The sequence below is a fragment of the Vulpes vulpes genome, chromosome 8, assembly GCF_048418805.1.
Source record: "Vulpes vulpes isolate BD-2025 chromosome 8, VulVul3, whole genome shotgun sequence".
NCBI classification, from domain to species: Eukaryota; Metazoa; Chordata; class Mammalia; order Carnivora; family Canidae; genus Vulpes; species Vulpes vulpes.
In genome coordinates, this window is record NC_132787.1 from 85,213,906 (window position 1) to 85,706,992 (window position 493,087).

At 40.6% G+C, this 493,087-nt stretch overlaps 1 protein-coding gene across 21 annotated transcripts; it reads right to left on the reverse strand.

Moving 5' to 3' along the window:
• Positions 1-13,632: 13,632 nt before the first annotated feature.
• Positions 13,633-402,639, reverse strand: LTBP1 (latent transforming growth factor beta binding protein 1). Of its 21 annotated transcripts, none has more exons than XM_072767335.1 (34): positions 402,515-402,639; positions 400,273-400,343; positions 355,406-355,703; positions 264,739-264,908; positions 239,943-240,110; positions 199,789-200,013; positions 198,315-198,589; positions 178,012-178,114; positions 172,918-172,989; positions 152,662-152,784; positions 145,733-145,900; positions 142,812-142,880; positions 140,685-140,707; positions 137,904-138,003; positions 137,138-137,236; positions 127,393-127,518; positions 126,024-126,149; positions 125,502-125,624; positions 121,403-121,522; positions 110,080-110,202; positions 104,703-104,825; positions 101,720-101,842; positions 93,650-93,772; positions 88,648-88,773; positions 60,517-60,642; positions 57,004-57,147; positions 44,577-44,753; positions 43,741-43,827; positions 41,480-41,608; positions 40,664-40,804; positions 39,501-39,671; positions 19,912-20,034; positions 15,839-15,988; positions 13,633-14,648 (listed from the first exon to the last, which is right to left on the reverse strand). In XM_072767335.1, exons 3-34 carry the CDS (start codon positions 355,669-355,671, stop codon positions 14,467-14,469), a joined length of 4,404 nt encoding a protein of 1,467 aa, XP_072623436.1. In that variant the 5' UTR covers positions 355,672-355,703; positions 400,273-400,343; positions 402,515-402,639; the 3' UTR covers positions 13,633-14,466. The 21 variants fall into 21 exon arrangements, with proteins under 21 accessions (XP_072623436.1, XP_072623429.1, XP_072623425.1 ...); XM_072767328.1 differs by lacking the exon at positions 402,515-402,639 and adding an exon at positions 401,446-402,239 and having other exon boundaries at positions 142,812-143,039; XM_072767324.1 differs by lacking the exon at positions 402,515-402,639 and adding an exon at positions 401,446-402,040 and having other exon boundaries at positions 264,790-264,908.
• Between the last annotated feature and the right edge of the window lie 90,448 nt (positions 402,640-493,087).

A 493,087-nucleotide genomic window follows, 5' to 3' on the forward strand; every position in this document is an offset into this window, starting at 1 on the left:
TTCCAATGAATACTGGAAGCCAAAAGTAAATCACAACATGATATCATGCTGAAAAAGTTTCACAAAAATTAATGCAAGTCAACCAGCAAAACAAAATATGTAAGAACAATTTCCTATAGAGTAGCCAAAGGAGTCAGTAAAAACTTGGTACAAAACACAGCAAGAAAATAAATGTGAAAGAGTATGTACTTTACAGTCATACATATAGTAAAGTAACTATTTCACTGAATTTAGCATGCAGTAAACAACAGAAAGAAAATGCATGGATTCTTTTTTAAAAGTTTTATTTAAATTCAGTTAATTAAAATGTAATATATTATTGGTTTCAGAGGTAGGGATCAGTGATTCATTGGTCTTATACAATATCCAGTGTTCATTCCATCACGTGCCCTCCTTAATGCCCATCACCCAGTTACCCTGGCCTCCACATCATTGCAGATGGCAAGATTTCATTTTAAGTGCATGGATTCCAACATAAACAAGAGGACCTTAGGATTATAGCGATGTCTCCACTGGCTCACAAATAGATAACATTCACTTTGCTCTGGTGTTTGGGGACACTATGCTCTGCCACTAGGGGATCTCATTAATGCTACTGTCTTCCTGTATTCTATTCCTTCCTCACTCTCCACATTGTTGGTCCTTGTGTCTAATATGGGTATCCTAGTGGGTGGGAAAGGAGGGATATATGCTACCAGAGCAGACAAAATAACTGTGCTTCCTAGATTTGAGGGCACTGCATTTGGCTGTTCTATGCCTTTGAATTGAATATTTCCTAGACAAACCCCCTGCAAATACAATATACCTATGGTTTTAATTTTGTACCATGGTATGCACTTGATGTTGTATACTGTTAGGAGAAGTCAAGTTATGATTTCTAGTAATTGGCTAACATAATTGCCTTAATGCCTAAAGGGTGGAAAATAAAAGATTTTATCTCAATCAGTGAACTTTTATATTATTTATATATATAAAACCCAGGATTATATTATATAATATATTACATAATTAATATAATTATATTAAATTATATTAAAATTATATTATATTATATTATATTATATTATATATATTATACAATCCTAAGTGACTTGGGTTTCTTGGGTGATGCACTGAATATTCCTCCCCACCAGAGGCCAATTCAGGCATGTTTCAGCTTAGAGATTATTCTTGAGTTGCATAAGGTTTCTATAAGCAACAAAACTAAGAGGAAACTTCTCTTTAGCTACAAATAATTCAATAACATGCAATATTTATTTTCATATTAAGTCAACTTGCAAATTAGGAATAGGAAGGAATATTCTTCACCAGAAAACAGCATACATAAAAACACTTAAGCATCATAAGTGTCATATTTAATAGGGCAATAAAAGTGAAAAGATTTTCCTTAAAATCAGGATAGCTGCTATCACTATTCAACAATTTGATACTTTTCTGGAAGTCTTCACTAGATCAGAAGACAAGAAAATTAAAAATATAAGGACTGGAAAGGCAGAAACAAAACTTATATGAGTTGTTACTCATATAAGATTCAATAAAATCCCCAGATTATCTAAGTATCAATTATTTGAATTAAAAGGCAGTTTAGCAAGCTTATGCTCAATATATAAAAGTCAATTGTATTTCTAGATATCAGAAACAATTGTATTTCTAGATATCAGAAACTTGATCTATGACAGAGCTGTCCCTGTAGATCAGTAGGGGAAAGGATGACTATCAAATAAAATAACCAGTTCCACCCAGAAGGATATACCCTGAAATAATACTTCCCAGTATTTTTTCAAATGATGGCAAAAAGCCAATTTCACAGGATATTCATTTGGCATACTGGAGTAAAAGGGAGGAGATTTGAAACTTCTAGGTAGAGCTTGATGGAAAAAAAATTAACCAAAATTTCTTCACATTATATAATCATAAGAAAAAGAAAATATGGGGACATCTGAGTGGCTCAGTTGGTTAAGCAACTGACTCTAGATTTGGCTTAGGTCATGATGTTAAGGATCAAACCCCATGTCAGCTCCACATTCAGCTTGAGTCAGCTTGAAGATTTTCTCCTTCTGCCCCTCCCCCTACTCACACATATGCAAATAAAATAAATAAATCTTTAAAAGGAAAAGAAAATACGAAGTAGCAGGTATAATATTAAATATTGAAGAATTTTCCCAACACTTCCTAATAAAATATTTTTTAAAGTTTTACTAAGAAACTTGAGCTTGTAGCTGCAAACATTTTTATGTTGTAAGTGACCACTTGCAGTTCCTGATCAAGACTTTTAATTGGGGGGCACCCGGGTGGCCCAGTGGTTGAGCATCTGCCTTTGGCTTAGGTCATGATCCTGTGGTCCTGGGATGGAGTCTTGCATCAGGCTTCCTGCAGGGAGCCTGCTTCTCCCTCTGCCTATGTCTCTGCCTCTCTCTGTAACTCTCATGAATAAATAAAATATTTTAAAAAAAGACTTTTAATTGGACCTCTCAGATTCTTACGTTACCATATGTGAAAATTTTGCACAAAAGATGTTAAAACTTTAATTCTTCTAAAAATCATTCAGAAATCTAGACATTTAAAAATTACATTACAAGCAGCTCTTCCTTCTTCACACTGGCAAATGTAATTGGAAATGTCTTGTCATAAACACCAATGTATTTAGGAATGCCTGGAATCTCAGCAGTTGACCCTCTGTCTTTGGCTCAGAGTGTGATCCTGGAGTCCCAGGATCGAGTCCCACACTGGGCTCCCTGCATGGAGCCTGCTTCTCCCTCTGCCTGTGTCTCTGCCTCTCTCTCTCTGTGTCTCACATGAATAAATAAAATATTTTTTTAAAAACAAAATATTTGTTTATTTTAGAGTGAGAGTGTGCATGAATGAGCAGGGGGAGGGACAGAGGGAGAAGGAAAGAATCCTCAGACTCCCTGCTAAGTGCAGAGCCTTGCTGGGCTCTGATTCCAGAACCCTGAGACCATGACCTGAGCCAAAATCAAGAGTTGGATGCCTTATGGACTAAGCCACCCAGGTATCCTGAAAAATTAGACAATTTTGAGATAGTAGGGACCTCAGAGTTCACTTTACTGATGACAAAACAAAGTTACAGGAGAAAAAGATTGGCCAGGCCATGGAAAAGCCAGGAATTAGGACCCAGGTAGGTGTTCTAAGACGCCAAGTCTAGGGCTCTTTCTGTAAGATCAGATGCAGGTTCTGTGACAAACAGGAGGGGCAGGTGAAGTGGTTGAGTTGTGGCTTTCTTTTCTGTTTCCTAGTAAAATATAAGACCCATAAAATTCTGTTTATCCCATCTTCTCTGGAAGGTTTCTATCTTAGCTTTTCTTCCACCTGCCACACACTCCAGCCAGGCAGAGTTAACTGGTTCCTCCTTGTTCCCATCACCCTGAGTCCTAGCTTCCTCTGCATTACTTACCTGATTGGAATTGGGTTGAGTGGGCTCATACCCATCTTCTGAGCTTGCTGTGACATCAAACACTGCCGTGATTCTTCTCCATATTCCCAGAGTCAAGAACAAGGCCTGGTACAGAATCAGCATTTAGCATTTAGCAAATATTCACTGAATAAACAAAATAACTCTCTTTGGCCATTAAAATATTAGCACAAATATAGGCTAATTAGTACCTATCCAGTTTTCTGAGGTGAGAAAGTGCTGAACAAACCATTTCCCCTTTCCAACAACTTTCCCTCTGCTCTCTGCCTACCCTTGGGAGCAGGTGCACTCTGATGAGGACACGGTGCCCCCAGGATTCCACCTACTAGAAACTTCTCTGTTTTCTAGAAAAGGAGCCAGAATGGGCATTTCTCAATGCCTGCCTCCACACTGTTTCTGTAGTAGGGTCTCATTATTCTTCTTGCTCTGGCTCTTTGGGCTTCCAAGTGGTGAGAGGAGAGAAGTGTTTCTCTTCCAGGAGCAGGACATTCCACCTGGGGTTGCAGAGCAACATACATCCTGTTTTGTCTGTGTCCAGAAGGCTCTGGGATTGTCAGAGTTCTGAATTACCGAGAGGGAACCATCAAAGCTGCCAGGGAAGGAAGCAGGGAGGATAATCCCTATGGAGAGGAAGAGAGAAGTTTGCTTACACACAGATTACTCGTCATTCAAGGACATTTGAGTCTGGGAATGGACTGAAAAGTTGAGATGCCTATGGGTTCAAAGAGAATTTTTCAACAATCTCAGGAGGTAGAAAAACTTTCTTACTCTGGCCAATAATCCTCACAGGATAGGGCTTCCCTTTGACTCTCTGAAGGCATCACGTATTCTCTCCCAGGTGTTGCATTCACTGCAGCCACACTGGTCTTCCTGGTCCTAAAAGTTCCCCAGATGCTCCCACCTCAGGGTCTTGGTACTTCCTCTACAACAGAGGAGCCCCTTCCCCAGATATCTGCAGGTCTTTCATACCCTCACTTTGCTTAGGCCTTTGTTCAAATACAATCCCCAAAGACGCCTTCCCTATGTCACATATGATAGCCTCCTTCCATCACCCTCCATCTATTTAAGGGTTTTATTAAAGTAACACTAGAGTTGCTATTATTGCCTCCTTCATTAGAATGGAAGGTCCATGAGGACAGGAAAGTTTATTTTATTTTATTTTGTTTTATTTTATTTTATTTTATTTTAATATTTTATTATTTATTAGAGACACACACACAGAGAGAGGCAGAGACAGAGGCAGAGGGAGAAGCAGGCTCCATGCAGGGGAGCCCGACGTGGGACTCAATCCTGGGTCTCCAGAATCACGTCCTGGGCCGAAGGCAGTGCTAAACTGCTGAGCCACCAGGGCTGCCCAGGAATGTTGTTTATAGATCACTGCTGGGTCCCAGCATGGAGTGTGCTGCCCAGCACACAGCAGTACTCATCTTCACTGAGTGAGCTGGGGAATGAAAGCGATAGGGTTCAGCACCTGAGCCTGACATTCTGCTCCAGCCTCTGTGACCTGGGACTCACTAACACTAACCAGGAGCCTGATAAAGCTTTTGCCCTAAGAGACTCTGCAGGAGAATCTCCTCTATACTCATTTTTATTTTCTTTTGTAAACGGAGAAGTGTGTGTGTTTTCTTCCTAAGAAATGGGAAATTCAGGCATAGTGGGTAGAAGTATGGGCTGGGAAATCAGCTGAAGCTCTGGGTATTACTTCTTGCAGAACCAAGAACAAGGTCCTTAACCTCCCAACCTCTGTAACACAAAGTGCAGTTCTTATGAGCTTGCCACAAAAGTCCTCAATGAGTAGCAGCTTTAATGTTTGGAAAAGAAGACCAGAAAGAGATGGCACAGAAAGGAGTGGTTAATGCGGATGTGGTTGAAAGTACCTGGCTGGAGGCAGGGCCATGCAAATCCTAGTCCCAATACTGTGGGGCTCTGTCTAGGGTAGGTGATCAGCATTTTGTGGGAAAAGTTCTCACCTGTAAAATGAGGCCAGATCTCCAGGGCCTCTTACAAACATGTATATGAACCTAGCATTTCCCATAAACATGCTAGGAGAGCAAGGGGATGAAAGCCAAAGGGAAAGCTTACAATGGAGGAGGTGAATCAGCTTTCAGAATGGACAATGAGAGTGGGGAAAACAAGACAGTCTTCCAAGAGAATGCAGTGCTGTGTGGGTTGGCCTAGAGAAAACCATCTGGTATTGTTGAGTGGACAAAGTCCAAGAGGACAATGCAGGCCAGGTAATTAGGGTGATTCCAATGGGATTCCCAGGGGGAGACAGACAAGAGGAGAACTGAGGTGAGGCTGCATCTCTGGGTGCCCATCAGGGAAGAACTGAAGGGCAAAAAGCTCCAGAACCAAGTCACCTTGAGTATAGTGCCCAAAGGAAGTCCGGTCCACTGTCAGTTATAGTTGAGAGTGGGGGACTAAGAGACCTAGCAGGTGCCTTTGAGGCCTTGCCTGGTCCTTCCCAGGTCTCAGCTCTTGCCCTGGCTCTTGAGGACACTAGTGATGAGTGAGATTTGGCTGTTGGGATTGTGCATCTAAGGTGAGTACATACCAACAAGAGAAAAGGTCTTAAAAAAAAAAAAAAAGCTGGATGGACCTATAACAAGTAAAGAGACTGAATTAATTATTAAAAGCTTTTCCTCAGAGAAAAGCCCATGACCAATTTCATGAATTCTGTCAAACATTTAAGGAAGAATTAAAAAACAATTCTTCACAAACTCTTAAAAATAAAAAAGGAAATACTTCCCAACTTACTCTGAAGTCCTGAAGCCAGGCCTCCTCTAATACCCAGAGCAGAGAAAGACATCAAAAGAAAACCACAGATCAGTATTTCTCATGAACACAGACACAAAAATCCTCAACAAAATACTAGCAAATTGTATCCAGCAAGATATAAAACAGGATTATATACTGTGATCAAGAGGAATTTATCTTAGGAATACAAGATTGGTTTAACATCTGAGAATCAATTAATGTAATAGTCCACATTAATGAAGACAAAAATCACACGATCATCTCAATAGACACAAAAGAAGCATTTCACAAAATTCAACAGGCCTTTATAATGAAAACCTTAACAAACTAGGAATAGAAGGGAACTTCTGTAACCTGATAAAAGACATCTATGAAAACCTTCCATTAAATCAGACTTAATGTTAAAAGACTGAATCCTTTTCCCCTGAGAATAAGGGACAGCACAAAGATGTCTGCTCTTAGCACTTCTACTTAACATTATAAAGGAGGTCCTAACCAGGGCAATTAAGGAAGAAAATGAAACACAAAATATTCAAATTGGAAAGGAAGAAGTAAAACTATTTTTGTGGGTGGCATAATCTTGCATAAACAAAATCCTGGGGTACCTGGCTGGCTTTGTTGATTGGGGAGCCAGTCTTGATTTCAGCTCAGGTCATGATTTCAGTGTCCTGGGACTGAGCCTCACACTGGGTTCAGTGCTCATCGGGAAGTCTGTTTAAGAATCCCCTCCCTCCTTCTCCCCTCACCCACTAAAATAAACAAATAAAATAAATATTTAAAAAAAATTAAAAATGAAAAGAAATGCAGTTACATTGTTTTAAAAGAAAATCGTAAGGAATTGACTAAAAATTATTAGAACTTCTGAATTCAGCTAGATTGCACAAGATCAACATACAAAACACAATTGTATTTTTATACCCTAGCAACAAGTGAAATTGAAATTAAGAAAACACTTCCATTTATAGTAGCATCAAAAAGAAGAAAATATTGATGAATAGTCATATCAAAGTAATGTAACATTTATATTCTGAAAACTATACTATATTGTTGAAAGAAATTGAAGGCCTAAAAAAAGGTAAAGACATCTCACATTCATGGGGTTAGTATTGTTAAAATGACATTGTTCTCTAAATTGATCTACATGTTCAACGCAATTCCTAAAAAAATTGCTGTCTGCACCTCAAGATCCTGGTCAGGGTGGGAGAGTAAATCCCCAGTTCAATTTGAGATATAAACTTGTGGGCCAGTGTGGCCAATTTTTCCAAGAAAGGAGCCAAGAAAACCTTAAACATGAAAGACTTTCTTAAAGAGGAATGATGTGAGAAATTGTTGAGCCTGTCCTGGAAGGTGTGGTTTTGTTATGAGAGATTAATACATCTTTCCTCATAGGGATTCCACCTAATCCTACCTGTTTGAGACTATAAAGTCTTCTCTGTTCTTTTGAAGCCTGATGCCTTCTAGGCATGGCCTTTGTTTCTCCTGTTTAGATTCTGGATGCCTTCATTAACTCAAGGATTTCCAGGAGAGCCCTGTAACAAAAGCAGGCTGGAATTTACACGATCTGGGTTAAAATTCATACATATGCAATCTTGGCTAACTCAGCTTTCATTGATCCTGTTTCCTTCCCTTTATAAGAAAGGATGATTCAGTGGTACACTGGTAAATGTTTAATCATCACCCGTTTGCCAATTTCTGTGGTATAAATACTCTTACCATGGCAAATTTCCAGCCACCAAAGTGGCTGGGAGTAGATATGTACAGTTAACTCTCGTGAGCTGGTAACAGCCAGCTCCAGCAACACTTCTCAATACTTAGGTTAAAGGTTGTTGGTTAAATGTGTGCGGTACAAAAAATAATTAGTGTTGTGCTTTAGTAGACCTTCAGTTAATAGAAACACCTATTGGATAAGATGCTCAAAAAGTCAGTATTTATTTGGGGCCTACTAGAGGCATGAAACCTGGGTGGGCTAACTGAGGCTGGCATAACAGGGGAAGGAATTAGAAAAAAGAGAATTAAACTGAGATCTTACATAAATACCTCCGTCTAGGAGGGCTCTGCGGGGGATTGGGCATCCCTCAAAAAAGTATCATGATTCCTGGAGCCCAGTGAGCACCTGTTGCCTAATGAATAGATGGTTATCTAGGGCAGCAAGCTCCAACTTTCTCATGTTAACAGGATCTTCTGGGGGGCTTACTAAACACAGATTGCTGTATGGCACCCCCAGAGTTTCTGACCTAGTGGGTCTGGGGTAGAAGTGAGAATCTGTATTGCTAACAAGTTTCCAGAAGATGATGCTCCTGGTTGGTGACTGCACTTGGAGAAAACTGGAGTTACAGTAAAGAAGGCCAGAGGTGCCAAAGAGTTCTGTCTTGGTATCTATCTCTGGCCCTTTCTCAGAGTTCAGAGCTCCATGATCTTCCTCATGCCATTCTCTGCTACTGTGGCAAAACTCATATTTTGCAAAAAATCAAGTGTGTGGGCTATCTCTGAAGATGACACAAGATGAGTCATGTGATTTCATTTCTTGCTTTCCTTAAACACCGAGTGTGCATTTGCTCTGGAGGGCACTTGCAGCAATAAAAACATTGTTTTCTCTGCCAGAAACAGCTTTCTGCCTAGTAATGCACTAGGGACCATAGGTTGGGAGAAGGGATTGGGAGAGAATGGGTCCCGGTAAAGGGCGAGAGGTCAAATCCCCAGGCTGTGCTGACCAATATGGTAGTCACCGGCCACACATGGCTATTTAAAGAAAAGTAAAATTAAAAACTCAGGTTCTTAGTTACATTAGCTACATTTCAAGTGCTTGGTATCTGCATGTGGCTACTGGCTATCACATTGGACAGTTCAGATACGGAACCTTTCCATCACCACGGAAAGTTGTATTGGACAGTGCTGATCCAGGGTGCTAATGGAGAGAAGGCAGAGAAGGCTTTGATGTTAAGGGAAGCAGTGATATCCTGCAGGAAGTGAGTGTCAGCCCCATCCATATGAGGCTGGGGAGACTTTGGAGAATATTTAATTATTCTCCAATTTGTCGAAACCATAACATTTTTGACTCAATGTCCATAGATGCAAAGAGTCTGCAAGTTCCTATCACAGTCCCCAGCCCTTGCTTCCAGCCAACTCATTTTGAAACTAGACACTGAAAATCATAAAGAGCGGTTGGACAGAAGGATTTGGCTGCTTTTATGGTCAATTCCTTACTTACCCTACAGTTAATTCATCTTCAAGTTAAATTTCATGGACTTTGCTAGGAAAAGCAGGTTGGGTGCTCTCAGACAGAGGCTACCACTCTGTCTAGGAACAGCCTGCCCGCCAGCTGATGGCCAGAGGGTGGTGGACAGGGTTCTGGCCTCTTCCCATTGAGTCATCAAGGTCAAACTACCCTGATGTCAGGGCCTCCTTTCTATCTGTGCCTCAGGATCCTGTTCGAGGTTGGAGAATAAAATCTCAGGTACATTCCAGATTATGTGGGTCAGTGTGGCCATTTTTTTCTCCACAAATGAAAGGATCCAAGAAAACCTGGAGCATTGAAGGCTTAAACCGTGAATCTTGAGTGACACTACCTGGTGTAGGTGAGATCATTTTGTTCTCAGACCAATCTTCTCTCCCACCTACCTTCTATTGCATCTTACTCTGATTTTGTCTCCAAAATCCCCTGCCTTATTTTTCCCCACAAGGTTTAGATGACTCCTGAATTTACATACATATTTCCTAAACTGTCCCTCCAAAATCTTTTGTTTCTGATGCTCCTTTGCAGCAACTTCCTCCAGAAAATTATTTCCACACACAGGCAAGAGTTGAGTCTCCAGATTGTGGGGATATAAAGAGTTTAAATCAAAGTGTATCCAAGGAAGCCTCAGGTTTGGAGGAAAGCGGCTGGGAAGGGAATCAAAAAGGAGTCCAGACTAATTCTTCATCGTGGCCAAAGGAGTATGTACAGGAGTCAAGTTTTTAAAGTGTGGTTAGTGGCACAGAGCAGTGAATAATCATTCCTCCTGTGTACACAATGAATCCTGGCTTTTAAATATGATCTTATTTTGATCCCTTCTACATTCCTCTGAGGTAATAGGGGCAGGTGTCACTGTCCTATCTTAGGATAGATAAGGAACATTGAGCAGAGTGTAACAATTCACTAAGAATTTCTCTGCACCCTGAAAATTAAATCAGAATTTCTGGGGATAGAGTCATCAGTTTTTCAAGCCCCTCAAATAATATGCAGCCATATGAACCAATCTGCTTGTTTAGAAAAGTGTGTCTGGAAATTTAATAGGCACAGAAACCATCTGGAAAGTCTTGGTATGCTGGCCTGAGATTCTGCAATTTTCAATCTCTCTCAGGAAACATAACTGGTCTAAGGACCACACTCTGAGTGTGTCTGACTCCAGATTTTCTCCAGAAAAATCCAGATACTCAGGCTTCAGTGAATTCTTATGTATGTGTATGTGTTGAGGGTGGAGCACATCAAGATTGATTATCAGTGTGCTATTAAATATTCTGTGTCTGGTCACAATATAGCAAAGCCTGCTCTAGTTATACTCAGAGTCATGATAAAAAGAAAAATCCTCTTCATAAATGACTTGGAAGAGAACTTCTTCCTCCAGTGATGGCTATCCTGCACTCTCAAAGGGAAGGGAAGGTTGGTTAGAAGAATCTCATATTCCTGTGATGATTATGAACGTTTTATCCAAAATCAAGGAACTCTTTTTCCTGAGGGGGCTTTTGTCTTATCAGACTGTGGTTTATTCCTGCACTTCGCAGATGATACCGCTCTTTATGGTCCTTAGTTTTGGGTCCCCATCCCTGTGACACTGATCAATGCTGCCATTGTTCTCTTCCTCTTACCAAAGATTTGAGCAGTACATCACAGATGCACAAATACATCACCTTCTTAAGTCATTCCTTTGAAAAGGTGAAGAGATTGTTAGAATCACTGATATTTTAATGCTGATATTAGAACAATTGCTAAATCCATTGCTATGGTTTGTCTCCACAAGGAGGGACATGGAACACTGACATGCATGTTGTTTCCTCGCATAGTTGACTCATGAAATGTTCATGAAGTAAGCATAATCAGATTTGTCATTTCTGCCAATACAAAGATGTTTAGATCTCCCAGGAAAATTCAAGTACATTTTAGAGTACTTTAGAAAGTCCTTCATGTGTGAAAATACTAAAGCTAAATTATGGTATTCTTTCAAATGTATAAGCATTTTTTAAAGAGGAAGGTGGATGAAAGTGTATAAAACACCTTTGATATGTTTAAAGGTTTGGTTTGCTAGGTTTGTATTTAGTGCTCATTGTGACTAACGTGGCAGATTTCAAGACTATAACTTTACATTACATAAGTTTAAATCAGATAGCCAGGTCTACTTTTCCTGGAGGAGAGTTTGATTTTTATGACAACAGAAGAGAATGTTTTTGTTGGTATTTTAAGGTATGCAGACTCATTTTGTGGATGGACTTCTGCTCAGGCAGCTGGAAAATACATGTATTAGCATAACAGATTATATAACCGATTTAATGATCAGAATGCACTGCACTACATGTGTGTCTCTTTATGGCCAACGAATTAGAACTATTGCCACAGAATCCCAAACCTGTGGTTTAGAGGACAATAGGCATTGAAAGTAAAATTGCAGTAACTACTGAAAGGAGCTAAAAGAATTTTTACATTATTACAAAAAAATGAAATGTTTCTTGGAGGATGTGTACAAAACTAGGTAAAAATAAAGGGTACACAGACATGGAAAGCTTTGTGGAAATGCATTCAAAACGAGCATGCCAGCTGGCTAGCAACATCCCAGCACACATCCACTTCGTTGATAGTCTGTGTGATTTTCAAACACCTGTGATGATTCCAACTATGCTAATATTTGAAATATAATTCAAGACTTGTGCCAGCAAGTCATTTTATTTATAATGCTTCTGCTGAGTTTTGGGGATATAAATGTAAGTTTCTCCTATCTGGAAAAATTAGTTGAAAATGTTGAGGCGTCCATTTTATGATGCTTCGGTGTTGTTTTAGATTTCTGTCACTGCTGCAACAAATTATCGCAAGTTTAATTGCAACAACACATATTTGCTGCCTTACAGTTCCACAGGTTAGAAGTGGATCTGTGTTACTGGCTTGCAGTCGAGTCAAGAGAGTTGCGCTTTCTGGAGGCTCTAGGGAAGAATGGCACCTTCCCTTTTCCAGCTACTAGAAGCTAGCCTTGGCTCATGCTCCCTCCCTGCCTCCTCCTCTGCCTTTAAAGCTGGCATGGCAGGGGAGTCTTTCTCACCTGCATCTCACATCTCCCCCAGACTCCCCTTTTCTATCTGCCTCCCCGCCCACCTCCCCCCGCCCTCCCCAGCTCTTGTGATGACACTGGGCCTACTGGATAATCTCCTGATTGTGGCTGATTAGCAACTGTAATTCCATCTGTAATCTTGATTTCCATTTGCCACACACAGTAACATATTCACAGGCTCCAGGGATGAGGATACAGACATCTTTGACATCCCATTACTCTTCTTATGACAGGTATTAAAAACCTAAATCCTGTATTTCAGGAAAAATTTTTTAAAAAATATTTTATTTATTCATGAGAGACACACAGAGAGAGAGAGAGGCAGAGACACAGTCAAGAGAGAGAGAAGCAGGCCCCATGCAGGGAGCCCGAAGTGGGACTGGATCCCAGGTCTCCAGGATCACGCCCTGAGCTGAAGGCGGCGCTAAACCACTGAGCCACCGGAGCTGCCCTCAGGAAAATGTTAAATGAGATTTTGCTGGGTATCTCTATACAAAGTTTCATTGTTTTTCTTTAAACTCAGATGTTTTATGCAGTAAAAAAAAAATGGATTCTGAAACTCATTTTAACAATTGCTTAACTAAAGCTGGGCATTAAACAGCGACTAGAACCCCGAAAGCTGTTTTCACTGTTCCTGTGATATCTGTGATCTGTATCTGTATCCTGTTTGCCAGGGCTGCTATAACGAAGTACCACAGATTGGGTGTCTTAAACAACAAATTCATTTTCTCTTAATTCTGGAGGCAAAAAGTTTGAGATCAAGGTACTGCAGGGTTGATTTCTTCTGAGGCCTCTTTCCTTGGCTTGGAGATGGCGATTTTCTCCCTGAATCTTCAAATGGCCTTTCTTCTGTTTGTCCCCATCCCATCTCCTCTTCTTAGAAGGACATCAGTCATATGGGGTTAGGGCCCACCCCAAAGACCCCATTTAATCTTAATTACCTCTTTAAAGACCCAGTCTACAACTATAGTCACATTCGTAGGATGTCAACATAGGATTTTTGGGGGCGGACATGATTCAGTCCCTAACACTACCTAATACATTTAATAATTCACCTGTAAAAGACTTTACTAGAGAACCATTTGCAAAACTAAATGGGGGAGGGATACAACGTGTACACAGATACTCATTGACAGTTACTCTCAGGTAGAATTTTTTTTCTAAAAAAATGGTGATTTATTTTGCTTTAACATACAATGGTAAATACGTTGGGATCATCAAGTTTTCAAAAAATTTTGCTGGGCTTACTTTACACATTACAATACTAATTAATGTAAGCTCATTAATTCTTCCATTTCAACGTAGGAAAGGATCCAATTGATGCCTACTAGCAGCTTGGCTAAGAATGGACATTAAAATCAGACAACACACTGTAAATAGAAAGTACTTTCCTCCAAATGTGTATAAAAGTTTTGAAACAAAAATCACTGCCTGCTCCACAGGACAGACAGTTTGGATTTTAAAAATGCTCCAGACCAGGAAAACATAACCCTGTGTAACAATACTTATAATACAGTTTAACAATATTTTATCAAAGACTTGTGCACTTGAGAATGAAAGAACAAATCTGAAGAAAAACAGTAGCCAAGGAACTGCACAACCAAAAAATGAAAATTATATAAAATATTTCCACCACTATTTAAATGCCAAATTTAATCAAGCAATAGTAAAAAAACAAAAACAAAACAAAAACATCATAATACAACCTTCTGTTTAAAATAACAGCACTGTTCTGCCTCTTTTCCACTGAATTTTACATATGAACAGACTATATATACTGGTTTTTCAGAGAAATGTCCATTTGGTCTGTCACACCAGGCAGGCTCACACCGGATCCTCTCGTCTTCCTTCCGAGGACACACAACTCCGTGATGTTTCCGTATTTCTGACATTCTGGGTTAGGTGCAATGTCTCAAGTATAATACATTTCTCTCTTTTCCTTTACACAGTGCAGAGTATATGGGCTTAGGTTATGTAGATTCTCTTTTACTCCAGGTCACCGTCTTTTTCTAAATTCAAGGCGGTATTCAATGGAGTGCAGTAGTTGGGCTTGTCAGAAGGTACATAGCCAGGCAGACATACACACTTGTAGGAGCCTTCGGTATTGATGCACTTGGCATTCTTGCAGAGAGACATCCGATTGTTCAACTCATCACATTCGTTTACATCTGCAATAAGCCAAACCACGCAGGTAAACAAGGTCTCGCATCACTCCAAGAGGAAATGTAACCTACAGCTTACCTAAGGCATCAAGGCATCATCTGGCCAGAACATACCCTGGCAGTTCTCTGCTCTCCCCCCAGAAAACTGGAGAGTCGCAATTATTATTATTATATTATTTGTCGCAATTACTTGCAAGATAAATACGACTTTGTAGACCTGAGAGGTTCCAGAATTTTCTTCCCTGTTATTTAACACACCATGAACATTTGGCCAGCTTGACATTTTAGAGTCAAAACTCAAGAAAGCTGGAAGAATTTTCCTACTTCTAAATTCCCTTCTGCAGGTACAGAAAAACTATTAAGATTTGTCGACAGGAATACACTGTAGTAAGAAGCAAACAAGTGAGCAGAGCCCTCGAGGCAGCCTCTGTAAAGGCTCAAGTTACCTTCTTAGATTTCTTTCCACAGGAAAGAAATACACTCGAAACACCTGTAATAACCCAGATTTACCTATTTTCCAGACCCACCACCGATGGAGACAAACAAAACTGAAGTGGGGAAGGGGGTTGCTGCTGGAGGGGGGAGGAGAGCCATAGAGAAAGGGAAGACCTATAATTCAAGGGTCAGGCTCTAGAAGGTGGCATGGATCACATGAGGAAGAATAAATGTACACTTATCAGTCTTCCAAAAACAGAAGGGATGGCAATATGAGAGACAGAGAGGGAGAGGGAATTTTAGGAAGAATGTTGTCTAAAATGATTACCATGACAGATACATTTTTTCTAGACATTTACACTACCTTATGCTGGTGTCAGGTATTGGGAGAAAATATTACTTGCTGCAGAGTCAAAAGCTGAAGTTAGAAGAGTCAAACTAATTATCTAGAACATTCTGACATTTTTTCCCAATATACCACTGTATGAATTCTTCAATGAGGTATCAGTGTTATTTTAAATTGTGGTAAAATATACAAAACATAAAACTGGCCATTTTAACCACTTTTAAGTGGATAGTGGAGTGGCATTAAGTATATTCACACTGTTGTGCAACCATCACCATCGTCCACCTCCAGAACTTGTCTCATCTTCCCAAACCAAAACTGCAGACCTATCTTAAATGCACTCGATTATATGAGATCTGGCCACAGGGGATCTTAGGACAAGAATAATTTGCCATGGAACCCACATCATCCTTACCAACACAGGTCATCTTGGCCATGTCCAAGTGATAGCCATCGAAGCAGTCACAGGTGTAGCCTTCCTGCACCCTCACACAGCGCCCATTCTCACACCCATTCAGGATGCCACATTCTTCAGCCTGCAACTCCTCAAAACTATTTAAAAAACCTGAAAAGGAAACACCAGGAGCCAGGTTAGAAATCTGCAGTCTCTGGGGCACTTGGATGACCCCATCAGTGGGGTGGCCAGTTCTTGATTTTAGCTCAGGTCATGATCACAGGGTCAAGGAATCCAGCCCTGCCTGGGGTTCTGTGCTCGGCAGGGAGTCTGCCTGAAGATTCTCTCCCTCCCTTTTCCCCTCTCTCTGCTTGCCCTCTCTCTCTCAAATAAAATAAATAAATCTCTTTTTTTTTTAAAAAAAAGGAATTTGCAGCTTCTTACACCATCTTTTAAAAACTATATTTTTATTAAGGTTATGGTTCATCATATATGTCTATTTTAGACACCTGTTTCAGATGTCTTAAAGTTAGCGGTAATATTTCATGCTGAATAGATCTGTATACAACATTAAGCATAAGATATCAAAAACTTGATACATGTTCTACATTAACAGCCACACATCTTGAATTCTGATGTCCTATATTAAAATCACACACAAAAAAATGAAGTATTAAAAAAAATGATGAAGTATGGTTTTTGGTCTTGCCCTTATTAATAGAAGTGCTTATCTAAAATCCCAAATTTCCTGAGTTCTCAGTAGGGCAAATGGCAGCACAACTTTCAGGATGGAACCAATGAAAGTCACAATCACAGTTCAGCAGACATTTGTTCAGAAGATCCATGAGAACTTCAGGCGGTGGTTTTTCACTTGGAGTTCCCCAAAAAGCAGTAAAAAGTCAAGCTGGCCTTGTCTTGTAAAGTCTGTTTGTTTGCCTAGCTTTGGAATGAGACTTACAAAAGGGCTCTCAGGAGATCAAAGGATAAAGACAGTAAAAGGGACTCTGAAACATCCTGATAAATGAGAAAAGTACATCATACTTCTGTTGAGAAAGCCAAAAATCTTTTTTTTTTTTTTTTTTTAGGGAAACAAAGAATTTTTTGTTTGGCTCTTTTTATAGCTTAGATATCTTTAAACGGATTTAGAGATACAGTGTAGTAATATAAAAACAGGCATCAAGAGCATTTTGGCTCTCTTTCTGGAGAGAGAAGTTGTAAATATAAACCCATGGTGACACAAACACAGTGTTAATGTGGACTCTCACCTCCCCTCATCCCCATTTCTGAATCTCATCGTGTTTCAGCTTTAAAAAAAAAAGTTTTTTTCAAAATATGGCCTTAACTCTCTATCTGGCCTCTGAAGTAATTCTCCAGTGGAACTGCAGGGGGCAGCAAAATATCATCGCTTATGCAGGGCCATAAGGTGTAATTCAAGTGATTTTAAAAATTAACACATCCATGACAGGCCCTTTTAAAAATTTTGAAGGGGAGAAAAAAAAATAACAGCCATCAAGAATATGTCATCAGGGCCCCAAAGCCAGTTTGAGAAATACTTAAGAAAATAAAGTCTTAATCTATGAAAATATTTTCAAATTCCAGGTACTCTGGCAAAATCATTTTGACTTTATAACTACTAAAAATTTTTATTATTAGAGAAATTAAAACATGAAACTAAATTTTGAAAACTCCTATACACACATCAAGGAGACTCTCAAAAATACTTCTAGAGGAGTCAGCAAAGTATAGCCTCTGCTCCAAAGGTGGCTGGCTGCCTTTGGTAAATAAAGTTTTCCTGAAACACAGATATACGCATTCATTGACATGCTGTCCATGGCTGCTTTCCTGATATCCTGGTAGAAGAGTAGATGCAACAGAGACCAGGCCTGCAAAGCCTAAAAATTTTACTCTCTAGTCCTTAAGAGATAAAGCTGATTTCTGCTCTAGGAGGTTCTATTTTTTTTAATTATTATTATTGATTGATTGATTCATGAGAGACACAGAGAGAGAGGCAGAAGGAGCAGCAGGCTTCCTGTTGGGAGCCTGATGCAGGACTCGATTCCAGCACCCTGGGATCAGGACTTGAACCAAAGACAGACATGCTGAACCACTGAGCCACCTAGGCACCCTGGAGATTCTACTTTAAATTACTGCTTTAACTTAACTGATACCCTCAGCTATCAGTTCAACTTTCTTAAATAAACAGAAGTCAGGAGATAAGAAGTGTCAGCCTTCCCTTTATGTTAACTCTCTATCCAATACGGTCATTTCTTTAGCAGGGCCAGAAAGTCCTTACTCCTTTCTGGGAAGGAGGAGCTATTTCTCAGAACTTGTAGTAAGTTTAAAGGCCACTGACACAGTCAAAGCTCAAGGTCTAAGAACTGCATCTCAGCTTTCTATGTTGCTAAATAGGAAATGGATGTGGCACCAACATGTTTATTTCTTAACATTTGTAGTGAATTCAAAGAGTTTTAAAGCAACGTCAGCATTAAAAAAAAGTACACAAGCCAGAACATTTCACTATGAAAATTCCTGGAATCTGGACTCTGTCTAAATGATAGAGGCTGCACATGGAAGCTACAGGATGGTGTCATAATTGCATATAGATTTAACCTGTTATTTCAGATTTATGGGACAGGCAAGCTGGGCTTTCTTTCAACCTTAATATTCCTCCTCCCTTTTCATTTTTTTAAAGGTAAATGTTCTTTGACCTGTAATATATTCATAGTCAGTACAGAAATTGTAAGCACAGTCTTATACCTGTCAGTGTATTTATTTAGTGTATCTGTCATTTATTTGTCATGTAGTGCGTGGCTGTATGTTGTTGATTAAAATAAATAATCCAAGGTATTAGAAGTCAGGATAGTGGTTACCCTTGGGGCAGGGGCCTGGCTGGGAAAGGGCTTTTGGGGCCTTCTGGATGCTGGTAATGTTCTACACCTGTGTGTAGGTGTGTGTTAATCAACTTGGCTGGATGGATACCATGCTGTTTTCATGTAGATCTTGAAGCACTCTTAATTCTGAATAATCAATATATGCATCCATCAAAAAACAAAAGGCAGGGGAAAGAAAGAGAAGGGAAGGGAACAAAGGAAACACTGACTCAGAATTGAAATAGCTCCAAGTGTGGCCACAACGCTTGGGTTGCTCCTTGGGAACCATGCCGTGGTAGTTTGCTTTGTTCATGTATAACAGGAGCCAAAGAAAGAAGACTTTCAGCGTAGTCTGTCATTCAGCATGTCTCCAAAGTCCTAATTCCAGCTCCCTGGCTTCAAGGGATTCCCTGCCTTGAAAATCTGGTGCAGCTTTGCACACTTCCAGAAAGGCCCATTGGGAAGATGCAGAGGAGGCAGCTGGAATCCGCATTTCCCCATCCCCACTCATGAAGTGAGGATGTGCAATACTGCATTTTGAATTTGAAAAGCTATGGCTTCCCCCCAGAGAAACCTTTAGCTCCTATGGCTTCCTTATCTAGGACACTCCCGTTAACCATCAGACATTTTTTTCCTAAATGGGATCCGGGTTCCCACAGCCACGCTCTACTTCTACAGAAGAAATTCTGCCCACAAATCCAGGAGGAGTCAGCCTGTCATCCTTTCTTAATAAATCCCCTCACCAGGATTCTAACAATTTCTGATCAGAAGAGCAATTTTTTGACCTTCCATCTAAAATACCTGTAAAGATCAACTTGGCACAGTTCACATGTCATTTCTTGCATGCAAAAAGATGGCAATTATAATCAGGCTTTCAAGAAAACCTTGACCCTTAAGACTACCATGTAATGAGTCAAGAAATGATTTTGTTAAGGTTATCAGAAGATAATTTGTTTCCTTTAAAGAAAGTAAACATAAGAGCATCCCCACCAGCTTGCCAATAATTTGATCCAATATTTCCCAAACTCAAGCTTGCACAAGGCTTATGCAGCAGGTGAGTAAAACTGACTGTTGGGTCTCACCCCAGAGTTTCCAATTTAGCAGGTCTAGAGTGGGCCCCAAAAGCTGAGGTTTTTGACAAATTCCCAGGAGCTACTTTTTGCAAATCATTGACTAACCTTCAACCATAATTTATTTTCAACATAACTGAAAAATGGTGCTTACGGTCCTGAATAAAGTAGGGATCAGCTTCTGGAGCATACTGTTCGTTGAAGTCGACCAAAGCATCCCGTCCATATGGCCGCCGGCGTCCCGTGACAGGGATATTACACAGCTGGGCATAGTCGTCTAAGAAGGAAAGGACAACAACGTGAGACATCATCGCTGTTTGCTGGCACCCACATACACCCACTCACCACTTGGTGCACCACGAATGGGCCTGGGCCCTGTCCACTGCATGCCCCCGACTCCTCCACACATGCACCAATGATCCTAGAACTCATCTCTATATTCTTTGTGGGAGCTGTGTTCAACCCCACACAATGAAATGCTATCTAGCTTAACTAAGATTCTACACTGAACATAAAAAATAGTAGCTGAGCGTTGGGGGAGAATGTATTCCAAGAGTAAGGAACTGAAAAAAAAAAAAAAAAAAAAAAGAGCCAGCATTGAGTGCTGCAGGCCTTCTGGAAGAATGATTTTACCTGAAACCAGCAGGTGGTATCATTTTAAGGGCATAGGGTACATCTTCACTCAAAAGAGACAGAAAAGATGTTATCTCTGGTGATCCAGAAATGACACAACCAAGCAACGATGCCAGTAGGTACCGTTTTAACAGCAACTATTACAATTCTATATGCAAGGCCTGGTCTGTATGAATAGGGTATATTACAGTAACGACGAGGATGGTCATAATGGGGTAGTAACAGCAGTAGTAATAATAGTAGCTAACAGTTGTATGATGCTTGCTCTATGCCAGGTACTGTTCGAAGCACTTACTACACATTAGTGCCCTAAAACGCCCACAACACCCTATGAAGAGATACTATTATCAACTCCGTTTTACCGATGAGGAAGCAGGAACAGTGGTTAAGTGACAGTTGGCATATGGTGTTGGCATATTCGAACTCAGTAATGAAGGTCCAGTGAGCACACTGAATATTCTCTCACAACTATTTCAGCTCCTTTGAAATCCCTGCCTTTACCTCCTCCACACCCTAGATTGTTCTTCTGCAGTTACCACTTTCCAGAGGGCCTATTCTAAGCTGGGTCAGCCCCACGGCCACCTTTGTCTAAACTCTCCTGTAGTCCCCCTTCATGGACCCGGCCAGCACAGCAGATCTTGGTTTTCCATATGTCCCAGGGCTACTGAGCTTTCAAGGCATTTCCTGGTCCTGGGCTCTTGCTTGAGTTTCAGAGCAGTTATGTAGCAGGTCTAGAGAAGCAAGCTTTAGAAGGGGGAGATTCGCATTCTGAATACATGCTGTAGGAAATATGGTGCCCAAGGATTTATCTAGCAGATGGTGAAAATTCTGGTGCTCCTTCCAGAACTGGGGATGCCAGTCTGGAGGCCCTAGGACCAGCTGGACACACTCAAGACAGTCGCCCAAGGCAACAGCCACACTTGGCTGGATCGCAGTTTAGGGGGGTTTCCCTCTTTTCTGTTTCCTCCTGTGACACATGAAACTAAAGCAAAGCACTAGGGCAAGAGTCAAAGGAGTAAGTGGGTGTGTGCAGAGCACATGTGTACGCCCATACACTCACACAATGCCTTCCTAGAATTGCACAAAGGAAGCATAAGGCCAGAAAAGACCCTGAGTAGGTAGGATGGCTGCCCCTTCCTCAACTTCTTGTGTGGAAGCATTCCAGGAACAACATACAGACCTCAGATACCCCAACACTTGTGCACAAAACCATTTCATAAGAAATATTAATTTCATTAAGGACACAGCTGAACCTAGAAAAAGATCCTCGACTCCTGCCCCCTACCCCCACCAAAAAAATCCACACACAGTTGAAAGCAAAGAGAATGCAAATGGTTGTCAATTCTGCTTCAAGTTTGAAAAAGAATTAAGGATTTCCCTGTGAGAGCAAGATTGCTGACATGTTTACAAGTTTCAAGAGCTGAGGTCATTTTCTCTCCTTTTTTCTATATATTCATTGTACATCTGAAAGGGAGACTGTTCAATATTTTATATCCAAGCAACGGTTGTGAACAAGAGGTAGATATTAAAAATAAAGTCATGCTCTTATTTTGGAAAACAAAATCCAGAGATAGCTGAGCATGGTCCTACCCAACATCTGCCCAGTGGGGAAGCCTCGATGAGACTCTAGGTCCTGGGGTTGTGGACTGACACAGGGCCGATCGGGGCTTTCTGGCCCTTAGGCTTGGTCTTCCCCTAGACCATCCCCCCCTTCCACCATGAAATGAGCTGGTCCCTACCCTCCAAGTCTCATCACCTAGCACTGCAAAAGAAATGGTTCAAATGTGAGAGGAAAAGGAGAACAGCTTCCGAGAAAAGGTGGCACGTGGCCTGAAATGAAGGTGAGTAGGATTTACTTTGCTGGAAAAGGTCTTTTGGATTTAAAGAGCTTGCCCAGGGGAGCCCTGGTGGCACAGCGGTTTAGCGCCGCCTGCAGCCCAGGGCGTGATCCTGGAGACCCTGGATGGAGTCCCACGTCAGGCTCTCTGCATGGAGCCTGCTTCTCCCTCTGTCTGTGTCTCTGCCTCTCTATGTGTGTCTCTATGAATAAATAAATAAAATATTAAAAAAAAAGAGCTTGCCCAAAGGCAACAGGAAAGCTAGCTGTAAGTTGTGTTTGGGGATCACCCAGCGGTTCCTAAGGAAGGCTTCTAAATTGGACCCAGGCTGGTAAAAGGGAACAGAGGAGAGAAATGCAGGTGGCGCCCCAGGACCTGCTGTATTTTCTTTCCCCTCCTTTCCTCCTCAGCCATGCATTTTTTAGATTCTAGAACTTACTGTCTTTTGCTGCTTTACCTTCTCTTACATATTAAACATTCAAAATTTCAAAACAATTTTGGTCCGTTATCAAAGCATGATTTCTGCATTAAATGTACACTTTTTGTATTTCTGGATGTGTTACATTTCCATCATCACTGGGACATGCATTTTGAGTTATTTTTCTGGGAGCATGGATGGGCCTCCCCTGATCCATCCATGCTGCCCCTTCTGTCATGCACATCTGCTCTCATTCTTGGCCAGGGTCAAGGGTAAAATGAGCCAGGGTCAAGGGTAAAATGAGATGGGCCCTCCACGGGCTCTTCTGGAGGCTGAAGCTGGGCTCATGTCCTGATTGGACCACTCTACTTTCCAGCTTAGCAGTTTGGGGAAGGCCTCAGTTTCCATATTTCTCACATGCGGGTTATCTCATTTGCCTACCTCTGTGTTACTGATGTATGAAAAAGAGATACGGTTATGGAACAGTTCATAAATTTTCAATCACCAAGAAAATGGAGGTGCCAATTTATCTCATAGGTAAAAATCACTAAGACCCTATTGAACATGTGCAAATAAGGATTTTCAAAGACAAAGAATAAGTTTCAGTGTTAGCAAAACATAAAGGTGATTGTCTGTGGGCAAAGAAGTATATAGTAAATGAAGAGCAATGAAGCATACTCTCTAGATGTTTTTAAATATTCTTTCAAGGTTATTTGGAATTTTATATATATGGAGGGAAACTCTTGCTCAGTAAACACAGGAAGATGTCTTCATAGACCCTGCCTCAAACAACCAGGGACAAAATCATTTACTGCCTTGATGAATTTAATCACTTGGTGAGGCAGTGAGAGTAACAGCACATTTTAACACTAGATCAACAAAACTCAAAGTAGAAGCAGGACTGACATTCACCAACTCTTAGTATATGCCTGAATTCTTTACAGATGTCTCAGGTAGACAGGCTTCTCATCACCTTCCAGGGGAGCAACTGGAATATCACAGAATTTTCGGAGTCCTCAGCAAGGCATCTTCTTCAGGAACTGGGCATGTGCATATTTCTAGCACCTGCTGGGCCTTTGTGCACCCCAAGCCACAACTAGAGCCCATTCTAGCTCAGAGGTGCATGGCCTTGGTTATCCTTCCCTCCAGCTTGGGGACACAGTGAATTGTGGTCAGCAGAGGGTGCAGAACTCAGGAAAACCAGATCCCTGAACTATTTCCATAATTTCCCATGTGAGCACATGAGACTCCATTGCATGTAGCTCAACACGGGATGAACACATACCGTCCCTTCTCCAAAACAACCTTTACTTAATCACATCAACAATGACTAAGTGCCTAGTTGCCTGGGGACTGCTGCAAAGGAATAGTTTTGCTTAGCAAAGCCTATACTTTATGAGGCAAATACCATTTCTGAGCCACCATACAATGTGTTCATCCAGGATCTCGCCCCACACGAATGTGAAATGAACAGGAAATGGAAATATTCACACCTCAAAGCCTCCCCCCTCAACACATTCTCCACTTCCCCAAGGACAAATGCTAAGCTCTTGATCAAAGCTATGAAAGACACACATGGGATGGTGTGGGACACCATCACTAAGTGGTCTAAACAAGATCCAGGCCATTGATCACACTCCTTTCCCTGGCATGTCAGATTCATATGACAGATGGGCTTGCTTTGATTTTAATTTTAAATTGAAAAAATAAAACCTTAAAAATTACCCCCTGGAGCCACTGGGTCTGGGGCCTCTGCTGTCAGCAGCAGTGGGAAGCACATTACTACATCCTGGCAGGAAATCTCCCTTCCTGATGACAGACACATCTGCAGGGCTGGTCTGGACAGTCACATGTCACTATGCCACTCTGGCATGTGAGGAAACTGGGAGGTGAAGTTTTAGTCCTGAGACAGATTAAATTCAGCTGCTTTGAGAAATGAAGATGAGGCTGCATTTCACTGTTCTCACATCGAGGCTGAAAACTCACGGCTCTAAAGTTTGAAGCACATTATTTTCAAAGGCAGGAGACACAAGGACCAATTCTTAGGCATTAAGAAAAATGGGCCTCATTTTGCTCACATTTCTAGACCAGGTGTTTTTCTTAGAGTCTTCTACACACATGATTGATTGGTGATGGTATTTGGAAAACACATACCACCAGCAGGAAATGGAGAAAGACGACAGGGAGAATGGAATGACTGTTTGCCTCAGTGCAGGTGGAGCCAGCAGTAGAAATAGGTGGTTTTGACCAAAATTAGCTAAAGCTCTGAGATTAGATAAAGAGTAACCACTGACAAAACATGCCCCCCAGTGCTGGTGATGAAGGTGAGAGGGTGTTCTAGGCAATGCTGCACCCTGTGGAACCAGACACCTGTTTGGGTGGGTGTCTCTCTACTTACCCTCTTCTCAGAAAAAAAAGCTTTAACCAGCAGTGCCTAAACCCTGCTTCCAGGATATTAAAACTTACTGAGCTCTGAGAGAAAACAGGGGAGTCAAAGGTCTTGGGTCCTCATGCTGCTTCTCTGCTTTCCAGTTCCTTGGACTGGACCCTTTTCTTTTTTTCTTTTTTTAGGGGGGAGGGGGGTTTCACCTACTCAATGGATGAGGGGAACTGCCTTTGTGATACTAAAGGCAAGTCAGTGTTTCATTTAGTGACTGACTCATTCACTTATCCAACCAGACGCGGATAATCACTATGGGCAGGGTGGGATCTGGGAGAGAGGACAGTTATCATGACACTGTGACATGTGCAACAGTTTACCGGGACCACAGAGAAGGTCATGACCAGAGCCAGCCGGGAAGAGTTGGGCAAGGCTTCACCTTGGAGGTGAGTCTCTCTCAGTCTCTAGGAAGGAGCCAACTAGGTGAAGAGGAAGATGACTCAGAGTCACATATGTAATGGATAAGAAAGTTTTATAGAGAACCAAAAAAAGTACCATGTAAACACTGGCTACCATAGAGCCCTGCTAAAGAACAGTGGAAATAAAAGGAAAGTGAGCTAACATGTACCATTAAGTTCCCACATGTCAGGTGCTGTGGGCTTTTGCACGCACTTTTTCATTTAAATCTCAGAACACCCTATGAAATCATTGCAATTGACCCTTTTGTTTCTGATTTATAGTAGAACTTGTCCTAGTTTAGGTGAGAGATGCAAATCCAAGTTGGTCTATCTGCAAAATCATGTTCTATTCCACAGCTGCCCTTCGGAAACCCTACAGAAGAAAATTATTAAATACGTTCCCCAGACTGTAAGCACCAGGTAAGTACTTAGTTCAGCAATAAGCATTTGTGACTGAAATTCCAGGGAGAGTAATAACCATGAATGCTGATGAGCTCAGCCCCACCAGGGTCAGCTCTATCATTAGCAGGATTTATGTTTATTGAATTTGCTCGATTTATTAGGTGAAAGAGATCAAATTGCTTAATGTTCAATTAAATTGTACTTGTCGAGGACAGGGAAGTAATGAAGTCGAAAGTCTTGGCAGGGTTTATGTTCTGCGGGACTCCTGTAAATGTTAATGCTCTAAGGAAACTCGTGGACCACAGACCAATGGAGCTCCCCCACCCCAGCAGTCACCTAATGCTGCCCTTCCAAGTTAAGTCACTCCCTGAGTTTCCAACAGATTGCTGTTTATTTAGCCAGACTCTACTGGAGAGACAGATTTGTTGGGTATGAATGCCAAAAATATGGAGGCTCCCTCTGCTTTCTAAAACCTGGATCCAAAATTTATACACTTGTAATGGTATTAAATCATGCCACACACGAAAACTCTGAAATAATGACTGATAGCTTATGAATTTCTTATGAAGGACTGCATGAAAAGTTTTCCCCATTTCTAAGTATCCAGGGCTTTGGAAATACATCATTCAAGTCTTACATTCAGGCAATCGCAGGGGAAATGGGAATGAGGTAACCTCTAATGTGTGATAAGAGAAGACTGAACAGTACAATAAACAGGAAAACAAGAGGAAAGTTCAACATGTTGGTTTTCTCAATCCATCTACTTCATATTTTCTAACTGCAAGACATCTACACCATTTTGTTTTCTTCCTTCCTGCTCTTTAAATATTGCTCTGAAGTGACAACCCGAGAAGTCAACAAGTAGGAAAAATCAGCGAGTATTATTTATCAGGAATACACTGGTTTCTCTTTTAAGTTTTTGCATTGACCAAGTAAGAATGACTTTATTTTTTTATTTTTATTTATGAGAGAGAGAGAGAGAGAGAGAGAGAGAGAGAGAGAGAGAGAGAGAGACAAACAGACATAGGCAGAGGGAGAGGGAGAAGCAGGCTCCATGCACCGGGAGCCCGACGTGGGATTTGATCCCGGGTCTCCAGGATCGCGCCCTGGGTCAAAGGCAGGCGCCAAACTGCTGCGCCACCCAGGGATCCCCAAGAATGACTTTAAAAAAGGAGCTAAGTGTGTGCTTAAGAATAAGGGGGAGATTGTACAACATGGTGAGTGTATTAAATGCCACTGAATCAGTCACTTGAAAATGCATAATTTTATGGGGTGCCTGGGTGGCTCATCCAGTTAAGTGTCCAACTCTTGATATGAGCTCAAGTCTTGATCTTAAAGTCATGAGTTCAAGACCCATGATGGGCTCCACACGGGGAGTGGAGCCTAATTTAAAAAAAAAAACTGAAAATGCTTAATTTTAGGTTACATGAATCTCACCTCAAAAAAAGTCAAGAATAAAACAACGAAGGAGAAAATGTTTTGATATATTAAGTCTGGAGTTCATCTAATCTTTCTATTTTTAACTGGTAAAATGAGGAAACTAGTTGATCTCTGGGGTCCTTTCAAGTTTACATATTCTATGATCCTGAACAGAAAATTTTTACTATTAGGCTGCAGAATCTAGGGAAGACAATTAGTCATGGAAATTTGTGGCTGGGATAGGAGGTAATAACCACTAGATGCCGCTATTCCTTCCAGCAAAGCTCATCTGGATGTTTTCAGAAGGATGGATAATCATGGAATTTAACACACTGTAAGCAGCCAGTGTAACCTATAAGGTTAGTCTCTCATTCATTTTTCTGCTGAGGAAACGGAGGCCAGAGAAATTTAATGATATTCCAAAGCCCATGTGACGACAAATTCTCAAAATATAACATTTTCTTTTACTAAAAACAAATTATTAAAATATAAGGGTAAAGGTAATTGGGTTCTAAAGTATATTTTTTTAACCTTGCTTACTTAAGCTTGGAAACAAAGAAAGTTGTATTAATATTTGTTCAAAACTAGCTTGAGGGGAACCTGGGTGGCTCAGTCAGTTAAGCAGCTGCCTTGGACTCGGGTTATGATCCTGGGGTCCTGCTCAACAGGGGCTTGCTTCTCTCTCCCTCTACCTCTCCCCACCCTACTTATTCTCTCTCAAATAAATAAAATCTTTAAAAAAACCTAGTTTAATATTCTGAAGTACAGATCCCAAGGTTATGGGATACTGTTAAATCTGTTATTTGAAGAGCAAATTCTAGATAGTTTATATAATATCAAAGTAACACTAAACATAATCAATATTACTATTATTCCATTTACTTATTACAAAGGAAAACTGAGCTTTTTAAGATCCGTCAATTTTACGATTTTTCTATATATTGCCATTTATCTTAATCTGAAATGACTCTCTTTTACCTTCCCCTCTGGATCTATTCAGAATTAGATATAGTCTTAGTAGCTCTTCTTCCTGGCAGTGATTTCTTCAGCTACATTTTGTAGGTGCTCACAGATTGGTATCCTCTAGGGTTGAGCAGTGTACAACTGGCACAACTGTTCACAACAGCTCTGCCTGCCACTGAAACTTGAATCTCAGAAGGAAGCATAAAGAAGGCAAGCTATGTCCTAAGCTCCCCAGTGAGCTAATCTTTTGAAATTGCTTCTTTCTTAAGATACTGGCTAATAATATGGAGCAAAAACATGGCCCTCCCTAGCTTCTTCTCCTTGCAGATTTGTGTCAGCACAAAGACAAGAACATGATAGTTTTCTAAGCACTTTCTAGATGCTTGTCTCCCAAACATCCAGAGGCACAATCTGTGTGCTGCATGAAGGGAAACCAGAGAAATTTTCCCTCACCTTCCCTCTGCCAGGCTTGCCTATTCCGGCCATGAGGTCAGCATTTAAAGGCACCAGCGGCCAGCAGCTCTGTTCTAACCACAGCTGTCTCATAAGCCTAATTAAGAAAAGGTCCGAATACGCACAATATTATTTGAATCCAAAACCTCAAACATAAAACGTGGCTTTAAATAATTACGTGCTGGGATTTTTGTCACAGCCTCACTCATCATAGTTCATTCTGCTCAGAGTACATTAAAACTCTTCTTATCACCAAAGAGGAAAAAAACTAACAGCAGCAAAGTGTCTTTAAAATATGTGAAAGTAAAATTTCCACTAAAGAGCAAATCACCTAATAAAAAATAACACTGAAAGGTGTTCCTAGAAACCAAATGCCTATTTGTAATCTCTGATTTCAAGGGAGAAAGTTGAAACTGCTAACCACTGTATTTTTGAGATGAATTAAAAACGTTTGTTAATTAAAAATAAAAGTGTTGCTTTTTGTCATCAGATTGCTCATTTTACATGTATGTCTCAATGTTCTACTTTGGCTCTAAATGAGAAAGATTCTAATAGGACATCGATGTGATTGCAATCATTATCAAATGAACTCTCTGTCCAGAATATTTTATATAAGAATGGAGCCAAATACTCTCTTAGCACTTGAGTGCAGTACAGCTTTTAAGAAAATAAGCACTGAATACAACTGACATCCCAAAGTCCAAGCTGTACACAAACTAAAGTATCAGAAGTGCTTGGGACACCACCTGGCAATCCTGTCCTCAAAGGCTGCTCACATTTAACTATTCTCGAGTTGTTCTGGGGCCCCTGCAACAATAGCTTCCACCAGTTCTCCCAAGAGTTAATACTCAGGTTTGCAGTCCAGCAAGGTCTCTGCAGCTGGCGTTCCAGACACTCACTGGCTCCCAACCCCAGGGAACTGGGTTTGGGAACTGCATCTCATTCCAAGACCAGCCTCCAGAGTGTGGTCTCCAGGAGTAGAGCAGGAAATGGAGTTAAGTTCTCCCATCAATTAGGGGTGGGCGGTTGTTATTGTTTTCTTTTTCCTTTTTAACCGTCCTTACTCTGAAACCATACCAGGTTTACTTTTCTCATAAAATGTCTTTAATCAGTGACTACAAAATATGATCCTAACCTGAATGGGACTGATTTGTTTGGTGCTTTCTCTTTGTCTAATGCACCCGCCAAAGGCAAGGTTTTTGTTTTGTTTTGTTTTAGCTTTTTAGCTTCATCTCTAGTATTCTTCCTCTGATGCGCTGACCCTCCTTTTTGGAACGGGCCTCTCTGTCCCTCACCCCTGCTTGCTTCTTTCCTCTCTCAAGTCCTGGATCTCCTGCACAGCTTGGTTACAAAGAGCCCCTGACCTGCCGCCTGTCTAGTTGGGGACCCCTGGCTAAGTGTTCAGTATCTTACCTTCTCCAGCATCTATCTGGAGAGGGGAAAGAACCGAAAATTAAGGTCCTTCCCTAAGGGTGATTTTAGTGGGCAGTGCAGAAGGCCCACAAAATGCAAATACTTCACTTTTTTTCAGTCCCACTCATGATAGCTAATTTCATGCGCCAACTTGTGGGTGGCCTGATGTAGTTGGTTAAATGTTCTTTTGGCATTTCTGTGAGAGTGTTTTGGGATGAGACTAACATCTAAATTGGTGGACCTGTGTAAAGCAAACTGCCCTCCATCATATCATGTAGGTGGGCCTCACTCAGTTCTGAACTGCTGAATTGCTGAAAAGAACAGAGAATGACCTTCAAGTCAGAGAAAATCCTCCAGCCTCCAGCCCACTGCCTTTGGGCTCTTCCTGCCTGAAGGCCCTTGACCTCCAGCCTCCACATCATCAGTCTGCAGATTTTGAACTTACCAGCTTCTATAACTATGTGAGCCAATTTCTTTATAATCAATGAATGAATCAGTCAATAAATCCCTATCTCTTTTATTGGGTTTGTTTTCCTTGAGAAACCTAACACCCCAGAGCCTACCTTACAGGTACAAGGGAAGTTTATCTTCAGTCTGAGCCACTAGTGTGGTACGGAATCTCTCTGCAGAGTGAGCACATCCCTTTAGGAGCAGGTATCTGATTCTTAAGGGTGAGTCATATGTTGTTGGAGAAAAGCTTCTATTAATTTTATCTACCCTATTATTCCCTTGAGAGTCCTTTACAGTGGAAGATACTGATTATAAAAATAATACAGGAGAAACATTTGTGGTTCCGTGCTCACATGAAGTAATGAAATGTGCTCGGCATATCATGCATGGATGCTCAGACTCACACATGAGCATACACATCCCACACTCTAGTCTTAATTCTCTAATAATTGGCAATCACAGTGGTATATTTTTTCACCCAGTAACCTGGGCTGACTTGAGGTGGAAATTCTACTAGTAATGATGTACATTAAATATAGAATAGTAATATTTTTCTGTTAGACATATTTTAGAATGAGATTTTTGTTATTTTCTATGTTTTTAATGTTTAGGAGTACCCTATAATAGAGAATCGGACGGGCAGACTTTGTGATTTTAGTGTGAAATAAAGCTGACTTTAGATTAGGATTTGTGTTGAATGAAAATTAAGAGGATCTGATTAGATTGGCAAACAGTATTTATATTTATTAGAAAATTTAACTTATCATTTCAAGGTTTGACTTATTAGATTTATAAGAGCTGCTTATGCACTTACGAAGAAAATGCTTAAAAAAAAAGAAGAAAATGCTTATTAGGATTGCGGGATGCCCTTTCGGGTATATGAAGTGCTGAGGAGAAAATCAAATACATAAAGTTTATAGATGGAGACCAAAGTGTTAAGAGATTTAATTCACACAGTTTCAATATAGAAGTCAATCTTGAGGGAAGCTTTATTTCTTCCTTGATATACTTAAATATTCATCATGAAATAAAACTTGATATTACAAAAATGTTGGACTTATAGAAGCAGCATGGCAAAATGTGTAAGTTGAACTTAAATTCTCAGGAAAATCTAGGTTTTAACATTTATAAACAATACTATTTATAAACATATTATTTTGCTTTTTTAATTAAAAAGTAAAAAAATTGAATTCACTGAATGTTCATTGCAAGGCAACATGAAGTGGTCCTTTTTAGCCATAAAGTCTCCCTTAGCTTAAACACTCAGAGCTTGGAGCCTGGAGGGGAATGGACAGAGTAGCTTCTCTCAGGGGTCACAGGGCTGTCTCTTAGTCCCCAAACACTCTTCCAAATTCTTCGTTGTCTTTAATTCTTCCCTCCTTTCAAAGAGGACTCGTAGCACCAAATGACAAAGTAGCAGTCGGGAATAATCATTAGCTCCAACTCATTTCCTGGAACAGGATTTGATTTGCTAACACCTACAAAGCATTTACTGTAATCCAAGCATCTCACATGCATTTATATCACACTTAACTCTCAAATGACCGCTTGTTGCTACTGTCATTTTACAAGCAAGGAAACTTATGTAATGATTACATCACAAAGCTGTATGTACAAAATTCATGACTAAACTTTATTTTGCACTAGTCCTTCTATAGTAAGAAAAGTATTTCTGCTCCTTTCTGGGAGGGGTAGGAAGAAGGAAATAAATTTTTTCAGTAAGAAACAACATAGGTTGCTTACTTGCCATTCCCTATGGTATCCAATCCAATCTAGTTCTACGGATACCAAGAATTACGTCCCAAAGAACTGGATCACTTACTGCTCTGCATGCATAGAGCATACATAATGTATGCATGGTAGCCAGACAATTCAGGAGGCCTTTTATATCTTTCCAGTGGGATTTTAATGTTCCACTATAATTTATTAACAGCTATACTTCCTTTAATCATACTATTCAGGCTCACTGATCAAAATGATAAATGCTTTCACACTCCAAGAGTATTAATTACCATATACCCTCACAAGAGTTCTCAACTTTGGATAAAGGAAACTAAAGGAACTTGTCCAGTGCAATCGACAGAAGCAGTGCCAGGAAGAGAATGAGATCCCTGGACTGCCTAACCCGAAGGCAGTGACCACTCACTGTGCCTCACATGGAGGATGTTCCAAAGTTATTATTAACATTCTTTGGAAACATATTTCTTGGAAAAGGCCTTAAACCATGACTGCTGAAAGGACTTTTGCAACCACTGCCCAGTTACAATATTGTTTCAAGTTCAGTCCATGAGTCAAATCCCTGTCTTCCTTCACACCTCCAAGGGTATTATGAAACTTCTTACATGGAGATATTTGGGAACATGTAAGAGCCCTGGATGGATATGGAAGAAATCACCAGCTCAGTTGTTCAAAAACAGATTCCACAGTCTTTCACTTTTGCGAAACCATACAAAAAAATTGGCAGCTGATCAGCTATTAGGAAGTATTAAAAAATCTGGTGTTGCAGCAGAGGATGAATTTATTAATTAAGGGTATCATGTGTACATTCCAATGAGACAACATTTAGGAGAAAACTACTCTAATTTAGTAACATAATTGTATACTATGTTAGTTTTACAGAATTGAAATTTATACTTCATGTAAATACCAACTATACATCTGTTCCAAAATTTGTTGGCTAGTGCATAGCAGGTGTGCAGTAAATAATGAAATGACGGAAGGAGTATGTAAGTAATTTAATGAAAACTGAAAACAGGTAAACTATAAATAACTTGAGATTGCTTTTCAACCATGGTTCTTATTTCTAATTGCACCTTGCATAGAATAGTTTACAAATTCCCTAATGACAGAATTGATTTCAAATTTTTGTAATGCTGGAATGATTACATTTTCCCCTCTGGCACTCAAGTACAAGCATGATCTGTATCCCCAGAACTAGAATTTCTGCATCAAGTGTGTGTGTGTGTGTGTGTGTGTGTGTGTGTGTGTGTGTGTTCCAACTGTTCTCTAAGCAAAACTGAGAGGACAATTCCTCTGCATTTCGATTAATATTAGTGTTTTACAAAAATTGTTTTAACATTTGCCAATGTCTTTTGTGGCACAAGTTTCCTTAGAGGTTTTTTATTTTTTTTTTAACAACTCTCACCTTTCTACACCTGACTTTCATTAAGAGTACTTCAGAGGGTCCAACATCTGTGGTGCAATACACTATACCACCCATAGGTGGCACTCTCCCAACACACTAAGGGTCCCATCAAATTTCTTCAAAGTTTTAGATCAAAGACTTTAAGTCTTTATGTTCAATTTACTTACAATATGTCTAATTACTTTAATAATTTACTTAATAGAAGTCTAATTATTTTAACAAGATAGCCACAGACACTGGGAACCCTGGGTACTTTATTATTATTACTATTTCAAGATTTATTTATTAGAGAGAGAGCATGCATGCGCATGAACACACAGCATGAACAGGGGGAGGAGCTGAGGAAGAAGATTCTCAGACTCCCCGCTAGGCATGGAGAGCCTCTACAGGGCTCTATCCAAGGACCCTGAAATCATGACCTGAGTTAAAATCAAGATTCAGATGCTTAACCAACTGAGCCACTCAGATGCCCCAACTCTGGGTAGTTTAGATTCCAGTACTGAAGTGTGCCTAATTTTCTTTCAGATGGAGGTTAAGGGTTTTTATTTCCAAGACATAATGGCATCCCAAATATCTTGTAATTCATATGTACTCTCTCCAGAAAATTGAAGTTGATACTTTTAAGAGTAGCAATAAAAACATTAAAAATTCACTTTGTATAAATGCAAGGCATCACCACATTTTACTTTTCAAGAATTACTGCCTTGCTGTAGTCCCTTAATTCATCAAACATAGATCATTCTGCCCACCAGTGTGCAGGACTCTGGTACACAGCTGATGAGATACCACCTCCGTTTTGCTCATTTTGGTACCTTATCACCTAGCTCTAAAGCTGTAGTTTCCCTAAGTCTTGCTTATGATATGGATAAAATGGCTTGTTTTCTCTGACTTGGTTTTCCAAACAGCTTTTCTCTCCAAGAGTCTGGAATGATATATTGATAATGAGCTCAAATCTCAGGATCCTCCCAAAGCAGTTCAGTCCCTCTCCCTCAAACATTTTTAAAGCAGGCAGCATCCAAGGGTACAGAGAGGGGAAGGAGAGGAGGAGGTGGGAGCGGGAATAAGGGAACTGAGGCCTCTAGGGGAGGCTGAGGATGGGAAGACTGTCGGCACACATGATGCCTTCAACAAACTGTGCACTGTCCCACCTGCTAGGTCTCCCTCAATTGTCTGGAACCTCTGCTAATGCGTGAGGTCTGGCCTCCATGACTTTCGCAGAGGATGAAGATGGGATCCTAAGCAGTCTCAGAAATGCACTGAATTATACATCTATATAATTCTCATGTAAAGTTGCCCTGCTGTATCTGTCCCTCTCTACTCATTTCCCTAGCATGTGGTACCAATCCACACGATGCCATCCAACTGCAGAGAACACTACTGAACAAGCCACTCCCACCTCCTCCAACTACCAGTATTCTCAGATGTAGTTGCTGCCTTAGCAAGAATTAGTGCCCATGACCTATTGGACCAGAAGTGTGAAAGCCTGCTCCAGAGCCAAAGCTTTACTTTACACTGCACTTTAATGCTCAAAGCTGATGACAAGTGCTGCGATTTATTCCTCAAATTCCTCCAGCACTGTTTCCATCAGTAACTAATTGTTCCCCAAAGCAGCACTGAGCTCTAGGGAAACTGGACGGTTCAGTGCCTGAGAGGCTGGGATTAATCCAGTGCTTATACTAACAGACAATGTGGTCCTTTTCAACTCTCAAGATATCCATGAACAGCATATTTAAAAGGTAAAATGACAGAAATTATGAATAAACACGTTTAAAGCTCACGTTCTTTGTTTCCTCTTAGCTACAGCATTAAAGTTGGTTTTTAACAAAATCACAGTGGATGCTCTTAGATGTCTTTAGGACAGCTTGCGAGTGTGGTCTGAGGACCAGCAGTATCCTCATCATCTTGAGACTTGCTAGGAATACAGAGTCCTGCCCACCCCTCTGCACCTAGAAACCAGAATCTGTTTTTGGTAAGATCTCCAGGTACAGGTAACGGACATGCCCACTGATATTTATGAAGCAGCAGTCTCGAAAAGCAAGTCTTAAAATTGAGTCACACAGAGACAAAGTAACAAGGTTGCATAGATAAGAAGATGCCAGAGCAGGATTCACACTCAGGTGACCTGCTTCCAGAGCCCCTGTGTTGACATCCATGCTCTGGTTCCCCTCAGTGACCATATTCCAGCAGAAAATCTCAATGGGAGATGGTCTGCTGTAGGTACAACTAGAATGTCAGCTGCTGATCAAGGAGCATGGTCGGAGGACCTCTGGAAAACCTGCTTAACTGTGCTGTGGATCCTCTCTGTGGAGAATAAATGAGTCATTTATTCTGAATCCACAGAGTGTAGTGCAGGCCCATAATCTTAGGAGTATAACAGAAATACTCCTTCTGGGCTGCTTAACTGATTCCTGTCCTCTGACGAAAACATTTAGAACAACAGTTTTCAACATGTGTTCTTTGGAGCCCTCGTATCCTTCACAGATATCTCAAGAGCCTAAGTACTTCCTCCCCCAGGCAGCTCCTCCAGCATCTTTGAGATTAATCAATTTATGTGTTGGAGGTTAAAATTACAATTCAGTTGACGTATGTTTAAAAAAAAAAAAAGATTGAAAACCAATGAGTATCATTTCCTGATAATCGATATCCCCCTAAAAATATTATACACAGGTTGTATTTGTTCACATATATTTCCTCAAATTTACATTTTAAAAATGTGTTAAGTCTCAGCTAAACATAATTGAGGCAATATTCTAAAATTAATTTCTAACAGCAATATGCTGGACTATTCTTCCAAAAACTAGGTCAATTAAATTTGATTTTCAAAGGAACTGGCTTGTCAGATTTACATGCAGTAAATACTTAATATCATAGGATCAGAACAGGGACAGAATAAAATGCAAATATCTCCATAAAGGAGTTTCCATAAAGACAAGCATACATACCATAAACCCAAATATTCGGGTTGTCAACAGAATATGTACAAAGCTCCTACAAATTAATAAGAAAAAGACATAAAGTCCAACAAAAAACGACCAAAGGATATGATAAACTCACTGACAAAGAAATACATATCACTTATAAACAGAGAAAAGATACTCTAATTCCCTAGAAATAAGGGAGATAACATGTTAAGATACCCTTCTCACTCACCTGATAAATGAACTTTTAAAGAAACTGAAAATAGCCAATGGTAGAAGGGTATGAAGAAAGAGTCATTTCCTATGCTGCTGAATGCAAATTTGCACAATATGTTCAGAGTAATATAGTAAATGTAAAGTACAGGTACTTCGCAACTCAGCATTTTCAGCTGTAGGAATTTTGCAGGTATGTGTAGGATACAAACATGAAAGTACACTGCAGCAATGGTCATAGTAGGAAAATCAAGATCGAGCCAAGACATGGGAGGCACAAGCAACCCAAATGTCTAGGGCCAGAGGTGACTAAAGAAAACCTGGTACATCCATCAAGTAGTCTGTGCAGCCATTTAAAACTTACCATCTTTCATCAATTCTAAGATACCACAGATTGTAAAAAGCATTTCGATGTAATAGACACTATTAAAATGTGAAACAAAGGCTTGTGGCTGTTGTTTGATGCCATCAATTATAAGATACCCCCAATTTCAGAGATGCTGAAGAGTAAGACAAAAAAACAAAGTGTGTTTTATGGATGATAGGGAATTCAGTTTTAAATAATGCTCTTAAATATATGGGCGCTTAGCTAGCTCAGTGGGTTAAGCATCCAACTCCTCAGATCATGATCTCAGGGTCATGATCTAACGGGTGGTGAACTCTAGCTCCACATTGAGCCTCAGCAGGGAGTCTGCTTGAAGATTCCCTCTGTCCCTCTCCACTCTCTCTTCTCTCTCTCAAATAAATGTTTAAAAAATATAAATATATAACAATAACTAATCCAAATGCAGCTATATAACAACATTTAATGTGTAGGAAAAAGGTTTGGATGATGTAAAAAAAAAAACACAGTTGTTAAGAATGAACATCTTTAAGGAGGAGGGGCGTGCAACTGATGCAGTAGGTAGAGACGGACAGAACATCTTGGATTAATTCTTTAGAAGGGGTATGTGTTATTTGAAAAAAATTAAACAACAAAAACCCCTGGCTAAGTAAAATGATCTGAGGGATTAGAGCCCCGTGAGATGTCTCAAGCCCCAGGGTGCCCACTTCCTGTGGATTTCCCTCCTGCCTTCCTGTGGCATCTGCCTCCTGGAACAGAGGCCACAGAAATGCTAATAATTATACCATTCCCTGTGTTCTGCTCTACCTACACCCTCCCCGTCCTCAACAACTCAACAAGATAGATATAAATGCCTCTGTTTTCCAAAGAGCTGTACTGGGTGAGGTTATTTTTCCCAATGAACAGTTCTGGATTCCCAACCCAGCCTGTCTGACCCCAGAACCCATCCTCTTTCCACTTCCGGGCTGCTAACATCACCATCTAATTTCTTTATGTATTTGCTCTTTATCCTTTGCAAATCCTTTTTCTTTTATGGCATTTCAAATCATTTTCTTTTTTTATGCTACACTGGTTTTAAGTTATTGCTAATCTGAAAAAACTATAAAATAGCTTGAAAGTTGCATTCTAAATTAACTGGAAATAAATGCATTTGCTCTTTTTGAGAAATTCTTCCCCTTGTGGCCATTCTGAGAATTTTTAAATTATAAACTCCTTATTTTATACCCACACAGTATCTTTCTAGCTTTAGCAAATAGATTTCATAGCTTAAGACTAAATGGTATACCAAACACTTTCCAGGGCTTTCTTTTTTTTTTATGTATTTTTTTATTGGATTTCGATTTGCCAACATATAGTATAACACCCAGTGCTCATCCCATCAAGTGCCTCCTCAGAGCCTGTCACCTAGTCACCCCATCCCCCTGCCCACCTCCTCCTCCACTACCCCTTGTTCGTTTCCCAGAGTTAGGAGTCTCTCATGTTTTGTCACTCTCTCTGTTTTTTCCCACTCAGTTCCCCCTCCTTTCTCCTACAATCTCCAGGGCTTTCCTTTAAAGAGCAGTAAGTGGCTGCCGAGGTAAGAAGAGAAGCAAACAGTCAAGGCACAAGCCAGCAGTCACCCAACAGCCCAGAGTCAGCACCTTCCAGTCAGTCAGTCAGTCCTCCCCCAACACAAGGAGAGGGGAGATAGATCCAAAGCCTAGCTGTTGCATTTGCCATTTGACCAAAGATTTATCCTCAGATCTAACCCTTAAAATGAAAGGACATTTGTTCAAACATTTTCACTCACTTCCACCTCTCTTCCTTTATTGTTCTAACCCCTTTTTGATCTCTCTCACCAAGAGGCTGACACAAAAATCGGGGCTTTGACCTACAAAGATTTTCTACAGTCTCTAATACTTTTTGCTCTACGTAGACTGTTAGAAATAGGAAGACTGTAGGAAAAAAGGAAGTATCAGGAAATATAAATTCTAAAGATCTTTGCCACCAATTGCAAAGTTGCATTATGCTTCTTTGTGTCATTTATCTTTTTTTTTTTTTTTTGGTGAAATAGAATGAGGATTTCAAAAGTTAATGACAGGGTCTGGACTGGAGGTAAACCAAGAGCCAGATGTTTATGCGACCCTGCTCTTACACACACACCACACACACACACACACACACACACACACACACACACACACACACCTCTGATGAAAGGAATCAGGAGTGAAGATGAAGATACAGAAGGCTCCAAAGGAGGGGAGATGAACTGGTTCCCAAAGGCCTCCAGCAGAAGGAGCTGGATCAGGGCTCACCTGAATCCTTCATGGGGCACAGGGCACACTGCATACCCCAGGCCTCTCCATACAAACAACAGCACTCAGTGTAGGTTGTCTGCTTGCCAACAAGAGGCCGGCTACACACATACTCATCACTCAGATGTTCCCAGCACAGATCTTGGTAGACATCAGTTTCTTCTATTTGTTCTGAAAGGGAAAACATGGTTCCATGACAATCACACTGTTATTCCTATTTCATAAACAGTGTGGTAGAAGCCAATGAGTCTCAAAGTTTCCATCTCTATTTCTAAGACTGACTTCCAAGTACAAGTTTGAAGCCAGCCTGGTCTTTCCATGGATCAAACCTGTCATCTCCAACTGGGTGTCATTCCGTCAGCTGAAATTCAACCTGCCCATCATGTTTCAATTAAATCCCTCCCTCTGCAGCTTCATTATAGACAGCACTGCATTGTCTTCCTTCTATACTCCATAATCCTAAAGCACTTCTGATTTCCCAATCTTTCCTTTTTTACATTTACTCTTCTGTCAAATCCTACCATTTCTTTCTACATAACACTTTGCAGATTCATGTTTTCTCACCCAATTCATCCACCAAAGCCCCAGACTAGTGACACTTCATGCTAAACTTGATTCCAAACTTCTGCCTTTCAACTGACTCCATCCAAAGCAGTTCCTTACAGTGATGATGGATAGATTAATTATGCCAATCATGAGTAGCACATCATCTGATTGGGGATGAACAAGGATTCCAATCAATGGACACCAGGGGTCTCTATCACCTTGCTGGATTCCCCTGTCTGCTCTGCCCCGTCTCATCTGTATTCTCCAGTCCAGTCAAACAAGCCTGATTATCTTTCTCTCAACTCATGTCTTCCTCAGTTGCCTTTAAATGTGGCAAACGCTGGCCAGAGAAGAGCCCCGCTATCTGCTCAGCCAGTCCATATTTTGTTATCTGTTAAATAAGCACATGCAGGGTATGGATTCTCCCACATACTGAAGATATGCAGCTTATTGTTTCTCTTACAATTATTCTCTTTTATTATTTTTAGTATCTCCTTTTAATTACTCCAAAATACCCGAGGAGTCATTTTTCTATTTCCCAGTAGCTCATATTTCAGTCAAAAGGAAAACCTTGCCATTTCTTTAGACACAGACTTGCACCTCACATCCGAACATACCATGTGATTCAGTTGGCCGTATACATCTTTTCTCTGAAGCATCCAGGACCATGGGATGGGTACAGAAGCAGTTGTAAGAGCCTTCTGTATTAACGCACTGGCCATCAATACAACTGTTGGGGTCCTGACATTCATCCATATCTTAAGAGAAAAAAAATTATTAAAGAAAACCAGCAATCAGTTGTACCTCCTACACTTCCCACACTTCACACACTGCTAAATTTAGTCCAGATTCCAGGGGCTGCCACATTTTAATTAACTACACATCATCATCCAAGAAAGAACAGCTCTGACTCTAAAAATATTAAATTGTATTGATTGGAAAAAATAATGGTGTCCTGCTGCTGCTGACATTAAAGAAAGAAAACATTTAGGAACAGGATATGCTTAGAAATTGAAGATAAAATGCCTCTTTATGATAGTTTTAAAATTATTTCCTTTTGCTATGTTTTTCTGCCTAGTGTATATGGTTTTCTGCTTAAGCCTTAAAGTCTGGGTCAGTATTTAAAAATGACTCTCACTTGCATGGTATGAGTGATGAAACAGGAGGCTCCCCAGACCAAAAGAACACTTCAGTTAAACCAGTGACCTGAATTATAATTCCACATTGAATATTAACTCTTTGCTTGAAATCTGTTCAAATAGTATGGAGGTTTTTTATTTTCTTAAATCTTACTCAAGAAAAGGATCCATAAAACATTTAAAGATCTTTTCGACACGTAACGTAGATGCAAAGGAATTGTTTTTACTACACAGTATTACTTATTTTTTCCATCTGTGTATTTTCACAGCACCATGTATCCTCTTAATACTTACCAAAGCACTGCAATTTGACGGGATCATAGTATGTCCCCTGCTTACAGTAGCATTCATAACCAGGCTGAGTGTTCAGACAGAAACCATTTTTGCAGATTTCTTGCCCAAAGAGCATGCATTCGTCTGCATCTGTGGGGGAAAAATGGAGAAAGAGAACAGTTAGCTTTGGTCGTTCAGTTAAAAAGAAGAGTCTAACCAATATGGGGCTTCAAGTTAAATATTATAATATTCATATTATATTTCATTCCAAAGAATCTTCAGATACAACATCAGAAAATTCTTCAAGTTAGGCCTAACTCACAGATGTGGAAACAGAATCTGTGATATTTGGGGACTATGTTCAAAACATTATTGGAGAAGGTCTTTTTGTAAATATGATTTCTGGGTTGCTACCTCCTATTTGATGAAATACTCGATGGATTTCACAATGCAACCGACAATATTTTTTTTTTAATTTTATTTGATCTAAATTCAACTGGTTAACATATAAACAAGATTGGCTTAATAGCATACCTTTTAAGAAATGTACCTTTCTATAAATGTGTATTCTGGCCCATTAACTAGTTGAGATGAAAGAACACTTCCAAGAAGAGTTTGATGGAATTTGATGAATCTTCCTTTTTGGTGATAATGACCAGCTAATAAAAGCACAAGTTTCTAAGGGTGTTGGCAGACCTATTCCTTCACAGAATTTAGAATGCTCACCATCTGCAAACCTCAGTTTACTCATTGGTAAGTTGGGGCAAGAGGAACACCTGTCTGATACAATTAAATGATATAAATCCATGTAGAAGATTCCATAGATGTTCAAAAACTTTTATCCCCTTTCTTTCATTGCTATTGTTATTTTATTTTATTTTTTTTATGATAGTCACAGAGAGAGGAGAGAGAGAGGCAGAGACATAGGCAGAGGGAGAAGCAGGCTCCATGCACCAGGAGCCCGATGTGGGATTCGATCCTGGGTCTCCAGGATCGCGCCCTGGGCCAAAGCCAGGCCCTAAACCGCTGCACCACCCAGGGATCCTGATTGCTATTGTTATTATCATTGGTTCTAGCATTTTAGAACAAATATCATGTCATTAAAAAAAAATCACACGCTCCATAGATGAATCACTCAAAGTTACATAGCAAGTGGTAAAGTCAAATCCATAATACATAGATAGCTGTTTGGATCTGCAACTAATATTCCAATCATTTACAGCACTGCTAAGACAGGGTGAAGAGGAACTTATTTTATTTTTTTTAGGAACTTATTTTTATATGAAAAAGAAGGTCACTTTGTGGTAAAATTAAGCTCTGTTCCATAACATGAAGTGAGATTCAACTATATCCCTTCAAAAACAAAGCAGAATATTTGTGAACTTAAAAACCATTAAACATATATTGCAAACCAAGTCTTGTTATTTAATTGTACTAAATCACTGATATAAAATAAAAAACACATATGGAATTCCTTATTCGGCTACTATCATTAAAACAGTAGTTCTCAAAAACGGATGGAAGATAAAAATGTTTAGTCTGTTTTCTAGGCACTTAGCAGTTTTCAATTATTAAACTGTAAAGGAAAAAAAGCCACACATTGTCTATAAGAGGTCATAATATCTTCATCATGGAAATGTCAAAAGTGAGTGATTAACAAAGAAATATTCATACATGTGGTTTAAATTTTGTCAAAATAAAAAAGCTGCCCATTTATTTTAGAATTACGGACTAATAGCATTAAATATATAAAACACATCTACTTTAGTTTTCTTTTCCATTCCTTTTGAGGAATCTGCAGCCATTGGTAAAAGTATCTTAGTAACAGTAGAATGACTTCTAAAAAAGGCAAAATCTTAGCTTCATTGATGGTCATAAAGACCCACATAATGATGGTCAAAATTATACGGTCTTAATTTATATTATTTCTAATATACCTCCCGAATAAAAGAGTTATAAAGACAGAATTTTATGTTAAGTACTTTTAGTATGTTACCTTATTTAATTCTCATGATAACCTCTGAGACATTATTCCTATCTCAGAGATGAAGAGCTGGAAACTTGGGAGGTTAACATGATATCCCAAGGCCACGCAGTCTTAAGTGTTCTAAGTCCCAAGACACAGCTCTGCCCAGAGTCCACAGGGGCCTTCCAATAGAAGAATTAAAGGCTTTCTAATCAGTTTCCATGATTAGAAGAACTCTAATTCTGTTGAACCCCAACCATGCTTGAACTGGAACACTGGTATGCGTACATCTCAAATTCATTTGTTTGGTTCTGACCTTTATAGTTCTCACCACTCGTGTCGTAAGAAGATTCTCCAGTGGGGACAAAACCTTTCCCTCTAGGACACATTTCGGTGAATTCAGCTGAGTTCAGGGGAAACCAAAAAAAAAAAAAAAAAAAAAAAAGAAAGAAAGAAAAAAAAGTTGAAGAAAGGGAAAAAAAGAACATCCTCTATTAACCTGTGTTTTAAATTCAGTTCTTCTTTCTCAGACTCAGTAACTTTAAGGCAAATCTTGTCATCTAATTTGGGCAAATAAATTCAGTAAAATTCCAAAATTACAGATTAGATACAAATAAATCTAATGACTTTCTAAGTTTACTTGTAATTTTTAAAAACTTTCCTAGTTCATGCACCTTTTATTTATCCATGTTTTAACTGATGTGATGACTTACTTCTCCATTACTGTGCTTTCTAGCATTTTAATGGTTTGGTAAGACTCCATTCAAGCAAGATCTTAGCCTAAATATGCAAGTTCTCATTATGGATAATGTGGTGTCAGTTTTAGCAAAAGAGACTGATTTCAACTTAAAAATGGAATAAAACTGAATCATCTTTCTGTCAAAATTCATATGGAACCTCACTGTAATAGGCTATTCTGTGATGGACTGAAATTAACTTTAAGAATACATTTGGAGGTGGGGTGAAGGGGATGCTTCCAGCCTACAGTGAAACATACCGTAAGGTATTCTCATCTTGATTCCACTATGGTAGGTCCCAGGCAATGCTATCATTATAAGGCTTCAATGCAGCGACCAAAATCAGGACATTTCAAGGCCCTGGACACCACAGGACCAAACCCAAGTATGCACACACCACTCCACTGGTCCTTACCAGTCCCCACGACAGGGCACGGGAAGATCTCACAGTTGTCTCCCCACCCGGCACCAGATGTACAGCAGCATTCTTGTTTGGTGACGTTGGGGGCCAGCACATTATCACAGAGGCTGGCGTCGTTTAGATTATAGTAGCATTCTTTCTTTTCTTCTTTGGGTTGATCTTCATCTAAATCTAAATAGAGTGGAGAAAGTCAAAAGAGGACCACCAGGACCCATGAGATCTGTATCACACCAGAGCAGAAGACACAGTGGTAAAAAGACGTGTGTGTGTGGGTGTGTGTGTGTGGGTGTGTCAGTGACATTTCACTTCCACAAAGCTGTCTTTTCCTTTCGGTGGTGGATTCTTCCACTGTGAGATAAAAAAAAAATGCCCTGGAATCCTGAATTTTGATGGATTTCTAACACACCCCAAGAGTGTAAATCTGTCAAAATCATTTCCTTTTACGTTAACCAATTACTTTATTCTTGTACATTTGGCCGTGACAAGAGTTTCCATATCTGCTTTCTTGCCAAACGTAGAGCCGTCCTATATGAGCTATAACACCTACTTAAATCAATGAAAATTTTCCCCAACATTTGACCAGAAATGTGGGGCCGCACAAAATATTTAACTCTTAGGTGGTTATTGGAATCAACCATGCCCCAATCTTTTCTGAATAGTACAAGGCAGCATAAGATAACCAGAAAAACACTGCAATAACCTAAAGTCTATAAAAAAAACCTTTTGTTACTGAAAGTCTACTTCAATTGCTGCAAAATAGGGCTTTGAATGAAATAATGAGTGCCAGCTAAGCCTCGGGGTAGAATTTCAAGGCTACGTTCTACTCCTGGCTCATGTGTGTTCTAGAGGAATATGTTTTCCAACAGACTCAGTTTAACCCTCTATGATAAAAGACAAAGGGACATGATAGTATACAAACAGTGAGAACACAATCACCTAGCTTTCAGATAATACTACAAATAATTTAATCCCATCAGATCTGTAGTCTATGAACAAGTTTATACTTTTAAAAAATGGTCAATATTTTGAGACTAGGCTCGTAGTCTAATCTCTTCCCTACCATATGCCGTAGAGTTCAAATTACTGCCTCTGATCCAGTTAGAATTTATTAATAAGCTGACTACTGCCATTGCAATTACTGAGATTAATTTGAATGACATATTTTCATTAGAATGCTATTTCCTGATTCTTGGACACAAAGAAACTAGAGGGATAAAGGGAAAACATTCGCCAGTGAGGATAAGACTTTAATGTCAACACCAACCTTTGTTTTGCAGTTGGTAGATGATTGTATTATTAGGAAAGTTTAATGAGTTATTTTCACAATAATTTCCTATGTATTTATTTTGGCAGGGTCAGGTTGACTGTGAAAACTAGATTAATATGCCATATAGAAAGTCTTCTTAAAATAGAAGTTCATAGACTTGTATCAGAAAAGCTACCACCTTTTCTTTCTTCCTGTGGCAGGGAAAACAAGCAAAATGGCAAACAAAACTAGTGTATACATTTCTCTCAAAAAACAGAACATCAATGAGAATGTAAAAGATCCCTTTCACCCTTGATTCTGGTTACTTCTTAGATCATTCTGCCTTTGACATAATTCAGTATGGACTCTCAGTGTTAATAGCTGATGACAAATTCCAACCTAGAATAAGTGTCCAGGAAAAAGCAGAAATGCTGATTTCTACAGCAGTTTATGAAGCGGTTTTAAATCATTTCCTTGTGTGTGAAATCAGATAGAACCTGCCAAAGCCCTCGTCCTTTTTAGCTTTCAAGTGTGCAGAAGACAGAAATGTGTCTTGTCCACATGGATGGAGCAGAAGACCATCACTTCATTCTACAAACTCTTATCCACAGAATTCTTTGGGAAAAGTCAGGGCATTTTAAGTTATTAAAATCCATCATGAGCCCTGTACAAAATTTTATAAACTTTCCCCCAACACTTGTGAATAAACTGACAGCCTATTACTAATTATTCTGCTCATTTTATTCACTTGATCTAAAAGTGCAGCTAGCTATTAACAAATGCATTTAGAAATACAAGTCAAATCAGCAACACAATCAATTTGTCAATGAAGATAAAAGAGGGCTGAATAACTGTCTTCTTGTGTTCAAAGTTGTAAGTATGTCATGGTGTTTGTTATAAAATGGAATACTATATAGTAGGACACCATGAAGATTGCTATACTCTTCGGTAATCAGACACCACAAGCTTCTACACTAGTCAGAAACTTTACATATATATAAAAATATAGACATATATGGTCTGTTTTCTACACTGTTTTACTTACAGCACAGAAACTGAGAAATAAAATTATCTTTGTTTTCCTTTTTCTTTGGAAGGAAACTCACAAGTTATTGCATAAGGGAGATAATCAATAATATCATTGTATTATTCAGGTTTTACATTGGTTGTTACAAGTTTTATTTTTTTTCTCCAAGCAGACTGAAAGTTCAATGTTTACACAGCTGAAATTGGGGGTTAGTCAGGCCCTCATTCGTGTTTGGAAAGAGATGCAAATTCTTTTCAAAAAAACTGGTCCACGAAGGTTGTTCTGTGAAAAACAGGCAATTTCTCTATCTTTCTAACCTTTAAACAATTAAGTTCCTAGAGCATTTTTCCACTGGGGGAAAACACAATGCAATGTGATTTCTTTAGAGAATCTCTGTAGGAGTTTAAGTCATTGCTGCCTCAGGAAGAATGGTGAAATCGCAAAATAGCTTTAAGAGATCTAATCAATAGACATAAAAGTGCCAAGCATGAAAAAGAATGAGTTTTATTTTTCTTAAAGATGTTATGAGTCAGATTAGCCACATCACATACCTCAAGTCACAGACTTTTTTTTTTCTTTAAACCACAGACTTCTAAGAAACTACCTCTCCTCTCGTATTTTCAGATGTTATTTGTCAATTTTATTAAGAGGCTGGCATAACATCTGTGTACAAACAGCAATTTGTGTAGCTTAATTCTAGGGTGTGGATGGTGATAAATGAGTTTTGGGATCTTTTATACATGTTTCTGAAGCAATTTTTACAAAGGCCCTTTCTTGTGATCCACAGAGTAACTCCATGGAGTGGATGGTGCAGGTTATAAGCCTCTAGAAGAAACCATTTAAGTTGGATCCAATGTGCCATGCCTACTGCTTTCCCCAAACCTCTTCTTTGGGGCTCAGCTTCTTAGCATTTGAACTGGCACAAATTTGTTTTGCTTTGCCTTTTTTTCATTTCTTTCTCCTCTTTGAGACAAATGGACAGCAGATAATCCCTGTTGGTGTAGAGTATAGATTTAAGGTCACAGACGTAGCCATCATGGTTCCTTGCTCTCAATAGCAAGTTGTGGGTTCAATCATATATGCTACTTATGAAGAGCATTTTCTAGAAACTTCTCTCTTGGTTTGTCAGAAAGAAGAGGATGTGGTGTTTATTTATAGGACTGTTTCTTTCTTTGGTCTTATCTTAGGTTTGCTGTTAGGCTGAGGAAATCTGGGACATTTTTCTAATTAAAGTGGACATGAGCATTTTAAATGGGCCCTTGCCTTTGCTTTCAATTTCCATTTGCAGTGTATTCTGAAGGTCTTTATGAGCTAATCTTCTTCATACCCTTCTGGGATGGACAAGATTATGACAATGACAAAAAGAGTAACATCACAAATACTCGTGAGTATACAATGCCCCCAAATAAAACACCTGCCATAGTCCTGATGTCCAGAAAAAGACATCAATTTGTAAAACTCTAACTATGGTAATGTTCAGTAAATTATATTTTTAAATGACTTTATTCATGAGAGAGAGAGAGAGAGAGAGAGAGACATAGGCAGAGGGAAAAAGCAGACTTCCTGCAAGGAGCCCGATGCAAGAATTGATCCAGGATCCCAGGATCATGCCCTGAGCCAAAGGCAGACACTCAACTGCTGAGCCACCCAGGCGTCCCCAGTAAATTACTTTTAACACAATCATTCATGAAGCTTTAGTCCCTTTTATAAATTTTAAAATCACCACAGGCATTAATGTTTTATACCAACTTGTATTTTTATAAGAAAACAATTTCTAGTGTAATATTCCAAAGAGAAATAAAAGAAAACTTGGAAATTCATATCTTTTTCCCCCTAGTTTTCTCAAAGACTGGCTGGACAAGAACTGTGTGTGTGTGTTTAAAGATTTTTTTAAAATTTTATTTATTTATTCATGAAAGACACAGAGAGAGAGGCAGAGACAGGCAGAGGGAGAAGCAGGCTTCCTGCAGGGGAGCCCAATGCAGGACTTGATCCCAGGACCCCAGGATCATGCCCTGAGCCAAAGGCAGACACTCAACCACTGAGCCACCCAAGCACCCCTAAGAAGTATGTGTGTTTTAAGTGGAGTTCAGGAGAGAACCATTGGTGAGTTTCAGAAAATATGCACTGACAATAGGAAAGGGCTGGAAAGGAAGGGACGCAAGTGAAAAGGAAGACTGGAAATACGTGCTAATAACTTCGATGGTAAAGATGTGAAAGAAGTCAAAAAGAAGAAGAGAAAGCCAAGCACAAGAGAATAAATATGTGCGGGAGGATTCTTCCACACAGTTTCTGTCCTGAAAGAAGTAGTCAGGTAAATGGGGAGCCAGGACTTGACAGCGCTGGGAAGGTAGCTGCATAGGGCCAGGGCAGGCAAGGCTGCCACAGAAGACTTCCTGGAGGAGGTGACATTTGAGCCAACTTCTTTAAAAATAAATTCTGAAAAATAGGACAGGAAATAAGGAGAGACAGGGGTGAGGAGGTAAAAGGCACAACAGTACTGAAGGGTGAGGGGCTACGGGGCCTACAGAAGGAGTCAGGGAAGGTGACTTTGAGAGTCTGAGGACAGGGCAGGGATGCACTGTCATGGGAACATGGGAAAGCTATGTTCCTGACTTAGGTGTTGGGTAGAGGACAACACAACTGTCCGCTGGAAGAGGGTCACCTCGGGGCCTCAGGTTAGCAGGCAGGCAACAAATACTGGCCAGGGTGAGTGAAGGTTCTTTATCTTTGTTTCTTTCTCTGGTGAAGGACTAGAAGAGAATGAGAGAAGCGAGCCTGAGACAGGAGCAGGCTGGGGTGGGCAGGGTGGAGGGAAAGTGTATGATTCACGGGGCCAGAACTGGAAACCGGAAAAATCAGGGCAAGAGACGGGGAGGGGGGCAAAGAAGACTCCCAGAAGCAGGATGAAGTCCTGAGGGAAAGAATAACGGGTGTGACTCGCTGAAGCAGGTGAGTAGGTGGAGAACAGAACAGACGGCTCAGCAGCAAAAGCCCAGTCCCCACACGGGCACGGGTGGGTCGGGAGGACTTGTGAACATGATCGGGTCAGTGAAGCCACATCTGACATGACAGGGTAACTACCTGGAAATATTTCAAAGGACATGCACAAACCCTCCCTCTTCAGACCATATTCATGGCAAATGCTAGGATCCCACATCATGATCTCTAGTGCAACACCGTGGGCGTCCCCTGTAGTGTCAAGAACGTGAAATGGCTCATTCACAGTCTGAGTCTGTCACTTGGACCAACTGCTATCAGTTCATTCAAACAGACAAGTCTCTCTACTAAACACTCAGATATTATTTTGGAGACTAGAGAGAGCAAGAAATTTCATAAAAATAAAAGCATGGTTTGGTAAATTATTCAATTCTCTCTGAATGTGGGAAGAAACCTGACCCAACTTTTTTCCCCTCACAAATGAGCATATTTTCCTTAGACTTACCTACATTTATGGTAGAGATCCATCACCAATACACAATAAGACCACAGGAGTTTCATGGCATTTTACAATGTTTGCATTTTACATATTGTGCTCTGTCTTTAATTTTTTTTTTTCCTACTGAAGGTCTTTTTTTCTAATCAGAAATTATTTTCAAAAAATTCTTTCAATGTTAATTTATTCTACAGGTTAACTAAACACATTTAAAAAAAAACCCCTACTCTGCCAAATATAACAGTTGAATGATATTATTTGTGGTTTCCTGCCTTTAAAAAAAATATGTACATACGTAAAACCTATAGCGGACCTCTCTAGAAAGAGAACAGGAATGCTGTCTGAGTTCCTCTGTCAGAACCATGAGGATGATTTGCACAGCAGGGAGACTCTTTTTCTTCTGTTCTACTTGTTATTTAAGGGGGAACCATTGCCCCCTACACAGAGGTATAAATAGATAATTCCTCATTCAAGTGTGGCCTCCACTGTTGTCTGACCAAATGGATAATTATTTTGATTCTACAGAACTAGTGACGAACAAGACAGTGAGATACTGAGGGGATACGCTCTTGAATGCCAAGAGGCAATTAGATTCAAGAGTTAGCGTCTGCCACAGGTCAGGCACTGGGTGTGCTAAGCAGTGAGCAAGGTTACAGGGGATGCAAAGAGGACTAAGACAGACTATCGGGGTCCTGCTGCCCTGCTAATGGATTTGGACTTCATGCTTAGGCAGTAGTAAGGAGTTGAAGCTTGCTGTGATAAGTACCGGGGGTTGTATGTGAGTGATGAATCACTAACTTCTATACCTGAAACTAGCACTGCATCATATATTAACTAACTGGAATTTAAATAAAAACTTGGAAGGAAAAAAAATAAAGTCAGGCTCATGTTTTGCAAACATCAACTGTGGCAACTGCAAGGAGCAGGAATTGATGGGAGAGGTTGGAGAGAAGTCAGGAGGGTTCTGCCATGGTCCAGGTAAGAGATGCTGAAGGACTGGCCCAGAGTAGAGGTAACAGAGGAGCAAGGACAGCTCCGAAGGACACTGGGGAGGGAGAACTGGCAGGACATTACGATGGCTTGGATGAATGGTGAGAGAAATTAAGATATGATGTCAGGATTTCCAGTGCTGACGTTTGGCAATTAATGAGTGAACACAGGTTGGTAAAGTAATGGTAATGAATTTGGTTTTGGATAATTTCGGGCAGATACACTTACAAGACAACCTGAGAGAAAGGCCTAAGAAGCAGCCGCTGGAAACAGGACTGCGGCCCTAAGGATGGAGGTGGAGGCACAAAAAGATATTTACTTGGCAGGGCATAGCATGTAAGTAATAGTTGACTCAGAGAAGAGGATTAAATATCCCCAGAGAAGAAGGTAGAGCAAAAAGAAGCCTGAACATGCAACTTCCTGGGTCATTATTATTTCAGGAATGGGCAACAGAAAAACAGTCTGGGAACGAGAAAGAAAAAGACCAGAGCAAAAGGAAGGAGGATGCAGGGGAGAGGACTGTCCTGAAATCAATCAAAAGGAAAAGAAGGGGGAAGGAAAAGGAGAGCTGACCTCTGACCCAAGGGGAAGGTGCTTCACACAGACTAATGAGCCTGAGGGCCCTGGACCAAATGGGAGACAGTCCTGCAGAGGCAGGTGGAGCATGGATGTCCTCTCCCAAGAATCTGGAGATTATCACCACATGGTGCCACTGCAGGGGATTTTCTTTTTTCTTTTTTTTTTTTTTTTTTGGGATTTTCATTTTTGACCTATTTTTGTATTTACCAATTTTCTGAGAAGAATGTGCATTATCTTAATAATGAAAACAAAACAAAGAAATAAAGTGAAAAGGAAGCCAACTTTAGAAGAGTTTGCTGTCATGGGGTCCTCAGCCCTGAGAAGTGGAATGGTGAAGTGGAAAAGATCTCGGAGTTGGGTTTCCTGCACAGCATGAGCCATCGGACCCAAAGGAGAACATTTAGAACTTCTCTCTGGGTCTCGGCTTCCTTACACACAAGTACAGGAGCTGGGCTGGGAAACCACGAAGGAGCTTCCTAGTTGTAGAAGCCTATGCCCCAGCTCGTGATGTAAGAACATGCTCTCAAATCCGTTAAAGAAAAATGGGTATTTAAGGCAACCCTGAAATCCATTGTGTAAAGGAAGATTATTTTCTAATGCAAATTATCACTCCAATTTGTTTCATAATTTTTGATCTTATTTATTTGCTTTTCTTAAAGCGAGGAACACCTGCCTCTATGATAACATACCTTTTTGTGCTCTTTTCCTTATGCCTTCTGTTTTAAAAATAAAACTTAGTTTCTACCCCAGAGTCTCCTCTGTGCATCAATCAAGCAAGAGCAGCATTTTGTGGGTAAGGCTTGAAGGCTGAAGTTGCCAAGACTACTTATTTACTGCTTCCTTTAGAGTGCCCAAGGACATAAAGTTTTTATTGAGCAATTATCACAGGCACTGAGGAAATAAAAGCATCAGGCTATATTTTATATCCATACCCTCTTACATGTGATGAGTGGCGTGGATATTTTTTAGTTATTTCTGTTGCAGGTGCTTTTAGGCGATGTACAGCAATGTAAATTAGTGGCCAAAGGCCCAGGCAGTGAAAACCATTATGCCAGACCTAAAAAAAAAATCAAGTGGGAGCCAAGAAGTAGTCTAGAAACAAAAATCTTAGGACATTAAAATCCGAAAGTACCTTAAAGGTGACCTGGCACAATGTCCTGCTGGAAGTGGGTGCCTTTCTGCCAGCAGGTATCCCAGCTGTTCCAGGATACCTCTAGAGAAACACCCACAATTTCATGAGTTACCTGCTATCTCTCTAGTTATCGGGAAAATCTGCAGAGTGATCTGAAATCTGCTTTCCTGACATCTGCCCCTTAGCTTCAGTTCTGTCCTCAGAACAATACCACTGGAGATTATTCTGCTATTGCTCACGGTTGGAATACCCTTTGTCCTGGGGAAATTTTACAGTTGAGTAAAAATGTTAGAGCCTCTTTGCAAATTCATCTTTCCTTTCTGAATTACTTTTCAGGAAGGATGAGATCTGAGCTGTTGGCCTATCATATACATAAGTGGTATTAATCTGAATCCTTGTTAAAAACTTTCACTTGGTAAGCCAAGTTTGGTCCTATGTAACTGCAGATCCTTTGACTGAAGTAGGATACAAACGCTTTTAAGTGGCCTCCATTAAGCAACCTGTTGTATGAACCAGTGTTCTCTTGCCCTCTGAGAAGCACCCTGGCCAATGTCCACAGCAGGTGCTCACAGCCAGCAGGCTTCTCTCAGATAGGAGCACACACTTCTGCTCTTTCATGTTAAGCAGTAGGCTGACCATGACTCAGTTGTGTTTATTCCCAAACATTCTGGCCAGTTTATTAATTACTATAATTATATAACTAAACAGTATGGAAATCAGTAAAGTATGAGTTAAAAGGAGCTGTTTATAGAACAAGTTCAAGGTTTGGAAAGACTGAAGTTGATTCAGTAAAAACAATGCCATCAAATTAGGTGTGGATAAGACAACTATAAAAACCTAGAGGGATTTTACACTCATTAACTTTACAAAGGCCTTTAAAATCTTACTCAGTTTAAAGTAGGTGGTGTATGATGATCACTGGGTGTTATACACAACTGACAAATTATTAAACACTACATATGAAACTAATGATGTACTGTATGTTGGCTAATTGAACTTAACTAAAAATTGTTTTTAAAAAGTGGTGGCATAGGGATGCCTGGGTGGCTCAGTGGTTGAGCATCTGCCTTTAGCTCAGGGCATGATCCTGGGGTCCTGAGATCAAGTCCCACATCAGGCTCCCCACAGGGAGCCTGTTTCTCTGCCTCTCTCCCTGTGTGTCTCTCATGAATAAATAAATAATACCTTTTTTTTAAAAAAAAAGTGGGTGGCACAGATCATGCATAATATAGTATATGCAAGACAAGCCATGCAGGACTCTAAGAGTAGACTTCTACTTGAAGAAAGACCTTGGCCCTCCTTCAAAGTTTGGTGAATGAATGTACCTTTATGTGCTTTAAGTTAAAGTTTAAATATTTAAAAGCTATATCATATTCTTTAGGATTTCCAGCTTCAATTCCCTTTTTAAACAGCAGATCAATTCCTGGCCCTGATGAAGTCAGGGAGAGAAATCTCCTGCAGTTTATAGTCGGACTGTCTCTCAGGGTCCTGACAGAATTGCTCAGATGAAGATGTCATCATAGACAATCTTAAGACTGCATATAATCAGTTAAAGTTTGCCAAGAACTATGCAAATTGAGGTATGGTTGTCAGAGTTGCCAGGAACTACATAAATTAGTCAGATTATACTAACATGGACCAATAAAAACAACAGGGTATGTACAATATTTAGCAGAAGCCAGAGAACTATGAGGAAAATATGTATGAAACCATCATGGAAAGATTAGATACAAAGTTAAGAGGAAAAGAAACTATGCATCCACTGGCAGACAAGATTTATGAAGACAAGTATTCAAAATGAAGTTCTTTTAAAAAGGCAGGATAGTACTTAGTGAACTCTGACTAGGAGGCATTCCAGAACTTTTCAGAAAGTCAGTCACTGGGACAGCCAAGGACACTAAGGGAGGAAAAAAGTAAAGCAAGTGTTTGGAACTTTGTTATAGAAAAACTTTATTTTTTATAAATATTCTATTTATTTATTCATGAGAGACACAGAGAGAGGCAGAGACACAGGCAGAGGGAGAAGCAGGCTCCTCGCAGGGAGCCTGATGCAGGACTCAATTCCCCGACCCTGTACAGAAAAACTTTAAAATAGGAGATGAGGAACAACACTTACAAAAAAGGAATCACTGTTAAGTTTTAAGAGGCAGTTTATAATGAACTACTCCAGTTCCCCCAAAATGGTTCAGATGGTATTACAGTCCTATTACGGGGCCATTAATCTCTAAAAAAAGAAATGAGCAAGCTTTAGGATCTCAGACACGTACCTCATTCGAATCTATGTGAAGTGAATGAACTATTTTTTGATGTTGCTAAAACATTCTAGCAAAAAAAATCTAGAAAAAAATAATTAAAAGGTCCACCATTTCAGAACAAATCCTAAAAAGATGAGAAATAGGTATCACGTAAGTGTTTGGATTATAGCTTACTTTGCCATTAACAAATGGCTTTTACGTATAGGATTTAAAAAAACTTCATAAAATGAGGTAAATATAACCTTTCTATTTTATAAGTGAGAAAACCAAAACTCATAAAAGGTAAATGATATGCCCAAGCTTGCACAGCTGGAAAACAGCAGACCACCATGGCCATTTCAATTTAAATATTACAAGTAGTTTGGAAAATAAAGGAAAAAGCTAAAATTTCCATTAATTCTAATAATTATCTTTTTGAATGTGTTCTTGTCTTCCTTCCCCACCACTGGCATCTGTAATCACTGGAAGACCATGTTTTGTCACTTCACATTGTACCACACGCACTTATCTTGACTACCTAACCTTTGCATGAATCATTTAATACAATAGAATGACATGTGAATTATTTCAGTAAAAATAGTACTGTGGGCGAGGTGCTACTCTAGAACCAAAGACAAAGAAGAAAGAGATTGTTACCTAACCAATCCTAGTATGGGCCAGCCAGGTTTTTTAATTTCGTGTTTGTTTTTGCTGTTACAGGAACCATTAAGATGATAAGTCTTTTCTCTATGGCTCATGTGTCACAGTGGTAGTCACTAGAATGAAGAGCAACCCCTCCCTCTGACAATACTTCATCTCATCCCCTTCACATATTTTGGAATTACTGTGTTTGTGTGTAATTCTGCACCCCTCCTTTCTATATTTAATAATTAAGAAGGATATGTGTTGGTGAAAATATTTTTAATTTTTATTCCCTATCACTTCCAAAGACCGTTATTTCACACAGAACAAGTGTACCCTGTTGAGAAGTAGGGAGAGCTCTCATAGAAGCATGGATAAAATCAACTGAGATTGAGTAAGAAAGTCAAATGGCCAATGTTTCATTTTATTTGGCTCTCAAATGACCATTTTGGTCTTTTGCTTTCCTTAAAATACAACCAAACTATAGCTACATGGCACAAACTAAAAGACCGATCTGGAAGTTGATTAATTTATCTGGAAAACCATCAGCTCTCCATTTCAATTCGTGCCATGACGGCACAGACTAGATCAAATTTTAAACGAATGCAAACACAGCCACTCTCTGGGCCAATTTATGGAAAAACAAAAAAACAAAAAAACAAAAAAACCACCACCAACAACAACAAAAAAAAAACCACCGTGACAATTCCAAGTGGAAGTCTTTGTAGATCCTGAGAGGCCTATATGTTACTTTTAATTTAGAGAAGTGTCAAGATACGTTTCTCCTAGGGCCAAGAAAGAAAGATTATGCAACCTAATGAGATGATGCCATATTAAACCCTGAGCTGATGGCTCTCGGAGTTGTGAGCGATTCCCAGTGAATGTTCTCATCATTTTGGATTCTTTGCCCTACACATGGCGTCTCCGGGTTGGAAAGCAGGACAGAGGCCATCTAGCTCAAATAGTCATCACTGACCACATCCTAATTCACTGATAAGGCAGGCTCAGAAAGAGCAGGGATGCTTCCAGAGACAGCAGTGTGCCAGAACATTTGGTTATTCCTTACCTCACTCCCAGACTGTTTGGCCCAAACCTGTGTAGGTACAAGTCTCCAAGAGGAGCCACTGTGACTTACCTCCCGAGGCCCGGGAGCGGCACTGCCCAGTCATGGGGCTGTACTCCTGGTTTTCATCAGCACACACACATAGGAAGGACCCTTCCACATTTTCACAGAAGGCTTCACCACACACCCCACTGAGCAGCTCACATTCGTTCACATCTGGAAAAGGGAGCACAGATCAAGTCAGATGTGTGCCTCATTCCTGACAGCTCTCTATTTTACCAGGTGTACCAGGGCTCATGGTGCCTGCTGGTCACAAATGCTCCCTAGTGAGCAATCAAACCCTTCTACTATTCTGGGGAATAGGAGAAGCCTAAGCTTAAAGGCTGGGCTGCATAATTTGGTTTGTGTAAAAGGACCATGAAAACACCAAGCAAAGTTTCCAAATTCCAATTCCACTTTAAGGAGGGCCCTGGAACTGTACTGCAAGGATCGTATGTATACTCTGACCATTTAATTTTCTCTTCCTTGACTTTTTAACATAATGAGGTCTTAAATAACATGACAGTGCACTCTCACTTTTGAATTCAAGGAAAATTAGTAAAACTGACACTTCAGAAACAATAACATTTCTTACACTCATTTAAAAAGTTGTTTTCAACCTGTTCATATATCTGAAAATACAGTTCTCTAGTAGCCAAAATGCCCATACTTCAACAACCAGAAATCAGGGTGTGTATCCCTTTGGGAGATAAAGGAAAGACCCTTGTAAATACTCACCAGGTTACACTAATCATTCACAAGAAAAAAAATATTCCAGTAACATATAGTGCTATGACTGGCTGTTCCTTTAAAAATTCTGTGGATGTTCCATAGTGTCATTTCTATTTTGCTAAGTGTTTCTCATCTGTACTTTAGACTTAATTAAAACACAGTCCAAGAATCTACTAATGAGTAAGTTTTATTTGATATTATGCAAGCACATAGCCCTAGAAAAGGCTAATCCTAATGTTCGGACTTGCCCAATACTACCTTTTACCTTGTCTCATCCACAGAAATTTTATTAACGAATGCCCAGTCCAACGAAGCACCTGACTTGACATCTGAAATGCTCATGTATTTTATGCATTAAACGTGTACAAACATCAACTCTCATGAGCGCACTCTGAGATGGTTTATACAAAGTTAAATATTTGAGCAATTATCCAAATCATTCAGGGGAAAAAAATCTTATTTTCACCTGCTATACCCAGTTAATTGGACAAAAAGTTTATGTATCTTGACTTATTTGGATACTTACTTCAGTTTTCCGTTTCACTTTGTATATAAACAGATATAAACCTAATGAGCTGAGTTTTGCTTATGAAAAGGTATTATAATACGAAGGAAAGCAGAGAGTTGGCATATTTAATCAACTCAGACAGTCATAATTTAGACCAGAAAAATTGACTTTAGAAATTTGCCAGTTCACATTTATCAATTTGGTAAATGTCAAATGGAACTTTCTACTTTCTAACTTGTATTATTTACATGACTATTGGTATCTCTCCCACGAGAATGAATTCACTCAATCAAAAAATACTTTCTAGTTTACTCCTGTGGGCCAGGCACTGGCGGAACAATGACGCAGGCAGGCCCAACTCCTGCCTTCACAGAGCTTATGGTCAAGCCAGGGAAATCAGCCAGATGATCTCACAGGCCATGCTAAGTGCTAAGAATGAAAAGTGCAAGGAAAGCATGGAGCAGTGGACCTTAAGTGGAGGGGTGGGTCACAGAAATGATACTGGAGCCAAGAAGTTGCCTCTGAAGGATGAGTAGTAATATGGAACAGAGTTGCCAGAGATCAGGCAAGGGGTGAGGGGTGGGGAGGCACTGGCAGGGTCCAAGCAGAGGAGACAGCATGGTCTTAGTTTGGTCTCAGGGCTGTCTCAACCCTTAAATTCTACAAAATACCTCGCATGAAGTGCCCATAGTAGATGCTCAGTTAATACCTTTGAAAGAGTAAATGAACAGATAAAATGACACCTGTTGAGTTTGGCAAAATGATAACAAATATCCTTCCCCTAAGGGTGGTGTTTTGTGGGCTAAAAGAGAATGTCAAGATGGGTTCAGCGTGCTCATCTGCCTGGTTAGAAGTAAACATCACCAATCGGGACTCAGGAGTTGATGTGGAATCAGTGGCTTGACATCTGATATCTCAACAGGTAACAGTTAAAATTTACTGTGCATCTACAAATAGGCCAACCACTAGTCCCAACTAGGGCAGGGAGAGACGATGTTCTCAACCACAGGATCTGGAGGCCTCGGAGTAGGCAGCCGCAGGCAGTATACCCAAATGACACCCGCCAAAGCATGTAAGTACTGTAACTGAATCCGCTGAAGGTACTGTGGAAGCAGGAGAGGGGTCAGCACTGAGCTGGAGAGAGAAAAATGGAGCAGGGACAGCGTCTGGGAAGACAGGGACAGTATCCTGAGGAGTCAGTGCCACTCAGGCAAGGGGAAGCTGGGAAGATATCCCCAGCAGGAGGGGCACACGACAGCCAAATCACTGCACAGCTCTGTGAGAAACCACATGCAGAGGTATGTCACTGGGGTGCAGAAGGTGAAGAAGGAGGTGTGGAGGCTGAGAAGTGGGAGCCAGTCACGTGAGCTGTTTAGTCCAAATATTTAGACAATTTTTATTGCCTTTTAGTGCAAAGGAGACTAAAGCAGGATTTGGAACCAGCACTTATGACAGTGTTAGTTTAAAAGTGGTGACTGTGCAAGGGGGTGGGTTCATCATTAAACTTCCAAATCAATTTTGCTTTCCTTGTCTAATCTAGATATGAATTAATGCTTTGAATTGCATATGTTCAAACTCAGAAGTTACACAGCCACCTCCTGAGACGTTGTCTGCTACAAAATGAACAGAGTCAGAGTAAAGAAATAGCCTTGTTACCTGGGATGTTCTTAATTTAATAACCTTTCTTCTTTCTCATTTCATGGCTCTAACTGCAAATGTTCCATAATGAATTTGATTTAAAGAAATCACAGCTGATCATAAAATGAAATATCAAATATATGGACTATGGGAGCGTTTCCTGGACCCCCGTTCTAGGACATCTAATGATATTCAGGATATCTTCCAGCTCCATCAAGCCCAGACAGACTGAAGAAATACAGTTGCACAATTCAAAGCATCATTTTACAGGTGTCATTCCTGGAAAATGAAACTCTTGCCAACACTCTTCCTTAAGTGCACTGCCTAGGGAGGTACATCCTGAAGACAGACAAGCCATGCCACACACCAGACTGTTTCCTGGGCAGGAGGGACCCTGCACAAGGGCTCCGTATGCACAGCTAGAGTTTAAACAGATGTTCTTTCTTAATATACATGAAATTCAAAGTACTCCTTCTCTGTTTCTTAGGGCCCTTAGCAATTTCAGAAGCCATCTTTCTGTACACCCGCAAATTGTGTGACAAAATCAAATAAGGATGAAAGTCTATCCAAATTACCTTGCTTACAATCTCTCCTGCTGTTGACGATTTTGATGGCATTTCAGTAGGGGGAACGTGAAACATGTTGTGGAAAGAAATCTAAACACTCACCCACACACCCTTGCCCATCCTGTGGGGCCTGAAAGCCCTGATAACAGAGGCAGCGGAAGGAGCCAGCCGTATTGTCACAAAACCCGTGACTGTCACAAATAGTGTTGTTTACACATTCATCAATATCTGCAAAAAAGACATGTAACATCAGACACAAAACACAGACTGACAAACACCAGATATAATGGATAGACAGAGGCGCTCAGCACACCTCGGTTAGCATGAGATGATCATGTTTACACAGAATGAACCTCTAAAACATTTTACATATAAATAAAATGTTTTGATGAAAAGGTCTTCATAGACAAATGCTAGGCTTTGTGAGAAAACATTTACTTTTCCTTAGGAAATGTTTTCAAACAGATATAGCTGCTATAATTGCCACGGTCCATGTTTTCTGCATGCTTCCAACCCTTCATGTCCAAGGAGGGTATATTCTCCTACAGGGGAAACACGTGAAAAGTATTGTCACCTTTCTGGATTGCTGTCAATGCTCACAGTTCTATCTGCAGAGGTGGGGGCTGCAAAAAGCCTTGGCCTCCTGGCAGGGCTCACTCAACCCTATAGATAACCTTGGGCAAATCTCAACAGCATTCCCAGGAAGGAAGGAGAGAAGGAGGGGAGGAGGAAGAGGAGGAGAGAGACAGAGAATCTCATGAGTTCAGCAGCGTAGCCGTCAGTCTGACTGATTCACAAGATTTCCTGTCACCAAGTTATAGCCACTCAAGGTCTTAAGTATCAATGCTCCCACTGATCAGCCAGTGGCTGATTTGTAAATTCATTGTGTTCTCTATAAACTTGATGATAGTGGTCCTATGCCTTTGATTCCAAATTAAAAAAAAAAAATGTTCTCATAAAAGTGATGTCTCAATTACAAAGTTGCAAACAGACCTTTAGATACACTTCTTTATCCTCACAGTGACTAATTTCCTTTGGGTTTTTGGTGCCCTTTTCCTTGCTTACTGCCACACCACACACTCCCATCTGTCAGGTTCTGTCCTCTCTGTCTCTGGATCGATCACATAGTCCCAAAACACAGGCTTTTTGAGATACAGTTAAGAAAATGCAGTTACTGCATCCAAATACATGGGAAGATAACAAATGATTTTAAAAAATGGTAAGTTGAGAAGCCCTTGACAGAATTTAGTTTGGAGGAGTCAATAAAACTGAGTTTTCCTCTTCCTCAATTTTTTAAAAAAGTTCTATTTATTTAAGCAATCCCTACACCCAACATGGGGCTCAAACTCAAAACCCCAAGGATCAATAGTTACATGCTCTTTCAAATGAGCCAGCCAGGAGTCCCTGCTCTTCCTAAAAATTTTTTTTAAAGATTTTATTTATTCATTCATGAGAGACACAGAGAGAGGGACAGAGACACAGGCAGAGGGAGAAGCAGGCTCCATGCAGGGAGCCCGACATGGGACTTGATCCCCAGTCTCCAGGATCTCACCCTGGGCTGAAGGCGACACCAAACCGCTGAGCCACCCAGGCTGCCCTCCTCCTAAATTTTTTAATGTCAAGAAACTTTCCAGTAGAAAAAGAAGATGAATACAATGATTACTTGGTAGCTGTCTCCATTTCCCTTCCTAATGTTCCAACATAACCGAGCTTAAGTTCGGAGACTGTCTCACTGCTGAATTGGAAACTACGAGGGACTACCCACTTTTCTTAATTTTCTCAACTCAAACACAACTCTCCCTTCTCCTTTTGAGGCTGGGCTCTTTCTTCCCTCCCTATCAGTTTCTCCTCCTCCTACTGATACCTGCTCACCTTTCTCTAGCATCCTCAGGCACTCCCCCCCCCCCCCCACTTCACTGACTTCAAACATACTAAAAATCTCAAAAGAAAAAAAAAAAGGTTAAAATCTCCTGGAAAACCGTTCACTTTACTATGTCACCTACTGTTCTCTTCCACTCATTCTACTGCTACAGAACGTCTCAGAAGAACTATCTACACCCACTGCCTTTGTTCCTCACGTACCTCATCAGTTAAAAGAAAATACTAGCAACCTCACAACTAGTAACATTGGTAGATTCCTAAAATTACAGTGAGCACTCACCAAAATAACAAGTTATTAATTATTACTAGTATTCCTCTCCCTGTTCCTTCATGACCTACAAACTCACTCTCTCTTTACTCTACAAAGCTCCTCTGAGAAAGGCCACCAACGGCTGACCTGTGTGTAAATTTGATGATCATGTTCCAGTCAGCCATCATCATCCTTGACCTCCAAGGCTGCCAACACCCTCCTTGAACTCTCTCTCTCTATCCCACGATGGAGTATTATTCTTGTTTGACTTTTAACCGTGTTGGCTGGCCCTCATCCTTTTGCAGCCTGAAGATGGGGTCTGCCAAGGCTCAGGCCTCCCTGGGACCTACGGCTTCCTCAGAGCTGCCCTGTTCCACCCTATCCAGACAATCTGGATTTCAATTACCATGGTCATCAGAATGAATTCCAAAGCTTCATCTCCAGCCAGGATACTTCTGATTCTTAATCATTCCCATTTCATCTTCTGCTCTAATCTCAAGCTTATCGGGCCTGAAATCAAATTCACTGTATTCTTCCTAAACCACACTTCCTGAGCTTACTGACAAACCTCTCTTATTTTTTTCCTTTTTTGCCTCTCTCTCTTACCTCAACTTGAACCAAAAACTCAATGACATTATTTCACATCTAAATAACTGAATTTCTTCTGCAACAACACAAAGATGACACACAGTGACTCTATTCTGATGGATTTCCAATGTCAGCCTAAGGCCACAATTTATTTACCGGTCACAACTGTGAGAGCAGTAACTATATACTATTATCAAATCACTTACCATGGGCTCCTACTAATTTTAGACTTCTGGAAATGGGTATTTGTCTAAGAGACTATTCATTGAGCCACAGGATTTAAAGGCTGGAAAGAAACTCAGAAATGCTTCAAATTATCAATTATTATACTGATGATTTCCCAGTGTCTCTCAAAGGTTGATCTTTGTCCTTTGAAACCATTTATCTGATACTATGGGACATGTTCATGATAAATGAACTTACTATCACCCTCCTCCTCACCTCACTTACAGTTCTCCTATATTCTCTTCATCAGGGATTCCAACCAGCCCCCTTAGCTAGAAATCTTGGGGCATGCTTCTCTCTCTCCTCTGTCTTGTCCCTCCCTATCATACCCTCTTTTCTGTCTTCCCCACACTCCTCACACTCCTTTATCCCCAATCTGGCCAACCTCCCTCTAATCCATTGTCTACCAACTACAAATCTGTCAGTGACACTCCCTTGTTCAGAATATTCAGTATCTCTTCTTGGCTGGAGGACACCAACCACTCTCCTTGGCAGAGCACAGAGCATCCTTCCTCCTTAGGCTCCTGGCTAAACAGTCCAGCCAGAGTTTTTAGCCAACATTTATTTCCCAATTTACATCCCAGCCCTCTCAGTATACCAGTTTCTTGAAAACCCTATAGTCTTTGATTTCTCACTGACTTGGAACCTTCCACAAACTCTTACTGACCCATCAGGAGTCAGCCCAAGGGACACATCCCAAGTATCAAACTTTAGGGTCCCTCCTCTCTGCTCCCAGGGCATTTTGTGCCATTGCCGTACCCATCAGAGCCACTTTTTGGGGGTGGAGAACACCCAACTGAGTCTCACCAGCAACTTAGATCCCTACTAAAACAAGACGGCAAAGACGGAGGAAGGAAAACCAGTGCCGAAAATCTGGCGGCTTTTCAGTCCAGATTCTTATAGTAACATCTCTTTGCTTTCTTTTTTATTAATTCTGTGCAGTCACAGCTGATGATGACTTTGTGTTAATGACCACCAGCTCAGGAACTGAGAAACTGACCTTAAGGTGAACAAGTCCTGAGACGGTTATGAATTACTGGGCGTCTTGCAGTCTCAGACTTAATGCACCAGTGATTAACACAGAGAGTTTAGATGAGCAATATTTTGGATTTAAATGAATAGGAAAAAATAACGTGGAATGCCTGCTGGAGACTAGCTCTTCAACAACTCATATTTTATGAAAATGATATACTGTAACTCTCAGCAGTTTCATGTTTTCAACAATGAGGTAAAGTAATAGCTTAACAAAAGGACAACATTCGCTTTATTTCTCTAATGACCTGTATAAAACAACATTATTTCATTAGAATTGTCTTTGATGATGTGAGTGCTGAGATATTTTCCCATTGTTAGTTCTGTCTATAAAGTCCTAAGACCTGCTATAATTAAGATCAACTCTATAAAAATAAGACTAAATGCAAGAACATTTATTATTATTTGAGAATAAAAGCCCTTCCAAGATGCAAGTTTCATTAAATGGATAAGTGAAAGCCATCTTGTTTTGCTGAAGTTGATTTTGAATATGAAACTCAATTCTGAATGATGCTAATACAGCAGGATTTCTCTTTAATGAAGGGGTCACTCTACTAAATTACTAAAACCAATTTTGTTTAGACATCTGGGAGAGCCATGCATGATATTATCACCAGTCATACTGTCTACTAGATGAGTGATGAAGAAATGAGTTTCCAGAGATCTCCAGAGTTGGCAACCCAGATGAATTAGTTATGCTCCTATAATACTGTTGCTTTCTCAGGCAAGTTTTCTCTATTCATATTTCATAGAGCAAGGCAGATATAAATATTATAGGTATGTGGATATGAATTCAAGGAGGAATTACACAGATCAAGAACGGTAGATCCCTGATATGAATTCTCTAAAAACAAGATTAATATAAATGTAAGAAAGAGAAACAGAGCATCCTTTTGGATAGCTGGAATTACCAGTGGCTCATTTTTAAAGTAGCAATGCTGTCAGTGACTAGATAGGTCCACATTTTGAAGGTCTTAATTTCTGACCTATTTGGTAGATCTTTTTTCCTTGCCTATATATGCTTTTTGCCTGGTACATTTTCTCAACAGACCAAAGCTTTTCAAAACCTATTAATTAGTATCAGGGATTTTATATATAAGAGCAGAACTCCAACCACATTCCTAAAATTCTCAAATAAAGGCATAAGGCCAGATGTCATATTCTCACTTAGGTAAAGTGAACTATGAAATGAGGTTAAAGTATGGGAAAGAGGCAGGATTTTCTAAAAGAGATTGGGGTCTAGGATAAGGCTTATTACTCACCAGAAAATTACAGCTATGTTCAAAGACTGCAACAGTGAAATTCCTAATAAGATTCCTAATGATTCCATTAGGTATTCTGTACTATACACCAAAAAGTATGGGTATGGGGAGAAAAGACTATTTGTAAATACTTTGTCAATGAAATGAGCTGGTTTTCTTCATCTTAGATACACCACTCAGTTCCTTGTTCTGCACTAAGAAAAAAGTGCTTCTTTTTCTTTCTTAACATGTCCTACCTTTGTGTTGATTTTCTTTTTCCTTATTCTGAGTAAGACACATCTACCTGCTGGAAGAAAAAGCTCGCTTACGAGCCTTCTGCGGCCACCAGCTCACTCTAGGGAGGTGGATGACAGAAACTGAGTCCCATTTTTGGTAATGGATCATTCTCAGGAAAATCTCCAAAGCTGCATGGTTGAGAAGAAGAAGACTTCCTGTCATCAAGACATTTTTTATATGAATGATAGGGTTCGTCTCAACTTGAAGGAACTTTGAAGATTATCCAGTTCAACCCTTTCATTCTAAGAATCAGAAAGCTGAGGCCTGGGGTTGCAAAGTAACTTGCCTCAAAGTTACCCAACCAAAGCTGGCAAAGGAACAGAGCCTAGCAAAAGAGCAGCCTTCTGAATCTAAGTCTGTGGCTCTACCTATCACAACCTCTTGCCTCCCATCATGGTGATGGTTCTAGAAGGCCAGTGTCAGAGGATGAATAGAAACAAATGTCTGTGAGTCCAACAAGCATACTGGAGTGTTCTCACTACAAAGATGTAGGTCAGAACACACACTGTTCAACTTATACTGACTTAAGAGTTTAATCAACTACTCTGCTCTTATCCCTAAACAAGTCTTGAACATCAAGTATTATCATACTTGAAACCTAAATACCCAAGGTGCTGGACGTCCTTCAGAGGCTCTTTTTGGGGGAGACCCTGCAAGAAAGGCCCAGCAAGCACCGAGGGTGTTCCAGCCACGGAAAATCCCAGAACCGTGTATAGTACTGGTGCTCTCAGAATTTCTTCATATAAAGGAACGACCCAGTATTTCAGCCCAGGGCTTCATGACCAACTTCAACTGGTTAAATATTTGGTGCCAGAATCTTAGGAAAATAAAGCCAAAAAAGTAGGGGTGGAGGAGGCTTACACTGGAAGGGATGTAGGGTTCCTGCTTCAGGGGAAATGCAGCCCTCATACTTCTTACTGAAAGGAACGGAAGCCGAGCAGGAGACAGTAAATCCCAGCCAAGAAGTGGGACTGAACAATGTTAAACCAGCTGAATAGCTGCCCAAAGGAATTTTAAAATGGCATGGCGGCTGGCCCAAAAGAGATTAAGGTCTCTCTCACAGCAGAGGAGAGAAGCCAGGATTAAACGGAAGAGGAGTGCAAGGCCTAAAGAAAAAAAATAAAATTTAGCCAATAGGAAATTAAAAACTGGATTTGGAGATGGTCCAGACAATACAATAGGATATGGAAAGAGCCTTGAAAAGAAAAAGGTCCACTGAGGTCTGGCAATATCAACAGGCTGAAGAATATGGGCCTTATGTGTTTTGGAAAATAACTTTGTTCTGAGAAATGGGGATGAGCCAGAAAACAGCAAAAGTACGTCCTTGTACGGAGTTGACTGCCACGCCGTTGCCTGACAGAGAAGGATGGCGGGAAAACCTGGGGATCTTGACGGTCATAAGTATGTTCTGAAAGCTAGTAGCCTAAAATAAGTAAGCATCAAGAAGTGACAGAGGTAGCAAATTATATTTCAAATCCAACTTTCTAGTACATAAATTCTAGAAAACAAGGCTAGTCAATGAAAGATCGCTCATTTTCTTCCTCATCTTGAAACCCATTACTTCAGAAAAGATTTACTTAAAATATTCTTTAAAAATTACCCAGAGCAGGCTACCATTTGATTTCTGGAAATAGCTAGAAGTTCCAGAGAAGGTAAACCAAATTTTTGCCCTGATTTTCATCAATCATTATGTGGATGATGTACATTCACCATCCATAGTTAAAGACATCCCAATGAAAACCACCCTAAAAACAAAAATATCATCTCAAGTCCCAAAGCATGGGACTAATCCTTGATTACCTCCCTACATCCAATCATTGCACTCTTCTGATTTTCTCCCTTGACTCTATCTTCATGCTCTCCCCTCCTCTCGACCTTATAGGGAGCTTTACTATCTCTAATCTGAATTTCCACAGTGGAATTCTAATGGGTTTTGTGCTTTCAGCCACTCCAAATCCATCCTCTAATGAGAAAATGATTAACCTACTGAAACAGTCCAACCAAGTAATTCTCTGCTTAGACCTCTTTGGGTTTTCTCATGGATCACAGTATAAAGGCCATTGACACATGTCCTCTGGAGCTCATCCACAGTTGCCTTCTCAAGATCTGTGCTTTTCTAACTGACGCTCTGCCCCTGCATCTTCCACTTCCCTTTTTCCCTCCATACTGGTCATTTTCTATCAGGATCACAGAAGATGAAAAATCTCCAGCTATCATCTTAAAAATAACCTAGAGGCCCCTTGCATATGAGCCCTTTAGCTAGAATCATATTTTTCAGTCTAAATTCTAACAGCCAATGTTCCGCTGTGTCCACTCCACCAGTTTTTGTATGATCTTAGATGGTTCTCATATATACTAATCCACTGAAATGACTGTTGATAAAGTCACCATTTTGTAAAATCCAAAGGACTCTTCTTGACTGGCATCTTTACAGATTGCTCAGTGGTATTTAATATAGCAGACTACTCTTTTTCTTAAAGTACCCTCTACCTTTGGATTCTATGGTCTTGTATGCTCCTGGGTTTCCTCTTAATCCTGTGGCCACTTCTACACAATCTTTTACTTTATTCCTAAATGTTGGTGTTTCTCAGGGCTTAGTCCTAGATCTTCTTTTCTTCTCATTCTATGATCTCTCTTGATGGCCCTACCCATTCTAATACCATCTATATCTGACAACTCCCAGGTTATATCTCCAGGCTAGACTCCTCTTCCAAGTACTAGATCTAAATTGATCCATCCAATTGCCTACCTGATACACCCACATGAATATTTATTTCATGGTCAGCTCTAATCCCAAATCATAAATGTGATCTTTAAAAAAACTTGATTCATTTTTTTCCCTGTGAGCAAATAATGCCAGCAAATATCTATTGCTAAATCCAGAACCAGAGATCTATTCTCAATATTCCTTCTCCTTCTTACCCTACATCCAACTCAACACTATATTCTAACCCAATACCAGGTTCCATTTTCAAAAGATTTCCCGAGCCACTCATTTTTTTTCATCACACCGTTACTACTCTAGCCTGAGTACCAATATGTCTGCACTGAACAACATCCTGCAAGACTTCCCCTGACTTTTTTCTTGCCCCTCTAAAATCCCATTTCTAAACAGCATTCTGGGTGATGTGCCTTTTAAAAATATATAGCACTGAGTAAAATCAAATATTAAGAGTAAAAACACTGAAAAGGACACAAATATTTTATGTGCCTCTAAGAAAGGGGGAAAAATTCTACAAGCTATTTTGTACTGCTTAAAAAAAACCCATCAACTATAAGAAGCATCCAACTATTAGAGTGTGAAAAAATATATACCTTCAAAATGATGATATATAGTATACCATGGTCCTTAAAATTAATCAGTCTGTTCCTTTTACACTTAGAATGATATCCAAACCCATGGTGTTTTCTGGGAAGCTTTGCATCTTCTGCTCCTGACTCTCCAGCCCATGAGTCACTGCCTCAAGTACTGAACATAGGTCTTTTTCATTTTCACTTCCCTGAATGCTACTACTTTCCCTACCTCAGAGTCTCTGCCCTCACTAAAACTCCACCTGGGAATGCTCTACCCCACCTGCCATCCCCATCCCACTCTTCTAGCAGCTAACTCACTCTTTAGAGCTCAGCTCAAATGCCATTTCATAAGATAGTTTTCCCTCCTCCTCCTTCTCACTGACTCTTCTCTTTCCTTCATAGCAGCTGTAAAGGCTTGTGGTCACATGCTGTTTGGAAAGCTTATTTGTGTATTTACTGCTTGCCCTGTGTACACACATATTTGTTTTGCTTATTACTACATGCCCACATGGAAACAAGCCTGGTGCATAGCAGGTGTGCAAAGGCAATATTCAGCATATTACTTGCTTAATACAAAAGCTAGCAAAACTTCCACAATCCAGCCATTGCCTACTTCTTTATCTATATCCTATATATCCCTTTTTCCTCTTTTACATGTTCAACTGAAACTAATTTACTTATGTTCCTAAACTTATCCAATCTTTCATGTCTCCAAATCTTAGCTTATGGCATTTATTCCAAGCCCATCCTCCAAGTCTCCATGCCCACCAATTCTTAACCGGAGCCTCTTGAAAGCTTTTCTGACCCAATTTTGCATTGAAAAAATGTATCTAAACACACAGCCTCTTCTTGCCCCTCACTAGCCACTTATGAGGACCTTAAAAAGATGGCACATCACATTATCACCAAAATCCAAGGCTGAGCACTCACAGTCATAGCAGGGGACAAAGAACCACTGAAGCAGTGGTGCTGGGCTAGAAGAACACCTGGTGACACAGCCATTTTCCATCTGATCAAAAGCAAAGTACAGTAAAGTTGCAATGGAGTTTAAAAAGTTGAATTTGTAACGCAGGAACTTGTATCTGAAATTTTCAAAGGCAACTTGAAAAAGAAAACTGAATGGAGGAGAATATTCATTTTTATATCCCAGAGTACAAAAAAAGTTAAATACAAAAACAACAGCACAGAGATAAAATACTCTAAGAAATAAAAGTATAAAATTGATCACAACAGAATACATAAAATGGCAAAGTAAAAATATAGGAAAGAAAAAACAGCATAATAAACTTAAAAGGCAAATTAAAGAATGGGAGAAATATCTATAAAATATTGATAAAACATTATCCTTAATATACATAAATTGATCAGAAAAACACAAACTCCACCTCATATAGGCAAAAAAATGTCACATAAGAGATAACTATAAAAGTTTATTGATAATAAAGCACATTAAAATGAGATATTACTTATCAAATTAACACAAAAATGGAGCATTAGCTTCTTGAGAGTGTCAAGAGCTAGGTGGTCTCATCGGGTGGTGGTAGAAACAGAAAGCAGCACATATTTCTGGCAAGCAATGAAGCAATGTGGTCCCAGGTGTTGTTAAGCCAGTGAGGTTGCCAACATCCTTTGATCTTGTATTAAGTACCTTACAATCTAGTCTAGGGACATGATCACTGATGAAAATAAACGTGTACATACCAGTATATTTCATAGAGGACTAAATAGCAACAATCACAAAGGAAACAGTCTGATCTCCATAACTCACAAGACATTTTTACAAATATATGGTATGATGTTATGGAATTATGTGGTCATCAAAAAATTATTTTCAAAGATCAGCAAAATACAAATAATATAATGCAAAGTGAAAAAGTAAAGATAAAAGGTATAAGATCTTATTGTAAGAAATTAATGAAGACTCTAAAAAAAACACCAATCTATCTGGCTGATAGATAAATGACTTTATACTTGAGAGGATTTTCTAAGTTTATTGTTTTTAAGATTATTTATTTATTTATTCATGAGAGACACAGACTGAGAGAGGCAGAGACATAGGCAGAGGGAGAAGCAGGCTCCTCGCAGGGAGCCTGATGTGGGACTCGATCCTGGATCCCAAGGTCACGACCTGAGCCAAAGGCAGGCGCCTAACTGCTGAGCCACCCAGGCTTCCCTGGATTTTCTAAGTTTTCTACAATGAGCACACGTTACTCTTAAAATTAGAAAATTTATATATTTGTTAGAGGAGAACACAGGCAACACCCTTTTTGAGCTCAGCCACAGTAACTTCTTGCAAGATACATCCACGAAAGCAAAAGAAACAAAAGCAAAAATGAACTATTGGGACTTCATCAAGATAAGAAGCTTCTGCACAGCAAAGGATATAGTCAACAAAACTAAAAGACAACCTACAGAATGGGAGAAGATATTTGCAAATGACATATCAGATAAAGGGCTAGTTTCCAAGATCTATAAAGAACTTATTAAACTCAACACTGAAGAAACAAACAATCCAGTCATGAAATGGGCAAAAGACATGAACAGAAATCTCACAGAGGAAGACATGGACATGGCCAACACGCACATGAGAAAATGCTCTGCATCACTTGCCATCAGGGAAATATGAATCAAAACCACAATGAGATACCACCTCACACCAGTGAGAATGGGGAAAATTAACAAGACAGGAAACAACAAATGTTGGAGAGGATGCGGAGAAAAGGGAACCCTCTTACACTGTTGGTGGGAATGTGAACTGGTGCAGCCACTCTGGAAAACTGTGTGGAGGTTCCTCAAAGAGTTAAAAATAGACCTGCCCTACGACCCAGCAATTGCACTGTTGGGGATTTACCCCAAAGATACAGATGCAATGAAATGCCAGGACACCTGCACCTCGATGTTTCTATCAGCAATGTCCACAATAGCCAAACTGTGGAAGGAGCCTTGGTGTCCGTCGAAAGAAGAATGGATAAAGAAGATGTGGTCTATGTATACAATGGAATATTACTCAGCCATTAGAAACGACAAATACCCACCATTTGCTTCAACGTGGATGGAACTGGAGGGTATTATGGTGAGTGAAATAAGTCAATCGGAGAAGGACAAACAGTGTATGTTCTCATTCATTTGGGGAATATAAATAATAGTGAAAGGGAATATAAGGGAAGGGAGAAGAAATGTGTGGGAAATATCAGAAAGGGAGACAGAACATAAAGACTCCTAACTCTGGAAAACGAACTAGGGTGGTGGAAGGGGAGGAGGGCGGGGCGTGGGGGTGAATGGGTGACGGGCACTGAGCGGGGCACTTGACGGGATGAGCACTGGGTGTTATTCTGTATGTTGGTAAATTGAACACCAATAAAAAATAAATTTATTAAAAAAAAGGAAAATTTATATATTTGAAAACAATTATTTGAAGATACTGAAATGAGAAAATTCTTTGACTTGAGTGTATACCAAGTATAGATGGCACCCTAACCAGAAAAAGCAAATGAGTAAAATAAAACTATATAAACAAAAGTAGAATATTCATAAATATTCTGAAAACAATTTAAAAACTGAACATATTTATTTTTTAAGATTTATTTATTTATTTATTCATGATGGACACACACACACACACACACACACACACACAGAGGCAGAGACACAGGCAGAGGGAGAAGCAGGCCCCACGCCGGGAGCCTGACGCGGGACTCAATCCCAGGACCCCAGGATCGCGCCCTGGGCCAAAGGCAAGCGCTAAACCGCTGAGCCACCCAGGGATCCCCTAAAAACTGAACATATTTAAATATGTCTTTCAACTAACAAAAAGGCATAGAATGTCTTTTAAATAAATGTATTTTTAAATACTTAGCTTGAAGTGATAAAAAGTTACATGAGGGGTGTGTGGGTGGCTCAGTCAGTTAAGTGTCTGACTTTGGCTCAGATACTTCTCTGGGTCATGATTTCTGAGTCCTGGGATCAAGCCCTTTGTCAAGCTCCCCACTTAGAGGGAATCTGCCTGCCCCTCTCCCTCTGTACCTCCCCCTACTTGTGTTCAGCCCCCCCCATATAAATAAAATCTTTAAAAAATTACATGAGAAAAATGCTATTATTAATAGTACACTTATACTTATAAAAAAAACCCACAGCAGTTCTCAATAATTACAACTAAAATTGAAAGCAAGCATACAAAAAAAAAATCTTAATGCTTTTTAATCTAGCCAAGTTTTTTTTTGTTTGTTGCATACAAAGCTGTATTTGTTTAGTTTCAAAACCTCTGGAGACCCTGCTCAAAAATAAAATCTTCTGGAACTTTAATTCAGAGAATGTTGAATGAAAAGTAAAAACACTTTAGACCTAATCTCTTTCTCTAATATAAATGGTAAATTCCCAGTTATATAGGTTTTCTACTGAAGAATTACCTTCCTACAGTATACAGTTAAGTACTGTATACAAATTTACTTTTTACTATGTGAAAATAGATCTTGGGCCAGTATGATCCCAAAGTTATTTTATTTTCCTTTTGCACAATGTTTCATTAAAAATCATAGGGAAATGTTCTTCAAAAAATATGTATAAAGAAGCAGGGTAGGAAGGGATCAATATAATAATACTCCAATAGGCAGCCAAAAAAAAAAAAAAAAGGAAACAGGTAAGACAAATGGAAAACAGAGTATAGATTTGAACCCCCTAATACCAGTATGTTAAATGTATATGACATAAGTTCTCCAATTAAAAGATGAAGATTGGCAATCTGGATCAGAAAAAAACTACTATATCCTCTTTACAAGAAAATGACACTTTCAAAATAAGAACATGGAGAACTGGGAAAAGAGAAACCATGCAAAATCTAATTGAAAGAGCCATATGTAATTATTCTGATAAACAACAGTAGATACATAGGTAGAGACAAAGTGGGACATTTCAAAGGGATAAAAGGGTCACAACATGAAGATGACACAAAAAATTCAGTATTTAACTCCACGATCAGACAATATATAAAACAAAGCCCAGGAAACAAAAATTAGAAACAGATAAATTTCCATAATAATGGAAGATTATAAAACACCCCTTCAGTAAAGTATATAATAAGCAGACAAAAACACAATGGGGATATATATGATTTAAACAATCTACACACTGGGCACTAATTAACATATATAGATCCAATGCAAAATATGTTGTTTTCAAGTATACAAGGAATATTTACCAAAATTGTACTCTGCACCACAACAAATTCCAACGATTGAAATCATTGAAATTTTGTTCTCTGGTTAGAGAGGTATTAAGATATAAATAACAAAAAGAAGGGTGCTTGGCTGGCTCAGTCTGTTAAGTATCTGCATTAGCTTGTCATGATCCCAGGGTCCTGTGATCAAGGCCCCACCTCAGGCTCTCTACTCAGCAGGGAGTCTACTTCTTCTCTCACTGCCTCCCTCTCCCCCTGCCTGCCACCTGCCACTCCACCTACATATGCTGTCAAATAAATAAAATCTAAAAAAAAAAAAAAGATAAAAATTCCCAACGTCTGTTTATTAAGCAAAACACCCTTAAATAATTCACTGGGTGAAGAAAAAAAAACGACAATGCATTTGTATTACTTTTGTTTGAATAGCAAAAAACATATCAAAATTTGTGGTGCAGATAAAGCCATTCTTAGAAATATATAGCTATAAATATATATTAGAAAAGGATATATATATTATAGAAAAGAAGGTTGAAAACCCAATGATCTAAGGATCTATCTCAAGAAGTTATAAAGACAAATAAAGCCCAAAGAATACAAAAGCAGAAATTAACATAATGAAAACAAAGAGAAAAATCACCAAAATTGTTTCTTTGAAAGACTAACACCTGTGAAAGACTGATGATGAACAAAGCAAGCACAAATAAAAACAGAAAGCCATCACTGACACATTCTACAGACACTAAGGATATAAGAAAAAGTATTATCAACAACTTGCTGGCAATGAATTGGAAATTTACCTAAAATTTTTACCTAAAATGGGTAAGTTCCTTGAAAAACAAAGTTACCAAAACTGTCACGAAAAGTCAAAGAACTGAGACCATTACTTTATCTTTTCAAGAAATCTTAACTGCAAATTTAAAACTTTCATACCCCCCCCCCCCCCCCCCAACAGACACACAAAACAAAACAAAAAACTTCAGGTCCAAATGATTCTACTTGTGAATTCTTCAAGGAATTTGAGAAAGACTAACACCAATCTTACATATACTTTTCGAAAAAAATTTTTTGAAAAAAATACTTTCAAATTCAGTTTATGAAACCAGAGCAACTTTGAGTCTACAGCTTCACAAAACATTCAAAGCTAGGAGGATTAAAGGTTAATCTCTCTAATAAACACAGATGCACATACTCTCAACAAAATGTTAGTCATCTGACTCCAGGGATATACTGTATAAGAAGGATACTATATCATGACTGTTAGGTTTATTTTAAGAATGCAAAGGTTATTTTTCACTAAAAAGAAATCAATATGCCTTGAATGTGTATGTGATGGTAGACAGTGGAGCTACCACCTCCGACCATGATTTAGAACCACATGTCAAAGATAGCACAAGATAAGTGTCACCTGGGGTTCAGCACTATAAACCTGAATTCTTGGCCCTGGATTACTTATGCTCAAACAGAGAGAAACAAACTTTTATCTTGTTTAAAATAAGTAAATAGGGGGAAAAAAAACAGTCAATGTAATTCATTACAGTAACAGAATAAAGGAGAAAATACAATTAAAAAAAAAGAAAATAATACAATTATTTCAATAGATGCAGGAAAAGCCTCTGTAATAATTCAAGACCATTCCTAATAAAGACTGTCATCAAACCATAGAGGGGAATTCCCTTATCTGATAGAGTGCATCCTATGGCAAACATCAAAGGTGAAGAAATTTTTTTTTAGTATTATTTATATTTATTGTTTTTGTAATTACAGCTAAAGAATAAAAACCCACATACACATTTACAACATGCAACAATCAACTGTATATATCTATATATCTATAGATATATAGATATATAGATATATATATATCTTTTTGTTCTGGATATATATATATATATATATTGCTCTGGATAATTGAGGTATTTCTGTAGTTTTAATTTTATTTTGTTAATTTTTTTTCCTTTAGATCAAAATAAGAATTTTATTTTTTAAATATATATTTATGTATTATATATTTATTTATATTTTATTATATATTATATATTTTATTTTATTATTTTGGTAAAGAAATATTTAATGCTTTTCCTGCTGAGATCAGCAATGGGGCAAGTAAGCTAGCTACCACCATTTCTATTGAAGTGGTGGTCCTAGATAATGTAATAAGAAAAAGTATAATAATTATTGAAAGAAAACAAAGAAACCTAGTACTACATTATTTGTAGACAACATAACTGCAGATTCAAAAGCATCTGCAGATAAACTAAGAGAAATAAACTTAGCAAGTTCATAGGTACAAGGTCAATGCACAAAAATCAAATTGTTACAAGGGGAGAATACACTTTACCCTCTACAACAATATAAAAACACTGAAAACTTCCGAATAATCCTAAAAATTCTGTTCAAGACTACACAAAAAACTACAACAAAACACCAAAACACATGAAAGAAACCTAAATAGAAGGATGTGTATTTGTGTATTGGAAGACTCAATATTGTAAGATATTACATTGATTGATCTGTTGATTCAATGCAATTCCAATCAAAATCCCGGGAGATTTTTTTCCCCAGTATAAGTTAATAAGCTGATTATAAAATTTATATAGAAATGCAAAGGGCCATGAATAACCCTGACAACCTTAAGAACTGCAAAATTTAGAATTTAGAGCACATATATTAACGTTCATTATAAAGTCACTATGGTTAAGATAATATGCCACTGGTGCAAGGATAAACCAACCTGTGGATGGAATGAAAAAAGATTTTAAAAATATTTTTAAAAGATTTTATTTGATAGAGAGAGGATGTGCATAAGCAGAGGGGGTAGCAGGCAGAGGGAGAAGGAGAAGCAGGCTCCTCACTGAGCAGGGAGCCAGATGCAGGGCTCGATCCCAGGACCCTGGGATCGTCATGACCAGAATGGAAGGCAGACACTTAACCAATTGAGCCACCCAGGCACCCCAGCAAGGCTAACCATTACAAGAAATGACAACATCAATGGTTGACAAGGATGTGGAATTTAAACATCAAAAGTAGTTCATCAGGACTCTGAAAATTGGCTATCTCTATGAAACTGAGACATTCATATATTTTAGGACCTGGAGATTACTTCCAAGTAATATCCAACAAGAAATTAGTGATTATGTCCACTAAAAGCATGTTCAAGAATATTCAGAAAAGCTATATTCTCAATAGTCCCAAATTGGAAGTAACCCAAATGCCCATCATCAGTAGAATGGATACATAATTATAGTATATTTATACAATGAAATACCATACAGTAATGAAGATGAAATACTGCTATAAAGAACATAGATGAAGCTTGCAAATCTAAATGTTGGATGAAATAAGTCAGACACAAATGAAACCTCCTATATACCACCAAAAAAATATTCAAAAACAGGTAAAACAAAGCCACAGAAATGAAGACAAAATAGTGATTATTGCTCTGTGTGGGTAATAGGGAGGAGAGTGGGTTAAAAATTAGGAAGAAGCTTAAGGGAGGGCTCAGAGGCTCATTACCAAGTTCGCTCACTCTGTAAAAGTCCATCAAGCTGTACTCTTATGATTCATGTATTTCTTTTTATGCATTTTAAGCAATTAGAAAGTTCACCTAAAAAGAAAAGCCAATCCACACTACTATATTTCCTGGTTAAAGACCACTTTAACCATTTCAAAAGTTCATTTTGTTTCCCTCTCTTTTTCCCATTGGTAAGATGTATATATCAAACTAAAATATTAAGGGACTCTGAATAGTAATCCTGATCACCATTCCCTATCTGTCCATAATAAGCCAGTCAAAAACTGTGAAATTTAATTTCTTCCAAGTACAAAATAAAATCAAGCTATTTTTCTGTTTTGTTTTGTTTTTTTTTTTTTTTTTACATAGGAATACAGGTGGAAATAAGAGAGCACATGTGACATAATAATCCTCCTTAAAAATATAACTACTGGGTAGCCCCAGTGGCTCAGCGGTTTGGCGCCACCTTTGGCCCAGGGGCGGATCCTGGAGATGGGGGGGATCAAGTCCCACATCGGGCTCCCTGCATGGAGCCTGCTTCTCCCTCTGCCTGTGTCTCTGCCTCTCTCTCTCTGTCTCTCATGAATAAATACATAAAATCTTTTAAAAAAAAAATGTAACTACACTTTTATGTGACCTACTGCAAGTCAGGGGAGTTACCTGATTCTCTGTTCCAAATATGCTACTATTTTTTTTGTCTCATAGAAGGTTATTTGTCTCATAGAAGGAGATTATTATGGGGTGAATTTTTAAATCATTTACTTAAGATTATAACAGCATTTCTATGTATTCAGAGCAGACTAGAATTCTAGTCTAACTTAGGAATTATGAGCATTTAAACATATAATAGAAAATGGAAGACACATTTAATGCTCGAAGGGGAGGTCATATTTGATTGTTAAGTATTCATGATGAGACATTAGATCTGGATCAGAGCCCCTGTCAGTTCTGCTCCCTTCCCAGAGTCCATCTGAACTGTTAAGCGTGGCTCCCAGTTCCTGTTTCTTTCCTTACTCCACATTGCCCTTGCATACATACGTTTACAGATAAATACAGCTAGTAAAGCATTCTTTTTACATGAGGGTAAAATATAAAATTAGTAAGTTTTAAGTTTTCTAATTCTGTTTGAGCACCCAAAAGAGTCCTAAGAATTTTTCAAGTATTTAAATTATGTCCTTAACTCTCATTCACATTAGGTTTTCAAAGACAATGCAATAGGGCAAACGGACAGAAGATGATTTCTTTATCATCTAAAATGAGGTCAAGAATGGAAATCCTCATGAAGTCATTTTAGATTAACTGCTTTAAAAAAAAATCCAAGAAGAGAATTTAACTGTTTATATTTCAAACTGCATTAACAAATTGACGCACTGAGACCAAGAAGATGGGGCAAAATGCACCGTGTCTCAGTGTTCCTCATGGAGGGAGCTTGCAAGGCTCAAGTTCTGTAGCTGGAGAGGGCACATGTCACAAAACAGGTTCAAAAGCCTGCAGTTTGCCCTGGGCACCTATCCTCCCATTCAGTGAACCAGGACACAGGGTAGAGGCAAGGTGCTGTGTGGGAAAGCCACTGCATGTGCCAGATGTTTGTTCAATTACAATTAAAAAAAAATCTCAGTATTATCAGTTAAAATCTAAAACTAAATATCTGTGACACAGGAAAAGATCGGAATCAAGTTGAAAAGCAATATATTTTCAGTGAGACATAAAACATTTTTTCTTTTGACAGAAGCAAAACCTATAGACACAAGTTATTTATGCTTCTTTTGAGAAAAAGAGGATCGCAGTCTATTTCAGAATTTAAAAAACCATTTTTTCCCATTACAGACCAACAGAATATTATATAAAAACTGGAAAAGTGAATAAGGAGGATTTAAATTGCTATGGAAAAGAAACATTTCTAAAAACGTGGAGGAAAGAAAAGGGAAGAAAGCTTTTCTTTTTTTAAAGAAAACATCCTCTATTCCTGAAGGTAAAGAATAATCCTAATTTACTATTATATAATGGACTACCACAGTCCATTGTGAAGTGAAGTATTTGAATAAATTCTCCATGGTGAATAAATTCTATGCCATTCCGAAAAATTTCTTTAAATACTTAAGGAAAATAGCCCGAACTTAAGTTGCATATTTCTAACACAATTACTTGCAAAAGCTAATGTGTGAAATAGATTGTGTTTTTTTACACTCTCTAAAATTTCTAAAATGCACTATTTTCTCTGAATATATTTATTTCTAACCACTGGATTATCTTTGCATTAATTTAATAGTGTACATTTCTACAACCAAGATTTTCCAAGAAATAAGCATCTTCTTCTAACTTTAGAGTCACACTGTACATTTTCTCTTTTTATATAGTCTTTCTTACACTAAGAGGTGCTGCCAACGAGGACCGGGAGAAAACTCTAAGCACAAGCCAAGCATATCAAACCCCAGATTCATCTTTTTGACACTTAGGCCCCAAAAGCAACATAAGATCAGCCAAAAAAAATTCCCATTTTTTTCACTATTCTAATTTTTCTCTTTCTATATTCAAATAGGAGGCCAAGAAAGATCAGTTATGAAGCCACAGAAAATAGACAGTGTATCTCTAGAAATAACATCTCCAATGTTTAAATGCAAATAAGTATTAGAATTAGCCATCAGTTTATTGGCAATTGATTCATGAAACATTTTAAACTTAGGGGGTGAAAAGGGAAAGTCAGTCATCTGGAACTCTTAGGGAAAACAAAGAGTGAGGAATTAGAGCAAATTATGTTTAAATAGGTATTCTATCCTATATTTTATATGATTTATAAATTATAATTTATATTAAATAAGATTGGGGTTTAAAAGTAGATAGACTATAATGCAGTATTTCATTTATATCCAGACCTGGACTTCAAACCAACAATTTAATTCACAAATATTTATGTAATCTGACTATATGTTGTCTATTTTGTAAGTACTGATCACATACAAATAACTAGGTGTTACATGCTCCCTCCTTTCAGATGTCTACGTATTAAGAAAACAAATATGGCAAAATAACCAGGGTATCAAGTTAAAAAGTGCTAGCATACTCAACATAATTCACATTCATGGACCATGTTCTATGGGGACAGTTTCCATTCTAAGCTGACACTTGCCAACACGCATCAACATGTTTAATTTTTACAATGACTCCATGACTTCATTATGCACATGGGGAACTGAGGCACAGAAGCCTTATGCAACTTTCTCAAGTTCACACAGCTTGGAAGTAGAGTAAGAGTTCAAGCCCACACACTTGGAATCCACTGCCTAACTTCTTAACCACTTCTATACCCAATAATTATGCAGGGTGTGCTTTAGAGAACTTTTTCAAAAAACAGGAAAGGCTTCTCAAAAATACACAATGTACTCATTTTGGAATAATCTTATTGGATGTTTCATGATATTCCAGGATGTACAGATCTGCTCTTCACCTTTTCATTCACTCACCATTTATTGGGCCCTAATTATTCTCAAAGCCATTGCTATCAGAACAAGATCGATAGCAATGTCTTATCAGCCTTATCGTCTAGGAGTGGGATCTGACAATAAGCAACGAGAAAGAAGTAGAATAAGGTGGTTAAACAAAGCAAGGGGGCAAAAAGGAAATGTTAGGGGGCGAATGTGAGAAAGGGTGGCCAGAAAGGGTTCCCTGAGAAAGAGACACTTGAATAAAGCTTTATACTAGAGAAGAGGTGACCATCTCTAAGCTTCTCAGTATAATAAATTTCCTTGTTTTAAGCTGTTCATTGCAGCCAAAAGCATTCCAATACTCACTCTACCCATACAGTTGTCATGATGATTAAATGAAAAAATCAGTACAATGCACTTCACACATTGATTTGTGATTCACTTCACACAGTGAATGGCTCACAAGAAGAATTCAACAAATGCTTGCTATTATTATCATTGCTATTATTATAATAAAGTCCTGAAATCACCTATAGGAAGAATCTCCAGCCCACTCAGGTTGCCCACTCAAGACAACCATGTAACATTCCATCAGCTAGATGACTAACAAATAACCAATTCTGGAATCGATACATTAAACATTATAATTTAACCCTAAAATACAAAGATACTATTTACCATAACCTTCATGACCTATTAGGTACTCTGGTGGCAGATGACGTCAAAAGACTCACCAAAATAGATGCAGGAAGCCTGGTGCCCTGGACGTGCACTGGGTGGCAGAAGAAGGTGTGAGGAGCAGCTCACTACCTACAGACTTCACTTTCTGGCAGTCCCATATCTATTTTTTGGCTGCAAGGATAGTGTTTACTTCTCTGTCTATGAACAGATGATTTTCCATAGCTCTGGGGTTTTAAAAGGTCAGCAGTGATAAAAGGCTTAGGAAGAGCTCTTGAATTTCTTTGCTACTATTATGAATTTCTTTATAAAAATGTTGATATACGGAAGACAATCAAGCAATGCATGGAAAATATGTATTCCAGATCCAAAAGCAGCTTATTCCAGCAAAATTTCCTCAGCTCTCTCCCTAATGATTTAAACATCCATTTTCACTCACTTCTGCAGAAGTAGATTCGCAGGAGGAGTGAGCATGAAGAACAGTAGCCTTTACAGCAGGAAGCCATTTCCCTTCTTTACCTGGAATGTTGTATGATCCTTTTCCGTCTTACATGTGGGAGAAAAAGGATCTTATTGTTAATCTAAATTCCCATTCTTTAGAAGAGAAACACTAAGGTTGTATTCTCTTAGATTTTTTTATTTCTGACCCTAAAGCTAAGAAAACAAACCCCAAAATGTAAAACAAACAAAAAGCCACAAAAACTAAAACAAACAAACAAACACCTTAAAAATCTTTGAGCCAAGGAGCCAGATGTAATACATTACTATGTGTTAGGGCACCTCAATGTCCTATTTGGCTAAATCATTTTAAAAAATATTTTCTCCTTGGTACAGATAAAAAGTTCTATCTCCATGCCACAAAGCCACCAATTGCCTTGGCACACTGTCAACAATGGTTTTATACTCTCTTTCTATACTCTTCATAGAAAATGTACCTAAAAGTTTGAAAACAAAATCATGCTTGCTCCTGATTAATTTGATTTGGCAAAAGTTGCCTTTACCATATTTTCTGGTTCCAACGAACACAACATTAGCCTCAGAGTATGAACCTAACTTCTTTCAAGTTTTCTTTCTTTTTTATTTTATTTTATTTTTAAAAGTAATCTCTACATCCAACATGAGGCTTGAATTCACAACACTGAAATCAAGAGTCCCATGCTTTTCTGACTGAGCCAGCCAGGCACCCCTATTAGTCTTTCTGATATCACTGTTCTCAGGAAAGTTTAAGAAGCTAGCCATCCTGACCACTTGGCCTTTGATTACGTTCTCCCTTTCAAATGAATGCATTAGCAAGAAGCAGTTTGTAGAAGATACCCTAAAAAGTTCCAGAATTAGAATCTCTAGAGCTACTTAACAACAGCACTGAATTCTTTGAATACTCTGGGATTCAAAGTTCAGGCTACATGTTGTAAGAAGTCTTCTTTCGGAGCACTTGGGTGTGGCTCATTAAGCGTCTGCCTTTGGCTCAAGTCATGATCCTAGGGTCCTGGGATCGAGCTCTGCATTGGCTCCCTGCTCCGAGGAGAACCTGCTTCTTCGCCTGCTTGTGCTCTCTGTCAAATAAATAAAATCTTTAAAAAAAAAAAAAAAAGAGTCCTCTTCCAATCTTTTCAGTTGTCAAATTCTGAATCAGTATTAGAATGGTTCTGAAAGTGGGAGCAGAAACTTCTGGTCACACAGTCCGTTTGAGGTATTATTTTGAAAAGTAAGAAATAACATTCAGGGGAGGAAAATATAGGAATATTATGGAGTAATATTATGGAGTAATTTAATAGGAATATTAAATATATGAATATTTTCATTCATACAGAATGAAAATGAAAGGTTTTGATTTTTTCTTCCTGATGAAAAACAGGTAATTCTAGAAATGCCTGGCTTTCAAAAACAGAGGTTATTATTAAGAGCTGTTTTAGATTCACAGTAAAATTTCATGGCAAGTTCCCATATTTCCCTGTCTTCCCAACCCCCTGTCCTCTTCCCCAGGCTCCATCACTATCAACATCCCTGAACATTTGTTAGGACTGATGAACATACACTCGTACATCATTGTCAACCCAGGTCCATAGTTTACATGTAGGTTTGCTCTAGGTGATGTCCTCTGATGTTTACTCTCTGTCTAAACAGAATTCATGTTGGCAAGAGGTTAACGGCCCTCAGCAGACCATCTCATGCCCTCTTGTCTATTTATTGACAAGCTATTGTCCCTCAGCCAGTGGATGATCAGTGTGAAAAAGGGTACCTAATATGGCTTCATTTGTTACCCAGACATAAAATTCCTACTATTTCTCTCAATACAGAGACAGAATGGCCAACCCAGACCATGCAAGTTAGTATGGTACCAGCTTTCCATTCTCTGCTCCAACCCTCAGATCTCCCTTACTCTCCTCTACTCGTTTTCCCCACAGGGTTTATGTCTCTGTCTAGCCTATTATGTATTTTACAAGAAAGCAGGAATTTTTGTTACACTTAGTATTTGTCAAATGAATGAATAAAGATGCTTTCTAAAAGACAAGGCTTCAGGGAGTGATCTGGTCATGGTGTGGAGGCCTAGTAAGCCATGACTAACCAGGTTCTGTAAGCCATTGTTGCTGTGTTGCTGGGCTCCTCCAAGGTCCCTACCAGCTCAGTGTGGCCATTCTAAGGTATAAACAGGGCTGGAAAGCACAAGGGGTCGAGACATGTCTGATGTCCCCAGCTCCACTTGTATAAATTCTCATCCAACCTGGATGCCCAACTGGGAGAGCACCATAGCTCTTGGCCAAGAGCAATATGCAGAGAGACCCATGAATGGCATGATGCAAAGTAAGAGGTCAGGGACACCTCTTCACAGGGGTCAGAAGACAGGTGACAGGAATCTGTCACAAGTTTCCCTATTTTCCCTCTCACACACATTATGTTTTCAATGATGAAACCAAACCCTAGGTCAGCTTATAATTGGGATACATATTTTTCATGAGTTAAAGCTCTACAACAACAAAATGAAAAAAAAAAAAACACCTAAAAAACCAAAAGAATTGTAATTTTTTAAGACACATGAATAAGAAAGACTGGGATATAAAAAAAGTGAAAGAGGTAAAAAAGTTTCTTTTGTAGTAAAGTTTCCTTTTCTTTTCTACATTTTCTACACAAGATAAACATTCTGGCTAGAGGATGCAAAAGGTGATGGCAGGAGGAGATGAACCACACTTCTAAGAAGAAACAGAAATGGAGCAGAAAGTCCACAGAAGAGTCCAGATACCCTGCACTTCCTTTTTTTTTTTCTTAAAGATTTATTTATTTATTCATGAGAGACAGAGAGACAGAGAGAGAGAGAGAGAGAGGCAGAGACTTAGGCAGAGGGAGAAGCAGTCTCCATGCGGGGAGCCCGATGCAGGACTCAATCCCAGAAATTGGGATCACGCCCTGAGCTGAAGGCAGACATTCAACTGCTGAGCCACCCAGGTGTCCCTACCCTGCACTTTTCTGACCCCCATGTGTGGGATGGGAGGAAAACGAACTGCATAATATATACAGCATGTTGCAACCTGTACTTATTAATTTATTTGGGGGGGGGGGAGTGGGAGGGAGAGAGAGAGAGAAAGAATCTTAAGTAGGCTCCACATCCAGCACAGAGTCCAACATGCGGGGCTCAATCTCACAGCCCTGAGATCATGACCTAAGCAGAAATCAGGAGTTGGACACTTAACTGACTGTGCCTCCCAGGCACCCCAACAACCTGTATTTACTTATATCCTGGCTATCTTATATTATTTAAAGACAAGCACATAATTTTTTGTATCTACTGTTTACCTATTTATCCCAGATTCCCCTCCTGGAAGGTAGGCTCCAAGTGGACATGAACTGTGTGTTTTGCCCTCAGAACAGTAACAGTGCCTGGCACATGACAGCCAGTGAATAAATGAATGAACAGCTCACTCACTACAGACTTCCCACTCCACACCAGTGGAATTTCAAAGAACACTGCTGTTCTTCATGTCATGCAGGAGAATCAAGGTGTTCCTCCTTCTCTATCAGGTACATGCTCCCCAAACACCGCACACAGAGTGGAAAGGAAGGATCCAGTGATGCTGTTTCTATTTCTGTACAACCCGCCATGCTACCTGAGACTTGAGATAGTTTATGTTGACGGAGTATAGCTCTTCACTGTGGTACAGTAAGTGGGACCAGATAGCAACTATGCCATGGGAAATCAAAGAAGGACGCTCCCCTTCCCTCAGCGGGGTGGGATTTGATTAGCCCAGCTTAGAGCAAGCTATGCCAGCCCTGTATCCACAAGTCTCTGGCTGCTTAACCCAGAAGTTCAGAAATAAGTTGGTGGATGGAGATGAAGTAAGAGAGCCAGCTTCTCAGTGTTAACTCAAGTACTACGCACATCAGTTCCACAGCTAAACCCGGATCACATGGGCTGGCTTCGGCCTACACCACAGCCAGGGGTAGAATCAGGACATTCTGCTACTGCCACAAGTTTCAGGCTAAGTCCAACAAAAGAAAATTTGGACCAGTTTAATGTAGTGGAGTAAGCCCATAAAAAAATGAAAGCTTTGCAAAGCTTATTCTAGAAAGAGAAATAACATGCCTAATAATTAGGGAGATTTCTAGTTGTACTGCCATATATCAGCACAGTATTCTAAATTACCTATTTTATTACTTATAAAATTGTCCAGTTTCTAGAATAAAAAAACATGGACCAAACGTCAAAGAAAGTATACACAAGTATAGTCATTTACAAAGTACTAGAAGTTTTCTAAAAACACATTTTAAAATTCAGCTCTTTGCCAAGTAAATGCCTAACAAAATTAGAACTGCAAGTAAATTAGAGTGATTATATAACTCCAGAGTTGCAGAAATCAGTGTTTAAAAAGACAGAATTAAAAGAAAGTTGTTGAGTACAAAAGACAAAATGGACGTGAGTGTATTCATATTGGTATATTCTTCTGGAACAATAACTTTGGCAAGTGAGCATGTGAGGTGACCTGTGTTTTTTTTCCTGAACATAGTTTTTGCATGGCACAACCATCAGCGGTTATCATGTGGATCATTTTTCAGTGAAAGAAGCCCTTCTGATCCAGATTTCAGACCCAAATGAAGAACCAAGTCCGCATCTTTCTGGAATGCTAGGAAATGTGCATTCTGCACATCGGTGTCATCTGTGACTCCCAGAGGCTAGCACCATGACCCTCTGCCAGGGAGTGCCATGGTGTCTGCAGAACACGTGTATTCATGCAGGGTCTTTCGTAAGAACTCTAGGCCCAAGGTCTAAATATAAAATTAAGGTAACACTCAAATCACTGCACCACGGAGTCCTTGCAAACCTCTCGTGGCCGCCTTTAATGATGTTTTTCCCTGTTTCCCAACTTTTGATGGCTTCCAAAGCCCTCAAAATCTGCTTGCTCAAACCGCACCCCGCACTATCTCTCTTTGACTTGAAGCCAAATCTGGCATCAATGTTTTGTCTACTCAGCAGGAGAGCAATTTCAACAATCTCCTGCTTTTTATAAGATCAGTTTATTCTTCCCAATAGAATAATTAGTTTCAGATGAACCTGGTCGCTGTTTCTCGGCTTGATTCCACTGTGGTACGAGCAAGGAGAGGAGGCACTTCCTGCTGCGCTATTTTTTAAACCAAAGCATTCGGGTACTATCACAGGCCCGAGACAAAAACTCTACAATTTACTTCTCTGAAACTTAGCTGGCTTTTGATAACCTAGATGAACAAAGAGATGGGCTGAAATTATGATGATGGGATATTCCCATCAGTTTACTTTTCAAAAGGTTCGGCTGATTTATTTGGGCAGCCCGGGTGGCTCAGCAATTTAGCGCTGCCTTCGGCCCAGGGCCTGGTCTTGGAAACCTGGGATCAAGTCCCGTGTCGGGCTCCCTGCATGGAGCCTGCTTCTCCCTCTGCGTCTCTCTCTCTCTGTCTCGCATTAATAAATAAGTAAAATCTTTTAAATAAATAAGTAAGTAGGTAGGTAGGTTCGGATGGATTATTCCTCAATTTATCAAACTACAATACATCATTAAGAACATAAATCCTATGAATATAAACAGTGCTGTATCCCTGCAAAACACACACGGGTTGCACAGAGAAAGCCAACGTTGTTCTCTTAATGCCTTACAACACAACGAACTTTTAAAGAGATAATAAATACCAATGGGCAAGAAAACAGACTAACCTACAGCTAAGGATGTTAGAGAAATAACTGGAAGATCTCTGCTGACAGCACAAAGAAGAATCACACAAGACACGTTTACAGTGATGACGATGATCTGTATGACCCCTCATCACAACTGGCAGAGCCTTGAGTTACATTAGGGAGGGAGCTACAGGTTTCCTCCGGGCCTCCCATGTGTACCTGAAATCATCATGTCCTGCAGGTTTCCAGTAATTAATTCAGTACCAGCAGTGGAATCACCTGTGAGTATTTTCATCCACATAACCTGAGGTTATCCTATTTGTAAATCCCAGCAATTCCTGAGCTGTGATTGCTGGCAGGAGTCGCCTTGATACATACACGCTTTGAGGCCTTAAATCATGAGTATCTCGGAGTGTCTTCCAGGCTTTGCCGGCTTAAACAGAAAGCAATCTCCTCTCTGCTTTATCATGAAATTAATTACAGGACTCCCGACGGTTTATCTTACCTTCACATGTATGGCCATCTGCAGAAATGGAGAAACCCTGTTCACAGACACAGTGAAAAGAACCATCTGTGTTTAGACACTCTCCGTGAGGACCGCAGCGTCCGGGCCGTTCACATTCATTAATATCTGGAATTGAAAAGAGTTCCAAGTATGTGAATTTTTTTTTCCTTTGGTTTCATATGATAGCAGACATACAGCAAGCAAATCTATTACAAAATGGTTGGACACATATTTTGTGGCACAACTGTACTCTGTACATATACTAGACCACAACTTGGACTGTTTAAAGAGAGAAACTATTTCAGTTGAATCATATGAATTAGCCAATGTTCAACCATTTTCAGTCTACCAAAAAAGTATTTTCATTTTCATAGGTTCGACCTGAATATATATATATATATTTTTTTTTAATATTTTTTTTTTAAAAGACACACTGGAAGCCTGAAGAACATGCTAACAACTCCTCCGAGAAATAGTCTTCATCTGTGAGTGTGCTGTCTTCTTCTCTCCCACTGCCATGCACACAATTCTTGTAGCCCTCCAGCACCTCACTTCCATGTTGATCCACCCCTATGATGTGAACTTCTTAAGGGCCAAACTGGACAGGTCTTACCAATAGTGTTTGGTCCCTCAAGTGGCACTTCACAAATGTCTGCTGAATACGTAAATAAAATAGCTTCCAAACACATCTCTTGCAGACCAGAGACGTCTATTATTTGCATAACTTTGTGATGATAAAGTTAATGAATGAGGGTCAAGGGCTTAATGCAGCGCCTATCACCCAACTAAGGGTCAGAGAGTAGTAGCTATGACTATTCACTCATGAACAAGTAACACTGGAAATTCGTGCTGACCATCTTAGGACAAATCTCGTGCTGACTTGTTTTCAATGAAGAGTGATTACACTCCCCACAGCCAGGGTCACGATGCACTCCTAAACACTTTGAATGCCTGAAGTGAAATGTTCTATCAAACCAGTCCTAATTATTGTGGTTACAAGTGCCCACAATGACAACATAAGGGATCCTGGAGAATGGTCACCTACCCACACCGATACTGACAAATGCAACCACCTATCTGCACTGTGTTTTAATCAATGTTCTACTCAGCTGTGTTCCTTATTACACTGATTGCTCCTTGAAGAGGGTAACATATTTGAATGGAGTCCCCAACTCCTAGTACAGCACATTAATGTGCATTAGGGATGTCTGCCCATCACAAAACCTGTTATATGCTCATTCTCTCCCAATTAAACCATGACTGTTCAAGGGACTCTTAGTTAGCTGGGGCCATGAAAACTATCACAGGTTCCTGGCACCATGCAGGTAGGAGCCCTACGAAGGCCATTTTCCTACCTTCCTGAAGTTTCCTTTACATCTTAGTAAACAGGACCTTGGTACATCTTAGAAGTCTATCTTTAATTCAGTTAAAAACATTTACTAAATGCTTCCTATGAGAAGGCTGAACAGACTGGGGCCCTTGCCATTATGAAGCTCATGGTACAACAGTGGAGGCAGGAGCCAACATGAATAGTTGCTACGCTGAGTGGGCACAGGGAAAAATGCATGGATTATGAGTCCTTCCCAGAGACCTCTAAAACATGCTTAGCCATCAACCCTGCAGTTCTCTTCCATAAAGTCATCCCTTTCTCTGCACCCAGGATCTCCTGGTGCTCTTTTTGACCTGTTCACCTCATGATGTGATAGAAATTCTGGGAATATCATTGATTTATTCATCTGTCTGTGTCAATCCTTAACTCTTTACCATTCTATCTGCCATATAATTTGGACTAGTTGACCTATCTACTGCTGAATCAAAGTAAGAAACCAAGCCGGAATTACTCCTATTTCTTAACAATCCCCCCACTCTTGCTATTGTCGCTAATTTAAGAGTATTTCAGGGAAGAGCAATGAATCATTTTCTACTTAACTACTTCTCAATGTGACTTCACTCTGAAATCCTTCAATTCTTGGACTGGTCATCTTTTTTCAACTCTGACCTTCTCCTGGCTTTTAGTTTCGTTTTTCCTTTCCAACCTGCTGCCCTGAGTTATCTCCATCTGGACTACAAGGTTCAATAAAGTTCCAATGGTGTGGGGGGCAAGTCCAAAGTCCATATCCACCTTGTGGAGCCCAACAGGTTATCCAAGACCTCATTTCATCCTATGCCTCACTGTGGCCCTTTAAAAGCTGCCAGCTTGCAATTTTGCATAGGGAATAATGTGCATGAAGTTCTTGCTTCAAGAGAAGCCACTGATTAACAAGTAATTGTCTAAAAAGTTTGATGACAGGAACTGAAGACGAATTCCCAGACTTTTTTCCAGGAAACCGCTAAGAAAGAACAACATGAATATCTGGAACTAGAGAAACATATGCATTCAATTTGGGTTGTACTTACTGAGGCATTTCTAAACTATGCTGCTAGTAACTCAGCTGAAAGCCAGACTATATTTAAGTTGGGTTTCTTTCATGGGTCCGAGATTCCACAGAAATTCACAATTTGGCATGTGTAAGTCAAAACGCAAAACTGAAGTGTGTTCTAAATCTCAAATGTACGCTGTCACATTCCTAAAGAGACTATTAACATGAATTTCCATGCTGTCTATATATCAGCCTTAATTTTGCTGAGGAAAGAGACTCCTATACTTTCAGTTGAAAATCCCTTACTGAAAAAGGAACTATCTTCAGATTATTAGGTAAACTTTAAAGCTTACATCTATCACACACTGTCATTCAAATATGTCCCATGGTTATTAGCAACGGCATCAGTCACATTTTTAGCATTAAAAAAGTCTATGCACAGAATGTGAACTGGCTATGAGATTAGATAGAAGTAGGCTAGTAACTTCAGGCAGAGAGATCACCAGGCTGCCTCCAGTGACATAAAGGGGAGGATTTAAAACTAGATGAGTGTACATGCCATTATAAACAGCCTCTAATCAGAGAAGGTGGGTGATGGAGCAGATTCCTAGAGGATGCTCTTTAAACAGTACTAAAACCTTTTTCAGGAATATTATTCATTTGTTTCATTTTTCAAGAAGACAATTTATTCTGGAAAACAGGAATCACCAATGTGACAGAGCATGAAGTCAATTTAATAAGTATTTACAGTCAATAAAATATGTTTGGAGCAGTGACATATTTGAGTTGATATCAAATCACAAACAAATTTAACATCCTGAGAGAACACAGTAGTATAATTAATTAATCAGATGACTAAATTACTTCCTTATGATTTAACTCTGGAAGTTTATGAAATCTGCAATATGAAATCACTGTCCATTTATAGAAGACTTAGTTTGCCTCTATTTGGTCAAAAACTGGGGGGAGAGGAATGAGAAAAGAAAGTATTGCTTTTAAACTGAAATGTCTGTAATAAAAACAGGACACTCGGGCAACTCTTGGCACTTTTATATAAATCAAGATTCATTTTAAGATGTAAAAGTTCCAAAGTGGAAATATTCACACAGTAGTTTTATAATTTGAGTATTTCTTCTCTATCGCATTAAATCCGAGTGCATTTACTTTCTGCATTGGAAATACTGAAAAATTTAATTCACCTTACTGCATCACGATGGCAAATGAATATAGGACAACAAATGAAGTACATCACAGTACAGTTAAATCTTGGGATAAGTTAATTAATTTTAAAAGATCTTGAGACAAAGACCCATGTCTTTTGTATCACAGTGACATAGAGATAATAGTATGGACAGTGGGTATAGTATTATTCCAGTGCTATGTCTTAGCGAGTACACACCATCCTCCCTTTCACATACTATACATCTGGTATATGTGAGAGAAGAAGCAAATGATGACAACCCAGAATTAAAAAGTTATTCATGTTCAGTAGCAGTGGATAAAAAAAAAAGAACTCCAACAATCCTTACTTATATGTACTTTGTGATACACTTCAGTGTTCTTAATGGAAGGGGAGAACAATTAGAAAAAAAATTTATCCAAGTGGCAGAAATAAGAATAAAGGTAAATATAAGTGATAGTCTTCAGTGGAAAAAACCAGCATGCACCTATGAAGACCTATATGCACCTATAAAAAGGAAAAGTTGGAGGGCAGCCAGGTAGAACTAAAAATGTTGAGATGAAGGATCTAGACAATCTGATTTTTCAGTTCCAGCGTCACCAACAACTCAGTGTGCCACATGGGGAAAAACACTAAATCTCACAGTCTTCTTTCTTGTGGCTATAAATGTAGTAATAACTGGTAGGGCAACATAGGAAAGAATAGCAGGAAAAGATCTTGGGTTCAAATCTCAGCTCTACTTACTAGGGAGGAGCATACTAATTAACTTCTCTGAGTCTCAGTTACTCATGCACAAAATGGATATAAGAAAAGCTGTCTCTTAAACTCTCCACAAATCTATGAGGTTTGTGGAGAGCAATTAGCAATTAGCACATAGTAGGTTATTCAGTTAAAGCTCTTATGATTGGTGCTGTGTTCTTATTAGTACCTTGTATCCTCTTTAGGTTTGCTTGGGAGATGTAATGTGATGATACTTTGAAGCAATAATAAAATCCTGTCCTCTATACCTGTATAATTTTGACCAAATTATTAAAGAGGGTTTTTTTTGGAAAAGGAAAAGCTAGATGTTGGATTAAAAAAACAGGGATCAAGGAAAGGATGGATAAATACCAGCTATGAAGCTAAATGAAATATACCCACAAAGGACATCAAAAAGCCAGAAGATAGTTTATAATCTAGCACCAAGATTGGCCCATGGAAGGAAGAGCATAGCACAGGTGATCTCAGTTACCACAGAAGCTTGCAAAGCCAGGACACAGTTCCACAATGCATGAGTTTCAGTTGACATGGTGCAGTGCAGTGAGAACTTCCCACACTTGACACAGACCCAAGAAAGAGATTTTAAAACTACAAATTGGTGCAGTTCATTTACATATAGATGGATGAAGACACAGACTACTGTCAGGAAGCGTTATAGAACTGAGCAACCACGTAAATTAGGACCTAAAAAGCAGAGAAGTACCTTGACATCCTTTATTGTCATTTAGCTGGAATCCATCTGGACAAGTACAATCATATGACCCTTCAGTGTTAATGCAGTCTCCTCCTTGGCAAACACTGTTGTCCTCCAAGCATTCATTGATATCTGTAAGTCAATTTTTAAAAATTTAAGAGATGGAATAAACTATATTAAAAAATCAGGCATTAGTCTTACAAAAATCACATAAATGAACATTATATTACATCTTTCACAATAACATAATTTTTAATGGAAGACAGCTTTTTAATGTTTAGAGTTTTTAAAAATGAAACATTTTGGAAGGATTTTGGTTTTGAACAATAAGTAAATTAACATTTTAACATCAAATGAAATTTGGAAGAGGAAACATCAAAGTCTTGTACTAACCAAGTTACTTGGCTACTTTCTTGCTGACAAGAGGAGATAAAAAATATTCTTTAAATATGTATTAAGGGAGGTGCCTGAGTAGTTTAGTTAGTTAAGTATCTACCTTCGAATCAGGTGATGATCCTGGGGTCCTGGGATTGAGCCCCACTGAGTAGGGAGCCTGCTTAAGGGTGCCTTGGTGGCTAAGTCGGGTAAGTATCCCACTCTTGATTTCAGCTCAGGTCATGATCTCAGGATCTGGAGACTGAACCCTGAGTCAGGCTCTGCACTGGGTGTGAAGCCTGCTTAAGACTCCTCCTCTCCCTCTGCTCCTCTGCAACCCTCTCCCCCCACTCCTTCTCTAAAAAATAAGTAATAAAGTGAGTGAGGGCACCTGGGTGGCTCAGTTAAGTGTCAGTTAAGTCAGTTAAGTGACTCTTGATTTTGGCTCAGGTTATGATCTCAGGGTCATGATATTAGTCCTGCATGGGGCTCCACACTAGACATGGAACCTGCTTAAGATTCTCTCTTTCCTTCTCCCTTTGCCCTTCCCTCACCTCTCAAAAAAGGGGAAAAAAAATACCTTGAGCATCTAGTTACATAAGATCCTGTCCTATGCATTACAAGAAAAATCTTAAAATATTTAGCATGATTCCTGCTCCCAAACAGAAATGATTTAAATTATATTAATAAAAACACAAAATATTATATTGCTTTGTAGTCCCAAAGAAATTTAACCTAGGAGTTGTCAAAATATATAATTATTTGTCAAGAGAACAGTGCCAATTTCATGTGTCACATGGATTTAGAAAAGAGATATCATAAAGACCAAAGGTGGCTTCATGTACCAGAAGGGATTTACTTACAGCCCGGACAGGAAGGTACAAAGTGGAGGAGGGGAAGTAGGGGACTTGTGGCAGGAAAGGGAATCAGCAAGATCAAAAGCTTCATTGAAGTCCCTTACTCAGCAGCTATCACTGATAGGTTTGAGGTTGACTGGATTTTTAAATGCATATATTTATAGCATATGTGCAACTAAACATGGTTTACATAACCAGTAATGAGTTCTGACTGTGAGCATGTGAGACAATTAATGACCCCCCTCACTGCGTGAACGCTAGGCAGATCTCTCACAAGGGCTGTTTATTACCACATTTACTTCCAGTCAGAGCTCATTATTTCTAACATAGTCCATGACTCCCTCTTCTGTTGTCTGTGCAGGATTTCAATTATTAGCACTGAAGAAAGTAAGGAACAAAACCTTCTTTGTTTTCTCAGAATTTGGCATATGATGGCATTTCTTGCCAATAATTATGATTGCTGTGAAAATGCATGAGAAGTTCCAGGAAGTAGTGAACATGGAGACAGTTGCAGTCTCAGTCTCCTCACTGTCTCGTTCAAAACGCTGGCACACCAAATTAAATTTTCCTCATAGAACCCAATCCACTTATTAACTGGCTTCTGTACCGTTTATACGGCAAATAAAAGAGAAACAAGCAAGCACCTTATAATTTCATTCCACCAAAAGGAACACAAGTCATGCTGTCCTCCTAGGACATTAAATTCAGAAACATTAAAATGTTTCTGAATAACGATGCTAGTACATAAAACACAGTTGATGTGACTTTGTCACAACTGAAGAGGGTTATCCCTTCTTCTCCAGTGTGTTTTTCCAACTTCACTCAAGTGTAATTTACATACAATACATGGATTTAATTTTAAGAGTCCAGTTCAATGAGTTTGAACAAATGTAGATACATTCTGGTAACTGCCATCACAATCAAGATACAGGCATTTCTTTATCCATTTACATCTGTTGGGATCACTGTTGGATTCCTCAATCATCATAAATGCAATCATTTTTTTAAGGAATTAAGAGATATCTCTGTAAGAATGTTATTCTGTAGTTACAAACATAAAGCTTGGTGGTATTTCCCTTTGACTCTTTTTCCAGTCTGCCCTTAAATTTCCATTCCCAATTAATCTTATGCCACGAAAGAGACACTAAAGGAAAATTATGCACAAGACAGAGAAGACCATGCAGGAATGAGTGTCTCCCATGAAGTGTGAAACCTTCAGGGTTCAATCACATGCCAAAGAATGTTTTATTCACCAGCTAATTGACTCTTGGTACAGCAATATTTTTGAAAGTGGAAACACAGGTAATTGAGAATAGGCTTTTAGATATAAATTCCATGAAAATAATCCATCAGTTCCAACCCTGATTTATTTTCAGTAATGATTTGCCAAATGGGGATAAACGCTAGTCTACTGTGTATGAATCTCTGCCATAAGACATGTATTAAGTGAAAAAATTATACCAACCATTAAAAAAAGGGCATAGGCATGTCCATCACCCTAAAAGTTTCCTTGGGCTCTTTTTCTGTTTGGCTTCTTCTGATCAGCATAGTGTTTTCGAGATTGACCTAAGTTATTATGTATATCAACACCTCTCTCCTCTTTATTGCCTAGTATAATTCTACCATATGAATGTGCCACAATTTGTTGCCCCATTCACCTTTGAGTATCTGGATTGTTTATAGTTTGGCTATTATGAATAGGGTTTTGATAAACATTCATGTGTAAGTCTTTGTGTAATCACAAGCTTCATTTTCCTTGAGTCAATTTCTAGGGGTGGAGTGGCTGGGTCACAAAGTAGGTTTAAACTGTGATAGAAGAATCCCCTAAAGTGGCTACACCATTTTCTATTCCCAGAGGCCAGCATGAAAGCTCCAACGTTCCATATTTATGCTAAGAGCTCCACCGCTTTTCTGATGGGTGTTATGTAGGGTAGTCAGTTTTAGATTCACCTTTCTTTGTTCTCTGGAAACTGAGATAACAAGGAAAGGCGTATTTGATTGTTAGCGTTATGTGAAAAATCTCAATTCAAAAAAGATGAAGGAGGGATCCTTGGATGGCTCAGCAGTTTAGTGCCTGCCTTTCAGCCCAGGGTGTGATCCTGGGGCCCCGGATTGAGTCCCACATCAGGCTCCCTGCATGGAGCCTGCTTCTCCTTCTGCCTGTGTCTCTGCCTTTCTCTGCCTTTCTCTCTCTCTCTCTCTCTCTCTCTCTCTCTCTCTCCCCCTCCCTCCCTCCCTCTGTGTGTATCACTCATGAATAAATAAAATCTTAAAAAAAAAAAAAAGATGAAGGAGAGTCCTGAGAACAAGAATTTCATTAACAAGAGAAATACTACATCACCTAGATGTTTGCCTTAGCATAATGGAAGCACACTGGCTTTGCACTACTTTAAAATCATTTGATTTTCATTTCTTTTTCAAAATCTAAAAGAACGTATGTGAGGAAACGAAACAATATTCTGTTTATAAATAATTGTATAGATTTGAGAACTCAGTGCATTATATTAGAGCTTGATTTATTCTAAATGCTTTTTGAAAGACCTCTATCTTCAAAAGCAAAAAAAAAAAAAAAAGTAGACTGAACATTAAGTGAGCCCAACATGGGATTGTCTGCACCCCCACCTAGGGTGGTGTGAAAGATAGAGCCCTTCTAGGATTTGGACAATAGGCTTTAAAGAAACAATGTCAATCTTGGTAACCTCATCACTAAGAATGCACTGGCCAAAGTCATTCTTTTTAAATGACTTTTTAAAGTCATGCTTTTTAGTCACCCTATCTTGTTCAATCCCATGGTCAATTCTGGGCCTTATCGTCCTTGGCAGCAATGTTTGACATAGTTCATGACTCTCTCCTCTCTCGAATGTTTTCTTCTCTTGGATTTTGACTTTCTTCCTTCCTCTCTTGCCACCTGTTCTCAATCTGCTTTGCTTATTCCTATCTTCCTCCTCACTTATGAGAGGCCAGGACTCCATCTTTTGACTCCCTTCTCTCTTCTAGCTATACTCACTCCCTTGGCAATGTCTTCCAATTTCACAGCTTAAACATCACCTACATGTTAATGACCCAGAGTCCGGGTCTCACTCCCGAATTCCATACACATAGGTCCAACTATTTTTCAGATTTCTTCATTTGTATACTCATTACAGGCATCCTAAATTTAAAGTGCCCAAGTCAAACTCCTAATCTTTTCCACAAAGCCTATTTCTTGGCACCTTTGCACCTGCTATTCCTTTGTTTTTTTTTTTTTAATTTTAATTTTTTTAAATTTTTATTTATTTATGGTAGTCACAGAGAGAGAGAGAGAGAGAGAGGCAGAGATACAGGCAGAGGGAGAAGCAGGCTCCATGCACCGGGAGCCCGACGTGGGATTCGATCCTGGGTCTCCGGGATCGTGCCCTGGGCCAAAGGCATGCGCCAAACCGCTGCGCCACCCAGGGATCCCCCTGCTATTCCTTTGAATGAACGGTCTTCCTATAAATAATCAAATGCCATGAACTCAAGGCAGCTTCTGTCTGCCTCTGAAATATCTGCTCCCTCCCCTCTCTCCCGTCCCCACATACTCCCCTTTTATTTTCCTCCATAGCATTTCCTGTCACTTAACAAACTTTATATTTTACTTATTTATCATGTATATCTCCCTCACTAGAATTTTAGCTCCACAAAAGGAGGAATTTTTGTCTGTTTGCTTTATTGCTGTGTATCTTATGCCGAGGACAATACCTGGTACATCCCTGGCACTCAAATATTTATTGAATAATGCATACATGAAAAGAACTAATGATTTTGACTTGGAAAGGAATATCCTAATTCCTTTAGGATATATGGTTTTATATGCTAATATAAAATACTAGCACTTCTTCTCACCTTTTTTTCATTTGGTCCACAAAGAAATGACCGAGAGGGGCCACAGAAAGGCAGGGTAAATAATAAATCTTCTTTTTCAAGCTTTGCAAGGGACTAGCATGGAGCAATCACAGTGAGGGGCTGGGAAAGGTGGGAAGGTGGGCATGGAAGCAGAGACTGTATCTAGAAGGGGAATAAGTCAGAGGCAGAACCTCTGAACGTTGAGATGCCAAGGCCTCTAACAACCAAGACAACTGAGGCCACCCTTCACAGGCTGAGTGGCTACTGAGCATGCTGGAGCAAGTAACACACAGAAATTAGCACAATACTTGGGATTCTGACTCTGATTCTGACTCCCAGCAGGATTGTAGGATAACACTGCAAGAAAACAAGGCCTTTGCCAGAGTTGTTAGAGGAAAGTTACACATGTAAATATAAAAGCCAACAAGAAAGATGGTTCTTCCTCCCACAGCTGTGAGAGGCATGTGAACAGTAACAGCTCAGTTAATTACGGCTAAATACCATTGGGGAGGGTCGGAAATACTACTAGTTGGGAATTAGCAGGCTGAAGTGCTATTATAGTTTCAAAGGGAGCACTGAGTTAGTTGAATGGACTCCAATTCTATTTATAACCTAGAACACTAGGGAAATTATCCCTGACTTTAAGAGAAAAAAGACCAATTATCTACTCCAAAAGAAACCTTACTGAAAAAAAATATATAAACACTGATGAGCAAATTGGCTAAAAAGTTTTTGTTTGACTTTTTATGTGGTTGATGTTGATAGAATAAAAATCCTGGGCTTCTGATGAGATGGGCAACACATTAAAACAGGCAAAACAGAGCAACATGTCCTCTACTGAGAACCAGTCAATGGCCTGGTGATCCTCTGGGTCAGTCAGGGGTTAGGGCAGAAAAGATTTTGGTGGTCAGGTTAGGTTTTCAGAGCCTTCGCAGGTGTCCTGTCACCTATTTGTTCCGAAAGATGTTCTTCTGTGGCTGGCCCCCAGCTACATGCCTACCTCTTCCATTGGAAAGCCACTATGTTGAATCATTAACAGTTACCCATGTGTGAAATACAAATCAAACCCACAATGAGATACCACCTCACACCAGTGAGAATGGGGAAAATTAACAAGGCAGAAAACCACAAATGTTGGAGAGGATGCGGAGAAAGGGGAACCCTCTTGCACTGTTGGTGGGAATGTGAACTGGTGCAGCCACTCTGGAAAACTGTGTGGAGGTCCCTCAAAGAGTTTAAAAATTGAGCTGCCCTACGACCCAGCAATTGCACTGCTGGGGATTTACCCCACAGATACAGATGCAATGAAACGCCGGGACACCTGTACCCCGATGTGTATAGCAGCAATGTCCACAATAGCCAAACTGTGGAAGGAGCCTCGGTGTCCATCGAAAGATGAATGGATAAAGAAGATGTGGTCTATGTACACAATGGAATATTCCTCAGCCACTAGAAACGACAAATACCCACCATTTGCTTTACGTGGATGGAACTGAAGGGTATTATGCTGAGTGAAATAAGTCAATTGGAGAAGGACAAACATTATACGGTCTCATTCATTTGGGGAATATAAAAAATAGCGAAAGGGAATAAAGGGGAAAGGAGAAAAAATGAGTGGGAAATATCAGAAAGGGAGACAGAACATGAGAGGCTCCTAACTCTGGGAAACGAACAAGGGGTGGTGGAAAGGGAGGTGGGTGGGGGGTGGGGGTGACTGGGTGACAGGCACTGAGTGGGGCACTTGATGGGATGAGCACTGGGTGTTATTTTATATGTTGGCAGATTGAACTCCAATAAAAAATTTTTAAAAATAAAAACAAACAAACAAACAAACAAACAAAAAGTTACCCATGTGTTATAGAGTTCCCAATACACAATTTTTGAGTATTGGGAATATACAAAATAATGAAATCAAATTTCATTATTTTGGTTCATCACTTCTTTGCCTGTTTTTCAATAAAGGTATGTTGACTACAACTTTTCACTGGAATCATTAGCCCTTGAAGAACATCATTACCTCAGGATCAAATCCTAGATGATCTACTTATCCACTGATAACGTACATTTTAAGGCCTCTGAAACTGCCCCAACTGCTATCTGGAAAGGCTGTCCCTCGTTGTGCCAAGTTCTTTGGTCAGTAAAGTAGGATGCTACAAAGTATAATGGATCTTTCCCGACCAAGAAGGCCTGACAAGTGAGAAAGTGTCGTGGCCATTTTTTAATGTGTACCACATTGTGGCACAAATGTGTCACAAAAACCACTCACTGAAAAGCTCATGTGCTTCTGTCCAAGGTGGGGTTCAGCCCCTCACTCACAGACTCTAACTCTCCATGTGAGACACAATCCTGCCCTCCTCACATTTCTAGTTTCACAACTGACAGTTTATATGCAGTATGCCAAGGGATGAACCAGAAAAACAAACAAACAAACAAAAAAACGGTGAGCTGGGTAGACAATGTGTACAAAGCATTCGCATGTGACCAGCTCAGGAGCCCTAACCACCCCAGAGGGGCTGAGGCACAGCAGGTAGTTGGGTGGTGGCTGGTTGACAATTACACCATGCTGTACACCTGGAGTATCTTTTAGAAATGCTTAGGCGAAAAGCTCAAAGCTGAATTGAGGTTTAGCTCTTAAAATTTTTCCAGTTATCGGGAAAATTAACTTGCTTTTACCTACTTGGATGCTAGTCCTACATAAATAAGGTGTTACCATTCAGAACTATATATCCAGGATAAACCATCCAAAGCTGAGAAAAGTGAAACTGATTTTTACTTGTTTAGATGGCATAATTCTAAAACACAGCTCTGAGCAGTGCAAAGAAAACCTGGATTCCATTGGCTTCTTTTCATTGTGTGATCACGGGGAAAATGTTTTTGCAGGAACCTCATGTCCTGACTATGAAGTCAAAAGGTTGGACTCAAGGACAGAAGCCAGGGTGATGTCCAGATTTCTCTGGGATTCTGCAATCAAGACAATTCTCACCTTCACAGTGGTCCCCAAGGGCAGATGCTCTGTAACCTCGGTCACAGACACAGAGAAAAGAGCCCTCTGTGTTCCTGCATTGTCCATTACTGCAGAGATGGTGGTGCTGACATTCATCAATATCTACGAGCAAGAGAGTAAAAAGAAACTGTATAGGTTATACTTTAAGAATTTTTTTAACCGTATGTGTAAAGAAGTCTATAAACTATCTGGTTTATAATTAATGTAGACTCTTTGTTAGGTGAATTAAACCAATCTCTAGTAAAAGGTCATGAATCCAGGGCACCTGGATGGTTCAGTGGTTGAGCATCTGCCTTTGGCTCAGGACATGATCCTGGGGTCCCAGGATTGAGTCCCGCATCTGACTCCCCACAGGGAGCCTGCTTCTCCCTCTGTCTATATCTCTGCCTCTCTCTATGTGTCTCTCATGAATAAATAAATTTTTTTAAAAAGGTCATGAATCCCCCAGTAGGGAAAATCCAGATGAACTTAAAATCTTAACCAGTAAGCTAAGGATCTCTATATATTAATCCCAATGTTCACTGTTGAGTGGCAAATACTGTGCTGTCACCTGTAAACCTCAACTTAGCTTCTTATATCTCTTTTATAGGTTCAAAGACAACACTGAACAAAAGCATTAAGGCCTGTAACAAACTAAAGGAAAGGTTGGCAAACTACAGCCCACTGCCTACTACTACTACTACTAAGTTTTATTGGCAAATAGCACCAAAAATTCATGTACCATCTGGGCCTTTACAGGAGAAGTTTGCTGACCCTTGATTTAAAGTGTCAGTGGCATAAACATCTTCATTTCCTTTTTGCGGATAAACCTCTCAAGCCTGCTAGCAATCAGGCTTCCATTTTTTCCCCCCTCTTTCCCAATGATTTTCCGGCCAAATCTAGTGGCCTTTCCCTCGTCTCAGCCAATTTGCTATCTACATTGTCACTGAATCTCTCTCTACCTCACCCACGTGTCCTCATCTGAGAGATGTTTTGGTTTGTAACCTCAGCCCTGAGCTCAGGCTCAAGCACACACACCTCATATCTGCACAACAGAAGGCACACTGATGTTTCACATGTACTCAATTATTTCACTTTTACCATTAGATTTTAAGTTTCCTGAGGGCCGGACTATGTCTACTACATCCTTTCTTACTTAGATGATCTAGTATTTTACAGTGAGCAGGCATTAATTCACGCTGTTTGTTGACAAACTTTGTTCTTCACATCTGAGTACACTGACCTACTTCTGGCAACATGTCTCTAGAAGAGTTAACACAAACGTCAGTTTCCACAGGGACCCCGCACAACTCTGCTCTCCCTCACTCTGCTGACAGCATCATTTTGATTATTGTGGCATTTGGCACTTAAAATCAGTTTGCCCCTACTGATAATCCGTGGATGGTTCTGCATGTATCTGACTTATTTTTGGTAGTGACATCACAGGCTCTTCAGAAGAAAGGATTATGAATATGATAGCCTTATTATATTACCTATAGTCTTCTTTTCTTATTATACATGCATTTGTAGTTGTCTAGGCCTGGTGGGCATTTGATAAATGCTTAGCTAATTAGGGTCAAGAGTTATAAAATAAAGTAAAAAACTTTGAGACGGACTTGTAGACTCTAGAACAAATTACTTAATTTACCTGTATATTATGAACATGCTTGCGTGTGTTCTCAATTTCCGGATAAGGAATTGTAATGTCTTTCCACATTTAAGAAAGGGGAAACGGGGGCAGGTTATGACGACATTGGCAGATCTCTCTGTAGTGCCATCACTTACAATAGCATCTCAGAAGGCGTCTGCGCTCATTAAATATTCAAAGTTTACATAGAGATGTGGTTATGATTTGTTTCCTTACTGATCTTGTAGAGTGTGTATTCTGTTCTTAACTAAATGGCATTTAAATGACTTTTATTTTCAAGAACTCTAGATACTTGTACTGGTTGCCAGTGATACTGTGATATCTTCAAGCTCAGGAAGCACATATTTAGTGAGAAGTGAAGTAATTCTGTGTGAGGTTCGATGACATTTATTTTTCAAGTCTAAGGTCAACCCCAGCAAGCTCCAAAATACTATCATGTGTAGAATGGGACATATTTCACAAGCTTTATCTGTGACATGAGGGGGATGCTGTTTAATTTAGTCTTGATGAAAAGTCTTCTTCAGTAAAAATTTTTTAAAAAAGAAAAATTTTTGGATGCCTGGGGGGCTCAACAGTTGAATGTCTGGCTTTGGCTCAGGTCATGATCCTGGGGTCCTGGGATTGAGTCCGGCATCAGGCTTCCCACAGGGAACCTGCTTCTCCCTCTACCTATGTCTCTGCCTCTCTCTGTGTGTCTCTCATCAATAAATAAAATCTTTAAAAAAGAAAAAAATTTTAGGGGATCCCTGGGTGGCGCAGCAGTTTGACGCCTGCCTTTGGCTCAGGGCGCGATCCTGGAGACCCGGGATCGAATCCCACATCGGACTCCCGGTGTATGGAGCCTGCTTCTCCCTCTGCCTGTGTCTCTGCCTCTCTCTTTCTCTCTGTGTGACTATAATAAATTAAAAAAAAATTTTTTTAAAAATTAAAAAAAATAAAAAGAAAAAAAGAAAAAAATTTTAAAGGGGAATATTACCCAATAACTAAGGTCATTAGCATTCCAGAGCATAACGCTGGCCTGTTATAATAACCTTCCAACTGCTGAAATATGAGTAGGTAAAACTTTCAGATGAATTTAATTGAACTGAGAGAGCAGTACTTTTTCTTCCTAAGAAGAACACTCAGCCACTGATCACAAATACTGTATTTTTCTAATTTAACCCTAGTCCATCCTGTTTTTTTGACTTTTCTGCCTTAGGCTGAGTCCCTTGCTTTCTGGCACTATCATGCAACCATTCAGTTAGTTTCTGACAGACACTCCCTTTATCAAGGACAGTTTCTCAGGCCAGGTGCCATAAATGCAAACCACAGTAGCTCACATAACTACACTCCTACCTTCACACTGGTCTTTTGCTGCTGACAGCTGGTACCCCTGCCCACAGGTACACCTGAAGGAGCCCTCAGTGTTCTTGCATTGTCCATTTATGCACAGGTTCCCTTGCTGACACTCATCAATATCTGTAAAGAGAAACACATGACACTTATTTTAAAATAGGCCTCTATCTAGAACATACCATCACCTCAACTCTAAGCCTATGAATCAAGCTATGAAACCATGTCCTAAAGATGAATGTCTAACAACTTTTTTCTTCTGAAACTGTATTGCTTGAAATGCATCTGAAACATTTTGTCCAGAGAACTTCATTTGTGGCACAGTCCTTCCCCACAAGTACACCTGACAATTATCCATTTCCTGAGCAAAGCTGTAATTCTTAGTCTCTCATGTAGCATTAAAATTTTGAATTTTATCCTGATATAAGCAAGGTGTCACATGATCCCATGTTTCCTGAAATGGTTCACATAAACTATTAATGTCATGGGAGCTCACGAATTCGTTTTTAAATTAAGTTTTCAGAGAAATTAATTTGGCTGACAAGAAACTTTTGTCTCACTTATTTGTAAATAAAACAAATCAATCACAGTAAATTCTGGCTGCCAACTACTGACTGCCAATGGAGAAACTAAACAAGCGAGCTGTCATTTTAAGAACGATTTTACACCTTTCCAAGTGCTCTAAGTCTATTAGCTTTAGGAGTGGTCGACAGCAAAGAACAACCTACACCATATTTTCTTTCAGCACATTCTATTAAATACTTGAGACGTCGCTTCAAGAACTTAAGACCAACAGCAGCTCATGGAGCTGGTTGGATCTCACGTAATGTCTGACAACATTTTTAGTGCCTTGGACTCTTTTTGACTTTCTCAAAGAAGATGACAAATTAAGCATTCCCATGTGAAGATGTCTGCAGCAAGAATATACCCTCTATTCCAAGTACTGTCAGGGTATGCCAGACAACTTACATAAGTTACTCATTTATGTTGGGAGTACTGTCAGAAGTAATTCATTATAAGTAATGACACACACATTTGGAACAACTTGAGGCAACCCAGTTATCTCGAATAGGTGATCTCTGGGTCTTTGAAATGATCAAGGGGACAGAGGCAGTGTAATTCTACAGGTTAAAAAAGCCTTTTTCTTTTGTAATGAGGGACAAAATTCCTATGACAAAAGAACACATTCTAATAAAACAGGCATGTGGGACACATGTCTTCTCTCTTTTGTGCCAGGATATACACAGAAAAAAATCATTATCCCTGAAAAGTATTTCTTTAAGGGACTTTCACATGTATCACTATGACAAACCCAGCTCAGAGTTAAAATAGAGACTATCTCTAGGTATCTATAAATTTTGGACATATAATGCTAAAATATACAAAGAGATACAAAAACATAGATACAGGGATCCCTGGGTGGCTTAGCGGTTTAGCGCCTGCCTTCGGTGTGATCCTGGAGTCCCAGGATTGAGTCTCACATCAGGCTCCACGCAGGGAGCCTCTGCCTGTGTCTCTGCCTCTCTCTCTCTCTGTCTCCCATGAATAAATAAAATCTTTTTAAAAAGATACAAAAAAGATACAAAGAAACAAGTACTGAATTCATTTTTTGAACAAAAGCTGTCAATACATTTAGTGAGGTGGAAACAAAGTCAATATTTAGCACTAAAGTGAAATGGGCAGTTGCTGGAATATTGGAAAGGGGACAGATTTAAGATCTGGGAAAAATGTGACATCTGTGAGCTGATATTGTTGGGAAATATTATGAAATAATTAAAGAAAAAGGATGTTATATAATTTATGATTGTAAAAAGGGTGGGCTTTGATTGCGGAGTAAGGAAAAGAATCAGCAGAAATGTAGGTTTCTAGAGCAGAAGATGGGGACCTTGCCTAACCCTATCCCACACTGTAATGCAGACACCAGGAAAATCAGAGTAGGGGCCCAGGTTAACTGGCAAGTGGTCGTTAACTGCCCTTTCCCACCTCCAACCTTTGACGTGTGTTGCTTTTTCTGCCTCCTAAATTTTTCTCCCCTCTGCATTCAAAATTTTAAGACCAAGGCCGAACAGCAGACCTTTTGGGAAACTCTCCCAGAAGCACACAAGCAGGATTAGCCACATACTTCTTGGCTTTAACAGAACTTTGTATATGCCTATAATGTGGTGAATAACAACATCAACCACGTGTCAGACCCTGTCCCTGCATTATCCCATCTTCTGCATATCATCTCTGTTTTTGTATTTTTTCACACAATCCTCACATCAACGAGAGTAGGCACCATTACTGTTGCCTTCTCACAGATGAGCAAATAAGGCTTAGCAAAGGTAGAAAACTTATCCAAGCTTACACTTCTGAGTGTCCAAGCTAGGTTCTGATACACTACACTCCTTTTTAAACTAAATTCCAGACTTAATTTGGATTTCACCAGTGTTTTCATCCATGCACTTTTCTGTTCCAGGACCCAATCCAGGGTACCACATTGTATTTAGGGGTCTTGTCTCCACAGTCTTTCCTTGACCTTCACAACCTTAACAGTCTTGAGAATATGGGGCAGACACCTGTAGAATGTCTCCAGTCTGGATTTGTCTGATATTTTCCTCATGATTAGATGGGGGTTATGGGGTTTTGGAAGGAATAACACAGAGGTGAAATGCTCTGGCTCTCACATAATGTCAGGGGTCCGTGACATGCCCCTGACATCACTGATACTGTTAACCTTTATTATTTGGTACTTTATTATCTATAATTATCCGTAGTAGGTTTCTATTTTTCCAACCAATTAAAGTTCTGTGAGAGATTAAAACCTCTCAGTAGCACCTGCATTTGAACACAGTGCCTGGAACATGGGGGTTTCTTGATACACCCAAAAGGAAGGGAAGTTATGAAGGGAAGTTTCTACTGTAGCCCAAAAGAGTGTCACATAGAGGGGGAAAAAGAGTATTCCTAGGGCTGGCATCAAATGATGGTGTGAATCTGGGGATGCTGGGAAGCATTCTTATAGAGGAGCAGGCTCAGCTGGGATGGCTGAGTAAGAAAGAGGTTATAAGTCATTCATCCAACATGTGTTTACTCAGAGCATTATCCCTCTAAAGAGTCTAATCCCTGGATTTTAGAGACGGCATGAGACCTGGAAATCTGAGTTTATTTATCCAAGGTTGCATGGCAAACCACTAGACGAGCTGGGTAGGAAGGCTGTGGATGTGGGCTGGCAGGAAAAGGACTCAGAGGGAAGGGAGATGCTCACTTTACCTGCTGAGCTGCGAGTGGCTGGCGTTCCACTGTACACAAGGAGTTGGGCCCCCCAGGCTGAGGTTAGTGAATTTGCTACTGCTAGTGGGAGATGCTACAATTCTTAAAGACAGTAAGATATCTGCTTACTACTTATCTACTGTGGTGAGAAATTAATCTCCACCCTAAGGCCTTCACTTTCATTGAGACACTTCAGAAAGAAGACAAACTTCACTTATTTCCTCTCTTCCTCCCCTGCGAAGACCATGGTTTTAGGTATAAAGCATGAGGAGCAGAAAGGAAGCCATCCAGAGATTGGACCACAGAAAAATCTAAATTTAAAGAATTATGCAAAGAAGAATTAGAGAAGCCTTGGACAAATTACAATATACCTCCAAAAAATGTATTGTAATATACAGACACATGTACATAGGTTTACACATTATATAGAAAGCGTTCATATAGATTGGTTAAAAAAACCTGATAAGTGGTAACAGATATTAACATAACTTTTAGAAGGAAAAAAATACAAATGTTTAACAACCATACAAAATAAATGTAATAATTAGAAGTGTCCAGGGAATTAATATAATCATGAATAATAATCTTTTAGAATTAAAAGAAACACATTTAAAAAATTATAAATTAGTGTTCTGTCAAAATAATAAAAAACATTACAAACATTTTACCCAATTATTCTACTTTCATAAATAAGGAAATGATCCTAGAATTCAGACCAACTTTTATTTTATTTATTTTTAATAAAGATTTTATTTATTTATTCATGACAGATGCACAGAGAGAGAGAGAGAGGGGCAGAGACACAGGCAGAGGGAGAAGCAGGCCCCATGCAGGGAGCCTGATGTGGGACTTGATTCCCGGGTCTCCAGAATCATGCCCTGGATCCTGGGCTGAATGCAGGTGCTAAACCGCTGAGCCACCTGGGGATCCCTAAGTTTTATTTTATTTTTTTTTAAAAAAGCTTGTTAGGGGGATCCCTGGGTGGCGCAGTGGTTTAGCGCCTGCCTTTGGCCCAGGGCGCGATCCTGGAGACCCGGGATCGAATCCCACGTCGGGCTCCCGGTGCATGGAGCCTGCTTCTCCCTCTGCCTGTGTCTCTGCCTCTCTCTCTCTCACTGTGTGCCTATCATAAATAAATAAAAATTATTTAAAAAAAAAAAAAAAGCTTGTTAGGTTTGTTTTTTTCCTTTTTTTTTTTAACATAATAAGTTGGAAGAAAAATATGGTTGTTCAACACATGAACAGCAAGAAAATGCTGAAATAGTAATATTTTGGACTATACAACCTTTAAATGCATAGTAAAAGTAACATGCAGCTTTTAAAAATAATACTTGAGAAGAGTTATTCATGATGTGTAAAATGCACGTGATTTACTGTTAAGTGACAAAAAGCAAGATACAAAATTATACATACATTATCTTAGTGATAGAAAACATCCATGAGAAAGGAGTATTGATGAATGAGATTAATAAATTATTTTTCTTACTTTTTTGTGTTTGCTAGATTTTCTACAATAATTTTTTTTTTTTACAATTTTTTATTTGAGAGCGAGAGAGCACTCGTGCATACACACACACGCACACACACTCACACACACAGGAGCAGGGGTGGGGCAGAGAGGCAGAGAGAGAAGCAGACACCCCACTAAGCAGGGAGCCCAACTCAGGGCTTTATCCCAGGGCTCTGGAATCAAGTAGATGCTTAGCCAACTAAGCCACCGAGGCACTCCTACAATAAATGTTTTTAATAGCAATTTTATTGAGATATAATTCACTACCACAATTCACCTAAAGTGTACAATTCAATGGTTTTTAGCGTAGTCACAGAGTTGTGGAATTGTGTGTATTGTTTTTATAAAGAGAAGAAATGAAATAAATAGATCTGTGTTTACAAATGTTTTCTAAAAATATGCTGTTTTCCTTTATGTAAACAGATATGGTCTGTATGTTACCACAGGGAGGAGTGACTTTCAAAGCCAACAAAAATATGCTCCAAGTAGCTCAGTCAAAATAAATGACAGGTAGCAGGGTTCTTTTTTTTTTCTTTTTGGTTCCCTTTTCTAAGCTAATTACTCTAACATATTCTTAAATGCAGTTCAAATAAAAATGAGAAATCTGATCACAGTATTTACCTTTGCAGTGCTTGTGGTCTGGTGTTGGGCTATAGCCCTTGTGGCAGGAGCACATGTAGGAACCTTCAAGGTTGGAGCAAGTACCATTTGTGCAGACCTGTGGTTCTAGGCATTCATCCACATCTTGAAGAGTATTGCACAAGGGGGGAAAAAACCCATGAAGAGAGAAAAAAAATAAAGCATTAATAAAGTTGCATTTGGCTAAAAATAGAAATAGCACTTCTTCAAACAGGGACAGGTTTCTTTAAGATAAACTTTCAAATTAGCCCAAAGGAGAAACAGACGCTCTGGTGTGAACTGCATGTATGACAGTTCTATACCTTGATTTATTTTATGCAAAGTAACTCAAAAAAAGGAACCAAACATACTCTGTGGATAAATTCAATGGAAAGTTCATTGTAGAGGGGAGGGCAGAAGAGAGGGCAGTTTCAGAGCAGCACCCCTTACAAAATGAAGTATTCCAGAGAATCAAAGATACCTAGTTAGGGAACTGACAAGTTTAGCAGGAAGTGATGGTTTGCCAAAGAAAAAGATAGGACTCAGGATCTGAAGAAACCCCCAACAGAGTTCTTAACAGAAATGTAAAAACAAAACAAAACAAAACAAAAAACAAAACTCGGATCAAGTGTTCAAAGATGGCATTGAATCAGTAATAAGCCACTGGGCAGTTTGAAGGTAAAGAACAGGCTGCAGAGAGAGAGAAAATACTACTCATCTTCACCAAGCACTTACTGCATGGAAACTCTAAAGGCTGTACGTGTATTAGCTTATGTAATCCTAACAGAAGCCATACATGCCAACCATTGTATAGAAAAAGGAACCAAGATTCGAAGAAGACAGATTACCCAAGGCCATATGGTTTGAAACTGGTGGCTCATAGGTGAATCTAGTCAGCCTAACTCCAAAGATCATCCTTTAGACCCGTTTCTACTAACACAAGTCAGGTCTAGTGACAGGAACCACTGGAGAGAGAATTAAGAATGTTTGTTTTTATTATTTGCTAACATAGCATTAATAAAGAAACAATCATCAAAGTATTCATTGATTTCATTCAGGATTCATTAAGCTCTCACTAGAATATTGTTAATTCAGGGGCGCCTGGGTGGCTCAGTTGATTAAGCATCCAACTCTTGGTTTTGGCTCAAGTCATGATCCCAGAGTTGGGAGATCAAGCCCACCATTGAGCTCCAGTGGGGAGTCTGGCTGAGATTCTTTTCCTCGCCCTTGGCCCCTCCTCTGCTCACCCTTTTTCTCCCTCTTTCTTTCTAAAATAAATACATCTTAAAAAAAAATAATTGTAAAAAAGAAAAAGGAGAAAAAATGAGTGGGAAATATCAGAAAGGGAGACAGAACATGAGAGACTCCTAACTCTGGGAAATGAACAAGGGGTAGTGGAAAGGGAGGAGGGCAGGGGGGTGGGGGTGACTGGGTGACAGGCACTGAGGGGGGCACTTGATGGGATGAGCACTGGGTGTTATGCTAGATGTTGGCAAATTGAACTCCAATAAAAAAAAATTAAAAAAAAAAGAAACAGGAAAAAGAATATATTGTTGATTGAAAAAGAAACATTTGCATTCTATGCCCCATCTGAGTCCCTCTGGTAAGTCCACTATATGTTGCAGTGAAAAGGCAGACAGTGTAACATGAACAACCAAACCCTTAAGAGGAAAAATTTAAACCCCTACGTGTTAAACCTACACATAGCATCATGATTTAGCCTTAACTTTACAGCAGTCTGTGACTTAATCCAAGTATCTTAATCAGAAAGCAGACAAACAATAAGGAGGAAAATGCTCTTGACTACATCCATTTCATTTTGCAATGCTCATCATGAAAGCAATAAAGCTTTCCACCCTCCTAATATTAACAGGCAGAGAGTCACGAACATATTAACATCAGAGATCTAGTTCTAACTCAGCCTTCCAGAGGTCAGACTGTACTTGTTTGCATGACATTTCATGAAAACTGTACTCTAGCTTTCTTACAATGCTATCTAGAAATAGAGGATTACCCAAATAGGGCAAAGGTGTGTGAGCACGCAAGCACACAGGCGTACGCTTCACATGCTAATTGAAAACAGCTAAGGCACTGGCATTGCCTGCGTGTTCTACTTTGCTTGCACAAAATCACTTGTTATGGTGAACTGACCCTACTCTACGACGGCAAAAATAGCACTTCCAGACTGACTCATTGTCCATCCTTTCTCTGGTTGTGGGAGTCCACTTTTATAAACACTGAACACAAACAACTTGAAAGAAGAAGCCAAACGCTGAAGCCAAAGTAAATAATGGGACAAAATGAGCCTAGACTCCTGGCATGTAAATTCCAGACAGCAACATTAAAATGTCATGTCTAGTATGCGGATTGGTTTCAAAAATGTAAAAAAGTCAAAAAATGTATGGATTGTTCTCTTTAATTATTCATGTACCATGAAATGTGATTTATTGAGCTACAGAAAATAGTAACAAAATCAACTTCTAAGACCATATTTTCTCTAGCTAAAGCAAATTAACAGGCAGTACAGATTATCATTCATGAAATATTTTAAAAATACTAGATATTAGGGCGCCTAGGTGGCTCAGTCAGTTAAGTGTCCAGCTCTTGGTTTTGGCTCAGGTCATGATCTCAGGGTTGTGGAATGGAACTCCACATTGGGCTCTGCACTCAGCATGGAGTCTGCTTGTCCCTCCTCCTCTGCCTCTCCCCCTGCTTGCACTCTCTCTCTCTTTCAAATAAATAAATAAAATCTTTAAAAAAAAAAACACTTGATACTACAAGATACTTGAGTTAAGAGTACCACACTGCACACTGAAGAGTTGCTAAGAGAGTTCATCTTACAAATCCTCATCATAAGGAAAAAAAAAAATTAATTCTGTAACTATGGTAATAGACTTTCACTAGATTTACTGTGATCATTTTGTAACATATACAAGTATCAAATTATTGTGTTGTAAATCTGAAACTAATATAATGTTATAGATCTATTATACCTCAAAAAGAATGTATAGTAGGAAGGTGCCTGGACTGTGGGGCCTCACTTGATGGAGGTAAAAGGAGTGAAACAAACTCAGTTTTATCTTTCACGCAGACCTGTCTCTTAAGCTGCAGACCCCTACAACCTAGTTGGTCAGTGTACTGGACATCTCCACTTGATGTCCCATAGGCACCTCCAAGTCTTCACAGCCAAAACTGATCTTTCTTCCTCTATTTTCTTCATGCTGACTTCCAGGTCAATATGCGATACCACTATCCACCTAGATGCCCAAGTCAGAAACTGGGAGTCATCCTTTCTAGATTCTTTATTCTCCCTCTTAACCCACATTCAATTTATAATAGATCAATTCTATCTTCCCAGTATTTCTCAAATACACCTGCTTCATTTCATTCTTACTACCACCATTCTGTCTCACATGGATTACTGCCATAGTTTCTCTATTTCAAGTGTTGCTCTCTCTAATCCACTATCCAGCCAGTAGCCAGACTAATCTAAAATATAAACAAAATTGATGGTGTTGCTCTTTTAAAAACCGTCAATGGTTTCCAGTGTTCCTCCATTCAGTCAAAGATACAAACCTGTGGAGCTCTGAGTGTTATCAACAGAAAATGTATCCTCTCCTCCCAGTTCTTCAAACCCTTGGGAGGATCAAGGCTTTGGGAAACAAGATAGCTCCTATCTACCCCACCAGCCAACACCCATAGCCTCTTATCCTTCCTGCAGAGGGAAATGGCTAGGTCTTTGGTTTTCTATATTGGAGCTCAAATCGCATCTTACTCTAGAGTTATGGTCTTGTACAAGAGTCAGATTAGTCAGATTATCCAAATTCTTGTGTTACATATACATAATGAGTTCAAAAGCGAAACACCATAAAAAACACTGTGTTCACAGAAAAATGTGCTCCAAACTCCCAAAATACAATTTACCAATGGGCTTTTGGGACATAATTTGGCATCTGCTATTCAATGAATTAATTAAACCTCCCACAGTAAGGAAACTGCCAGGAGTTTATGAGGTCAGCACTTTGAGGATATAATCATTTAAAAGCTTATGAATCACCCTGGTATACTATTACCCAATCCAAATTGATCAATCTACAACACCCCGAGAGACTCTAACAGAGGCCTGTGGAAAACCAGATATGCCATGTCTATAGAATTTCATGATGTGCTCCTCTGAGAAGTCTATTAGAAGGGGCATTCTGGATAGTGGGCATGATTTGTCCTTAGTAAACCCTGGCTGATTCTTATGATCGTCTTTTTCTTTTAAAATGTTTCACCTTGGGGCACCTGGGTGGCACAGTTGGTTAAGTGTCAGACTCCTGGGTTTTGGCTCAGGTCCTGATCTCAGAGTTCTAAGATGGAGCCCTGCATCAGGCTCTGTGCTTGGTGAGGAGTCTGCTTAAGACACTCTCTCTCTCTCTCTCTCTCTCTCTCTCTCTGTCTCTCTCAAATAAATAAATAAGTCTTAAAAATTTTTTTCACCTCATCATTTGAACACTGCAGCCTACAGCTGTCAGCATGAACATGAAATTCATGGTCATTAGTTCCTAAACTCCACCTTCTTTTTCCTTTGGGGAGAAAGGAGGACATAAATCTATCCAGCTCTCTGGCAACTTTCCATTCTCCATAATTTTTACAAAGATGGCTTTCGTCTGGCCACCAAATCCACTTGCAAATATTCTCATTGTCTTGGGATGGAATTCCTCTGGGTCAGGGACCCTTTTGAAATTTCCCTTCCTAATGTCCTGGGAACATATGAGACAGCCTGAAAGCCCCTCTCTGGTATGCATGACATCTGAGGTACAGAGGGTGTTCACTGGCTGACCTCACGCAAGTCAGACCCAGGCTATGCTGCCTGCTTCCACTTCACCTATCACTTCCTTGAGGTTGGTCAGAATTGGATCCAGAGTGACAGCTTACATACTTCCTGTACTTTCAAGGAAATGACTCTCCCAACACTTCAAATCAGAAATATTTCAGAGGCCATCCCAACTCATTTAATTCCTTAGTGACCACCACAGACTTCGATGAGCAAGCACCATTTGATATTGCACAGTAAACATCTTATTCTGTCATTCTGTCTACATGAAAATACAGGACTACTCCCCCACCCTCAACATGGCATTACTTCAGTTATCCCTCTTCTGTGTACATAGTCTTTGATGGTACAGATAATGGCAGAATGTATTTGACAGAAAAACAAGCATGGTAAGGTTAAGACACGAAAACTGGTTAGGCCAGAGTGATGGAACAACCCGAATCCAAGGTGCAGTATATCCGCAGGATCTCAGGCACCCTCCATCAAGCCTGGCCGAGTTAAGCTGTGCAGTAGCAGTGCAGCCTACAAAAATATGTTACACATCCCTCAAAGACTCATCACTGTTTTTCAAAACTGGAAAACAGCCAATGCTATGTACATCCCAGTTAAAGAGCCAAAGATGATCTCAGAAAATCAATCCATTACTCCTACCAAATCACAGGCTTCCTACCTCCCCTATTCCAAAAGAACATTTTGTCTTTCAGCAAAACTCAACTGGGGCTATCTGTGGTGTAGGCTGCCATCTGCCATCTGAGAGTTCAAGAACCCCTCAGCCATTCTTATTGCTGCTTGCAAAGGATGATTCCCACACACGGATCTTCTATGAACTTCTCTTTCCTCATTATCTTAATCATATTACTTTGTTCTCTTATTTTCTTGAGTGTACAGGACAGATAGATGTGTTAGTGTAAAGGGCAGAACACGAGTTTTGGAGATAAGAGACCTGGGATCATGTCCTAGCTCTGCCATTTATTACCTATGACTTTAAGCAAGCATATCTGGGAATCAATTTCTATGCCTGTACTACAGGGACTATTGCCCTGATAGCAAATAAAACAACGAAGACAAAGCCCTTTGTGGCAATGTAAGAGAAGTTTTTTGTTATAATAATTAGCCTTCTCACACACGTACGTTTCCTGCTTGAAAAAGTAGTTTTTCTTTGCTTTTCTTATTGAGATATAATTGCAAATGACATTGGGTAAGTTTAAGTGATAATCTGATATGCTTATATATTGCAAAAATGATTAACACAGTTAGCTAACACCTCTCTTATGTCATATAATTATTTCCCTTTTTTGTGAACCTAATTATCATCTAGCTTCTTAGCAGCTTTGAAGTATATAACACAGCACCGTTGACTGTAATCAGTGTAATACAGCACAGTTGACTATAATCACTAATCTGTGCAAAAGATCTCCAGGGCTTATCTACCTGCCAGTTGCAAGTTCATACCCATAAACAACATCTCCCCAGTTCCCCCAGCTCCCAGCCCCTGATAACTACAATTCTATTTTGTTTTGCTTATTTACAACTTCAAGTCTTCTCTGGAATTAAGCATGTAATTAGGTATTTAATAATAACATAATGACTAGTGAGAAGACTTCTTTAGCTATAGTGATTTAGGGATTAGACTGGTGTTTGCATATTTAATAATAACTGCAAAAGGTAGAGATGTTCAGTTCTGTTACCATCTTGTACAAAGTAAGTAAATGTAGAATGAAAGTCTTTGATTTCAGGTAAGTCTAAGAGTATCCATCTATTCCATAAAGGTTAACAATTCTTAAAATCTGAAGTAAATCCTAGTGTGAGAAGAACTAGAACAAGGAGCTTTCCATGTTTCCATGCAAGTTCTATGCACCTGGTTTTGGTTAAGACTGGCTAACCAGTTGTCAAGTGGATCAAATGACACTAAGTTCTTCAAATGCCTAAGACCCATTACATTTAGAAAACATAAATCGGAGTCACAAAGTCACCATTAACTTAATTACGGTTTGACAGAGAAGGATTACTATGGTAAAAATTTCAGAAATTTGTGTTCCCAGGTCATATGGTCTTTCATAGACTCAATTATAAAGCAAGACAATAAAGTAACTAATAAAGGGGTAGCTGCATACATCCACCAGGTGACAGATACTGTGTCTTATGCAGGTGAGCAAAGAAAATGAAGTTAAAGGATGGAGATGGCCAAGCTGCAGAAGGTAGAACATTTGTTAGAGATGATCGATGACCCTAAAGAAAAGCATGATTCTCAAGAAACAGATCCCAGCTAAACAAAATTGCTGAGAAGTTGAAAGGTAACTATAAAATTAAGATTACTTAGATTCATAAAAAGAAAACTCCTGTGATAGAGGGAGAGCTAAGAACTACAGGAAATGAACTTCTTAAAGAAAGTCAAAGATGGTTATAGATAGAAACTCGAAATATAATTTACTTAAACAGATACCAGTTATTACCACACTTCTTATATTTCAGGTTTAGGGAGGTAAAAGGGAGGATAACAGAGTTGGGGGACGAAGCATTATAATAACGTTCATTGGATCCTACCTTGTGTCACACACCTTACAGGTGCTTTATATTGCTTATTTAATCCTGACAGTAAATCCCATCAAGATTTCATCTCCCATTTTAAAGATATTGAAACCAAGCTTCAGAGAAATCATATATAACCCCAAATCTGTCTAAATTCAGGGAAACAGGATCTTTATATCAGAGTTACTGAATGTGCTTTCAAACAATTTAATATTTGAGAATCTCCTTTGGAGGATGGCTCCAGTAGGGTCTGAACCACGCTTGTTCATGAGTGAAGAGAAACCTGTTAATTGAGTACCTGACAGGCTAGCTTCCCTCAAGAAAGGTTCTAGTTGAAGCAGCCAGTTGGAACTGGCCAGAACCCAGGGTGATGAAATAGTCATTAGAGGCGGGGATCAAGAGGGCAGCAGCTCCAGGCTGAATGTGAGATCCAAGGAATACAATGGTGAATGATGAAAGCAGCTTTCAAGAGAGGACTGAAATCCACAACTTGAAAGAAGAAGCTACATTAACAGAGGAGCCAACAAGAGTTGCCAAAAGGCATCAAGGGATAGATATTTTGAAAGTGGACAATAAACTACTGAGAATGAAGGATCATATGCCCTGAACTCAACACTAGGAAACCAGCATGGTCTCCCAGACAACACCTGCTGACATCTGACCTGTTTCTGCTCCAAACAACTTCTGTTCTAATTCATAAATCAAGGAGAAGCATCAATCAGTGAGATCCAGCGTACATGGCATGAATACAAGGAGGCCATTAATGGTTTCACCAAGTTCACCTTTGAGTCAGTAAAAGAAGCATAAAGTATAACTGGTATCAAATCTCTGCAGAATATGAGGGTCAAAACAGCAATTCTCAACTTCTAATGAATCCATTTAACAGAAAAAAAAAAGAGTCAACATATGGATCAATGGACTTTAGAAAAAACCATGAGCATAATGCCACACATTACATATAACACTGTACAGCTTTAATTATAATAATTTAAAAATATTCATTCAGTGAGAGCACAGTGATAGAAAAAGGAAGGTACCAAGACTTATGGAACAGAATCCCCTGTGATTTAGGGATTATATTTTTCTACAGAAAATCTTCTACAGAAGATAACAAATACCAAATCCAAGACTTTCTTCAAATGGTGAGCTTTGGAAAAATTTTAAGTCTAATGTTCTCATATATTTAAAATTGGGGTTCCCCCCAATTTTTTAATTTTTAATTGTCTTATCAATGCACTCTAAATGATCTGGAATAAAAGGATATTAAAAAGCCACAAACTAGTCCCAAATAACCATTAGAGACAAAAACAAATAGAAAGGAACACCATATAAATAGCTTATCATTTGATGCTTTCTCTGATCCCCCAGTGACTCTCTGATACCATCTCCCTTAAGCTGTTTCTTTTTTTCCTTTGTGGCACTCAACATACATCTGACATACCATATACTTCTACCTGGTGAACTGTTTATTTCCAAGTACAATATGAGCTCTAGAGCATAAGCGCAATGAGGAGAAGGCTTTTATTTTGTTTACTCTCTACTCTGGGGTCTTGAAAAATGCCTAGCTCTTGGTAGACAACTGTTTAATAACTGAATGAATAAATATTTAATCAAGTTGTTGTCAATTAGCTCAACTCAGTGATGAGCTTAAGTAATGACTACACCTTCTGAAAGGTATTTTGGAGTACCAGAAGTATAAACGTGAGAACTAAAACATAATATGGCTGGGTATTCAGTAGCCTTGTCGGAGTTTGTAGAAAAATCTTATTTGTTCATTGGTTCAATAAGAACAGAAAAGCATGTTGCAATACCTACTTTTTATCACACTCAACTTTTTAACATGGGAAAGCTCAACTACTATAAAAAACTAAGATGAATCCATTTTGGTATAATCTGCAAAAGCTCCCCTGAGAATTTTAGAGGAGCTGCATGTCCTGTATGAACAATGAATGGAAGTGAAAGCATTTCAGAGAGGAGCTTCATCTGCAGATGATAGAGCCTAAAATTTCACCCAACACAGAAGGAAAAAAAAAACAAAACATGGCCTATTTTTCACAGGAAATGCGTGATCTTAGCAATGCAAAAACGAAAACTAGTGATTGGAATAAGTGGCTAAATGTGTGACTTTGTTTGACTTCCACAGTGAGCTAATATTTCTGCTTATGATTCTATTAATCTGTTGACAAATGGAAGTAACTTTTAACAGAGGTGCTGTGTTTCTGTCACTAATCTGGAGCAAAGTGGCTGTGCTTAGACTGGTTGCATACATCTAGGTATGATAACTCATTTAGTATTATTGCCCAGGCTAGATAAATCCATTTATATTAAACAGCAATCACTTGCCTGTTTGGTCAGTCATATTTTATGAGTAAGTTTGTCAAACAGGGCTGTGTTTATACCACTATAACGGATTTTAGTTATTTAAGATAAAACTCAGACTCTACTCTTGGACTATAATATGCATCAGTATGTAAAAATGAGAACAAGAATGGAATCTTGATAGGCAACTGCAAAATGTATGCCAAACAGGAAAATTAAAACCAAATGTATGTTCTGACCAGTGATCACATAAACCAATGCATATCAAATAATTGATAAACAAAAATCTTCTCTTCTCCCAAAGATCAATATCTCACAATTCCAGTGGCAGACATGCATGGAGATGGGCATGAGGTCCAAGGCAGAGGTCCACCTGTACCATGTACAGAACCGAGCATATGCAACCTGGTGTTGAGTCCAAAGCTTTGAAATTGGGACTGTTTCTGCCAAGCCTACTTATCTCACCTGCTCTGCATCACCTAAACATCTTTCCCAGAGATGTAGGAGTGAAGGTGAATGTTTTAAAAAGAACTAAGAGGGTCTAGCACCATCTGCCCCCTGATCCTGCAGCAAATCTCTTGTTCTCTGTCCTTTGGCTACACTTGACTTTCACCTTCTGGAACACGACTGCTTCCGCCTTCCCCAAGCCTCCTGCATATACTGTTTCCTCTGTCCAAAACGGTCACCCTCCCCACCCTTTCCCCAATTAAATCCCCAGGTAAACTTCAATCAAGAATTTTCCTGGAGGCAATTCGTTCTATCACACACTCTCACAGCATCATAGGACCCTCCTTCCCAGCACTGTCTCATTTGGGTTTTTCCATTTATTTATGAGATGCCTGGGTATCAGTTTCCCCTCACCAGACAGTTCCATGAGGAAGGCCCTTTCTCTTCCCTCAATGTATCTCAGCAGTCAGCACAACTCTGGTATATGATAGTAAGTTCTTCAGCATTTATGGATGAAAAGAAAGAATGTATGAATAAATGAGAAGTTTAACTCACGTCGTCAGAGTCTGGCATTGAGTGTAAAAGATCTCAGCTACTAATGAAAAGATCACACAGAGACAGAAACACTGAAGAAAATCATTAAGGGGGAAAGCTAATTAGTGCACAGCTAATTGGAACTAAAGCAAATTTGTCATGTACTTTCCTCAGAGTCTAATGTCGGTATGCAGTTTCTTAAACACTTAAATGAATAAATATAAGAGGCTCAGCAGTCCATCAAGATTTCTTTCTACTTCTGCTGCATATTTGTGTTTGTATGTTCCTAATTCTACTAGTCTATGGTAGCTTCTTCTTAAGCTTTTTCTCTCTTTTTTAGCCTTTTGCTCTCCACCACTCTCCCCACTGTGGTGATTAGGATTTTACTCAGTCGTGGTTATTCATCACCTCAAGGACAATTTGCTTTGATCAGAATTATTTCCCCTAGGTATAAATCTCACATTCTTCATGCCAATTTGTTTTCTTATTTTCTCTCTGGTTAAAAGTAACTTACAGCTTTTCTTAGAAATTTTCTCAGGAGGACACAAGTTTGCTATATTCCATTTTTTTTTTCTTTTTTTAATTTTGAAAGAGGGCTCACTTGGCATTACACCACTCTGACAGAAAATGGATGAAACAGAAGAAACAAAACTATGATGAAGACACTTGAGCACCTACCAAGACATTGCCCATTCCAACCTCGGAACCCTTCTGTGCAGGGAACACACTGATAAGATCCAGGAGAATTCACACACTGCTCATCTGGACAAGTGCTTGGAGTCAAGCATTCATCAATATCTGAAAAATCAAAAAACTAGGTCACAAACATGTTATCACAATACTAAAGGAAAAAACTTACTTTTCTGATGAAGTTGGTGGGTGGGGAAGGTGTGTTACATCTACATTTTGGTGGAGAAAACTTTAAGTCAAACAGTAGTCCCACACTTACACACCACAGTGATAAAGCATGGCCAGGTATACCTGGATTAAAATAGTTACACACATTCAAAAGAACTTGGCCCCAAACAGTCCAACTGTCAGGATCAGAACTCTCCACCCCGGGAGCTGGCAGGTCCTTGGGGGCCACTTCCTGGACATCAAACCTTTGAAGTAATAGTGCAGCTTGCCAGAATGAAATATAACAAAGAGGCATGAGAGTGACGAAGCCACATAGCCACCTGGCCAGACATGGATGGCCAGAGAGCTGCAGACAATGGATGCTCTAGGGAAATCCTTGCTTTGACTTCGTGGGCCCAAAAACATCCTAGGTTTGGATAATTTAGAACTTTCATAGGATAGGAATTCCTTGGAGGTGGAAAAAAACATTAGGAGAGAATGAACTCATCAAATACTTCCAAGAGTTTCCAGAAAACATGGTGTATGATCATATGGTAATATTTTCTAATAAAAATATACCTTATTGTTCACATTCACAGTTAACTGAAGTTCTTCATTATTATTCTTTTCCATGTGAATTGAAAAAAAAAAAAACACCTTCAGTACAGTTGGGGCTATGACACAGGTTAGTACTACAACGGCTTTAGGCATTTTAAAGAATGGTAGAACAACAGAATGGGGGAGAAGCAGGATACAGGAAATGGTTCAAGAGTTTAGCATGGGTGATAATACCCTGGGTATCAGCCCCATTCAAAATGATCATTTTTCTGGAGTTGGATTCTGAATTCAAGTGAGTGGATTTAATGTCTACGTTTTCTCATTTAAACTGTATATAGGTCCTCTCATGCTTAAAATATAAACAGAATTTTCAGGACATAAGCTAAAAAGCAAAAGAAATGTATAATGGGTACAGTCATTCATTCTGGTAAATTCTCAACAATTATCTCCGCTTATCACTAGACAAGTGTGAAAAGATGCTTAAAGCAAAAAAAAAAAAGATGCTCAAAGTAAAAAAGTTGAAGATGATATTAATAGAATAAGCACCAGGTCAGTGTGGTAATTTTTTTTCCTATCAGTGAAAAATCCTTGCCAATAGACAATGACACACAGTGTTGGTTTTTTTTTTTTTTTTTAGGTCAGATGTTCTGGGACTTCTTGTTCTACAAAAAGATGAGGCTTGCCAGTTTCATTTTCCAAACAGCATTACATTCTTCTTTGGAAGGAATTTTTTTTTTTTTAATAGAACTACAACTGCTAAGTCAGAGAAGGTCATTGAGAAAGGCTGGTCCAATAGATAAGGTGCAGTGCTGAGTAATAGAAGACCACATCCCTGAATTCCCCACTGGTCTCACCTCTGCTTGCTTGTCCCCTCATTTAAAGACTAGGGACTACCTGCCTAGGAATACCTTAAGCGAACAAAGTAAGGATGCATGAGATAATGTCTGTGAACTACAAGAGACTCCTTGGAGACTGGCGCTGTTTGAAAGCAACTTTGTTAGTGGCAGCTGAGAAAATCTTCGGTGAGCCAGAAGCCTGGGGACCTTTGGTTCTGGTCCATGACGAAATTAGGAAACAGCCATGTTATTTAGCTCCTTTTTCTTTTCAAGCCATTTCATGGGGGTAGAATTATAGATCATCTACTCAGGGAACCCTGGTAGTATTTCTGTTAATTTCCATACACTGAATATTCCTGAACAGTCTCCTAACTGCTTCCCACTCGCTTACAGAACTTTCACATTTCTTTTCTATTCCTTCCTACTTTCTATACTTATGCTACTTTTCCTACTTAAGCATTTTTATTTTCCCATCCTGAAACTATATGCAGAACCTAACAATGAGCATTTGACGTTTTTTTTTCTTTTTAATAATAAATTTATTTTTTATTGGTGTTCAATTTGCCAACATACAGAATAACACCCAGTGCTCATCCCGTCAAGTGCCCCCCTCAGTGCCCATCACCCATTCACCCCCACCGCCCCCGCCCTCCTCCCCTTCCACCACCCCTAGTCCGTTTCCCAGAGTTAGGAGTCTTTATGTTCTGTCTCCCTTTCTGATATTTCCTACCCATTTCTTCTCCCTTCCCTTCTATTCCCTTTCACTATTATTTATATTCCCCAAATGAATGAGAACATATAATGTTTTTCCTTCCCTGATTGACTTATTTCACTCAGCATAATACCCTCCAGTTCCATCCACGTTGAAGCAAATGGTGGGTATTTGTCATTTCTAATGGCTGAGTAATATTCCACTGCATACATAAACCACATCTTCTTTATCCATTCATATTTTGATGGACACTGAGGCTCCTTCCACATTTTGGCTATTGTAGCATTTGATGTTTTTGGGGGAGTGTTGCTGTGCACATAAATGCTTGTCAGGTAAACAAACCCATGCAATTTTTTTTAAAGAACACTTCCACAAATACAGATGGGTCTATGCAAAAACAAAGTCATCAGGGAAAATGGGGAGGTTCTTGAGAACTAGCAAGGTGATAGGCACCACACAAGATATTGCAACAGGCATTTATTCCTATGACAACCCAGAAAGTTAACTTTGCAGCTCCTGTTTCACAGGTTTCAAAAGGGCTCAGTCATTGGCTCCAAGCCACAGAGTTACTAACGTGGGAGTCAGGAGCCAATGCCATGGTCCTGCCCTCTCCCAGGGCCATGCTGCCTCTCCAGGGTGGAAGGAGGGTCCCCTGTAAGAGGAGAGGGGGATGCTTCACCCCTTGCTGACCCACGGCCCTCAGCTGCCAGGAGAGCCCCCTTAGAGCTCTGTTCTGATCTGAGTTGGTTAAAGATTCAGTCATGTAAAATGCTCCCACTTCTCTCCAGATCAGAATGCAAGGGGCTGAACAAGAGGCCAGGGGGAGCGGCAGGTGCAGGCTGCCAAAAAACATCTAATTAGCTTTCCCTTCAGGCCTGGGTCATTAGATCCATGAAGAAAACCAACACGGAGGAGCCAGGGACAGCTGAGAGCAGCCTGCACCAACTTGTCCATTCCTCCCTCAGCCTGGAAGCCCAGCCGTATTAGAAAACAGGCTGATCTCCAGGCAGCCAGGCAAAAGTCCCATGGAACTGGCACCATCCACACAGCCTAGCTCCTCAGAAACATGCTCAGAGACCCCTGCTCCTCTGCCGGCACACATCCATGGCGGCATCTAAGCAATGTATTTCTTTGTGAAAAGAATTATTTAAAAAGTATCATGGGTGGTTTCAGATAGAAACTGTATAACTGGGACACAAACATGAGCAGAAAAATTAAGTGGTTAATCATTCTGACCATGCTCCAAAAGCTTTTCAGAACTTTTTTTTTTTTAAATAACACTAGCAAACTCATTGCTGTGGTCACTAATAAAGAAATTTTATCTAGCATGGTTGGAATTTGACCTGGAGTTAGTCAAGCAGTGCTTCTGTGGAGGGTTTGTAAGCAAATCCCAGAATACACATAAAAGAAAGAAGCTGATAGAGAAAGGAATGTAATAAGGCCAAAAGGTGGGAAACTAAAAATCAACAGTGGGTGAACCTGCACCATGTTCCCAGATGAATGATCCAGATGCTGTAATTAAGTCGGGTTTATGCTAAAATAATCTGCAACTAACTGTTCTATAGTAATTCACTACAAATTCCAGGGAAGGGCAGGTGTTGAAGTGGACAACAAGGAGAACATGAAGACGAAAAATAATCCAGACAAAGCCACTGAAATGAGGCAAAGAGGCTGTGACTCCAAAAGGCAGGAAGAGCTTGGATGAGCTGGTGTCATATACACATCGGCAGAGGAGAGAAAGTACCAGGCCAGGAGCTGAGTGGCCCCGGCTGTGGACTCAGCCCTGCATTTCAGGATCATGTGTATTCCACACTTGGAGGTGGTACAGACTCACCCTCGCAACGGCCTCCCCGGGTCATGCGGTACCCGCTGTCACAGTATTCGCACCGGAAGGCGCCCACGGTATTGATACAGTGCCCTTCCCCGCACACATCTGGCCTCAGGCACTCGTCAACATCTACACGAAGCAGAAAGCAGAATTGTTGAGTTTTATTTCCCACAATATCATTTCAAACCTGTTCCATCTCCCAGGTCAGTTTGAAGTCAAGAATAAAATAACCGATTCCTGCCACCATCTCTTCGATTCATGTGACGTGTTTCAAAATTGAGTGGTTTTGATTTATGTGAGACCCAAAACATTTAACACCTCGGGCTCTGCACACATCTGACACTCTTCATCTTTTGGAGAAAAGAATCCATTTTGATATCCTCCAGTATCAAGCAGATGACTATGTCATAAAAGGTTCTCAATAATAAATTCTGGGTTGCCTGAATAAGCAGTAAGATTGATGGGATCTTAGGGGAGCTAATAACCCAGATCGGGAAATTTATGCATCGGGAAGAACCCGGACATTACCTATGCAGTTAGTACCCTCCTCGCTGGCCATAAATCCTGCTGGGCAAATACACAAGAAACTTCCCTCAGTGTTTTCACAGCGTCCCTGGGAGCAGAGTTGTTGGACCTGAGTGCATTCATCAATATCTGTTAACAAAAATACAGATAAAAGGATTAGTGCAGTGTAGCATGAAATTCTGTCTCCTTGTTCATTAAATACTGGCATACTATTCCCTGTGCACCAAACCTTTATAACCGAGGAAAACAATAAAAGGAGACATGATCATACTTCCCAGATACCTGAAGGATGGTTATTGCAAACAGGAAATATGCTTAGGGTGTATTGTTTCAAAAGCTGAAATTACAACTATGATGTTGGTGTTTCTGAGAGACAGATTTGGGTCAACGCAGAAGGACCCACCAGATACATGGAGTCCTTAAAGCAATGAAATTTGCTGTGTGACTCCCAGGCCAGCTCAGCAGAGATGGCCAGAAATATTGTGAAAGGGACTCTTTCACTTACTGCACACATGGTTGAAGCTGGACCAGATAATCAACTGCCCCTTTCAACTTTTATATTCTAGGGTTCCAAATAGAATACATTACAGTGTACATGAATTCAAGACAAATAGCTATGGGATAAAGAGGTGGCTACTCCTCTTGACCAACCCCACATATATGTACAAAACCAGAAAGCACAATTCACACATCTTGCATAATGGTTAAGGCATATTAAAGTTGTATTAATTGGAATATGCCTTTGTTGCTTTACATTTGCCTTATAACTCTTAGTGCTGAATCTTTTTCTAAAAAAAAAAAAAAGAAGTTAAATATAATGTTAATGTAATTACACTGAAATGATTTCCATAATGCTATCCATCACTGAGATACATTCTTTCCAAAGAACCATATATGAGATTCTGTGTTTGTAAATTCATTAATAGCTTTGTGCCAACTTATTTTCAGTTTAGAAGTTGCTTTTAGAAATCAGATTTTATGCACTTACATGAATATAAGTCTTTATTGCTACATATAAATATTATTTTGCTAAATATATGTTAGTAGGTAGCTATTTCTATTATTCTATTATTTTATTTTATGTTTTATTATAATATTTTATTATACATAGAAATCTTTGAAAATTGTTTCATCCTTTTTTTTTTTCACCTTTATCTAATTGTATTACATTTGGCCAGGTAGGTAGCATTGGAGCAGGAGATAAGAACATCTCAGGAGATTAGCTAACCTCTTTTTGGGCTCCCTTAGTTCAGGGACACAAATTTTTAAAAATTAAGCACAATAACAATTCCCATGATAATTACATAAAACATGTTCTTAATGTGTAAACAGTTGATATTTAATAATTTCATCTATCACAATTATCTCTTACCAACACATTTCCTCTGTTGCTCACTGAACTTGTAGCCCTCGTAGCATATACAGGTATACCTCACAGGCAGATTAATGCAGTGTCCGGCTCCACAGATATCAGGGTTCACAGTACACTCATTGATTTCTTAAAAATAAACAATAGAGGAAAAAACAGACATCAACAAAGATTTCATTGCTTTCAAAGCATTCCTGTGGATTTCCTGACTAGTGCATTGTCAGGTATGCAATCAGAAGACAAAAGTCATCTCTAATTTATCCAAAGAAAATAAAAACATTAATTCAAAAAGATACACGTGGGCAGCCTGGGTGGCTCAGCGGTTTGGTGCTGCCTTTGGCCCAGGGCATGATCCTGCAGACCTGGGATCGAGTCCACATCGGGCTCCCTACATGGAGCCTGCTTCTCCCTCTGCCTGTGTCTCTGCCTCTCTATGTCTCTCATGAATAAATAAATAAAATCTTAAAAAAAAAAGATACACGCACCCTTTTGTTTAGTGCAGCATTACTTACAAAAGCCAATTTCCAACAACTATGTCCAACCTCTTCCAAAATTTCTCATTAATTTTCAAGAAAGATTCACTTATAATCAAAGCCAAACTTCTCAGTGTAACTCACTCGTAATCAGCCAATTTCAACATCACCATATTTATACTGATAGAGTAGAATCTTATTCCCAATCTTCTCTGCTAAATTCCTCCCTTGTGCTACTATTGATTCCTGCTTGAGACTTGGTTCTTCTGTAAGGCCTGAGCAGATTGGCCCTGAGTCCTCACTTCATTCAGGTACACACCATGGTAGAGGCAGGGTCACAGGAGTCCATGATGGGTGAAGGACCTCAAAATGAGCTTAATTACCAAAAAGATATAAGATGGCCTTAATTTCCTGAGGACTCAAAAGTGGCCTTCTAAGAGGACCTACTCTACTTAGTCTCTTTTCTTTTTTTTTTTTTTTTAAGTTTTATTTATTTATTTACCATAGAGAGAGGTGCAGAGACACAGGAGGAGGGAGAAGCAGGCTCCATGCCGGGAGCCCGACATGGGACTCGATCCCAGGACTCCAGGATCATGCCCTGGGCCAAAGGCAGGCACTAGACCACTGAGCCACCCAGGGATCCCCTACTTAGTCTGTTTTCAATGACCTTTGTAAGGAGTTATAAAGGTATCATGGTGGTAGGGCAGTCCTGCTGGTAGAAGCCCAGGTTTGCAGACAGTGCAAACACAAATCTTGCTGCCTTTTCTTAGCTCAAATATTCAATGTCTCATTTTTCGGCATGTGAGATAAATGGGAATAGTCAGAGCACCAACTTGAGTGTCAGGTTCAAAAAAGATAAATAACGTACACAGCTCAATGTCTAGCACACTATACACACTCAATAAAAGTTAGCCATTAAAAACTTAAATGTGCTGAAATCCTGAAAACCCTAGAAGAGAGCACAAGAAGTAATTACTCGGACATTAGGCATAGTAACATTTTTCTAGATATGTCCCATGAGGTAAGGAAAATAAAAGCAAAAATAAACTATTGGGACTTTATCAAAATAAAAAGCTCCTGCACAGCAAAGGAAACAATCAACAAAACTAAAAGACAACCTACTGAATAGTAGAAAATATTTGCAAATAATATACCTCGATAAGGGTTTACTTTCCAAAATATATAAAATGATTATGTACCTCAACACCAAAAAAAACAAATAATCTGCTTAAAAATGGGAAGAAGACACAAAAAGACATTGCTCCAAAGACCTACAGATGCCAACAGACACATGAAAAGATGTTTAACATCACTCATTATCAGGGAAAATGCAAACCCAAACCACAATTAGATGTCACCTCATACCTATCAGAATGGATAAAATCAACAACACAAGAAACAAGTAGTTGGTGACGATGTAGAGAAAAAGGAACCCTTGTGCACTAATGGTGGGAATGCAAACTGGTGCAGCCACTGGTAGAAAATAGTAAGGAGGTTCCTCAAAAAACTAAAAACAGAACTACCATATGATCTACTTACTCCACTACTTGTTATTCACCCAAAGAATCTAAAAACACAAATTCAAAGGGATATATGCACCCCTGTGTTTACTGCAGCATTATTTAAAACAGCCAAACTATGGAAGCAGCCCAAGTGTCCACCGACAGATGAATGGACAAAGAATACACACACACACACACACACACACACAGGAATATTATTCAGCTATAAAAAGAACAAAATCTTGCACCTGAAAACAACATGATGGATTCTAGAGAGTATAACACTAAGCAAAATAAGTCCATCAGAGGAAGACAAATACCATTTGATTTCACTCATGTTCAGAATTAAGGGAACAAATGAACAAAGGAAAAAAGGGACCAAGAAAGAGACTTAACTATAGAAAACTGATGGTTACCAAAGGGAAGTTGAATCAGAGGATGAGTAAAATAGGTCGAAAAGGATTGAAAGTACACTTGTGATGAGCACTGAGTAATATACAGAATTGTTGAATCACTATAGTGTACACCTGAAACTAATATAATACGGTACAGGTTAATTTTACTGGAATTTAAAAATTAAAGAAATTTTAGAAAGGAAATAATTCATCCATGTTTTAATTTTTTAATTTACTGATTTAATGGTGAATTATAAATAAATACAATGCCTTTCTGTGTGTACAAAACACCAGCTAGCCATTAACATCATGATTGTAAATGCTGTTCCTTTTGAAGTCATTTACTGCACATTTGTAACAGTGTTACCTTGGACTGTTATCCCATTGCCATCACAAAATAAAGAATGCTTAAAAGGCATGCTGCCATGGGTGAGCCCAAATGCCCAAAGACTGGAGCCTCAAGTACAACCAGTTACAGCAACAGCTTTGTTGGAGGGGTCTGTGGTTTGAGTGAGAAGAAAAACAGGTGTGCTACCATCACCAATAACCTACTATGCATTCTGCAGAAGGATGTGAAAAACAGTGCTTTATTAACAAAGACTCACTATGGAAATGACCTAAATTCGGGCTGAGGTTGTTTTCCAAAACCCAAACCACATTCTTCATCAAGTGTTATTCACTGTGCTGTGACTTTAAGACAACTGGTTCAAGTGATTTGCAGTCACTAGACATTAAAAGCAAGCATAGGAATACAGAGCTGCAGTATCTACTTGAATTCACACATTTACAAACTGCTTATACCGTTAGGGAACCTACTTATGCTAATTTATTATCAGAAAAAGAAATTGGTTTAGTCTGTATAATGTAAAATCATGGAAAAAATAAAATAACTCAAAAGAGTAAAAACATGGGTAATTAACATAACCGCTTAAACTTAAGTGACTGGCAGTAATGCAAAAAAATGAATTATGAAGCATATACAGCATAATTATATAATCATTGACAGGATAGGAAAATGCTTATTTGTTAAAAAATATAGCTGGTTACAAATACAGAATATAACCTAAATTACAATATACACAGAAAAGAAGACAAGAAAGAAAACTCAATGTTATGATTATGGGAATTGGTATTTTCTGCTCTATATTTTTCTGCACTCTTTAGTGGAATAGTGTGAAAATCGTATCTCTAACCATCTATTCCATATTGTAGGTAGATGCCTTCTCTGCATATTATTGGTATTTACTTTTTTCAATTATCTTTGTAATTATTGATCTTAGAGTTTTCTCTGCCATTTTCTTACAACACAAGAGACATAATGATCAGATTTGCAAAAAGGGAAATTAGAAGATGAATTAATATAGTAGGGACAAGGATTCAAAACAACTTCAAAGGCTGTAAGTCTGGAGTTTTCATGCAATGCTTGAGCAGGACTCACTGCCCCAATGCCAGTACATACCAATTTGTTGATTACCAAATATCTGTAATTTCTCAGGCATAGCTTTAGAATGGAAATTTTACATGTGTGAATAAAAATCTTCAAAAATATGTGATGTTTAATTCAAATATAATACATTCTGACACCACAGTCTGCCAATATACTTAAATTGTTTCTTCTTACATCGCTCTAAGACAGGAGAAATACTTAAGAATTGTACTCCTTTGTCTTGGGAAATGAAAAGAATATAATGCCCTTTCCTTCCATCCTAGAATCTTAAATAGAAGCTATGAGGGAATAAATATTTATGAGGTAAGTTTGAGGATCTTTAGCTGATTACCTCACAGATAAAGTACATGGAGATACAGCTTAAAAAATGTTGATCACAGTTGGCAGAACATTAACATATGTAAGAAAATGTTACTCTGACACCACTAGAGGGTACTAAGAGATACATCTGAGGAGTGGATTTTGCTAAAATATACTTGATTCCTACCCTGTTTGTCCCATTTTTTATACAAGTGATTAATTAAACTTTCATCAGTTTAGCCTCAGAGCTCCCACCCATCCATCTGTGAGGTAGGACTCCACCCTTCTAAGTGGAAAGAAGAGTTGTAACACCTTCAAAACCCCCTTAGAATTTTTAAAACCAGTCTCCTAACCACCTCTTCCTGTGCTTTCCCCTCCTCTTCTATTAGATTTTCATTCGCTAGGAGGGTTTATTACACAGAAAGGTGAGTCCTGAGGGTATTGTCTTGAAGAAGAATTGAAAAAAACTCTCATTCCCCCCCCCCCTTTTTTTTTAGGGAAAAAATATTGTATTTTTTATTTTTCTAAGAGGTCACTCATACATAGGGATGTTAACCTGCTCGCACATAATGGATCAATTTATGTTGAAACATTCATTTCCTTGAGCCGACTGTGTGGATATAAGCACAAAAATTATGGCAAAGCCTCACACAGGAAGCCTTAATTACTGGTCTCCAGGGGACTCTAGTTAATGAAAATGTCTTGTCTTCTTTAGCATGTTTGGTTTCCCAAAGAGATCATGAAGAGACTCTTCCCACCAGACTCACCCCTAATACCCATTACATGTCTCCTGGTCTTCAGGACCACCTGGCCTTCTCCTATTCTACATGCCCCTGAAACAATTTCACCTTCACCAGGTCAAGGACTATATTCTGTTTCTTTCACTAGAGTTCCATTTAGAACTTGGAAAAAGAGCCATGACCAAAAGCCAGTGGAAAACCAAATACTCTATTTATCCCAGCAACAAGGCCAACAGTGGATTTAAGAGTTTGGTATCTTTATTATATTTTTAAAAATGAAAAAGCTTCTGGCAAAATACAAAAATGAGTATGCTGACCTTTCGCTTTTTTCATCGGATGATTACTCAAAGTAAGTAAATAAGTAAATAAATAAATAAAACCTGGAAATATTAAAGCTTGATAATTTTACATGAAGCAAGGAGCTCATTTTCCATCAGCATACATAGTTCACTGAAGCTGTAATGACGCCGGCAATACACTTTAGAGACAAACTTTTTAAAGGGGTCAATTTTGAGCTCTGGAAAAGCTCTGATGAGCAAATGGTTTTTTATAATGTTTGGGCTATGATAACTACAAAGGTTTCCACAAGGTAGTCATGGAAGTCAAAGAATACTTTCTGGCTGGTATGCAAGGGCCGTTGAGGAAGTTTGGGAAAAGTAGGAGGAAGGCATCAAATGTTAACTCATGGAAAGGTTTACAAACATACCCTGGCTTCCTAACTGCCCTACAATGAGCATAAATTGTCCCACAACAATTGAAACAGATGTTTCCAGTTTGTAAATATTTGCCAGAGGTTTGATTTTCCAACCTATCCTTGAGCTATTAAGACACTATGCTAAATCAATTTATATGCTGAAATGTATAATCTATTTGGAAACAGGATGCCAATAAAGTTGCAAGCCACCAAATCAGCTGCTAAGAGTGAAAAAAATCACACTTATTTCCTGCAAATATGTGGCTCACTTTATAATTAATACATGTCAAAGTGTGTATGAAGAAATCTGAAAAGGTTATATTTCCAACCTCACTACCATAAAGATATCATCCTTAAGCAATGTGGAGCTGATTTTATTTATTTTAGATAAGATTCCTATGTATTATTCTGTTCCTCTCTTCAATTTAGGAGACAAAGTAATAGTGACAAGTAAGATTTATCTCCTCTGTGTTTTAGGGAAAAAAACATTGTATAACATTCCTGACAGAGCCAATCAGATTGCTCCCTCAGTCTATATGTTTGGCTTTCATATCAAACCAATGGGAACATTTATAGCTTGATTTAGATTAACTTTGATACAAAACAGTCTTCTTGTTCTAGTGTAGATTACTGATTATTGTGTAGCTCTAAAGCTGCAACCATTCTAATTCAAAGACTATAATATTCTCCCCATGGATTGTTTCAGATTCTTCTACTATAAGAAGCAGGAACACCTACAAACGTTGGATAAAATTTTAATGTCACTTTGTTCCTGGAAGGAAATATTTGTGCTTCAAACATGTGATAGCAGATGTTAACCCTATATCTCTGCCAAACTCCAATTAAGCTGTCTTCTAACAACTTCATAGAGCACAGCTACCTTTTTAAAAAAAAAAAAAAAAAAATCAGCTCTGTAGTTCAGTTGAAGCTAGGTAATTTCAATTTGTTATTCCTCACACAGCTGCATTTAAGTAGCAAAACTGCATTTATCTAGCCAAACTTAATTAACCTCTACAAAGCTAGTTTGCAAAAAGTCTACCCACTGAAGTCAGCCATTATTAAAAAGGCACAAAACTGTATTTATGCACTGGAAAAGAGAAATCTAGAAATACAGTATTTAGACCTAGTAAATTACAATGTCATGCTGCTATTTTCCTTTTTAATAATGACGGGATGAGCACTGGGTGTTTTTCTGTATGTTGGTAAATTGAACACCAATAAAAGTTAATTAAAAAAAAAAAATAATGAGGTCAACAGTGAGAAGATCCTTGCCGTCCAAGATGGTTTATTACATCTTTGTATATCATGTTGCAGTGCATAGCGAAGTCTCTTATAGAGACTTCTAGAGTCTCTCTATAAGAGGCTCTGCTTAATAAAGTGAGCAGATGCATAAATCACTCATAGGGAAGAACTGTTTTAGCCATGGGTATATATTAAAAAAATTGTTTCATTGTATCACTCTAGAGGTACTCAGAAGATCTGATATTTCTCTATCACTTAACTCAGTGTTAAGAGTAAAACCAAAGAGCAATTGCCATGCAATTACTGGGGAAGGCTATGGCTCTGGGTACAGATGCCCTGAACTGAGTAAAAATGCATTGTGGTCCATGATGTGACTCAGCACTCGTTTGCAAGTTCATTTCATCTTGGAACATACAGATGCTTTTTTAAAAAAAAAAAAAAAGATTTTTTACTTATTTGAGAGCACAGCACAAGTAGGGTGGAAGGGTAGAGGAAGAGGGAAAAGCAGACACCCTGATGAGCAGGGAACCCGAAGCAGGACTACATCCCAGGACCCTGGGATTATGACTTGAGCCAAAAACAGAAGCTTAACCAACTGAGCCACTCAGGCACCCCAGGTGCTTTATAAATACTTTCCAGGGAACCTGGGTGGCTCAGGTGGTTAGACAGTCAACTCTTAATTTCGGCTCAAGTCATGGTCTTAGGGTCTTGAGATCAAGGTCCCCGACAGGCCCTGCACTGGTCATGGAGCCAGCCTGGGAGTCTCTCTCCCCCTCTTCCTCCCCACCCCACCACCAGCACCATAGCACCCCCACCCCATCTGGCTTGCACATGCACTCTGTCTCTTTCTCTCTAAAAAAAAAAAAAAAAAAAAAAAAAAAAAAAAACTAAAACACTTTCCAGTCTGACATCTCAATTCAAATATCTAAGAGAATTTACATCCACATTTTGGAGAAAATTGCAAAAGTTTTTAACATATAAAAATTATATATTTTAAAATATTTTATATTTTTATGTAATTGTACTGTTTTATAACATAAAACATATACATATTTAAGGTGTACAATTTGATGTTTTGATATATACACACGTTGTGAAATGATCACGATAATTCATCTAATTAACTTACTAAGCACATTTTTATTTGAATAATTATACATATCATGTTTCTGAGGAAGGAATATTTTAAGAAAGGCTGCAAACTCCTCTATTAGCTCCTCTTGTTATATACTGCCAATCTCATCCTGACCTTAAGTTGGCATGATGCATATGAGTGATCTTTTTCTGGCCATAAAAATATTTGTCTACTATACAGTATATGGAAAATAATCTACAAGATCCCCAAACCCCTTAGATCCTACTATAAAAAATAATCACTGCTAATATCTGGCATATTTTCTTCCAGTATTTTCTCAATGCATAAGTCTCTCTTATATAACTGGTATAGTTACAGTACAGTACAATCTACATTACAATAATATATAGTAATGTACAGTCTACATTCCTTCATTTTCATATGTTTCATCTTGTGCTCAACAGTATTTTCTGACCATTTTCTGCTAGATTTAAAAAAATTCTTCTAAAATACTGTATTTGATGGCAGTGTAATGTTTCAATGTATAGATGTAGCATAATGATCTACTTCCCTATAGTTAAATGTTTAGATTATTTCTACTTTTTCTCTATTACACCTGATGCCGTGGTAAGTATCCATTTATATAAATCATTATCTTAGTCTTCAAGGACATTATTTCCTCACACTAGATATTTTAATATAGGATCACTGAGTCAAAATTCTCAACATTTTTAAAACTCTTGATACATTATGCCAATTTGTGCTTCCCAGAAATGTTGAACCAGTTTACATTCTTTCACAGCAATGTGTTTGACCTCAATTTTACTCAAGTAAAAATTAAATGTTAATTTGATAATATTTTTTTTAATCTGCATTTCTCTGATTACTGGTAGACATTTCCTATTATGTTTTTTCTATAAATTATCTGTTATGTTATTTTAATATTTCCTCATTTTTTAAAAAGGTTTTATTTATTTATTTGATAGAGCAAGAGAGCACAAGCAGGGGGAGTGGCAGGCAGAGGGAGAGGGAGAAGCAGGCTCCTCACTGAGCAGGGAGTCCAATTCAGGGTTTCTTCCCAGGACCCTGGGACCATGACCTGAGCCAAAGGTAGACGCTCAACCAAATGAGTCACCCAGGTGCTCCTTCCCACTTTTCTGTTAGTATTTTTATTGCTAATTTATAAGAGCTCACTATATTTTAAGGATAGTAATTTTTATGCTGATTTGTTTCACATTATGATAAATGTTCATAATGTGTCACTGATTAAAATTATTATAAAGAATTTTGAAAATATATAAAAATACATCAAAGAACAAAGATTATGACCCTATTAACTGGTGATAGTTGAACACTTTGATGCACTGTATCTTTTTCTGTGTTTGTAAACATTTAAAAAAGAAAGTTGAAATCATATTGTGTTCTGCATCGCTTATTGTTTTCTTTTTTTAATATTTTATTTATTTATTCATGAGAGACACACAGAGAGAGAGGCAGAGACATGGGCAGAGGGAGAAGCAGGCTCCATGCGGGGAGCCTGATGTGAGACAGGATCACGCCCTGGGCCAAAGGCGGTGCTAAACCACTGAGCCACCCAGGATGCCCCACATTGCTTATTGTGCCATAAGTATCTCCTCAAGATAGTAAATATTTTTTTACAACATTAATAGCTATGTGATATTTCACTGTATATGTACCATAATTTATTTAAACATTCCTCCTTTTTAACAGTATTTAGATTATTTCCAAATATTTGCTGTTATCACTAACCCTGCCATGAGCGCTATCTTACACATCTGATACAATTTTGATAGTCCATTCAAAAGGAAGCTCTCCCTCATGTCTCCTGCACAGGCTGTATAACATAATACCACACCCACCTGTTACTTGTGTAGGTGCAATCACTTGGCTGGCACTCGATGTAGAAGCTTCAGGAGCTATTTCTACAGGCACAGGAGGTGACGTTTTTTCAATAACTACTGTATGAGGAAGGAAAGGATGGAAAAATTACAGTCTGTTAGATGTTTTAAGATCCCATCCCAAAATGCAAGCATAATTTAAGTCTAATAGCATATCACAGTTGTATTCGGATAATTAAGGACTCTTACAGATCCCTAAAGCTCGTGGTATTCAACATCAGCAAGAACATATGAGAACAATTCAGAAGCCAAGAAAAATGACCCTTCATCAAATGATGACCCTCAAAAAACATTCTAATAATATGTACCTACTCCTGGCCACAGAAAATTGTGAGAATCTTATCTTCCTTTTACCATTCTAAAACTTACATGACCAACCCCACACTAACATTATAAGTATATTAAGATACTTAAGTATATGTTTCATATGGCACTTCACTTACGCATTCTAATGATTTATTGAATTTTTTTTAAAGATTTTTCTTTATTTATTTGGCACAGAGAAAAAGCACAAGCAGGGGGAGGGAGAAGCAGGCTCCCTGCAGAGGACTCGATCCCAGGACCCGGGAATCATGACCTGAACTGAAGGCAGACAGACATTTAACCAACTGGGCCACCCAGGTGCTCCAATTTATCAAACTTTAAAATAAAAGACAAAAGAATCCTTATCTTAGTCTTTTATTTGTTCATAATACTCTTGTGAATAGCACAGATCAAGAAAGGTTACCTGGAAACTGTGGATGTAGATGAATAGTTGAGATGCCTGGAGAGAGCTGGGGTTGACCAGGCTCAAGTTTGGTTTTCTCTTGATCCAATGAAGGTATTTCCTGGATTGGTTGTATTAATAAGAAAAAAGAGAGAGAGAGAGAGAGAGAGAACTGAAAGTAGGAATTATTTTTAGTTTTCACATTATTACTATCTTTATTTAATTCTACTCTTAAGACGGCAACAACCATCACAGGACACTGAACAACAACCTGCGCAATCCTGTGCGAAAAAATACCTATTTGCAGTGTTGTTGTGCCACTGCTGTAGCAAGCCTTTGATTTCCACAGCAGTGCTGACCCATGTACACACCCTTATCTATTTCCCAGGGGCCCACAGGAAAAGGTCCTATCAGACACTTTAAACAAATGTGTTGGCTCAGGGGCCCACATGGTCTCAAATAAGGCAACATCAACCCCAAAGGAGAACTAGACTGTCATCTCATTGACATGTGGCTCTGCCCTAGGAAGATGACCAGCCACAGTATGCATAGTAAATAATGGGTATAGCACATGTGTCATAACCAAAAACACATAGTACATTAAAATATTTTAAGCTAGGCAGTCATTAAGGCCTTTCTGAACCTCCCATCTAGTAACTTTGCACCTCCAGCTCTCAGCAGAGTGGTAGTCAAGCAGAGCGACAAAAAAAAAAAAAAAAAAAAAGGGTGGGGGGGACTCCAAGAAGCACCAGCAGCCTCCTCATGCGTCCTGTTGCCCAATCCTGTCCTCGGGACCAGAGGTGAAGAAAGAGACTGGCACCTGTGGCTCAGCTTTCAGTTCCAGCCACCCAGGACTCCTGTGGGCTCTTTCATTTTTCCTTCCAAGCCCTACCCATCTGCACTGCTCTTTCCATCTGTTGACCTTTCCATACCCACAGCCCTGGTCTGGACTCTCTCTCTCTCTCTCTCCTATTTATTCTAATCATCTAACTGGTCTCTTAAACTCCCTCTGCTCACTGGTTCAGTTAATCCTGCTGTGATTTATCTTCCAGAAATACTGAGCACTTAACTACTTTTTCCCCTTCTTCTTAAGAATACAGACTAGTCTTTTACTACCTATTAAAGTGATTTCAATCAGTCTCAACTGCAGCCCATGGTCAAGGCCAGCAAGGAGCAGACCATCATTAGATGTTTATGCACTCCTGGAACTCAGACAGAATTTCCCCCATCAGCACGGGGCAGCAGACTTTCCCATCAATGGGAAGTCTTCTCCACTTGACAAGTAGAGTCCACGAGAGGAGCACAGTATTCCGCCACCGATGATAACAGCAGTTTGGATCCCAAGCCTTCCAAAGCAGGCCCAAGTTCTCTTTCTAATCAAGCCTCTCATGCCCCTCTAAAGGACCTCTTGCTGTCTTCTCTGCTGCACCTTCGCACATATAATTTCCCACCCATGGGCTACCCTGCTTTCTCTTCATCAATATTTGTATCATGAGATCTTTGCGAGGAGTCAAGCCTGCAAAGACTAAGAGTACATTCTTCCCGCTGCCTCATCTCCAAAAAATTTACAGTGTGAGTATACAAGAAAACGTTCAAGCCTTCTTTCAGATCCTAATGAGAGTTACCATAAACTCAGTCATCAGCAGTGAAGAAGACAGAGGTTATTAAACAAGATGAGGTTATCAGGGACCTGGCAGCAGGCCTGCTCATGCACTAATGATTCCTTCCACAGATCAAACAGAACTGAATTCAAAAATCGACAAAACTGCAGACTACTGCATACCACTGACCTTTAGAAACAGTATCCAGGAGCTGCACACGTGCATATAAAATATGCATATGTACTGTACTTCTTTTGGGGTCAACATAACAAGTCTTCTTTGTTGGGTGCTATTACTCTAAAATCCTACTTCTTTGTTGTCTGGATTCTTTTCAGCACTTATGTTAGAACTCTGAAGTTATTCTAGCCTGTATTCATAAGCTAAATATTTTTAAAACTATTTATAATAATCTATATGTGTTCATGACATCTAAATTCTAACAATCATTCTTGTCTACTGAGTGACACATAAATTTATGAAGATTTAATGATCTAATTTGCATGCTATTAAAGAATCAAAGACTCAGATGGGGAACAATATTACATAAATAGGACTTAAATCCAGCCAATTTCTATCTTTCCTGTGAATAAATCTCACAACTCATGGTCCCATTTTATGCCAAAAAAACCAAGAGGCTGATTAAATTTCTCTCTGAAATTTCTAAGAACCAATATTCTAGTATTGGATTATAACTTCCAAGGGTAAGCTCTGTTCTTATTTTAATGTAATCAAACATGCATGTTAAATTTTAGTTGATTTAAGAAGTACTTTGCTCAATATATGTGCACCCTAAGAATTTACAAGGGCAAACATACATCAGAACCTTTCTTTCCACCCACAATCAAGGCCATGAACTGACTCAAATTCTGTTTAAGCCCTGATTCTATTGGTCCCACCTTTCTCTCTTTCTAGAATTTAAGTTCCATGAGAACAAGGAGTTTGGTGTCATTTGATCACTATTATTTTCCTAGCATTCAGGATAGTGCCAGTTACATAGCAGGTGCTCAATAAATATCTCTTGAATGAATGCTGTATTTCCTCAAACCAAATAATGAATAATAGGCATGTTGCTGTACTTAAGTCTTAAAAAAAAAACCACATGTACTCTAAAAGAAAATCATTTGACAGTAAAAAAAATTTTTTTAATTAAAAAAAAAAGAGAAAAAGAGAGAGACAGACTTGCAAATAATGAATAAATTACCTTTTCAGGGGGTGCAGTCGCCACTAAAGCCAAAAAAGAAAGGAGGACATTAGTATAATTTAGGTCAATCCACCACATAGTTAAATTTTTAAAAAGCAATAAAAGTCCACTACTACTCCAAAAGAATTAAGAGTCAAACAAAATAAAATGCAGAATTATGGTCATCTACCATTTTGGAGAATTTTACACATGACCAACAGAAAACCTATCCATTCTGTATCATTCCTTAACTACAAAAGTTCAGTTAGATGTGATGAAATTCTTTCCAACTCCCTCATTAACTGAAAAGGTTAAAGGAAACAATACTTCCTGGTGCATTATTTTATGCCTAATCTCAATTTTACAGAACTTTCCACATCAAAAAATTTTCATTAATTGGCCACGTACTTATTCTTAGCATAATATATAAAGTTTGAAATACTTTCTGAAGATGTTAATATTAAAGAAGCAAGCCACTTATTTCAATAAAAGATCGAAGAATGGGTACTGTAGTCCTAATCTTTATTGAAGCCCTGTGAGTATTGTCAGTAAGATAAGCTAACTAAATTAGAGGGAAAGAAATCACAAGCCCATAAAATCTAATTAGAGATTAGCATCAACATGATGAACAAATTACAAATTACACAATCATAACACTATTGTGAGGCAGTAGTAGTGGTTCTGCTTTTGTATTTAGAAAGACTTGCTTCTCATTCATCAGTCCTTAGTGTTAGTCCTCAAGCCTATGGTGAACAATTAGTGGGATTTTCCTCATTAATCACTGTCTCCATAAACATGAGTGTACAGTTCTGGTAGGTGCTTAACTCCCAAAAACAATCAGAGCACAGATAGCTTATCACTGCTACTATATTCTTGTGGTTGGAAAACCCAACTAAATCATCTGTCCTGCCTAACCCACCAAGAAAGTCTTGAGGCAGAACCTGGACCAAAGCCCATTTCCTCCTGCCTGTGCAGAGGATGAGTAGTTGCAAACATCTGGCCATTATAACCAAGTGTATAGGAGCAAACTGGTCAATACCATCAATTCTAGTTGAGGTCCTACCGGCTCTGCCTAACAAGAAGTGCAAGAAGTGGGAGAGTGAAATAAAACAGGCTAGAGCACAGATTCAGAGCCCTGAAAAAAGACCTCTCTAGAAGACAGCTTTGCCAAGCTCCTGCCTCTCCAGTAACCTAGATACTTTCTCTCCTCACAAAATCCATAAATGGGAACCCTCAATTCTAACCTAATAAACTGTGAGAAGCCAACAGGAGCTTCATTAAAGAAAATATATATTCCACACAAATCTAAAATTTTTATTCCTATCTGGGGCAAAAATTTTTGTGATAATAATGATATTCAAGGAATTGAACATACTGGCTTATATAAAGACACAGTCAAGGTCAGTTCTTGGAATTGGCATAGCCACTTTCTTGGAAAAAATGTGCTCCTTGGCCCCAATACATACTCTTTATAAGACATCTGGCAAGCCATATCCCCTCTATAGGTCTCAGGTTTCTCAGAAAGTCAATGAAAGGACTGCATGAAGTGATTTCCAAGATCCTTTCGATGGACTCTCCTATTCTCCTTCATTTGCCACCCCCCCCACCCCCATTACCCCTGTCTGTTGTCCTCTATTTTATGGAAGCTCAATCAGTGCTTTAACTTAAGTCTCTGGATTCCACTTTGTAAAATACATAAATATTTATTAAACGACTCTCTAGGCAAAAAAATGAATTAAGGCTATTCCCTAAAGGATCTAAATTAACTCTTCAAGAATAAACAGCAAGAAAAAGTAGCCCCAAGCATGTCCTGAGATCACCATGGAATATCATTACCTGCTGCAAACACATTATTCTACAGCAGTGGTTGCCAATCAGAGGTCATTTTGCCCCACGGGGACATTTGGCAGGGCTGGACACCTTTCTGGTTGTAACAACTGGGGGGTGGGGGTGCTACTTGCATTTAAAAGTCAGAGGCCAAGGAGGTTACTAAACATCCTACCACATAGAAAGAAGCCCCTCACTAAGAATTATCCTGAAATATCAGTAGTGCTGAAATTAAAAATCTTATTCTAGAAAGATTATTAACAGGGAAACTAAAGACACATAAGACAGAGGGCTGGGGCCATGATCTATTTCCACTCTCACCTTCTGGCTCCGCCACTCCTGGCCCGTGTTCCCGGGAGAAGGTCAGGGCCTCCACTGGCTCTTCCTTGGCTGGGAGAGGTGGAGGATGAGTACTTTTAGCAACAGGTTGAGTGTTCTTTGGCTTGACAAATACAGGTCCTTTACCTACATGGTGATGGATTGGCCTGCGTCTATGAACGCCAGAAACCGTATAACCCATTCCACCAGGACAGATTTCCTTAAAAGCAGCTAGATTTGGGATGGGAAAATATTCCTTTTAAAAATCTAAAAGTGCAAACTTATACAGAGGAAAATATCATGATGAGTATTTCTTAATAAATCATCATTAATATAGTTACATTTGAAAACTTCAAAAACAGATGCATAATGCTTGAATTTGTTAAACTTGCATATTTACAGAAAAAAAACAATTCTATTTTTTACTCAACATTTCTCCATCTGTTAATTCCTTATCAGCATTATATATATAGCATATATAGCATAGAGAGAGCATATATTTATATAGATTATATATATTAGCAACCAATTAGGAGATATTATATATACATATTTTATATTTAATTTTCTCTATCATATTATATATCACATATATGAAATATATGTAATATATATTAGGAGGTTTTTATGTACAGAAGATACTATATATATTATATATATCTCATAGGGTGTAAGATCAGCAAACTCCAGACTTTATTTCCTCCTGCTTTGATGTAATTTCATTAGTTATTAACAAGGAACTCAGTAACATCTCTCTAAGCTAGATGACTAGCATGAAGGTTAAAAAAGAAAAATCCATCACTAGTCAGGGGAATGAGATGCTGAAATCTCCATAATTTGTTTCTAGTTGAGGAATCCAAAGGACTCAGCCAGAATGGAGTGTATCAGCTGATATGCTGAAGTTGGTTAAGAAAAGGAAGTGTTTTTCAAGACAGGCTCAGGATAGTGAGAACGAATCCAGCAAAGACATACTAAAGAGATGATGGATAAAAGTCAAGCACAACAGGACATGCCAAGTCAGGATGGAGTTATTTTCAAAAAACGGGATGAGTAGGCAACAGCCTGATCTTGACCAGCTGGCTTAATTATCCAGAGGACAAGGAGATGTTCTGTGCCCTAGGACTGTGATCCTCGCCAGGAAAGTGGTCTTGCCTGGGTTTTTTTTTTTCCTTTTTAAAAAAAAGGTAGACTGGGCACATGGGATTTGCTAACCTCCACTGCATCATCTCCAGGAATAAGTCAAGGAGAAAGACAGGGGTGGCAAGGCAGTGTGTGGCCTAAGGAGGAAAATCCACCTAATGCCTTTGGTGTTGGTGTTGGAGGCAAGTTACCAAAAGCAGACACTAAGGAGCTTATGGTCAACTTTTTTATTTCTACTTTTCAAATTGAAAGTAAAATAAGTCATTTCTTACTCCTACTAAACAAGAGCTCTCCTATTGAATGTTCTGGACCTAAAATTAGTTCTCAATTGAAAGGAAACTAAAGTCCTCCTTGAAGCATGCTAAAATATAGTTTTTCTAAGGATCACACATTAAATGGTGGAACCTCATTCTTAAATTTAACTATGACATACAATTCTTACTGGAAAGAACAGATGTTTCCAGAATAAAACATGTTTTCCTATCAAATATTTGCAGTATTAATGAATTAAACGCTATGAAAATCACATATAACAAAAAATTGGTTAAGTACAAAAAGTCTGTCTTTAAAATTATTTTCAAATTCAGTTACTGTATGTTATGGAGAAGTAGCCCTGTGCTGGATTCACCATCTTGATTAATCCTTCATCTAAGAGTTTCAAAGCTATTAAAATTGAACTTGAAGAGGAATGGGCCTATCAATTATGAAGATCACTTATTTCATGGATTATTATCTTTTAATAACCAGTAGTTTAGATCTCACAGATGGAGAGTAGGCCCTTTTGGAGGTGTCTAAAATTATCCAGTCTACCAAAATACTGTCAACATTAAACTATCCTCTACCTTACCAATTCTTTTTGATCTTCAGCACCAACAAAGGTGGATTGTGAGATTTAAGTTTATATTTAAGCCTTGTCTGCTGCCATGTAAGCTATAGCTTTGAGACATTCAGTAGTCCTGTGAGAGTTTGTGCACTTCCCTAAGTGGGAAGCATCTTATCAAATAAGCACCTGACTAGACTTTTTTTATGGCCACCACATGTTCATGAAATAGGGATCACTTCTCCTTTGATTATTATCAAAGTATTCATAGGGTGTGTTTCTTTCTCTTCCATTTGATTCTGTTTGATCTTGCTTGAGAAGCTGAGGATTCCTTGGGAGAAGTAAGGCATTGAGAGAAATATATTGACCCTTTTAGGGCATTAGGTAAATATGTACACCAAACTAAAGTATAAAGAATTGTCAACTTCCACGGAGATTCTGACTTGAAGTTTCTCAGTGCACTGGCAGGATCTGCCTGAGTTAGTAATCTTCATAGCACAAATTCAATCATGAAGATAATTCCCTCCATTTCCAAGTGGAAAAAGTGACAAGCCCATGTTCAACCAGTGAGTGAGTGAGTCAACCCACGTAGGGGCTTGTGACCATGCACCTGACATGTGACCAATATTTAGGACAGAGTCTGGCTCAGCAAGGGCCTCTGGTCTCTTTACACTTTTAAACACTAGACTTAGGGTCCTAGAAGATGAGGATACAAAGTAATGGCTTTTCATAACATTCAAGAGGAAGTCAATGTTACACAGAAACAGGAAAATCTCTGTATGGAGTATTTTCCATTGATTCAACCTTCCATGGTCACGTTTGTACAAAACTGTTAAAAAATACACTGTACTATCAACACATAAATTAAAAGTTGGAAATGAAAAATAACGCATGCTGCCAAAGTCCTCCTGTGTCCTTATGTGGCTTAGGAAGGAATATGAGCATACAGCTGGTCATGTCTTACCTGTGCCTGGAAGGGGACATTTCTCACAGTGTGGGCCCCAGGCCTTCCCCACACTACAACAGCAGAGCTGCTTGGTGAGGTGAACAGACAGAGGGTGCATACACTGCCTTCCAGAACTGACAAGACGGTAACAGGGCCCCTTCTCTTCAGAGATCACGGGGGTATCCGCTGAAGCAGAGAGATAAGGCCTGATGTCACCCAAGAAACAACAAAAGGCTAGATCGACTTTTCCTGTTATAGTAAAATGAACCTTAAAATCTGGATGAGACACCATACTGTGGAATAACGTTAAATAGATTTAGGGCATCACCTTTCCTGATTCAGTCAGTTTACCAAGTTAGTTTTAGAATCAGGGCCCCAAATGTCTCTGTCCCTGTCTGGTCCCTTCTTCCATTCTAGCAAGCATTAGATCAGGTATGGGTGCATGAAATAAAAAGAAACAATTTCAACCAAAATCAGCTGCCTGACTAAACCTAGGTACCTATTATCAAAAATCATGATCTCATTTTCTTGTATTTAGCCATAATAGAGGTATTTCTAGGGCAGAGTTTAGTGAATAATCAGGCATGGTGAAAAATCAGGAACTCAACACAGTTGATGCCGAAACCCAGCTGTTGCCCTTCTCACTTTAAGGACAATGAGAGGTTGCAGGGCATTGCTGTAGGCCCATCAACAGTGGATGAGACGCAGGGAGCAGCTTCTGACCTGCCATGCCACATAAGACAGTACACCAGAAAGGCAATGGTATGTTCAGTCCCTTAGAAAACATGCAAAAGCACACCAGTCCATAAGCATCCAATACCTAAATCCTATTCCTGATTTTTCCAAGTATAGTAGATAAGACTTCGTTAATCTAACAGCCAGACACTCTACTGAGCACATAAAGCAAATAGGATAAGACACGATCCTGCTTGCGAGAAGTTCATTTTCTAATGTAAATGAGGGTGGAGTATATTCTTCAGAGCCAACTCTAGGCCAAGCCAAACTGCTGGATAGACCAGGCTTGATGGGCCCCTCTATGTCTCTTCTCCCATTCCAACCAAAATTCTTCTCTACTCTATCACTATTCAGATGAGATTTTTCCAATTTGCCTTTCCCTTAACTAATTACTCTAGCTCCTGCTGCTTCCAAAATCACCTTCCCTTCCTGTTCAGATCTCAATTTTTAATCAGAGTAAAAGGACTGGCATCTTAATTAGACACTATAAGAAAAAAACTGATCAAATTATAATATGCTCTGAATTATGAAGTTGAGTTTTTTTACCCACAGATTGGAAGGCTATTCGTAAGGGGTAATTCATTACACACTACATTGATTATTTTAAAATATGGCACACATCATCATATAGTCTCTTGAGTCCTAAGGTTTTATGCTACACTAAGAGAAACCAGTATTGCCAAAAGATTTATAAAGAATAAGTAGAAATGGGTATGGGATAGAGTACTGAGGAGCAATAACAAAGGTACTGACAGGTTCCTATATGTAGACACACTGAAAGAGTGGTTTTGGCAGATTCTATTTTTGCAAGATGCATAGCTAAGATTAAGGTGGAAAGATTCAGGCACTCTCCATAGATGGAAACACATTTCGGGAGTGTAAAACCTACTGGAAATGCCACATAAGGCAGTCAGGAACATAAATCTTTCTTTTCTTAGCTAGAGATATAGAAATCCTCCAATGTAATAAACATAAAGCTCCCTACTCTCGTCTTGAATCATCACTATATAGCCACTGTTGATGGTTCCCCCACTTACAAAACCACTGTATGAAGGAAAGATGCTATGGTTCTCTTATTTGGGCTCCCCAGTGGTGTATCAAGCAACTTAATTATAGGGCTATACAATAAATCCAGATCATGCTTTCAAAGACATGCTTCCACACACAAATGATAAATATCATTAAGCAGATACAAATTAATCTGGCACTTAGAGGAAGATGAAAGATATAAAAGATTTGAGAAGATGGCATATAGCTAGCCTGTTTTCAGCTCCCCTGCCCCAATACCCCCAATATCCTCACTCATCTTTTGGATGAATTCCACATCCGAGTTTCATCCCTTTAGGCTTAATATCCCTATGGGAGGAGTGTTGGGAAGGCAGGTGAAGTGTTATAAGGAGTCTGAGAGATGAATTTACTGAAAGAAGAGTCACCAGGCACTCTTTCTGGGAAACGGGCTATTAAATTCTGGGAGAACCAAAATAAAAGAAACCATGACTCTAGAGCCAGGATAGCACTACACCACCTACTCTATTGTGTGGTGAGTATAACTAAACAATAGCTCTTCTTAAGTAAAGGACTCGCTCCCATCAAACCAGACTAGTTCCTTCTTCCTAAGTCAAGGCTCAGCTTGTGGAGTCAGATCCAGCTTTAAACATGGGCTCTACCACGTAAAGTCTGTGTAACTTTGGGCAAGATCCTTACTAACTCCTCCAAGCCTCCATTTCTTTATTGCTAAAATAGAAAGAGAGCAACATAAACCTCATGGACGTCTTAGAAGTATTTTATCTGGAAAAAAAAAGGGAAAAAAAAGAAGTATTTTATCTGGTAATGCGTACCAAGTGCTTAGCACATTGCCTGACACTTATCAAGTGCACAACAAAGATGCTTACATCACTGCCCTGGTTTCTGCTGTTACTGTTATAGGGGGACAACCACTTTGCACAGACGTGTCTGTCTAATCCCCTGGCCACGATGCTACAAGACCAGTGAACAAGGGAAGTGAAAGATCTAAGTTGGGATGTCCATGGGGGAGGTAGAAAGACAAGAGAATGCATAAGGCAGATTACAAGATTTAACCAGTTTCTTGGAGACCAAAGGAGCGGACAGAGTCAAAAAGGGGAAGAGGAGTTCCCAGCCTGACTGCCTAGAAAATGCTGTCACATGCAGAGAACCACTAAGTCAGGAAGGAAAACCCATTTTGGGGGGAAGGGAGGAGGCCACGCAGTCGTTTACCCCATCAGGTGTGTAAAATGATGATCTAGAACTGTGCTGTCCAACACAATGCCTAGCCAGGTGTTGCTACTTCGACAAAATTTCAGGGAAATACAATTGAGGAAACTCAAATTCCTCAGTCACAGTCCCCACATGTGACTAGCTTCTGCTACATCACACAGCACAGACACGGAAGATACAGAACATTCCCATCACCATAGAGAGCTCTACTGGACAGTGCTGATGCAGCTCAAGATTAAGCAAACTCTTTCTGCAAAAGGCAAAATAATAAATAGCTATTTTGGACCTTGTGGCCTTACAGTCTCTGCTACAACTTCCCAACTCTGCCATTGTGGCATTAAAGCAACATTAGAATATGTAAAGGAAGGGACATGGCTGTGTTCCAATTAAACTTTATTTACCAAAATAGACAGTGGAACAGATTTGGCCCATAGCTTGCCCACCCCTGATCTAAGACCCTAAACATGGAGGCACAAAACCCAGTTTTAAATGTCAAGAGTCCGTGGGGTGCCTGGGTTGAGTAGTCAGTTAAGCTTCTGACTCTTGGTTTTGGCTCAGGTTCTGATCTCAGGGTCACTGGGATGGAGCCCCCTGTCGGGCTCCACCCTCAGCACAGAGTCTGCTTGAGAGTCTGTCCCTCTCTCCTTCTGCCCCTTCCTGGTTGTGCTTGTGCACTCTCTCTCTCAAAAATAAATACTTAAATCTCAATAGTCCCTTTACTAGTTGTCTGATTTTAAGAAGATGTGTAAAAAAAAAAAAAAAGAGATGTGTAAACTCTCCAGGCTCCAGTTACCTAATGTATAAACTGAAAGTAAAATATATCTCATTAAGATGTTAGGGAGATAAAAAGATATGATGGGCCTACCAGGACTAGCTTTTAGAAGAAACATGTCCTTCATCTGATGATTTCTAGGTTCTCAGCAGAAACTGCTGAGCACATATCTCCAATCCTCTTTCTAAATTAGCATCAAGGCCATGAGGCAAAAAAGCTATCACACAGCAAACATCCAGACTCAGAGTTTTTCCACCTGGGCATTTTTCTACTAAATCTATGGACATACCTACTCCAGCTCTCATCCTGGTGCTCCTAAATACTGCAGCTCAGAAAGTCAGAATATTTATCTATTCCAACTGCAAAGGTTATTATACTCTCCTTGGATGTGCTCTGACAAATCCTAAAATTTCCCCTTTCCCCCACTGAGAGGGGGGGAGGAGGTCTGAAGAACTCAGCCGCAGCACCCAAAGGCACAGACACAGAGGTCCTGGGCAGCTGATGCTGGAGCCCTCCGGGCTTCCCTTCCTATAGCTCTGCTCAGTCAAGGACAGAGAGCGCACAAGGAGAGAAAGCGAAATGGCTGCAACCTTTGGCCAGAGTCAAGGAATTCAGAGGGTGTTCACTTCAGTGCATTTGAGAACAGGGAGAGCTTCCCGTTGCTCCTCGGCCATTGCCAAGTGGCTTTCTTTGCGTTCGCAGAGTCAGCCACACCTTTTATGGCCTGGATATGCCCTCAATTCATGCTGCCTGAATAAATGTGGTCAACCTCTTCCAATAGCTTGCATGCTCTACTGTGGTTGTGTTTAAACCTCTCAAAAATAGAGCATTAAGCACCAACTCTCCTCCGTGCCTCTGTGTGTCTGGGTGCGTGGGTCTATGTGTGGGCGTGCATGCATGTGTATGCATGACCCTCAGTCTCCTTCTGCTACTTCTATTAAGGATACCACCATCTTGCCAATATTTTTTTTCCCTGACTGTAAGCATCACCTTCTTGCCTGATTTCTTCTCAACTGTCTTCAGGCTTCCACACCTCTTCCACCCCCAATATTGATTTCTTCAAATATAGTTCACAAACAAATCAGGCTGGACTGAACCAAGTCACAAATCCTGAAGGAACTCCACATATCTGTGATGTTACATGTGGTAAATTCACGGAAAGAGAAATAAATCTGCCACTTAACGCTGGTAAAGAGCCCAGGTTTTAACTCAAAGTCTAAACTGGAACATTTAACTAGCAACAAACCTCTCTTAATACTTATCATTTCAGCTGTTGTAGCTGAACCATAAAATTGAATTATTTATTTTTCAAATAAGAACGGATGGTTGTTTAATAAGTTCAGTATTATTTGGGTAATGACAGGGAAAATAAATGCTAAGGAAATGTGTGTTTCAAAAATCTTATTGGCAGATTTCTACAATCTTATTAAAACCTGGATGTCTGCCCTTAACTCTAGACATCAGATCTAGTCAAAGTTCAATAAAACATTTTGCGACCAGTCCTCCAACTTTACCTAATCTTCAATCTTCAATGTGGTAATTTTAACCAGACTACAAGTCAAATTAAGAGAAGAAAAACCAAATAAATATTCAAAGCAAATTCTATATCCAAACTTTATAAAATCTTTTACACTTAGAATTAAGAAACTATTTAAAATATTTACTCATGTAATTCTAATCAGCCAGAAACAACTCCTGAATTATCTGGATATTGTCAACAATGTGATTTTTGGCTTGAACTTTCCAAATCCTTGCATTAGTTTTCAAACGTACCTTGTATGCAAACATCATTTCATAGTCTAATTTTACCAATTGTCAAAAAAAAAACAAACAAACCTATAACTAGTTGCCTGTCTGCTTCTGATCAGAACTGTCTATGAAAGAACATGAAAAAAAGGAACTTACGTGCAAAAATTCCTAATCTGCATTTGACAGTTTTTAAAAGAAAACAATAATAATTAGTAACAATTTTCCAGAAGACTCAGTGTACTCTTAGAATTTTAAAAGTAACGAATGAGACTGTAATTTTTATTTTACTACATTTGCCCATACTTCATCATGTCTATGCATCTCAGGGAGAGTTGCACAATTAAAAATAGATTATCATCCATCAAGAACGTGTCTTGACCAAATACCAAATTTAAAAATGGAGGCCAAAAGGATACAGCTTAACATATACCACATTAAAAAATAGGTAATAATAACGAAAACCTATCAGGATAGAAATACAGAATTGCTTTTAAAATTAGCCCAACAACAACAAAAATAAATAAAAAATAAATAAAATTAGCCCAACAGTTTTCTGCCATACATTAATTTTCAATGTTTAAACTTTAATTGTATATGGCTTTTAATAACCTGCAGTGTTTACTTGCTTTGTAATTATGAACACAAGTTCTTTAAAAAGGAGGGTAACCTTATAAAAAAATCTGCATGTGAGAACTTTATATCTAAATGCATCTTTCTCTGGTCTTTGAGTGATCTTTAGTGATTACAGTGGGTTAGGTTTTGTGACTAGAGAGTTTCTTTGGAGAGACTATATTTTCTGTATCAATATTAGAACATGGGGTTTAATGAAGGATTTTTACCCTTACCAGGTACAAGAGAAAAACTTAGAGACAACATTTGTAAGGCAAAATAGCCTAACTCTGGGGACACATTTTGGTGGTTTTTGAGGACAACAGAGAAGAATCTTAGAAATTAGACCTGAATAGAAAATCTGAAATGCAGGGCATTTATAACTATTTCCCAGACTCTACCAACTAAGCAAGTACAGTGAAACCTCATTAAATCAGACACCAGTGACTCAGATTTTGGACTAATTAAAGACAGAGGCTAGGACAAGTTTAATTCAGCCTAAATAATGTTAAAATGCTCATGAGGGAAAAAACGGTTTTCATTTTTCAGGTGTGAAAACTTTAAATAACTCTTCATGGGAGTTTATTTTCTCGGTGTGCTTCTTCCCTACCTTGAGTTATAGCTATTATGTTATTCTGATTGTAATAAAAATTTATTTTGGAGAAAGATCCCAAACAGATTTTAGTATATTGCAGGTCTGCCTCCTCCCAGTTGTCCTTTTAATGAGATTTCCCTGAACATTTACAAGATTCAGTTGACCACTGAGTATTTATCTTCTTTTAGATATCCCCTCCTCAAATAAAAAAAAACTGATCCAAAATAGGAATAAAAAGTAATCATTACTTACGAACACAACTTGAAAAGGTGGGATCCGGCCCAAATCCCATTTTGCAGGTACATCTATAGCTGCCCATGGTATTCAAACACTCACCATTAGGGCACACGCCTTGTAGCTGGCATTCATTAATATCTGCAGGAAAACACAATCCTTTTAGAATGAGTAGTCAAGCCCAGTTGAACACATTCTGGCTGTAAACAGCATTCATTTTCTTTTTCATTACAATAATCTCTTAGTAAATAAGAAATGTTAGCTTTTAATGCAGCAGATACAAGTGACCTGAAAATCAAACCAAGCATTCACTGAACATCCACAATTTTCATAACAACCATTTATTATGCACCTATGATGTACCTGGTTCTGTTCTAGATACTAGAACTTTTTTTTTCTTTTTTTTTTTTTAGATACTAGAACTTTACTAGCAAGCAAAACTGAGAAGATTCCAGCACTCACGGTGCTTACATGTTAGTGGGTGTTAGGCTTTCGAGATCATATGGATAAGGCAGAGACTTTCACCCTTAAGACAATGGCAACCTAGCTGGACATACACCTACTTACAAACTAAAACGTGAAAAGCAAATAAACTTAGCACAATTAGAATAAAGGTCATCAACTTGAAAAAGTCAAATTATGAAACTGCCCATGTAGACAGGAAGAGCTGGACGAATTGGGTGAAGGTAGGGGACTCTAGAGCCCTGAGGTGGTGTTAAGATTTCATCAGCATTGAAGTGAGGGAGAAGGTGGATAGATGGATGGATGCATGGGAAGAAAGGGGTCGGTGACCTACAGGACTGACCCCAGAACATGGGCATAGAGGTTGCAGAAGGGAAGGGAGATCAGGAAACCCTGAGTTAAACTGTTGGCTGGAAAAGTAGTTTCAGGAAGGTAAATAGTTGGAAAAAGAGCCAGTTAGAGCCAGGCTAGGTTTGGGTTCACTTTTACTGAGGACAGGGAGCAATCCTAAAGGTTTCTGAGCGCAAGGAAGATATAACCAAAGGCAGACTTCGGGGTTATTCATCTGGCCAACACATGGCTTAGTGAAAAGAGACTAGAAGTTGATGACTGAAGGAGTAATGCAAGTAGGAGACGGGACAAGCCAGGTTGGGATGGTGAGAATAATCTGGAAGGAATTTTTCTTTTGAGAAGAACAATGGGCAATGCAGAGTGTTTGACTGGCCAGCACAACAGTGGAAAGAAACAGAAAGAAAGGAGTAGAAGATGCCTGGAAGGCATCTAATCTGGGAAATGAGGAGAAGACATTGTTGGTTTTGTGGAAAGGTCTGAGGAAAAAAAGAGGCAAATGAAGAGATGAGTTTTATACTTGAAGGTCACATAAGGATACCCAAGAATAAAATCCAGCAGCAATGGCAGATTTAGGAATAAAATAAAGAGTTAGAATGGCTAAAAATAGAGATTTGAGGTCACCCACAGAGGGTGATTGCTATGGTCTAAACATTGGTGTCCTCCCAAAATTCAAGTGTTGAAATTGTAACCCCCAAAAGGTAATGGTAATAGTAGGGGTGCCTTTGGAAAGTGCATATGCCATGAGGAAGATCCCTAGTACCTTCCATCATTTGAGGACACGAGAGAGAAACCTGCAACCAGAAGAGGGCCGTCACTAAAAGGCGATCGTGCTGGCACCTGGATCTTGGACTTCCCAGTCCTTCAGAAGTGGAAGCAACAAACATCTGCTGTTTATGAGCTACCCAGTCTGTGGCATTCTATTATGGCAGCTAGGACAGTGATCCAAAGGGAAATCAAAATGATTTGGAAGAGGAGAGATAAAAACATGTGCTTTTAAAAAAGATTAGAGAGTCTTTTGTAAAGGTAATTAATTAAAAATGAAAAAGAATAGGACAAGTTAAAAGTGAAAACTTAATTGTCATTTTTATTTTTATTCAGGGTGGCTTATGAAGCTTAACAGTTAACAGACTTGGTTATTAGCATTTCTGGTTCCAATAATGTTTGCTTCCTTCAATCATCAGTTCTAATAAACCTCTTACTAATGATTTTAAAATTAATTTTCTAAGTTAAAATTGGACACAACTGGTAACAAAATATTACTAGCAAATTTATCACGTAAAAAGGCAAATACAGCCCTCAATACATCATTATTTGCTTGTATTTCATATTCTAAGTTGCCATGGATTTCTATAATGGATCTATTTTATCAAACACATGCAGTTTTTAATTTCAATGATACAACTCATTCTCAATGACATCTAAACAAATTAACACATCTATTTGTTGTATAAATTTTATAGCATTCTAACTTGGATCCAGCTGAAAGCTGGCACCACTAGATTATACCTGGCACAACATATGGTCCAGCACCTGATCATCTTATTCCTTCTCAGAGTGTACACTGTGCTGTAATATGCAGATAACATTTATGCACAGCATGTAAGTGAAAATATCCCCCTATCACTCAATCTTCTTATGAAAACCACCATGAAGAACCAGGAAGAATGCCAAGTCCAGTTGGGGCTACACGGTGCAAGTAAAGCCCTTATCATATGTCCCAACTTAAACCCCAAATTTGGGGAACCAGCCAGTTGTGGTCAAAAAGGCTGGACAAAGTCTGTAGTCTTCTGTTTTCCCTCATGTCCCTGCTTGGGTGTGACTTATTCACTTTCTTTTTCCTGTGAGTGGCCTGTACTCTTGCTCATCAGTTACACTACTATATATTCCATGCTCACCTCTTGGGATGCAAATTGTCCCTAGACTAGAGTTTTCCATGAAGTAGTGTAGCAGCCTTGCAGCTGGCTGTCAGGTTAAAATGGAGGCTTTCTCCTCCAATGCATAAGCATCTGATGTACAACCACTTGCTTTTGCCCTCTTGCAATGTCCCCTCTTTGACCCTCCTCAACATGGCCCACTGCTTCAACCATGATGCCATGGGAATGGAGGATAGGAACTAAGACTTACCAAAAAACCCACTATGGCTAGAGACAGGAATAGAAAAATTCAAGAGGAAAGGAAATCATGCATTTCCTACTAACTCTATCCTGATCAGCTTGCCCTATCAGCATTAGCAACTCTACCTCCCCTTATTTTGGTCCCAGAAGCATGCAACTTTCTACATTACCCACTTTCTTGGCTTCCAGAAAAATTCCTACTTCCATTAACTGCCTCAATTTATTTTTTACCTTTTCTCCAAAATATCATATATCAGAGATTAAATTGCCAAGTTCCTTCTTAATTTTTTTTTTAAAGATTTTTATTGAGGCAGAAACACAGGCAGAGGGAGAACCAGGCTCCATGCAGGGAGCCTGACATGGGACTTGATCCCTAGTCTCCAGGATCATGCCCTGGGCTGGAGGTGGCGCTAAACCGCTGAGCCACCAGAGCTGCCCAGTTCCTTCTTAATTTATATACAGCAAAGTATATCAATCTTAAATATAGAGTTACATGAATTTTTATACATACATATGTATATGTATATCCATGTGTGCACATGTATGTAACTGCGTAACCCCCATCCAAACTGTGATTTAGAACATTTCCACTGCCTCAGAAGCCTCCTTAACTCTCCTTTTCCAGGTAACACCTCTGCCCCTATAGGTAACTATTATCATCCATTAGTCTGGCCTGTGCTTCTACTTCATGTAAAGGGAATCCGATTGTATATGTTCTCTTGTCTGATTTTTATTCATTATTATGCCTGTGAGATTCATCACTGTTGCATGCAGCAATCCACTCTATTACTGCTGTTATATTTTATTGTGTGAGGATATCAAAATTAATTTACCCATTCAACTGTTGACTGACATTTGGGTTAAGTCCAACTTTTTGGCTATCAGTAACAATGCATCCGTGAACATTCTTAAATAGATGTCTTTTGGTAGGCCCAGTTCTCATTACTCTCCTGTATGTATCTAGGAGTATTTCTGACTCACTAGTGAAGACTCATGATTACTTTAATAAATAATCACATAGTTGTCTAAGGTAGTTACGCCAATTTCCATCCTGGTACCAACTGTTTCTCATCCTCACCAAATTATTGTCAGTCTTTTTCATTTTAGCCATTGTGGCGGGAGTGTAGTGTTGTTTCACTGTGGTTTTATTTTTTTTTATTAAAGATTTTATTTATTTATTCATGAGAGATTTATTTATTTATTTATTTATTCCTTCCTTCTTGGTAGCCAGGGAGATTAGTTGAGGATTCTCAAAGGGGTAAGGGTATGTACTTACCTACAGGACATTTTGGGTTGTCCCAAGGACTGGAGAACACAGAGGGCAGATAGTAGAGAGTTCAGCATTCTACAAGTGTGGGTAGTCCCCCTTGATAAAGAATTGCTCAGCCAAAACTGTCCACAATGTCCTCGTGGAGAAATTTACACAGAGATGATGAAACCATGAGTTTGTAAGTACAGAAGGGATTATTTTGAAGTGAGGCTCTCTAAGGAATGATGGGGTGAAAGTGGGTGCTAGCTACATGAGAGGACTTGACAGGTTTTATCCGCTTGACTCAGCATCTATATCTTGTCCATCTGACAACCTCCCGTTGTCACTGAGAATGTGCTATGGTCTTAGCTAAAGGCACAAGAGACTGGGTCCCTCAAATCCCTAAGTTTTGGCCTGTGTGGTTTGTGACCTACAAGGCTACTATCCTAGCACTACCAAGTCTGATCAGGTCTCTAACATGATTCATCAGACTTTACTGTCACCTACTAAGCTGTCCCTACAGCTTAGGGTACCTGGTACAGCTGTTTTAAGCAAGGCAGTTCTCTTGCATTTGCTTCAAATATTGAGCATTTATAATAAGACAACACCTCTCAAAATTTTTAAAAGTTTTGAATCCTGACTTATTTCTGTAACAAATCATATTGCAGTTTTCAAGAACTCACCCACTAATAAAACCTCCAAAAGCATTCCTATCATAAATTAATTCCTATTATATAAAATTTTACATCTAAAACCTAGTTATAGGGGATCCCTGGGTGGCTCAGCTATTTAGCTCTTGCCTTTCACCCAGAACGCGATCCTGGAGTCCCGGGATCGAGTCCCACATCGGGCTTCCAGCATGGAGCCTGCTTCTCCCTCCTCCTGTGTCTCTGCCTCTCTCTCTCTCTCTCTGTCTACCATAAATAAATAAATAAATCTTAAAAAAAATAATAAAGCCTAGATATAAAAGAGGTTTTTTGTTGTTGTTTTCTGGGGGGTTTTTGGGGGGTTTTTTTGCACTTCCTTCTTCCATCCCCTACACTTCACTCCTGAGAAGACTGTAGGTGGTTAGGTAGTTATATGTTCTGTGTTTAAAAAAAAAAACAAAAACAAAGAAACAAGAGGTGCCTGGGTGGCTCAGTCGGTTAAGCATCTGCCTTTGGTTCAGGTCATGATCCCAGAGTCCTAGGATCAGCAAGGTGGGGGGAGGGGGGGCACCCCTGCTCAGAGGGGAGTCTGCTTAGACCTCTGCCCCTCCCTTTCACTCGTGCTTTCTCTCTAATATAAATAAAATATTTAAAAACAAAACAAGACAAAACCAAAAATAAAGAGGTAAAAACAGATTTCCCATGGTTTTTAATTTAGAACCTTAGAAATTAATAAGAAACATGAATAGTTATCCAAATGACTTTCTCATGTAGCCAAGCTCTTTAAGATCTTTCTAAATAAACTGAAGGAAACTAGAGATTCAATATGCTTTAAGAACAAAACATGTATTAACATGTTATATCTGGACATGAGAGGTTTAAGAAGTACACTAACAGAAGATATTATCAGGCAAGAGTTTAACAATTATATGAAACATGATGGGCAAATCATGAATTATAATTCTATTTAGACTTCAACTCCTACGGCTATTTTTTAAAATCAAATAAAAGTTTCTAACTGGATTATCATTTTTCTAAATAACTTATATTTGACTGATACAACTGTGTTTCAGAAGTCTCATATTTTAGAAGATCAGCCAATCTCCTTTAGTGTATTCTGATTAAATTGGAAATAGTTCAGTGTTTCACACAAATAGATAAACAAATGAACTTGGTCATTGTTCTCCTTCTGCCGAGTCCCAGATTTTTCTGGCCAACTGTGGAAATCTATCTTTCCAAGGAATGGTATAACCTCATCGTTTATGGAGTTCAAGAATAAAGATCCAAGTGAATGGCTGGAGGTGCTGGCTCTCTTGAATAAGCCAATCCCTACACCTCCCAACCCGAGCTGCTCTGTTAAGTCTAGAAATTGACAGAAGCAGGGGGACCTGGGTAGCTCAGTGGTTGAGCGTCTGCCTTCAGCTCATGGCATGATCCTGGGATGGAGTTCTACATCAGGCTCCCTGTAGGGAACCTGCTTCTCCCTCTCCTATGTCTCTGCTTCTCTCTCTGTGTCTCTCATGAATAAATAAATAAAATCTTTAGAAAAATAAAAGAAATTGAGAGAAGCCAAAAGAAGGAAAGAAACTCATATAGCCCCATGTGCTCCTTTCCAGTAGGTAAAAATCTATAGGGCTACGGGGGAAAATGAGGGAGACTTACATACTTCTCAACTCTCTTAAAACATTTATAGAGTTTCTCTGCCCACAAGAGCCCACCATGTGCTTCTGGCCATAACAAGTTCAATAATACAAAACTGCTCTTCCTGTTAAGTCTACAATGGTTGAATATTAGCAGCATCACATGGCTCAACCTATTATCATCAAAATTGAAGGGTGGGCATCTATTGCCCAGATTGCAAAAAAATACAGAGTAGCTGGACAATATGCTTAACAAGAGACTCTTTAACCTCTTTAAACTCTTTAAACAACCTAATGTAACAAAGCTTTAGTATTTCAATGGTAGGGAATGGTACAACAATCTAGTAGAGACAAGGTCTCTACTAGATTAGGTCATTCTTTGGTCATTCTTTCTTTATGTCTGTCTGTATGGCACACCTCCTCTTACTGGAACTTTGTAACAATTCTGGATGGTGAGCACACAACGGTTATTCTCATTTTATAAGCTTTGTCCAAGTTTTTTTTTTTTAAGATTTAATTTATTTATTTCAGAGAGAGCCAGAGAGAACATGCCCATGCACATGTGAGCTGAGGGGAGGGGCAGAAAGGGAAGGAGAGGAAGAAGGGAAGAATTTCAAGTGGACTTCACACTAAGCGCCAAGCCCTATGCAGAGTTCAATCTCAGAACTCTGAGATCACAACCTGAGCCAGACGCTTAACCTATTGAGCCACCCAGGAACTCCAGACGTTATCTTTAAAAAGGGTTAAGGAGGGCTGTGAAAATCTAAAGAGAAGTATATCCTATTAAGACCTATTTTTGGTGTAACTAAGATGCTAACTTATGTTACCTAGGGAAGTCACTTAGTTTCTCTTGCCCTCACGTTCCTTTTCTGTAACACAAAGGGGCTGAGTCAGATAATTCCAAAAGTTACTTCCAGCTTAAATATTCAGACTTCGCAACAACCTGCCAGGGTTGAAAATGCCAAGGAATAAAGTATGACAGTTAATGCATAATCTATTATGAATAGCTTAAATGTTCTTATGGGAAATAAACACATTTTTATGTATCCATTCTCCTAAAGGAAACTATGTATGTTTAACAAAGTAATAATTTACTGCCTTTTTAGTGACGCAAGTTTATACAGGAAATGAGGCATGTCCAGTAACTGAAAGGAATTAAGTACAAGGTGAGAAGAGTACATGAAGATCTTGGTACTGTGTGAAAACATGAAGCATTCTACACATTGTGCTATGTATATTCAGTTTTTGCTGATGGATAGAAATTCTAGCATATAATTTAGCAATATGACTTCCACTTGAAAGCAGGAAAAAAGTACCTTTGAGGGAAATATTTTCTTAGCCAGACAGATAATTTGTCTACTTATTAGAGATCTCTTGTTTTAGACAGAATGCATTCTCTCAGAGGACATATATATCCCTTAAACTCTCACAGAAGCAGATGTGTACTGGGCACATCTATCCCTACAGGCATACGACAATATGTCCCAAGGTACACACAGGCTTGGATATTTTTATTTTAGGGTATCAATTTCTAGATCTTGAGCCTTCATGTGTTTCCTTCTCTAAAGTAATCTAAGAACACATGTGTCAATCTTCCTTTCCTGTCCCTCCTTCCCTCGGTGCCTTTGTTCCTCTTTACAAAGTCAAGGCACACGTTTTGCTCATCCAGAACATTTCCTCTGCTAAGTACCCTGCCCTACACCATATAAAATTCTCAAAGGCACCAAACATATGAACATTTCATAAATATATGCCTCCTGAGGATGAGTCATAGGAAAAGTGTTAAGTCTGGTTTGTTCAAGAAGGTCCAGCTTTTGCCAATTAGGTTAGATGGTAACATTATTCATAAACTGAATGAGCCATCTCTGAAGCTCTAAGATTTTGATGAAAATATGTTTAAAGTACAAATCTAACACAATCTAACATCAACTAATCTTTCCGTTCCAGAAATTACTCTACCGCATCCACTTAATTTTAATGGGAAAAATGTAGTTGTCAGCTTAAATATGCATGAACTCACAGTTTTTCCAAATTATTTTAAGAGATAAGTGAACCAAAAAAAAAAAAATGTTTGGAGGTCAATGTTCTAGAGCAACTTCACCCAAGTTATGTTATGTAAAACAAGCTTTATGAGCTTATAAAGGGGTTCTATGGCCAAATATGTTCAAGAAACACTGCATGTTCTACAAACATGAGCACATTACAGACCTCGAGAAGTCCTTTGGCAAGGACTCTTGGTTTTCTTTACCTTGGTGTTTTTCACACCTTCGCCATGGGGCCCTTTTGCACACACGGTCTATTAATATCCTTCTGAACTGGTGGTCTGTAGAACACATTTTATGAAATGCTCTCTGGGGATGGCTCTGAAAAATATTGTACTGTAGGTCTCTTTACAGTCATATTTGTTTCAACCTAGAGCTCACCACTGCTGTAGCCTCCTCTCCTGACCTGTAAGTGTCTCACCTTTGTGAATTGATAATATAGTACAAGATAGATTTGATCACTAGACACTGAGAGAAGGCAAACCACTGTGCGAGCAACTCTCTTCCTTCCAATTCTTCTGTCTCAGGGTAACATGATAAAAGAATTATCAGAGCCCTGAGAACAGCTTGTATTTATTTCTTGATACATGTGTGCTACACATGGAAGATGCTAATAACATACACATCTCTGTTGGTCTTGGATTTCTAACTCTAGTCTACAGACGCAACATTAATTTCTCCTTGAAACATTCACAGTAACATGAATCCATCACGGGCTTTCCTCATCCCTTGTGATACAACAGGCATCTTCCCATTGATTTTATAGCCCCAAAGATTAAGGTCAAAGAGCTATTGAAAAATACAATGTGCTAATGACTCACTTCACCACTGTCTTTCCGAAGAAAAGTGAATAAAATAAACAGACATTTCCTTTTTGAATCTTATCCCAGTGATATAAGCATAGTAAGAAGACACACTAGAAAAAGACTCTCAAATGGATCAGAATGGGTCCTAAATTGATTTTTAAATGCTGAAATACGATGTCCAGGTTCAGACTAAAAACTATTTAAATTCTTACAGAAAATTTTGTGCCTATTTAAACTAGAAACTGCAGTTAGAGATCCAGGACAGTAAAATCACCTCTTCAGATCAGTAACACATCAATTCCCTCTTAGTCATTGACCATCGTAAAACTTGATTCACAATCACACTAAGTACCCCATAGTTTATGAGATTAAATCACTAGATAGAGCAGAGCACTGTGATGAATTTCTGGCAGGCTAAATAAAAAGAATTTTAAACATCCTTCAGTGTTTTGAAGAGCTGATTTATCAAATCTGGTGGATTCCAGCCTTAACTTCTACCTACTGATTTTTCTCCTGTAACTTTCCAAATACATGGTAAGAACAATGGATTCTAAATTTCATATCTATACCCATGTTACTTTCATATACATATTCCCTACCTCTAAACATCACAACAATCAATTCCCTTCTGATAACGGAACTGAAACCAACTTTAGAGAATACTGCATAGATGGAGACGTCACAGAAGAAAATGTCAAAGGAAGGGAAAGAAGTATTGAAAAGACTTTAAAAAGAAAACATCAATGGATATTATCACTTCACTAGCCAGAATTCTGAATATTAGGAAATGGTACTGGCCACATGCTGTTGAGTGAAAGAAGTCAGACACAAAAGAACTCATATTGGGTAATTTGAAAGTCATCAAAAACCAAAACTGACCTATTCTTGTAAGAGTCAGGCCAGTGATTACTTCCAAAAGAGAGTACACTCTACACATAGGTCATGCATAGATACAACGTTTATTTAAAAATATACAAACTGCACAGTTTCTATATAATCACCAGAATAGTGTTTTTTCACCAATACTTTGTCAATATGGCTCTATATGTAGATGTAAAGTGACCTCCCACTAATACAAGTAAATATCTTCATTTCCTTTTTTCCTAGGCAAACACACTTATACTTGCAGAATCACGATAAACCATCAGGGTGTTATGGATTAACTTTCAAAATGACCCCAATTCTCCATCTCTCCACCTATCCATGCCTTTCACTATGTGATTTCAAAGCTTCTCCCATGAAGAAGTGGAGTCTAGTCATCCCCCCCCCACCCTCCCCCGTGGGCTGGTCTTATGACTTCTGACTTGCAGCCATTAGGATACATTTGAAGTGACAATGTGTCAATTCCAAGAGTAGGCCTGAAAAGCTTTGTGTGCTTTCACTCTCTCTTGGAACCCTGCCTCATGATGAGAACAGCCCATGTCAGCTGCCCAGAAGATGAGAGGCTATGGAAGGCGGTGAAGTCATCCCGGCCAAGACCATCTAAGAGCCCTGGCACTCAGCAGCAGATCACAGATGCATGACCAAGCCTGGTTGAGATCATCCACACCTGGTGTGGGTCAGCAAAACTGCCCCATTGCACTGAGAAGTGAGAGAAATACCCAACTGTTTTATTAGGGTTTAGGGAAGCAGGAAAAAAAAGGATACCAGAAAAGGAGTGCCTCAGAATCCAAAAAGAATCCAAATAAAAACAAAAGCATTTAGAAGCATAAATATTCTGCTTATTAAAGACTTCTTGATAAAACTGAGGAGGTACAATAACTTACTAATAATATGATAAAAAAATTTTTTTGACTGCACAGCAGACACATTTACAAGGCAACTTGCTATAAAAACAAATGGTGAGGTTTGGAGAACTTTTAGTATTTAAATCAAACGAGTAAAGGAGCTTAAGAGTTAAATAGAGACTGTGAAAGTATCAGTGAGCATTTAATATCACTTTCACAGTTGCCATTCATTGAGCAAGGTTTTATGTCATGGTTTCCCTACCTATAACAAGTAGACGTGGTCACTGTTGAGAATTAAGAAAAGAAAAATGTGTTAAAAGTACTTTTCAGGGCACCAGGGTGGCTCAGTCAGTTGACCACATGACTCTTGATTTCAGCTCAGGTCATGATCTCAGGGTCATGAAATCCAGTCCTGAGTCAAGCTCTACGTTGGGCTCCATACTGGGCATGGAGTCTGCTTGGGATTCTCTCTCTCCTTGTCCCTCTGCGCCTCCTCTACACCCCACCACTCTCTCTAAAATATATAAATGTATTTTTTTTAAAGTACTTTTATAAGCTATAAACTGCTATATAAATGCTAGTAGAATGCGGGGGGAGCTCAGGCTGCAGAAGTATGTGACTTTCTATCACTTAATTTCTTTGAGCCTCACAACTCAGTTTCATCATCAGTTAAAAAAAATAAAACTACTTATTTTACAGGGTTGTTCATGATATACCTGAAGCATCCAACACAATGGCTCCACTAAATAGGCACTCAATAAATGATAGCAAGATATATAAATGGACAGACAAAAATACGTAAACAATAATGACCAAAAAGGAAATTGACTATATTCGAAAAAAAAGAAAACTATCAAGTTATTCTATGCCAATAAAACAATAAGGAGAAAAGCCTCACATCAATAAAATCAACAGTAAACAGAAATGGAGCAGCAGGGGCACCTGGGTGGCTCAGTCCATTAAGCATCCAATTCTTGATAGCAGCTCAGGTCATAATATTATGAGTGTGAGAAGAAGCCCTGTGACAGGTTCCCTCTGCTTGAAGATTCTCCCCCTCAGCCCCTCCCCAGCCCATAAATAAACAAACCTTAAAAGAGAGAGAGAGAGAGAGAGAGAGAGAGAGAAGAAATGGAGCAGCAACTGGTGGTACTAACTGCAAAAAGTTCAGTCAGAACAAAAGAGTATTAGAGGAAGAACTTAGATTTTGTACAAAAGGATCATTACACCGGGCCTGCATGCTAGAGAACATGGGAACACAGACAGACCATCAAGTCACCTGCTGTGTTACAATTACTGTCACTGATAACATCTTTATGTCTATCAATTGTCATTATCTCCCTCGCACCTTGTTTGCATCACTGCAAGAAGGCACCCTGAGCAGGGTGGTGGGTGTACCGTGTGAGAGAGAGAGGGAATGCATGAAGCACTCACTACTGAGTTAAAGACATTTATTTCTATTCTATGCAAACTTGCACATGGCTTTTGAGAAAAAACGGAAATGTCAATGGCATAACATAATTAACAAGATACATCAATGCTCCATCTATTTAAACAAAAACTTAAAAGAAGCTTACAGTCATTAGCCACTGTGCCAAACAAATTTTGCATTCAGCGTACATACACTTCCTCCATCCCTTAAAAATTTACTCATCCACCTTCACCTCCACCTGTGGGATTCAGCAGGCACAAGCATGACACACGCTCTCCTATACCCACATCTTCATTTCTTCCACTCCTCATAACTTTCCCAACTCCATCACAGCTTTCCCAGATTACAACTACTTGTAGGTAAAATCATTCCTATGTAGAAAACTCAGAAGAAATTAATAAAACTGAAAAGCATTCCAGTAAAACAATAAATAATAAATTACAATCCTGCTCACAGCCATATTCAATATAAAATATCTGGGATGGTGCACTTGGGCAGCTTAGTCGATTGAGTGACCAGTTCTTGGTTTCAGCTCAGGTCATCATCTCCAGGTTCTGTGATCAAGCCCCTTGTTGCATTGGGCTCTGTGCTCAGCAGGGAGTCAGCCTGAGGATTTTCTCCCTCTATTCCTCCTTCCCTCTAAAATAAATAAGTAAATCTTAAAAAAAAAAAAAAAAACCTGGGGAGGGCCTAAATAGAAATGTACAGGGCCTATGTGAAGAAAAAGATAGTATTTCACTGTCCTTTGTATGTTTTCAAATTTATAAAAGAAAGAAGTAGGAGAGGAGGGGAGCGACATGGTGAATGAACTCTCTATCGCGAATGAGAAGGGAAAATGTACATCCTCTTTGAGATGTAATGTGCACAGGATGAATCACAGCTTGGAAGCAGTAATTTCTCTTGTCAATATAACCAGGATTCAAGTTTTATGTTCAAGTATGCTGGTAACAGTATATATATTAAGAAAAAATAAAAATCTGAAAATAGAACTTCAGGGGGATGGCTAAATGAATTACCATATACCCATTAACTGGGATACCTAGGTCAGCATTAAAATAATCTTTACAAGATTTAATAACATCAGAAAGTATTATCTATTAAGTGAAAAGCGGTTTCACACTTATCCACGAAATATTTTCTCAAAACTAGCAAAATCCATCAGTTTTTGAAGGAGATTAAGGTAATTTATATTTTTTATACATTTCCTTAGTTTCTAAATTTTGAACAGTAAGTATGAATTATTTTATAAACAGCAAAGACAATGTGCTTGTTTTAAAGAACAGGTTTTTAAATGGGAACTTTCTTTTTTCTTTTTCTTAAAGATTTTATTTATTTATTCATGAGAGACACACAGAGGCAGAGCCAGAGGCAGAAGGAGCAGCAGGCTCCCTGTGGGGAGCCTGATGCGAGACTCATCCTAGGACCCCAGATCATGCCCTAGGCTGAAGGCAGGCACTCAACCACTGAACCACCCAAGTGTCCCGGGAACTTTCTTCTGAAACTGCAGTATTTGGTTCATTTCTTGAGCATGCAACCTTGATGTTTTAATTATGCGTGAGAACAGGGATCCTCATAAGGGCAGTAATTGAGTCTTACTATAATATTTCTCAGAGTACCCCCATTTAAATCGTCTGTAAAATGGATGAGTTAATGAATAGCAGATGGTCAATATATTGATATTGTGGCTGCTCAATTACAAGAGGAAAATGACTATCTTTGAATAACATTTAATTTACATAATCTGAAGTTTGTCAGTGCTTTTCAACATCCTCAAAGAAAATTTATAATATATATATTAAATACCACATTTGAAAATAAATAAATAAATACCACATTTGAATATTGGTATCTTAAATTTTTAAAAGCTCAGTCCTGATACTGATAAATGTTAAAGAAATGTAACACAGTAAGTTCGTGCTTTGGCATTCTCTCCTGTTCCAAAGACATAGCAATTGTAGATAAATTATAAAAGAAGATCAAAAAAAAGAAAACAAGACAAATATCCTAGTAAATCTGAAATGGCATAGAAATACATGGTAGTGGATGAAGCCCCTGAATTTCTGGGCCTACTCTCTAGGAAGAAACACGAGCCCAAGGATCCAGCAACTGAAGGTAAGAATCTGAAAGTATCTGTGCAGAATTGTTCTTCCTCACAACTGAAATCCAGCTAAATTTTTCAATGTGCTTAAAACATTAAATGAAGGAACACATTTAAAAGAAGAGAACCAAGAACAGGTAGCTATGAAAAATTATTAAAAACCTTTGAAATGTAAAAGTCTTAAAATTAAAAATAATCAATAGAGCCCAGATGGGAATAAAGCAAGAATTAGAAAACTATAAGATGGAACTGAAGTATTCATTCAAAATGCAGCCCCCCCCCCACCAAAAAAGACAAAAGAATACAAGCATGAAAAAGACTTGTTCAGAGGCATAAATATTAGAGAAAACCCCTAAGTAGGCAATAGGAGTTTCAGCTGAGAAGAAGCATGGTGGAAAAACAATATTTGAAGAGTGCATAGCTGATCATTTTTCAAATTTGAGGAGAGACATGACTGTTTGGATGGACAATACTCAGTCTACTGGGCAAAATCAAAATAAGTGCAAATATTGACACAGCATGATAAGACTTGAGAAGATAAAGAATCCAAAGAGGATCTCAAAAAAATGAGAGAGAGAGAGAGAGATTATCTACAAAGGAGAAAAAGCACCAAGAAGAAGTCAGAAGACATCAATATAATGTGGTCAAATGGGTTGCTAGTAAACAACCTAGAATTGTACGCCTGACCAGTCTCCTTATAGAATGAGCTCAATAGAAAAATATTCTCAGACATATAAAGTATATCCTTCTCAGTGACTCTCATTGAAAGAACTGTTAAAGAATATCATCTTAAAATGCAGATTGGCAAATAAAAATATAGGACACACAGTTAAATTTGAATTTCAGATAAGTACTTTTTAGTATATATGTCCCAACCGAATTATTTATTGTTTATCTGAGATTCAAATTTAACTGAGTGTCCTGTATTTTAGCCGGCAAACCTACCAAAACAAAAACAATGAACCCAGAAAGTAAGCACAGAATCCAAGAAGCAATGCTAAATGCAAAACCTGACAAAATAGTTTCAATTCATTTAACTATTAACTGTATGGAAAAAAACCTTCTCAATTTCTATTAACTATACCTTTGCAAATAACTGTAAAATGATGACTCTTCTGAGTGAACCAAGCACTATGCCACAGGCCACATTCTTTTCTCCAGCCAAGCAGGTTTTCTTAAAACCTGCCCTTTTTAGATTTCTCAAAGCAACCAAAAGCCATCTTCTTCTAGATGCTACCACCACCACAACTTTTTGTAATGATTAAGAGATCTAAAATAGAAGCTATAGTCTAGCCAAGCTCTTCATAACCCCCAAATCCCATGTATGGCTCACTGATGTGCAGTGAGTTGGGAGTTTCATTTAATAACAGCTGTGCCCCTGAAAAAAAAATGTCCACTATCCTATGTTCCAAACAAAATTTGGTTTCAAATGCACTTTGGGGCACCATCTTAAAGGAGTTCTATGGTGAAAGTTTGGTATGGGTATGATGATGCCCTAATGTATCTGTTTTGTATATTTATTTTATTAAAGCAGAAAAACTAGTGTCATAAAATGACGCCAAAAGAAAGTTATGTGGACAGCTCTTTCATATTTGCTTTTTAACGGGCTTCTCTGTAGTCAGCTGAAATTTAGCTAGTTGGGAGAGTGAACAAAGCAAATTGTGTCCTGCTGATTCCAACTGATTTAATTACACTAAGTCCAAGGTCAAGAAGGATGTCTTATTCATCATTTATCCTCAGTCCATAGCTCAGGAGAGCCCTGCCAATTAATGTTTGTAGATCATTGAATATTTTTTAATGCTTTCAAGATTATCTATGAAAAAGGAATATATATATACACTGGATTATGAAAGTGTAGATGTCTCTATCCCATATATTTTGGGATTGCCCTCAGCACTGCAGGACATGCTAAAAAAAATGTACAAAGTAATACTAGGTTGATTTTATATCTTATAGCTCATGAAATGGGTGATTTCAGTGTATCAAAGAGGGTATTTGCTTTTAAATAAAAGGCTTCACTAAATAGATTGGTCCCCAGGTAATTTCAGAACCCAATGCATTTTTAAAACTTGGATTTATGCCTAATTTTTAAGAGCTCATTTATCTCATGACAAAGTTACAGGCAAGTGAGAGTACTCAATGCCAGCAAGAACTGAGCTCTAGAGTCAAGTAGTATGAGAGCAGACATCCCTATTATCATATTCATGAGGTATCACTCCATTTAATTCTAGCTCTCTATCAAACTTTCGCACAATAACCAAATGACGAATGCAGCTCTAGATCCACCAGGAAATATGCTTGTATTGTTTGTTATGATAAATGAAGCAAATTATAACAATTCCATAATGTTAAGGGTAGTGAGGGCAGGTTTTAGAGCTCCGTGTGTGTACATGTAATAAATCATTCCTTTGAAAAGATAATTGCAAGACCACTAGAGAGGAGGAAAAACCCAACTTTGAGGGCAATTACTTGAAAGCTCCTCGAATTAACTTGTGCACAGTTGGCTCTTTGTTACTGAGCCCACATTACTAAACGTTGTTTCAGGACATTAGTTCGCTTAGGTGAAGGAACTAATGTAATTCTAGTTATTAATCACTTTAATTTTAAATGTGCTTTGTAAACCGAGAAGACATTAAACTCTAAGAACAATGCGGAACGCACAAGTAATTAGTGGTTAATGGGCTCTTTTTGAAAAACTCTAGGATAACAAAATCAAAGGCTTCAAGGCTCTAGGAAAAAGGAGTGTATGTATGTAATGTGAGAAAGTTCTATTTAATTTTGCTGACCAATAGTGTCACAAAGGGAGTGAAATTAAGCCCTTCTCTCAAAGGTAATTTTAATAGATTATGATGAATGAAATCATATTATTTTATGAGTCAATCTTCTCTGTAGTGTAATTTAGCAGTGCCTTTTTGAGGCACCATGAAATAGAATTTTCTGTGATACTTCACTCCAGAATCCATGCCAAAAAGTATAGAGCTGTTTTGCAAATATCCTCCTGAGACAAATGTAAGCCAGGATTTGGTGTTAACTGACCATCAGTGCAAAGAATGAGGTGCAACCATTAGATATGTTCACTATGAACAAAATTTGCAAAAGGTCACTCCATACCAGCCATACCAGAAGAGGAAAATACGAAAATAACAACAACAAACATCTAGCAATTATTTAAAGGATTCTTCATTCTATTTTGCTAAGTGAGATAGCAAGTGCAATAGTTGACATTTTTACTTTCACTTCCACCATGGTATTTTTAAAAATACTGGCAGAACCTTAAGCCAGCTAGAAGAAGGAATATATTCGATAGCCATCTTTTCTTATTACACAAAACCAGATTAATATTAATTGCTTTGACTTCTATTGGCCTATCTTCTGTTCTAATGAGCTAGTATCTACATTACTAATATTTCACAGATGTATATAAAATCAGTAAAGGAGGCCATGTTGCGCACAGAAACAGAGGTGGTTTGGGAGGTTAAGCCTGGCTGGGCCTCTTATTATCTGTGTAATCTTGGTAAAGTTACTTTCTGTGTCGCAGTTTTAACTCAGATTAATAATGTCCAAATCCCACCCACCCCCAATCCCAACCACAGAAACATGTACATTCCTCATCATTTGATGTTAGGACACGATGACATTCTGGAGAGTCACACAGGCTTACAATGGGGAAAGATAAATAAGGCTCTTCCTCTGTCAATAGTCTAAGGAGCAAGCAGATACACAGGGCACACCTCAGAAACCTTCCTACCTAGGGGTTAGAATCTGGGGAAAGACCAAGATGTCATTTCTTTCTTCTCCTCCACAACCTCTATCCCAGGCAACAGAGCAATGATAATATCAGACAACTGGAACATGCCTACAAAGTCACTCAACTTCACGTACCGCACAGGACAGAAACTCCCCATGGCATCCCTGCCTAGCTGTTACCATTGGATCACCTCGGTGCACAGGAAGCTCAGTACTTCCAAAGGCATTTCAGTACAATGCTGGGGAACGCTATTCCACACACAAAGTTTGGTTGTAGTTGTAAATATGCTTCCTTTTAACCCCATCCTATTGATAGGTTTTTGAAGCAACCCATCAAAGACTTGTTTTGTAGGACAGTTTATCAAACATTTAAAAGCGTGTTGTTAAAAACATTCTATTTCTCTTTAGTCTGCACTTCTCCAGGGCTAAACGTTCAGGTTTCCAGGCCCTTTCCAAGCTTTGTTGACCTTATCAGCCTAGAGACAATGAACACCCAAACCTCAAATCCAGTCTGGACTGGCAGAGGACGAGATTATTCCTTCCAACACCCTGCTCATTCTGCTTCTACCAGTACATTCTAAAAATGGGCTAGGGCTTGTCATACAGATTGTTATCCAAATCTGTGAAGCAATCACTTCATTGACTCTGTAGAATACACATTCATTCATTTGATATATTTATTCTTCCATTTAATTCACTCTTCCATCCATTTAATAGGACCTTTTAAGGATGTCTTAAATTCTACTGATTCCTACATAATACTGATTAACCCATTACTCCCATGTAACATGAATATGTACAGAGGTTTCTCAAAAAGTATCTTAAGTGTCCACTCCTTGCGCTCCTTGAGAAAGCTAAACCTAACTTTCCCAATTCTCTTTCACATGAGGGCTTATCATATTTTAAGACAAAACTTTTTTAAACACATGGTACACCTATGTGCATTTCAGAAGGAAATTCTTTATTTGCTAAAGCTCTATACATCATAAAAGTTAGATAGATACAATATGGAACAACTCGAGAAAATTCTCAGGGAATTAAGACAGTCCACTGAAATGAGCCCTTTTAATAGGAATTGATCGATATTTTCTAACATTACCTTAATCTACTCTGTCCTATAAACATGTACTGGTCAAATATACAGAGCCCCAGACAAGTTGGAACACATGTGCTGTGTTCTTGACATGGATTTTGGTTCACTAAGACTCTTTCAATGTACACATATTTCCAAATTAATAATAACACCTTTATCCTGTAGATGTAAAAGGAAATTAGGAGCATTCATTGGACATTCCACAAAGTAAGTGACACAAAATTTGATATCATATAAGGGTAGTAAACTAGACCACTAGTTTCTAACCTCTGCTCCAGTTAGCCTAAGAAAAGTCACTTAGTCAGGCTGGGCTTGAATGACCTCATTATTAAGGTACAAACACTGGGCTAAATGATCTCTGAAGATCCCCCTGCTTGTTCGACTCTGCTACGTGGTTCAAAATAAACTGGCAAAAGTACTCATGACATTTCATATTTAGTTACACAGCTTGAACTATCGCCTAAGAAATGTTTATTTACCCTGATATTTAATACTCTAATACTTCAAGGTGGCTAGCAATATTCTGATGAGAGGGAAAAAAGGGACTTCACTACCCAATCATGTGTCAGCAAGGAAGCAATACTGCTCGGTACACATGTGTACTCATCTGCACGCATGCATCCACCCATGCAAACATAGGTAGTGACTTACAAATTAAAATAAGGGGGAAAAAAGTTCCATGAAGTTTAACTGTTACTAATTCTAGTAACCAGACACTAGAACTCTTTCTTTCCTAAACTGAGTGTGCAGGCAGTTGGTCACTGCTGTGACCTTCGCACACCGGGCTAATGAGCAAAACGTGGTCAAACAACTCACATTCCTAAAAAGCCCAAACAATGAAGTCTACACCAATGAATAGTTAACCTTACCTTGACAAAAGGTGTTGTTAACCCGTTTGTAACCTTGTAGACATTCCATCATTTGGTTATATCCATGATAAGCTGTAAGGAAGAAATAATTCTGTTACATGCTTAAATTTATACAGTCCCAAACTACCATATGTGATAACCTAAACCAATGAAGTCATCAGTGGTCTATCTTATTTATTTCTAAGATACCCAACTCAATATGTGGCAGTTTTTTTTTCACATTATCCCTGTTTTTTCAGTATGTTTCCTATTCTGCAATAGATGCAGTCCCACATAGTTGTCATCTAGATTACGTTAATCCAAAGAATCGTAAGACTATTTTATATTTTCTTCCACTTAATGATTATTTTTATCACAAAGGATCCATTCCTCCCCAATGATGTGCTACAGGCATTTGAATTTTCTTATAAGTAAGGTGAACATACATCCTGGCCTACATGGGACAGCCCTGGGTTAAGCCAGTTGTTCTAGCAAAGTTCATTAATAACAGCACTCCATTTCACTCTCAGAAGTGTCCTAGTTTTGACAATAGACTATGTGCTAACTTAAATACTGGTTCACACATGCTAATAAAGAGAGACTCTTATTGCTATGAACCCAAGAAGAATGGGAGATGACAAGAGGAAGCCAGGAGATGAGGACTACCGGGATCATTGGTATTGTTCATCACCCAGAATTTTCATCAACAATACAATGTTGTCACTACCAAATTATCAACAAAACCCTATTCACTGATTCTGACACTCTTAAGTGAGACCCAAGAGATTTCTTGGCATAATGGATACAGCATAAGTTCAGGCACCAAGCAGACCTAAGTTCAAATCATGGCTCTGCCTATCAATAGCTCTGTGACTTTGGGACACAAGCTTTCTGGGTTTCGAACGAGGATTCCATATAATGGGAGTATTCACATCTCCTGAGCAGGTCAGGACTGTTGTGGATTTTAGATATAATTTATGCAAAATGCCTACCGCAGTGCCTCACAAAACCACTCACGAGATGACAGATGTCATTATTTCCTGCCATAAGGTATTCTTTCATTAAGAAGATCATGAGCAATAGAAAATGGGCAATAATCAAAACAGGATGGATGGTTAGACCACTACAAAGACCTAAACAAGGAGTAAAGAGGGAAAATTCAAAATAAAAAAGGAAATTTTCTTTTGGAAAATAAAATTATTTTGCCCCTAACACATGCTCTTTATTCTCACCACTAATGGAACAGGATGAATATGTACTGGTGGTATTTCTCTCTCCTCCTTCACTTCCTTTCTTTGCCATATGTCCCATCTCTTCAGATCCTTCTGAATTAAAAGTGGTTAGAGTGAGGAGTCCTGGAATAGTGACTTTTAAGGAGGGAGCAACTGGCATGTGGAGAGTTTCATTCAAGCTCCATTCAAGCTCCTTGGCCACATAACTAGTCTTCCATAGAATGAAGACCCTGTGGAGCAGGGTGCTTGCAGAGATTTGGGGATCTCTCTCTGTGAATCACTCAAAGGCAAAAGAAATGCTATCTTGTTTAAAAAGGAGAAAAAATGAGTGGGAAATGTCAGAGAGGGAGACAGAACATGAGAGACTCCTAACTCTGGGAAACAAACTAGGGGTAGTGGAAGGGAAGGTGGGTGGGGGTGGGGGTGACTGACGGGCACTGAGGGGGGCACTTGATAGGATGAGCACTGGGTGTTATTCTATATGTTGGCAAATTGAACACCAATAAAAAATAAATTTATAAAAAAAAAGTGGAAAAAAAAAAAGTTTCAACAGGGCAGCCCGGGTAGCTCAGCGGTTTAGTGCCACCTTCAGTCCAGGGTGTGATCCTGGAGACCCGGGATCGAGTCCCACATCAGGCTACCTGTATGGAGCCTGCTTCTTCCTCTGCCTGTGTCTCTGTCTCTCTCTGTCTCTCATGAATAAATAATTTTTTAAAAAATACATAAATAAAAAATAAAAGGTTTCAACAGTCATCTACCTCAAAGCAGAGAGCCAGACCAGCTGATCTCTTCAGATCCTCCTCAGCTTAGGATTCCATGTTCATTTTCTTCTACAAACTTTTAAAGGACAAGTGACTTGTTCAAGCTAAGTACATTTTTATTAGATTACAGAGTATTTAACGAAATCATTTGCAGATTTAAAATTAAGTTTTCACAGTAAAAACTGATCAACAGTGAAAGGTCTTTCTGTATGTGGCTAAACAAAAACTTCAAACATTAAATAAAAGTCATTTGAAACTGCAGTTTGAACTCCTTTAAGTGAAAAAAAAAATGTTTTAAAGGCATGGAACACAAAACCATAGCATATAAAGCCAAGGAAAGTCTGCTCTCTTCCAAAATGAATATGATTTAGAGAGTAGTACCAACCAAGGAAAGGAAAGTTTCTAAATGACACAGGAAGAATGTGACCCTGCGTGTGTTTCTTGGGAGTGAGTCACTTAGGACAGCACAAACAAAGTAAATGTCAAGATGTTAATAGTTTATTTCAGTCATAATCCACATTGCCCTTCCTGAAATGAAATCAATCTCTTCAATTTTATACATTGCATGAGACAACATGAATTTATTTTCATCAGCACTTGGTCAGAAGTGATAGAAGCTTTGTACTTTAACTTCCTCCGTAAATTATTACTAGCACTAAAATAGAAAATTAACAAAAAAAAAAAACATTTAAAGCAGTGGATTTATTTATGCTCACACAATTCGAAATAAAAACAACAGAAGGTCAGGAATAGAGATGACGCATTAAAAAACAACCAGGAGAATCTAAGATTCTTTGTCTAACTTTTGTCCCTTTCTTGCTATTCTGAGATTGAGATGATGGAGCAAAGGGAAGCAGTTCAGCAAGAGAGAGAAAAAGAGGGATAAGAAAAAGGCATGAAGATAATGGAGAAGATGGAACAAGTATTAGAGAACATGAACTTGGCCCCAGAATAAAGTTGGAAGAATTGGACTTCTCCTTCTTCAGGCCTTAGACCTAGAGGCGGGAAATCTATTGCTCACTCTACAATATTCCTACAGACAAACTTACATAGTATATGAGGGATAGGCCGAGAAAAGAAGAAAAGAGAAAAAGAAAAGAAAAGAAAAGAAAAGAAAAGAAAAGAAAAGAAAAGAAAAGAAAAGAAAAGAAAAGAGCCAATGCTTTTCAACATTTTAAATACAGACTCTTGTTTCATGATCCATAAGACTCAATAGCAAATTACCAAGCTGAGAGTCAAACTTGGGTCTACTTAGCTCCAAATCCCTTGCTCTTTAAATCATACCAAATCTCCCTTAGATCTCGCTTTGGTCAGACTGCCAGAATAGTTTTAGGCACACAAATCTCTCAGTGAGGAGGGACAAGCATACTCAACCCACTTACTGGAAATCCACACTACCAGTCATTATTGAATCACCATAAAAAGTCCACAGGGGACATCCTCAGTAATGAAGGTCTTCATTTACATGACTCTCTCTCTAAATGAAGAATTCACTAGTTACTGGAAACTTCAGTGGGTGTTTTCACAAATTAGTCCTCTAAAAAAAATAGAAGCAGTACCAACAAAATAAATGAAATTTGGGGCATCAAAAGATTTAGAGAACACGGAAGTTTGAGAGACAAGGAGGTCCAAATGAGAGGCAATAAGACAATTATTAATAACAAGTCACTATGATGACTGAGCATGAGTACAGAAGACTGATCCCAAGATGGCAGTTCTAGGTTGAACAGTGGCGTGAAAGGCAATTAAAAATATCAAATCAATAAGTGCGTAAGAATAATAATTAAAAATTATCCAACTGAAGCATATGAGAAATTTCTTGTAACACCAAGTGTAAAAACCTCCTACAAAAATCTTCAGTTATACAAAGCAAAGAAAGATGATTGAGGGAAATATCACTTGCTTTCCTGGGAAAAATGTGATGAATGAATGTTAAAAAAAAAAAATCAAGTTACCTCTGTCTTTCTAAAAAATCTCTATTAGTAATCAGCCAGAGTTAATGCTGCATTCAAAAACTAAAAATAGTAACTAGAATTGGGGAAAAAAGTAACAGAGACCTAAATCTGGATTTATTCAAATCAATAGGTTCTAAACCCCAGAATTTATAGACCAAACAAAACATGTGAGTATCAATACAGATTCATGTCACTGAGAACTGTGATGGTATCACAAAAGTGGTGCCTGGGGTGCCCGGGTGGCTCAGTCAGTTGAGCCTCCGACTCTTGTTGATGTTGTTTTTTTAAAGATCTATTTGTTTACTCATGAGAGACAGAGAGAGAGGCAGAGACATAGGGGAAGAAGCAGGCTCCCTACGGGGAGCCCGATGCGGGGACTCTATCCCCGGACCCCCAGGAACATGACCTGAGCCAGACAGACACTCAACCACGAGCTACACAGGCATCCCCCAACTCTTGGTTTTAGCTCAGGTCATGAGCTCAGGGTCCTGGGATCAGCCCCACGCTAAAATGGGGTGGGGGGCTCTGCTTCTCTGCCTCTTCCTCTGTCCCTCCCCCAACACAAGCGCATTGTGTTTGTGCGTGCTCTCTAGTAAATAAATAAATCTTTAAAAAAAAATAAAAGTGGTAACTAAGAAGGGAAAAGTACTGTGTCCTAGTAACTGTACCTTTATCTTTTACAGATTAGCAACCAATCATTTCTCCATTTTTGCCCTTTTTTAGTGACATCTGAAAATTTACAGTATAACTTCTGTTGTGGCTATTAATAAAAATGTCATTTAAGCAACTGAAACTAGAAATAACAGCTTCACTGACATTTTATCGGTTTTTGAAACATTTACAATTTTTAAAGACCTCTTATTTTCTCTTCACCTGAGGGGGATAAAAACCACTCTAGTTTGGCTTACTGCCTTCTTAAAAGACTTTTTAAAATTAAGTAATCTAGCTTGAGAAGGCAACTGAGAACCGCTTATTAAAACACAGAATCAACAGGAAAGCTTTCTTACACCTGCAGCAATGTTTCTGGAAATGCACATTACACCACTATATTCTAGAATGCAGTAAGATTTCTTTCAAAGTCTAATGCTGTCTCACCCCCCAAACAGTAATCGTAAGGAAACAGATATGCTACATTAAGATCCAAAGGAATGATGAAACGTCACTTACACGGCTTCTTGGGGCATTTCTGGCATTTGTTAAAGCCCCAGGAGGTACCCACAGTTCCACAGCAGTCCTCCTGCTTTGAAAGGCCAGGGAGCGCCTTGCCACACTGCAGTGATGAGATGGGAAATATGAAGGTTAATTGAGTGCAAGATGCCCAGCTCTAGAGCACTGCTGTGCTTCCCAGTCACATTATAAAACAATTCCCTTGTTATCGACACAATTAGAGGGGGGAAAAAACCCTCAAACTTTGAAAGAAACATCAGAATAAAATCAATACAATCAATACAACACTAATGAACAAGCATATTTCTAAGAGCTTCTTGGCATTTTGAGAGTCTTAAGAAAATCTGTCACTGCTCAGAGCACTTCATAAAACGCACGTTTCCAATGCCCGCCTTCCTTTTATTTTTTTTTCCTTAAGAACCGCAACTCAAAAGTTCAACATAAACTTTTAAAATTTAGTTCAACTGTCTTGTTGGAATCTCTGCTGTGGATCATCAGAGAACAGAGCTGTAAGGGTGTAGGGCATGTGTGTAAACCTTGAGAATGTGGCACAGGTCCCATCTGCAAGAGGCTTTTGGTTTTCCTACAACACCAAGGCCTTGGCAGGAACAGGGCAGGATAGGATGGTACAAGAAATGATCACGGACTGTGCCAGATCAGCTCTGGCAGAGATGAAAACTCCACACAACCGAGTGGCCTGACCCAGGGAGGTCAGCCAAGTTAGGAAGGTGCTGGCAGGTTTAAGCGAGGCTCGCAGGCAGAAGAGCAGAGCTGACAGTTGTCAAATATAAAGACCCATCTCATCTCCCCTGGTAAAATCACAGGAGGTCTGATGAGCCTGAGAGGAAGGGGCCTTAAATCAGACTAACCCAGTGTCGTCAGGCAAACAGATTCTTCTCTTTGTACCCATCCCGAGGCCACTTGTGCAAAAAAGGCCACATGGCTTTCCACTGACACTCAGCAGACTAAGCCCAGACCCCACATCCAAGGGGTCACTCTGCCTTCCTCTGCCTCAACCTCTAAAAAGTTCTCCAAACAGCTGCCAGTGTCATCCACAGTCTGAAGACTGCAAACTCCCTGGGATGATACACAAGATCCTCGCTACCCTGCCGTAAAGCGTATGATTCTTTTTCTAGCCCCTCCACCTGTATACATCTAGCCTTTGGGCACTCTAAAAAGCTGTTTATTTTCTAAACAAATGTCTTTACAAGAGGTGTCTCCTTTGGTATACCCTATGCCCTTCCTTTTCCCTTTGTCTAGAGATACTTTACCCCAGGAATCCCAGCTCTGAAGAAGTGTCACTATGAAGCCTCCTATCTCCTCAGCATCAGTGAGCTCCTTTCTCTTTACCCCACAGCACACTCCACACAGCTCTACCGCCTCTGCTGTGCTCTCTAATTAAATGCAGATGTATCTTATGTATCTTTATATCCCAAGACACAGTGCACATGCTCAATGAATTCTGAATGGAAGAAGGAGCAAATAATATAAGCAACTAAGAAATGACTCAGGTATAGTCCATCCAGGCAAGCAGTGGCTCTGTGAAAACCAGGAAAAGGTAGCAAGTGCTATCCAGGCTAGTAAGCGCAACGTGGTGACAGATGACAGAGAGTCTGGACAGGTGGTGACCCTTAGAAGGGCAGCAGACACCAATCACCTGGTGGGCCTCTCCATTCGGATGGAGGTTCTAAGTAACCACATGTTCAAATTGTAAAATAAAACCAGGGAAGACCCGCACAGTCCATGAAGGTTTAGTGCCATCATAGTTTTGAAGTCCTTAGGTGTTTGTGGTTTTTAATGATTTTGACAGGATGTTGTTGTGTACTCTAAAAACCAGTCAACGATGAGGTTTGCTGGGGGTGTGGAGGGCAGAGAGGCAAGGAGGAAAATGAACACGCCAACAAATGAGAACCTGACAGAAGCAAAGCATACAGTGGCTGGAGGCAGATGGTTCCCAAATTCCTTCAGCAGAGTCACAGAAGTCTGAAACAGGAAGCTCATGAAGAAGGAAGAGGCAACTGGACTATAGGCATCAGACTGGGAGCCGGTGATGATGTGGAGAACATGGAGGTCTGTCTCCACCATCGGTTCTGCTGCCAGTGTGCCTCATGTTTCCAGGTTTATCAAGCAGGTTGATGTGAGACACCAGTATACCTCAGACGTACATCATTCGTGTACCAGATTCTTCAGGTTCTTCTCTTAATCAAGCAAAACTTTCAACACTTGCTGATTTTATATGCTCAAAATTTTAGTAGCAGTTAAAATCCAATTTTCACCTCAGATTCCTAGAATGTTTTATTTGGTAGGGTAAAAATAAATCATTTCTCTCTACCAGGCCTCAGAAAAGGTACAAGGTTTTCATTACAGGATTCGGGCTGCTTTATCCCATGGCTTTGTTTTTGCAGGTCCACAGCCAAGAGCAGCACAAACCATCCAAATCGATTAAATAAATGACGGTGTAGGTGGTACCACCAAACTGTGTGTTCTTCTCAAACTTGGGCCTGCACAAGATAATAATAGGCTGCAAAGGATGAAGTCAGGCTTGTAACAAGGCACACAGTCTCACACATGCCCCCTGAGGTAGTTAATTATGAAGAGGCTTCAGTGTGAGCCAGAAAAGGCCTGAGAGATCTGTGGCCATAGGCAGGGCTCTCACACAAGAGACTACCCACCACTATGAGGTCTTACTTGGACGTAGGACATATCCAGAAGAAAAGGCGGAAGAGGATCTTCTCTCCTCCACAGTAAAGGTCACACTGGAGAGATTCAAGAAGAATAGGAGGAGTTGGCATTCAGATTGCCCTTCTCTCAGAGTAGTGGATTTCACCTCTTCGTGGGACATCATCACAAGGCCCCATGACTGGCTCTAACTGCATTTTTATGCCCAGATTGGGGTGACTTTTTACAAGTTAAAAACACAAATGGAATTTCTCCTATGTGATTCATTCACCACATTTTCAGAGAAAGCCTGTCTCTCACTTCAAGAAATATCTTATGTATAAGTGATTCAGAAGAAATGTGCTAAAAAATTTACAACCAATATTTAGCTATTTCAAGCCAGAAAGAAAAAATCTATCCCATCAAATGAGCATTGTGCTGTAGCTCCTCAAAAAGCTCATCCAACCTTAGGCTGCACACCAGGGACGCTGTCACTCCATACGTCTGTGCTCTAGGGTTCGCAGATGCACGACCCACCTAGAGCAGAAAGCAGAACAGGGCTGACTCTGGCAACCAGGTCCTGTGAGCGTCAAGTGAAGAAAGGAGAGGGGGCAGTGTGTGTGACCAAGATGACAGAGTTCAGACACGTGAAACAAGCTTGTGGCCTGCAGCCAGCTGCGTGAGAACATATTAGCAGGACTAAAGGCCATAAGTCACAAGAAGACAGGATTTATGTCATCCAGCAGGCAACCTTTTCCACAGCGAATGCTCCTCAATGACGGAAGGTGCGGACTTCTTCACTGGGAGTGGACGCTGGAGGACCACCTGTCAGGAATGTCCAGGGCATGAAGCAGATTGACTTCTAGGTTCCCTGCCAGGTCTGAGGTTCTGGGTTCAATATCTACTGCCAGGTCACATTACTCGGTGTAGGAAAGGTGGATTACTAGAGGTTCCATTGCTCTCATGTCTGCATTCAGGACTGTGCATGTCTAGATGCATCCTAACCACCTTCTCTAAAGTCTTCCTTCCTTCCTCACACCAGCCTCTCCAGGGCTGCTCACCCCAGGCTGAGCTTCCCCCTACGGGACTTATGTAAACTAGACAGGAGAAAAACAAACAGAGCTAGTCCCAACCCCAATTCACCAATGCCCTGGCCATGCATGATTCTTGGAAGACTGAGCACAAAAAAATAATTCAGTGACCTTTCTTCCCTTCCCGTGTCGGCACCATGCCTCAGAAGGTAAAACTATTCAAGGGTTATCACAATTGCTCCATGAAGAGTTGTGTTTTAACTTCTACAATGCAAAATTATTGCGCGTGCACAATGGTGTAAAAACCTTTCGTTTTTAAAGCAGCTGTCAAGAATAAACAGATTGTAGGATAACGTACTTTTCTAAATCTTGACTTAGTTGGGAACACTTCACACTTCAACCTCAGTTTTGAGGTACTACCTACCAGGGAGTGTTCCTGATCCTCAAAGGTAGGCTGTGATTGCATTTGTTTTTAGATCTCCCTATAAATGTATGAGCAGGAATGACAGTTCAAAACTTACCATTTGGCAACCAAGGCCTGTCATTTTTGTCAATTAAAAACTCACCACTGGAGATGTTTCAGAGATGAGCAGTAATTTGAGGAAGTTGTAATAAATATTGGAGCATGGTTTCATAAGATTTAATTTTCATACCTTAAAATTACTAGTACTTACAGTATCCTCATTTTAAGAGTGTTTGCTGTATTGTGCCAGGTGCTGGGGAAGGAAGATCTAGTTGTGGGTAAAAGAAGAGGGTGCTGGATTGCAATTAGTAAACCTGGATCTAAATTCCCACTCTTTCTCATGAGCAGTGAGATATTCACCACACTGTCCAGCCTCTCCCAGCTAAAAATGGGACAATGGGACAATAATCCCAACGGTAAAGGACTGTAGTGAGATTAAATGAAGCATATCCAGGAAGGGCTACCCTATCCCTTCAGCACCTGTGCAAGGACTAGAAAGAAGTGACCCGTAAGCTGTATTCAGCATCAGGACACAGCATTCAGGAAACAGAGCATGGGCTGGATCCCTGTCTGCCCTCTCAGCTGGTATCCCATGTGAGTACAACCTATAAAATGTTCAAGTGCTGGCCATCTGTTAGCCTCCTAGCATCCTTTTGTGAAAACAGCTCAAATATTTCACTAGTAAAAGGGCTGCTCGATAGTGACAGCCACCATGTCAAGGACATACTACTTAGTTTTCCTACTAAAGACATTTAAAAACAATAATATCAAAATACTCTTACGAATTACCTTTATCACCCATACAGAACTCATTTTACTCTGTGATCGGGAACCATTCAGCAATGAGGCATAAAATACTGAGTTTAAATAAAGAAGGTTTTCTCAAAGAGAGTAAGGCACTGGAGCCAAAGAAACAAATACGACTGAAAATGGAAAAGTAGCACAGATTTTTTTAAATGCACTAAAGTAAAACATGAAAGAACAGAGAAGGCTGACTCACTGCAACTCTTGCAAGAGTGTGCAGGACTGTGTTTAGGCAAGAGCTGAAACAAGGCAGTGACTCAACTGCTGGACTGGAGAGAAAGATTCCAAAGAGATGGAGCAGCTCGAGCTAAGCCCAAGGCTGACCACCAACTGGGAGAGGACCCAGGGGCAGGTGGGTGGGAGGGGAAGGGCAGAGGAAGGCAGGCCAAAGACAGAGGAACAGAGAGAGTGGGTGGGAGAAAGGCAGAGAATGAGCTAGAACTAAGCCATAGATAATTTTCCAAATTTGGGATTCAGTTTGTGGTTAAGTACCAAAATTAATCAGGAGATATTCCTTTTCCCAAATCAAGAAGTTTGGGATTGCTTCCAGTGAAGTATCTGGCATCTTTGAAGTAATGGCAAACACAGAAATATTGATAAAAAGGAGGAGGGGAAAATTTTTTCATATGACTATAGTTTTGTACATCTGATACTTCCTCTCAAGAGTAAAAAAGAATTATCAGCATAGAGTATATCATTCATGGGGGGGAGGGAGGGCAGGGCGGTGGTCAACAGAGGGGAAGAAATGACACTGAAGGTCAACATGAACAGTTATGAAAGAACGAAAAAAACACCCAAAATCGGATAATTATTAAATTGGCGATACTTTTCCTCAAAGAAAAAGCACAAGGGAAGTTTTACATTCAGCCCAAAATGAGCTTTTTTCCCCCCAACAAATGCTTTCCCCAATAAGAGATGTCCTAACACAAAGCAAACCCCCAGACACCTCTGTGTGCATTAGAATTGGTGCTCTCTGAAGGTGAAATAGACCTTTCCACACCATCACAGTCCCTGTGGACCAAAGGAGAAGTACTGTAAAGATTACCCATAACAGAGTAAATGCTAAGAGCTTAGCTTTTGAGGTTGGACCAAGATGGGCCCAATTTCTCACTTCACCAACTACCACATATATTACCACCATGGGCAAAACCCTCAACCTCTCACTGCCTATATCCTCCTCTGCAAAACATAACTAAAAATGCCCATTTTCACAGAGCTCTCAAGAGACCAAGATAATACATACGAGATAGTCAGATGGCCACCATGCAGTAGGCTCACAACCAATGTTAGATCCCTTTCCCCAGGCTCCTCGCCTAGAAACCAGGGTTTATTTAACAAAGAACTAAGTAACCTAACAGTTACTCAGTATACAATGTCCCAGATTCAATTTATCAAGAAAGGAGATGCAAAAAATAATATAGAAATATGAAAATAAAAAGATTATGATTATGATTTTGCTACAAATGTTTAGGTTTTCACAAAAGTGTTCTGGCTAGTGAAAAAATGGAGAATAAATGCTGTGGAATATTTATAATTGTATGGACTTCATTTTAATTCTCCTCAAGAAACACAACATGATGTCATTGAATTTCAATAATTCAACCAGTTAATGTCAATGTTCAAGCAGTAAGTTTCACTTTGGGGACATCCAGATCCTTCTGGTCACCTACCATGTCTTGGTGCCAAAAGATCAAGACCACGAAGCCAAAATAGCAGAGCCCACTCACACCTCTTGCCCACAATCATCCATGGTTTAGTCATAAACCACTGCAGAATGTGGAACTCACTAAGACAGGTCCCAGAAAATATATGTCCTTTTAGGTTCAACTAGTGTTATAGACTGAATGTGTGTCTCATCCCCTAAAACCCTATGTTGAAGCCCTGACTTCTAATGTGACAGCATAGGCAGGTGGGGCTTTTGGGAAGTAATTAGGTTTATTTTTTTCCATATTCACGTAACTTTTATTACAGTCTTATTATAATTGTTCTACTTTATCATTGTTGTTGTTAATCTCTTACTATGCCTAATTTATTTTTAATTTTTTTCAAATTTTTATTTAAATTCTTAGTTTAGTAAGAATTAAGTATTGCACTATATGTTAACTAACATAGGTTAGTTTCAGGAGTAGAATTTAGTGATTCATCACTTACATACAATACCCATTGCTCATCAAACAAGTGCCCTCCTTAATAACCATCACCCACATAGACCATCCCCTGCCCATCTCCCCTCTATCAACCTTCAGTTTGTTCTCTATAGGTGAAGTAATTAGGTTTAGATGAAGTCATGAGAATAGGGCTGCCATGATGGGGTTAGTGTCCTTGCAAGGCGGGGCATAAAGACCAGGGCACAGCCTGCCCCCTTTCCCCCATCTCTGCCATGTGAGCACATCAACAAGGTTGGTGTCTGCAAACTAGGAAAACAGCTCCACCAGGCACTGAAGCTGCAAGCATCTCAATATCAGTCTCCAATCTCCCAAACTTGTTGTTTAAGCTACCCAAACTATGGTATTTTGTTACGACAGCCAAGCTGACTTATATAGATAGCAATGGTTTCTTGTGAATACTCCACGTCCAAAAGAGATGGCCTAAAAGCCAGGGTGGTATAGGACAAAGAACTCTGGAACAGGAACCAAAGAGCCTCAATTCTAGTCCTCACCAACTGCAAAGTCAATACAAGATGCAAAGCAAATTAACTTACATCTATGGGCTTCAGCTTCCTCAACAATAAGTTCTGGGTATAGACTAATTACTAATACTCATTGATGTGCTTGAGTTCTGTGATTTTATAAAGGCTCCAGTGCAGGGGTAGAGATTAACAGGGAGCTATAGGTGGAATGCTTTGCTGTGCCAGGGAAATTCTATGAAGGTCAGTGCTCCTCAAATGTTCCCTACCTGCCAGACTGATACAGTACATTTCATGATGCCATGTGTTTGCTAGTCTTAACATCACACCCTGTCGTAGACCAGTGTGACCAGTGATAACCAGGATGGGCCTCCACTTCTTGACACTACTTTATGCTCACCCTTTTCCTGCTAGCCAGTACTCACAAAAAAGGCAGCTATGTCTTCCTGAAAACAGTCATGGCTTTTAAATAGCTATTTTCTTTCTTTTTTTTCTTTTAAAGATTTCATTTATTCATTTGAGACAGGGAAATAGAGAGAAAGAGAGAGAGAGAGAATGAGCAGAGGGACAGGCAGAGGCAGAAGGAGCAGCAGACTCCTCGCTGAGCAAGGAGCCCGATCGGGGCTGGATCCCAGGCCAGGAGATCATGACCTGAGCTGAAGGCAGACGCTTAATCAACTGTGCCACCCAAATGTCCCTAAACAACTATTTTCTAGAGTATAGTAATTATAATGAATTGTATTATGATTATCAATAGTCAAAATATCAGAAATTATTCAAGATGGTCATGGAGATGCAGATTTTGCATCTCTTGAGCTGTGACCTACTATAAAGTCACATTGTGATTGATCAACCCACCCTGCATGGGTGTCCCATAAATTAGTCCACCTGTGCAGTTGAGATATTCATCTCACCACCCCACCTCCCAACAACTGAGCTAGAAAATCTTATTCCAACATTCTGGCACAAAACCGAGGTTTTCTGGCAAACAGAAGCTATACCTTCAGTACTCTAAATTTGGTTGAGGAATGTAAATCCCTTTTTTGGAAATCTTGGGCTTCTTTTCATAAGAACCAGGATGAGGTCCCTTATGGGGAAAGTTCTAACTGTATATAATGGGGTGGATGAATCCAAACTTCTGTCACAGCTCTTCTTTATTCCTATCATCAATCTTTTCACTATGATATAAACACATCCCCACTCCGGCAAAGTGACTTCTGCGCATCCTCTGAGCAAAATGGTGCTCTTATAGCCTCTGGGCCAACCATCGCTCCAAACTAAACTGGAAAATCTCAGGAGAGCTCTTCAATGTCCATGCACTAGACCATTAAATATGTTTATTTCTATGTGCCAGTAAGAAAGAAGGTCCAAATATTTAAGTCTATCATTAATGCAACTAGAGCAACATACTTGATCAACTTGTCCTAAAGGCCTGTTGTCATAAAGGAGAATACTGTATGGTAGAGCACTGGCGGGGTAACAGGCATTGTCTCATAAGAAGAGGAAAATGCTTAAATACTTCCAGATTTTCTAAAAGAACTTGTAAAAAATTTGCTTTGGCTTGAGTAGAACATTCTTTATAGGCAAGGTTTTTTTTTTTTTTTTAAATCCACCCAGCTTTCTTTTATTAGAGTAATTAAAACAATGTTAGGCATTTGGGGTATCTGATATAACCATAATCCTCTGATATTTCAGGCTATTGATTTTACAAAATATCTACTGTGACTAGGGCATTAACTGCTGGAAATGTATCCACATTGATTTCTGACAGTGTATTTGTTTAAAGCCTGCCGAAGCCAAACCATGGGCTTCAAGGAATTCCAGACAACTACTTTAGTTTATAAAACGGTATTTTAAAAGTTACACTAAGGCAAAAATGGTTTTAAAAAGTAACATACAAAGGGGAAAAAAATTCTTAAGCATGAAACTTGTGATTCTGCTTGACATCTCTTCTAAAGAAACAATTAAACTTGGGCTATTTTCTCCATCTCTACAACAATTTAAGCATTTCAACAGTTGTGATATATGTGTCTTGCTATTCTTACATTGTGAAAAGAATAAGTATTGTCATGATTATATTCTGACATCATAATTCCCATTAGCCTGTCTTTGCAACAAAACAACACAAATCACACCATAAATCCTAACATTAGATGGTGAGAACATGAAATTTATTCAAAGTTCCATTACCAAGAATGTGGCTAAAAAGACAGACTCATGTTGAGGAGGAAATAAAGATAGGCAGACAGACAGACATGGTTGTTACTATGCAACCAGATCACTCCCAAAATGATGAGCATCAAGTCCTCCTTTCCCCAGTGCTTATTTACAACTGCATTGAAGGAAATTTTCTATATTAAGCTTCAGTGCTTCTCGGGTTCTTTTTGTCTATGTGGAGATACTGAAAGAAATGAAAATCATTTTGGGTCTCATACCACTGTGTAAATTTTAACACGTGCCTCATCTGGTTAAGTTCTGTTTTTCTGTGTCTTATCCAAGTATACAGAACTCAAAACTAATAATTACCTGTGGTTTGGTTGCAAATAGTGTAGAAAAACTGAATGCCACAAATCATATTAATAGGTTTCTTTAGTTCCCTGGGAGCAGGAAACCAGGTCTGTCTTGACCACACTCTGCCACTTGTGGCAGGATGTTCACTGTTCACCAAAGAACCACTTGTCCCAGCTTCCCGGTGTGTGCCGCTTCCTAACTACCATGGGTTAGCTCAGACTACTCTAACAAAATATCATAGACTGGGGGATTTAAGTGACAGACATCCATTTTCTTACAGCTCTGCAGGCTTAAGGTGCAAGATGTAAGAGCATGGTCAACTCTGGTGAGGTCTTTCTTTCTGGCTTGTAGGAGCTGCCATCCTGCCGTGTCCAGATATGGCAAAGAGAGTGAGTTCTCAGGTATCATTTCTTAAAAGGACACTGAAAGGACATATCAAGGCCCTACTCTTAGAATCTCATTTAATCTTAATTACCCCTTATTGACTCTATCTCCAAATACAGTCATGTTGGAGGTTAAGATTTCAACATATGTTTTGGGAGGGCCACAAGTGAGTCCACAGTCCTGACAGGCAGGGCCAAGTGACTCACTGTGAACAAGAACTGTAGGAAAAGGAGTGTCCCTTGCAGCATCTCTCTCTCTCTCGTTCCATTGTAGGAATTAAGGAAGCCACATATTCCAGAGAGTACGGCATTAATATAGTGGAAGCCCATCAGCCTGACACTCAGAGATATAGCACAGGGCTCTCTGCTTACCTCTTACACATCTAGCACTAGCAAAATGCAAGGTTTTGTCATGTTGATTTATGATCACAGCACAACCTAGCTGAACCTAATAATCCATTTTCTGACTATTCCTCTGCACCCAGCACTGAGCTCAATTCCTAAATGGCCATGCCCTCATGGAAAGGACAGTCTCATGGGGCAAAGAGGATCAAAATCAACAATTTTTAGATAATTCCAAATGGCCTGATTGGATTCCAAACGCAGTGAGAGTTCAGGGAGGAGAGAGCAGATGTGGTCTGAAGGACTGGAAGGCTTTCTGGAAGCGCCAAGACTGGAGAGGAGGCTCTCGGGTCAGCCTGGATTTCTGAGACCACAGTAGGTCTTGATGTAGTTGATGTTTGGGCAGTTTGCTCTGTCCACAGATCCTGTGCATATGTCACTATCAGTGGCACATAAGACGGTGGGAAAGATGATGTCAAAATTATCACAGTCACAGGACTGCAGGGCTGAAAGAGACTGTGCTGGTTTTCTCAGCCAAAGCAGTTATTTGAAAAATGAAAAAACTAAGGGCCAGAGACATGGCAAGTCTGCAAAAACGGAGAAAGATCTATGGACATGGAAACACCAATAGGGCTAGTCCCCACTTCTGAACCTCGGGTTTCACATAAGTAAATGGGAGACAAAAATACCAATTTTCCTTGTGTTTTAAAGGTCAAGAAAGGTCATACATGTCAAAGTTCTCTATCAGCCATCAATTCTATAAAAATGCATTGTCTTACTAAGATGCCTGTCCCTAAGCCACAGAATGTTCATACCATTTTCTTAACAACTCCATTAAAGCCTGCACATTCTAAACCAGACCTCTTCAAAGTGTCATCTTGAAAGCATTGCTGTTTGTGTTCAAAATATTTAGAGCTCCTCTGTCTGGGTTTCAGAATTCTCTTCAGGGCTGAAGACATACTATTTTAAATATCCTCAATGGTACAAATCCTCGCTTGCTGAAGGCTGAATCGACCGTTGGAAGCCTTCGATCCATTGAGACTACAGCAAATGAGTGAGCAGCAGATCAAAGACAGACTAATTTTCTTATGAGCTCATAAACCGACTCTGAAACAACTGCTTCAAAAAAAGAAGTTGCAAGTCTATTTGCACATCACTAGAATAAAGGCACAGCCTCATAAACAGATCTCAATGAAAGAGAATACTCTATTTTATACATAAATTCTCTGATACATAAAAGGAGACAATAGGAGAAAAAATGGAAGGGTAGGAAAGAAAAAGAAATCTGCACTATAACTGTTGTGGGAGAAGGGGCAGGGCAGCATGGGGGAGTCACTCTGTCGCTCTCAACACAGGGCAATGTTGCTTTTTTTTCCTCCACAAATCTATGGGTCAGATTCCGGACGACTGGGGTTTATTTTGATTTTTTTTTTAAAGTAAACAGATGATTCCACTTTGTGTTAGCAAATCTCAATTCTAAGGGATCATGTAGACAAAGCCAAGAAACAACAACAGACCCTAGAATACCAGCTGCGACTCTTTAAACATTTTTGTCATGGACAGAGTTCATTTTGTCATGAGTATCAACCGTTGACTCAAGCCTTGGTCCCTTAAAACTACCCCCAACGTACTCAGAATTATCATCTTCAAATTTAATAATCACAAAACCGTGCCACTTTGCCAGCATCCGAAGTGACATAACATGCTTTCGCTCTCAAGTGCCCCATAATTAATTTCAATGCCTGTTCCTCAACAAAAACAGGAGTCTAATTATTAATAGGTGTATTATTTTAGTGAGCCCTAGAGGTATAGCACATGGAAATTTGATATTGCATGTCATGATAAAGGAATTTTCATTGCCAATAAAATGAAAAACATCTGAGAGGAGGGGTTTAAGGAGGACCAAGGAAGCATAAACTTGTCTATGAAACAGGTCAGGGTGAGTGAGCACTCAAAGCAGATACTCACAGGTGCCCAGAAGACACTGGCCTGGGGAAAGACTGGTTATTAGGGGGTAGAAAGGGTAATGTATGGGTCATCGTCCAGTCTCCAAAGTACTCTACCTCAGTTCTAAGAATCTATGTTTTGATTATCCTAATGTCTCACTGCCACATTCAATCCAAGTAAAACCAGCAGTTCTCCCTGCCACTGGCAGAAGCCCAATGAGATGCAGACATGTTCTCTTTCACATGCAGTTCTTTCTCCCTTCGGATCTTATCCCTGTCTTTACTGATCTTTTCAGCTCACAAGGAGAGGGGACCTGCAGGAAGTATGTCTAGTAAATCTGCTGGAGCAAGACCAGCCTACATTGTAGAGCCTCGGGCACTCATCACTGACATATGCATGACACCATCAGTGCTATCTCTGCTGTTGACACAGGTAAGATCTGGCAAGGGTGGCCATTTGGGAGCCACTGGAGACAACCAGACTCATCAACATTTGATTACATATTTCTTAGATTATGCTAAAGGAGTATTTGAGTGGGACACTGAAGAAAAACCCTGATGTCCTACGAAGTGCCCGGTGTTAATGACTTACTTCAGCTGAAGGAGGCCAAACTTCAGTAAATGCAATTGGCACACCTCAGTGGGGCTCTCTGCTCACACAAAGGGCAGAGGGCTGGTAGCCCTGGCTTAGCCTTTCCCAGTCACTGCCCAGCAGTACATCTGTAAGAAGATGAAGGCCAAGTTCACCTGGGATGGCCCTGCCTCTAAAAGCACGTGGCTGGGGAAATGGGGAAGGGGTGAGGACCACAGGCACACCTGTACCCACTGCTGGCCCAGCCTGTCTCCATTCCCCTTCCCACCAAAGGGATAATACATCAATGAGAGGCCAAGCATCTTTGCTAAAATGTCGTTTACTTACTCCTTCTTTAGAAGGCTCAGCTACTTATGCCACTTGGGGACTTAGTTTAGGGAAATAACCAACATGAAAAGTGTTACAATGGGCAGCCCAGGTGGGTCAGCAGTTTAGTGCCGCCTTCAGCCCAGGGCATGATCCTGGAGACCCGGGATCAAGTCCCACATCAGGCTCCCTGCATGGAGCCTGCTTCTCCCTCTGCCTGTGTCTCTGCCTCTCTCTCTCTCTCTCTCTCTCTCTCTCTCTCTGTCTCTCATGAATAAATAAATAAAATCTTTAAAAAAAAAAAAAAGAAAAGTGTTACAATGATTCCAGCATCATCCCCATCAGAATATCCTCAACTAGTTATTCCATCTTAGCTTTACGCCTCATTCTGGCAGTGTAGAAACTAAAGAAAAAGGTTTCTAGGCAGAGCTTAATGTTCCAGACCCTGTAATTGAGGACCTAATCCATTTTCCATCACTGGAAGAGATTTTCATGGTCTACAGTCTGTCTCTATATGTACATCGGTAACAATTCACACGGGTATCTATCCATCCATCTTGTATTTTCTTCTTCCACATAGAACTGACAGCCCTGGCATCTGTTTCCCTACTTTCTCATTGGCTTCTGTGTGGTAGAAACCAAAAAATATTTTTCTTCAAAGTCCTGTCACTGAAGAATTGAGACTTTTTAAAAAAGTACTTTCAGCCATAATTAGGATAGTTTTTATGAGCTCACACTTTCCTAATTTCTCCATGATGCTTGCTTAAAAAAAAATTGTTTTTAAACAAAAGTGCATCTGTTTGGCCCTTCAAAAATTGTGTGTGTGTGTGTGTGTGTGTGTATTAGTACCTAGGTTTAGAGATGGAGGATGTTATTGAATTTATCTGCCAAAAAAGATCTATCTCCAGTTATATTCAATTATTTCTCCAAAGGCCCATTCTGTTTCCATTTTTTCCTGTCTAAAGAGAACTGTTATAACAACTTCTGGAACCTCTAAGAGGATCTCCCAAATAATTCTTAGGTTGCTTTAACTCAGTTTTGCCCCAGTTCTGATTATTTGTATGACCAGAAATTAAAGGAAAGAAAGGCTTTTCCAATAATTTCAGGATTTCACAGCAACTACTGCTGCTTTTTCTTCCTAATCTACATTAGGATTATTTTTTCTACAGAGAATTTCTATCTCTAATTTTATTTATTTTTTTTTCTATGTCTAATTTTAATAGAGAATTTAATCTTAGAGTTTGTTTCTTATGGTTTTTTTTAAACTTATGGACACTTTATAAGTTGCAAACTACAAAAAGTGGGTTTGCGTGTTGATCATCTTTATCTGTGCTAAAGCACTGTACTAAAAATATCTTTTTTGTTTACACCTTCTTCAGGTTTTCCAGTACTTCTGTTCTTAGTTAACTCAGGTGTTTATATGTGGAATTTTCTGCTCTCTTGGCATTTGCAATAGGAAGGTCTTGAAGCACTTGACTTTTTTGTCTCGTCTTGTAATGTCTGTGTCTAATTAAGGGGCATGTTCCCGTGTTTAACAAAGAACACATGATTGCGCAACTGGGCAATGGCAGACCCAAGTGTGGATGCTGGACCCCAAGCCCTACATCATGATTCTAAACACTTCTCAGACAAGGTTTTTTATACCATCTGGCATCATTAGGTCACTGCAAATGTTTGTTTCCAGCAACTGGGCAACAAATAAAACATGCTTAAAACAACCAAAAACTCAAATGCCAAGTAAGTTTCAAATTTAGGTCACTGCTAAGAGAACCAATTTAAAACAAAGGAAACCCTTGTACAATGGGAAAGGTATATGTATTCAATGTCCCTGTGATGCAAAAAGAAATTGGAGGGGTATTTCCTGAAATTTGGCCTCTCCTTAGAAATGAAAACTAGCATGGAAATGTTCAACTTTTAAGCATGTGAAATAACATGAGATTTTCCTAAAAGTAGCTGGTAATTGTAATCATTGGAGATCTAATTCTACCTCAATCTATGCAGTAAACAAACCTGCCAAAATGTTTTCAAACTTACTGAATACCATGATTTTCTTCAGGTAGCACACAGATACGTAAATACCAAATTATGACTTGCTAATTACTTCAAATTTGATTTACATTCAAGAAACCCATTCCTCTTAGCCACACCATTCATTCTATTAGTTTCTGTCCTTTTATGTCTGTACCTGTACCCAGCCCAATTCATGCAGAAACCAATACTTTATGATCTAAAAAAGAAGACATTATTTTTAGGGCTCAAAAAATGGAACATCACTTTGTACAACAGTAAAACAAGAGGACCAATTCCTCCCTTCACCCCACCCCTCAAACTCGTATCTTGGCACAGTCTGTCAAGGTAAAAAAAAATTATAAATTTCCAATCCCGTTATTCCTGCTCTTTTCTCTTCATAATACAACCCAAAGAAATGTCCTCTGTTCTCATGAATTTATCACCACTAAATCTATTTGCTGCCCACTGAACCTTCTCCATTCATCTACTCTTACTCCATCTCTGAAACAGTACTGGATTTCCTGATTGAAACTCAAGAATACACCACTCTTGATGTCAGCCAAGGATGGGGCTACTTAAAACAAAGATGTAGCTACTCATCTGCACCTTACAATCCTCCCCCAGGGTCAGTTAATCAATGAGAGTCAGGATTTATCCGATTTCTCAAGCAGGTTAGTTCAGAATGGTCCAACTCATCACCATCCTTTTCTTTGCAACAGCCCATAATCAAAACCTGATGCTTGATTCTTCACAAAAGCTCAGACATTCATCTTTATTTTCGACTTCACTTCTTAGACTGGACCCTGGTCAATTCAAAATGGACCAAGGCCAACTTTTCTTCCCTGGCCTCCTCACATCTACCATTCCCACATCCACCCACCCCATTCTTTCCTAAGTTGAAACTTTAAAAATTACTTTCTTAAAATTCATAAAATGTATCAAAGTTACAGCTTTTAATTTCAGTTTAAAATTCGACTATTCTACATTGAGAAATTTAGCATTTTTCTTTTCCTCAAGAATTTTTCAGATACTATGACATATTCAAAGAATAATACAATGATCACTTGAATACCCACCCCTCAGAGTCTACAATAGTTAAAATTTCGCCATATTTCTGTGTAAAATGTATTTGAAAATAAATTATAAACATGGTATTTTACCCCTCAAACTTTCAACATTCATCTCTCAAGAATAAGAACACGGTCCTACCTAAACACAACATCATTATCATACCTAAATAACAGTAATTCAAAAATATCATTTAATATCCAGTCCTATTTAGATTCCCCAATTATTCCTGAAATGCCCTTTAGAGCTATGTGTTTTTCTAGCCAGGATTTGATTAAGGTTCATATGTTACATTTGTTGTTGTGTCTCTTTGCCTCTTTCTAGAAAAGTTACCCTGCTTTTTTTCATAAGAAGGTTTTTTGCAAAAACCAGGCAATAATATCCTACATTATGAATCTGTCTGATAGAGGAGATATGTGTGCAACATTTTTAGTTGACTTCTTCATTCCCTACGAACTGGATAGGTTAAGGTATAAGGGCTTGATCAGATTCAGGTGAACCATTTTTGAGAAGACTACTTCAAGGATGATGTGTAAACTCCATACTGTAGCACACTGGGAGGCACATAATATCAGTTGTCACACTTTTAATGATTCTGACTTTTTCTGGTCAAGGAGGCTTCATGACATTGTTCCCTTGATGTAAGTAGTTTATATTGCATTATGCCTCAGGTGTAATAGGCTTCATGTATCTATGCCAATGCATGCCAGGAATACCGAGCTATTTCACTTCTCTGGTCTTTCCTGACACTTGCTTCTCCATTTCTTGCATTGTTCTCTTCCCTTTAATTATTCTCCCTGTTTTCTGTAGGAGTTGGCTTCCCTAGCCAGTCATCCATTTTCCTCTACCATCCAAGTAATTCCCAAAATTCTACTGTACAAAGATCCCCTGAATTTAAGTACATGATCACAGCTCATGTGGGGTTTTCAACTCCAAATTTACTAATTATTAGAATGTGTCATAGAAACAAGGGCAATTTATGCCAAATTTGTTCTGTGTATAACTTCTCATGGCATAAACACAGGTGCTTACTGGTAACTCTAACACATTCAAAGTCTCAACAGCCAAAATCTGCAGCTAACAAGTGTTCCCAACTGAGCAAAGCAATGTGCAATAAGTGAGCATTTATGCAGTTGTTTCTGCAATTCATTCAAAATCTACCTACACCTCCTGCTGAAGTTTTGTTTGCAAACTAACCACAGCAAAAAAGTACACATTTTCCAACACTCTCGTAGTATATATCTTATATATTATTGACTATTTACCAGTAGTGTGTATTTTTATTTTTTTAATATATTATTTATTTGAGAAGGAGGGAGGGGGGGAGAGAGAGAGAGAGAGAGAGAGAGAGAGAATGTATGTATAAGTTGGGAGAGGGGCAGAAGAAGAGGGAGAAGCTCCCTGTGTCATCAGGGAGCCAGACACAGGGCTCAAACCCAGGACCCTGAGATCATGACCCAAGCGGAAGGCAGATGGTTAACTAACTGAGCCACCCAGGGTGCCCCAGTAGTGTATATTTTTAAATGCCTAGATCATCCTAATCACACAAATTAATTGAGCAACCACAGGCACCCAGCAGCACTTCTCAGTAACAAGAAGACAAATATACACTGAGAATGTTTTCTGAAAACAGGTCTTATTTTGAAGCTGTGTATTAGCGACTACACATGCAAAATAAATTAAGAACTGAGATCACTGTCTGGATCATTCAGACCAAAAGGCAGAAAAGTATCCAGATAAGGCAAAAGTATTCCATGGAGTTTGGATTATTTGGGTAACTCGACCAATTATCTAATTCACTTTGACTATATTGTCCAGCTTAGGCTTAAAAGTAAATAGTTTTTTATCCTTTCTAGTTAGCAATCATCTCCCTAACATTATACAAAAATTAGAAGTTTGTTAATGCCTCGTTTTCTTGCTCTACATTCCAACTTGGAAATTAGGGAGAAAGATATTGGGCACATAGTTTTAAAAAGACCTGCTTTTTCCTTTCTCATGACCAGCCCAAACTGGAATGACTAAACAATGCAAATGGCATGAAAATTATCCTCTCTCTCCAAAGCTAACCCAGGGCAACATTGTCAAGTTATGAAGTTTATCTTCAGCCCGCTATCCCTATTGAAACCTGCGCTTAGCACAATAATCCAGTCTTTACTTCTAAGCTAAATTTAAATTGATGATGTTCCTTTTCCATAAAGCATTTGCTTAAGCCTGGTCTTCAACTGAGTAATGAAAAGGCACCCTTCAGTGGGCATTCCGGGTATCTGCAGGCAGGTGACAAAGGTTGTGTTTGAGGGATCAAGCCTTCCTTGCTCTACTGAAATTACAAGACATAACCAATAATCTGCTCTATTTTTAAGTTTGACTCTCTCTGCATAGAGGAGTAACCTCTAAGCCAATAATTACAGAGTTCTACAACATTTGCAAAGCAGTTCTCACATTACGTTGTCTCATCTTGACAAATCTCCATAAAGAAGCTGGTTTCCTAGCACAGACCCTTAACTCTATCCACATGGGTGCTCTTTTCTATTAGGGTCTATAAACCAATTTTGTCTTACTGCCCTGGAAGAAAAATTATAGCCCTACCATGGACTGGTCCAGTACCTAAAAAGTGTTTTCTAGGTTCCTAAAGCAGTAACAATTGATTCTATTATCTATAATTACTTCACACACAATATATATTCTTTTTAATATTCAGGCAACAACAGTTAAGTAATAATACAGTTACCTCATCTACTCTTCTCATGGGGGATCCAAAACATATCATATGACAAGATGAGAACTGGAGGACAAATCAATATCATTATCATGTGGTCCTAAAGCAAGTTCACAAAGTAGTTTGGATAGAAGAACCAATGTTTTTATATTGCCTTTGCTATGTACATTTAACGATGAGTTTTAAAGAAAACTCAGCCTTTGTCCCATTTTATGATGTAAATATAGGCCTGAAGTGACATGTAAATTCAATATTAAAATGCACTTCAAACAACTCCTGCTTTGTCATTCTAGTTATGAATTTGTATTAGGAGAGAAAAGATGCCAAGTTATTAGTGCACACAGGGGTTAAATTTCCTCTGTATAACCTGCAAGCTACTGTAAAAAGGCATAAAAGGTTTCAAATGTCTTTGCAGAATACATCTCACATGTCATCTTTCATGCCCAACACATGTTTTATACACAGATCACCTTAATTGAAAAACTATATAAATAGGCAATCATGGACTTCCAGCAACAATTATGAAAGATCACTATTTAATATTCTAGACTGAGATGAGCAAACATTTTCTGTAAAGGGCTTTGCAGACCATATTTTAGGATTTAGCTATCACATAAACTCACTGACACTACATAATTTTATCATCAATAGCATGACAGCAAGGATAGACAATACATAAATGAATGGATATGTCTGTGTTTCAGGAAAAGTTTATTTACAAAAACAGGCCTGTGGTCAGTTTGCCAACCCCTTCTACAGAAAACCATTTTACCAGGTCTGACTTTCCTACTAATATAAGACCACACCTAGAATGCATTACTAACATGGGCTAGACAATATTGCTTACCTGTGACCCAATGGTTTCCTGGAAGCATCGGCCAAGCTGTGTCTTAGCAGCAACAGGATAAACATGAGGGATGACTTGTTGGTGAGAGTATGTGGAATGTACTGTCTGGGTCTTCTGGACAGGAAGCCCTTGGTAAGAGATTTGGGATTGGCTCGGTTGAGCTTCTTTTGTTTTCTGGCCTGTTGGGCCATCAATTCTTGAAACCTGATGTATCTGGACTGAAGCCTCAGGAGGGTGCTTCACATGGATATTGACTATGTTGGGAGGAAATTTCACTAAAAGAGATTGACAGGAAAACTCAGTCATGAATACTTAACATGCAAATCAGCATTAAAGCAAATATTATATACATACTTTTGTGTTTATTTGCATATATACTACCCCTGGAACAAAATATATATAGCGTGTATGTATTTTTGCTGCTCAGCCATCAATTCTGGAGAATAAGAGGGTACGTCCAAAACACTAATTAAACTCGAATTTACATATTTTTAAAGAATAAAACTCAAAGTATAAAGAGAAATTAAAACATCTCACAGTGACACATTCATGAAACAAAAATATTTCTTTCAGAGTCAGAAAACTATGAAATCAATGCTGCTTATGGGCCATGGGTGGGTACATTTTATCAAAAAATAGTAGTAAAGACTAAAGAGTTTGACTACTTCTGCATCTCTCAAAGTTTTAATTGCCAAACTTTCTACATCAAAAGAGGAAATACAATTTCACAGAGCATAATTTTCTTACCCTGAACATCATAGTATAGACATACTCATGTGCTTCATGAGCCACACAAAATACCTATATGTGGTATTTTATATCTGTATTTACTTGCTGCAGCTTTCAAATAAAATTTCATCTTCTGATGCTAACATTCAAGTTTTAAAGAGTAAGGCCAGTAACACTTCTCTGACCCCTTTTCAAAAACTGTGCATGTATACATGCCAGGTTTAAAAAAATGAGTTAGTCATAGAATTTCTGAGCTCCAAGTGACCTAGTTTACCTTCCTCTATAGATGAATAAATTGAAGCCCAGTGAGGTTAACTGACTGTTTATAACTAAAACCAAGCACTCTTCGACTAAAAAATAAACAAAGTATTCACCAGCAGGTAGTATGTGATCCACTAGCATATTAGTATATGGGCCTGAACACTGCCTTGCTCATCCTTCTGCTTCCTAGGCCCTGCCAGACATATGTGTGTGTAACAGCTCCTGGGGCTAAGAGCCAGCAGAAAAGGATGGGCTCCTATTTTATTTTATTTCCTAGATACCAAATCTCTATGGCCTAGAAAGTACTGTAGTCACATACATGGGCCCATATTCTGTCCCCTGCTGCCACTTTTTAGGGCCACAGATCACATACTTCTTTCTGTTTCAAAACCAGCCCTGCCACCTGCAAACACTTGCTTCCGTATGGCTTTGGCAGGTTAACAGAAGTCTGATGAATGGGCAAAAAGAAAATAAAAAAGCTTACCTTTGACTCCTTGTTGGCTAGTCATGGTCAGAGGCAAGGTGTGTGTAGAGTGGACTACATGCGTTCCCAATGCCTTGCCTGACTGCTGGGAATGCTGATACAGTTTAGGCACACTGGCACCATGGACTGGGATCTGACAAAGCTTCCCTGTGAAATTTGGAGGGCACTGGCATTTGTCCCTTGAACTGCACTGGCCGCCATTCATACATGGAAGATGGCAAATTACTAAAAGGGAAAAGAGAAAACATGGAGAGTTGGTTAGTTTCTCAAATTCTAAGTAACAACTAACCAAGAAAACTCCCAAAACACACAAGCCCATTATAACCATATTCCTGCTGACTTTAGAAACATTCAACAAAGAAGTCTCTACATTAAAAAAAAAAACAGTCTCTATTACTATCTTCTTTACATCTATGTCATTTAACTTTCCAATTGCTTATGGTTGTTCCCCCAACAATGGAAAGAATTTAGGGAGAAGAATATATATATACTTGCTCAGAATTATTATCTGTTACATTCTATAATTACTTTGCTTCTTTTGCACTTTATTACTTGTTTATTAACTGTCTCCCTAAATTATAAAATCCTTGGGAAAAAGAGATATGTCTGGCTTAGTGATTTTTATATCCTTAGCATCTAGAATAATTCCTGGCACATAGAAGACATTAGTTAGTTCCTCAAAAAATAAAGAAACAAATGAGAGTGTTCAAAGTAGCTGTTGAGGGTTTTCTCTAAGACAGGGAAATGAGGTGCTAACCAGAATCAGGAAGAAGAATAGTTTGGATCCTGCTTTACAGGAATTTGCAATCTCACAGGGATAATAAGACCCCAGTGAAACTCATAAGTAGCAGAGTGATCAGCAGTATGGACTTTACTTGATTTACAATAAAGAAAGATAAAAGGACATGGAGGGCAAAGAATTGTGAGGGAAGTTTTAAATTCTGGCTAAATTAAGCTTATAGCCAACTTCTTTATCACTAACAAATTCTTCCTATCAGCCTTTTAACCTGATCAGATTCCTACCAGCTTGAATGGTAAAAGTCCCTCAACTCCTCTTCCTTCTAGCTTCTACCTTCTTTAAACCTTCTCCTCCACGACCAACCTTTCAAAAGAATTGTCTGTTCACTTCTCCACACACTACCATCTACCTTGGACCCGGTTTTGTTTCCCTCTCTCCACCTCTCTTCTACATGACACTACTCTTACCAAGGTCACTCATGGGCTCCATGTTGCTAAACCCAATGAACAGATTTCATTCTTCCCTTGGTTTCCATCACATCTCACTCACCTATTGTGCTCCTTCCCCTTTGTCCATTGCGACTTAATATTCTCCGCAGGCTCCACTTTCTATGCCTTTTAATTATTGGTATGATTTAAGGTTTGGTCTTAACTTCCTCATCCTTCCTAAATTTATACACTCTTCCTCGATGATTTTACCATGTCTGAAGCTGATGTCACCCAAATTTTATTTCCTAACCAAAGCTTTCAATTGCTGAGCTCCAATCTATCTACTACAATATATCTTCACACAGATACCCCACAGGCAACTCAAACTGTAAATGTCCAAAATCAAACTCATCATCTTCCCCCCAATACTTCCATTCACCAAGTGGTCCTTAACAGAAACCTAACTGCTGGATGGAAACTAATATATGCTTTCTCCAGTGCCCACTCTACTCTGAGGTGTTAGGTAAGAGAGAGGAGTCAAAGCACTCTCAACCCATGGTTGGGTCAAACACTTCATAACTCCCAGTTCTCTTCTCTCTCTCTCTTTTTAAGATTTTATTTATTTATTCATGAGAGACACAGAGAGGTAGACATAGGCAGAGGGAGAAGCAGGCTCCATGCAGGGACCCCGATGTGGGACTCAATCCCGGGACTCCAGGATCACACCCTGAGCCAAAGGCAGACGCTCAACTGTTGAGCCACCCAGATGTCCCCCCAGTTCACTTCTCAATTCAATTTTTAAATCACTTGGCTACAGTAGATGCGCTCGGTCTAACAGGCAAGGGGAGCCAGGCCAAGATTTAAACGTACTACAAACAATTTACTACCAGAATGAGGTACTCTTCACTTTGCATGGTTCCAATGGGCTTGAATTTCAGTGACCACAGTTTGGTCACATAACACCAGTACCCCTGACAGCATGGTTCCAACTTCAGTTGTCACAGTATATTAATGCTGAATTACAGAAAGCACAAAATTCACTGCTAGCTTTTTGGTCCACAAATCTGTGTGAATAACAGATGTGTATCATGATTACTAACCAATTGTGTCACTTCCACAACTGTGCAGGACAACCAGTCCCTGCACATCCGTTGTTCCATTCACGCACAGATAGACAGTAAACAGGTGGTTGTGTTGCCCCCCTTAGTCTTGTGGTAAGAAACTCCCAGGGCACTTTGCAAAAGTGCATAATTGAAAGAGGGTGTGGGGCCAGCACAAAAAGAAAGTGTAGCAAAGAAATAAAAAGTGGTAACACTGAACGTGAAATTGGAAAGTGGTTGTAGGAAGAGGATGGAGATGTCCCACAGGAAGCTATATTGAAAGCACACTCAGTTCACAGCTGTGGAAGCACCAAGGATAACAAGCTGGAAGCAGATCCAAACTTGGGAAGGAACAGGACAATTCACCGCCACAGAGAAGAGACAGCCCACATTGCAAGTTACACAGTGAGAAGAAAGCAAACATGTTCCAACTACTCTTGGTAAGTTCTACTCAAAGAAATAAAACATGTTCTCAGTGTTCTAACATTTTAAATTATAGGACATTAAATTAATATTAGCTTCACTTTTTTTTTTTTTTTTTGCATTGCCCTATACATTTATAACCTACAGTAAGAAAGCTTCAATGTTCTGACAAAAAATTTTAAAGGTCATGACACTGGTCATTTTCCCATTGATTATTAAGGTCATTTTGCATGGTTTCAGTTTGCAGATCATTTACTTGGTCCTCCAGTACCATGTAAAGTAGACTGCCTACAATCTATACTAAAATAACTTCATATATGTTACCATCTTTTCAAAGAAAGGTTAACCAATTCACTTTTGTGAGATGTTTCTGGTGTCAACCTATTGTGAATCTAATATCAATTTAACTAGTTTTATTTAAATCTACCCTTAAACTCCTGAGGCAGCTTTCACACAAGTGTTTCAAGGATGCACTAGTCTAAGTGGAAACAGCAATGTCCCAGCATAGAGCTCTAGTAACCTTGTGTCTCTCTCTGTTCATAAAGGAAATAGTTTCTGCTTGACTTCCTCTAACCAATAAGTGGGTACTATTTATAACTATTTATGATTGAGAGGTAAAATATCTACTCGCTTATTCCAGCATTTCCTAAAATCTAAATTACAATATCAAGTTCTTTGCCTCAACTCAATAACTACACGTTGAGTCCTTTGTGGCAGGCACTCTTTTTATAGCTCAATAATCTTTTATATCAAAAAAAACAAAAATCAACCTACAAACTTAAGGATTTAACTATGAACGGTTTCTTTCTGTTTCTTGAGATCACACAGCTCTCAAAACAGTCATCTAGTGATATACAGTCTGTGCTGCCAGTGTTCTATAAAACCTTCTCAACACATGAAGAGTTAAAAGAATAAGTTATCTTTAAGGCTGACTTGAGAAGCTTGCAGTACACTGGTTGTAAGTCTACCTATGGCACATATATTTTATTTTATTTTTTAAAGGATTTTATTTTATTCATGAGAGACACAGAGAGAGAGAGAGGCAGAGACAGAGGCAGAGAGAGAAGCAGGCTCCATGCAGGGAGCCCGATGTGGGACTTGATCCCAGGACTCCAGGATCGTGCCCTGGGCCGAGGGTGGTGCTAAACTACTGAGCCACCCGGGCTGCCCGGGCACATAAATTTTAGAACATGCAACTAGGAGGTGTAACATAGAACACTGGCTGAGAAATTCCATCTCCTCGGCAGCCTGACATTTTGCTGGCCACCACCATAATTAACTAATTCACTATATTGCATCACATGGTCACCTGGGACCTACTGCAAATAACGAGAGATATATGGGTCCTTAGCCTGTTATTCCAGAAAGTGTAATTTCATGACAACCACTCCGAATATCTCATGCCACTACTATGTGAGGTCAAAATGTAGTAGTGATCAAAATGAGGAAAAAAAAAAAAGCAAAGGGGCCCAGGTTGGAAGAGCAGTAAGTTGGAGGTCTTAAATATGTCCAAGTGTTTCAGTGTGTTCCACCCTTCACTCTAGAAACAACTAGAGTGACAACCAAGTTGTCTAGAAAACAACTTGGCATTACTCGAGAAATCAGGCCAATACAACAGTCACGTTTTATGTCACAAGCTAGGAGTTAAACGAATAGATATTCATTATTTGTATACAAATACGAGCCAACTGAATTTTCTCAAGATACATACTATAAAAAGCCATATTCTTTCTTTCCTGTTATCTCAGTTGACTATAAAAATGCTTCAGCTGCTTGTCCCCAAAAGGCGCCCTAGGAATGTACTCGACTTTCCTGCAGCAACATCCTGGCCCCTCCACCCACCCCCTGGATTTTCGTGCCAGCAGACAGACCGTTTCAAGTTATTGTGGCTAAGGCAGAACAGGGAAAACAAACCTCCATCTGAAGAAAAACCTACATCTGTCATTTCACAGAACAGACACACACATGATTTTGATTTGAAGAGCTACTTAAAGTTTCCCACTTGTCTCTGATTAGAAGAATAATGTTCCCTGAAAGAGTTGCAGCATTTTTGTTGATATGCCTTGGAATATGAAAAAAAAAGCGGTAATATTTTTAGAAAGTCAAAGTTACCACTTTATTTCTTCCCCTAAATATCTCTACGCTGCCCTCTTTTCAAGGGTATCCTTAAAATCTATTCAGCCAGAAAGTGGCTTAATGGCTTAATATTATCTACCAGATTCAAGTTAAATTCCAGAAGGTTTAATTTAAAAATCATTAAATAGGGATCCCTGGGTGGCACAGCGGTTTGGTGCCTGCCTTTGGCCTAGGGCGGGATCCTGGAGACCCGGGATCGAATCCCACATCGGGCTCCCGGTGCATGGAGCCTGCTTCTCCCTCTGCCTGTGTCTCTGCCTCTCTCTCTCTCTCTCTATCATAAATTTAAAAAAAAAATCATTAAATACAAGATCATTCCATTGGTAAGAGGATTTTTTTTTAATGTGTGGAGAACAGATTCATATTCTTTTTTTTCTGTGTTCTTGATAATACAAGCAAAAGGCAAAAATAAATAAATAAATAAATAAAAAGTCCTAAGAAATCTTGAGGCAAAGGGAGAAAACTTTCATAGGAGTTAAAAAGGCACCCACCACCCTCTCCCTGCCAGAGGGAATCTCTCTGTTTTACCTGCTTTGGTAATTAGGAACACCATGTTCATCCCATTCCCACTTATCAAATCCTGAAGTTTATTATTGGGCTCGAGTTAAAGGGATTGCAGATTTCAACAAATGCAAAATATCAACCTTAATACAAACAAGAATTCCAAGAATGTCACTAGTTTTTAATGTTGGGTGCATTAGCAAATGCTTCAATACCATGTTCTGTTTACAATCCAGGAGATATGAAGCCCTGCCACACACATGCACACGAGAGCTTCCAACTTGGGATGAAGCCATTCATCATCTCAGCTTTGTTTATGGCTTTCTGTTCCTGTAGCATCAACCTCACCATAGCACTGAGCTATCTAATTTGATCTAGTTTAATCCTTTGCATAACCCAAGGGGCTCCATTTATCAATGCTATCACAAAATTCTACTTATTACCCTTCATCCACAGAAACTGTCAGAGTAGCTATCTCTTAAAAATTCCTGAACACCAGGATTTTTTTACCCTTAAGGGGGGGGGAAAAAAACAGAAGCATTTGCAGGCTGCAGAGTAAACACAAGAATTCCAGACACCTTAGGATGGGGTACCCTCTAGAAAGAATCTTTGAAAACTGAAGCAGATGTTTTCATTTTGTGCATACAGTGTCCCCATCTGCTAAAAGGGGTGGCTCCAAGATACAATCTACAGGTTCTTTTCCATCCCTGAAATTCTGGTTTTCAAAAGTCTAACCAAGTTAGTCAATATAGTGATGTCCTGATTTCCCCATCCCATCTAATGGGAATGGCAGGATTTAAATTTTAAAATGGGGAAGGATGTATATCCAGACCCTTGCAATTTTTTAAATTATTTATTTATTTATTCATGAGAGACACAAAGAGAGAGACAGAGACACAGGCAGAGGGAGAAGCAGGCCTCCCGCAAGGGGCCTGATGTGGGACTTGATCCTGGATCCCAGGATAACGCCCTGAGCTGAAGGCAGGCGCTCAACCACTGAGCCACCCAGGCGTCCCAGATCCTTACAATTTCTGTAAAAGTAACTGGAGCTACTTTGTTAGGTGGTATGTTTTACTGAATTATATGTATAATCAGACACTGATTCAAATTTAAGTTTCATTCTTACTGACAAAGCAGTTAATAAAATGCTCATGGAGTTATGGAAAGCACACTTTATTTGGGTAAACTATATAAGCATATCATGGGGGGAGATGGTAATGCTGCACTTAACAGTTTCATAAAAACGATGACATGCTTCATCCTCAGACCCTACTTTCTACAGCGGTACCACTGCAAAAATCTGCATAGACATATGCCATTTTAGTTACTGCAGCCTAGCATTTTCTTTAATATTACTGCAAAAATGCTTTCTCAAAACAAGTAATACCATTTATGCCTAGTACCAAGTGATATCACTTATGCTACATACAAGAGTATTATAAATAAAGGTTAAAAACCTTTTTGTATTTACTGTAATTTGCAAACTCTGTGGTGTCTCCCAAGACCAAGTTTATACTCCTACTAAGTGATACCTGCTTGTTATTTGTTTATTCCTGAGCCTCAAGAAAGGACTTAAATGCTGATTTAGAATTTTAAAATATCTACAAAGTTGAAACCGCTACAATACACATCTGACCTAAGAACACAAAATTGCACTAAAACCTTCTGACATCACAGCCACTCCAAATTCTGGCAGCCCTTTAAAGACTGGTCCAGAGGTACCTGGTTGGCTCAATGGTTGAGTATCTGTCTTTGGCTCAGGTCATGATCCCAGGATCCTGAGATCAAGTCCTGCATCAGGCTCCCCATAGGGAGCCTGCTTCCCCTTGCCTGTCTCTCATGAATAAGTAAAATCTTAAAAAAAAAAGTCTGGTCTAAATATGGCCCCCCAAAAAGGAATGTTCCTCCAAAGAAAGAGGCATGCTTCATCAGAAACAATCCTAGTGCCATTTGCTAATTTGAGGTGGGCACCTAAAAAACTTGTATCATTTATCGATCTGCCTCCTGTTATAATTATTTTTTGATTTTCCTTCTACTTGATTTGGAACATGGTAGGAAAGAAGCCATGGTGTTCTCATCTTTGTATCCCCTGTATTTCATAGCACAGTATGAATCTTACAGATAAGAACTCAACAAAAAATACCCAACAATCTCCTAAAAATTCCAAATGGAAAAGAACCCAGCAAGTAACTATACCTCTTTTAACACTCCTTGTTTTTCTGGCATATGATAACTTGAGCATATACTGGAGTAGTTTTCTAACTACTAACTTTCTAACTAGGTTCCAGAGAGCACTAAAGTTCCACACAAGTGCTAGAAAGTATCCATAAAATAAGTTAATTCAACCACGTTATTCTATAGATAGTTAGCTACAGACATTGTGTGTGCTTAGGACATCAAAGCTGTGTAGTCATAGTCACAGAAATGGGACCAGAACACAGGTGTCCTAAATTCTAGTCCAGTGCTCTTGCTCACACAGCCCTTATGATGGAAGAACCAAGAGGTATCCCTCAAGTATCACCACAGAATCTTGTCCCAAATCCTTTTAAGTTCTTCTTCCAATGGCACATTTTTCATAATTGGTCATAGTAGGGTTTGCTAACAGAGCCCCAATTCAGATGGGTGGGTTTAGCTTATCGCAAATCAGGTAGACTAAATAAATAAGTTGCATCACACCAGAGCTTCTCGATCTTTTTTTTTAAGATTTTATTTATTTATTCATGATTTTATTTATTTACTCAAGAGAGACACCTAAAGAGAGGCAGAGATATAGGCAGAGGGAGAAGCAGGCTTCCCCATGGGGGAGCCCAATGAGGGACTCGATCCTGGGGTCATGCCCTGAGCCGAAGGCAGACACTCAACCACTGGGCCACCCAGGCATCCCCTTCTTGATCTTTTAACAGAAAGACACATAGGTTTGCTGGGCCATAGACATCAGTGGAAGAGTAGAGATACAGATTCAAGAACAATGAAATGAAAAAGGAAATGAATAGCATTTATTGGATGGCATAGATTAGACCATTTTCGTCACTGAGAAAGTTCTATTGCACACTGCTGGTCTATCACTTGTCCCCTTGATTTCCAGTGAGGTCAGAAGTGACGGCTAGAAGCTCAAAAAGTGATGCTTGCTCATTCAATTAAGGCTTATTGTAGATCTACCAATGGCCATGTCCTATTCCAAGCATGAGGCAAATATCAGTCAATGAAACAGACAAAATTCCCTGGCCCCCCTGGCACTATGCTTCTGTCATCTACAGCCCCTCTGAGAATCTGGGCATAAGAAGAATTGCTTCAGGGCCCAGGAGTCGATCGACAGGACACAGTTGGAGAAAGAGCTATTCTCCCAGTTATGCAGGCTACTACTACCAATCCCGCTCTTTCAAAGAGTGTCAAGAGGCATCAGGCAGGGCAGAGAGCTGAGAATTCTGGAGAGGGGACTTCCCTGGGATAGGAAAAGGGCTCTCTCCTGGGGCTCCATCTGCAGTGGCCCTGGAAGGATCTAGACAGGAAGACCTGGGCAGATGCTATGTGATGACTGCAAGTGACCAGCACTAGGAGGGGAACAGGATACCCTTCGGGATCCTCAGATACCCTCACAGGAAGGGTGGGGGCAGAACAGATAAAGGTTCTGTGTAAGAAGGTAAGAGTTTTGGGCTAGCATACTCTGGTTATTTCATTATCACTATATTATCTATCCCCACAAGCTGCCGAGGCCTACAGGGACATCCAGGTTACAGTCATGATCACTATAGTTCACATTTGCATTCTTTTGTTACCACACAGCTATACTGTTTCATGTTGCATATTGCTACAGAGTCCTAACATTTTTAGGAAGTACATACTAGTCTAGTAAGTTGACACATGATAAATTACATAGCCATTCCTCTGCTTGTTTAGATTGCATTTCTTTTTAACTATTGCAGATAAAGCTGCAAGGAACATTGTCAAGTATATAGTTTTATCTTTCTTAGTAATTATTTGCTCATGCATTAAACTAATATTTATTCATTGTGTAGTATGCAAAAGGCAATGTGCTAGGTGACAGAGTGAACAAGTAAGACACTGATGAGTCAATTTTACCTGCCTCATCATGAGGAGGACAGATGAGCACAGGCATTAAGACCAAGGGCCTGGAGCCAGACCTTCAGGGGGTGTGAATCCCAGTTTCATCATCATCAGTGGTATGATGTTGCGTAATTTACTGAACACTTCTCTGTCCCCCATTTCTTCACCTATGAAAGGGCAATAAAACCATACCCAGCTTGGCTGGGTTTTTGGCTTGAATGAGGTCATATATTCAAAGCACTCAGAACTCAGCACACAGCAAGTACTCAGCAAATGGGAGCCTCAGCAAATCAGCATCAACTTCATGAATAGGGTGCAATGGAATCATACTAAAGGGGAAACCAAACTAGCATTGTGATAAGGAAAGAGATATGCTAGCAACTAGTCAGGTCATGGACTAAACTGTATTATTTCAGTTGCTACTCTGTTCATAGAATCTATTGAGGAGTTGTTGAATTGCTGAGTACATCAATGGATGAATCTTCCAGAAAGAACTCATTAACATCAAGAGCATCTATCATTGACATATCAAATTCACATCTATCTTGTCAAAATTGGATTTTATTTTTAAATATTTCTACTAGTTTAATAGCTCCAAAATGTTAACTTTAGAGTTTTAACATTTCACCTATGATCAGATTATACTATCACAATGCTAATTTTGCATGTCTTTAGTTAGGAAGGAATTTTGATACTTCCCCCACATATTTGTTCACTTTTTATTTCCTCTTGTTTGACTTTATGTATTTTACATATCCCTTCGAGTCTTAATGATTTTAATTACTTTCCTGACGAAATAATCTTTGCAAATATATTTCCTGTTCTTTTTAGTTTGTTTTGGATACATGCGTTTTATTGTTTTCACATAATTAAGTTTGTAAGTTCTTTTCTCTATAGTATGTTCCCAGTTTCATTCCTTTAAAAGCTACTATATCTCCAAGTATCTGATAAATAACCTATTTCATGCTAGCTTTCTAGATTATTTTCACCTCTTTTTTGCTAAATTGTGTAACTAATTCCATGTGGCATTTTTACCCAGGGGATAAATATGGATTATAACTAATATTCTTCAAATTGCAATTTAAATATCTTAATATTTGTTATTACTTAAAACTTGCTTTCCCACTAAGCAGCTATTTTGACGGGAAGGCCTCAAAATCAGGAAAACATAATGTGTTGGGGGAAAAAAAAGAAAAAGAAATGTGGCAGTTGAGGGTGGAGCTGGGGCTGGGAGCATGGGGAAGAATGCAGGGTAAACAGGAGTCGAGTCAAGGCATAGAGCTAACACAAGAGTGGAGAAACATTCCCTGTGAGACATGAAAGAAGAAACATACTGGGTAATAAAATGAAATGGGGTCTGTAAAATTCAGGCAGATGCCAAAAGGGATAAATTCTGGGTAGACAATGTTTGGGAACCACTACTATAAACACAAATCTGCATGGGCCGTCTACGGCTTCCTTGTTCCCCCACCCTCCATGGATCATTACTTTCCCATGGCTCCCATACCTCACTACACAGCTACAGCAAGGCTCATTTCTCTATCGTTGCCCTGTTCCTTTCACAGGGCAGGTAACTCTCTCAGCCTTCTCTTCCTGGGTAGTATGCTGTCACCGACAAGCATCAAAGCAGATGACATGTTGCTGTAGAACCAAGAGTCAAAACCACCAGCAATCAAGAAATTTTTCATTCCCAAGAGAAATTTGGGAATTTCTCAAATTCCCAAATTGGGGTACCCCAAAGTGGGGTAGGCTGTGTAGCTGCTGAAGAGACAGATATGTGAGAAGCTGAGATCTCAGATCTTTCTAGATAGCTGACTGGAAGACCCTGAAGTGGAAACCACAGGCTCCCAATGCCTTCTTTACATACTGAAGAGCCCAGATAGATTGTGTGCCTCTCAGGCTCCCTGTAACACAAAAATGCCCAAGGAAAACCAGTGTAGAGGCCTCTCTAGACTGCTGGGTAAGCTATCCCCAACATTGATGGTTCCGGACTCTTATAGACAGGTCACAGGACATACACAGAGGTATGGACAGAGTTGAAATGGGCTGAATAACCATCTGACCACTGCTGTCATGATTACACAGCAGTTGCTGTTTCTGTTAGTAAGAAAAAAAAAACCCTGCTTTTTCACTTCTTTGCCTCTTAGACTTACAGGCCTTACTAAAAGGGACTGAAATTACAGATAAAAGAATGGATTTTTACAAATACTAAATATTTTTTTTAAAGATTTATTTATTTGAAAGAGGGGGGGAGAGGCAGAGGGAGAGAATCTTCAAACAGATTCCCTACTGAGCTCAGAGCCAGAGGCAGGGCTCGATCTCATGAAGTGTGAGATTCTTACCTTGTTTTTTTATTTGTTTGCTTTTTCATTTGTTTTTATTGAAGTTCAATTTGCCAACATACAGAAAATACCCAGTGCTCATCTCATCATGCCCTCCTCAGTGCCCATCACCCAGTTACTCCAACCCCCTTCCCACCTCCCCTTCCACAACTCTTTGCTCATTTCCAGATTTAAGAGTCTCTCATAGCTTGTCTCCCTCTCTAATTTTTCCCACTCAGTTCCCCATCTTCCTCTTAAAGACCCTTTCACTATTATATTCCCCGTATGAGTGAAACCATATGATGATTGTCCTTCTCCAACTGACTTATTTCACTCAGCATAATACCCTCCAGTTCCACCCATGTCGAAGCAAATGGTGGGTATTTGTTCTTTCTGATGGCTGAGTAATACTCCATTGTATATACATTCCACATCTTCTTCTGTGAGATTCTGATCTGAGAATATCAGAATTTCTGAGGTGAAACCAAGAGTCAGACACTTAACCAACTGACCCACTCAGCCACCCCTAATACTAAAAATTTCTAAGACCACATTCCAAGTTTCAACTTTACAGCCTGTTAGATTTCAAAAAAAAATTTTAACCCAGATTTCTCATCTTACACAGCATCCCATTTTTCATTTTGTCCCTGCGCATCGAGAGGGATGAGAATGTGTAACAGGAACTAGAACGTGATCTATGGACATTACCATTAACATGGATAGTATACAAAAGGTTCTCAAGTAGTTTCTCCTGGATCATTCCTTCTGAGATACAGACTCATCTGAGCTCAAGGCTGAACACAGCAATATCCTGCCTATCTCAGACATTCTGTGTATCCCTTGCAGAAGACATCAAAACCCAATCATGGCAGAAGGCTCTTCTTGATCCAGCTCTTGCTACCTGTCTACTGTTTTCCCACTGTTGCCATCATGTTCTCTTCAGTTCCATTTATATCCGACCATTGGTCTGTTCTAAGTGTGCCATGCTCCGTCTCACATATGTGGTCCCATATGGTCTCTTTACTCTCTCCTTCCCAACTTACCAGCCCAACCCTACTACCTCAACCCAAGCCTTTAAGTCTTACTGCATCATGAAGGCCTTTCTGATAATGTGAGAGAACAGCTGGTAGATTCCACTCTGTGCCACACAGTATGAGCAATGAATATATGTGTATGACAGCCCGGCACAGATAGCAATGAACTTTAACTGTGGGTGCGTGTCTGATTTCTCCAAAAGGTCACAAGCACCTGGAGGGAAGAAATCTTGATCACGATCTTGCCTCTTTCAGTGGCCCAACCTTAGAGTTTAGCAAAATGCTAGTCATATGGTCAATAACTGATATTTTTTTAATGAGTAAAGGAGCAAATGGAACTTTTTCAGAACATTTTTTTTTTTACAGAACATTTTTTGATTGTGAAGCCAACTGAATGCCAAATTCTAGATTTTTTTTATAGTTTGCTTTCCAACTTCTTAATCTTGTCTTACCTGACCCTAAATTTACCATTAAAATTAGTCATTTGCTTTTATTGTCTTGCCAAACATTTGACTTAATTTTCATTTGAAAAGAAAACTCTTTTTTGCACTCATTTTTGACTGGCTTACATAATACTTCATTCAGTGATGTAATTTCTGGTCAGAAACAAAAGAATTGACCCTTTGTAGCCATTTAGCTCAGACTTGGGAAGTATAATGTATATGAGGTTAACTATCAGGTAGGAAGATTCAGTATGTCATGGGCATCAGTTAGTATATTTTTAAAAAAGAGTGGAGGGGGTTGGTTAATTTGAAAAGTTAGTTAGAGATAGCTTTAGAGAGCTTCTACCACTGATGGCTTAAAAAAAAAAAAATCACATAGCAGAACTTTCCAGAGTCAAATGCTAAAGCTATTCAAAGCCACGTGATTCATTACTGACTGATGAGATGAGCCAAGATGTCTCCTTCTATTTAACTTAAATAACTTGATATGTCAAGTTCAGGTTATTAAAATATGCCTATTCATTCCTCCGGGCTCCATATATACTTCCTGGATCTGGAACATTCCATTAAATCAAGACAATATGTATCAAAACTGACTTCCTGAAGATAATTCTTTCTAATCCCCAGTATTGGCCCATGGGTATGTTTCTAATTAACTCTCTTGAGATGTAGCTCAGCCTCAGACTAGGTTAACTTTTGAAACATCTTCGTGTACACACTAATACTCAGTTACCACAATAAAACAATTGGAGGTCTAGATTTTGTACAGGATAAGAATCAGAGACATGGAAGAAAAGTAAATTAAAACTACCATCATTAATCAGGACTAGAAAAATTTCCAAATCCTTCTGGCAACTTTCCTAAATAAACCAAGTATCATCGGGGAAACTACTCGGGTATACGAAGAAGAATTTCAGAAACTTTTCCCTAATATTCCTCCTGTTTCTTCTTTCCTTTTATGGCCTGTCAGACACTGAACTCAAGGCAACTATATAAAGCTGTTTTAATTCAGAATTAAAACGCACCATACACTGATTTTACTGATAATAAAATGAAAGACTTCCACAAACTATAATCATTTCTCCACAATTCTCACAAACTAAACAAACTGCCAAAGTGATTTCAACATGAAGTTCTATAGTATATAACAGATCTGATCCAAACAATAAGAAAAAGTGCACACGTTATTCTTAGATGTGTATCTACTTCTAGAATTATTCTCTTCCGGTAGAGGTGATTTCCACAACTGAGCTGGTAACTTGAAAAAGCTAATAGGGAAAAAGGGAAGCATTTCGACCCTTTATACCTATTAATAGGTTCAAACCACTGAGACCTATCAAATGCCATGCCAAAGACGTATATTCACAAAGAAAGCTATTTGAAGCAAAATGTTTTCACCTTTAAAATTCTACTAATTCTCTACCTGGAACTGATTTAAGCACTTTACATGGGATGTACTTTTTTGGATCTGTAACTTTTATCAGGAAATAGATCCAGATGATAATGATAACAATAATACTTCCTGGATATAATAAAATCATCTTCATCATAGAAACTTTTTCTGTTCAAGGTGAAAGTATAGCGTATCAGAAGGTCTCTCTTTTGGGAGCCAAGAGACCAAGTTCCAGTCACTGGTCTCCATCACACAGCTAAATGATCTTCAGCAATTCAATCTGGCTCTCTGGAACTTGATTTTCTAGTTAGTAAAATAACAGATCGAACGGAAGTATACATTTCCTTCTTGGTGCTCAACTTTTATGACTCCTATAATGTACAAAATGTTAAAGAATACTGCTTCCAAGCCACCAACCCTGGAGCCACTTCCTTCTCTGTCCAATAACCTGTGCACTGTGACCAAGTCCTACTACTCCTCTCTCTTCAGCTTCAGTAACTGTGTTTATTTTTCTCCCTCCTTTCCCTGATGCCTTTGTCCAAGTTCAGGCTACTGTATCTTGTGTAGACTACAGCAAAGCCTTCTTGATTTTTCTTACCTCTCTCCACACCATGTCCAGAATGTACTTTCTGACATATATATTTAGTTAGCTCATTACCCTACATGGTTTTTCTGTGGCTCTCTGTCGCCCAGAAGAAAAAAATGTTTTTTCAATGGAATTTGGTCAAAGACCCCAGGGGGGTAACTGCTTTATGGGGTTTGTGGTAAGAATTCATGGCTCTACTCCTGGTAATAGTGCATGAAATATCAAGTGCTGCTGTTTTTTCCACCAGGTCCTGCTTGGGGCATTTTTGACCACGCAATCAATCTACTTGTGATTTCCTGGAACATACCACTCTCTCTCTTTCACTCATGCCAATGCACCTGGCTAGATTCTGGAAGAATTCACATCTTTCCTTCTTCAGTTGTTGGGCCCCCCACCATTCCAAGTCCTCTCTTTCCATGAAGTCTCCCTTGATCACCCCCTGCAGACCAAAAAGCTCCTGCCTGTGCATCTTGAATGTCTAAGTAGATGCCCCAATAAATGCCAGTGGTTTGAATGAACCTCAGTGGAGCCAGCTTGCCAGCCCTCTGACAGAGGCCAGAGAACCCGGAGTTAAACTCTCTCTGGATTTAGGCATGGACCAATTAAAAATTTTTCCCAGTACAGCTTTTTCTGTTTCTTTTTATTCCAAATGACACCAAAATAAGTAGAGTAATATGCTTGAAGTGAAGGGGTAGTTTCCGCCAGCATTCCATGATATTTTAGATTGCCTCCAACGCTTTTTCCACGACTTAGATAGCAGCAATCCTGGAAAGATTGAACACTTCTGCTACCTTGGTCACAAGCCTCAAATTGTGTTAGAACTTTTAACATTATATCCAGAATATTTTTAAACCGTATTTTGTATTCTTTCCATAATTTTTAACATACTGAAATATTTCCAGGGCTAAGCGATGATTCAAATCTCTTAAAGCTTCCTATTTCCTAGGTCTAAAAGGAACACTCCCTCACACTCTCTCCCAGAGCCCTTTGCCTTTGCTTCTCATACACACGTGTGCCACGTCTGTGAATCATGGGCTTGACAACAATAGTCCTCTTCTGTATCTGGCAGGTCTCTTCTGAACGCCTCCTACAAAATTCGACTAATTGCTCACTTACACTATTCTCCTTACAGAAAGCTTCTACTACCATTGGAAGAGAAATGCTATACATGTGGATAAACTTACAGCTTGTTCCTAATCTTCATGAGTGATTTATGGTGAGATATCTTCCAGCTTCCAAGAAGCTGATCAACAGCCATGCAGAGGAATGACAGTGAATCTTATTTGTCAACTATATGTATAACTAGTATGGTCCCAATTAAGAAAGCTTGCACTTGACTTGAGAACAAGAACAAAATTTCTGTTTTTGCCATTTGCACAGAACTGCAGACTTCCTATAATTAAAATGGAAAATTCTAGTTTTCATAGCTCAATACTCCACAGAAAACACAAAAAACAGGGATTGATTGAATTTGCCAATTATTATATATATGATCACGACACCCAGTCAGAATTCCTGGAGCCAACAAGAACAATAATGTTTAAGGTCTCATTTTTAAGATGCTGTTTGACTGCCATCTTGATATGCTCTTGTGTACAAATCCATGGACACACATATGAATGAATACAAACCTACTGAATAAACATTCAGAACTGATAAACTTCACCCTTTATTCTGGCACCTTAAATTCAACACCTAAGCCACAAAAGGAAGAATAATACTACTGTCTCCTTCCAAATTTCCTCTTCTGAGCCTGACCAAACAAATTATTTATCTGCGGCTGTCACTCTATTCTCAAATTGATGAGTATCAAATAAGTTCTTCCACGCGTGTTTTTCTCAGATGCCTGTGGAACTATCAAGGACTGCTAGCAAACATGTTCACTGGTACCAAGCCACTTCATTTCCACTTGAAAGTAGTGGTTCAAAAGGCCTGGGAAGAGTTGAATGAGCGCTGTCTAGAAGTACAGAAGAGATTATTTAGTAACTAATCAAATGACCTAAAATTTCTCAGACTGAGCAGTAAAAGTAATCATAGGTATGTTTAGTCTAAGATCCAAATTCTTCAATATGCCCAACATAAACCTGTTGAAAGGCCTCTCCTTCATTAATAAATTAAAATATATTAACCTGGGGCACCTGAGTGGCTCAGTCAGTTAAGCGTTCAGTCAGTTCAGCTCAGGTCATGATCCCAGGATGGTGGGACAGAGTGCCACACTGGGCTCCGTGCTCTGCAGGGAGCCTACTTCTCCCTCTCCCTCTGCTGCTCCCCCTGCTTGTGCTCCCTCACTGTCAAATAAATAAAATCTTTTTTAAAAAATAAATAAAATAGAGTAACCCTTTTCAGCTAATACATCTAGTATTAAGTGATGGAGGTAACTTACCTTAAAATGCTTTTATGCCAATATTGACATTATCTAAGCAACCATGTGAAAATGTTTGCAGAAGGCAAGGACAATCGGTTTCAATAAGGAAATGGCTATTTGTCCTCTGTGTAAGGGAAAGGTACTAATAATTGCTGGACTTCTACTCTTTTTAGGGTACTATACTCACTGTTTCATTTATTCCTTATAGCAACCCTGTGAATGACAGTTTCACATCAAACCATAAAAGAGATAACAGAGATTCAAAGACCACTAATTTCCTTCCCAAGGCACACCATCAATAAATGGCAGTCAATATTTACAGTCTACCATGCTATCTCCAAAATGTGCACGTTGTCCTGAAAGATTCTGGAGAGTTCAGGAGGTGATAGCAAGGCCCGGTCGTCACGGCTATGAGTAGGGGCTGTGGCAAACACCCACAGAAGCAGCAGCCATAGAGCAAGGGCTAGTCTCCCCTCCTAATGAAAATTACTAACCTCTCATAGCTCTTACTGGACCTAGAAGTAGACTAAATCCTTCTCAACATACTGTGAGGATTGGCTACAGGTAAAGTCGTTAGATAAAAATCCCCTTTCCATCCCTAAGTACTGCAATAACCAATAACAATGAGGGAGAAATAGCATTTGTTACAAACCACAAGGGCCCAACATCTAGTTACCAGTGTCCTTGTCTATCATATGTAGTTATTCTCAGCAGAGCTGAAAAAGCCTATTTCTATTGTATGTCAACCCGCTGTACTGAATTCTCATACTTTTCCATTTCTTATATGAATTATTATTAAAAGAACAAATGAAGATGTGGTGCCTCATCTGTAAAAGCTTAGAGGCCAGCAAGAGGAAACCAAACTTACACAGCATTCAAGCTCTTGGGAGGGCCACCCAAGGACGCTGACATAATCAATCAAAATATCCCCTTGGAAGCAGCGCTGCCCAAACCACATGAATGACCCGCTCTAAGGAATTCCAAGGCACTTGGATCCCATAAGTTCAAGTTTTGCTATTCAACTACCAACAATTAAAAGGGGCAGGTCTCTTCAAGACCCTAATAAATTTTCTCCATGTGGCTACAGAAATGGAAATTGTCCACAACAGTTATTTTTACAGTTGGATTAAATATTGTAATTCTCTGGGTTGAGTACTTGGACTTGCTAGGCCTCACTCTTCTCATCAGTGAATGGGAATAATACACCTCTTGTTCTCAGGAAGAAGAGAAAAAGTATGTGAGAAATGCCAACAACTGTGCTGTGTGCACAGAAGGGACTCAATAGACATTAGTGTTCTCCTTTTCCTGCAACTCCAGACCAGATCTTTCCCCAGAGTTCTAAAAGGAATTTTTCTTCTCTAGAAAGCCACTGAATTATCACACAGGGAGGTAATGCAGCCCAAATTGGACCTGCCCATAGATCCAAGAGGCAGAGTCAGTATGTGGCTTCAGTAGAGACCTTCAAACAGAAGCACAAATACCGGAGTTCCTGTCTTTCTGTTATTTAAACATAATATTTAATGAGTTAAATCCTCAGAGAGCTTAACAAATAGAAGAGATGAGGAGCAGAATTCTTTCTGTGGTGAAAGAACCAGGCAAGGTGTCTTTAAAAGGGTGAGGCTGACTGGGTGGCGAGCACTGAGGTGGGCACTTGACGGGATGAGCACTGTTATTCTGTAGGTTGGCAAATTGAACACCAATAAAAAATTAATTTATTAAAAAAAAAAAAAGGTGGAGAGGGGTGCCGGCAGTGGTATCTTTTTGTTAGCTCAAACTCAACAGCTTGGTTAAGTAGCTACTGAACCAGCTGAGCCCTGACTTGACAGCAAAGGACAGGGTTCAGAGGAACTATTGCCATCCTTTAGCTGCAGCTTAGAGGGACCCATATTTTTCCACTACTTGTTTTAGGAAGACCCTTGAGTTTGCAGGGCACACAGCAGTAGGAGGCTGCTCCTCACTGTGAAGACTAGCAGGGCTCAGTTAAGGCCAAGGGGAGGGAGCCAAGCTAAATGCAGCTGTTGCTATATGGTCACAGCTCACCAGGCTGCAGCTTTGTTCCCTCACTCAAAGAGGCACACTCAGGGCTGGGATTAAGCAGACCCAAGCCCCCCACATTCCCATCTCATTGCATTCTGTCTGGCCATGAGACAAAGAAGCACAAGAGACATTTCATCTTACCTTAACTGAGCACTCCAAAGAAATGTGTTTCCTGCCTCATTTACATGATGTGCTAGACTAAGCCTGTGTCAACAGTTTCACAGAATAAAATGTAAACTCCGCGTTTCTACCATTTTGAAGACCAAGAAGACTCTGATCTTCACAGCTAGGTCCAGTCCAGTTCATTTGAAAGATCAGGGTTACAGGGGAGGGGGAGAATAGGAGAAAGGGGTGGGGGAAAGAGGGGTAGAGGATGTAGAGAGAGGGGCAGAGAAGGATTAGCATTATAGGGGAAGGGGAGAAGGGGAGAAAGTGATGGGGTAAAGAGGGATAGGGAGGGGAGAGGAGACAGAATGGGGGAGATTCACTGATTTGTGTTACTTAAAAGTTATTATACTAAGAGATTTTAGTTTATATTTTAAGTTCCAGGAAGCCAAAATATTCTGGGTAATACATGTGAATCACTGGAAAGAAATCTCGCATTTTCTGGCTAAAAGGTGACTCCTTTGATAACCACAAAGTCAATGAATCATAAGTACTTTATTACTCGACTTCCTTTCAATGAGCTAAGAAAAAGTTACTCAGGACCCCCCTCAAGGAATTAGCCAAGGAAAGTGAGTCTCCCAGACTTGCACTCATGTGGAACATCCATCTCTCTGGATTCAATTCAGAAAATGGCATATGAGTGTGGCATCCAGTCTTTACCATGCCCTGCAAAAAAGTGCGTGGGCAGTAAGTTGCCTTCAGTGGCTGGGACAGGAAGGCCTGTCTGCCAATGCCCTGGTCTATTTCTTCAGCATGACTGCTTGCATTTTTAATTCTTATTCCCTGGATATCTAGGTTTGGTATTCCACACATCAATCTCTATCTGAAGTTCACACAGTGTTACCTACTCACTGTTCAGTTGAGCAAAGTTTACACAATGACTGGGGAATATTCTGTTCTACATATATATTCTTTTTGGAGTATGGTAATCCTGGTTTCCCCCCCAATGACTCTCGTCTTGTTTTGGTGGGAATGGAGTCAGTAGGGAAGGCTAGAGCAGAATCCACCTCTAATAATCCCTTCTTCACATATACAAACCACCTTAGAAATCACCACACAGTGACATCCTCTGACAGAAAGCCGCTTCAAGAAATCTCCAGAGACAGAACCTTAAACCTCAAGACCCCATTTGGTAATGCAAGAAAAGTCGTAAGTCCAAGTCTGATCCAGAGCTCTGCCGCCAGCTGTGACCATGAGGTAGTCCCCTTCTGTCTCTGGGCTTCTGATGTATGAAATGAAAATGTATGTTCTGAAATGAAAATGGTGAATGAGACATTCTCAGCTCCTAGGATCTCCCACTCACAGTGATGATCACTGGTGATCAACTCTTCAGAAACACACGAATGACCACAGAGAAGCCTCTTCTGGAATGCCATTTTCCTTCCCTCATTGCTTACTGTCCTCATAGCAATTCATTCCCATATGTGTATTAACCACATTTTAATGCTTTCTGCAGTAACAACTTCTTAAATAAACCGAAACCGTAACAAGTCTCTGGAATCCAAACACCTTTGATGTTTGGCTTATCAATTTTTCAGCATCTCTAATTTTAAGGTTAAATTATATATTAAATTTCAAAGGCCAAATGCTTCAGAAGCAGGGGAAGGAGGGAGAGATTCCGTGTACTTTCCATGCACGCCTTGACTCCAAATGAAAAATCTGTTCTTTAGTCACCAATGGAGCGACTACCAACTGTATAAAATCTGTCACTTGTGAAACTGTGAAATGCTTACATTCTTTATGAAAACTCCAAATAGCAAATTCAACTGAATCAAAGTTCTTTGGATGTTCCTATAATTTATTAAAGCTATGTAGAGAAGATAATTTTTTCATATCAGACAGAGAACCACAGCTAAATGATATAAAAACCTAGGCGTCCTAGGCAATGCCATCATTTATGTTTCATAAGTTTACCATACACAAGAAATTAAACATAAACTGGTTACATTTGTGAATGCCAAGCTTCTATCTTACAGTATGTTAAAATATGCTTGGCGTTACGGTTAATGGACTGCATTCTGATGTAATCAAGTATATGCTGTATGGTAATCAAGCAATTAATAATAATACTGAACATATGGACACTGCTCTGATCAGAAAGCATTCTGAGAAACCACGCTTCATTTAACTCTCTGAACAACTTTATGAGGTAGGTATCATCTTTCCTACTCTACAAATGGGGAAAGAGGTTCACACACACATGTGACAGCTTCCACCAAGATGCAAGATCCAGCAAACAGCTTGAGTCAGATGCAATGGATGAAAGGAGTGTGTGGCTCTGTTGGAGCTCAGCAGAAAAAAGAGGGATCAGACACATCAAATGCATTCTTTTCCTCTGAGACTTCACGCCAATGCTGGCACAGACGGGTCTATGAGACACCACCATGCACAGGGCAGGGTATGGCCCTGGCTTCTGAGGAAAGCCTAAGCAAGTGTGCTTACTCACATGCTCTGTGGCCTTGGGCAAGTTATTTACCTTGTCCGGACCTTATTTTCCTCATCTATAAACTGAAAACAATGATCTGATCCTTCAGGACTACTGTAAGGTGAAGATAGAATGTAGATAAAATGTCTAACACAGCGCTGGGCATACAGAAGGCACTCAATACTGGCATTCTAAAATTTCTGATCCACTTCAATATATGTATATGCCTACCCTGATCAACAAAATTCAGGCTTTCCTCTGGCATACCCCTCAGAGTTTCTTGTGTTGTACTGGAAAGGGGTCATAGCTGATCAAAGGACACAGAATTCGGTATCTTGATGTAATTAACAAAATTTTATCAAAAACAAATTTGTCTATCAATTGTATGTAAGGAAGAAGAAGCATACTGGTAACCCTGACTACATTTAAAAAAAAAAAAATCACAAGTCTCTTCATGACAAAAAAAAAAAAAAAAAAACACTACCATAAGTACAGTTAAAATACCAATAATCCAGTGGAAAAGAAAAGCAGCAAAGGAAAAAATGTTTGGACCACTAGGTTCTCAACTATGAGTGATTTTTGCCTCCAGGGACATTTGGAAATGACTGGAGACATTTTTAGTTGCCACATTTGTGAGGGAGAGGGTGTGGGGAGGGAAAGAGACTATTACTTAAATCTAGTGGGTAGATAATGGACATACTGTTAAACATACTACAACGCACAGAACAGGCCCTGGAAACAAAGAACTGTCCAGCCCAAATGTGAAGGTTGAGAAATCCTACTGCAGATACATGAAAAGACTCACGGTTCAAAATTCTTAATAATCTGTATTGGAAAGAATATGGTCAAACAATCTCTCCATTGGGAGATGCAAATTGGGGTTCTAAATTCAAATGCAAATTCTCTGTACTGGGAGTGTAAGAGAGTTCAACTAAATTATAGATAATTTGGTAAATATCCATTCAAATTAAGCTGGCAATACCCTCCAATGCAATTTCACTTGATAATTCTTAAGCTATGGGTGGCTCAACGGTGAAGTGTCTGCCTTCAGCTCAGGGTGTGATCCCAGGGTCCTGGGATCCTGGGATGGAGTCCCACCTCAGGCTCCCTATAGGGAGCCTGCTTCTATCTCTTCCCCTCTCTCTGTGCCTCTCATGAATATAAATAAAATCTCTTTTTAAAAAAGTTCTTAAGATACACACATATACTAAGAATTCATCATTTGCTACAGTTCAGATGACAATGGCAAAAGTTGAAAAGGCAAATATGGAACACCACAGTCAAGATAACTCTGTTACAGTATATGCGAGGATAAAATATTATGCAGCCTTAAAAAAAAAAACAAGGCAGATTCGTTTGTGCTGATATTAACTGTTAAGCAAACTAACGAGACTTTCACTCTAGAGTAAGCCCTGCTGTGTTTTTTAAATCTGTGTCATACGTTATATCATCCAAAAAGTACATCATTTTAAAAAAGAAGAAGAAGGGAATCCCTGGGTGGCTCAGCAGTTTAGCGCCTGCCTTCGGGCCAAGGGCGTGGTCCTGGAGTCCTGGGATGAGTCCCATGTCAGGCTCCCTGCATGGAGCCTGCTTCTCCCTCTGCCTTTGTCTCTGCATCTCTCTCTCCCTTTGTGTCTCTCATGAATAAATAAATAAAATCTTTTTTAAAAAAAAAAAGAAGGAAAAAGAAAGAAAAGAAAGAAAGAAAGAAAGAAAGAAAGAAAGAAAGAAAGAAAGAAAGAAAGAAAGAAAGAAAGAAGAAAAAAAGATGAAGATCCCATGCAATCAACTGTGTTAAAAAAAATCTACATTCTGGTCTTTAACTGTAATTTTGGTATCCATCAAGGTGCAGTCAGCACATGGTAAAACTGAACACAGTCTAATAAAGAGACACTTGATGGAGGTATATAGGAGCTCGACTGAGTTCTTGGAAAACCACAGTAAGAACGGGATCCTGGAACTGCAGAAGAAACTGGCAAAGAGAGCTCCTCAAGACAGAGGCTGTGGCCTCAGATGTGAAAACAACAGAGACTCCCAGGGAGCCTGCAGACAGTGGCTGAGAATAAATACCCCAATCTCTCTCCCCTTCTGCCCTCCAGTCTCCTACTGAAGGGAGCCCACTGGTGCCTCCAGGGACACAGAGCTGGGCTGGGAATTTGGGCAAAAGCATTATTAAACTCGTATTTTGGCTGTTGAAGAATGCTCACTCATCTGGCCTTTTCTTTAAGTCCACACAAAGAAAAAATTCAAGGAGCTGTTAATCCAAGTAAATTAAGATAACCAGGCGAATTGGCAAGAGATAAATGAAGCCAAACATGGATCGGATGGAAAAAACGACCTCTTCAATTACTATAAAAACCATGCTCCTTAAGTTTAAAATGAGCTTTTGACTTTATCCCCCCCAGTAAGGTGATTTAAGTCCCTGCAGCTCAGATTTTTAATCCTAAACCATACATCTGTTACAGTTTGTAGAAGGGTCCTAGCATACTGTAACGCTTGTAAGCTTTCATTTCAGTGTTCTGGAAAGGAGGAAAGGAGGAAAGGAGGAAAGGAGGAAAGGAGAAAAGAAAAGAAAAGAAAAGAAAAGAAAAGAAAAGAAAAGAAAAGAAAAGAAAAGAAAAGAAAAGAAAAGAAAGAAAAGGAAGGAAAAGGAAGGAAGGAGGGAAGGAAAAGGGAGGAGAAAAAGAAAAGGGAGGGAGGGAGGGAGGGAGGGAGAAAAAAATGACCCCTCTACAACCTGACTGACCCAACCCAAATCCACATCCTCTCATTTCACTCTGCAAGAGCTGTGTGTTCCTCAGGCCACCATTGGAGTCATTCTGTTTCTGGCCAAACTCTTCTAAGCACTTTGATTTTAAAAACTAAGCAAAAAAAAAAGTCATTTGTAAGATTGTCAAATGTTTCAGGCCTCCCATTTTATTTATTTATTCATGAGAGACACACAGAGAGACAGAGAGAGAGAGGCAGAGACGTAGTAGGCAGAGGGAGAAGCAAGCTCCATGCAGGAAGCCTGATGTGGGACTTGATCCCAGGACCCCAGGATCATATCTTGAGCCAAAGGCAGTAGATGGAAACCTAAATGTCCATCAACAGATGAATAAATAAACAAAAGGTGGCCTATGCATACAATGGAATACTATTCAGTCTTAAAAGGGAAGGAAATTCTGGCACCTGCTGCAACAGGGATGAACCCTGAAAACATCAGGCTAAATGACAGAAGCCAGACACAAAAGGACAAATACTGTATGATTCCACTTATATGAAGTATCACAAATAGGCAAATTCACAGAGAAAGTGGAACGAAGGTTGCCAGGGGCTGCGTGGGGGAAGAGGGGACTGGGAAATTATTGTTCAATGTATATGGAGTTAGTTGGAAATGACGACAGGTTCTGGAAATGGTTAGTGGTCAGGGCCGTACATCACTGTGAATATACTCAATGCCACTAAAGTATATACTTAGAAATGGTTAAAACGGTAAATTTTGTGTTATGTATATTTTACCAAAACTGAAAACAAAATTGAAAAAAATCAGCCATGTGAATTATGGGCTGAGGGTCTCATGAAAAGCAGCAAGAAAATATTGCCGTACTGTTGGAATTAAGAACAGGCATTTCGTTCAAGGGAAAAAAGGCACAAAATGACTGAAAATCCCAAGTTCCCTGGGTAAGATGACCAAAACGTAAGGGAAAGCTGTGTAAGAGGTTATGTGCAGGTGAGGGTGAGGTCTTACTTGCTCTCCAGGGCTGTTTCTGAGGCCAAAAGCAAATGATTTAAAAACATGATATACCTCGTTGTCCAGCAAACCTGGAGTGTTTGGCCACAAAGAAGCTTTTCTTTTTTCAACCAGTTAAATAATATGTCAGACTCTCAATGCTTGGATAGTTTTTTCTTTTAAACTTGGCAAAATGACCCTTCAAAAGGCATGTGTCAAGACATGTGGGTTAGAAATAACAAACCTGTAACCCTCCCAAGGTGCTGTGTTTATTTGAACATGTGATGATGCTATTGCTCAAATAAACACACTCAGCTTTCTCTCCCTTTCCAAGAGCCGTAGCGCAGACACTTTGCAAATGAATGTCCACGGTAGCAATGCTTAGTGTTGAAAAGTGGTTTCTATTATACAATCACTTCTGAGATGTGCAAAAAACGCCTCCCATGCTAAGCATTTTCCCACTGTTATTTCTTCAGTTTCCAAAGAATCCCCATAAAGGCCAATCAAGCCCACGTGAGTCATCCAGAGACACCGCAAATCATCCCAATCTTTGCACCCTCTGAAATCCAACATGATCATCAGGTATAAATTATCAAATGCAAATCTGGCTTCTGTGAGGCTGGGTCCTATCTACTAGTTAATACATGTGCAAGAAGGCCTGAACAAACTAGTTGTCAGTTTGAGCCCCCAGCACCATCACCAAAAAAAGTGCACTGTGGGGGAAAATAATGCATTGTGACAAAATACTGAAGGTTTTATCTAGAAAACAATCTTGAGGTTTAAGAGGATGGGTTCCTTAGGAACTTGGACAAAATATCCAAGAAGGTCAGAGATATTGCCCAATAGGGAAAAGTAGCAATCCCTAGAGCAGCACTTACTTCTCAGTTTTGCCACTGTTGATAAGCTGGATCAAATAATTCTTTGTGGTAGGGGCAGTCCTGTGCTTTGTAGGATGTCTAGTGGCATCCCTGGCATCTGCCCACTAGATACCAGGAGTACTCCCCGGTACGGATAACTAATAAATGTCTGACACTGCCAAGTGCCTCTTGGTGGGAAGCGGGGAACAAGACTTCCCCACGTTGAGAACCATTACACAAGCTTGGCTTTCCCCTTCCCATCAGCATTATGGGTGTGAGCCAAAGACTGCAGAGTAGCTGAGAGAACAAAGCATGTGCCACCTAGGATGTGCCTGGTAGATGCATGTGGAGAAAAAGGAAGAGGCCAGAGTGAAGAGAAGGAAATACAGTGAGATTGTGGTGGCAAAAACAAGAGAGAGTTTTAGCTTTGCTATCCCATCTAATGAATTCATTTTATTTCTATTTCCCATTAAGTCAACTTCTCTAGTATGCTGTACGTGCTCTCAAATGTCACATTCATTAGTCAAAATCTAGGCACTGTAGGTATCTAGGGAGGCTTGGGTATAAAAAAGTTCAGGACAGAGATTATGTTATCAAAGAGCCAAGATGATGGTTTCGTGAAGGGTTTAGACAACTCAGTATCATTTGAATAAATCCTATCATGAAGACTGTATTCTCAAGTCCTTTCAAAATACTTAATATTAATCACAAGTAAAATTTAATTGGAATAAGGATGGATCTGTGCAAATATATCTCCCGTTTCACTGCATCTAGAAAAACAATTCAAATTTATATCCTACTACCAGGAGGCAAAGTATTGTTTTTGCATCTATTTGTGCAGACTATGGAATGGAACTTATTTTAAGATTTTTATTTTTAATTATTTGCGAGAGAGAGAAAGCACAGTGGGGAGGGGCAGAGGAAGAGAGAGTCTGAAGCAGTACCATGCTGAGCACAGAGCCCGACTCAGGACTCGATCTCAACAACCGTGAGATTAGGACCTGAGCCGAAACCAAGGGTCAGATGCTTAACTTCTGTTATGGGATTTGAACTACATTTGAAAGTTGACAGAAGTAATAGTCATCTCACTGCCTGAGGTGCTGGCTGCACTGCAGAAACCAGCTTGCTGCCCTAGGGCAGAGAAGGTGACAATTGTCTGGAGAGCCTAACACATATCCCTTGAAATTCAGGGGACAAGGTGAACAAAGAGGCTATCTGCCCCCTGGAAATTCTGAAGGCAAGAGACGGGCCACAGCAGGCTGCAACAGTAGGGTCACGAGAGAGGGCAGCCTGCACACTAGCATTTGATGCTATCCTTTGTGATTGTGCCCAAGAGACTATCTGGCAGGTAACCTCAGCTTAATAGAGAAAGAAAATGAGGTAGGACAGTTGCAAAGGGTTAACATATTTTCATTTATAAACCACTTCCTAACATAGTGTCAGATTCCTAAGAACCTGATCGTTAATTAATGATAATGTATCTTTTCAAAACAATTTTTATGAATTAATAATACCTTAGATCTTTGCTACTGTGTGGGTGATCCATGGCCTGGTGGGATCCCTTTCCCAAGAGCTTGTACGGAAAGCTGAATCTCAGGCCCCATCCCAGACCTACTGAATCAGAACCTGCATTTTGTCAAGATTCATAGTGATTCCTGAGCCTGGAAGGGTGACGAGCACTGGCTTAGACCACAGGTTCTCTATCAGAGCCACAGCTAACGATTGCCAACATTGTCCATTTTCAAAACACACCCAGGCATTATGATCCAGGAGGCCAGCAGTGTGGGTTGGGCATCTGTATCTTTTAAGTAATTCATAGGACATTCTGCTGTGGAACCAGGACTGAGAACCACGGATTTAGGGGTTGGAAAAGGCAGGCACCTGAAGTCAGGTTTCAGCCAGAGCTCCTAACTACTATCTTACCTCCCTCATCCCATAAACATTTTTATACAGGTGAATCCACTTCTCCTTCTAGAGGCTTCATTAAGTCACCACCAGCCTCTAACAATTAGCTACAATTTTGTCTCAGGATTGATGAGGAATCCACTCAAAAATGAATAAACAGGACAAAAATGGCACACCCAATGGAGACACACAAAGCAAGACAGGTTGAAAAGAGACTGGACTCCTCCAACTTGAACCCTGTCCATGGCTGCCTGGGATGCGTCAGTTTGACTGGGCACTGACTTGTCAGGAGGGCTTGTTATTTGTGAATGAAGATGAAAGGAACCATTCAACAGCCACCAGCAAATTGTTAGGTTTTCTTGTCTAGATTTTGTCTTGAGGGAAGAGAGAACAGGACCTGATTTAAATCAGACCCTGATTTAGCTGCTGTTATTGCTGCATACCCAAATATTCAAACTCAGCCACCACTGGAGCAGATCGGATTTCAAAAAACCGGCTAAAAAGAGCCCCAGCTCTTGAGTCCCACCCTAATTTCTAGGATAGACCATTAGGCAAATTGGACACTATTAGTCCCTCGTGCAGTATGTTTCTAAGAGTTAATTTCCTTAAACAAGATCCCTCAGAATTCTGAAGTTTTCAAGTAACTGCCAGGTAAAAAGAAGAAATACTTCTGGCAGAAAACGGTCTATAATATGATGGAGTTTGACAGAAGGGAAATGATAATTACTGTATGAACAGCACAGTCAGAAGGTCTTTTACCAAATAAGGTTACGATTTCTGCAGCGAAAGTGTTTCAATAAGAGGGTATTTTCAGCCAGAAGAGTTAGCTTCTTTTTCAAAACGGGTATAATACAGAGTAAATTCTGTTTAATGCTAATTCATCTATTTACCAAGTACACAACTTTGGCATGAATGTTATTTTTTTTTCTTTTCCATACAACATCATGGTTTTCTGGGCACATTACAGGACTCTCAGATGTTTCTAATTACCCTCTGTGTACACCCAATAAAACAGCTGGCTCAAAATGTTATTAATACCACAAGAAGATCCAGAGGACTCATAAATCACCCTTTCTTCAGAAAAGGACAATGCAGTGGCAAAAAGTGACATATTCTAATCCTGTTAAATAAGACTAGTTAAAAATATTCCAGTGTACTTCCTAATTTGCCAGAGAAAGGGCAGTGGTCTGCTTTCCTCACTGTAAAAATCTTAATGTCAAGTTTCCCTTTTACCTCTTCTAAGGAAAATTTGATGAAAATCAGGTTGAGGTTTTACACGAGGAAAGCTTAGAAACTCTTCATAATCCAGAACAAGTTTTTATTGAATCTGATGGGCATCCGAAGTTTGGTCTCAGGGTGAAGAAGCCTTTCATTACTGCCGAAAGTTTTCTTCTTCCCACCAAATCTTACAAAAGCCAATACTGCAGCCATGCCAGTTTTTTGGTAATTATTGCATGAATCTAAATTCAAGATAATGGTGTCAAGCAGGAAACCATTCCCTATACCTATATTCCAACTAAATAGAAAATCAAGTTGTTGGTTTTTTTTTTTTTTTAAATCAAGTTTCAGTAAGTGTATCAATGACAGCATTACATTAAATTGGCAAAGGAAGGGCATCTGGCTCTTCTCATTTTATTTGTGATATAACTTTGGAGAATAAATCTCAAACTTCCTAACTAACTTTATCCTTCCCCATTTGGTAGTTATTTTATTTTCCTGGACTGCATAACATGAAGATGACTGTGTGGCTGCCCTCAAAAACATTTTCATATCATCTGTGATGTTAGTTCCAGGACGTTTTTCCAACAATACACAAATGCATTATTCCTCTTCCACTTGGAAGAAATATATATACCTTGATACTAAAAGCCGATATAAATGTTTGACTCTTATACTACAGATGCAAAATTGAGCCCAACTTGTATGCCAATAAATGCTGCAGATATACACCATATCTCATAAATGTGAGTTCAGTATTTATGTTAAGTCCAACTTCCTTAAATTTACTATAACCAAGGAGCCCAGAGGTAAATTACACAACCAACAGCCAAGTGAGGAGCACAAAGTAGGATCAAATGTTACAATCGTACATCACTAGAGATGCCCCCATCTATGCATGATGATTACTTTTCCTCCTGACCACAGCTTTCAGTTCCAAAATGTGCTACACTATTTAAATGCTTTCACTCTTGCCAGCAGGCTTGGAAACAGGCAAGAGCTTCTTGGGTAAGCAAATGAACCCCTCAAGGAGGAGCAGATCCAAGGCAGAGGGAACATGGTGCTACTACACTGTCTCCACCATATGATAACGATACCTAATACTACTTTGTATGTAGTCTAATCTGCCCAGAGCTAGCCTAAATGTGAGCAAGTACGGAGCCTTCTGTGCACTAGGATCAAAGGACCACAGTGAAGGAGTAATGGAAACATCCTTCTGTATCTTTTTTTTTTTTTTTTTTTTTTTTTTTAAGAAAGAGGAAGTGGGGAGGAGCAGGAGACAGATAATCTTAAGCAGGCTCCACGCCCAGTGCAGAGGCTGATGTGGGGCTCTGTCTCACGAGCCTGAAATCATGACCTGAACTGAAATCAAGAGTTGGACACTTAGCCAACTGAGCCACCTAGGTGCCCCATGTCTTTTTTGAAGCTAAGGTGCCATTAGGATCAGTAAATGAAGGAACCATGGTCTCTGTAGTATGAAGGGACATACCCTATCCAAACTCCAGGAGCTCTAAATGCACTGCCCCATATAACAGGACACAGAGGTTGTGAATTAAGAGAAGGACTGGTTATGTTTGGGACAGATAAAGGCCTTCTTGAAATCGATCTAAGGAACCCATCCATACATACCCTCAGCCTGCTCCTTCTCATAAGCCTCAGAAAGGTACTGCAAGAAGGTAGGGTCACTACAGGCTTCATTTTACTACTTCAATCACTAGCCTGGGCTTCCAGAGACATCAATAGTACACCTGAGCTAGATCACCAGTGCCAACTGACAGGGTAATCCCTAGGAGGAGAAGAGGAAAGAGAAAAAGCAGCACAGACAGAAACATATGAAATAGAGCTTGAAATTGTTCCTAAAGAGACTGTGGGTATTTAGACAGATGTAAGAGTGGGAGTGGGAAGTCCATGTAGCAGGAGCAGCTCAATATATAGGAATCTAACTGCACTTTGCCATGAGTAGAAAGTACACTACAGTCAGTGTTTAAAATGCCAAATCCAAACTCCATACGAGGTACTACACATGTGTCCTTTTTCATGCATCCTGCAGCCACTGGCATATGCTCTCCTATCCTGTGTCCCCAAACTCTATAAAGATGGCTCAGATGGTTATTTTGCTCATGTGACTTCAGTTGCCTGAGAATTCATGATGAAGCTTTATCAGGAAAAATCTCTGTGCCACTATTACGGGCACCTGCATAGACAAACTGCTCTGTCAACCAAGATGCAATAGCCATTTCTAAAATAATGCACTATGCTGGCACCAGGGAGACCAACAAAAAGCAGATAGGTCCCTGTCCCCAAGCAGTTTAGAATTTAGTGAAATAAACAGGTATGACAACAAATTAAGGAAAGGAGGCTTTGTCACGTGAGCAGCGCTCGGCTGACTCTTGACAGAGCAGCGGGTGACTGCCCAGGTACACTGGGTGGGGAAATGCACCTGCCAGGCACAGCAGTGCAGAAGGCCTGGCGTGTCTGGGGACCTTTGGTAACCTGAAGAAGCAGAGATTAAGGCTGAGTTAAGGCCAGGGAACCAGGCAGCAGCTTATTCTGGAAGAACCAGCATGCTAAGGAGACTGGTTTTCCAAAGTTCATCCCATGTGCTCACGCTGAGTGAGTAGGAAAGAATACACACTTCGAGACAGTGTGTTACAGACTCCAAGGAATTCTGAAAGGTCATTTATTCTAGGTTAGCCAGCACATCCCCGTTAAGGAGTCCCAGCCACCCTCATGATATAGGCCAGGCATGGCTTACAAAGAACAATAGATCACACATGCCTTTCTCACAGAGCTAGCAAACTGCTGAACTCTTTTACCTACAGTTGTTTCGTTTCTTTTCTTTCTTTCCTTCTTTCTTTCTTTAACTGTCCTGACTATAGACCTCCTTTCTTATACAACCACTCTGATGCCCCCCACCTTCTCATCTTCAAAGATCTTCCTCTTCAACCAAAAAGACCTCATTCACTCCTGATTTTGGTTCTTAGAGTCAATTTATTGCCTCTCCTTTGTCCAGCTAACCCCTGAAATCACCTTTCCATGCAGTCTTCCTCCATGATGGACCCTTTCCCTAAATACAGACACTCAAATGCACACACATACACATTTGCCCTCACAACCAGTTTTAATTTCCATTCAAAGCAAGCTCCATACCAAAATCACAGGATCTGTCTTATATAAAATACTGGAGAAAGAGGCAACACAGCTTCTTTGGTAATTCTTTTCTACATTAAACACTGTATACTTTTCATTATAAATAATCAAGATTCCTTCTGCAATGATTCCAGGAACATTTTTACACCAGGAAAAAGGCTTGCCTCCATCCTCTTTGTATGAGGCTCTTTATTTACAGATGTTATTAACAGGATTCCCTGATAGACTATGTGTGTGTGTGTATAAATGCACCTATTCACAGATCAATAAAACCTAATCCAAGACAACATATAGGACAAATTTGCCTGAATGCTCCAAACACCAGCCCTCTGGTGATGAACCACAGTTTAAATAAAACAATAAACACAGTGATAGAGTTAAATTATAAAGTTTATGATGTTCCCTCCCAGAGCTCACTATTCTCTCCATTCAGGTCCCTGCTTAAAAGTCCTTTCAACAGACAGCCCTTTGGGGTGGATTAAAAATAGCAATCCAGGGGAATCTGGGTGGCTCGGTGGTTGAGGGCCAGATGCCCTTCCTTTGCCAATCGGCTGCCTTCGGCTCAGGTTGTGAGCCCCACGTCGGGCTCCCCACAGCGAGCTCGCTTCTACCTTTGCCTATGTCTCTGCCCCTCTCACTGTGTCTCTCATTAATAAATAAAATCTTTTTTAAAAGGGACGCCTAAAAAAAGGGGGGGGGGATGCCTGGGTGGCTCAGCAGTTGAGCATCTGCCTTTGGCTCAGGGCATGATCCCAGAGTTCCGGGATCAAGTCCCACATTGGGCTCCCTGCAGGGGGCCTGCTCCTCCCTCTGCCTGTGTCTCTGCTTGCCTCTCTCTCTCTCATGAATAAATAAAATCTTTATTAAAAAATCCTTTAAAAATAATAAAAATAAAATATCATTCCATACCTTCCACCAACACTCCCATCTCTATCCCCCTCCCAAGTTTCTATTTCTTCATAGCAGTTATCATTATCTGGCATTATGTCAAATTTTTCATACATGTAATATATTTTGATAGTATACATTTGACAGTAGTGTATGCTCACACTACAGCTTAGGTTTTTAAATTTTTTTAATTGTGGTAAAATACATGCAAAATAACATTTACTCTCTTAACTATTTCTAACTGTACAGGTCTTTAGTGTTAGGTACATTCATACTGTTGAGTATTCAATCTCCAGGACTTCTTCATCTTGCAAAACTGAAACTCTCTAGTCATTAAACAGTAGTTCCCTACACCCCATCCCTCTTCCAACAGCCCCTGGTAACCACCACTCTCTCTCCCTCTATGAATCCGACTACCTAGGTAACTCATACATGTAGAATCATATACCATTTGGCACTTTGTCACTGGCTGATTTCACTTAGCATAGTATCATCAAGGTTCACCCACATTATTCAGCCACACTGTATTTTTTCAGTGTTGCAGGGGCAAGAATCTATTTTGTTCAGTGCTGTATTCCAATGTGATACCCATCCTTGGCCCACAACAGGTGCTCGATAAAGATGTTAAATACATTCATGTTCCTAATACCACCTCCACAACTCAATAAACAAGAAAATGCCTTACATTATGGCATTTATTCAGTATCTGAAAATATTTTGAGAAGGTTAAATATATCTGGAGCAGTTTCTCTGATGAGTTCTTAAGCATTCCAAATTGCCCAACTGAAAAGCCACCACTTTCTTTTTAATGTAGTATTTGATCATGTTTAAAAACATAAACCTATACAATGCATCAAGGGGAAAATATATGTATGCCCCAGTGAATCGGAGAGTGATATGTTGGCATTTCACTGGTTTTTGTGCTGGATAAACATCAAGAGATCCATACAACAACTGGCAGAGGACGAAAGACTCGGCATCTGAACTAAGTAGCTGGAAAAAAAAAATCTAAATGCTTCCCCCTCCTTGAGCAGTTATTGGTTTACTGATTGCCTCAGTGAGCGGGAACTGTTGTTCTTCCCTCCTCACAAAGAGATCCTATGGAAAGCATGTAACAAAATGAACTGCTTCTATACCTCAAGAACACTCAGGACTAAGTTGGTTCTGTGAGGTGTGTGGGGAAGACTCCCAGTGCAAAGCAGCAAGCCCACCTCAAAACCATTAAAAGGGGCTAGAGGTCATCCTCTATCAGGAGCTGTTCAAAAGCGAATTTCTGCTGTTACAACACTAGTTTCCTCCCTTTAAAAACTGAGAAAACTGCCCTCTTTTTTCAAAATGATCAATAGTTATGTCCCCTTTTCGGAGACTGTTAGCAAGTTCTGAAAAAGTCCAAATTCCTAAGCTGGGAATTCGAGGTACTCCTCCAGTCTTGCCCCAACCTACCTTCCTGGACTTGTCATGTCTCTGAGCACTACCTCCCAGGCTTTCTACCTTTAAGTGAAACTCTTCCCACTCTGCAGAAACAACCTGAGCCTTCTGGCCCCCATGCCTCCTTCTAACAGGTGAAGTCATTCCTCCCCCATCAGCTTTACATCCCTTCTCACTCCTTCCCATCCCCTCTGTGTTTTGAAACCTAACTAATCTTTCAAGTTTCACTGCCCCCATCCATCTACAATCAGGCAACGTGCATTTCCCCAGCTCCCACCATGAGCCAACGGGGATAGCAGCTGGGGTAGCACAGTGAGCTCAACAGAAAAGTCACACACCATCCTCCTTCTCTCAAAGTATTCCTCCCTCAGCTAGACGGGGTATCTCCTTCTCTGGGCTCCTGCGAAAATGTGCTACCTTGCTTTCCATTTATTAACACATACTGCTCATCTCCACAATGCACGAGCTCTCAGGAGACAGCTTGACGATATGTCTTGGAAAAGCTAGTACAGGGTTAAATACATACTCACTTGGCAACATGGAAAGCAGGAGGTATCTGGACTCTGGGACAGAAAACCCAACTGAAAGTCATCTTTAATCAAACCACCAAGGCCTTGATATTCACACCCACAAAATAGGAGAAGCAAGCATCAAATGAAATAACATATGGGAACATACTTTTTAAATTGTCAAATAATTTTTGTAATTATTCAATTGATGTTGATGGTAACTGTGTCCCCTGTAACTCCTCAGTGAAAGAAGCATCATATAAACCAAATGTGTTATTTTAGCAATCATGATTGCTTTTCACTGGTTCTACAAATAAGCTATGCTACGGAGAGTATTATTTTATTTCAAATAGTCAAGTTGTGACAACATGAATTCCTGTGTTCTTCTTAATAGGGGAACTTACGACTCTATAAACAACTTTAAAAATACCAGAAGGTCATCTTCGTTATATCCCTATGAATGGAAAGAATCCATTAAAACAACAGTGGTTAACCTGCTGGCCCACCCAACTGGGACTATGTTCCCATTTTTTAAAAAGGCAAAGGTGGGGAGAGCAAAGAGACAAAGCTCAGAATGTCACAAAAAACTTAATAATTAGAAATCTGCTTTAAAGGAAATGCCATTTAATGTAAATATTCTGTTACATCATATTAATATCATGTTCATAAAAATAAGTTTATTCTAGAATCTCAGAGTACTTCCCTTGGATATCATCCTCATTAAGGCCTCACAGTAAGTGGAAGTTATACTTAAGATGGGTGGCCCGGGTTGCTGGTTTAGTGCTGCCTTCAGCCCAGAGCATGATCCTGGAGACCTGGGATCGAGTCCCACATCAGGCTCCCTGTGTGGAGCCTGCTTCTCCCTCAGCCTGTCTCTCTGCCTCTGCCTCTCTCTCTCTCTCTCTCTCTCATGAATAAATAAATGGAATCTTAAAAAAAAAAAAAAAAAGATTTCTCCAACTGGGGGTCCCTGCCTGGCTCAGTTGAGGGATTGATCTTAAGGTTGTAAGTATGAGCCCCATGTTAAGTATGGAGATACTTAAAAATAAAGTCTTAAAAAAATTTTCCCCAACTGGATATTCAAGAATAGAGACTATATGCTTAATAGCCATGAAAAATACATCTGTCTCTCACATCTGAACAGTCCAGACTCACCATCACCATAAACCAGAAAGACTAATGTAGAAGCAGCATAAAAAAAGGAAGAAACAAATATTACCCCTGTGGCTGCTACAGAACTACCCTCTGTGTATCTATTGTTACTTGTTTTGTGTGGTCAGTGACCTGAGTCCAAGAGGACCTAAAGCCGGAATATTTCCAATGGCCATGATGAAGCCAGGACGCCAACCCAGGGCAGGTGTTGTCTCAGCCGCCTATGTTCTATCAGATCACTCATCCTTCCCACAAAACCCAGTTCCATGAGGTCCTTCACCTGTGTCCCTCCTACACATTGTGGTCAGACCCCAGGAAATTAAATAAACAGATGACTTAAGGAGATCTAAGTTTTGGTCCTAGCTAACAGACTTGCTGTGTAACTAAGTCAAGTTCACTTATACCACCACCTAAGTTTCCTTATCAAAAAAATGTTAATACTACGTGTCCCACTTCCTATAAAAAAAAAAAAAAAACCTATAAATCACCATGGAAATGTTCAAAATTATTTCTGTATTCTGATTCTCAAAATGGATTACTTAATTAAGCTGCCTTGACCTTGAAGTCCATATGGTTTTCCCCGTATTATGTTGACTCCTTGGAGCAGGGGTCGGCAAACTATGCCCACCCAAGATTTTGTAATGCAGCCACACCCATTCTTATACATATTGTCTATGGTTGCGTGCAAGGGCACTTAGAGTTGAGTAGTTGCACGCCACACAGGTTATGTTGCAAAGTCTCAAGTATTTACCATCTGACCCTTTACAGAAGAAGTTAGCCAGCCTCCACACCTTACATACCAGAGGCCAAAGAGAGCAACAAGTTACAACGAATTTTGAATTTTTCCCAAGCTATTGTATTTTCCATACGTATATCTTATTTGTCAAAAGATTTAATATATTGTAAGCAAGTATAGAGAGAAAACCCACTAAGTTAGAAAGCCACTTTTTTGTAAGTAATAAAACTATATTAAACCATCTAAGCCCACAAAGATACAGGGCTGAAAAATGAATTTCTAAAATTTTCTGTACTTCTGACTAATCATCTCTGAGTTCTAGAAAATAACCATTCTTCAATTTAAAAAAATGTAAAACTTCTCTTTGAAACTTTCCAATATTTGAATTAAAATAAAGGGAAGAGGAAAATAGCTCTGGATATAAATGAAATACTTCCCAGGATTTCCAGGGTGAAACTTTATTACCATGCCCTCTCTGTCTCTCTCTTTTCAAGTAGTATGCCAATCCTTTTGTGGCACAGTAGAGTTCTGGTTTCGAAATTTTTTTGTGTGTAAATAAGTTTGCTCCGTTTCATACTGTGAATAGGCTACGTGTATCCTGTTCCTAAACATCTGCTTAAATGCCAGACAGGAAAGTGTGCAGCATGTTTTAACAAGTAGACTTCCTCTGTTTCTCAAAGCCTTCAAATATTTAGTTTCAAAATGAATACACTGTAAGCCAAAAAATTACCACCCATCCGATTACTTTGTCATTCCTACTGTAAAGATTTATGAAAAATGCAAGGAGGAGGAGGAGCAGACGCTGTCGATGATGTTGGAGCTGGGAAAGTAATGAGAGTAACGAAGGCAATCAAGAAAAGTAAAAGTGGGAAAAAGCCATTAAAGCCCATAACGACCTACTGGGAAATGCCTTTTCTTTTCCCCTCATTGTCTGTAACCCTCCAAAAAAAATTATTACTTATTACCCATAAAAAGTCCTAAGATTTTAAAAGCACACTGAATTTCAGAGGTCGCTAAACATAAGTCATTTATTTTGTGGATGAGATAAAACTGAGGTCCAGAAACATTAATTGTCACACCCTGTGGATTAGGGAGTTAGTGGCAGGACCAGGACCAGAATCTAGTTTCCTGATCCTCAGTTCAACACACTTCCCATTAGACTCGGTTCTCTGCCCTGCAAAGCGTAATGTGCCCCTTGGCACCTACCAGCTAAATTCTTTTTAAAATATGCCCAAACACCCCTATCAGAGCCGGGACATTCACAATACTCTTTTAAATAGTATCTGTGGGCACAGGTTTTTTCCAAGCACAGACTATCTATCTAGAACACTGCTTTGACCTCATAAGACTAGGAGTCACAATAAAGCAGGAGAATAATCAAAGAGCTAATAAGGACTTCAGGCTGTCCCCTTGTATTTTGTCTTGATGATAATCAGTTTGAAAGAAACACCCTCTCTCCTACCCCCCAGACACACACACTCAAGACTAAACAGCAATATTCCATAAAAAGACCAGATCTAGCCAGTGTTATTATCTGTCTGACATTTGGGTTATTCTTGTGAGTAACTCATAAAGCAATGTGGGTGTCTGTGATTATTTGAGTACACATGGCAAACCATAATTGGTCAAAAAATAATAAAAGACATTTTTCCGTGACAAAAATACTGTATTGCATGACAACATGGCTGTGTGACAGCATTCAGTGGACCGCAATACTTTCTCCCTTTACAAAAAAGTAAAAACACCACAAAAATTTTAAAAGTGAAAAGCTTTCTTTTCAATAACCCCCATAGTTCGTATTTAAATTAGTTATAAAAGATTAAAAGGTTTTGAGTGCTGACAGCAAGCCACTAGCATTTTTCCCCTACATCCATGTCATATATCAATTTATAATACAGCCTTTTGATACAGAGCCGAAATGTGGCACAAGATGCAAGTCCGTATTCCTCTATACAACCAAAATTCAGTTTTTGACAATTTTTAGAATTTTTCTAGGACGTGACTCTTCATAAAGGAGAAATTCTAACTTAATCACCACTATCCAAATTTTGCAACAGGAGTCAGATCCAATGCAAATTCTCCCTGCTACTGAGCAGACAAAAATCTCAAGCTGATCCATGCAAGTCGTGCACGAGGGTCTTCCTCTGACACCTATTCCCTTCTGTCCTCTTGATATCTCCTATCACCACAGGCTGCGTAAAGGATAAGCCATGAGGGGCAATATCCTGCTTGCCATTTCTCTGAGAAGCCAAAAAAGCAGAGTAAAAAAGTATTCGGCAAGCTATTTAAAAGATCTCACGAAAGCAGCAGAATATTCGCACTGAGAGACAGAAGCCCATTCAAGCAGGGAGCCGGGTGAGTGGAGGAGTAGGTCTAAACGCTCCGATCTCATAAAACTCTATTCGGGAAGGACAGTTAGGGACCGTGGAGGAACTCACCCACTCGGAAGTTCGTGGCCGTCAGGGTGTCGGCAGCATGACCATTCTCACTAATGAGAGTGGTGGTGTTCCCCTTCTCACAGCTGTTCTGACAGCTGCCCTTGGTGCAGGTCACTTTACAGATGCTCGGAGTAAAGACCACCTTGATGCGGCCAGTGTGGTTACTCACTAGGAGCGGAGGCAGGGAGAAAAAGAACAACAAACACATCAGCTTAGTATCCATGAACGTGCCTTGGAAGGTTTTTGTTTTTTTTTTTTTCTCTTAAAAAAAAAGGGGGAAAAAGGAAAGGAAAGGAGAGGGGGAACGAGAGAGAGCCCACAACCCGACAGGTTTAAGGAAAGAGGGAAGCCTTTAGTGCTCGCTGCTCTGTATCCAGTGGTGTCTCTGAAACAGGAGTAGGAAGCTTAGCAAACAGAACTCTGGGATGCACTCCAAAACCACATTTGAAGTCGAGTCACTGGAGTGGGATTACTAACCACAATGCTGCACTTTATTCACGGGCAGACGAAGAGCAATACGGAGGGCACGACATGAAAGAGCCAACCCTGACAGGCAGATGGAATGCAAAGAGGTTGGCCATGCACCTCGTGGTGAATAAACGCTTGTGTCCTCAACTTGCATACTTTCCCTGTTTCTCCGCTTATTAAGTCACTATTTGCAGTCCGACCCCTGGAAATGTTTTAGGCATGCGGCATGTCTGAAAACATCTGTCTCAAATCTCCTGGCACTCTCAGCTGAAGTGATCAAATCCTGTGACGCAGCTGTGGGAGCCCATTTCTTTTTCACAACTCTGGGGCATTATTTCTCCATATTAATTTATGCAACCTGTATTTTGTTTTACTGTCAACAGGGTCCATCTTAAAAAAGGGAGGGCAGGTCACGAGGCTAAAGGGTTGCCCCTGTCAAACTGCCATCCTGGAGCCCTCGGCTGTTGCTATTCACAGGCCACCTCAGGCAGGTATTTCCTGCATTCACGTGACCCTCCCCTTAAAACCAGATGCTATAACCAGACTGCACAGCAGAGGCAGCAGAGGCTCACAAAATGGGCACTGATCTCAAAGTCAGATTCTGGTTTATAATCCTGGCTCAACCATGGTGTGACTCTGGACAGGTCATCTCACCATTTCTCCAAAACATGAGAGAATTGCAACTGATGTTTTCTAGCTAGATCTGACTTCCAGTATCTTTTATCAGGGGGTCAGCAAACTGTGGCCTGGGGATCAAATCTGAACCACTCCCTGTTTTTGTAAATAAAGCTTTATTGGAACACAGCCACCCTTCCTCCTTTACATATTATCTATGGCTGCTTTTGTGCTGCAATAGTAGAGTTGCACAGAGGGTATATGAGCTCACCCAGAACTGCCATTCATGGCCAAGTCTCAATCTATGGCAGAGCACAAGACAGAAACTCTAGTCTGACTTCTATGTCTGTGATATGCTCCTACTCCTCCATCCAGGCCCTTCCTCTTTCCAGCATCCAAGGCAGAAAGCAAAGTGGTAGCAGCAGCTGGACCCAAACAGTTCATCTCTGAGACTAAGGACGGTAGGAAGTAGTACCCTTCCTATCGCCACTGTGTTACTTTAGTGGCCAAAGAGACTAGCACTAGGACAGCCTTTCTGTGGCTATCCCCTGCCTACCAGAAGCAACTCTGCCTTGGTCTGACCAAGATTATATTTTCAGGAAGTCATCCAAGAGGCCTCTATAGGCCCTCAACAAAATAAACTGTGGTCAAATCTGAGCTTAGAAACAAAAAAACCTTAACAAAAAAACAAACAAAAACTACCACACACACACACATTAGAATTTCAAAGATAGAATGGGACCTCCAAGGTCCTCTGACACAACCTGTATTTAAACATCTCTAGTGATAGGGAGCTCATTATCCACTAGGATAGCACATTCTAGTTATAAGCTGTTCCTAGCAACTGTTCTCCCTTTTTGAGCTCAAGTGTGTCAGTTGCACCCCTTAATCCCCACCCTGGTCCCTCCCCATGGTCTCACAATCTAATAATGCTTCTTCCATAAGACAGTCTTCAACTACTCAAAATTAACTACACCAAGTAAGCAAAGAATGCACAAGTTAGCAGGAACCTGAAGAGATCAGCTTGGGTTGGCCCTCTCACTTAACATGAGAAAAAGAGTCTTCCAGAAAAAAAAATAGCCTCAGTTCTTTTCAAATGTTTTTCCAAAAATATTACCCATTCTCATTCAGTGGTTCTAACACAAGAGAAAGGACACATAGTGTGAAGTGGGGAGATATCCTAGGGGCCGACCAGATAGATCTTCCAGCACCTTGCAAAATGGCATCCAGAAACTTTTTCTATAATGGGCCAAATAATGAATATTTTAAGGCTACAGGCCTAATGGATTCTTTGGGCAACTATTTAACTCCGCTGTGATAACAGGAAAGCAGACTGTCAAAAACAGTATGTCAATGAATGGTTGTGGCTATATTCCAATAAAACTTTATTTAAAGAAACAGTTGGCAACCACTGCTTTGAATGCTTACACAACATTTAAAATGTTTGGGTGTACCCAGAAATTTAAAAAACTACAATAGAATGTTGATTCCAGAGTCAGGCAAAATTCATATAGCTCGGCTTTTTTTTTTCTTTTTTACAGTAGCATACATACACCCACACAAACAAACCAGCTCACACTCTAAATTGTCAGACCATGCTTACAAACATCTTGAGAATACTTTGTGTATCTAAGTGTGTGAAGCCATTTAAAAAAGAGAGAGAGACAATATCGTGCCACTTCAAAAGAATATAAACTTCTATTTTTTCTGGCTCTTGGTACAATAATGAAATTAGAAATGGTGTGCCAACTATTTTGTCTTCTCTGGCATTAACTCATGGCACCAGCAGCTGCCATGCAGATGCTCATACCGTCACCTAAATTATGCTCACTTAGGCAAAGAGAGACATCCAAAGAAAGCAAGCACTTAATCATTATTCCCATTTCACCTCTCAGCTACAGTAGTCACTTTATAGGCACTTGAGATTCTCCGGGCCTATTGTTTTTAAAACTTATTCTATTTCTTTGCCAAAAAAATTTTTTTGGCCTGGAATCATTTGGATTTTCAAAAGGCAGAGACAGTTTCATATGACTTAATTCTGATTTTTACAATGCTCACATCTTCTTGGAAGAAGACACATTTTATTTCATATTTCCCTTTGTGTTTTACTAACATCTGCTATAAAGTAGTCTAATTCTAAAGCAGACACATAATCCTAGCAGGTCCTCTTGTCTTCACAAAGAATTGATTTCTTCATTACACTAGCTCTTGTTTTCTACAACAATCTCAAAATCAGTATTGAAAAGCTCACAGCTTCTTTTGACGCTAGATGGTCATTTGTAGCTCTAATAGGATCTCCATAAATATTAAATGGATTAGAAAATACACTCTTCCATCCCCTTGTAAAATCATTTCTATGCATTCTATATATCATTTCTAGGGTATCATGTACAGTTTAAGTTTCAAAGTACCCAAGAGTAAGGTAAACTGCTCTGAGTTTCAAATTCCTCACATGTGACAAGCTCAAGACAATACCACTTATCTGTTAAGAGTTTGTGGGAATTTAGCGACAGTGGCAGTGAACTTTCCTCCAGAGACCCCTTTGTAAGAGGCACCTTCCTCAAATGCTTTGAGTAAACATATACTCAAGAACCCCACATGCTTGCATCTAGGAAGTGCCTAGTAAATATAGAATACATGAAGTGACCCCAGGGGAGACTGTCAAACCCCATGGAGATCACGGATTCCACTGTGGTCTAATAAGGCCTTGCTCCACTGGCAAGGAGACTAAAGCCCATGATGAAATCAGTAGTCAAAGACTGTCCCTGGAGCACCAGCACTGATTAAGAATTACAAATTTGGGAAGCAAAAGTCAGGCCAATCGGGAGTTAATAGGGAAAACTGCTTGGCACGGCTTTCATGCTTGGTCCCTCTGGTGAAAAAAATGTCATTTTTAGATCCCCATAGGCAAATCAGCCCCCAAAATCCTAAGCAAGCACTTTCAAACCTTGCATTTTGAGGTGTTGGCCAGGACCACGGATTGCCTGGAGCCATGCAGCACCTCCATTGGGCCTCCTAGTCAGCCAGTTAGTCAAGACATTCAAGAGTCAACATCCTGTCTGCAGGTTGTGCCAGACCCCATGCAGATTTCAACCTCCAGGAAGAGGCACTGGCACGTGGTTTAGAACAAACCACAGACATTCAGAGTGTATGGTGAATGGGATGGAAGGGAAGACAATATCTTCCCAGTAGGAAAAGCTTTCACTTCTGCTTCCAAATCATTAACAACAGAGAAAAACTCAAAAATTTGAAAATTGTCCCCAACCAATGGACTTCAGTCTAGAAAAGAGCCCAGCTGCCACCTTTCAATCATTAGCCTATGATGGGACCGAAAGCAAAGGCAGCCAAAGAAATAAACAGAACAAGTTCAAGACTCACATCAGATGTCATGCACAAATACAGCCTCCTCTCATGCTGTGACAGCACATGACCATTCATCCAACTTTAAAAACAGGGACCAAGTAGCATAGGCTCTGGGAAGGAGAAGCACCTTCTCTGTGTTTCAAAGACATTGCCCTGCATTAACTGAGGCTCTTGAAAGAGACTCTGGAGGTGATTCAATACACAGGACACATGTGAGAGACGGAGCAAAGGGCTTGTTCTCCTGCTGCAGTCCATGGCTGCCCGAAGGCCAAGAATTCTTTGAAGGACAAATCATAAAAGTATTAAATAATGCTAAGAATAACAGGGCTTCATTGTTCTGCTCTCCAGGCTTGCTTAACTCCTCACAGACTACTAAAATAATTCCTGGAGAAAACTGTGTTCCTCGAGAAAGGTGCAATGCAAACAAACTTGTATCACCATGTGTGACTTCATCAGGTGGCTCTAGTCCTGGAACATCCTCCAAGAGGGAAACATCCTCCAAGAGGGAAACTCAGAGGAGATTTCTAGGTATGATTGAGCACCTCCTCAGATAAGAATCTAGGAGTTACATTCCAGTAGCATCTCTTGAGGTTTTTGCCAGGTGCATGTAACTAGGTGAAGAAGCAGAGGAAGAACTGGTTGCTACCCAGATGATACACATTTAAAGGAAAGTCCATGTGAGTTTCCTCTCCTGTTCAACCCTCCATTAATACCCACTCAAGGAAATTATATCAGTTACTTTTCTCTCTCACACATCTATACAAGATTTCCTCTCCTTTTTTATACATTAAAGGAAATAAATTCTTCTTCTTTGCCTTTCTATATGTCCGTTAAATCACTTAATGTAAGAGTAAATTTCTGGATATATTCTGAGCTCCTTACAGAATTGCCTACTGCTCATCAAAAAGCAGGCATCAAATGTGTACCATGCTTGAAAATGTGACCACAGTCCCTAAATATCCACCTGGGCAGAAACACAGCAGCAACCTAGTCACGTACTCTCTTATATGACCTCACTCCCTGAATCACTGAGAAAATAAAAGCTATAACGACCCAGGCCTACCAACTTACCTGTATCTGTAGCTGTCCTGCCTTCCCCTTGATGAAAGAAGAGGTTCTAGCTAAAGCCAGCTCCCCTTCACCTAACCCCTTGCTAAACCAGTGGATCTCTTCCTCTTTTACAGACTCAAAGACTTGCTTTCTTCCCATCTGCTCACATGCAAACACGTTGAGCTCTTGCCCAAAATATCAAGAATATTGTCTCCATGCCTCTCTACTGCAGGTAATGCTCTATTTCTCTGCTCTCCTTACAGCAAAACTTCTCCAAAGAGCTGTTCTACTGGCTATCTCCATGGCCGCCCCAACCTTTCTCTTTTGAACTTTGCTGCAGTTAAGCTGTTGCTGTCCATACTTCACCAAAATTGCCCTTGTCAAGGCCATTGGGGTCTCCACATTGCCAAATTCACTGGTAAACCTTCTGGGTCTTTCTTCCTTGAACATTCAGCCTGACACACAAGGACATTCTGCTTCGTAACACACTTTCTCCACTGGCCTTCTGAGTTATTCTAACTCCTTCATGGGTCTACCTTGCTGTCCACTGCTCCTCATGACCCTATCCAGGGAAGGGCCCCAGAGCTCAGCCTCTGTAGCCTTCTCTTTTCCCTACTGACTTCCTAGATGATATCATCCTGTTCTAGTTCATGGATTTAAAGATGACCTATAAACTTACATATAGAAAATGTTTAATTCTAGGCTGGACCGCCTCTACCTTGTATGTGTGTGCACCCAACCAACCAATGATCTTTCTATACTGTTTGATTATCATCATGAGAATATAATCTCCATGACAACAGGAATGTATCTGGTCACTATTATATGCCCAACATGTTTCTCATAGTAAGTGCTCCAGAACAGTAACTGAATGAACAAACTTCACTGAAAATAAATAAGTAACATTTATCTATGAGTTAATTGCCAGTAGTGTTAAAATAGTAAAGAATACTCCTATTAAACCTTTAGCCTCAAAACATACCTGCTGTATGCTGTATTTGTCAGAGTAATGTTTTAGCCATAAAAGTTTCAGATCAAGCAAAAACACAATTGTTATTCAGGAAACCCTGCAATCATTACAAAACACATTTTTCCCAAAATCATTAAAACATTACCCCAAAATGGCCAATGACATAAAAAACTGAAATTTTTCAATTAAACATGCCAATGAGAGAATAACTGAATAAACAGGAAACAGAAATTTCTCAAACACTTTTTCAAAAGAAAAACAATTATTTGCTCCCAATTTCACAACAACTAATGCACAAATCAAACTGACGCATGATAGAAACTTCCTTTAATTTTGTAAATAAGAGTTATAATTATGTATAAGGAGCTTTTAAACCTATTTTTTGTTGTTGTTTACTAAGTATCCACTCCCTTTGTCAGGCAAAGAACTAGGAAATCAAAAACATTACTACTGAGATTCTACAAGCCTGATATGAATTGCCACTGGGCCATAAAACCCAACCTATATACCAACCATGTTTGAGGGGCACATGGTTTGAGGGGCTCAGTGGGTTAAGTGCCAGACTCCTGGTTTCACCTCAGGTCATAATCTTAGTCAGGACTCAGTGCCAAGTCAGCTTAAGAGTCTTCCTCTCTTTCCCTGTCTTTCCTTCCCCCTGCTAATGTGCCTTCTCTCTCTCTCTCTCTCTCAAATAAATAAGTACAATTTTATGAAATTCATGTTGGTTCCCAGCTCAGGGAGACCGGCCAAGAGACTAGTCAGAGATCCACAACAAAGATGGTAGATTTCATCCCAAATTTCCACATATTTCAGGAATCTGCTCTAATTTCCTATTTCATTCAGTCTTTGTTTTACCTTGACTCCAGACATAAAATCTCAGACTGTCACCTAGAATCACATTTTCTCAGCCTTCAATCTTGCCTTGCCAACCAGACACCCACTGCACCAGGAGGACTCTAAGCAACACACCTTGAGACCATGGGATTGGTTTTCATCTTTCCTTTTTCTCCTCAGGATTTCTACTTTTTTAACACCAACCATAAATTCCCTTCTCTAAAAATATTTTTTAAAAGATCCTATTTTTATCTCTGGAACAAAATCAAGTATGTTTAAAGGTGTAATATATTTTACAGTCAAAAGACTAACTTTTACCCAACAAGTTGCTCACCCAGCAGGATCAGATCCAGTGTTTGGGGAAAAAAATAAAGTCATACTAAAAGTGGAAAACTAACAAAACAAACCAATGCTTTTTGACATTTTCATATTCTGATCTTTTTTTTTGTAAAATAATTTCTTTAACATTCCCCAAGGGGACTCAACTGTTCAGGCAGGCATATATCAGCTATCAGATAAGGAATATCCAGCAAAGTTCAGGACAGGCTCTGGACTGCAGTCCAGGGGAAGAGGTGACCACACTCTGAGGAACCTCAGTCATGGCATCCTACAACTGCAGTAGGCTATTTCACAGTGGTTCCTTTGACAGGACTTTAAAAATTCTCCTGTCGAGAACATAGCTGGAAATCTCTGCTCCTAATCTTGAATACCAGGAAACCTACCATTGCCAATCTATCCAGAAATGATGGTGGCATCTGAAATGCTGTGACACATTCCCAGGGCTCAGTCAGTTAAGCATTCCAGGTGGCTCAGTCAGTTAAGCATTCAACTCTTGGTTTTGACTCAGGTCACGATCTCATGGGTCATGAGATCAAGCCCCAGGTTGGGCTCCCCACTCAGTGAGGAGTCTGCTTGGAGATTTTCTCCCTCTGCCCCTCCCCACACTCACGCTCTTACACTCTCTTTCTCAAATAAATAAATAAATAAATCTTTAAAGAGAGAGAGAGAGAGAGGGACGCCTGGGTGGCTCAGCAGTTGAGTGTCTACCTTTGGCTCAAGGCATGATCCTCGGTCCGGTCTGGGGATCAAGTCCCACATTAGGCTCCCTACAGGGAGCCTACTTCTTGCTCTGCCTGTGTCTCTGCCTCTCTGTGTCTCTCATGAATAAATAAAATCTTGGAAAAGAAAGAGATTGAGAGAAACATCCCCAAGGTGACAAGACTTAACTCAGTTCATAACATAAAATGAAGCAAAAAAGAGCAGAGGGGGGAATACTCACTGACTGTATCTATGTTCTCAATACTGAATTGAGAATGTAGTCCACCACCTGGCTCTAGAATCCTCACAATTATGGGAACCATACTTGGGAAGGGTTGTGTGAGTTTGTCCAGGGAGGTTTTCTTTTTTTTTCTTTTTTTTTCTTTTTTGGCATCAACATTCAAGATGCTACTCCCTCTCAGAGTTTGTCTCCCAAGAGAGAAATACCATTTAGAAGATGCATTTTTTTTTCAAGTGAATATCTCTACCTTTCTTTAAAAACCCATGCTGGTCTTTGCAGCAGCACAGTTAGAGATCATACACACAGCCATGGGAGGACAGGCTTTCTACAACTGACAAGAGAGGATTGCACTGCTGTCCATGAGCCCAGAGAACAAGGTGCAGAGCAGTGAACACTTATATGTCTTGTACTCACAATCTGGCTAGCTTGCATGGTCTCCTTACAGAAAGCAGGGATTAGATATACTTCACATGATTCGAATTTTCTGTGCATTAATTTTGGAACAGAATTAGGTTTTATTTATCCCCACATTTGTTGTTTTTCCAAACAGAAGTAAATGGAGGCATTTGTTATCAGTCTATCACTCACCATTTCCATAAATAACATCTGTTTATTTGTGTGTGTGGAGAAGCAAGTCTGACTCAAAAGGCGGATTACCTACTAGGCTATTTGTTTACCAAAGAAAAAATTTCATGAATTAACACAGCTCCATTAAGTGGGGGCCACTTCTCATAAGGGTACCAGATTATATCTACTATACACTTTGAGAATTAGGATTCCGTATTATTTACATACTGGTTTTGACAAATCTTCTTGACACATATTTCTGACAAAAACAAACTCCTTCAAACAAAGTTGAGATCCCTTTGCTAGAGGCAAATCTAGCCTCACATCCTCAGCATTCCACACAGAGCCTGGGCATTAGTTGAACCAAACTGCCCAAAAGTCCTCTCTCACATGCCTACTTCCTTCATGTACAGTTTTCTGCCCCTAGAAAACATTTCTTCCTTTTTCTCCAACTTTTATCCTCTTGAACCAACCCACTTATCCCCTCTCTATACAGCTTTCAGCAAGCTAGACATACCAGTTTGGACAGTGTATCTATCAATCTTCCCCTGGCTTTTAGCACATAATTCAATTTACACATATTTTCCTACTTTACCAATTTTCCTTTGGCCTCAATCAAGCCCAAGAAAACAATTTGTATCCTTACCCTCCTTCTCTATTTGTAATGAACATCCCACTGGGTGGTTCTCCCTCTTTGAGACAAAAAATGTTTAGGTGGTGAGAGGGGAGCACCATGGGAAAGAATGCAGGGTTAGGAAATGAAGAGAAGTTGAATCAAAGGTAGTATGAATCCAGATGAGGAATACACAGGCATTCCACTGTCTACCAAAAGGGCAAAGAAGCAACTTTTACTCCAACTAATAACTGGAAATCACAAAACTTTAAAGGAGTTGAGAGCCATTGGGGTTCTATGACATGAATGTCTTCACATGACATCTCCATAAGGAGGCTTAGGAACTTCCCTCTCATGCTCAAGGCAGACACAAAGAAGAAAATGATCTAGCATACTTTACAAAATTTAAATTCTGCCTGAAAGAAGAAAAAAAACTCAAAAGACAGGACAGGCTTTGGAGATCCAAACTTCCTATACCCTGTGCAAGTATTCTGAATCACTGGAGCTGCCAAGCTGGAAACAATACCTTGATGTGCCTCTCAGAAATTCCAATTCTGTCACAGAGGCAGTTTAAGTCCAGAGCAAAGAGATATAATTTGAAAGCATTTCATTGTAAGAAACCCTAAGGAAGGTGAAGATATGAACGATTTTGTAACTGCCAAAACAACTCTTCAGTTTGATGGGTTCTGTTGAAAGAAAAAAATCTGCTGAAGCAATTGGCTATATGGAAGAAAAGTGGCATTTTTAATCGCTGACTTTAGAAGTACAGAATCAGAGGAATCCAATCTTGCAGAATACAGATTCTGTCATTTACTTTTTGTTCTCCTCCCCACAGCACGAAATTCTCTCTGGCTCAGTTTTCTAAATGACTCCATCAAATGGCGCCAATGATGCTCTCTAAGGGATTAATGCCAAATTCAATAGAACTCATCATTAGAAAAGATTTCAGCCTAAACAAACATCCCTTTTCTCAAAGTTGTGTTAGATCGAGCTTGTATTTATCATGTGATAAATAAGATTGAAAAATGATTAACTGCCAATAAAAAATGAATTGATGTGTAATCGCACATTGTAAATTCTCCAGCTTTCAGGTTAATTCTTTTTAGGTCACTCATTCTCCACTTTCCCCCTCCTCAAGATAGTGCCTCTCCTGTTGAATGCTGTGATGGTTTTAAAATCTATCCACAAATTCTTTTGAAATCCAATTCTGCTCCCCTTGAGCACGGGGCTAGTCTTAGGAACTCTTGTCTAAAGAATAGAATAAAACAGAAGTGATGGCTTCAACTTCAGAGACCAGATCACAAAAGGCACTGCAGCTTCTGTCTTGGGCTAGCTCCCAGGCCATGAGAATACTTACGGAGCCCATGAAGAGGTCCACATGGCAAAGAACCAACGTCTCCTGCCAAATACCATGTGAGTGAGCCACCCTGAGAGTAAATCTTCCAGCCCCAGGCAAGCCTTCAGATGACAGCAGCCCCTGCTGATACCCTGATGGCAACTTCATGACAGAATCTGAGCCAAAACCAATCAGCTAAGGTATTTCTGAATTTCTGAGGCACAGAAACTGTAAAATAACATTTGTTGCTTTAAACCACTGAGGTTGGGGATCCCTGGGTGGCTCAGCGGTTTAGCACCTGCCTTTGGCCCGGGGCATGATCCTGGAGTCCCAGGATCGAGTCCCACATCAGGCCCTTGGCATGGAGCCTGCTTCTCCCTCCTCCTGTGTCTCTGTCTCTGTCTCTATCTCTCTGTGTCTATCATAAATAAATAAATCTTTAAAAAAAAAATAAACCACTAAGGTTTAGGAGCGCTGGGGTAACTCAGTGAAGTGTCTGCCTTTGGCTCAGGTCATGATCCCAGAATCCTGGGATCGAGCCCCACATCAGGATTCCTGCTCAGTGGCAAGTCTGCTTCTTCCTCTTCCTCTGTGATCTCTCTGGCTCTCATTCTCTGTCAAATAAATAAAATCTTAAAAAAAAAACACTAAGGTTTGGATTAATTTGTTACACAGTAAAATATAAACACACTTCTCTGCTTCTTTTTCCCTAGATTCTGAGAACACAGAAATTGAATTTATAGATCTTTCTAAATGTACAGAGCACTGTCTACATAAACGATAGACTTGTGTGCTGAGCACCTAAATTAAGCTATGGAGCTCACAGGTACACTACTATCATTTAGATGATACTCACACCCCTTCACAGACTACGAAACTAAGAGATATTCGTCAGAAACCTAACCAAGGTCGTTTTGTCAGGAAATGGTAGAGCTGGCATTTCAGTGTGAGCCTTCGCTCTTTCCTCACTGCCCAATGCCTCTCCTACACTTCGAAAGAGCATTTACTATGAAAACTACAGGATACTAAGCACCTGGGAAGGTTGGAGCAAGGGAAGGAAACAGACTGAGCACATACTATATGTTTGGCAGTACGTTAGGTTTCACTCACCTCATTTCACTCTTACAACAGACCTACAGAATAACTGCTAAGATTTTTATTTGACAGAGAAACTAATATTCAGAGGTTCAATGGAAAAGAATACAGTGAAACGAGTCACAGGCTCCACCCTCCAGGATCTTGCAAGCTAGAGTGGAAAAAAAGACACAGATTAATGCCACCCAACCCATCTACCTCATGAGACCGTGGCAGGGGCCATATGAAATAATTTGTATGGGTATAATTCATAAGCTGTTAAATACTATGCAAACCCAAGAGGATATCATTACATGTGGTCAGTTCTTAGTGGAGCAACTGTGAGGGAAAGCTCAAACTAGTGGTGACATTTACCCCATGATATATTAGATAGCAAAACCCACAAGAGCTTCTAAGTATGGAAAATTTCGTCTCAAGATGTTTGCTTTATGGTCATAATTATTATTTAAGACTCTAGAATAAAGTAAAGTTCCACTGTGGACTTTGATTCCTACATAATTTCCAGATAAGATCTGATTGCTTGACTTGGTTTGAAAGGTATCAAAATGGATTTCAACAAATTGAAACCCACTGATTAGAATGGCTTATTCTGCAATTAAGTTAAACAATTCTTGCCAGAAACTCTAAGTTTAGATAATTTTTAAGAGTTACTATCATTAAAGCCCTGCATATAACAATAAAGTTGACAGCTTTGTTTTAGGGTTTCATCAAATTTAGGGTTGCACTCACTTAAAAATAACACATAAAGAGCTAAGTAGCACTCCTGTTTTCCACCTTTATTACGGAAGTATAGTTGAAACACAGTGTTACATTCATTTCAAGTGTACAACACAGTGAATCAACAACTATACAGGTTATACTATGCTCATCACAAGTGTAGCTACCATCTGCCACCGTATCAGATAAAGTAGCACTCTTCCCAATGAATAGATTGGTTTTGGTAATTTTTAACTCATTATATTTTTGGTTCCTAACAAACTCACATGAATATACATGTAGGGTAAATTTTAAATGATTAATATACTAATGTTATAATGTAACACACTGACTTAATGCATATCAGTCTCTTTATACAGTGGCTAGCATACAGTAAGTACTACACAGATGAGGAAAAAGAAAGATGGAATCTACATAGTGCCATTGGTGGGAACAAATGAGTTTATGTCCAAATTTCCTAATTATCTGATGCTCAGAGACAAGAATATAATTTCCAATACCTTCAGCAGGTCTTTAAAAATACGTATTATATGTTCTCAAGGTATATTAAGGTGTGGTTTGGAAACTGGGATCTCTGACAAGAAACATTATGAATCACTTTCTCCACTAAGAGTCTTTTTAAAACTTTAAAAAGAGGCATCTAATTTTACTCTATTTCCATGTTCAAGACATGGAAGAGCATGCCTGACAGGTATTTGCACACATACCCCACTGTGGTTGCCTGAAAACCCATACCAAAAAAAGATGCATAGGAGGCATGATGGGATTTCAGGGGTCTTACTGGAAAGGTTCCTGTCCATACTCCTTTAATGAACTGAAGCTAGACATTCTCCATTCAGTGTGAGCAAGAATCCAAGAGCTGAAAACATTTCTATTAAAAACCCAAATGGGTACTGAGATATAAATTTGGTAATACTGCAGGCTTTATGAAAGCCCAGGCAAGGCAGAGCAATTCTGAGTGCTCAATGTTCCCTGGATAGAAGTGACCCACCCACCTGCCTGTGGATCTACCAACACCCCGAGCTTTCTCAGGAAGAAGAGGGTATAGACAGGAGAAAGGGAGTGAAGAAAAAAAAAGCACCTTGGGTTTCTTCTCTAAAAGACAGCCTTTGGTGCTCTGACACATCAAGACACGCAGCTGTCAAAGGGAAGGGTTCAAACAGACTGTGTGCTAGCTGGGGTCTCTGCCTACAGTACAATGGCAGGGTGGGGGAGCACTGCACATGCTCTCTAGTGATGAGATTGTACGTTAAAGCTGTGCGTAATATGGGAGATGCAAGTCTCAAGACAACACAGGAATGACCAGCCACATAAAGCCAGACCTTATGGAGACTAGAATATATATCTAAATAACTGGGAAGACATTAAAAATCCATAGTACTTTCAGCAACTCATTATATGTTGCCCTGTATCCAGAAAATGCTGTTGAACTTCATTCTTGGATCCAACATTAACATGAAAGCTTCTCTCTCGGCCGTTTCCTCTTCTACTTGGTGTTCTACTTTTCTGTGCCAGTTGCTTATTGTTCAACTCTAACTTACAAATTCTTGAAATATTCTAATTAATCTTACTTCATCAGTATCATCCCTCTGAGGGAATGTTTTTTTGTCAGTCCACCTTAGGGCAGCTGGCCAACTCAGACCGGTTTTCCTAGGTCAAGTGCTACCCATCTTCTAAGTCCACTGTGGCAAGAAGGAAAGGTCACCCAGAGTAGCATTTTTACTATCCTATGGATAGTAGGATACTGTGTAACCTATCGGATTAAAACGGTATCATTTGCTCTGAGACTGACAATTGTCCAGATTGTCTTAAAAAGTAAATCCTCTGCCCTAAATTAATCTAAGAAATCAGAAGCCAAAGGAACTGGCATGTCAGCAGACCAGAGAAAAATGCGGTTTTCATAGTATAAGGAAGAGTGGAACCATCCAATTTAGAGCTCAGAGCTGGCACACTGTCATTCCACCCACACTCCATTAGTAAAAGCAAGTCACATAGCCAAGCTCAAAATCAATGGGTGGGAAAGTCCGGTATACCCACGAGGAAGCCACGGCAAGGAGGAGGCAGGAAGAAAGAATTACATGTAAATAAGATCTACATTTTTATTATTTATTCCAGGATAAAAAAAAAAAAGGTCATGAAAAAAGTTCAACAGGTCAGGGAAATACTAACAAAATATATGTGCCTCCCTCTCTCCCTGGAAAAACAAATTAAAGCACATTTAAACAGTGTTTTGTTTTTATTAAATATCCACAGTTACAAAAACAAAGAAAAAGACCTCTGGACTAGATAGCATCTACCTAACTGAATCATCAAAGGCACCATGATATTTCTGAATGATGAGTAAAAGGGGAAAAAATATCAAAAGATTTTGTTTGGAGAGTATTACTCTGTAGCCCTCTGAAGTCAAGCAGAGCCTGCTTCAGCGGCTCTGCAAGGAAGGGAAATGAATGCGTGGGAGGAAGAGCTGGGGCTTCTGCTGGATCTGAGGCAGGCAGCGGCCATCAGGAGATGCACCTGTAGCCATGAAGGGGCATTCATTCAAACAAGACGCACAGCTGCCTGGTGCACACGGTTCCAGACATCCTTAGCAGAGAGCACTCAATCCCACACAAGCAGCCTTAGGGGCCATCGGCCAAATGGAGCCACAACCACCACCCTCCCACCTGCCGTCCAGATTCTTTTTTTTCCCCAAAGCTATCTATGTCTGTTCCTAGGATACAAGGGCTTTTTAAAAACCATGATGTTTTTCACAAGAGCAACCGCTGCCTGTTGCAAGTTTTCATCTAGTTAAAAAGCTGGGACCTTGGAAGAGCAAATGTGTGAAGCACTGATAGGGCTACATGGAATTTTTTTAAATGGATAGTCATTGGATGGATAATGGCAGGCAGCTGCAAAAAAAGTAATTCTTTAACACACATTTATATGTGTGATTGAATATATATGCCTATCTATGCATATACATACACGTACATATACATCCTTACATACACATACACATTTCCTGGTTTAATGTTTTCCTGCCAGGAGTACTCCAATATAACCATACTGCAATTACCTCTTAGGGAAGAAGGGTTTCCCTCCCATTCCAGCCATGTGTGAACTTGCACAGGAACACAGAAGGTGGGCAGCTGGGTTTCAGTAAGGATACATTTCAATGTCACAAGGGGGTAATACTAAGTAAATATCAAAAAATCATGCAGAACTAAAATTGTAGAAAATTACAACACAAACTCTAAAGTCATAAAATGTTAAGGGAGGAAGGGAGGTCTCTACCTCAGAGTGAGGAAGGCAGACTCACCGCAAGACAGTCATTATCAACACTAAGAGGAGCCCTCCTCCTTCAGGGGACTACCCTGAGCTGATACAAACTCTACTTCAATTCCCTTCAGAATATTTCATTAGCAATATTTTTGTGTGTGTGGAATCAAAACTACCATTTTTTTGTGATATTTATGTTGAATTTATGTTGAATAAATGCATGTTGAATCATAACTATCACTTCAACTCTAACCATGATGATTCCCTGGAAACTATTTTCTTATTCAGAAATAAAATCAAAATAAAGCCCTCAGTTTCTGGCAGAGAAATCCACAGACTGAGGAGGCAGCAACTTTTCTTTTTCAAACAGGAGGTTTCCTCCTCCCAAAATGCTGCTTTGTACTTTCCAGGCACCCTGTAAATTCATTCGTGGTATTTTCCCCCACCAATATCACAGTTTGATCACAGAATATTCCGGAACCACGCTATTTCTCAATATCTTAAACTTGGTCTCAACACCCAGAAATATCCTTGGATTACTTTATTTATTATGAAATCTTGGGCCCTTGGGATTGAAACCTCCTTCTCTGGCACGAAAGGCTGCCCATTGGAGAATTGAGATTACATAACCCTTCACTCTAGGTTTTCCTCCACTGTTGTTTTTAATATTGCTGGATAAGCTTCTTGGAAGTGTTTATGATCAGTCTACGTCTGCCATTTCCCAGCGATCGTCCACTGTGTGTAAGCAATCAAGAGGCAAAGAGAACTGTCATGTTCACCTACTTTCCTGGACTGGGATGTGATCAAACAACCCCTGGATAAAATACACCCCTTTCCCTCACCACCCTCAACTGAGGCACAGCAGCCATGGCAAGACTACACATAGAACCTTCTCTTCAGCAGGTAATACCCTGCCTTTCAATGGAATATAGATTCTTAAGGGCATGAGCTCAGAGAAACCCTGGTCCTTCACCAACATTCACAGGAACATTTTCTTGAGCATCAGTTTGTACCAAGTAATGCTGTTGCTTTGCCATCTAGGCTTATAAGCCAACAAGCACTTTGCCAGGAACTACTGAAGAACAGGTGATTTTCTTCCAGCCATCTATATAGTGCTAACATCCATGCTGACATAATGGCTAGAAACTGGATCAAGGGTCCTTATTCCCACACTAAGTGGTGGGACCAAACAGACCAATCAGTAATTTGATTTCACGAGGAAAAAAGCATAGAGCTTTACCGAAATTCCTTCTATAAAGCAGTCTTTTTTTTTTTTTTCACGCCTGGTATTTTAAATGCTAAATTGTTAGTTTCCAACAGCTTCTTATAAGATCTAGTTCCTGCAAAAATCTTACCCTTACCTTTTAGCCTCTCTTTCTCTCACATCTTACATCCAATTCATGAACAAATCTTACTGGTTCTACTGTTAGCATATGTCTGGAATGCATCCCCTTCTTACCACCTCATCTACCACTATCCTAGTCTAAAAATACCATGACTGTCTCTCATTTGAATCCAATTCAGTAGTCTCCCGATTGGTCTCCATGCTTCTTGCCTTGCCTCGTCTCCACAGAGCTCCAGAATGATCCTTTTAAAAGCGAGGACATATCCTTCCTCTGCTCAAAACTCTCCCATGGCTCCCATATCATTCAGAATAAAAGCCAGGATCCTTCACCAGTAATAAATCATGTGGATATCATATTATCACCTGATAGGAAGTGATGACAAGGACACCCCACCTCTGTGGTTTTCTTCCCCAAACTTATGACCCTAGGCTAAAGATGAAGAAAGTATCAGAGAAATCCATATTGGAGGACAATCTACAAAATACCTCATCAGTAATCGTTAAAATGGTAAAAACGAGGAAGGATTGAGAAATTGTCACAGAGTAGAAGACACTAAAAATACATGTCTACATGCATTGTGGGTTACTGGATGGCATCTTGGAACAGAAAAAAAATACATCACTGGGAAGACTGGTAACATCTGAATAAAGTCTAGAGTTTAATGAAAAAAAAAAAAAAGATCTAGTTCCTGGCTGGTCCCACTTTCACTGCCACCTTGTACCAATTGGATCAGTTACGGGGCCAATCCCAAAGACATTCATTTGCACCTGACCAAACCAAAGGTGGTCTCCGTGCAGGGAAGGCCATCAGTGCTGCAGAATTCTCCTTCCCCTGAAATGCACACTCTGCCCTTGTGCAGAGCTTTGATCCAGAGGGGCTCCCATCAATCAGTAACTTCTGTTTCTTTTTTCTCTTCAAACTCCTATCCTAAAGTGAGGCCCAGGTGGTTCTCAGGACCAGACTCTTCCTCATGTGTATTTTCTAACTGTTCCTGCTCTGAAGATCTCCCTATCACAATTTATCCCATGCAGTAATATCTGGCTCCGATTTCCTTATCTCTACTGATTACATCTACATTTGTCTTTCTCCAATGGCCAGTCCAGGGTTTCTCTTGTCTTTTTTGTGAAGGGCCAATAGGTGGAAGATGAATCTGGCCTTTCTCCCTCAAACCACCTTCTATCCCATTTTGGGTGCTCTGAACTATACCACAGACCCTCTCTCCCTGGGATAACTCAAACTGGCACTGGGCATCCAGAGCCTTCAAGCAGTGCTCTTGTCTACCTCCTTAAAGTGGCTGGGATAAGCAAAAGAACTGTCCCAGCCAAATACCACCTGCCTCCTAACCTTCAGATTTGTTTTGTCAAAGAAAAAAAAAAAAACCTTGTCAGCTCTGAGTCTTTGCAGAAGCACTGCCTTCTCACAGTGAGGACAACCAGGAAACACAGTTTTCCTGGTAACCTCTTTGTTGTACCAGTCTGCAGTCATACACGATCTTCACTCCAAACATAGGAACAGACTTTCTCAAGGGGGATCACGTAACTCTCAAACCCTGAGATGCCAGAACTGGAATGCAGGGGCTCAGACAGCAAGGATGCTGCTCTGAGAAAACAGAGTCTTTGCCTCCCCCTCTGAGGGCTGAGACCTGAGTGGCTGCTGTATCTTCAAGTGGGGGAGCCAGGAATTCCAGGTTGCCTGTGACCAACTGCTGGGCAGCTGCTGAGCTGGCTGGTCTATAGCAAGGACTCCAAGGAGCAGACAGAGACTACAGGATCCAGGGCTAAGGTGGCCCCAACACATGCAGGATTACATTTTCTGCTGTCAGAAGGGGCCCAAGAGGGGCTGTGTACCTGCTTCCTGCACCACAGTGGCTGCTTAGTCAAGCAGCAAGGCTATGTTTAACACTGAAAATAGTGGGCTTGTCCGAACTTCTTTTATAAGTGTCTGAGAAGCCAATAATCAATCTCTCCCCCATATTCCGGCACATCAGAGGATAACTGGCAATTCTTTTAAGAGTCTGACGTGTATCTGCTTTTCAAACTTTAAGAAGGTAGTATGTAAACTAAGACATGTGTCTATCCTGAAATTTCAATGAAAAATTTAAGTGAAGTTAAAATGAAGTTAAAGATAATTTGAATTAAATTAAACTAAAACTTTAGGTGACTAAAATGTAAATAGCCTGTTTAAAAGCTAAGTCCGGAGATCCCTGGGTGGCTCAGCAGTTTAGCGCCTGCCTTCGGCCCAGGGCATGATCCTGGAATCTCGGGATTGAGTCCCAGTTGGGCTCCCTGCATGGAGCCTGCTTGTCCCTCTGCCTGTGTCTCTGCCTCTCTGCCTTTCTCTCTCTCTCTCTCGAATAAATAAATAAAATCTTTAAAAAATCAAGTAAAATAAAAGCTAAGTCCATCTTAATAGGAAAACAACTGGAACTGGCAATGGAAAATTTGATTTAGAGGAAGTTTAAATTTCTAAATATTTCCAAATACTAAAATATAATAGGAAAGGAGACTAAGCAGCTGCACATTTAAACCAGAGATTGCCCAGTCTCTTAGCTCATAGGACTCTTTGCATAACCTGCAAACCATTTCATTTACATGAATATTTCTGCTCCTCCTAAATATCTCCTTTTCAAGTAAGTCTACCACATTTCTTAGTAAGCTCTCCTACTTACAATGTCCTTCCACCACAGACTATAATAAAAATATTCTCTGCTTCTAACATTATCAAGCATCCCATAGTGTTTTTACTACAACAGCAGATAGTCTGGTGTGGATATTCATTACCTTCAAGGTCTTTTTTCAAGGGAGTTACACCAAACTAATCTCTTTTTGCATGAATTATTTGGGTTTGCTCCTGAGCACAAACTATACCAATAGTCAAGACTGTTTTCATAAGATGGTCTTTCAAATGTTATCAAGTCATTTTAACTTTTCTTCCTCTGGGTTGTAAACACAAGAGAATTTGGTTTACATATTCCATTTTTTCCTAAAAGTCACCAAGGAAAATACTGGATAAAGCAGATCCCTCAGTTCATACCATCCATCTTTAGAGAGAGCCCAAAGAGCTGCATTCCTGGGAGTTCATGCTAAGTATTTTATAACTACCTATATGGTGAGAAAAAAAAAAACTTATAAGTACTTTAATTTTTGTTTAACATAACATGGTTTTTAATATATTCACAGGTCGTACAACCACCATAACCATCTATTTCCACAATACTTATCAACCCAAAAGAAACTCCTTAACTATAAACAATCACTCCCCATCCCCCCCCCCATTCCTCAACCCCTAGCAATCGCTAATATACTTTATGTCTGTATAGATTTGCCTATTCTGGACATTTCGTATAACGGAATTATATGTGACCTGAATCCTTTTGTGTCTGGATTCCTTCACTCCACATGCTTACAAGGTTCATTCACATTGTGGCATGTATCAGTAGTCCATTCCTTCTTTATGGCTGAACAAGGCATTGTAAGACACACCACATTTTGTTTATACATTCATCAGATGATAGACATTTTGGTTGTTCTCACTTTTTGGTTGTTATGAATAATGCTGCTATGAACATTTGTATACAAGTTTTTGTGTGAACATATGTTTTCAATTCTCTTGGGTCTATACCTAGAAGTGGAAACACTTCTAGGGTCATATAGCAACTATGTTTAACTTTTGGAGAACTTCGGGTGATAGCTTAATGTGATTCAGTCTAGCCAGATGACAGTTACCGGTTCATCCAAGGAAAATGTTATTTCTGTCAATATTAAAAGGCTTTCTTTAAACAACCAGGAGTAACATCCATTATTTTCCCAATTGCTGTGTGGCCTGTCACTCTAACATTAAAGGAAACTAGACTTATTGGATAAGAGTGGTCTCCTGGTAGTTCATACTTTTCCAGCTGCCTTCCAACTAGTGGAGATTTATCGGAGAACATTATGGTGTGGAGTTGCCAGGGCAGTGACAATAAAGGACAGTTGGTTATAGACAGGGCCTCCTAGACAGCTTTTGATTCAAGGCTATGACCTAGGTACCTACAGATACAAAGTCTAGATGTTTTTTGTACACTGAGAGACTGAGCCACTAAATCAGCACCTGGCAAACTTTACAGACCATGAGACTAATCTAGCCAGCTACTCGATTTTTTTTTTTTTTACAACCTGCCAGCTAAGAATGATTTTCACATTTTTAAATGGTCATATTTTTAAAGGTTATGTAAGAACCTATATGTAATGTCCTCAATTATGTATCTTGGCTCACCAAGCCTGAGGTATTTACTATCAGATCCTTTAAGAGAAAGTTTACAGAACCCTGCTGTAGCTGACACTCATGTAAATTAAATTCTCTTAAGACCAATGAATAAAGCGTAGCACCATTATTAATTTGTCACCAGAGATATCCAGTAAGCAGCGAATGCCCAACACAGGATGTCAAGTGACCTGGGAAGTGACTCAGGAGGGTAAAGCACAGAACCCAAATAGGAAAGGCAGTATGTATACAGTGGTTAAGGATGGCACATTATTAGGTCATCAAAACTCGGAAATTCTAACAAAATGTTCATTCTTCACAGCAGAGTACATCTCCCTAGCAGCTTGATAGTTTGGTTCTCCCTATCTACTTTGTTTTATCTAGAGAGTGCTAGACATATTAACACACTTGGCTTTACTGAACCCATCACTCCCCGTGCCCTCCCCCTCACTCCCCTACCATCACCCTTTTCCTGCTTATTCTCTTGTCCCACTGGGTGTCAAGAGCAAATCCTTATTCACTTGGGTTTGTCAGGGCTATGGCCTCCTCTATTATCCTGTGATTAATTTACACAATGCTTAGAGCTCTAGTTAAACATCATCATTGCTACTTGCATACTATTAAACCTACATTCATTTTGACAGACCACCTTTTTTAATCCCAATTAAACAGGGAAAACACCACTTGCATTTTGCCAATCTCAGCGTTTGCTCCAGTCCCAAAACTTCCCAAAAGTAACAGCAGTGGCCTGTTACGAGGTTCCTCAGTCTCTTGCCCAGATACATTATCTCTACCTGCTGGTCATATCTTCTGTTGTTCTCATGAGCTCAAATGATCTACTCCTAAAACTGGACCTTAAAATTCTTTGGCAAAATGAGAGATTCATCTGTTTACATTTGATCTCTTTTATAAAGATGAGATTAAAGACACTAAAAGCTCCTGCTTTTCCTCAGACTTCCCTTACTTTCTCTTTTCTGTTACATGTAAGGTTTTCTTGGGGGATCCTTTCACCTAATATGAAGCTGAATATGGGAAGACATTACTTTTAGGTTCTTAGTATTACTCATTCCTCCTTTCTAGTTTTAATCTTTCTATTGTTGTTCTTACTCAATTTTGCTATTTCCGTAACCTCATGGTCCTGCCAAATTACCTCTTTTTAAAACTTTCCCATTAGCCTTCCAGCTCTCAAAAGAGTTTTGGTCTCAGTAAAAAATAGCCACATCTCCTTTCCTGGCCTTTCTATATGCCTATTTCAGTTAGTTCCTGGACTTTTTTTTTTTTTTTTTTTTGAAAAGCCACTAACTCCTGGGGAGTATGAGCAGAGAATCCCATCAATATGATTATGTGTTAGTCTGAATTACTCTCCTAGCTCCCAGCTATGGAAGAACTACTTTTAAACAGAATGGGTGGGAAATTGATGGACAATATAGATAAACTTATCTTCCTGTTTTTCTAAAATATAATTTCATCTTCCAGAAGACCCTTGGACAAAGGTCTGAGAGTTTAAAATACACATAGTGGGACCAGTCATTCCAATAATGAATCATTGACAGATCAAAACCAGTCTCATCCCTAGTCTTAATACCAGCGATTCTCAGACCACCTTTTCCTGATACTTCCATGTAGTTCAAAATTCTCTTCTCTTTGAGCTTTCAAAAACTCTCCTCCCATTACATTCTAATTCTGGAAGGCTTCTAAGAAATTTCTATCTATATAAAAATCCAAAGAAATAAATAAGTACCTCTTTGGAGTTACTTTTTTAAATTAAGATTAGAAAAATACTACACACTCTGGGATATTCACACAGAACAGGTTATGAAGCACTTAACCCAAAGGATCTTTAAACACAAGACTAACACTTGTATTGTTTTACAAATGCCTTGGAAGTGTCTTGCCTAAAGGACCAGGAGATGCTCTATAGGATTTCTCCATTCTTCCCTCTTGAAAATCCTCAGGACTTGCTGTCCTCATCAGCCCTACCAACCTCACCAAATTACTGCTCTGGGGTTCCTGCCTCAGGTCACCGAGCATAATTTTCTCAAAAGATGAAAAATGCAAACCTTATATTAGATAGTCTTTTTGTTAAGTGACCAATTCTAAGGGAAGAGTCAATCACTCTAGGATGGTGACCAACTCAGGAGGTGCACGTGGGCCCAGGGAACCAAACCCATACATATACAGACTTCTGAAGGGCCACATGGTTGTAAAACCTCTAGCTCAGCTATGTGCACTCCTTTTGGTGGTGAAAGATAGTCCTTTTCAACCTAACAACTGGCATCCTCTTTCATTACTTGTGGCGCAGGCAATCAGTCAACGTGAGACAGAGCAGGAAGCTGCTGGAATGGGCGCATGTGTCTAGCTCTCGGCTCTGAATGGTCTGCGCCTCACTCCAGAACGTTTCCTCCAGATGCTGCCAGCAGACACTCTGTAATACCTAAACCACAAATCATCACATTCCCCACCCTTTGAGCCAGGGCTTGTCCTTGAGCTTCCCACATACTGAGATATTAACCAAGCTGGCCACTGATACAATAGCTCCTTACAAATTCAGAGTAAAACCTGCCACGCCATCTGCTCGATATACTAAAAAGTGGACCTCCTACCATAAAAACAACCACTGTAGGTGAACCTCAGAGAGTAATGCAGGACATTTCAGGCATTTCACAAGTCATGAATCCTGGCTAGCTTACTAAAGAAAATATTTTATCAATGTAAACATGTCAGGCATACAACTTATCTAAAATGAGAACAAGTATCTCTCAGAAATGGAGCCATCTTGGAGAAACAGAATTACAGGCAGCCCACTTCACAGTCTTTGCCAACATCCAAGGAAACTGCTTTCCTCAAAATAAAGAAACTGAATTGCTGTCTGGTTGTTTTGGGAACCAGGGTGGGTTTGTTGTGTTTCTGGGTTTTGTTTTGTTTTTTTAAACAACTCTTAAGTTTTATCTGCTATGACACATTAAAGACATCTAAACCAAACAAAGTGTTTCCAAACTGTAATACTGTAACTTAGAAAAATCATTGACTGGACTATACTCACACTGAAAAGGTGCCGTAACTTGACCCTGCCCGTATCTCAAAGGGAACGAACCTTCAGTGGACTGCTCTCCTGATATCACCTTCTGGGCTGCAAAGTACTTGGGCTTCAGTACATATTCCTGGGTCTGGCCATGATGAATCATCACATTCTGTGAGGAAAGGGGTGTCACTCTGGGAAGAAACAAAGTGGGGATAGGGATATTAATTACAGATTTTTTTAAAACTAAGAAGGGAAAAATAAATTAAACTTAGAAAGGAAATAGACTCCACACAAGGCTCAATTTTTCCTTCAAATACTGTAGTTACCCATTTATAACACAAGGGACTAACTGCTTACACTTAGAAACCTTAATATATGGGCACTGGGTGGTTCAGTTGGTGAAGTATCTGACTCTTGGTTTTGACTCAAGTCGGGATCCAGGGCAGTGAGATGGAACCCCACATTGGGCTCCACACTCAGCACAGAGTTGGCCTGTCTCCCTCTCCCCACACTGGCATGTGCTCTCTATTTACAAGTAAATAAATCAAGAAAGAGAGAGAGAGAGAGAAAGTGAGAAAGAGAAAAAGAGAGAAAGAAAGAAAGACCTTAACATCAAAGGGACTCTGCCTATCTAATCAAGAAGTGTAGGCTAAAGAGGCCACCACTAGTGGATTCTATCAGGGGATTCAGAGCACAGTTACCATAGCCCATATGCAGAACACAAGACATTTATATGTAATAAAGACATATGTGAGCAGGTACATATATTTAAAAAGTGCATTTTATATATGCTGATAAGTAGGCAGTATTGGAAATGCAAAGAGGGGAAAAGGAAGAAGAAAAACAGAAAGGAGATTATGCAAGAGATCCCCAGCTTGATCAGTTATGCAAAATTAACTGTCAACAATCAGAGCCTGAACAGTAAACAGTGGGACATCCCTAATGATAGAAAGCTCAAAAATTGGAAAAAAAGAATTCTTAATTACCTTTTGAAACATAATTATGATAAGGAAGAAACATATTCAACTTTTTCTAGTTCACATTTAAATATTTTATGCTGTATCTCATAACAATTAAAACTATTATGGTTAAATGTTTTATAATTACTAGCTCCTAAGAATAATAACAATGGTAATAATAACTAATCACAATCTCATTTCTTCAATACCACAAGTCAAGACCTCTGGGGACTCCTGAACACAATTACTCTGTATTCACCCTCTGGTCCAACCGTTTTCTAGGACAGTTCTCTTTTGTTGCATGTAATGGAAACTATTCTCTTTTTAAGTAATTTTTTAAATTTTAATTCTAGTATGGTTAACATATAGTGTTACATTAGTTCTGATATTTTATCCAAACAATACAAAAACACTAATTCAAAGGGATACATGCACTCCTATATTTATAGCAGCATTATTTACAATAGCCAAGATATGGAAACTGCCCAAGTGTCCATCAATAGATGAACAGATAAAGAACATGTGGTAATATATACACAATGGAATATTATTCAGCATGTAAACTTTAAAATAATAAGCCTTTGCCCAGATTTAATAATTCCCTGGGGAACAGAACTAACATCATTAGCTAAGCAAGACTAATAAATAAACAATGTGAAGAAGATAGACCAACTAATTCCAGAAAATGCTTAATTGCTACTAAAACTGCTGGGACAGAGTTTTTTTTTTTTTAAGATTTTATTTATTCATTCATGAGAGACAGAGAGAGAGAGAGGCAGAGAAACAGGCAGAGGGAGAAGCAGGCTCCATGCAGGGAGCCCAACGTGGGACTCAACCCTGGGACTCCAGGATCACGCCCTGGGCCGAAGGCAGGCGCTAAACCACTAAGCCACCCAGGGACCCCTGGGACAGAATATTTTAGCAGCAAACTGAGCCTATGGAAGGAGAGACCTCTCCAGAGTAACCCTGAATTTTACCGACCGTGGCATAATTAAAGGCATCTAAACCAATCAAAATATTCCCAAACTATGATACTTTAACATAGGAAATAGATGACTGGGATATAATCACACTGATAAGTAGTCCAAAGCCCCAAAGATTCTCCCAAATGAGGGGCTCTAAAAAAGAAGAAATGACACTATGACAGGTGAGTATGAAAGATCAATTGCCAAGCCACAAAAACCACCACCACATAGTGTCTCATCAAAAGCAGTAACAGTCCTGAATAAAGGCAGTCTACCCAACTGATCCTAACTGGAGTTGATGGATAAGCTCTTCTGTGGGACAAGGCATCCGTGAGAAATGAAGGAAGAGGCCAGGATGAAGAGTACCTCCCCCTTAGCCAGTCAGTGATCTCGATCCACCACTTTACAGCTTAGAGTTGCAGGAAAACCTAGGAAAATCCACCCTGGGCCTGACTTTTCCCAGACACAATTCTATGGAAGGGCACTCCCTCTATCATTAGACTAATAACTTAAATTACTAAAAGCCTAAGTAAGGCTTAATGTTGTAAACACTTTTGTTTTGATGATGTAAGTGTTGGTTTGAACTTTAAGTATGTTTGGTTGGGATTGAGTAGAAAGTGTAACAGCTGGACACATCTGGTGGTGAATGATAAGAACCACAAGTCTACTCCATCAGCCTCGTGAAAACAGGAAGCTCTTCTTCCCATCTCCAGAGCAACTCACTCCCCAACTATGCTGTCATCCTGTCACTATGCTGTTGGCACCTGCTGGTAGAAGTATTCCTGTTCAGAAAGGAACACCATTCCAGCTCTGATCACTGCCAGGTAGGATGGGCTCAGGGCTGGGGGGAGAGAGAAGGTCCTACCTCCTACTTGAGATCCTCCCTACTCTCCCCTCTGAATCAAGGAAGTGAGAGGCACCAAGAAATGAGCTGAAAGCTAATATATGGGCTCTTTTTCCCTACACCTAACTGGAAAGTAATGAATAAACAAATAAAATGAGCTTACCAGGTCTAGAACTTGAGTGACAACCCCAGCCATCGTGGACTTAAGGAAATGAGCAGTGAGTAAATGCCAGCACAATGATACTTAAGTCTGACTACAGTAGAAGCACTTTCCAAGTCACAAACACAGTGCAGACATGGAGCTACACCTGGACTGCACTTCTTCTTTTCCACCACCTTTCCTCTTCCCCAGTGCAAGCATATAAATGCACAGGAACAGACTGAAGCCACTCTGAGTGACAGCCCCACAGATTAGGAAGCAAAGCCATGAATGGTGGCAGCACATGGGACAGATGGTGGAAACTGAACAGTTTCTCATTTCACAAATACATGATTTGGATCCTCTTCACTCTTCCTCCCTTTATGGTGGGTTTCCACTCTTCCCTCTAATTTCATCGTTCTGTTATTTCCACTCAGGACAACCTCTCAGTCTCACAAATATAAATCCTCTTTAACTCTTCTTTCTCTTTTACCCAAATATTTCAGGAATAATCTCTCTCCTTTCATTTCAACTGGGGTTTTCTCCATTCTTCCCTCCTCCTGGGTGGTGGGAATGTAATTTAATTATCACTAGTGAACATCAGATTTGTCAGAGCATTAGTTTTTTTTGAGAGAACTAAAATACTAGGGAAAATTAAGCTAAGAATGAAAACTGTAGGACCTCTGGTTCAAAATGATTTTTTTTAGGTACCTATATATCTCAGTTTCCTCCAAAGATGTCCTTAAAATTATAAAAAATAAAAGAAGATTTAAATCCAGAGTTGACATGTGGCTGTTACACAACAGTATAGCCACACTAGTCATTACAAGATGGGAAATATTCTGTTCTGATAAACAGCTGTTATCCCAAAGCCCTTAGTGGCCCCGCCTCCCTCTACTGGGCCTCCCAAGACACACATCCCTTCAATCCTATAAATAAGGAGTTGACATGTGGCAGAGCTGGATCTCTGGATCTCTGAATCTCTGTTCAGCATCCCTTCTGATTAGTCAATACCTGTGCCACACAGGGTAATAAATATGGTTCATTTTGGCCATTAATAAACACACAAGAGAGATTTCAACAAATCTGTAAGACTCAAAGTAGATTGAGAAATGCTGACTGTTGTAGCAGCATGGAGGAAGCCATGGCCTGAGAAATATTTTAACTTCTTCTAGGTACACCTGCAGTAAGAAGTCCATCATGCTTGGGAGACTCAATACATGTGTACATATGGGGTCTGTGTTTTCATATAACTCAAACAAGTTTTATACAACAATATTTACCCTTACCATGCGGAGGGCATTTTGATGTTTTGTCCTCTCATCTATTTTTTAAGTGACAGTCTTGAACCACTACATTGATTTCATGACTTCATGACTCCCTAATGGGTTGCAACCAGTAGGCTTAAGGGCACTGGTCAAGAATCATTCTGTGAGGGCACAGGCACAAAGGAAGCAATCTTCTTGGGGAAACACAGAGGCATTTTGGACCTTAAACCAAGTAAAGCAAAGGGTGATGAAAAGTAGGGCTAAACACTGGTGTCTTAACTAAAAAAAATCTATCTATAAAGGCAGCTATCCTCCCCAACTCTAACATACAGAGCATCCATAAGTCAGACTTCTATCCTTCTCAGGGGAAAAAAAAAAAACTAGTATTCTTCCCTAAAAGAATAGAACTGTATTGTATAAGTTTTAAAAACTTACTGCTCCCCACTCCCAGAATAAGGCCTTCTCATTCTGGATTCTGGGTTCCCCTAGATCAAAGACTGCTCTCCCATTTTTCCCCTAAAAAGAAGCTTGCCAGGAAATCAGGAAGACCGCAAGCTCCAAGAGAGTAATGCCAGGGGGAAAAGGAGTCATGAAAATGAAAAATATGATTGCGATTTTGAAGACACTTGACTATATAGTATAAATACAACTGTTAGAAAGAAAAATGGGAGAATACATTCAAATTTGAGCTAAGAACACTTCTTCAAGAAGCATGCATGAGAGTGAAGGACACATAAAGAAAGAAAGTCAAGCATTGAGTGGTACATCCATGAACAAAATATTACAAATGCTGTAATGATCAGAAACAACCAGGTTACCAACTTTGGTGATATCAATGTACAAAATTAGTGAGAGAAGTTGGGAAATTTCTTTTTTTTTTTTTAAGATTTTATTTATTTAGTCATGAGAGACTCAGAGAAAGAAAGACATAGGCAGAGGGAGAAGCAGGCTCTCTACGGGGAGCCTGATGTGGAACTTGATCCCAGGACCCTGGGATCATGACCTGAGCCAAAGGCAGACACTCAACCACTGAGCCACCCAGGTGCCCTGAAGTTTGGAAAATTCTTGGAGAAGAAAAGGAAGGAAGACTGGGAGAGCCACCACCTTCACTTTATAAAATGCAAAGTCATTAGATACTAGTCATGACCTTGATAGATGACATTGACTTAAGAAGAAACAGAAGCATAAATGTGCTGTTGGGGTGTACACAAGCTATGAAAATGAAATAATGATTGTGAGAGAAAGGGTGGGAAGTAAGAGGGAAAGCAAATAAGTTAAATCTTCACCTTCTATGGCAAGAAGTGTTTAGAGACATCTAAAAGGAATACATGGGGATCCCTGGGTGGCGCAGCGGTTTGGCACCTGCCTTTGGCCCAGGGTGCGATCCTGGAGACCCGGGATCGAATCCCACATCAGGCTCCTGGTGCATGGAGCCTGCTTCTCCCTCCGCCTGTGTCTCTGCCTCTCTCTCTCTGTGACTATCATAAATAAATTTTAAAAAATTAAAAAAATTAAAAAAATAAATAAATAAAAAGGAATACATGAAGAAATGGCTGGATGGAACTTACTATCAGAAGGACCAATATGACTTGAGGATTAAATGCTAGATGGCTGGGGACTAATAGAAAAGGACTCAAGTGATAATGAAGGTTTTAAGCCTGGTTAACTGGACAGGTACTTTTGTTCAAGGTCACGGGAAAAATAAAGAGCAAAGAAACATGCTGAGTTACGGCAGTCGGAAGAAAGGGTCAGTCTGCAAGGACGGTAATTATGTTAGAGACAGAACATGGAGCAAGTCTCTAAGGGCCCATTAGGGAAAGCCTCCAAGATGAAGAAAAGTGATGTTCTAAGTGGAGCCAATTTCTTCAAAGGCAAAAATGTTTCAGAAAAAAAGAACACAGAACTACATGATCTGGAGGATATTCACACTTAAGGGTAGGGACATAAAGAGAAAATGGGGGGAAAATTTGGAGAAAAACAAGAATAATGCAGATCTAGAAAGGACAAATGGAAGAATGTTTCCAGGGAAACTTTCTAGGACAAATGGGTGGCTCAGTGGTTGGGTGTCTGCCTTTGGCTCAGGTTGCGATCCTGGAGTCCTAGGATTGAGTCCCACATTGGGCTCCCCACAGAGAGCCTGCTTCTCCCTCTGCCTGTGTCTCTGCCTCTCTCCGTGTGTCTCTCTCATAAATAAATAAAACCTTTATTGAAAAAAAAAAAAAAGAAGAAGGTTTCTAGGAGGAAAAGAGAGAGAACCACCTGCCAATTGCAGCACAAGAAGCAGGGAAAGAGATTCAGGAAGGCCATGCCTGGGTTAGGGAGGCCACTGGCACCATCCACAGCATGGTTTCAGTAGTGAGAGGAGTGTGGCTGCAGCAGGCAATACACTTGATAGGTGACACGCTGCGACACAAGGACAAGACAGACGAGGAAACATGGGCCAGAGCTGAGGGGTATGGCTGGCCATCTGGAGACCCGCATCTGTAGACACCTCTGTATCTTTGGAAGCGGAGGGGAAACAATCGCATACAACTTCTTTCCTTAAAAGAAAGGATTAGTCACACACTGTTTACACTGCTGCCTTCCTAGTGGCAATTTTTGGCACACGTATGGACTAAACTTTTCCACATTTCTACTAGATTCATTATTTGACCTGTGGAACGGGTGGGAGGATCTGGCAAAACACAAGCCCCTTTCCACTTAAGAAAAGAGCTCTGGACCTCACAGAAGGAAACCCCCATCAGGCCATAAAATGTTTCCCACAGAAGGCCAGTCTAAAGCAATCCAAACCTTTCCCCTATGGTTAGAGCCCTCAGGTTCATAATCCAGATGAAGAAAAACCAGAAGAGGAAGAAAACAGAACGACAGAAGGAAGCCACCAAGGGTCACCCCCCGGCTTTCAGGGCCAGTTTGTCCTTACAAAATTCGAGGGATCAGATGTGCCTTGCATGGGTTCCACGTTGTTCAAAAGCACGGGCACACGCCCCTCGAGGAAACGGCAGTGCGCCCAAGTACATGAGATGTCAGCTGCAGTGTGATGGGGGAAACAGAGTTCTTGAGGATGACACGCACAGAGGGGAAGGACCAAGGAAAAACACACGGCAAAGAGGTCCCCAGGCAGCGTAACACACGTGGAAAGGGAGACTACCTTCTGTGATGACCCCATTCACACAGAATGATCCCTCAGACCAAAAAAAAGATTAAGAGGTAAAAGGCTGCTGATGAGGAGATCAAAGGGTAGCACAGACTGCCAGTAACCGGATAAGGAGAGCTGGAGGGAGCCAGAACACACACAGTGAAAGTAAAGTGAAACAAGCAAACACAAAGTCTTGAGAACAGAAAGAAAGAAAAGAGACTATGAAAAATCTAAGTGTAGTGGATAGACCAGTAGAGGATTGAGGAAATGAAAACGGGACGGTAGATATTGCAAGGGGAGAGGGAACGCATGGAGATTAAGTAAACTTTGGTGGTCATTGTTAATAAATAGGGAAAATACAACCAAGTAGTTCGTGAACCAATTTTCATTTGTAAGTGGTTCTTTCCTGGGAGTGATTTTGCCCCCCAGAGGGGCTACTGAGTGTCCTATATTGTACAGGGCAGTCCTCCACAAGAATGAATTATTTGGCCCCAAATGTCAACAGTTCCAAAGATGAAAGACCCTGTTCTCAACATGTGCTATTATCACCAAATGATTTTAATAAACATACGTAAAGAGCAAATGGCCTGTGACTAGGGACATAGCCCTGTACTCAAGTTGCCTGGGTGGCAACCTGCAAGGGAAGCTAGCTATCACTGAAAATGTTATGGAATAGCAATTTTTTTAAAAAAGTCATTCACAGAAGCCCTTGTAGGAACAGTACAACATAGAGTTGGGAAGAACTTTTTGTTCAACTGCTTGGCATGGGAGAGTGCTATGAAGAGATGGTGGGCAAATAGTCGCCAAACTGCTTTCTAAGGTAGGCAAGTCCAATCTACCATACATGTTTAGTTATGCTAAGAAGGTCACCCACGTTTGGAGCTTGGTGCCAACTGCTGGGGTAACAAAGGTGAGTGCTGCATCTACAACTTCCCACATCTGCCCTTCCTTCAAATGATCTTCCAAATGATCCCTAAAGAAATGTCTGATCTAAGGCGTCTCACAATTGGCCCCCCAAGAGGGAACCTGTGTCTCCACACAGCCCTGGTTAGGCAATATTCTTCTCAAAATGACTGCTACATGAAAACATCCCAGGAATTCTCAACTCATCTCATCCCAAGTTCCTAGAGGAGGGGAAAATATAATCAATGGGTCATAATGAAGAGGAAACTTTAAAAAGCAGCAGGGAAAAGTCCTCCTCTTGGAAAGTTTAACAAAATAATCCCCAAAGTTCGGAAATAAAAAATGAAGTTGGCTGAAATTAGTGCTTGGAAAAAAATGTAAATGGTCTAAACAACTCCATTAAAAGTCAGGGGTTGTCAGAATGGTTAGCAAGCAAGACCCAACGACACGCTGCCTACAACAAACCCACTTTAACTATAAAGACAAACATGTTAAAAGCAAAAGAATGAGAAAAGAGTTCACATGTTCACATGAATCATAACCAAAGCTGGAATGGCTATGACTACTATGTTAATAACATGCAGAGTAGATTTCAGAGCAAAGAATATTACTAAGGATAAAAAGGATCATTTCATAAGGATAAAGGGTCAATTCATCAAGAGGACACAAGAATCCTAAACAGCTGTGCACTTGATAACAGAGCTTCAAAATATGTGAAGCAAAAACTGTTTTTTTTAAAAAAAGCCATGAGAAACATAATTTTGTTGTTTTAGTTCCTGTTTCAATATCCGTTTAAAAAATTAACAGAACAAGTACATGGAAAATCAGTAAGGATATAAAAGACTTAACACTATCAACCAACTTAAGCTAATTGACATTCATAGAACACCCCACCCAACAACAGCTTAACACATGTTTTTCAAGTACATACAGAGTATTTACCAAGATAGACCATAATTTGGGTATATAAAAAGTGTCAGTAATTTTTAAAGGATTTGAGTCATACAAACTATGTTCTCTGGCCATCATGAAATTAAATCAGAAATCAGTAACAGAAAGATCTCTGGAAAATCCTCTAAATATGTGTAAACTAATAAACCAAACCAGATTTGTGAACTTCAAAACAACCAAATGATTCACAGAACTAGAACAATCTAAAATTTGAATGGAAACATGAAAGATCCCAAATAACCAAAGCAATTTTGAAAAAGAAAAGCAAAGCTGGAGGCATCACAATTCCGGACTTCAAGTTAGGAAGTATAGAGTATATAAAACTTCAAGTTATATCACAAGCTGTAGTGATAAAGACAGTATGGTACTGGCACAAAAACAGACACACAGATCAACAGAACAGAATAGAAAGCCCAGAAATAAACCCACAACTGTATGGCCAAATACTCTTTGATAAAGAAGGAGAGAATATCCAATGGAAAAAAGACAGTCTCTTCAACAATGGTGTTAGGAAAACTGGAGAGCCACATGCAGAAGAATGAAACCAAAACCAGACCACTTTCTTACACCATACACAAAAATAAATTCAAAATGGATAAAAGACCTAAATGTGAGACAGGAAATCATCAAAATCCTAGAGGAGAACACAGGCTGTAACCTCTTTGACATTGGCCATAGCAACTTCTTATGAGATAGGTCTCCTGAGGCAAAGGAAATAAAAACAAAAATAAACAATTGGGACTTCATCAAAATAAAAAACTTCTGCACAGTGAAGGAAACAATCAACAAAACTAAAAGGCATCCTACAGAATGGGAGAAGATATCTGCAAATGACATATCTGATAAAAGCTAGTATCCCAAATAAAGAATTTATCAAACTCAACACCCAAAAACCAAATAATCTAGTTGAAAAATGGGCAGAAGACATGAATAGACATTTTTCAATGAAGATATACACATAGCCAGCAAAATGTGAAAAGATGCTCAACATCACTGATCATCAGGGAAATACAAATCAAAACTACAATGACAGATCACCTCATACCTGTCAGAATGGCCAAAATTAACAACACAAGAAACAACAGGTGCTGGCGAGGCTGTGGAGAAAGAAGAATCCTCTTACACTATTGGTGGCGATACAAACTGGTGCAGCCACGCTGGAAAACAGCATGGAAAAAAAAATTTTAATTAAAAAAAAAAAAAAACCAGCATGGAGGTTCCTCAAAAGTTAAAAATAGGACTACCCTAAGACCAGCAATTGCACTAGTAGGTATTTACCTAAGGAATACAAAAAGAGTAATTTTTGCACACCAATGTTTATCTACAATAGCTAAATTATGGAAAGAGCCCAAGTGTCCATAGACTGATGAATGGATAAAGAAGATGTGGGGTGTGTGTAAAATGGAATATTACCCAGTCACAGAAAAGAAAGAACTCTAGTCATTTGCAACAACTGGAATGGAGCTAGAGAGTATCATGCTAAGTGAAATAAGTCTGTCAGAGAAAGACAAATACCATATGGTTTCACTCGTATATAGAGTTTAAACAAAACAAATGGGCATGGGGGGAAAAAAGAGAGAAGCAAAACAAGAAACAGACTCTTTACTATACAGAATAAATGGATGGTTACCAGAGGGGAGGTGAGCGGGGGAATGGGTGACATAGGTGATGGGGATGAAAGAGGCACTTGGTGATAGGATCCCCAAGTGTTATACAGAAGTATCTAATCACTATGTTGCACACCTGAAACCAGTATTACACTGTATGTTAACTGGAATTTAAATAAAAACTAAAAAAAAAAAAAAAGAAAAGTCCTGGGAAATCTAATACACACTACACATATAGCATGGTGCCTACAGTTAATATTATAGTACTTAATAGTTTAAATTTCCTAAGAAGATATATTGCAAATGTTCTCACTACAATAAAAGGTAATTTGTGAAGTAATAAATGTTAATCACCTTGACTGCGTAATTATTTCACAACACGTACGCATATCAAACCATCACATTATAGACCTTACATATGTACAATTTTTGTCAATTATTAAAAAAAGAAGGATCAAAGAAGAAATCAAAAGGAAGATTCTAAATTATTTTGAACTGAAAAATGAAAACACACCTACCTAAATCTATGGGATACTGCTTAACCCCTATCAAGGAGCAAACATGTGGGGCTAAATATCTGTATTAGAAATGAAGGTCTCAAATCAATGACCTCAGCTTCCACAAAGAGAACCTAGAAAAAAAATTGAAGCCCAAAATGGAGAGGAAATAATGGTCAGGGCAGAAATTGATGAAATAAAGAAATAGAAAAAAAAATCACTAAACCCAAAAGCTGGCTTAAGATTAGTGAAACAAAAAAAGACACAAATTGTCACTATCAGAAATGGGAAGGGTGATACCACCACAGACTCAAAAGTTTTAATGGAACAATTTGAAGAAGCCCTCATTAGCCAAAGATGAAACAATTTTAGGACTGGTAAGAAAAAGTGATCATTTGAAATATTTCATATACAAATACACCCATTAATTTAAGAAAATAAGCCGGGGGGTACCTAGTGGCTCAGTCAGTCAATGTCTGACTCTTGATCTCAGGGTCATGAATTCAAGTCTAGAGTTGGTTTTTGTTTTGTTTAAAGAAGAAGAAGAAAAGAAAGAAGAAAGAAAGAAGAAGAAGAAAGGAAGAAGGAAGAAGGAAGGAAGGAAGGAAGGAAGGAAGGAAGGAAGGAAGGAAGGAAGGAAGGAAGGAAAAGGAGAAGGAGAAGAAAAGAAAAAAGTTCTAACTCATCTTTGGAAAATGCTAGATAATCAACTCATTTCAAAACTGGTCAATGCAAGAACAGAATCAAGCACAGGATACTCTCATGTGATGGATATTTTTACGTCAACTTGGAGGGTATTTTTGAATGAGATTAACACTTAAGTCACTGCACTAGGTAAACAGATGGCCCTTCATAATGTGAGTTGAAGGCCTCCCTGGCTAACAGCAAATTCTTAGCAGCAGACTGCCTTTGAACTTTACCTCTACCACTGGTTCTCCTGGGTCTTCTACCTGCCGACCCAAACCAAAGATTTGAACTTACCAGCCCCCACATCACATAAGCTAATTCCTCATCAATAAATCTCTTTATACATACACACATACTTACTGGTTCTGTTTCTCTGGAGATGCCTAATATGCCCACTTATATAAACTGAACTCCAGCCAAATAATTGAGGAAAGGAAATAAAAAAGGAACAGAATTAAAACACCATGGTTTGCAAGCCATTAGAAAATGGAGGTGCTGATCATCAATGGCTGCTAGCATCACAAAGACAGACAACATGTGCCCCTTAATGGAAGAGCAGGACCCAACTTATGAAGCAGTCCAATCAAAAATCAAATTCGAATCTGATCAAGCCTCTAGATCGATACACATTAATAGGAAACTCAGTCGAACAGAGTACATGTTAGTATCACAGGGGTATAACTAGCATATAATCCATGGTTGCTGCAAGAAATTTCAAGTAAAAAGAGAGGAGATTAAAAGATTCAAGAATATGAATCTGTGGCAATGGATGAACACTGTTTTGATCCTGATGTGAACAAGTAGGTAGCATTTGTGAAACATTTTGAGAAATTTAGATACCTGAGTTTTTAACAATATTATTTGTTTTGCAAGGCTAATAGTCTTGCAGCTACTTATTAAGAACCCATGTCTTTTACAGATACATGCTGATACATTCACAGATTGATTTCAAAATAATCAGAGGGAGGCACAGAAACAGACTGAGTATAAACAAAGCAAGTGACTTTGAGTTATTAAGCATGAAAAGCTGGTGCGTAGATATTTTGAGGGGTTTTATACTATTTTCTTTGTTATTTTTGTGTTTAAATATTCTATGAGTTTACAAAATATGCCCTACAACAATTATCTTTCCTGATTTTTTTTAATCGGTATCAAATTACATATTTACAAGCACTCTCTGGGTAAGGTAAGAATATTACTTATTCACAAAAAGAAAAATGGAGATCAATGAACAGCAGGAGGGAAAAAAGGATGAAATAGAAAATGCCAGCAATTCATATCCTCTCTTTCCTTCTATTGTTAATTATCATAGCTATGTGCTAATGAGACAGATATCGCGTCTGCCAAGAGTGAAGTAACTATTCAACAGCCCTGAAAAAACCAGAGGACTAAAATCATCAAAACTTTGAACTGGATTAAGTTATTTAGCAAGTAACCATGGAAGGAAATAATGTTAATAGCTAAAGCCCTTAGTTTTGTCAAAAAATGAGCTGCTACATTTGGTTACTTGGGACAATGTCCCTGAACACAAACTAAAAAGGAACTGTAGTCATCTATTTATCTAAACCAAGAAAAGCCAGAGGAAACCCAATTTAATGCAATCCAAAAAAATTCCAAAATGTAAACAATAAGGCCTCTACCCTATTGGAGAACTGCCAAACACAAGGCTTTTTAATCAAATCTTAGGAACCAAATCCTGACTCAACTACTTACCATGGGAAGGTAGGGGAGAATTGCCTCAATTTCCTCATTGTAATCTAAGGGGAATAACAACCACTTCATAAAGTTAACATGAAGACAAATACAAAATGTGATTTTTTTTCTGAAATGTGTGGAAATACCTAGCACACATGTGATTCACAAACAAGAGTGTTCGATTCTTTCTCTTCTACCAGGTACAGAGGACATCACAAAAAGAGAATTTCACCCCACTGATTATATTAGAGTTCATATTCAGAAATCACCCAAATGGATAGTTAAGAGAGAAAAGCAGAATTTGTTTCAAAGTTTTATAAGTAATTTCAGATTTTTTTTTTAAGACCGTGAGTTTGGAACGTATAGTCCCATTCAGCAACCTTAAGGGCAGTTGCTCATAATGATACACTTACAAAGGAAAGCCCTCCATGAGTTTGCAAGAGTCCAGGAACTCAGTACCACAGCTGCTATGGAATACAGTTTGGCAGTGTATCAAAAACACTAAATATAGTATTTCTGTATGATCTAGCAATTCCGCTCCCAGGTATAAACCCAACTGAAGGCAAAGAGTCAAACAGATAAGCGTACAATGTTCATCGTAGCATCATTCATAATAGTCAAAAGGGTAGAAACAACCCAAGATATACCCTTTGCAGATGAATGGATAAACAAATTGTGATACATACATACAATGGAATATTATCCAACTCTACAAAGGAATGAAGTTCTGACACATGCTATAATGTGGATGAACCTGAAAAATGTTATGCCAAGTGAAATAAGGCAGATTAAAAAGGACAAATTTTGTATGATTCCATTTTTAGGAGTTACCTGGAATAGGCAAATTTATAGACACAAAGTAGAATGAACAGGAGTAAGGGATGAGAGTTTTGTTTAATAGGCACAAAGTTTCTGGTTTGAGGTGAGGACAGTTTTGGAAACAGACACTGGTGATGGTTGTACAACACTGTGGATGTAATTAATGCTAATGCATTATATACTTAAAATGGGTGAAATGGCAAGTTTTGTTATCTATGTTTTACCACAATTGGAAAAAAAAAAAAACCTACATAATGAAGATCTCAAATCCATTTAAAAAAAATAGCACTACAGTCAGAGAGGAAAGGAGAAGGTAGGTTTCTCAGCCCCTGAGCTCCCTAGGTTCCAGAATTTCTGGATAATACAGCATAAGACTTGTTCATCTCAGCAAAAAAGTATGTTCTTGTCCCCTTTTAGCCAACTGTTTCAGATGCCAATTCTATAGTAATGACCAGGTATATCGTTCCCTCCCCCATACTATCACCTCAATCTTTTTTTCCTTCTGCTCTCTGACACTCTTCACTTGGGTAGCCACTCCTTGAATCCATTGAGACTTTGGCCTCTATAGCCCTAATACCTTACGTTCTCCAATAATCCTCCTTTTACAGCAATGAAGGAATTAACATTCTGTTTGCCAGACATGAGAAATAACCTCTACCCACTTGCCTCGGAAGGCTTTCATACTGATTGTGCTCATTCTACAAATTCTTCCTCACCCTCCTCGCCCCCCCCCCCCCAGCCCAGCATTATTGTGTCTGTTACATTTACATGATTTTTTTAGTCAACTCTCCATCATGGACCCTAGTAGCAGCAAGAAGAGACACTCATGACTTTTGGTTTTGGATGCTACCTTCATATACTTCCTCTCATTACCTGTAAACCTAGAAAAGTGGAACAAATAGTGGGAACATGTCAAACAAAACCATTCTTTCACTATTTCCCCCTTCCTAATTACCAATATCTTCCTTATACTTAGTTATTTGATAGGCATCTAGAGAGTGTCAAGGACAGATACAATGGGTATAAAGATCCAAGAGCTCAGTTCTCCAGGGCAAGGCATTCGCAGAGTTCAAGACAGAGGGAGGATCAACAGCACTGAATCAGATCTGGTCAATTAAAATCCTACTTTCTGTGCCACTGAATCTGTGAGCCAAGGGTCAGAGTCCTACCCTCGGTCTCCTCACCCATAAAGCACAAGGATCTATAAGACAACTTCTCAAGTACTCCAGCTCTGAAATTGTTATAAACACACCAACAATCCTAACTCCAAAACTGTTCTCTAATCACATTAATAAATGTTTCATAAGGGAAGTATTTGTTTTTAATGTAATATACATGTAGGTATCTGTTCAAGTAGAAAAGGGATCTCTCAACGTCTTATTTCCCCACATTCAAGCTACGTAAAAAATAAAATTCTTTCAATTTTTAAGGTGAATGCAATAAACTCTGTTTTCCCCAAATGGTCTTGTTTTTTTCTATTACAATTGCTGCTAAACTAGGTCACCTAAGTAATAAATATTGAAAGCATTTAACCAAATTCAAACATCTGTTCCAATCCTCTTCTAGTGCTTGATCCAGCTGAAACAAAATACCCACTGCCCTACAGGACCTGCAAGATCCACACTGCTGGAAATGTTGGGGTTTTTCCTAAAACCAATATACCTGGTGAAAAAAATATGGCTATTTCAATATGTCTGGAGAACAATGAGTACAAAAGTACATAGGAAGCCGCAAAATCCAACCAAGTAAATCATGCCACACTGGATCTTCCTGTGCTAAAACAAAAGAACTCATAAACTTTGGCTGGTAGGTATCCAAGTGAAGGCTGGCTTGGTAGGTCTATTCAGAGACTGATGAAGGAAGTGCCTCTCTAGCTCCCATATACACTAGGAGAGCTTTGCTCTGAGAAGAGCTACCCCATTTTCCACTGGAATTTCTAAGCCAATAACTCAAATTTGACTTTGGGGAAAATTATATTGAGTTTAAGAAATAAAAATGGTTTTTATATAAAAAGACACTTTTTTAAAAGTTATTAATATAAGATTAGAAAAAAGTATCTGCAAGGCACATAAAAAATAAGGGTATTAGATACAGAGATCTCTTGTTAATTAATGACAAATTGGTAATCCAACAGGAACAAAACAAAACCTGGTAAGAAAATGGACAAAGGATATGAATGGGCAATTTACTGAAGAGTAAATCTTTTTTTTTTTTAAGCTAGAAAGAGGTGACAGGGAGGAGCAGAAGGAGAGCGAGAGAATCTTAAGCAGGCTCTATGTCCAGCACAGAGCCTGACAAGGGGCTCAATCCCATGATCCTAAGATCATAACCTGAGCCGAAATCAAGAGTTGGACCTTCACCGACTGAGCTACCCCGGCACCCTTAAGAGTAAATCTAAAATACTATGGCATCCCAACCACAACAGTGATACAAACTTAAAATTGCTTTTGACATCTACTATGCTAATTTTTTCAAATCAGAACATTTATAACATGGAATATTATAACCATTAAAAGGAGTTATATACATATTATACAAGTTTCTATGATCTCTTAAGTGAGAAGATCATGATTCAGGAACATTTATGTATTTTGTCCCTATGGTTTATTACGCAATTTAAAAAAGATACACATGACTATATGGGCATAAGAAATACAGAAGGTTGTCATCCAGATTATTATTAGTTATTTGTGGAAGAGAAGTGGTACTGTTAAGGCAGGGCTAAGTTTTAACATCAAAATTTCATCAGGCAGGTTTTATTCACCTAGTTACTTACAGATTCTACAGAATTACGAATCTGTAGAATCTATAAACATATAAATTATCTCTGGCTGTTGCTTCCCCTAGATCAGGTTATCAGCAATTTCCTCTCCCCTTCTACCCTCTTGGAGTCACCAAATTAAAAAAAGATAACTCTCACTGGGGTGCCTGAGTGGCTCAGTTAAGCATTTGATTTTTGGTTTCAGCTCAAGACATGATCAGGGGCATGAGATTGAGCCCCATGTTGTGCTCCCAGCTGGATACAGAGTCTGCTTAGGATTCTTTCCCTCTTCTTCTCCCTGGCCCTCTGCACACACACAACCCCCTCCAGGCTCCTGCATGCACATTCTTTCTCAAATAAATAAAATCCTAAAGCATGCACATGCATGCACTCTTTCTTTCTCTCAAATAAAATCTTTAAAAAAAAAAAAGTAACTCAGAAGTTAAAATTTTTTAACTTTTTAAATTTTAGTTAGTTACCATATACATAATATTAGTTTCACATGTACAGAGATTCAACACCTCCATACAACAGCTGGTGCTCATCACAAGTGCAATCAGATCAATGAAACAAGGAGCTAGTTCCCTGAAAAAATTAAAATTTATTTTAATCCGCTCTGCAACTACGTCCTGTCCTTTTAATATGTGACCAATCTATACCACTATCACCACTTCCTTTTCTTTCTTAATCTGAATTTCATATCATCATCTAAACGCCTGCTCCCAAATAATCCTGTGAACACGATTCTATGAATACATGACACATTAAAAACCTCTGAAAACTAAAAGCACCATAAAATTGCCATTGATAACTCTCTCATCCTTGCAAGAATAGGTTTCATGGATCTCACTACCTTTGAAATCGCTACAGCACTTATATATAAGAATGTTAGACCTTAACATCTGCATATGTAATAAATTCCCACGCCATTATATGAATATAATAATGTTGTTCCTATCTGTCATTTCCCTTCAGCCAGAACCTCCTTCAGAATTTTTTGATGTACCAATCTATGGCAAATGGTCCCCATTTTCAATTCTCTGAAAATACCTTTATTTCACCTTCATTTGTGAAGGATTTTTCTTTGAACACAAAATTCCAAGTAGATAACTGGACTTCTCAGCATTTGAAAAATGTTTCAGCATTTTATAATCTCCGTTGTTTCTAATGAAGTGTGACTCATCATTTATATCATTGTTCCATAGTATATATCTTTTTACTTTGGCTGCTTTCCAGATTTGTCTTTTTTTTTTAAGATTTTATTTATTCACAAGAGATACAGAGAGAGAGAGGCAGAGACACAGGCAGAGGAAGAAGCAGGCTCCATGCAGGGAGCCTGATGTGGGACTCGATCCCGGGACTCCAGGATCATGCCCTGAGTGTGAAGGCAGGCTCTAAACCACTGAGCCACCCAGGGATCCCCCTAGATTTGTCTTTAATCTTTGATTTTCAGCTGTTTCACGCCTAAGTGCCTTAGATATGGGTTTCTTTGTATTCACCTTGCTTGAGCCCTTAGTTCTTCAAACTTCTTTCTTGCCACATGCTCTCTCTTCTTGCCTTCTGAGATTACAAATATATATTAATTTATTTTACCCCAACAGTATGGAGACTTTCCATTTTTCTTTTATTATTTTTCTCTTTTCTCCAGATGGAGTAGTTTCCTTTCATCATTGATCTTTATCCTACTTTCACTATTTATGTTTTCTATTTTGCTATTAAAATTCCCCAGCTGTTGCTTCATTATGACATTTGAAGTTGAGAATATTTACAATAGCTGCTTTGAAAGTTCTATTGCATATATTCCAATACCCCAGTTCATCTTGGGGTTGTTTTCTACTGACTGCTTCTTCTCTTGACTGAGTCATATTTCCTTTTTTTTCTCATGATTGGTATTATGGAAAGAATATTATGAATATTATGGTGCAGAGACTATCTTGTTCTGAAGAATTCTGGCTAGACAATTACTTAGCTAGATTTAAACTCCAAATTCCATTTCCCTATGGTGTGCAGTGGCTGGCACTACTCAGTTCTTTCAGCTTTCCAGCTTTTGCATTTCAATGGAAACTGTAGTCTCCCCCTGGATCAGCCAGGAATTTGGGCAGAGTTTACATACAAATGTTGGGCTTCCCCTGCTGTGGCTCCCTCCTTTCCTGGATGTGTCTCACTTTCCAGTCACTCTGGCAGTCACAAATGCATTCATCTCCTGACTCACGTCACTAACTGCCACTTTCTGCTTGAGGTCCAGCCACCCTATCCTGCACAGACCAGGGAATGCCATCAGGCAAAAACAACACATATCAATGTCACATTCACCCAAATGCAATTCACTGTTTTCAAGAACCAACTCCTCTCCAATTTGTCTACTTTCAATTGCTCTCTGATATCTTCAAGTAATATATTTTATATTTTACCAAGAGTTTATAAATGGTATCTGCAGGAAGTCTAGTCTGATAAAAAGTCTACCATGGGCAGCCCGGATGGCTCAGTGGTTTAGCACTGCCTTCAGTCCAGGGCATGATCCTGGAGTCCCAGGATGGGGTCCCACGTCAGGCTCCCTGTGTGGAGCCTGCTTCTCCCTCTGCCTATGTCTCTGCCTCTCTCTCTGTGTCTCTCATGAATAAATAAATATTTTTTTAAAGTCTATCACTATCAGCATCACCAAAATAAAAAACTTCCTCATTTATTGTTTAAAAACGTTTCTTTCCATCAAGATCACTAATATTTTGCATGGAGATGTTTAGTTTCCTTAAAAAGAAAAGGCATAAAATAGAAATATTTCCTGTTAATTTTTAAGTAATCAGATTACCTAAGGAATAAAGATCTGCATTTTCAGTTTCATGGCAACTCTCTGCTTACATTAGACAAAGGTATAGGGTATAAGCTTGGAAATGATCACATGCATATTTACATTTGGTAATGGAATTTTTTTTAATATGAAAGATACAGATGTAAAAAGTTTTGAGGGAAGAACAAACAAAACCTCCAAATTTTTACTCTCTCACTCTTTGTCAAGATTAGGTATTTAACTTTTCTATGCCTTTTAAGAATTGAAACAGCATAACAAGCTTATCCCAAAAGAGTTGTCTTACAAATATCAATAAAAATAACTGCAAGTAGCTTGTAAATATGAGTAACTGTTAAAACTGCTTTGCCCATTGTTGGTTATTAACTTACATCACTCGCCCACTACCTTTTTTTTTTTAAGATTTTATTTATTTATTCATGAGAGACAGAGAGAGAGAGAGGCAGAGACACAGAGAGGAGAGGAGAAGCAGGCCCCTCCTCACAGGGAGCCTAATGTGGGACTAGATCCCAGGACCCTGGGGTCATGCCCTGAGCCAAAAGCAGATGCTCAATCACTGAGCCACCCAAGCATCCTTCACCCACTATCTTTGATTGCCAGGACCCATTCATCCCATTGATATCTCTTTCTACATCCTTCAGTTCCACATTCAATTACCCATGTAGGGCCTGGGAGATGCTGAGTTCAATGTCCTCATTTCCACAAATGCCAAGTGCTATGAGATCGTGGTCATCCTCACTTCTGTAACAAGGCTCATCCAGGGAGTTCCATTAGCTGCCTTCTAATAACTGCAGTTTTGCAATTGTTTCTCAACAGAAATAACTGCACTTTTAAAACCAAAAGAACAAGAGTAATCTGTGTGTGTGTGTGTATTACACCAGTTCCCTGTTCTTAAGAAAGAAATCAAGAGAACAATTTGGAAACATTTACACTGGCAAATGCGGAGCCCATGAAGGTAAAACATTTTTTAAAAAAATATTTTGAGCAGGCCTATCTTCGCTGCCAAAAAAAAAAAAAAAAAAAAAAAACCTGCCAAGAAACTGTTTCAAAATGCTTGGATTGTTCTGCCTTTTTTTTTTCCCCTCCCAACTGTTTCCACCAGGCAGTAAATAAAATCCCAGAGTCCTTGGGCAACAGTCTATCTCCCTGAATAGAAGGGAGAGCAGGAGCAGAAGAATATGGAGGGGAAAGAGGGGCAAGCCAAAAACGTTTGCATTTAACCATCTTAACTGCTGTAAACCAAATATTTGATTTTGCTCACTTATTTCCCTTTGAAAATACATGCACATGAAACAAAGGTTTGATTCAAATATATGAGGGGCTGGTGAGAACGTTAGGAGCAAATGCTAGTTTGTTGAAAGGTATGTTCCACTTTAGAGAATGTCTGCTGGAATGAGTGAAGGGACCATGTGGTCTTCTGGTGCTCTGGATGCCCAGTGGGGTGGTCTCTCTCTTACTCCTTAGATTTCCTACCCTCCACCTGTGACAGGAATCAAGGAAATATGGGACGCCTGGGTGGCTCAGTGTCTGAGCGTCTACCTTCAGCTCATGTCATGATCCCAGGGTCCTGGGATTGAGTTCCACATCAGGCTCCCTGCAGGGAACCTGCTTCTCCCTCTGCCTCTCTCTGCCTCTTCCTCTTCCTCTGTGTCTCTCTCCTAAATAAATAAATAAAATCTTTTTAAAAAAGGAATCAAGGAAATATAAAATTAGAAGTGACTGAAATCTTCCTACTAAGAAGGAGCAGCCCAGGTCTCTAAAGCAGCCCCATGAAGTGGGTAGGATTTATACAAGAAAGAACAGAGTACTCTAGCAGCAAATGGGCTCACAAAGGGGGAGATAAGTGGAAAGAGTTTCAGAGTTTAGGACCGTGGGAACCATGGCTTTTCAGGGGTAATTCCTGTATGCAGAGAGCAAGAGTCACGGCAAAAGAAGATTTGAACCTTTTCTGTGGCACCCAGGACCTCCTCAAATACTTGATCGAGTATTTAAACAAAAACTAAACCTGGGGATCCCTGGGTGGCGTAGGGATTTAGCGCCTGCCTTTGGCCCAGGGCACGATCCTGGAGACCCGGGATCGAATCCCACGTCGGGCTCCCGGTGCATGGAGCCTGCTTCTCCCTCTGCCTATGTCTCTGCCTCTCTCTGTGTGACTATCATAAATAAATAAAAATTTAAAAAAAAAACTAAACCTGTATTACTTCTGTTTCCCTATGGTTAAAACTCCACTCCATGAAATCTTTCTCTACTATTTATTCCTCTAAGGAAAACACATTTATCCCAATGTTTGTATGTAATATAGATGATAAGAGCATGGAGTAAAAAGTCAGAAGGAATAATCCAGAAGTCTTAAGTCCGGAGTTGTCAACATCTATTTGATAGGAGCCTACACTATAACTCTAAGTCTTTTTTTTTTTTTTTGGCACTTCAAAACATAGGCTGCAAGGTTTATGAATTTCACAAGTTCAAATTCTATTTTTTTAGGAGATAGAAGTTTATTGAATTTATTGAATATAACACAAGGGAGCAGCAGGACAGGAAGCAGAGGAGAGGCTGTCTGCCTACAAGCTCAAGTTCTAATAGATAAGACTATCTTTTCCATAAATTTGCTTAAAACATCAACAACAACACATTATCCTGGCATGCCATGCACTGTGAGAGACAGAACCCAATAAAGACTTGATCCTTTTCAGGGGATAACTGGCAGGTGGATGGGCTTTGGATAAGAGGAATCTGAGTCTCACAGAATTGTACAACTAATTATGTATGTATGTATGTATTTTTAGGTTTCTGGCAATTTAAGAGGTCAATAATTTCAAACATACACCCACACCTGGTACTACTTCTACTTCAGATAACCTGCTACTTCAAGTCCTTTACTTACAGATGAGAAACGTGCGGTGCACCAAAAATGACCTCTCTCCAGAATGACACACACAGCTTGAGGTGCCTCATCCCTGAGCACTGTGGTTTTAGGGAGCTATGGGTGGCATGAGGACTTCCTTCTCATGGCAACCAGGGAAGCCCAATCAAGGCATGTCTGAATTAAGAATCACACTGCAAGTCAACGTCCAAACAGCATCAAGGAAAGTATGGCAAGCTTTCCCTGCCAGGGCTCTGGAAGCAGATTCAAAAGCTAGACCGGAGATCGAAAAATCCAGGCTGATGGAGACACAGGGCAGAGACTCAGAACACTGAGCTTCCTTCTAGTGCCAGTCAGGCTCCCAGTACTAGGGGCTCTTGCCACTTATTCCTACTCGTTTTCCTACTCTGCTTTATACCTGGGCAAGCACGATGGTTAGCTTCCTCCCAGAAGCATCCATGGGCATTATTCATTCATTCATTCAACATTTATTAAGTATCATGTGCCTGAAATGCAAAGATTTTTAAAAAGGCAGAAAAAAAGATTAAGATGCAAGGGAAGTGGTGATGAGTGCAGAGATGTTCGCATCAGACGGCCCCGTGTAAGAATCCTAGCTCTTCCACCCACTGGCTGGGTAATCTCAGGCTGTTCTTTCTGCCTCTGATACTCCACTTCCTCATCAGTAAAACCAAGAGGCCTAGAACACAAATGGGCTCTGTTCCTACTAATAGCACACAGTATCCCTGTCCTGAAGGGGCTCACAGACCAGAGATGAGGAGGAGAATTAACCAATTGCCGTCCCAAAGGACCAGCATTCTACCATCAAGCGCCGAGGGGGGAGTCCACACCTTCCCCATCACTGCCAACTGAAGTCATGTATGATACACACGCATGTACACACACATATGGTACGAACCTGGCTTCATATGGCTTCTGGGACAAGGAGGCTCTGTAAAAGGGCTGCTACCCAGAGGTGCAGCAATCCCAGCTACCGGACACACCTAGAGCCCCATGTGGCATGCAGAGGTCTGTCCAGACTGAAGACAGCAAGCGTGACTCGAGCAGGCTTCTCCTCACATCACACGTGTTAATCCCAGTCTAGACAGCCATATTCTGCCCCAATGGCAAATAATAGGGACCAAAATTGACTTAACAAGGTAATCCTCTTTGAACCCCACCTTCTACCAATAAGCATCTTCTCTGTCCTTGCAGAGCTGTAAGAAATGGTACTGAGTTATACTTCACTGATGCTTTGTTATTGTGCAATTGAGCATTCAGGTCAGATTTCTCTCTAATGCTCCCGTGGAAGTACCACCACCACCTCGATGCTTCCTTTCAAGACATCAAAGATCATTAGCAGTATAGCTTGGCCTATTCTGGCCCCACCACACTCTCGTTATACAACTATGAACAAGTCACTTAACCCTGCCTCAGTTTCCTTCTCTTAAATTGGGAATCATAATAGTACCTACCTAATGGCATTGCAATGAGGACAAAACAGTCATAGGTGAGGAGCATTTTGCACTGTACCTGAAACGAACTACGTACTTGGTAAGTGTCACCATTTTCACAACAAGCTATGGTTGATAATAGCACTCAAGAGCTGAACACAATGTTACAAGCATGAAACAGATTCATCATACATCAGAACCCCTTTTGGGGAAACATCAGACCACCCAAGGACAATGCCTGTTACCCTACCAAGTAAGTAACTCATGCGTCATGAAACATCCAGGAAAAAGGGTCAACTTTGAAGACAATGACAATAAATAAAGAATATCTTCAAAGTCTTTTTCCCTCCAACAATTCCTCAAACATGATACATTGACAACATCTAAATAAGAAAACAAATGAAACAATGGAATTACCTAAAGTTTCCAACTTTCTTCTCTTACCTTGGAAATTCACAATATTCTTCCACCAGAAAAAAATATTTTTTACATTAAAAATGCAAAATGCATTAAATTTTTTAATGAAAAAAATATTTTTTCAAATTTAAAATGCAAGTCTTTAAGTATACATTAAGCACATAAGATCAATCAAGTTTAGCTCAATCAATATCATCAAGTTGATCAAATGCATTTTTTTAAGATTTTATTTATTCGTGAGACACACACACACACACACACAAAGGCAGAGACACAGGCAGAGGGAGAAGCAGACTCCATGCAGGGAGCCTGACATGGGACTCGATCCCAGGTCTCCAGGATCAGGCCCTGGGCTGAAGGCGGCGCTAAACCGCTGAGCCGCTGAGCCACCCAGGCTGTCTGCAAATAACTTTTTAAGATACATAAGTATATTGATGAAAAAAATCCAATACAAAGGAAACTACTTTAGGTCTGGAATCAAAGTATCACAAATTGAAAAAGTTCTTTTACTTGCTACATATTAACAGATTTTTTTAAAAGATTTTATTTATTTATTCATGAGAGGCACAGAAAGAGAGAGACAGAGAGAGGCAGAGACACAGGCAGAGGGAGAAGCAGGTTCCATGCAGGGAGCCTGATGTGGGACTCGATCCCAGGTCTCCAGGATCATGCCCTGGGCCGAACGAAGGCAGGCGCTAAACCGCTGAGCCACCCAGGGATCCCCATATTAACAGATTTTAGTTGGTAATACCTGGTCCAACACAGGATACATACAGTGACACACACTTTTTATTTTGCTCAATATTTTAATATCATACTTTCATGACTGACCAGGACAGGACCTTGCTTGGCACTGCTTTCATGACATACTTTCTTGGCACTGCTTTCATGACATACTTTCAGGACTGACCAGGACAGAACCTTGCTTGGCACTGCTTTGTGCCAGACAATTCTTTTTTATTTTTTCTTTTTTTTAAGTATGTTCCACGGCCAGCATGGAGGTAAAAGTGGAGCTTCTACTCGTGACCCTGAGATCAAGACCTGAGCTGAGATCAAGAGTTGGACTCTTACCCAACTAAGCCACCCAGATGCCTCTATTGCAGATAATTCTTTATTGTGGGGGCCTGTCTTATGCACTGTAGGGTAGTTAGCAGCATCCTGAGCCTCTGGCCACAGAAGCCCATAGTACCCTCCCTCAAATCATGACAATCAGCCGTTTCTCCAGACATTGCCAGATGTCCCTTTGGGGGACAAGACTGCTATGGTAGGAAACCACTAACTTAAGACATGACTGTTTCCTTTCCAGTTTTAACTGAAAAACATTCATGAGATCAAGAAATAATCATTCTATGCTATTATCCGGTAACATGTTCTACATACATCATCTCTAATCTCACAATCCCATTTTGTCCCCCATTAAAGAAAGATCCAGCCAAAGTAGTCTACCAAGTCTTGAAGCTCAAAATTTGCCCATTTTTTTCATTCATTTATAGTACAGTTATTTTTCAATGAGGTATTATTTTAAATGATATATTCAAAGCATCATGATTACCATTAAGTAGCATACAGGGCTCTTTTAATTTCATTTGTCACTAATAAAAATCTATTTTTATTTTGTTTCTTGCCCCCTTTATATATCTATTCAAAAAATCACTCAACCAATACACATGAAGTTCCTACTTTGCACTATCTGAGGCCAAGGAATTTAGCAATGAAAAAAGTGACAGAGTCCTTACCCTCATGGAGCTCAGTCTAGTGAGCAGAATGTAACACATGAAGGCGCTGGCTCGGGTAAATCAAAAATCTGCCTTAGCATTTCTAATCCCAATCTCCAGGAATTAATGAAAGATTTCTATTATATTATTCTGTAGAATGAATGTAACTGCCTTAGCTATCCTATTTGTAAAAGCTTTTATACTTTATATGACTGATATTATCTAGGAATTTTATCAAAGTGAATGCCTAAAGACTGAAATTTACTATTTTTTTAGAAGATTTTATTTATTTGAGAGAGAGAGAGAGAGAGAAAGAGAGAAAGCATGAGCAGGAGGAGGGACAGAGGGAGAAGCAGACTCCCCGCTGAGCGAGGCTCGATCCCGGGACCCAAGATCATGACCTGAGTGGAAGGCAGATGCTTAACCAACTAAGCTACCTAAGGTGCCCCTGAAATTTACTATTTTCACAAAAAAAATTTTTTAAATTCATTTTGACTGTACTTAATAAAATTTTCTACATACCAGATAAAAATCACTCCAAGTCCTAAATCTACACCCCTGCACCATCCAGCCTACGCACTAATCACATTCAGTTTTTTAAGTTCTCTAACTTCTTTAGGTAGTAATCAGAACTTTCTAGTACAGCTTATAAAGTCAACTCATTCCAATTCCTGCAAATTTATGAAACCTACTTGAATTATTAAGGCAAAGAAAATTCTGTTTGGATAAATTGCACTGACAGTTCAAAAACAAAGTAACTTGTTTCTGTGGCCGGCTTTCTGAAAGATGACCTCAGACACTGTTATCATTTACATTCTACTTTCTTCCATGCTTGAATTTGGGGTCAGGGTGGCAGATGGAGGTGGTAACTGATGTGCAAAAGGAGAAGGAGAAATTTCTGACCTGAGACAGAATATTAATTTACTGTTATGTTATCTCCATTCCCTCATTTAGAAAACATAGGCTAGTCCTTAGGACTACCCTGGAGGAGCAAATGAAACCATCATTTTGGGTAGCCTTTGAAAATAGAAAAGTCAAATACCAGGGTAAAGGCAAAGAAATATCACATAAGTGAGACTGCCCCAAATCCAACATGACAGCAAATAACTGGAGACCACAGAACGATCTCTAGGATCAAGTACCCAGACAGGTGAGTTTCTACACAAATAAATAACCACAAGATGGGGACAGACTCCCATTAAAAAAGAAAAAAACTGTTACTCCTTTTTCCTTTCCCACAAGTTAAAGATGGAATGGGGCCCAATGAGACAAGAAGTAAAAAATTATTCTGATCGCTGAGTCAACAAAAACTGTTCTTAATGCTTCTGATTATAAAAGACATTAACAAGACATTTACTGTCTTCGTAAAGATAATTTTACTAAAAATAAAAGTTTAAAGATTATATCAAAAAGTTCACAGAAAGCCAGAAGTAGGCAGCCGAACCCTCTGTTCCCTAATTATACTGAAAACATAAATGAGAATAAGCCATAGTGCTATCAAGGGTTGATGCAAAGTTTCAGGCCTAATGTAGGTCATCATCCCCATCAAATCATAATCCTGGGGTCTCAACTTCAAGGTCTACCTATCTCCCATCATCAGCCTGCTGCTACCACACACCCCACAGTGAGTGCCACCTACTGGACCTGGGATCACTCATTTCTGGTGAACTGGACCTCTGGCTATGGGCCCCAGTCTCATCTCTCCGGACATGGCCATCCCTTAACTGGATACCCAGTTTACAGTCCAAGCCGACAGCTCCTTCTTAGTAACCTATTTGGTACCTCAGTTCCTCGAGACTAATGTCCTGCTTACTCCTGCCACCCTGTCACTGAGGAGCTTCTCTGGACCCGAACTCCAAGCAGTTGCTGATAGGTTGTGCCCTGCCATGCTAACACAGGATCTGTTTCATAGCGGACTAGCACATGCAAAGCACTTAGAGCATAGCCTGGTACATCATAGGAACTAATGAGAACCTCAGGTCTATCATTGCCTACATTTTCACTCCACCTGCTGGGACCTCCTACTCCCAACACATGGTGCTGTTTCAGACTCCCATTCCTGGTGAATCCCACCTTCTGCCTGTCAGACTAGACCCTTTCCCAGGGACAGCTAAGCCTGTCACCATCCAGAACCCACCACACCCAGTGGCCAGGCCATGTCCACACAACATGGCACCCAGACATTTAAAATGTGGTTCCTATTCTCAATTAAGTATCATGGGTTTAAGGGTTGGTTTGAATCCTGGCCTCAATTCCTACTTATGCATGATCATGTGCAACTGACTTTGATATTCTAAACTTCACTTTGCCATCTGTAAAATGAGGATTCTAATCAATATTTGATAGGGTTGTTATAAGAGTAACAGTGTAGACACAATGCTTGACACACAATGAGTGCTCAGCACCCAGTAGTTGCTGTAGCTATTCCCATCACTCCTAAGACAAGGATGCATGTATTTTATATCTGAAGGGGAAACCATTATATCAGGACTGAGGACCAGAATTCCACTTGTGGAAACTCAGATGAATTTGAGCAAGTGTGTATAGATGAACCTGGAGAGGGTTCAGGAGATGAGTGTATTAAGTTCCTAGGACTGCCTAATAAATCACCACAATTTAGAGGGGGTTAAAACAATAGCAATGCATTCCCTCACAGTCACCAAGTCCAAAACCCAGGTGCTGACTGGGCTGCTCTCCCTCCAAGTGCTCTCAGGGAGAAGCCCTCCTTGTCTCTTGCTTCTGAGGGCTGGAGGCCTTTGGATCTGGTTGTGCCACTCCATCTCTGCCTCCCTCTCCACAAATGGCCTTCTCTTCCTCTCCCAGGGCTTCCTTCTCTTCTGTTCTAAGGACGTGTGATTAAATTAGAGCCTAACCACTTGACCCAGGATGATCTCATCTTAAGTTTCTTAACTTAATATATCTTAAGATGTATTAAGTTAAATACATCTGCAAAGACTCTTTCCAAATAAGGTCACAATCACAGTTTCCAGGGATGAAGATGTGGACTTTCCATTCAGAGGGCAACCGTTCCACACGGTAAAAGGCTGGAAGGCAGGAACAGCAGAGGTGCTCACCACAGAGACCTGGTTGAACCAGTTGAGGAACGCAGTAGAATATTCCCAGCTGCGGGAGGTGCTAGCAGGACTGATCCGCACAAGGCACCTGCAGGCACCCTCGGCAATGGTGTACAGTAGAGCATTTGAAAAATGAGAGGAAATAAATAAATAAATAAATAAATAAATAAATAAATACAAACAAAAACAAAAACAAAAACAAAAACAAAAACAAAAATGAGAGGAGGGACGCCTGGGTGGCTCAGCAGTTGAGTGTCTGCCTTCGGCTCAGGGCGTCATCTCGTGATCTTGGAGTCCGGGATCAAGTCCCACATCCGACTCCTGGCAGGGAGCCTGCTTCTCCCTCTGCCTATGTCTCTGCCTCTCTCTCTCCTCTCTCTCTTTCTCTCTCTCTCTCTCTCAAATAAATAAATAACTTTTTAAAAAAAGAAAAATAGGAGGAAAAATATTTTTTTCTTTTAAAGTATGCCTGTTTGTGCATAGGGATTTTTTTGTTTGTTTTTTTACAGGAATGAACAGGAAACTTCGGTGGCCACTTCTAGAGAGTGGGATGCAGTGAGGAGGGAGGCTGCCAGGGATGGTGACCCTTTTTTATGTTACATTCTTCTGAACAGTTTGAGGTTCTATCTGCTCGCCTGTAGGATATCCAGAATTCCCTAAATCCAGGTTATTACTATTGCCCAGGATCCACAAGGAGCCCCTGCATGAATAGGTATGGAAACAATGAGGATGCAGACAGCCCTGCTTGCAGCACCTTCCCAGCTCCCAGATGCCTGTCTGCTCTGCAGTTCCCTGCACAACTTTAAAGCCCCTTTCTTCTTGTCTTCCCCTGAAGAGGCCTATCTGAACGACTCAGGTAATCCAACTCAGCTACAAATTTAAACACATATATCCCTATCTGGGTGCGTGCACACACACATACATACCAGGCTCTAATACATCTATGCGCTACAGTTTTAGGTTCATCAAGTTTCACCCAAGAAATTTTCTATTTTCATCCTACAAAAGCCTTCTTTGTCTATTTTCTCAAGAGTCACAAAGAGCCTCGGAGATCCTCAGCTCACCTCTCTTTGAATGGAATGAGAAAGCATTTTCAGACCTCAGATCCCTTCACCTGTAATGCAAATTTAATTAACACTCAGCAAGGTCTCCCCAGGTTAACGAACTATTTACCCATCAAGGGAGCCTCCCAAGTACAAGTAGCTTCCTCTGAGTATCAAATCCCCTTCCTTTCAGGTCAAGAAGCACGTTAGGAATTTCGGCTTCCTCCATCTTGCAGTGCATCAGAAGGTCAGGAAAATGTTTCCCTTCATCAATGACCTTCTAGAACTTCCTTTTTCAGTGACTGTTTCTTGACCTCTCAAGTTCCCCATTCGAATGGTAACATTCTGCACTCCAACAGCCCTGCCTCAAGATCACACACAGAGAGGAGTTAATTCACCCCTTTTGGAGAGAAATCCAGGAACTAAAACCTCAGCGGAGGCCCCCCAGGACCTCAGCTGTGCTATCAGGGAAACTCAATGAAATGACAACCACATCACCTGCTAGAGAGCCCAGACTCCACAATGTGCCTGAATACCCAGACCCTTCCCTCGCCTATTTGCTTACACTGTTGTCAGGTGAATCTTCCTAAAGCACACCCCTGATCCTGTGTCACTTGGGCTTATTACCTCCCCAGGGGAATCTAGGCTCCTGTAGATTTCTAAGACTCTCCTCAATACTGAGACCCATCTTACTGGGGGAAAGGGGGGACCAATTAATATTTTATGACCTGAACCAGTTTTTCTCCTGGTATATTCCCCTTTTCTCCCCATTCAAACTAGGTTCTTATGTTCATCATCTTGGGAGAGGCATGGGGCTAATGAAAAAGCAGAACTCGCCTGCAAAAATTCCTGATATTTATGTCCGAAAGCCTAAAAGCCCACAGATGGAAAGATGGCTCTCACCATAGAGCACATAACCTGGCCAGAACTACCAAAGAGGGTATTTCCAGAAACTAGGAAGAGACTTCATCAGGCAGGATTGAGGGAAAAAAAAAAAAATCAACCAATAGGTTGATTTCCAGATTCAGAAGCAGAGCTTCTAGGAAGGGAACAAGACTCCAACAAAGAAAGAGCATGGTGGTAGGTCTCAGCCAACTGCAGCCTCACAAGGATTCCCATGCAAAAAAGAATTGGAGGGTCATAAGGACCAGGATGTTTTAGGTTTCTACAGTAAATTATGTGAGCCAACAGGAGTATATGCCCACATTCACTTGGCAAATCTAAGATTCCAGAACCATGATATAGGATAGGGAGGCCCAAAATGGACTAAGGAGATGCTTCCCACAACACAGTCAGATATGAGCTTGAAAAGTAAGTGGCGTTATAATCAATACTTCTGCAGGGGCAGCCCAGGTGACTTAGCGGTTTAGCGCTGCCTTCGGCCCAGGGCCTGATCCTGGAGACCCAGGATCGAGTCCTACATTGGGCTCCCTGCATGGGGCCTGCTTCTCCCTCTGCCTGTGTCTCTGCCCCCCTCTCTCTCTTTCTCTGTGTCTCTCATGAATAAATATAATCTTTAAAAAAATAATAATAATACTTCCGCAGGTAACTTTATGAACTGAGATGCATTCCTACTGTGCTACCTTTCTCGCTATTCCCTTGTTTAGAACCAGTGTGACAACAATCTCAAATCCTTTTGACATGATGCACCCTGAGATGCCCTACCCAGCATATCTATGAGCATGATATTCCTCCTACTTTGAATTCCCTACTCATATTTTTATCCATTTACTCTTACTCATCCTTCAATTCCTAGTTCAATATCACTGTACATGCATATGTGTGTAATATGTGTTAAGTGTGTATGTTAAGCATGCCAAGTACATGTGTGTATGTATGCACCATGTGGAAGCTTTAACCCAGGACAAAATCTGTAAGGGCACAGAGCATATCCTTTTCAGCCGAAAGACCAAGTGCTGTAGACCAGGTACAGTACCTCAACAACTATTCATCAAGGAAAGAAAGAAAGGAAGAAAGGAAATGGATAAAGAAAAAGAACTGATTGCTTTCAAGGGTTAATTCCTGTCAGTTAACTGAAACAAAATACTCTTAAAAAGTGTGTTATATATAATACACAATATAAAATATTGTAAATGTATGGTCTTTTAAAGATCTTATATTAAAATAGAAATTATTTAGAATCTGTGTCCTGAACACAGATACTATAAAAGGATGAACTTAGATTTAAGTAGATGACAATTAGATAAAGACATGAAGCTTTTCAATATAACTTTTGGTATTCTTCAAGGGCTTTTCCAAATGTGGACATAGGTTCTATTTTAAAACTTGGACTATCTTCACTCTAATGCAGCAATATGATTTTTTAAATTAGTATTGCTAGTCATGATGAGGACAACTTCTTTTTCTTTTAAGATTTATTTATTTATTTTAGAGAGAGAGTGTGCATGAGCCAGCGAGCAGGGAGTGGGGGGCAGAGGGAGCACAGAGCCCAACCAGGGCGATCTCACAATCCTGAGATCATGACCTGAGCTGAAACCAAGAGTTGGATGCTCAATTGACTGAGCCACCCAGTTGCCTCCATGATTAGGGCTTCTTTGGTCTATATTCACAACATAAAGTTAGGGTAGCACGTCAAAAAAAGAAAAAGTAACCGCTTATGGATTTAAAAGAACAAATTAAAAAAAAGCTGTCTGTTGGAAAATTAACTGCACTGTGAGTAGTCAAAGCAAAACAAAAAACAAAATCAAGTTTTCTAAGGAGCAAGAGAAGAATTCACAGGGGAGGTCACACAAGATGCAATCCCTGTGACAGGCCCTGGGTGGCGCCAGCGGTTTAGGACAGCCTCGTTGCCTATAGAGGGACCTGGGAGGGGTAGGCTCTTCAGAACAATCCCGAGTGCACATGGGCATTTCAAAAACAAAACAGGATTTTTCTTAGGTCACATATTCACATAGGACATATTTCTATGGCTATCACAAGCTTTATTCTCAAGATTCAGATTTTTATCCACCTGGTAGAAACGGAAAAGCTTCTCAATGACCACCATTCATCTCACATATATCCTTTCCATTAACACTGGATTTCTTTGAGCTTTGTTGTTTTTAAATAAAACTTGGAAGTAAAAATATTGCTTCCCCAAAAGCAAATAAACAAATGGAAGAAGGCCTAAAACACCCTTAGTAACTCTTTGGAGGATAAATTCAGCTCAAGAAAAGAACTTTAATCTAGCAACACAACAACTTTCCAAGCGGGTAAAAGAACTGTGGCCTGGCCATTGGTTTACAAAGTGTATATGGGACATCACTTAGCCATGTGATCTTTAGTCATGGCTGCATCCTCTTAAAATTCACAGCTTACCCACCTTCAGTAATGGTAGTGGTATCACCTCCCTCCCTAACTCTACCAGTTTACCTCCACTAGCAGAGAAATACAAACACAAATCTGTCACAAACCACTCATGCCAACAATTACAACGAGATTACCAACAATTACAACGAGATACTCTTTTTTCACTTGTTGGCACAATGGCATAGAGGACCAGCGATGAATCATTTCAACAACTCAAAGAGGTTTAATTGATTAGTAGGAAATTGGAAAGTTTGGGTCATTTAACTCTAATACTTCAATAGCTGAACAACATATATAATAAACTGGAAAAAAAAGGCCCAATGTCTAAAAAAAACAGGCAAGCAAATTTTTATTAATTAGGAAAAATGACCCTTTGAAGGATGTTTTTGCTAAAGCATTTCACTTTGAAGCACTTGGAAATTACTTTTTATCAGAATACCATCATATTCTAAGCAATATGGATTAAATCACTTGCTTAGAGTATTAAATTTAATAACCCCCCCCTTGAAAAAAAAATAACACCCAGTAAAACAGGTAAATTGGTAACAGGCAGCTGGGTAACTTCAAAGTCAGATGTTGGTTCAAAGACACCTAAGGCCATTATGAAGGTACAATTTTACAGTCCATCATTCTTGCATCTTGCCAAGAAGGTTGGAAGGAATTTTTCATGAACATAGTTCCAAGATAACTCTCATAGTTGAATACTGTCAAGCCCTTTGACAGGACCAACAAATACATGTTTTTTGCAGATTTCTCAAGATAATCATTTAAAATTATACTAGTAACTTTAATGCATTTCAAGTCCTGAAGTTTAAAAATCACAATGCCAAGTTAGTAAGAAGTCAAAACACAGACCTAATGCTTGCTAGGAAGTTTTATCCCCCAAATATTTTCTAATCATTCACATATCAAATCTCAATTATCCACAGGCCACTGAAAATCCGCCTTAATATTTGATGGCTTAACCCATTTGTATAAGGGCAGCCTCCTAAGGAAATAGAATTGTGATGTCTCAGAGATTTTAGGGATGCTTCCAAGTGTACTCTCACCAGTCTCCTCCTCTTACTTCAAATTCTACTTCTTGATTCCTGAGTGCAGACTTATTCCTCTCTCTCTCTGCACCTTCTGCAGAGCTGAGAAGTCACCAAATCAACAGAAGCTGCTGAGAAAGAAGTGTCATGAACAGAAATGGAAACTAGTGACAGTGCTCGCTTCGGCAGCACATATACCAAAATTGGAAACTAGTGACAAGTCGTGGAGGGGGGGAGGAAGGGAGAGGGAGGGAGAGGGAGAGGAAGAGAGGGGAGGGGAGGGGAGGGGAGGGGAGGGGAGGGGAGGGGAGGAGAGGAGAGGAGAGGAGAGGAGAGGAGAGGAGAGGAGAGGAGAGGAGAGGAGAGGAGAGGAAAGGAAGGAAAAGAGAGAGAGAAAGGGAGAAAAAAGGAAAGGAAAAGAAAAAAAAGAAATCACAGCGGCACTTGGGCTAATCACACCTGGTTTGCAGCCAGGTCTATTCTCTCAACTCATATGTTGATCAAGTACCAACTTATCTAAATATTTAGTTCAGAACAACATATTGTATGTTAAATCTACTTTTTAAAATTATGTGAGATCAAATACAACTGACCTCTCAGTTATCAGTCTGCCACCTCTTGAGTGCAGCTCACAACAGGAAAATATGCACTGTTACTCCTTGACCACCAAAAATTAATGGAATTGGTGGCAACAACTTGTGTCTATATCACTCTGCAAGTCACTGAGTACTTTCATATAACCTGCTTGAAATACTGAACTCAGCTAAAATGGAAAACTGATGTTTGGGAGCAAATTTGGAGATTGTATCAGATTTTATTATAACCAAACTTCCAAAAGCAGTTAATAATAATAAAAAAGGGCAGTATCAAGAACAACAAAAGTAAAGTTTCTTCAAACAGCTTGGCAGTTCTCATAATACCCCAATTTTGCCCCAACAGGAAAACTATAAAAAGGAGCAATTTCTTGTTTAAATACAATACTGAAAGGGCACGCAGAATTCAGTCAACTCCCACTGATCATTTCTGAGATTATCATCAAAGCCTGAGTGCAGAGCAACACACTGCAGTTTAGAAGAATCTGCTGACATGTATCTGATAGACAACACAAAAACCCACCATGGTACCAGTCAATGATTAATGAAAAAGAAGGCAGAAAGAGCTTCTTTTCTGCCTGAGAAAGCAGTTTCTACAATTTCTTCCAGCTAGCTCTCTCCACTTTCTCATCTCCGATTCAATCCTCAGCCCTCTACAATTAGGGTATGCCTCAGCTCTCCACAACACAAACAACAGTGACATCACTGCCAATCCCGATACCACGTCCAGTCATGCTGCCCTTTCTGAGGAGTGTGACACTCATGACTCTTCCCTCCAGGGCTGTCATTGGAGCAGATGACCAAATGTTTCCAGACCCCCCCACTGTCTAGATAAATCATAGGAGGTAAGGCAGGCCATGGGACCAAATTTAGCCAGTGAGATATGAAAGGAGTAACAGGGGTTCAAGTCCTGAGAGCTAACACATGGTTCTCCCTAACTTTCCCTCTCTGCCATGGCAACCAGCAACATTGCAGGCAGTGGCAATTTCCTAAATCTAGCTCTGTCAGTTTAGGGCCCCTAGTAAAAAAATGACAAGAAGAATCCCTAAGTGACTTTAATGGACATGTTCCGGGGATGATTATGTGGGCACAGAGCCCAAAGCAATCTGCAAAGAATATCTGCATGAACAAGAAACAAATTTTTGTTATTAAGCCTGAGATTATGAATTCTTTAACCAAATTGTAACATAGCCTATACTTGAATTCTTTCCTCCTACTCCCTCGTGAGACCACATCCTCCTTATTCTTAACTTGCCTTTCCCATTGTTACTGCTGCTTCTCCACTATGCACTCATCAGCTCACCTCTTGGCTGCTGTGCCAGGGAGCCTCTAAGATGGTTCCCACCTCCTGGGATTCAGGCTTGAGTGTGAGGCAGACTGAATCATTTCTAGTGAATATGGCAAAGTGAGGTCACTTGTGACTCTGAGATTAGGTTATGATAAAGACCATAGCTTCCATCTCACCCATACTCCTCACTCTGAGGGAAGCTAGCCACCTGCCATGTTGTGAGATGCTGTTCAGAGGGGCCCAAATGGTGAGACACAAATAAGCTTAAACCAACAGCCAGCAAGGAACCAAGACCTACCCAAAAATCACTTGAGTGACCTTCGAAGTGTATCTTTTCTCAAGTCAATCCTTCAGATAAGATCACAGCTTCAAACAACAACTTGACTACAGCCTTGATCTGTAAAGATCTTGAGAGACTCCCATGTAGGCTGCACCTGGAATCCTGACCTACAAAAATTGTGAGCTAATATATGGTTTTAAGTCATCAGTTGGGATAATTGTGTTACACAGCAATAGCTAACTAATGCAGATTTAGGTGCTTCTTGGTTTCCCCTACTTTCATATGTAGGAGAATTTTATTATTTTCCGTGGTATTGACTTTACATTGATCACTCCTAAATCTATTTTGAGCACAGACCCTTCTCAAATGCCCACCAGATGTTTTTGCCTAAACGTCCACACATCTCTTCAACCTCTAAACCAAAACCTCTGCTTTCCACCCTATGTAATGCATATGTCAAATGGTGTCAAGACCTTCAATTTATCACGCAAGCCAATATCCTAAGAATCAGCCTTGATTCCCTCTCCCTATTCCCCCACATTCAATCACCAAGATTTACCAATGTGACTTTAGCTGGCCCCTGTCTACTTAATCACTTTGACCTCTCTAAACAGCAGACCTAATTATGTCCCTATCTCACAATATTTCAAAAATCTAGTATACAAAACTCAAATCCCCAAGTCTGGAACCCAGAGCCCTTAAAGATGAGCCTGGTTTTCTAATGCTCCCTCCACTTCACAGATAAGTAACGTCTATAGTCCTTGGGGTTCAGCGTGTTATGCCATGCTGCTGCACCTGTGTGCACCTCCACCTTGTTTTCTCTATCTTACACATCCACCTGTCCCAGGATGCCAAGTCAACTCCTGTCCAGCCTTCAAAACTACTCGGACATCACTTCTGTGAAACCCTCCCTGATCACTTCACATTTCCCAAGAGTAAATTATTCCCCTATACTCACAAATGACTGTGCTTAGCAAATTGTATTTTACTTACTTTTTCATAAACCTGTCTCCATCTTTTCAGCTTCTCATCTTCTGAGAACCTCCAGCATCTAGCACAGAATCCATCCCATAGTAAGATATAACATATTACATTAAACAGAATTTTATTAGATTGCATGGGAACACCCCTCAGTGTCTAACTCAGAGATGAGAAAATCAAAAGTGTAAAAACCACTCTTCAGCCTTTGTAAAAACCAGAAATTCCAACCCTGTGCTCAGGCACCTATCTGCCATCTCTTTTGCTATTGTCCCTAAGCTATAGTCCCATCTTCCCTGTGACCTAGCCTCAGAATTTCCATTTTATTCAGAATGGGATGTACCACATGTCAGAGCACAAAACAATCCTGAGGTTTCTAAGGGGGGGAAAGTGTCCTATTTCACCTCACTCCATTTTCAGTATTTTTAAAACCCACCCAAAGGTCCTACTTAAGACATGTTAACACATCTCATTTGAAATATCTTTAGTCAGTCTTTGCTCCTATTACCTATCTACTTAGTTCTTTAATTTATTCATAATGGACAGATGTGACATAGGCAATGGTCCTCAAACCTGGCCATAAAGAATTCCAGAAAAATACTCATTCCTCAGGCTCTACCCAGACCTGCTAAACCAACCTAGGAGATGACCTCAATCATGTATATTTGCAGACTAAAGAGTCTACAGTGTTTCTAATGGATAGCAAGGATGAGAACCACTGCATTAGACAATCTCTCACTCAACCTAGTAAATGAATAACAACAAGGAGATACCTTGATATTTCTGAGAACTGATGTATCTTATGGTGACTGACCAACCTGGAATTTTGATCTGGATCCCCTATACCACACACTGCCTTCCCCACTGGGGTCTGCTGTGACTTAACACTATGGGCAAACACAGGAGCAAGACCCCTGCCTTCCAAGGGGCTGCTTGCATAGGATCGATAAATTAGAAGTGAAAGAGCCTATTAGAACATGCCTCTTCCAGCTGTAAGAATAAAGAAGTAGGAGCTCCTTTTCTTGTAAATTAGGCGTGGTCCCTTGGGTTTCTGGGAAGTTCCCACTGTGGGTTGGGAAGTTCTCAGTACAGGCTAGCAAGTTTAGGCATTCTCTTGGCACAAAACTACTCAACAGTGAGGAAGTATCCACTTTGGTGAGCAACTGGGCAGGCATCACTTAAAGGGCTTCTCTGAGCGAATCCCAGCCACACTTGAAGTGAGGACCCGTGGCCAGCAGCCATGGCTAGCCACCCACCGCCTAACATCAGCTCTGAGGTTTCACCTTCCCAGACAGGCACGCTGCCCCAGTTTGTTTTACCCTCCACTTAGGGCCACAGTCACCTTGCCATGGCCCTAAGCAAACCATTGTTGGCAGAGCAACAACAAACAACTCCAGATGGAGAAATGACAAACTATTCCAACAAACTTTTCAAAGGAAAAAAAAAAGATATTTCTGAGTTTGTTTTTTGTGGGCAGCTGGAAAAAAAATAATAAATCTACCAAATACCAACACCTCTCCAAGAGGTTTCTTGCCAGGACCATGATGACTGGTGCTAAGAATGTGAGTTTCCGGCAGAGAGAATGTGACACATCACTTAGTCAAAGGCAAGCCCAGCCCTGGCTGCAAATCTTTGTCAGAACTAGGTTATGCTTTCCCTGTAAGAAGTTTAAAATGAGGGCAATGGTGAAGTCACAGCAATGAGTCATTTTCCCACATGCTATGCTCACTTTCGACATGATCAATAGACCAAGTTCTCCAAGAACTTCCTTTGGTCTGAGGGCTGTATCCAGCACCTTGAAGGAGGGTCTGGCATTCTCCAGCAGTCAGAAGCACTCTACCCACCCCCACCCCAATAAACAATAAATAACCCAGATAAATTAAAAGTGCACAGAAGAGTAATGACAACGCACATTTGTGGACAAGAAAGAGGAAAAGAGGAAACTGATAGGCAAACACTGAAACTGATCCCTGGTCACTCCTTGCTCTAGTTGTTTTGTGTGCAAAAAACTGGTCTGTGAGCGGATGCCCCTGCCATGGGGCCCTAAGTCTGTAAACTTGCAAATAATCCTGACCTACAACTTACAGACTGTGGGCATGTGCCTGTACACACACACATGCACACTCACCAGGGGTGTCAAGGCACCAGGGTCACTGTTACCTGGCTTCCTTTTCCCTCTTCTTTCCAGGAAAGCTTTAGGAAATAGTGGTAACTCTAGGGTAGGCGACTCCAACTCATCTAAGGCCTTCAAGGAAATAAACACCATCTTCCATACCTAAAGGGATTGCCCAGAGGGAAAGGCCAGGATGTGTGCTGAATCTCTGACAGACTGGAGATGTGTTTCCTTGAACAAAAGGAGATAGAGAGGCAGACAGGGGTGGGGGCCAGGGAGGCTGGCAGGGAGGAAACAGTGCACGGAGCCAATAGGCCTTCCTCCTCCTCCTCAGTCCAAGTAGGCCTGGAGGGGGACATTTCTCGGAGTAGAAGCATACTTAACAGGTACAGGGAGAGAGAATTCATGCCTTGTTTTGTGTTCTGTCCTCTCCTGGACAGTATTACGTTAAGAACAAGAAGAAAGTTTAAGTGAGCTTCACTCCTAGAACAAAAGAAACTTGGCCTCAAACAAAATTTCCCTTACCACTATTGGTTTTCTGACGTTGATCTTTATAAGAACACAAAAGCATTCATTCCCTGAGTTTGGATATAGAATTTTAAAAAACACATATTAATGAGAGCTTAGCAGATTTTTTCAGTTTAGGGCCATAGAGTATAAGTTTTAGTCTTTGTGGGCCAAGAGGAATATCAAGGATATTTTAGGTGTACTTAAAAAAAAAAAAAAAAGAGCTTCCCACAAATTTTATACTGACAAAATTTAAAACATAATAAAATACAATTAATTGTAATATAAGCCTCCTAAGATTGGGAGATGATGAGTTGCTTACTTGGGGTTCAAAGTTAACATTCTCTATCATCAAAATCAACTGCAAATGTTTACCTGTTAAAACAGAATCTATAGTGTGACTTTATGTATTTCACCTTTGAAATTTCTTTTCATGCATATATGCAATACTGATCCATGAGTATGATTTTAATTATTCAGCACATGGATGGCATTTAAGAAATTCTATTAGATTCTTCCCCTGATATTTTCCTTTTAGCATATCATATTACAGATTCCAACTGAAATTAGGTGGAAGCTTCTCATTTGCACAGTTAAATGGATTTTGACATAGGGAAATATCTTTTGTACTTGGACTAAGGTCTGAAAAGTACTGCTGGTATTTCATTTGAGCTAAGAAAAAAATTTTTTTTTAAGATTTTATCTATTTATTCATGAGAGACACACAGAGAGAGGCAGAGACACAGGCAGATGGAGAAGCAGGCTCCCTGCGAGGAGCCCGAGGTGGGCCGTGATCTCAGGACCCCAATGCGGGACACAATCTCGGGATCCTGGGATCTCAACCTGAGCCATAAGGCAGATGCTCAACTCCTGAGCCACCCGGGTGCCCCTGAGCTAAGAGAAATTAACCACTGCAAACTGGTTTGAGAACAGAGATCTCATTTCTTATTTTAACTTGACAACATAGGAAGTACATAAAGCTGACTGGCATTGCTAGTGATTCAAACATTATTATCTAAATAACATTCTAAATAACTAAATAACTTCAGTATTAAGTTTCACATATAAGCAATGTTTTGAGTTGTAGTTTTGTGTTAGCTCATTACCACATCTGCAACAAAAGCTAATTTTCAAAGCCATTCAGTGTTCAGTATTAGTGGCTAAAGGCAGTTCTTCGTGTTCAGAAGAACTTTCATCTTGGCCCTAAATTTTAAAAATTCACAAAACACAAATACACTTTTACCAGTGCGAAGCCGTCCAAATGCTGTGTGGTAGGGTAAATGAGGATATTCAGCTTCTATTCCTGGCAAAAATTCACAGAAGTCACTGACTTAAAAGAACAAATGAAGTCTACCATTGGCACCACTTGTTCAATAACAGAAGACAAATTCAAGGATCTCCAAAATAATAAGTGATAAAAACAATAATCATAGACATACAACACCCTATATCTTCACAAGCTCTGTAAATTTATCCAACTAAGCCTTTTTCTGATCTACGCATTTTTTTTACGATTTTAAGTTATTTCCATACCCAACGTGGGGCTCAAACTCACAACCCCAAGATCAAGTCACATGCTCTACTGACTGAGCCAGCCATGTGCCCCGGAGTCATACTGTATCACCAGTCATAAACCATCTTGAATTCAGTACAGTTTGAAGTAGAATCTACGTTTTGTTTCTTTGAGGATATTCCCTCTAGTATGTAGCTGTTCTGTCCAGACTGTTCATAGATGCTAACTTTCCATCACTTCAAACTGTACATTGATCCAAGTAAGCAAACAACTGAGCAGACTTAGTATCTGTGGACTCATCAAGAACCAAGGAAAACCATTTGCCTTGTTAGTTGACTACTGACATCGAGCCCAATATTCTCAACTCCTAAAAAACTGTTCTTGTCTAAAGAATACTAATAGTTTGAATAATTTTGTTCTCTCTCAACATATTTCTTCAACTGCTGCCATGAAACATGATTGCATTAATTCACCATCAATAACTGGCTTCTCTGACTGGGCTAACAAGCCACTTGAAAACTTACTTTGGTTGAAGCCTCACTTAATTTGGGGAGTCAGGGAGAGAAACTACCATAATGAAATTTGGTTTTAAATTCTCATTTTTCACTGCTGCTTTCTTGTGATTAGGGCATACTGTGTTGAGTGCTTAGTCTCCTGAAGGAGATGCCTACAGCATATTCTTTCATCGTGGTCTCATCATATAACAAACACAGTGCTTTGCCATCTCCTTGAGTAACAAAGGGATATTGAGGCTGTAAAGGGATACACGTGGCACTCAAAACACTGTCAAGTTACAGCTGCATCATGATTTGTAGCACACCAAATGGCAGCACAAAGTGACGAGGGAGCTCTATACAGCCTCTGTCACAACTCCTCAGTCTTGCTATTGCATTGAGAAAGCAGCTGTAGACAATACGTAAACAAATGAGCAGGGTTGTATTCCAATAAAACTTGACTTATGACACTGAAATTTGAATTTCATACATTCACCTTATGAGTCGCAAGTTATTCTTCTTTTGATTTGTTTCAATCATTTAAAAATGTAAAGAAGCTTCTTCACTTATGAGCCAAACAAAGGCAGCAGGCCATTGATTGCCAACCTCTGATTTACATGAGTTATGGTTCCATCAGCGCAGTTATACCACTATCAGACTCTTATCTTTTCCATTTGAGGAAGGCAATCAGAAAGTAGAATGCCACTGGGTCCATGAAGGAGGAAAGGAGAGGTCAACAGAGAATAAGAGGAATTAGAAATGCCATGGATAAACTTTATCCATTTCATAGTGTTGCCTGAGTCAAGTCCGTTTACCTTTAGGGAAGTCTCAGATAACCAATTTCCTGATGCCTGACTACAGGAGTGATTGTTATTACGGTAACCACCACAATCTATGGACTGAAGCTTTATACTGAATCCTCTCTATACCACAAAACAGGTGGGTATTATTCCTCAATCAGAAAACTGAAGTTCAGGGGTGCATGGGTGGCTCAGTCAGTTAAGCATCTGCCTTCGGCTTAGGTCATAATGCCGCGGTACTGGTATCGAGCCCGAGCCCTGTGTCGGGCTCCCTGCTTCTCCCTTTCCCTGTGCCCCTCCCCCATCTCCTGCTCTCTCTTGCTCGTGCGCTCTCTCAAATAAATAAATAAATAAAACATTTTTTAAAAAGAAAAAGATACTGAAGTTCAAACAGGTTATGTGATTGCCCATCAGTCCTACTACTGGTAAAGAGTGGAGCAAGAATCGGAACTCAAGTCTGTCCAATCCTTAACTACTGCTCTAACAGTTCAAGGTAAGGTACCTGGGCCATCAGAGAAGTGAGCTCCTGAAAACAGCAAATGAGGCCAGAAAAAAAATAGCTCCTTTAGCAAAGCACAGCCCCTGTCCCTAGGAATATCATTCTCTCTCACCGAGACTAAGGCTTACTATGGGCACACATGGTTTAGAGAGGAGAGAAATCAGATTCTCAAGGCAGCCACAGCTTCTAAAAGCAGGAACAGCACAGCATAGCCTAATCACCTTTTCCTGTAAGAATGACAAGTGTGGGCCCCACGCAGAGACACCTGGCTTTGGATAAGCATGATTTCCATCCTTCCTGTGTGCCTGCTCTGGGCCTATAGAAAGTAGGAAGAGGGAGGGGAAAGCATTTATCTGATTTGATTCCTATCCCATCCCACTCCTGGGCCCTTCCATCTTTCTGAACAGGCTGACCTTATTCAAAGGTGGCCTTGGAGCCTGCCAGTAGGTAAGGTTTTAGAGTACCCAAATCTCTTCATTAGTTTCACCAAAATGAAGAAAGTCCTGATTAGAATGCTAGAACAGGAATATATCATAAGCCATTGTCATCCATTAATATATTGTTAGTCTTCCAATATATTGTTATTTCTGGCCTCCTAAAAAGTAAAAACTTTACAAAGAGCCTCCTTTTCCATGTCTACTCACAAGCCCCTCCAAAAACTTCACCACATTTTCCAGATGACCGAAGAATCCATGAATACATCCATTAATTTTTAGGAGCAGTCCATATTCCAACATGCTTCCTAGCCCAGTATTTTCCCAATCCTTATTAAGGGTGTTTATACCTTTGGGAAGTAGACAGAACGTTGTTATTCATATTTTACTAGAGGTAAAAGTAAGTAGGCAAACTGACTTCCCTCAAGTGACATAGTTAGCAATAAAGTTAAAAAGAATAGAATTAAAATATTAGAGCTCAAATTCATTTTTTAATTTCCTGCTCTTTTGCCCTCCCTCAAAAGCCTGCTGACTGCTGGCAACATACAAATTTTGGTCATTTTGTAATGTATAAATATTGAATTACCATGTTGTATACCTGAAACTAATATTGCATGACAACTATTCAATTAAAAATTTTCAAATTTTAGAACTTTTTATACACCCTATAGGTCAAATCACATTACCCATATAGCTAATTAAGTTTCAGAAACCATTCTTGAGGTTAAAATATAAAGACTTTACAAATATTTAGTTGCCAAATTCATGACTAAAGCATCTACCAAGTTCTCAACACTATGATGAGCACTGAACAACACAATAAAACATAAACATCAATCCACACATTTTTGGGAGAACAAAATCAGCATAAGCAGAGAGCTATACCAGTATTGTCAAATGAAGTAAACACATAATGGTTAACCTCTGCCTTTTTCTAGAACAGTGATATTCTCTCATTCTATAATTAAGTAACTACAACTGACTAGGTATGTATTAACTGATGTATAGATGCTAAATCATGCCCTAGGTATTTAGAAAAGAAAGATTAATGGTTATGGGGAAAGTGAACAGGTTGAGGAAGTATTTAATAGAACTGGGGTTTGATTTATGTCTTGAAAACGAGGTAGTGTTTGGAGAAGCAGAAGGAACACAACATGCCAGGGAAGAGAACTGCCCTCAAGAAAAGTCTCAGAGTAAAAGTAAGCATCAGGATAACTGATGGAAGTATGAGAAGTACGACCAGATAACAATGCAGGTCTAAGGCATCAGAGGACCATAAACTCAAGACTACAGAACTAAGCCCCCAACTTAAGGAGAGAATGATATTTCAAAACAAGGTCTGAGAAGCTAGTAGATTAAGAGTCTATACAAAAGATAAAGTGAAGGGGTAGAATCAGGAAAATCAGAAGGAATAAAAAATTAACCTACAGTGGTAATCAAAAGGAGAAACACTGTTGTGTTTCTTCAGCTCTTGTACCAGCTTTTCATCTGGATAATCTTTTCAAGGATGTTTTGGAAAGCACACAAGAGAAAGCATCTCCATCTGAGCAAAAAAGATTTGTTTGCTGTCCAGGAAAATGAAAAGAACAGGTCTCTCTGGGGCAAAGGTTAGGCAAAATCTGTTAGCAGCTTCTTGTTGATAATGGAGTTTCCTAAGCTCAGGGTTCTGCCTATGACACAAACCCAAAAAGTCAGTAGCCCTATGGGACTTAGGAGCTATGGCAATGAATGTGAACATGGAGTTCGTGCCATCAGTAATAAAGTCCTTTATCTCTAGGAATTCTCGTATCTTCCATCAGCATCCACAAAACTGTAGGAGGCTGAATTGTTAGCTTGCAATCAGGAAAAAAGCTCAAACTCTTCACAATTCTTGAAATGTGACTTACCAGACTGAGGTCTGAATTTCACAAATTCGCAGGATATAAGGTCATCCAGTATAAATCAAATGTATTTGAATACATTAGCAAGCCATTGGAAAATTTACATAGCATCAGAAAGAATATAACATTTATCAAAAGGTTTTGTTTTCTTAAAAGGTTGAGAGAGGACACGAGTGCATGCATAAGCAGGGGGGCAGGAGGTGGGTAGGGGAGAAGGAGAGAAATCTCAAACAGATTCCCCATTGAGCATGATCCCTAACAGGGCGCTGGATCCCAGCACCCTGAGATCATGATCCAAGCTGAAATCAAGACCTGAATGCTCAACCAACTGAGTCACTCATGCACCCCTCAAAAAAAATTTTTGAACATCTATACTGAAAACTACAAAATATAAATAAATGTGGAGATATACCATGTTCATGAATTTGAAGAATGAATCCTATTAAGATATGTCAGTTATCCCAAATTCAATCTATAGCAGCAATTTCCAAATTTTCTCAGGATTCCTTGACATTCTTAAAAATAATGGGGGGATCCAAAAAGCTTTAATTTATGTAAATGATATCTATCAAATTTACCAAGGGAAATTTAAAATAATGTTGCAATTCATTTAAAATTAATATTCATTAAACATTAACATTTTTATGAAAATTTTTCCTAAAATAGTAAAATTGAAAATATTGGCATTGTTTTAGCATATTATATTTTGTATAATATATTTAGCATAATAGAAGGCAGCTGGATTTTCCTATCTGCTTCTATTTCAAGATCACACATTATAGACTCTGAAAGACTATTGTACACTCTAAAGAAAATGAGAGTGTGAAAGCATGTAATGTCTTAGTATTATTTTTTAAAAGGTTTTTTTTACTTATTTATTCATGAGACACAGAGAAAGAGAGGCAGAGACATAGGCAGTGGGAGAAGCAGACTCCCCGCAGGGAGCCCCATCTATTGCAGGATTCAATCCCAGGACCCCGGGATCATGACCTGAGCCAAAGGCAGACAGATGCTCAACCACTGAGCCACCCAGGTGCCCCAATGTGTTAGTATTATTATGAAAATAGTTTGATCTGGTAAGCATCAAGGATCCCAGCTTCATGACAATGCAAATCATAGTCCCACCATAATTCCTATTTTGTTTAAAAAAAAAAAAAGTTAAAAAAAGTAACAAGCTGATTCTATAATTTACATGGAAACACAAAGGCTCTGCAAATATCAAAAAGCAGTTTTGAAAATGATGAACAAAATTGGAAGACTTACGCAGGGCAGCCCCAGTGGCTCAGCGGTTTAACGCCACCTTCGGCCTGGGGTGTGACCCTGGAGACCTGGGATCGAGTCCCACATCGGGCTCCCTGCATGGAGCCTGCTTCTCCCTCTGCCTGTATCTCTGCCTCTCTGTGTTTCTCATAAATAAAATCTTAAAAAAAAAAAAAAAAGACAACTTATGCAACTTTGTTTGAAGACTTACTTTTGAAGCCACAGTATTCAAGACAGCATGGTTCTACATTAAGGATCAACACACAGATCATTAAAATAGACTAGAAACTACCAAATAGACTCATACAGATATAGTTAATTGATTTTTGACAGAAGGCACCCCAAAGGAGAGAAAACACTTTTCAAAAATGACTGAAACTTTTCAAAAACCTTTCAAAAACTTTTCCATATCAGTATGGAAATTAACCTAGATCCTTACACACAAATACTAACTCTAAGCTAACCACAGACTTAATCTTAAATATTAAAACTATAATGCTTTTAAAGAAATTATAGGAAAGCATATACCTTGGGAATAGGCAAAGACTTCTTAAATGGCACACAAATCAACCATGTAAAAAGAGACAAATCAGACATCAAAATTATTATCTTCTTCTCATCAACAAACATTAAGAAAGTTAGCAGGCTAGCCACAGACTGGGAGAAAAAATGCATTGTGTGTGTAACAAAACAGACTGGTGTCCAGGGTAAAGAATTCCAACTCAGAGAAAAAATAATTAGTAGGTGTGCAAAAGATTGAACAGACATTTCAGAAGGAAAAATATACAGATGGCCAAAGTGTACATTAAAAGCCATTCACTGTTATTAGTCATTGGGGAAATGCAAATTAAAAATATAATGAGATACCACTACACACTAGAAAAATTAATATTAAAGCAACTGACAATACCATATGTTGGTGTATGTATATACAGAGCAAACAGAACTCTCATTCTTTCTCTGCAGGAGAGTAAAATAATAAAACCACATCGGAAAAAGATCGTAACAGTTTCTTATAAAACTAAGCATATGCCTACCTTCCAACACAGAAATTGTACTCCTAGGTATTTACCCAACAGAATTGAAAGCATATGTGCCCAAAAAGACTAACACAATGATGTTCATAGTAGCTTTATTCATAAAAGCCACAAACGAGAAACATCTTCAATATTCATCAATAGACGAATGGCTAAACAAACTGTGGTTTATTTACACAGTGGAATACTATGCAACAATAAAAAAGGCATGAACTACTTCTTCAGATGGCAACATAAGTGAATTTCCAAAAAAGTACAGTGAGTTAAAGAAGCCAGACACTACAGCGCACACTATATAAATTCATTTATATGAAGTTTGCAAACAGGGAAAACTAACTTATGGTGAAAAGATGAGAACAGTCAAGGTCTCTCGGACAGAGGGTAAGACTGAGTGGGAAAAGGCTGACAGAGGTCTTTGGTAGGCTTAAGTTCTCTATCTCAATTGAGTTTGGGTTTCACAAGTATATCCATTTCTCAAAGTTCAAGGGTACACATGTAAGAATTCTTCATTTCAGTGCATGTAAACCGGATACCAAAAAAACCTATAAGCAAATACTGACCTTTAGTTAATAAAATGCATCTGAGGTGCTGATGGGTAAAATACAGCACTAATATCTGCACCTCAGGCTGAAAACAATAAATCAACAAAATGGATTTATGAACACACAATGAAGTACACCATGAGATGCTCAGTTAGGAAAATGAAAGCTTTCATTAATAGAGACTAAATTATCTTCCATAACCACTTTGATGACCTTACCCCTCATTATCTCCCTAAGTGAAAGGAACATTCCCTACTAACCTGTTTTTCCATGTCAGAAGCAGGCAAAACACCGATACTGTTTTATGATCTGATATAACATGATCAAGTACAAGGCAACAGCTAATTTTGGTCAAATGTGTACCAGAGCCATTTCAGAAAACATTTAAAGTAATGTCCCTTTTTGTTAAAAAAAAAACAAAAAAACAAAAAACTGCCAAACAAGAAAATTCCAAGAGTTATAAAACCTGAGTCTTAAAAAATATAAACATTGTACTTTTCATTTCAAAACCAGAAGCCTCTCTGACCCCTCAATTTTCTTTTGAATATGGAAATAATCCATTGTCTCTGACCTTCTTTTTTTTAAAGACCACAAATATTTCAATTTAACCATCATAAATGTATTTCTAAAAAATGTATTTCTAAGAAAAACAAAAACAAAAATCAAAAAAACACATAGAATTTTAAATTCAGTGTAGCCAATGGCATTAAGACCAATTCCCCACCCAGGCCCACCACTCCCACCCGTAGAATACATACATGTGCCCCCTTTTTTTTTTTTTAAGATTTATTTGTTCATGAGAGATACATAGAGAGAGAGGCAGAGACACAGGCAGAGGGAGAAGCAGGCTCCATGCAGGAAGCCTGATGTGGGACTTTATCCCAGAACTCCTGGGCTGAATCACGTCCTGGGCTGAAGGCAAGCACTCAACTGCTGAGCCACCCAGGAGTCCCATATACATGTGCCCCTTAAGATGATTTACACACAGCCCAAATTAAAATAAAAACCTTTATTGCAAAATAATTGTACATTACACCTTGGATTTAAATGATTCCCAGTAATAATAAAAAATAACAGGTCATTAAAATCTATAGAAAACTATCCTGTATGCAAATAACTTCCTATAGTTATCAGAATCAAGTACCTTTGTGTGTTCTAGGACTCCAGTGAGTTTTCAAGGGGGAAAATTAAACAAGAAAGGATCCCTAGCACATGGTCTTTTCCTCTCAGTCCACTTCTAACACCACTTCACAATCCTAAATTCTCATCCCATCATGCAGCGGCACGTAGACTTTAAATAACCCCTGGTGTCAACACTTGACCAGTATAAGGGTGAAGTATGTGGGAGTAAAATGGAGTCTGCTGTCTAAAATAGGCCTATGTGTACAGTCCAAAGTCAGCTCGCAAGAGAGGAGCTAAGAATTTGACACTGCCTGAACCAACAACATCTACAGACCTTGGATCTCTTACTCCAAACATCTTTGCCTATTTTCTTTCTGTTTTTAAGAACAAAGTTAAAGGCCAGTCTCCCCGCCAGAAGCCCAGAAATAGCTTGCCTTCGTATTTGCCGCAGATGTACCTGAAGTCTGGAAGGCATTTCTCTGTTCTTTTAGGGAGGTGTCCAATTTATTCTCTAAAGCTCCCACTCCTTCCCTCTGTCTCACCTGAAGTTTCAGAAGCCCACTATAATTATATACTGAAAGGAAAATACTCTACCCTCTTGCAGTCGTCTTGGGTTTTCTCAGATAACCTATGTTTGGTTATCATGAACACCAATACTGAATACTCTTCCACCTCTAAAGGCCCAGACTTCCCAACCACAAGCCTGTCCAATCCATGAAGGGTAAGCGTGAGAGTGTGTGGCTCAGCTGCTTCAGTCCTAGAGAAGTTCTCTGTTTTGTACCTAGATTTTTCAGCTCAGCCATTACCCTGGGCACCATCGTCCTAGAATGTCTGAACCCAAGAAAAGGAGTCCCTTTACGGTGTTTGAAATTAGATCCCAAGGCTCCCTGAAGTTTCCATGTTCATTCTGTTGATTTATGGGTCTCATTAGTGGGGAAGGCTGGAATAGCCCTCTTCTTTTCTCTGCTAGTGGCTTCAAAGCACTGTACGCTTGGTTACCCAAGTACATTAAAACTAATTTAAATCATCATCTTAAGCACCAGTGTGCTCAACAAACCAGAAAAGACCCTGGAATCCAAAATATATGGTCACATTTTATACTTAATAGGACACAAAGTAGCAAATCCATCAACATAATGGTATAGCTTTTTACCGGCATAGACAAAACACTTCTTTAATGTTGTTCTAGCTAACGCTGCCTTTTAAAAATGAAATTCACATCATCTGTCCCCTCCTGTATGACCAAGTTAATTTAATGGTCATCGCTTGTAAGGATAACACCAACTGGGAATCAATGTGTATGGCTGTGAAAATAAGATAAACACCTGCATGTGTATAAGCCACAGGTAAAATTAACAAGTCAGTACCACACATTTTCTATCCTCTCCTTGTAGCACTGTCATTTCAATTGCACACATGCCATGTCACTTTCTGAGCATAAAAGGAAATGCTTTCTATCATGCTACCTTTATACTAAAGCTGACATTCTCAAAATAAAATAGGAGCAATTGAATTAGTACCAGTTAAACAGAACTTCTGACATCAAAGTAATCCAAAAAACCTGAAACGTTGGTTTTCTGTACTGAAAAATAGGAAATTCAATAAATTGTTTTTAATGTGCTCTTAATAACAAGCTATCAACTTCAAATGTGAATGTCAAACAAGCAAAATTCATCCTCTAGCATATTTATCATTCATAGCACCTATGATTCTGTATCTGCAAAATGTTCCAGAGTATTCATTTTTGAAAACGTAAAAAGAACAAGAGGAAGATTAACTACTTGACTCCGTGGAAAGAACTAGGCTTATAAGTCACTGGACTGAATGTTAGACCTGGCCTTGTACGGGCAAATCACTTAAACTTTGGAAGCTTTCATTTCTCATCTATAAAATAAAGGAAGTAGGGTGGTTATTTCTAATTTCCTCTAAGCCCCTAAGAATCTATTATCAATGGTCTTTTGCAGAAATTAATCTCTTTGAGACAGCTTTTAATGCTAATGATACTGCTAAATGCTTATTACTTTCATCAACATTGGCAAATTTCTATATACTTCCTTATAGATAGTTATTATTGGTCTAGAAAGATCATAAAATGCTTCTCATGTAACAGTTACCACTTTGAAGAAGTGGAGAAGTCCCAATTTATCCAAGCTAAAATAACTGGAAACACTGAGGTTTCTTCTTACTCAAGAGGCAACTGGAAAGAGCTCTCAACAGCCAAAGGTGAAATAACTTGAACAATTATCATTATATAATCTAAAGAATAAAACAAGTATCCAGCTAACCTAATATAAATAAGGGACTGAATAATAAAATGAGAAGGGACAAGTCCTCCTTACAAAAGAATTCCAAATAAAATACAAAGATATGCCACCCCCACAAACACCCCCAGAGGTAAATTCCCTACCCCTTGTTTGTGGATGGTACTTAGAGACTTGTAAGAAAGGATGGAACAGGAAAATAGTAATTTTCCAGTAGAAAAACATGGGAGACACAACCTTAGCAAGTGGTCAAGATTATTATCACCAGTGAAATCATGTTCCTGTCATATACCTCCTGATCTGACATGATGAGAAAGGCATTGCACCACTGCAGTATTTTTCTCCCAAAACCATAATCCCAATCTCACCATGAAAAAACACTGATAAACCCAAGTTGAGTGATCTACTTCAAAATACTTTCAGAACTGTCAAGGTTTATAAAAAAAAAAAAAAGAAGAAGAAGAAGAAGAATGAAAAATAGATTATGGGGTTTATTGAGAAGACAGGATGACCAAGTACAAAATGGTACCCTAGACCAGACTTGGAACAGAAAAAGTACATTCATGGAAAAACTGGTGAAATCAGAATAAAATCTATAGTTTAGTTCATAGCACTACACCATGTTAATTTCTTAGGTTTGACTAATTTACCATGGTTGTACTCTTAATGAGTACATTAAAATTAATTCAAATCATCACCTTAAGCACCAGTGTGAAAGGTATATGAGAAGTCCCTGTATTATCCTTGCAATTTCTCTGTAAATCTAAAGTTATTCCAAAATAAAGCTTGTATAATATTAATAAATCAAACACTTGAGTCAAATTTACTACCTGGTGACTCATACTCCATATTAACTCACTGAAATAAAATATGCCAATACTACAAGGAATTTTGAAATATACTGAATAAACATTTTAGCACCTTGTGGGTATTCCCAGAAGAAAAATCATTTTAAGAGATTCAGAATTTTTAACTGTTTCTATGGTAACTCATGATTTTGTGGAATTATAAAGAAAATCCTCTCATCTTCCATAAAAGAAATGCCCTCCCCTCCCATATGCAAGAGGTATCTATTAGGGACTTGGATGCCCCCCACCCTGTAACTCCAAACCCAAACTATAAAGAAGAGGACTGAGAAAAGAATACAGAAGAGAGGAATCAAGTCAATAATCTTGTGGGTTACTGAGTCTTTCTGTCAAGCAAGGAAAGATAGTCTAATTGAATCTCTTGTAAAATTTGGGATTTCCCACCGCACAGAGAGGCTGGCAATTGTTCCCCAGCCAGGCATCTGCTTAGGCAGTGCACTGGGGGATCTACACCCCTATCCTCATGCCTGTCCAAACAGAATAGAAGAAAACAAGCAACTGGAAAGGATGGAGCTGGAGACTCTAAGGCAAACAGCCTGCCCTTCCATCATTGTGAGCCAAGGCAGAGTGAGCTTCCCGAGTCAAGGGATGTCACAGAAACGTAGTGGAGCAGTGACAACATATTGTGTTTGCCAATTGTTTTGTTTTGTTTTTTTTCCTTCCTGGGCCCATAGAGGGACCCTATTTCCCAGCCTTCCTTGAATTTAGGTTAGGACCACTAAGTTTTCCCCATGGGAATGTGAGTGACAGGCAAGCAATTGTAGGTATTTTAGATCTCAAAAAAAAAAAAACAAAACACAAAAACAAACAAAAAAAAACAGAACAAAACCTGTCATAAAGGGGGAAAAAAAAGAGTATGTGTGAATCTCCAAGAGCTCTCTCTCCTTCTCTCTCCCTCCCTTTCCCCTCTCTCTCCTGAACTCAGAGGTGGAAATGAAGAACCACAAGATGAGGAATTACAAAATGGAATCCACTGGGCCTCTGATTCACTCCTGGAGAAGAGCTGGCATAGTGAGTGAGTCATGTATGCCACACTGGACTGTGACATAAATGCATTAAGTTACTGAAATTGTTACCATGGCATAACTTAGTCTATCCCTAAAGATAATTAAGAATTAAATCCTAGGGATGCCTGGGTGGCTCAGCGGCTGAGCGTCTGCCTTCAGCCCAGGGCGTGATCCGGGGGTCCCGGGATCGAGCCTGCTTCTCCCTCTGCCTGTGTCTGTCATGAATAAATAAATAAAATCTTTAAAAAAAAAGAATTAAATCCTAAAGATTATAGATAGCTTGAGCTTTCTTGTGAGTATCCTATCAAAAGGGTTGTCCATTGACATCACCAATGACATCACCGTCTCTTACACATCCCTCCTCCCTGCCCCAGCCTCGAAAGAGTAGACCATGTACTAGTTCCTTCTTCCAGTCCTTCTAGCCCAACTGTAAGGGGGGAAAAGTGGGAGGGGTATTATTGAATAGTGAAAGTAACTCAATAAGTGGAAGCAACCCAAAAATCATGGAATCCATGAAAACAGATTTTAACAAAGCCATGTTCTAAAACAACACTTCAGGGAAAAAAACATTTATTATTAATATCTCTTCAATAAACTAAATTCCTTTAGCATCTCAGTTTCTGCTTGGTCCTGTATCTTGGTCTTTCTCTCCTAGACAGCCTCAGTTTATTGTCAAAAATATCTGCCAAATAGCAAATCAGATTCTTAACTATCTCACATATTAGACATTAACTATTTGGGATTTTTTAAATCCATTCTCCCAGGATACGGTCTAACACCACAGCCTTCCACTGCACATCCAGAAAGCCGCCCTGTTCCTGGTTCAAGTTTTGTGGCTCTTGACAGAAAAGTCAAGAAGTCCTCATCAGCCTGTTCACCTGACATATAGGCAGAAGACCAGACTGAAACCCTCAAAAGCACTTCAGTAAAACTGGAATGAGATGTGCAAAGCCAACCCCAAGCATTGCACACATATGGCCTCTGCTGCACAACACAGGCCGAGGCGGCCACCCCCACCTCACCCCCACAGCTCTACACACGTCACACAACTTAGGAACACAAGCTTTGGGAACCCAGGAGCAGCCTGGCAGGCAACTGAGTCATCACAAAACGCAGCCCTAAATGGTATAGATATTTCAGAAGCCCTTCTAGAGAATTCCCTATCTTAGCGAGGGCAGGGTCATCCCAGTCCACAGAAGGCGGCTACTGGACATTTCCCGGTTCTCAGTCTTCACTCAGCAGCTCTGCAGAGCGCTCTGCAGTTTTTCACAGAACTCTTCACAGCACTCCCCTGCCTTAAGTCAGACTTGACTCTAACACCATGACCGACCACAGCGTTCATTTTCTAGCTTAGGAAACTTCACTGGGGGGTCCACAGATTTGCCCAAATGATAAAGCTGCTATGGAACAAAACAGAAACCTGAAGCAGAGTGTTCTTTCCAAATCTAGGCCCCTTCCCCCCAGATCTAAGCTCTTCCACATCACTCTGAGCACATTCAGGTGACAAAATAGGTTCAAAGACATTTAAGTGACCTTCCATGGAGAGTAACCTCTCTTCGTTGAGTCACAAAGATAAAAAGTAGCAACTCTGTCTCTGTCTGGAAAAAAAAAAATCGAGATTCCAGAAACAGTACGCAAGTCTCCAGTAAGCTGGCTACCAAAAAAAGTGTTCAAATCAGTTAACTATTCTGTATTCTTTATGAACATAGGGGACCCTGAAGTCCCTGGCTCAGCTGATTGAGTACCTGACTCTTTGTTTCAGTGTCGATCATGGTCTCAGCATCATGAGATCGAGCCCCATGTCAGGCTCTATGCTTTCGCAGGGAGTCTGCTTGAGATTCTCCCTCTACCTCTGCCCCTATCACATGTTCTAGCTCATGCACACTCCCTCTCTCAAAGCAATAAATAAATCCATAAAAAAAAATACACAGGGTTTCAACTTTTTTAAAATGGGGGTTGGAGGGGTGCCTGGCTGTCTCAATCGGTAGAGCATGCTACTCTCGATCTCAGGGTTGTGAGTTCAAGCCCCACGGTGAGCACAAAGCTTACTTTAAAAATATATGGTGAGTAGGAGAAGATCTGTAAGCCAGCCAGGCCTCCAAACCCACAAGCTAGATGATCTCCAGGTTTCTTCTAACTTTGCTCTAACTTTCTTTCTCTTTTTTTTTTAAGATTTTATTCATTTATTCATGAGAGACACACAAAGAGAGAGAGGCAGAGATACAGGCAGAGGGAGAAGCAGGCTCCATGCAGGGAGCCCAACGTGAGACTCGATCCCGGGTCTCCAAGATCACACTCTGGGCCGAAGGCGGCGCTAAACCACTGAGCCAATAGGGCTGCCCTGCTCTAACTTTCTGATCTACGTTCTAAAGCTGCACCGAGCACTGGCTAACGAGCACAAAAACCATGGCTAATCCCAATTGAGGAGTTGTGTCAACTATTCACTGGTTTTAAAAACTTAGCATGGGGGGGGACCCCAAAATCTCATTACTATTTTATACTGATTACATGATGAAATGATATTTTGGGTATTTGGGGTTAAACAATGTTATTGAATAATTTCATCTGTTTTACCTTTTAGTACAGCTAATAGAAAATTTAAAATTATACATGTGGCTCACATTATATTGCTATTGGACAGTGTTGTCCTAAAGACAGAATTCAGGATCAAAACCATTGCTGCCAGAGATGGAAACCAAAACAGGCCAGGAAGAGCCTCAGCAAGGCATTTCCTCCCGTCCTCCCACATGCCAGGTCCTCACCAGCAGGACACAGTCCTGTCTCCTTCAGAAACCCCCCCTCCCCACAGCCTGGCCCAGTCAGTGCCTTCCAGCCTACAAATGAGCAGGGGCCCCCTCAATCTTCCAGGAAGGCTGCTAGCTCTTCTTTCTCCTCTACCCCTGGTGCTACCATTCCAGGGTGGGAGAGACTCAAATCCCCGAAACACCCCCCGATCCCTCAGAGACTAGGATGATTTTGTAGGAAAGTTCCTAGCAGCTTTCCTTCTGTTGACCAACAGCCTCCAACTTTTAGAGTCGTGTGCTGTAGTGGGGGGGGGGGGGGGGGGTCGGGAACAACTTTACTATAACTCCCAATACACACATGTTCTACTGGATTAACATCTCATATATAACCATACTCAAAAACATTAATTTAGAAGACTGAAATAAAGATGAAATTAAGAATTTCAATACTAATTCTGCTTTTCTTAATCCTTTTATTTTCATTAAAAATATTTCTTCCCAGCGGTTCTGCCACCGAATGTGCTTCGGTATTTTTCTAAATCTTGGTTTAACATCTTGTGATGGAATCAGATCTTTGAAATACCCCTAAGTACAGTGTATTTCAATATTTAGCTTCAGTATCTGGTCTAGCTTAAAAATAATACCTGACACAGACACATAGATCCAAACAGCAGAACTGTTCTTAAAGTCTTCATTCTCCAATTTCAGTCTCCTACATTAATTACTCAAAGGCTTCTTGACTAAAATTAGTAACTTTCCATTTTCCTTGTCAGTCCGTTGGTCTTGCAAACTAATTGGAAAATGTTCCATTTTGACAAAAATCTTCACTGGGTTTGAAATCCTCTGCAAGGTTTTAGTTTAAGGTTTTCGAGTATAAAGGAATGAGTTTACATAACACACAACCACTGCTTTTCACAATGAAAACCATTTAATAACTGAAGTGTGTCCATACACTTAATTTATAGACGTTCACTGTGTAGCACAAGATGGTTAAAAGAAAAAGCTCACTTGCTTTTTTTTTTTTTTTTTAAGATTTATTTATTTGAGAGAGAGAGAGAGAGCACGGAGGGAGAGTGAGAAACAGACTCCCCCGCTGAGCAGGGAGCCCAACAGAGGACTCGATCCCAGAATCCTGGGATCATGACCTGAGCTGAAGGCAGATGCTTAACAACTGAGCCACCCAGGAGCTCCAAAATCCCACTTTCTTATTCATTAACTTATCGTCTCTACTTTGAAACTAGGTTATGTCTATTAGTTTTTAAAATATCTGTGGGGTAACAATACTTCAGCCAAATATCATTTAAATGGCCAAAAGTTTGGAAATGACTTCCTTTGCAAGAAAAATTCCTAATCCACATTCAACAACTCCTTTAGGTAATCTGCTCCTATTAGCTTCTGTGGTACTAAAGATTATAAGGATCACTCTCCTTGCCATTATGATGTGCTGTAAGATTTTCTGGCTCCTTGAGATCCTGTAATCTGTCAATCTAAGTAATTGGGGAGAAATGAACCTCTGTCTACAGAGCCAGCCTCCCTCGTCAGCAGAATGCACACCCTTCCCCTAAAATGCCTGGGGCTCCAAACCCTGCTCCTGACTTTTGTGCACTGAAGGCAGCAGAGGGCAATCTGTAGATTGACTATCAGTAAAGCCCAATTCCTATCTCCAGACAAAATAAGTATAAGCAGCATATTTCCTGTTTTGTTTTCTTGCATCCCAGTGGATGTCTCATAGTCTTACACAGGTCTGGAGTGTGAGTACCTACCTTCCTTTGGGAAGTGCTGCTGTATACATGAATGTGCCAGGTCAAGATTTTCACTGTTACAACCACTTCTTAACCCGGTTAACTTGTCTCTTCCGCTAGTAGAACCAACAATATTGTTCTCCTCCAGGAGGAAACTGGAGGATCAGTACTGCACTCCAAAATCTTTTCCTAGTTCTGGTTCTGTCATTCTTGCCAACACTTGGCTGTACTCTAAGGAATGGGTTCAATTACGGTCATACACCTCCTTGTACTAAATAAATGCTCTTCATCTCTTTCCACCAAGACCATTGGCCACCTGAAATCCTCAGCTGCTTCCGAGTCCCTCACTGCTTTTCTGTTCTCTTTACAGCACCTCTCCGAATCCACCACTCCCAAATGGTGCCTGGTAACAACACTATGGTTCTCAACTTATTCAGGGTTCGTCCACTGTCGTTTTTTTAAATTGTCTTTTCCTTTAACAACTCTACTGAATAAGAGGTCCAAACAGTTCTCTTTCTGAACATTTGGAAAATTGTTTTTGTAATCAAACAGAAATCTGTACTTTGAACCCAGAGTTCTACGTGTCAGTAGAATTTTCTGGCCCTCACCCCCTTTCCTGCTCTACAAAACACCTGCCTCTACCACCAGATACATTCTCCAAACTAGCATTTGGCCTATGTTGCATTTTCATACCCACTTGCATCTACTCCCCTGTATAGGAATACTACAAGTGAAGCACGTTCAGCCCAATTTCTCCTTATATTGCCTCTCCTTTTGGCCTATCAGCTACTACCCATCCATCCACAGCTAATACTTGCCACACCCCAGCCTGAGCTGCTCTCCCCTTCTACTGCTCTCATGCTCTGCTTAGAGAGCCCTTAACTTCTCAATAATGTTTTACCCTGTTCTGTCTTCTCTAGCGCAGAGCATGGTACAGTACATAAATTCAGCCCACCCTAGAAGCTGGGTTTATTTTTTATTAGACGCTATAGATTTTTTTTTTAATAATTATAGCTATATAATCAGGAACACACATTATCTGGGGTACTTTTAATAAGTGAAAAAGTTTTTTCTTGGCCAATTATTAATTATGTCAGGAAGAAAATCAAAGCTGCTCTACAAAACCAGAAAAGACTCTGGGCTCAATCCCACTACTTTAATGTATACCTAATTTCATCTGACGCAGGACTTCCTGCTGTAATGTTTTCAAGCTGAGACATGGAGTGTTTACAATGCCATCACCACAGCCAATTTGCCAAGCACACCCTCTAGATCAGAGATTCACTGGTTTCGGGGATTATAAGCTCTTGTAGAACCTCAATGAGGCCATGTCACCATTGCCCCTAAAAATACTCATATACACAACCGTGTATAGACAATGCCCTGACAGCCTTGAACCCCAGTACAGGACACTCAGTTGGTCTTTCCAATGTCACAGCGCCTGCAAGTCAGGTGACAGGCAGGGAGAGCTTCAGCCTTATAGATCCCTTCCCAGAAGTTCACATATAAGCCAAACAGTATTTTTAAAGAAAACAAAATTAATGTACCAGTATAAGTGTTGAAAATATGTACCTATTGTCAATATCTAGGCATAAATTAAAGCATTCTTACCCTTCCTTAAAGTATTCGATATCCACTCTAGGTTACAAAATAATTTGACCTCACTGCCCAGTGGTAGCAACCTCCCACTGGTCCAGCCTCACCCATTTCTGGGCAGGAATGGATGGACAGTTCTTCCTTCTTGTTGTTCAACTGCTTTTTTCAGAGTAAACCATCACTTTGGCATTTCTAACGCTCCCAGCTTCCACTGGCAACCAAACAAATCCTGTTTTCCTTTTTAGACTGAAGATCAAAGTCCCTCCTGTGCTTTCTGGCTCTTTTCTCTTTCTCCCTTTTTTCTGTCCTCCTGTTTCAAAACCACACTGAGGAAAGCACATCCTCACCACTCCTGCCCCAGTCAAAACCAAAGTCCATCTTAGTTTTCCTTGGCAACCACTCCCAGAGCATCTTCTTTGAAGCACTTTATAAACTGTTTATATCAAATGCACTGAAAAACCTAATTAACAAATCCCTGAAAAGGAGGTTCTGTTAAGGAAAAAAAGAAGTCATAACAAGAAAGCAAACAGCCCAATTAAAAATATGGGCAATAGAACCAAACAGACCCCTCAAAGAAAATATACACATGGCAAATAAACACTGAAAAAAAAATGTTGACCATTCTGAATCTAGAAAAATTCACATTAAAACCACAGTGAGCTACTGCTATACACCTATTAGAATGGCACAAAGAAAATGTGACACTACTAAGTGCTGGCAAGGATGTAAAGCTACTAGAACTTCCACGCACTACTGCAAAGAATACAAAATGGTGCAGTCACTGTGGATAACAGTTTGGCAGCTTCTTATAAAGTAAAATATATACATGTCAAATGATCCTTGGCCAGCTACCATCAGAGAGCCATCTAGCTAGCGAAACAGGCTAGACCCAGAGGAAATGGTAAACATAAGACTCCGAATGACTACCTACCAGCTATGTGAAGTGGGATGGTGGTAACACGTTCATGATCATTTTTGAAGGTCAGAATGATTGGGGTTCAAGGTCTGATCCTCGCTTACTAGTTGTCACTTTGGCAGGTCACATTTCTAAAACTAGTTTTCCTGATCAAAAGAGGGTATTAATCATGGGGCTGTTGCAAGGCAGCGTGACAGTCAACTGGTAGGTACCACAGGACAGTGTTACCATGATAAAACTGCTGGTCTTCTTACAGAGCAGACGGCAAACAGATTCTGGGAGCCCAGCCCTTAGTGCAGCTCCGCCCAGTAACCTCCTCCAGCTCTCCCTACAAATCAATGCTAAAACAATAACCTCAAAAAAAAAAAAAAAAAGACAATAACCTCCAGGGCAGTGGGAAGCCTTGTCCCGCACTACAGCTGGCTGTCTACTCTGCTCCGTGCCTCGACTATACAGTCATGATTTGAACAACGCCCCTGTTACCAGAGCACGTATGCTCAACACCCAACATGCTGTGAACTTTGTATGTTCTCAGTAAATGCTGGCTGTCATCAGAGTTCTTGGGAAGCTCTGGGAACAATAAATCACATCTCACAATTCAAGGAAGGATTTGACAGATGGAGGTGAGAGAAAGTAAGCGTGGAGCTTTGAAAGACCACGGCAGAAGTCAGGGGATAAAGAGTCAGGAAACTGGCCCACATGGTGCAGGAGGCATCAGCTAGAGAACAGCGAAGAACAGCGCTGAGCAAGTGGTAGATGGACCTGTATCATGGAGGCTCTTAAAGAGTTTAGGTCTGGGCAGCCCAGGTAGCTCAGTGGTTTTGCGCCGCCGTCAGCCCAGGGCCTGATCCTGGAGACCTGAGATCAAGTCCCATGTCAAGCTCCCTGCATAGAGCCGGCTTCTCCCTTTGCCTGTGTCTCTGCATCTCTGTGTGTGTGTGTGTGTATGTGTGTGTGTGTGTCTCTCATGAATAAATAAAATCTCAAAAAAAAAAAAAAGAGTTTAGGTCTGACAGAGAAGGAAATGGTAAATCATGTTTCTTTCAACTCCCAGAGCACCTGCTGCAAAACCTCTCCCATGATCTTTAGCACAAGTATTCTGTGCATGTGTGTGCATATGAATGTACATACGCCTTCTACAGAACCGTGAGCTCCTCAGTAGCAAGTAAAGGACTCTATTCCCAACACACATAATGAGGAAGCACTCTCTGCAGCTGGAGTTCACAATACCGACCCCAAATCTCAGTCCACAACCATCCTCCAATCCCCTGTGAATCGCCTCTGACTGATAGGTCCCCTCCTGCTTGCAGATCCTCGGGCACCACCGATCATAGCCTCCAGTAACCAGTACTCATGATCACAAACCCAGGCTTTGCCCTCGAGTAACCCAGGCTCATCTTCTTCTGTGCCAGGAGATGAAAACTCTGTAGATTGCTGTTTTCTGATCTACTTGGACTTTACCCACTCCTTCTGGACTGCAAAACCTGTCCTGTTGGGTCTCTCCTCTGATCTTTCTTTGAGAATAGAACAGAACAGAAAAGAAGAGAGAATCAAAGAATAGAGCATTTCATAACTAAAACCTCAACTTGAAGCAACCACAGTCAGCCTGCCCTCACCCCAGGACCTGCCTTTCCAAACTTATCATCCCAGGTTTGATACTGACAGGCTAAACTGAGGGTTATCAAATTCCAACCCGGATTCCTGAAAAAGAAATAATAAGGGACCAAAAAAAAAAAGTAATTTCATTCACTCCCTCAATTCAATTTAATTGCCTATTATTATATTATTATACCCCCCCCCCAGAAACATAACATGTAATTTCTCAATGACTTAGACAAGTCTGGGATTAGAATTGGTCAGCCAAAGATATACTTGATCTCAATTTCGGTTAGAAAAGATGTTTTACTTGGTGTCCTGATATTTTTGGCAATGCTCTACAGGCTGCCAAGTTTACAGGTGGTCACTGTAAGGGAAGACTCTAAAACATCTAAATCTAAATTAAAGGATTATCATTTAAACCCAAGAAAAGAACACGGTCGAAATAGATAAACTATTTCTATTACTATGCAGGTATACTAATTCAGAAGTATTAATGGCTTAAGGAAATAGGTATCAACGGGGCTTCTACTCTCCCTTGTGACAGCAGTTAGTTTTTCTTTCTGCCATAGGAGTAGAAGGAGCAAGTATCTGTCTGTCCTCCTACCCCAAATTACTATCCTTCTCCGCCTCCCTTAAAATGAACAGAACCTCAACTTTCTCTCAAACTCTAAATAAGAAAAGTGGGACTGGAGCACACAAAAGCCAATTTAACTTCTGCATATACTAATAGGTTCTCTCCTGTTACATGTTTGTGAAAGCTGAAGAATCCCCCCCATGAAACCACTGAGCACAATGAAGCAATAGGAGACAAGGTTTAGCTAGTAGTATGGGCACAAAAAGACAAGGGGCAAGAGGTAGAGGCACAGCCCAGAACACAGGCATCCCAGTCAAGGTGCCAAAGAACAGATATGGAGAAAAGCTGCCCCAGAGTATTCCCTCAGGCTCACTGGCCATTTGGCTGAAAGAGTCCCCCCAAAATGAGGTTTTCATAAGATTTCTCATGCTATAAATGACAAGGAAAAGAATGCGTGAATCTCTCCAACAACCTGGAGTCTAGTTATTCAATTGTGATATGAGTTCCTCGCAGCACAAGGAACTTTATGGCTTATCCTCCAAATATTAGGTTTCTAATTTCTCAGAATGAAAACTCTTTAAAATAAATTACTCCTGGCAAAACAGAGGGTTAGATGTCCAGAGAAAATGTGCCAGTATCAAACAACTAAAATTGCTGGACAAAATATCAAACTATGGTTGAGCTGGCACGAGAGTAAGAGAAACTCTCAGGCCAGAAACAACCAGAGACCATGAATCCAGGGAAATGAGTTGGCATCAGAATAGGAATTTGCCTGGAGGGGCATCTGCCATTTCTGGATGCCTCGATTACAGGTTTTAATGTGCTGCATGGGGCACAGGGACAAACCTGGTAACTGTACAAGGTAACCGATCCCATGTAAGACCAAACAGAAATACTTGTAGTAAGTGAACCAAAGAAAACCACCCTACACTGGGAACATGAGGATATGTGGCTGTTTCAGCTAGGGCTTTGGCCGAACATGAAAAATTATGGTATAACAACAAAAATAATCTCAGGTGAGAATTCCTAATGACAGGTCTACCCTTGTGCAAGTTTGGCAGTCAACTGAAAAATACCCAAGTGACCAAAACAAGAGCAACTCCAATTTAGTAAAAAGTTGGCCTGGATGGGTAGCACCTCTAGGAACTTCTGAAAAGCAAATACAAGTGCCCTCTGTAGGGACATACCTGGAAACTTAGATCCAAGGAATTCTACAGATTAAAAAAAAAAAAAAAAAAAAAACAGTGAACATTTACTCACAATCAGAATCACAAAATGCACAAAGAAATAAGACAGAAATCAATACACACACATACACACAAATCAAACCATAGGTTCAGTACAGTAACAACTGCCAATTATTCAACTGGGATTTTAAGATACAGGATATAAGTATATTTAATATGCATCAGGAAGATGCTGAAATTATAACTGAATATAAAAGATTAATATAGACTACAGAAGTTTGAAAAATAGATCTTTTAGACAAAAAAAAAAAAATAGCATTTGAAATGGAGAACCAGAAGGACAACAGCAGGTACAGCAGAGCTCCATCGATAATTAGTGAACTGCAAGAAATGAACCTCGATGCAGCAAAGAGACAAGGAAACAGAGGAGAGATTAAAACACAGGGAATAAAAGGAGATGGTATAATAGCTGTCTAATTAATTACACTTGTAAAAAGGAGGAAACTGGAAAGAGGCAAGATTCAAAGAAAAAAAAAACTAAAAATTTCCCAGAAATATAAGCATGAATCCTTACATACAATTCTAATAAATTCCAAGCAAGACAAATTTTTAAGATCTAAACAGAGGGCCACCTGGGTGGCTCAGTGGGTTAAGCATCTGCCTTCAGTTCAGGTCATGATCCTAGGGTCCTAGGATGAAGCCCTGCATCGGGCTCCCTGCTCAGCAGGGAGCCTGCTCCTCCCCTCTCCCTCTGCTGCTCCCCTTGCTTGTGTTATTCTCTCTCTCTCTTAAATAAACCTTTTGAAAAAAATAAAACAAAACAAAATAAAATAAAATCTAAACAGAAAAGTGACTGCCCATAAAGAAACGAGAGTCAGACGGACCACAGCTTATGGCAAAATGGCTTCCAAATCCTGAGAAAAAAATAACTGACCAGCTACCACTGCACACCCAGAAGGATTTGATAGAATAAAAAGACCCTCACCATAGAAATCTATAAAAGGGGCACTTTCAGAAAAACTATCCCAGAGAGAATGTATGAAATGCAAGTCCAAATGGAGAATAACAACAAAAGTAGCAAACACACGCAACAATCTAAAATAAGCCATGACTGGTATCTGGATGTTAAATTTCCTGATTTTGATAACTGTACTGTGATTGTGTAAGCAAATGCCCTTGTTTCTAGAACAAAATGCATACGATGTACTTAGGAACAAAGAGGTATGATATCTGCAACTTAATTTCAAACAGTCCAGAAAAGACACGTATCCACATACAGAGAGAATGATAAAGCCAGTGGAGCAAATGTCAGGCTCACCACTGAATCTGGGGAAAGAGTATACAGGAGTGCTTTGTAGGATTCTTGCAACTTTGCTATACATTTGCAATTATAAGAAAATTAAAAGTTACCAAATTAAAAATAAAGTAAGCATTGACTATATAAAGCTATGATAGATTATCTAATTTGTAGAATTAAAGCTTTTTGGTTTGGGGTTTTTATCCTGGGAAGTTTGAAAGGTACTAGCACAGGGGCACCTGGGTGGCTCAGTTGGTTAAGCATTTGCCTTTGGCTCAAGTCATGATCTCATGGGATTAAGCCCCACATCGGGCTCCCTGCTCAGCAGCAAATCTGCTTCACTCTCTTCCCCTGTGCGCTTGTTTGTTTGCTCTCTCACTCAAAAAAAAAAAAATCTTTTTTTAAAAAAATGAAACATAATAGCACAGACCTCTGGAGGAAAAAAAATCAAAGTTTAAGTATCCAAAGGCCTTATGTTGTTTGATAGTAGATAAAAATACTAAATACCTTTGCCTTGGTTAATTTAAATACATGTTGATTTGAGGTAATGTTTGTGATAACCAGTTAGAACTGAAAGAGAGTAAATAATCCAAAGCAGTTTGTGGGGAGGGAGCAAGGAGGAAAAGACCAAAATCTAAGAGAACCGTATACTCCCCTCCCCCCAAAAAAGGAAAAATAAAAATTTTAATACAAATAAAAAGTACTAAATGACACAATAAAAATTAGATCGCCCTACATGGAAAATACCCAAGCAGTTTTACAAGCAAGTTCTACCAAACATCCAATCTTACACAAAATTTTCAAGAACAGACGAGGAAAGACTACTCCCCAGCTCATTCTATCATGCTAACATAACCTTAACACCATACTCTTATCAAAGCAACATGAGAAAGCAGAATTATATGCCGGTCTCACTCATACCTACAGATGCAAAGTGAAAGTGACGACAGATTTAAACGAGACATCAGTGAAGTTTATTCTACAAATGCAAGGTTGTTCCAACACTAGCGAGTCTCTTAATCTCCACATTAAAGATAAAAGGAAACCGTATGATCAAACCAACAGATCAAATTCAACACCTGTAACAGATACTCGCAGCAATCTAGCAATGAAGGGGCTGTCTTTAACTCGATAAGGGTATCTACAAAAAGCCTCCTGCAAATGTGGTCTCCAATAACGAAGAACTAAGGGACGCTCTTTAAGTAAGGGACCACACCCACTCCCGCTGCTTCTGTTTCACAAGGAACGGAAGGCCCCAGACAGTGCCACAGGCACAAAAATGACAGATGTAAAGATCAGAAAAAGAAAGTCATCATATGTGAGGTAATTCTCTGTAGAAAACTCAGACTATCAGACAATGTACTAGAGTAAGTTCAGCAGTTTCAGTGCACAGAAAAACACAAAACCTCATTTCTACAGGAAAGCATGTTTGAAGATGAAATTTTAGAAAAGACTGCATTACAATAACAACCAGGAATACTATTCTGAGCAATAGAGCAAGAGATCTCACAAAAGATGTGCAAGATCTTATCAGAGTATTCAAAAACATGAAAGATAACCTAAATAAAATGGAGAGAGCTTACATTTACAGATAGGGAGACTATCAGAAAGATGAATATTCATGTCAAAATTATATACTGGTTCAATGCAATTTCAGTCAGGTTTTTGGAGGCAGGGTTTGTTTTAAGTGACAAGCCAATTCTATAATTATGTGGAAACCTAGCTTTAAAACGAAGAGGGAGGGGATCCCTGGGTGGTTCAGCGGTTTAGCACCTGCCTTCAGCCCAGCGCGTGATCCTGGAGACCCGGGATCGAGTTCCACATCAGGCTCCCTGCATGGAGCCTGCTTCTCCCTCTGCCTGTGTGTGTCTCTGCCTCTCTCTCTCTCTCTCTCTCTCTCTCTCTCTCTCGTCAATAAATAAATAAAATCTTAAAAAAAAAAAAAAAGAGTGACTATTTGCCTACCAAGATCTATTATACAGTTAGAGTATTTAACATGTTGGCTCAACGTCAGAGACCAATGTACCAGGACAGAGAATCCAGAAACAGATTTGCATTTATTTAGAAGTTTGCACATGACAGTGCTTGCTTTGGCAGCCCATACACTAAAAGTCTGCATGTGATACCTATGGTATTCGTTTTGGGGCAGAGGGGAATTAGTCAATAGATAGACAATAAGTTACCCATATGGAAAATAAAACCACACCACACTCAATTCCAAGTGCATTAAACAAATGTGAAAGGAAAATTAGCACAGAAAACTACATCAGTGATCCTCTTAATGTTCATCAGAGATACTAGTCTGTAACTCTCCCCTGTTGTGGGGTCTTTGTCTGGTTTGGGGATCAAGGTAATGCTGGGGTCTTAGAACGAGTTTCGAAGTATCTTCTCCATTTCTATCCTTTGAAACAGATATAGTAGAATAGGTATTATTTCTTCTTTAAATGTTGGGTAGATGGGATCCCTCGGTGGCCAGTGGTTTAGCGCTGCCTTCGGCCCAGGGCGTGATCCTGGAGTTCCAGGATCAAGTCCCGTATCGGGCTCCCTGTGTGGAGCTTGCTTCTCCCTCCGCCTGTGTCTCTGCCTCTCTCTGTGTGTGTCTCTCATGAATAAATAAATAAAATCTTTTAAGAAAATAAAAAAATAAAAATAAAATAAATGTTGGGTAGAATTTCCCCAGGAAGCCATCTGGCCCTGGCCTTTTGTTTCTGGGGAAGTTTTTGATGACTGCTTCAATTTCCTTGCTGGTATTGGCTGTTCAGGTTTACTATTTCTTCCTGTTTCAGTTTTGGTAATTTATAGGTTTCCAGGAATGCATCCATTTCTTCTAGACTGCCTAATTTGTTGGCATACAGTTGCTCATAATATGTTATTAAAATCATTTGTACTGTTGGTGGGAATGCAAGCTGGTGCAGTGTGGAATGCAACCTGGAAAACAGTGTGGTGGCTCCTTAAGAAGTTAAAAAAACAGAGCTACCCTATGACCCATCAGTTACACTACTGAGTGTCCCAAAGAAACAGAGATAGTGAAAATATGGGACACCTGCACGTCAATGTTCACAGCACCAATGACCACAATAGCCAAACTGTGGAAGGAGCCACGATGTCCTTCGACTGATGAATGTTTAAAGAAGATGTGTTCTATATATACAATGGAATATTACCCAGCCATCAAAAAGGATGAATACCTACCATTTACAGTGACATGGATGGAACTGGAGGGTATTATGCTGAGTGAAATAAGGCAATCAGAGAAGGACAGTCATCGTATGGTTTCACTCACATGTGGGATATAAGAAATAGTGAAAGGGACCATAAGGGAAGGGGGAAACCTGGCAAAAAAAAAAAAAAAGAGAGAGAGAGAGAGAGAGAGAGAGAGGAAGACAAACCATGAGAGACTCCTAATTCTGGTAAACAAAGAGTTGCAGAAGGGGAGATGGGGATATGAGGTAACTGGGTGACGGGCATTAAGGAGAGCATGTAATGAGATGAGCATTGGGTGTTATTTGTTGGCAAACTGAATTGAAATAAAAATTTTTAAAAACTATGTTAAGAACAGTGTATTAGGGAAAGATTTTTTTTTCTTTTAGAAAGAGGGAGAAGGGGTGTGGTAAGGTGCAGGGAAGGGGGGAGAGAGAGAATCCAGCAGGCTCCAGGCTTAGTACAGAGCCTGACACAGGGCTGGATCTCACAACCCTGAGATCAAGACCTGAGCCAAAATCACAAGTCAGATGTTTAACACACTGAGCCAACCAGGCACCCTAGGGAAGGATTTAAAAAAACAAACAAACACAAATAACACAATAAAAGAAAAACATTGATCAATATACCCAAGACAAGTGGTTTTAAACTTTGGCAAGAGCTCACAATAAAAAAGTTATTTTGTTGCCTCTCTCTTCCAGCCATCCAAGATGCCGAAAGGAAAGAAGGCTAAGGGGAAGAAGGTGGCCCCAGCTCCTGTTGTCATCAAAAAAGCAGGAGGACAAAAAGGTGGTCATCCCTTGTTTGAGAAAAGGCCCAAGGATTATCATCAGACAGGACATCCAGCCCAAAAGAGACCTTACCTGCTTCGTCAAATGACTGCAGCAGCAAAAGGCTATTCTCTAAAATGTCTAAAAGTGTCTCCCACAAATAAGCAGTTCACCCAGGCCTTGCTCCACCGAACAAACCAGAGACAAAGAGAAGCATCGGAGACTGTTGGCCCAGGCTGAGAAGAAAGCTGCCGGCAGACAATGTCCCCACCTAGAGGCTGCCTGTCCTGCAAGCTGGGGTTACTACTGTCATCACCTTCATGGAAAACAAGGATTGTGCACGATGTGGATCCCACTAAGCTGGCTGACCTCCTGCCTGCCCTGTGCAGTAAGATGGGAGTTCCCCTGCCTTAGCAAGGAGAAGCCCAGGCAGGGGTGTCTGGTCCACAGGAAGACCTGCACCACTGTCGCCTTCCCACAGGTTAACTTGGAAGACCAAGGAGCTCTGGCTAAGCCAGTGGAAGCCATCGGGACCAACTGCAATGACAGGAGGAGATTTGCTGTTACTAGACAGGCAATGTCCTACGTCCAAAGTCAGTGGCTCATGCTGCCAAGCTGGGAAAGGCAAAGGCTGAAGAACTGGCCACCAAAGTGGACTAAGTGGACATAAATTTTCTGTACATAAAAGTAATAAAAAGTTCTCTCAGCCAATGTCAAAAAAAAAAGCCATTTTCACATAGACTGTGTCTCGAAAATATCAGTCTCATGAAACAAAACTTATCTTTAATACTGATTTTTATTCCATTGTGTAAAAATTCTTAAAAATGTTTAACGGAGGACTTATACAAAAATGCTCAACACAACACTGTTGGTATAGCAAAAACTCAAATGCCCTTCATCAGGAAAGTGGATATATAAATTGTGGTATATTCATTCATATAATGGGACACCAAAAGAGAAAAAAGAATGAAGCCCCACTATAAACTCTCAGAATTATCCTTGGTTCTCCAAGTGTGGTCCCGAGAACAGCAGTAGCATCACCTACAAGTTTGTTAACTGAGCGAACCCTCCTCCTCAGACCTACTGAATTGGAAACTAAGTAGTTGGGAGCAGGGGCTGGGGCAGCAAGTCAGGTTTTAAAAGTCCTCGAGGTGGGGGCACCTGGGTGGCTAAGTTGGTTCATCTCAGGGTCATGAGTTCAAGCCCCACATTAGGCTCCATTAAAAAAAAAAAAGTCCTCCAGATGAATCAGACAGACTCAAGTCTGAAAGCTGCTATTATGAATGAAGGTCAGTAACACCTGGGCAAGAAAAGCTAATCTCAGAAGAATATAAATAGGTTTACTGAAAAACGAAAAACTGGCTAACCAAAATAAGTGTTCAGAAGTACCGAGAAATATAATAAAGCTATTTTCAAAAAACTGAAAATGATTAATACAAGTTACTTTGTGGAAGAGGGTAAGTATGGAGAAGGGTCACACCAAGAACCTCTAAGAGTGACAGTGTTTTATTTCTTCAGTTAGATGGTGGGTATGAGAAATCTGGTTTATTAGTATTATCCTTGATGCATGTGTTGTAAATTATAGTTTTTTTGTACGCAGTACTTTCTAAAAAAATTTCTTAAAGTATCACTGGAAAAGACGAGAGCCTGAGAACATATTGAAAAAAACAAACTATGAACATAAAGTAGGCTAGCCCATATGAACTCATTTCTAACAAAAGGCACAGGAAAAAAAAAAGAATGCACAGCAGGTGTTGCATATTTTTGTAGACTATTCAATGTTAAATATTTACAATGATTCACATGCTTCTTCAGTCTTCTGTTCCCTTCAATTTTTCCACAATGCCTAACTACCCAAAAAACAAGTTTTATATAGGGAGTATAACAGTTGACAAAATAATTCAGTGCCCACCCTACTATCACTCTCACCTTTGACTGAGTCTCTTTACCAGACTGGGATCCAAATCCTGACTAAACACAGAGTACAGCCTAAGGGAAAGCAATGGTTTTCAATTCTGGGCTCAAAAAGTATTTTTCTTCTCTAATTTTCCAAAAATTCTTTCATAGAACTCCATTAAGTTTTGTTTGTGATAAGGTTTCTAGTCAGTTAAAAGTGATCTTTTTTTAAGTGGAAGCAAAATAAGTTATGTGTGTGTGTGTGTGTGTGTGTGTGTGTTAGCATTAAGACTGTACAACAAAACCTCTTACAAACCATACCCAGACTGCCTCAAAAAACTCATTTGTTTTTAATTTGTTTTCTCCCTTAGCAATGTGTTACTAAAATCATCAGAGAATAAAGAGTTGCTCATATGAATTAATTCCCCCAACAAGGGGAACTGAAGGATCAGCTTCAGCATACAAAGAAAGGCAATTATGCACAATGAGCAAAGGAGGTTCGAGGTTGCACTGCCAAGAAATATTTCCAGCGGATTCAAACCACCCTCTTCAAATTTTGGCATTCTATGGTACAAAAATAAAACTGGAGTTCATTGAAAAGCAAAGCTTGCCACCTGCTGCCCAATGGCATAATCGTAAAAGTTCAAATTACGTTCACATTTCTCAGCTGACATCCTTTTATGAATTGATCTGTGTTGATGTTTGCATTTTCTATATTCATTAGTTCCGAGTCTCTTTTAAGATAAGAATATCAGCCCCAAAGTTTTTAAACCAGACGCTATTTCAAACCCTTTACATAATCAACTCTAACCAATGCATGTAAAACCAAAATAAACCAAAAAACAAAAACCCAACTTCCAAACTATTATACATGTTGTGTATATAATAAATCAACCAAACTGCAGTTGTGTCTATGATGGTATCCAGACCAGGGAAGAATGCCTTTGAAAATGTGCCAGCACTGTCCTATACTTCCATGGCCTGTCATCATTCTAGAGGATATGAAATACTAACTCCATTTTCTGATCCATGCAGACTTTAAAATGCAAACGTTAATAGTTTAACTGAGGTTTATACACACTTACACTACACAATCTTAAGTAGCAGTCCAGCTAACCAAAAAGAAAAAACTCACCAACATGTCACCACTGCTATGTCAACTCCAACCACTTAAGCTTTTAAAAATCATTAATATTGATCAGCATTTGTATTGTTTAAATGTTTCTAGCATTCTTCTTCATTTGAATTTATTCCAAGAAAATCTGAGAATTAAAACTATTTTTAGCCTTTTTTTTTCTTAAGAAGCAAACCTTCAAGTTTTGTCTCATATTCCAACTCTGTGGATATGTGAATTCATGTCACCACCCCCAAAAGAAACTCCAAACGCTGAGAGGAAAAAGTCAAACTCTGATTTCAGGGGGAAATTACCATCTTGAGAGGAAGAGGTCTTGGAAACCCATCACAGGCTGAATCAGGAGAGAGAAGGTGCACAGGCTGTGCCATAGATTCTTCTTTCACCCACGAACCTGGACAGGTGTGCAGTTCTTGGGAGCTTTGTGGCAAGCAGCCTCATCATACCACAGTGAGAACTCCCAATGTGATTCCCCTTTGAAATAAAGCTTTCAAGGCTCTTGCCTGAAGGAACTTGTCCATATGCAAAACAGCACCCACCCTCATTGAAGTTTTCTAATTGTCTGGAAACTCCTCTGAAGGAGACAATAAAAAATAATTCACTTTCAAGACAGATGGCACCCTAATGTCACAGTAGTTCTTCGGATAGGTTTTCTCCCTTAACACTAGAGGCAGCATCTCCGTACAAAAAGGAAGCCTGTCCAGCTGCACCCAGTTAAGCTCTTAGACGCTGCTGTTTCTGCGAAATATCTCTCACACACATACAATGCCCTTTTTTCCTGTGGCTGGCCTCGCCCTTTCTTCCAAAACCCTACAGGAACTATGAATTCACACACTATTATTGCTGCGTGTTTCTGACCAAGCAAAAATCTCTTTCCCAGCTCTCATTTAAATACCCCAACTAAACTGGTTTGAATCTGTAAGGTTGGTTAGGGTTGGGTTTGATCTTCCCGAGCACTATGTCTACAAGTTAGAAATGGTGCCTGGTGTGATGATACGGCAAGCTAATCATTTGATTAATCAATTTCAGGCCTGTTAATGCTAGAACTGGATTTTGATGAAACAAGTCAAATATGTGACTTAGTGCCAGAAAATGAAACAGCACTACATATACTTTGTCCTATAAAAATACAACACTCTACTAAAAACACCAAAGTAACTATTCATCCTACAAACAGAAAAGAAACACAACAGGTACAGGTTATTTGCTGAAATTAAAGAATATTTACTTGAACCCCTAGCACAGTATCTGACCCACAGTAAGTATTCAATAAATACATGTGAGATTGGAGGGGAGGTCCCAAATCATTTCTTTTGGTTTCCTGCCAAAGACTTCCCAGTAAAGCTTAACCAAAAAGCCTTACGGGTTTTTTTTTCCCAAGTCTCTATTTAAATTCTAGTTAACATACAGTGTAGTATTAGTTGCAAGAATAGAATTTAGAGGTTCATCACTTATATACAACACCTGGTGCTCATCACAAGTGCACACCTTAATCCTCATCACCCATTTAGCCCATCCCCCTACCCACCTCCCCTCCAGCAACCATCAGTGTGTTCCCTATAGTGAAGAGCCTGTGTCTGGGTGTGCCTCTCTTTTTCCCCTATGTTCATTCGTTTTATTTCCTAAATTCCACATGAGTGAAATCATATGGTATTTGTCTTTCTCTAACTTATTTCACTTAGCATTATACTCTCCAGCTCCAACCACATTATTGCAAAAGGCAAGATTTCATTCTTTTTTATGGCTGAGTAATATTCCTGTGTGTATGCATGTGTGTACCCACATCTCCTTTATCCATCCATCAGTCGATGGACATTTGGGGTTCCTTCCATAATTTGGCTATTGTTCATAATGCCGCTACAAACATGGGTGTATATATCCTTCAAATTAGGAAAAAATCCTTATGCTCTATGAACATCCCAAATTAGTTTGAATATAAAGGTGATATATGGAAGTTTTTTTAAGAGAAGCACAATATTTACTCACTAGCTTTGGAAAATATTTCTGATTTTGTAATCCTAGCATTATTATCAAGTCGCCTGGGGCTGGACTGATTACCTTACAGAGCAAAACACAAAAACTTTCCTAGGAACCCCTAGGCCTCAAGAGCTAAGTTAAACAACAAACAAGTCCAAAACAAAATCGATAATTTGATGTTACACAAATAAACAATAAAATTTGTTTCAGATTTTAATTACTGTTATTTCTTTTTATTACATGGCTTTCAACAACTAATGAGAATACAATCCAACTAGAAGCCAGATAATGCAATCCAACTAGAACAATATCTAGAGCTGATCAACATGTAGGTTGTTACACACCTGTGTGTGCACATGCACCCAAGTACCCAAGACTCACTTTCAGCGATCGGTAATAACATCATGAACAATGTGGAATTTCAGTCACCTACTAGAGGAGAAGTATAGGTGAGCTGAACATTCCTAGTATAGCACAAAAACCAGATTGGATGCAATGAGGACAAAGATAACACACTACAGCAAAAGCTGCAAAGTCAACAAAGATAAAAGGTAGAAAATTGGGAGTCTGATAACAACTGAAAAAGAAAAAAAGAGACCTTGATTTTTCTACAGAGTATGATGAATGATCACCAAATGCATTTTGAAGAGTGTTAGTTTGATCAACACAGAAGGAAATAGAATCGCTTCTGATTACAGGTCCGTGAACTTGAATCCAGGAACAGAGTGGAAGAAGGAAAAAGAAAGCTTTCAAAGACACCCCCCATTTTCCATTCCTCAAGTGGCTAAGATGACAGATCCTTTGACTTAAAATCTAGAGATAATCATTAGACTCTATATAACTCCTTAGCCTGCATCCAAAGGAAAGGTTTTCTAGACTACTAGTCTGCATCCCTTCTATTTTGAATGAAAATTAGATCTCCTTTCCAGAAGTTACTGTGAGAAGCAGGTGGGCTGCAAGGCCAGCTCCTTCAGGAACCTTTTTCTCATCTGCACGTCAACCTGGGCTCTCCTAACATTTCCCCAGCACTGGCCTGACCTGGCTCCCCACAGGTAATAAATCTTATTCTTCTTCAGGCGCATCTCTCCATTTCTCACAGGCCCACTCAAAGTCACACTCCCCAACTGTCAAGGCCTTCCATAATCTGGATCTTGCCACTCAATCTCACTTCCTACTGTCCTTTAATTCCCCCAAAAGAGATCAATCTCCCACCTGTCTGGTGAAACTTGGAGATGTGCTCCTGACTTATCTTCCATCTTGTCATTTCCTTTACATAAAGGCCAGCCTCTCCTTCACGAAGTCCTCCAGATTCTGGCAACCCTTCCTTATTCTCCACTAGAATCTGTAACAGGTACCCCCTAATCGATCAATCAATAAGGTATTATCCCATATTAAGGACTATCTTTCTAAGCATATTAGCCTGATCCTCCAAATGGAATGCTTAGAATGGTACTTGCCATATGGTTGGCACTTTTGTTGATAGACTAAATCAAACAATTACAGTAAATTAAATTTTGTTTTGCAGAAGTGGGGAGAACAGAGCTTCTATTTCATTATGGTGAACCTGGGATAAGGCAACTGGGTTAGAAATACACTAAGAGCTATTCAAGCTTAGAATATTAAGATGGTTCAATAGTACCATAAGATTTATGTTTTTGTCAACCAACAAGCCTCTCAAAAGACTGAAGAATTCTGAAATACATTACTCAAGTCGTTGATTATATTCTTGTCCTCCCAGATGAGGAGAATTTTTGAATTTTCAAAAATTCAATGTAAGAAATTTCTTCTAAATTAGGGATAAAAAAATTCAGTAGGTACTAATAACATTCCTTGCATAAAGGGTCCTCCAACCAACCTTGAGAGTTCTTGAAATGTTTCACAAAATGGGAGGTTCCTGGGTGGCTTAGTTGGTTAAGTGTCTGCCTTCCGCTCAGGTCATGGTTCCAGGGTCCTAGGATTGAGCCCTGTGTTGGGCTTCCAGCTCAGTAGGGAGTCTGCTTCTCCTGCTGCCCTTCCCCCCACTCATGCTTGTTCATGCATATTCTCTCTCAAATAAAATCTTTAAAAAAAAGTTTCACAAAAAGATATTTAATATGAAAAAAGCTCTTACAAATAAGAAAAAGAAAAAAAAACAAATAAGAAAAAGAACATTTATAGAAATTATATGTAAATAGAAATTTAAATAGAATAAAGAATGTTAATAGAGGGACACTTGAGTGGCTCAGCAGTTGAGCATCTTCCTTTGGCTTAGGGTGTGATTCCGGGATCCAGTTCCGCATCGGGCTCCCTGCATGGAGCTGCTTCTCCCTCTGCCTGTGTCTCTGCCTGCCTCTCTCTCTCTGTCTCTCATGAACAAATAAATAAATCTCTAAAAAAAAAAAAAAAAAAAAAAAAAGAATGTTAATAGAGGGACTCCTGGGTGGCTCAGTGGTTGAGCATCTACCTTTGGCTCAGGTCATGATCCTGGGGTCCTGGGATCAAGTCCTACATAAGGCTCCCTGCAGGGAGCCTGCTTCTCCCTCTGCCCATGTCTCTGACTCCCTCTGAATGTCTCTCATGAATAAATATTTTTTTAAAAAATGCTAATAGACTATTCACATAAAAATACAAAGGGCTAACATTTAGAAACTGTTCAATAAAAAAAATTTAAAAAAACAAAATGAAATTAATCTCTGAGCAACGGGTAAAAACCACACTCCATAGGAATATTCAAAACCACTAAGGCTTTATAGACTATAATTCATTTGATTTATCAAAGTCTTATTTGACAGTGACCACATGTACTTTGTTCAAAATATTAAGGATCTGAAATGATCTAATACACACATCACTAACCTCTTTATTTTCACATAAAAATCACTACATTCAATTAATACAAAGCAGCATGGCAACAAAAATTAAGAAGATTGCAAAGTGGCTCAACCTCACACAAAGTATTTCCAATACTCTAAATTCCACAACTATTTATATTCACAAGTCACCTTTCAAGACATGAAGGCAATTAAGCTGTGAAATACTTGCCTCATTCGTGGAAATGGGTCTTTTTTAGGAATTTTTTTTTTCTCCTTCAAAATAGCTTCATTAAGCCAGAAGATAAAGAGGAGCTACAGCCATGCAAGAGGAAAAGAAAGAGAAGACTTTTGTGAAGGGCCTAGAAGGTGAATTGTTGTTATACTCCCTGAGTGAGGTAGGGGAACAGAAAGCACTTCTTGCAAATTCCTTTTCTCAGAATGAACTGCATCCTAATCATCTCAAAATGTCTATGTCGCCTTCCTGTTGGAGTTAAGAACATCCTTCCTAGAAATATAATTAGGAAGGATTAGCTGCTGTGTAAAGAGGCTATGAACAAATTAAGGAAGAATGATGCCTCACTTTAGACTCTGTCCATCAAATCTCCAAATTACCAGCAGTTGGCAAAACACCAACATCCGGCAAAGAATAAAGGCAGCATGCTTCACAAGCAATAAAAGTGATGCCTATGTCAAGAAAGCCCTAAGATGAGGGGCACCTGGGTGGTTCCGTCAGTTAAGTGTCCAACTCTTGACTTCAGTTCAGGGTCGTGGGATCGAGCCCTGCGTTGGGCTTCCTACTCAAGAGCAGAATCTGCTTCTCCCTCCCCCTCTGCTCCTGCCCTTGCCGGTGCTCTCTCTCTAAAATGAAAAAATAAAATCTTTAAAAAAAAAAAAAAAAGGCCCTAAGATGAGAATTTTTTAAAAATAAGTTCTATATCTATGGCAGACAGTCCAATTACTTTTTAAGGATTGGAAAACAGCGTCTACATTGGTAACATACAATAAAGAAGTAACTATCAAATTTTCTCCTGGAGATGGGGCACATTTTGGTAAGTGAATCTTGATCATTTTGAAAATAAACAACTTCTGGCAAACAAGTGTTTTGCTTGAAAATTCATGAAACAACTCAAAGTTTTTCCATCACTCCTCTATCTTTTATAGGTTTTGGGCTTCAAACATATTGTGCAAATTTTTTTCATAACTTTTGATAGTAAAGAATCAGACAACAGCATATAAAAAACTGCAAGGAGTATGTAGAATAAGAAGAGGTAAGGTTCAAGTCCCAGCTCTGCTACTACCCACTCATGTGACTCTGGGTAAGACATTCATCCTTTTAAGTTATAAAATTTTATGATCTGTGCTGGATGAAAGATGTTGGAAGATGGAAAAAAGACTGTACCTAATACATTCTTGTTCCATTTCCCATTACATTCAAGTAACTCTCAAAAGGGACAAATACCCAGGATTAATTCTTTTCAAAGACACTGATATCGATAAAATATTTCTTTGTGTTTTGGTGAGAGGTAACTCCATGAATCACCTAACTCTGGAACGATATGAGCTCGAAGTGAAAAATGATTTCACCCTTAGTAAAAAATAACTCTAAATGAAAAATAATTAAAGTTTGCCTGCCCCTCCCTGTTTGCTTCTGAGAACTGAGCCAAATCTTGCATCAAGGTGCAAATCAATTAATATTTGATTAAATACTCATGAAGACTAGGAAGTTCAAGCTCATAAAATGGATTTTCAGTGTCCATCTCAGTCATTTTCCCAAGAGACTAGCTGCCAGGGCTTAGCTGTCACTTTGCTGCTTGCTAATGTGCCTCACAGCTGTCACTGGCGTTCGAGGAAGTGCAAGAAGAGGGAAGACCTGGCATTGCAAAGGTCAAGAAGAGAAGACCCAGAGAACTAAATATAGTCCGAACAATGAAAAATCCTTGTAACAATCAGAGATACACAGCAAGTAGGTCCTAACTATCACCTGGAAGCACCACAAAAGACTGAACTGCTGCCCCAGAATGGGGTGGGGTATGACTGAGTCAGGTTTTGCTTACTCTCATCAGTGACTCATTAAACTGATTTCTTCTGATTACTTTGGAGAAACTGAGGCAGCTTAGCTGATGGGTTACTATTTGCATTTCTGCCTGGTCAGAACTCTGGACTCAAAGCAGCCAGAGTATCACCTACACTTACTCATTCACCGAGGAAGCACTGTGCCAAGAAGAGTAAATCACACAAACGGAAATGAATGCTAGGAAGAGAGGGATGGGGAAATGGTGTCATGAGATCATCCCTGAGGGAGTAACAGAGGTGTCAGGGAATTCTTCCCTGAGGAAACTGAAATCAGTAAAATGAGCAGGCGTTAATAGGGAAGAGGAGCGCGTGCAAGGGTAGACTGTAGACAAAGTGTGTCAGGAAGGAGCTGGACAGAGTGAAGGAGGTGCCTGGGACATGGTGACAGGCTGCTGCCTGGGGATGATGACAACCAGGGGATAGGGTATAAGGTGAGATCAGGGAGTCTGTCTCCCAGGAGGGGAGAACTCATCTTTCCCTCAGAACGTGGAGAAGCCACGGAGGCTGTTACATAGAGGAGGGCAAGAGGAGACTGACATTTTGAAAGGATCCCTCTAGTTGTGAGCTAGACTTCACACTTGATAAAATCCCAAGCACTGGGTTATAGTCAGAGCCTTTCCACCCCACTCATGGGAAAATCCACCTAACTCTATTGGGTACAGGAACATTCTTCAGTCTACTATTTAATTTCATCCAATCTTCCTGGTTCCTCCTGCTATTCTGCCTAAACACATAAACATCTCGACCAGAAATAGCAGTCCTGAAAAATGACAGACATTTTCTGCTGGATTAGAAAAATCTAGGGTTTCTTTTCTACACAGTGTTTAAGTAGAACATTCTTTCCCTTTAGAAGTTCCTGACTCTGGGACTAGAGGATCAGCTCTTTCTGCTAGGTCATCTCTAACACATTCAAGGAACAGATAAAAAGGTAAAAAAATACTCAACCCTGAGAACCACGGTGAAAACATACTAACTAAGCATGTTTACCATAGACATTAACTTGTTTTTTTTATTTCCTTTTTACGCATATTTTGTATAATGTGAACTGTACTTGTTGTCTCCCTCACGTAGGACTTACATCTTATAGGTTCTTTATTCTGATCCCAGACAGCTCTGGGGCAGAGAAATGCTATAAAAGTTTAGTCTTAAAATTTAGTCTACACTTTGCTTGAACATAAACAAACTGTTAAGCCAAGGAAAACAAGGAAAGAGGATTTAGTGCAACCCTAGGGGCACCTTGGAAGGATTCATGGGCAGTATCTACGGAATACCAAACATATCCAAGTGTAAAGAAGAATTTTTACTGTAATCTATACAACATCCAAAGTCAGACTCCAGAAATTATTCTCGGGTTTGGGATCAGCCATCCAAGCCAAGGGTAAAGCCCATGGGTCCCACGTGTCCACCACGTTGCATTCCATTCTTACTGCTTATCAGTGGATTCATGTGTGTTTCCATCCCAGTTCCATTGTCAGTGTGCAGCAAATCCTCTGACAACTAATTCATTTCCGGTGCACAAATTTAATTTCAACACAGGATAATCATATGGGAAATACATTATCAGGCTCAAGGACCCCAGTCTAATTGTTGAAGGAAAGGACATTCCTAGCGCTCTCCCCACTCCTCTCCATGTCTGCCCACCCCTTCCCAACTCCTCCCAAGAGTGCTGCACTCAGAGCCCCCAAACCACGTGTCTAGTGCTTGGGACTGTTATATGTCAAAAAGTACTTATGAGTGGCGTTGACTTTTCAATCCCTCGCTCCACAGGGCTAAGGGCATAAGGAGAGTCAGGGCCCCTGCTGCTGCCTGGACATCTTGAGGCTCTCGATTTTTCCCTCTTCTAGCCGCCAAAAGTATCTGAGAGTGCTGGTCCCAAGATTTCAGAGAACAGTGGGGACCACAAATAGGCCTTAAATCTATGTGAAGTGCTGACATCTAACTTTCATCAAAGTCATAAGGGCCAGCTATGCTATTAATTGAAGGCTACTTTGATGATTATTTACTATCCCTTGAGATTATGTTTTGCTCTTGAGTATCAGGGAAGATCACCAAAACAAGACTGGGTCTTTGGTAAAAATACTCTGGAAGCCAGAACAATGGCTTTAGCATCATTACCAAAAAATTTTACCAAGCTCCTCAAAGATATCCACATCCAGGCCTATGAATATGTTAGGGTACCTGGCAAAGGGAAATTAAAGGTGTAGATAAAATTAAGGCTGCTAATCAGTTGACCCGGAGATGGGCAAAGTTATCCTGAATTATCCAGATAAGCCCAATATAACTACAAGTCTCCTTAAAAGTAGGAGGAGGAGGAAGAGTTAGATGAAAGAACTGGCACAGAATACTCAGTAAATATTAGTTATAATTATGAGTATACAACACCAAAACAGCATCCTGACTTCTAGCAATGAAACTGGAGAGCACACTCTATCCCAGCACTTGCCCTTTTTATTTGCACACTCTGAGTTTCCAATTCCTTACATACCTTTCACCAGAATTTAAAACCAGTCAGTTGCTGGTTGAATCTCAAAACTGCTCTTGGTCAAGTCTTCCTCATGGGACCTAGCAGGGTGCAGGCAGAGCAATGCACAAGTGACTTCCCCTACCCTTCCCCTGCCTCCTGCACCCCCATCCCACAGTTCACTCTTCCTGCCAAGCCCCAATCAGAAGAAAAGGTGCTTTGCTTCCAGTTCCTCAAACACGATCTCACCCCACCATGTTCCCTATGCACTGACAAACAAAATAGCACTGGCCCACACATACTAATATGATCACACTTTATACAATGGATTATGAAGTCCTTCTCAAACATTAATGTGGCTGTGTCCAGCTGGGCTTGGTTTCCTGATGAATTCACAAAGGTCTTCTTCTGGAATTCCCACACATACCAACCTACACATTATTCCTAAGAACCAAAAACTAAAAAATTCCAAACATCCATCAAGAGCAGAATAAATAATAAATTGTGGTATATTCACATGATGAAATAATCTCCAGCAATGTAAACGTGAACTACAGCCACACACAACTACACAGATGAATCTCAGACATACCAATGAGCGAAAAAATAGGCACTATATGATTCGTTTATACATACACTATTAAAAAACTGGATTTCTGGTGTCAAAAGTCAAGCCAGCATCTCCCTTTGGGAAGGAGGGAGAGGGCAGATCTATGAACAAGGGGGCTTTGTGGTGCTGGCTATGTTCTACCCTTTAGAGTGTATGGTACTTACAGGTGTTGCCACTTTGGGATGATCACTAGGCTTAATGCACTTTTGGTTTGTGGACTCTTTTTTATGTAATTTCAATTTAACTTCAATTTTTTAAGTTTAAAATATGCATATAAAATGAGAAAATCAATCATTAGTTCAAATTAATGAGTTCTCACCCCATCCCTATGGTGTCATAAGATGTACACTCAATCCTCAGGTTGAGTTCCTTTTCTTCAACTTTCTGCCACTTTGCCCTTTTTTTCCACATCATAAAGTAGGATCAAAACCTCATTGCATAGACATGTTTGGTAGATCAGACACCACAGGAATGCAAAGTACTCTGCAAAACGTCCAAGGCTTTACAAAGGGAAACAGTATTATTCCAAGAGAAAAAGGTAACTCCTTGCAATATACATAAGTATTCATGAAACAGTACTCAGACAAGGATTTAGACCTTATTTTTTTTTCTCTAGAAAAAGAACTCAAAAAATGTATTAAACATTTATCGAGGCCCTTTGGTGTACCTATGTTGATAAACAGATGGAAGACCGTGGAGAGTGAGTGTTACGATAATGGAGAGTAGAGGAAGCACAGAAGATAGTCCTGAGGGATGGTAAGTAGAGTGGGGGCTGGGGATCAAGACTGAGCAAGGATCCCGCTCTAGCTGGAGAGATCATTTGGGGAAACTGCCCATTCAAGTACTGACCACTTCCTTGGCTTTTTTAATAAGTTCAGGTTAAGATCCCAATCTCAATTCTTATTCGACAAAAAGCTTAAAACTTCTCCCCACAGTTTTAACTGTTGGTACAGTTTTAGAATGAGGCTTTTCTTTTTCCCCTCTTGCAGGGTAGTAGGAGAAAGTCCAAATAAAGTGAATGAGCTTACATTTCATTGTTGCTGCTGTTAACTAGGAGAGAGTACTTGAGGGAATGTTACACCGAGCCTCCTGTCCTTGTAGGTATCACAGCATATGGTTTTTGTTTCTGCTCTTTTAAAGACTCACAACCACAAAGACAGGAAGCTAAGAATGAGGCAGAGATAAAAGACAGTGTAGCACCCTCTTCTCCACCTCATTCAACACTGCTTCCTATCAACTAACCCATGGTAAATGCAAAGCATTCAGTTCTCAAGAACTTTGAAAGTGCAACCCATCATCTCCATGTGGATTCTAAAGGGCCTTGCCTATATTTAGAAAATATCTGGCATACTATGAGCTCACTTGATAAATATAGAATGCATTTGAATTACTCCTGTCTTTTAAAAGAACATTTGCTCATTTGCTGCTTCTCTTCACCACATCCCTGGGAAGAAGATAATGAAAAGGGATAGTGCCATTAGATAAATGCAGTCCCCTCACCTGGATTGAGACTGGACAGGATTTTTCCAGGGAAACTAACTACCATCCTTTCTAACATCAGGATACCATAAGATGATGAAAATAGCCATCACCAGGGAAGAAAAAAGATGGGACACATGTGAACTCCCTAGATAGATTTGACATCCATATCCTGAGTAAAACCAGACTTCCTTCTCAAGCTCATAGAGAGGAGACTGGGTACAATGTCTCCCATGAAAGTGCTTCCGCCTTATATGGTAAGATAACAGCTCCCATTTGGCACAGCAGTGGTCATTCGTACCAACCCTCTCTCATGACCAAAAGACATCAGCAGCTAAAGAATGCCCCTCACGACCTCCACTTTGTGGTTTCACAGTCAATGCCTATAACATTCATCTTGATTAACAAGGATAAAGACAGACATTTTACACAACTCAAAACAGTCTCAGTGAGCAACGCAGAGAACTAACAACAAACTTTGATGGGAAACTTCAATATATATGTGAATAACGATACTGACAGGTGATGAAAAAGCTCTGGAGAGCTGAATAGTTTTGAATTTTGCTCCTTTGTGGACTCTCCCAGCTATAACTTATAAGCATTAACACCTTTTTTACATAGAGGACTAAAGACGGACACTGGAGAAGCATCTGCGACCTAACGGTGACAATTCCTCAGCAAATGCATTAACAGCTGCATGCCAATAACAGTTACAGGATACAGTGTGAGAGTAACCTGAAGTCCTTAATATGGACTTCCTAAGGACAACAGTATTATAAAGTGAAGTAGAAGTTCAAAGAATCGGAAATGGCTGCCAAAATTTGCACACAGGATGATGAAGCATCATTTGGTCTTCTGTTTAGCTCACGGAGTAGCTGTGATGTGGTCCACAAAACTGGATAAAGGAACACCATAATAATGAACACCTTCCATGAAGAGCAGGAATAAAACTACCATCTACAGCAGGGATTACTGCCAGAATGCACTGGCTGGGGATCTTTCCAAACCAATACCCGATCAAGTGTCCAGCCGTGAACCACTGATATCCACTTACTTTTAGCCCCTGGCGGGGTACAGAGAATGATCGTGAGGATCATCATCCATAAAGCTCTACCAGAGACCATCCATTCACCAAGTATCAACCACTTCAAAGACCTTGGAGATCCATGATATCACCAAAGAAACCTTCAAAAACAACAGGATGGCAATACCTCCACATCTCCCCTTTGTCTCACATTCCCAAACCTGGTTCCTACCCAATCCTCTTTATCTTTGCCTCTCACATTTCATGATGTGCCAAGGTTTTTCATTTATGGTCACTCCTGATTCACTTCCTTCCAATGACTTCTAGGGCTAATTTACTGCAGACACTACAGCCAGATAAATCCTCCAAGGCAGAAAAAATCATAGGATTCCTTCCACTTGAAATTTTCTTTTGGTTTGTTCTACTGTTATTGTCAATCTTCATTGTGGAAGATGTCAAAGCTAAGAGTTCTTTGAGAAACCTCCATGTACCCATCATCCACCTTCAGTAATAATCCCTTTATGGCCAATCTCATTACCTCTATACCTCAACATACTGAATAATTTCAATGAGAGCTCAGACATCATATGATTTCATGTGCAAATAGTTTCATATCATTCTCCTTACATAATCATAACACCTTCATCACAGCCCCCAAATCAACATTCTTTTCTACCATTAAATTTCTAATTAATGTCAGCATTTTCATGATTCATCTATACATCATCATCTTTTTCTTTTCTTTATGGTTTGTTTGAATCAGAATAGATATAGTCCAAACATTATGATTAGTTAGCATGTTTCTTAAGCCTCTTTTAAACTATAGTTTCCCAAATAAATAAATTATAATTTCCCTCTCTATTCTTTTTATTCTAGTTTGCTATGTTGTATATCTTTTTAGAATTGTTATGTTGAAATCTTAAATGTTTCATCTGATTTTTTTAACCAATCCTTAAAACCTTTTATTGCTACTAGCCTGCCTCTATATCAAGTTCCAAACAAATCATATCCTCAATGTAGTCTTTTTTAGATACATCCAAAACTTCTTTGATATCTGTCCCTTCTAGGAGAGCAGCTTAATTTCACTCCCTTTAAGGGTCCATCCAACTTAATGACTCACTTCTAATGAGTAGAATAAGGCGGAAGTGAAGGTGTGTATTTTCAAGGCTGAAAACTACAAAGGCTCGGTGGCTTTCTTTTCACTCTCTTCTGTATGGGATCACTGGCCTTGGAGGAAGCCAGGGGCCATGTTGTGAGGACTCTCAAGCAGTTCAGTAGAGAGGTGCATGTTGAGAGGAAGTGAAGTTTCCTGCCAACAGCCATGGGAGTGAGTGAACTTGACAGTGAATTCTCCTGCCCTAGTTGAGCCATGCTTGCTGACTGCAACCTCCTGACTAATGCTGAGCCACAACTCCCAGCTAAGAACCTCCTGGGTTCCCCACCTCCAGAGACTGTCAGACAATCAATGTTTATTGCTTTAGGCTGTGGAGTTTTGGGGTGATCTGTTACACAGCCATGGTTACTAATACGCCATGCTTTCTGATATCACATCAATGTCATTCCTGGAAATGCCCTTCTTATCCAGCTCTTTGTGTCCAGATTTAGCCATCTTTCCAAGCTCACCTTCTTCAGAGCCATTCCTGGACCTCCACTTCCCCAACACTCCAAAATCTGGAAACAATTGCTCCTTCTCTTTGATTTCCTAAAGAACTCTATCTGGTTCTAAATCAAGCTGTCTAAAACCAATCTGGAGAAAGGTAAAACCAATTCACCTACTGCTCACACACCTAAAATGTGTAGTTTTAACTTTTTCAGTTTTACTAAAGTAACAATTACCTCAAACACGCCAGGCACACACCCATATAAAGCGTTCACGCTTTCACTTCCTTTAGGCTTTTGCTTAAATGTCACCTTCTCAGTTGAGTCTTCCCTGACAGCCTATTAAAACCACCAGAGCCCTCATGCCTTCCCACCCTGCACCAGTCCATAACTGCAATTTTCACCACAGCACTTATCACAAAGGTTTAATTATGCCACTTTCAGTGGCCTCCCACTTTGCAGCCTGTAAGCCCCAAAAGGCAGATATTTTGTGTATTCATTCATTCTATACCCTGAGCCCTTCTGATGGTGAATGCATGGCACACAGAATGTGCTCCACAACAAGTTGGTGGATGACTGATCAAGACCATAGGGCTTCATATGCCACATAACGAATATAATACTAAATACACACTTTGATATTGTAGCTACCTTTATGTCTACAAGCACTTTAAGGGGGCTTAATCAATCTCCTCCTTCAGTAGATAAAAATAAAACAAAACCCTGAAACTCCCCTAAAGTAGGCAATCTTAAAAAAAATAATTTAAGGATTGCTACATCTCCCCCAAAGTTGCCAAAAATGGTCCTATCACATGTGTTCTTTGGTGGTCTGATTAAATAGGATTTCAGGTGATTAGGTCATTACCTAAAATCATCTTTGGGCCAACTGCACCCCTGCCTTTGCATACCTCGTGAGTTATAGTTCACTGATCATTTCAAAACCTTAAGAGGTGAACTGGACCTTTAAAAAAAAAAAGATTTTATGTATTCATTCATAAGAGACACAGAAAGAAAGGCAGAGACATAGGCAGAGGGAGAAGTAGGCTCCCCATGGGGAACCCAATGTGGAACTTGATCCCAGGACTCAAGGACCATGACCCAAGCCAAAGGCAGATGCTCAAACACTGAACCACCCAGGTACGTTGAACTGGATCTTGTACATCTTAGTGTTCCCTACAATGCCCACATAATAGGACAACCTATAAAACTTTATTAAGAAATTGTCAGAATTGTTATCTCCTCTCCTTACCTAAAAGCATGCCACAGGCACAGCCACACACATACACATGTCCTGTAACAATGCCAGGGTAAAAGTGTCTTCATTCAGCAGATGAAGCCTCTGAAGCAAATTTATCTACTGGTTTATTTTTCTAAAGCCATGTTAAAGCTGAAACCTTAGCCACCACCTTTTTGAGTCACAACATTCTTGTCTAAATTATACTACTGCTACCAAAAAAAGAAAAAATTGCTCCTTTATCTGACTTCTGACATATGGTTCTTACTAACAATCTATATATATACACATCACAGAGGGTCAAATTGTAACAGTAGATGGTGATATTCAAGATAAATGATATTGCTTGTAAATAACTTCACAGTTTATGTAAGTAGTAATGCAAGAAAAAAATAATTGCAATGCACAGTAACCTGACTCTTGATTGCCAAGGCACAGTTCAACACAGAATTGTTCTTTGTTTTTAAGATCCAGAATAATGCTGGAGGAGAGAGGTCTAGTAGGATATAAATCAAAGCTTTGTATCATTTCAAGGACACACAGTTACATTCATGTTCTGGCCCCAAAAGGCACCACTATATTTTAGAGAAAGGGTCAGAAAATCACAGCTCATAGGCCAAAGCTGGCCCACAGCCTGCTTTGGTATGACCCACAAGCTAATAATTCTCATATTCTTACATTTTTTAATGGCTGAGGAAAAAAAAAGAATATTGGGTGACACGTTAAGTTTATACAAAATTCAAATTTCTGTGTCCATCAATAAAGTTTTATTGGCTCAGTCACACACATTCATTTATGCGTCATCTATGGCTGCTTTTGTTCTACAATGGCAGAGTTGAGAAGTTGCAACAGAAACCATATGTCCCACAAAGCTGAAAATATTTATTACCCGACCCTTTACAGAAAAAGTTGCTACCCTCTACTTCAGGGAATGGATGCTGCTTCTATTTAAAGCCTGACATTTGTTGATATTATACACTTATTTACTGTGTGACCAAATCACATAACCACTCTGCCTCAGTTTCCAGATTTGTAAAATGGGGTTAATAATAGGCGCCACCTTATGGGGTCCCTGTCAGTTGTAAGCTAAGAATACAGGCAAAGCACTTGAAACAGTCCTTGGCATACAGTAAGCCATAACTAAGGATTAGCTGGAACTACCAACCCTTCTCGTTGAGGACGGCAGGATGTGTTTTCCAACTGAAATGCTAGCAAAGTGATTAGATTTCAAACTAGCCCCCCAAATCTCTTTACCATGGCAGAATGAAAGGACATGAAGAAATGAGAGAAAAATGAAAGAAAAACAGAAAGAAGAGGGGTGAAGAGGGAAGAAGAAGAGAGAGGAAAAAGTTGAGGACCCCACTCAGCAGGGACAGTAGGTGGCCTACTCGAAGGGGAAGTATAAATTAGGATAATTTCATCTATACTAGGCAGATTAAATAGCTTCTGTGGGCTGCCTGGATACTAATCACCATGTGGAAGCTGTCTCTAGGGGGGAAAAGTATTCCAAATTCCCAGCAAGTGACTTACAAATGAACTGCTGGGTCAAGCCCATTTTCAAGGGGAGAACTTCCTGTATTTTACATTCCTAGACAAATGACAAGTGAGAGCTGCAGTACCTTCTGCATCTTGTTATCCATGGCGAGTAGCTAATTAAGAGGAAACGATGGGCATTAAAGACCCTGTGCAGCAAGGAGCTGCTCCTCAGGCAGCTGAGAGGAGGGCAGGGATAAGCAATCTTATCCAGGAGTCCTCATTGTGTTCCGAATGGCACTTACCTCCAAATGCTAAGGGAAAACAAACAAACAAAAAAAACAAACAAACCACATTCCCATAAATAGAACATAAGCTCATTCACCAAAAATGGACCTGGCTGGCAACTGGGAGGTGTACACGGTGCTAATGGAAGAGACAACCTGCTACAGAGGTTGAGAAAGGCTTTCCCAGCGCTCGCGCTCACTTGAATACCTTCTCTGTGCAGAGCAGAGTTCCTGCCATCTCTTCTTAAATTATTTCAAAACTCTAGACATCCCCCTCCCCCACCCCCCCATCCCCACCAAAAGAAGAATTCTTTAACTCACAACCGGACCACAAACAACTATCTTTCTAATGTCCATCCTGCCTTGATTCCCCTAGTCCTCTCTAATGCTCCAGTTTATGTTTATGGTCAATCTTCCCTGCAGAGGCTAAGCATGCATACCAAATACTTTTAAGAGACCTGATGTAGGAACTTAGAATGTAAAACTTTAAGGAAAAACAAGACATCATCATCCAAGTGATTTCAGCAAATTGTGCAGGAAAAGTGGATTGAAAGCAATGCATCCCGGACAATAATTAAGGTGCGCCTGAGTAGAAGCAAGTTGAAACTACTCACTGAGAATGAATCTGCTGGGAGAGTCCTACTGAAGGCTTCGGCTTCAGGGTCAAGGTCATCTGGGCCACGGGGCTGATTCTTGGGAGACTGTCTGCCTTCTTCAATGAAGTGTGCTTTGCTGCTTGCTCAGGGGGTACCCAGGAGGAAGCAGCCCCAGGACTCTGCCCTCCAAAGCCTGGTGATGAGGTGTCCTGGGCAGCTGTGCTCTCACAGGCTTTGCCCTTGGTCCCCGGTTTACACACACAGAGCTGAGGCCGGAGACACATCCCTCCATTCTGGCACGGTGGAACACAGCTTGCTGCAGAAAGGCAACAGAAGACACGACTTTGAAGAAAAACATTGTAGACTTCACAAATTCTTCCAAAGCCTTCACAGTAGCACCAGGATTCCCTCCACCAAAAACTAAAACTATCTGAAAACATGATGGAGGGGTGCCTGGGGGGCTCAGTCACTTAAGCATCTGACTCTTGATTTTAGCTCAGGTCATGATCTCCACACTGGGTGGAACCTACTCAAGGTTCTCACGCTCTCCCTCTGCTCCTCCCCCACCCCCACCCACACTCTCTAAAAAGTAAATTAAAAATAGTTTTTAAAAAAACATGATGGCGGGGCACCTGGTGGCTTAGTCGGTTAAGCATCTGCCTTTAGCTCAGGTCATGATCCCGGGGTTCTGGGATCAAGCCCCACATGGGACTCCCTACTCAGTGGGGAGTCCGCTTCTCCCTCTCCCTCTGCCACACCCTCTGCTTGTACTTTCTCTGTCAAATAAATGAATAATCTTTAAAAAATAAATAAAAATAGGGCAGCCCAGGTGGCTCAGTGGTTTGGCCCTGCCTTCGGCCCAGGGTGTAACCCTGGGGACCCGGGATCAAGTCCCACGTCGGGCTCCCTGCATGGAGCCTGCTTCTCCCTCTGCCTGTGTCTCTGCCTCTCTCATGAATGAATAAATAAAATATTTAAAAATAATAAATAAATAAAAATATAACATCATGGCAATGACAACAACGAGGACAATGACAGCTAATACTTATTAACAGGTTCTTATGTTCCAGGCACTATTCTAATAAGGTATCAACAAATTTAATCCCCCAGCAATCACTGTAAGTAGACGTTTTATTTTACCTATTTTACTGATGAAGAAACAGACACAGGGTATGTAATTTGCCAAAGGTCACACAATTATGAGTAAATAGAAGAGCTAGGAATTGAATCCAAGTGAACTGGCCACAACACCATCATTCTTAACCACTTTATTAGGGTACCTCTCAGAAATACATCAGAAACAAAGGAAAAACTTAAGAAAATGCTTTGCCCTTCTTTTTAAACTGTGCTCTGTGGCTCAAGTTTACATTTTAGGTATCCAAATAGGACTTGGGAGAAAAAAAAAACCCAAGTCCCATCCCTAACCCCAAAAAGCGTGACAGACTTCACCTGGCACAAGCTATCAGAGCTTGTTTCAGAAATGTAGTTCAACCCACTATTTTGTTTTTACAGGACAGAAGGCTGCACAGATTAGAATCATCCAATATACACTTTTCTACTTTTTTTTAAGATTTTTTTTTATTTTTATTTATTTATGATAGTCACACAGAGAGAGAGAGAGAGAGAGGCAGAGACATAGGCAGAGGGAGAAGCAGGCTCCATGCACCAGGAGCCCAATGTGGGATTCGATCCCGGGTCTCCAGGATCGCACCCTGGGCCAAAGGCAGGCACCAAACTGCTGCGCCACCCAGGGATCCCTTAAGATTTTATTTATTCATTCATGAGAGATACAGGGAGAGAGGGAGGCAGAGACACAGGCAGAGGGAGAAGCAGGCTCCCTGCAGGGAGCCTGATGTAGGACTCAATCCCCAGGTCTCCAGGATCACGCCCTGGGCTGAAGGCCGCGCTAAACCGCTGAGCCACCCAGGCTGCCCTCTACTTTTGTTTTTAAAAGCCAGTGCCCCCCCCATGTTTCTAGCAGCAATGTCCACAATAGCCAAACTGTGGAAGGAGCCTCGGTGTCCATCGAAAGATGAATGGATAAAGAAGATGTGGTTTATGTATACAATGGAATATTACTCAGCCACTAGAAACGACGAATACCCACCATTTGCTTCAACGTGGAGGGACCAGGAGGGTATTATGCTGAGTGAAGTAAGTCAATCGGAGAAGGACAAACATTGTATGGTCTCATTCATTTGGGGAATATAAAAAATAGTGAAAGGGAATAAAGGGGAAAGGAGAAAAAATGAGTGGGAAATATCAGAAAGGGAGACAGAACATGAGAGACTCCTAACTCTGGGAAACGAACTAGGGGTGGTAGAAAGGGAGGTGGGAGGGGGGTAGAGGTGACTGGGTGATGGCACTGAGGGGAGCACTTGATGGGATGAGCTCTGGGTGTTATTCTATATGTTGGAAAATTGAACACCAATAAAAAATAAATTTATAATAAATAAATAATTAAATAAATGCCAGTGCCCTGTACACCTTTCCTAATGTTACAATGAAAGGCAACCAAAAAGAAATGAGCTCTTTATTTCCTATCCAATAGGATACATGTATTCTGAATCACCAGATTTGTGGCCAGAGTTTTAATGTCAATAGGGCTATGGGCCGTGGGTAAGGTAAGTAGATTTCATCACAGGGAAGGTACAATAGGAGTTTAGATTTCAGACTTAAATTTTATTGGGTTGATGTTATAGGCCAATGGACGGGATTCCTTAAGTTTCTTCTTTATTTGTCCAAATGCATTAATTGATGTCAACTGATTTTGTTATCAGTTCACTTTTGACTTAAACCCTTGGTCCTTAGGCAGATCTTACTATTAAATCTCCCATAAAATTCAATGCCAGATAGTCCACAAATATTTACAAAATAGATGAGGTACGATATGAACCAGAGAAGCCTGTTATGGATGAGCCAAATGACCAAGATCTTTTTTTTTTTTTTAAGATTTATTTATTCATGAAAGACACAGAGAGAGAGGCAGAGACATAGGCAGAGGGAGAAGCAGGCTCCCTATAGGGAGCTTGACATGGGACTTGATCCCAGAACCCCGGGATCACCCCCTGAGCCAAAGGCAGACGCTCAACCACTGAGCCACCATGCATCCCCAAATAACCAAGACCTAAAAGCTCTTCAACCTCCTGATTCTCTATAAAAGAGAGAAGATACTTTTCCCATCTTCCTACAATCTGATTCCTATTAGTTATAGAAAATAATGGTAAGAAATGACTGTCAAGTGTCAGAATACTAGGCTAACAAATCTTGCAAAAGTAAAAGGATTCTTAAAAAGCAAAGAAAAATGCAGCCAGCTCCTTGGTGACCATGGGGTAAATTATTTAATCTTGGCCTCTGCACCTGTACATGTTTGGGGGAAGAAAGAGGGCAGTGACTGCTTTTTCTAAAATGGTCCCCAAGAGCTCTTACCAAATTAGGCTTCTAGAATTCAAAGCCCAAAGCTATGCACTTCCAGGGTTCAGGATTCTAATTTATCAGCATTTTCTTGGCCAACTGATGACCACTGCGTCCCTACTCAGCCGTGGTTATTTATGGAATGTCACAGGAATGGAAATGGGCTCCACCCAGAGAGAACAGAAGTGGCCACGAGGGAGGACAGGACTGGGCTTTCAAAGCTGAGCCTCTGCCAGAGATCACCCCCCAGGCACTTTCATGTATACATTCTCTTCATGCTTTCAATTAGAAGCATGTTTCATTTTAACATCTGAGACTGATTTCCGCTTCTCCTCCCTCCCAAGGTGTACTGCAAATGTCCCCTAATCTACCAGGAAGACTGCTCAGAGCAGCTTACAAAAGTTGGTACCTAGATAGGGGCCAATCATGAAATCTTCCAAAATGCCACTGAGACCATACAAGAATGTGGGTTTAGGAGAACATGGATGGATTAGAAATGAAAAAGGGTATAAGTATTGGGGTTGGGTTTGTTTTTTTTTTAACTCTTCAAATTTGGTAGGCTGTGGGAGGCAGGGAAAGAATTTTTTAAAAACTCACAAAAATTTTCTACTATGAGAAAGAACATGTTATATAACAGTATGACTGCATACAGTATCACCCTTTTGCAGTAACTGTTGAAAGAATATAAGGAGAATGACTAGATAATTTGCTCTTCCACCTAAAGTAGTAAGGCTCAGGCAGCAGCTCCCTGGAGCAGCTTGACCTGGGGCTGGAGGTGACAGGGACAGAGCCCCTAACTGCCAAGATCAGCCCCTCACCCGACATGAAAAGAAAAGCAAAATTCTAGTCCTGCAACCACATTTTATCAAGCCATTCTTCCTAGGAAATTGGGACCTCACGTAGTCGTGGTTCTCATGTAGCAATCCCCAAAGTGTGGTGCCTGGACCAGGAAGCAATTCAGAAGTGCACATTCTCGGGCGGTCCCAGGCCTGCTAAATCTGAAACTAGAGTCCAGCAATCTGACTGCTCTCTAGATGAGTCAGATACATACTCAACTTTGAAAACCACTGACATACAGTGTTTGGAAACCAGCACTCTTCCACCAGCAAGTTTTTGATATTTTTTTTCTAATTCCACTATAATTAACATACCGTGTTGTATTAGTTTCAGGTGTACAATACAGTGATTCAGCACTTCCATACATTAGGATTTATATTTTTATACTTGTGAATTTGGTGTTTTCACACTACAATTGCATTTATCTTATTGAATTCTTGCTGTGATAAATGTGGTTTATGTTGTTGCCCTTTTATTTTTAATGCAAAAAGATTTTAAAACTTTCCATGTGGCCAAATTCCCAAGATTATTATGAGTGCTCTCCAAAAGTTTGTCACCATCTACTTCCAATGTAAAAATTGGTGGGCACTTATGAGAAAACGGTTATTCTAACCGAGGCACCAAACTATGTGTAATATTATAAATAAATGTTACAGAAGCACTTTAAAAATACTTTTTCCACCAGTTGATTCTGCATTTTCCCAGCCAGAAGTGGTTCAACACAATGAGTAAACACTACATCAAGATCTTATCAGCGGGTTGGGCCCCGGTTCTCAGGCTTTGCCACACATTAGAATCACCTGGGGAGCTTTTAAAACTCTCAAAACCCCCGGCTAACTCCAGGCTCTGAATCAGAATCTCTGGGGAAGGGGCTCAGACACCAGTTTGGGGTTTTGCTTTTTGTTTTTTTAAAGCCTCCAGATGATTGCAATGTGCAGCCAAACTCGAACAAAATCCTAATCCAGACTTGCTGACAGACTCGGTTTGGTAAAATGCAGCTCTGTGGATTTTTTCTCCTTCATTCAAAAACTTTCAACCCATGTTAGCTGCCCATGAGATATACTCAAGACCCTTTATACCTACCCCAACCCCCTTTCCACCCTCACTGCCCATGGCTCATCCTGCAGAAGCCTGCCACTCCTCACCTCTGTACATGGTGCCCTGTTGTGAAACACAGGCCCCCCCCGCAAGCTCTTGCTCATGTGAAATCTTCTCTATGAAGTCCTTCCCAAATGCCCGCCCGCCGCACCACAATCTGTTCATCACCCAAATGCCCATCCCCTTTCAACAATTTCTTTTATTTCCCAAACTACATTATCATCAACTGTGAGGTCAGTTAATTGGCTTATGTAGAACTTTCTGTAGCCTAGGACCGGAGCTTTAATTTCATCTTGATCAACTAACTAGTATGAAAGCAGAGGAGCCACTCCTTTCCAAAGGATGCTGGGATTTGAGGACATCTGTAAAGGGAATATAATCAGAAGGCTCCTAATCTGTTACGTCATAACGTGTACACCTCCAGACTTCATTCGCATCCTGCCTCTTCAATCAAATCTCCAATCCAACAAAAATCAGTATTAAAATATACTCTGCTAATGTGTAAGCTCCGTAGTGGCACTTAAACAATATGCTGTTGGGATGCCTGGGTGGCTCAGTGGTTAGGTGTCTGCCTTTGGCTGAGGGCGTGATCCTGGAGTCCCGGGATCGAGTCCCCCATCGGGCTCCTGCATGGAGCCTGCATCTCCCTCTGCCTATGTCTCTGCCTCTCTGTAACAATAAACAAATATTTGTTTATTTTTAAAGATAAATAAACAAATGTTTATTTTTAAAGATGTTATTTAAACAATACACTGAAAAAATAAAATAATAAAATTAAAATAAAATAAAATAAAATAAAATAAAATAAAATAAAAAAATAAAATAAAATAAAATAAACAATACACTGTTAGGGACACCTGGGTGGCTCAGTCAGTTAAGCATCTGCCTTAGGCTCAGGTCGTGATCTCAAGGTCCTGGGATTGAGCCCCACATCAGGCTCCCTGCTCAGCAGGGAGTCTGCTTCTCCCTCTCTCTCTGCCCCTCCTCTCTGCTTATACACATGTTCACACTTGCTCTCTCTCAAATAAATAAAATCTGAAAAATAAACAAACAACATGCTGTTAAAGAAACCATTTCAGAAGCCCAGACCCGATGTGTTCCAGAAGAACTCTGAAGGGATGTACACTCAAACAAGCTGGTCAAGGACTATCAGAAAAGAACATCACAATACACTCGTAGGAGAGGTGGTAAGTTACTAAGCTTCCAGTGGAAAAGCATGTTAAGGGAATTAGCCTAAGAAGTTCAGATGCAGTAGAAGCAAAAAGTGCTCCTGTGAGGTACTACATGCACAGAGGTAGTTCAGAGATCTGCAGACTCTCCCGAGCCTTCACCTGATCCTAAGCTCCACAAGCATGGGGTAGAACACCATGAGGCCAAACTACCTAGGACCTGCCCCTACCAGAGTCAGGACATTCAGCAGAGTCCCCAGTATTAAACTCCTTTAAAGAGAGGGAGGTGGGTGGGGGATGGGATAGATAGAGGATGGATACTAAAGAGGACACTTAACCCCATAAGCTCTGAGTGTTGTGTGCAAGTGATGGATCACGGAATTCTACTCCAGAAACCAACACTGCACTGTGGTTTAACTAAGATTTACGTTAAAAAAATAAGAGAGTAGCAAGACCTCAATGTCAAAATCAGGCAAGAACAGTAGTACTTGAAAGAAAACTAACACAAATCAATTAAAAACACAGATACAAATACCTAAATAAAATCTCAGTATTTCAAACACAGAAAAGCAAGCAGAATTCCAGAAATACAGGATGGCTTTAATGTCAGCAAATCTATCTGTGGAATTCCCCATGTAAAAAAATTAAATGAGAACTTATCTCAATCAGTGCAGAAAATCTTCCAATAAAATTCATCACTTACTCCTGATAACAAACAGAAACTGTTAACCAATTAGGAATACAAGGGGATTTCCTTGGTCTGGTAAACAGTATCTAGACCAAATCCCACAATAAACGGCCTACCAAAACCTACAGCAAATGCTCTGAGGCAAAGGCAGAAGCATTCCTATCAAAGTTGGAAACTAGTATAAATACCTACAATAGCCTCTAATAATCAACATTATATTGCAGTTTCCAGCCAACAGGACAAAACAAGAAAATGAAGTAAAAGGTCTAAAAACTGGAAGGAAAAAACAAATTTATCCTCATCTTCAATTTAAGTAAATGTCTATGTAAATAATCAAAAAGACTCTACAAACTATTTTATGTGATAATGCAGAACTGGTTCAGACAGAAACAGATCAATACAATGAAATGTAAAGCTTAGACTAAAGCATGGAGTCTTGCTACATGAAGAAGATACAACAAACCTTTACAGAAACAATGGACTATTTAAAGGTGTTGGAACAGACATTCATCTAAAAGAATTAAAATCTGGGGGCAGCCCGGGTGGCTCAGTGGATTAGCGCTGCCTTCAGCCCAGGGCGTGATCCTGGAGACCAGGGATGAGTCCCACGTTGGGCTCCCTGCATGGAGCCTGCTTCTCCCTCTGCCTGTCTCTCTGCCTCTCTCTCTCTCTCTCTCTCTCTCTCTCTCTCTCTGTGTTGCTCATGAATGAATAAATAAAATCTTAAAAAAAAAAAAAAATCCGAGCCCTACCCATTCTAGATCTTTAAAAACTTAGAACGTGACAGCATCTCTTCACGATTTGGGGCAAGGAAGAATTTCTGAAATCTGTAACAGTGAAGTAAAAAATCAAAAAAGGATTGATGAACTTGACTATATCAAGACTCTTAAGCAGTCTCCACACCCAGTCGAGAGCCCGACGTGGGGATCAGTCTCAAAACCCCGAGGTCATAATCTGAGCCAAAATCAAGAGTCAGATGCTTAACCAACTGAGTCACCCAGGTGCCCCCCAAACTCGACTAGATAATTTAAAAGACACCATACACAAAATTGGAAGACAAATGACAGACACTTGAAATAGATTTAACAAAGGATTATAACCAGATATATCAAGAATTCCCAAAAATCAAAATACAAAAAAAAAAAAAAGGTATGAATTGGTTATTCATAGATGATGAAACGAGAGGGGAAATAAATGTGATAAGGTATTCAACTTCTCCAATTGTCTGAAAACTGAAAATCAAAACAACATTGAGATGCAATTCTACAGTCAAGAGACTGGCAGTAAGTCTGTTACCACCAAGTGTTAACAGAGATATAAGGAGATGGGAACTCTTATATGCTGCTCGCAGGATATTTTATACTCACCTCTCTGAAAAGCAATTTGGCAATATTTAGTAAGGTTCTAATACGAAAACCTTAAGACCCAGCAACTTCACTTCTAGGCTGTCATGTACTCAAAGAGACACATATAGGACTGTTCATACAATAAAATACAGCAGTTAAAACCATGATCCAGATCTATACCTAGCCACATGGAGGGATCTTGAAAATAACACACTGAGAAAGTAAATTATATGATTCTACTTTATGATACCGTTCTTTATATGATTATAACAACTGTCCATGCAATATTTTAAACATATTAAGTACTAGTTATTTTTATAGACATGAAGTCAACAAAAGCATAAAAATACGTACTGGATTCACACTAAATTCATGACAGTGATCACCTCTGAGAAAGCAGAATAATACCAGAGAAGAAAATAAATCACTTTACTGAAATTTTTTTTTCTGTAATTTTTTTCTTATAAGAAAGATGGGTAGCAAATATGAGCCTACCTATAACAGCTGTGCATAGTATATAAATAGGTATTTACTACTGTACCCCTTTGTACTACTCTGCATATTTTCCTATTTTTCAAAATCAAAATAACTTTTTTAAAAATGCCACAAAAAGCAACTAAGAATTGAAGGCAGTTAAAACTCGTTCCTTAGTCTGAGGGTGAAAAGGTGCTACCAAGATAAGGCAGGTCAGTGTCAGAAATTGCCCCCTAGACAAAGCAAATTCTGGATTTGCAGAAAGCCAACATCAAGATGTGGGTGAACAGGATAGGCAACAAAATCTTCCTCCATCCTGGAGGCCAGATCAGTCTTCTGAAAACAGCTTTTCATCATTTCAAACAAATTCTCAAATTTTACCCCAAATGAATACTCTCCCATTTCTTTCTTCCATATTTGATTCCGACTCCAGTTGACAAGCTGATCCTGATGTTTTTTTTTAAAAATTCAGTGACTGTATTTTTAGGAAGTAACCCATGCCTGAAGCTCAGCCTCTACTGCTTTTAATTCTAAAAAAGTAACTCTGAGTTCTATTTAAAACTCGTCCCAACCCACACAGGGCCAACAGTGGGACTCTCTGCCCCTTGCTTTTCTCTCCAAACAAGCTGTAGCATGTCTACTGCATGTGTCCCGCAGAGAAATGTGAGTCTAACTGTGTCTTCTGTGATCAGAGACAGCAGGTGAGAAATGGCTTTGCTGTGTGTGTCTTCACAGTAATTCCCAGCTGCCCTTTGAAGTTATTCAATAACACTGAGTGATATCAGATCACAAGAAACATAGCATGAGGTCACACATTTTAGTCTAACTGTCTGCTCCGTATACCAAACCCAAATAAATGCTGGGCTTGCCTTGCAAATGTCCCCGGGTCAGCTTCCTCCAAATCCCTCAAGAGCAAAAAATATTAGCATAACATCCCACTGCCTTTCTATCCAGCCTTAAGGAATAATGAAGAATTCCACATCACTGGATTTTCTACACTGGGGAACCAAGCACCAAAACATAGACTAATCCTTTTGGGTTTTGATCATTATGAACACCCACGTGAACTACCTAAGGGGTGTGTGGGTCTCATGTCCTCTTTCCAAGTCAGGTTGTCAAGTAGCATGGGCTTTCTCCCACTCTTTCCTACTTTGCTTGCTCTTGTAATCTACTCAATCTCAAGTGACAACTTAACCAAGCAGACAGTTAGCACAAATTACATAGAATACAAGTCACAAAGGTCGTGGGCAGAATTTCATGGCTTTTTTTCAGGAGCTGAAGGCCTTGATGTTAAGTACTGAGCCGCCATCTGCCTAATTCCCCAGGAGCTGTGTTCTGGAAGGTTGAGGTTCTGGAAGCCTGTGCTCAGCAGGAGTAGCTTGTTACTCTGTGATTTAATTTAAAATAGGTGGTCAGCTGAGGCCAAACACACTCCTCCCAATGCCATCAATAACTGTGAAATCACTCATGGAATATAACGTAATTAAGTCGTAAGTCATGTAATGAAAAACCACCAGCAGTTTTTTCTGGGTTCTGTTTCTGGTCTTATTACTGCCATTTTATTAACATTTCTTAGCTTTTTTTTTTTTTTCTTAAAGTCAGTGAGAAAAGAAAAGAAAGCAAAGTTAAAGATATGCCGTTTAGATTATGTAAACGTTTGATTAAAAATAGCAAAAGGAAGAGAGAAGCCAGAAAAAAAGTTTCAGAAAATGCTCTTATATATTTTTTTAAAGTGTCTTTAACAAATTAAGACAAAATTGAAAAAAAAAAAGGAGGACAAAGAAAATTAAGACCAAAGAAAATGGAATTAGTAAATAAACTTGTAGGGTAATGTCCAAATTAAGTCATCAAAAAATACAAACAAAACTGAGGAGATAGAATATTTGGCTAGTTTTTTCAAAGTCATGTAAAAGTATTACTATAAAGTGCCACAAAGGTGGTAGTAGAATAGTATAAGCCTTTTTTAGAAAGTTTAACAACAGGTTTCAAATATTTCAGTTGGCTTATTTCTAGAAATATATTCTAATAGTCAAAAAAGGAAATAATGCACATAAGTCAGCTGCCCACAGCCACGTTATTTATACCAATGAAAAATCCAAAAGAAGCATATATGTTGAATCAAGCATGGTATTACAACCATTCAAAATGAGAATCTTAATGTCATACTGTTGAGTTTTTTTAAATGTTGATACTGTTAATGTGACTAAAAGCCCAATGTTATTTTGTTAGCTATTAACCACCTCCTCTAACAGCAGTTTTATTTTGTGCACTAGTGCTAGTACACATGTATGATAAATACAGGTTTGTGACTAATCTTGAGTTTTACAGACTGTAAAATATTATGCACATATGATTATAATTGACATCTTTATAGTTCATTAGAAGAAAGACCATTTATTTCCAAGTAATAAACCTGTAATGTGTTTTAATCCCATCATATTATCTTTCTTCACTCATTCACACATTAAGACCCTCCCCCTTATATGGTAGCACTGTGCCAAGCATTGGATAAAGACAGGAGAAAAAAATCTTCTGCTCTCAAGCAGATCAGAGTCCAGTTAGGAAAGACAAGTATTAAAAAATCACTGATTAGTTATGTGCCAGAACAAAAGGTATAGAAGGAATAAGAAAGGAGGGGCCCTCGTTGGGTAAATGACAAATATTTTGATTTATTGTATCCAGGGGACCACGAAAGATACAAAGAATTCGTAGAATGGCTTGTTTCCTAGAGAAGAGAGAAAATCCCCACCCCAGGCTCACCTACTGATAAAAGCAGATGAAGCTGGGCTCTGGAGTCACACCACGCTGAGTCTGCATCACCCCAACTCCACACCCTTGCTGTGTGCCCCAGGGCCAGTTGCCAAGTTCGACCTGTGCCTTCCTTGGTCCTTCACTGAACCAAAAACTGAGTGGCAATTCTGCATTCCATTTTGCACCAGGCACAGTCATATAGAACCACAAGCAAGAAAATGTCATCTCTACCTCGAGAAACTCATGGCCCTAGCAGGAGACTGACAGGAATAGTCATTATCACTATTCTAAGCATTTCAAAAAGAGCATGGTACATAGTGGGGGCTCACCCATATGGGATTTAGGGTATTAGGAAAGACCTCCCTGAGATCATGAACTAAGGACTGAATCTTCTGAAAGCTGAGAGAAGTAAGTAACACATAGGCCTGCCCTGGAGTATGAGGCCAAATGTTAGAGAAATCTACCACAAAGCCATTAAGTAGCAAAATGCAAGGTGGCCTGGATGGCTCAGTCGGTTAGGCATCTACTATTGATTTCAGCTCAGGTCATGATCTCAGGGTCCTCGGATCCAGACCCACACTGGGCTCTGCACTCGGCAGGTGTCTGCTTGAGGATTCTCTCTGCCTCACCCTCTGCCCGTTTGGTGTGTGTTCTGCTATTCCTAACCTAGGAAATTTGATACCCAAATATGTCCACTGCAGTATTATAATCAATACAGTAGTACAAAATAGAAACCTCTTACCCATAAAACAACAAGTGGATAAAAACCATGGAATGTGAGAAGTCATTAAAAACAATGTTTCCAAGACATTTTTAATGGCCTGATTAATAGTAATGATGTAAAGCCAAATTAAAAAATAAATACATAAAAAGTTCATACTAGGGGATCCCTGGGTGGCTCAGCGGTTTGGCGCCTGCCTTTGGCCCAGGGCATGATCCTGGAGTCCCGGGATCGAGTCCCATGTCGGGCTCCCTGCATGGAGCCTGCTTCTCCCTCTGCCTGTGTCTCTGCCTGTCTCTCTCTCTCTCTCTCTCTCTCTCTCTCTCTCTATCATGAATAAATAAATAAAAACTTAAAAAAAAAGGGATCCCTGGGTGGCGCAGCAGTTTGGCGCCTGCCTTTGGCCCAGGGCGCGATCCTGGAGACCCGGGATCGAATCCCACATCGGGCTCCCGGTGCATGGAGCCTGCTTCTCCCTCTGCCTGTGTCTGTGTCTCTGCCTCTCTCTCTCTCTCTATCATAAATAAATAAAAAATTTAAAAAAAAAAAAAGTTTGTACTCGCTCTAGAACTCTCTCCCCTCAACTCTGCACCTCTACCTGTTCACTAAGCCAGATCTTAACAGAGTTGCCTATGACCTCCATGCTGCCCATCTAGTGGGCTTTCTTCCTTCTTGGCCAAGAGCAGCACTGGCCAGAGTGGATCAGTCCCTCCTTCCTCACTACTGTCTTCCCTTAGCTGAGAGGTCACAGGCAGACAGCCCCTCTCTCTGTCTCCCTTTTGCGCTTCCTTCCTTTCCTGACCTCTGCTGAAATTTCCCAAAGCTTGTTTCGTCCTTGGACCCTTCTCCTGGTGACCTCCTCCAGTCCCACGGCTTATGGAGACTGTGCCCGCAGTCAAATCTAGGCCTTGTCCTCCTATCCGAACTCCAGATTTCTACGTTCCACTGCCTCATGGATAGCTCCATATGGAGACCTAACAGACTTCCTCAAATGGAGCCTGGCTCCTCCTCAGCATTCATTTCCTTAGAAGGCACTGCCATTCACCAAGCTGCTCACCAACTGCATTTGTCTACGGGGGCTGCTGTCAGGAAATACACTGGACGGCCTGAATGACAGCAAGTCACCATCTCACTGTTCTGGAGACAGGAAGGTGGAAATCAAGGTGTTGGGGGGGTTGCTTTCTTCTGAGGGGTGTAAGAGAACCTGTACCACTTCTTTCCCCTGGCTCCTGGTAGACTCAGGTGTCTCCTGGCTTGTGGAAGCTGCCATCCCTCCCTATAGCTCCCCTCTTTGAGGATCTGTGTGTCCAGCTACCCTTTTCACAAGGACACCAGTTATATTGGATGAGCCACCCCCTCCACTCCGGTAGGGCCTCTTCTAACTAATTACATCTCCAATGACAATTCTCTCAAAGAAAGTCACATTCCCGGAAACTGGAGATTAAGACTTCCACAAAGGAATTAGAGCAGGGTAATATTTCAACGCATAACACCCAACTGTCATATTTGACTCTTTATCTCATACCACCCATCCAACCCATCTCAAACCTTTTAGCCCTACCTTTCAATACATTCTGACTTTATTTCTCTCCACCTTCCCTCAAACCCTTTCTCTGGCTACCTTGTCCCTTGCAGTCTGTGCTCACTCAGACAGGCAGAGGGATCCTGTTAGAACCAAAGCCAGACCACAGCACCCCTCTGCTCCAAATCCTCCAGGGCTTCCCTCTCACACATGCTAGACCCTTCTGTCTATGGCTGCAAGTCTCCACCACTTGTCCCACATCATCTCCTAGCATTCCTAGAGTGCCATACTCCCCTCATACCTGCTTCCACCATAAGGCCCTTTTACTGGGAGCACTCCACCTGTAATGTTCTTCCCTAGATGTTATACGTCACATCACTCAGCCTCCTGTGACCAGCTGCTCCAAAGCAGCAGCCTCTGGGTCTCTATTCCCTTACTCTGCCTCCTATTTCTTCAGAGCATTTATCCCTACATGACATTTATCTATTCAATGTCTGTTCTCTCACTAAGACATCAGCTCCACAGTGAGAAAGACTATTTTGGTCACTACTTTTTTCCCTTGGGCCTAGAATAAAGTCTGGTTCATAGAAAATAATAAATAGTTGTTGAATGAATGAACACATGACTGAAGGCTGGAAGAAAAATACACCTAAATGCGAACATGAATTGTTTACCTATGAGTGGTGAAATTACATGTTATTAATTTTGTTTATACCATATTATACTTTCCAGATTTTCTAAAATAGCCTGTTATTTTATAGGATGGCAAAAAATCAACAATACTTTTTTGAAAAGTAATATTAATTCACTTAAGGGCTTGTGTAAACATGCTTAAATTTTTAAGGGCTGTAATTTCTACAATCTAAATATGTGAGACAGAGTACCATACACTAGACTTTATGGTAACTGTACTATATTGGAACTTACATTTTTACTTTGAAACTTATTCTTAACTTACTATGATTGGGTAATATGTCTCGTACTATTATTAACATGTTTAATCTGCTTCAAGAGCTGACTTCTTTTATTTTCATCAACCAAAAATGTTATATAGGAGAAGCTTTTTTGAATATAAGAGCAATAAAAAATAAGTTTTATAAGGCTAAAATGACTGCCAACTTGAGAACTGAGTATCTGAAACTTGAATTAAAATAAAAGGAAAAAAGACTAAGACAGAAATCATTACTTTGATTATGGAGTATCACCTAGTGGTAAAGAACCCACTGAAGCCAGGGAGCCCAAACCAAGTCCCCTCTCAGATGGTGACTAGCTGTGTGCCTTTGAGTATGTTTCTATGACCTTCTTCTCATCTCAGTTTTCCCATCTGTAAAAAGGGAATTTTTTAAAAAAGCATTTCTATATTGATTAACTATATTCAAGCCACTTAAAACAGTGCCTGGTTCAGAGCAGCACTAGACAGGTGTCAGCTATTAATATTATTACCCTATGTACCAAATTCATCCCACGTGTGCCCCAAAATAGCCTTTAACGAAGCTTTTAAGAAATAGATCATATCTATATCTGGGATATAATTTTATTTCCACCATTAGAATTTTTACATTTACCTAAAACAACACAGCCTTTCACACTGAATTAAAAATAAGCAACTATCTTTTTTTCTTTCTTTCCCACACTTAATCATCCAGAGTAAAACTGTGCTGGCAACAGACGGACAGCATCATTAAGCTAAAATGTAATTATTCTCATATTTACAAACTAATTGTCTTAAGTGAATAAAGAGTAATAGCTACATGAGTGAGCAGAGCCTTTTAAAATTACCATTTATTTTGACAGCATTCCCTAAGGTAAATTAAGAGTATTATGTGACCAAGGACACACCACCCTGGAAGACACACACACTCCAAGCCATGCCAGAGCCTTTCCTCGCTAAAATAAAAACACTTGCAAATGTCACTGATGCCTGAGCGTCACTGCAGAACACAAACATTTGACAGCCTGTGGACATGGCCCCTGCTGCAGAGGCCACAATAATTAGGTTCTTACACCCCAAAGAGAATAGTTGAATCCTCCTTGTGAAATAGAAGGCCATTCCTCTAATGAAGGAAGCTGCACAGCAGATGATGTTATTTGTCAACAATTAGTCCCCTGGCTGCTAACTCTTATTGTGAAACGTGATAGAAGTATTTTCAGAATTGAAGCTGAAATAGAACCATGGACTCTGAGGGCTCATCAGCAAGCAGCTGAAAGGAACAAGCAAAGCTCCCTTTCCAAAACCTTAATATATAAAATTGTTGAAAGAGCATTCTCATTTACAACATCCTTATGAAGGTCAAATTAGTCTAACGGCTCCTTTTTTACGGTGGGCCTACCCTTCCATCTGTATCTTAATTACCTTTCAAATTTAAGCGATCTCTAAAATCTCTTCAACAATCTGCAACCTCTGGTCAGGACAGAAGTAAAAACCGTGTCATCAGTAAACAGAAATTTAAATAACTATTAAAAGCTAGGATTATCTGTTAGAGGTTGTCAACTTTAACTATTTCCTTCGAAAACTCTATGCAAACTTATTAAGTGGATGATGATAATTGAGTGTTACTCTTCCCAAAATCTTAATGCTTTTTTCAGGAAAGTAAATAGTCACAGAAATTTTTAAAGACTTAATCCAAATAATTCTTCTTATTGTTCAAAATATGCCATGAATAAGCAACTTACATTACTAGTAGTTTTGTTTGCCTCTGTTTTCTTACAAAGTGGAACTAAGTTTTCTAATCAATTCTGGAAAAATATAATAAAGAGAAGGAAAATAAGGAAATTTTATACAAAATTCTGGAAGCAGAGATTTTAATAAAGTTGTGAAAAATACAATCATCATGAATTTCTTACAACTGCCTGTTTTAACAAACCATGAAGTCATTTATTCCTAAGTCATAATCCCCTAAAAATAGTGTATTCCTGGTACCCATTTTTTTTTATATATTTCTTAGATTTCTACCCACTGGTCATCACCAGCTCATACTGTGATTAGCAGCAGGCTTCTGTGGAGTGGGAATGAGAAAGAAAAAGAAAAGAAGGCTATTATGGTTCTTTGCGGTAGCCAGTCTCTAAAGAGGGCCCCAAATAATTCCACCACCACCACCCCCTTAGCGGCAAACACCACTCCTCCCATCAAAAGATGGAGCTTATGTTCCCTTCCCTTAAATCTGAGCTGTGTATAACTGTTCTACCAAGGAAATGCAGAAGCACCATTTTGAGACCTTAGAGCCCAAACATTAAAGACACCAGGAACCAATACTTCTTCCATCTTGGACCCCAGCCACCATGTTATAGGGAAGCCCAAGCAACCACATGGAGACCCCCATATGGAAGAGAACTGAGACCCCCAACCAACACAGCCCCTGCTGAGCTCCCAACCACAACAGCCAGAATCCAGCATCATCTTGCCAGCCATGTGAGTATTCTTTCTTGGAAGTAAAGCCACTCGTAAGCCACCCAAGCTGATGTCACATGGTACCAAAAGGAGCTGTCCCTATCGAGCCCTGCCAAATTGCAAAATTACGAGTAAATCAATGTTTGTTTTAGGCCACTAAGTAGTAGGATAATTTGTCTTGCAACAATGCATTGCAGAAACAGTCTCAAAGAAGAATCATCGATCTCATTCCAGGCCTTCTGCTAACTCTACCATGCTCAATTACCCTGTATGAACACTTAAAGTTGTGGCCGTGTGATCAAGTCCTCTAACTGAAAACTAGCACAGACGTGATTAATAACCTCACAAATCCTGTAAAGCAGGGAGAAAACTCAACACAGGCCTCTGTTTCTATGCATGCTCAAGCACTGAACTGATCAAATACGAGGCCAGATTTCCAAAGAGTGCCTGCCTGACCAAGATACCAGGTACAGAAAGAAATACTCACCTTTGATAATAATTGCCACAACTGAATACTATCTTATAAATTTTGCTATATATATTTTATCACCGTTTTATAATATATAGAAACAAAACTAAAAAAAAAAACACTTTAAATGGGTGAATTACGTGGTATGCGTATTATATCTCAATAAAGTTGTATAAAACAAAATCACCATGCCCGTATAAAGCAATTCCACCAAACAGCTTATAAAACTCAAGGAAATCTAGGACAACAGATAAATTGGCCCAGCTGTGGCCAAAGCTTAAGTCAGAGACTCTCAGACTAAGCAGGACCTCATCCAAGCATTAAAATTCCCCTACAATAAGGATCTTCACCTACCAATAGCTCAGATCATCTCTGAACAGTTGATCTTAAAAAGATTTTTCCTTGGGGTGCCTGGGTGGCACAGTTGGCTCAGCATCCAACTCTTGGTTTCAGCTGGGGTTGTTATCCAGGGTCGTGAGATCAAGCCCTGCATTGGGCTCCATGCTCAGGACAGAGTTGGCTTGGGTTTCTCTCTCCTGCTGCCCCTCCCACTCATGCTGTCTCTCTCCCCCTCCAAAACGGATAAATCTTAAAAATAAATAAACTGACTTATATTGAGTTAAAACCCATCTACCCATAGCTTCCATTCATTAACTCCTTTTTCCCCAGTATTTGAAGAAAGCTTTCCCACACTGCCTGTGGCTTCTTTCCATGGAGTATACTCCATGTATACTCATTCTTGCAGCTACTCCTCCTGTGGGCACTGTTTCAAGTTCCTCCATCACCTAGTTGCACAGCTCTGAATATATGTACTCTGTCTCAGTGTCCAAGAGTATGAGGTTTGGAGTCAGAATCTTTACCCTTTTAAGCTTCAAGTTCAACACTATAAAATGGGGATAGAAAGAAGTCTCATCTTTTGGGGAGGAAGCAGGATGGGACTAAGTAGAGATGAAAATCACACATAGTCAGAATGACCCCTGGCCCTTGTGTGTGTATTTAGGAGGCCAAGGTACAGTCTCTCAAAAGGTCTCTCTGCTTTTGAACAGGTCCCCATTTCTTCAGTTAAACACAATCTCCCTCCCTCAAACATATACAAGTACTTCAAGCTTATTAAGCACATAAATGATACAACTGCCCTAAAAAGAACCTACCTCAATGTTCAACAACTAGCACAGTGTCTGGAACCCAAGAAGCCCACTCAAATTTTTAGGTTTTATTATTCCATCCATTGTGATTCTAGGAGGGAAGGACAAAATTCTAATCTGATGTTTCCAAAGTAGGCAGCCCAGTGCAGAACAGGGCAGACCTACAAGTGGGACATTTTTTCCTAATGTCATACCCAGGACTTTCTTCTGTTTTCAATTATCTTCTACTTCCTTCAGCAGGCAAGATAAAGAGGGCTAGAAAACCTATGACAGCACCCTGGAGAAGAGACCCTGATGCTACCCTCCCCAGGGTACCCCCTCTAAGTGCCTACCAGCAGCTGTGTTCGTACTCATCTGGAAGTACTCATCCTAATTCCCAGACAGCACTGAACCATACACACCAGCACAAAAAGGAGAAGGCGGTTTTGCTAACTCCACCCCACTGAACGTTAAACACACACATTTTCTATTCACCACCCCACAGATGCCTGCCCTATCACCTGCACAAATGTAATTACCTTATTAACTAAAGCTTTGTGTTTGTTCAAGACTAGTTAGTGGAGTCATCCAGGTGTACTGTTGAAAACTAAAATTAAATATATTTCACCATAGAGCTGAACCACTACCCAATTAAGAAGCTTGAGGGCTTTTTTTTTTTTTTAATATAACAACAATTATAGCCATTTGCCTGATCAAACCATTCAACAGCCACAGGGGATATCCCACCAGTGACTGGTGACAATCTGTGACCTGATGGCAGGGACTACGACCCTGTGTCTGCCTGGCCACTGGGAGGCCACCCCTCTCTGCCATACCACCACACCCAGCTCTGCCCAGAAGTCTGAGGCTGTAAAGGGGGACACTCCTTAAAAAGGAGCCATTAATCATACTTTTTCCTTTCACTACTTGTTTCAGGGAGGAGAAAATATTTGCATTTCTAATAACCTGTGTTCAGTGACAGTTTGTCACACTCTCACTTGACCAAGCCCTAGGCAATGCAAAGCTATTGCCAGATCCTTGTCACTGTCACAACCACTTCTGGCAGGGTCTGTGTTATGAGTGGCAAGGGAACACACTGCAATGCACTTTCCTGCAGAAACCATGTAGTAGACTGTTGTCAGCTTGGCAACCTTATGAGTACATTCGGGACTGAGCCATAATCCTCCCCTACACGGAGTTCTTCATTCTACTTACTGGTTATCTTCAGGCAAGACCTTTCCTCTTCTCGCATATTTTAACACCGAAAGAGGACTGCCCAATGAAAGAAACACATGTAGTAGGAGAAACAGTCTCCACCGATATCAACACTATTTAATCTTAAGGCAGGGGCTGTAAGGATGGTCCGTGGACTAGCAGCATGCATCACCTGGTATCTTACTGGCAATGCAAGTTCTCGTGCCCTACCTCAGACATATGGAACCCAGCAATCTGCTTTATCAAGCACTCCAGGTGATTGATGTATGGAAAATTAAGTTACAGTCATGTTTGAGAGTCACTTGTCTTAAGGTACCATGAGCTGTGCAGTTGGGATCTCTGGGGTGACCAGCATTGCACTAGCGGCAAAGTAGCATGATACCTGGGGCAAGAGGCAGAGTCTGGCAATTCCGTGATAGGAGTAGGGTCATGGTCATTCAGCACAGTCAGCACCACAGGACAAGGACAAGGTAGCTCAGAGACTGAAGGTCAAGGGACAGGAAGGATGGGTGGTCATAATGAACAGATGCTGTTCTCAACTGTGGCTTGAAAGGTCATTGAGCTAACAAATTCAGAGTGGTCTGAATCCATGGGCAGCTAGGACTCACTCTCAACACTTAATAAAAGGCTAAATCCTCTCTTTAGATGCAATTCTACACTGAAGCCTAATATATGAAACAAAGCAGGGGTGTTTGAGGGCCCCCCCCCACACACACACCTTACTTCTCCTCTCACTTCTCCCCCTGGGTAGCCCCTGATAGACTTCAGTGGATACCTGAGGGTTTCTGAGAGAATCTGAAAGGCAGAGGCTGCTTATTAAACAGAAGGATTCCTGGGATACCTGGGTGGCTCAGTGGTTGAGCCTCTGCCTTCAGCTCAGTTGATCCCCGGGTCCTGGGATCGAGTGCCGAATGAGGCTCCCCACAGGGAGTCTGCTTCTCCCTCTGCCTGTGTCTCTCATGAATGAATAAATAAAATCTTTAAAAAAAAAATGGATTCCAGAGCCCTGCCAGCCCCGCTGAACTGGGGATGAGCCCTGAGGAGCTGTATTTTTCAGTTTCTCCAGGTAATCCCCATGACCAAAGAGAAACTTTGAGCAGTGTAAGTCTCAGAGGAGGGCACTGAAATTTTATACCAGAATCACTTGGGGGAGTATGTTAACCCTGCCAATTCCTGGGCCCTTCCCAAGCCCTAAGGAAACTGGCTCTCGGGGCCCAGGAATCTGCACTGTTAGGGTGGTTCTCGGGTGCATCAGGAGTGAAAAGCCCTGTGGCCTGAGGCTACACAAGAGACTCCATCCCTCTCATTTCCACACCTGGTACCAAAATGTGTTATCTATCCATCTCCACCCCAATCTCCTTCAATCTCTCAAGCTCTTCCCTGAAACTATCAAGCGAGCTTATCCTTCCTGATCTCTTCAGGCAGGGAGTCCTCCTGACCAGTCCCTGAGTCTTCATCTCCAGAGCCTGGGTGTCCAGTCACATTCTGGGAGCAGGAAGGAGGAATGTCTTGGAGCCCTGACTCCTTCTCAGTCTTATCCCACCCCTTAAGTATGAGAACAGGACTGCAAACAACTAGGCACCAGTGAACTGCTTTGACCAGTGGACCATGGTTTGCTCCATGAGAATCACCTGAGAAATTTTACAAACTAGATGGCTAGGCCCCACCCAACCTCACAGATTCTGCTTTAACTGCCTTGGGGGGTGGGGGAGGTAGTGCACTGGTATTTTTTTTTTAAGGCCTCTTGGATTATAATGCACAATCAGGGCAGCTGGGTGGCTCAGTCGAGCATCTATCTCTTGGTTTCAGCTTGGGTCATGATCTCATGGGTCGTAGGATCGAGCCCTGCACTGGGCTCCCCACCAAGTGCAGAGTGTGTTGGAAGATTCTTTCCCTCTGCCTCTCCCCCCTCAAATCTTTAACAATGCACAATCAGGTAAGAAAGAAAACCACTGTCTAGAGCAGGGCTCTCAAATGTGGCTATGCAGAGACCTCATCAAAATGAAGATTTTTGACTCGGTAGAGATGAAGCTGTAGGTCTTGCATTTCCAACAGACTCACAGGTAATGCTGGTCCACAATTTGGAGGAGCAAGGATCTCATGTTCTCAAACTCTAGAATCACCTGGAGGACTTGTTAAAACAGACTACTAGACCCAGCCCTATAATTTCTTATTCAATTTGTCTGCGGTGGGGCCTCAAATTTTGCATTTCTAACACGTCCTCAGGTGATATTTATGCTGATAGTCCAGAAACCACATCTGGAGAACCATGAAGACCATGGTTTTAAATATTAGGTTACTCAAAACAGTCTGGGGAACTTTCAAAAGCAGGTCACCAGGCCTAATCCACATAAGTCCTGGGAAGGAGCCCAATGATCACAGCTCAACAAGCTTCACAAGGAAGTAGTGTGGTCCACTAGGCCAGAGACCACACTTGGGTCTAGACTTTGCATCTTAACAAATGCAATAAGCATTTCTGAGACTGACAGCAAACTTTACTGGAAACAGTCTGAATATCACAATGTACTTCATAATGAAGTGCCATCACTGCACACCTGAGACACTCTCATCAGCCACTACTAGGTCCACCATAAAGAAGAGAACAAGGTCACTGGGAACCAGAAAAGTTCCTAATAACTACTGAGTTCCCTGGGAGCCTTTTCTCTAAGGTTGCAAACCTAACCCATGGGGTCAGAAAAGACAATGCCATACAAGTTCTTCTTGGGAACAGTACCTACACGTATAAGGGAAAGCAACATAGCATAGCAGTTAATCACGTGTTAGATTCAGAAGACTCAGGATTCTGGCTAAACCCAAGAGACTTCAATTTCCTCATCTTGGAAATGGGGAGAATGGTATCTCCTTTGGATGTTGCTGAGAAGACCAGAAATCATGTCTATAATGTACGTAGCAGAGGGCTGATACTCGGTAAGATCACAAAGGCATGGCAGTTCTGACGGCAGAGCCATAAAATCTTAGAGCTGGAAGGGATCTTAATGATTAGTCTTCAGCCAATAAAGGAAACTCAAAGAGCAATAACACCGCATCACCTGTGTAAAAAATGCCGCATCTCAGACCCACTCCAGACCTTCTAGGTCACAATGTGCAGTTTAATACGACCTCCAGGGGCAGCCTGGGTGGCTCAGCGGTTTAGCACCACCTTCGGCCCGGGGCCTGATCCGGGAGACCCAGGATCAAGTTCCGCGAAGCTTGTTGAGCTGTGATCATTGGGCTCCTTCCCAAGTAACCCTTCCACCACACATGCACACATACACACATTCCTCGTTGGAAGACCGTGGGGTCTGGGCCACCCACCTGCTTCTCCCTCTGCCTGTGTCTCTGCCTCTCTCTGTGTGTCTCTGCCTTTCTCTGTGCATCTCTCATGAATAAATAAAATCTTAAAAAACAACAACAACAACCTCCAAGAGACTTCTGTGCCCATGAGTTTGAAAAGCACTGCCCTAAGGATGCCTGGGTGGCTCAATGGTCAAGCGCCTGCCTTCATCCCAGGGTCTGATCCTGGAGATCTGGGCTCGAGTCCCGAGTCAGGATCCCTGCATGGAGCCTGCTTCTCCCTCTTCCTGTGTCTCTGCCTCTCTCTCTGTCTCTCATGAATAAATAAAATCTTTTAAATATATATATTTCTTTAAGAAAGGAAGAAAGAAAGCAAGCCATGCTAGCTCTTCTAACAATCATGAGGGCATAGCAATAATCATTCACGTCAGTCCTCTGTCCTTTCCCACAGTCCAGCTATCAAGCACTGGAGCTGCATGGTCCCTGAATAACCCTTCCACCACACATGCACACATACACACATTCCTCGTTGGAAGACCGTGGGGTCTGGGCCACCCACCTGGGAATGCAGCCCAAAGGTCCTGGTCTGGGAAGAATGGGTTACTTCAAGAAGCAGGAACGCTTAGCATCAGGCTGCAGGCTCTGTCTCTAATGAGCTGTGTGACCCTGGACCAGTCACAATGCTCTGGGCCTCAGTTTCCTCTCCATTATACAAGGGGTTTTCTGTGGTCCCTGCCAATGTCACCCTTCTTGGGTTCCCTGGGGTCACAAAGGACCAGTCACATTTTTTGCTTCATGGGCTTCAATAGCACAAAAAAGGCAGCTTTCTACCCACTGCCGTGTGTAATTTACATTTCTACAGTCTCTTGGTGCTTAGCCCATAAACGAAAATGTAACAATAGGCTTTCTCTAAAAGTCTTCTAAATATAGACACATTCTCTGGGAGAGCAGAGGATTTCCTGAAGGGTTTTTCTGAGGAAACTAACAGACCTAAATAATAGATGGTGTTTGGATTGAACTTGTGTGTGAGTGTGTGTGTGTGAGTAAAAACAATGTGATGATTGTATTGGGTTTTCCCTGAGAACTCTTAAGACACCAGGAATCATCTGTCAGACTGTCTCCGCCAATTTTGCTTTCACTGGGTCTCTTGAATTCATTCCTTCCTCTGCTTTTAAATGAGCCCCTTTGAGGTTCTGGCTCCCCGGGTGCCAGCCTGGACGGAGTCTCCCCACTGCCGGCTCACCCCTCATGTTCAGCCTCTCTCTCCACCGCAGCAGGCCGCACGCCCAACACTGCCTTCTGGCCCACTGTCCTTCCCTCGTGAAAACCCGGGGCGACTTCTCTCCCCTCTTTCCCCTGCCCAACACATGAAATCTGACTCTTCCTCCTTAGTCCATGTCTGTGCCTCCTCTCTGCTCATTTACACCTTCATTTCTAACCTGGGGCACTGCCTCTGAAGTGGTTTTCCCCTGCAACCACCCTGCACCCCACTGCAGCGTCTGTCCATGTCACCCCCCAGCTTCTCAAAGCCTGTCAAATTCAGAAATCCTAACAGCTCCTGTTTACCAAGACTCTGCTACGTACCAGGCAGGGTACTGAATTCTTCACTTACATTTTGTATGATCCCCCTTACAATGGACACAGATCTCCATTTTGGGATCCACAGTCAGGACAATACCTGGACTCGAATCCACGCCTGTGCTCTTGCGATGGAATCATGGTGCTGCTGGATGAACAAGTGAGGTGGGGAATCCAGCTTTTCCCAGCTCTTGGCTCAACCTACCACCTTCACCCAGTCACCTTCCCTTCCTCTCCAAGCATCCTATTGTCTGAGCAAACAAAAACACTCCCCCACTCCTGGACACAACTTATGGTTCCCACCCCTGGGCTTTGGTTCACACTGGTCTCTGCCTGGAATTCCATACTCCCAGACTCAGCCTTCAAAACCATCCTGCACCTATCTCCATTCCCTCTGGATCCTGCACTGGCACTTTTCTAACAGAGCTGAGTTTGGGATCAATCTCTCTCCTTTGAACCCCAGTGTCACTTGGCTCCTCTTTTATCCATCCATGGGCTTTTCTGATCCATTTCACACTGTAGCATACTCTTCAATGGCAGGACCCATTGTCTTTGTGTCCCCACAGAGGTCTGCCACCCTAGCACCCATTGAGGATAGTGCTTCCCATACAGCTGGTACTCAGCAAATACTTGCTCTATGGAGATGTTTTAAGATGCCATCAAGGAGAAGCAAACTGAGAATATACAAGAGTCATAAACTATATGTAATCATCTTACCTCTTCCAATATTTTGAAGAATTCCTATCCGTGTGGGACTCTTTTTATCATCTACAAGTAAAAGCTAGCAAATGAATGGAAGTTATAAGGAAGCATGTTTCAGCTCCAGAAAATCAATTTTATTTTTCACAGTTAAAGTTGTTTGTAAAGTAAAAGAGGTGGTCATGAAGGAATAAGGTTCTTGTCTCTAGGAGGATTCAAGTATGAGCTAAGTGGTCTGTGCTAAAAGTGCCTGGAAGATTCCTGGGTTAAAACAGGGATGGGGCGGCTGAATTAGATGTCTGACTTCCTAGATCATTTCCAAATAGGAGTCTAAGCCACCCCCTTCCCATTGTCAGGACGCCCACTGAAGATGACGAGCACGTACTGTCATGTTGTAACAACTGAAACCTTACCCCATGTCACTAAGCCAAGCATCAATGTCACTTAACCCTGGAGTTGTGCAACAATGAAAAGTCAAAGAAGCCAATGAGTTCATCCTCTGATCCCAAACCCTTGTTTTTCTCATTTTCCTTTTACGTGTGATTTTAAAACATTTTCCAGATCCACCAAAAACCAGCTTAATATGTAGACAGTTCGGGTGGCAACTGCTTTGCAAACTAATGCAGTTAAGTGACACAACTGTAAGTCACGAAAGATTATTTAGGTCATTAGAATCATAAAGGTTTGTCTGCAAGTAATAATGATGCTGTGCAACAAACCCAAAGGTATGATTCCTGAAATTCTGGACACCCGAGGTCCATCTAGAAAATGTATGGGCTCAAATTCTCTGTGGTTGCAGGTACTGATGGGGACAAATGTTTAAAGAGACGCTAATATGAGGTCATCTTTTGTAACTTTCAGCAACAAGTTCTACAATAGGAGATAAGAAGTGAAATGAGTAACAATTTCAAGCAAAAGAAAACACTTTCTTCTTCCCGAGTCAAAATTTTGTCATCACACTTTCAAAAATCTGCTACGGCTATCTTTATTAACTGAGTAATCCCACTTTGAGCCAGGGGGAGTAGCTATTATAATCTCTGAAAATAAACTGTCTCTCTGTGAGGGATGAACTGTCTGCTGTGAAGAATGAACAAAGGCCACCGCTTCTTGAGAGAAAGGACAGCACCCAACAGCCTTCCACAGTTCCATGGCCACTGGCTGGCTTCCTTACATGCATCTGGACGTGTGACCCAAAAGCTTAATTTGTGTCCTCCCCCACCCCCGGCACATGAAAATGCTGCACAGACAGGTAGGACCCTAACACCAAAATGAGTCATAACCTTTACTAAGGAAACACAATTTGACCCACACAACTGCTCTGCAATGCTGTGCTATGAATCAGACCAGGTAACCTGTGGATCGTTCCCAACACACCTCCATTTATGTAACAGTTTATAAAACAGTTCTCAAAAAGGGTGTTCAAGAAACCTGTATGAAAAGCATCCAGGGGGGATGCCTGGGTGGGTCAGAGGTTGAGCCTTTGGCTCAGGGCATAATCCTGGAGTCCGAGGATCGAGTCCCACATTGGGCTCCCTGCATGGAGCCTACTTCTTCCCTCTGCCTGTGCCTCTGCCTCTCTCTGTGTCTCTCATGAATAAATAATAAATATTTTTTAAAAAAAGAAAAGAAAAGCATCCAAGGGTGCCTGGGTGGTTCATTCAGTTAAGTGTCTGCCTTTGGCTCAAGTGATGATCTCAGGGTCCTGGGATTGAACCCCACATCAGGCTCCCTGCTCAGCAGGGAGTCTGCTTCTCCCTCCCCATGCTCATCTGCTCCCCCTCTCTCTCCCTCTCACAAATAAATAAAATCTTTAATAAAAAAAAATGAGAAGCATCCAAATCCATGAAAATGTGGTTAATGACCCACATGTAAACATGTAAGTAAATAGTAAAGGAGAAGATCACTCCAGCCCAATGGTATTAAGCTCTGGGAAACCCACTCCATCTGTTTCTAAGTGACATTTTTTAGATGGAACTCCATTAGAACTTTATTGAAAGGTTCCCAAAACTAAAACCACACTAAAGAAAAAATGTATTTTTATGTACCCTACCCTTTGTCGCATATGATGTGATATAAATATTGATCCCTGTGTTAAAATTTGAAAATTAAATTTGAAAATTTGAGCTCTAGAAGCAGTCTGGTCCCACAGAATGCTCAGAGATCATCACACCCAAGAGACAAAAGAGACTGTGAGTTAACTGGCCCGACCTCTGCCGGCTGCATATAAACAAAGTATTGGTGAGCACAATAACAATCAGATCAATACAGAAGCTCCCAACTTAAACTTGGTTATTATTATTATTATTGCTTGGAAACCAGCAATAAGTAACACTTAACCTAACGCTATTTTTTTTTAAACAAAGGTTCCCACATTTCCATTTTGCACTGGGCCCTGTAAATGATGTAGCTGCTTTGGTCCTGATTTGATGATTCGAACCCTGAATCAGGGAGGCCTAAAGCCAGGATAAATCTTAGGATGTCCAGCTATCTGGCAATAAACAGCCTCTTTCCCTTTAGCCACTCTGTGTATCTTTCACTTAGAGTCATAGGGTCCTGCCTCAATGATCTCCTATCTACCATGTCTCCTGCCACATCCTACAGACACCCACCACACTCGGCTCGAGCTGCCTCTACACTAGCCTGCAGTCAACCTGTTGCCTCTCCAACACCATCCTAAAAGCCTCAGCTGATCCTCTGCCCTGGCTGCTGAGAGTCTGGATTTCCCTCAGAAATACAGATGAATTAATTGACTTCATTATCTCTGTTTACAAAACTCACCTAATTAGCCCAACAGGGTCAGAAAGATGGCTAAGATTTACTCATTAATTAATTTAAAAAGTATTTCTTGAGTGCCTACCATGTACTAGGCAGAGGAGATTAAAAAAAAAACCTTTTTACACCTGCAACTAATAGTAGAAAACACCCTCAGAAAGCCTTAAATTAGCTGTGGCCTTCCTTCAGAAACAGGTGGAGAAGCTTAAAGGTGTGAGGAGGAGAAAAGAAACCAATCAGAAGGTAGGTATGGGAGGGCTAGAAAAGAGAACACCTAGGTTTTCCCTGAGATTTCCAGAGAAGAAACAAGAAATGTCCCTGGAGGGTGATACAGTGCACCACTCACCCCTGAGTGTCCCTGTGTCTACCCCACAATATCTCCTGACCCATCTGCAGGACCCCTGCCACCCCACGGGGGCCTGGAACCTAAAAGAGAAAGAGGGGTTCCCTGGGGCATTTGACCACGAACAAGAATGCCAGCTCCTACAAAAGTTCTTCATGTTTCTGGGGACAACTACACATGTGTGCTTAAAAGAAGGAAGTCTTGCTCCACTCCATGAGGATGGAAGGACATGTAACCCTATAATCCCAGGGAAAACCTGAAGCGTACTTCCCATAGAAACTTCTCTAGGTAGGTTGCCTCTAAACTAGGCTGAGCACCATCCTTGGTCTTTAGACTGAATTCCTCCCGGTGAGGTATTGGAATGCAGAGATGAAGAGGAGCTGGATCTGGCTTTGAGACCTGCTGCAAGAATTTAATCCTTCTAAACCTGTGTTCTCATCTATAGAATCGAGGTGCCAAATGGTAGCTCATCATTAGCTTGTTGCGAGGATTACCTGAAGTAATCCATGGAGAAGTCAGCCTTGTGAGGCATATCCAGGCTTCTGTACAAGGCCCTGTGTCACCTGGGAATGGAAGACCCCGCACTCAAACCACCAATTTATAAAGATCCTTTGGGGACACCATTTGTACAAAAGCAGGGGTACACTGAGGTCCAGCTGAAAACAGCTTTGTTTTTATTTTTTTATTTTTTTAAAGATTTATTTATTCATGAGAGACACAGAGAGAGAGAGAGAGAGAGAGAGAGAAAGGCAAAGACACAGGCAGAGAGAGAAGCAGACTCCATGCAGGGAGCTTGATGGGGGACTTGATCCTGGGTCTCCAGGATCACACCCTGGGCCGAAAGCAGGCGCTAAACCGCTGAGCCACCCAGGGATCCCCAACAGCTTTGTTTTTAATATTAATACTATATCAATGCAGTTTAGCAACATTAAAGTGAGATAACCTTCTCCAAAATACATGACTAATTATAGTCAATATTTACATTTCTTTCAAGTAAGTTTAAGATGTGCCTTACACATTATTATCAAACCCTATGGAATACTAGGCAGACTCTTTCTGTAAAGAGAGGCCATCCAAGTCCACAGAGCCTGGGGAAGTCACCGGCCCTTACCACCCTCCTACAGAATGGAAGGCTCCGAAAACATGACAACATGCCCACAAAAGAAGACCCTTCTGTCCTCCCATCCTGGCCCCACGTTTCCACAGGTCAGGCCCACAGCGACAGGTGAAGCTGAGCCACGTGCCAGAGTCTGCTCTCTTGTTCCAAAAAAACCATCGAGAGAAGATTCCACATGATCACAACATCAGATGGCCCTTCAAAGCCATGTTTTCTACTACCAAGCTGAGCGATGAGAAATGTCAGGAGAGATGAAAGGAGAAAGTGAAATGTATTCCAGTCCAAAACAAGAGACTTGACCAAAACCACTTGTAGTATATCAGCATAGTGAGATGATCGTTAGCAGCAGCACAGAAGCAGACAGTACTGTGTCTGTCCAGGTACACAGGACACCAGATGCACACCAGTTCTCTTTGGACTGCCATGTTTAGGACCTCATGGCTATGTGTGGGGCCACCCTGTCACTGACACCACCCTGTAACATGGTTAGGTACTTGCTGTAAATGGCATCCTTGCTGAGGGTCCCTGATGGACCTCCCTTGAGCACCCTCAACTAAAGGTTAAAAATACAACATCCATTACCCTCAGATCCTTAATATGAGAAAACACCATAAAACAAATGTCTTAGAAGAAAATTATTCAGGACTGTGTTTACAATCTGGCTTTATGATCCAATGATTCAATTTAGGATTTCAATTAAGGGGAAGAATAATCAGAGGATGCCTCAGAGCCTTCATGATTAGTAATTTTATTGTTCTTAAAAGTTAATGTTGTCTACTTTGGCCATAAGAGCTCACCACTTTAACCCATGACTGTACCTTATTATTCTACTACAATGGTATTCTTCTATCCTCAATAAAGACTTGTGGTTAAAGCAAATCCAAGCCCTTCAAACTGTAACTGAAGAGCATCTTTTCTAACCACACTATAACATCAGCACCACCCATTACCTGAATGGCCTTCCCACGAGATTTCCTCTATCCTCAAAACCCATTTCAAACAATTCCTACTCTAATTTTTCCCCAAGGGAGAGCAATGTCCGTCCCTTGAAACCCAGCTACTTCAGACTGGAAGCTACCTGAAGATACAACCACGTTTTGTTCATATTTTGTATTTCCAGGGCTGGGAAAGTGGCTAGCACATAGAATTGGTTCATTAGGTGCTTATTGGCTGGATGGATGAGGCTCCAGTCTGAGACACTCTTCTGGGACCTATACATTCTTCCTTGTATTAGTTTCCTCTTACTAAGAAGTAATCACCATCTTCATGGCCTAAAACAATACACATTTATTATCTCACAGATTCTAAGAGACAGTAGTCTGGGCACAGAATAAGTGAGTCCTTTGCTTCAGGGTCTCAAGAGGCTACAATCAAGGTGTCAGCTGGGCTGCAGTCTCATCTGAGGCTCAACTGAGTAAGACTCTACTTCCAAGATCATTTAGGTTGTTGGAAGAATTCATCTCCTTGTGGCTGGAGGATTGAGGGCTCCAGCTTCATCCTGCCTACCAGTGAGACACTGCCTGCAGTTTCCTGCCACGTGGCTCTCTCCACAGCAAGCCACAAGCACAAGTCAGCTTACTTTTTCCAAGCCAGCAAGAAGTCTCTCACTCCAGTCAGCCAAAAAGGAGTCCTATACAACATAACATAACCAAGGAGGTGACATCCCATCACCTTTGCCAAATTCTACTGACTAGAAGCAAGTTATAGGTTCTGCCCACACTCGAGGGGAGGCAATTATACAGAGGTGCATCTGCCATAGTCCTAGGGTTGTGGTCATCCTGGCCTTCCACTGGCTGTGAGCTCCACAGAGCAGTGTCCTCACTGTATTCTTAGCCCCTGGCACACTGCCTTCTACATAGCAGGCACTTCAGACAAAGTTAGTGGGTTGAAATGAAAGGTTGAGTCAGAGGTAAGAAACAGACTTCAAAGGACATATACAGAGAGATAAATCAGTTATAGAAACATTAGCAGTTGTTTAAAACAAAAAAGAGATTATCCACATGGAGACCAAAAGTGTGAGAATTAAGGATTTTTAGGAGTGCCTGGGTGGCTCGGTTGGTTAAGCGGCTGCCTTCAGCTCAGGTCATGATCCCAGAGTCCTGGGATCGAGCCCCATGTTGGGCTCCCTACTCAGTGGGGAGTCTGCTCCTCCCTCTCCCTCTGCTCCTCCCTCTCTGCTCCTCCCCCTGCCCCTCCCCCAAAGCACCCCTTGCTCGTGCTTTCTCACTCCCTCAAATAAGTTAATAAATAAAATCTTTTTAAAAAAAAAAGAACTAAAGATTTTTAAAATCCAGCAATTCTTCAAATTTGGGTTTTTTCAAAAATCTGAATACTATTTTCTAAGATTGTGGCCTTGTCTACAGGATAAACATTTGGGTGTATTATCAAAAGTAACATGTAGAAAATTTGCTCACATTGGGAAAAGAAAAGAAAATACTTACTTTTAACCAAGTAGAACTATTACCACAAAAACTGATAATTTAACAAGAAGCCTTGCCCCTGCCCCCCAAATCTTTCTACTTGGAAAGAAAATAGATATTTTTAGACCTAATTTTTCTTCAATATCCAGGTAAAGTATCTTTGCATTCATTTATTTTTCCGAAAGAAGATAGATAATGGGGGGGGGGGGCACTCTCCCTATTTCACAGGACAAGCAAAGCAACTCCTTCTTCAGCTCTTTCTACAAAGGTTCCAGTCTCATAACAGGCAATTCCTTCCCTAAAAACACATCTAATAAAAGTGTAGATCATTGCTGAAATTCTTCACTGGGCTGTTTCCAAACATCTGATGCATTCCTTCAGCAACGTGCAGGCCTGAATCAGCAGGACCCCAAGGAATGGCCAAGCAACACCGCCTCATCCCTTCTCCGTCTCAACTTCCTCATCCTCATATGAGAAAGCTTTGTCCCTGCCAATGCTGAGGGCATGTTCTGGACAAGAGCTTGGTCTTCATTTCACTTCTGAAGTATTTTGGAAACCAGTAATGGCACCTTCCTCCAAAACAAAATGTCACATTCACTCCTGTTACTTTTATTAATTTTGTAATACCTTTCTCCTCCTTCCTGGCCCTTAACATCTTTCATTCCAGTATACTCACTTTAAACCTGGCATCCTCAGGCCTCAGCGTGGCTCAGCTGCTCAGCGCTTATGAAAACCAGGGTCACGGGGTCACCCCTGAGGGTTCCAGTTTGGTAAGGCTGGTGGGAGGGGGGCCACAACCTGCTTCTGCTATGCATCCCATGGGGGACTACAATGCACAAGGGAGCCAAGCAGCATACCTTGCTACACGCAGCTAGGAAGAATACGAAGAAGTATGATTTAAGCATTTTCCATATTAAAGAACAGAAGGGAACTAGAAAGTCCTGAAGGTACAAAACTCACATTCCCCGAATGGCAAAATGCCTGCCCAGGGCCCCTCCGTGAGCGTGCAGATAGAATGTGTGGTGACGTGTGTGGCTCAGATTACCAGGTGGCCCACCTGAGACTAGGGAACTGCCCCATGCCCGGGAAGGAGGAAAAGACAAGCTTCTAGTCCCCAAGGCCTGGAACCAAAGGGAACCAATTTCCCTGAACCCCTCCTCTGTCTACACATGATGAAAAAGAGGAGGAGCTGGGTGTAGCCAGAGCAGTGGTCCACAAACCATAGCTGCGTCAGCACTGCCTAGAAGGCCCATTAAAACAGAGTGCTGGGGTCATGATCTCGAGGTCCTGGGATCCGGCCTTGAGTTGTCAGGCTTCCTGCTCAGTGGGGGTCTGCTTCTCCTTCTCCCTCTCCCTCTGTCCCTTACCCCCAATCACGTTCTCTCTTGTTCTCTTCTGTCTGAAATAAATAAAATCTTTTTTTTTTTTTTTTAAATAAAATCTTTAAAACACACACAGAGTGCTGGGCCCCATGCCTAGTTTCTGATTCAGCAGGTCTAAGACAGGGACTGAGAATCTGCATTTCCAGCAAGTCCCCAAATGCTGCTGCTGCCCTTGGTTTAGGGACCACACTTTGAGAACCACTAGGTTTGTGAAGTGCCAGTCAAGCAGTCTATACTTTTGGACAGAATGGGGCAATTTTACCAAAGAAAGAGCCTTGAACGCTCAAAATTCAGCGTTAAAAATGGTTACGCAGGAAGATTTGCTGTAATATACATTCTCTCATGCTTAATAACATAATCTCAGTAGCCACTGATTTAAATGAATTTCAGCTGGTCTTGCCCTCAGAAACAAATGTGACTTGTAATGCTTATTAATCAAGAAACCTTACTGAGGGTCTATTGTGCACACAGAACTGCTATGTAGTCCAACTTCCTAATGGATAAAAAGTAAAACAAAAACAGGGTCCCTGCCTTTAATTTACTTATCGTCTGTATTATTTCACCTCCAATTACTAAGAAGTTTTGGACTAACTTAACATAACCATTCACTATCACAGTAAAGAAAGAAAGAAACAGCTCTCTTGAAAGGATTCTTGTCTTTCCTTACCCTCTACTTTTAGGAAGACAGAGCAAGTCACTTGACGATGGTAAGGGGGGCATAAAAGTGGGGAGTTAGGTATTATTGTTTATTTTCAAACCAACTTCCAGCCTATTCCCCAGAGACCATAAACCTTCAGTAAATGGCACCATCAACATAAAGACATGAGACACAGATCTGTAATCCTCAAACACCCACTGTAATACATTAAGACTTCTATTTTTCCAGACAAGAAAATATACCAACACGATAGAAAAAAAAATCCACAAACTGAAAACTTTTCACAAATAGCCAGAAAAGCCTTATTAATATCACCACATGTTTTCAGAGCTCTTTTGTGAAACATTTTCACAAACCCCATTTTATTTGCTATTTTCTACAAAACGGGGGGTGTGTAGCCAACGGGTGCTATGAACCCCATTTAAAAACAGAATAAAAAAAAACAGAATAAAATTGCCCAGGGACAGTGAGTGACCACCCAAAAGGCCCAGCAGGCCCACTCCAAAAGAAGCCTTTGCACCGACCTCAGGTTTGCCCCACAATTTGTGAAATTTAGATGGGTGGGGGAGTCCTGTATTGTAGAAAACCTCAGAACAGCATTCAAGTGTATTCCAAAAATTTTATATTCTGCATCTAACACATTTTATATTCTGCTCTCTAAATTTTCCATGGTGGCTAGATTGGGATTCTTAGCTTTTGTTCTTAAAGGATATAACATCTTATTTTTTATTTAGAACCATATGCAGATCCCCACTAATTTCCTTTTAACATAGCAGTGACCAGAGGCTTTTTTTTTTTTAAACCCTCAAACTTTCATCCTAAATTTGGCCAGTGGCTCTGGTGAAAGTGTCACCTTTTGTCTATCAGAGCTCAGCAGAGGCCTGGGGCTGCCATTAGCATAGGGCCAGTCTGGTGATCTGGGCACAATGCAGGTGGTCAGGCTATGATAATAATTTGTGTTGCTGGCTTTGGGTACTTCACTGTTCTATATGCAGTTTTTGTCATCAATTAAAAAAAATAGCATCAGTAAAAAAAAAAAATGAGTTTTCAATTTAAAGCATTCTTTGTCCATGCCTTCAAAGAAGTGCTGTAAAAAATCAGATCCTGTCTTGTGTTTTATTCCTTAACAGTAAAATCCACTTGCATTTACAAGTCCTCTGTGTTATTTATGGCCTTACGCAGCCTACAAGACCTGATAGGGATCCAGATCTAGCTCCAGATCACTCTGGCCCTCACTGTGACAACCCAGCAAACCCACTTCTAGGTCCCCGCACTGGGCCAGATCTATTCCCTACCAGGGCCTTTGTCCTAGCTGTTCTCACCTCTGAACAACGATCTCCTCTGTAAAGGTTCTCTCTTAATTCATCACCAAAATACAGCCAGCATCTATTTCTCCCCTATGAAGAACTGATCCCATCAGTTCAGTAAAGTGGACCACGTCAATTCCAGATGAGCAACACCTTCCTCAAATTCATCTTCCCACCCACCAACCAAACTCATCTTTTCCTCCGGTCCAGCAGAACCAACAGTGCATATTCAAAAACCAGCCCATCCATCTCCTAATTTACAAAACACGACATTTCGCAAACTGTTTACTTACGTCCGTGCCAACAATATTACTCAAATGCGGTGCAGTGAAAGAGCCACAGGGAATAGAGAAGCTGGCCAAGAGCAGTATTCAGGGATCTAAGATTACAGGGAAAATCATACAACATTCATTTTACTTGGTCCCAAATCTCTATCAGATGATGTTGAACAGAAAGATTCTAAAATTGGCAGGGAGAAAGGAAAAGTTGTCTTAAAGTTTGGGCCATGCCAGGGCAGCCTTCAGAAAGAAAGCTGAAGGAAACAGAATAAGGTGGTGTGCCCTTGAAAAGCTGTCATAATAAGCAGTGTCTGTAGGGCAAGGATAAGCACAAGGGGAAAGAACACCAAATGGAAAGGATTGCTAAAAAGGTGAGAGTAAACAAAGAAAGGAAGGAGAATTCTCTAGATAGCATTTAGAGGACAGTATTTTCAACACAACATCAGAGATGCTGGTTCAGTTCACCTCTATTCAATCGGCTAGCATCTGTACTGTGGCAAGGAAGGGAGCCTGGGTGCTTAACACAACACAGAGTAAATCCTGCTCCACACGGATGGGGAGAGAGATGCCTCTCCCACGCCAGGTCCACCTACACCCAAAGCCAAGAAAGAGTGAAATCACAGTGCTCTGGGAGAGGGGAGGAGGGAGCCATGGTGTTCACCAGGGGACCTGAGAAACACAGACAGGGGTGTGTAAAAGGCTGGGGCGCTCAGGAGGGGGCGGGCCTAAGCAGAATGGAAGCCCCTGAGAACTTGAATACGGTTGGACAGGAGTCCTGTTCTGCATGCACTTTTTATATATTACTTCATGTGGTTCCCCAACAAGCTTCTGAATGGTGAGTCAGACCATTATTGTATCTGTAACCTAGCCGTCCCCCCCTCATTTCCCCAGTCTCACAGTGAGGAGGTGTTAACATCCAGACAGGAGCCCTGTATCCTCCAAAGAATTAACTTTTTTTTTTTAAGAGAGGGATGGGGGAAAGAAGCAAAGGGAGAGGGAGAGCGAGAATTTTAGCGGGCTCCCCACTCAGTGTGGAACCCAACATGGGCTCAATCCCATGACCCTGAGATCATGACCTGAGCCAAAATCAAGAGTCAGATGCTCTTCCGACTGAGCCATCCAGGTGCCCCCAAAGACTGAACTTCTAACCACTGACCTACACTGCCTTCTAGCTTAGGACAAGAAAATATAGACCCACTAAGGGGAGAAAGAAGAGGAAGGCAAGAAAGGCACAGGGGAGACCGGTAACAGGCAGCATTTCCTTCTTGCAGCCACACTGTGTTAGGCGCACAGATTCCTGGCAACCAAGGCACTGTGCCCACATGAAATGTTCAATCCTTAATAAGTAAGGCAAATTAACTGGTACACATGAGCATATACAAATACTTTCAGCTCTGATGTGTTTTTCCGTAAGTACTGAAACACCTAATTTGTGTCACACTAACAAATTATATACTTTTTTCTCTCTACTAACAAGACAGGAAACATTAGTAAAACATACGTTTAGAACAAGATAAGACCATCCATAGTCTCTTCCTTATCTATAAATCATTGTGTTTAAATATCACATCATGGAGTCTTTAAAAACATGACCCTGATGAGTAGCTACTGGATACATTTTCTATGTTTTTATGTATTTAAAATATTTTATAATTAAAAATTGAATATTTTCAATTTCAATTGGTTCCAATGTGTTTTAAACCTTTTTAAGAAACACTTTAAGTGCACCTATTATTTACAATTTTGCATATTTCCAACTCTTATAACAATGTATATATATTTATCAAACTTCCAACTAACTAATGAAAAATACTGGATGAAATAACCCCATATGCAGCAGACTCTGTATGTACTATTCAAAATTGACCTAAACCAATATTCAGAGGGCTTTTGCCTTGAGAAATTTCTAAATTGTTAAGTGCTGGGCTTGGTCTTTAAAGTCCTACACAAAGAGTCACAAATAATGCCCAGAAGAGGGTTCCTTCTGGACAACTGCTTCTCAAAATCTGGACTTCCTTCATCAGCACCATTTGCGGTGCTTGTTAAAAACCCAAGAGATGTTGATTCAATAAAGCAGTTTAACAAATTCCTCTTGGGATGAGTTGCACATTGACATTTAGGAGCCATCAATCTTGAATTTTTTTCACTAACATTTTTTTAAAGATCTATTTATTGAGATGCCTGGGTGGCTCAGCAGTTGAGCATCTGCCTTCAGCTCAGGGCATAATCCCAGAGTTCCAGGATCAAGTCCCACGTCGGGCTCCCTGCATGGAGCCTGCTTCTCCCTCTGTCTGTGTCTCTGCCTTCTCTCTGTGTCTCTCATGAATAAATAGATAGAATCTTTAAAAAATAAAACAAAAATCTATTTATTTATTTGAAAGAGAGCAGGAGAGTCAGAGGGAGAAAGAGACAGAATCTCAAGCAGACTCCACACTGAGCACGGAACCCGACACGGGGCTTGATGTAAGCACCCTGAGACCATGACTTGAGCCAGAATCAAGAGTAGGACACTTAACCACTGTGCCACCCAGGCACCCAGATCTAGAATCTTTTAAAAAAGACCACATAGAATGGCCAGTCATAACCAAAATCAACAGTGGTCAGTTCCTTACCTCTCCCACTCCCTGGCGCAGCCAGAGCTCCTGCATTAAGGACTAGAGAGATCCACAGTCACAGATGCATGGCAGAGGGCCCAACTCTGCTTCTGCCCACCCATCCTTGCATCTTTGGGTCATTGCTAAGGATACCCCAAGTCCCTAGGTAGGGGTGGCCCAACTCTTGAGAAGCCCCCCTCTCAAGCCCATGTGCCCAGCATCTTCAGCCTTACTTTATGAGTTGAGTATATCCTCCCAACCCACCCACCCAAAAAAATGTGTTGGAGTCTTGACCCAGTACCTGAGTACACGACCTTATTTGGACCCCACTTGGAGTCTGAGTCTTTACAGAGGTAATCCAGTTTAAATAAGGTCATTAGGGGAGGCTGGGTGCCCTGACAAAAAGGGGGAATTTGACACAAAGACAGAAGGACCATGATATAAAGGGACACCGGGAGAAGTAGGCCTTCTAGAAGTCAAGGAGAGAGGTCTGGAACAGACCTTCCCTCATAGCCCCTGAAGGAACCAACCCTATCCACAACTTGATTTTGGAATTCCAGTCTCCAGAACTCTGTGACAAGAAAGTTCTGTTGTTCTCAGCCACCAGTTCGTGGTACCTTGTTATGGCAGCCTGAGCAAACTAATACAGTCTGGGAACTCACGGAGTGACTTGAGGCAGTACAAGCCAATCCCTCTGCAGGCTGTCAGGAGGGGTCACAGCACTGGATGTCCAGGCATCCCAGACCCATAGAAAGAACAAGGGATCAGAAACCAGGAACCGCAAGATCCGGGGGGGGGGGGTGTCCAAGCAGTGCCCCCTCACCCCCCGGCCTGTAAAACACGTAGTAAATCATGCCTGCCTCTCCCACCCGCAGAGTGTGTAAAGATCAAGAAAATGCTCCTCGCCTGCAAGAAAGCACTATGCAGGTTGTCCTCATCGCTCAGCAGCTCTTCCGCGTAGGCTCCGATCCTGGTCAGCACTGGAGTGGCGACACAGCCCCAGCACTCCAACTCCCCCTGTTAATCACTAGGAAGGACTTGGAAACAAAATCTGCATTTCAGGAAAATTCAGTTCGAGCTCCCAAACATGTTTGAGTATGTTTGGAATATCCAAGACAACAAATAACAGCGTCAGAGACAGCAAACTCTCGAGGCTGCCAAAGGTCCTTTCAACAAGTCAGGCTTCCTAAGGGCCAAGGGTTCACCGGGCAGAGAAGCACTTCAATAAACCAGGCCAGGCAGGAGCAGGCGGTGTGTCCAGGCCAGGCCATGGGCCGGAGGAGGGCTGCACAATGAAGGTTTAAGTACTATCACAACAGAGAATTTATGGTTTCTCAATGTTTGTTTTAACTAGTGTTGAGAACACATATTTGACCCAGTGTGAACTTGACCTCCAGGTCCCTCTCCCTTTGCCAGGCTGTCTGTGCCACATGACAAGATTTTCCAGCCGACCCTTCCACCCCTGCTCCCAGCAGCTGCCATGGTAAACCTCACTGCAGATCTATTGGCAAAGCAGCTGTCAATGGCCATAGCAGGCATACGAAAAATGTGTAATCATTCTGGGCCTGACTCCCAAGCTTGGCTAGCCAAAAGGGAAGGGAGACAGCCTGAAAAGTCCTCTTGGTCATCTGAACTCCAGCCACATCACTCCCTCCTGGACGATGCCATCTACTGCATCCCTGAACACCAAGGGTATATATGTAGCTGTCTCCTCTGCATCTAATTACGGAACACTTCTACGTTTGGTGGTAGTGTTTTGGGGTTGTTTTTTTTCCAAAGCAGTGTGGGCTGAATGCCAATGGAAAAGCAATGGAATATCGATTTTTCTGTTTCTTGCTAAGGAGAGAACAAGTCATTTGATGTGCCATGAGTTAAGTGAGTAAAAACAGACCCTGTACTCCCTACAGCTGGCTGCATTTCTCCTCTATTCATAGAACCTGGCACATGGTAAAAGCTAACCAGATATCCGTTAAATAAATGAAAGAACCATCCATGCATTTATGGAGAGCCTGCAATGTGCCAGGCACCCGCGCAGGACTCTTACCTGCCATCTCTCCTCTTCCGTCCTCCTCACTCTGCCAACCTGGCCTCGCCCTCATCTCGCCTTTACTCTTTTATGTCATCTGCTCCCAATCCAGCCTCCTCTTTCAAGCTGAGCCCACTGGCTGTGTCTCTCTCTAGGCTGCACTTACCCCCACGGGGGAGGGGGAGGGGGGGCGGCAGAGGGGGTGGGCAGTGTGGACACAGAGAGCGAAGAACCAATAAGGCGCAGATTCAGTATGGACAGAGGAAAAACAGGCAAAAATGAAGAAAGGCACAAATGGGGCACATTAGGGATTTAATGCCCCAAGTGGAAGACAAAGTCTCAAAGCTACAAAGACTCTCCTATAAATGCTTCGTCTTTGGAAAGAGAAAAAAATGTGGTGCCCAAAACAGATGATTGCCATCAACAGTCCCTCAGTATTAATAACTAAAATGACATATCTCGCACTAACCTCTTAGCTTCTAGAGATCCACACACAAAGGATGTCTAGTAGAGCAGCATTAGCATGCAACTGGGCATCCCTACAGAGACTAGATGACTGGAGCGCCTAAGACCACCTCTGTGGAGACACACACACACACACACACACACATTCCCCGCCACGGTGTGGGTCTGTGCCTGCCTGTTTCCCATCTGATCTGCAACGCAAGGCTCCCTTAATCTTTAGTCTTCAGAAGCATTTGCCTGTGGCACATTTAAATTAAGTTTCACCCAACTAAAAACAACGGAGTCTGGCTCCAAGAGCATCTTATTTTTCTTCACTGAAGTAAGCAAACGGAACAACATAAATACAACCCATCTCTCACAGAAACATTTTTTGCATCAGTTGGACAGGACCTATATAAACTGAAATTATTCAGCTAACCCCTATCAATTATCCTCAAAATAGAATGACAATTAGGAGGCACCCTGGGTGGTACGTTTAAATGCGCATGCACATTTTATGATGACTACTATCTTAAGGAGGGAACTTCCGAGGTTTTGTACTAAGTATAAAAAAAGCATACCCAAGCGCAATTGTTCAATTCAGCAAAATAAGGAAATGAGACATCAATTTCAAATCAATTTCTTTTACAATCCAAAGTTCACTGGTACCTACTGACACAGTTGCCGTCACAAAAAACGGTGTCAGGATTTTTTTCAATTTAATTTACATATACTTTAGGAGAGTATTTTTACCTCTGAACAGCACGCTTTATCCAAAAAGAACTAGAAACACACAAATAGTCTAATTTTTAGTCATTTTAAAGTTCTACTAAAATGAATCATTCAGAATAAACTGCTTTCTTTTTTCTTGGAAATTGAAGCCAAGGCAGCATGGGAGTGACTGGCCTTTTCATTTATTCTCTGCCTTCCCCCCCAATAATCTCTATTGAGGAATAACTGACAAATAAAAATTGTATATATTTATGATATATGATAATGTTTTGATATACACATACACTGTGAAATAATCACAATCAAGCTAATTAACATACCTATCACCTTATATAATTAACATTGTTTAGGGAGTAGAACACTTTAAGATCTATCCTCTGAGCAAATTTCAAGTAGACAACCTCGCATTGTTAACTATAGTTACACTGCTGTACATTTGATCCCCAGAACTTACTCATCTTGTGTGATGAAACTTTGTACCCCTTGACCATCAGCTCCCCATTACCCCTTCCCCCAACCCTAAACTACTTCAAAGCTATAATACAAAAAGCGATCCATATCAATATTACTTAAAAAGAAGACAATGATGACACCAGCTGGGGAGACACGCATAGGAAAGAAAAGAAAACCAAGTAATAAAGATCTGAGTCGGGATTTGCTTGGCTTGATCCAATAATAAACTAAGAATCTTTCTGGTCTCCTCAAGGCTTTTATACCCTTTCTTTTTCATCTTGATACCTGGAATGATCCAACAAAGGGAGCGAGGTTTATCACAATCATTTCTGGATGAGAAGATACAGGGTCAGAAAGGTTGAGTGAATTCCTCAAGGCCACACAGCGAGCAAAGGCTCCGGGATCTGAACTCAGGGCCAAGGGCTTTTCTAGTAGCACACTGCGGGGCCGTGGACACAAGTTTCACAGCATGAGTTATAACCCCCGTCATCCCATCCAAAAGCAGAAGGCTCCTTCATCTCTCTGGCTCTCCCACATATACAAAACAAGTCTCCCATTGAAACATGACCACCTAGTAACTACATTACTTTAGGTTGGGCACTGGCCTACCCCAGCATCACTTTTAAAATTATGCCTGAAAGGAGTTGGGTTGTAAGTTTCTACCACTTGGGCCTGAATTAATTTGTCAGACTGGGCAGCAGAGGAAGGCCAATTTTCTGAATGCTAAAAATCATCAAAAAAGCAAGTGATGTTGCATGGCTTAGACCCTGTGCTGTCCAAGGGCTAACTTCCAGGAATCGGAAAGAGAACATGAACCAAAGGCCAGAGGTATTTCTTGTAGGTATTGTGAGACTAAATCAGTGTAGCAACTTCCTCTGAGACCCTGCAGCTTCTCTCTTTCTGGATCACCAAAGGACAAACTGGTCAAACCTAGGCACCACTATGCCCTTGACTTCCTCGCCTGGAGAAGCAGGAACCCATGAAGTGGTGCCTCAAGATCCAGCTGCTCTCCTTTCTAAGGCATCTTTGGGTCTTCTGAAACATCTTTGGATCCTCAAATCTTCAGACAGCCTTTTTCAGAGAAGGCACTCAACTGCACCATTTGCCAAGTAAATGTCTCCAAGTCTTGATGCATTCTAACAGGCATCAAAGAAGAGAACCCACCCACTGTCTCTAACACCCTGCTGTGTATCTCCAGCCTTTACACAGCGGCATCCCACTGCAATGGTGCCTTTATGGGTGGGTTAGCTCCATGTTCTAGGGAAACTACAGCATAGCAGGCTTTGAGCAGGAGATACTGAAGGGGAAAGGGTGTGTAATTTGACCTGATTTCATCATAAATTCAAGAAAATGCTGGTCCACTATTGTCAAGTATAATCTAAGAAGAAGTGAAAAATTATGACAGTCTAAATGCCTACAACCCTAAGCATTTCTGATCTAGTGGTTTGAGTTCCATAATCAGGAGGCTGACAGTGAATTCGTAACTGCCATTACTCCTTGACCACAGTTAAATCATAACCCATCCAGACACTCCTTTCTACAAAACCCAGGCCACTATGCTAAAGCCCTCCTGTTTCTTTCAAGGAGTGAAGGTATTTTTTTTTTAACAAGTAGTTCACCAGAATGACTGTACTAGAAATTTTTGCCATTATTTTAAAATCCAAACTTTATTTTAAATATATTTAAAATATTAAATCAGTATTTAAAAACCCAAACTACATACAAGACAAATTGCTAAATGTGACTTAGTATGCTGAATACCAATAAACACCTCAATTTTGGATTCTGATTCACGATATTTATGGCTCAAGCTCCATGCAAAGAAGACCTAAGAATGCTGAACTTTGTCTGAGTGAAAGATTTTTTTAATTTCCAATTAGCGACAAAGTCAACTTGTCCAGAGGAGCCTCAAAACACGTTTTAACTAAATCCTTCACTTTACAATAATCGGGGAAAAGTTTTCTGGTGTTCTCAAACCTTTATGTCCCAATAACACATTCTTCTAAAATGCGTACGAATTGGAGAAGCACTGAAGGAAACCCCACTTGTAAGTTTTGAAGAACATGAAGTGCTCACCTCCTGGGAAATAATCAGGCCCCAAGGATGGAGGATTCTTGTGGCTGTGTTCAGAAAGCTTTAAAAACTGCTGATATTTTATTTCAGAACAGGGCCACCTACCACCCATTCCCCTCCCGCCATCAACTCAAAAGTTTTGCATTTGTCAATATCTGTGTTTGGGTTCACTGTACTGGTTTGGCATAGGGTACGTTCTCCAATGGGAAGTTTCTCCAGGTGTGACAGTGGCTAATACTGGGTTGGGGGCAGGGAAACCCCTGAATGCATGGCACGGTTCTGTACAATAAATTGCTGCCCTGATACCATCATCACTGTGACCCAACCCTCCACGGCTGGTAACGAAGTCTGTGGATAATGGGGTACACTGCATTGCAGACATTAATTTCCCCAGGACAGCATTAGCCCCTTCATGGGACTCCCGTGAAGCCCGCCTCCCCCATGTGGACAGTCCCACTATTGCCCACCGTGCAGGGCCACAGTGAACATGGAAACTTACGTTTGGTGCACCTCTGGGAGCCGGGGGCCTTACTCCAGCCATGGCAGCACTGGCCTCCACAGACGTTAACCCTAAAACAAAGCAAGACCTCTGAGTCCAGCAGTGGCAACCTTCTGTCCCAGAAAGCCCAATTTCTGAGGGTCCCTGCAAGCCAGGCTCCTGCTTCCACATTCCTCTGGCTTCCAGAGAGTGCCAAGCCATACAGAGGATGCCCGAGCCGAAGCTGCCCGGGGAGAAGGATAAAGACCAGGTATGGGGGAAAGCCCGGAGAACCAAAACGCCTGCATAACCTAGAGCTACCCAGGAGGGAAGCAGCAGGTCCACGGAAGTGATTTCCGTAACGCCACCCCCCCCCCCACGTGCCCCAGGTGGAGCCAAGTGTCCTCTGCACTTGTCCTCACCCACCGTTTAAACCGAATCTGAGTTTGGGACAGAAGTGTCCAAACGAGTGAGATCGCAGTGCCTGGAACCATCCATGAAGAAAAGAACCAAATAGGCAACAAAGCAAGTTATTCACCCCCCTGCCCGCAACCTGGGATGGATGGGGAGGAGGGCGGGAAGGATGTTTCTGAGCGCCCAGCGGCAGAGGCTTCCCAACCGGAGCTCCGGCCACAGCGGAGACGCCCCCGGCCCGGCCCCGGCCCCGGCCCCCGCCCCGGCCCCCGCCCCGGGAAGGCAGCCCCCACAGGTGCACGGAAGCTGCAGCCCACAGGTTCTGGGATGCTGAGAAGTTCTAGGGCACCGACCACGGGCTGATCGCTACAGCCAGCCCTCCCAAGACTTTTATTCTTTTTCCTCCCCCACTAGCTAGGAAAAAAAAAAAAAAGTCATGACCGAGTTGCAGAGTTTAATGGATGCTGAGGGAGTGAGCTGCAGTGACTTCATGCGGACGCCCATCTGCCCGGAGCGGCTGGGGTCGCGCTCAGGGGGTTCCGCCCCGGGCAGAAATGCCTTTTGTGTTACCCGCAGCGGAGAGACAATGCGCCGGGGCTCGTCCTCCGGCCCCCGGGCCCCGGGCCCGCACCCGGCTCCCCCGGCGGCCCGGCCGGCGCGGCGCGGCGCGGGGACGGGAGGGGACGGGAGGGGGAGGGGGAGGGGCCGCCCGCCGCCCGCCGCCCGCCGCCCCGCTCCGAGGGGCCCCGAGCCCGGCGGGCTGCGCGGGGCTGCGCTTACCCCTGCAGCTGCTGCTTCTGCGCACCCTGCGGCCGCGAGCCCCCGCCGCCCCGGCCCTCGGGCGCTCCGGAGCGCGCGGCTTCCCGGCCCTGCTGGGCGCGCGGGGCGGCCGCCGGGGGAGCGCCGGGCCGGGGGGCGCGCTGCGCGCCGGGGGCCCCGGGCCGCGGCGGCTCGCGCGGCGGCTCGTGCGGCGGGGGCGGCGGCGGGGGCGGCCGGAGCCCCTGCAGGGCGGCGCCGCCGGGCGGGCTGGTGCGGGTGCGGCGCGTCCGCTCCGAGGGCGCCCCCGGGGAGGCGCGGCTGTACCTGGCGTCGAGCGCGACGTTGAAGGTCCGCGGGCGCGGGCGCGGGCGCGGCGGCGGGGGCGGGGGCCCGCCCAGGGGCACGGCGCCCGCCGCCAGCCCGGGGCCCGGGCGCACCACGTACGTGATCCTCCGCACCCGGCCGTGAGCCGACGACGCGAGCAGCCCTGCCCAGAGCAGCAGCCCCCACCTGAGCCAGGGCCCCGCCATCGCGGGCCCGAGCGGCTGCCCGAGCGCGCGGAGGCGGGACGCGGCGGACCGGGTCGCAGGCGAGGAAGTGGTGCGGGCGGCCGAGCGGCCCCAGACCCCGGCCGGGAGCGGCGGGGGGAGGGGGCGGGGCGTGCAAGGTGAGGTCGGGGGCGCGGGGCGCGGGCGCGGGGCAGGGCGGGCGAGGAGGGCGAGGGCGCGCGGGACGCTCGCAGGCAGCCCCGGCTGCAAAGTCTTTAAAAAGTTGCTCTCGCCGTGGAGCCGAGTGTCAGATCTGAACAGCCAATCTCCGGCAGACGTGACGTCAGGCAGTAAATCCTAATTGGGGAGAGCGTGAGATGAGCCGGGGGCGCGCCGCCACCCTCCACATCCGCGCAGACGGTCCCGCGGGCGGCGAGGCGCAGGTCCCCGGCCCCGCGTCCCGGGAGGCACAAAGGGCTCGGCGAGAGCCGCGGCCCGCCCTCTGCTTCCAGGAGCCGCAGGGGTTCGCTCCACGCTGTTTGCAAGGGCTCCCTCTCACCCGTGCTGGTTCGGATACAACGCCAGGTGTTGCCTCAACATACCAGACCGGGCCTAGCAGGGACTGCCCCGGTGCCGAGCTGCCCCCCGCGGGGCGTCTAGGTGGTTCCCCCGAGGCCGAAAGCCCCGCGGGCCCGCGTCTCGGTCTGCAGCCTCCGGTACCCGGCTCGCTCCTGGCTCGGCGCGGACGGGAGTGCAGGGTGGGCAGCAGGGGGCGCCCGCCTGGACCGGGGAAGCCCAGGCCAGAGCTGACCCCCAGAGCAGCCTTGCTTTTGGAGAAAAGGCCTTGGGGACAGGCATACAGACTTTAGCATCCGTGACAACCCCCCGTTTTTCCAAAAAAAACGAACAAACAAAAACAAGCCAAAAAAAGCTCAGTTCCTTGGGCCCCCCGACCCCCCCCCCCCCCATCTGAAAGGGAAGGATCACTCACTCATTTGGGGAGAAATGACCCAAAATCACATTAAGGAAGATGCAGGATCTCCTGGGGATAGTCCCTGGAGTTCATTGGGCTCTTTGGGGAAAACTGTGAAATCCTGTACTCTAGCATTTGAATTTAAAACGTCTGCAGCAGAGCGCGCAATTTTATTGTATGAAAGCAATAGAAAACCCAGTCATAGCAGTCCAGTTTTTTAAAAAACTAAAAATGATACTTGGTTTCCAAGGCTTTGGTTGTTCTCAGTCATATTTATTTGTGGCTAATATTTTTCTTCTGTTGTCTGCTGGCATTGGCTAGTGGACAACTGGTAGCAGGTGATGATGGTTTAAAACGAGTTAGTGGAAAATAATTTAAAGTTGAAGCCAATTCATTAATCTCTTTTTTTCTATACCTTGGAGAAAGACCTCCAGTATTTGATTTGGCAGGAGAGGGCCTCACTCAGTACATCTGCCTGAGCACCAGTTTCATGGGAGAACACACTGAGAGCCACTGCCATAGCTTAAATAGCACTGGGCTGGAGAGAGAGACCACAATTCAGTCCTAACCCTGTGGATAATTAGCCAAAAGACCACGGGCAGTTCACCTCTCATCCCTGAACCTCCACTTCCCCCTCCATAACAGAATAGTTGGATTAAAAGTACCTTCCAGCACTAACCATCTGTGGCTCTAAGAACATCCGGGGTCCCTGTGGACAGGATCAGTGAGGTCATTCAAGGTCAGTCTCTGAGCCAAGCCAAAGAGAACTAGCTGAGACGATTGAGGAAGGAGGGTGGGTCAAGAAACTGCCTCCCAGCATCGGGTTCTTTAAAAAACACAATAGGAGCTAGGAAATATCCACCCAGTGCCTACACAGGCAAGCGCAGAGGCTGACCCTCTGCACATACAGTGTCCCAAGGACAAACCCCTTTGTCTTGGAGAAACTTCCCATCTGGTTAGGGAGACAAGATGTAAATCAATGAAAGCTTAAAAAAAAAAAAAGAAAGTAACAGCTGAATTAAGCAACACTTAGATAATAAAGCCCTCGCAAGGCACAATCTGATTTGTGCAAGGCCAGTGTCACAGCAGCACCCATAATTCTTTGTCATCTCATGGAAAATTCACATTATAGAGGGAAAATATTTCCTACTTGGAGTGCAAATCAGCCTACAGAGATTTTTACCTCACAAGTAGGGATTATATAGCAGGAGTTGAAATGGACAGGAGGGAAGAGGTGTCCAAGCACTAACTCCATTCTGAAGAGGCAGGCCAGAGAAGGAGAGGTGTCAGGCAGGAAACAGTGAAGGACAGCATCCCCAGAGAACCAGATTTTAGTCGGCTGTGTTGGGTACACTGTTTTTGTGGGCCACTCACGAGCCCCAGACAGCTGAGCCAGTTTCTGTCACTAAGAGGCAGCTGCCTGTAGAGGGCAGAGCCTGGACAGGGAGCCAGAGCCCCGGGGCTCTCTCCCTGCTAGTTTGCTTTCCCACCAGGAACTTGAGCAAGTCATTTCACCTCTCTGCACCTGTTTCCAGAGGGCCTTGGGGTCAACCTGAAGTCCTCACATTTGGGGAAAGCAGTGACCTTGACCATACCCTGTGGCTCTACAGAAAGATGTTCTCTAACGTCCAAAGGATACAACGCGGTCTTCCTTTCTCTTGACCCAAAGCAACCAACAGGCAGATATTTCAACTGATCTTCAGCCTGATTACAAACTGCTTTATGACAGATTTGGATATATCATAGATCAGCTCTGAAACATAACCACAGAAAGAATCTCCTGGGTGATTGTGGGTCTCCTCCCTAAAGGACCCACATCCGTGATGGTGTACATGTGTGTATATGCAACCATTAATATGATAATATGTGCATAAGTAAGCACGCTAGTCAGGAGACACCAGTAAAGTCATAGTGTTCCACATCAGGCTCTCGCTGTCTACATAACTAGCAAGATGATCCTTGAAAAATATGCGGTGCACCCTGTGTACCGTCAGATGAGATGATTACTCATCTAAACACTCCACTCACTCTTCTTCTGAAAGTGAAAGCCCAGTTGCTGTCAGGCATGAGGACCAGCCTTTGCCAATTGTAGACCTAGCTTAATGTCATGGTTTCTGGACCCATGCCCCCTAGGTTTCAAGGTCCATTTATATTGGCAGTACACAACTTCCTGGTTCAAAAAAAAAAAGTCTTTAAAGATCTCATAAAACTTCTTGGACTTTAGACAATTTTTACAAAACAATACTCTGATGAGCTAAGTGTAAATGAATCAGAAAAGAGGATTATGTTTCCCATAAAAACTCATGGGTTTGAGGATTAGGGGAAGAAGGGAAGGCTGGCAAATGCCAAACTCTTTAAAGCACTTTGAAACCATTAGTCAAATGCAAAATGTAGCCAGGTCCCCTCATCCTTACATTTTATGAGTTTTGTAATTGAAAATCTTTTCCTACATTTAGGATCAACTACAAATCAAATTTAGTGGGTGCCTATGATCAGAACAGCTTCCACCCATGTTTTCTTCCAGCCAAGACTTCATGGAGCCCCTTTTAGCCCTCTTCTCATTGCATCAAGAAATTCTTAAAAAGAGAAGAGGAAAGAGAGCAACAAGGAAGTCAGTGGGTCACAGATAAAAGGAAGAGAAAGGAGGAAAGAGCAAGCAGGAGAGAGACTGAGGAATGGAGAAGTGAGAGAGCTCAGGAAACAGGAGAGAAGGAGTGAGAAGACGGGACATAGTGGGGGAGGGACAAGCAGAAGTGGCCAGAGGAAAGGACGGATGAGGAATGAATGGAGAGGATGGAGGAGAAATCAATGAATGGGGAAGGGAATACGTAGAGCAGTGAGAGGAGGGGGGGAAAGGAAAAAATTACAAGGAACATGTAAGATCACAAAGAATTATACCCAGAACCTGTGGGCTAGTTTTCTCAGGCTGCTCACTGGGACCCTGGCAGCTGAACATTCGCCGGTTCTGATCTAAACATCGATTTGTCCAGGTTTGAACTACAAGTAAACCTGCAACCCCACAAGGTGCTGGCAGGCTGTGGCTGGTTGGCTGCCTACCCCTCACGTGAGATAGGAGGATCTCAAAGCCCCAAGTCCTCCCACCGCAGGAGGTGGCCAAGGACCGCAGCTTCAGCTCAGATGCCCACAAGTGGGTCCTTCATTTGCTGTCTCCCTTGTTCCTTCAACCATTTCATCCAAAAGCAGGAGTGAGGAAGATTAGAAATGTGTGACCTCCTCCACATTTAACTCTGCTTCCAGGAAAAGTCACATGCAACTTTACAAGTGAAGAGTTACAGCAGAGGTCCATCTGATGAAGATGTCAGTGTGTCTGCCAGCTGTGTGAGCAACATGGAGGCGGGCCTGATTTGCAGAGAAAGATGAGACACCCCTGGAATTGAGCAACAAGTAAAATCAAGGTTTATCCCAGTGCTTCCCTTCCCTTTAATGCTTCAGGTTTGAAAGTTAAGCATCTTGAGTTGTCACTCAATAAACACTGATTGAACAGCCCTGGGGCCCTGAGCTAGCCTGTGTGGCCCCTTACAGCAAAACCAAAGCAGACTTCCAGTTCGGATGGAGACATTAAAATAATGCCTAGTTGGATTGCAGCCCAGAGATGCCCCTGGGCCAGCAAGTGCCTTTGTGCCTGGCCATGGCAAGACAGACCCTGTCCACATGGAGCATGAGTCTAATGGGGTCAGGCCCGAGATAAATAATTACATGGGTGGCGAGTACTGATAAAGGACGGTCAGAGTGAGAAACGAGACCCCTAAGAGGAAACCAGGTCAGGGGCATGGGCTGGTGCCTTCCTCCAAATTTAGAGGAGCCAAGCAATAAAAGTAAACTCACTAAAAGTACATTTTTGTGTGCCTTAAATTTCCCTAATTACTCTAGTCCCCTTCTCACTCGTCTTTATCAAATTAAGGACGAGTCGGGCAGCCCGGGGATGGGGTGGACTCAGAGGTTTAGCACCGCCTTCAGCCCAAGGTGTGATCCTGGAGACCCAGGATCCAGTGAGCCTGCTTCTCCCTCTGCCTCTCTCTCTCCGTCTCTCTCTCTCTCTCTCTCTCTCTCTCATTAAAAAATAAATCAAATATTTTAAAAATGTAAGGACAAGTATCATCACACAATGGCAGCTTCTGAAGACAATGAAATGCCTCACTACATCTAACTGAAACCTGTCTATTCATGTAGCTTTCACTGTAGTTCTTCATACCCATTCATTCAGAGCTTTTGAACATAAAACATGAGGCTACATAACAATTGGGGAGGTATCAATACAACTGTACACTTGTCATTCACACTTTCCAAACCTCACTGGGCCACCAGCAGGTCAACATTCAAGGGAGCCCAACTGAATTCTATTCTTTGTCTCGATGAGTTTGAATCTTGGAAGACACTTGGGTGTAGGTATACGTTGAGCTGAGGGGCACTTCTACAAAGCAATCTATGAAACATTTGCCTTTTGATCACAAATAGGTTTCCAATTACTTGCATTGCCCTTTGGTATCTCACTTTTAAACACTCCTTTGACCTTCCCTTCAGTCAAGGAATATTCCTAGTTTCCCTGCTTAGATTTACATTCCAAAGATGCCCAGACACCTGCAAGGTTGGCGGAGTGCCAGGTGGGCAAACAGAGTAATGTTCTCTCTGCTCAGATACAACTATTTATAAATTGTGATCCAATTTTAAAGGGATCCTTCCTGCTTGACGTAAGCTTCAGTGCTTCCCAGGTTGCTAAGTTGCTGGAATTGCTTCTCAATCTCAATTTCAGGACATTATTAATTATTTCTTCTCTTGCCTATTTAGAATTTTCACCCAGTGACACATGACACATGACACTGCCTGGATTTAACAATTGATCCTAATTTTTTTCCATAATATTCTCTCTGCTTCCCATATAGTGAATAAAGCAACTGAGAAAAAAGAAGAAAGTGAGAGAAGTTACTATACCACCTCTACATACCAATCAAATCCTAGCCAGTCTTTCTGTTTCCTGAGATCCAAGGTCCTTCATAGGTTGCCTCCTTGCTTTTTCAACCTCATCTTGGGCTACTCCCCTAAATGAACCTTGTGTTCTAACTACATTTATCTACCTTTATTTCTTCTTTCTCTTTAAAAAAGAAAAAAAAAGAAAGACTGACCAGCTACTGGTCTGCAGAAACAGGACCTCACATGTCTTCCCCTAGCCTCTGCTCCTGAAACATCCTCATCTCCTTAACTAAGTCCTTCTCTTTGAAAATCGAACTCAAGATCCTTTATTTCATGAAGCTCCTGGGACCACCACAAGCCTCGGCTGATTCCCATTCCTAACTCTTGGAGCATCTATTGTCCATTCTGGGCAGTAAGCACATAATACATGCTTTGTAACACATGTAGAACATTTCAGGCAGGGGGAAAGCTTTTTTGATTCTTGGTCCTAGGAAGATAAGCCAGAATTAAGGCAAGTAGTGGCTAATAACCGTTGAGGTTTGGTTCTGATGTAGTAACTTATCTTTAGATGTTTATAGGCAGAGTTCTGCTGAGCAATGGGGTTTGCCCAAAATTTCCCCCCAACCTAAATTAAGTTGCTCTATCCAAATTGAGCAGTGGCCCTCTATAGAAAGAGAAAGTTTCCAACCTCTGAATTAATGGTTTGGAAAGTTCTATTGAAAGAATTTTGTTGTATTTGTATATGAAAAATGTTACATTGCCAGAGATATATCATTAAAATAGTCAGTGCTTTTATAAGATCTCTTTTTTGTTGCCCTCTCAACTTGCCCTATTATTGGAGACTAGGACATACCCTGAGAATGCAACTAGTAAAAATCCACATAACATGGATGCACTGAGCAATTTGCAGAAGTAACTCACACCACTGAAGAAACACCAGCTCTAGAAGGAAAGGCCAGGTTTTCTAAACAGTGAGGGGAGACCAGTAAAACCAGCTCAGTGTCTGTGATTCCTCCAGGTTTCCAGGTTTTAAAACCCAGGCTACTGCTGAGAGGGATCAAGTTACATCTGCCAGCTGCCCCAGAACTTTCCTCTTAACCCTTTCCAACCCACCACCTGGATGTTACACTTCCATTTCACTTACTAGAAAGAGCATCTTCAGTCTTCACATAGCTCCCCGCCCCCCACTCTTGCCCAACCAACCCCAGCCGCATGTTCTTCCCTACAAGTTACTGGTCAATGCCCACCCAGCTTCCATTCCTCCACCTCATCCCTGGAGGCCTATATGGAGGGCAGAGACCTTGTATATCATGTTCTCAGTGCCCAGCCCGGTGTGCAAGTGATAAAAAATGCTTGCAGAAGTGTTTGTTGAGTAAATGACAGTCTCTTCAGACACCTAATTACAGAGGGTGGTCCACAATAACAAAACTATCTCTTTTGCATCATGAAAACCTTGTCCAAGATCCTTAAGTCATCAAGGATCTGGAAATGGATTCAGTCAGTCATTGACCCTTTTCATTCATTCATTCATTCACTAGCCAAAGTTGATGGCCAACATTTTTTCAAACAACAAAAATGGAAAAAGGGCTTCAGAAATGTTTGCTCAGGGACACCTGGGTGGCTGGCTCAGCGGTTGAGCTTCTGTCTTCAGCTCAGATCATGATCCCGGACTGCTGGGATGAGTCCCACATCACGCTCTCCACAGGCAGCCTGCTTCTCCCTCTGCCTATGTCTCTGCCTCTCTCTGTGTCTCTCATTAAAAATATATATATTTTATTTATTTATTCATGTTTACTTAGGGGGGCAGCCTGGGTGGCTCAGTGGTTTAGTGCTGCCTCCAGCCCAGGGCATGATCCTGGAGACCCAGGATCGAGTCCCACATCGGGCTCCCTGCATGGAGCCTGCTTCTCCCTCTGCCTGTGTCTCTGTCTCTCATGAATAAATAAAAATCTTTAAAAAAAATAAAAAATAAAAATGTTTACTTAGGGACCTAATATTCCTGACTAGGTTCAAGATTCTCTCTGAAAGTTGGGGAAATTCGTTAGAAGGCATGAAATAAAGGGCTGGTTAAGTGGAATCTCTACCTATAGTCCTTCTGCAGCTCAACGCTGGGGAACTGCTGGCAGAAAATCTGTATGAGCACATGGAGCAGCATCTGCAGAATGTACATACACAATCCTGGGTATTTGCATGTCGGTAAAGAAAAGAATGCATGGTTAACAGGACAAACCTCAGTGCGAAACAACCTGAGCTCAGTTCTTAGGTCTGCCTCTATGTATGAGAGTGAAATTGGGGGCAGAGGCCCAAATTCCGGGTGAATCTCGGAAGCAGCTGGCTGGGCATTAAGCAACTAAACTCTTGAATCCCCTTTGAACAATCACTTTTATGAGGGAATGTTTTTGAGTAACTCAGCGCTGTCCTGGGAACCACTTCTCAGCTGGAGGCAGTTGGAAATAGATAATCTCAGCCTTAGATTCTAAGGCTATCAAGGCTGCCACTTTAGTTTATCACTTTATGGTTCAGCACACAGAATAAGTCCTTAGTGATGGTGAAGTGTGTCTCGGTAGTCAGCTCAGCCAGTACACATTTACTGCCCTAACTCCTTCCAGTAGAAGGAAGGCGTTCTGGAACAATAGAGCTTTCTCCAGGGGTTTTAGAGTCACGGATACCAAAAGCTGATGAGTCCCTCATATGATTCACCTGGTAGAGAGAGGTCACAGGTCACTATTTCAGGCCCACCTGCCTGCAGAAGACAGAATCGGTCAAAGAGAAGATTAAACCCAGAGATGGAAGAGGCGACCTCAATGTTACAAAGGGGGATGGTGGAAGGAAGTAAAGAGAAGAGAATCCTTTGTATTCATTCACTGAGCACTTACAAAGGCCCATAAATGGGCATAGGAGGGTTCCGCACCTGCCATCACAGAAGGAGGTCATTCTATAGCCAGTTGCCCCTGTAACGAAAAAATGGCATTCTGTGATAAAAAAATAAATAAAGCTTCTATTTTCTTATCTATAAAATGGAAATAATTTCTACTCAGGACTCAGAAATCTTTTTCTTAAAAGCCTCAGGTAGTAAATATTTTCAACATTGCAAGCCATACAGTCTCCACTGTAATAACTCAACTTTGCCATTATGGTATAAAAGTAGCATAAACATTACACAAAGGAATGAGCATGGGCAGAATGAGCATGCAAGCTGTGGGCCATAGCTTGCATGTCCTCATCTAATTCTCTGGTCCAATAGTGTGTTGTGAGGCTTAAATGAGCTAATCCAAGTAACACTTTTTAGTACATCATACAGCAGGTCATTGCTAATAAATATTAGCTATTATCCATGATTAAATTCTAGACCCTCCCAGCTATATATGCTGCCTTTACTCACTTTAGTGAGTGGGGTTCACCTCAGAGATATTTCCAGCCCTCCTCTCTTGAGCATGTTGTGTGTGTCATAGGTCAGATTCTCTGAGAACCCTGAGATGCAGTTCAGTGTACAGAATATTCATTAAGGAGTGTCAGTGGGAGAACCCTTGTGGAAAGGAGGGGAAGGAAGCAGTATTGTGCAGAGAGAAGTCAAATTGCCCAACAGGCAGAGTCAAATTCACAGGGATCTCTGGAGCTCAAGTGGCCATCAGAGTCTTACATTAGGTTAAAGTAGCTAGGCCTTGGTAACCTTACCTGGAACAATCACTACATGTGGGCTGCCCTAGGAAGGGGGTAGCCTTGGGTAAGGCAGCCATGAAACTCAGGTACTTCTGGAGGGTCCAACAGGTGATACCTGTCTACTGACAGCATTCCCAGCAACTGCAGGGACACAGGTGGGAGGGGAAGGTATGACCAATTCTGACCATGAAGTGCATAGAAATGACACAGTCACTTGCGGGCCAAACATTTAATTATTGCTGTAAGACCCTCCAGAGCTTCTTGCCTGTGTAGTGACCAGCAATTTCAAGATGGTGGCTGTTTCATCAGTCTGGGTCCCTGGAGAACAATAGTGAACAGAATCCCCTATCAACCTGTAATGGAAATACAGTGTAAGCAAGACTTAAATCTGAATTGAGTATTTTGAAGTGAAGATGACCTTAAAATCTTGAAACATCAGGGAACTGATTTGAAATCATCATCTTGCCAGCAGCATCACCAAAGCTAACACTAGCATTTATATGATTTCACTAATTTAATGCTCACAACCCATGTACAGCATAGGTAGTATTATTGTATTTATTTTTAGAGATGATGAAACATGTTCATTAACCCCCAACTCACTGCCCATTTTTATCAATAAAGTTTTACTGGAACACAGCCATGCCCATTTACTACATTGTATGTGATTATGACTGCTTTCCTGATACTGTGGCAGAACTGAGTAGTTAAGTATGGCCTACAAATCCCTTTACAGAAAAAGTTTGGACCCTCCCCTTCTCTCCCCACCCTATGCAAGGCCTGGTTCCGACCCAGGCTGTCTGAGTCCAGAGACATCGCACATAATTTAGATGTAGGTAAATACTAGGTAGGCTTAGAACCTATAGGGCTGTTATATTTTCACATTTCCAGTATTCTAAGTGTGCATTTTTTAATTTAAATTTTTAATGACACTTATTTCCAGCAACATGATAGACTCCGTATCCTAAAAATTCTCCCCTAAAAAAATACCTGTAAAATACTGGATAAAATGAAAAGCTGACTTGGCAAGAAATTAAGGCATATCCTCAGAGGTGAGAAGTGAAGTAGAAGCCAGAATCCACAATGAGCTGGTAAATGCTCACTCAATTGGGCCTTAGGGCCTCAAGACCTCTGAGGGCCTTTGACTTCCCAGGGTGAATGTAGGGGACAGAGACTTGCAAGACTTAGCAAGCAGGTAATGTCAGCATAAAGACTTTAGAATAAGTCCCCAAAAGCCTACATTTCCAGTGAAAGAGTGGTCTATATGCCCTGCAAAAGGGGGACAGCAAAGAAAAGCTTTATGTCTCAGCTTTGATTTTGGTTTGAAAAAGAAAAAGTCCTTTACCTTCCCCCCCTCCACACCCAAAGCCTAACCACAAACCAGGCCTCAACCTGTGGTTCAAATTCACTCTACTTGCCTATTGCAAAAGTATTTTAAGCCAAAGAAACAAATTTAAAGTAGTCCTGGATTAGTAGTTCCCAGGTACTTGGCAAAGTAGACACAAAGTAGAAGGAATATTCTTTCAAATTAAGTATCACAAAATTCTCACAGATTATGCCCCAACAAAATGAGATCCCAAAAAAAGAAAAATCACAGAGCAAGACACCATGAGAGAGTTAGCAGGAACATCAAGCAGCAGAATCAGAGACACGAGGTCTTCAGATGTTAGAATTATCATGTGTAGCAGGGCTTGACAAACTTTTTCTCCAAAGGGCTAGGTAGTGGGGGATCCCTGGGTGGCTCAGCAGTTTGGCACCTGCCTTTGGGCAGGGGCGCGATCCTGGAGTCCCAGGATCAAGTCCCACGTCGGGCTCCCTGCATGGCGCCTGCTACTCCCTCCTCCTGTGTCTCTGCCTCTCTCTCTCTCTCTCTCTTTCTGTGTGTCTATCATAAATGAATAAATAAATCTTTAAAAAAAAACACAGGGCTAGGTAGTATATATTTTAGGTTTTGCAAGTTATATAGTTTCTATCAAAAAGACTCAATTTAAAAACAAAAACCAAAGCAAAAAGAAAATAAAAAATTTTTTTCAAAACCTCTACTTTCTATTCTAGAGTAAAAGCAGACATAGGTAGTATGTAAATTAATGGGCTTAGCTGTGTTCCAATTAACCTTTACTGACAAAAATAGGGAGTGTGCTCGATTTGGCTGGCAAGTCATAGTTTATAAAATACATATGTTCTCATTTTTTTAAGTTTAGTACATAAGCAAAAAATAAAATAGTATCATAAATATCGAGGCAGCTTCTCCAAGTAGAAGATGTAGTTGAAAATTTAAGATTCAATATATGAGTTAACTAACAGATTAGAAAACATAATTAATGAGGTGAAAGCTGGATATGACAAAATCACTTAGGATATAGAACAGAGACAAAGACGAGGAAATTACGAAAGAGAGGCTAATAGATGTCAAGGTCTGAATGAGTAGGAAAAACATGAAAGACAATATTCAAGAATTTTCATGGGTCCCTAAATTTAGGACATATAAAATACTGAAAAAAATATTTATAGCCAGAGCATCCTGGTGAAATTGCTGAATGTTTTTTTTTTTTTTTTAAGTTTCAATTTTTTTTTTAATTTATTTATGATAGTCATGGAGAGAGAGGCAGAGACACAGGCAGAGGGAGAAGCAGGCTCCATGCACCGGGAGCCCGATGTGGGATTCAGTCCCGGGTCTCCAGGATCGCGCCCCGGGCCAAAGGCAGGCGCCAAACCGCTGCGCCACCTAGGGATCCCGAAATTGCTGAATGTTAAAGGCAAATTGAATAGTTTAAAAAGAAAAAAAAAAAAAAAGAATAGTTTAAAAAGAGCCCAAACAACAAGACAGCTTACCTGCTTGATGTCTGATTTCTCAAGAACAATAACAGACGCCAAAATACTGTAAGCTAATGTCCTTGAGGTTCTGAAAGAAATGATTGTCAATCTATAATCGTATACCCTGCAAAATATATGTTTAAAGAAAGAGGACCAGAGGTGGGTTTAGATGAACAAAAGCAAAGATAATTTATTATCAACAGACCCTTAGCAAAGGAAGTACTAATAGGGATATAGTTTAGGAAGAGGGAAAAGGACCACAGAAGGGAGATGTGAGGTGTAAGAAGGATGGTGACCATGTGAGCAAAGAAAATGGTGATCATATGGATAAATAGGAATAAACAATGTTAATGGTAACACCTGATTTGTGAAGTTAAAAAAATTGGGGAAGAGGGTGGTACATGGGCCTCTAAAATAGAGATAATATTCTGTTTCTTAAAATAGTAAAAACATAGTATTCATGAGTGGCTATGTGTGCACTACACTCTATATACATTTTGCAAAATATTTTTAATAGAAATAAAATTCTGGACAGTGATAGCTTATAAATTGGAAAGAGTTAAAGCACTAAGTTTTAGGAAGAGAGTAAATATAACAACTCTACCCATTAAAAAAAATACAATAGACTTTATAGATTTCCAACCACTAGAGTAGGAAAAACATGGAATTAGAACTTCCTAAGACAAATAGAAAGCATGAGAAAGATAGTAAGAATAAACCCAAATACATCAATGAACACAAAAACGAATACTTAATTATACCTCCCAGTTTAAAATCATTTTTTTAGATCTTTATTCATTTATTCATGAGAGACACAGAGAGAGAGAAGCAGATACACAAGCAGAGGGAGAAGCAGGCTCCATGCAGGAAGCCTGATTTGGGACTCATCCAGAGATTCCAAGATCACACCCTGAGCGAAAGGCTCCAAGAATGGTTAAACCTAGGAATGGTTAAAGTGTGAAGCATATGTGGATGCTCAACCGCTGAACCACCCAGACATCCCTAAAATCATTTTTTAAAAACCTAGCTATATTCTTCTTACAAGAAACACTTAAAATAGAAGTACAACAAATGCTTGAAAATAAAATAATTGAGAAAGCTCTTTAAGGCAAACAAATTTTTCCAGTAGACAAAAATGACTTTCTATTTGCTTTCCAGAGTAACCTTTGAATCTTCATAGAAAGTGATATTAAAATAAAACAAAGAAAAGAAATTAAATGTGAAGAGAAAAAGGAGAAAAAAATCAAGGTTCAGAGTTAATATTCTCTGACAAATCTAAAAATATGAAAAAAATAGTCCCATTAGTGCTATCCCTGTGGAATTCAAGCAAGCACTGGTGGAAAACTGGGGTTTAGTAGTGAGTCAGAAATAAATACAATCTGTCAGCTATAGTGCAACTAAAAAAATAATAATTTTTAAGATAAATGTAATTTGGGGTGCCTGGATGGCACAAATACATACATACATACATACATACATACATACATACATGCAAGTTATCACTACTCCAGTTCGAGCCAGATTTCCCGACTTAAAATGAAGTTTATAAAATAATTAGACAAAATTTCAAAGTAATTTGCATTTTGAGACAAAAGAGTCACTTTTCATTGTGACTAATAACTCTGAAATTTGTGAGAGATTATTAATTTAAATATAAGGATTCATTAAATACAAGGATTCTAGGAAAAATCATAAATCATTTTGAAGTGTGAAGGGCTTTGAAAGTCTGGGACAAAAATATATGTATGAAGGTAGAGAGTTGCTGCATCAAATTGAGAAAGATTAGGAAAACCTAAATGAGCAACCTAGGAATGGTTAAAGTGTGAAGCATATGTGGAATAAAATGTTTTTATAGCTATTTTAGTGGCATCGGGAAATATGCCATATTATAATTATTGAACAAAATACACACAACAAAAAACACACCGATCACAAACATATGTATTTAAATTTGTAAAATGCATCTAGACACAGGATTGAGAAGAAAAAACAATTTTAAAAGTGATGGGGAATGAATAATTTGTATTTTCTACTTTATACTCTGTTTCTCAAGTTTTTTACAATGAGCACCATTATCATCAGAAAACAGAGTAATTGTATCCTACTTACATCTTTAATACTTTGTTAGTAATGTGTAGGTAAGGGCTCAGAATCCCTGTGAATGGAAGAGTACAGGAAAAATGAGTTCTGCAAAGAGAAATCATGGCAAGCCTTTAGGAGAACGTTTTAAGAGACAGGGAAATTGCTGCATTTCTAATTTGTACGTAACCTGATATAAAGTCACTTCCTCACTTCAAGTTTCAAGAATGTGCAACAAAACCACACCCAGAGGTTGCCATGGCTGCAGAGGTAAACCTGATTAGGCCAGCATTCACTGCGCTGCAGAGGTGAGGTGGGAGAAAGAATGCAGGATTCTCCTTTCTGCCTCTTGCCCTCCTCCCCCAGCTCCTCCCTCTGCTCCCCCCGACCCCCCCCTCCCCGCTTCTTAGCTGCCCACACTGCAGTCCCTGCGCTTCCGGACTCCCCTCCTCTCTGGTCCTCCACAGGATGCTACACTTTTCTGAACCCTTCCCATGAGCTGGGGAAGGCAGATTTGTTTCCCGCTCCCCCTCACCACCTCAGTGCCCAGGATCTGCCCGTGACAGGGGCCCAATAAATATTTGCTGGCCAAATGAATGAATGAGTGAAATGAATGGATGCACATCCTTCATCTCTTTTGTGGGGACCTCATCATCTGCTCACCCTTAAATAGAGCTAGTCCCCAATTCTGGGCTCAATTCTTTTGAGACTTTTCTTTTCTTCTGTACTTTTCCCCTGGCTAATCCATTTTCTCTTTGCTTTCACTGACACTGGCAGGAAAATGAGTCCAACATGACAGCTCTACCTCACCCCTTTGTCCTCACCTGTACTTCTACTTCTTTCACGTGGACCTACAGGCATTCCTTACTCTCCTCCCCAACTTATCATTTCCTCTCCATCCTTCCTCCTAAGAGCTGTGACTCGGTTAACATCACCATGCCCTCAATGTTCTGGATGGAAACTGGAGGAGCCTTTTACCCTCTTGCACCCTCCCTGATGAGCACTGCGGTCTCTCTGGAGTGGCATCCTCCCTTCTATCCCATTCCCACCACCCTCTTCTCAACAAGTTTCTCACCAAAGTCCGAAGAGTTTCCTGACTTTGAATCTGCACTCCCCATGGCTGCTGGATTTATTTTCTAAAAATTGCAGAACTCAGCAAGTCCCAACTTGCCCAAAAGGTCCTCATGTTCTGCACCCCCGCTTCAGAATGAAACCCAAGCACACAGGGCCCCCTCCCACTCTGATTTGATCTATCCCCTGCTCCATCTCCTGTCACTTGACCCCAGGGCCACCACTCTGCCATCCTTGACATTCTTCTCTCTCCTTCTGCCTCCCCGTGGCCCATCAGCACTCACCACCACTCTGCCCAGATGGAGTGTCACCTCCACCGAGAAGCCTTTTCCCAAACCTTGAGTCGGGATTAAGGGCGCTTTCCTCTGCAGCCAGATAGCATCTTGATTATGCCTCCATTAGAGCACAGTTGAGGGTTGTCAGCTGCGAGGGGCTGGACAGAGGGAGACAGTGAGGTGCCCTCCAGAACCTGAGCACAGAGATGTGAGGGTTCCCTCCTCCAAGGGGCCCAGAAAGACAATATAGAACGGAAAAGCACAAAAGAGCCTGCTTGCCTTACAGAAGCTATGCCTTTGACTAGCCACAGCTGTAGATTTTAGTCAGTGATGCTAATGAAGCTGCCAAAAGGCTGTTAACAGAAGCAGGGGTTGTCAGATTAGGGTGGGCTCCAAAGCACCACATTCTGGCATTTCCCCAACCTTCTTCAGGGAAGATGATGGTAATGAGGGGGGGTGGAGATGCCAGGGGAAGGGGCTTTAGATTCCAGACACTGGAATGATCCAGTCTGGCCAGGGACAGGGCTAGTTTATTCTTCTGGTCTCACCTTGACTCCCAGCTGCTATCCTGGGGGGGAGGGGTCCTACAATCTAGTCATGCTCCTCAGGAAAGCTCAAGAAAATCACCCACAGTTGGGTAAGTTTCACAGTATGCACAAAGGGTGGCCCCCTAGAAACCAGTCCAGTCCCTGAAAGGGCTATCCCTCCCAGTACACTTGCATTTAGGCTGTACACTGGTCTTTGCTTTTGGTGCCTGTCAATCCCTCATGAACTATTGTCATGACCAGGTGAACTTACAAAGTTCAGTTTCTGGAACTGTAAGGCTGCGGGCAGGTCCACCAATTATGGCAATGCCCTTGGGCAGCAGCCAGCCCACCAGCCATCTCTGCTCCTCACCCCCATCATCACCCAAAGCCAAGAACTGGAGTTAACTGGGCATATGTCTCTCCCACAAGAACGGGGGTTGACATTTTCTGTAGAGTTAGAGAGTCATACAGTTAATATTTTAGGTTATGTGGACCAGAAGTCCTCTGTGGCAACTACTCGACTTTGCTGTTATAGCGGGTGCTAAGGCAGATGTAGACAATATATAAGTGAATGGGTGTATCTGATTCAAATAAAACATTGTTTACAAAAATAGCAAACCAGATTCAACCCACAGGCCATAGTTTGCCAAGCCCTGCAGTAGACAGTGTTTTTTTTTTTTTTAATTAAGATGTTACTGACATATGACATTATACTAGTTTCAGGTGTACAACAAAATGATTCTGTATTTGTGTATATTGTGAAATGATCATCACAGTAAGTCTAGTTAACATCTATCACCACACAGTTACAAACTTTTTTTCTTATGATGAGAACTCTTAAGGTCTCTTCTCTTAGCAACTTTCAAATGTACCATACAGTATTATTAACTATAGTCACCATGCTGGACATTACATCCCCAGGACTTATTTATTTTATACTGGAAGTTTATATCTTTTGACCCCCCCCCCTTCACCCATTTTGCCCGCCCAGACTATGAGTTCTCGGTGGTTCCTCTGCAGAACCCCCATGCATGCATACCGCCAACGTTCACTGGGTCTGTAGAGTGGAGCTGAATGCCTTCCCCTTAGATCGCCCGCAGGCCTTTGATCGTAGTCATCATGGTGAACACAGAGCATGTTATCTGAGGAATCCTAGAGGTGCCTCCTCATCATGAAGAACTTGATAGTTTCTTTGACTCATGACACCTACTCACTTACAATCCTGTGATGCCTTTCTTTAGTGCATTAATCTGTTTACCCACCTGAGGGCTGCTGAGGCCTTCACTCTTGTGGTTAGTTCCAAGAACTACTCAGTAAATTGTTGCTGTACAATTGATACTTTGGAGGCAGAAGAGACAAACTGTCTACTGAAAGCATATAGTCTTCTTGGCTGTAAACTCAGCTGTGAGGTCACCTGCCTTCTGCTGATTGGGATGGAGGTTGTAGCGGATACCTGAAGTGGGCAAACACACTCCTCCCACCTTGGGCATTTGGATCTGGGGGATCTCCCTGCAGTCTGGACCCTGGCAAAGATGGAGGCTCAAAGGAGGCTGGGTGAGTTTTTTAAGATACTCACATCCACTCTGGAGCAGGCCTTAGGATGTAGGGGCTGGAAAGAAAGACCCGGTTGGATTGTGAGCTCCTAAAGAACATCATCTTTTAATCCTAAGCACATAGAACATGACAGGTGTTCAGTAAAACTCCTATGGGTTGCCTCAGGAGGTATTTCTATATCCTGGTTACCTGCATCTGTATCTGACCTACATCTGACCTTGGCAGGGCCTCTGGTGATACCCTAACAGGAGGCACCACAGATTACAGAAAGTCTTATCCATAATTCCAGTTCTATAGCACTTCAAAATTTGCAAAGTGCTTTCACATGGCCTTTCTCACTTTTAATCAATACTGAAGCCCTATCAGGTACAGGTATCTCAAATGTCCCCAGGCCTCACCAACTTGTGAGGTCCTATTAAGGCTCCATCAGGATTGTAAGGCCTCAACAGCTGCCTAATCGCCTCACCCAATGCCTTTATTACCTAACCCTCCCCTCTTTACTCCGTGGCTTCTGGATGCCCTAGAAGATGCCACAGATTAGCTCATGAATAAGTGTGCAACATCCCTCTACTCATCCTTCCTCTGGTCACACACCCACAGCCCACAAGCCACTTGAGAGCTGCACTTGGATGCTGACGTTTGCCCTGAGCCCTTGGGCTGTCACAGATTCTGGGCAGGATGGGAACAGTTATTCTGCTCCATCTTCAGATGAGGCTTTATCACCTGGGCCCCAAGGCTGTTCCACTCCAAACCCCATGCACTCGGGTGGGGGCAGGGCTCAGAAACAGGAGTAGGTACTCATACCCCAGATGAGGAATAAGGGCACAGGACACAAATGCCATACTGACCTTCCATGGTCCTCCTGTCACCTCTTGGCCTCCTGCATTCAAGGACACTCAGAAACTACTCTGTCTTCTCTAGCCAAAAAGAGGAAAATCCTCATATATATTGTCACATTCAGGCAAATGCCTCCGGGGAAGTGTCACTTGCACTGCACGTCATTCCTGCTCAGCGTCAGCCAGCCCTACCATCTGGGTGTTGTCTTCCCACTTGATGGTTAATACAATAAAGATTTACATCTCATTTATTTATTTTTATTTTAAAGATTTTATTTATTTATTCACGAAAGACACAGAGAGAGGGAGGCAGAGACATACAGGGAGAAGTGGGCTCCATGCAGGAAGCCCAAGGCGGGATTTGATCCCGGAACTCCAAGATCATGCCCTGAGCTGAAGGCAGACACAACCCCTGAGCCACCCAGGCGTCCCTTTCATCTCATTTAAATAAGTGAGTAGGGGATCCCTGGGTGGCGCAGTGGTTTAGCGCCTGCCTTTGGCCCAGGGCGTGATCCTGGAGACCCGGGATCGAATCCCACGTTGGGCTCCCGGTGCATGGAGCCTGCTTCTCCCTCTGCCTATATCTCTGCCTCTCTCTCTCTCTCTCTCTCTCTCTCTCTCTGTGTGTGTGTGTGTGTGACTATCATAAATAAATTTTAAAAATAAATAAATAAATAAGTGAGTAGGAGAAATGGGGCTTGAGCCTAAATGTCTGACTTTGAACCTTTCACTTTATGGCAACTAAACAATTAATGCTCTATCTCATCTCCTCATTGAACAAGATCTGGTCCATTTTCTACCCTTAGCAATGTCAGTGTTCAAGTCTAGCCCATTCCTGACTCCTCCTTCCTCTTCCCATGTGTGGTTATTTGGCACCATCAAGAAGTGGGAGGGAGGGTCATTGGCTCCAAGAAAAAGTCACTGCCATATGCAGCGAAAGCCATAGAAGACTTTCTTTATAATTTTGGCAGAACCTGGTTGTTTTCTGCAAACATTTTAGCAACTGAAATAAGAATCATGATTGTACCATATTTCCAAATAAGTGAAAGTTGCCTCTGTTGAGCTGATGCTTATTCCTGCTCTCTAGGAAGTGGAAAGTTTACAATAAAAGTAATTCATCTCATCTTTCCATCATCCTCACAATGCAGCCTCTGATCTTTAGGACCGCCACCAAGAGCCAGAGTGTAGACGACTAAGTAGGAAAAAGAAATGTAAACCACAGGAAATAAAGAGTTCATCACACAAAGTGTTACATTGAAGCCATTGTCTCAGATGTTTTGGATACTCTACTTTTCAATTTAGGAAAGCAAATCTGAAACAGAACAATTACATCACAAATGGAACATTTATATAGTTACTAGGATAGAAAAATGTTCAGCAAAGAGAAAGTCTGCACGATTTCAATGAGATCCAGGTGGAGCGGCCCTTTCAGCAAACGTCTACACTCCAGCCCATAAAAATGATGGAAAAGGCATCAGAAGAAAAGCACCAAAGTACCAGGTGCTCATCCTGGCTAAACCCACATCCTCTCTGAGCTTGCCCTTTCCAGCTGCTTCTATGTGCCCTTCTCCCTCTCTACCAAGTGCTTGAATCTCTCTCATACCTTCTGGGATCTTCTGCCCATGGTTCTCCTCCCTTTCCCGACCCATCAGGCAACCAGAGTCTCTCCTGGCCCCAGGGCTAGGAAGGGCAGCAGGAGAATGAAATGATCGATATGATCAGGAATAGTAACAAAAACTTCTAGAGACCTTGGTAAGCACCAAGTGCTGGGTTGCATGTCTTACATGGGTGGTCTCATGCAATCACGACAGCCCTAGCTGGTGAGTTCTTTAATTGTTCACATTTTATAGTTGAGGAAAATGAGGCTTAGAAAGATTAAATATCTTACCTAGCATCACACAGCTAGTTAGTGGCAGAAGCAGGCCTCAAACTCAGTCTGACTCCAAATAATCACCCTAACCAGTAGCCTACACATCTCCCCACAATAGCTTTTAATTATGGGTACTATTTAATGTACTTGCTTATCTTCCCTCAAAGAAAAAACAAATAGCTGGTGTTATTTGATCTACTTTATAGAAGGAAACATCAGCGTAAGTGGTGAGCATATACTCTTTTTTTGTGTGTGAACGGGTGTGTGCTTCGTGATGATTATTATCCACTTCTTATGTATAGGGGCTCTGAAACTCAGAATGATCTCCTGGTTGGAAATAGCAAAATTTGGATTTAGAACCCAAGTCTGTATCTTGTGTTGACTGCATACCTCACATGGCCTACAAATGGGTTAATAAGCCTCCACCTGTAATCCATAAGTCCATGCTGCTTGTCAGGTGCCCAGCATCAAGTACAATGCAAGAGGCCAGGTGGGAAAAGCAGAGATGCAGAACAGCAGAACAGCCTGGTGGGCCACAGGCCTGGGCAACTTGGAGACTAAGCAGCCTGCTTCCCTGAGGTCCTAGGTAGAACCAGGGCAGGCAGCACAGGGTGGGGGATGGGTGTAGGTGGGACACAATCCTAGCAGGAAGAGGGGAGGCCATGTCAGAGCAGGATGGGGAAGGACTTTCCTCCCAGCCCCATGGGAGCCAGAAGGACTGTCCGTTCATCTGACAGAGAGGAGGGCAGAGGAGGCCAAATCACATGAGCCATTCCCCGGCCCAAGCCTGCTATCCCTCCTCCAGTCCAACCTCCTTCCTTGAACCTCCTCTTCACCCAAGCGCAGCCCCCTTCCCTTCCTCCAGGAACAAAGGGAAAGCTGCTTTTGTACCACAAAGAGAGCCACGCTGCCATTTGTGTGGGGCCCCTTGTACTGGTTGTGGTCCCCTGTCTATACATCTTGTAGGCTTCTCCGTCAAAAATCACACTGTCCGCAAAATGAGGATCTTCCCCCTCCTTTCTCCCTCCTTCCCTGTGCAGCGTGTATCCTATTTTTGCTCCTGGGTAGCCACCAGCAACATTGGTTGTGATCAGAAAAACAGGCAAAATCCCTGCAGAACTTCCCATACACAAGATTATTAGCAAAAACCCACTGAGAAGAGATGGAATATAAGGAACTTGGAAGGAAAGTCTCATCAAGGGGATGGGCTCAAGGATGAGAACAGGGCGACTGGGAGAAATTGCTAGATCAGATCAACTGGTACCTCACACCTGAAACTCATCAGGAAAAGCCCTGATGTGCTAAAATATTTCTCTGATTTTGGGGATCCCTGGGTGGCTCAGCGGTTTGGCGTTTGCCTTTGGCCCAGGGCGCGATCCTGGAGTCCCGGGATCGAGTCCCGCATTGGGCTCCCGGCATGGAGCCTGCTTCTCCCTCTGCCTGTGTCTCTGCCTCTTTCTCTCTCTCTATGTCTATCATAAATAAATCTTTAAAAAATAAAAAATAAAATAAAATATTTCTCTGACTTCGATTCACAGTGGATGAAATGCAAAGAAAGAGAATGAACTTGGAATGTTCACATCAGCACAGTCATTCTCATAGAGGTGAGATGGGACACCTGCCCAAAATGCAGCAGAGGAAGGAAGCAGACCGTGCCGAGATACAGGAAGAAGCAGTCTTGCATATGAGTGAGGGATGGGAAAAGATGGCCTGGTCCTGTACAGAAAGACACTAAATAAGAGGAGAAGCAGGACAGAACTACAGCCAAAATATAAACAAGACTCCATCTCGGGTGGGTGTTTATGGTGGAATGGCCCAGGCAAGGACGAGGCTTTCTGAAGGCCGACCGCACAACCGCAGGCCAGCAATCATGCCGACAGGGACTTGAGCTATCTTTATGTCTGTTGGAAGTCACATTTTGCCAAAATAGAGTTGCTTATAAAATTTTTTACATTCCTAGCTAACGATTCCAGCTCTCAGAAAGAAGGAGAAACTGCCATTCTGGATATAATTTTAACCAATGAGAACAACCTGTTTTCTGTACAGAAATTATAGGGACCCGGGGAGAACATGACCATGTCCCATTTGGGAGTCCATAATAGCAAGGAAGGGGAACATTACATGAATTCTAAGGCGATGTAATAATGAACAATTCCAGGGGAAAGGCAAAGGATAAGTAAATTCCTAAGCCAGTGTTGAGGAGAGTTTCACAGAAACTTTCTCATGAACTCATATTTTTTAAAGGACACGTTCACAAAAGAAAGTGAGAGAGACACATACCCAAGAACCAATATAAAAAAATGAGGGTTTTTAGGAAGGTTAAGTCCTCAGCTAAGGGGAAGTGCAAGAAACATGAGAGATTTCACCAGAGAAACCTGAGAAACGGTGTTCCAAGAAAGGCTTGGTTCAGAGAGAGACAATGAGATGGGAGAAGAAGAAGGAGGGCAGGAAGGAGGAAAGGAGGGAGGAAGAGAAGGAGGTGAGAACAAAGAAAGATAAAAGAAGGAAAAAAAATAAGAAAGTGACACATTCAAGAAGAAGGTATAATGTTAGCAGGTGACAAAAAGTCCAAATTACCAGATACTCAGCACAATGAGAACAGATTCTGAATTCTAAATGTGGGGCAAAGGAGACCCTGCAAAGGCTACTGTGCACAGTAAATTGGAAAAAAAAGAAAAACCTAATAAATGACTGCAAACCTCTAAGTCCAAACAAATTATATTCCATAGTATAAAAAGAATTTGAAGATATAACCTCAGATCCACTGAAAGTGAGTTTGAGTAATCATGGAGAATGGGAAAGATGCCAGAAACCTTGGGAAATGTTCTATTTTGCAGTGTGTCAGGGGGTGGAAAACAGACCCTAAAAATTAAAGATCCATAAGCTGGATGTGATTCTCATCAAGGAGGATGAGTCCAAAAGGACTCTGTGGGTCACAACATAACAGCTTTTTTTATGAGGGTCATTGTCACATTAGGATCTTCCAAAAGAGAGTAATCAGCATGATGAAAAGTGGCAGCCACGCCACAGTGAGGAGGTTGAGAGGAGTATACGGCATAGAAATCACAGATGACTAAAAAAGGTAGCAAAGATTTGAAATGTGATCATCTACAAGGAGCTGTAGAATTATTTTGTGTTGCCTTAGAAAACAGAGCTAGAACCAACAGTAAAAATTTTAAGTAGGTAAATTTTTCCTTAAATTTAAGAATATTTTCTGTTTGGGGCACCCTAGTGGCTCAATTGATTAAGCATCTGCCTTCAGCTCAGGTCATGACCCTGAGATCCTGGGATTGAGCCTTGTGTCAGCTCCCTAACCCTCTGCCCTCCCCCCCTCCCCCCCCCTCCCCGCTTGTTCTCTTCTCTCTCTCTCTCTCTCAAATGAATAAATTAAAAAATCTTTAAAAATTTTTACTAGTCATTCATCTATTCAACAAGTGTTTATTGAGCACCTACTTTGTGCCAGTGCTAAGGATGATACATGAAAAGATACATGAAAATGTATACATGAAAAAATGGAAACTTTAAAGTATTTTCAAAACATTGTATTATGCTGCTCAAGAAAAAATATATAGTTTCTACTTTCATTGGAATTAGAGTCTTTGGGAAGAAAATCAACAATAAGCAAAACAAGAAACATAATTACAGGGATCCCTGGGTGGCGCAGCGGTTTAACGCCTGCCTTTGGCCCAGGGTGCGATCCTGGAGACCCGGGATCGAATCCCACGTCGGGCTCCCGGTACATGGATCCTGCTTCTCCCTCTGCCTATGTCTCTGCCTCTCTCTCTCTCTCTCTCTCTCTGTGTGTGACTATCATAAATAAATAATTTTTAAAAATTTAAAAAAGAAACATAATTACAGATCATAACAGCCAGGAAGGAAAGAACAGGGGCTAGATAGTAACAGTGAGTACCTGCTTGAAAGATGGTTTCAGAGAAAACTTCTCTGAGGAGGTGACATCTGTGTTGAGATCCATATGACAAAGGCAGGGTTATATGAACACTTTGGGGCAGAGAGAACAGTGGATACAAAGACCCTGAGACCCAAAAAAGCTTGACTCATTCGAAGGAACTGAAGGAAGCCTGGCTGAGAGACACAGTGCCAGGAGAGGAAAACCTCAGAGCGTGTGGTAAGGCTGCCAAGAGGGACAACACTCGGGAAATAAGATGTTGCCATCTTAAGGAACTTAAAATGCATCCTAAGAGATAAGGACAGCCATTGCAAGTTTTGAGCAGGAAAGTCCCACCATCTGCCTGATGGATGTGTTTTGATCATGACCTCAGCAGTTCTGGGGTGAGTGGGTCAGCCAGGGGGGAAGCAGAGAGAGAGCCTCTAGGAGGCCACTGAGGCAGTAGTATAAACCGAGGGTGTGGCATCAAGTTGGAAAGAAGTTCATTCAAAAATTTGTTGAGGTAATGGAGACAGAATTGATTGATGAATTGAAAATGGAGTTTGCAGCCCAGTGGCTAGAATGATCCCAAGATGGCCTCAGGTGGCAGGCGCTGAGTGGCCATTGGACAGGGTGCTGCAGAACGGGGCTGACAAGAAGGACCTGAAAGACTACGGCTGGATTGATTCATGATGACGACAGAACCTCTAAAGATATGGGAAGGTACCTGCTTCCTGCTGCAAGTCTACTAAGCCCTCCGGAAAATGGGCTTTAGCTGCCACTATTCAGAATCTTCCATCACAAGCACCAATAAATCATTTCTTTCTTTTTTTAGAGAGATTTTATTTATTTATTTGAGAAAGAGTATGTGTGTGCACAGAGGGGGAGGGAGAAGTCGACTCCCTGCTGAGCAGGGAGCCCAAGGCAGGGCTCAATCCTGGGACCCTGGGATCATGACCTGAGCTGACAACAGACACTTAACCAACTGAGCCACCCAGGAGCTCCCAATAAGCCATTTCTACCAGAACATACAGTGCTCCCGGGAAAAACAACATGAATACCAGCAAAACTGAATGTAAACTTTGCCATATGTGTATGTATGTAATATGTGCTTATTGCTTATAAAATTTAGACTTTTGCTCATAAATTAAAATATAGAAGGCACCTATGCTTTCAAAGCACATAATATGCATTGAAACCCTCCAAACACAAATACCATAAATGTTCCTAATGGCAGCACAAGCATCCTCATCTTGTTACAGCATCAGGAGAAACTCTCTTGAAAAGAGAGGTTTTTAACATTTAATAACCTTAAGTGTTTTTCATGTCACAATGGATCTCCAAAAATGAATCCTCTCACCTCTATTTTACTCCAAAAAATCTCACCTTCCACCTATGGAAACATCCCTGCCTTCAAGTGTCATATTGAGTCCAACAGCAGTGCCCACGAGAATTTGATTGTAGCAAGGATGCTTTTCTAGAATACATCAATCTTTAAACAACCAGGACCAAACTACAGATAACCGTTGAGACTAGATCCGTGTGTTCTCAGCCATTTATGCTGCACCCAATGTCTGCCAAGAGTGAAAATATCAGGATTTAAACTCCAAATCAGGGCAGCTCCTGTGGCTCAGCAGTTTAGTGTCACCTTCAGCTCAGGGGGTGATCCTGGAGACCCAGGATCAGTCCCACGTCGGGCTCCTTGCATGGAACCTGCTTATTCCTCTTCCTGTGTCTCTGCCTCTCTCTGTGTGTCTCTCATGAATAAATTAATAAAATCTTTAAAAATAAATAAATAAACTCCAAATCACAGACAGCTTGGCCTCAGCCACGCCACTCAAGCTATCTATAGTTAGGCCACCTAATGAATCACTAACTGAATTAAGTTTCTGTGGGAACCTCACCCTGCAAGCTTTCAACACTAAATTCATTTGACATTTAATTTTCTTTGTTGGAAAGGAAAAAAAAAATCAGAGGAAGAAAACACAAACTGCAATGTGGTCCAGCAGGTGTGATTTTGCATGTTTCTGGTTCAAGGGCCCAGACTGTGGTTTCAACTCCAACGGGGTGTTTTGTCTAACTGTCTGGGGTGTAACGTGTATTGTCCCACAAACAATTTGTCACACCACAAGAGTTGCATATTTGGGGACAGAGATAGCCCATACCATATGGGAAAATGAGCTGCCCTTGTCAATTATTATCCTTGGTGACAGGTAATTTCTTAGACGAGACGTCATGGACTCATCAGAATTGTGTGTCTACTGAATGGTGGGTGATAACCTCTCCCAGGCAAAGACATGCCTGTTAAAAACCACAAAGTACAAATGGTTAAAAAGCTTTCACACAGTAGCAACTTCTGGATGGTTCTTTGGAGAAAACAATGTTTGAAAAAGAAAGATTTTACTACCAGATGCAGGTTTTGGCAATAGATAGCCTTAGTGACGTTTGGATAGGTCTTAAAAATATCTACTTTTGATTTTTTTCCCATTCAACATTTGTTTTATCCAGCTGTCCTGGTGAAGCGTCCTCACAGAAAAGTGCACAATGTAAAAGATAATGGGATCCTCCAGTTGAGCAAAATGTCGCAAACCAACGCAGTGTCAGTAAGCAGGCTCAATTAGGAAGGATTCAGCTCCATCTGAAGCAGGCCTGTGGAGAGCTTCTCTTTATAAAAAATCATCCTAGTGGCTTTCTGCTCACTTTTATCCATAAAAGAAAAATAAGTATGAGCTCCTAAGTAAATGTGAGCCAGAAGCCCAGGAAAAATATGGGCCTGCTGATGTGGAGAAGCAAATGCAAGCAGAAAAATAACGTGGAAGAGATGGTGCAAGGACCAGAAAGAGAAGTCTGGAAATGTGGAGGGGCAAGTTGAGAAACTTTTTTTTTTAAATAATCGAAAAGAGATTCAGAGGATGTAAAAGGGAAAGATGGAAGAAAAACAGCTTGGGCCCCTGTGGGAGCTATCTTTTCCTGAGTCATAAAACCCTTCTGGTTTCCCTTGTCTGGAATCACTGTCCACAGTGCTAGAAACAATGTGTTCTTATTTTCAGTTTTGAAAAGACAACCACAAAAACAACTTTAGGGGGTAGTTTGGGTACAGAGAAGAGAAAATTTTCCTTGTACTAAATTAATTAGTATATCAGGGAAATGGATGTTCACTCGGAGAAGAAACCAGCGGTGACAACTGTTCCCAAGGCTTTCAGCCGTGCCTGCCTGCACGCCAGCTTTCCATAGGAATGGTGGAGAATATGTTCGCTTTTGTTAATAGTAATAATAAGTGAGCTACAGCATACTTACTGGTGAGCATTTTGTCATGTATCTAATTGTTAAATCACTATGCTGTATGCCTGAAACTAATTTATTATATGTCAACGATGCCTCAATTAAATTTTTAAAAATTAAAAAAAAATTTAAAGAATATGTTTGTTTTAGAGTTGACTCAACTGAACAAATCTGTATTGAATATTTATGACAGCCTTCCTGCACATTCAGAGGACTATGTGGCCTAGGCAGATTTTTCTAAGGCAGCGCCGGCACTTTGATCTTCTGGGGGCTCTTGACATCTGTTCTTGTCATCTGCACATTCATATGCTCCTAGCAAGGCTCATAGCAAGACCATGGAGCAGCAATCCAAGGCCTCAAAACTTGTCCAAAGCTAACAGAGCTGAGATTTACATTTATTGAGATAATAGCATCTCACAAATGCAAGCCCATTTGGATTATGAAATGTTCTATGTGCTACAGATGAGAGAATATTGTTTTAGAAATGAAGCCTACATTTTCCCAGGCTCACTGGCCCTTGAGTCCAGTATTATAGCTCAAGTTATGATGGCTCTTCGCCCCTACATGGGACTTTGGCTACCACTTCTTCGAAGGTTCTCCCAGTTAGCAAGAGGACACCATAGTAGTAGCATCTCATGGTGCTCAGGAATAAGCTCCCCCACCCTCGCTTGCTAGCTTGTTTAAGCCACTGTGAGGTGCTGGTGCCCTCTATGACAGCCCACGCCCAAAGGCCTATCTTCCTCTGGAGTGGCATCTCTGAGCCCTCAGAATGTCAGAGCTAGTCCACTGATCAGGGAGGCTAGTGTGGCCCATACACCAAATCTTATGGCCTGAGGCCAGAAATCACTTGCTGGACTCCAAGCCTCCAAGATTTTTCATGAACACAGCTCCTGCAACTGCTGTTCTGAGCTCCTTGGTGTGGGGATGTGCTTCTAGCTTGCCAGCTTGCCCAGTTCACTCTCTCCCATTACACTAGCTTTTCCACTAGTGAGCCCTTCGGTAAGGGAGGCTGGCCATGGTGGAACTGCCAGGACCATAGCAAGTTATGGAGTGTGGAGATTGTTTGGAACAAGTAGAGGAGGCCTACTTCCCTCTCAGACCCCACTGTGGGAGAAGTCATCCTCTCCATGAGAGCACTCCCATCCCAGATTCTTTTTCTTTTTTTTAAGATTTTATTTATTTATTCATGAGATAGAGAGAGAGAGAGAGAGAGAGGCAGAGAGAGAAGCAGGCTCCATGCAGGGAGCCCGACATGGGACTGGATCCCGGGTCTCCAGGATCACACCCTGGGCTGTAGGCTGCGCTAAACTGCTGAGCCACCAGGGCTGCTCCCATCCCAGATTCTTGTTGGACTGATGGTTCAGTCAGGGTGAGACTCATGGGGTTAAAGCATTCATTATGTAAAGTGCCTGATGTAGTTGGGAGATATGGCTTTGTGCTTGTCTTGATCACCCACTAGCTGGCTAACTCGTGGTGGTCACCTCACTTCTCAAGGCCTCATCAATGAAAGCAGTCTCAGGCACCTCAGTGGCTCAGTCAGTTGAGTGTCCAAATCTTTTTTTTTTTTTTTCCAACTCTTGATTTTGGCTCAGGTAATCATTTCAGCGTTGTAGGATGGAGCTCTGAGTTGGGATCCCCACTCAGCAGGGAGTCTACTTGGATTCTCTCCCTCTGCCCCCTCACCCTTGCTCATGTACACAGGCTCTCTCTCTCTCAAATAAATAAAAAATAAATATTTAAAAATAAAAATAAATAAAAAATAAAATTAGAGTCTCTCATCTTAGGTCCCTTAGAGCGCTAAATGCTCTAAGGTCCCTTAGAGCGCTAAATGCTCTAATGGAGTCAGTTTTCTACCTTTTTTTTTTTTTTTTAAATGAAGATGTTCATAGCAGTGGGAATTAGTAGACCACAAATTCCCGGGTTTTTTTTTAATTTTAATTTTTTATTTATTATAGTCACAGAGAGAGAGAGAGAGAGGCAGAGTCACAGGCAGAGGGAGAAGCAGGCTCCATGCACCGGGAGCCCGATGTGGGATTCGATCCCGGGTCTCCAGGATCGCGCCCTGGGCCAAAGGTAAGCGCCAAACCACTGCGCCACCCAGGGATCCCAGTTTTCTACCTTTTGATGAGAAAGCTTTATACACGTTAAGAAGGGAATTACAATCTTTCTAAATCAGAATTTTTACAGCTTTAAAATATACACAAAAACTTAAATGAAAATATAACCGTACAAAAACTTATGAATGAATACTCATAGCAAGAAAAAAGAGGAAACAACCCAAATATCTGTCAATGGACAAATGAGTAAACAAAATGTAGTATATCTATTCAGTGGATTATCATTTGGCAATGAAAAGTAATGAAGGATTGATACATCTTGCGACTGGGATAGACATAGCTGAGTGAAAGAAGCCAGACACACACACACACACACACACACACACACACACACAAACACACAAAGAAGCTAGAGACAAAAGGCCACTCATTGCATGATACTATTTATATAAAATATGTAGAAAAAGCAAATCAAAGGAGACAAAGTAGATTAATGGTTGTCAGGGGCTGCCAGGACAATGGGGGGAGGGGGTGGGCAAGGGTAATAAATATTAACGTGTCAGGAGTTCCTTTAGTTTCTCTCACAGGAACATACCACATTTTGTTTATCATTAGTTGATGGGCATTGGAGTTATTTCTGCTTTGGGACTATTACTAATAATGCTGCTATGATCATTCATGTACAAATTTTTGTGTGAACATATGTCTCCAATTCTTGGGTATATACCTAGGAGTGAAATTTCTGAGTCATATGGTAACTTTATATTTAACTTTTTAGGGAACTGCCAAACTGTTTTCCACGGTGGCTACGCTATTTTATATTCCCAGCAATACACGAAGGTTCCAGTCTTCACATCCATGCCAACACTTATTTTCCATTAACGATTTAAAATTATAGTATCTTAGTAGATGTGAAGTGGTATCTCATGCAGTTTGATGTATATTTCCATGACTAATGATGTAGAGCAGCTTTTTATGTGCTTATTGGCCACTTGTAAATTGAAGGGGTGTTCATTCATATCCTTGACTCATTTTTAAATTGGGTTTTCTCTTTATTGTTAAACTTTAGGAGTCTTTTGAATATTCTCAATACTACACCCTTATTAGATACAGGATTTGCAAATATGTTCTCCTATTCTGAGGGTTGTCTTTTCACTTTCCTGATAGCCTTTTGACATAGAAAAGCTTTTAATTTTGATAAAGTCCAATTTATCCTTTTTTTTCCTCTGGCTATTTGTGCTTTTGGTCTCCTATGTAAGAAATCATTGCCAAAGCCAAGATCACAAACTTTACACCTATGTTTTCACCTAAGAGTTTCATAGTTTAAGCCCATACATTTAGATTTTTTATCCATTTTGAATTTTCATGTACGTTGTGAAATAGGGTTCCAGATTCACTTGTTTGCATGTAGACAAATAGTTGTCCCAGCACTATCTGTTGAGAAAACTATTCTTTCTCCATTGAATGATCTTGACACTCTGGTTGAAAATCAACTAGTCACAGATGTATGAGTTTATTTCTGGAATCTCAATTCTATTCCATTGGCCCATATGCCTATTCTATGCCAATACTACACTATTTTGCTTACTGTAGCTTAGTGGTAGGTTTTGAAATCAGGGAGTATGTGTCTCCAACTTTGTTTTTTTTCAAGACCATTTTCGCTATTCTGGGTCAAAAAATATTAATACACTTTCCATCCACATTGTGAAACTGCGCTCTGGGAGGTGCCCCATAAAGAGAACTAAAGAGAGCAAACAATAATGTTTTAATACCTTTAACTTTGCGCTCTCACTTCTCTGACTTGGCTACACTACTTGATCTTAAAATACAAAAGATCTTTCTCCCTCTCTGCATTTCATTTCACTATCACCATGGACTTGTAAGAGATTTCTCTATTTGTAAAACCCAGAATCCATGTCCATACAAACATAGTAAAAGATACGTATTATCCCTTTCTGCCAATGTCATGCTTCCTGGGCAAATTCCATGATGATTCCGAAGAGGTAGAATCCCTTAGAGTCTTGTGTTTGAACACGTTCAGGCCTTTGGTCTATTATTTCCATTTGGGTTAAGTCTGTAAGAAGTTTAATTCTTTCTAGAGGACTAAAATAAATAGCAAACAACAGTTACAAAGTGAAAGCAAGAAGAAAATTAGGTACTTTCTATTTTAAGTGTCAGAGCCAATGTATACTACTGAAAATTAATTAGCTGGTGTTTATTTGAAATCAAACAGAAATAGAGTTCTTAAACTATCTAGCCTTCACAGGTAAAATGCATGGCCATAGATCCCAGAAACAATTGGTGTATTTGACTTAGGTACTTTGTGGAACATGACAAAATAGAAACGTACTTTTTTCTCTATGAACTGATCCTGCAGTCAATACTCCTGCCCCCCCCCTTTTTTTTAAGATTTTATTTATTTATTCATGAAAGGCACAGAGAGAGAGGCAGGGACATAGGCAGGAGTCCCACATTGGTCTCCACACTGGGCCCCGCAGGCTCGCTGTGGGGAGCCCGATGTGGGACTCGAGCCCAGGACCCCAGGGTCATGACCTGAGCCAAAGGCAGATGCTTAACCACTGAGCTACCCAGGTGCCCCACCCTTTTTATTTCTAATAGATTCATCTACTAATAAATATATAAATATAACAAGGGTTTTCAAGAATGTCACAGAAAAACAGTAGGCAGTACTTATGATCTGCTTTAGGGGCACACAAAACACTGGGTTGCTTTCTGAAAGTTATAAGTTTAACAGCTATTTTGGGGGCAACAGAATTGGTTCTAAGGGCCTTTTCTGCTTTAATTGGCTTTCTTAGAACATGCCGGAAGGCCCTCGTAACAGCAGCCACACAAGAGTGGAGCACAAGCCCAGGCAAACCTGCTGTTTCGACTCCTCCGTAAATCCTTCCATCCTTGAGTGCGGACCTTCTGGAGGACCATTAAAGGAAGAAATCAAGTTCTGCATGCGAGGCCTGTATTTAAGGAGGCCCTGAATTTGGACTTCTTTATCCTTCTTCCTTCATAACAGAAACAGCTCCTGAGAAATTCTCAGAGATGGAAATAACTTCAGCTGAGGAACGTCAGTTGGGAGAGACTATTCTGTTTAAGACAGAAAACACGGAGAGACCACAAATCTATAAACCCATAACCACATGGGACAATCGCATGGGATAAAATGTAGCACGGCCTTAGTTTATAAATATATTCTTCAAATACCAAGCCAAGTGCAAACAGACTAGCATGAGCTGGGGGAATTTAATATTATTACCTAATCCTTGAGAGTAAAAAAATAGGCAACAGTGTGGTAGTTGCTACCCCTGTGGTAAGGTTAGGACTGATTTAGAGGGGGAAAAAAAGTATATTTTTAGATTCTGTTTCACAGGATATCCAATAATATGGCAAACATTGGGATCAGATCTGATGACAACAATACTGGCCCTGAGAAAGCAGCAGGTGGTGTGATACTAAACATGTTTTGGGTGTGTCTATTAAAATATTCTGGAACAGCAAAGAGAGGTCAATAGAGGTACTGACCACGTCCTATTTCACGGTAACTGTGTAGACCTTGGTTTGCTGCTCTGTGGCCATTTAAACTTCTCTGCCTAATTTTTTTAAAGATGCTCTTTCTTCCTCCCAGCTTGAACCACATCACAGTGCTTTCTCCCAGTGTAGGGGTGGAGTTCCCTCAGAGAAGGGAGCACCTCCAGTCTTCCATCCTTATTCCCACTGGCTCCAGCCCGAAGTTCATGCATGAAATTTTTCATGGAAAGGGTTTCATGGGTTTTTCATGAGAAGGGTTTGCCTTTCTGATTCCTTTTGAAAATCACACTCCTAGAAACAGTCAAAGGAGACCAGCAAACCAGCCTGCTTGGGAATGACCTTCAACTGTGGATGGCATTCACCACAGGACTCAAAAGTAGCAGAGTATTCTTCATCTCCACAGGGTAACAGCCATCTGAAATGTGCTAACACCACAGGAAGTTTTTGCGTTAAACATAAACCAAAAGCTTCCCAACCACCACCTAGGATTTGCTCTGATGTCACAAAGAGAAGGTTCTAGAACTTCTCTCCAAACCACTGACACATGATGATGGGGTCTGTGAGGTTTTATAGAGGCCTGTTAAAATCACACAGGAAGTCTAGAGCTGTGCTGTCCAATACAGTTGCCATTCCACATGTGGCTCTTGAACACTTCAGATGGGGCCAGTGTGATGGAGGCCTTGAGTTTTACATTTTATATCATCTTGTTGAATTTAAATTTTAAATTTTAAAATGGAACTAGTGTAAAATATCTTTCATGACTTTATTGTTTTGGTAAGCCTACACTGCTATATCACGTACAATATTAATGTATGCATGTCAGCACATATATTATTTCTAGTATTTATTAATAATTTTAAAAATATTGATTACAGGTTCAAATGATACTTTTGACAAACTAAATAGAATATACTATTAAAATTAATTTCACCTCTTTCTTTTTACTTTCTTAATGCGGCTACTAGAAAGTTTTACACTGCAGATGTAGCTAGCATTATATTTTTACTGGATGCTAGTCTAGCGGACAAGTGAAGATCTTCAAATACAGGAACAGCAAAGCTGTGGCAGGCCCAGACAGGAAAAGAAGAGTTTGGGACAGGGGTTATAGATCCCATTATTCCTTTGGTTTTTATCCAAGGGCTTAATTTCTTTCCAACAACTGTGAAAACTGAAAATGTTCAACGTTTGAATTTTTTATTGTGCAACAATAATGTGTAAAATGTTCATATTTTGCCAACTGGCCTTCTGCCCCTCAAATAAATTCTTCAGCTAGGGAATAGAATAACTTTTGTGCACAGAGGTCTAGGGGAGCATTGATTGTCCCACAGCCCCAGAGTCTTGGGAGAACTTGGAGTTACAGCACAGTTCACCAACCCATACGGGCCATGCACTATCTGCAGACTGAATAAATAACCCTGGCTTATCCTGGCACTACAATTTTTCAAAAGTGTAGATGTTGCCATGATTAATAAAATGTTAAGTTCATTTTAATGTGTTACTGAATTTAGAGTAGTTAAGGGGTCGTTATATATTTTTGCAATCAAAAGAATCTACAAGCTAGCTGCTCACACCTGGGGCCTGTGGAGGGTTGAGTCTTTGCTAGCTTATTTGGTGCCCTTGTGTGAATTAGAGCCAGACATGCCAGGGATTTCAACTCTGACTCATCCCCAGGGTGTGACCTGCAGGACAATATGCTGCAGCCCCGATATATTTTTATACTTAAAAAATTCTTTACATTTGAGAAGGCTTAACTGTATCCTAAAGAATACCAACAACTAGCAAATAAGAAATGGATGCTCCATCTCCAAGGATGCCATTGTCTTTTGACATTGTCTTTGTCTTTGTCTTGGGCCAGGGTTCATGCCCTCCCCCTGGAGGCTAGTGAGATATTCTCCTGGGCCTGCCTACCAGTGGCACTCGTGCCATTCATCTCCATGGCAACCATAGTTCCATTGTCCAAAAACTTCTGCAAGGAGCAAAGTTGGAAGGACACTAGAACCAGGATCCTTTGACCTTGACCGAGGAATTTATAATGGAATAAAAAATACGCTATTTCTTCCAATTGCGTTAGAATTTTTTTTAAATTTAGACCGGAGTATCTTCACCTTGGCATTATTGACATTTTGGTAATTCTTTGTTGCATTATAGGATGTTTAGCAGAATCCCTTGCGTTGACCCACTACATATCAGTAACACACCCCTCTCAGTTATGACAAACAGAAATGCTTCCAGACATTGCCAAATGTCCACTCGAGGGTAAACTTGCCCTGGTGGAAAAACACTGATTCAGATTATTAAAACATCATTTGTGACATTAGCTTATTTTTATGCTTTACATATTACCACTACAAGTGCATAGACTTTGGAATCTGACATACCCAAATTCAAATTCTCACCCACACATTACTAGCTGTGTGACCTGGAGCACGTTGCTTCACATCTCTGCATCTCAATGTCCTTACCTGTAAGATGAGGCAGTAACTCTGCTGACCTCATAGAGAGGTTGTAAAGATTAATAAAATAAATCTCCTGGGGCACTTGGGTGGCTCAGTCAGTGAAGCATCCAACTCATGATTTTGGCTCAGATCATGATAGCAGGGTCATGGAGCCTGGGGGCTCCACACTCTGGGAGTCTGCTTGAGATTCTCTTCCTCTGCCCCCACCCCCCGCTACAAATAAATAAATAGATCTTAAAAAAAATATTTGATAAAGCTCCTAGCAGGTGGTCAATAAATAGTGGCTAGTACACTCTGAAGCCCCCTTCTGCACTGGTCAAATAACAGAGATCTGTGAATTCACCCTAACATCAAAGCTGCTTCTGGTCTCTATGTTCGTATAACTGCTAAGGAGCTGGCCTCTGAAGTCAGAGTACCAGGGTTCAAACTCCATATGCAATCTGGAAGGAGTGGCTTAACCTCTGAAGCCACAGTTTTCCCATCCATTTAAAAAACAGAAAGAGAGAGAGGGAGAAAGAGAGAGATTAAGAGAGGTGTCTGGCTTAGTTGGTTAAGCATCCCATTCTTGATTTTGGCCCAGGTCATGATCTCAGGGTTATGAGATTGAGCCCCCAGGTGGGGTCTGTGCTGGTCGTGGAGACTGCCTAAGATCCCTTTCCCTCTCCCTCTGCACCCCCCTCCACCACCAGGCATGCATTTTCACATTCTCTCTCTCTCTCTTTCTCAAAATAAGAAATAGGGGTGCCTGGGTGGCTCAGTCAGTTAGGCATCTGCCTTTGGCTCAGGTCGTGTTAGCAGGGTTCTGGGATCGAGCCCCACATCCGCACATGAGCAGGGAGCCTGCTTCTCCCTCTCCCTCTGCCCCTCCCCCTGCTTATGCGCTCTCTCTCTCTCTTTCTCTGTCAAATAAATAAATAAAATCTTTAAAAAATAAAAAACAGAGAGAGGGAGAGGAAAAATAAATGATTTTAGAAAGAGAGAGACTGACTCTCCCTCAGGGGGGTGTGGAGGGAAAGGAGTGAGGCGGGCAGTGGCTGAACTGGTTAACATGACCAGGTGCTGCTGGCCCAGGTGTGAACACAGGTAAGCTCAGAGGAAGATGTTTCCTAAACCGGCAACAACCCGCCTCCCAGCTGCTGCCCTGCGCCACCCTGGGGAAATCCCCTGGGTCCCCAAAGCCCTCACACTCACTCCGTGATCACATCAGTTCCTGCAGGGCACCCCTTGGAGACTGTCTACCTGCCTCTGGAAGCTCGCCTCGGCCTGCCTGGCTGAGTGTCCCCGGGCCTCCAGGGTGCCCAGGCCACCCCACAGCCACCGAGAAATGGGCCGCCCAGGGACACCCCCCCCCCAGGACACTCGGAGCCGCCAGGGACAGGTGCCCCTCATTCCTGCTGCCTTCGGCTTTCTCGGTCCTTGGAATTCCACCTCTCCTTAAAATGACCCCACTTCTTTCTCTAAACCACAAACTCCCTCGGCTCAGGGACTCTATTCCATAGATCCTTATATCCCATGTCATGGTTCCTGCCACCAGGCAAATCCTCAGTCAACACGTGTTGGAGGAACGAGTGGGGGAGAGCGGGGCACTGATCATTTTGAACGCTCCCAGGGTGACAGCCTGGGATTTTCTTCCCTCCTCACCCTCCTCTTGCCCCACCCCTAATCTCATCCTCTGCTGGGAAAATAGGTTTTTTTTTTTTTTGGAAAATAGTTTTTGTAAGAAGAAGCAGAAATGGAAACTCCGGTCATGTAATAGCTCATGGATGCTGTGCAGGAAAGAAGTTAATATTTGCAAGATAAACATGATCTGATTTGGGGGAATTTGGTTTCTCTGGGAAGAACATAAAGTATCTGATGCTGTCCCTTCGGGCTGAATATATGTGGCTGAGGACAGAGAGCGCTGGGAAGGGTGGGTCCAAAGGCAGAAGGGACTGTGACATGATGCGGCCACAGAGAGAAAGGAAACCCAGTTGGTCTCCACTGATGTGGAATGGCAGTGCCCTGATGGGAAAGGAATGGGCATGCAGCACCATCCTTGGGGTCTGTGAGTCTTCACTCCTAAGCACCTAAGAGTAAGACTCTTCCTTCTGGAAATCACTATGTCTGGAGCCTCCCACCCTCAGTCTCAACAAAATGACCTAAGTAAGCGATTGCAGTCAGAAAACAAAGTTGGTATTGTGGTTTATCTGCTGTGGGTCAGGACGAAAGGTGTCCTTTTGTGTTAGGTACAGAGCGACGGTTTTATTGACACTCTTAAACCCGTGAGACCACAGTGATAGCCCTATTGACACAATTTATAGCCAGGTCAAAACTCAGATGCCTAGGTCCCAGTCTCCTCTCCGCTTGTAAAACTGAGAATGTTTATCACTTTACTGGAGGTCAGCGACATGAACCAAAGCTTCATGGTGTCATGGCAAGGAGAGAAGAGTAAGAAACAGGACCTAACATGAATTCTACCAATAATTTGCAGTGTGACCTTGGTAGAGTCACAACACTTCCAGATTTCAATTTTCTAAACATGTTCAATGGAACTATTACTACTTATGTTGAGTTCACAGGGATGTTGTAGAGATAAAATAAGATGCTATATTCAAAAACATATCAAACTGGTTAGGTGCCATGTACATTCGAGATACTTCTGCTATCACTTTGCTAAATAACTAATGTGCGAAGGCTCCTATTCATTCAGTGGACTATACATTAAGAGCCTAACTATGGTATGGAAGTTGCTAAGTATTGGTGGAGAGCCAAGGGCAGGGGAAGAGGCATGGGGGTGGGTAAGAGGAGGGAATATGAAAATGAGAACAATATGTTCCCTTGCCTCAAGGATCCCCTCTCCCGGGAGATAGAAGCACATACTACACTAAGTTTCAGGCAGAAAGAGTTGAACACCAAAGCAAACAGATGAAGTGTTTCTGGAAGGCAGCTCACTTCTCACCACGCACATCACTGCCATTCACAACCGGAAAACACTGAACTCTTGGGAAGCTGGTGGAGGTACATGGATTTGGGGTAGTTAACTCTATTCGGTACAGTTTCTCTTTTGATGCAAGTTGGATCCAAAGTTAGACTAGTTAAGCGAGATAGTTTTGCAGCTCTTTGGAGAACATTATGGTCAGTAGGTCTGAGTCAGAAAAAAAAAAGAAAAACCAAACCCTCAAAAAAACCATTTGTCAAGTGTAGATGAAAGTGAGCGGAACATAAAGACTCCTAACTCGGGGAAACGAACTAGGGGTGGTGGAAGGGGAGGAGGGCGGGTGTTGGAGGGGAATGGGTGACGGGCACTGAGGTGGACACTTGACGGGATGAGCACTGGGTGTTTTTCTGTATGTTGGTAAATTGAACACCAATAAAAGTTAATTAAAAAAAAAAAAAAAGAAAGTGAGCGGCACTATGCGATGGCTTTCAGCAACACTTTTGCAGGCTGGACTCAGACACGAGCATGAGTAGAAAAATACAGAATGTGTTCAAGGGCGGGGAGGCAAAAGGAACCAAAAAAGGCCATTTGGGAGAAGTGCCTACAGCACTTTCCAAAATAGTCTGAGCTCCCCTCTGAGGCCCAGAGAAGATGGTAGAGAAAGTGAGTCTCATCTTCTCCACCACTTGGCACTCCCAAGGCCTCAACAGCATCCGCAGTCCTTGGGATTAACCCAAAGCTTCAGGGGAGGGAAAGGTGAAAGGACCCCCCCCTTATCTGCCCACAAATACTTGTCACATCTCAGTCATCTCATATCCAGAGCTTCTCACTATTTCCCAGGGATCAGGAGATGACTCCAAGCTCAGACATTTTGTTTTTTTAAAGATTTTATTTATTTATTCATGAGAGACACACACACAGAGAGAGGGGGGCGCAGAGGAAGAAGCAGGCTCCATGCAGGGAGCCTAACGTGGGACTCAAATCCAGGTCTCCAGGATCAGGCCCTGGGCTGAAGGTGGCACTAAACCACTGAGCCACCTGGGCTGCCCCAAGCTCAGAAATTTTATTTGGGAACATTTGTTCTCTAGCCTCCCTGAGTTTTCCTTTGCCTCGTTTCAATTTTTAATTTCTATCTGTTCTCAAAAGCTTGCCCTAAGCAAGGGAGCATGTTCCCTCTCGGGTGTGCTCAGGACCATTTATAGAAGGAAGGTCTACACATGCCTTGATTGACAGTCAAGCTATCAGCAGGAACCGTTACATCATAAATGTCCACTGGGAATAAGGCTGTACACACATATAGTCCTCTTCAGCATTCCTTCAGTTATTTTAAGGAAACACCCTTTTGTTCTAAAGTAGTACATCAGCTGGAACCCAACATTCCACGCTGCTTTGGAAGCATGCCCTTTGGGTCGATGTCCTTCTCTTCCTCCTTGTCATTTATATCACTTATTCCGTGGTACGTACCTCTAGAACAGCATCTAGAAGACTGATGGTGGTTGCCCATGCACACCAAAAACCCAGACTCTTAATTCAGATTGTACAGCCTTAATGTTCATTCTATTGCTTTCCTATGACTGCTGTAACAAATTATGACACACTTGGCAGCTGAAAGGTCAGAATCTACGACCAGTTTCTCAAGCCAAAATCAAAGTATCGGGAGGGCTACACGCCCCTTGGTGGCTCAGGGGCAGAATCTTTTTCCTTGCCTTTTCCAGCTTCTAGAACTGCATTCCTTGCATTCCCTGGTTTGGGGCTCCTTACTCCATCTTCAAAGCCAGCAGTGTAACATCACCGTTCAATGTCCTTCTTCTGAGTCAAGTCTCCCTTTGCTTCCCTCTTGTAAGGACACCTGTGATTGCATTTAAGAGCCACACAGATAAGCCAAGATAACCCCCCCATTTAAAAACCTTAATTTGGGGATCCCTGGGTGGCTCAGCGGTTTGGCGCCTGCCTTTGGTCCGGGGCACGATCCTGGAGTCCCGGGATTGAGTCCCACGTTGGGTTCCAGACATGGAGCCTGCTTCTCCCTCCTCCTGTCTCTCTGCCTCTCTCTCTCTCTCTGTCTCTCTGTCTCTCTGTCTCTCTGTCTCTGTCTCTGTCTCTCTCTCTCATGAATAAATAATAAAAAAATAAGTAAAGGATTAAAAAAATAAAAACCTTAATTTAATCATATCTACAAAGTCTCTTTGGACACATAAGGTAACATTCATAGTTTCAGGGATTAGGACCCAATATCTTTAGGGGCCATTATTCAGCCTGCTACAATGTGGCAAATGCATGGTCTCTTTATAGTGTCTATCTTCTGTTGAGGATCTGAAATAATGTTCAAGAAAAGTGCTGGACCCCTGGGTTATCATGGATCCAGGGTAACCCATTTCATATACTTAAGAAAAAAAAGGAGTAAAAAGCTAAGCATAATCAGTGCAGAGAGCTGTTCACTAGAAACAAAATGAACAATGCTTTTCACTTAGCATTTTAGCAAACCAGGGTTCTAGGTTTGCAGGCACTGGGAGAAGAATTTGTAAGCGACCCATGAGTAATGACCATACTCCAGATGCACTCAGCCTCTGCAAGGCCAGTGAAGAGTGCAAATGGAAGCCCACATAGCCTGTGTCTACAATGTTTAAAAATACAAATCGAGATAACACAATATTAAGTAAAATATATTCTCTCCTCCTACCTTGACCAACAGACCTTCATAGTGACATGAAAGCCATTTAGAAAATGAATGAATTTAGAAAATTAATTTAGAAAATGTGGATTCCCCATATTTTGTCAGGGAGAGGGGGTATAGAGAGCTATCCATAGCCCCTGACCCCAGGCTATTCCCTCCCTCTCTTCCCACCTCCTTGCCAGCATGTTTGAGGGCTCACATCCACATGTGGACACTGACCCATGCCTCCCACCTAAGCTCCAACCTCTCTTCCCTATAAAGAGCTACCCCTTGGCTACCCTCAGGCCTAGGATCAGTTCAGCAGCAGAGCTACATGCCTTTGGATAGACCAGAGAAAGGAGACTGAGCAGGCTCTGGAAGCTGGCTTACCATCATTTGTGCAGGGAATTTGAGGTTCTAGATACCCAGATCATGAACTAGAAACTGTGCTGTCTGGTGAAGAGCTACTTCTAGTTATTTTTTAAAAATATCACTCTACTGTGAACCAATACTTTTGTAAAATACAATTAAAATGTTTGAGAAGTAGCAAATTGCCATAGCAAGTATGGAACATTAACTCTTACCTTCTGTATTTGGCTCACTATGGACCAGTAGTAAACAGACCATACTTTAAGTGTCACCAATTATAGGATGAACATGGGTGAACCAGTGGTCTATGCTGTTATCTCAAATCATTGCAAACATGGTGGCTAACAACAACAGATATTTATTATTTGGTACTACTTTTGAGGGGACAAGAGTCCATGCATGGCTTATCCTGGTCTTCTGCTCAGAATCTCACCAGGCTGCAGTCAAGATGTCAACCAGGGCTGGGGTCTCATCTGAGGCTCCAGGTCCTCTTCCAAGTTCACTGGTTGTTAGCAGAATTCAGTTCCTTGGGGCTATAGAACTAATGGCAACTTGCTTCTTCAAGGCCAGTAGGAGAATTTCTCTTTTTAGGAAGGGCTCAGTCTTCTTTTTAAGGGATTTCACCTAATTAGGTCAGATTCACTCAGGATAGTATCTCTCTTGATTGACTTATAGTCAACTGATTAGAAGCTATAATTACATATCCCAAATCCCTTCACCTTTACCATATAATGTAACCTAATCACATGAATTATATCCGTCATACTAATAGGTCTTGCTGTATTCAAGGAGGAAGGAAGATATAGGGGATAGGAATCTTGGGTACCATCTTAGATTTCTTCCTACCACAGTGGATTTAAGGTGGTACATCCATTTGTCTATGGGACTTTTCTCCTCATGGAGACAGGAAGGCCAGAGTATGACCCTCAAAAGCTCAGGGCCCAGGGCAGGGGCCCTCCATGACCCGGTTTCACTTTCTACAATAGTTTAGGATTAGAATTGTACCAACATCCCCTTCAAAAGCCCAGACGCCAATATTGAAAGACACTTCTCCCAAGGACTCTGGCTGCTTTCTTTTCAATGTTTCTTGTTTCTCTATTATCACAGTAGTTACTTATATACAAGACAAGATTTTCACAGTTGTGTGAAATCCATATTTCATAATTCTAGCATGGCCAACAATTGGTTGCTTGGAGATTAACATTATCAATAAGAACTGCAGAGCTCCAATTCCATCTCTATCAGAGGCTGAGAGTTTACCTGGGCTCCTTGTTCACATCACCGTGCCTTCCTAGAGATTACTGCAGGATCAGCCTACAAGCATCATTCGGATTCAGTACATGGTGATATTGCTATACATGGCATGAGAGTCTAATGCAAAATGACTGGCTTATTAAACAAGCTAACAGGAAGTTACACATTCTAGTGAATTTTGGCCTTCAATGTAATACTCTCGAAGAGTATACTCTTACACTAATGAGGCTGCAATTGCACAAATAATTTTAGGAATTCCTTTTTGGGAAGAATCTTCCAAAGCCTGAGGCATCCCCTATTTAATAATCCAGGGGTAGCAAATGCTCATCCATTGATAGTGAATTTTATTTTGGGGAAGAATCATGTCATTTAGAACCAAAGGTCATGATCAATTTGTTAGTAATCTGGCTGAATTACAAAAACAAGGTACATACAAAAGTATTTTTTTTAAGTTGCTCAAAATATTTGTCAATGCACTCCAAAAGTATTATGTACAATAACCAAATTATTTGTGAATAAGGCCATAGCCTACCAAAGTGACTTCTTTGAATAATTTATGACTACTGCTTTATAAATTAGAAAGGGGCTATCCTATACATATCTATGAAAGAGAGAGTGGAAATATTTTTTAAGACCAATTGTCATTAAATTAAAGAATTTGTTTTCAAAGATCTCACAGCTGGTAAATGGCAGAACAAAGATTCAAGTTCAAATCTTCAAACCCAAATCCAGGGGTCTTACTGTTAAACCAGGAAGGTAGTTATACAGCAATATGTGTTCCCACTGTCCCCAACCATGCTCATGGCAGATTTTGATAGTAGAGGAAAGCACTCTTTCCTACCTAGATCCAGCTCTTCAGGGCACCAAACCAATGAAGTGGTATTGATACTCAACTTACTGGTCTTTTTGCATTATACCCTGTTGAAGAGAAAAGTACTCATTTGAACGTAGTTTCTGGTATGCTTGTCTAAAAATTAGCCACATCATATGTCAGTTAATGTCTTTGGCTCTTGGTATTTGTTCCAGGCCTTGAACAAATTTGGGGCAAATCAAAATTGATTAGGGCATAGTAAATCCAGATATTTTCATTCACTTATATTCCTCTTTAGGGATCCTCAAGAGTTATACCAGCCCACTGGTACAAACAAACATGAAGATGTTCTTGTTTATCCAATGTCTCCAGTTGGCTTACTGAAGAGCTACAGCCCAACATGAAATTAATACCATCTGAAATGGAGCAACTTCCTGGCTTTTGGCAATTTTAGGCTGTGTCTGTTTCCATGTGTACTCATTTGTTTAAATTAGGTTTTGTTTTTTTTTTTTAATTTGTGTTTAGTAAAGCAATCTGATAGCTTTGTTGATAGTCTTACTTACATCTCAATTGAGGCTGATTTGCATTTTCAAACTGCCAACTACTTATTTTGACTTTAGGCTTTAAACAAATGAGTGTTTTTCAAAGGGTGGCTGGGGACTCCAGCATGGGAACCATTTGGAGAATTGTTTAGTACCCTAGATGTATGGTGTCTGGTGCCATTTCCAAAGAATATGAATTTTAAAGAAGTTCCCTGGATGATTTAAGATTACTTAAGAATCACTGCAGGTTCTACTTCCCACTAACATGTAGACAATTATGAAAGAATGTTGCTCTTGACAAGGGAAAATTTATATCTATATCTACATTTATATCTGTGTCTTTAATTCCTGAAAGCTAGAGAATAGAGAAGAACCGTGGACACAAAGAAGAGTAAATGAACTGAATTCCTGAGAATAAAGGACACAGGAAAAAAAACATTGGAGAATTTGAAGACAAGTCAATATAAATGATTCTAACAAGAAGCACAGAGAAATTTAAAAAAATATATATATATAGTAAATATATATAGTAATATATATATATACTATATATATATAGTATATATATATATCAATCAAAGGGGTGCCTGAGTGGCTCAGTTGATTAAGCCTCTGACTCTTGATTCTGACCAGTAAGGAGTTCAATGAGAAGACAAAGACATGAAAGAAGGCATTCCTTTGCCCACCAAGATTTTTGTGAAGGTTGACAGGACATTTGAAATCAAGATTGGACAACCCATTGCTTCCTACTTTCTGAAGGCAACTGCTGGGATTGAGAAGGGGGGCCCGACAGACAGGGAAGGAGGTAGTAGGCTAGGTGACCTTGAAGTATGTGTATGACATCACCTGAGTTAAAGCAGGATGTGCCCTGTCCTCTGTTGTTTGCTCCATCATTGGCTCTGCCCATTCCCTGGACATTTGTGTGGGAAAGAACCTCAGTTCAGAAGAGCCAGCAGCTTTCCAGAAGGAGTGGGTCGCATTCCTGGCTGCTCAGAAAGAAGCAGATTTGGCAGCCCAGGCAGAAAATGCCAATGACCCCTGTCCCTCACACTCCAGGATTTTTAGGAGGACAGCTAGAAAGAAGGCCAGTTGGAAAAGCTGTGCCAAAAGGGAGGAAGAGAGGTGACACTAACCTGATTGTTATTTCCCTCACTTTAAATTATATGTTTTTGCATTCATGGCAGTATCAAGGGATCAAACCTAAATCAACATCCTTTGCCTCCCTGCCTTAGAAAAAGGCCAGAAAGGAAAAAGATACTTTAGGGGAGAGAGTCAGGAAAAACACAGATGACAACTGACTTCCAATAAGAAATAACAGAATCTGAGTGGGTAGGGGGCGCCTGGGTAGCTCAGTCGTTAAGTGTCCAACTCTTGATTTTGACTCAGGTCATGATCTCAGCCCTGTGTTGGGCTCTGCCCTCAGCAGGGAGTCTGCTTGAAATTCTCTCCCTCTTCCTCTGCCCCTCCCCCTGGTCTCACATACTCTCTCTTTCTCAAGTAAATAAATACTTTTTTTAAAAGAAAGAAATAATAGAATCTGGAAGATAATGAAATACCACCCTTAAAGTGCTCAACAACAACAACAAAAAACAAATATCAACCTAGAACTCTACATCCAGTGAAAATATACTTCAAAATAAGGAAGAAATAAAGATATTTCAAAACAAACAAGATCTGAGAGGATGTGTTACCACAGTATAATAAATGGGCCATTTTGTTTACATCACTACAGTCTCTAGAGATTTTTGTGAATTAAAGAGAAGTTATGCCATATGGAGGTCTGAATCTACAGGAAAGAATGAAAACCAAATATGCCAGTAAATAGAAAAGACTACTTTTCATTCTTTTAATTTTTAAAAGATGTTTAAATGTTTAGATAAAAATAATAGCAAGTATGTGGGGTTTATAACATATGTAGAAGTAAAACATATAACAAAAGAGTGCTAAGGAATGAGGGGTAAATGGAATTAAAGTGTTATTACTTCATCCATGAATTGCTGTAATATTTCTTCACTGTAGACAATATACTAAAGTTGCATATTGAGGACACTAGAGCCACCATTCAGAAAACATAGAGGCATAGCTAAGGGCTAGAAGAGGAGCTAAAAGGAATATAAAAATAATAATCAGGGGTACCTGAGAGGCTTAGTTGGTTAAGTGTGCAACTCTTGATCTCCGGTCATGAACTTAAATCCCACATTGGTCTCCACACTGGGCCTAAAGCCTACTTAAAATAATAACAATAAAATAATAATAATGTCTGAGAGAAGGCAAGAAACAAAGACTACGTGAGACAGAAAACAAAGCAAGATGATTCATAAACCCAATCTATCAGAAATTATATCAAATATAGAAATTAAACATTTCAATTAAAGGTAGAGATTTATAGACTGGATTTAAAAAGTGGCAGCCATCTCTGTGCTATTTATAAGACATGCACTTTTGTTGATTCTGCTGTTGTAAGGAAGAATGTTGTTAGCTTTGTTCTAACTTCACTTATCTTTTATATTCTTACTTTTCTCTACTTTTTCTATCAATTACTGAGAAAAGAGTGTTGAAATCTTCAGTGAAAACTGTCCAGTTCTCTATTCTCCTTTCAGTTCTATCAGATTTTCTTTTTGTCTTTACTTTTTTCTATTATTAGGTAAATACATATTAAAGATTGTTATGTCCTCTTGATAAACTGATCTCTTCATTATTGTGAAACATTCCTCTGTATCCCTGGCAATATTCCTTGTGATGAACTTGACTTTGTCTTATACTATTTTATCTGCTCCAGCTGTCTCTTGTTTAGTGTTTGATTGGCATATGTTTTGTCATCCTTTTAAAAATCTGTCTACATCTTTATTTAAAGCAGTTATTTACACAACATACAACTAGATCTTGCTCTTTTTTGAAAAATGTGATCTGACCATATTTGGCTTTTAATTGGATTGTTTAGACCATCAATTGATGTAATTTTCTATACACGGTTGGGTGAAATCCATCATCTGCTGTTTGTTTTCTATTTGTTCCATTTTTTCTTTGTTTTCTTTCTTCTTTACATTTTTGTTGCTGTTGTTATTGCTGTCCTACTAGCCTGGTTATTTTATTTTGATTAAATTTTAAGTTTTATAATAGTTTTGGACAACTAGAACAGTTGCAAAATAGTACAGAGTGTTCTGGTATACCTGACTCCCAGTTTCCCTTACTGTTAACATCTTAGATATATATAATACATTTGTCACTAATGAACCAACATTGATACATTAGAATTAACTACACTCAGACTTTATTCAGATATCCTTAGTTTTTGCCAAATATCCCTTTTCCATTCCCGAACCCAATCCAGGATACTGTTACATTTAGTTGTCATGTCTTCTTAGGCTCCTCTTAGCTGTGACAATTTCTCAGACTTTTCTTATTTTTGATAACCTTGACAGTTTTGAGAAATATCGGTCTGGTATTTCATAGAATGTCCTTTTGTTTGTGTTAGTCTGATTTTTTCTCATGGTTAGACTAGGGTTATGGGTTTTTGGAAGCAAGACTGTAGGTGGAGATAAAGTACCATTCTCATGGCATTATATCAAGGGTGCATACTATCAAGATGACTTATCTCTGCTGATATGAACTTTGATCACCTGGCTGAGGTTGTTTGTCAGGTTTCTGCATTGTAAGCTTCTTCTCTTATTCCCACATTCCATCTGGACTCTTTGGAAGGAAGTCATCATATGTACTCCACACTTAAGAGATAAGAAGTTACGTTCCATCTCCTTGAGAGGGGAGTATCTACATAAATTGTCTTTAATTCTTCTGCAGGGGAGATTTGTCTCTTCTCCCCCATTTTTTTATTTATTCAATCATTTATTCATATTAGTTTGGATTAATAGGTCTTTATTTACAATTTAGGTCATAACCTGATACTATTTGTTTTATTGATCATATTTTTTCCACTTTGGTTACTGGAAGACTTTTCAGTTGGTTACTATGTCCTTTTGACATACTCCTCATCATTTGTTTGTTTGTTTGTTTGTTTTTGCACTCCCTTACTTTCTGGCACTACAGGATCCTCCATTTCTCTAAGCCATTTCTCTAAGGAGCCTTGGTTCCTTCTATTGAAGAAAAGCTTTGGAAACCAAGAACTGGATGCCGGGTGCACTTGTTACTACTGAGATGTTGTTGCTTCTAGGCCCTCAGCTGACAAAGCAAGCAAACGTATGCAGTATGCATGCAGCATACTAACCTGTGTATCTACAGATAGCTGTACATTTTCTATATATAACCACGTGTGTTTCTATATATAACACACATGAGTTAATACAGAAGTCTACAACTCTCATTCAGTACCACATGGATCACTCTAACCTTGCCACCTAATAAGCACCTCTTTAAAAATGTCATTTCCTGGAGGGCTTGGGTGATATAGTTGGTTAAGCTACTGACTTTTGGTTTTAGCTCAGGATGTGATCTCAAGGTCATGAGATCAAGCCCCATGTCTGGCTCCTACTTAGCGAGAGTCTGCTTGAGATTCTCTCTCCCTTTTCCTCTGCTGCTCCCACTTGTGCACTCTCGTGTACACATGCTCTCTCTCTCTCTCTCTCTGATATAAAATAAATAGATCTTTTAAAAATGCCATTTCCTGTTCTGGTCACTTTCTTCCTCTTTCCCCTTAACAATCCCACTTAGAAATATTTTACCTTGGGATCCCTGGGTGGTGCAGCGGTTTGGCGCCTGCCTTTGGCCCAGGGTGCAATCCTCGAGACCCAGGATCAAATCCCACATCAGGCTCCCGGTGCATGGAGCCTGCTTCTCCCTCTGCCTATGTCTCTGCCTCTCTCTCTCTCTGTATGACTATCATAAGTAAATAAAATTAAAAAAAAAAAGAATAAAGAAATATTTCACCTTTCACATTTACTCAATAGAGTCACTCTCTAGCCCTGAAAAGTCTGCTTAGACATTTAAAATGTGGAAGATCGGGGCAGCCCCGGTGGCGCAGCGGTTTAGTGCTGCCTGCAGCCTGGGGTGTGATCCTGGAGACCTGGGATCAAGTCCCACATCAGGCTCCCCGCATGGAGCCTGCTTCTCCCTCTGCCTGTGTCTCTGCCTCTCTCTCTCTCTCTCTCTCTCTCTCTGTCTGTCTCTATGAATAAAAAAAAAAAAAAAAAGGAAGATCTACACAGTAAAGCATTATACAGTTGCTGCATTGGCTTTGGAATCTACCATTTGCCTAGTAAGTCTTTAGAGGCATATTGACTTCCTTAGTACCTCAGTTGCTCAAACTATAAAAGGGCATGATATTTGACCTGTTCTCTCAGTAGTTTGTTGTGGGGACCAAATATATAATGGGGTTAAAATAACTTTCGGGGCAGGGCTCCTGGGTGGCTCAGCGGTTCAGTGTCTGCTTTGGTTCAGGTCATGATCCCAGGGTCCTGGGATGGGGTCTTTGCAGGACACTGCTTCTCCTGCTGCTTGTGTCTCTGCCTCTCTCTGTGTCTCTCATGAATACATAAAAAAATAAAAATATTTTAATAAAAAAATAACTTTAGGGGCACCTGGGTGGCTCAGTGAGTTAAGCACCTGACTCTTGGTTTTGGCTCAGGTCATGATCTTGCTGTCACGAGATCGAGTCTCACATCAGACTCTATATTCAGCATGAAGTCAGCTTCAGATTCTCTCTCCCTCACCCTCTGCTTCTCCTCTGCTCACATGCTTTCTCTTTCTCTCTCAATTAATTAATAAATAAAATTTTTAGAAAACTACTTTATAAAATAAAAAACACTTGAGAATTGATATAGAATTATAGTGACTTTGGCCAAGCTCCTAACACCATACCTGACCCCAGGGGGAAGGAACAGACACTGTCTTATTTAATCCTCAAAATGGGGTATCTTATATTATCCCCACTTTACTACTAAGGAAATTGAAAAACTAAGAACTTAGTAGTAGTGGTAATGATAATAAGTACTTTCTGAGAACTATTGTTCCAAGCGCTTTACGTGTATTAATTCATTATAGCTTCACTACAACCCGCCAAAGCCATTTTCTATTAGCCCCATTTTACAGAGAAAGAAACTGAAAAACAGAAAAGATTCCGCAGCTAGTAAATTACAGAACTGGCATTCAGATCCTGGTCTGCCTCTCCCTGTCACTTTTTTTCCAGGTGCCTCTTAACCACCAAATTAAAATGCCACTACCATTACTCATTCTTTTGGCAAATATTTGAGGACCTACTATATGCTGTTCATTGGTCTAGGCACTTTTGGTCCAGTAGTAAATAACACAAAATCCAGGCCCTTGTGATGGTTATGTTACACAAATAGAAGGCAAAGTCATTGTGTTAATATGGAAAATGTACATCTCTACCTAGAGTAGCCTCTTTCATTTATGACTTTGAGAAGACATTTTGTCCTCAAGGCATTATGCCTAGAGTAATCTATGGAGCGCAGTACTGTTTTCACTCAATTTGCTGGCTTTCTTATCTCAGAAGTCAGGAAACAGTGACTGCAGGGAGTGTGTCCTCCTCAAGAACTGGGGTTATCCTGTTCCCAATCACACATCTCTTTCCGACTCTTACAGTACCGCTCAGCCTCTTCAACATCAACCACCCTCAGGGCCACTGCTTTGAGCACCAACTCACTGAGAAGAGTCCATTTCTGGGATTGCCTGATCAGGACCTCAAGGCTGGAGCTAAACCTACCTCAAGACACTGTTGTGAGTGGATGTGATGCTCAGAACTGCTGCTGGATGAAGCCAACACAAAGAAAAGGAGAAATCCAGAGAGGCGCAGAGAAGCAGAGCCAGGAATCTGTGCGTGCTGGGTGGAGCGTGCCTGCTTCAGGACTTGTTCTGCAAGAGCGCGAACCCCCTCAGGGCTGAAGCTATCCTCAGTTGGTCTGTGGTTACTTGCAGCTAAAAGCATCCTCACCAAGACAGCATCGAAAAGGCCTCTTTGTTATTAAGAACATGTATGCCTGGGAATCTTTGCTCCAAACCACCCTATTTCCCAGAGGTCCTAGCCAAGGAATTCTCCCACAAACCAATGAAATTTGCTCAGTCTTTGTGGTCAGATGCCCTCTGTCTGCCCTCTTCTTTCCTTAGCTTTATTCCCTTAGACAACTACTCAAAGACACTTGGTACATTGAAATCACTCTAGCATTACCAAAAGCTATGTGATGCTGATTGGAGACACTTGAAGAGAAATAAAGCTTTGAACTAAAGCATGTTTCCTAGTGTTATTGAACAACACAAAAATAGGACCTACTTAGCCATATACCCCCACTGTGTTATTCATCATCTGCCTGCTTTGGTGAGTGCCAAAGTGCTTTTGGGGGCCTCCTGAGCACTTCTTTCCTTTCCATTCCTTTCCTTGATTGCATTCAAAAGAACTAAAAACAAACAAGGCATTTAATTACTAAGGGTTATTCATTATTTTGTTCAAAGCCTAAAAGCTCGAAAGAATCAGAACAATTTATTTTCTGAATTCACTCATCACAGTTTCCAAACCAGCCAACGTGGGCCAATCTTTAGTACGCATTGAAAATGTTCTTTCACTATAGTGAAAGGGCTGTAGTACCCCAGGACCAATGTCATGAGATGAGCCCGTGGGCTGGGCACAACAATTAAATCTTTTTCAAAAGATGTGAAGATAAGACTGCTTGGGATTTTGGAAGCAATTTTATTCTAGGAAGGCCAGTGAATTCCAAATTAATATAATGTTGACATTTCTTTTGTCTATGATAGAAAGAGGATTTCTTCTGCTTTGTCAATTCCATAAATTGTATTTATTCTTTTTTGTAATAGTAGGCCCAGAAAAGCACAGAGGATAATAAAACCAACATCTATGTAGTAACCATAGAGATTTAACAGACGCAATATTTTGCCATATTTCTGTCATGTATAAATATAATGATGGATATCTCCATTTGACCCACGAAATAAATTGTTAGGTTAAGCCAACAAGCCCTCTTCCGTTTTTCTCTTTAAGGGACATCTACAATTAAACTTTTCATTTCTGAGTCTTTCACAACCATGATTTCAAAACAGAACAGACAGGTTCCTGAGTAGACCATAAATATTTCAAACCGGACTTCAACAAAGCTTTGCTCCTGCCTGAAGGTGGGTGAGAGAGGGCAAGAGAGTCTGTGTATAGGACACTGATATGGAACATCTAGGAGAAATAAATGCCCTGTAAGCAAGAGAGTGGCTAGATCTGAAGATCATGAGCCTCAGGGAGATTGAAAATCTAAATTTACTTTTACTTTATTGATTTCCTTTAATGCAAACATATTCTAAGATTTCATCTTATAAGTGTCTCCATTTTAAATAACATCCATACACAGTTTGAGCTGCTTAGTTTAGCAACTAAATTGCTATCTTACTTTTTACTCCTATCTTACTTAAGCCCTATTTAGTTAACATGCACCGTCATATCTCACCACTATGGGACTTAAATGACTTTCCTTTCTTCCAAATATGAACATAATAAAGTTCCCCTCAACTCCCATACCAGCCATATAGGCCTGGAACTTCTTTTTAGAGCATTTAAAGATTTTTGTAGTTTACAACCCTCGTAGAATAAAATCAGAGTTCAAAACAAATTAAGCACAACATATCGATAGATACAAACATACTTACCCAGAGCTCTCAGGAATAGTCTACACTCCCAGGCGGGAAGACTGCAAACAATTGCTTCTTGATCTCACCTTAAAGCAAAGTCATATATTTTTTCCTCTTATGCTTAATCACCCTATCTTGGTAAAGCTTAAAAAATAAAAAATAAAAAAAAATAAGTTCTGGAAGCAGATAGTCATGATGGTTACACAAAATTGTATATGCACTTAATGATTAGTCAATGTTTTGTTCTGCTACAGTTTTTTGAAATTAGAAATAACAAAATATTTAAAGAATAGTTGAATAATAGGTCAAATGAAATTGTAAATAACTGACTTTTTATCATGTCTTTTGGGCAAACAGAAAGATTTCCAAAGTTGACAAGATACAAGTCCAGGTAGAGTTTACAAATATCAGGTGCAGTTCTATTTCTTAAACACTCTGTGGACTGAAGTCCACTCATGCTTTTTTGCTTTCCAAACCAGGAAAAGAGCAAGGATATCTTATGATTAAAGCTATAAGCAACTCCAAATTTAAAATATGTTTGATTCTGCTTTTGGATAGGACCCTCTCTGCTGTTTCTCCTCTCTGAACATCCCCAATATCAGTCATCTGTCACCTAAGTTCATGTGGCATTATTTGGCACTAAAAAAATACAATTTGGGGGCACCTGGGTGGTATAGTCAGTTAAGTGTCTGACTCTTGGCTTTGGCTCAGGTCATAATCTCAGGGTCTTGAGATCAAGCCCCACCTTGGGCTCCATGCTCAGAGCAGAGTCTGCTTGGGATTGTCTCATCCCTCCCCACCAAGCTCTTGCTCATTCTCTCTCTCTCTCTTTCTCTTTCTCAAAAATAAATAAATAAATCTTTCAAAAAGTACAATTTTAAACTGTTTACTTTGATATGCTTTTTCTACAGATACCTTATGAGATTAGGTTACTGTAGAAAAGCCCTAACAAAGTTATATTTGGATTTAGCATCTGTTTCCCAAATCCACTAGTAAAGGACTCCAGAAAGGTAATAAGGTGATCCAGTTCATTTTATTATTCTGACCTGTTGCCTGGGAAATGTGCACCCTGTGTGCCCCAGAAATATCTGACTATAACCAAATAGAAAAACAAGCCTTTAGAATTTCTCCCTAACATGGCCCTAGTTTACAACCAGCCAGTATATGATGAAAGTTTATGCTCCTTTTCCACATAAGTTATTTTTCCAACTGAAAATTGTTCCCAGCTGTTCTGACCCAGATGTGTTGGCAGCCCATGCTGTGAGGGCCATTTTACAGGTGATGAAGCCCTCAGACAATAAAGTTTACACAACTTGTATATAGCTGGTCTCCAATACAATGTTGGACTTCTAACACCACCCCCACCTCACGCCCCCAAAAAGGTAGTGATTTCCTGACACTTCACTTGCGGCACAGTTAAAAGGGGATTTCAGTGTTACAGGCTCAAACTTATGTAGGCCCTAGGCTTATGAAGCAAGGGGAGATAAATTACCTAGCTTTCTCCTGCTCCTCGAGAATTCAGCTTGCTTTTGCTAAAAATAGCTCTGGACCAGTAAGAAAATGATCAGAAATTGTCTCTGGGATTTGGCTTCCAGGAGAGGTAAGTCAGGAGAGGTAAGATATCCAAATGGGTCCCCTGAGCTGCCATTCATCTTGTAGCTTTACACTATCCTGTTCCAGACTGTACCAACTTCACTCTTTCCTTCACATTTAAATGAAAGTTCATTTTTCTGATGTAGAAGTTGTTGGCAAAATAGTGCAATATTATGTTTCAGCAGAGAGTCATAGGACAGCCAAAGCAATAGACGATAATCAGGTATGTCTAGGTTTGTCTAGGACAGTGCCAGGCAGTTTAACATATATCAGATACTTCATTTTAAAACACGTTAGTAATAATACTGGAATTAAACACACTAGAATGGGCTTCGTAGACCTGCACTTGGCATTCTCGGCCTCTGCCAGTCTTGAACAGTATGTTGAGACACAAGTGCAATAAACTGAGATCTCATTTTTTTCTTCTGGTAAACCCGGAAAGATGACCAACAATGCCCTTCTCTTTTTCCCTAGCCATTTCCTGGTAAGGTGCAACTAACAGTGCCTTTGGAGGACAGCATGATAAAATGCCACCAGTTGCTAGGGACTAGGTAGTGGTGCTGAGTAGTCTTGCTACCTGCCACCCCTCACTAGTCACACACCAGCAGGGGTGGTGGGAAATGTGTGCAAGCCCAGGGTGGGTGGAAGTGAGACACGTGCAGGAAATGGAAGCTAAGCAGCCTGGTCACAGAGCAGAGACTGTAGTGTGAATACTCTTGCTTACCGTAGTTATGTCACCTACTATGTGGTGTACCTACAACTATGATTTATTACACTGTTGAGTAATGTCTTTTTATTTTGCAATAAACTCTTTGGGCAGCAATCAGCTTCGGGAATAGCAAAGATCAAAAAAGATCAAAGCACATATTTAGGGAAAAAATTAAAATATTAAAGTTGTAGATAAATGAATAACTTGCATAAAATACTGACCTCTTGATTCTACCATAGGGATATCATCATGAAAACCAGCAAACACAACTTTGCTGGGGAAAAAAAACCAGCTTCTTCAAAAGTAAGTTGAATAAGTAGATCGTGCACAAAGATAACAATCTAGCATAAGCAGCTGCACAGGTGTGTTTTCCTATTACTCTGCACAGCTGAGCTTTTATTTGGATGCAATGACTGTTTCTCTAAACTAATTTCACTCATTTTCAATCCCAGGATTTCTTTTGCCTGACTGGACAATGAAGTATTAGCTGCTGATGAGTTGCCTGTAGCAGAAGTAGCACTACATGAACAGTGAAATGACACAAGCTTTCTATCAGAGTCATCAAATCCTTCAAATGAGAAATCTGTTAATTCTAATAATGGTTCATTAAACCAAAAAAAAAAAAAAAACTAATTCAGGGAACAAAATTAAATACTTGGAAAGTTCATTCTGTCAAAGGTGAAAAATCTGACATATTCTGATTGCTATTATAAATCCAGTTTAAAAGTTCATCATTGCAGGGAAACTTTGTTTTCGAGATGGTATATTTTGATGGCTAGAGAATCCTAGTAGAAACAGTATTCCTACTAATATAAGAACTTTGGGGGCTGAAATGTACTTGGACTGGGTAGTGGAACATATGTAATTAGTACTTTGGTCCAAACAAGCTGTGGTGGTCTATCAAGGGAAATGGAAGTTAAGTTGTCAAATTTTATAGACATACAAAGTAACTGGATCACAAAATTCTCCTTCTTGCCTACCAAACAACTTAGAATATCTCAGCCCTTCTGATAAATCATTTTCTGAAAGTCACCCTAAGTGTCTTACAATTTTGGGTCGCCTTTTGTTCAAAATCATTTGGAAATCTTTAAAGTATCAAATAAATGGAATTTTTAAAAACCTTCAGCTTTTGAGCTTGAAGGTTTTGGAAAATTGCAATTATTGAAAACCAAGACAAACAAGCAGGACCAGCTACATAATGTGTGGAGCTTAGCACAAAATAAAAATGCTTGTTAAAAAATTAAGAATTTTAGGATGGCAATAGCAGAACAGTAAACCAAGTGTGGAGTTCTTCTAAGCACTGGGTTCTGTGTGATTGCACGAGCCACAGCCCATGAAGCCAGCTCTGCAAACAGGAAGACGTTGAAATGTATCCTGCAAAAGTGAGGGTAGGGCATGAGTGCTCTAATGAAGTATTTTGAAATTCTATAATTGTGCCCTAGATGATCTCAACCTGTGAGAAGAATATTTTGATGGAGCTTATTTTTATTTGGATAAATTTAAATTCTGTCCCAGAATAGAATGTAATTGAGAAGGCCTACAATTATGAATCATCTAAATTTGGTGAGCCATTCAAAAGAATCATACATAGAGACAATTTATTCAACAAGTCATATCGTAAAAATACTTGTCAAAAAAGGGACTCTGAATAAAAGCCAAAATTTCCTGAGCAAATATTTGGACTGAATTATTTATACTTTTCAATATTTTAAAAAATTAGAATTGAGAATAATAGCCTTTGTTTAGTAGAATTCCTCTTGCCCCTCCAGGCACTTTAATACGAGTAAATAGACTATTTTCTCAATTAAATACATTATAATCTATAGATAAGTCAATGCAAGTATCAGCAATTTCAAATTTATTAAGCCCCAAATACAGACAATTTTGTAGAAAAAGTTCAAAATAATAAAACTATTTAAAAATACATTCTGCAGGGGACCCTGGATGGTTCACTCCCTTGACTGTCCAAGTCTTGATTTCGGCTCAGGTCATGATCTGTGCTCAGTGAGAGTCCGCCTGAGATTCTCTCTCTCCCTCTGCCCCTCCCCCTGCTTGCATGCACACTCACTCATGCTAAATAAATAAATAAATAAATCCTTTAAAGATATATTCTGCAAAAAAGTACCATGACAGATAAGCTAAGAAATTGATTAAAGTACATAAATATGTATGAAGAATAATTATTCTGGTGAAAAATTTTTTAATGTAAAGATCGATATAGAGAAAAATGTCAAATTTGCTTTAATGTACACAGATATATGTTCTTTCATTTCTTCAAAAGAATTTTATGTTTGAAAAGAGTCCCTGAATAGAACCATCTATAGGTCCACCAATGTAAGGAACCAATCTGTTGGCCACTAAATAAACTTTTTAGAAGGTTATCATTCTAATTATTTTTATGACCCCTTTGCTGCCAAGGTATCTTGATTTGGTGACCTATTGTATCATTACCCCTAGTTGTGATAGTAATGGCCACCTCGTGTTAAGCACTTGGGGAGAGCCCTTTGCAGGCAATAGCTAATCGGACCTATAAAACAAGCCTATGTCAGGTAGTGTGGGATCAACCAATTTAAATGCAGAGAAGACTGACTTCAGGTGGTTTGGCCACTTCTCTAGGGTCCTGTAGCTGGGAAAAGATCTGAGCCCTGGCCTCCTCTGACTTCCAGACCATGCACATCCAGCCATCCATGAGATGAGTTCACCACAGATTCTGATTTAAGAGGACAATTGCCCAGTAAGTTTCCAGGAATGATCACTGATGTAATTGTCCAAATGCTGCTGCCTCCAAACATGACTAATTTGCAGAATTCATCAATGCTGATTAGTTCATATCTTCACTCTCTGGCCCTGCTAACAAGGAGTAACAGAAAAGGCCATTCACTCTCCAACACTTGTGTCACTAACTATATCTGTGCAAGGCCCTGTGAGCAACCAAAGGGAAATCAGGTCTGGCTCCTGCCCCCTTACACCTTTCTTCAAGCCAAAAGAGGAGCGACATTGGCCCTGTAGGTCCTGTGGGGTGACAGACCTTCCCATCACTCCACCTTGCAGGAGCTCTCCTCTGGCAGAGCTTTATTCTTGAGCCTTTCAGGGCATTGACCTAGCACCTACTCTTCTTCCTCCTCCGTGCTAAGCAGGCCACAGCTGTCTGTAAGTCCTCAGTTTGGAAAGAGGCAGAGAAAGAGAGAGAGACAGAGACTCAGAGACTAGTGGAGGACCATGACCAGCAGGGTTAGGCTTAACCCTTCCCAGCTCTGGTAAGCATAAGGGCTTGAACTCTTGTCACAGATGTGAACATTTTCTAGGTCACTCTCTACTGTGTGCTGGTGGAGACACTTCCCCCAAAATCCCCAGCATGGATGTTAGAAAAAGATAAAAATTGTTTATCAAGTTTTCTGGCAGAAAAATCCCCTTAATTTATGAAAACTCTTCATGTTATCATGTCACTATTATTGTGTGCAGTGAGCTGTGTCTTTATTTAAAAACAAAGGCAAAAGTTCCTTAGATAACTGGCCAGAGGACTTTGCTCCAAAGAGACTTAACAAATTGGGAAAACTCATGAAAACTCATTTCAGTTGTTTGCCTCAAAACTTACAGTGCTGCACCAAATAGATGTGCTTTACCTTAACATATGTGATCTTTCCCATATAAAAGGGAACACAATCACATGTTATAGACCAGAGCACATTAACCAAGTTTAGATAAGAACTATCAGGATCTTAACCCATATCCAATGAGTACTCAAAACCAAATCGTACCACTTAAGTTGGTGCTTTCAAAATTCCATTATTTATTCTATCTCTGAGTGGCTGTGCAGAGAGAAAGGCACAAAATGGAAACTTTCTAGCTAAAGACTTGGTATCTCTTCTTTGGCATCCCCCAGTGGGCTTTAGCTCAGTGTCAAGCTTTCAGCTAGTACTAAACAAACACAATTATTGTATGACATCACTGAAACCAACCTGTCCTTGGCAGGCTGAGAGGGATTTCTTGAAAAGTCATTAAAAGTCGGCCTCCAAAACTCACTTCAAGGTAGTCCTCATGTAGGGCAGGAATGTACAAGATGGGGTTCTTCTGTGGGGAAGGCAAAGAGAATTTTAAGAAATTCCCTTTAGTAGCCATAAAGAAGATTAAGATCCATTGTTTTTCTCTCTCTCCCAAAGTAGCTCTTCCTGAAAATGTAAACAGATTCCCTTCAATGACTTAAAACAGAAAAGGGAACAGTTTTTTTGGAGTTATCAAACCATTCACATATGCTTGGGTCTAATGTGGCTATTGGGCGGGGTGGGTGAAAAACTTACGATTGTCTCTCCTTCTGATGTGCCCTTCCTCAGAGCCATTGTCATAGAACAGTAGATGCTGTGAGGCACTGCCCAGACTCCCCAGCAGGGCAGAGGCTCACCGTTGGGTGACTGTTAGCTGCTGAGGGCTCACAGCTGGGCTTGTCCCCAGGCCTTGCCCTCAGCTAAAGCCAGAGGCCCAAGGTTACCCCCTCCCTAAAAGCAGCCCACATGCAGTGACGGGTGGATGCAGGAGTGCACAGGTCTGGCCACCCAGCTCTCACCTGGCTCCTCGTGTTGCTCTACATGGTAGTTCAGCTTCTCCCTCTGTCCAACCTTGTGTTCCAGCCAGCTGGTCGTGTGACCCCTTGAGCACTCCCTGTAAACCTCCTGCATACCTACTTCCATCTCAGTCTTCCTGGGTGACCTGACCTGGGACACAGCCCCTGGACAGAGCACCTGTGACCAACACATCAGGCACCCATACACTTTGTTGTCTAACCCATGCAGCACTTCTACCAAGTGGCTGTTACTAGGTTCACTGTATAGGTGATAAAACCAAGGCTCAAAGATATGGTGTTCCTTGCCTATAATCACACAGCAAATGAGCCACAATTCAACATTTATAGGCAGGATTTCAACCTTAAATTGCACATAATTTGCTACATATGCATGACACTCTACTGGACTCCAGTCGTTCTGATCATACTTTTATGGAGTGTAACATTAATTCAAATGAAAACTATATTTTATTTTATTTTTTTAAGATTTTATTTATTCATGAGACACACACAGAGAGAGAGGCAGAGACACAGGCAGAGGGAGAAGCAGGCTCCACGCAGGGAGCCCAACGTGGGACTCAATCCCGGGTCTCCAGGATCACGCCCTGGGCGGAAGGCAGGCGCTAAACCACTGAGCCACCCAGGGATCCCCTAAAAACTATATTTTAAAGATGAATGGAGAACATCTATAAATAAATAAGAATGAGTAAGATGTGTCATTTGGTTAATTGTGCTGTACGAATGTCAGTTCCCTGCTTGGGATAAGAGACTCTGGTTATATAAGGTATTATCACTGGGGGACACTGTGGGATGGGTTCAGGGGGACAAATGCACCATACCATTTCTGCACTTCTTTGAGTCTAAAACTATTTTTGAAATAGTATGTTTAATAATTCCTAAAGCAAAGAAGGAATGAGACATAAGAGATTCTGAAGTTTTAAGAAAAATGTTCCTCAAAAGGGGGAATTAAAAGGTAGTTCAGAATGATTGCAATAGAGTGATAATAATCAGTTCTTAACAAGAAGTTAATATAAATACTTTCCTATGATCCACTGAAGGCTGAGAGAGACTTTTTTCCCCTTTAAACTAATGATGGGAGATTAGGGCAGGCCCTAAGATTCTTTCCTTGTTGTGGCTTCGAATAAAACAACATGCTAGATCACAAAGCTCTCCCTTCAAAGAGTGGAAGAGTATGCTCGTATGACACCTCCTGTTTTCACAAGGAATTCTAGGTGGAAGCAAGAGTGTGAGCCCAGGGGCCCTGTAATGTTTGCCTGTCTCTACCATTCTCTCCAGCCCTCCAGCTTCCCCACATTCCCATGGCTTTAGCCTCCCACCACTAGAATCCAAATCCCCTGGACCCTAAGCGAAGGGACCAGCCAACGAGCAGATGTTGTATCCACAAGGCTGTAGTACATGGGGCAGGTGTCCTGAAAGTGAGCCCAGCTCCTTCCCAGTGAACTCTGCCCAGTATGGAGTGGCCTTAGATGTGGGGAGTGAAATACAGGACCTGGAGGGGAGGGAGGCGACGAGTGGGTTAAAACTCATGCAGGGCGTAGGATGGTGACCTGGAAAGGGGGAGACATAAGGAAAGAGAGGCATGGAAGATCACGACCCAATCGCATTCATTACTGTCTCCTGTCATCTCACCAGAAAAGCCTGCAAACAGTGGGGAGCTGTTTCACACATGGTGGCATTTCCATGTTTTCTTGTTTTCTGGAATTCTAATTTTGTACTTGAAAGTTCAAATCTTATCTTTGGCAACAAATACTGACCGTTATCTTCTTTGACGTAGCAGGCTCTCTCAATTCATTTTAAGGAAAATATCTGTCAGAGGGGCACCTGGGTGGCTCAGTGGTTGAGTGTCTGCCTTTGCCTTAGGTCATGATCTTGAGGTCCTGGGATCGAGTCCCACATCAGGGAGCCTGCTTCTCCCTTTACCAATGTCTCTGCCCCCCTCTTTGTGTCTTTCATGAATAAATAAAATATTTTTTTTAAGAAAAGAAAATATCTGCTAGATCCCCAAGTCTGAACAACCATGGTCTGTCTGTCACTTGTTCCTTCAGATAAAAACGGTTCTCCATGGATAAAGCCCATCCAGCTTGCAGTGCGTTTGCCCAAGGGCCTTTCCTTGAGACAGCCCTCCTGCTCCTGTGCACTCAAGAAGTGCCTAATGTGTACTTCCCATCTGGTCACACAGAAATTTTAAAATACAGGTCTTCACAGGTCACAAATTGACAATTTTTACTGCCTAATCAAAGGCATTCTTAAGTGAATTTGGCTTTTTTATGAGTACATAATGATGAATCCAGTGTCCAGTCATATAGTTTGGTGTCATTGCCTTCATCTGTCTGACCTATTTCACTTAGCATAAATACCCTTGAGGTTCAAACATATCACAAATGGCATGCTTTCCTTCGGCTGTATCCATGTCTTGACTGTTATAAATAATGCTGCAATTAGCAGAGAGGAGTGCAGATATCCTTTCAAGTTAGTATTTTTGTTCTCTTCAAATAAATACCCAGAGGTGAAATTGGTGGATCATGCGGTAGTTCTATTTTCAATTTTTTGAGAAACTTCCAAACTGTTTTCCATAGTGGCTGTACCAATTTATATTCCCACCGGCAGTGCAGAGGGGTTCCCTTTTCTTCACATTCTCATCAACACATGCTGTTTCTTGTCTTTTTGATACTAGCCATTCGAACAGGTGGTAGGTGATATCCCATTATGGTTTTGATTTGCATTTCCTTGATGTTGAGCATCTTTTCATGTGTCTGTTACTCATCTGCGTGTCTTTTTTGGAAAAATGTCTGTTTAGATCTTTTGCCCATGTTCTAATCAGATTGTTTGTTTTTATGCTACTGAGTTGGGCATTCTTTACATACTTTGAATACGAGTTCCTTATCAGACATGTGATTTGTAAATATTTCCTCCCATTCAGTAGGTTGCCTTTTCATTTTATTGATAATGCTAGTATTATTATTATTATCCCCTTTTAAAGATAAAGAAACTAGGACTGGAAATGAAGACATTACAAAATCTATACCAGATACCACAGCTAGTCAGTGACACAGGCAGGATAGAGCACAGATGGTCTGATTCCTGAATCTGCTATGATGGACTACTTCCCATAAGGAAGAGAGATAATTTCTGCTTCCAATTTGGGAAATCCCAGTCGGCTCACCTCAGTCCCCTCATGTATCTCCAACCAGTCCTGTTAGGGGACATAAGCCCCCCTCTACTGAGGATAGCTCCAATCATGAACGGCCACACAACGATCCTACTACACAGCATGAGAATGAATGATCTACAGTACTCAACAACATGGATGATGAGTCTTACTAACAAACTCTTGGACAAAGGCAGACCCCAAAGAGCATATCCTGTATGATTCCATTTACATAAAGTTCAAAATCAAGCAAAATAATTATGTGCTGTTATAAGCTAGGGTTGTGTTCATCATTCTGGGGGTAGTTAGTGACCAAAGATATGGAGAGGGGCAGGGGAGGATGGTAATATTCTGTTTCTTGATTGGTCACACTTTGTAACAGTTCATTAAGCCATACATTTGTGTACTTTTTCTGCAAGAATATTTTTCACTTTTATTAACTTTTAAATTTTTATTAAATATTTTATGTTAAAAAAATGAAAACTAGGACAAAAGATCCATAAAGGAGTTTTATTTCACCAGAGTGGCAAATGGACCTCTCAGATCGAATACAGGATTTATGCCCTACATCCTAATGGATAGCTGGAATAATAGTGAAAACCCAAGGATGAAGGGGCATCGTGTTTCAGATGGTTTTAATGAACATTTATTCAAGTTTCACTCATTAGCATTATAAAGCAAAAGGAAGGGTCCAGAACACAGAAGCGCCCTGTGCATGTGCCAGCTTTTTCCAATTAGGCCGACTGGGAGGGCTGCATGTCTCCACCCACCCGTTGCCACCTTGGGGATGGGTGAGTGCTTGGCAGGGTGGACAGAGTGTGCAGAGCACTATGCCTTCCTGTAGCTATAACATTCCTGGGAGCTTTGCTGTGTTTTATAGGTTATAGATGGCTTCTCAACCTTTTAAAACCATGCCCCTTTCCTTAAGAGATGTAAATATCTCACACTTTCCTCTAATGTTATTTGAAATCTCAAAATTAATTAAATATTATGACAAAAAGCAAAGCAAAGCCACAGGACAAAGTGCTGCTTTGTTTTCAAGCTGCCTGCGCCGACCCCACGAAGCCCCAGAGCATGGGTTCCGACCCTCCCCACTCCTCCCCTTGCCCCCTTGAGAAGCCTCGGTTTATAAATTACAAGCCTTTTCATTTCCTTCAAGGTTCTTGATGAGAGATTTGGGGATGCGGCCACCAGGTGGACGCCGCACTCAGCATTTACGAGCTCGTGGTGTGGCTTCCCAGAGGGATGAGGGACTCAGAAGCAGATATACCTGCTTTGCCTCTAATAAAACCCACAACTCCTTACTTATTAAATAAGCATCTTTTCACAGCACTAGCTAATATTTATTGGGTGCTTCCCACGTGCCACACACAATGCAGAGTGCTCCCCCTGCGTTGCATCACTCGATTCTTACCGCAGCCCCAGGGGAGGGGTCCTCAGCATCTCTGCTTTGTGGCTGAGGACACCTAGACTCCAAGCGATCCTGGGCCTGGCCGAGGAAGATGAGGATCTGGAGCATGGGTCCCAGTCGGGCTGGCCCCAAGGTGCGTGCCCCTGATCAGGAGGCCATGAACTATTTGGCAAAGCTGGGATTAACCCCTGGCTGTTCAACTCCAGAATGCCTATGTGTACATCTCCAATTATGAGAGTAATGGATGGTTGCTTAGACCCAACTTCCAATCAATGGGTGAAAACCAGGAGGAACTCTCTATGAGGGGATGCCAGTTGAGTGACCTCTGACCCCAGTTCTATGCCTGGACCTTGACTGTCCAGGGATGACCTATGACAAGGGACTCATAAGGGCCTCTGAGCAGTGCATTAATGGCCCGCAAGAATGTGAGCCACATGGGGACTGAGACCCAGTCCCATAGAGGGAGCCATCTATTGTCCCTTCCCCTCCAACCCTGAGAAACTGCTCCCGTCCAAGGGCCTCAGAGCCATGTCATGCAAAGCCTTGGGATTCTGTAAAAATCCCGTGTGACAATGAGGATGATCCATCAGCTCCTGCCAGGGCTGAAACCCAAGATGATGTGCTGGCCACAGACAACACTGGGCCTGGGCCTACACGGGGACCTCAAGGCCCTCTGTGCAGAGCAGTGCCTAGGCCTTCTCTAGGCCCACTGGGACTGGCTGGAGCTCTGGCTTTGGGAGTGACATCAGGAGGCTGTCCCTGGAAAGAAACTAAGGAGGTACTAAGGTGGCTCAAGTTAGTAGATGGTGGTTGAGAATCCTGCCAATTTGATTATTAAGAGAAATAGGAGCTTCCTTGTGGCCTAGGATAATGAAGGGAGATAAATAGTTCCCCTATATTTGTAAGTGGATTTGGCTTATGCACCTCCTCCCAACCCTTTTCAGCTCCAAGAGGAGAAGCTCAAAGCCAATTCTTCTGATTCATGTGGAGGGCCAGGGGTCTCCACTGCCAAAGGGCTGGCACAAAGCTAAAGCTGGTCTCCTCATAAATGAAGGGCCTCAGGCAGTATAGCTGGCAGCACTCCTCAGGGTCATGAAGAGCAGTTCCAGAGACGGGGGCCATTAACCTGCATGGGCCAACCTCAAATGTGGCAATATCTGCTTTCCTGTCACCATTTTGGTCACTGACCCACCACACTGCCTTGAGGTTAACCCCATTCCCTCCCAGGCTACAGACTGACTCCAGAATACTGGGTCAGGATAGGCTTGAGGACCTGCCACATCTGGACAATTAGCTTTCTTTCCTCAACTTCTACTCCTTTATATCCTAAACATAGAAGGGAGGCTTCTGTAATAATGAAGATATCTACTACTTGAAACTAAAGCAGCCATTGAATTGTCTCAAAGAGCTGCTCATACCTGAGCAGACCCTCCTTTGTGACTTAGCCTAAGGCCACAAAGGCTGTTCATATACTATTCTGAGAAGAAGGCCACAGTCTGGATGCATCAAGCAAGAACCTAAAAACCAAACACAATCTAATACAATTTGCCAGCTTCTTGCCACATTTAGAACGGGATTTAAAGAAATAAACATACTTTGAAATAATTGGGTTCTCACAGGCTTTGAGAGCTTATAAATCATTTCCTAAAACTAGCAAATGTGAATTATTCTAGCTCTTTGCTACTCAACACATGAGCCTTGGACCAAAAGTCTGAACCTCACCTGGGAACTTGTTAAGAAGCACAGAATCTCAGGCCCCACCCAGACCGACAGGTTCAGAATCTACATTTTTACAAGATCCCCAAGTGGCTTGTGTACACATTAAAGTTTGAGAAGTGCGGCTCTAACTCACCCAGAGTCCTTTTTTCCTGGCCAGAGCCTTTTGCTGGACTGTTGCCACACATATTATCAGATGTCAGAACCCTACCCATGTGGCCACAGATTTCCATAGACAATTCTCCACCTCTTGCACAGGCACCTGAGGGGTTCCTCCAAGTTCCTGACATTCTCTTGTTTTCCCTTTAACCCCCTGCCCATCCCTAGTCCACTCATGACACCACATTAACTCTTTGAATCACGCTTCCCTACCTTAATATTCAGTTTCATCCCACCACCAACTAAGTGATGTCCAATCTCTCTGGCCTAAGATTCCTGGATTGATTTGTCACTCTCTCTTCATTTCATTGTACATGCCTTCCATGCCCTCAATAACATTACATTTGCAGATTTCTGCTCACATGTCTTACAAGTCTTCAACACCCTGCAATTCATCTCCACTATTCCAAAGCTTTGGGGTCCTTCAACCCTGGCTAGAATACTTCCTCTGGGTCACCTTTCTAGCTCAACATAATCTGCTTCTCTGAACTCCCCCAACAGTATTTTCTTCCTGGTCACACCTGTCACTTTCTACCTTCTATAAATGTTATTGGTATACACCGCCTCTGTCCCCTGCTACCTGTGAACACATTTAAAGCAGAATTATGCCTTAATCATCTTTGCTCCTATAAAATATGTGAACACACAGCTAAGGTGATCAGATGGTCAAACCTCAAATATGGGACACACAATTCAATGCCTCTTGTTTTCCTTATTTATATATTTATCAGAACCTCAAATATTATGACCATATTTAATATATAGTTAATAATTTGCCTTTGTGGAAAACTTCAAAATTTCTTTCAACGGCACTATCTTGGAAAATCTAAACCATCTGATCCCTGAATAGACATCCAATGGATGGTAATTGAATCACGAGCATATAAGAACACATTCCTTTTCCTCAGCAGGGTGACATGTTAATCCTTAGGTCTCCACTCTTATGTAAGCTAAATGTTGACTTTTGAGAAGAGGTAAGCATGTGGTTTGAGACTAACAGCCCAATGAAAGCAGGAATTAAGAAGAGAAGTTTCGACCTCAAGGAAACCACATGATGGGGCTGGGAGGCATTGAGGCTGGCTTTCCTGTGAGGCCATGCAGTCACACACATTCCTGTTGGACCTCAGAAGTGAATGTGCTGAGTGAAGACTCCTCTTGCAAGACTGATTAAAGCTCCGCCAACATCTAAGCTGCCACTGAAAAGTCAGGCAATTTACAACCAGTGGAGTGTGTTTTTCTACAGATGAAGGAGGAATATCTACCAGATTCAGCTGCAAGGAGAAGTGGGGAGAAGGGAAGATGGGGGGGGGCGGGGAAGGCCATCATAGATTTCTCTGATTTGTTCTAAATTTGCCTTTGCAAATTAAAATCAACAATATTTTACCATGACCCTATAGAGGAAACTCTTGTTTAGGAGCTCTATGACATAGTTACCTCTGCAAGGGGAAAAGGAATCTTCTAGGCCTGGGACAGCTGGGGCTCAGGTCTGTTCTCTCAGAACTGCGCTGAGCCTGGTTCCTAACTTTGGGGAGGACTAAATGAGATGGACCATTACCCATGCTTTGTAACTATTTTGGAACATGGAGCAATTCAAACACTCCCGTGGAAAACTTAGAAGACCACAGTTAGTCCACAAGGGTTAGCAGACCAAAATATCAGATTTTCAAAATCACTAAAGTCTTAATAAAATAATGAAGTGGAAAATATTTGCTTTATCTTTTTTTTAAAAGAAGATTCTTAAGATGCTAACTTCTCTTTTTAAACAATGTTGTAAAGCTTGAGTCTTATCTTAGCAGTAGATCTCCTGGGAAAAGCCAATAAACAAAACGCCTTCAATATTTTGTCATTGGAAATTCAGCTAGAAAAACAAAACTCAAGCAGTTTTAGTGTTTGGTCACTGAATAGACTCTGGTTTTGATTATAAACACCAACAGTTTAAAAAATCTGTTTCTAGATACCAAACGTATCCAGAGCTGGGCCAGGCACCATTGCAGAGTGTGCTTCAGGAAACATGGGTGAGCAAAGCACTGTGCACATCCTACCTGTAACCAGCTCCTAGCAGTGGAGGTTCTGATTAATTAGCAAGGAACTGTTTCCATTAAAACCTTAATGGAATTCAAATCAGCTAAATTAACAGCCAGAGGAACAGCCACCACTAAATTACATTCCACTGTTTCCAATTAAGTTGGAAGCCTTGGGTGCGGTAACCACCAACATTACAAATTAGGAATCTTTGCCAAAAATGAACTCCTTCAATTTTTCTTAGACCATCAACAACCTTTGCTAATAGAATTAGCTCACTGAATGTGTGAAGAGAAATGGAGTTAAGCAAGCCACTTAAAAGCATTATTCACTGAAACGCTTCATGCCAAAGGTTGTACGAGGTACAGGTAAAACTTGAAATACAAGCCTCAGATGGGGGACCACCACATAAGAAGAAAGCAACGTCTCTTGTTTATGGTTTCCATTCCCAACACACTTGAGGAATCACTGGTCTGCTGAAATCCAAGAAAAGGACTCTCAGTCTGGCCAATCACATTGAACCCTTTGGCTCCTCTGCCACTGCTGGTAGCTTTGGGTTACTGAGGTCAAAATAACTATGATGTCAATATTTATAAAGTAGCTTCCAAAGACTCTTATGTGCTCCAATCTCTAAGAAAAGCATAATTTTTAGGGGAAAGGATAGAATCTTTGTTCTGTAGTAAATGTAGTCTGAGTTAGGAGGCTGTCAACAGACCACACTGCAGAACTAATTTGTGATTTTAGGGGTTCTGAATAGGCTCTAATGCCCCCAAGGCCATTCCTTTCCTGCTGGTATGTATCCAAAATCGTGCCATTATAGATTCATGGCTTTGGAATGAGATTCTTACTAAAGTCCCCCCTTGAAAGGAGACACTGCTGTCCCTATCTATGAAGGACTTAAACAGGCCTGGTACTAAGCAAATCAACAAGAAAGTGAGGAAATTTTCTGACTCCAACCTTGCCATCCAGCCTGCCCCACCCATCCTTCACTCAACTTCCTTTCTTCCCACCTTGAGTCCTAAGGCTTTGAAATATCTTCTTTTATCACAACAATAAATATCACATCCCCAAGTCCTTGGTTTGTACTAAGATGTAAATGATTGCTATAAATTTAGTGTGTTACTGCTTCAAGGGCCTTTTATTTATTTATTTATTTATTTATTTATTTATTTATTTATTTATTTATTTTTCCTCAAGGGGCTTTGTATTCACTAAGATTCAAAGCCTGAACACGGAAGAGCTCCAGCCAAAGGAGTTTCAGGAAGCAATCAGCTAATGCCAAAAACTGTCTGCTCTTTTGATCTAATCAGATTTTGCACAAGGTGTATTTTGGTAGCTGGCCTCCAAAGATGATCCCCAATGAACACCTGGTATTCTCTCTGATGTAGTCCCACAGGGCTCACCTGGGATTTGGAAGAGTTCGTGAAAGATTGGCATTCATTCTTGTTTAAATATTTGGTAGAATTCACCAGTGAAGCTATCTAGGCCTGGGCTTTCATTTGTGGGAAGTTTGTATTATTATTATTATTATTATTATTATTATTATTATTATTTCAATCTCTTTACTATAATCACATAAGCCAATTCCATATAATAAATCTATATATGTGGGTATATATTGCAGAAATATAATTTAATTATAATTATTTATTTGAGAGTGCAGAGGGAGATGGAAAGGGAGAGAAGCATACTCCCCCCACTGAGCATGGAGCCCAATATTGGGCTCGATCCCGCAACCCTGAGATCATGACCTGAGCTGAAATCAAGAGGTGGACCCTTACCAACTGAGTCACCCAAGCACTTTAATACTATACATATATTTATGTGTATGTCATATATAATATATATTGCATATGTATAATACATATACATATGTATAATAAGCAAACAATATATGTACATAATATATACGTCTATGTATACATATATACATATATAATGTATATTACACATCTGATTGGTTCTGCTTCTCGAAAAACCTGTACTGGGTACAGGAGTCAGAAGTGATATTCTGAACCAAACATTGGCAGCTTCCATTATTGTACTTTCAGGAGTCTTGAGGACCTAACACCACATGGAGAGTGAGCGAGGCCCAGATATGATGGTGTCCCAGTTGAGCCTCCAGATGACTCTGGCCTTCACCAACATCTAATGAAAACCACATGAGATGTTCCAAGGGAAACCAGCAGAAGAGCTGTCTTGCTTGTGCCAGTCAACACACAGAATCATGAGAGACAATGAAATGGTTGTCATTACGTAGCAATAGGAAAACAACAACAAAACACCATCACAAAGTACCATTATAATCACTGGAGCCACATTTACCAAGATTTTTGCTCTTTACTGCTTGCATCTCAGACTTTCCATTCAGGATACTTTTCCTTTTGGTTTAAAGTGTATTCTTTAGAATTTTTTTTAGCACATATCTGCTGGGAGCAAACTACTGTTTTTGTTGGTCCAAAAATGTCTTTATTTCACCATCATTCTTTTTTTTTCTTAAGATTTTATTTATTTATTCATGAGAGAGAGAGGCAGAGACACAGGCAGAGGGAGAAGCAGGCTCCATGCAGGGAGCCCGATGTGGGACTCGATCCCAGGTCTCCAGGATCATGCCCTGGGCCAAAGGCAGTGCTAAACCACTGAGCCACCTGGACTGCCCCTCACCATCATTCTTAAAAGATATTTTCACTGGGTACAGAATTCTAAGTTGGCAGCTGTTTTCCTTTAGGACATTTTAGATGTCATTTCACTGTTTTCTGGCTTCCTTTGTTTATATTAAGAAGTCAAGTGTCATTCATTAATAAGCAACCTGTCTTTTTTCTCAAATTTCTCTTATGACTTTCTATTTGTTTTCTGTAGTTCTGTTGATGTGTCTGGTGTGAATATATTTTATTGTTGCCTTCCCTGGCTTCATTTGTTTATCTTATTTTATTATTTATATTATATATAAAAATATATATGTATTATATTTATCTATCTATCTTCCTTAGAGTTTATTTGGCTTCTTGAATTTCCTACTATCTTTTTAGGATGTTTTTAGTATCTGTTAAACCTTTTCACTTAAAACCCTGTATAGTAATGAGAACAGTATGGTATTGGCACAGAAATAGACAAATAGACCAATGGATTATAATAGAAAGCCAGAAATAAACTCACAATTATGACAACTGAAATATAATTAGCATGATAGAATAGATAGATAGGATAGCAGGGAAAAGGATGAGCTTTTAAAAATGGTACTGGGTATCCAAATTGGGAAAAAAATAAAGACTCATCTCACATACAAAGATGAATTCCAAATAGTCCTAAAAATACTCTTAGAAGCTAATAAAGGAGAGTATCTTCCTATTAAGTCAAATTAGAAAGTACAACAGATAAATTTGTTTCATTTTAGATGAAACCAATTTTTTTTCACTTGGATAATATCTGGTATCTATCAGATCACTTCATTATAAAAGTATCTTAATTTTTTTAGGATTTAAAAAAACTACTGCTAGGCAGTTGTGTGTCTGTGTATACTATTTTAAGAAATACAAATAGATGAGAAAACTGTTATTTTGCCTTGCCCAGCATCTATTCCTCTTCACCTGGTAACAGAAGCCTGAGTGATGTTGGAGAACCTCCCACCTCAGACCTTATTTCAATGGAGTTAACTCTACCCCTACTTCTAGGGGTGAGCAAACTAAACATCATTTTCTTCTGGTGCACAGTTATCAATTCAGAGATGAGACTGTGACTCAAGCCAAGTAAATCATCTAGGTATTTTTTTAATTAAAAAAAATCTTATGTGGTATTTATTATATGTTTAGCACTGTTCTGAACACTTTAAAAATATTAACACATTTCATATTTGTAATCCTATGGGAAGAGTAGTGCTGTCATCAACCACTGTACAGATACAGGAGCTATTCAGGAGCTATAATCATCTACAGTCATATTGCTGCTAAGGAACAGAACTGGAATTTGAACCTGGGCAATGTGGGGTGAGACTCCATCCTCTCGATCATTCTACAATGTACCTGTTCTATGGGAGCACCTCGGAAAGAAGCATTCTCTCTTCTACTGTGAACATGAGCCATGAGGCTGGAATGTTGGAGTAAACAATGCAGGTAATGGAAGCCATCTTATCACCAGGGGGTACCCACCAGAGCCTGAAGCAACATAAAGGAAGAAGAAGGAGAGAGTAGGTCCTATGACCCTACCCTAAGCCCCTAGATCCAGACATCTATGAAAGTTTACGCCTAGACTTCAGAGTTCATGAACATTCCCTATTGGCCATGTAAATATACAAATAAACTTTCCTTTCCTTCAACAGTCTTACTTAGGTTTTTGTTTTTGTTGTTGTTGTTGTTATTGTTTTTGTAACTTGCAACCAAAAGTCTCACTCTCAACAGAATCAGTAAAGGACCTGAGTTATTTTTTAAATTATTCCGGTTGAGGGGATCCCTGGGTGGCGCAGCGGTTTGGCGCCTGCCTTTGGCCCAGGGCGCGATCCTGGAGACCCGGGATCGAATCCCACGTCGGGCTTGCGGTACATGGAGCCTGCTTCTCCCTCTGCCTGTGTCTCTGCCTCTCTCTCTCTCTGTGTGTGTGTGTGTGACTATCGTAGATAAATAAAAAAATTTAAAAAAAAATAAAATAAATTATTCCGGTTGAATAGAATGTATCCTACTTAATTGTGGCTCAATTCTGGGACTGAACCATAAAGGTTATAGTTTTAAAAATATTACAATAATCTTGAGCACTTGCTCAAGATGCACATTGGCTGGCTTTCATCCTGATGGGGAAAAGTCCTACAAGGAAACATCTGTCTTAGATGCTGAGACAGACATTTGCACATAGGAAGTTTACTGGGGAGTGTTCTCTGAAGGAATAGCTTTTAGGGAGTAAGGAAGCAGAATGGAGCAGATGCTGAAGTTGAACACTGAGGCGGTCCCAAGAAAGGCCCCTGCAGATCCCTTGGAAGCTCTGGAGCTGGGATACCTTCAGACTTGCCCTGGACTGAAGTACGAGCACTGGGCTTTGAACCCTTCCATCAGGCTATTCTGGGAGAGATGTAACTTTGGTCCCTCAGCCATGGCAGTCCTAGGAGGGAACTCAGCTGTGAGGCCTCAGCAGCCAATGCCCCTCAGCAGTCGGGAGAATGAATGTCTTAGCTGGGAAGAATCTGGGAGGTGCCCTGCAGCCTCCAATATGGTCCTTGCTCATTTTACAGCCTGGATTCAAATCCTCATCTCTCAGGCTCCAAAGTCCTAATCATCCCCACTGCACATCCCTGTTATCACCACTGTTCAGCTGGTGGTCTGTTCTGGGAAAACTAAGATCCTGTCCCCTGGGTCCGGCTTCAACGTAAATAAGCTTTCCCCCCCACTCACAGCTAGAGTTCATCGCTGCAAGATATATTGTACCAAGTAAACAGAGGCAGCTATTGACAAAGTTTACTGCCCCTCGCATTTCTCAGGTAGCCGGCTAAGAAAGGGATTGAGTTGGAGAGAAACTTACAGACAAAATGATGAGAGCAAAAATCTTCATGGGACTCTTTCCAGCTATACCAAGCACAAATAAACAGAAAGTGTTTGTATGCTTTGCCAACTAGCTCGGACAGAAATTAAGGAGGAAACGTTATTAGTTAAGGTTGAAAGGAAATTGGCAAGAAATACATATGGCTGGAGGCATCTTCTTTCAAGAGTAGAACTGAATGTCCTTTCAATTAGCATACTAGGCTGCAGAGTGACCCTGTCCCTCACTCTTTCCCAGCTCTACTCTGACATGCGTTCTATTCCTCTTTCTCTCTTCTACCCCAGCTCATGCATACTCAGAATTTAGCATTTGGCTTGGTGCAGCGCTGGGTGTCTGTGGGTGTGTCTGCTCAGTTCTTCTTCCTGGGATCTGCTCCTCCTCCACTCCAACCACTGAAGGATGGGTTGGTTGCCTTTGGGGGTGTGCCCTTGACCTAGCCCTTCTCTAGAATATTTTGGCCTGGAATCAAGGAAAGAGAGGCAACTCCTCTTTACTCCCTTTACTAAAGCCAGGCCTCTCAGGGGTTATGTGTTCTGCTGTGTGAAAAACAAAAACAAAAATCCAAAGCCAATACAAAGAGAAAGGGAGAGGTGGAAGAGTGCAGATGGCACACCACCCTCTGGATGCAGGGCCCCCAAACCAACCACAGCCTTGCCCCACTGGAGATTGGTTATGTGAGCCCTACATCTGCCCCTTTGCCCAGGCCAGCCAGGGCTGGATTTCCATCTTCAGAGTTCAAATACATCGTAGATTCATAAAAATAGGTGGAGCTTTGAGAGGCTATCTGGTATACCCTCTGACTCCAAGCAAGAAGATCCTCAAAATGAGGAAGGTGGCTATCATTCTTAAGACCCCCGTCTTTCTTTCATATCCTTTATTCAATAGTTAGTTAACCTTAGGATTAATGATTTATTTTTTTGTTGGCCACCATGTCTTTCAAGCTTCTTCACTAGAATTTGCCATCACCTGAGGTCACCAGGTAGGCTCAGGAAGTACCACTGAACTCTGGCAGGTCCTTGTTTGCATGGCTCATGAGGTGAATCTGTTCTTCATCTTCCCTCTCCAGAACTGAATTCTCAGGGTCTTCCCTTAGAAGACATTCTTATTCAATGCCTTCACTGACCAAGATGGAACCTCGTGGGAACCTGGTAAGAAAATCATTTAATTAGCTGACAGTAGGAAACAGATCGGCATCATTTTTTTTCCTAACAGATTTTATTTATTTTTTCATGAGAAACACACAAAGAGAGTCAGAGACACAGGAATAGGGAAAAGCAGGTTCTCTGCAGAGAGCCTGATGTGGGACTCTGATCCCAGGACACCGGGATCATGCTCTGAGCCAAAGGAAGACACTCAACACTGAGCCACCCAGGTGTCCCAGATCGGCATCATTTGTAAAAAGCACCCTCTTTTCCTTAAATACAGAGATTTCATTGTCCTGTGGCTTTCTTCCCAACACATTTAAACATTCTACATAAGACCTAACTCCATGCTTCCTTTTCATACCGATTTTTTTTTCCCTTCTTCTTGGGACCTCTTTGGATACTTTAATGATGTGTGGATGAGGACTTGAGCAGTGGCAAGGGGAGTGAGGACTTATTTCTCAACCCCTGTATGCCAGGCCATTAATACATCCAAGTATCAAGTTTGAGTTTAAAATAACATGGTGACCTTTCCTTCTACTCTCCTAGGGTTTTCTAAGTCAAAACATGTGTCCAGGGCTCCCTGACAATCTCTTAAGAGATGGGTGCCACCTCGTTCATAAAATGGACCTCACAGCCACTAGCCCAAACCCTGTATAGCTCTCCTATGCTATGACAATGGCTCGGTCGAGGACTGAAAATGCTGCCATTCTTCTGGAGGTCCACCTAAGTCCCAGGCCTCCTCCAGAGCCTTTCTGCTTTTTGAGGAAATATACTCTGAGCCTCTGATGGGTCCCTCGTTCTTTGGGAACTAGCCAGAGTTGGAAGAGACCTATTTGGGCAGCTGTGATCCCAGCGATGTTAATTCATAATTTCCTTCAGTTGAGCATTTTTTATATATATTTGAGTAGCTTTTCTGTCCTAAGACTGGGCCTTCCTTGCTTCAGAGAAGGAAAGTTTGGGGAGCATTAGTGAGATTCAAGTTTCCACAATCCTCCCATCTCCGACGTGTCTATCACTTTCCTCCATCCTTGGGGATGAGGAGGCTCACAGCTGTCAAGGAGCAAAAGATGGCTCAGCTGGGAAGGTTGAAAGTAGCCTTTGGCTTAGGCAGCAACCTGATAATTATAGGAAGTAATCTTGGTAAATATAGTCTTCAGAGAATCAGGGGTGGTTTTAGTTTGTTCGGTCCAACAAGCTCCTGGCAGATTAAAAATGCCTGAGCCATGTGCGTGTTTGACAGCCATTAACAATGCCCGCCCTCCCCCACAACGAACTCCTTTAGGGACACAAGAGAAAAGAACAATGTGACTAGTGATATTCCCAACCTCCCCAACACAGAAGAGCTGGGAGAAATGCAATCTATTTTAGGGGCTTGGTCAATGACTTTTAAAAATCATAATGCATTTGATTTACACTTAGATTATTTATCTGAAGAGGTCCTGAGTGGGTGCAATTATGAAACCTTCCAGTTCAGTAGGCAGGAAGTCAGTGAGGGCTGGCTGGCCTGGGAATTGGGAACCCCTTCTCCTTCCTCACTCTGCACCCTGCTACTGCTGCCGCCAAGATCTGTGAGCTCTTGTCGTTTATTATGTTGAGTTTTCTATATTTGGAAACACTTCGGGGGAAAATTTTCCACACATAGGAAGTCATTAACCCTGAATCTCTAATAGATGCATTCCTCCATGCCCTTACTTTATGCATGGAAAGGTTTATTGCTGAGAAGTTTCATTCTGGATGTGTTGGAGCTAGGGAGAGAAACAGGGACATCCCCCTCCCCAGAGGGTCTGGTCCCTGGTGTGGGAAGGTAGTTAAATGCAGACCCACCAAAGGGAGTTCCTTGAGCTCTGCTGCAAGTGGCACGCTCTACCCTTCTTGCAGATCATTTGTTTTGACTCTTGGAAACAGAGGTGCAGAGGGGCTGCTTTTTCAGAGTCGGGGAAAGTGTCCTCTGTGCTACTAGAGTTAGGAGGTACTGAGGCTCTGAAGGCTTTCTATCCTTCTTCATGCTGGGAATGAGCAAGTCCTATGAGCAACTCATACAAGCAAGTCAAGAGGGATTTAATAAATTACAACTTCTCATTTATTCTCCTGACCAAAAAAAGACACAAATTTTGGAAAAATACAAGAAAAAGCATCTTAAAGAAATGGTGACTAATACCTAAGGAAGTCCTATGTCTTCTCCAACTTTCACTGCGCATGGATAGTACTGAAAGTAATCGTTTACTGAGGGCCCATTGCTGGCCTGCGTGGCTCACATCCATCATCCCACATGCTCTGTGCCAGCCTACTGGTCATCTGGCTGAGTCCCCAACCTGGGGTATGGACAGAGTGTGGACTCCAGAGCCAGGCCCCAGTCTGCCACCTGCAAGCTGTGTGATCTCCAGCAGGCCAGTGAGTGCCTCCAGAGCCACCCCTGTCAAATGTGAACAATGGTAGTGCCAGCATCATAGGGGTTGGTCACAGGATTAAATGAGTTAGTACATGTAAAATGTTTACTGCTTGCTCCTTGTGAGTGCCCAGCTCAGGAGAGTCACCAATTGTCTCCTTTTTAGAGATATGGAAACATGTTCAGAGAAGTCAGAGACCTGGCTGAGGTCCCACGAGTATTAAGTTATTAAGTGACAAAGCCAGGCATGAAACTTCAAATCTCTTGACTCCTGGTCCTTTATAATATTACATGTGTGTGTGTGTGTGTGTGTGTGTCTGTGAAGGGGGGGAAGGGAAAAGAGAACCCCCCCCCCATTGAGTCTCTATTGTAAATGTCTTTAGGTTACTGCATAGTAAACAGTCCAGTGCCCGCATATGCCCTGAACCCAGTCTGAGTCAGTGGGGAGAGGCCTCTCTGGCTTGGTCAGAGCTGTGCCGCTCAAGCTATAAATCCACTGGAATTCCCCAGGGTATGTTGTGCAGACTCTGAGTCAGGAGGTCAGGGTGGGGCCTGTGACTCTGCATACCTAGCCCCCCCCCTCCCCCGCCGCCACCACCACCAAGTGATGCTGGTTGCAGCTAGTCTGGGAACCACACTGCAGTGAGCTGTTCGAGAATGTTAGCCAGTGAATGTGCTTTATCCTGCACCTTCTTCCTGCTGACTCTTATATACACCGGTCACCTCCAATCTCCCCTCATGCCCTGAGTCTGAAATTCTGAATCCCTCTACATTACTCATGGCAACGTCAGAGCTCCTGAGGAGGGTTCCCTGCTGAAGGGTGGCCCACGGGGGAGTGCTCAGTCCCAGGGTCCGAGGTCAAATTTCAACCCTGGGGACTCTGCACAAACACTCCTGGACTCCTGCTGCTTCACATTGTCTGAGCCACTTCATGGGGCACACTGGTGTTTACACATTCCAAAGAAAACAAGTCTGCACTTTGTGCTCAGCCCAGGGGTGGTAGGGAGCATGGTGGCTGTGGGGGGAACAGCTCAGTGAAGGAATCATCTACCTTCCATCGCCAGGCCCGGAGGCTCTGAGCCCATTGTTCAGAGGCCTCTGCAGGCCTGATGTCATGGCTGCCACACAGATCACGACTCCCTCCCCCGTTTTCCACCTGGCACCATCTTGAAAGCTCATCCTCCAGAGAGGACATCCTTTAGAACATAAAGAAGTGACACCTGACATCTCTGCAGAAGTCCCAGATAGAGTTTAGAGACTATGATGGTCACACAAGGAACTCTCAGTGGCAATCTGTGTGGGTGTTTGGTCACATGAGTGGAACAATCCCAACTGCCTGAACTTCAGACATAAAGGAAAATTCTGCCTTTAAAAAGTCTTTCAGTGTGATTTTTCCATGATGTGACCAGCTCTTCACTCCCTTGTCTATCCCAGCAGACAGTAGGTTAGTCCTGACAAAATAAGAAAAGTGGGGAGCATCCCCCTGGGAATGAGACCTCATTCCCAAATGAGCAAAATCCTCTCTTTTTCCTTTCTTCCTCAGGACATGGTCCCCAGCAGGTGATAGCTTTTGGCACTGCTTGAATTTGCTGCTATTTTCACCATTTTAGAATTAGCTCCCTGTCTACTGGGAATTTGCCATCTGACATAAATCTCCAAGCCTCATACTAGCCTCCAACTCACTGCTACCTCAATTAGACCAGTGAAATATTTGGAAATTCCCATGGCCTCAGCCAAGACCTTAATGGGGTGGGTTTTAAAAAGTTCTGGATTCCCTTCTTTCCGTGCCAGCTAGAGGCACATTTCCACAGCCACAGCATCACAACCCCCCCAAAATATAACCCCCTGGATCGCAGGTCCCTGTAAGCCTGCCTAAACTTAGCATAAGAATACTCAGTGCACAAAAATAAGAAGAGTGGGGAGGTCATTTATTAAAGCTCCACCTGCCAGTGTTGGGGAAACTTCCTGTTATCAGATATCTGCAAATGGGGTCAGGTCTGGTCCCTCCAGCCCTTGTGATCAAGACACTGACTCAGAGCCAGGAATCTGACTGCTGGGGCAGCGCCTGCCGGAACAGGAAAAGTGCGGCTGGGAGGCAAAATTGGGGTTCAGGTCAGGTCCATCCTCCTCACTGTGTGACCTCTTTGAACCAGTGTTTCTTTAAAATGAGGATAGCAATATTTCTCTGGGTTATTGTGACAGTAAGGTAACATATTTCAAAGGGATTAGAAAGCAGCATAGTGTCATTTCGTGCATAAAATTTGGGCTTATTATGGAGATTAATTTCAATGAGACTACACACACACACACACACACACACACACACACACCCTGTGGTGTCTCAGGAAATATTTAACAACTGGCTTTTTAGAGAGGAAAATGCCCTGGTTTTTAGCATTTGCCAATTTCCCTAGTGTAAATATTCCCACCGTGGCTGATCTCAGAGTAGCCAGTGTGATGCCATTGAATGCCACGTTGAGAGGAAATGAGCATAATTGACCATTGCACACTGAGCTGAGCCTGCTCAGGAACACTTCTGCTTGTGTATTTTACCCCCTACAATGATGAGGCACTTAGCCTAGTGCCCAGAAAACAAGGGCGCTGACCTCCTCTCCTGCTCATTGTTTCACTAGACGCAGGTTCTCAGATCCGGAAACGGCAGCCCCGCCCCATCTGCTGAATCAGGGCTGTGCAAGGTTCTAAAGCTCTGGGGTGATTCTGATACACAGCCCTGATGAAGAAGCCCAGCACAGGGGCTGCAAACTCCAGAGCAGTGACCACATCCTGGTTTGGTTTGTATCTTCCCTTCCAGAACAGCATGACCCACTGGATGCTTCTCTAAATGAAGTGAAAGCAGCCATTATGTGTAGCCAGATTGATCCAGAAAGAGCTCAGATATGCAGAGATGTGTGAGAGAGAGGCCCTCGCCTACTGCCATTTGCACTATGGGTTTCTCCCCACTCCTCCGCATGTCACCCTCACTGACCTGTGTTTCTTGGAAGGCCACCCACATGCGTGCCCCATCCCCATCACTCATTCTGGCTCTGCTGATTCCCTTCTCGGTCCTGTGAGGCCAGGCCTGCACCCACTCACTCCACTTCTTGGAGTGATCCCCTGCAGATACTCGGATCCCAGGGCCCTTGCCTTCCCCCCAGCCACTGAGCCAAATGCACCAAACTTCGACAAGGAGTGGAGGGCACGAGCGTGTGCATCTCTGTCTGCCCAGTGCCCTCTGCCCCTGCCCTCTTCCTCTGGCAGCTCTGTCCCTAGGACAGCATACAGCTCTTAGTTAAAGGTCCTTTGAATAAAGGAAAACAAGTTACAGAGACAGGAATGACAGGAAGGGAGGAGAAGAAGGAATTCCAGGTGAATTAATTAATCCAGGAAAGACCCAAAGTAATTGGCCCTTCCTTGGCCTGAGTACAAGAGCAAGGGAAAACTGATTTTAAGCCAAAAATGTTCACATCCCCATCTATCACTGGATGTGTTCCGCCCATTTTTATGTTCTCTCTCAATCCTGCCAATATAAATTACCAACTCCCTTGTCTTTCTCAAGGTAAGCTGGAGGAAAATGAGACAGCGGCATCCTCCAAGAATGGAACAAAAATGTCCAAATGACCTGTTTTAGGTAACAAACACAATGACCAAGTTTTCTCAGCCCAAAGAAACAGACAAGACTACTAAGTAGAACCCTTGCACTCACCATGAGAAGGGGGCCGCCTACTTGTACCCAGGGTCCTTGCAGAAAATCCCAGCCTTGTTGAAAATCCTTATACACTTAGAACAAGTATGACTTCCCTGATTGTTTTCTTCAATTACATTTTTTTTCTTATTGTAGAATCAGAATGTATTTAAGAAACATTAGAAAATGAAGTTAAGTGCACACACACACAAAACTGTAATTGTGAGATGATGGAGGGGTTAACTAACCCCAGTGCGGAGTAATCTTCCGACAGATGTGTGAATCAAACCGTCACCCTGCACACCCCAAGCCCACATGATGCCAGGTGCCAACTCGATCCCAACAAAGCTGGGCTGGCAGCCCTGATTTAAAGGAAAAGACGGAGGGGATTAGCATTTATGAAGTACCGAATGGAGCCTTTATGAAGACAGTGTGCTCAGCACAGAAGTGCTAATCCACACACAGCCGTATGAAGAATATCTTTTTCCAGATGAGGTAACTGCACACAGAACCTTAGGAAGTGTCCCCAAGACCACACAATCAATGAGCAACAGAGTCAAAACTACGGCCAAGTCTGCCTGGCGGCCACCGACAAAAATATCAGGATTAGGGACACCTGGGTGGCTCAGTGGTTGGGCGCCTGCCTTCAGCTCAGGTCATGATCCTGGGATCCAGGATCGAGTCCCACATCAGGCTCCCTGTGAGGAGCCTGCTTCTCCCTCTGCCTGTGTCTCTGCCTCTCTCTGTCTCTCAGTCTGTGTCTCTCATGAATAAATAAATAAATCTTTATTTTAAAAAATCAGGATTAGTTGCTACTGCCACCCTGTAGGTCCCCCCAAACACATCCCAGGAAGTCCTCAAGACCACAAAAGGAGGGAAGCCCTCCTCCTCTTCATAGAGGTGAAGCAGGAGGGGTGGGGGGAGGAACAGCGCTCACAGCAGGGAATAGATAACCAGTGGCCCGACAGGAATTCTCAAGTTCACAGCTATCAGGTCTCTAGGTCTCCAGGCTGAAGATGCTCCGAGGAATGATATCTGCTCTTTAAGAAACACCACCACCAGCAACAAAAGATTAGACGCAAGAAACGATTGTTAAATTAAAATGGAAGGTATGGCACGTCCAGGCTATTCACCTTACAGTCCTTGGGTTCCCCCAGCGCCCCCACCCTCCCCATCAGGCCCTGGGGCCTCACCTGACCTCTGCCCCCACCGCCCTCAGCTAAGGTCCTGGGAGGAAGGGAGTGTGCCTCATTCATCTTAGAACCCTCAGGACCCAGCAGAGTTGCTGGCAGAGAGTGAGCATTCAAAAGCAAATCTGTTGAATTGCACTTTCTATTTTTCCACCTTTCTTCCCAGGATGACCTTTCAGAATCTGTTAGCTCTCCTGCGAGGCTTCCATGCCCCCGTGGGCTGAGCGTCCCTGCCCCCTGGCCTGTGGCCTGGGCGTAACAGGGTTTCCGTGCTCAGAGAATTGCACTAAGTAAGAGAATCTGTGTTCTGAGTCAGACTACACATCCTTTAGGACAGGAGCAGTCTGTCAGTGAGTTTTGTACCCTAAGCTCCTAGCACAGTGCCCGGCACACAGGAAATGCTTATTACACACCCAATGACCAGGATTGGTTCTGGCAAATGGTGATGAAAAAATGAGTCTCTAATATCTGAAATATTTTTTTTTTTATGAGACACACAGAGAAAGGGGGTGGGAGGGGCAGAGACACAGGCAGAGGGAGAAGCAGGCTCCACACAGGGAGCCTGATGTGGGACTCAATCCCAGGTCCCCAGGATCACGCCCTGGGCTGAAGGTGATGCTAAACTGCTGAGCCACCCGGGTTGCCCTGAAATCTTTAAATACCGTCTCTGCGACTTTAAGCAGAAGGGCCCATAATGATAAGGTGGTGCCAAGCTGGTTATAAACATGGTTCTTGGGGGATCCCTGGGTGGCTCAGCGGTTTGGCGCCTGCCTTTGACCCAGGGCGCGATCCCGGAGTCCCGGGATTGAGTCCTGCGTTGGGCTCCTGGTGCATGGAGCCTGCTTCTCCCTCTGCCTGTGTCTCTGCCTCTCTCTCTCTCTGTGTCTATCATAAACAAACAAACAAACAAACAAACAAACATGGTTCTTCACACAGTATAGGAGGCTTAGGTCCTAGCAGTGGGATTTGTGTCTTTTGGGGAATGGAGTATCCATGCAGAGCACCATCAGATAAAAGCATCTGGAATCACCTGTGACTACATAAGGTGACTGGATATAGACTATTTAGCATGGCAAACTCACAGCCTTACCAAGGGAAAACCAAACATGCTGCCATCACTGTGAGGTGAGCTTCACATGGGCAGGGATCCTATAGATGCATGACCAGCCTGCTTCCAGGTCTCCTGCCTAAATCACAGCATTACAGAAAGCTGGAGCTGGAAGCTACAACATCCATTTCTTCAGTATAGGAAATTTTATGTATTTTTTAAAGATTGATTTTATTTATGTATTTATGTATTTATGTATTTATTTATTTGACAGAGTGAAAGAGAACAAGAACAAACAGGGGGAGCTGCAGAGGGAGAGGGAGAAGCAGGGTCCCCACTGAGCAGGGAGCCCGATCTGGGGCTCCAATCCCAGGACCCTGGGATCATGACCTGAGCCAAAGGCAGATGCTTAACCAAGTGAGCCACTGAGGCACTCCTATTATAGGAGACTTTAATAATCTAACGCCCACAAGAACTCTTCGTGAAGGACAGGCACAGCTAGTCTCCCACCCTTGCATAGCCAGAGTCCTTCCTTAACAGCACTTCTATTGACACTCTCTTGGGAATGGTGCACCACATCCCAGTCTGCCTTTTGTCACATTCAACCTCACACATGTGGGATGACCACCTCCTCTGCATGACTAAGGTGAAGCTCTAGGTGTGGGAAGGGCCACCCAGAGAGTGATGGAGAGTCTCTGCCCTCCTGGAGATTTTAGTCTCACTCAGGAGATCAGAGAAAACAGAACCAGAGAAAGGATGGAAAGCAAACCAGGATGAAAGGCCAGCACATGAAAAGTACCTGAAACAAGGCCAAAAGTGGTATGGGGAAGGGGAGGCAGAGTGAGGAGACAGGCCTTCCACATGCAATATGAGGTGGGGTGGGGGGGAACAGTAGGAGAGAAGACAGATATGTGAAGGGACAGGCCCCAGTGGGGGGAAGGGTGACAGGGAGCAGTATAATGGGGTGAAAGCCTGGAAAGATTCAGGGTCATGTTACAGGAGTTTGCACTTCCTGGAGTGTTCCAGAAGGTCTTTAAGCAAAGGAATGACACAACTAGAGTCACAGTTTAGGCCACAAAGGCTTCTTAATGCTTTCCTTTATATGATCTGTTAGTTCACAGGTAACTCTCTAAAGAGATGACTGATTTCAACACTGTATGGGGTATAATTGTATGTCAGTCTACCATCTTAGAAATAGCAAAGGAAACATTTCCCAAAGTGAATAGTAAGTGAATATTTATGTTCTGGAAAGAAAAATGACGGGTAAAATCTATTGTATTAGTCACCTCTTGCTATATAAGAAATTGCCAACGTAAAGCACACATTGATTATTTTTGTGTGCTCTTTGTGACACAGGATTTCAGGGACAGCTGAGCCGGTTCCTGCTCCAGGGTCTCTCATCAAACTGAAATCAGGGAGTTGGCCAGTCTCATCTGAAGGCTCAAAAGAAGAAGGATCTGCTTCTAAGCTCAAGTCTTTGTTGATAGAATTGTTTCCAGAGGGCTGTTGGACTGAAAGACTTCCTCAGATTTGTGCTTCCTTCAGGGCTTTGTGGGGTGTTGACCTGAGGCCACCCTCAGTCCCTGATAACACAGACCTCTCCAACTTGGCGGCCAGCCTTATCAAAACCAGCGAGGGACAGAGTCTGCTAGAAGACACAGCCACTACCTCATGTAACCTAATTATGGAAGAGACACCATTCAATGTTGCCAATATTTCATTAGTTAGGAGAAACCAATTATTGAAGAGAAGGAGATCACAGCAGGCCATGACTACTGGGAGGCAGAGATCACAGGGGGACTTCTTCGAGGCATAGTTCACTAAGTTCCTAGCACAGACTAAACTTACAGAAACTCATAACATCTTATTAACTACATTCCAAATGAACCTATAGGACTTGGGATCAGTGGCGGAAGCCCTTTAATTTGGTAGAATGTTACAGTCAAGGATCAAGAACCCTGTGTCAATAGCTGCTCCCTCTGCAAGTTGGGACTGTACTGGAATGACAATCATGGAGGAGAGAGGGACCCCCTTACCTCAGTGGACCTCTCTTGCTACCAGCCATGTCTCTGTCCTTAGGATTAAGCTCAGCCAGTCTGCTTCCATTCAAGTCCTCAGAATCACGCAGGCCCTAGAAAATGAAAGATACTCTTTTGTTCTGTGCAGATGAAATAAGATACTCTTCCTTCTGTCTGGGTCAGACCCCTGACTAGGATTGCCTCTTTCACATAAAGAATGTACCAGCCACATTCCTGAAGATGAGAAACCAAATGCTGTCGGGGCTGATTTGTGATTCTTGTGATTCTCAGAGGAAGAAAGGCAGGAGAAGGGAGGGTTTATCTGGTTATGTGTAACAGTTAGAGGACAGTAGGATTGGCTGGGTCAGGAGATGGCTAATAAAACACAGCATCTTTGATCTGTAGGTCGCCAGTTTATTTAGGGTTGCCCCAAGACATTCCTTTAAAATATGCCTTTTTGGAATTCTTCCAGAAAAGCTTAAAACCTTGGGGTTATCGTTTTTTCTGTAGTGTGCTGGGTTTTGATTTATCATTCCCTATCAAGTTGTGGATGAGATTTCGCTTTTACTTATTCAAAACCCATCCAGGCACACATAAGTGCTCTCCCTGAAAGTAGTGGTATGGGGATCCTGTCAAGATACGACTATCAGGATTCCTATTACAGCTTTGAGGGAAATCACCACCCCAGCCAGAGCTGTGAAGTGGATTGTCTCAAGGCCTTGCTTATTCAACTTAGCCATCAGACATCAACAGGGACTTTTTCCATCATACTGTGGAGCCCAGAGGAAATGCCACAGGATATTAAACATGTCAACACCATGCTTTTCAAGAAGAAATGTGAGAAGCTGGCTTTGGTCAACAAGATGGCCACACTCTATCAATGACTCAATACTGGCCAGGTTCCCTTATGTTAGTACCACACTATTTATTCAGAGAGTGATGTGGGAAGAAAGGCAGAGGATCTTAACTGTGTGAAACAAAAGAAATAAAGAATTTAGAGTATAATGTCAAAATATCCACATTTCTGTCTTAGGGAAAAACCACTGGAGAGTTGTAAAATGTTATATTTTGTGTAAGGTGTTTGTGGATGGGGGAGTAAAGTTACATAGGGGTAAGTTTCAGTTTGCGATACCAAATTTTGCCTCAAAGAGCAGTGTGCTTTCCCAAAAGTCAATTTTATGATTTGCAAGGAAAAAGAGTCAGGTCTCCCCCAAAAAAGGAAAGGCCAAAGAAGTAGAAAAGTAAAAAGATCCAGTGGAGAAAGGCAGACACTCAGGTTCACATTAAGGAGCCTGCACTGTTCCTAATATTTTAAAGCTTTTTACTATGAACTATAATACTTGTTCAGAAAAATGTACAAAACAAAAATATTTAACTCAGTGATTTGGCAAATGAACCACATTAACCATGACCCAAATGAATAATGGACTTTGCCAACTCCCCAGAAGTCCTTCACACGCCCTCCTGGTCATCATCTTTGTGTACCCACAAGAGTAACCACTGTGTTTCGTGGTATTCACTTTCTTGCTTTCCTTCACAGTTTGAACACCCCAGCATGGATCACTAAGTTTTATAGTTTAATTTCATCTGCTTTTTCAATTCTATCTTATATACATGGAAACATGCAGCATACATTTTTTTCCCCTTACATCTGGCCTCCTTTGCTCAATATAATGTTGAGAGATTCACTCATGTTGTTGCTGTAGTTTAGTATCGTACACTCATTGTCATTGATGCATGTAATTCCACTGCATGGCTATCCTGCTATTTATGTATCCATTTCCCTCTGGGTGGGTATTTGGATCAATTCCATTTGGGGGTTATTATGGATAATGCTGCTATAAACATTCTTGTAGGAGAGTTTTGGGGCATGGATGCACACATGTGTGCTTGTATGTATGTGTGTTCACCTAGGAGTAACATTGTTGGGTCACAGGGTATGCTTATCTTCAAAGTTAGTAGATATTGCTCAACTGTTTTCCAAAGTGTTAGTATCAGTTTATACTGTTATCAGCAATGTGTAAGAGTTGCTGTTACTCCACATCCTCACTGACACAGTCATTTCAATATTAGCCATTTTGTTGAGTATGTGGTCATCTCATTGTGACCTTAATCTGCATTTCTCTGTGGACTGAAACTGAGCATATTTTTGTAGATTTATTGGATGATTGGTTATCCTCTTTTGTGAAGTGCCTCATTATTTATGTTTTTTGTTTTTATTAATATTCTGAATACACATTTTTAGTTATGTGTATTGAAAATACTTACACTCACCTTTTAGCCTTCATTCTCCTTGTCATATCTTTTGATGAACAGAGTTCTTAATTTTAAATGTATTCAAAATTGTTTTTAAATTTCCTATAAAGTTAGTGCTTTTTGTGTTCTAAGAGACACCTTACTTTCCCCATTGTTATGAAGCTATCCTCATGTTATCTTCTAGAAGTTTTATTGTTTCACATTTAGGTTTACAGTTTACTTAGAATTAATTTTAAGGAGGAAAAAAAGAATTCCTTCTTGTGTATGGTGTGAGGTGGGGGGGGGTCAAAATTCACTTTTTTCTATATAGATATCTAAATAACCCAGCATTATTTATTGAAAAAATCATCCTTTTTCCAGCGTTTGGCAATGCCACCTTTATTAAATCAAGTGTCTGTATATGTGTATTTTTGGGCTCTATATTGTATTCCATTGGTCTGTCTTTGCATGAATATCACACTGTCTTAATGACTATGACTTTATGGCAAGTTTTCATTTCTGGTAGTGTAAGTCTTCAACTTTGTTCTTCAAGATTGTTTTTGGCATTCTCAGCCCTTAAATTTCCATGTTTTAGAATCAGATTTTTAATAAAATCTACCATTGTGATTAAGAATATTTGGAATCTATAGATTGATTTCAGGAGAAACATCTTTACTATACTGTTTCCCAATTCATGAACATTGTATTTCCCACCATTTATCTATTGAGGACTTTTCTAATTTTCTTGAAAATGTTTTAATTTTCTATTGAGGTATATTATATCTTTAAAAAGATTAATTCCTAAGTATTTGAATTGTTCATGCTATTATAAGTGGTGCCATTTAAATTGTTTTCCTTTTCAAAATCCCTGCAGGTTGTGTATATGTGTGACTTGAGAAGTTGATTTCTAAACCTATATGAAAATTATGAATTTGAGAATCAATATTTTTCTTGACTTCTGAAGATACTTCAGTTGTTAACTCTTCAAAAGCCTTTTCCCCATTCTCTTTAATGTCCTCTGGAAATTTTGATTAGAAACATCCTTCTGAAAATCTATCCATTATGTCTTCTAAATTCTTTTTTCTTTTTTTCTGAAGTGAATGTGCTGCATTATTTCGTTCCTTCATGTTCTCTTATTTAATCCAATGGTTCTTAAAAGAGAGTGATTTTATGTGCCAGGAGATACTTAGCAATGTTGGAAATATTTTTGGTTGTCACACTGGGAAGGGCATGCTACTGGCATCTAGAGGATAGAGACAAGAGATACTCTAAGCAACCTACAATGCACAAAAGACCCCCTACAACTATCCAGGTCAAATGTCAGTAGTGTCCAGGTTGAGAAACCCTAGTTTAACCTAACTATTAAATTTCCAATTTCAATTATTATATTTTTCTTTTTAAAGATTTTATTTATTTATTCATGAGACACACACACACAGAGAGAGAGAGAGAGAGAGAGAGAGAGAGAGAAGCAGAGACACAGGCAGCGGGAGAAGCAGGCTCCATGCAGGGAGCCCGATGTGGGACTGGATCCCAGGTCTCCAGGATCACGCTGTGGGCTGAAGGTGGCACTAAACTGCTGAGCCACCTGGGTTGCCCAATTATTATATTTTTCATTTCCCAAAGTTTAATATGGTTATTTTCACATCTTTCTGAAACTTTCTGATAGTCTTCTATATTCAAAGGTGAGTTTTTACTTCCTTAAACATAAAAATGTATTTTTTCTATATTCTGTAATTCTAATATCTGTGGCTTTTGTCAATCTTATTCTATTTGTTTCAATTGACTTTCATCCATGGCACCATATCTACTAGTGCATTTTCTTATTTTTTACTATGATTTTTTATTACTTGGAACCTTGCTGGGATGATGCATTGAGGTCTATGTTCAAAGTGTTCTGGTAGCATATCAATCTGGATGTGCCAGATATAAATTTTTGGTGTTAAGCCACACAGGTTATATGAATTCCAATATAAGAGCATTCTTATAGTTAGGAATGAGCAATAAAGAGATTTTTCTTTTTCCCCTTAATCCAGAGCCAAGGCTGAGATAGATAAGCATCCCATCAATGTTCCTTTATTGAGTGAGTTTTTGTTGTAAATATTGTTCTACTTTTCATGGAGGATGATCTTGGACTCCTGAGTCAATCTCCCACTTTGATGGATCCTAAGTTTTTCCTCAAGTCTCCAAGTATGCATTAATACCTGTTTACTCCCCCATGAATTAGTATGTGCCTGCAGGGCACACATCACCTTTAGCATTCATTAACTGCTCTTGATTCATGTTTTATGGCCACCAAGAATTTCCCTATTTCTCTATCAACCCAGCCACTCATTTAAAAGCAAATCTTTAAAAAATCTTTAATATATTTATTCTAAATATGGGTTTCTTAATCTGGTAATTGAAATTAATATTTATTTTATTGTATTTTGCTCCAAATTATGTTATTTAATAACTAGAGTAATTAACAATACTAGATAATTAATCCTAATAATACTAGGTAGTTATTCATAATGAAAGTAACAATACTTTATAAAGAGACCTTCAAAATTCAGTGCATTTTTTCATTTAATCTTTACTGTCAGTTTATGACAAAGCAATATAGGATTTATTTTTATTTTATAAAGCTCAATTATGTTCAGTAATTTTTAGATAAGTATCAGACTCATCTTTGGAGCGTTAAAAGAACACAGTTTTCTTAGGACTAATGTATCTGAATCTCCAGGATTTAAATCTAGGATTCTGTGGATTTTTTTGTTGTTTGTAAAATTCTTTAGATGGCTCTGATTCACAACGCTAGTTAAAAATTCACTAGACTTAAAAAAAAAAATCCACTAGACAACTCAATGAACTCAGCTGGGGCTTGGATCCAAGTAATTAATCACTCTCTCCTCTCTTCTCTGGACTGATTTTGAAACCAATTGAGGTATACACTCTGAACTCCAGAATATGGAAATCAAAGTATTTGTTTTACTTTTTGATGTGTTATCACATTTGAGCCCCTAGATACTTGGTCTACGGTATAGCTCTTGGATTGATCCATAAAGTGAGAGTTCGGAACTACTGTCCCATTAGGAAGAACAGAGAGAGACAGGTCCACTCTCAGACAAGCCTGGGCCTTGACTCAAGTGTACTTATGGGGAAAGCACGGGTGGGAAAGGAGCACTCTCTTTTCTTGGGAATGTCGTGAGAGAAAGAGAGAGACAGACAGACAGGGCAAGTCAGGCTTGTCTAGTTCCTTCCATCACTCTTCCGGCATTGGATTCAAAACAGAGTAAAGAGAACCTAAATTGTTCTTGCTGTTCTTTTCCTTCATAGTATGCTGAATAGAAATTCTCTTCTAAGGAAAATTAGGGAGAAGGGAATAAGTGTATCTGATACTACTTTTCCATCAGCACCACCCTTAAAACCAAGCAAGAGATGCCTTTGACCCGGGCCTTTTGCTATAAGAAGTCCCTCTCTCTTCATTCTCCAGCTCATGGGACCAAGGGACATATTCACCTCAAGCCTGTACTAACCTCACTCCTAGACCCTGCTCAGGTGCCTGAGACACCAGAATCCCCTGCTCAAAAGCCCAAAGCCTGCAGCTGGCATTGCACGGCCTCACCCCAGGCCTATATTCCCAAGGGTGGAGTGGCCTCTGGTCCATGCACTCCTAGGCCTG

What these genes read in the sequence shown, in the direction of transcription:
- LTBP1 (XM_072767328.1), bottom strand. Translation starts at nt 401,954, where the DNA reads ATGGCGGGGCCCTGGCTCAGGTGGGGGCTGCTGCTCTGGGCAGGGCTG. An exon ending in CCTTGGGGACCACTGTGAAG is followed by an intron (nt 93,773 to 101,719) that starts GTGAGAATTGTC and finishes ATTGACTTACAG; the next exon opens with ATATCAATGAATGCTTGGAG. An exon ending in GAGTGGTGAGAACTATAAAG is followed by an intron (nt 41,609 to 43,740) that starts GTCAGAACCAAA and finishes TTTCCCCCACAG; the next exon opens with ATGCAGACGAATGCATGCTC.